At 44.0% G+C, this 576,716-nt stretch overlaps 1 pseudogene; it reads left to right on the top strand.

Moving 5' to 3' along the window:
- Positions 1–395,951: 395,951 nt before the first annotated feature.
- On the top strand, positions 395,952–396,212 carry LOC146817816 (non-histone chromosomal protein HMG-17 pseudogene; annotated as a pseudogene).
- Positions 396,213–576,716: the final 180,504 nt, after the last annotated feature.

Raw genomic sequence — 576,716 nt, 5'->3', positions numbered from 1 at the left:
GCGGCTCATAGAGACAAGCAACCAGAAAGCTCCACGTGTAAACCAGACCTCTCCAAAGCAGGAATCCAAATGATGCACCGTAACGAGGCGTCACAAACACCCTCAGAATCGGCACAAGTCCAATCAACAGACCAGACCACCTCCAAACTCGCCCAGGAAGAGCGGAACCACCGCCTCAGGAGAGAAACACGCCTGTGAGAAGCCCCGCCCATCGGAGCCGTGGGCGAGGCGAGGAGAAAAATGCAAACAGCCGCCGGACGGAGGCCGGGAAACAAACGCGGGAAGAAGTCCAGCCGCGTAGCCGAAAAACGCCAGGAGAGGACCCACAGCGCCGAGGACTGCACCCTCCCCGGACGGCAGAAGGTGAGCCGAACGCCAGCACCAAGGGGCCGGCCCGCGGAGACAGGAACATGGGGGCACTGCCGCGGAAAACGGGCCGCTGGCCGCCCAAGACAGAGCCGCCCCCCCCCCCCACACGGCCGCGACGGGGCTGGGGAACACAGGGAACCTGCACCAGTGAGGCCACACAGCATGTACCAGGGGAGACACAACACACCAAGGCACAGGACAGGCACCGGGTTGAAAGAAATACACCAAGGCACACCAACCGAACACAATCAAAGGGAACTGTAAGAGACACAGACAGTAACCATTAGGCCACAGCAACTCCTAACGCCCGGGTAAAACAGTAGGTAAAACCAACGCACCGGCGGGTGCGCGTACCAACGACCGTGTCAGTGCGAGGCGAGGGGCCAGAAGGGATCAGACACAGCAGAGCCCCAGACCACCCCGCCGCCCCCCTATTGACCCCTGGCTCGCTAAAGCAGAGCCTAACCGGCCCCAAAGAGACCGAGGGAAGGAAGGGGGGAGGTCCAAAAGCCCCCAGAGTCCGCTAGCGCAGGACCACCAACCAAGGACCCATGCTCCCGCTACAGCAGGAACCACTTACCTGAAGACGCATCTGGAGAGTAATCATGCACAGAACAAAAAAACACAGGCTGATGGGTTGGGCCGGCCCGCCTCTTATAGGGGTCATGGGTGTACTGGGTCGGCCATATTGGGAAGGGATGGGAGGCATGGGATGCTGACTTTTGGCTTTGGAGGGTTCTGGTGTGGAGCTGAAGCTCACTTTGTGAGTCATGTGGCGAGGAAGACTAACGAGGAGGTAATGGAAGTATAACTGTAATAATGCATGAGCAGACAAGTAAGAGTGAAAGGGCGGATAGACACATGATTATGGGTGGCTGAAAAAGCACATAGGTGTGGGTAGGACAATGCTAAGGCGTGGGTGAATAAACAACATATGTGATTGCTTTCTCCGTTGTGAATTTTCCAAGAATGGCTCTAGAACACTGTAGCGAGTAAAATGAGAAATTAAGTAGACAAAACAGTTTCGTGAAGTACTATTTACGTACTGCAACATTTAAATTAAGTTAATGTTACAATCAGAAAAAATAAAGCATTGATAATGTGGATATTGTGATAACAAGAGATGGTGTAAATTATATTTCTTTTTACAGTTATAAAGAATTTACAAGCAAACCAATAGGTACGAAAGACAAATATCAGTAGAATGAAGTATTGCCAATATAAAATAGAGTAACAACAGACTAGGTCAGTGGCATATTTTAAACATAAGAGTAATCGTTTTTATTATGAAACAAAATCGATAAAACATGCGTAAGAAGACATATAGAGAAATATGTAGAGTAGTCTATGATGCAAAATACAAGACAGTACAAAAGAGTGGGGTTTTTGAGAAGAATTAGGATGAGAGATAGGAGCAGAAGCATTTGTAGGAGAGTGAGAATCAGTTCATGTGGATGAGATGAAGGGATATCTGCGACCTACATTTTTTAGCATTTTCTCCTAGGAGTTTTTTTGTATTTGAATGGGAAGGAAAAATGGGATGTTCTTTAAAGATGGGTTTACTGTCGGTAGAATGTTTCGGTTATGAGAGTGTGAGGGCCAGATATTTTTTAATGCAAACAGGTATTTGGGGGTATTGAGAACAAGAGCTTTGTAAGTAAGGCACACTGGGGCATATTTATGAGAGCCTTGCATCTCGTTTACACCACTCAATGTGGTACATGCATGATGCAAACCTCTAAGTAAAATTTTTGAAGCCATGAAAGCCACTTAGCGTGGCTCTGAGTGGCTTAAAAAATCTAGAGTGACGCAACGCAGCGTAAATAGCTGTGTTGCATTACTCTGCCCTGGGAAGGTGTCCCATGGGCGTTGCGTGGCGTTTCCCACGCAATTCCCATGGTTTTTGATACATTCCCAGGTTTACCCCTACGGTAAACCTGGGAATGAGCCAAAAAGTTACGCTGTGCAATTCTCTATCTCTATTTTGCCTTGTTTCTTCCACTTTATATGTATGCTGCATTCTGTAGCGCACCTAGAAAGAGGAATATGCCTTTCAGGATTATTTTCAAACTGTAAGGTACCCCTTCTTGCATAAAAACAATCCTGCATGCAACACAGGCAACTGTGCACCATGGTGCAAGGGTGCCTGTGTCGGTGCTAGTCTGCCAAAAGGGCACCAGCACAGGGAAAGGAACTGGAATCCACTGTATTGTCTTAAATACAGAATGTTCCTGCCCTTTTCCTGTCACGCAGCGCAGAAGGTGACTTGCTGCACTGTGTCACTTTCTCATAAATGAGCCCGACTGTTCTTAGTGTGTATCGGGCGTCAATCAGTAGTCATTTGAGGGCTGAAATTAAGGCCGTTATGTGATCAGTTTTGATTTTGGTCAGAATTCTCACTGTTGCATAAAAAACAGTTCTTAAGGTGCCTGGATGTTATTTTAAGAAGAAAAGTCAGGATACCCACAGTCATGCTGGCATAAGATCTATTTTAATCACTTGCTTGAATACAATGTGTTTTATGTTTTTGATTGCCTGTATCTGAATTCTCCCTGAAATAGACATTGCTTGAAAGTCATCTCTGTATGTTCTCCCCAAAACGAAATCAAAGGATTTGTCTCAAAAATATTTGCTGGGGTTAAACCTGTTGCCTTTACGATTGTAAGAGCACTGGGCCTTATAACGTAATCTTATGTCGTTAAAGATTTCTCCCCATCGATTATATGGACCTTTGTTAACTGACATGAAGCATTGAAAGGGAAAAAACATCAACAATACATATCTAACTTGTGAAGCACATGTAGCTCCACAATAAGGACCAGTAATCGCTGAATATGATTAAAGGGTGTTATATGGTTTTCCAATCAATCCAGTATATATAAAACCAAGAATAAATCCAATAAGTACAGTAATACAATAGGTGGAGTGAAATATCTCATTTGATTGAGACACAACAGAATGAGATACCGAATTGTGATAGCCACAATTATACAGAATCAAATGAAAGTGAATAGGTGTTCCAGAAAGAATCTTTCCTTCTCTCTTTTAAACATAAGTACAATATAGGGTCATCCATTAAGGACTTCAGTAGAAGTCTTGGGAAAAGGAAATACGTGTTTATCATAAAGCTTCACACTTGCAAGAAAAAGGCAAGCAGAAAGGTCTGTACCTCTCTAAGTCTAAAAGGGATCTGTTGTGACTCTGACTGTGTGAACACCAATTTAAAAGTAAAAGGAGACTCAGAAAGTCCTTTTCTCCCTTCACACCACCAGGGACCGCCAGACCATTACTTGAGTGCATCTGCAACATAGCTTCACTTTCCGAAGGCATTAAGCTGAGACTGAGCTTCTCAACCTTCAACATATTGCCATACTGGTACAGGATGAACAGAAAGCTTCCTATGACCATTTTTTCTCCAGGTTCACTGCCAAGTTTCCCTCGAGGCCTCTCTATCAGCAGTCTAATACAGGCAATAAACCTTTCTCTAACTAACAAAATAATAAACCTGCAACAAAAGGAAAACATGCTAACAAATCAGATTACTTTTCAACTGAGGTCTGTAGTCAGGCTAACTTTAACAAAACATTCAGGGGCCGATTACGATGTCGGTTGGAAAGCCTCCGACTGCTGGTCGGAGAGTTTCCAACCGACACGGTTGGTTTGCGGTCCGACCACGAATTATGATGTCGGTGGTTGGAACGGAAAGCTGCCGGTCATTCCGATGAGGTTCTTAACGGATCTCTTAGTCTTCCGGCCGGTCGGAACTGCACCGTGATCCCCTATGGACGGCGTTTCTGCTGTCGGGATTACGATGTCAGTTTCCAACAGCCTTTCTGTGCCGGACTTGCCGACATGGAAAGGCTAGGAAAACGCCTTTGGGTGCCCTTAGCAGGGCCCTCTTGCCTCCGTGGCCTACGGTTAGTGGCCGTGGGAGTACCCAGGGTGCCCCCTGTAAATCCCTGCACTGTGTGGCAGGCACCATGGGGTGCTTGCAACAGGGTGCAGGGTTTTCCACCCCCACCCCATTTCTCTATGGGAGCTTGTATTACGGCCAGTGTATGGCCGTAACACAAGCTCCCATAGAGAAATGGGAGTATGAGACCGAACAGTTTTTGGTTGAATCGTAATCATGCGGTCGGAACGTGGTGGTACGCAACGGTGTCGGTCGGAGGCAACACCGACCATCATTGTGCCCCTAATGTGCACTTCAAATACATAATTGTACATGCACATGTGTAACTTGAAAAATAAATGTAAAATGAGCAAAAGAGTACATGTTCATATATGCAAATATAACTTAAAGTGTAAGTGTAAAACATGAATAAAGGATACATATTTACATGTTTAAACTGAACATTAGTGGACAAGTGCATATATCTTGAGCCTCTACAGTGAATACATTTCATTAATACATTTTTAATGCTTCACACACGTTAATGAAGTTAAGGCACACTATGAATGTCAAATGCACATATCTAATTTGATTTGATTTGATTTACATTTTATAAAGAGCTTGAATGCCCAGAGGCATCTCTGCGCTGCTTTCGGCACAGAAGGAGCTTACATGTACAATTTACTAGTTGTTAAAGAGCCAAGTTTTTAGTGACTTCCTGAAGGATAGAAGATTTGGACTGTCTCTGAGTTTAATGGGAAGGGGGTTCCAGAGTCTCATTGTTCCTGCAATGAAACTATATCCATCCCACGGAGCTCTTTGTATCCTGGGGAAAGTAAGAAATTTGGCACTGGATGACCTTAAGTGTCTTGATGGTAGGTACAAAATGAAATGCTTTTTCAGAAAATATGGGCCAATATTATGCAGTGCTTTGAAAGCTATGCATAAAGATTTGAACTGGATTCTTTTGTGAGTTGGGAGCCAGTGTAATTTAATCAGTTCTTGGGAGACCAATTTATATTTAGGAATGCCAAGGAGCATTTCTGTGATGTTTAAGTGTGGAGTCTAAATTGTGCTGCTCCACGATGTATGTCTAAGAGTGTTTCAAATCATTATTGTGTTTTGGAGTGATGAGAAGGATTGCATTTCAGTTGTATTGCTTCATCCATTTCTGTATGTGGCCTAGATAGAATGTTGACTTATTCACAAGAGTCAATCTTAAGGTACATTCATCTGTCATTGGTGAATTGAAATGACATACCTATTCCTGTGAGAGGTTCTCCAAGAGACACAGACCGACATTTATTAAGGATTTGTATTGTCCTTGTGTGATGCAGGTCATTGCTAGGCAAGGCAAGTCCATAAATGGTATTTACAAAGCCATGCAAGGGGCTATTTGTGCCACCTTGCATGACTTTGTAAAGAAATGTAACGCAACGGCCTGGACTGCATTACGTTACATTTCATAGTGGTTGGCATTTCATGGGTGGAGCATAGGCGCTCCCATGCATCCACCTATGGAATTCAACACAATCCCAGATTTACAGCAATCAGTAAACCTGGGATTGAGCCAAAATTGATTCACACAGTCAACAATGTCCTGTGGACTTGTTCCACCCTCATGGTCAATATGTTATAATGATGTATAAAATAGCCACTAGGTATAGATAGTTTGGTGTCTTCACTTGAAAAGAATCTCAGAACAGCTTGAAAATTATAGAATGTTTTACTCCTTTAAGGTGGCAAATTATGATTGTTCAACTCAGCACACAATAAAAGCATATTAACCAAAATGGTCACAGTCAGAAAATAATAATTTCAGAGGCATGTAAACAAGACACCATGATTTTTTTATTTAACATTTTTTAAATATTAGATATAAAAATACATATAAAACATAACAAATCACTGTAAAATGCCTTATTTTTATCATCATAGACACTTCAAACCACCCCAGATCCCAACACCCTTCCTCCCGCAACATCACCCATTGCATGGCCCAATGAAAATGCCTTAGACTACTGACCCCGCAATGTATTGTGGGCTGCGCCTTCACAGATGTTACCTCTGTATTCATTCCACTGGGCCCAAAATGTTGCCCATTTTTAGGGCAACCATAGCCTTTGTACACCACTTGCTCAGCTTTCATACACTTATCAATGTTGCGTTTCCAGTCTCCCAATTGGGGTACCTGATCCTCACCCCACACCACCAACTCAAAGGTGATCCATATCCGCTCCATGCAGAATAGTCTGTTTCCTCCCAGACATTCAAGAGACACCATTTTGCCGAGGCCATGAGACGGGCCCACATACCTCACATAAACAGGCAACCACTGCAAGTGAGGGACAATCCTGTATCATATGAAAAAATTTGCTGGTATGGCCACAGCCTTTTCGGCAATCAGCAGCCAAAGCCCTGTCCCTTTTAAGCAGTGTAGTCTGTGCCTAGTAGGATCAGTGGTGGATCTTCAATTGGACTAAACAAAAACCTGAATGCATGGTCACTTTCCTAGGGGATGCCAGTGCCTCCGCCTAGCCGTCATCCTCCAGGTCACCCAGGTCTACAACCCATCCCTCAGTGCATCCAGTGTGTTGGTAAGCAGCTTCAAGTACATCAGCGATATGGCTTTGCACAGCATGTGCTCATCAAGCAACCTGTCTTCTAGGGGTGAAGGCTCCAGAAGCTCCGCTCCCATTGGCATCGCCGCCCTCAGCGTGTTACGGACCTGTATGTGGCACCATGTTTCAGTGGGTGCTACTTGATAGTCACATTGTAGATCAGCAAGGGGGATAACATCTCACTGATTCCATAAGTGGCCCACCCGGGAAAGATCAATCAGGTCCCATTTATCAAAACCTGGGAAACTTTTCACTGTACCCCGTGCTGCTGTGTCCCACCCATGTGGCGGTATGCCAGAGTTTACCACTGTCGCAGTGGGGCCAAAAAGGTTAAGGTGTCCAGGAGTACCGTTAGAGAGCCCTAAAATGTCTCCCTGGTTTAATCACCAGTCTATCCATCCGGAAGTCTGGTTCGTCTGCGCAGTGAAAAGCCCATCAATATTATTTCTGGATGTCTGGTAGTGCCACTCCCCAGTCATACCATCCCCTCATCAATCTGTGTTACGCTGTCTGCAAGGGGCTTCTGTCCCAGAGTGATTCCGAACCCCGGTCTTGATTTTCTTAAAATACAAATTATGGACAGTGAGTATTGCAGGACATAAAGAAAATGGGATATGCACATCATTTTATATACTGCCAGTCTACCCATGAGTGACAGTGAGAGCGACCTCCAGTGTTGGACATTGTCTTCAGCCTCTCTAAGGGATGTGCCACGATGAGTCAGGGTCAGTGGTCACATAATGCCTGAAATAGGGACTCCCTCTGTAACTATTTCCGCTGCACAATCGCAGGGCAGTTTCGGCAATCAGTACTGCAGGCTATGTATTTGAGATTTACGTCAGTTTATAGTATATCCCGAATAGCAGCCACAGATAGTAAGGATCTGCATGATTCTGTCCAAGGTGTTCTTAGGATCCCTCACATAAAGTAGGACATCATTTGCTTATAGGGATATCTTACCTTCCTACTGGTCAGTCCATTGCATATCGTGGGCCAGTGGAGCCTGTCTGATCGAGGCAGCCAAGGGTTCCAGCGCTAGAGTGAAGATTAGGGGCAACAAGGAACAACCCCGTTGAGTGCCACATTGAAGCCCAAATGTTTGCGATATCGCCCCATTTAGCTACACCTGTGCTAGTGGGTCAGCAGATGAGATTTGCCCCCAGCAGATGAAGCATGGACCAACGCCCATTTTAGCCAGCACCTCAAACATATACACCCATTTCACTGAGTCAAAAGCCATTCTGTCATGCAATGAGAACACCAGCACATGCGCCTGCATGTTGAGAGCGTGACTAAGCACGCCATAAAGGCGCTTCAGGTTGAGGGTGGTATTACGATAAGGAGCTTCTGGAGCGCCACAAATACACCCAGAGGCGGAACCGGTCTCTACAGAAAACTAGTTCGGTACCGTGCCAAGGCGGGGGTCTGGGGCACCGGACCCGCCGCATGGATCCCCAGGTCTGCTCCAACCCACTGGTGCAGAATGCGCTCTTCAGCGGAAACTTGGAAAAGATGCAACACTTCTTTAGAGGGGATGCGCCCGTCGACCTCATCATCGAAGAGCGCGGGGACGAGCTCAGGTGGACCAGCGGCGAACTCGAGAATCCAGGGGTGCCGCTCGTAGGCTAAGACTCTGCTGCCTGACATTTGGGGCTCCTTACAAGATTTGCTGCCAAGCGGAGAAGGACACTGCCATTGCCCAGGCGAAAGCCCGCTGCTGGAAGCCGGATTGTGCCACTCGGGACTGCGAGGACCAGGGTGCTGTGCGCATCGTTCACCAGCTGCACCTGGTCCTCTTCCCGACTCCTCCCCCATTGACTTCATTGCGCCTCGCGGCCCCCGCTTCGCGGGAGCCGCTCGTAGTCTAAGACTCTGCTGCCTGACATTTGGGGCTCCTTACAAGATTTGCTGCCAAGCGGAGAAGGACACTGCCATTGCCCAGGCGAAAGCCCGCTGCTGGAAGCTGGATTGTGCCACTCGGGACTGCGAGGACCAGGGTGCTGTGCACATCGTTCACCAGCTGCACCTGGTCCTCTTCCCGACTCCTCCCCCATTGACTTCCTTGCGCCTCGCGGCCCCCGCTTCGCGGGAGCCGCTCGTAGGCTAAGACTCTGCTGCCTGACATTTGGGGCTCCTCACGAGATTTGCTGCCAAGCGGAGAAGGACGCTGCCCTTGTCCAGGCAAAAGCCCGCTGCTGGAAGCCGGATTGTGCCACTCGGGACTGCGAGGACCAGGGTGCTGTGCGCATCGTTCACCAGCTGCACCTGGTCCTCTTCCCGACTCCTCCCTTACTCTTGCCCTATTCCTCTTTAAAATCATAGCCCCGCCCACACGCGCTAGCGGGACGCGCGCGGGCCATAGCCCGGGGTGAAGACCGGGCAAAGAGCGGGCCGTTTGAGGCCGTTCGAGGACAGACGAGGAAGGAGGAGGACTATTATCCTGCGCTGAGGCTCACCGGCACCTCCCGTCCCATTATTCAGGCGAGGATGTCTCCAAGAACAACTAGGAGTAAAACATCGTCGGCCCTGGGGGCCCCAAAAGGTACATTGGACACATATTTTGTGAAAGCGGGGTCCCTTCTCATAGATGAAATCACCATATTAGAAAGGCGTATTTCCCAAGAGTTAGAATGGGCCAAAAGATCTTCCCTGGGCCACCTCCAACATGTTATATCCCCTGATCCCCTAGCTAGTCGCATATTAACAGAAGAAGGGGGGTCAAACGGAATTGTGTCTACTACATCCGAACACTTGGTACATGGTAATTCCAATTCCTTACCATCTGAATGTGATTTTTCTACTCACACTGATCTCAGTTTATTACCCCTCCCGCCACCTATTGCATTGATGCCAACAACCAATACCGAAACTAGTCTACCCAACAGAGAGTCAATTTCTACTCCTATTGCTCAGCATGACCCAACATCAGTACCTGTTGGGGATGGAGCAGCTCCAAAAACTAAAAGAGGGGCTCAATTTATAAGCAGGGGAAAAATTAAACCCACTAAACGCACCCCCATAAAGGCCAATAATGCATCTAGAATGACCAAACAAGGTATGACTAGAATACAAAATCAAGGGTTTATACCCTCTAATAACCCACCCAAGGAAACATCAAGCATAAATGTTGTATCAGGAGAGGAGGGCCTCACATTATCCAATATTGGCGCACTTCTGAGGGATTTACTTAACCCCATTTTAAGCTGTTTAAGAAAGATAGAAAAAGCATTAGCTACTCGACAGAAGGATTCCATACCAGTAGCTCAGGGTCCTAACTTACCCAACAAGATCCCAAGTAATAAATCTTTTGGTGCCGTTATTACTCCCACACCTGAGATTTCAGAGGAGGCTGGATGCTCGATTTCACAACCCATACAATCACAGCAGCCATTTACTACCTCTGCAGTGCCATTCAATCATAATCGCACAATGCAAGTAAAAGGCCAAAGCGACCAAGTAAAGACAGTGGCACCTCCTAGGGGCACTAACGGTAATGATCCAAATTATAGAACCATTGATCTGCCGCCCGAAGCAATACCATACACTGTAATCCTAGCTGGTATCCCAGAGCTAAACTCTTCCATCAGAGAATCACCGGGGGCCTTGAAGAATAAGGTGATTCACTGGCTCTCTATAAACAGGCCACTACCAGAAGGAATACATAGTGAGGTACTGATGGCGAGGCGAATCCCCTGGATAGGCAATACTAGGAAGTCAATCCAGGGTGATTGTGCCCTGATTATTTTTAGAGATCCCCTCACTGTCTCGCACATATGCAGCTGGCCATCTCAGACACAAGGGTCATCAATACACTCCCTTCCCCTGTCTTTTTTCTATCCAACTCCTAACTGCGAAATGCGGGAGGACCAATGGGAAACAGTGCTTAGAAGGGCAAGAAATCAGGCTTCCAGAGTACCAAGACTAATTCCCCATATCAAGCAATCTAGTCTTGACTATTTTTCCACATATAATAGATTTAGCAGTCTTGACATGGTGGATTGACCAACGGTGATAGAGGGGGAGGAAATCCCACAGTCTAATGGTTCTACTGATCCACAAGATAGGTTTGCTGTTCCCCGAGAAAATAATAAAACCAGCGGGGTATACCAGGTCATGGAGATAGATTCCGGAACTCCCCTCTCAACGCCCAGTTCCTCCGAGGAACCTCCACTGCAAGTGTTGTACGCACAGGGCGTTTTACCTTTGGGGCAGGTAATGAGGGAGGTTGTACCTATAGCCCCAGCAACAGAGAGACCCAATGGCCCCTGTCTTAAGATCCTATCCTGGAATGTGGCGGGTCTGGTTAACAAAGTAAATTGTCCGGAATGGTGTGCATATATCCAGGCCCAAGACATTTGTCTCTTCCAAGAAACCTGGGCGAGAGAACATCTTTATCACGCGGGTTTTGCCACATTCTCTAAGCAGGCAAAATGGGCTGGCACAGGACGCCCCTCGGGAGGTTTGGCCATCTGGGTATCTAGTGACTTGGGCTGCAGGGCTGATGTTTACTCACAAAACTCGGATGAAATTCTTGTGGTCCGGCTTGAATGGCCGAATGCAAACAGCCTTCTGTTGATCAATGTATACTCCAGACCAACTAAGAACTCGCAGGCATCCCATACGATAGAGGAGCTGGCTGCTGTCTTAGATGACATCTCCCATGGAATTCACTTTTTGATAGGAGGAGACCTTAATTCCCACTATGAGCCCCTTCCGGGCCTATTGATAGATTTAGCAGAGGAGGAAGACACGGAATGGTCCATACCCCCCCTGCAAGCATCGGCTCCTAGAGCTTGGACTGCTCTTGCCATACAAATTACCGCCTTAACCATGAACTATGGACTGCGGGCATGTAATGGTAGGGCATCCTCGGATAAACCGGCTAGCTACACTTTTAATAGCAGGGGAAGAGAGTCAAGATTGGACTATATACTTGTTCCTTTAGCTCTTTGGGTGGGCATTGCTGACTTCCGGGTGCTACCCAGGCAGGACAGCGATCATAATGCGCTTGAATTGGAATATGTCCATCCTGGTCTAGACTTAATGCCGAGTCAGAGGGTTCCTCCGGAGGATGGGCTCGGCCTTACAGGAAACAGACGCAGAATAAAGTGGGAGAAATTAATCTCTAACCCAGAGAAGATTCCCATGCTTTATGCGAGGGTAGTTCCCATACTTGAAAAGGTACAGGGACGTATGGCTCATGACACAACCCAGAGTGTCCGAGAACAACTAGGGCAATCCCACAGAGACCTCTCGGCCTCAGTATCCGCAATATTCACCTGCGAAGTAAAGAGGGACAATGGTCGCGTTGCTGGACCAATTTGGTATAATAAAACCTGTCGCAACGCTAAAACATGCTTATTGAACTCCATTAAGGCCGGTATGGGAAGTGAGGTAATCAGGGCTATGAGATCTGCCTATAAAATTCTAATCAGCAACGCAAAAAAAGAATGGGAACACCAAAAATGGGAAACCCTCTCTGCATCACTCGCCGTGGGTGACTCACGAAAATTCTGGCGAATAGTGAACACTGGTTCGATGGAACTGGCCACAGCACTGGAGCCGAATCTTTCAGCCAGTGTATGGTCAGACCATTTTCGATCGCTATACCAACTACCAGCTGGGGAATTGGACGCTACTCCCCTACCACTGGTTGAAGAACCCATAGAAATGCCTTTGTTTACAATTAAGGAGGTTAGAATGGTCATTGTTGGACTGGCATCAGGCAAGGCTCCTGGTTTGGACGGTCTTCCGGGTGACCTTTTCAAGCAGGAGCCGGATATTTGGACACCCTATCTTGCCCTATTATTTAATTGCATTTTGGGTGGCATGGAAGTCCCTTCTTCTTGGCTGGGCGCAGAGATCGTCCCCATATACAAAAAGGGCTCTCCTCTGCTCCCAGCCAACTACAGACCGATTAGTCTCATAGACGTCCCTCAAAAAAAATTTGGCAGACTGATTTTGAACAGACTTCAGGTCTGGATGGACGAACACAATATTCTGAATCCGTTCCAAGCAGGCTTTAGGAGGGGTGTTTCAACGGTGGATCAAATCTTCCGTTTGAACCTCCTCTATTGGAAGTCGGTAACAATCGAGGGGGGTAGTCTATACACAATATTTGTAGACTTGCGAGCGGCATTCGACTTAGACCCTAGGGAAAAACTCTGGGCTGTGTTGACAGCCCTGGGGGCCCCCGCTGATTTACTTATTATCTTGAAAAAATTACATCGGGGCAATTATGCAAGGGTAAGGTGTGGCAGAGGAGGAACCCTTTCGGAACCCTTTCCCGTTGACAGAGGGGTTAGACAGGGCTGCGTGCTGGCACCTACCCTTTTATGCCTCTTTGTCAACGGGGTTTTTAGCCATTTAAACGGGTTAACTAACATCGATGCCCCTAGGTTGGCGGGCACCAGGGTACCAGCAATTATGTTTGCGGATGATACCCTGCTGCTCTCCAAATCTCCTATGGGCATACAAAGGGTCCTCGATGGATTTGTTGACTTTTGTAAGTCTCATGGGCTGGAGATAAATACCACAAAAACTAAATATATGATCTTCAACCCGCCCGCTTCAACCCGATCGAACCCGCGGATAGGGACTTCCAGCCTAGAGAGGGTATACACTTTTGAATACTTGGGGGTCATCTTTAACCAATCTATGAAGTGGGACTCACATCAGACAAAAGTACATCTGAAGTTGTCACAGATGACAGGCGCCATCTCCAGGATGATGAGTGGGCTGAATTACAAACCAATAGGCCCACGTCTCCATATTTATAAAACTCAGGCTAGGGTGGCTGGGCTATATGGGGGCGAAATCTGGGGACATACATCAAATCAGAAACTGCAGATCACTGAAAACAATATCTTGAGGCAGTTGACAGCTCTTCCGACTAGCACTCCACTATTACCTCTAAGATTAGATATGGGTTTAAGACCCATTGCGGTCGAGCTTGGCCTTAAACCACTAATTTTTTGGCGCAAATGATGGTGTACCCCAGAGCTCGAGAACTACAGAACGGAGTTGCAAGAGATCTAGCGTCTTGTAAGATCTGACCGAGTACCATGGCTACTGTATGTCAAACAATCTTGCGAGTCAATAGGTAGACCCGATCTGTGGTCTGACCCAGCCAATGCATGCTGTAGGACCTCTCGTAAAACCATCTCATTGGCCTACTATGAGCACAACTTACGCATTCTATCTTTGAAGGCTAGGCCTGGGTCTTTAACGGTGCAATTCCTGGGATTCAAAGATATGTATAAGCGAGAAGTAGTCCTAGATGCTATTGAACCAATGCTAACCAGGAAACTCTATTTGCAATGGCGCTATGGCACTCTGCCTCTAGGAGCTTACACTGCTAGATGGTCACACTCTCAGTTAGTAACACATTGTCCAGCATGTGGCCATCCTTCTGAGTCTGACTTGCACATAATATTCTTTTGTCGAGCATACCATAGATCAAGAAAATATTGTCTCCTTCCACTTTTAAAAAATCTGGGTTTTAAGCACCATATTTCAGCTTACAGAATTATAAAAACTGACCTATCAGCACCCACAGTGTTTGCAGTTGCGAAATTCCTAACAGCTATTTGAATTAGTCGTAATCGCTGTATAAAATCAAACACTGAGCTTGAATAGGTTCCTTACTGTTAAATAGTAACTTCTAACTGCTGTATTTTAACATGCTATGAGTATTGTGTTTCTTACTGCATTTCTGTATTGCTTTATTCTTTTATGGCCCTAGTGGCCGAAATAAAGTTGATAATGAATGAATGGATGATAAGGCATAAAGCCCAACTTGTCTGGGTGTACCAAATCGACGATTACTTTGGTGAGTCTGGAGGTCGGAACCATGGCCAGGATCTTAGTCTCAGCATTAAGGAGGGAGGTCGACTTGTATGAGACACAGTCGTTGGGGGTCTTCCCCTCATTTGGGATGACCACTATCGTGGCGAATCTCTGATCTCTGGGCAATGAGCCCCTTTGGCTTCTCCCCTTGAACATGTGCAACAAATGATGGGGCAAATCTTGGCCCGACAGTTTATACATCTCAATAGGTATCCCGTTAGGGCCAACCTTTTTGCCTGAAGAAAAATCCCATATGGCTGTTGCAATTTCATCTTCTGTTATCTCTTCCTCAAAGAGAGCACATTTAGAAGTGCGGAGATTCAGCATTTGGATGTCAGTAGCTCTCGGGCTACCTCTGCTGTGGTAAACACTGCAGGGAAGTATACCCGGATTCAATCGGCAGCAGACACCTCTGCCAAAGGGCTAAGACTTACATATCTAATCAGATAAGTGGAAGTCTGTGTCCTGGAAGTCTGACGTTAGATGCCAATGCCAATGCTGATGCGAGGGTGAGTGAAGCTACCTCCGGTCCCTCTGCTCACTCACTGCCGTGCTGGTGACCACTTGTGCCCAGCTTGTGCACCCCCTCTTCCCAGAGGCAGCAGCTGGTAGTCTGGCGAGGAGAAAAGACCGGGAGCGGCCTGCAAGTCCCGCCTGGTTGCACCCCCTGTGGACCTGCAGCCCCACCCTGCCCCAAGATGCGTGGGAGTCGTCAGCCCTCTGGATTGTGGTTTTCCCCTGCAGAGGCAGCCCGGTATGTAGAGGACCCTGTGCTGCTTGCGGGTGCCCTGGGACTGCTAGGCTGGGCTAAGCTCTGCCTTCCCTTGCCACTGGGACGGTTAGCCAGCAGCAGCAGCAGCACCTCCAGTGAGGCAGATGAGCAGTTTGCGAGGAAAAAGCTGGCCCAGTCCCACCCCACTCTGCAGCTGTGATGGTCCAACAGTTGTAGTGCAGCATTTTATGGCTCCCTGCACATTCCATCGGAGAAAGCCCGGAAAGACAAGACTGTAAGGGCCCGAGGCCTGAGAACTGCAAGGGTCTTTAGGCTTTACCGGTGAGGAGAGGAGTGAGGGGGAGGGATCCACAAGCTGAAAGACCGTCTCACGGCCCCTGGTGAGAACCAGAGTCTGGAAGTCATTGCGCAAGTCTGAGGCCCCATCCCTCAATAGAGTTCTGAGCACCGCCTAAGTGCAGAGCAAGTCCTCGTAGGTAGGAGACTCACGCTGCAGTTTCTGCCAGTCAGCAATTTCAGTCACATTCAGCCCTCCCCCATAATAAGTGGAAAGCTTCCCAGAACCCAGACCCCTCAGGGAGTCACACAAAAAAAGAAATGCTCTGTGGAGGTCAGGATACCGTCCCCAACTCAGGATAACCAAATGAAGCTCCCCACGCTGTCAGGATCTGCTACGGCAGAGAAAACCCCCTTGATTTCAGAGACATTCTGATATCTTATAAGTGCACTGAACATAGCTCAGGCACCCTCCGCACTAAAGTCATCTCAAAAAGGTTCCAACAGCAGGAGTTATTACATACTTTGTACAAAAACCCAATCCTAACTGTGGGATATCTCCTGCACCAACTGCCACACCAGTGTGTGCTACTGACAGTATAGAGAAGGCTCCCCTCTCAGGCAGTTCCACCACCAGCAAAACACCTGTTGCACACAACCTATGAGAACAAACAGGGAGACACAGGCCTCAATCCTGCCCAAGGTTTGGCAGTCCCCCAGGACACGAACCAACAATCCCATGGGATTCACAAGCCATCATCAACTCCTCCGCCCAAGAAGGATGGGAGCAGGTAGTTGCAGCCAAAATACATCACCAACAACAACCTTCCCCACAGACGTCTACCCAGTATAGACCCTCTTAGCTACTAGCCGCCAGTTTGATCAAGATAGGTGCACCAGACTTCAAACAAGACTTGGGAAATCTCTCAACAACATTTCTACAAAATTTGGAGACAAAAATGGAAAGAACATTGGAGCTTACACCGAAGCTGTTTAGAACAGCTGAAGAAATCAGGCAATCCCCTCTTCTCTGTCAATGCACCCAAAATAGTGATACAACCAGTGATCTTCAACAAATTACAACTAGTGAAGCATATCACACAACGGAAAGAGCATTACTTTGGAAATCCACCAAAATGGAGTTACAAATGGACCTCCTACAGTCAATTGCTCAACGTCTAGTGGTCCTGAGCACTAAGGCGGATCTTATCGAGAACAAACTTTGCAGATACCTAGAAACCTGGTCTAGCCCTTGCTTGTGCGCAGCAATAATAGACAAATGGGCAACTCTCCCCGAAGTACAAACAGATGTGGTAGCTACAATCAAGGGGACAACTGGGAGCTCCGGGACCAGCAACTTGTCAACTTATTGCAACTTAAGCCCAACAACAAAGCCGGCCATCTCCCAATTTAACCCGAATACAAACATCACCGGTAGTCCCCCAATAAACCGCGGCACCCAAGATCTAACCTCGGGCACCAATTTCCCCTAGAGCTCACAGGGGCAAAGCCTCAGTACCAGACCTTCATCTACAGAAGAGGAAATCAAGGATATTTCACTCACTCAGAAACAGCAAGAAGTACCGCTCTCTAGGAGGACTAAGAAAAAACTAAGGAAACAGCATAAAAAGGCCAAAACTTCCAAAATAGCTGTATTCTTTCCAACAACTCAGAACCAAACAGCACAAGTTAAAGACAACAAAGCCCAGACCTATCCGATTTTCGCCACAAAGCCCGTTGCAAAACAATTAACAACAATTGAGGCAAAGGAACAAGCGAATACAATTCTTCCCAACTCAGAAATCATAACGGTCAAACTGAACAAGCCGATAAGCCCGGCTCTTGAAATTCAACTAGCTCCTCCAACAATAACATTAAAGACTGGCTCGACTACTCAATCTTGCTCGTCTGGGGAAACTAGCCTAAACACTGGTGCGTGTCTCATTTGGGGTTCAACACTCCTGGGTACCCTGACATCTTGCGAGTCAAACACCCCATCATCCTCAAGCTCCACCCCAAAAGCCAGACACTGAGAGGCAGGATCGGGCTCTAATTCAAGCAATTCTCAGACGGGACATAGTGCTCTACCCGTGGAGAATTATATCTCAAAAACAATACACAAGGTAGTACTAACCCCCAGATACCACATCAAGAGACACTAAGATATCTTAAATAGGGGTAATATAATTAATCTATTTAAGTACATCCCCACATTGGCCCCAATACAATTGGATGACCTTGTTTGGATCAAGTTTCTGAGCTTATCAGGGGACACCCATGGCGAGTCTACTTCGATAGGGTTGAGCCGCCACTCACGTCTGGCGATAATGACAAAGGAACAATCCCTTTTGGAGGAATGGGGATAGACATCACAGCCCCCTCCCCATAGAAATACCCACATGTGCTTGAAGCAACCTTGCTAAATAATGAAGTCTACTCTTTCCTGAGGGGTGCGGATGGCAACCAACAGGGGAATAATTTAACAATAACGCCCAAGCCCTATAAAGCATACCGAATAATCTGCACACACAAACAAAGGACAGTATTGCCCAGCGAGTCTGTGCCAAACATCAACCTGGAATCAGGGACCGACTGGACAGCCATCTCTCACATTGGCAACACTAACATCTTAAAGATCGATAGCCTAAGGAACCCTGCCAGGACATTTGCATCCTACACACAACTATCAATCACATCCTGGAACATGTCGGGCTTTAAAAAACTTCTGGGTACCACTTCTGCAACAGATTACCTTTATAAAAGTGACAATCTCTGCTTACAGGAGACCTGGGTCACTGAAACAGCAACCTAACCAGGTTTTTTCGAGGTCCACACCACTGTTAGAAAACGTTGCAGAATAAAGGCCACAGTAATCCCAACCAAAATATCAGATCTGCAAGCCCTATGCATTAGAGGGCTGAAAATCAACTGTTACTTTATACGACTATTGTTAATCAACTGCTACGTCACCCCCTTCTTCCACCTGAAAAAACAGGCATTAAAATCACTGGTAACAATAATCAAAGAACTTTTAAACAAATATGTCTCATATCTCCCAATAATCGCTGGGGATTTAAACACCCGGATGCAGGGGAAGCCTCACAAATTCCCCCAGCCCCAACAGTGGCAGCCCCACTGCAGAACCTTATTCATAGTCACAGCTTAGCCTCCGCACATGCCATCAAAGAGGCCCAGGACCCACAATGGACCCCCCTCCCTTCATTCAGGAATAAATCTACAATCAACTACATTTTCATCTCTGGTCAGCTGACCCCATATCTGAGTAACTTCGAAGTCGACAACAGGGAAGAGAGTGACCTTAGACCATTGAGTTACATAAAAACTCTGTGAGATTCCATGGAGTTCCATGAGTGGGTCAATTTGGCAAGTTGCCCTGCTCACGCTGGTTTTTAGTGCCAGGAGTTTGTTCTGTGCTATCAAATCAGCACAAATGGCACCACTCTGTGCACCAGAGGGAGCAGCTGCTTTCTGCCGCTCAAGTAGATTTTCTACTTGAGGGCAAGCTTTCTCAACACGAATGGTAGCGACCTGCCTTGATTGCCCGCATTGAGAAATTTTACCGCGAGGCTTTCTAGCACCCAGAAATCATGCTAGGGGGTGCATATTCTCGCTTGTGCTGGCCAATTTAAGGTTGATGAGCTGCTGAGTTTTGCCGGAACTTCGTGCTCCAAGAGGAACACAAAGTGGGGAAAACTCTGCAAACTCTGCCCGCAGAGCAACATTTTTCACCCACCCCTACAAATTACATCATAAGCTAACCAGACTCCAACTTTATATGATTGAAAAGGATGATTGTTGTGGATATATATTTCCTTCAGATGTCTTGGAACCCTTAGTAAAATAATGCTTACAAACAAGGCAGTCTGGAGTAAATGTGACCATTATTTAAAGAGGGTGGCGGACCCTCTTTGCTCCAGTCAGAACCCTAAGTTCAAGCAAATTTGCCCCAAACTCACAATAGAAGCTGGGTCAGCCACAACTTGGAGGCAGGACCGGCACTAGGGCGTTGCGATCAGTATCATTGCATCGGGTGCTGACCTTGGGTAGAGGGAGCCCTCTTTGAAATCATATCATAGTTTTAAAAGTGCCTGCTGCCTTGTTCCTGGCCTCCAGCAATTTTCAGGCACTAATAAAAATGTCAGGATAACTCCAGCGATGAATGTTCTTCCTGGAGAGAAATCAGAGTTTTGTATAGTGGAGGTTTTGACTCGTAGTAAGATAGTGCAGGGGTTAAGATGTCTGCTGCAAAGAACTTGTACCATGCATATCATAAAGTGCATACAATGTAAATAGGTCGGTGAGTCACTGCTTTTGTCAGAGAGATCCTGTTGTTACTTGCAGTTTATAAGTTAAAATCCTAATATAGAACAGTGAGCTGGTAACTGTCATTAAAAAGCTGCATGTAAACTTCAAGGTATGGATTAGAGCATTATAATGTTTCCCTAGTCTTTCATTATTCTAATGTTGCAAAAAGGGTTCATTTGGATAGAAGTCAATTGTTAATAGTAAAGAGAACTCCCAACCATGGTGTTACAATTTCAATTCTGAGTTTGTGCTTTTCCAGACAAAGCACTCTTATGCTACACTGTCTACCAGTAGGGATGACTTGTAACTCCTACACCTTTCAGTCCTCTGTCTGATGTAACATTTCCTATACGCTGATTTACACATAAGTGATTTATTGTCTCTGTCTAATGTGTGTGTGATGTAAAGTGCTCTGCAACCCTACACCAACACCCTACACTGGTATGAGTGCCACTATAAAACAAAAGAAATGCATGAGAGAGAGTAGTTTTGGATACTTGAGGGGCACTACAAAAAGGTGATAGTGAGGGAATCGGTTGAGAAGGAGGTAATTGGGGGCCGTCAACAAATATTGTTACACTAGGCGCCATCAGCGCTAAAGCCGGCCTTGCTTGGAGGATGAATTCAGAAACCCTATACATATCAATGATGGATGGAGATAGAATAAGAATTAAGAATTCAAACAAATAATCAAAGACCAAAAACTGAGCCAAAGGTTACTTGATTTTTGAAAAACCTTTAACCAAAAGCTGATTCCAGACAACCAGCTTTATATACATTAAAAAAAACTGAGCCCACTGATCAAAACAGAGCCAAAGTAACAGGTACTAGCAATACACATCATCGAAAGTGATTGCTACCAAATATTGCTGATGTTATGTACCCCAAGTAACAGCCAGTGGCCAGGTAACATTATGGACTTTAAAAGAATTTGCTCAGGTCACACATTTACAAAAAAGCTCACAATCATAAGAGGGCTTGATTTTAGAATAATTCTGTTGAATAGATGTTCCTTTAATCATATTCCACGTTCCAATTAAAAGAATTCTCTCCAATCCCATTCCACCACTTATACTTTGCCAACGTGTTTCACTCTCTTAACGTTTTTTGACTTCTTTATAAAATATACATAAGATCATATTTAGGCACAAATAATATATATACCCTTCTATAAAAAACTTCACACTCCATATCTGAAATTTAGCAAGTGTCCCATATCAACAATAATATATTAACGTTCTTCTTATCAATGGGGAAATTCACTATATGCAGAATGAATTCATCAGGCTTTTAATTTTAATCTGTTTCTTTTCATTTTAATCTGTTTCTGTTCACACTAAGGGCCTGATTTATAGATTGGTGGCCGGGTTACTTCATCACAAACGTGATGGATAACCCGTCCGTCATATTACAAGTACATTATATCCAATGGCACTAGTAACACAGGATAGCCTCACGTTTGGGACAGAGTAACCCATTCGCCGAACTCTAAATCAGGCCCTAAGTTATCATAGGAGAAACAGATATTACATTATGTCAACTCAGTTGACATTAATATAAACAAGGGGCAATTCATACGTATGTTTTTGCATGATATATAAACTTCACATCTATTACATTCAAATCCTGCACCACATCATAAAAAAACCATAGATAAAATATACCTTTTGGATTTTCTTAAACATTGTAATGTGCATTCCTTATGTCTAATCGCTTGGTTACTGTCTACCCAAAGTTTCTCATCTCATGTTTTTTCAGTTATTTCACTTGTTACCTGGCATAAATTAAACAGCCACAGTTAGAAATTAAGGGGCTGATTTACGAGCTGGTTTGTGTCACTCTTGCATCTTGCATCATGGTGCAAGAGCGACACAAACCTTAAGTCAGATTTATGAAGCCGTGCAAGACCATGTTGCATAGCCCTGAGTTGCTCCATAAATCTGCAGTAAGGCAACGCAGCGCAAATCACTGTGTTGCCCTGGGAAGGCGTTCCATGGGATTTGCGTGGGTGTTCTCACTCCACTCCCGTGGTTTTTGACCCATTCCCAGATTTACCAGAACTGGTAAACCTGGGAATGCACCAAAAAGATGTGCCTTCCCAGGAGAGGTGAAATGAGGAGACATATCTTTATTTCTCCTCATTACTTCCTCTTTCTCTGTGTGCTGCATTCTGCAGCACATATAGATAGAGAAAGATGCCTCTTAGGATTGTTTTTGTGCAGGAAGGTGTCCTTTCGTGTACAAAACCATCCTGCATGCAACACAGGCACCCGTGCACCATAGTGCGAAAGTGTCTGCATTGGCGCCAGGCTGCCAAAAGGGATCTAGCGCAGAGGAAAAGGCAGGAATGTGCATATTGCCTTAAATACAGTGCATTCTTGCCCTTTCCCAGTCATGCAGTGCAGGCCAACAAGGTGACTTGCTGCACTGCACTGCATAACCGTTTCATAAATAGGCCCTTCCACGAGCAAATTGTCACAAACCAAGAACAGGTTTAGGATATTTGTGAGAAATAACCCCGGATTTCACATATACATATCCATTAAGATGCCTCCTTGTAAAACACCTAAATGTCAAACAAAGACCATTCTTTTTGCCTGTAATTTGCTAAAATAATTTATTTGCATGTATGTGGTGCATGTAAAGTAACAATCTGGTCCTTAATCAAATGCCTATTACAAATTCACTTTTGATATAGCAGTTGCTGTTCTTTCGCAATGTGGCCATGAGAAGCCTAAATAAAATCTTTTAACTTATATATTGCTTTTTCATCTCCAAGACAGCAATTTAACGTATTTAGTTACTGCGGTGGAAGAATATGTGCAGGGCAGCAGACGTACATATGGAAATCGACAGCATGTATATATTTGTATGTGCGCTCCCGGGGTTTTTTGTGAAGCACTTAAAATTAAAAATAACACTATCAATTATCAAAGCTGGGAGGGTTGAGCAAAGGTGGTCCATGTGAAATAAAGTCTCCAAATTAAATGTAGGTGCTAAATGCAGTAAAGATCCACTTTCAAGGGATTCGCAAAACTCCCCACTTCAAGTACTCCCTAAGACCAGCTACCGTTCGTTCTCTGGTAAAAGAGCCCAAGGTCCCAGGAACCTTGGTCTACTCTTGTCCCACCCAACTCTTACTAATACTGAAAATTGAGGGAAGATGTCTGTGTGGAGTTCAAAACTAACCACACTGTAAGGGCAGCAGGACATTATCGAGCAAGGTGAGAGGGGTAATGGGAAGTGTTGCAGCATCATGCACCTGAATCAATGAGAAGAGTAAACCTTGTGTAAGGTAACATAATGGAAGCCTCTACAGAGACACCACCAAATAATTTACAGGCACAGGAGAACACCATACAAATGAGCAGATCCTACATACGTGATACAGAAAGATCCTGCACAATCACAGGGTCCATGAATGTAGCACCATATAAAACATATATTTGAAGATTGGTGTGGTTGAATGTGTCATTGACTGCGGACAGGAAAAATCTGCTCCAGAGAATGTTGTTGGGAAAAGCTGCGGTGCTGCCTCCTGGTTTCTGTTGTCTGTAAGTATGGCCAATCTTTTATCCTTGAAGTACAAGTAGTTCAATAAAACATTAGGAAAGTACAGTAAGGTAAGACTCTTGTACAGATCACAGTGAAAATGACATCACAGTTTTCAGGATGATGAGCATTGACTGACCCGGCATTTAGTAGTATGCAGATTAGATAAGAGTTGATGCCTGGATGAGAAAGTGCCTAGGTGTGAGTGAGTGTTATGCTGATGAATGTATGTCTTTTGCTGTCAGTGTAGTGAGAGCTTTGGTACAAAAGTAGAAGTGTAGGATGGTAGGAATAAGAAAGTGTGCTGAATTTAACCTCGTTGTTATATTGGTTGGGTGAGTTGAACAGTGAACAGTAGGTTGACTTCAGAGAAATGAAGACTTGATCAGCTATGGTGAGGACCACATAGTTAGGCGAGATTAACTGCAGTGATGAGAAAGTACAAGACAGATGACTACAGAAGGAAGGAGTCAGGTATAATTTTCCGGTAATTAGCAGCCCCTAATAGAAAAATGCTATTTTAAATGGCATCTTGTATTGCATTCAAGGCATCACAATTTGCGAATTCTGTTTCCAAAATACAGTGGTAAAAGGTGTTTAGAGCAATCACTGCTTTACCACATAAAACCTGATCCACTGTTCAGAAATGGGTCATGGCTGGGGAAGGATATGGCACCAGTATTATATGAAGCTGTTCCTACAGGAAATCAAACTATAACACAAAATCACATAGGAAAAAAGAAGAGGGCTTAGCCATCTTATTTAAAGAAACAACAAGTGTCATGAAAGCTTAGGATGTTTATTTAAAATGTTTTGAGACCCTCCTTGTCAGATCCAACCCTTGCCCAACTTTTTCATGTTACTTTCACCTTCCCTACAGACCCCTTCCTAGCAATGCAACATTCCCAGACACATTTCTAGATATGAACTCTAACCTATTTACACTATACTCAAACATATGCATCCTCGGTGACCTCAACATATGGTTTTATAAACCAAATATGCCACACTCCAGAACCATCCTCGCTGGCCGAGGCATATACAGGCTACAACAAATCATTCCTAATCCCACACACACCGCTGGACACTCATTAGATATCATCTTCACCAACCCTGACCTAGCCATGCTCCAAACAATTATTCCAGTCACTTGGTCAGAACACTACCTTGTTGCCTCCCAACACAAGACACCAAAACTCAGCCGAACTAAAATCATCTTGCCCTCAACTATATATCGACCTTGGAACAAGATAAATTAGGTGGAATTAGAAAACCCGCTATTCTCAAATGGAGATCTGGTCACAATTAATTATATTCAAACAATCTATGACCGGCTAAAGAAAGCTTTTGATCTGCTAATTCCACTGAAAACATCCACACATAACAAAAGACAATATCCCCCTTGGATATAACAGATAAAAAAAATAAATTGCTAATCTTCAGTGCTCAAAACAAACAACCCACTAGACAAGATCATGGCAAGATATGTTTACACAGACACAGCAGAATATACAAGTCTACAATCAAAAAGACAAAAAAAAACTATACTATTTGAACCAAATTCATAAATCAAAGTGAGCTAGTTCAGAATTCTACAAAATAATCACAGAATTACATAGGCCAAAATGCACAGAAGCAAGGGCCCAATTTCCCAAAATATTTGCAACAAACTGACAAATCATTACACAGCTAAAGCAAACCTGTTGGATTCTTATTAAAACAACAACAAAAACAAAAAAAACAACAACCACAAACCTTTTTTACAAAATCCACCAGGAAAAGACAAGCACAGCCTCTACACTCCTTCAAGGAACTATCACTAACTGAATTTCAGGATCTTATCAAAGCAAGCAAGCCTGCAGGCGGCCCCTCTGGCCCATGTTCACCTCAAATCTTCAAAAACATTCTACTATCAACTTATGCAGCCATCCCAGTCAAGCCAATTATCAACAACTCCTTAAAATCAGGGATTTTCCCAGAAGACTTAAAAAAGTCATACATATGCCCTTTATTATTATTAAAAAAAAAACTGCCCTGGGCTACCAAGACCCTGTCAACTGCTGACCAATAACAAACAGACCATTCCTGAGCAACTTTATAGAAAGAGCAGCTGTCACCCAGATGTCACTGTTCATTGTAAATAAATCCACACCTTCTGACTTCCAAACCAGATTCCACCCAGGAAGCGGCACTGAATCGGCCCTAGTCTCTATCTGGGAGGACCTTAAGAACATAGAGACCACAACAGAGTTGATGCTCTTCTTCTCTTGGACCTTTCACAGCCTTTGACACAGTGGATCATGACACACTAATCCAAAGACTTGAGGAAGTCTGAATAGAGGGCACTGCTCTAAACAGGATCACATCACACCTACACAATAGGAAAAATATTATACATACCCCTCCTTTCTTTTCTAACCCATACAGCAATAAAGCAGTAGTACCTCAAGGCTTAATCATCTCACCCATGCTTTTCAGCATCTAGATGAAACCATTACCAGATCTGATCAGTGTGTTTGACTTCACCTGCTCAAACTACACAGATGACACACAGATACTTCTGAAACTGGAAAACACAAAGGACATTGGAAATTCTAAAATCTTAAATTGCCACCGGTCCATTGACCAATGAATGACATGGAGCCACCTCAAATTGAATACCTCCTAAACCACAATACTCACCTGTGGTGACTGTAAAACCTATGGCCCTCTCTGCGCCTGGCCTAATGATCTGGGACCACCACCAAAAATAACCAGGGTGGTAAGAAATCTTGGAATCACCATGGATGCCAAGCTGCCAATAAATGCACAAGTGTACAGGGTAGCTAAATCAAGCTTTCTCACATTGAAAACACACATCTTCCAGCACCTAGGATTCTCTGACAAGGTTCAAGCTATCATCTTGCTTGTTTTATCTAAACTGGATTATGCTAATGGTCTGTGTCACTGACCACCTACATCAACTATGAGAAGATTACAGAGAATTCAGAATGCTGTCCTTATACCAATCCTTCATGTAAAGTCAAAAGCACACATCTCCCCTGCCTTGAGAGCCTTATACTACCTAACTGTTGCCAGAAGATCCACCTTCAAGCTGCTTTTTATAGCACACAAAGCTGCAAATGGTGAAGGGCCATTCTTCATCAGGAAGAAAAGCAACAAATATGTACAACAAAGGAACCTAAGCTCGAGAATGGCTCCCCGCCTCAACATTCCAATATACAAGAAAAGAACATTGAGAACATCGTTCTCTGCAGCAGCCAAACTATGCAATTCACTAGACACACACATAAAATCCACTGATAACCATCTTAGTTGCGGATTGCTCAAGATGTGGCTCTTCTCCACATGACAACCATGCTCACAAGATAACAGTGCACCAATACAGCATACACAGACATGACCAACAATGCCTATCATGGTATAGAGTTGTTGTTACACATGTGTCATTGCACATTGAACTATTCTTCTTGTTAAAAGCATTTACATTCAGATAAAGACAAAACAATAATATTATACCTCAAGAGACACATGCATATCAGACAATGTCATAATTGCTGTGTCTATGTACACATAGGTACATAAATAGAAGAGTTTATGCCTGATATTAAAACCCTAAAAAATGTCATGAAAAAAAATACATTCATATCTGTGAGAAGTTGGCCTGGTATATGCTGGTCACTAGTTAAGGTGGCCACCTTGCACTAGTACAATTCGACTCTTATGGTAGATAGGTTTAAGACAACCTTTTAAAGAATGCTATCCTAGTGGTAGCTGTGGAGAGCAGCTTAAGTCTTTAGAGGAATGTAAGGCAGATGGTTTTACCTTATAATCTCTTGAATCACTAAATGAAAGGACACCACACAGGTATATATATACAATATATATGTATTTATTTCTAACACACTCTACTAATCTCTTTATGAGATTAGAAGTCAAGGACATATGCACAAATCAACATTTCACAATAAATTAAGCACAAATATGGCTGGGGCCCTAGGGGCGTACCAGACCATATACTAAAAAAGAGGTTTAGGAATATTGACTTGAGAAGAGACAAGGCCTAGGGCCTTCAGAAGCGCTGGGGCCTCACTAATCCACCCAAGGCAGGTAAGTAAAGGACCCACGGGAGACGCATGCAGTGTGAGGACACAGCCGCGGATCCCAATAGACTTCAATGGAGTAAGTCGCGATTGGAATTTTAAAGTTTTAGGATACTTCGGGAGAGTCTACAAGCAAGTCACTTACAGGGTAAGTAGTTCTAGAGCCAACACCCGCAGGAGCACAGTAGTGCTGGAGTTACCTCACCCAGGGAAGCCGGGTGCATAGGTGTCTTTTGGTGTCGAGTCGCGTCGTCGTTTTCAATGGGAGCCAAAGAAGACTTGCTGCTTGTGAAGACAGGAGAAGTGTCCGGTGGAATCCAAGGCTGTATTCAGAAGAAAGAAGACCTGAAAGCAGAGGAGACAGTGTTCAAAATCACTTGCCAGTGACCCGGGGCCAGGAAGCTGGATGCCCACAGTAGTCGGGTGATTTCAGGTGATCACAGGTGTCTTGACTCTTCAGCCACGAGGTACAGGAGGTGTCAACAACAACCAGGAGCTGGATTCGGTGTGTCCCACAAAGCCTGCAGCTTACAGAGGTGTCAGCAACCGGATTGGAGCCAACACGCCTTGGCAACAGCAAGTCTCGTGGAAAGAGAAAAAAGTCAGCGGTGCAGATCAGCAAGGTCTCAGGGACTCACCCAGCAAGGATAAGTCAGGGAAGGCCTGGAGAAACCAGGGGAGCCCTTTGGTTCTGTAGAAAAGTCTTCTGGGGACCCACAAGCCAACCAGCAATGGATCGCAAAGACGCCTCAGGAGGATTCACTCACCAGGAGCCCACGGTCACTCGGGACAAGGTAGGCCTCTGATCTTTGGAGGAACTCCTGTTGGAGGCTTGGACCATACGTGGTCTAAAGCACAAGTTTGTAGAACGTTGTGAAGGGGTTGCACTCGACAATAGTGCACGGTACCCGGGTATTGCTGTTCCTCGTCACTCGTGGGGTCCACTTGCCTCAGCTTCGCTGGGGACTCACTTTCCTTTGTCCAGTTTCACACCAGAGCAGGGGCTGGTAGCCCCTGAACCGGTTTGAGCTGGTATATGCACAGAGGAGCCTACTGCTCCCCCAGTGCAGGACTTCAAAGCACTCTAGGAGTGCACCCACCCAGCCCCAATACACTAAATCCTGTCTGGAAGGTGGTTACACCTCCCTGTGACAGGATGCCTATTGTTGGGCCTCCTGCACTGCGAGTTTCAGTCAGCAGCAGGAGGGCAGCCCAGTGTCTGTGCTGGTGGCATCCATTTTGTGATGCCAGGGCTCTTCAGGATTCTACCATGTTTCCACAGGGGGTACATGTCTATCCCTCTAGAAGGGTCGGATCATACTCCCACACCAGTTACTGGTGTGGGGGTATGATTCCAAAGCATTTGACACCAGACACAACATGTTTTGATGCAGCCATCCCAAAGTTAGCATTTACCGCTAGGTTATAATGCACTTAAGAGTATATGGTTTAATCGCATCCACAAACAGCTACAGAGAATGGACTCTGAGAGCTGCAGAGGGGCCCTGCTCAGGCAGAGGCACCCCCTCACATAGAAACCCAGCACCCTGCCCTCAGGATTGATAGGGCCTGTCTTAGGGGTGACTGATAGGTTTATATGTGTGTGTAAGGTGAGATATAGGGAACCTATACCTCAGTGAGGAGTGCTAACACTACCTCACCCAGGCTGCAGTAGCAGGCCTGTGGTGTCAGATTTAGTCTGCTTCCCAGGGGTGGCATAATACATGCTTCAGCCCCTGGTAGGCCTGTGAAGTACCTATGCCCTTGGTACCTAAGGTACCATATACTAGGGGCTCATAAGGTACCACAGTATCCAATCATGAGTGCATCTAATATGCACTCCAAGTTGTTTAGAGAGAACAGAGAGGCTGGGGGCTGATTAGCAGGGACCCAGCCAGACTATAGCCAGAAACCAGTGTAAACATCAGAAAAAAGTGGGGGCAACATAAGTGCAGATCCTACTCTCCTATAATATCCACAGGATAACTGTGTACATCAGACCATAAATATTACTGCCTTTGGGCACATATAGGTATTTTAACAAAGAGAAGTTTTCTCCATCCAATAAACCTTACCAAAAGTCATGTACATACATGTATGTCTAAGTTAATTTAGTTTGTTGATAAAAACAAAATCCTCCTTTCAACCTTTGTCCCATCCCTCCTCTCTCTGACTCATCCCAAACAAACCTTTCAATCTACTATGAACCCCCAAGACATCCTTCTGACACTCCCATGTCACCCAACTAACAGGCACACACCACTTCTACTTACTAAAAAAACAACCTACTACCTCCCCTTTCAAATTCACTCCCATCATTTTATCCCCACTCTAAAGTCTACTAAACACACAAGAAATCAAGAGCACAAGCCTAACACAACTAATGCACACAGAAAAAAAATCAGTAACCTATTATCCTGGGCTCCAGAGTAGGGTGTTACTTGCCACAAAGCTTTTCAGTGCCTCCTCAGGGGTAGTAAAGGCTATATAAATACAATTTATAATTACAGTATGTTAGACCTGGTACCATTGGTATGAGTCTCCCTTCCATTTTTTCTGATTGCCTCCTCTGTTTTTGATATGTTTTGCTAGTTTAGATGCTTTGGGCACTGTGCCACTGCTATTCAGTGCCACAGTGCAAGTGCCCCCTATGTTAAATTGATGTATGATTTGTGACTCCATGATTGGGTTATTTGATTTACTTGTCAGACCCTTGTAGAGTGCACCATGTGTGCCCAGGGCTTGTAAATCAAATGCTGCTGGTGGGCTTGCAGCGCTGGTTGTGCCACCCACAGAAGCAGCTTGTAAAGTGTGTCTTAGACCTGCCATGGCAGAGCCTGTGTGCAGTCTGTGACTGCCATGTTGACTGGCCAAGTGCACCCACTTGCCAGTCCCTAAACCTTCCATTTTCTTCATATCAGACACCCCTATGGTAGGCCCAAGGGCAGGGTGCATTGTAAGTATAAAGTAGGACATGCCCTGGTGTGTGTGGCATGTCCTAATAGTGAATTACAGCCATTTTGGTTTTTCAATATTGCAAGGCTATCTGTTCCCCATAGGCCAGAATGGGCAGTTTGATTATTACATCTTATAATCCTAACTGACTCAGGGAACTAGGTAGAAATTCGAGTTTAGTATGCCTGAACTCAGAATGATAAAATACATATTTTAGTGAAGTTGGTTTTAACATTCTATGTTTGAAAATGCCGCTTTTGGAAAGTAGGTATTTTCTTGCTTAACCGTCCAAGCCTGCCTCTTCTAGGTTGTTTATTGTGTGTCTGGAGTTTGAGTGACAGGGGCTGGGGGATTCCAGGAGACAGGGTGAGTCAGCACAGGGCTGAATAGAGAGATCTGCATGTAGATGGGTGGGAAGAGCTGCACCTGGGACCTGAATAGGCCTGTGCCTTCCCTCCACAATGCTGGCTCCACCTCCTGTGATGCGTCTGATGTCCCTGGCGTGCACTGTGAAAGAAAAGAAGGAGTATTGTCAACAAAGTGCTCCAGGACTGACCAGAACTGGTTTGGACTAGGCAAAGGCCTCTCTGCCTTCAGAGAACAAAGAGAATAGTAGTATAAATATGGGGACCCAGACTCCAAGAACAACAAGACGGACCTTTGCCAAGGAGAAGAACCAAAGGAAGCTGTAGGAGTTGTACTGCCCCCCTGCCAGTTTGCTGTGTTGCTGGATTGGCCTACAGTGGTGTCTTCCGTGCCAAGGAGAGGAGAAGGAACTTTCAAAGGACTTTCATCATCTTGCAGAATATTACTCCAAGGGCTTGAACTTGTGCTTGACTCCTGCTGAAGTCTCAGGGACAAAAGACTTTACCACCAGCTCCCCTTTCCTTGCTGGGAATTCTATCTGTAGAAGCCTGTGTGTCGCTGGGAGCTGGAGGTGTGACGCAACAAGAAGAAGCGTGTCGCCGCCGCAGCTGTAGTCGTCGCATCGCTGGAGAAGCATGCCGCCGCCGCATCTCCCTAGAATCATGTCTTTGTCGCAGCTGTCTGCCGTCGCATCACCAGAGAAGCGTGTTGCCACCGTGAGGGTCGCATCACCGGAGAAGTGTGACGCAGGGCCTGTCGCGGCTCCAGAGTACAGAGTTCACCGCACGGTTGCCAGGGTGTGCACGCATCGTCTTCACATCGTCGTATCAAGGGCACCATCTTATCGCATCGCACCGGATTGTCGCATTGCATCGAAGCACCATCTTGCCACATCGCAACTGGGCTGCAGTACGAGAATCTACGCATCACCTCCTCTCTGGTAAGGATCAAGACGCATCCCCTACTCTGCGCAAGCATTGAGGCGCGACGTATCGTATCCCCCGAAGCAAGGAACCGACGCATCTCCAACGCTGCAAGCCTTTTGTTTATTTTACGTTACGCATCCAGGTACTTTTGTGAGAACTGTGTCGCATTTACCATCAACTTGAACTAAGTTAATTCTACCATCTTTAAGTCAATTTTGAGTATAGTATTGTGGATGTTTGTCGTTTGTGGTCTTGTGTTAAGTCTATATAAAGAATACTTATTTTTATAAAACCTGTGTGGTGTCCATCTGTAGTGTTTTCGCTGTATTACTGTATGTGTTCACAAATGCTTAACACACTGCCTCTGAGATAAGCCTGTCTGCTCGTGCCAAGCTACCAAGGGGGTGAGCAGGGGTTATCCAGTAGTGTAATCCCCTTTCCCTGACTTAGAAGCAAGGGTCCCTATTTGGTCAAAGGTACCTACCTCTGCCAACTAGAGACCCCCAGTTCTAACACAGTAGTATGCACCCATCGCCTAACTGTAGCAAAGTAATACATTGCATTATATTTTTTGCCAATTAAAAGAAATTGCATTTCCTGGAGAGCAGGGGGGAAGTTGCAAAGTTACTGAAAGAGAAGGACCTCTAGCAATAGCAGAATGTATTAGGTTTTATTATTTTACTGTGCTGCTCACTCTTCAGTACAAGGCAAAATCAAAATAACAAGCATATGGCCAGCTGCAAAGACTAAAAACATGTGCCAACATTATCCTCAGCTGTTTTAGAACTGCAATTACTACATTTGTATATATACACTAAGGAGCTTTTGCTGGTTGTTTGTATTTGAGAAGCATGCCCTCTATTAATTAAAAGGACAATGTTGTCCAACTTTCGTTTGCTTGGGCATAAAATAATTAACATGTAGAGGGATAGCATATCACGTTCTATAGGACAGACAGTTAGGGTCTTTCTGGTGCCAGGGCTAGGCTGAAAACCAAGCTTAGCTCTGAAAAGAAGAATTCATCTCATTGCCAGAAAGCATCAAGCAAGCCAGCATAGTGAAGGATGCTGACTAGCATGAGGGTGGTGTATCAAAAGAGTGAGTTTTTTTTATATCTTTCCATGTGTGCTGCATTCTTCAACACACATGGTAGAGAAATACATCTTTCAGGATTGTGTTTTGCAGGAAGGTGTCCCTTCCTGCACAAAAACAATCTTGCATGCAACATAGGCACACATGTAACACAGGCACACTTGTACCATGGTGCAAGGATGCCCGCATAGGTGTTAGGCAGCCAAAACAGTGCCAGTGCGGGGACAAAAGCAGGAATGCACCCTATTCTTTTAAATACAGCACATTCCTGCCCTTCCCCTGTCATGCAGCACAGCCAGGTGACTTGATGCACTGCGCTGTGTGACATCCTTTTATATATGCCCTTGGCTGTAAAACAAGCATACACTTGTGCCACAGCATAATCAATGGTTATCATATTTATTGGATGCCACTGTAAATATTCCTATTTAATCTTTTATGCTATGAGAAAAAACACATCAGTAATAACGTTTGTCCAGGACACAGTGCCACTAGCAGCAGCTATGCCTGGTTAACAGCCTAACTAAGTAAATACCATTATAAATTCCATATTTTTTCATTGTCACAAACTATTTTAAAAATTGGTTTGGGGGTATAGTGAGTTGTCCCAAAAAACAACAGGAGAGGATCAAGAATGAGGAGTTGAAAGTATGGAGAAGAAACAGGGAGGGGAAAAACAGTGGAAAGAGGGAAGAAGGGCTTGGAGGTAACCCCAGAAAAATAAAAACGTAAAACATGGCCCAGTGGCTGGACATGGAAGGGAAAAGGGGCAAAGGAAACAATGATTCAGAGGAACCCTTCAAAAAAGCCACAGTGAGAATCAATGCTGAATATTAATTGCATTTACATCTTTAAAAAAAGAAAATCCAAAGGCAAATGTTAAAATCAAAAACAATCTTTTCATTGGTGTCTATCAATTGGCAAATGTTCTTCATCTTGCCAATTTTCACTAAACTGTTCAAGTGAAATGGTTCCTCAGAACTGGTATTCTGTGAACTTGTTTATTTTTGCCCCCAATGATGGAATCTTCTGGTCATCCCAGACGGTGTAGAGACTAAGGGGCCCATTAGGATGTCGGGAGGTGGCACCACCGTGGTGCTGGCGGTGCGGAAAAATGCTTGTTTCCGCCCGTGAGCTGCGGTCCTCACGTCCGCCATATTAGTATGGCCAAACATAGCCCATTTTCCGACCGCCACGGTGCGACGCGAACCGCCATCAAAGAGCGCTCGTCACCGTGGCGGTGGGAGCCAATGGAGACTCTCCGCCATGCGGAATGGCGTCCGCCCCACTTCACAAATTAGGATGCCCCAAACAAGCAGACGCACTGCAGCGGAGATACCGCCTAACCAGAGAGGGCAGAAGCACGACAGCTGTGCGCGAAACCAGAGTCCTGGTCCACACCATCCGGTCATGGCCGCCATGGACCCAGCTCTACACGTCTTTCCGGTGCTGTACCTGCTTCATCACCTGGAACTCATGGACCGCCGCGGATGCCGCCGCAGGTACGCAATAACACAAACACAGCACACAACACATGGGCTGACACAAGGTCCAAATCCACATCAGACACCCTGGTGGGGACAGGGACACATCCACAAGGGCACCCACACATCACCCACCTGCCACCAAGTCACCCCTCTACATCCTGGACACACATCTTCCACGACTATGCAGCAATGTCCCGGTCACATCACCGCAGCAGTGAACACAAGGGAATACATGTGCACAATGCAGAAGGCAGGCATGGGAAGGGCACAAAGACCACAGGGCCACCCCCTCCCACCACACACCATCACACCCCATTAAGGCACATGCCATGTGCCCCTCTTGTGTACCCCATGCACAACAACAATCCAGGTCAATACACACCCTGCACCACACAACAAACAACCAGGGAGACAGAAACCGCAGGAGTGGCTGCACAGGAACACACATCACAGTAGCACAGAACCAGAAAACACACACACCACCACAACACAATGCTCAGGGAAACTAAAATGAGGACAAGCACCAAATGAACACATACAAGGAACTAACATCCAAATGGACACACAGCCTGCATAGACACATACACACCCCACATGCCAACAGCAATGGAGCACACCAAATAGGAAAACCAAAGTGGGATGCACACAAATAGAAGGCCATGGAGACACACAAAAGCATGTGTACATCACATGCAAGACAAGGAACAGAGAACAACACCCTCAGAAAATCAAAGCACACATGGATGATACAGTCAGTGAAGACAAACCACAGACATCACAGTGCAACAACACAGGGAGACAGCAAGGCAAACCATGTAGAGGCACAAGGATGAAAGGAAGTCCATGAAGTCAAATTGTGAACAGCCACAACTACTTCACAGGAGTACGCCAGCAGCACTACACACAGGGCCCATTGACACAACCCTTGACTGACAAACACCAGTAGGAATCTACACACATACCCCCCTCACACCAGCAGCACACAACACCAGTGTCAAATACACTGAAGGCTGGCAATACTTGCCAGACAACACACACACAAACAATCACACACTCTGGGGGTAGCCACAAACATCACACACACACAGGGATGCCACAACAAATGTCTGCACAAAAACAACACACAAACACATAACCCAACAGAAACAGACACAGAACCACAACAAGAACAGATATGCCCTGTGCAGCTAAACTTTGGAAAGGCAATGAGAGCACAGACACAACAGGAGGGCTCAACATTATCACTCAGGAACAATGCACAGACAACATACCACAACACACACAAGAAGTGCACCATCTCAGGATAACACAGCCACATCAAACAAACAACAGATGCAAAGGCAAAAAAATCACATAGCAAACACAGCAGGATATCAGGGGATGCACACCATGCAATGACAAGGCAACATACATACACAGCACTGCATGCACAACAAGCAGTGTGTGCACACCAAGCATACCAGTCACACACAGACATCAGTGACAGAACAGCAAACCGCGCAACACCATACAGCACAGCACAAAGACAACAGCACACCCAGGAAGTGAAGCAATAACACAGACAACAGACATACATCCAACACAACACCAACAGATGCACAAGTCCGGGACACAAAGGTGGAAACAACTTGACCAGAGGACTGGGCAGCATTCACAGTTGGGTTGCATAGGAGCAACCATGACTGCCAAACAGCACCAACACGTCACATACAACCCATTGGGGGAAATGCCCTGCGTCACACATTGACCCTGGACAAAGAACTGCACCACAAAGCACACTGTCACACATGAAGTGATAGGGAGGCATACACACATGGAAACCAAGGGGACAGCTGCCACCAAAGTGAAGTGTACTGCATGTCAGAGGGGACATGGCAGGAGTGTACCATACACAAAGAGAGGGAGTGCAGACCCACAATGGGTAGGCATCTGAAGCACATATAGGGGGTGGTATGACAACACACACAACATGCCACACTGGAGGCAAGAAGGCACCATGTGACAGCAATGCAAGACACAACCACAATGGCAGTGTGGAACAGCAGGTCTCCACAGTCCCCACAAACAGCCACAAGACACATGGATGTGCAACAAAACACAACACTGACTCGCCAGTCACACACTCTGCATACTCACAAGTGACAAAAACAGCAAGTAGGAGTCAGACAGAACTGCAAGGACACACCAACACACTGCACAGTGCACTACATACAACTCACACATGAGCATACAACCACATCCACAGGGCTGAACTATCAAAACAACAGGCATACAACTCCTGGGTGACATGTGTGTAGTTGACAATGCAGGGGCATGCACACATCAGCACTCCCGACAAACTCACCCCTTCACACTGCACACTACCTGACCATCCGAGAGCACACATGGAAAGTAAGCCATGGGACTAGGATGACTGGCCATCACAAGATGACCACACACATACACCACTGGGCACACATAAAGGAAGAACACACATGATGACCCTGGACCGCCTGCCTACCAAACTGTGTGCAAAAACACACTCTGTGCCGGCAGTGCCCCCCAACCTGACATGTGTACAACATAGCCAACATGAACTAATTAAGTAAATGGCAACTGCTGCACATAGTAGAATTACACCATTGCCACCACAAGTATCTGGGTCAGGAAGAACTGAAAACCCTGTCACCCCAGAAAACAGATTCGTAAGTGAGCCTAAACATTGACCATGTTGAAGTGGCACGCAGAGCATGTGGCACAGTAAACCATATACACACAGCAAAATAACTTTATTCAGTAAGGACACTGACAAAATAGACAACAGGAGCAACTGTCTTTATTCACATATTGCACGGATAGGCACCATGAGAAAAGAAGAGCAAGGCACAAAATGCAGAGCATGTCCATGAGAAGCTGCACAGGCAAGGCCAAAACAGCGGTGAACAACAAGGCCAGTGGCCAGGGCAGAGTGCAGAGTAGGTCCATGAGAAGCTGTACAGCCAAGTGCAAAACAGCAAGTCCAGTGGCCAGGGCAAAGTGCAGAGTAGTTCCATGAGAAGCTGCACAGGTAAGGGCAAAACAACAGTGAACGACAAGTCCAGTGGCCAGGGCAGAGTGCAGAGTCGGTGCATGAGAAGCTGCACAGGAAATGTGTGCAACTGTACCTTTCTATGGTCAGCAACACAGTCAGGGAGTAACAATGTGCAGTACAGGCCCACCTGTGTTAGAGACAGGTGTGTGAGGGCGACTAACACTCAGACTTGGCTGTCAGGCGGACTGGGAGCTGGCTGTGTCTTGGGGACTGTCGGGGACTGTAGGGGCACTTGAACGGGAGAGAGTGGAATAGCTGAGGTAGAGCTATCAGTGGTTTGACAAGCCAGAGGGCTCCTTGGACCAGGTGGTGTAGTGGCACGTGGAGGTGGAGTCATGCAGACAGGAGACACGGTGTGGCTGGGAGATTGTGGAGGGGTGCCCTTCCACTTCCTAGGGATCCTAAATGGCTTGCCTGACTTTGGATTAATGGGAAGTGGTGTGGGCACAACAGGAACACTCACCACCAAAGCTGCATCAGGTGCAGACGCTGGCACCCCCTCTGGTGATGTGCTGGATCCAGCGGTACGCTTTGCCTGGCTTTGCCTCTACCCCCTTCCCCTGTTTACTAGGGGTCACCCCTACAGTGCCATCCTTCCCTTGCTTCACTGGGCTTGGAATGGGATTTGAGGTGGTGGGTGAATCTGCCTTGGAGCCCTTCCTAGGTGAACCCTTGGCATGCACCACCTCCTTGGTGGGCACAGAAACTGTATGCTTCTCTTTGCGAGATGCTTTAGGGACAGGAGAGTCCTTGAATGGGGATGCCTCTGAGGCGTGTGTGCCTGAGGTCTGCTGCTTTGCTTTTTGGCCCCTGGTGTCGCCTGACGGGCTTTTCTCACTGTGCTCTGGGTGGCTTTGGTCTTCTGTGGGGATGGTGTCTGCGCCTGGGACCGCTTGGGTTGCTGCTGCTGTGTGTATCGTGAATTTGATGTATGTGGACCGTGGTCACTATCGTCAGATGTGGCCAGTGCCAGGGGGCTGGACAAAGGGACCGGAGCTGGTTTGTGAGTATGTGCCTGTTGAAGGGCAGACGTCACTGTGGAGGACAAAGTCTGGACAGTCTGGTGCAGTCCACCCACGTCTGAATGTATGCCCTCCATGAAAGCAACCACCTGGGCCAATTTTTTGTTGTGGTCAATGAAGGCATTGAGGAGAGTTGTCTGGTCTACACGCAGCTGGCACAAAAGGTCAACAGACTCAGCACTGATGGCAGCAGGGGGGACAGGGGCAGGGGCAGCGGTGCCAGGGGTGAAGGACACTCTTCCCCTCTTACTGAGGCAGACACGGGCAGCACCTGAGGAAGTGGCTGGGAGGGTGGGCACTGGCCGCTGTGTGGTGGAAGACAATGCAGAGTCCCCGTTTCCTGTGCCCACCAACATGGATGCATCACCGCTGTCATCAGATGATGTGGTGCTATGCGTCTCAGGCTGGGATTCCTCCAGCAGACTCCTGTCCCCCTCTGAGGCGCTGGTGACGTCTGTGTCAATGAGCTCCTGTGCAGCTGTTGTGCTAGTTTCACCCCCACTGGTGTCCGTCTCCTGTCCCTCCGTGACCACAGGAGATGCTGCATGAGAGAGAAAGAGATGTAGGGTCAGGTCAGTGGCAGCAACAAAACAAACATATGCAAGCAATGCATAACAAAAGATGACCAAATCTACATGTTGCACACCACCCTGTGCAATCACATCGTGCCAACTCACTATATAGACTCAAACAGTGTGTGGAAACTGGAAATTCAGGCATGAGTGAGCCATGTGATGACCACACAGCACAACACCCTGCTTGTGGCTCTGTTCAACCAGACACACAAGTAGCTCTGAGCACAACTAGGGACATGATGGAGGCACACTACTTGTTGCCACTGACAGATCGGGATGGAACAGGAGGAGACAACACAGACACAGATCACAACATGACAGTCCACATTGGCCATTAGCCCATGATACCCACCATGTCGCACTTCGGGGCCCAAAGACTGGTGCACATTGTTGTCAGATGTTTAGGCCTCCCCAATCTGGGTGCATGCAATGGACGCATTGAAGAAGGCACAGTCAGATCGGGCACACTGCTGTTCCCTCCCATGGGATTCCCCAGACTACCCCAATGCAGAAGAAACCTGAAGAGCAGAACTCAGAATGCAATGGGAATGCACAGCATTAAAATCACCTTTGTCAGTACAGGTATGGCGAATGCATGACACTGGCACCCAGCCCCGCAGCCACTTACATGCCAATGCATCACACTACCAACATCAGAAAGGCCAGTGCTGGCACAGGCTCTATACACATGCAGCCACTCCCAGCCAAAGTCACCCTCCCCAAATGATCACTCCTGGCTTGCTGCTGATGCTCAGGCTGTGTCACCACCAAGATACACCCCATTAGTGGTGTCATGCTGTGCTGTGCCAAATGCCCAGTGCGAGGAAGCAGCCCCAAGGTTATATCTCCGCCACGTTCTTTGCCAGCTGGCTGATGTCGTCCCACCTCTTGTGGCAGTGGGTGCGCCGTCGGTTTGATACCACCAGAGCTCGAACCTTCACTGCAATGGCCCTCCACACGACCTTACACTGGTGTACCTTGAGCTGCAGGCATGGGAGACAAGAGGGGGAAAAGATCAGTGACACAGTGCTATGTACCGACATCTATCAGTATAGCAGCAAGATACAGACTCATCACAAATCCAACGAAATGTCGATCAGAGACTGTAATACATCTCACATAGTACATCTGCATGGGAAAACCAGATGTGAATGCATGCAGGTGTGAGGGGGAACACAGTCCCTGCACATCTCACACACATGCAGGATGTCAGCACTGAAACCCCTAAGTAGCCTGCCCACATCTCCAGTCCATTGTTGCGTTGAGCAACACATACATCACATATCAACCTGTGTTTGGGGGGTGACCCACGGTGTCCAAGACTGCACAGCCCTCAATGTCCCTGCCCTGTGAATAGATAACTGTGTCATGGATGTCACATTGAGGGACATGATCTAACAAATACAAAATGCCCTTCACAAGGGAGGTTGTCTGCAATCTACAGTGCTGAGATGGCCCATAGCTGGAGTGCAATGTGAAAAGACTGATGTCATACTCTGCAAGTGAAGTGATGTGTCCTTGTCTCTGTAGGCAGGGACTGTGCTGCCCAGCTGGGTTCACACTGAGATGGACTACAGGGGCACACACAGCCATCCAGCCAAGCAATGACTGTCCTGACAACAGCATGAACAACCTTCTGTGTCACTGTATGGCTGACAACACAACACAGGTCACTCATACATACATGTGCAGGGAGGCAAACCTGTGGCATTGGGTACACACACCCTTCCCCTGGAGACAGCATGTCAGGCAGTGCATGACACTACCCCACACTCCCAGGCACATACTGCATCAGTCCAAATACATGTGTGGCCCCCCTGCCCTACCCCACCACTGTTGAAGACTTACCACGACATTTGGGGCAACATATAGCCTTGGGTACTGTGTGAGCACCTCGTCCACCAGGACCTCCAGCTCCTCACTCGTGAAGGGACTGGCACGGATCTTCTCTGTCTTTGCCATCACTGTGGACATGAGACAACAGCGGCGGAATTGGGTGGTGAGGGGTCTCAGGCAGCAGTCCCTGGAGGCAGCAGCAGGTGAGGGGTCTCTAGCAGCAGTCCCTTGAGGCAGCAGCAGGTGAGGGGTCTCTGGCAGCAGTCCCTGGAGACAGCAGCAGGTGAGGGGTCTCTGGCAACAGTCCCTGGAGGCAGCAGGAGGTGAGGGGCCTCAGGCAGCAGTCCCTGGAGGCAGCAGCAGGTGAGGGGTCTCTGGCAGCAGTCCCTGGAGGCAGCAGCAGGTGAGGGGTCTATGGCAGCAGGCTCTGGGAGTAATGGAAATGTGAGGCTCACTTCCACACATATATAGCCCCTGGGGTCATTTCAAAGGTGCCAAGCTGCAGCAATTGGTGGTCCAGGTCTGACTCTTTCAAATGCATCCAATGACTGCCTCTGCGGTGGCCGAGCACGCCTACCGTGATTTTCAAAATTGCATCATGCCACCGCTATCGAGCTTCCCATTGGCTCTAGGGCAAGCTTCATGGCGGTAACACACCACGGGAGCCCGGTGTGTGCTAGCGCGATGGTGCATCTTTCAAATGCATCCAATGACCGCCTCCGCAGTGGCGGAGCACGGCTACCGCAATCTTCAAAATTGCATCATGCCACCGCTATCGAGCTTCCCATTGGCTCTAGGGCAAGCTCCTTGGCAGTGACACACCGCAGGGGGCCGGTGTGAGCTACCATGATTGCGGCGGAGTATGCCAACCGCCAGCTCCCCATGTCTCCATGCCTATCACTACCGCACATGTGTGAATGGGGGTGCTGGTGACACACCGCCGGGGCCAGGCAGTAGCTACCGCGATATGGGTGCCATACATTGACACGAGGCACCACTATTCAGGCGGCGGAGCATGCCAACCGCCATTCCCACATGTCTCCATGCCTATCACTACCGCACATGTGTGAATGGGGTTGCTGGTGACACACCGCCGGGGCCAGGCGGTAGCTACCGCGATATGGGTACCATACATTGACACGAGGCACCGCCATTCAGGCGTCGGAGCATGCCAACCACTATTTCCACATGTCTCCATGCCTATCACTACCGCACTTGTTTAAAGGGGGGGGTGCTGGTGACACACCGCTGGGGCCAGGCAGTGGCTACCGCGATTTGGGTGCCATACATTCACATGAGGCACCGCGATTTGGGCGGCGGAGCATGCCAACCACTATTTGGACATGTCTCCATGTCTATCACTACCGCACTTGTGTTTATGGGGGGTGCTGGTGACACACTGCTAGGGCCAGGCGATAGCTACCGCGATTTGGGTGCCATATAATCGCAATGGCCATCTGGCAAACATCAACAGGTCAATGGCACATCATTGTGCACATGATGCTAATGTTCCATTTACTCCACTGATGGCTACACAGGTCATGTTTGTGTGTGTGATTTTGTAGATTGGCCTGTACTCACTCACATGTCACTTATGGATTTGATGGTCGTGTAGGCAGGATAGTGTTGCTCTGGACTCTACAATGTGGACACATGTCAATGTGTTGAGGTGCAGTGACAATCACAGTGATGCTTGTCTCAATGAATGATGATCTATTTTGCATTGCCTCTCATGTCTGCTCATGCACACATTCGTCATTCCTGCGCCGACTGTGGTCATTGTGTGGTGGATGTGTGCCAGGTTGTAATTACGCATTAAGGTATGACAGGTAAAGCAGCTGTGTATGAGACAATGGGTTTGATTTGTTACACATATGCTGGATGCTATACTCCCAGGCGTGCCCATGTGAAATGTGGCCATCTCCCTATGTGCATTCACATTGACCAAGGTGGTGTTTGAGGTACTTGTCTTGTGTAAGTTGACAGGTGTGCCCTTTGTGTAGCTGAAGGTGTCCCTACATATAAGCTGGTCTGTTAGTCAATATTGATGTCAGTCATTGTTGTCGTTGTGTCATACAGAACGAGATATGCTGTGCACATCTCATGATGTATTGCATTGACATGTGTCCACTATCATCTCAAATAGGAAGAGACCAAATTTGATTTGTCACTTGACGGTGCTGGAGGACATGGAGGATGTTGCGATCATATGGAAATGCCGTCTGGATAGAGCCACACTGAAAACCCTTTGTGATCTGTTGGAGCCCCACCTGCAGCCTTGCCGGACATATCCAACAGCTTTCACCCCTACTTATAAGGTGCTGGCGGCCCTGCATTTTTTTCCACTGGATCGTTCCAAGAGACAGTGGCCAGCGATGGTTGGATGACACAACCGATGTTCAGCATGGTGCTGCGTGATGTACTTTCCACCATGATGATATACAAGGACAGATACATCCATTTCCCCAGGGGTGCTGAATTGCCAGCTGTGAAGGGAGACTTCTATCCCCTTGGACACATCCCCAATGTTGTTGGTGCCATTGATTGCACCCATGACGGGCTTGTGCCACCACAGGCAATTGAGCACATTTACAGGAATCGCAAGCATTACCATGCCATAAATGTGCAGGTGGTGTGCCTGGCAGATTTGATCATCTGACACATGCGTGCCAAATTCCCAGGCTCGGCCCATGACTCCTACATCCTGCGGAACAGCATTGTGCCCCAGATGATGGCTAATCTGCTCCCCGAGCGTGCATGGATTGTGGGTGAGTATGCCTAGTCGTATGGTGTGCTGGGTGTGTGACCTGCTGCCCTCAGCCTCAGCGACATTGCAATGTCTATTTGTGTTTGTCAAACCTAGGTGACTCTGCATATCCCAACCATCCCTGGTTGCTGAGCCCACTGAGGAATCCCAGGACCCCAGCTGATGTCCACTGCAATGAGGAACATGGGAGGACACGTTGTGTGGTTGAGCGTACTTTTGGTCTGCTCAAGTCACCTTTCCGCTGCCTGGACAAGACCGGAGGTGCACTGGTATACTCGCCCTGGAATCTGTGTCAGATTGTAGTGGCATGCTGCATGCTCCACAACCTAGCCATTTGCAAGGAGATTCCCCTGCTCCTGGATTATGGTGAGGACCCAAGGCCCCAGCCTGCAAACCAACCCATGTCCAGTGATGAGGACAGTGGAGAGGAGGAAGGTGTTGGCCTGCCTGAACAGCTCATCACACGCTGCTTCACTTGAAGGTGGGTGACAATGTGCAACATACCCATTGTTTGCTGATATTGCTGTTGTCGTGAAGGGGCATATGAGAATTGTAACAGCAGCCAGTTGTAGACTCAGCGGTAGTTGGCAATGTTCTGGAACAGGTTACTTGGGAACATCTACAGGACGTGTATGTTGACACTTGTTGCCCATTGTGACGTGTGCATGTTGGGTTATCCTGATGGTAGGTGTTGTGTGATGTATGTGAGGCCACACCCAGACCAGTGAAAGTAGTTCTGTTGGGTTTCCCTAGGTGCCTTCAACTTCTCCTTCCCTACATACAGCTCATGCTCCTGGTACATTGTGATCATGTTGAAGACTGTACATCCTGCAATAAAGACAGAGCAGACACGACAACATGTGTGTAAGGATATTTTATTTGTAATGGTGAGATGCAAAGGGGGGGTGTACATTTCCATTGGGGGGTGGTGGAGCAGTGAGTTGACAGTTGTGGTAAATGAGATAATCGAGTAGTCACCACATTGATGTGGTTACCCAGTCCAACAGACAGATGGCATTCACAAGGCAGTGTGGGGAAGGACAGTCCAAAACGTCAATGCAGTGGCGGAGAGGGTTGCCATCATGGCTGGCTCCATGACTGGCGTCTGGCAGGTGCTTTGCCTCAAGATACTCCCAGGGTCTTCTTAGGATGGCCCCTTCGTCGTTTGGCTGGGGGTGCCTGCTACAGGGCCAGTGGGGTCTGACGACTCACCCCTCTCTGTGGTCGCAGGGGAGGATGGTGAACTTTCATCCTGCGGCCCACAAGAAGGAGGTGGAGGTGCTGTTTGTGGTGCAGGCCTGTCCCTCACTACCGCCACTTGCTGCCCCAAGAGGTCCACGATTTGTCCCATGGGGGTGTCGATGAACCTCATCAGCAGGATGAGCTCGTGCAACAGTTTGTTTGACCCGCCCGTTCGTCCCTGGGCCTGTTCGTATGCGCCAAGGACTCTGGTGATGTGTTCCAGGGATTGGGTCCCAGCCTCCTGGTGTCCGTGGGTGGCCCTGCCCCTCCCACCTACCCTGCTGCCACAGACCTGTTGCCTCACCACTGTGGGCTCCCGCATCCTCTCCCTGCCCTCCTCTGTCGGTGGTGTGTGCTGGTCATCCTCTGGGACAGGGAGGGTGTTGCAGACAGCACTGGTGGTGGGGTGGTGGTGCACCCGGCAAGCTTTGTGTTAGCTGTGTGTCATTCACCTTTAGTACACTACACAATTGACAGATCATCACATTGTTTACTATGTGCACTACTGTGCTTCCTGACATGATGCAGTGGTACATGCATTACTTGTCCATGGTGTGAGTTGTCAAGGCATACCATGTGGCCCGTGCACAATTAAGGATTATAGGGGCTTGTTGCCATCTAAGCCCTGGCACAACATGTTTTTAACCGAGGACTCATTGTTGATTTGTCTGACCTGGCAGGCGTCACATCTGGCCATGGACTGGCCATTGTCATCTCCTGCATACCTTTGGCCTGTCATGTGCATATCTTGATTTGTACCACCACACATGCTTTCGTATTTTTCGAATGGTCCTTGTTGCACTTGCCCAATGGCGATGCACATGTAAATAGGTGCTGTGCAGGATTGTTCCCTGACTTTCTTCTACATGTGCATTGGTGTGTCACACTTTGGTAGCTGTGACAGTTTCCTTAGCCTACATGTGTGCACACTGTGCTTGGCAATGGGTAGGCATGCCTCTTTGTGCAATGAGAGGGCTGGTGTTGTCATATGGCACCATTTAATTTGTGACGAATGGGTGGGTGCACGTAGTGGCTACATACCTGCAATGTGCCGCCATTTGGTTTTGTTATGTCACACATGTGTGTGTGCGTGGTGGCGGCTTACATCCTGCTCAGTGGGGTCACAGGACAGAATAATATGTCTACCTACCAGTAAGTTTTTTTGGTGTATTGCAATGGCTATCAACTGCTTCTGGGTGGGGTGGAGGGAGGGCTCCATCCTGATGAGGTGTGGGCCAGGGTGCATGGTGGGAGTGGTAGTGCAGGCCTCCCACCCCCAAACACCCTCACTGTGAAGATGGCTACCTACCTGTAAGTTTGTTTGGTGTACTGCAATGGCTTTAACTGCTTCTGGGTGGTGTGGAGTGCTACATCCTGCTGAGGTGTGGGCCAGGGGGCATGGCGGGAGTGGTAGTGCAGGCCTCCCACCTCCAAACACCCTCATTGTATAGATGGCTACCTACCTGTAAGTTTGTTTGTGTACTGCAATGGCTTCCAACTGCTTCTGGGTGGGGTGGGGGAGGGCTACATCCTGCTGAGGTGGGGGAAGGGAGCATGGTTAGAGTGGTAGTGCAGACCTCCCACCCCCAAACAGCGTCCATGGCAAGATGGCTACCTACCTGTTAGTTTGTTTGTAGTGGGACAATGGCTTTCAACTGCTTCTGGGTGGTGTGGAGTGCTACATCCTGCTGAGGTGTGGGCCAGGGGGCATGGTGGGAGTAGTGGTATAGACCTCTCACCCACACACACCCTCATTGTGAAGATGGCTACTTACCATTAGGTTTGTTTGGTGTACTGCAGTGGCTTCCAACTGCTTCAGGGTGGGGTGGGGGAGGGCTCCATCCTGCTGGGGTAGGGGGCAGGGGGCATGGTGGGAGTGGTAATGCAGGCCTCCCACCCCCAAACACCCTCATTGTGAAGATGGCTACCTACCTGTAAGTTTGTTTGGTGTACTGCAATGGCTTCCAACTGTTTCGGGTGGGGTGGGGGGAGGGCTACATCCTGCTGAGGAGGGGGCAGGGGGCATGGTTGGAGTGGTAGTGCAGGCCTCCAACCCCCAAACATCCTCCATGGCAAGAAGGCTACCTACCTGTTAGTTTGTTTGTAGTGAGACAATGACTTCCAACTGCCTCTGTGGGGTCGGGAGTGCTACATCCTGCTGAGGTGTGGGCCAGGGGGCAAGGTAGGAGTGGTAGTGCAGGCCTCCCACCCCCAAACAGCCTCCATGGCAAGATGGCTACCTACCTGTTAGTTTGTTTGTGGTGGGACAATGGCTTCCAACTGCTCCTGGGTGGTGTGGAGTGCTACATGGTGTGGGCCAGGGGGCATGGTGGGAGTAGTGGTACAGGCCTCCCACCCACACACACCCTCACTGTGAAGATGGCTACCTACCTGTAGGTGTGTTTGGTGTACTGCAATGGCTTCCAACTGCTTCGGGGTGGATTGGGGGAGGGCTCCATCCTGCTGAGGTGGGGGGCAGGGAGCATGGTGGGTGTGGTAGTGCAGGCCTCCCACCCCCAAACAGACTCCATGGCAAGATGGCTACCTACCTGTAAGTTTGTTTAGTGTACTGCAATGGCATCCAACTGCTTCTGGGTGAGGTGGGGAGAGGGCTCCATCTTGCAGATGCTGTAGGACAAGGATGCCTGGTGGGAGTTGTAGTGCTGTCTGCCTGAACACATGCCCCCATGGTAATGTTGGTAGCTACGTTTAGGGTGAATGGGATTGGGTGAATGTTGGATCTGTGAGACATGTTTTTATGAGTGTGTGGTGCAGATGGATGGAATTTGTCCTAGGTGGTGTAGCTTTGTAGTTGTGCGAGACTGTACATAGCAGGGTGGTGGTAGTCATTTGTTTGTACTTACCAGCCTCCACTCCCCCGGCTACTCCTGTGAGACTCTCTGGATGCAGTATGGCAAGCACCTTCTTATCTCATGGTGTGAATGGTTTTTGTGGAAAGGGAGGGCCACCGCCAGTCCTCTGAGCCAGCTCATGTTTCTTGCTTCTCCTCTCATTGACAACCCTCTTCAGATCATGCCACCGCTTCATGATCTCTTTTTTTGATCTTGAGGTGGTCCCTACTGCATTGACCCTTTGGACTATCCTTGCCCACATTTGTGTCCTTGTGGCTAATGGTGTCTGTTGCACCAGGCTACCAAAAAGCTGTGGTTCCACTCTGACTATCTCATCTATCATGACTGTCAAGTCACTCTCTGTGAATTCGGGCATTTTCTGTGTGGCCATGGTGTGTGGTGTGCAAAGTGGTTGTGGGTGCAGGAGTGTGAGTGGTGGATGTGATTGTGATGTGTTTGGTGTGTGATGTGCAGGGGGGTTAGTTGTGCAGGTGTGGAAGTGGTGGTGGTGCTCTGTGTGGTGTGGCTAGTGATGTTGTGTTCTTTGCCTCTCCTTTCAGGTGGGGTGTGCATCCCTTCTCTCATGGAGTATTGCAAAGGATTGTGGTCAGGGAAGGGGCTGGTTTTATACTCAGCTATGTGGGTGTGTCCAATTGGGGTATTGCTGTCAGGTGTGTTGTCCTGGGATTTGTATTTTTCTTTTTGCCATGTGTTTGTGTCAGTGGGGTGTGTTTTGTGTATTTGGGGGCCACGGATCGTTTTCTGTGTGTAGTTTTTGGCCTTATTGTGGATTTTTTGCTTCGTCCGCCATATTTTTCATGGTTCGTCCGCAGCGGTGGCTATGCTGCAGCTCTTCCATTCATCCCATTGTGCGACTGCGGCGGTCGGAGACAGCGGTACGTACCGCGGGACCGTCGGGGATATCTTAATTTCCTGTATGGGGTCTCCACTATACTTGCGGCGGGTTGGTGTATTTCCGATGCGTATCCTACAGGTGGTTTTTCTTGGCCCGGTTCCACCGCGGTCAGTGTTTTTTGGCGGTTGATCCTAATTTGGCCGCTGGTTTTTCCACGGTGGGCGGTTGTTTTCCGCTTCCATGGCGGTCGGGGTGCTTTTCCGACCACCATCCTAATGGGCCCCTAAATATCAAGCTATTTATATCAAAAGGACAAAGTATCGAACCCAAAATATCGAGAGGACAGAATATAGAAGAGACATAATATAGTTGAAAATAATATCGACTTATAGGTAAGTAATATTGAATGTCATTATATCGAAATTAATTATATCGATTTTTTAAAATTGTTTTATATGTTAGTATATGTGTTAAAAATATATAATATTTTTAAGTTAATTAATTTTATGTTAATTAAGTGTTGCGTATATTAGTTCCGTAGCAGGTTGTGGGTTTATAGGAGAATAGGGTGGGAAGTAATTTAATTTGAATTATAAAAATTAATAATTTATTGATTCATAATTTAGTGTTTAATAATTACTATTGTTAATTAAGTTAATACATTTTTTATTACATATTTAAAAAGTGAATAATACTTGTTTTAATTAATTGATAATTATATAAATTGTGTTTTTTATGAATTAGTAATTAATTACATATTCATTATTAATAAATAAGGTATTAATATGATAATGATGTACATTTTTTTAGGAGTGTGTTGAGTGTTGCTAGGGGAGTAGGGTGGGAATTAAGTTAATTTTAATTTTAATTTTATTAATTTTTATATAATATCTATTCAAAGTTATTTATAGTGTTAAATGTGTCAATTAATTTAGATATGATGGTTATTATTTTGATTGTTAATTGTTATTAGCTAATTAATTAAATGTTAATTAACTATGTTAATGTATTAATATTTTACACTATTGGAGGTGACGTTTATAGGGGAAAATGTTGGGAGGTAAATACATTTTTATTAATTAATTTTTTTAAAATTAATTTTAATTATATTGTAGGAGTGGGTCTACTAAATTATTCCCCTACGCTACCCAACACTTTCCCTACTGTTGCACTCACTGGAGCTGGAATATTAATTTTTACCCACCCGCTATCCAACATTTTCCCTACTGTTGCACTCAATGTAGTGGGAATAGTAATTTTTACCCTCCCGCTATCCAACATTTTCACTAGAATTCCACTCACTGGAGTGGGAATAGTAATTTTTACCCTCCCGCTATCCAACACTTTCCCTACTGTTCCACTCACTGGAGTGGGAATAGTAATTTTTACCCTCCCGCTATCCAACACTTTCCCTACTGTTCCACTCACTGGCGTGGGAATAGTTATTTTTACCCTCCCGCTATCCAAAACTTTACCTACTGTTCCACTCACTGGAGTGGGAATAGTATTTTTTACCCTCCCGCTATGCAACACTTTCCCTACTGTTCCACTCACTGGAGTGGGAATAGTCATTTTTACCCATTCGCTATCCAACACTTTCCCTACTGTTCCACTCACTGGCGTGGGAATAGTTATTTTTACCCTCCCGCTATCCAAAACTTTACCTACTGTTCCACTCACTGGAGTGGGAATAGTATTTTTTACCCACCCGCAATCTAACAAATCCCCTACTTTTGCACTTGTTGAAGTGTGAATACTAATTTTATTCGCTTAGCTATGCAACGTTTTTATTTTTGTTACATTTAATGTAGTGTAAAATATTAATTTACATAACAAAAATGACTTTAAATATTTAAATTATTGTATAATATTTATTGTTATATTTTTATAATAGGTTTATTTATAAATATGTAATTATATTTTTAATAATGTTTTAAATATTTTATAATTAGGAATAATAATTACTTTATAATCATATTATTTTAATATATATATGTAAGAAAAATAATGAAAATGTTTTTTTACATTACATTTATTAGTTTTACATTTTAAGCTTTTTTACATTATTTTAACTATGTTTTATTTAATTGTGTTTATTATTTAATTACTTTTATATTTTAAACATCGATATTTTGTATTTGCTATTGTAGTCCTTACCTGTTTGTAGATTAGGACTCGATATTCTGTCCCTCGATATTTTGGCGTCGATATTCTGGACAGTCGATATTCTGTCCCTCGATATTTAGTCTCTGATCCATCCCAGACTAAAGAGCGCACTGCTTCAGTTTGCCCTTTATTTCAAAATGGACAGTGCACCAATACTACAAATAATATTGCTGCTCCCAGGGCAGATTCAAACTCACAGCTGCCTTGGAGTAGCACATTAGTGAAAGGGAAAGCGGTTCTTTGAAGCAGCAGCTCCGTCATTCACTTTATTACTAGGTCTGCAATTCAAAAGAGGGGAGGCAGAGATGTCTCTGCAGGAAGGTGAAGTGATCCAGGATACCCATTCCCCAACCTTTTTAGGGCGCTCACTCGGGGGGGGGGCACAGTGACTGTGTACCACCTGTTTGTGGCACACAGGCAGTGCCCCACCTTAAATCCTCTTGACTTCCTCAATCACATCCAGAATATAGCACGGGTGTAGAGGCACCATATTTCCCTCATTTGCTTAGGGCCACACGCCCATGCAAATAAGGAAACACCCAACTTTTGTGCTATCTGAATTATAGAAGGTTGGTTATAATGTATTTTCAATGACACAGCTTTAGGGGAACTGTACCAATAGCAGAGTCTGGGGATTACTATTTGGAAGACTAAAGAGAAGACCGTTTGTACATTAAAACACTAAGGCGCCGATTCCGATGTCGGACGGACTCAGGTCTGTCCGACATTGGTCAGGAGCCGTAACTGACTGACCTGCTGTCGTCAGTTACGGCCCTGCTAGTACGATGCGACTGAACAGGGTTCAGTCGCACTCGTATACAACACAATGCAAGCATGCATTCCGAGCGGAATGCATGGTTGCATCATGGAAAGCAGGGGTGCAGTTCATCCCTGCACCCTGTGGGCGGCCCCCAAGGTGCCTGCCACTGGGTGCAGGGATCCACAGAAGGGCACCTTAGGTGCCCCCAGGCTGCCATAGAAAAGCCTTGCACCCATGGGGGCCCTACTGGGGCCCCCAAAGACAGTTTCCGACTGCCTTTTCGTGCCGGAGAAAACCGGCACGAAGAGGCAGTGAAAAACTGCCATCGTACTCCTTCGGTCGCAAAGAGGCGGCCGGGGGAGTACTGAGGGATTTCCAGACGGCGGACGGGGTCTCCGAGCCTGTCGTCCGAAATCCGGAAATCCGTGTCGGATTCCTTTCCGACCGAGCCCATCAGAATGGCTTGGTCGGAAAGGAATCCAGCCGACATGATCCGAATCGGTCGGAAGGGCTCCGACCGTCGGTCGGAGCCTTTCTGACCGAAATCGGAATCGGCCCCTTAGAAAGTGAATTATTAATTGAGGTGGATAGTAATTCAACACAAGAAATAAAGTCAATAACATGTTAAATCCAGTCAAAGGTTTCAGTAATTTAAACCTAAGCTCAACCTCTGGTAGCTACGGCACAGAGCAGACAAGTCTAGCTTAAAGAAAATGTGTAAAGCATTTAAAAGTATCAAAGCAGTTAAAAAGTGAAAGACCCAACACAATAAAAATCTCATGGGAATTTATAACTATTGAGACAAATGTAATAAGTAAAAAGACACCAAAAAATCAAAAATACAATCGAGGGAACCATAGAAATTAATTTTTGAAGATTTAGGGGCCGATTCCAATCCTGGAAAAAGGCTGTATGAATCGTTGTACGGAGCGTTTTCTCCGTACGACTCGTACCCGGTAAACTTTCCGTACAACCTAGGAAGTGTGGTAAATAATTTAATTACCGGGACTTAATTTGATACAGAAACATAATAAAATAGCTCAGTAAATAAGAGGCAGAATCCGTGGTATTAGAGGTTCGGAATGGGCTTTATTCCAATGGTCGATTATAATCGGTTGCTCCAAGTTCCATCACCTCGAAGGTTCAGGAAGTGAAGTACATACATTATTGATAATTATTCACTTTTATACAATAGGCATTACAGTGAGGCCAATGCAAGAGGCGTAACAATTGATATCAAAGATAACATTTCACATGCGTAGCTGAAGGAGGCGTAATTGGGTGTAAGAAGGAAAACGTCATTGGTTATGATGTCATAAGAGGGTGGTTACATGAAAGAATTTCGCAATGTCAGCAGAAATACTTGGCAGAGATGCGCGCGCAGCAGCATGACGTGTAATTGACGTGTAACTAGGGGGTGAAGGGGACTTGACATTTAGCTCTACATGTGGCGACAGAAGTCTGGAGGGTCAAGTCAACCTAATCCCAAATCATATCTAACATCCTATGTTTAAAGAACTAAGTTATCCAAAAGAGAGGTCTCTTCGAGTAGAATCTTATTCTATACTGACTATACTGACTGTTAGTGCGTGTACAAGCGTCTAAGTGTCTACACTAGATGCGAGGGCGGAAATCTTCCATAGTAATAGGGCTATGAATTACTTGCGTAAAGACAGAGAAGCCGGGCCTTTGCTCGGTAGCTGGAAGAATGTTTACTTAAACTGCTAGACAGGAATGCATCGGGCAGGGAACGGAGCAGATAACTTCGAAGGTGAAATACAGTTTTTGGCAGACAGCAGGCTGATGTCAGGTTTCGTGAGCCGCGCAGAGAATGAGACAAAGTTCATGGTCGCAGATGCAGGCTCAGACTGGAGCTTTCAGAGGCAGAAGGCAAGAAGAGTTTGATGACAGAATCAGGGCCTACTTGCCTGGACTGTAACATGGCATAAGTGAACCATATAAAGCCGGTGGCCTTTCATACTTAGGAATGGAATATCCGGCCTATTCATGGCGGATCTGACAGAGGACATGTTGACGGTGGACGCACATGTGTTTGCGTCTTTATAACTGGAACTGGAGGGAACATACATGTACTTGTAACATGCACATAGAACCGTTGGGGTCCAAGATAGGGGACATAACTGATCAGAAAAATCCATATTTCCACATTCCCTCCTTGTCCCCTACTTGCCCGTCAAGAGATATCAATCTTCATTAATCCATTGATCTGTTCATATAGCATCATTTGTTCTTCTTTCTTCTTCTGGGACGAACGAAATCTTGGTGATGGGACACACGATGTGGCACACAGACCACAAATTGCTGGTCCACATTGTAGGCATAGACAGCAACTGAATAGTATGAGAAGGCCAATACCTAGGAAAGATAGGACCTTCCATCCAAAGGTAGATAATACACTCCAAAACCAACCGGACCAAGTCCAGGTGCCTGGATTCTGGTGTATCTGGCTTACAATCTTATGAAGGCGAGTTATAGCTTTATATACAGATGGCGAATTTTCTGGTATGAAAATGCAACAGCTTGATCCGATGACCCTACAAGCTCCGCCCCTATCGGCCAGGATGACGTCAAGGACAAGACGATTTTGAAGCACAACAATCCGCATAGCAGACTGCTCTTCTGTTAAATTGCCTAAGGCGGAAATAGTTTCGTTCACTACTGCTTCAAGGGTTCTAGTTAATCTACGTATCAGCTTACTATTAGTAACGGTACCTATATAGGGAAAGAGACCTTTATTAAAATCTGTGTATTTTTCCCATGCTGTTTCAGTGTAATTGACTATTGGGAGATCTCTCCTTACTCTATTATATACTAAATGAGTGTTTCTGTGATAATCAGGAGGAGCTAGAAAAACAGGTGGCAAAAGAAATCCAATATAGCAAGTACCATCCCAATCTAGAGGCAAACGTACATATGACGTCTGACCACATATGAAATAGGAATGGCGAGAAGCTCTAAATGTAGACTTGCCTTGATCACTAAATTCTACTACAGTGGTGCATCTACTATGGCCCATATGTATGGAACCATTCTTTCTTACACATAATTCACCCTTTACTGGAAATATTGACATAGCGGGCAAAATTGGAGTAGCTTCTGATTCGACATTTAGGATCATAAGATTAAGCGTAAAATTACCTAATCCATACACTTCATTTTCTAGATCAGTTCCTGTTCTCTGGGGAAGTCCCTCCTTGTTAAGATAGCAGACCTTAAGTAAAACTAAATTCAAATTTCCCCATACCCAGTTATCTTGATAAACTGCAGAATTCGAATCTAGGGATTTGATTAAGCTAAACCATGCTCCACAGGAGCCGTTGTGTGTGAACGGGTATGGAAAGAGAGGTAGAATTCCTTTATAATTCTGATAGGGAGGGAGTCGGCCACATATCCAACAATTTGTAGCATTGCTAACCTGATGGGAATGATGTAACATATTAATAAACGTGTTATTGCGCAGCGCAAATCTATAAGACAACTCAAGCGGAGGTAATTCACTAAAAGAATGTTCAGCAGTAATATTGTAAACATGTCTAGAAATAGGATTATATATGTGCAACAATATACTTGCAGTAATTATTAAAAGACTTAAGAAAAACAAAATTAATAACGTCACTATGCAATGACTACGCAGTGATTTACAGTACGCCTGTCGTTTCAACATTTTTCGGGTGTTTTCTCTATTCAGGTCCAAGGGATACATGTCAGAGACAATTCAACCGCTTCACCTTGGAGAGGACTTAAACAATCAAATTGCTCGACTGATTGGACCTAAGCTTTAGTTTATAATGTTCGGAGTTACTCCTTTCAACAAAAGGAAGTTTTGAGTCAATGGGTGAAGACACACAAGGTGTGGTATTCACATCTGCTGGTAGTCCATGAAATTTCTTGATATGACTTGAATGAATCCAGCCTTTTCTGCCCTCGATCTTCACGGCTGTCCTTGTGGTGAGCAACACCAGCTGAGGTGACTTCCACCTAGGTTCCAGCTGAGTCTTTCGATCAAAGTTCCTCACGAGGACCAAGTCTCCCGGAACTACGTCATGGGGTTTCACCTCAGTGTTGTCAGGAAAGGCTGCAGCTACCTGTGAACGACAAGATTGTAGTGCAGACATCAAGGAAGCCAAATAATCTGTCAGCATATTACAGTCAATATCAGTTATTTTGCGTGGTATAGGCGTCCCCCACATATTTGGTGGTCTGCCGAAGATCACTTCATACGGGGATAGCCCTGTTCGAGAGTGTGCTACCATTCTTGTGTAAAAGAGTGCAACTGGTAATGCTACTACCCAGTCGACACCTTTCTCTCTGCATATTTTGGACAATCTAATTTTCAGAGTCTGATTATGTCTTTCTACGAGACCTGCTGCTTCGGGGTGTCGGACACAGTGGAATTTCCACTGATAGCCTAACAAAAGTGAAACGTGTTTCATTAATTCGGATGAGAACGGCTGGCCGTTATCTGAGTGAACAACACGTGGTAAACCGTATCGTGGGAAGAATTCTCGAACCAACTGTTTGGCAGTAGTCGGGGCCGTGTAATCTGAAACCGGGTATGCTTCTGTCCAACGGGAAAGAGCACAGACAACTACAAGAACATATTTGAATCCTCGACATCGTTCCATCTGGATATAATCCATCTGGAGGACTTCAAAAGGATGATCAGGAGGCTGAAATCCACCCTGTTCTACGGGAACGCTTTTTCCTGGGTTGAACTGACAACAGATCATACAGGTACGAACTTTTTGTTTGGCTGCAGCTCGTAAATGTTTATTGAACCAAATGTGTTGAATGCTGTCTAGCATAGCTTTTTCTCCTAGATGTGCTGGACTATGTACAGTGTTAATTATAACCTGGACCATTGAATCAGGAAGGAACCACACAGACTTTTCCTTCATCATCCATCCTTGATCCGTTTGGATCCCTCCTAATTCAGTCCATTTCTTTATTTCGTCTGGTGTAGCATGTGTCTGTATGTCAATTACGTCAAGAGTAGGATCTTTAACCGTCATACAATGTGTTGGCGTCGGGACTATTGTCTTTGTCATGTCGGATGTCTGAGTTTGAGCAGTCTGTTTAGCTGTTCTGTCGGCTAGATCATTACCTTGAGAAATGATATCAGTAACTTTCGTATGAGCTTTACATTTCATAATTGATATTGCAGTTGGTAGATGTATTGCATCTAATAAGGCATGAATGAGGGGTCCGTGCTGAATGTGGGCACCGTGAGAAGTTAAATAACCTCTCTCTCGCCACAGCACGCCGAAGTCATGTACGACTCCGAATGCATAACGTGAATCAGTGTATATGTTGACTTTTTTATTTGTGGCTTGAATACAGGCTTGTGTCAGAGCGATGAGCTCTGCGGCTTGAGCTGACAAGGTATTTATGCAATTTGTTTCAATGATTTCAGTATCTGTTGTGACTGCGTAAGCGGCCACTAATTCTCCTGTACCTGTTCTCATACATGAACCATCTACATACAATGTCAGGTCTGGGTCTGACAACGGGACATCGGTTAAGTCTTGTCTGGGTTTCGTTGTGATTGTAATAACATCAATACAGTCATGAGCTAGTGGGTCTGTTCCATTTACAGGTAAAAGTGTGGCAGGATTCAATGTATTACAACGTCTGATTTCTATGTGTGGCTGAAACAATGTTAGTTCGTACCCTGTAAGTCTTGCTATAGTCAAATGTTGTGTTTGCGTTCGATTCACAAGAACCTCCACTGCATGTGGTACTTGTACTGTCAATGGATGTCCTAACACTATGGCATCGCTTTGTCTGATTGCTAAAGCTGTCGCTGCCACTGATTTCAGACACGCAGGCAAAGCCTGAGCTACGGGATCTAATGTACTAGAAAAATAAGCACATGGTTTGTGTGCTCCTGCTTGTTCCTGTGTGAGTACTGACAAGGCAGTACCTTCTCGTTCTGTAACAAAGAGTGTAAAATGTTTTCTGTAACATGGTGTTGCTAAAACAGGTGCTTGGCATAGAGCTTTCTTTAAGCTTTCAAAAGCTTGTGTATGTTCCTGAGTCCAAGGGAGAACAGTCGATGTGGCTGCCTCCTGTGTTGTCAACTGAATGAGTGGTTTTGCTAGAAATGCATACTGAGGGATCCACTGCCTACAATATGAAGTGAGGCCTATAAAAGCCCGTACCTCCTTTTGTGTCTTGGGTATTGGCATGTTAGCTATTAACTGAATGCGGTCGGGTGTAAGCTGCCTTCCCTCCTTGGACAGCGAGTGTCCAAGATAAACAACTCGCTGGACACAGAATTGCAGCTTAGAAGGGGACACCTTGTGCCCCTTTTCGGCTAGAAATTGTAAAACTGTCAGTGATGCTTTCTCACATTCGGGTTCGCTTCTAGCGGTGATCAGCAGATCATCGACATATTGAAGCAGAGCAGTGTTAACTGGCATGTGGATACTGTCGAGTTCTCGTTTTAGTGCTTGGCTATAGATGCTGGGGCTTTCTGTAAATCCTTGAGGTGCGCGGGAGAATTTAAAGCTACGTCCATTTAAACTAAATCCGAACAAATATTGGCTTTCCGGATCTATTGGGACGCTGAAAAAGGCATTCTTGAGATCAATTACAGTAAAGAATGTTGCTTCGGAATCAATAGCTGTCAGTAATGATGAGATATCTGGGACCACAGGGAATTGCGGCACAATGCATTTGTTTAATTCGCGCAGATCAATAACTAATCGATATACTGGCGGGGCCTTCGGATCTGTTCGTTTAAGAATCGGAATTATCGGTGAATTACATACATTGGAGTCTGTTTCTACAACCACTCCTTGGGCAATGAGTTCGTCAATGATTTGCAGTAAAGCCACTACAGCATCTGGTGGTAACTTGTATTGTCGCATTCGTGGTAGTACCACTCCTGCCTTTAGTGTGACTCGATATGGTGTAATATTCATGCAACCAACATCAGTAGGGCCTTGTGCCCATAGATGTGTAGGTAAAGTCTGCAATCGGGGATCCATGTCTCTAGACACATAATGACCTTTAAAATCACGTAAGAACAATCTTACTCCTTCCGGAGAACAACATATTATAGCTCCTAGAGCCTTCAGTGTTTTTATTCCTAACAGGTTTTCTGGACATGATTTAGTAAGCAATAAATCTGTAGTTCGGGTCAAAGGTCCTATCGTAAGTGGGAGAGGTTGTGACACTTCATTAACAATAGGTTTTCCTGAAAAACCAAGGGAAATATTCTGTGAGCCTGAGAGGGGTGCCCCTGGAACTTCACTACGTTTTATAGTTGTTCGACTTGCCCCTGTATCGAGTAAACATTTTCTGTCTTGGCCTAATAATTCACTATGTACATAAGGTCCTTCTTGATCTACAGGGATCTCGATAAGGGGTAAGTCAACTTCCCTCTCTAGGCTTGTTCATGCGTATCGTTGGTAATCAGGATAGTCATACTGTGCGGTCTGGTACAGTTGTCTTGTCGTCGTTTGTGTGGCAGCAACAGGCAGCGCTGGTGCAGCAGGCACAAACTGTATAGACTGTTGTGGAGCTGGCATGGACTGTGCATGCTGCAAGGCTCCTTGTTCATTCTGATCCTGTCTAAGTGGCCGTGGTCTTTCTTTTGTATTACCTATGGCGATATTATGTTTCAAAACTGGACAATCGTGTACATAATGACCTGGTTGTTTACAATAGTTGCATGTCCCTTTTACAGGTCCTGTTGAATCACTGGAATGTGTCGTACCCTTTTTATGTCCTTCAGCTGGAACTGTCTGGGAGACTAGCATTTTCATTTTCGTGTCTTTCATGCGTCTTTGTTCATGATCTTGTTCCTCTCTAATTCTATTGTGATGGTACTGTAACATTTGTAACATTTGTGATGGGGTGTTACCTTGCCAGGTACTCTCGAATTTTAATACTCTATTCTTCACTTGGGGCAAGGAATTTTCAACTAATTTTGTCACAAACAGATGTGGGTAAGATTCGCTACTTGCTTTTATGCCACTATTTATACCAAAACATTTTTCAAATCGGGCATAGAAATCACTAGTGTCTTCATCTTGCTTCTGTTTACAGGCTGAAATTGCACCCCAATCTTCCTTTTTCGTAGTTAATAAACGTGGCAGTACCTGTACTAGTAAACCTGGTAGTGCTTTAGTTTTGTCCCCAAGCCCCGAACCTGGACCTCGGGCCTTTTCTTCATTTTCTAATGCTGTCCAGTCTATCTTTTGGTCTCCCACCTCCCACTCTTTTTCCTTGAGTTTTTCATAAATGCCAGCAGGCATCAATACCTTTAATATGGTCATAATGTCGGGATAGGTATACTCTCCCATGAGTAACATGTCTTTAATTTCTCGGTGGAAACCCGCCGGGTCTTTGTCATGACTGGGTACCACTTTCTTCATTTCTAACAATTCTATTTTCGATATGGGCGTATATACAAATACGCGTTTAAACTCATTGTCCTCGCCTTTTATTGGGTGCACTTCTCGTAAGGGATTCTGTCTGTCCATGTAATACGTGGTTCTTTCCTTGATGGGCAATGAGACATGTTCTGAGCATACAAAAAGAATGTACTGCTTTCTTAATTCTAGTATTTCTTTAATTAATTTAGTACCTGAACCTCTCCATCTATTCATGAGTAATTCAGTCAATATGTCAGGTAAGGGACCAGGATCCGAATGCTGACTCTGATATAGTATAAGGAGTTGTTGAATCATATAAATCCCAGCTAAACGCTGTTCATCTGGGGTGAGATTCAAAAATGTGCGTGCTACTGTATCATCACTATACTTCCCGGGACTGTCAACCCAATGGACAGCTGACCTGGCTAATTCTTGTTCATCCATAGAATCGAGAAAATGATAACCCCTTCGTTCTCGGAGTAATTTGTCAGCTGCTTGGAATGAATGCTCGTTAGACCTTATATTTATTATTGGTGTTTGGAAATTCCTGTTATTATCTGGACATATCGGACGTATCGGGTCAATAAGACATCTAGTACTATTACAAGATCTTCCTCTACCTACATAGGCTATAGTTTCTGACTGTCCTGTGGGCAGTCCTGATCCTTCTTCCTCGCTTTGTTCGAACTGGTCTACCGCTAATCTTTCTTCGTGTAGGCGTTCTATTTCTTTACGGATCTTTCGGCACATGGCTATTATACAGTTTTGCTTATCATGTCTCCCTTCTGATATATTCTGGCTCCATCTGGTAAGAATTTGCATTGCTTCCGGGTCTACCCCCGGTCGGTCTTGATTTCTGATCACACAATTTATAAGGAAACGTAACAGTTCCCCCTGTATTTCCACTTTCTGGTATTCCATAGCTCTGTTAATACATTCAGAATCTCGCCCTGTTTGGACAAAATGGTATATATTATCTAGATGCATAGTCATTCCTGGTAACTTCCCTAAATACACCGCGGCTCGTCTGATACGTAATGATGCCAGGGTCATTTCGTCCTCTTTTCCGGGCACAGGGTCATATCTACAATCTACAAGAAGTTCCTTAAGCGTACGGGCATTTATGAGTTTGGGGGTACGTGAATGTGCTGACTCTTGAAAGGTAAGTTTATTTATTCTGGGCGGCGTAGAAAAAATGTTGCTAGCACCTCCCGTAGCCCCGTCTGGGGTATCGGGTGTGAAAGGATTCGTTGAACGTGATACAGCAACTATAGGTGTGGATACAGCTATAGAAGTAGCTGTAGGAACAGATGTGGAAACAGATGTGCTTGCCGGAACTTGTGTCAGGATTTGGTGCTGTAGAGATACAGATACAGGATCTTGGCGTTGAACCTCCCCGGCCAACGGTCTATGTGGGGCGGGGTTAGCATACTCGGGAGCTGCGTCATCTAAATATGAGGAAAGAAAAACATCTTCTGCGGTTCTAGGATGCCCCTTAGGATGTACTTTTATTGGAAATAATGGGGGTGGCAAGTCTTTTGGTATCCCCGGAGTAGCCTTAGGTAATCCTTCGGCCAGAAGGGGATACATACCCTTCATAAGGGCTTGTCTTTGTCTGTCTACTTGTTCTGATTTCACTCGTGCACCTTCTTCAATTAATAGATTTTCTCGGACTTCATTTGAATTCTCTTTACTCTTCTCTTCCTGTCTACGTGCTTTTTCTGTACGTCTATACGATTCTTTACGCCGTAACTCAATGGCGTCCTTCTGTGACTGTCTGACTTTCCTTTTTTTATAACTCTTCTTCTACTTTCATGATGCACTCTGCATCCCAGGTCCCCGCTGCGGGCCACCTCTGACTTTCTGGTAATTCCTTAGTGTAGTCTACCCATAAATCAAGAAATAATATAGCTTCTAAGCCATGTTTATGATACATGAAGTACCCTGGAGTGTCCCTAGGAGGAATAGGAACGGCTTCTTCGAGTACCCCTTTTCTTGTTGTGATCTGTCTTAATTTCGAAAAGAGCGGCATATTGAGACCTGATCTGATACTTGATCTTGAACAAACTTAATACAGTAAACACAACAATGAACAGTCATTCATACCACAATATGCAGAACGTTATTAAAACATTTAACATTTAACATTTAACTGAGCAACGATGATGATGACGATCTAAGGAAAACTTAATCACTTAAACATAATACTCGACTTTAACTGAATTATTCTGAATTTATATACTTGATATACTAGATATACTGCTAAACAGTACAGATACACTGCTGAAACAGTGCAGACCGGATTTGTGTACCCAAACCCGTCTGGACCGGCACAACTTATGTGCACGCCAGAACGCCTCACCAGTAATGGTACTCACCGGGTAGCTCGGAAACGGAAGGCCTCGGAAACTGAACTGAACTTCAACCGGACTGGACTCGACTCGAACACTTCGGACACTGGACTCGACTTGGGACTTCGGAAACTGGACTCGACTTGGGACTTCGGAAACTGGTGGGCCTCTGTATACCTCGGATCTTGCTCTCTCAGCTAGGCTCTGGTCGGGATACTTCGCACTTCTCACCGCCTCGTCTGGGTGTTGATCGCAGCCTCAGTCGCCCCCGTTTGACCGGAGGGAGATACAGGAAATCCTGCTGGTACGCGTTATTGTCCGTCCAGCTGTGGCAGGAGACCGGGCCTGCAACGCACCACCGGCGCGTGAGATGAGAAAGTGTCCCTATTCGGGCGCCATTCATGTGGTAAATAATTTAATTACCGGGACTTAATTTGATACAGAAACATAATAAAATAGCTCAGTAAATAAGAGGCAGAATCCGTGGTATTAGAGGTTCGGAATGGGCTTTATTCCAATGGTCGATTATAATCGGTTGCTCCAAGTTCCATCACCTCGAAGGTTCAGGAAGTGAAGTACATACATTATTGATAATTATTCACTTTTATACAATAGGCATTACAGTGAGGCCAATGCAAGAGGCGTAACAATTGATATCAAAGATAACATTTCACATGCGTAGCTGAAGGAGGCGTAATTGGGTGTAACAAGGAAAACGTCATTGGTTATGATGTCATAAGAGGGTGGTTACATGAAAGAATTTCGCAATGTCAGCAGAAATACTTGGCAGAGATGCGCGCGCAGCAGCATGACGTGTAATTGACGTGTAACTAGGGGGTGAAGGGGACTTGACATTTAGCTCTACATGTGGCGACAGAAGTCTGGAGGGTCAAGTCAACCTAATCCCAAATCATATCTAACATCCTATGTTTAAAGAACTAAGTTATCCAAAAGAGAGGTCTCTTCGAGTAGAATCTTATTCTATACTGACTATACTGACTGTTAGTGCGTGTACAAGCGTCTAAGTGTCTACACTAGATGCGAGGGCGGAAATCTTCCATAGTAATAGGGCTATGAATTACTTGCGTAAAGACAGAGAAGCCGGGCCTTTGCTCGGTAGCTGGAAGAATGTTTACTTAAACTGCTAGACAGGAATGCATCGGGCAGGGAACGGAGCAGATAACTTCGAAGGTGAAATACAGTTTTTGGCAGACAGCAGGCTGATGTCAGGTTTCGTGAGCCGCGCAGAGAATGAGACAAAGTTCATGGTCGCAGATGCAGGCTCAGACTGGAGCTTTCAGAGGCAGAAGGCAAGAAGAGTTTGATGACAGAATCAGGGCCTACTTGCCTGGACTGTAACATGGCATAAGTGAACCATATAAAGCCGGTGGCCTTTCATACTTAGGAATGGAATATCCGGCCTATTCATGGCGGATCTGACAGAGGACATGTTGACGGTGGACGCACATGTGTTTGCGTCTTTATAACTGGAACTGGAGGGAACATACATGTACTTGTAACATGCACATAGAACCGTTGGGGTCCAAGATAGGGGACATAACTGATCAGAAAAATCCATATTTCCACAGAAGTACGATTCATACAGAAAGCCTATTTCCGTACGAATCGTACAAAAGACCGTACTGGTAAAAAAACCAACAAATCGGATCCGGAACAGCCTGTACGCGATGTCCGGACGTATTTAAGCAGCGGTTTCAGGTCCAGCAAGTACGATTCGTCCCTACGGCACTCCGTACGGCTCTTTTCTTACGGGAGCCAAAAACAGCCGTAAAAGCAGAGTCCTACAAACGGAGCCCCGATACGCGAAGTACACGCCATGAACCCCATCGTACGTGTCATCCCGGTCCTCTTAGCCTACTGGTGCACCGAAACCGACGCACACACCGCAGAAGGTGAGAACAACACCCAGGGGCCAGGGTGGGGGTGAGGGGCAGGAAACATACCCCATACCCAAAGCCATACCTATAATATGGAGCCCATACATTACCACCAGGGTCTGGTCACTTGGGGGGCGTGTCCAGCAACCCCTGCGTACCGCAACAACGGAAGTGGACGTGTACGGTGCGTTGCACACATACCCTCACGGCACCAGTACAATAGTGATACGGGCATACACAGGCAATGAATGCGGGGGTACGGTGCGTTTCAAACATATAGGTACGTCACCAGTACAATAGTGATACGGGGCGTACACACGCAATGAATGCGGGGGTACGGTGCATTTCACACGTACAGGTACGGCACCAGTACAATAGTGATATGGGGCGTACACACGCAATGAATTCGGGGGTACGGTGCGTTTCACATGTACAGGTACGGCACCAGTACAATAGTGATACGGGGCTACACACGCAATGATTGCGGGGGTAAGGTGCGCTTCACATGTACATACGTACGGCAGCAGTACAATAGTGATACGGGGCGTACACACGCAATGAATGCGGGGGTATGGTGCGTTTCACACGTACAGGTACGGCACCAGTATAATAGTGATATGGGGCGTACACATGCAATGAATGCAGGGGTACGGTGCGTTTCACACGTACAGGTACGGCACCAGTATAATAGTGATATGGGGCTACACACGCAATGAATGCGGGGGTACGGTGCGTTTCACACGTATAGGTACGGCACCAGTACAATAGTGATACGGGGCTACACACGCAATGAATGCGGGGGTACGGTGCGCTTCACACGTACAGGTACGGCAGCAGTACAATAGTGATACGGGGCGTACACACGCAATGAATGCGGGGGTACGGTGCGTTTAACACGTACAGGTACAGCACCAGTACAATAGTGATACAGGGTGTACACACGCAATGAATGCGGGGATACGGTGCGTTTCACATGTACAGGTACGGTATCAGTACAATAGTGATACGGGGCGTACACACGCAATGAATGCATGGGTACGGTGCGTTTCACACGTACAGGTACAGCACCAGTACAATAGTGATACGGGGCGTACACACGCAATGAATGCGGGGGTACGGTGCATTTCACACGTACCCCTACGGCACCTCTACAATAGTGATACGAGGCGTACACCGGCAATGAATGCAGGGGTACGGTGTGTTTCACACGTACCTGTACGGCACCAGTACATTTGGGATACGAGGCGTACACACACCACGAATGTGGGGTTACGGTGTGGCCCTGCATGTTACCTTCATATTGGTGTGTGTGTAGGTCCAGGCCAGCAGTGTACTGCTCAGAGGAGGTGGGTGGGTGCAGAAGATTCCCAGCAGTGGTCAGCCATATGGGGGTGGCTGCAGATCAATACCAGCAGTGTCCAGACATGTAGGGTTGGCTGTAGAGGACTCCCAGCAGTGGTCAGCCATATAGGGGTGGCTGTAGATGAATACCCACAGTGTCCAGCCATATGGGGGTGGCTGCAGATGAATACCAGCAGTGGACAAACATATAGGGGTACAGCACCAGTACAATAGTGATATGGGGCGTACACACGCAATGAATGCGGAGGTATGGTGCATTTCACACATACAGGTACGGCAGCAGTACAATAGTGATACGGGGCATACACATGCAATGAATGCAGGGGTACGGTGCGTTTCAAACATATAGGTACGTCACCAGTACAATAGTGATACGGGGCGTACACACGCAATGAATGCGGGGGTGCGGTGCATTTCACACGTACAGGTACGGCACCAGTACAATAGTGATATGGGGCGTACACACGCAATGAATGCGGGGGTACGGTGCGTTTCACATGTACAGGTACGGCACCAGTACAATAGTGATACGGGGCTACACACGCAATGATTGCGGGGGTAAGGTGCGCTTCACACGTACATACGTACGGCAGCAGTACAATAGTGATACGGGGCGTACACACGCAATGAATGCGGGGGTATGGTGCGTTTCACACGTACAGGTACGGCACCAGTACAATAGTGATATGGGGCGTACACATGCAATGAATGCAGGGGTACGGTGCGTTTCACACGTACAGGTACGGCACCAGTATAATAGTGATATGGGGCTACACACGCAATGAATGCGGGGGTACGGTGCGTTTCACACGTACAGGTACGGCACCAGTACAATAGTGATACGGGGCTACACACGCAATGAATGCGGGGGTACGGTGCGCTTCACACGTACAGGTACGGCAGCAGTACAATAGTGATACGGGGCGTACACACGCAATGAATGCGGGGGTACGGTGTGTTTCTTTTTTTTTTTTTTTTTTTTTTTTTTTTTATTTTTAAAAAACCTTTATTCGTGCATCTTAAAAGAACAAATACGGGCCTACAACCGTCAGGCCGGCCACGATACAATGAAGCACTGATACCCACATTAAATCCCCCGTGCGTCAACAGTCAGGATTAACAACAAGTTATGGATCACATGCTGGAGATATCTTTGACACCCGGGGAAGGAGAAGTGAAGGTTAATTTTAAGTTTTTTAGATAATTTTATCAAGAAAAAAAGTCAATGAAGGATAGGAACAAAGGAGACTCGAGTCCGCAAGATAGCCTCACCACACGGGAGAGCAGCAACAGCAGTAAGAACAACAATTGAAGTAAAAACTCAAACAGTGAGGCGGTGCAGAAATATAAAAGGATAGTCACATGAGCAAGTACGCACCCCTCCGGAGCCGCCCCCACTCGATCCACCCCACACCCGGACCCCGAATCGAAGAAAGTAGAACGCAGAGACATAAAGGAAAAAAGGCCCATAGAACTAATTAAGAACAGAGTATTACCCCCCCACCCTACACCAATGCGGAGGCTACGGCCTACCCCCCCCCCAGCATAGTGCCTGTCGCCCAATGAACCCGAAATATAGAGGAGAAAGAAAGTAGGAATAGAGGAAAGAAAGTAAGAAAACAGAAAAGAAGGCGGGGAGGAGCCCACGGGACACCAGAGCGCCCCAAACCATCAGCCAATCATGGCCCCCACACACTGAGAGCCCACTACGCCAAAAAACGGCATGCGAAGATACCATGGCACCACAGTGTAAGCGAAGGGATACAAGTCGCAACAGTGCGCGCATAACATACATACAGTTCCAGTCCCAGGCCAGCCCGTCCATAAACCATGACAATAGAAATCAGTCTAGCCCTGGCCCGATCGCGGGCTTGGGATTAAACCAGCCCCTGCATGAAGGCCCCGTGTCCCGAACAAACAAAAACAAGATGGTCGCTTGTGAAAGGATGGTGAAGTAGGATCACGAAATGGCCGCCGCCCATCGATTAAGGTCCCTCTTTGCACCACATAAAATCCAAACCTGGCAAGTAAGGTACAGGAGTTCCACAAAAAGTCAGCAGTGGGCCACCGCGAACGGTTCCTCGAAGCCGTTAGGCATCTCTCAGCAGGATAGTCCAGTGGACGCGGTGAGGCAGGCAACAATGAAGCAGGCAGCCATGACCAGGGGGACAAAGCATCCGCAGTTGAGGTGTAGAGCGGTGTACCCTGGGCGCCGGGAGCGCCAGGTGAAGGCACCAGTGTAACACAGTCACACACCGCCGTTGCGTCCCCGCAAGCGGACAAAAGCACCGGGAGACCCACGCCCTGTAGATGGCACACAGTGCGCTCACGACCCGCGGCCGACAGTATGGGGTCAAACCGCTCACTCAGCGCCTGCAGGCCAGCGCACATCTGTAGTTGGAAGTCCCGCAGGGCAGCCAGAACGGAGCCGCATGTAAGCGGAGGCTGGGCCCCCACAGCGGCAGCAATCCGGGACGGCACCGTGGAGCTGGTGTCCGGAAGAGGGGGGGCGAAGTGGGCAGCAGGCGAGACCGGAGTATCGCCCCCCAGCCGCAAGCAGGCACTAAACGCCATGTTTTGCCGCTATACGGTGCAATGGCCGGGGGGGGGGTCGTAGCAAGGAGTCAATTCCCCTCAGGTCTACGCCGCAACGGGAAAGGCCAACAGTCGCTTCTCTTCTCGCAGGTTCCCTCCGCCGCTGGCTAGGCAATAGGTGAAGGGGGCAGCTGCCTCCCACAGCGCGGTCCTCAGAGCGGGGCAGGGGACCCGCCGCACCGGGGCCCACCCCACAGCTCCAGCCCGTCCGGCACAGGGTGCAGAAGGTGTCCGGCCGTCCCTCTCCGGGCTCGTCCGGCAACGATCCGTGGTGCGAGGTGAAATCGGGACCGCGGGGCTCAGGTTAGCGCTAGCTGGTCCGGCAACTGCGGAGCCTCCAGGGGGCCAGCAAAGGCCGTAATGGCGCAGGGTTTCAGTGCAGAGGACAAAAGCACCCAGAACTCGGGCATCCGGGCGGGCTGAGACTCCGGGAAAGCGGCAGCGCGGTCAGCGCGTCTTCGCACACGTTGCACCTCGAAAATCGGCGAGGATGGGCATCAGGATAGTAGTCCGAGGCCACGGACCGACGGAGCCGGGCGCTCAAGCGTCTGCTCCGGTCGCCATCTTGGCTCCTCCTCCGGTACGGTGTGTTTCACACGTACAGGTACAGCACCAGTACAATAGTGATACAGGGTGTACACACGCAATGAATGCGGGGATACGGTGCGTTTCACATGTACAGGTACGGTATCAGTACAATAGTGATACGGGGCGTACACACACAATGAATGCGGGGGTACGGTGCGTTTCACACGTACAGGTACAGCACCAGTACAATAGTGATACAGGGCGTACACATGCAATGAATGCGGGGGTACGGTGCGTTTCACACGTACAGGTACGGCACCAGTACAATAGTGATACGGGGCGTACACACGCAATGAATGCGGGGGTACGGTGCATTTCACACGTACCCCTACGGCACCTCTACAATAGTGATACGAGGCGTACACCGGCAATGAATGCGGGGGTACGGTGTGTTTCACACGTACCCATACGGCACCAGTACATTTGGGATACGAGGCGTACACACACCACGAATGTGGGGTTACGGTGTGGCCCTGCATGTTACCTTCATATTGGTGTGTGTGTAGGTCCAGACCAGCAGTGTACTGCTCAGAGGAGGTGCGTGGGTGCAGAAGATTCCCAGCAGTGGTCAGCCATATGGGGGGTGGCTGCAGATCAATACCAGCAGTGTCCAGACATGTAGGGTTGGCTGTAGAGGACTCCCAGCAGTGGTCAGCCATATAGGGGTGGCTGTAGATGAATACCCGCAGTGTCCAGCCATATGGGGGTGGCTGCAGATGAATACCAGCAGTGGACAAACATATAGGGGTACAGCACCAGTACAATAGTGATACGGGGCGTACACGCGCAATGAATGCGGGGTATGGTGCATTTCACACATACAGGTATGGCAGCAGTACAATAGTGATACGGGGCATACACATGCAATGAATGCAGGGGTACGGTGCGTTTCACACGTACAGGTATGGCACCAGTACAATAGTGATATGGGGCGTACACACGCAATGAATGCGGGGGTACGGTGCGTTTCACACGTACAGGTACGGCACCAGTACAATAGTGATACGGGACTTACACACGCAATGAATGCGGGGGTACCGTGCATTTCACACGTACCCCTACGGCACCTCTACAATAGTGATACGAGGCGTACACCGGCAATGAATGCGGGGGTACGGTGTGTTTCACACGTACCCGTACGGCCCCAGTACATTTGGGATACGAGGCGTACACACACCACGAATGTGGGGTTACGGTGTGGCCCTGCATGTTACCTTCTTATTGGTGTGTGTGTAGGTCCAGGCCAGCAGTGTACTGCTCAGAGGAGGTGGGTGGGTGCAGAAGATTCCCAGCAGTGGTCAGCCATATGGGGGTGGCTGCAGATCAATACCAGCAGTGTCCAGACATGTAGGGTTGGCTGTAGAGGACTCCCAGCAGTGGTCAGCCATATAGGGGTGGCTGTAGATGAATACCCGCAGTGTCCAGCCATATGGGGGTGGCTGCAGATGAATACCAGCAGTGGACAAACATATAGGGGTACAGCACCAGTACAATAGTGATACGGGGCGTACACGCGCAATGAATGCGGGGGTATGGTGCATTTCACACATACAGGTACGGCAGCAGTACAATAGTGATACAGGGCATACACATGCAATGAATGCAGGGGTACGGTGCGTTTCACACGTACAGGTACGGCACCAGTACAATAGTGATATGGGGCTACACACGCAATGAATGCGGGGGTACGGTGCGTTTCACACGTACAGGTACGGCACCAGTACAATAGTGATACGGGGCGTACACACGCAATGAATGCGGGGGTACAGTGCGTTTTACATGTACAGGTACGGCACCAGTACAATAGTGATACGGGGCGTACAGACGCAATGAATGCGGGGGTACGATGCGTTTCACACGTACAGGTACGGCACCAGTACAATAGTGATACGGGGCTACACACGCAATGAATGCGGGGGTATGGTGCGCTTCACACGTACAGGTACGGCAGCAGTACAATAGTGATACGGGGCGTACACACGCAATGAATGCGGGGGTACGGTGCGTTTCACACGTACAGGTACGGCACCAGTACAATAGTGATACAGGGCGTACACATGCAATGAATGCAGGGGTACGGTGCGTTTCACACATACAGGTACGGCACCAGTACAATAGTGATATGGGGCTACACACGCAATGAATGCGGGGGTACGGTGCATTTCACACGTACAGGTACGGCACCAGTACAATAGTGATACGGGCGTACACACGCAATGAATGCGGGGGTACAGTGCGTTTCACATGTACAGGTATGGCACCAGTACAATAGTGATACGGGGCGTACAGACGCAATGAATGCGGGGGTACGATGCGTTTCACACGTACAGGTACGGCACCAGTACAATAGTGATACGGGGCTACACACGCAATGAATGCGGGGTACGGTGCGCTTCACACGTACAGGTACGGCAGCAGTACAATAGTGATATGGGGCGTACACACGCAATGAATGCGGGGGTACGGTGCGTTTCACACGTACAGGTACGGCACCAGTACAATAGTGATACAGGGCGTACACACGCAATGAATGCGGGGATACAGTGCATTTCACATGTACAGGTACGGCATCAGTACAATAGTGATACGGGCCGTAAACACGCAATGAATGCGAGGGTATGGTGCGTTTCATACGTACAGGTACGGCACCAGTACAATAGTGATACAGGGCTACACACGCAATGAATGCGGGGGTATGGTGCGCTTCACATGTACAGGCACGGCAGCAGTACAATAGTGATACGGGGCGTACACACGCAATGAATGCGGGGGTACGGTGCATTTCACACATACAGGTACGGCACCAGTACAATAGTGATTCGGGGTGTACACACGCAATGAATGCGGGGGTACGGTGCATTTCACAACGTACCCCTACGGCACCACTACAATAGTGATACGAGGCGTACACACGCAATGAATGCGGGGGTATGGTGTATTTCACACGTACCCGTACGGCACCAGTACATTTGGGATACGAGGCGTACACACACCACGAATGTGGGGTTACGGTCTGGCCCTGCATGTTACCTTCATATTGGTGTGTGTGTAGGTCAAGGCCAGCAGTGTACTGCTCCGAGGAGGTGGGTGGGTGCAGAAGATTCCCAGCAGTGGCCAGCCATATGGGGGTGGCTGCAGATCAATATACCAGCAGTGTCCAGACATGTAGGGGTGGCTGTAGAGGACTCCCAGCAGTGGTCAGCCATATAGGGGTGGCTGTAGATGAATACCCGCAGTGTCCAGCCATATGGGGGTGGCTGCAGATGAATACCAGCAGTGGACAAACATATAGGGGTACAGCACCAGTACAATAGTGATACGGGGCGTACACACGCAATGAATGCGGGGGTATGGTGCGTTTCACACATACAGGTACGGCAGCAGTACAATAGTGATACGGGGCATACACATGCAATGAATGCAGGGGTACGGTGCATTTCACACGTACAGGTACGGCACCAGTACAATAGTGATATGGGGCTACACACGCAATGAATGCGGGGGTACGGTGCGTTTCACACGTACAGGTACGGCACCAGTACAATAGTGATACGGGGCGTACGCACGCAATGAATGCGGGGGTACAGTGCGTTTTACATGTACAGGTACGGCACCAGTACAATAGTGATACGGGGCGTACAGACGCAATGAATGCGGGGGTACGATGCGTTTCACACGTACAGGTACGTCACCAGTACAATAGTGATACAGGGCTACACACGCAATGAATGCGGGGGTATGGTGCGCTTCACACGTACAGGTACGGCAGCAGTACAATAGTGATACGGGGCGTACACACGCAATGAATGCGGGGGTACGGTGCGTTTCACACTTACAGGTACGGCACCAGTACAATAGTGATATGGGGCTACACACGCAATGAATGCGGGGGTACGGTGCGTTTCACACGTACAGGTACGGCACCAGTACAATAGTGATACGGGGCGTACACACGCAATGAATGCGGGGGTACTGTGCGTTTTACATGTACAGGTACCTCACCAGTACAATAGTGATACGGGGCGTACAGACACAATGAATGCGGGGGTACGATGCGTTTCACACGTACAGGTACGGCACCAGTACAATAGTGATACAGGGCTACACACGCAATGAATGCGGGGGTATGGTGCGCTTCACACGTACAGGTACGGCAGCAGTACAATAGTGATACGGGGCGTACACACGCAATGAATGCGAGGGTACGGTGCATTTCACACGTACAGGTACGGCACCAGTACAATAGTGATACAGGGCGTACACACGCAATGAATGCGGGGATACGGTGCATTTCACATGTACAGGTACGGCACCAGTACAATAGTGATACGGGGCGTACACACGCAATGAATGCGGGGGTACGGTGCGTTTCACACGTACAGGTACGGCACCAGTACAATAGTGATACAGGGCGTACACACGCAATGAATGCGAAGTACGGTGCGTTTCACACGTACAGGTACGGCACCAGTACAATAGTGATACGGGGCGCACACACGCAATGAATGCGGGGGTACGGTGCGTTTCACACGTACAGGTACGGCACCAGTACAATAGTGATACGGGGCGTACACACGCAATGAATGCGGGGGTACGGTGCATTTCACACGTACCCCTACGGCACCACTACAATAGTGATACGAGGCGTACACACGCAATGAATGCGGGGGTACGGTGTGTTTCACATGTACCCGTACGGCACCAGTACATTTGGGATACGAGGCGTACACACACCACGAATGTGGGGTTACGGTCTGGCCCTGCATGTTACCTTCATATTGGTGTGTGTGTAGGTCCAGGCCAGCAGTGTACTGCTCCGAGGAGGTGGGTGGGTGCAGAAGATTCCCAGCAGTGGCCAGCCATATGGGGGTGGCTGCAGATCAATACCAGCATTGTCCAGACATGTAGGGGTGGCTGTAGAGGACTCCCAGCAGTGGTCAGCCATATAGGGGTGGCTGTAGATGAATACCTGCAGTGTCCAGCCATATGGGGGTGGCTGCAGATGAATACCAGCAGTGGACAAACATATAGGGGTGGGTGCAGATGAATACCAGCAGTGTCCAGACATATGGGGGTGGGTACAGAGGACTCCCAGCAGTGTCCAGACATATGGGGGTGGGTGCAGAGGACTCCCAGCAGTGGACAGAGACATGGGGGTGGGTGCATATGACTACCAGCAGTGGCCTGCAATATGAGGGATGGGTGCAGAGGACTCCCAGAAGTGGACAGAGACATGGGGGTGGGTGCAGATGACTCCCAGCAGTGGCCTGCAATATGAGTGGTGTGTGCAGAGGACTCCCAGCAGTGGACAGAGACATGGGGGTGGGTGCAGAGGTCTCCCAGCAGTGGCCTGCAATATGAGGGGTGGGTGCAGAGGACTCCCAGCAGTGGACAGACATGGGGTGGGTGCAGAGGACTCCCAGCAGTGGACAGAGACATGGGGGTGGGTGCAGAGGACTCCCAGCAGTAGACAGAGACATGGGGGTGGGTGCAGAGGACTCCCAGCAGTGGACAGAGATATGGGGGGGTGTACATCATTATCAGATGACTACACCTACATGGTGGTATGGACGCATCCGTAACTTTGGACTATGAAGATAGTGCTATAACAACACATCACTGACAGCAGTGTCCCACTCCCAGGAGGATGGATGTCTTTCACCTACTGCATGGCACACCACATGTGGGTGTGAGGACAAATAACACATGCATACCCACCTATGGTGGATGCAGCACAATACACACCCTGATATCATGCCACCAGACTGTATAGTCATGTAACTGCCTACAAAACTAAGATAGCCAAAGGGAACACACACTGTCACGCACAACCCAGGAGTGATAGGAATGTCCAGGTGCTGGTCCAGCCACCAAGATGTTGTCTCTCATGGAAGGAATAGGGTGGAATTCCCCTAGATACAATGCCCACAATTGTGAGTCAGGTGCCCAAATACCCTGCATAACAAGTACCATTTGTGAGGTATGCCGTGATTACACACATGCATAGTGCTGAAAAGGGTGAATTTGTCCCTGAAGGCATTTCTACATACTAGTAAAAACACAAGTACAGTGACTAGCAAGGATGGCACAGACGATTCAGCAGGAGACATCGGTGAGCAGGCATGGCCATTGTTGAAGGGATCCGTCACCAACAAAGGAAATGTTGACACAGGTCAGCACAACAATTGTGCAACTGTTTGCAGGGAAGATGTCAGGTGCCACAGAGGAAGGAACACTCCTTGGGACAATGTCTCAAAACAAAATGAACACACACTACCAATGATTCTTTGCAGAGACATTGTGATGGCACACAGATACCATGGTCCACCTCATGACCATCATACAAAAACATTTCTCAGAACCCTAACACATTACCAGAACACCACCTCCAGTAGCCTCATCACCAACATCAAGTACCTGAAATGCAATAGTGTTGAAAGTAAAACAAAAGGCTTTATTCGGCACAAAAAAAACAATTCAACAAATTGACTATTTACACAGGCCAATGGCCAGTCCATATGTAAAGTCCAAGGGGGGATGTGGGGGACCGCTTCTACCCCTAGCTTGCCTGCACAAATGAACCTCCAGGTCCGTCGAACGGGGGTGGGGCATCATCTGGGGCAGTACCAGGCACCGCAGGAACAGGAGGGGGAAGGGTAGGTGTGGTGGGTGCAGGGGTCGACGTCTCCACCACAGGGGGTGGGTCAGCGCCGAAGGTGGAGGTGAGCTCGGCGCTGCACACCGCTGCAAGTTCGTCCAGCACAACCCTTGCACCTGAGGATTCCCCAGGGTCAAGGGAGGGTGTGGTGGGCGAGGGATGGGGTGCATCGCTCTTGGGGGAGGGGGTCGACGTGATGGGGGACTCAACTCCCGTGCCCGGGGACTTCCTCTCCCACTTGTGGGGTGGTGGCTCAGCGGGGGTGAGGTCCAGCTCAGCCAGAAAGAGCTGTTTGGGTGAGCGTTTGGCAGGGGATCCAATGGGAGTGGTTTTGGACGGACAGGGTTGTGAGGACTGCGACTGTGGCTGCGTGTATGTTGTCTGTCCCCAGACCCTGTGGGTGTGCCTACATCCCCCTGAGTGTGCGTGCCAGGAGGTGTGCGCTTCGCCTTACTTGGGGGTGTGCTGCCTGTGTCTGGTGGGGTGCTTGCTCGTGACTGTCTGGGTGTGCATTGGACAGGTATGGGAGAGGGAAGTGTGGATGGGTCCAGGGTAGGGGGGGAACGGAGCACTGCAGGAGAGTAACTGCTGCCATCAGGGAAGAGTCCATGGACCGCAGAATCTTGCGTTGGTCACACATCGTTGCTGACATGCCCTCCATGAACGACACCATCTGTGTGAGCAGTTTAGTGTGGCCATGGAGGACAGTCAGCACTGATGCCTGCCCAACCTGCAACTGCCGCAGTATGTCCACAGACTCTTCACTGAGGGCAGCAGGGGTGACAGGGGCAGGGGGTGCGGTGCCTGGGCCGAAGGAGACATGGTGGGCCTCTGCACGGACAGAAGGGACGGGAGCAACTGGGAGGGCGGAGATGGAAGCCGAGGAGGCGGGGACAGATGTGGGGCTGCTGCCAGGTGGTGTAGCAGCCTCCGCCTCCTCGAGGAAGTCAGCGTCGGACCCGTCAGCGTCGTAGGTGGTATCGCCTCCAGACAGGTCCTCAGACTGACTCGACTCGCCCTCCGTGCCACTGGCTCCCTCGGACTCGACAGAAATGGTGGCACTGTCGCTGGGTCCCTCCTCCAGGCCCATGCAGGTGTCTCCATCTGTTTGGGATGATGATGCTGTGGGCAAGGAGAAGAAACCGAAATGCATCAGTCACCTGTATACATCTGACACGTGAGCACAAAAACAATAGGTCACAGTGCATATCAGGCAATGCATCATGAGTAACAGCTAGATTACGCCGCACATATGTAAGCCCTGTACTGCCCAGTTGGTAGACCCACTATGCCACTTGGACAAAAGGAAAAAAAGAACACACCAGGCCACAACTTGAATGAGAAATACACTGAGAAGCTAGTGTCTGTGAACAGGTGAGCACAGCAATACAATGAAGTCATGCCACCTCTTGTTTACCCTGAAAGATACAGGATGTGGTGCACCCAAGGTAAACTAACACACCTCAATACTCAAGGTGTCACCACACTCAGAGACCTGTAAGTACTTTAGAACACAAAACGAAAAAATTTTGGTACCTTGGGGCTCACAATACTTTACACAATCGACATGTATTGAATGTGGCAATTCGCCATTTCGTGAAAAGAACACTCATGTGCCTGCATGAAAGATGTCTCCCAAGGAAGTGCACACAAAACTACATTTACACTGTCATTGAAGAAGCTGGCACCTTTTTCAAAGAAGCCACTGTTAGAAATAAATGGTGTTGCAGAAAGTACATATACATAGGCCCACGGAGGTCTTGATGTCTTGACACTCGTTAGTTTGTATCACCAACAACAAAGGAGTTTCACAAAATCAAGACCACATGTGGGAACATGTATATGGAGAATCTGCAACACCATTTAATTCTAACAGTGGCTTCTTTGAAAAGGTGCCAGCGTGTTCCATGAAAGTGGAAATGTCGTTTGGTGTGCACTTCCTTGGGAGACATCTTTCATGCAGGCACATTAGTGTTCTTAACACAAATCATCAAATTTCCAGATTTAAAACATGAAGAACTGTTGTCAAGTGCTGTGAGTGCCAAGGTACAATTTATTTTGACTAGCAACTTGAATTATGTCAGTTGTCACATGGCCATCCGTTACCTGATGACACAGTTGGCTACACATATGACCTACTGCCTGTCATGTGGAGTGGCACACATGTCCAAACCCAGGACAATGCATAAGCTAATGGCCCTGCAATTGGGTTGTAAAAAAGCATAGCTGTACTGTGGAGACACCCTCATGGCAAGCCAGAATGTCCACATAGATGTCAGCACACAAAGACCAAACTGCGTTGCATCTGAACCACACACAGGTGCCAAAAATGTATGAGCAGGAATCATGTTTTAAAAAAAAAACACAGGCTGCAAAGCACGAACATTAAGCACTGGCCACCATCACAGGGGCACTGCACGGTGATTCTTTGTACAGCCAATTCTCACACACAGGTCAGACCTGGCAAGGAAAAATCAGGGGTGCCCATGTAGGCCTCTCCCGCACAACCCTCCATACCTGAGTCAATGTGATTGATACAGATCAAGAAGTGACACCTCTTAATCAGGGTCACAAAAACTGTGCAGCAACAATTGCTACATTGACACAACATCACCTTGTGGGGCTGGCAACACATATTTGTGACAAACAACCATCAACAGATTGTTGTGAATAGCCACACAGGCACTGCCCAGTGTGAGTATGCACAAGCCTAATGGTGTATCCGTGTCCAGTGGACACATGTAGCACACATTGGAAAAATACAAACTAGGCCAGGGAACAATGCCACAGAGGCAGACCTATGCTGAATCCACAGAGAATGTGCACAGTGTTGGATGACACACATGATTAGGAGGCCAGGGTGTCTCAGGGGACTGTAGTGGGCACACTGCTCCGTGTTCCTGGAATGAGCTTACTGTACCATGAGCAACCGTCATGGCACTATGCATATCTCCCACTCATGCACATCATGTCTGAGGCCACAACATTGGTCATGCATGGTGCAAGGGTGTTCAGTTGAAACCTCACACTCCTATGTTGAGACTTATCATCAGTGCCAACAAATATGGACCCCCAACATAGTGAACACGTCATGGCACAGGCAAGGTACCAACACAAGTCACAGACCACCCTCCCACATGATGCGGAAAGCAATGTGCACTTTGTTTCTCTGGCACCCTAGATGACCATGTGCAAATGTGATTACACACAGACCAGGGGACACATGTCAAGGAGGAGAAGGGATGAAAAAGAGCACCAGGTGACATTGGGGAACAGAAAATGCACTGCACATATAAACTCTGGGAGTGTATCCAGGATACAGAGCACTACCAAAAGCTGGTGACACATAACACAACAAACAGCCATGTACCTACCCCCTCCTTGCTGTAGTCTCTCCAGTAACTGCCTATCGAGGTCAGGGAAGACCACCGCCAGGACACGGGTCATGTGGGGGGTCAGGCGTCGGCACCCACCGTGGGGGCGAGGAGGGTCGATCCCCAGCTGGACCCGGGCGATCCTCCGGGTCCAGCACCGGATAACCTGCCACCTTTATCTGACCTGTGTTAGGCGCCGACTACGATCCCCCACCGATCTCAAGGCCCTGATGATGTCCCGCCAGATCAACATCTTCTCGTAGGCAATTACCTGTCAGGATGACAAAGTGAGACAGCATCACTACACCTGCTCCATGTCCCAGAGACACACATTTGAACATCTTTGATATGTTGAACAGGGCATAGGATGCTGACAGGAATTGCATCATTCTCAATGAGAAATTGGCCTGTGTGCAAGCCCCAATGCACTACATGGCATTGAAAGTCAACAGGTGGCATAAGGGGTGCGACACACTCACTGATCATGGCACACACTGTGCAGCACATGCAACAGCAGGCTGATGGACAGCACGTGCCAAGCAGTCACATGTCCCACTCCACTGACGCACCCTCAGCAGACTAGACAGACACACCCAGGCACAGATCACTCGCCTGTCAGTCACAACAGTGGATACAACCCTCACTCTGCACATGTGCCAAATGCCTGTGGGGCGTCACAGGTGTCGTGCTAGCTCTGCAAGTCAGACACACAGCACGGCTTACTTGTCACATCAGATGGGTAGAGCTGTTGCCTCCTCCATGCAGCTGTGGTGCAACACTTCACATAGACACTCACCCACATGACAAGGAACATTCACACACATCAATGTCCATGAGGTCGTACACATCATTTGGATACTCTCACCACAGGTCCACTCAACTCATACACATCTGTGGGTACAGTCCCCTGTCACACCGGGGGGACCACTGAATCACCTCAGGACAATAGGAAAAAAAGCCACCAAGGATTTGCCAGGCTGAATGTGTCATGCACTATGCAGTGAATGTCACAGTAAGCACAATGCAAGTGAGGAGCGCACACAGGAACTACATCATGCTCTTCATGAGAGACATAAGCATGTCCCCCCGGGACCCACTCTAGACAACATTGCATGTCTGTCATACCTGGACACAATGCCAGAAGTGACAGTCACACAACTGGTGCACGCAATGAATGCAGGTGTACACTTCGTTTCACATAGCATGTCGGTCCCACCTGGACACAATATTGACAGTCACACAACAGGTGCATAGGCAAAGGTAGTGGAGTCAGCACTCACCTGCTCCCCTGGTCTTCCATACAGCTTGGGGTACTGTGGGAGGAGGCAGTCCAGCAACGCCTCATTCTCCTCTAGGGTGAATGGCTGGGCCCTCTCCACAGTAGGCGACATGGTCCAGAGGAAGCAGAGACAGCAGCAGTGTGGTCGACTCGAAAGTTGTACAGGCAAGTGCCCTCTCATGGGTTCTGGCTAACTTATATCTGTCTTGCTGTGGGGAATTCATTTAGAGGAGTACATAGTGATTGGTCAGACTCATTCACATCGTATGTTTACTCCAATCCCTTTAAACATACACCAATGACACGCATTCGCATCGTTCAAATTTTGAGCATCATGTCAAGTCAACAACCACTTTGCAACATTTTATTTTTTTGCCAACTGACTGTTCCAGGACACCTGATGGGCACATTGCAACTGAAAAATCTGTATCCATGACAACCAGCATGCATTTTGGGCCTAATACTTGTCCCCTATGTAATTTTAAAATCCACACACATGTATGCTGCGTTTCACACGTACCCGTACGGCACCAGTACAATAGTGATACGGGGCGTACACACGCAATGAATGCGTGGGAACGGTGCGTTTCACACATACCCCTACGGCACCACTACAATAGTGATACGGGGTGTACACACGCAATGAATGCGGGGGTACGGTGCGTTTCACACATACCCCTACGGCACCAGTACAATAGTGATACGGGGCATACACACGCAATGAATGAGGGGTATGGTGCGTTTCACACGCTTACAATGGTGATACGAGGTGTACACACACCAGGAATGGAGGGCTTCGAGTCGCACAAGGATGTCCATCAAGTACTTGTCATTGCATACTTTCATGTGTAGGCCCTAGGTGTGCCAGCCAGTGATATTGCACAGGTCATCTCATCTAGTTGCACAATTGATGTGTGATAACCTGTGTACACATGTCATGTGTGATGGGGCACTATGTGGCACACATCACCTTGACACTTGCCACATGTGTGTCTGTAGTCCAACTGTGTCATGCACAGCAGCAGTGGGATGGCACAGTCATCACCACCCGCACCTGTCTCCTGATGCCAGGGACAGGGACACTCTATCAACTGACATGTCACGATCAGCGTGCCCCTATGTGACTATGTCAGGTGTGTGTCATGTGTTACCATGAGCTTGCTGTTAGTGTCCCGTCAACTGCATCTGCAGTTGGTGCATCCAACATGGGTCTGTGTGGAGATGGGCATGGCACACATCTACGCACACCATGCCACATGTGGATTCCCACCGCTGTAGGGTCTGTGTGCATCGGACATCATATTTTCCCAGGCATATATGTCTGTGTCATCTCAATGGCTGTGTTTTTGTTGTTGTCACATGTACCCTTTCATCCCAATGTGTTTGATATATACATTTGACATTCCATGTGACCTGTGCGTGTGCCTTGCAGTCAGCTGTCTGGATGAGATGACATCCTTCCCATGCATCTATGTGGATGTATGTCACTCCGGTGATATCTCTGGCTGTTCACTCAGACTGGCCCCCAGCTCATTTCAAGGCATGTCATGTAGACTTGACAATCAACAGGTGTATCTGGCTTTTCGTAGGAGTGCCAGCAAGCTGGCATATGTGTCCTGGATGTATTGCACACACCAGACTCCATAGTTACCTGATGTTTAGTAGCAGTTTAGCATGTGCTATGTTCATTGACATTGATGTTGGCAGACTCTCAATCTTCATTATTCCTAACAATGTCCTGCAGGGCACCGCCTGTCCCAAGACCAATGCCAGACTTGGGGGAACGTGCCAGCATCCGACGTTACAGATTCACTCGACAGTTGATTGAGGACTTGACTAACAAGCTGGCACCACACCTCCAACCGCGACACAGGTATCCTACTGCGCTGACCCCCCAAGATGAAGGTGATGGCAGCCCTACATTTTTTTGTCACAGGTACGTTTCAATTGACTATAGCTGATGTTGGTGGGATGTCACAGACAATGTTCAGCCGTGTCCTGTGTGATGTTTTGGGAGCCATGTTGGAGCACCTTGATGAATTCATCAAATCTCCTACTCCTGAGGAGTTGACAGATGTCAAGGGTGATTTCTATGCCCTGGGAGGGATGCCCCATGTTATTGGGTCCATTGATGGGACACATGTTTCTTTGGTACCACCACAGGCACAGGAGCAAGCCTATCGGAACCGAAAACATTACCACTCAATAAATGCCCTTGTGGTGTGTCTTGCTAACATGCTGATTTCCCATGTCTGTGCTTGTTTTCCAGGATCAGCACATGATGCCTACATCATGAGGCGTAGCAGGGTGCTACAAATGATGCTGCGGATGCACAACGAATGAGCATGTCTTGTTGGTGGGTATACTCTGTTTGTCCTGTGTGTTGCGGCATCTTTGGCTCTTAAGGCATCCCCTGACCCACTTATTTACATGATGTTTCCATGTAGGGGACTCTGGCTATCCCAACATGCCATGGCTACTGACACCTCTCCGCAACCCAAAAACAGCTGCAGATCACCGGTACAACAATGCACACGGGCAGACCAGGCGAGTGATTGAGAGGACGTTTGGCCTCCTGAAGAGCCGATTCCGGTGCCTTGACAAGACAGGCGGGTCCCTCCCATATGCACCGGAGAAGGTCTGCAAAATCTTCATTGTGTGCTGCATGCTGCACAACATGGCAGTTGAGAAGGCAGTGCCACTCATCCTGGATCCGGATGAGCAGGAACATCCACCCGTGGAGGATCAAGGGCTTGGTCACGAGGCAAGTGATGATGAGGAGGAGGAGGATGATATCCGGAGTCAGCTCATACGCAACTTTTTCTCATAATGGTGAGTCGCTGGGTATGAGTGTGCAAGCTTGTAGCATTGAGTGGCATTTGTTGCAATGTGTGTGTCCAGCTGACTGAATGCAAAGTGACTTTGATGTGTGTTCTGATGTGTCACTCGAGTGATGATGCCATGCCACACAGTTTTGCGGAGAGACTTTCTTTGCCAGTTTGCATGCGTCATCTATGGCATAATTGTCAAAGATTGAGCATATGAGTGTATGTGTACTTCGGCAACATGCATGCAGTTCTTCATGGCTAATAATCTCTATTGTGCATGAAGTACCTGGTTGTGTATGAATTTGTGCAGGTTGCTCCCCGCAACGGGACGTCAACGCCTGCTGATGGTGTGTCTCCTGTGCGCAGCTCGGCATTTTGTTGCCTGATCCTGTGGCCGTCATTTTTGGTGATTGTTCATCCATTTTCTCGGAGTGACCCATGAGTAACCTGACACTCCTTCCTTTACATACACCTGTTGCACTGTGCCTTTCTGACCTCCTTGTCTTTGTGTGCTACTTTTTGCCTAGTTTCTCACCCCTTCTGCCTGCTGCTGCCTCACCTGCAGCACCGCCCCACCGAGGGCCCTGATTCTGCAACCCACACACCTCCAAAATGCTCCTCCCTTCCCCCCTCCACCCATTCTTAATGCAGCCAGCAGCTTGTCTGTGCCACTGTTGCGCCAACACCGTGCCAAAGGCAGGACCGTCAGCGCCTGCAACATGCACAGTGCATGACCCTCTGGTCCTTGCATGACCCACGTCACACAACAGGCTCATGCTGCAGCCACCCTCCAAGCAATGTCCACCAGACAATCAACCGCCTGCTATCAGGCAACCCCTAAGCGCACACACGACACATTTGCATGCTGAGTGTGCAACTCCAACTGCCTACACAGCGCTGCCCCGCCTACCATGCCCTGTCAGAACAACCAGGTCATGTGCCTCCTACTCCACACCCGCTCCGTCCACCAGCACGCCATTGGACTCTGTTACCTTCTCAACACAACAGCCCCACACATCACCTTCATGACAGTAACCTGGATAAAAGCATCCTCAGCACACAACTTCTTCATTGCCATCTCAGATTGATACAAGATCACCCACAGGGACGGCACCAACAATCCCGGAGGATGAATTGCAATTTATTCACAAGTACACCCTCAGAGTCACAAATCCGGTTTCGCACCAACCCCCTGGCAACCCTCAGAGTAACACTCATCTACAGATCTCCAGGCCTACATCCATAATTCCGCTAAGCCATCAACACGTACATCTGCATGCACGCCCTCACCTCGACAGGCTACATGTGGCTGGGGGCCAGTAACTTCTTGCTGGAGGAGAACCACACCACCATCCATCATTGGTCCATCAACATTTGCATCCACCTCTCCGACAAGCAACACACTGCCCCACACCACACTACCGATCCCCCAAAGATGCTTGATGTAAGTCACCACAGACAAGCTGTGTGGGACACTCGAACCAACACCACTGCCACACCCTGCAACCTCACACACTGGATCAGCAACTGATCCAACAATCTTGCCACATTGACAGACTTTCCTGTGAAGCACAACAACAGTTAAGCCACCTGGGACAAGGCAGACCAACTGGACTCATACAGATCTAGCCGGACTCTTGTGCAAACCTTGCAACACAAAGAACCATCAGTTACCTTACAGCCCTGGAAAACGCCACACACAGCCATCACCATATCATCAGCAAGGACAAGTGGAGATCCTTCAAATAGGGCCGAGGCAACAAAACACACGACATCAAGGAGCTCATCAGCATTGTGAGTGAACTGACAGCAGCTCTCCACCCAAAAGACACCCCACCCTTGCAAGGCAGATAAAATCCCTTGCAACTTTCTACCACTGCAAGCTCATGGACATACACAACAGCCTTGGCACACAGAGGCAGACAGCACTATTATCCGCGGGACAAACCCCCCTCAGGTTCTGGACTCCCGTCAGCAGCAAATACACCACCTGGCTCATGTGCACCATCCACTCTGGCTCTCCATCAGGTCCCTTCCCACACAACATCTCAACCACATCATTCCCCATCCTTGAAGCCCATGTCCAGCATGTTGTGAATGTCTCCTTTGAGTTTGCCACATTCCATGGGAGCTGGAGGCATGCAGAGACCCAGGACCTTCTTAAACAACGGACGGCAGTACCGCAGGATCTCCTGGAACATCACCCTGCTTCCCTACCCAGCAAATGTCATCAAGAAGACACTCAACGAGCAACTGACAAACTTCCTCCACGCAAACAGCTCCAGGCAACCGGCACCAGACGATCTTCCACAGTAATCACACCACTGCAACCGTCATCATTGCCACCACCAACGACAACTTTGCCCTGCTCAACAATGGTGAGACCACTCCCCTTGACCTCTCAACGGCATTCCACACAATGTGCTACCACACTGTCAGCTCACACATCTCCAACACTGGTACCCAGAAGAGGGCCCAGGATTAAATCAACAAGTAGCTCACCAGCAAGGCCCAGGGAGTTGGCCTCCACCCTTCAGCATGTAGTACACTGGGGTTATCTGGCCCATGCCCCAGGGCTCATCTCTCAGCGTGACGATCTTCAATGTCTCCATGACCCCCCTCTCCACCATCACATGTGCACACGACCTCATCATCATCTCGTATGCCATTGACACCCAGCTGCTCCTCAGCCTCACCAAAGACCCAGCCATTGCCAGATCCAACCTTCAAGAAGGCATGAGATCCGTTGACGAATGGCTGAACATCAGCCACCTGAGGCTGGACTTGCACAGGACTGAGGTCATCATCTGAGGATTGTCCCCTTACGGCTGGGTCAACTCCTGGTGTCCCACCAGCCTGGGCACCGCACCAGCACCCAGTGGCCACGCACGCAAGCTGGTGTTCATCATGGACTCATCGCTCACAATTACCATGCAACTCAACACCATCTGTACCTCATGCTGCAACACCCTCCGCATGCTGCAAATGATCCACAGATAGATCCACTCCAAGGCAAGACAGACCGTCCCCCAGGTCCACGACAACAGCCGGGTCACCTACAGCACCGCCCTCTATGGAGGAACAACAGCAAAACTGCAGAAGAACTTGTCCACATCCAGGGTGCATCCGCACACCTCATCTTAAACATCCCCCGCCCCAGCCACATCACCGTCTACCTGAGATAGCTACAATGGCTCACTGTCTGCTGCAGGATCACCTTCAGACTCCTCAACCACACTCAGGAGGCAGTCCACAACCCCAGGCCCAAAAACGACCTTGGACGTCTGTCATCCAACACCCCATTGGCCCAACTCCGTTCAGCCAACCTTGCCCTGGCCACCATTCATCACATCCACAGAACAACTGCATGCAGGAGATAGTTCTCCCACCTCGCCAAACAGACCTGGGACTCCCTCCCCGGACACCTCCACATGACCCATGACCTCTAAGCCTTCATGATACTCTTCCAAATTGGTCTGTCCGAGCAGTATTGCAAGCCCCCCCTCAGCAGCTTGAGGCCATCACGGGTGAGTATTGGGCTCCATGTCTGTATTTGATAATACATTGTTACCCATGTGTGTCCTCGACCGGACTCAGATCCCACTGTATGGATGGCTGGAGTTAGTTCCACACTCAGGCATACTTTGACATATCCCCACACGTATGTTGTGGACTCATGCTAAATGACTGCAACATATAATTTCAATTATTCTTTTTTGTATTATAGGTCTGGGGCGTGATTTGTGCAAAGAAAAAGGTGCAATACAGGGAACACAGAATATAAAGTTCACAGGGGGAGATGGGATCCTTGGCATTTGAAGTCAGCAGAGTCCAGACCACAGTGTTTGGCATCATTAGTCAGACTGTGACCAGCAAGTCCATGTGGCAGATAATGTCAGTCAATGAGGTGATGCTGTCGCACATGAAGGCCAGGTGCCAGGCCAGGTGACCTGGGAGATGTGGATGGGCCGCTGCCTCTAACGTTCTTTTCGGTGGATGACCCACCTTCCTCGGGGGACTCTCAGATGCAGGCCTTGACGATGCTTGGGACGCTCCGTCGGACGAATCCTCCTCCTCCTCTCTCCCTGTGGCTAGTGGTGGTCTTCGCCTGGTGGCACCGGGAGGGTTGCCCATGTTGTCGGCGATCCGACGGAGTGAATGGCTTATGTCCCTTTGCACCGCCAGGAGCTCAACCAGTCTTGCCTTTATCCGTCCTTGGTGTTCTTGTTGACTGGCATGGTGCTCGGCCTGCTGGTTCTTCATCGCTGTGATGGTCCCCTTTATCTCTATGAGGGTCCCCACTACCTGGCTGAACTCCCTGGTGTCACGCTGGTATGCGTCCATGATGTTGTGTATGTGTGACATACCGGTCCCTTCAGCTGGCTGGTCAGGTTCTCGCCTCCGCCTGCCTACACTCCCACCACCCCTGCCAACACAAGCCTGGGCTGCCGTTGTGGGCACATCGGGTCTACGGGACCCCTGAGGGATGGCAGTGGTGGTGTTGTCTGCCTCCTCCTGGGTGCCCGGCGCACCTTGTCCCTCCTGGTCAGACTGGCTCAGTTGTTCACTGCGGGCACGGCTGCTCGGTGTCTCCTGGGATGTGACAGGAATGGGGGTGGTGGTTGGCACAGGTGTTCCTGAACCAGGTGCTGCAAGGGTGTTGGACTTGGCCCTTCTGGCAAGTTCACCCCTAAAACTTTTTGCATTTATCCTAGCCTTTTTCCTATGTTGTATTAGTGGTTTTAGGCCTCTAGGCGCTTTTACACTGTGTCCCAGTGGAAAGTGCGTGCGCTCTGTGTCTATTTTAGTGAGACTGACCTGCCCTCCCATAGGAATGCATGGGGGATATGAGTGACTGTGTTAAGTCCTGATGTGAGAGGAGCGCAGGGTCGAGTTTGGTATGTGCGAACTCGTGAGATTGAATGCTGCGCGATGATGTGTTCGGCGTTACTGTGTCTAGTGTAGAAGTGCCACTTCTAGGAGCTGGCATATCTGTGTAATAAATGTGAAGGGACTGTCTGGCTTGTGATTGGCTGGTGTGCCTGGCTCCAGGAGTCAGGATGGGTCTGCCCCGGTGGTGAATGGAGGGATCTGCATGTTGATGGCAGGGAGGAGTACACCTGGGACCTGAATAGAGCAGGGCTCTCCCTCCACAATGCTGGCTCCAGCCCCTGTGTGCGTCTGATGTCCCTGGCCTGTCCTGTGAATAGAGAGAGGGGCTGAGCAAAACAAAGTGCTCAGGAACCAGTTGCATCTGGTTCGCCCCTTCCCTGCACCTTTGGAGACAAAGGATTTTGTGTATAAAAGGGGGGCTTTGACCCCATGAAAATGTTCTTGTTCTTGTTCTGACTTGAATCTACCAGGGGCGTGCTGCTGCTGGGGCCCAGGGGAAGGCTTGCCTCCCTGCGCCCTGCCCAGCCCCTGGATGTCCTGGATGCTGGAGGTCTTCTTTTGGACCCTCCTGTCTGACCTGAGGATAGCTGGGAGACTGTCCATGCCCTGAAAGCCTTGCCCTGAATTGCCCCTTACTTCCTAAAGGACTTACTCTGTTTACTCCTGGACTTTTGCATTCTTCTAGCGCCTGGGAGCGCTTTTGCCTTGACTTGGCCCTTTATTTTAGGAAGGGCGCTGAGGCCTTGCAGCGCTGCGCTGCTTCCCGGGAGAGAGAGGGATTCCCCAGCTGAGGGATTCCCCAGTGATGCCGGCCTTGTGGGTGCCCACCCCGCTTATTTTTAGCTTTTGGTGCGCAGGTGCCCACCCTGCTTCTTCGTTTACTGGATGGATTGAAGCAGGTGCCCACCCCGCTGATGTGAGCCCTTGCGGGTGCCCACCCCGCTTGTTGACTTTGTTTCCCCACCGAGGGAGCCTACTCCTCATTTGCCGCTGTTGGAATCACCGCTGCAGCCCAATTCGCGGATCGGGTGGAAGTCAGGCAACGATATGCCTGATGGCCGGCGGGACTTCCGGTTTTGAGAAGGAAGTCCGCGCATGCCGCTGTCGCCCACGGAGAAGCCCCGGTCCCGAGAGAGCGGACCGGGCGACGCGAAGAGAAGTCCTGGGCCCTAGGAGAGGACCCAGGTGAAGAGCCATGCCGGGAGCGGCCTCGCGTCCCAGCGGGGCTCCCTTGAGTGGCTGGGAGCCTCAGGAGCCCCGTGAGAAGCGCGAGACGGGCGGCGTTAGCAGGAAGCCCCAGTCCCAGAAGAGGGACCGGGTGAAGAAGAGAGTTTAGACGGCTGGGGGGCTCCGTTGGTACTTGGGTTGTGCAGACCGTGGAGGTGTTGGACAAATAGTACTGAGTGGTCCCGCCAGGGAGCGGGCCACTCCAACGACGGGGCATGTTTATTCTAAGAGCCCCGTGTGGCTCCCCAGTGCTGGGGGACATAATTGTTTTCAGAGCCCACATGGCTCCAATGCTAGGGGTCCAGTTATTTTTAATGCGTGACTGCATCGGGGGCATATTTTATTGAAAATGACAGTGCGCTCCATAGTGCTTTGGTGCAAGTTCTTTTCTGTGTTGACATATATTGATTTCAGGAGCCTGTGCGCTCCATGGGGACATGTTTGTTTTCTGAGCCAGATGGCTCCAACGTGGGGCACATTGGTTTCCAGGGCCATTGCGAGCCCATGCCTCATATTTAACTTCCACAGCTGCGCAGCACTTAGTGCCAGCTGCAGCGTTTAGGCCCTGTTCTTGTCTCCAGCTGCCCAGCAAGTAGTGGGCAGCTGCTACGCTTAGGTTCTGGCGCAACCTGGACCCTAATGTGATTGAAGTACTATTGTGTTTTAATGCTTTGGGGTGTTAGGAAATATACCGTGTGTAGTATGTTTTGCGCACCCTGTGTTAATGCGTGGGGTGTTAGGAAATGTAGCATGTGTAGTATGTTTTGCGCACCCTGTGTTTTATACCTCTAGATATGATTTCTGCATAGGAGGTTGTTTTACCTGATTAGGTTTATGTTAGGGAGAGTATACTTCCCTGTGTGATGTACGCCCCTAGTGTAATTATACTTAGGAGGTAGGGTCTAATGCGTTAGACTTGTGAGAGATTGCGTAATGTGTTTATGCCCCTGTGATGTATACAGGATAGGTTTTATACCTGATTCCATTGTGATAATGCTGAGGTCATTATTGCGCCAGTAGTTACTGGTTGTGCTCTACCGTTATAATTTGTGTTACAGTTGGTATATGTTCCACATTTACCATTGGTGATTTGTGCTAATTCTGACAGTGGTCCAGGTGGCCCTGTCTTGTGTAAATAGTCCCCTGTAAAATTCTGCCCAGTGCCAGTTGGCACCGTGTAAATTATGTGATTATCAGCTAATGTGTTTATTATAATACAAAGGCTATTTTTTATATATAACCTTGTGTGGAGTTTCTTTTGTGGTGGGCCTAGGGCGTTGTTGCTGTGTGCGCACACAAACGCTTTACACATTGCCTCCGGGATAAGCCTCACTGCTCGTGCCAAGCTACCAAGGGGGTGAGCAGGGGTTATCTTTGGCGTGTAACTCCCCAACTCTGACTTAGAGTGGTGGTCTCTGCCTGGCTTTGGCGCAAGCCTTAGCCAACCAGAGATCCCATTTCTAACAAGGGGCTTGGACAACAGAGGGTCCAGGTCGGTCGGGATCATCCGCGGAGTGTTGAGAGGCATCGCTGCCGGTGGGATCAGGTTCCTCCCGAGCCTGGGACTGTGATTCTTCATCCCCATTGTTGGGGGGAGATTCATAACGTTGCCCTGTGTGTGAGAGACAGACAATGTTAATGCTGTTTCATGCAACATCCATGTTTCATACACATTCAAGTTGGCACTGTTCCTCCAGGTAGTTGTATGTGCCTAGCATTCTCCTCAATGTTCACTTGTGGATGGGTATGTTGCGGGGGACAGATTGATATGTTCTCCTGAGTCTTTGACATGCAGATTTTTGGCTTGGATGCTTCTTCGGCTATGTATTGGTCTTGTTGTGTTACATGTCCATTGTGACAGTGGGTAAATCCATTGCCTGTCCCGGGGGTGTCTGCTTGTGTAAGGGGTGTGTGGGACAGGGTCTGCTGATGGGTGTAGTGTGATTTAGCAGCGGGGCTCCCAGGTGATGTAGCTGTCCCCCTATGGAGCATGCTGCCTTGACAGTGAGTGTGAGTTCCTGTCCTAGATATCTGACCTTGTTGACTTGGTGTTTGTGTTTGCACTGGTCACAGGAGGGCCTTGTGCTGCCTACACCAGGGCCAAGTGTCAGCTATCTTGTCACTACTTTCCCAGTCCCTATGCATTGCGCATGGTGCATGGGTATGTACCTGGGCCATATGGCATGAGTGCAATTGTGTGAGATTTGGAGTTCAACAATGCGTTTTGTGACACCCACCCTCCCAGCATACCGGACATCCATTCTTGGGTTAGTGCTTCGTGTAGCATGGGGCATAGCATGGCCTTGCTTTGTCAATGGGGCATACACATGTTAGTGGCATTAGCGTTGTTTTTGACTGTGGTTCTGGCCGGTGAGGGCTTGGGGGTAGTTGCGTGCATTTTGTGTAGTTGGGGTGTGGATGCCATTACCCCCATGTTACATAAGTTGTTTGTGTACTCACCAGGCTCTGGAAGTCCTTGAAGTCCATGTACTCCCACCGGCGGAAGCAGGGCCATCACCTTCTCCTCCAAGGGATGGAAATGTACTGGTCTGCGGGGCCCACCACCTCCAGTGATGTTGCTCTGGGCATAGTCTTCATTCATTTTTCGCTTGACTGACCTCCGCAGATCGTACCACCTGGCTTGGCATTCAGTCCTGGTCCTTCTGATGGGTGCAACAGCATTCACCCTATCGACGATCCTCTGCCACAGGTGTGATTTTTCGCCTATGCTGGTCTGTCTGACCAATGTTCCAAACAGCTGTGGCTCGACTCTGATGACTTCATTGACAAGGATCTCCAGCTCCTCCCTTGTGAACTTTGGATTCTTGTCTGTGGGCATGGTGTGGGGTGAGGGTGTGGATGGTTGTGGGTGTGTGGGTCTGAATGTGAAGGTGTGGGTCGGAATGAGAAGAGGGGGTATGTGTGAAGGAGGTTGTGTGAAGGTGTATATGTTAAGGTGGATGGGTGCAGTTGTTGGTGTGTGCTCTCTAGCTGCAGTGAGTCTGTTGCAAAGGCTCTTGGTTTGTGTGTGTGGGCCCTTTTTATTGGTCCATTTGTGGGTGGGCCTCAGCTTGAATTTTTGGTGGGTGTGTTATAAGGGGTGGTTGTGAGTTTGGCCCGCTGTTTGCATGTTTGGATGTGACCAGGTCAGTCATTTCCATGTTTTGTGCACTGTAGACGTGTTTTGTGGTGTTGTGCGAGTCGAATAGACACTCCTTGTGCTGTTTTACAGTGCCCGTGGTTCAGTACGACTCGTTTAGTTGTGTTTGCTTCTGTTTTTTGTGTGTCCGACTCGGTCATATGCGACGTTCTCCGCGGTACGAGTCGTATTCCGACACATTCCCAGGGGTGCGAGTCGTACAGGGGTACGAGTCGTACAGGCATACACCCCCATGCGTTGTGTATGTACGGTGCGTACCCCAACATTGCGTATGTACGGTGCGTACATACGCGATGGCGTTGTAAGGTGCGTACATACGCGATGTTGGGGTACGCACCGTACATATGCGATGTTGTTATAAGGTGCGTACATACGCGATGTTGTTGTAAGGTGCGTACATATGCACGTGGGGGCCTGTACGACTCATACCCCTGTACGACTCGCATCCCGGGAACAACTTTTCCCGGGATACGAGTCGTACAAAGTTCGCTTTGTAGAGGGTAAAGTCATTCCCCGTGTACGGGCCGTTTTCCGTACGATTCGTAAATCGGAAATCCGGTCCGGATCGTACTTCTACGGTCGGACAGTATTTTTAGGATTCGTACGGAAAAGTGGCCGGGTCCGTCTCGTACAACTTTTCCTGATACGATTCGTACGGATCAGGCCGATCCGTATGTATTTTTCCCGTACAAATCGTACTTCATGGGTCGACGGGACTTGTACAATTCGTACGGAAAAAATTACGGATGCGAGTCGTACGGAAAAAAAAATACAGGATCGGAATCGACCCCTTAGTTGGAAAAAGTACCAAGAACAAGTAAAGCACTTATGAAACTCAATGGTCAAATTAGACTGAGATTAAAGTGTAGTTTCAAGCCAACCGTGATGGAACCCAGCTAGAAACCTCCACATCAAATGGTTTTGATAAAAGTCAAAAGGTTTGAAAAGGTTTCTAAGTCCCACTTCAGATAGAGAATTTTGAATAAAAACATTCAAATTTCTTCTTTGTCCTGGCGCAGAATGGGGCTTTTTCAGTTTTTGAGAAGAACATTCCTTAGAGTGTGGTTGCTGTTGAAACTGTAGCTGCCACAGTGGAACTGAAGACAGGATACCTGAACCAGATTGGTCACAGTGATGACTTTGAGCTTTGAAGATTTTTATAAATTCCAATGCAGTATGGGACTTTGTTGTTTTTTCGAAGGTGCAGATATTTTTGCAGAGGAGAAGATGAAATGCAATTTCCTAGATCTTCCCTGACCAATAGGGTAACAGTTACTAGGGGTAATCCTACTGACTTTTGCAGCAGTTCCTGTTTGCCTACTGTAAACAATGCCACAGTGCAACTTATTCTCAAAATCCAAGATGAGTTAACCCTTCTCACTTTGTGTAGAGCCTGTGTGCGCACCCATGAGCGTGGACAGGGTAATTAGCAGTCCCCTCCTCTTTGGTTACCGAAACCGGGTCTGGGGGTGGTCTTTCTCCCACTGAGGTTGATGCCAGTCTGATAGTGGGACAAAGGGTGTACCTTTCCAGGTGTCACATGGAATGTATGTTTGAAAGAACAGGCCTATTCGAAGTTAATGAAGTTCCTAGACCAACCTCAACTGGTCTTCCTGCCAGAGGAAGAAAACACCTCCCCATTCCCAGGTCATTGTCTTTGCTCCCTTAGGAGTTTTCGCACCTCAATAAAGTCAAGCATTTGATTGACAGCTGCTGGAGAGCTTCTGTAAATTTGCCTCCATGAACTTCAGGCAGGGAAAAGGTAACTTTCTATAAGTTACTCTTCAAAATGTTTATTTAAACCCCAATTTTACCAGTGAATTTGGCTTGTAATAGCTATTAAAAAAGAATGTTTGAGGTTTTTTTCTTGCTGGTGCCAAACCTGAGCTCTAGAATTATTATTTTAATCTGTACTCTAGTTTTCTCATAGGAAAGACAGGGCCTTCCACAGTGAAAATAGCTTTTGAGGGGTTTTTACTACAGGGATATTGTAATATTAAATATCTATAAATACCATTCACTTGGCTTTGTGGCTACAAGTCCTACAGAGAGGTGACTTATAAATATTTAAAAGGGACGTTTTTCTACAATCAAAAATATTATTTTGAAAGGTTGGGCTGCAGGTTTACACTGTAGCAGTCAGGCTCCACTGGTAGACCTAAGTTCATGTTTTCACTGTCACACTAGTGGATGGCACATTAAGTGCTGCATTTCACAGGTGATATTTAACTTTCATTGTCATGAGTTTATTTCTGCACCATATACTATGGCCTTATAGGAAAGTTAAATATGCCAAACAGGGACTATGAATTTTTACATGTTTTGGGGGTCAGAGCACATACGCTAGACACTGTACAGCAGTGCCGAGTCTAAAAACCAGCAATACAAGTTGGTAAAAAATCCGGGATGACAGCTCAAAAAGGTGCCTTTTCTCACAGACGTATATATTGTTTATTATTGAAATGCCACATTTATTAAAACATTAACTTCACCATGAAAATGAATGTGGAAGATGGGTAAATTTACATCCACGTTTGATAATGATGGTAGCTATAGCAAGAAGTCCCAGGGAAACTGACTTTTGGATAGTGTTAAATTTGAATGACAGACTGGCTTCCCCACCAAAAGATGGTACTAAAATATTGCTAAAATACATTAGTAAGGCTTGCAAATATAAACAATTTTTTTAATGCCATCTGGTTGTGCTTTTATGAGCAAGCAACTCTGCTGGGGTTTCCACTGATTTTATTCACTTTGAATTTTGAAATAGTTTTCTGTTGTACCCTCAATTCTGATTTGTTAACGATCGGCAATGACTGGAATCCTAGGTGCAAGAGCATCAGTTTGCAGATTTGAAATTGCTTTTTCAGACAATATTGCTGCCTTGTATATATTTTTAATTGCTATCGAAGTAACTCTCGATCTGCTACGGGGGGCACTGCATTAAATTGCTACATTGGCATTGCTTGTCTTTCATTTTAAAAAGTGCGCTTTCCAGTGTAGAGAACATTTTACTTCACAGAAAATAAACGGCTGTGTGTTCATTTTTCATGATTCAATGCATGGCAATATTGTGGGTATTGATAAATAAATGCGAACTCTTTGATTTGCAAATTGCATTCTGCTTCATTTCACACAGTAAATTGGCTTAAAGGATTTACGTTCATGATGTGATAACAAATCCCCCGATAGCACTTATTTGGAAAGCAAAACGCATTAAAATAACTGTTTGGTTTTGCTGTGGTTTGAGAGATGGTCATGAGTGGATGGTACCAATGGGGGGGGGGGGGAGCAGGGGGGATTAGACCTGCGGCTCTGGATCGATCCATTTTTGAGAATTGATGTTTCTGGGGCTAAAGAGTTTCCGGTTGCATTTGAGGGTACAGCAAGCATGTGGCTATTACCATACATCAACACGCGTGCACAGGTCATTTTGAAAAAAACGCGTAAATCCATCCCATAGGCCATGTTCCTTATTCTCACTGTTAACTATAATGATCACGATGAGGGCCTGGAGGTATTGCAGAGCATCTTTAACAGAGGGATTCCAAAGAGGAACATGATGCTCCTGTGATGGAAGCTCAGTAGTTGTCTCCTAATAGTCAATCCTTAAAAGTCAGTCCTTATTAAGGTGTGTATTTACTTGCTTACATTTCTTGACCACATTTTCTAGCCACCAATCACCAAGGAAAAGCAGACCAAGCTCTGCAGATCTCCTAGTTGCCTCACAGTTCCAAGCCTGGTGTTGCTCAGATAGAGTAATGACAAGTGTATGCAGTATGCATAAGTAATCAGTACAAAATCCAGTACGTAGCATTGAACATTTCGATATTTACTCTGCCCCTTGCTTTTGCCATTCATTAGGGTACACATTAAAAGTAAGGACTGTTTGAGCTGTGAATGACACTGAGCGGATCTAGTGTGAACACCAGACTAAAGTAATACGGCACAGAACCAGGCTAGCGGCAATGTATACATGCCTCTACACTATACATCTCATCATGAAAAGATATGTAATATTTCTAATGTGGAGCAGACTTCGTGTATAGCAATAATAGTAATGGTTTACATGGGTGAGCCATGGGAGACCCATGCAGCACAGTGTCAGGATTGACAGTGTCACACAGCAACATTGAGGTGGTTATCAGATACAAATAAACAAGCACGACAAGCATCACAGAGATGTAATCTTGCCCTCTTCTTTCCTCCCATTGCGTGTCTGTCATCTACAGGCGCAAGTCAATAGCATTACAAACCAAGGAATGATCCATGTATTTTTTTTTTACCAAAGTCTGACATATGTAGTGTACTTTGTGTTTGGTGAATACTGAGGCATATCAGTGAAATTGTAGTTGAGCTTTGCTAATTATTGGGGAGTCCCACCTGGGTACACTGATGTTAAAGTTCTTAGGAGCATTTCATTCACGAATGTAGTAAAGTAGGATCAACTTTTATGGTTACCCCCACTTTTTGCTTGATGTAATGCTGTTTCTGACTAGTCTGACTAGGATACTGCTAATCAGGACCCCAGTTTCTCTCCTTTCTCCCCTAAATTGTATAGTAAGTACTTAGGTACATCCCAGATTGAATACTGGGGTACCCTTATCAGTCCCTAGTATATGGTATTAAGGTACCCAGGGCATAGGTAGCCCAGGGGTCTCCCATAGGCCGAAGCATGTATTATGCCACCTATGGGAGACCATTCAAACTATCACTACAGGCCTGCCACTGCAGCCTGTGTAAGCTGGTGCTAGCACCACTTACAAAAGATATAGATTTCCGTATATCTAGGGTCACTGCACTTAACCCCTTCAGTGCCACGCCCTTTCCCCCTCCTGTGCCGGGAGTTGCACTAGTGGGTGGGGTTCATGACGAGATACTCTCGTCATGGGCACAGCGCAACCGTGCTCCATGACGAGATTATCTCGTCATGGGCACTGAAGAGGTTAAAACGTATAAGTCACCCCTACAGCAGGCTTTTTCAATCCTGAAGGCAGGGTGCTTGGTTCTAAGTGTGAGGGTGCCCCTGCATGAGCAGGACACCCCTACAGTCTTCAGAGTCCATTCTCCCAGATTTTAAATGAGACAGCCATATAATATATAGAGGGGCACTGCATCATTACGCGATGACCATCTCGAAATTGGCTGTAAGGAACCCTGTCATGTTTGGTATCAACCATGTGGGAATCATACCCCCACACTGTAAACGGTGTGGGAGGTATGATTTAAAGCACTTTAAAGGCCCTTCATTAGCAACACAGGTTGTGGTTCGCCACATCCCTCGAGGCCTGCCCAGTCCTCTCACCAAGTTTGAGGCTAATATCCCTCGTCGGAGTCGAAGGAACCGAACCCTTGTGCACCGCGTCGAGTTGCCGTTGCAAAGGATTTTTGGCTTCCTTCCATCAAGATCTTTCGGCTCCAACTAACCCCAGCCTCAAGTATCTTCAGTGACCAGAATCTTCGACCACACCGCATTGCTTGCACCGTGGGCCTGCGTCATTGGTAAGCTGCTCAAGATCCTTTTGTGACTACAGTGCCTCCAGCCTGTGGGTCCTGTCGAGGGTCACATTTGACTTCTTTGGGCTCCCCTGATTTCTCGGGCCTGCCCTGACTCCCCTGCTTGTGATGAGTCTCCTGGACCTTGCTGGTCCCGACAATGCACCTTCTTCAACTTCCTCGTTGGTTGCAGTTGCCAAGGCTTGTTGGTGCTCCTGCTGGACACCGACCCCTCAACTCTCGACATCCGACATGGGACAGCTCATGTATGGCTTCTGGTCTTCCACAGCATCGCCTGGTCCACACAGCTGCAGTTTCAAGGTCACTGTCAGCACTCCTGCAGCACCTGACATCGGTGGGCATCTGTCTTCCGTGCCTCCTGGAAACTCCTGAGTGGCATAGACTCTGTCCCCTCTGCTTGCAGGTTCTTCACATTTTGAATCCACCTTTGGGTTCCATCGGGCTCTTCCACCTTCCCCAGCAGCGGCATCTTCCTGAAGTCCTCCATTGGATTCAACAGCGGTTTCCGATGCCACGTCAAATCTATGCACCCAGCTTCCCAGGTGCAGGTAACCTGGTTCCTAGGGTATCCAAGGGTAGGGTGGCTCTACAACCTCTTCTCCACCAGAGGGTTTCTTTAGGGTCCACTGAGACGGGTTCTCTTTCTTTAAAATTGCAACCGCGACTTACACGTTGATTTGTACGGAAAACGCAGTAGTGTTCCTACACTGCACACAAGTTAGTGAGTGTCTTATAATAAATAGATAATTTTATGAATACACTGTGTGGTTCTTTTTCACTTAATCAATACCTCTAAGATTATGTTCTGGTAAAACAAGCTGCTTTATACTCCTTCTGGACTAAGCCTGAAGGCTGCTCTCTACAGCTACCATGTGTGTGTTTTACACACACACACACACACACACGCATGCACACACGCGCGCACACACACACCTATACATGCATGCATTCTCAAACACACATATGTATATATGATGCATGAAAACATGCTGCACTGGGATGGAGCACACTGTGAAATGAAAAAAGCGTTGTAGCATTAGGAACGTAAGTCTTATTCCCCCATGGTGTTAATATTCTCAATTTTAGGACTGAGAGAGGTGCGCCCTCAAAACTTTATAGGGTATTCTTGGCAGGAAAAATACAGCACAGTCAATGCATTTTAGTACATTCTACAACAACAGCCAATACGTCACAAGACTGTGCGTTGGAAGTTATTACGTCGCAAGGTAAGTAAACATCAACATAAAGAAATGGTTTCTGCTAATGATGGACAGCATCAGCATAAAATAAATTGCGCAATAACGTATGCACATATGCATATGTGCCTTGATACTCTCACGAGTGACAAGCAGCGCTTTACAAATCTTCCTTACATTACAGTTACAGTGCCCAAGTCTATTATTGTATACACATGTATGTGTCATTAAACATGCACGCATATATGGTATGATGCAGATGTCGTTTTGTATATTTTTTTATTTACTGTTCCAAGATGCCGAACACCAATCTTAGAGCACTAAATAAAAAAAATAGAAACATGCGCAAAAGTCCATTTTGTAAAAGGATCTGCCAAGAAGGAAATTGCAGCTGTCAGGCCCTCCAATACATTTTTTTATAAAAAAAAGATCATGATGGGAAGGTGCAGGGAAGTAAAATAGAAGAGGATGAGATTAGAAATCAATGCAGAGAGTGGGCAAAGCAATGGGGAGTGGGAACACTGGAGATCCATGTAGGTCTTAAAGGCTGAAGGAAATTAAAGTAAATTAAGTAAAATAACAAGAGCTGGGTATGCCGAGGGGGAAGCACTGGGGAAGCTGGGTGGGAGGGGAAGGGAAATACACAGAGCATTGGGAATGTTATGTTGCATTTAAATGGAACTGTCATAATGGTGTCTATTTCACCTAAGCGAACATTGATAAAGGCATTCTCCCGAAATGAGTTTACTAGCCACAAAAAAATAATATCTGAAAAATGGATCCTGTTGAGTGCCCACTTTTCCTTTTGGAGGTGTTTTGAATTTAGAAGCGAGTCCACCCTCACATGCAGGGCGCCTATCTATATATATATATTACCTACTGGCGGTAGGTAGTTTTAGTTAGGAGCTTGTTTCTATTCAAAAAGCGTTTTTTCTTTTGCCAATATCTTTTGCGCCGTTTGCCAAATCTTCACGAAAGTTTCCAAACTAATGGTTCAAACAAGTCAGCTCCTGTCTTGAAAGTTTCGGGATGATTCGTCAAGTGGGGACCAAGAAAAAAGGGGAGTCCCAACACGCGTTTTCTCCATGTTAATTTCCATAGGAAATTTGGAATAGGCTACAGCCCGATCTGCTGAACGGAATTACACTAAATTTGGCAAAAAGGTAGCTCTTGGTTCAGAAAGTGCCCTTTTGCACCTCTCCTACCTCTTTCTGCACCCCTCTTTCCTCTTTCTGCACCTTTGCTGGTTCTTTCTGCACTGTTCTTGCTTCTTTCTTCACCTCTTTTGCAAATTTCTGTATCCCTCTTCCCTCTTTCTGCACCCATGCTCCTTCTTTCTGCACCTTTTCTGCCTGTTTATGCACCTCTCTTGCCTCTTTCTGCACCTCTGTTGCTTTTTTCTGCACTTCTCTTGCCTCTTTCTGCACCCTTCTTGCCTCTTTCAGCACCTCAGTTGCTTCTTTCTGTACCCCTCTTGCTTCTTTTTGCACCTCTGTTGGTTCTTTCTGCACTGCTCATGCTTCTTTCTGCACCTCTTTTGCAAATTTCTGTATCCCTCTTGCCTCTTTCGGCACCCCTGTTCCCTCTTTCTGCACCTTTCCTGCCTGTTCTGCACCTCTCTTGGCTCGTTCTGCACTTCTGTTGCTTCTTTCTGCACTTCTCTTGCCTCTTTCTGCACCTCTCTTGCCTCTTTCAGCACCGCTGTAGCTTCTTTCTGCACTACTCTTCCTTCTTTCTGCACCCCTCTGCCTCTTTCTATACCCCACTGGCCTCTTTGTATACCTCTCCTGCCTCTTTCTGCAACCCTCTTGCCTCTTTCTGCACCTCTGTTGGTTTTTTTCTGCATTGCTCTTGCTTCCTTCTGCACCTCTTTTGCAAATTTAGGTATCCTTCTTGCCTCTTTCTGCATCCCTGTTCCGTCTTTCTGCAACTTTCCTGCCTGTTTCTGTACCTCTCCTGCCTCTTTCTGCACCTCAGTTGCTTCTTTCTGCACTTCTCTTGCCTTTTTTGCACCCCTATTGCCTCTTTCAGCACCTCTGTTGCTTCTTTCTGCTCTTCTCCTGCTTCCTTCTGCACCCCACTTGCCTCTTTCTGTACCCCTCTGGCCTCTTTGTGTACCTCTACTCCCTCTTTCTGCACCTCTCTTGCCTTTTTCTGCAGTTCTCTTGCCTCTTTCTGCACCTCTTTTGCTTCTTTCTGCACTTCTCTTGCCTCTTTCTGTACACCTCTTGCCTTTTTATGCACCACTGTTAGTTTTTTCTGCACTGCTCTTGCTTCATTTTGCACCTCTTCTGTAAATTCCTGTATCCCTCTTGCCACTTTCTGTATCCCTGGTCCTTCTTTCTGCACCTTTCCTGCCTGTTTCTGCACCGCTCTTGCCTCTTTATGTGCCTCTGTTGCTTCTTTCTGCACTTCTCTTGCTCCTTCTTCACCCTTCATGTCTCTTTCAGCACCTCTGTTGCTTCTTTCTGCACTTCTATTTCTTCTTTCTGCATCCCTCCTGCCTCTTTCTGTACCCCTCTTGCCTTTTTGTGGCACACCTTTTGCCTCTTTTTGCACCTCTGTTGGTTCTTTCTGCAATGTTCTTGCTTCTTTGTGCACCTCACGTGCCTCTTTCTGCACTTCTCTTGCTTCTTTCTACACCTCTGTTGCTTCTTTCAGCAATTCGCTTGCCTCTTTCTGCACTTCTCTTCCTCCTTTCTGCACCCCTCCTGCCTCTTTCTGTACCTCTCGTGCCTCTTTGTGCACCTATCCTACCTCTTTTTGCTCCCCTCTTGCCTCTTTTTTGCACCGCAGTTGGTTTTTTCTGCACTGCTCTTGCTTCTTTCTGCATCTCACTTACCTCTTTCTGCACTTCTCTTGCTTCTTTCTATAGCTCTGTTGCTTCTTTCAGCAATTCCATTGCCTCTTTCTGCTCTTCCCTTGTTTGTTTCTGCAACTCTCTTGCCTCTTTCTGCACCTCTCTTGCTACTTTCTGCACCCCACTTGCCTCTTTCTGTACCCCTCTCCCCTCTTTCTGCACATCTCTTGCCTCATTCTGCATCCCTGTTCCCTCTTTCTGCACATTTTCTTTCTGTTTTTTCACCTCTCTTGTCTCTCTCTGTTGCTTCTTTCTGCACTTCTCTTCCTTCTTTCTGCACCCCTCCTGTCTCTTTCTGTATCCTTTTTGACTCTTTGTGTACCTATCCTACCTGTTTCTGTACCCCTCTTGCCTCTTTTTGCACCTCTGTTGGTTCTTTATGCATTGCTCTTGCCCCTCTTCCCTATTTCCCCACCTCTCTTGCTTCTTTCTGCACTCCCTTTGCTTCTTTCTGCACCCCTCTTGCCGTTTTCTGCAGTTCTCTTGCCTCTTTCTGCACCTCTTTTGCTTCTTTCTGCACTTTCCTTGCCTTTTTATGTACCCCTCTTTCCTCTTTCTGCACCTCTGTTGGTTCTTTCTGCAATGCTCCTGCTTCTTTCTGCACCTCTGACTTAGAGGTAGTTTTAATCCTCCTGCCCTAGTATGTACTAGGGCCTTACAGAGGAGGTCATGCCAATCACAGGGATACCCCAACCCATAATGTACCCTAGTGTAGGTAGGTGTTTTCGCTGTACTCTAAGTGTCTTTCAGCATAGCACTGGCTCAGGGCCTGGTTAGTCAGAGTCAGTTACCACCAGTACCAGTCAGCAAAACGTAGGGTGCACAGGGTGACTTTGCAACAAGGCATCTTTTTGCACCTCTGTTGGTTCTTTCTGCATATCTCTTGCTTCTTTCTGCACTCTTATTTGTCTTTCTGGACTTCTTTTGCCTCTTTTGCATTTATCTTGCTTCTTTCTGCGCATTTCTTCCTCTTTCTGCACATGTCCTAACTGTGTAGGCATAGTTAGAAATTAGCATTTAAAAAATCTACATGAGTGTCTATATTGGTAATTGATTGGTTGTCTGAGTATCTGTATGGGTGCCTGAGTGTCTGTGTGGGTGGGTGGTTTTTTTGACTCTGTGCATAGATGTGTGAATGGGTGATTCACTGGGTGTATGGGTTCAAGAGTGCATCTGTGAAGGGCTGTATGGGTGGGTGAGTGTGTGTATGGGTGTGTTGGTGAGTGAATGGAATGTCTCACTTGTACATGTGTGAGTAACTAAATATGTGAAAGGCAGTATATCTGAGTGTTAGAGTATATAGATGACTATATGTGAGAGAGAGTGATGGTGAGAGTGGCTGTATGGATGAGTGGGTGCTTGTATCAGTGATTGTATAAAATAATAAGTATGTGTTAGTGTCTGTATGAATAAGTGAGGTGAGGGTGTGTATAACTGTATAGGTGAATAAATGGGTGTGTGATTGATTCTTTGCATGCCTGACTAGGTGTGTGAGTCACTCTATGGATGAGTGACTGCATGTTTGAGTGACTGTATGGGTGAATACGTGGATGTGTGTATAGACCTAGGAATCAGTGAGTGGGTATGTAGTAACTGGTATTGGTGTATCTATGGTTTAAAAAATGGTAGTTTTAGAGTGGGTGTATCAAAGGTTATATTAGGGTGTAGGGAGGTGCATCAGATTACCACTTGGATTGTGTCATCAGAAATGTCATTTGAGATGTCATCAGTGATATTATCAGTGATTTCACTGACCATGTCATGAATGATGTAATATGTGACGTCATCAGCAGTGCATTGCGGGGGCGCGAGTTATAATCAGCTCAACTAACTACAACAGCCGAATTTCTCTTTTGTATGGCATGTCCAACTAACTATAACGTCCCTGAAACTTGTGGTTTTTTCAGTTAATTTCTAAGGTTTTTTAAATGGTAATTTCTAACAATAATATCCCTGAATCCTGTGTTTTTTTCATTGAATATGTATATATAAAATAAATCCAACAAAAATCACTTCTTTTAAATGACCAGAGGACACAGCGGGGATTGCAGGGCAGCCATTTATTCACAGTGCTCGGCATGATGCATTTCGGCTTTGGCCTTCTTCTGATGCCACTTGCACTGGTTCACACTCGTTTCCTCCATTTGAATATTCCACAGCTCTCCCATTGGTGGGAGTATAGTAGGCTCCACCTCTGATTGTTATCAGCTGCAGTCTGTCATCGGAAGACTACAGATCCCAGCATACATTTCAACGGTGTGTGTTGATCGCGGAGTCAGTATGTGCTTCAGTGAGCACTGTTGTGCCTTGTGGAGAGAGGGAGGGGGCTTTGTAAAAGCTGAATGTGTCCCAAAATAACAGTGTCCATAGCTACCTTGGGTCCCCAACGCCTCAGCCCCAAATCCAGGTTCCAAACCGGGCCGTGACACGTAGATTGAGTAATCACGAGTCCCCGTGCAGTCACAGACTGCTGTTAGCAGCGGCTGTTTGCTTGGTCTGTTTCCAAGGCGGGCTCGCAGTATCCAATCCCTTGGAGAAAAAATGCCACGTTGCCAATATTGCCGCGAGCCACTCTTCAAGATGGGTCCTCTTACACGCGCTACTGGTTGGCGCATGAAAACATCCAACAAAAATCACTTCTTTTAAATGACCAGAGGACACAGCGGGGATTGCAGGGCAGCCATTCATTCACAGTGCTCGGCATGATGCATTTCGGCTTTGGCCTTCTTCTGATGCCACTTGCACTGGTTCACACTCGTTTCCTCCATTTGAATATTCCACAGCTCTCCCATTGGTGGGAGTATAGTAGGCTCCACCTCTGATTGTTATCAGCTGCAGTCTGTCATCGGAAGACTACAGATCCCAGCATACATTTCAACGGTGTGTGTTGATCGCGGAGTCAGTATGTGCTTCAGTGAGCACTGTTGTGCCTTGTGGAGAGAGGGAGGGGGCTTTGTAAAAGCTGAATCTGTCCCAAAATAACAGTGTCCATAGCTACCTTGGGTCCCCAACGCCTCAGCCCCAAATCCAGGTTCCAAACCGGGCCGTGACACGTAGATTGAGTAATCACGAGTCCCCGTGCAGTCACAGACTGCTGTTAGCAGCGGCTGTTTGCTTGGTCTGTTTCCGAGGCGGGCTCGCAGTATCCAATCCCTTGGAGAAAAAATGCCACGTTGCCAATATTGCCGCGAGCCACTCTTCAAGATGGGTCCTCTTACACGCGCTACTGGCTGGCGCATGAAAACATCCAACAAAAATCACTTCTTTTAAATGACCAGAGGACACAGCGGGGATTGCAGGGCAGCCATTTATTCACAGTGCTCGGCATGATGCATTTCGGCTTTGGCCTTCTTCTGATGCCACTTGCACTGGTTCACACTCGTTTCCTCCATTTGAATATTCCACAGCTCTCCCATTGGTGGGAGTATAGTAGGCTCCACCTCTGATTGTTATCAGCTGCAGTCTGTCATCGGAAGACTACAGATCCCAGCATACATTTCAACGGTGTGTGTTGATCGCGGAGTCAGTATGTGCTTCAGTGAGCACTGTTGTGCCTTGTGGAGAGAGGGAGGGGGCTTTGTAAAAGCTGAATGTGTCCCAAAATAACAGTGTCCATAGCTACCTTGGGTCCCCAACGCCTCAGCCCCAAATCCAGGTTCCAAACCGGGCCGTGACACGTAGATTGAGTAATCACGAGTCCCCGTGCAGTCACAGACTGCTGTTAGCAGCGGCTGTTTGCTTGGTCTGTTTCCGAGGCGGGCTCGCAGTATCCAATCCCTTGGAGAAAAAATGCCACGTTGCCAATACTGCCGCGAGCCACTCTTCAAGACGGGTCCTCTTACACGTGCTACTGGCTGGCGCATGAAAACATCCAACAAAAATCACTTCTTTTAAATGACCAGAGGACACAGCGGGGATTGCAGGGCAGCCATTTATTCACAGTGCTCGGCATGATGCATTTCGGCTTTGGCCTTCTTCTGATGCCACTTGCACTGGTTCACACTCGTTTCCTCCATTTGAATATTCCACAGCTCTCCCATTGGTGGGAGTATAGTAGGCTCCACCTCTGATTGTTATCAGCTGCAGTCTGTCATCGGAAGACTACAGATCCCAGCATACATTTCAACGGTGTGTGTTGATCGCGGAGTCAGTTTGTGCTTCAGTGAGCACTGTTGTGCCTTGTGGAGAGAGGGTGGGGGCTTTGTAAAAGCTGAATGTGTCCCAAAATAACAGTGTCCATAGCTACCTTGGGTCCCCAACGCCTCAGCCCCAAATCCAGGTTCCAAACCGGGCCGTGACACGTAGATTGAGTAATCACGAGTCCCCGTGCAGTCACAGACTGCTGTTAGCAGCGGCTGTTTGCTTGGTCTGTTTCCGAGGCGGGCTCGCAGTATCCAATCCCTTGGAGAAAAAATGCCACGTTGCCAATATTGCCGCGAGCCACTCTTCAAGACGGGTCCTCTTACACGCGCTACTGGCTGGCGCATGAAAACATCCAACAAAAATCACTTCTTTTAAATGACCAGAGGACACAGCGGGGATTGCAGGGCAGCCATTTATTCACAGTGCTCGGCATGATGCATTTCGGCTTTGGCCTTCTTCTGATGCCACTTGCACTGGTTCACACTCGTTTCCTCCATTTGAATATTCCACAGCTCTCCCATTGGTGGGAGTATAGTAGGCTCCACCTCTGATTGTTATCAGCTGCAGTCTGTCATCGGAAGACTACAGATCCCAGCATACATTTCAACGGTGTGTGTTGATCGCGGAGTCAGTTTGTGCTTCAGTGAGCACTGTTGTGCCTTGTGGAGAGAGGGTGGGGGCTTTGTAAAAGCTGAATGTGTCCCAAAATAACAGTGTCCATAGCTACCTTGGGTCCCCAACGCCTCAGCCCCAAATCCAGGTTCCAAACCGGGCCGTGACACGTAGATTGAGTAATCACGAGTCCCCGTGCAGTCACAGACTGCTGTTAGCAGCGGCTGTTTGCTTGGTCTGTTTCCGAGGCGGGCTCGCAGTATCCAATCCCTTGGAGAAAAAATGCCACGTTGCCAATATTGCCGCGAGCCACTCTTCAAGACGGGTCCTCTTACACGCGCTACTGGCTGGCGCATGAAAACATCCAACAAAAATCACTTCTTTTAAATGACCAGAGGACACAGCGGGGATTGCAGGGCAGCCATTTATTCACAGTGCTCGGCATGATGCATTTCGGCTTTGGCCTTCTTCTGATGCCACTTGCACTGGTTCACACTCGTTTCCTCCATTTGAATATTCCACAGCTCTCCCATTGGTGGGAGTATAGTAGGCTCCACCTCTGATTGTTATCAGCTGCAGTCTGTCATCGGAAGACTACAGATCCCAGCATACATTTCAACGGTGTGTGTTGATCGCGGAGTCAGTATGTGCTTCAGTGAGCACTGTTGTGCCTTGTGGAGAGAGGGAGGGGGCTTTGTAAAAGCTGAATGTGTCCCAAAATAACAGTGTCCATAGCTACCTTGGGTCCCCAACGCCTCAGCCCCAAATCCAGGTTCCAAACCGGGCCGTGACACGTAGATTGAGTAATCACGAGTCCCCGTGCAGTCACAGACTGCTGTTAGCAGCGGCTGTTTGCTTGGTCTGTTTCCGAGGTGGGCTCGCAGTATCCAATCCCTTGGAGAAAAAATGCCATGTTGCCAATATTGCCGCGAGCCACTCTTCAAGACGGGTCCTCTTACACGCGCTACTGGCTGGCGCATGAAAACATCCAACAAAAATCACTTCTTTTAAATGACCAGAGGACACAGCGGGGATTGCAGGGCAGCCATTTATTCACAGTGCTCGGCATGATGCATTTCGGCTTTGGCCTTCTTCTGAAGCCACTTGCACTGGTTCACACTCGTTTCCTCCATTTGAATATTCCACAGCTCTCCCATTGGTGGGAGTATAGTAGGCTCCACCTCTGATTGTTATCAGCTGCAGTCTGTCATCGGAAGACTACAGATCCCAGCATACATTTCAACGGTGTGTGTTGATCGCGGAGTCAATATGTGCTTCAGTGAGCACTGTTGTGCCTTGTGGAGAGAGGGAGGGGGCTTTGTAAAAGCTGAATGTGTCCCAAAATAACAGTGTCCATAGCTACCTTGGGTCCCCAACGCCTCAGCCCCAAATCCAGGTTCCAAACCGGGCCGTGACACGTAGATTGAGTAATCACGAGTCCCCGTGCAGTCACAGACTGCTGTTAGCAGCGGCTGTTTGCTTGGTCTGTTTCCGAGGCGGGCTCGCAGTATCCAATCCCTTGGAGAAAAAATGCCACGTTGCCAATATTGCCGCGAGCCACTCTTCAAGACGGGTCCTCTTACACGCGCTACTGGCTGGCGCATGAAAACATCCAACAAAAATCACTTCTTTTAAATGACCAGAGGACACAGCGGGGATTGCAGGGCAGCCATTTATTCACAGTGCTCGGCATGATGCATTTCGGCTTTGGCCTTCTTCTGATGCCACTTGCACTGGTTCACACTCGTTTCCTCCATTTGAATATTCCACAGCTCTCCCATTGGTGGGAGTATAGTAGGCTCCACCTCTGATTGTTATCAGCTGCAGTCTGTCATCGGAAGACTACAGATCCCAGCATACATTTCAACGGTGTGTGTTGATCGCGGAGTCAGTATGTGCTTCAGTGAGCACTGTTGTGCCTTGTGGAGAGAGGGAGGGGGCTTTGTAAAAGCTGAATGTGTCCCAAAATAACAGTGTCCATAGCTACCTTGGGTCCCCAACGCCTCAGCCCCAAATCCAGGTTCCAAACCGGGCCGTGACACGTAGATTGAGTAATCACGAGTCCCCGTGCAGTCACAGACTGCTGTTAGCAGCGGCTGTTTGCTTGGTCTGTTTCCGAGGCGGGCTCGCAGTATCCAATCCCTTGGAGAAAAAATGCCACATTGCCAATATTGCCGCGAGCCACTCTTCAAGACGGGTCCTCTTACACGCGCTACTGGCTGGCGCATGAAAACATCCAACAAAAATCACTTCTTTTAAATGACCAGAGGACACAGCGGGGATTGCAGGGCAGCCATTTATTCACAGTGCTCGGCATGATGCATTTCGGCTTTGGCCTTCTTCTGATGCCACTTGCACTGGTTCACACTCGTTTCCTCCATTTGAATATTCCACAGCTCTCCCATTGGTGGGAGTATAGTAGGCTCCACCTCTGATTGTTATCAGCTGCAGTCTGTCATCGGAAGACTACAGATCCCAGCATACATTTCAACGGTGTGTGTTGATCGCGGAGTCAGTATGTGCTTCAGTGAGCACTGTTGTGCCTTGTGGCGAGAGGGAGGGGGCTTTGTAAAAGCTGAATGTGTCCCAAAATAACAGCGTCCATAGCTACCTTGGGTCCCCAACGCCTCAGCCCCAAATCCAGGTTCCAAACCGGGCCGTGACACGTAGATTGAGTAATCACGAGTCCCCGTGCAGTCACAGACTGCTGTTAGCAGCGGCTGTTTGCTTGGTCTGTTTCCGAGGCGGGCTCGCAGTATCCAATCCCTTGGAGAAAAAATGCCACGTTGCCAATATTGCCGCGAGCCACTCTTCAAGACGGGTCCTCTTACACGCGCTACTGGCTGGCGCATGAAAACATCCAACAAAAATCACTTCTTTTAAATGACCAGAGGACACAGCGGGGATTGCAGGGCAGCCATTTATTCACAGTGCTCGGCATGATGCATTTCGGCTTTGGCCTTCTTCTGATGCCACTTGCACTGGTTCACACTCGTTTCCTCCATTTGAATATTCCACAGCTCTCCCATTGGTGGGAGTATAGTAGGCTCCACCTCTGATTGTTATCAGCTGCAGTCTGTCATCGGAAGACTACAGATCCCAGCATACATTTCAACGGTGTGTGTTGATCGCGGAGTCAGTATGTGCTTCAGTGAGCACTGTTGTACCTTGTGGAGAGAGGGAGGGGGCTTTGTAAAAGCTGACTGTGTCCCAAAATAACAGTGTCCATAGCTACCTTGGGTCCCCAACGCCTCAGCCCCAAATCCAGGTTCCAAACCGGGCCGTGACACGTAGATTGAGTAATCACGAGTCCCCGTACAGTCACAGACTGCTGTTAGCAGCGGCTGTTTGCTTGGTCTGTTTCCGAGGCGGGCTCGCAGTATCCAATCCCTTGGAGAAAAAATGCCACGTTGCCAATATTGCCGCGAGCCACTCTTCAAGACGGGTCCTCTTACACGCGCTACTGGCTGGCGCATGAAAACATCCAACAAAAATCACTTCTTTTAAATGACCAGAGGACACAGCGGGGATTGCAGGGCAGCCATTTATTCACAGTGCTCGGCATGATGCATTTCGGCTTTGGCCTTCTTCTGATGCCACTTGCACTGGTTCACACTCGTTTCCTCCATTTGAATATTCCACAGCTCTCCCATTGGTGGGAGTATAGTAGGCTCCACCTCTGATTGTTATCAGCTGCAGTCTGTCATCGGAAGACTACAGATCCCAGCATACATTTCAACGGTGTGTGTTGATCGCGGAGTCAGTATGTGCTTCAGTGAGCACTGTTGTGCCTTGTGGAGAGAGGGAGGGGGCTTTGTAAAAGCTGAATGTGTCCCAAAATAACAGTGTCCATAGCTACCTTGGGTCCCCAACGCCTCAGCCCCAAATCCAGGTTCCAAACCGGGCCGTGACACGTAGATTGAGTAATCACGAGTCCCCGTGCAGTCACAGACTGCTGTTAGCAGCGGCTGTTTGCTTGGTCTGTTTCCGAGGCGGGCTCGCAGTATCCAATCCCTTGGAGAAAAAATGCCACGTTGCCAATATTGCCGCGAGCCACTCTTCAAGACGGGTCCTCTTACACGCGCTACTGGCTGGCGCATGAAAACATCCAACAAAAATCACTTCTTTTAAATGACCAGAGGACACAGCGGGGATTGCAGGGCAGCCATTTATTCACAGTGCTCGGCATGATGCATTTCGGCTTTGGCCTTCTTCTGATGCCACTTGCACTGGTTCACACTCGTTTCCTCCATTTGAATATTCCACAGCTCTCCCATTGGTGGGAGTATAGTAGGCTCCACCTCTGATTGTTATCAGCTGCAGTCTGTCATCGGAAGACTACAGATCCCAGCATACATTTCAACGGTGTGTGTTGATCGCGGAGTCAGTATGTGCTTCAGTGAGCACTGTTGTGCCTTGTGGAGAGAGGGAGGGGGCTTTGTAAAAGCTGAATGTGTCCCAAAATAACAGTGTCCATAGCTACCTTGGGTCCCCAACGCCTCAGCCCCAAATCCAGGTTCCAAACCGGGCCGTGACACGTAGATTGAGTAATCACGAGTCCCCGTGCAGTCACAGACTGCTGTTAGCAGCGGCTGTTTGCTTGGTCTGTTTCCGAGGCGGGCTCGCAGTATCCAATCCCTTGGAGAAAAAATGCCACGTTGCCAATATTGCCGCGAGCCACTCTTCAAGACGGGACCTCTTACACGCGCTACTGGCTGGCGCATGAAAACATCCAACAAAAATCACTTCTTTTAAATGACCAGAGGACACAGCGGGGATTGCAGGGCAGCCATTTATTCACAGTGCTCGGCATGATGCATTTCGGCTTTGGCCTTCTTCTGAAGCCACTTGCACTGGTTCACACTCGTTTCCTCCATTTGAATATTCCACAGCTCTCCCATTGGTGGGAGTATAGTAGGCTCCACCTCTGATTGTTATCAGCTGCAGTCTGTCATCGGAAGACTACAGATCCCAGCATACATTTCAACGGTGTGTGTTGATCGCGGAGTCAATATGTGCTTCAGTGAGCACTGTTGTGCCTTGTGGAGAGAGGGAGGGGGCTTTGTAAAAGCTGAATGTGTCCCAAAATAACAGTGTCCATAGCTACCTTGGGTCCCCAACGCCTCAGCCCCAAATCCAGGTTCCAAACCGGGCCGTGACACGTAGATTGAGTAATCACGAGTCCCCGTGCAGTCACAGACTGCTGTTAGCAGCGGCTGTTTGCTTGGTCTGTTTCCGAGGCGGGCTCGCAGTATCCAATCCCTTGGAGAAAAAATGCCACGTTGCCAATATTGCCGCGAGCCACTCTTCAAGACGGGTCCTCTTACACGCGCTACTGGCTGGCGCATGAAAACATCCAACAAAAATCACTTCTTTTAAATGACCAGAGGACACAGCGGGGATTGCAGGGCAGCCATTTATTCACAGTGCTCGGCATGATGCATTTCGGCTTTGGCCTTCTTCTGATGCCACTTGCACTGGTTCACACTCGTTTCCTCCATTTGAATATTCCACAGCTCTCCCATTGGTGGGAGTATAGTAGGCTCCACCTCTGATTGTTATCAGCTGCAGTCTGTCATCGGAAGACTACAGATCCCAGCATACATTTCAACGGTGTGTGTTGATCGCGGAGTCAGTATGTGCTTCAGTGAGCACTGTTGTGCCTTGTGGAGAGAGGGAGGGGGCTTTGTAAAAGCTGAATGTGTCCCAAAATAACAGTGTCCATAGCTACCTTGGGTCCCCAACGCCTCAGCCCCAAATCCAGGTTCCAAACCGGGCCGTGACACGTAGATTGAGTAATCACGAGTCCCCGTGCAGTCACAGACTGCTGTTAGCAGCGGCTGTTTGCTTGGTCTGTTTCCGAGGCGGGCTCGCAGTATCCAATCCCTTGGAGAAAAAATGCCACGTTGCCAATATTGCCGCGAGCCACTCTTCAAGACGGGTCCTCTTACACGCGCTACTGGCTGGCGCATGAAAACATCCAACAAAAATCACTTCTTTTAAATGACCAGAGGACACAGCGGGGATTGCAGGGCAGCCATTTATTCACAGTGCTCGGCATGATGCATTTCGGCTTTGGCCTTCTTCTGATGCCACTTGCACTGGTTCACACTCGTTTCCTCCATTTGAATATTCCACAGCTCTCCCATTGGTGGGAGTATAGTAGGCTCCACCTCTGATTGTTATCAGCTGCAGTCTGTCATCGGAAGACTACAGATCCCAGCATACATTTCAACGGTGTGTGTTGATCGCGGAGTCAGTATGTGCTTCAGTGAGCACTGTTGTGCCTTGTGGAGAGAGGGAGGGGGCTTTGTAAAAGCTGAATGTGTCCCAAAATAACAGTGTCCATAGCTACCTTGGGTCCCCAACGCCTCAGCCCCAAATCCAGGTTCCAAACCGGGCCGTGACACGTAGATTGAGTAATCACGAGTCCCCGTGCAGTCACAGACTGCTGTTAGCAGCGGCTGTTTGCTTGGTCTGTTTCCGAGGCGGGCTCGCAGTATCCAATCCCTTGGAGAAAAAATGCCACGTTGCCAATATTGCCGCGAGCCACTCTTCAAGACGGGTCCTCTTACACGCGCTACTGGCTGGCGCATGAAAACATCCAACAAAAATCACTTCTTTTAAATGACCAGAGGACACAGCGGGGATTGCAGGGCAGCCATTTATTCACAGTGCTCGGCATGATGCATTTCGGCTTTGGCCTTCTTCTGATGCCACTTGCACTGGTTCACACTCGTTTCCTCCATTTGAATATTCCACAGCTCTCCCATTGGTGGGAGTATAGTAGGCTCCACCTCTGATTGTTATCAGCTGCAGTCTGTCATCGGAAGACTACAGATCCCAGCATACATTTCAACGGTGTGTGTTGATCGCGGAGTCAGTATGTGCTTCAGTGAGCACTGTTGTGCCTTGTGCAGTGAGGGAGGGGGCTTTGTAAAAGCTGAATGTGTCCCAAAATAACAGTGTCCATAGCTACCTTGGGTCCCCAACGCCTCAGCCCCAAATCCAGGTTCCAAACCGGGCCGTGACACGTAGATTGAGTAATCACGAGTCCCCGTGCAGTCACAGACTGCTGTTAGCAGCGGCTGTTTGCTTGGTCTGTTTCCGAGGCGGGCTCGCAGTATCCAATCCCTTGGAGAAAAAATGCCACGTTGCCAATATTGCCGCGAGCCACTCTTCAAGACGGGTCCTCTTACACGCGCTACTGGCTGGCGCATGAAAACATCCAACAAAAATCACTTCTTTTAAATGACCAGAGGACACAGCGGGGATTGCAGGGCAGCCATTTATTCACAGTGCTCGGCATGATGCATTTCGGCTTTGGCCTTCTTCTGATGCCACTTGCACTGGTTCACACTCGTTTCCTCCATTTGAATATTCCACAGCTCTCCCATTGGTGGGAGTATAGTAGGCTCCACCTCTGATTGTTATCAGCTGCAGTCTGTCATCGGAAGACTACAGATCCCAGCATACATTTCAACGGTGTGTGTTGATCGCGGAGTCAGTATGTGCTTCAGTGAGCACTGTTGTGCCTTGTGGAGAGAGGGAGGGGGCTTTGTAAAAGCTGAATGTGTCCCAAAATAACAGTGTCCATAGCTACCTTGGGTCCCCAACGCCTCAGCCCCAAATCCAGGTTCCAAACCGGGCCGTGACACGTAGATTGAGTAATCACGAGTCCCCGTGCAGTCACAGACTGCTGTTAGCAGCGGCTGTTTGCTTGGTCTGTTTCCGAGGCGGGCTCGCAGTATCCAATCCCTTGGAGAAAAAATGCCACGTTGCCAATATTGCCGCGAGCCACTCTTCAAGACGGGTCCTCTTACACGCGCTACTGGCTGGCGCATGAAAACATCCAACAAAAATCACTTCTTTTAAATGACCAGAGGACACAGCGGGGATTGCAGGGCAGCCATTTATTCACAGTGCTCGGCATGATGCATTTCGGCTTTGGCCTTCTTCTGATGCCACTTGCACTGGTTCACACTCGTTTCCTCCATTTGAATATTCCACAGCTCTCCCATTGGTGGGAGTATAGTAGGCTCCACCTCTGATTGTTATCAGCTGCAGTCTGTCATCGGAAGACTACAGATCCCAGCATACATTTCAACGGTGTGTGTTGATCGCGGAGTCAGTATGTGCTTCAGTGAGCACTGTTGTGCCTTGTGCAGTGAGGGAGGGGGCTTTGTAAAAGCTGAATGTGTCCCAAAATAACAGTGTCCATAGCTACCTTGGGTCCCCAACGCCTCAGCCCCAAATCCAGGTTCCAAACCGGGCCGTGACACGTAGATTGAGTAATCACGAGTCCCCGTGCAGTCACAGACTGCTGTTAGCAGCGGCTGTTTGCTTGGTCTGTTTCCGAGGCGGGCTCGCAGTATCCAATCCCTTGGAGAAAAAATGCCACGTTGCCAATATTGCCGCGAGCCACTCTTCAAGACGGGTCCTCTTACACGCGCTACTGGCTGGCGCATGAAAACATCCAACAAAAATCACTTCTTTTAAATGACCAGAGGACACAGCGGGGATTGCAGGGCAGCCATTTATTCACAGTGCTCGGCATGATGCATTTCGGCTTTGGCCTTCTTCTGATGCCACTTGCACTGGTTCACACTCGTTTCCTCCATTTGAATATTCCACAGCTCTCCCATTGGTGGGAGTATAGTAGGCTCCACCTCTGATTGTTATCAGCTGCAGTCTGTCATCGGAAGACTACAGATCCCAGCATACATTTCAACGGTGTGTGTTGATCGCGGAGTCAGTATGTGCTTCAGTGAGCACTGTTGTGCCTTGTGGAGAGAGGGAGGGGGCTTTGTAAAAGCTGAATGTGTCCCAAAATAACAGTGTCCATAGCTACCTTGGGTCCCCAACGCCTCAGCCCCAAATCCAGGTTCCAAACCGGGCCGTGACACGTAGATTGAGTAATCACGAGTCCCCGTACAGTCACAGACTGCTGTTAGCAGCGGCTGTTTGCTTGGTCTGTTTCCGAGGCGGGCTCGCAGTATCCAATCCCTTGGAGAAAAAATGCCACGTTGCCAATATTGCCGCGAGCCACTCTTCAAGACGGGTCCTCTTACACGCGCTACTGGCTGGCGCATGAAAACATCCAACAAAAATCACTTCTTTTAAATGACCAGAGGACACAGCGGGGATTGCAGGGCAGCCATTTATTCACAGTGCTCGGCATGATGCATTTCGGCTTTGGCCTTCTTCTGATGCCACTTGCACTGGTTCACACTCGTTTCCTCCATTTGAATATTCCACAGCTCTCCCATTGGTGGGAGTATAGTAGGCTCCACCTCTGATTGTTATCAGCTGCAGTCTGTCATCGGAAGACTACAGATCCCAGCATACATTTCAACGGTGTGTGTTGATCGCGGAGTCAGTATGTGCTTCAGTGAGCACTGTTGTGCCTTGTGGAGAGAGGGAGGGGGCTTTGTAAAAGCTGAATGTGTCCCAAAATAACAGCGTCCATAGCTACCTTGGGTCCCCAACGCCTCAGCCCCAAATCCAGGTTCCAAACCGGGCCGTGACACGTAGATTGAGTAATCACGAGTCCCCGTGCAGTCACAGACTGCTGTTAGCAGCGGCTGTTTGCTTGGTCTGTTTCCGAGGCGGGCTCGCAGTATCCAATCCCTTGGAGAAAAAATGCCACGTTGCCAATATTGCCGCGAGCCACTCTTCAAGACGGGTCCTCTTACACGCGCTACTGGCTGGCGCATGAAAACATCCAACAAAAATCACTTCTTTTAAATGACCAGAGGACACAGCGGGGATTGCAGGGCAGCCATTTATTCACAGTGCTCGGCATGATGCATTTCGGCTTTGGCCTTCTTCTGATGCCACTTGCACTGGTTCACACTCGTTTCCTCCATTTGAATATTCCACAGCTCTCCCATTGGTGGGAGTATAGTAGGCTCCACCTCTGATTGTTATCAGCTGCAGTCTGTCATCGGAAGACTACAGATCCCAGCATACATTTCAACGGTGTGTGTTGATCGCGGAGTCAGTATGTGCTTCAGTGAGCACTGTTGTGCCTTGTGGAGAGAGGGAGGGGGCTTTGTAAAAGCTGAATGTGTCCCAAAATAACAGTGTCCATAGCTACCTTGGGTCCCCAACGCCTCAGCCCCAAATCCAGGTTCCAAACCGGGCCGTGACACGTAGATTGAGTAATCACGAGTCCCCGTACAGTCACAGACTGCTGTTAGCAGCGGCTGTTTGCTTGGTCTGTTTCCGAGGCGGGCTCGCAGTATCCAATCCCTTGGAGAAAAAATGCCACGTTGCCAATATTGCCGCGAGCCACTCTTCAAGACGGGTCCTCTTACACGCGCTACTGGCTGGCGCATGAAAACATCCAACAAAAATCACTTCTTTTAAATGACCAGAGGACACAGCGGGGATTGCAGGGCAGCCATTTATTCACAGTGCTCGGCATGATGCATTTCGGCTTTGGCCTTCTTCTGATGCCACTTGCACTGGTTCACACTCGTTTCCTCCATTTGAATATTCCACAGCTCTCCCATTGGTGGGAGTATAGTAGGCTCCACCTCTGATTGTTATCAGCTGCAGTCTGTCATCGGAAGACTACAGATCCCAGCATACATTTCAACGGTGTGTGTTGATCGCGGAGTCAGTATGTGCTTCAGTGAGCACTGTTGTGCCTTGTGGAGAGAGGGAGGGGGCTTTGTAAAAGCTGAATGTGTCCCAAAATAACAGTGTCCATAGCTACCTTGGGTCCCCAACGCCTCAGCCCCAAATCCAGGTTCCAAACCGGGCCGTGACACGTAGATTGAGTAATCACGAGTCCCCGTGCAGTCACAGACTGCTGTTAGCAGCGGCTGTTTGCTTGGTCTGTTTCCGAGGCGGGCTCGCAGTATCCAATCCCTTGGAGAAAAAATGCCACGTTGCCAATATTGCCGCGAGCCACTCTTCAAGACGGGTCCTCTTACACGCGCTACTGGCTGGCGCATGAAAACATCCAACAAAAATCACTTCTTTTAAATGACCAGAGGACACAGCGGGGATTGCAGGGCAGCCATTTATTCACAGTGCTCGGCATGATGCATTTCGGCTTTGGCCTTCTTCTGATGCCACTTGCACTGGTTCACACTCGTTTCCTCCATTTGAATATTCCACAGCTCTCCCATTGGTGGGAGTATAGTAGGCTCCACCTCTGATTGTTATCAGCTGCAGTCTGTCATCGGAAGACTACAGATCCCAGCATACATTTCAACGGTGTGTGTTGATCGCGGAGTCAATATGTGCTTCAGTGAGCACTGTTGTGCCTTGTGGAGAGAGGGAGGGGGCTTTGTAAAAGCTGAATGTGTCCCAAAATAACAGTGTCCATAGCTACCTTGGGTCCCCAACGCCTCAGCCCCAAATCCAGGTTCCAAACCGGGCCGTGACACGTAGATTGAGTAATCACGAGTCCCCGTGCAGTCACAGACTGCTGTTAGCAGCGGCTGTTTGCTTGGTCTGTTTCCGAGGCGGGCTCGCAGTATCCAATCCCTTGGAGAAAAAATGCCACGTTGCCAATATTGCCGCGAGCCACTCTTCAAGACGGGTCCTCTTACACGCGCTACTGGCTGGCGCATGAAAACATCCAACAAAAATCACTTCTTTTAAATGACCAGAGGACACAGCGGGAATTGCAGGGCAGCCATTTATTCACAGTGCTCGGCATGATGCATTTCGGCTTTGGCCTTCTTCTGATGCCACTTGCACTGGTTCACACTCGTTTCCTCCATTTGAATATTCCACAGCTCTCCCATTGGTGGGAGTATAGTAGGCTCCACCTCTGATTGTTATCAGCTGCAGTCTGTCATCGGAAGACTACAGATCCCAGCATACATTTCAACGGTGTGTGTTGATCGCGGAGTCAGTATGTGCTTCAGTGAGCACTGTTGTGCCTTGTGGAGAGAGGGAGGGGGCTTTGTAAAAGCTGAATGTGTCCCAAAAATAAATATATATATTGTAACTCCAGTTCCACTATATATATATATATATATATATTCACTGAAAAAACCATAGGTTTCACACATGTTATAGTTAGCGGAAATTTTACTGATAAAAAACCAATGAAATTCCCCCGTTATAGTTAGTGCAGGCAACTATAACTCACGCGACCGCAATCCTCTGCTGATGCTAATACTGTATTTAGACACTTATTTGCCCATGTCTTCTTCCATACATTTTTAGCTATACATATATTACAAATATTTTTTTTTCATAAAGACACATATGTCATCAGCAGAAGATTGCGGTCGCGTGAGTTATAGTTGCCTGCACTAACTATAACGGGGGAATTTCATTGGTTTTTTATCAGTAAAATTTCCGCTAACTATAACATGTGTGAAACCTATGGTTTTTTCAGTGAATTTGCAAGGTTTTTTAAATGCTAATTCCTAACTATAACGTGTGTGAAACCTATGGTTTTTTCAGTGAATTTGTACGGTTTTTTAAATGCTAAGTTACTTTACGCCATTCGTGGCGTGCGCGCCCACTTAACGCAGTTCGTTCCGTGCGCGCACGGTGCGCTTCGCTTACCGTGCGCGCACAGTGAGCACGCGGTGCGCTTTGCGCACCGCGCGCCCACTTTACGCAGTTAGTGCCGTGCACGCTCCGTGACTATGGTATGGGTGCCATTTACCACAACAACTTGCGTTATGACATGCAAGACATTTATAGAGGAGATGGTGTGCACTTCAATGTTGAAGGGAACAGAGTCTTCCTCTTGAACCTTAGACTCTGCATCGGTACTTACTTGTAGGTACCACTAAAAAATCATTTCATAAACACAACGGCTCTTTTTAGAGCCCCCTAATATCTAAACACTTAAATCTGATTTTCTTTTTTTTTTTTTTTTTTTTTCTACCGTACGCTTACCGTAAGCTTACCGTACGCGTACCCCGTGATTTTTTTTAAAATCAATAAATGTTTTCTTTGTACTTTACAGTCCTTCTTTGACCCCCTCACAAATGTAAGGGGGTCTGTAACTCTCCTCATTGCCCCCTTTCCTTGTTTTCACTCTTTTTTTTCAGAGTGAAATACACAAAATGGCGGCCGCCGCTTCCTGGTTTCGGCCGATTCGAATGTTTACTAAGATCTAAGAGCCAATCAGAATCGCGCTCGCGCACGCCACCGTACGCTTACCGTAAGCGTACGGTAAGCGTACGGTAAGCGTACCGTAAGCGGGCTCAGATATATATATTGATTTAAAGGCTATTTTCTCAGAATCTACTGAACAGATTTACACCAAACCTACAAAAGGCACTTCCTTGACCTAGGGACTACCTCTCTGCCAAATTTTGAGTAATTCTGTTCAGCCGTTCGGGCTGTAGCTCGTTCTAAAGGTCCTATGGAAAAATGCATGGGAAAAACGCGTTTTGGGACCCCCCTTTTATCTCAGCCCCTGCTTGACGGATCCCCCCGAGACTTTCAGGGTAGGAGCGGAGCGTAGCGCCCCACCTATTTTGAGAAATTCGCGAGGATTCGTCGACCGGCGCCAAAGTTATTCAAAATAGAATGTTGAGGTTTTCCTATGGAAACGTGGTCCTAACTATAACTACCTACTGGCGACCGCCAGTAGGTAATATATATATATATATATATATATATATATATATATATATTATCTACTGGCGGTCGCCAGTAGATAGTTATAGTTAGGACCGAGTTCCCATAGGAAATCTGAAAATTCTATTTTGAATAACTTTGGCGCCGGTTGACTTATCTTCGTGAAATTTTCAAAACTAATGGGGGCTCCGCTCAGCTCCTACCCTGAAAGTCTCGGGGTGATTCGTCAAGCGGGGGCTGAGAAAAAAGGGGGGTCCCAAAACACGTTTTCCCCATGCATTTTCCCATAGGACCTTTATTCGAAGGTACAGCCCGAACGGCTGAACAGAATTACATGAAATTTGGCAAAGAGGTAGTCCTCAGGTCAGGCATGTGCCTTTTGCATATATGGTGTCAATCTGTTCAGTAGTTCCTGAGAAAATCAAAATCAAAATCACATATATATCTGGGCGGAGCCTAACCTCACATCTCATCGTAAGATCTGATTGGCTGTCAGCACTTCATCCAAGAAGTGTTGGCAGCCATCTTGGGATCAATATACATGATAACACCTCATTAAAAAGCATTGCAGTTAATAGAAGGTTTTAAGACTTTAGTTACATTATAAATCATTTGTTGATGGTACCATACTCATTTTAGCAATTGTGGTGTGTTCTAAGGTGATTTTACCATGTGAAAAAAGCCTTTTTCTGTGATATCATGAATCATGTTTGAGAGAAAACCATTTTCTCATGCTTTTCCCACAGAGGTTTGGAAAGTGATCTATAAGCTAAACTGAGAGCATATTTTCTGTAAATTCACATTATCTTTCTCAGTCATGTGAGAATGAAGTCTGACATTCTCAGTAAAACATGTACATCCAACAAGGGCAGAGACTGTCAGTTGATTCCTTTGTGTTCTACTGCAGCTTCCCAGAGTGTTCTAAAGAACAACTAGAGCGCTAACAGTCCTACTTATGACAAACGTATTGCACACCTGAAGCCATCTTGAATGGAATAAAGTGGTAACTCTTAAAATATTTAATTTAAAAAGGAACTCAATGAGGGGGTTCATTTTGCCATAGAAAGTATGATTAGTGCTGCAGAAAGAAGAATTAGGGCACATTTTGAGTGACTTCTCAAATCCTCTTCGATTTCATAAAAAAATTCTGACATGCAGACTGAAACATGCACTTTCAATACCAGCAGCAGACTTTCCTGGTGAGCAGTAGCTTTACTATAGTGATCTAATAAGCAACTAGAGTGCTAACATTCTGAATTTATGGCAAATGTGCGACACATCTGAATGCCTTCTTGATGTAATCAAAGTAAAAAACGGAAAGTTTTTCCTACTGAGGAGACTGTAGTAAACGAGGAAATTAGGAAACTTCATAACAAATAAGTCTCCCAAAATGGCCACCAGAGACAAAAGAGCCCAAATGTAGCCCAAATATCACCCAGATGTAGCCCAAGTATAGCCCAATGACAGAATGTCCCAGAGTGTTCTAACGAACAACTAGAGCGCTAACAGTCTTACTTATGACAAAAGTCTGGCACATCTGAAGCCATCTTGATTGGAATAAACTGGTAACACTTAAATCATTTAATTTAAAAAGGAACACAATGAGGGGGTTCATTTTGCCATAGAAAGTATGATTAGTGCTATAGAAAGAAAAATTAGGGCACATTTTGAGTGACTTCTCAAATCCTCTTCTATTTCATAAAAAAAATCTGATATGCAGACTGAAACATGCACTTTTAATACCAGCAGCAGACTTCCGTGGTGAGCAGTAGCTTTACTACAGTGATCTGATGAGCAACTAGAGTGCTAACATTTAGAATTTATGGCAAATGTGTGACATATCTGAATACCTTCTTGATGTAATCAAAGTAAAAAACTGAAAGCATTTCCTACTGAGGAGACTGCAGTAAATGAGGAAATTAGGAAACTTCATAACAGATAAATCTCCCAAGATGGCCACCAGAGACAAAAGAGCCCAAATGCAGCACAAATATCACCCAGATGTAGCCCACATGTAGCCCAATGACAGAAGTGGGCAAAACACATTTTTTGTGTATTTGCAGTTTTATATAGTGCAGACTTGTCAGGTATTGGAGTGCTTTACATGAGCATTGGTTACATCACACAAGATCAAATTCATTTTGGTTGTAGACATGGGGAGATTAAGTGATTTGACCAGAATCACAGAATGTTGAGCTGAAGCAGAAACTCCAACCTGGTTCCCCAGTTGCAAAGTCTGCAACTCTGGAAGTAACACCACATCCTCTCCCCTAGGTGCAACATTTAATCAAGTGGTCAACTGGATAAAAAAAATAAAGATTACAAATAATTTAAAAGTTCTTTGTCGCTATTTGAAAACTCAGAAAATATGTCCTCATTTTAGTTTTTTAGAGCACTAACCATAATTTTGATGCAAATAAGACCCTCTCATATATGTAATTTCTAAAGGAAATGCTCTAGGTATTACAGTTTTGATTACATCAAGATGACGTCAGGCGTTCCACACTTTTGTAATAATTATAGAATGTTAGCAATCTAGTTGTTCATTGGGATACTGTTGAGAGGCCGAGGGCAAGGGCACGGACTCTGAAAATTGAAGGCAGGTAGGAGAGTACAGAGGCAACAATTTGACCACACTGGGCAGGCAGGAAGGGCAGTGGCAGCACAACAGACTATGGAGGGCAGTGGAAAGGGGGGCAGGGGCAACAAACCAACAATACAGGACTGGCAAGAGAGGCTGTGGCAATCTAATAGACCATTGTGGGCAGAAGGAAGAGGCAGTGGTAGTAGAACCATACATGCCAACAGACCCGTTTCAGCCAGGAAACATCCAATGTTTTTAAGCTCAAATGGGCTATATTTGATCTGTCTCCTGTCTACAATCTCCTCTTCTTCAATGTAACTCAAAGGGGAAAATCAATACCCCAGTTTTTTTTCAAAATCTCCCTCTTACCAAGTTCAAAATGTTCGCAAGTATGGTACATTGGATCATGGTAGGCAGGAGGAATTGGGGTAGGGACATGGACTCGGATAACCGAGGGCAGGAGGGACATGGAGAGGTGCACCAAACTGACCCTACAGGGCAGGCATCAGGGTTTGCAGCAGCACAATACACCACACAGGGCATGCGGGACGGGAGTGCAGCACAACAATCCATAGAAAGCAATAGGGAGGGGACAGGACCATGCACATGGACAACAGAGAACAGAGGGGAAAGAGGCAATGGTAGCTAGCTGACCATGATGGACAGACAGGAGTGAAAGCTGCAGCATAACAGACCATAAAGGGCAGGAGGGACAGATCAGGGGCATTACAATGGAACAGAAAAGTCAGGAGGGAGGGAATAGGGGTCTGCACATGGAGACAGAGGGCTGGGGGCAAGGGGGCAGGGCAGGAGCAGCAAGATGACCATGGGGGTCAGGCAGGATGGGCACTAGAAACAAGACACACCATGGAGAGCAACAATGAGACTATGATGGCATACACACAGACCATGGAGGGAAGGTGGGAGGGGGTCAGGGGGAGCTAGCTGACCACACAGGGAAGGTGGGAGGGGCCATGGCAGCACAGAAGGCCATGCATGGCAAGCGGGAGGGTTAGTGGCAGCACAATGGCTATGATGAGCAAGAAGGAGGGTGCAGGGGCATGCACAAAGGACCATAGAGGATAGAAGGGAGGGTCAGGACCTGGGCACAGACAAGAGAGTTCAGGGGAAGGGGCCTCACAACAGACAGCGTGGGGCAGGCAGGAGGAGCAGTTGCAGCACAACAGACCAGGGAGGGCAGAAGGGTGTGGCAGTAAAATGGACCATGGAGGACAGGAGGAAGGGGATAGGGGCATGGCATGTGGACAGGCAGGGTGGAGGTGGCAGGGACAGGTTGCAGTCATCTGACAATGCTAGGCAGGTGGGAGGGGAGTGGCAGCTCAACATAACACTCAGAGTATATAGGAGTGGCAGGTCCATGGAACATGGTGGGCAAAAAGGATGGAGCAGGGGCATGCACAAAGACATCGGAGGGCAGGGGGGAGGAGAATAGGGGCAGCAAGCTAAGCAAAGAGGCTAAGCAGGAGGTCAATGATGGGCCATAGAATTGGGCAGTGGAGGGCAGGAGGAGTGGACTGGTACATCATGCTAAATGGAGGGCAGTGGCAGCACATCAGACCATGCATGGCATGAGGGAGGAGGCTAGTCCATGGATTCAGACAACAGAGGATAGGGAGGAGGTGGATGGGGCAGCAAGCTAACTGTTCAGAGAAGGTGGGTATTAGGAACTTTATTGTTTTGAAAATGTGTGTCTGTGCGAACTTCTTAAAATATGAACAAGTATGCAGCATAATCTCCCTTTTATTCAGGAACAAGAGGACGTTTGTGACTGTGACTCTGGGCTCCCTTGGGAGAAACACCCCCTGACCCTCCACCCCCCATCGCAAAATGTAATGCCCGTGAAAAGGGTAGGTAGACGCAGTGTAATATAGAACATAGTCCTGAGAGCACGATTGAAAATGAAAACAAGATATAGTGTATGGTATAAACTATGCACCAAAAAGTGTGATATAAGATGAACCGGGGCGTGAAATATAATATGCAATACATTGTGCGCAATGACAGATTAATTGGAGAGCGCGAGATAGCACAGGTACAAGCGCGTGCTATGCGTTATGCGCCTTGGAGTGTAATATGCACAGGGCAGTGTTGTGTAACCTAACTAGTCTCTAAAGTTGTAATATAAAATATGTGCTGGGGAGTGTAACATTGCATATGCACAGTGACAAAGATATGGATCCCAGATTGTAATATGTATGGCATAGCGCTGTCTGTTATAACATAGGCATCGAGGAAGGCACGTTAGATGGGGCAATATAACCCGTGCGAAGGCAAGTGTGGCATGACATATTCACGGGGTGGTGTTACAGTGCACATGGGCTAGAGAGTGTCATAGCATACGCACTAGCTGGTGGAATACAACACAGAGGTGTGTGGCACTCGGTGGGCACTGGTGGGTGTAACACGGCATTGGGCTCAGCCAGGAGCATGCTGTGACTCTCAAGTGAGGTTCGTCTCCTTTTCAGAGAGTAAAATAAAAAGTATTACACATCGGCGGTGGATGTGTGTTTTATTAACCGTGAGGGGGGTTTCTTGCATAGTTTGGTCGAATTTTTGTCGAATCCCCTTTGAATGGCTTGGTGTGCGTGTGTATTAAATGTGCCCGTCAATAGCTACCCATCTTTGTATAAATAAACAACAAGGGTGTCTACTTGGAGAGTGCCCACCGGCGGGGGCGCCAGGATTAGGCAGGGTAGGGCGTCAGACACGTCAGAGCTTCACTAGCGGTGTAAATGCATTCCACGTGGATTTATTGTATGCATAGTCGCCTTTTAATGAATATCACGCAAATCGACATGGTGATAGGTACATACGGTTTGTCCAGCATGTCCTAGGTGTTTCTATAAATATATATTTTTTTTAAATAATAAAAAACAAAGGCCGGCCCCGGGGAATGGGGTCCCCGGGGCCATAAGTGGCCTGAGGAGGGGGTCAACGCATCCCCCCTCCTAAAGAATTAAAAAAAAAAAAGGCCATGACCCGGGGGTTGGGGTCCCCGGGGCCGATTAAGGCCTTGGGAGGGCCAACTTTATTTTTTTCAACAAACAAATTAGGGTGCAGGCCCTGGGGGATGGGGTCTCCAGGGCCAATAAATTAGAAAAAGAAGGGGGGCCACACAGCCCTCCTTCTTAAAAGAATAAAATAAATAAAAGACCGGCATCGCGCCGGAGGCCATGCCCCCTCCTTGCTGCACTCTGCAAACGCGCCCCCTGGCCAGTTGTAAGTTGGGCAATTAATTCCCCTTCAATACTGAGGGTCCCTGAGGGCCAACTAGCCCAATAGGTATCTCCAGTATGTGCCAGGGAGCTGCGTTGGAGACAGGTGTTCTGAGGCCACGCCCCTTTTTACACCTCTATGCAACGCAGCTCTGTGGCGCTTACTGGAGGTATCTAGTGGGCTAGTTTGACCCTAGGGACCCTTAGGATTCAAGGGGACTTAATCTCTCAACTTAGAACGGCCACAGGGCGCGTTTACACAGTGGTGAAGGGAGGGGACGGGGCCTGAGGTGACATGTGCAAACACACCCTGTGGCGCGTTTTAAGTTGGGGAAATAATTCCCTTCAATCCTGAGGGACCCTTGGGGCCAACTAGCCCACCAGGTGCTTCCAGTAAGCGCCACTGCTCTGTGTTGCAGAGAGGTAGTGCAGGCCGTGCCCCTTTTTACACCTCTCTGCAATGGCGCTTACTGGACGTACCTAGTGGGCGATTTTGCCCCTAGGGACCCTCAGGATTCAAGGGGACTTAATCTCCCAACTTAAAAAATGGCCACAGGGCGTATTTACACAGTGGGGAAGGGAGGGGAGGGGGCCTGAGGTGACGTGTGCAAACACGCCCTACGGCGCGTTTTAAGTTGGGGAAATAATTCCCCTTCAATCCTGAGGGCCCCTGGGGGCTAACTAGTCCACCAGGTGCTTCCAGTAAGCGCCACTAAGCTGCGTTGCAGAGAGGTGGTCCAGGCCGTGCCACTTTTTACACCTCTCTGCAACGCAGCTCTGTGGCGCTTACTGGAGGTACCTAGTGGGCTAGTTGGACCCTAGGGACCCTCAGGATTCAAATGAACCTAATCTCCCAACTAAAAACGGCCACAGGGCGTGTTTACACAGTGGTGAAGGGAGCGAACGGGGCCTGAGTTAACATGTGCAAACAAGCCCTGTGGTGCGTTTTAAGTTGGGGAAATAATTCCCCTTCAATCCTGAGGGACTCTGGGGGCCAACCAGCCCACCAGGTGCTTCCAGTAAGCGCCACTGCGCTGCGTTGCAGAGAGGTGGTCTAGGCCGTGCCCCTTTTTACATCTCTCTGCAATGCAGCTCTGTGGCGCTTACTGGAGGTACCTAGTGGTCTAGTTAGACCCTAGGGACCCTCAGGATTCAAGGGGACTTAATCTCCCAACTTCAAACGGCCACAGGGCGTGTTTACACAGTGGGGAAGGGAGGGGACGGGGCCTGAGGTGACATGTGCAAACACGCCCTGTGGTACGTTTTAAGAGGTAGTTTTAATCCCCCGCCCTATTATATACTAGGGGCTTACAGAGGAGGTCATGCTAATCACAGGGGGATCCCAACGCATAGTGTTCCCTAGTGTATGTAGATGTTTTCAATGTATTCTGAGTGTCTTTTAACAGAGCACTGGCTCTAGGACTGGTTAGTCAGACTTAGTTACCACCAGTATCCGTCTGAAAAAGTTGAGGGTACAGGATGATTTTGCAACAAGGCTTCTTTCTGCTCTTCTGTTTGTTCTTTCAGCATGTTATCCTTCTTCCTGCACTTTTCTTCGTCTTTGAGGACTTCTGTTGCTTCTTTCTGCATTTCTTTTTTTTCTTTCTGTGCGTTTTTTCTTCTTTCTTCACATGTCCTATCTCTGTAGGCATAGTTAGAAATTAGCATTTAAAAAACCTTTGAAATTCACTGAAAAAACCATAGGTTTCAGGGGCGTTATAGTTAGCTGGACTTTTCACTCGTACAAAACCATTGAAATTCCCCCGTTATAATTAGTTCAGCTAACTATAACTTGCGCGCCCGCAATGCACTGCTGATGACATCACATATTACATCACTCATGACATGGTCAGTGACATCACTCATGACATCACTGATGACATCTCAAATGACATCACTGATGACATCATCCTTGTGATAGAGTGGCAGACCTCCTCTCCCCCTAATATAACCTTTGATACACACATTCAAAAATAGAAACTAAAATTTTCAAAACAATGGACATACCAATACCAGTTACAACAACCTATTCAGTAATTCTAAGATCCACATACACATCCACTCATTCGCCAACCGTCCTATACAGTCACTCATACATGTATTCACTCATCATATGTACTCATACACCTATACATCCTGTTACACAACGCCACTCATCCATAGAGTTACTCACACACATAGTCGTTCATGCTAATAAAGAATCAAACATCCATTTACTTGCATATACAGTTATACACACACCACCACACTTACTTCTACAGAAACTTACACATACTTAGTCTTTTAAACAATCACTTATAGAAACACATACTTATTCATACAGGAACTCTTTCAATCTCTCACTCTCACATATACTCACTTATGTACACCAATTGTCACATATACTAGTTTAAAACATATGTAGTTACTCATAAAGACACTATTGAGATAGTCATTCACTCACTAACACACCCATGCACACACTCATCCACCCATACAGTCCTGCACACATGCTGTCTTCAACAGATACAAACAGTGAGTCACTCATTCATGCACCTATGCACTACATAATACCCCCCACCGAACCATACAGACACTCAGACACTCATATTGATACTCAAAAAACCAACTAATAACCTATATAGACACTCATGTAGCTACTCACCAACCCATGCAACCACTTATACACAAAGTGAGAGACTGATACAGATATTTACATATTTAAACATTACTCACTAAGCCATGTATTCACTAAGATACACTTAATCAGTCAGTTACACAATCAATTTTTCAAAAACAAATCATCCATTTAGACACTTATATACCCATTTATTCTTCCATCGACCTTGAGATATACCTATATAAAACATATGTAATTTTCAGAAAAACACACATTCACTGGATGATATCATCAGCGATGTCATCAGTGATGTCATCAGTGATGTCATCAGTGATGTCACTGACCATGTCATGAGTGATGTAATATGTGACGTCATCAGCAGTGCATTGCGGGCGCGCGAGTTATAGTTAGCTGAACTAACTATAACGGGGGAATTTCAATAGTTTTGTACGAGTGAAAAGTCCAGCTAACTATAACGCCCCTGAAACCTATGGTTTTTACATATATATATATATATCCAAAGAACGCCCACTCGTGAAGAACAGGTAGAGGCCACTCGGGGGAGAACGTTAGAAGATCTTTAATTGATAACAGCGAGTGCATAATGCATTTCAGCCCTTCGGCCTTCTTCAGATGCTGCTGTTTGCAAGGGGTGACTCCACCCCCACCTTTGAATGTCCAGAAGCACTACCATTGGCGGATGTCCGCTGAAACAAGGTCACATGTTGGCAACTCCACTGCAGTTGTGCCACAACTACAGCTCCCAGAATGCTGTAGAACCGGGTGAGTGTTGCTGGGTAGTGACTAAATATAACAACCCCTATAAGTATAGGGAATAGTACTGGAACGGTGCGAAGTGTGAAAATTATGAGTCCTTGCTTAAAATAACACCGATCTTCCTCCGGTCCCCTTCAACGATCCAGCCTCGTTGCGCGTTTGCCGGCTGGTCCGTGAGACAGAGTTAAAGTGAACCTGTCTCCTCGTCAATGACAAGCTGTGTCACACAGCGGTCCAGGGTACAGGCGTGCACAACAGGGCGGGCCGGAGTTATTCAATCCCTTGAAACAAAAAGAAGCTGCACGCAGCGATGCCAGTGAAGCTCCGGCCTCTTTTCGGATCGGGGCCCCTCACGCACCTCTGGCTGGCGCGAACAAATCCAAAGAACGCCCACTCGTGAAGAACAGGTAGAGGCCACTCGGGGGAGAACGTTAGAAGATCTTTAATTGATAACAGCGAGTGCATAATGCATTTCAGCCCTTCGGCCTTCTTCAGATGCTGCTGTTTGCAAGGGGTGACTCCACCCCCACCTTTGAATGTCCAGAAGCACTACCATTGGCGGATGTCCGCTGAAACAAGGTCACATGTTGGCAACTCCACTGCAGTTGTGCCACAACTACAGCTCCCAGAATGCTGTAGAACCGGGTGAGTGTTGCTGGGTAGTGACTAAATATAACAACCCCTATAAGTATAGGGAATAGTACTGGAACGGTGCGAAGTGTGAAAATTATGAGTCCTTGCTTAAAATAACACCGATCTTCCTCCGGTCCCCTTCAACGATCCAGCCTCGTTGCGCGTTTGCCGGCTGGTCCGTGAGACAGAGTTACAGTGAACCTGTCTCCTCGTCAATGACAAGCTGTGTCACACAGCGGTCCAGGGTACAGGCGTGCACAACAGGGCGGGCCGGAGTTATTCAATCCCTTGAAACAAAAAGAAGCTGCACGCAGCGATGCCAGTGAAGCTCCGGCCTCTTTTCGGATCGGGGCCCCTCACGCACCTCTGGCTGGCGCGAACAAATCCAAAGAACGCCCACTCGTGAAGAACAGGTAGAGGCCACTCGGGGGAGAACGTTAGAAGATCTTTAATTGATAACAGCGAGTGCATAATGCATTTCAGCCCTTCGGCCTTCTTCAGATGCTGCTGTTTGCAAGGGGTGACTCCACCCCCACCTTTGAATGTCCAGAAGCACTACCATTGGCGGATGTCCGCTGAAACAAGGTCACATGTTGGCAACTCCACTGCAGTTGTGCCACAACTACAGCTCCCAGAATGCTGTAGAACCGGGTGAGTGTTGCTGGGTAGTGACTAAATATAACAACCCCTATAAGTATAGGGAATAGTACTGGAACGGTGCGAAGTGTGAAAATTATGAGTCCTTGCTTAAAATAACACCGATCTTCCTCCGCTCCCCTTCAACGATCCTGCCTCGTTGCGCGTTTGCCGGCTGGTCCGTGAGACAGAGTTACAGTGAACCTGTCTCCTCGTCAATGACAAGCTGTGTCACACAGCGGTCCAGGGTACAGGCGTGCACAACAGGGCGGGCCGGAGTTATTCAATCCCTTGAAACAAAAAGAAGCTGCACGCAGCGATGCCAGTGAAGCTCCGGCCTCTTTTCGGATCGGGGCCCCTCACGCACCTCTGGCTGGCGCGAACAAATCCAAAGAACGCCCACTCGTGAAGAACAGGTAGAGGCCACTCGGGGGAGAACGTTAGAAGATCTTTAATTGATAACAGCGAGTGCATAATGCATTTCAGCCCTTCGGCCTTCTTCAGATGCTGCTGTTTGCAAGGGGTGACTCCACCCCCACCTTTGAATGTCCAGAAGCACTACCATTGGCGGATGTCCGCTGAAACAAGGTCACATGTTGGCAACTCCACTGCAGTTGTGCCACAACTACAGCTCCCAGAATGCTGTAGAACCGGGTGAGTGTTGCTGGGTAGTGACTAAATATAACAACCCCTATAAGTATAGGGAATAGTACTGGAACGGTGCGAAGTGTGAAAATTATGAGTCCTTGCTTAAAATAACACCGATCTTCCTCCGGTCCCCTTCAACGATCCAGCCTCGTTGCGCGTTTGCCGGCTGGTCCGTGAGACAGAGTTACAGTGAACCTGTCTCCTCGTCAATGACAAGCTGTGTCACACAGCGGTCCAGGGTACAGGCGTGCACAACAGGGCGGGCCGGAGTTATTCAATCCCTTGAAACAAAAAGAAGCTGCACGCAGCGATGCCAGTGAAGCTCCGGCCTCTTTTCGGATCGGGGCCCCTCACGCACCTCTGGCTGGCGCGAACAAATCCAAAGAACGCCCACTCGTGAAGAACAGGTAGAGGCCACTCGGGGGAGAACGTTAGAAGATCTTTAATTGATAACAGCGAGTGCATAATGCATTTCAGCCCTTCGGCCTTCTTCAGATGCTGCTGTTTGCAAGGGGTGACTCCACCCCCACCTTTGAATGTCCAGAAGCACTACCATTGGCGGATGTCCGCTGAAACAAGGTCACATGTTGGCAACTCCACTGCAGTTGTGCCACAACTACAGCTCCCAGAATGCTGTAGAACCGGGTGAGTGTTGCTGGGTAGTGACTAAATATAACAACCCCTATAAGTATAGGGAATAGTACTGGAACGGTGCGAAGTGTGAAAATTATGAGTCCTTGCTTAAAATAACACCGATCTTCCTCCGCTCCCCTTCAACGATCCTGCCTCGTTGCGCGTTTGCCGGCTGGTCCGTGAGACAGAGTTACAGTGAACCTGTCTCCTCGTCAATGACAAGCTGTGTCACACAGCGGTCCAGGGTACAGGCGTGCACAACAGGGCGGGCCGGAGTTATTCAATCCCTTGAAACAAAAAGAAGCTGCACGCAGCGATGCCAGTGAAGCTCCGGCCTCTTTTCGGATCGGGGCCCCTCACGCACCTCTGGCTGGCGCGAACAAATCCAAAGAACGCCCACTCGTGAAGAACAGGTAGAGGCCAATCGGGGGAGAACGTTAGAAGATCTTTAATTGATAACAGCGAGTGCATAATGCATTTCAGCCCTTCGGCCTTCTTCAGATGCTGCTGTTTGCAAGGGGTGACTCCACCCCCACCTTTGAATGTCCAGAAGCACTACCATTGGCGGATGTCCGCTGAAACAAGGTCACATGTTGGCAACTCCACTGCAGTTGTGCCACAACTACAGCTCCCAGAATGCTGTAGAACCGGGTGAGTGTTGCTGGGTAGTGACTAAATATAACAACCCCTATAAGTATAGGGAATAGTACTGGAACGGTGCGAAGTGTGAAAATTATGAGTCCTTGCTTAAAATAACACCGATCTTCCTCCGGTCCCCTTCAACGATCCAGCCTCGTTGCGCGTTTGCCGGCTGGTCCGTGAGACAGAGTTACAGTGAACCTGTCTCCTCGTCAATGACAAGCTGTGTCACACAGCGGTCCAGGGTACAGGCGTGCACAACAGGGCGGGCCGGAGTTATTCAATCCCTTGAAACAAAAAGAAGCTGCACGCAGCGATGCCAGTGAAGCTCCGGCCTCTTTTCGGATCGGGGCCCCTCACGCACCTCTGGCTGGCGCGAACAAATCCAAAGAACGCCCACTCGTGAAGAACAGCTAGAGGCCACTCGGGGGAGAACGTTAGAAGATCTTTAATTGATAACAGCGAGTGCATAATGCATTTCAGCCCTTCGGCCTTCTTCAGATGCTGCTGTTTGCAAGGGGTGACTCCACCCCCACCTTTGAATGTCCAGAAGCACTACCATTGGCGGATGTCCGCTGAAACAAGGTCACATGTTAGCAACTCCACTGCAGTTGTGCCACAACTACAGCTCCCAGAATGCTGTAGAACCGGGTGAGTGTTGCTGGGTAGTGACTAAATATAACAACCCCTATAAGTATAGGGAATAGTACTGGAACGGTGCGAAGTGTGAAAATTATGAGTCCTTGCTTAAAATAACACCGATCTTCCTCCGGTCCCCTTCAACGATCCAGCCTCGTTGCGCGTTTGCCGGCTGGTCCGTGAGACAGAGTTACAGTGAACCTGTCTCCTCTTCAATGACAAGCTGTGTCACACAGCGGTCCAGGGTACAGGCGTGCACAACAGGGCGGGCCGGAGTTATTCAATCCCTTGAAACAAAAAGAAGCTGCACGCAGCGATGCCAGTGAAGCTCCGGCCTCTTTTCGGATCGGGGCCCCTCACGCACCTCTGGCTGGCGCGAACAAATCCAAAGAACACCCACTCGTGAAGAACAGGTAGAGGCCACTCGGGGGAGAACGTTAGAAGATCTTTAATTGATAACAGCGAGTGCATAATGCATTTCAGCCCTTCGGCCTTCTTCAGATGCTGCTGTTTGCAAGGGGTGACTCCACCCCCACCTTTGAATGTCCAGAAGCACTACCATTGGCGGATGTCCGCTGAAACAAGGTCACATGTTGGCAACTCCACTGCAGTTGAGCCACAACTACAGCTCCCAGAATGCTGTAGAACCGGGTGTGTGTTGCTGGGTAGTGACTAAATATAACAACCCCTATAAGTATAGGGAATAGTACTGGAACGGTGCGAAGTGTGAAAATTATGAGTCCTTGCTTAAAATAACACCGATCTTCCTCCGGTCCCCTTCAACGATCCAGCCTCGTTGCGCGTTTGCCGGCTGGTCCGTGAGACAGAGTTACAGTGAACCTGTCTCCTCGTCAATGACAAGCTGTGTCACACAGCGGTCCAGGGTACAGGCGTGCACAACAGGGCGGGCCGGAGTTATTCAATCCCTTGAAACAAAAAGAAGCTGCACGCAGCGATGCCAGTGAAGCTCCGGCCTCTTTTCGGATCGGGGCCCCTCACACACCTCTGGCTGGCGCGAACAAATCCAAAGAACGCCCACTCGTGAAGAACAGGTAGAGGCCACTCGGGGGAGAACGTTAGAAGATCTTTAATTGATAACAGCGAGTGCATAATGCATTTCAGCCCTTCGGCCTTCTTCAGATGCTGCTGTTTGCAAGGGGTGACTCCACCCCCACCTTTGAATGTCCACATTTTTCAGCCATCAATCACCCATGGTGGAACTGGTGTTGTAGATATATGATGCTCCTGTAATGGAAGCTCAACAGTTGTCTCTTAATAGCCAATCCTTGAAAGGCAGTCCTTATTAAGGTGTGTATTTACTTGCTTACATTTCTTGACCACATTTTTCAGCCATCAATCACCCAAAAAAGCGGACAAGGAGGAATATCAAGCTCTACAGATATGCATATATATACATATAGATATGTATATATATATGTATATATTTATATATATACACACACACTCACACATATATTTATATATATATGGTGGAACTGGTGTTCAAATCATACATTCCTGCCCTAGACACGTAGGTTTGGCTTACCATCGTAGGGGTACGCTCGATTGCTCTCTGTTGTTATATCTTTTATATGTATGCTTATGTAACCTGTCTCAACAAGATGGTGGAGCTCTTTGTTTTATTCTCTGCATTGACACTCAGTATAACATTTATCTGTCTATTAATCATCGCAGTCCATATACTGTATGCAAGAATCTTTCTGGTTCAATAAATATTGAAAACGCTCCTCTGTGTATTCTTCATATATTTCTTAGTGCACAAGAAAGCACAAGTGACTAAACGAAATTTTTTAGTCTGTCACCACCTTTCTTGAGGGAGCAGAGTTGTCATGTTCAGTGGTTACCAGAACTGTTAGCTCCCTGTTTAGGTTTAGGGAGGCTAAGGGTGGCAATGTGAACTAGCTGGTCCGAGGGACAACATATTCTATGTGGGTGCATGGAATCCATCTGGCACCATCTTGAGTTTATTTCATCCGCAAACGTGCAGTTCCTACTAATTGTTGGAAACTACACGACACTATAACTCATGCCCCCACCTTGCACAGTGACATTATCAATGTTGTCAAAGAAGATGCGATGAGTGATGTAATTTGTAGGGTAATTAGCAGCGCATGGTGCGGGCATGAGATATAGTTACCTTAGGGCATGAGTTATAGTTACTCGAGATAACTGTAACCATAACTGGTGAATTTCAGTGGTTTTTAGAGTTAAAAACATTATGTTTTTACTGAACATTTCACCTCACTATAACATTACTTTAGTCTTTGTTATTGTCAGTGAATTGCTTTTTTTTTAACGTTAATTAATATTTAATTACCATATGTGATCCAACCCTTGCCTGTGGCCCAAACCCCATGTGACGCAGGACATGTGGTCGTGCATTGCGGAGAGTTAGCCATAGGACCCGCGTCCAATGTCCTGCATGCTGCCAATACCACGATGCTCATGTACTTTGGATGTGCACAGTGGCCAAACCCCTCAAAGGCTGCCAACCCCACACATCACACGGTGGGGTTGGCCACAGGGCTTATTTTTTCGAGAGGAAAGGGGCCACGTGGCCTTCCTCCCTATACCCTTTATGGCCTTGGGCTCCCTATACCCCAGGACCAAATATATTTTAAAAGCCCTCCCTGAGCCTCCTTATACCCTTGGGACTACAGCACGTTATTTTTTTTAAAGGGGTGCGGGACCACGTGCCCCCCCTCTAAGCCTTATTAGGCCCTGGGGACCCATCCCCAGGGCCACTATTAAAATTGAATGGGAGGGGGTCCACGTGACCCAGTTCACCAAATCTTGTAAGGCCCTGGAAACCCCATCCCTAATTGACTTCACACCCTATTTCTTTTTTTTTTATTTTTTATTTTATTGTGCAGAGAAAAAAGGTACAAGCACGGGCCTACAACCTCCTGGGCCAGCCGCTAGTATTCAGAAATGATCAAGCAGTTCAAAAAACAATGACTGGCCCACAGGGGCTCCGCTAAATTACAGGAGATCAGACTGCACATAATGGACGTCAGGATACACCCTTTTTACACAAATATCAACAAAAGTAAAGAAAAACAAAAAGCAAGGCGAAAAACATTGAAAGGGCGTCTAACCACAGCAGAGGAACTCCACACCCAACCACCCTAGGGTGGTCAATTAAAAAGGGGGTCTGAGAGGGAGGGGGGGCCACGGGAAAACCAAATCTATACTCAGATGAACAAATTAAGCAAGGAACCCTCAAGGATCAGGGGGACAAGGCAACCTCAGACGTATCCACCAGGGGGGGAGAACAGATAGTCCCTCGATACTCATTCCACTGACCCCAGATTCTACCCCACGCCCCCGGTTTACCACGAGCCACATACACCGTCTTCTCCCTGAACATGCACCAGTCCATGTTCTCCTTCCATACGGACACGGTGGGAGGCCGTTGGGAACCCCAAAGCTGCGCAATATCTCTCTTTGCGATCATGTTCCCAAGGGCCGCCCACCGAGCCTGAGCCGCATTATAGTCATTGGGCTCCCACACATTCAGAACACATCGGCGCACCTCCGGCAGCAGAGCGACCCCAGTGACTCGTTTCATAACATCATGCACCTGGCGCCAATATTCCGCCACCTCGCGGCACTCCCAGAGGATGTGGAGAAAGGTGGCACTGAGCCCGCAGCCACGCTTACAGAGCCCGTTGTCAGAAAACCCCATCGAGACCAAACGGGGACCCGTCACATAGACACGATGGAGAATCTTAAGCTGGACCAGACGGAGACGGGCCGGGACGGCAACCTCCTTAGGGGATGACAGCGCAGACTGCCAGTCCTCGTCGTCCAACTCAACCCCATCTCCCGTCCATGCCTCCCGAAGACGCACCAAGAGATCAGCCCGATTATTTATTAGTTTTTTATAAATCAGGGAGATAGTACTGTCGGGGACGTGTCCGTCGAGTATACGGTCCTCGAGAGGCGAAGAAACAGGGACCGTGGTCCCCTCCCCAAAGACCGAGAGTAGGGCGTGCCGAACCTGCGCATAGCGGAAGAACTCCCTTTCACTAAGCTCGTACTCGCTCTGAAGCGCCGCGAAGGATTTAACCGCGCCTTTAACCCATAGGTCCCCCACTCTGCTAATGCCGATCGTATCACAGTGCTCAAAGCCTTTCGTTGTCCAGAGGCTTCCCAGGCGCTCTGAGGCGAATAAAGGAGTAGCACACGTTAAACGCTCACTCCAGCCCACAGCTACATTCGCCGCCTTCCACACACGTACCGCAATCCTAGTAGGGCCCGTGAGGGTCCTTCCGGCAGATCGAGAGTAAAGCGCTCTGTTATAGTTACCGCCGGGAAGCAGGAATTTATCCATCTCATATGCCGGGTTCGAACCAGGAGCGTACGTAGCATGGTTAATGGCAGACAGCTGGGAGGCCCAATAGTACCTTCTAATGTCAGGAAGCGCGATGCCCCCGTCATACCAGGGAAGAGTCAGCTTTGCCAAAGCGATACGCGCATGACCGTCCCAAACCAGTCTCCTCTGCAAACTCTCCACCTCCCTAAAGTAGGCCGCCGGAATAATATCGAAGGAGTTCTGGAGTGCGTAAAGAAATCTGGGAAGGGACATCATTTTAAACAGTGCTGCGCGACCAAGTGGAGACAAGGGCAACTTACACCCCCGAGCCGTATCCACCCTCAAACGCCGAAGGGGAGACAGGAGATTCTGCTCGTAACGGACCGCCGGATCCAATGAAACGTACACTCCCAAGTATTTAAAGCCGGATTGAGATGTTTGGATCGGAAGCCGAGGCGGCAAGAGAGGAAGGCCACCGGAGATAGGATACACGCAAGATTTGGACCAGTTAATTATCAAACCCGAATTTCTCCCGAAGGAAGTAAGGACATCAAAAAGCACATTGAGCGACTTCCGCGGCGAGGTGAGGTACAAAAGAATATCATCCGCGTACAACGAGACCCGATCCTCGAAGCCCGGGGCCCACCGGATCCCTCTGATCGAGGGCTCCCAGCGGAGCCAGGCAGCGAGCGGTTCCAAGGCGAGAGCAAAGAGCAGAGGGGACAACGGGCACCCCTGCCTAGTACCCCTCCCGAGAGCGAAGGGCCGAGAAACCCGCCCAAGGACAACAACCTGAGCCATTGGTCCAGCATAGAGGAGCTTCACCCAACTAATAAATCCCTCCCCAAAACCAAACTTCGCCAGGACGGCCCAAAGGAATGGCCACTCGATGGTATCAAAGGCCATCGTGGCGTCTAAGGAAACCAATATGGCCGGTTCAGAGAAGTACTCCGCCCTAGCGAGGACGCCATGTAGACGCCGCAAGTTGAAAGCGGTATTACGATGAGGGATAAAGCCGCATTGATCCGGATGTATCAAATCACATATAACTCTCAGCAAGCGATTAGCGAGGACCTTGGCAAGGATTTTCGGTTTGGCATTTAGTAGGGAAATAGGCCTATACGAGGCACAGCGGTCTCGTGGCTTACCGTCCTTGGGAATCACAACTATAGTAGCCAGACGCTGGTCTTCACACCCTATTTCGCTACAAATCCAACAACCCACTTCAACAGTATAAATTCCTATTAACATTTAATAAAATATTCTAAGTAACTGAAAATTCCAAGTTATATTTTAAAAACAATAACATTTATATAAACTATCGTAACACATAAACTTAATTTATCAACTAAAATACAATAAAATATTTATAAAATGATATTTTCAACCACTGTTTTGGTGAAAGCAATATTACTCCTTGTTGATACATAAGTAGCTTCATTCAGGTTTTCAATATTTTTCTTTGGTTATGAAATATTTTTCTGAGGTCGCCTTGGTTGTATTTATTTAGTTCTGTACTTTTTCTTACATTTCTTACTGTTATTCACCTTATCACGTTGATATTGTTTAGTGTGTTTTCATGATTTGAAGGGAATTATCTAGAATTTAAAAAAAAGTTATTAAATATATTTTATTTGGTTTCCTGAAGTAAAAGAAACATTTTGTTATGGTACTAATGCTAATGGTCTATTAACAGTGTCCCTTGCTTTTTATGTATAAAATGCTTCGGGACTAAAATTATGATTTCACATTTAATTATTCAACCTCTTTAATTTAATTTTAATCCAACTGTTTTGTTGGTGTTGTCACTAGCTGTGTTTTTGTTCTGTTTCTTTACAGTTGCTTTACTTGATCGAACAATTTGAAGGAAAGTGCACTTCTGTCCTATGTTTTTCAAATATTTTGCCATTCATCCTATTTATTTGTTCTTGTTTCAATTTTTAAAAATAATTTTCAATATTATGTTTTGAAATATGTACCACAATGAATGATGATTTCTCCTGTAAAATTATTTAGCAACCTCACAATCCTATCACCCAAATTGTCAGTGTTTATGTGTTTATCTCATTTGTCTTCTTCATTGTAAGGTACATAAAATTGTTGTTAGGTAGGTAAAATTAAAATAAACAAAAAATATATCACCTTGTTTATAATATGAATATTCTTTCATAATTACACTTTTTCTCATAATATTATTCCACAACCACTTCTTACCAGTAGGATAGTGATAGTTGGCAGTTATCTTGTGACCCCTGTGTCGATGGGCAACATTCTCTTTCCTGCACTGCCTCTAAGGGAGCGATCTCTGACCTGAGCTGTTTATTTTTTTTCCATAAGTTTGATATGCTACCTATTAATGGATGTATTACAAATTATAGATGTCTTTTCATAAGACTATTACAAACTGAAATAAATACACCATTTCACTTTTTTAAGCCATGGATTCTACCATTTAAAAACAAATGATACATCACTGGTTTCAATTTTATTTTTAGAGTATTGACTGATAAATACGATGTAGTGACTTTGGATGTGCATCCCTGGAAGAATGATGTATGTGTGCAGCAGGAAAGAAAAACTTAACATATGTAAATACATTTCACAGGACGGAAAGAATAATTCCTCATTTGTCATGTTCATGCAAATTCATGTTTAGGTCACAAACACTGTTCTCAATGCAAAATGTATTTCAGGAAGTTTAAAATTATGCCAAAAAACCTGATCCTCTCCTTAAGGTTTGATGTCTTCATTATTAAAGTGTTGCCTAGTGAGATGCATAAATATTAAAAATGTGTACTATTCAAAACTTTTCTGCAGAGTTGTTTCTTGATGAAGAGAAGTGCTTACCGAGACCCTATAGTGGGAACACAAATTATATCAGAAAGTGAAGACAAGTTAAAAAAAAGAACTGTGATGTAAAGTATAAAATAGGTACAATATATACAGTGTTTACTAATAGAAGTGTGCACATAGCTCTGATTTCTGCTGAATGTTAAATTGTATATATCAGTATAGAAGATGGAAAGGTAGAAAGGCTGGGTTAAAAAAGTTCTTCCTGGGCTTCGAGAAAGAAAAAAACATTTTTGTTGGAGTGTAATACAATAGGATCTGCTGAATATGTGAAGTTTTCTAAAAAATCTATCTTGTTAGTAGTAAACAAGAAGTTTATTTAGACTGTTGTCTATAAAAACTGGATGAATACAACAATATATACAATATTAACATCATATAGACACTGAAATTTCAATTGCTTGTGCAAGGATAATCTTTAATAATCTTTGCACAGCACAAGTTACATTTAAAAGTTCCATATTTAAGAGTAGGGTGATTGCCTCACTACAATGTTCAATATTATATTTTGAAGGCAGTCTAGTCAAGTGAACGTTAAATTTTCTGAGCCATAAACCACATGTACAATTATCATCCCAATCAAGGAAAGTATCAAATTTTTCATAATCTAAAAACAGAAACTTCAAAGCCACTCAAAATGTCAGCAACAACAAACGCAGATGAGGATTTGGTAGCGGAGATACATATAGGCTCATCTGATGTTCCTGCCAAGATTCCAACACATAACCTGCTGCTGGTTTCATTGATAAATATTGTAAATCAGCAAACTTCTTACAGGTTTATCAAAAGATATGAGAGGCAACACAAAAAACAAGGCTGTATAAGAGTAATACAACAGATGCACAAATTTTCAGTTCACACAAAACATTCGCAGTATCCAGATGTTTCTTTTATTCCAAGACGTGGTGCAACAATGTTCACAGCCAACGCGTTTCGCCCGAACATGGGCTTTTTCAAGGCTGTTTGGGAATCATACAAGAATATGGAATGTATCCTTACTCGGTACACATAGAGAATTCATTTACAAACCATAGTGAAAGAGAAAAGAAGTAAGAATAAGAGACGTTTGAGAGAAAATGCAAAAGAAAGAAAAGGAAAAGAGGCATGCTGATGACAGATAGGGAAAAACAGCAACAGGTTGTTTAGAAAAAGTATATAAGTGCGGAATAGATCAAGTTGGTGAACTGCCGAAAGTTGACTTAGTCACCCATGTGACCCGAGTGGGGCGTGCAAGAAACTAGCACAACAGCAACAAAAACGGCTAGATCATGTGACCAGACAAGGTTGCCAAAGAGGAATGCGAGAGCACAAGGTCTTATGCCCTGTGGGTGACACCTTATTGCTATTCCCAATTGAACAGGTGTCTAAAACAGACCCGGACCCAATAAAAGATAAAATTTAAGGTGAACTATTTGGGAAGAGGGAAGCGAGATGTAGAACGCTTACCACGCAACATTAGACGTCGATGCACAAAGTGTATTCCACAGGTATCGTTGCATACAATGTTTACTTAAAATCCCTCTTCGATAATTGCAGTGTCTCCATAACCTTAAGAGTTGCAATTTTCAGTTTCATTAGTCTGTTTACTAATCTGTTTCTATCCCCTCCCACCCATTTTAAATCACTAAATGCTTCTTCTTTGGCACAAAAGGATGGGATTTTTGGTTCCTTCGCACCCCAAAGTTAATCCCAGAAGTGCAAAGTAGACTTACAAGCTAAAAAAAAAATCCAAGACTGCAGATTTAAGTCAAGCCTTACATTTATATTCACCCTTATCCCACTTTGGTTCTGAGCCAAGGCATAGTTCTTCTGCCCCATATAAACAATGTGTAGGGAACATTGCTTTATATGCTGTCAGTACTGGTGTTACGGAGGGCACTCCAAAATATTTTTTTATTTAGCTAGTCCTCCAATTGTAGACAATAAATGAGCAAACCCAATGTTTCAGTCAAGAGACCAATTAAATGTATCCTTAAATGACATGCCCAGATACTTCTATGAGGTTACCACCTCCACAGAGTTGTCTCACAGTAACCACCTATATGGTTTTGATTTCTTGCCAAATGTTATTATTTTTTGTCTTATCCATATTGTCATTCACTACACAATACGTGCTACAACATTTAAGTTTACTTTTAAGATCCACCTGAGAAAGCCAATAATTGCCAAGTCGTCGTATGTAAGAGCACAGGATATGTCTTCCCCCTATTTTCAGTGAATAGGATTTGGTTTCTAACAGAATTTTTTGCAAGTCTGCGAGGTTCAAATAAAACAATGTGGGCGCCAATACACATCCCTCACTCAACCCGTTTGCAAGCTGGATTCTCTTTGAAAATGCACCTCGTAAATCTAGCTCCACTTGAGTCCAATTATCTTGGTGTAATTTTTAAAGGCAACTTGGAAAACCCATCTTCCTCAGCTTAAACCACATCATTTTATGATTGAAAAGGTCGAAGGCATAACGGAAATCCACAAAACAACAAAATGAATTCTCAGAAGATTTCTATTGCATTCTGTCCAAAGGCCCACAAGCTAAAGCAATGATCTATTGTCGAAGGACCCTGCTTGAAGGCTCCTTGTCCAATGGCCAACAGCTTGTTGGACTCTATCCACTCCTTCATGGACAATAAGATGGCTTTAGAATGTAATTTTACCCATACATCAATCAAGCTTTTTAATTGAAAACTACTGGGATCAGCTTTGTCCATTCTCCCAATGATAGTTTTAATTATCACTCCCTTCCAGCTAGCTGCAAAAGTACCTGAAATAAAAAGCTTTGAGAGAAAAAACCAGCCCACCATTTGGAAATGGATTTTAAGATAATTGCTGGTAAGTTATCTGATCTGGCCACGTATGTCAACTTAAGAGAAGTTATTATTTTACTTAGAGACTGCTCAGTAAAGGACTTCAAGAACTCCTCCCCTGGAGATATCCACATCCCTCTATCCATCACCTCCTCAGTCATATAGATGTTTCTTAAGTAGGATCCCCACACATCTTCCAGGACTGTGTTCCATATTGGTTCTCTTTCCATTTTTCACCCTTCCTGAACTAACTTCCAAAATGTGTTTACGTCTTTAGCAAGGAGGACACTAACCATTGTTTCCCAGTTTACTTTATAAAAATCTTGTTTCATAGCTTTAATCAATGCCTCATATTCCTTTTTTAAATTAATGTACCATTCTCTCTCCCTTGTAGCCACAGGAAACTGCTTTTTAGTTCTTACTTTCATCAGCCTCATTTTTAGTCCTAGACATTGGTTATCAAACCAGGGCAGCTTTATGTGCCTTGCAGGTCTTTGCTCTTTTGTCAGCAATATTACATTTTATAATTAATGGGTCAGGCGATTCACCACCTCTAAGATAGTCTGAGTATACCTGTTTAACACTTCAACATCTGCTACCCCCTTCAACAATGAAGACTCTGATAGCTGATATTGCACTAGCCAGATGATACACCTGTCGTCTATGTTAGTTCTCAAGAATTAAAAAAATGTTACCTCCATAGGAATCACTGTTTTCCTTAGGTGGGGGTTGAATCAAAGGACATTTTTAAACCCCGCTGACTACTACCCATGATTCTTACAATTTTTTACTTCTTATGAAGCTCTAAGCACCACGCTTTTTAAAAGCATGTAATCTGTAGGGCAGCACACATGTGAACAAATAAACCCTAACTCAGCTATTTGCTTACTTATCTGCTGGTCTCTCTTAAATTAGGAGAATTTAGGGAATATAGCTTGTGAAATTCCATAGCTCTGAAGCATTTCACTATTCATAATATCTGCCTGATCCCACCATCTGAATTGAGGGGAACCCTGGTTGTTCCAGCAGGGTTACCAAATCGCTTACAAACAGTTGCTATTGACGAACCTCCTTTCGTGCCTCCCCCTGATTCACATATACATTCACAATTAATAAACTATTTATTGGGAGATATCCATCATACCGATGTAAAAGAATTGCCAGTATCCAATCGCAATTAGTCTGTATTAAACTTTCCCCTTTTATACATTTCATAGAAATCCTTGTCAGCAGTCCCTCCTTTAGTGCCCTTCCCCTACTTTAGTGGCATGTTTTGCACATTGCTTAAAAACCACCTTGGTTCAACATTTTATCCACTAACCTAGCCTCCTGGAAGCAGAAAATCATATTTTCCTCCCAAGCCTTTGCATGATCAGCTGTTCTTTGCAGACGCTCAAACCCAAGTAGTTGCTGTTGTTTTCAGAATTCCCTGTGTGCCAATGTTTTCAAAATATCCAAACAGCTAGATAATAATGCAATAGAAAGTGCCACATAATTTAGATTTCGCCACGTCTTACATAGTTGCTGCATAAATTACCTTTACTTTGCTACATAATTTAGTCAACTCTCCAGCATAATTTTGGCCTTTACTGCTGCATAAATCCAAGGACCATAATGATACTGCATGCCCAGAGGCCATAATATGCAATGTAAACTCATTCAGTACTATGAAAAGGAATAATGCTCAACGTCTTTTCAAAGTACTAATCTTAAATTTTACATTTATAAATACAAAATATTGTCCAAGTCATCCATAATAATATCAATTTCAAGGAAACTGAAAATTTCAGAATACAAATAATTCAGATACTGACACTACATTTATGCACCCGGAGCAGTTCCCATCACCATTCTACACAGTCGACAAGTCTATTCTTCTTTCTGCAGAAAGAATTCTATGCAATGTAAAATGTAATGTACATCTCATGGAAAGTCTGCTAGATAAACACAGCAGTAAGTGTCTCTTTTTCAAACAATAGTGACAGTGATTCCTCGTGGCCCACTATAAACACTGTTCTTTACCAGTACTTCAATGTAAATAATGATAGATTTTCTCTTTGTGAGAGGAATATAATTTTTTCGGAACTGCAATAGATATGGAACCAAAATGAAGGGGATATTGTACAGCCACTCAATATGAAAGAATCCCATGGGATAAAAGATGGCAAACTTTTAGTTAAGCCCCGATGGAGGGTGTATATCTATCTATCTATCTATCTATCTATCTATCTATCTATCTATCTATCTATCTATCTATCTATCTATCTATCTATCTATCTATCTATCTATCTATCTATCTATCTATCTATCTATCTATCTATCTATCTATCTATCTATCTATCTATCTATCTATCTATCTATCTATCTATCTATCTATATATATATATATATATATAGATGTGATCACGACCGGGGAAACCCGGTAGAAACGAGTCATGCTGCCGAAATTCACAATAAAGCACTGGAGAAATGAAGAACTTGGTGGTCCGTACCTGATTTTCTGCTAAAAGAGGAAGATTCGTCAGGATTGTGGTTACGCTATATATATATATATATATATATATATATATATATATATATATATATCTATATATATATACATTACCTACTGGTACAGTAGGTAGTTATAGTTACAACCTAGTTTCCATAAGAAAAGCATTTTTTGATTTGCTAATAACTTTGATGTCGTTTGATGAATCTTTGCGAGATTCTCCAAAAACAAAGTCTATCCAGGTCAGCTCCTATCCTGAAAGTGTGGGGGTGATTCATGAAGCGGGGGCTGAGAAAAAAGAGGGGTCCCAAAACACGTTTTCCCCATTTTCATTTCCATAGGAAATTTTGCGACGAGCTACAGCCCGAACTGCTGAACGGAATTACCCCAAATTTGGCAGAAAGGTAGAGCTTGGTTCAGAAAGCGACCTTTTCTTTAATGGTGTAAATCCGTTCAGTAGTTTTTGAGAAATTCAAAAAATAAGAGTAAAAAAATCAATTTCCCATAGGAAACTTTGTGCAAGGCTAGAGCCGAAACTACTGAACCGAATTACCCCAAATTTGGCAAAAAGGTAGTGCTTGGATCAGAAAGCGACCTTTTTTAAAATGGTGTAAATCCGTTCAGTAGTTGCTGTGAGACTAGAAAAATAAAATGTTTCTATATGTGGGCAGAGCCTAAATCCCGAGCACGAGCTTCACTGTGATTGGCTGCCAACACTCCAAACCAGGAAGTGTTGGCAGCCATCTTGTGACACGATAGAAACAAGTCACTAGAAAACAGAGAAACAAAGGTATAAAACAAGAGAAGGGGGCAGGGTAGAAACACCCTGACCCCCTAGGCCTGCTCAGGGGGTCCCAGAAGGACCCTCAGGACCAAATAAAGCATTTTTTTAAAAATATATATACGCGCAATTCGCGCTGGGGTTGTGGGTTCCCGCGTTTTATTTTAATGAGACCCCGGGGTGGGCTAGGTCCCGGGGGCATTTCTGAAAAAATAATAGCGGGGGCTCGCTGGGGTTGCGGGGGCCCACTGGGGTCCCTGCAGACCCGGGGCTTCACTCATGTTGGGAGGGGGGTTGCACGGCCCCTCTGCTGGAGCCCTCCATAAGCTTATACTTTTGGCGTCGTTTAAAGAATCTTTAATAAATTTTCCAAAAAGTTTCTCTTTTTTGATCAGCTCGTATCTTGAAAGTTTAGGGGTGTATTGAGGACATACAAGGTTGGTTGTTGAGTGAAAGAAAGTTTATTGCGAGATATTGGCACCCATGACCGGAGCCATCTAGCTGCAAAGACATATTACAGGGCGATTGGTCAAGGGGGGGCTGAGAAAAAAGGGGGGTCTGAAAAAGTGTTTTCTCAATACATTTTCCATAGGAAACTTTAGACAAGGCTACAGGTCAAACTGCTGAATGGAATTACGCCAAATTTGGCAGGGAGAAAGTTCTTGGTCCAGAAAGCGCGCTTTTGTTGAAATGGTGCAAATCTGGTCAGTCGTTTTTGAGATATTAAAGGAAAAAAGATATATATATCTGGACGGTGCCTAACTCCCGAGCATGAGCTTGACTCTGATTGGCTGCTACCACTTCAAACCAGGAAGTGTTAGCAGCCAACTTGTACCCTGCATCGAGTGAAAATATAAAAGAAAGGTCCCGGGGGCAATTTAATATACCGGAGCTCTGTCTGTGCGAGATACCCCTTTCACGCTGCATCTCCCCACATCAGCAGGTAACACACCCTTTTCCCCCATCAACAGCATACCTCCAACAACATTCTTGGGCCCGCACGTCTCCCTCTGCGAATCACTTGTCGGCTCACAGCTCTTCGAGTGCGAGTTCTCGGGCCCGCAGTTGTATCTGTGAAGCCAAGACTGGAAATATACCGCAGGTCTCTCTCTGCAAGATACACTCTTCACGCTCCCTCTCCCCACATCACTGATCCGCAGCTATCCCTTAGGAAGCCGATGGCCCGCACCTTTCCCTATACTAGTCGGCCCACAGGTGTTCCTCTGCGAGCTGGCTCGCAGCTCTCCCTCTGTGAACTGACGGGCCGCAGTCAGGCTAGTGTACCCCATCCACTTCCACTGCCCAGATGTGTCTACCCGCTGCTGTACACCTAGGCTGCTGCACCCCATCCACTCCCACTGCCTAGCGGTGACTGCCCGCCGCTGCGCAAACAAGCCTCTCTGCTCACCTTCCGCCACCGGCGTGTGTCAAAGAGGGTCCACCACATGCCGAAGCAACCTCCTCACCCATTGTGTACACGCGGCGAAGCTGAGCTCACAATTCAGGTTGAGTGATGATTGCAGGATGGCCACGCACAATCGCAGGCCTGCTAGACAAAAAGCAAGATAAGATTGTGCGTCATGCGTCCATCAAAGGAGAGAGAAAGAGAGATAGAGAGAGAAAGAAAGAGTGAGAGGAAGATAGAGAGAAAAAGAAAGAAAGAGTGAGAGGAATACAGAGATAAAGAGAGAAACAGTGAGAGTGAGAGGAAGAGAGAGAGAAAAAGAAAAAAAAAGAGTGAGAGGAAGACTGAGAGAAAGAGTGAGAGAGAGAAGCAGTGAGAGAGAGAGAGTGTGAGAAAGAGGAAGAGAGAGAGAAAGAGAGAAACAGTGTGAGAGGAAGAGAGAGAGAAAGAGTGTGAAGGAGGTAAAGAAAGAGATGAAAAGGGAGAGTGAGTGCCCATACTGTGGACAAGAGCCTCACAGCTCACCTTTACGCCACCGCTATGTCTCCAACCACGTGCCGGGACCCAGTGGAGCCCTCAAGCTCCCACATCTGAAACATAGTACAGAATTAGTAATGGCAGAGTATATACGACTGCGTACACCTAAATCGCTGTGCTGCCTTTGTGCATCCAGGCTGCTGCACCCCATCCACTCCCGCTGCCCAGACGTATTTGCCCACTGCGGTGCACCCAGGCCTCACTGCTCACCTTTTTGTGGACAAGGCACCCTCCACATCATGCAGCCGCGCTCCGCAAGCCTACAAGTCTTACATTTGGAGCTGCGTCTTGCTATTTCCATGGCAGAGGACATACTAGTGTATCATCGCAGGTCGCACACCCGCTCAGTGCTTGCGGTGCCACTAACTCAGTGACCAGTGAGGCCACGCAGGTGGCGGTCGGCCCCCCAGTTCGATGGCTCAGGCATACATGAGGTGTCCGGACCACCGGGACGGACCATCGCAGTGCATGCAGTGGGAGCAACTCTAAAATGGCATAGAACACATGCACCCGGTCTTTTCTATTGGTAGGATCACGTGTCCTGTGATGCCTGTGCTGGATGGGTGTGGTGTGGGTGTATACCAGCTGTGAGGGAGTGGCTGTGGCATACTGACAACTAGACCTGTGACCAGCAGCTCACTACAATGAAAATCTGGGCCATGTAGCGTTGTTGTCCTTCCCTGGAAGCGTAAACAGAGTGGGCTGGGCTGGCCTGGCATATGCCAGTCCTGCGTGAGGCTGTGAAGAATGACTCCGGAGCTATGGGCTTGGCTCCATCGTGAGCTGTATGAGGAATCAACTGATGCGGCACTGTTGCCAGATTGGGCTAGATCATGCACAATTTGGCTATATTTCCCAGTTGTGCGGTAAAATTTTGGTTTGTGCTAGTTGCCAGATTATAAATATATATACAGCGCTCCAGCAAACTAATATGTTAAAGCGCTTTATTAGACAAAACATTTACTTGGCAGCCTGCTGCAACATCAATTCCAATGCATTCACCACCTGCTTGACGATGTCCCTGCCCCTCCTCCCATAAAGTAGCAATATTGGGCTACTTTGGGCTACTTTTTGTTTGGCTTTGGGCTAGAGAATGCTTACAAAATCTGGCAACACTGGCATGCGGGTGTTCTTGTTGTAGTGCTGCCATCACCCGGGTCGCAAGCGCCAGTGTGTCACTCTGTGAGCCAAGTCCACAACATGGCCAACATGGAAGGTACGGGGAATCACTGACCCTACATTGATCCATAGTTCCACACAAGAAAGATGGTGGACATGACACATCTGTGTGGATGTGAATGTTTATTGCACATTCAGTTGAGTATTGCAGCTGTAGCAATACAGGGCCATGCAAAGTTCAAATTTCAGTTTTTGGGACACGGAGGGCAGCCAATTAGAGGCAACCTTGTTGTCGGAGTTAGGTTGCGCCAACATATGTACTTATACATTCACTCCCCACACACTTATAAATTCACTATACACTCTCCATGCAGTACTCTAATCATCGGGTCTCTACGTACGTACTTGTACAATGACTAAGACAAAGTTACATAACCAAAGTTTACTCCCACTGTCAAAGGTAAGTTGGTTGCATACGCTGTCCAGAGCACAATGTAATGTGGTAGGGCCCAGGAGCAGCATGTTGCATACATAATGAACACACGGACACAGATTGATAGTGGAACTGGGTACGGGCACGTGGGCTCGACTCTTTTTTATTACCAGGGTCACATGTCCAGTGATGTCTGTGATGGATGTGTGTGGGGTGAGTGTAAGCCAGCCCTCCGGGAATGGTTGGTGCTGGAACAAGTACAGCAGTAATCATTGGATCAGAAACAGAGATTCAATCATAAAGGGCAAATGATTTGTGCTGCACAAATGTAGTGGAACCAGATGTGAAATAATACACAAAAGATTCTATCGTAAAGGGTCCATGACTTGTGGTACACTAAGGTAGGGGCACCAGATGTGAAATTATACACAAAATATTGTATCATAAAGGGTCCATGAGTTGTGCTGCACTGAGATAGGGGCATTAGAAGCATTCAGCGTGTGCGCAGCCAGCGATGATGCGTGGTCCAGGCGGGCCGCACTGGGAGCAATGTCTCTTGCCTACTCTACTGTGTCATCTGCAATTGCAACTCGATGTGAATTGTGAGCCCTGCTATCCGCAGTGTAGATCGAAGGCAGTAGTCAGCATAGACATCGAGGAATGCTTTTTGTGACTTCCTCTTGAGAAAATCCAACAACATAGAGTACAGTTCACTCTGCAATAAATAAATCAAAACTGAATTCAAATTGTGAGCTCTGCTGTCCGCAGAGTAAACTGCCATTCAGTGTTCATTTGGACTTGCAAGATGAATTTGGTCATTGTAGTAAAGCTATAACTGATATAAAAGAAGTTTCTTGAAGCAAGGATACTAAAAGGAGGATCAGCTGTCTTGAAATCAATGTGGACTACTCCAGAGGAAAAAGTCAGTAGTTACATTGTGGTCACAAAAAGTGAAATGAGTGGGGACCAGGGAAAGAGGGAAGAGGTATCAAATGAAAAAAAAAAAACAATGCATGTGAGAAGTTGGCTTGGTATATGCTGTCCACTAATTAAAGTGGGCACCTTGCACCAGTCCAAACAACCCTTATGGTGATTTAAGAGGTCAAAGATAACCTTAGAAAGCTAACCGAGTGGAGCTGTGGAGAGCAGCCTTCAGGCTTAATCTTGAAGGAATGTTAAGCAGCTTGTTTTACCAGAATGGAACCTTAATGCATGATAATGATAGGAGAACCACACAGTGGTTATGAAAATATGTATTTATTATTATAACACACCTTAAATACCTCACAGTATCTGCTACACACCGATAAACACAAAGCGCAAAATACTATAGCACAGAAACACACGTAAATAGCACTAATACACAGTAGGCTCCAGGGGGAGATCAAACCATATACTAATAGTGCTATAAGAACCACGACTAGAGTTTGTAGAATTGCCGGGACCCCAAGGAACCACCCAAGGTGAGCAAGTAGGGCCCCTCTCGGAGGACGGGTGCAGTGTGAGAACACGACGGCCTGCTACGCACAATTCAATGGGAGAGTAACGGTTGCAGTTTTTGTGTTTAAGGATCCTTCCCAGTGGATTACGAAGAAAACCTTAGGAACATAGAAGGTTGAAGAGCCACCCCACCCGTGGATAATGAAGTAGCAAAGTTACCTATCCCAGGGAAGCCGGGTAATAGGGTCCAAGTGGCGTCAGAAACTGCCGTCGTTCTCACTGGGAGTCATCAAAGAAATGCCACTTCTGTAAAGAAAGAAAAGTGTCCGGTGGAACCCACTGGTGGAATCTTGAAGAGAGGAACCTGAAAGCAGAGGGGACAGAGTCTGGGTCACTCAGGAGTGACCAGGGGCTCGGTAGACGCATGCCCACCGATGTGGGGTGCTTCAGGTGCGAAGATAGAGACCTTGATTCTACAGCTACAGGGACCAGGAGACATCGAAGACAACCATGAGCTGGATACGAGCTGTCGCACAAAGGATGTCGAGTGCTGTGGGGGTGGTGTTCGGTGGAAACATCAACAAGCCTTGGCAGCTCCAACCCACGAAGAAGATCAAGGAAGGTCACTGTCTGGCCCAGCAAGAACCAGGAGACTCACCAAGGCAAGGGATATAAGGGCAGGCCTGGAGCAACCAGGGAAGCCCAAGGAAATCAGTGTTGTCCCTCAAATGGACCCACAGGCCGAAGGCACAGGAGTCATGAGGGGACCTCTAGCAGTTTCCAGCTTGCAGGGCACAGAGCACGAAGAGGCCAAAGTTCTTTGTATGAAATGTGCGCAAAGGTAGGGGCTATCAACAGCCCAAAGCACTTAGTTGGAGAATGCAAACAAACATATGCAATTGCAAAAGTATGTAGTGCACAGGGGTTTGGGTTATGCGGTCCCCACGTGGGATACTGGCCTCAAACTTGGTGAGAGGGCAGCTCAACCTCAAGGAACATAGGAACCCACCTCCTGTGTTCCTGGAGCCTTCAGAGTTTGCAGGAGCTCAGGATCAGCAGACTAGTCAGTTGTGTTACGGTGTCTGCCAATGCAGGGGAGTGACTCCTTCACCCCAAAGGAGATACTTTGGGTGTCCTTGATGCTCCACAGGACCTGCACGGTGCCAGTATGGTGCACAGGCACAGAAAATGCTTTGGATGGAGAGGGAGACGAAGTCGGGCCCAGTCGAAGTCCAGCGAGGTCCAGAGTTTAGGCGGTTGAAGTTCAGTGGTTTCTTGCTCAGAATCTTCTCCACTTCGAATCTATGGTCCTACAGCCAGGTAAGCCCTTTTGTACCCACCGGAGAGAGTTGGACAAATTCAGGGGACCCTCACAGGGGAGGGTCAAGTCAGTGGGGAGGAGACAACGGCTCCCAGGACTGGTTTGAACCAGACTAGTGTGCCCCAGATGCAGACTTTCAGGCACTTTGGAAGTGCACCCACCCAGCCCCAACACACTAAATCCTGTCTGGGAGGTGGTCACACCTCCCTGTGATAGGATGCCTATTGTCTTGCCTTCCCCTGCTCGAGCTTGGCTCAGCAGCAGGAGGGCAGAAATGTGTCTCTGATCGTCAGCAACCATCTTGTGCTGCCTGGGTCAAGAAGGCGGGTACCGGAAAGACCAGTGACCCCACGAAGCTTGGTTCAGAAGGGTGGAATCATACCTCCCACATCGGTTACCGGTGTGGAGGTATGATTCCAAGGTGTTTGATACCTAACACAACATGTTTTGTTGCAGCTGTTTTCGAGATAGCATGTTATGCGAGTATATAATGCACCTCTACCTCTATGTCTGGCTGCGTCACCGACAACCCGGGAGAATGGTCTCCGAAGGCTGCAGAGGGGCTCTGCTCATGCAGGGGCACCCTCTCATGTAAAACTCAGCACCCTGCCTTCAGGATTGTCATGGCCAGCTATAGGGGTGACTTATAAGTTTTAAGGGTAGTGACCTATAGATATAATAAACCTATTTCTTAAGTAAGTGGTGCATGCACCATCTTACACAGGCTGCAATGGCAGGCCTGTAGTTTCATTTTGCATGGCTTCTCATGGGTGGCATAATACTTGCTTCAGTCCAGCGGAGGCATCTGGGGTACCTATGCGCTGGGTACATGTGTACCATATACTAGGGACTGACAAGGGTACCCCAGTATCCTATATGGAGTGCACCTAATTGTTGGACTTGGCCCTTTTTGCAGGGTCATCCCTGAACTTTTTGCCTTCCTCCTATATTTTTTCTGACCTGGTGTTGGCTGTTTTATGACTCTGGGCACTTTACCACTGCTGATCAGTGCTAAAGTGCATATGCTCTCCCTATTGTAAATTGATGTATGGATTAGTGATTCCATGATTGGCTGGTTTGGTTTACTTGTCAGACCCTAGCACAGTGCAGTGAGTGTGCCCAGGGCTTGTAAACCAAATGCTGCTAGTGGGCTTGTAGCACTGGTTCTGCCACCCACAGAAGCAGCCTGTTAAAGTGTGTCTAAGGCTTGCCATTGCAGAGCCTGTGTGAAGTCTGGTACTACCATGCTGACTGGGCAAGTGCACCCACTTGCCAGTCCCTAAACCTTCCCTTTTCTTCATATTATTCACCCCTATGGTAGGCCCAAGGGCAGGGTGCATTGTAAGTATAAGGTAGGACATGCCCGAGTGTGTGTGGCATGTCCTAATAGTGAATTACAGCCATTTTTGTTTTTCACTATTGAAAGGCTAACTGTTCCCCATAGGCCAGAATGGGCAGTTTGATTATTACATCTAATAATCTTAACTGACTCAGGGAACATGGTATAAATTCAAGTTTAGTATGCCTGAACTCAGAATGATAAAATACATCTTTTAGTGAAGTTGGTTTTAACATTATGTGTTTGAAAATACTACTTTTCTAACCATCCAAACCTGCCTCTGGTAGGTTGTGTATTCCTTGTCTGGAGTTTGAGTGACAGGGGCTGGGTAATTCCACGGGGCTGGGGAATTCCCGGAGACAGGGTGAGTCAGCACAGGGTTGAATAGAGAGATCACCATGTAGATGGGTGGGAGGAGTTGCACCTGGGACCTGAATAGGGCTGTGCTTTACCTCCACAATGCTGGCTCCACCTCCTGTGGTGCGGCTGATGTCTCTGCCCTGCACTGTGAAAGGAGTCATGTAAACAAAGTGCTCCAGGACTGACCAGTACTGGTTTGGACTAGGCAAAGGCCCCTCTGCCCTCAGAGGACAAAGGATTTGGGGGTATACGTAGTGGGACCCTGATCCCAAGAATTTAGATCACTTTTGGAACAAGAAGAAACCTTTACTGAGGAGCGGAACCTGAAGAAACTGAGGAGAGGCTATCCCTAAGCTGAAGTGCTGCTTGGGGGATTGGCCTGCAGTGGTTTGCGTGACTGCCAAAGGAAGGAGAAGAGACTTTGTGTGCTTATTTCAACTTGTAAGGATCTCCAAGGGCTTGAGAGAAGAGCTGGCCTCCTGCTGAAGTCTCAGGGAAAACAGACTTCAACCACCAGCTCCCCAAGAGTTCTTTGGAAGTGCCTGCTGCAGTTTTGGGCCTTCTGAGGGACTGCGTATCGCAAGGAGCTGGAAGCGTGACTAAAGAGGAAGAAGCGTGTCGCCGTCGCTGCTGCTGCTGTTGCATCTTGGATGTCGCCACTTTAGCTGTCGTATTGCACCGCATCGAGGAAGCGTCTCACAATGCCGAAGAAGCGTGTCACCTTCGCAGCCGCTGGGGCTGTCGTATTGCACCGCATCGAGAGAAGCGTCTCACAACGCCGAATAAGCGTATCGCCTTCGCAGCCGCTGGGGCTGTCGCATCGCACCACATCACGAGAAGTGTCTCACATCGAGGAAGAAGAGTGTCACCGTCACTGTTGCTGCCGTTGCATCTTCGATTTCGCCACTGTAGCTGTCGTATTGCACCGCATCAAGAAAAGTGCCTCGCAACAACGGAGAAGCGTGCCGCCGTCGGAGCTGCTGTTGTCGCATCACGGAACAAGGGTGTCACCGCTGCAGTTGTCGCATCGAGCGGAAGCGTCTCGTAACGTCAGAGAAGAGTGTTGCAGCCAAAGCTGCTGTCGTCGCATCACTGGACAAGGGTGTTGCCGCTGCAGCTGACGCATCGAGCCGAGATCTCTCGCACCATCGGAGAAGCGTGCCACATCAGGAAGATCTTCACGTCTTTATTTCTCTGCACCAAACTTTCAGCGCATCAACATCGTTACAACACTTTTGTTGCCCTGCATATCGCATCTAAAGGTATATTGACTTAAAGTGTTGCATTTAAGAACTAAAGAGACTTAAGCTAAATACTACCATTTTAAAGCAACAGTATTGTGGATTTTTGTCGCTTATGGTCTTGTGGTAAATCTATATAAAGAATACTTATTTTTGATGTAAAACTTGTGTGGTGTCCATCTGTAGTGTTGTCACTTGATTACTGTATGTGTTCACAAATGCTTTTAACACTTCCTTCTTTGATAAGCCTGTCTGCTCGTGCCAAGCTATCAAGGAGGTGAGCAGGGGTTATTTTAAGGAGTGTACCCCCTTACCCTGACTAGAGGCAAGGGTCCCTATTTGTCACAAGTGCATACCTGTGCCAACTAGAGACCTCCAATTCTAACATTGGAGGTCAGCGGTGAGGATTCTGGACTTGCATTTGTGACTCATGTACAGTGATTAGTGAACACTACTAGTGAGTGCAGACCAAAATGCGACCACATACTGTTTTTCTGTTTTATGGTGTCCTTCTGGAGGTATTTTTAATACTATGACTCTGGTTAGTTGTTGCAAAATGGAACTCGACTTCTGGCACATGTTTGTCCACACAATGAAGGAGTGACGTGTGTTTTGCAAGGAAAGGGGGCTGACTGTGAAGAGAAGGTCCAGGAAGGATCTAGAGGCATCCCTATTTCAGTATGAGTTACCCAGCTGGAAGGTAACACTACCAGTTGAGTCTGAGAAGGAGGAATTCCCTGAAAGTGAGGGAGAGACAGAAAAAGATAGCTGGATTCTGGCTCATGAGCAGATGCTGAGTGAAATTGACGAAGAGCTGAGAGAGATTGAGGAGGCTCAGAGGGCCTTAGCCCAAGAAGAAGAAATTTGGGCAGCTCAGAAAGTGAGCTTTGCTGAGTTGGAGGTGGAGTCCAGCTCAGATGGTGGCAGCAAAATTGAGGTATCCAGTGCTGAGGGAGTAGTACACACACCCAGGGATGTGGCGCCTGACTTGAAGGAGGGGGTTAACATACACCAGGAGGTTCAAGGACATGAGGTAGCTCCAGTAGTGCGCAGTGTCCCTGAGGAGAATGGGGAAACTGACGCAGGGTTTCATGGTCCTAGTGGTGGGAGGGACACTCTACTGACTCTAGATGAGAGGTGCAGGGAGAGGGGTTCCCCCATGGTGAAGTCCTGGTGTGTGAGTGTGAAGACCGCCCAGAAAAGTATGGGTTGAGTGACAGAGACAGTCAGATACTGTCTTGCCAATTTCAAGAGAGTGGTGTGGGGTACGTGTGCGAGGCACTGGATGGTGAGGTGAAGGATAGTTTGATTAACCCTTGTAGGGGGCTGTGTGATCCAATTGTGGGAGATCATATTGCAAGTCCCTGTTTTCCAGAGCTATGCCAACACCTGTTGGAGAGTGAGTTCTCTGACCTCAGAGAGCTCCCATTGGAGGCAGACCTTTTGGTGGATTCCAGAGGGTCTGGAGAGGCATTGGGGAGTGATCCCAAGAAGAGTGGGTCAGGTACCTTTCAACCCAGAGTGGGGGAAGAGGTTCAGTGTAGCCCAGCTAGGTCCCAGTATAGTGGGAGGGGTGTAGAGACTCACGTCCTGTCTCAGTGGAGGAGTGAGTGTGGGGCTGCGTGTCCCAAGGTGCCCGAAACCCAGTCTCAGAGCCTGGATGGTTCTTTAAGGGAACACCAGGTGGGGAGCCTAGTCTGTCGTGAGGGGATGCCTGTTTTGCGAAATCCCCTAGTGTCTGGTGAACTGGGAGTGTCTGTAAGCAGGCCTCCATCCATTCTGGTGTCTGTCAGCGCCACTCCTAAGAGGAGGGTACAGAAGTCCAGACTGAGGGGTGAGAGGGGGAAAGAGTCCCCTGTGGAGGAACCAGTGGGTCAGGGGCCAGCCAGAAGGGCTGCGTCACCAGTGAATGACCATGGTGACAACACTTCTGTCCTGGGAGATATTTGCGCACTGTCAGAAGGACAGGGGTCGGGAGATCTGCGCCAGGCAGACTATCACATAACACATGAGTTATATGTTACCCTTAGGGGGCATGCGTGCTCCCCAGGAAGTCCTGGTGCACCGGACGAGTGTTCAACCTCATGGATTGGTCCCTGGGTTGGAGAGCCAGGTTCAGGTGATATCTGACCTGGCGGGAGGGACCCCTGTAATCAGTGTCCTGACCGATGTAGCTTCTAAGGGTACCACTCCAGGTGGGAGGGTACAGCACTCTGGAAGGGGGTGCAGAGGGAGGGAGTCCTCGCCTCTGACCCCGGTGCAGCCTGAGGGTTTAGACCCTAGGTTGGAGAGCCAGGTTCAGGTGTTGTCTGACCTGGAGAGTGGGACAACTGTAAACAGCGTCCTGACCGGTTTGTCTTCTGGGGTACCACTGCTGATAGGAGTGGGCAGTACTCTGGAATGGGGTACAGAGGGAGGGAGTCCTCGCCTCTGACCCTGGTTCAACTGGAGGGTTTAGACCCTAGATTGGAGGACCAGGTTCAGGGTGTCCCCCCTAACCTGGACACCCAGTTGCAGGCTAGAACCCCTGAACTGGTGGGCGAATTGTGCAGGACACCTGCTACAGGCACCCTGACAATTTTGGAAGGGGGTACCGCTCCAGGTGGGGGGTACAGAGCCCCAAGGAGAAAGTCTGGGTGTGGGAGAACCCACCCCCGTCTCTTGTCCAGCTGCCAGATACAGGCCCAGGGCTGGTGGGTCAGTGCCAGGATGTCATACCTGACCTGACAGGAGGGAGAGTGGAAAAAGGGTGCCAAGCACCTGGGGCTACTGCCCCTCACTCCCTGACACCACAGAGGTTTGCGAGCCCTGAGAGACATAAGGCCTGGGTCTCATCACTGAACACTCTCATTGGCCACTGTGGCATTCTGCTGTCAGTCTGTTGGGACACACCAGTGAGCAAGTTAAGGTTAGGTGCTGCACAGGTGGTGTCCACAGGTGAGGAGAAGGGTTCCCCATGGATTAGCTTGGTGGGCCCTGAGAGTATTGACAGAGAGATTCCAATAGGTTCAGATTGGCGTAGAACTGGAGTCTGCCCCTGCAGTTGCGGGCCGGGTCCAGGTTCTATCGCCCAGAGCTGGGAAGCCCATCAAGGTAGTGATTGGTCTACCCTGCGTTTTGGCTGGACGGGGGTTGTGTTGGACTTGGCCCTTTTTGCAGGGTCATCCCTGAACTTTTTGCCTTCCTCCTATATTTTTTCTGACCTGGTGTTGGCTGTTTTATGACTCTGGGCACTTTACCTCTACTGATCAGTGCTAAAGTGCATATGCTCTCCCTATTGTAAATTGATGTATGGATTGGTGATTTCATGATTGGCTGGTTTGGTTTACTTGTCAGACCCTAGTACAGTGCACTGAGTGTGCCCAGGGCTTGTAAACCAAATGCTGCTAGTGGGCTTGTAGAACTGATTGTGCCACCCACAGAAGCAGCCTGTTAAAGTGTGTCTAAGGCTTGCCATTGCAGAGCCTGTGTGCAGTCTGGTACTGCCATGCTGACTGGGCAAGTGCACCCACTTGCCAGTCCCTAAACCTTCCCTTTTATGCATATTAGTCACCCCTATGGTAGGTCCAAGGGCAGGGTGCATTGTAAGTATAAGGTAGAACATGCCCTGGTGTGTGTGGCATGTCCTAATAGTGAATTACAGCCATTTTCATTTTTCACTATTGCAAGGATACCTGTTCCCCATAGGCAAGAATGGGCAGTTTGATTCTTACATCTTATAATCCTAACTGACTCAGGGAACATGGAAGAAATTTGAGTTTAGTATGCCTGAACTCAGAATGATAAAATACATCTTTTAGTGAAGTTGGTTTTAACATCTTTCTTCATATTAGTTACCCCTATGGTAGGCCCATGGGCAGGGTGCATTGTAAGTATAAGGTAGGACATGCCCTGGTGTGTGTGGCATGTCCTAATAGTGAATTACAGCCATTTTCGTTTTTCACTATTGCAAGGCTACCTGTTCCCCATAGGCCATAATGGGCAGTTTGATTATTACATCTTATAATCCTAACTGACTCAGGGAACATGGTAGAAATTCGAGTTTAGTATGCTTGAACTGAGAATGATAAAATACATCTTTTAGTGAAGTTGGTTTTAACATTCTGTGTTTGAAAATACCACTTTTAGAAAGTAGGTATTTTCTCATCTAACCATCCAAACCTGCCTCTCGTAGGTTGTGTATTCCTTGTCTGGAGTTTGAGTGACAGGGGCTGGGGAATTCCACGGGGCTGGGGAATTCCCGGAGTCAGGGTGAGTCAGCACAGGGCTGAATAGAGAGATCTCCATGTAGATGGGTGGGAGGAGTTGCACCTGGGACCTGAAAAGGGCTGTGCTTTCCCTCCACAATGCTGGCTCCACCTCCTGTGGTGTGTCTGATGCCTCTGCCCTGCACTGTGAAAGGAAAGAAGGAGTCATGTAAACAAAGTGCTCCAGGACTGACGAGAACTGGTTTGGACTAGGCAAAGGCCCCTTTTCCCTCAGAGGACAAAGGATTTTGGGGTATAAGTAGTGGGACCCAGATCCCAAGAATTTAGATCACTTTTGGAACAAGAAGAAACCTTCACTGAGGAGCGGAACCTGAAGAAACTGAGGAGAGACTATCCCTAAACTGAAGTGCTGCTTTGGGGATTGGCCTGCAGTGGTTTGCCTGACTGCCAAAGGAAGGAGAAGAGACTTTGTGTGCTTATTTCAACTTGTAAGGATCTCCAAGGGCTTAAGAGTAGCGCTTGCCTCCTGCTGCAATCTCAGGGACAACAGACTTCAACCACCAGCTCCCCAAGAGTTCTTTGAAAGTGCCTGCTGCTGTTTTGGGCCTTCTGAGGGACTGCGTGTCGCAAGGAGCTGGAAGCGCGACTCAAGAGGAAGAAGTGTGTCGCCGTCGCTGCTGCTGCCGTCGCATCTTGGATGTTGCCGCTGTAGCTGTCGTATTGCAATGCATCGAGAGAAGCGTCACGCAACGCCGAAGAAGCGCGTCGCCTTCGCAGCCACTGGGGCTGTCGTATTGCACCGCATCGAGAGAAGCGTCTCGCAGCGCCAAAAAAGCGTGTCGCCTTCGCAGCCGCTGGGGCTGTCACATCGCACCGCATCACGAGAAGTGTCTCGCATCGAGGAAGAAGCATTTCGCCGTCGCTGCTGCTGCCGTCGTATCTTGGATGTCGCTGCTGTAGCTGTCGTATTGCACCGCATCAAGAAAAGCACCTCGCATCCACGGAGAAGCGCGCCGCCGTCGGAGCTGCTGTTGTCGCATCGTGGAACAAGGGTGTCGCCGATGGAGTTGTCGCATTGAGCGGAAGCGTCTCGCAATGTCGGAGAAGAGTGTCGCCGCCAAAGCCGCTATCGTCGCATCACTGGACAAGGGTGTCGCCGCTGTAGCTGACGCATCGAGCCGAGATCTCTCGCAACATCGGAGAAGCGTGCCGCATCAGGAAGATGTTCCCGTCTTTATTTCTTTTCACCAAACTTTCAGCGCATCAACATTGTTGCAACACTTTCGGAGCCCTGCGTATCGCATCTAAAGGTACATTGACTTAAAGTGTTGCATTTCAGAACTAAAGAGACTTAAGCTAAATACTACCGTTTTAAAGTAACAGTATTGTGGATTTTTATCGTTTATGGTCTTGTGGTAAATCTATATAAAGAATACTTATTTTTGATATACAACTTGTGTGGTGTCCATCTGTAGTGTTGTCACTTGATTACTGTATGTGTTCACAAATGCTTTACACACTGCCTCTGAGATAAGCCTGTCTGCTCGTGTCAAGCTACCTTGGGGGTGAGCAGGGGTTATTTTAGGAGTGTACCCCCTTACCCTGACTAGAGGCTAGGGTCCCTATTTGTCACAAGTTCATACCTGTGCCAACTAGAGAACCCCAATTCTAACACTAAGTACATGACATAACATTTTAGGGAGAAAGCAGATAGACTGGGGTCCTGATTAGCAGGATCCCAGTCAGACTAGTCAAAACAGTGTAACATCAAGCAAAAAGTGGGGGTAACCATAAGAAGCAGATCCTACTTTTCTAAACAACCCCCCAAACGTAAGGAGATGAGACTAACCTTGCCCAGTTGAGTCTTCATGTTCTAAGTGGAAATAACTGGAGAGTCCATCTACATTGGCATGGTTACTCCAAGGTCTATGTTCCACTGTATAGTTCATCCCCTGTAGGGAAATGGACCACCTCAAACGTTTGGGGTTTTCACCCTTCATCTGTTTTAGCCATAAGAGGGGCTTATGGTCTGTGTGAACAATGAAGTGAGTGTCAAACAAGTACGGCCTCAGGTTCTACAGAGCCCAAACCACAGCAAAGGCTTCCCTCTCAATGGCTGACCAACGTTTCTCTCTGGGGGTCAAACTTCTGCTTATGAAAGCTACTGGTTGAGCCTGACCCTCTGCATTAAGTTATGACAAAACAGCCCCTACCCCTAACTCAGATGCATCTGTTTGGGCAGTGAATTGTTTGGAATAGTGAGGACTTTGCAGAATGGGAGCAGTGCACATGGCCTGTTTCAGGTCATCAAATGCCTTCTGACTGCTAACTGTCCTCTGAAATTTCTTGGACATTCTTTTTGATATAAGATTATTCAAGGGAGTCACTAAAGACCCATATCCTTTTACAAATCTTTTGTAGTACCCAGTAAGGCCCAAGAAAGCTCTGACCTGAGTCTGGGTAGTAGGAGCAACCCACTGCATGATGGTCTGGATTTTGTTCTGCAATGGTTGAACCTGGCCTCCACCCACAAGGTGGCCCAGGTACACAACCTTACTCTGCCCTATCTGTCACTTAGTGGCCTTGATAGTGAGACCTAATTTCTGCAGAGCCTCCAAAATATTCTTCAGGTGGACCATGTGATCCTCCCAGGTGGAGCTAAAAGCAGCCAAATCATCAACATATGCTGCACTATAGGCTTCCAGGCCTGTAAGTACTTTATTCACCAGCCTTTGGAAGGTGGCAAGTGATTTTTCAAACCAAAGGGCATCACAATAAATTGATAAGGCCCACTAGGGGTTGAAAATGCTGTTTGGGTTTGGCATCCTCAGCTAGTCTGATTTGCCAATATCCAGCAGTGAGGTCAAAAGTGCTCAAGAACTTGACTGAGGCCAAAGTGTCAATGAGTTCATCTGCCCTAGAAATAGGGTGAGCATCAGTCCTAGTGACTGCATTGAGCCCCCTGTAGTCCACACAAAACCTCATTTCTATCTCACCACCCTGGGTATGAGGTTTGGGTATCAGGACCACTGGACTAGACCAAGGGCTATTTGAGGGTTACATTACTCCCAATTCCAGAATCTTTTGGACCTCAGTCCTGATGCAATCTCGGACATGGTCAGGCTGCCTGTAAATCTTATTTTTAACACGTAGGCTCTCACCTGTGTCCACTTCATGGGTACACCATGTGGTCTGACTAGGAGTCAGGGAAAACATATGCCTATATTGATTGAGGACCTTCCAGGAATCAATCTGCTGTTGCTCAGTGAGGCTGCCTGCCAAAGCCACACCATCAACTGAGCCATCATCAGGGTTCTGTGAAAGGAGGTCAGGAAGTGGGTCACTCTCTTCCTCCTGTCCCTCATCAGTAGCCATGAGCAAGCCCATGTCTGCCCTGTCCTCATGGGGTTTGAGCATGTTTACATGGAGCACTCTATGGGGGTTCCTGGGAGTTCCAAGGTCCACTAAGAAGGTTAATTTCCCTTTTGCTCAAGTATAGTATAGGGTCAACCCCGCTTGTCTTGGAGGGCTGCTGGGGCCACAGGCTCCAACACCCATACTTTCTGTCCTGGCTGATAAACAGTCAGTACAGCCTTTTGGTCATGCAAAGCTTTCTGTAATTCTTGACTTGCCTCAAGGTTTTTGTTGGCCTTCTTCATATATTCAACCATCCTGGAGTGGAGTCTTGTGTGGTTTGAGAGGTAACTCCCATTCCCTCCTTCACTAAACACAGGGGACCCCTAACTGGATGCCTAAACAGAAGTTCAAAAGGGCTGTAGCCAAACCCTTCTGTGGGACCTCTCTGTAGGTAAAGAGAGGGCAGGGCAACAGGACATCCCATTTTCGCCTAAGCTTTTCTGGGAGGGCCATGATAATGTGCTTGAGGGTTTTGTTGAATCTCTCTACTGATCCGATGTATTGTGGGTGGTAGGATGTGGGAGCTTGTAGTTCACTCCACACTCCTTCCCCATAGCAATGACATAACTTGACATGAAGTTGGTACCTCTGTTAGTTAAGACCTCCTTAGGGAAACCCAATCTGGAAAGAACTCTCAGGAGAGCCCTGGCCACCACAGTATTGTCTCTGGATACCTATTGGCATGGTCCACCACCACTAGAATATAATTGTGCCCAGATGCAGTTGGAGAGTTCATGGGACCAATTATGTCAATCCCAACCCTTTCAAAGGGAACCCCCACCACAGGTAGTGGTATGAGGGGGCTGTTACGGTTACCACCTGACTTACCACTGGCTTGACAGGTGGCACAGGAGCGACAAAACTCCTTGGTGTCCTCTGATATGTCAGGCCAGTGAAAGTGAGGGACACGCTTGTCCCAGGTCCTACTATGGCCTAGGTATCCTGCTAAGGGAATGTCATGTGCCAAGGTGAGTAGGAAGCCCTCAAACTTCAGAGGTATGACCAACCTCCTGGTGGCACCAGGCTTGGGGTCTCTACCCTCTTAGTGAAGGAGTCCCTCATCTAAATGGATCATGTGGGATCCACTGACACTCCCAGCAGCCTCAGTAGCAGCTTGCTGTCTGAAGGGTTCAAGAGAAGGGCAGGTTTGCTGTTCCTGGCTCAGATCTGCCCCGGAAAGGCCCCCTATCCCCAAGAACTCAACTTTATCAGGTTCCAGTTCATCTGGGACAGTTCTTTCACAGGGACTGAGATCATCTACCTCAAGAGATTGATCCTCACTCTGAACCCGGGGGAAGACACGGACTTACCACTCCTGCTCCTTCTCTTGAAAAGGACCGGGTCAATTTTTTCAGAATCCAGGGCCTATTCAGTAGACATCAGTTTGCCCTGTGACCTGGTCACAGCAAACACATCTGCAGAGATGCCCAGCATTGCTGCATGAGTCCTTAGTTCCACTTCAGCCCAGGCTGAAGTTTCCAAATCATTGCCCAACAAGCATTCTACTGGAAGGTCTGAACTAACCACAACTTTCTTTGGGCCAGTTACCCCTCCCCAGCTGAAATTAACAACTGCCAAGGAATGATCAATCCTGACATTGTTACCATTGATCACTTGGTACATCTCACCATGTATGATCTGGTCAGGGTCCACAAGAGCTTTGGTCACCATAGTGACACTTGCACCTGTGTCCCTGTATGCCATGGCCTCCTTACCATGAATAAAAGGCTGTTGCCTGTATTTGCCCAGGTTACTGGGACTGACAAATAAGGTGGCAATATCCATGCCACCATCACAGACAAGTACAGACTGAGCTGGAGCTCTGGCTAGGCCAGAACCCAGCTCAGAGCCCAAGGTTAATCCTACTATTTCCTTGTTCCCTATACCACCACTTGAACTAACTGTACTAGGGGGAGCAGTTGCCTATGGGGCAGTGGTGGTTGTCAAAAGGACACCCTGTTGCACCCCTGAAATTGTCTGTGCACACATGTTGCACACAGAAATGCCCCAAGGGCATGTGTGTGTGTAACCTACAACTTTGCAAAATGCACTTTAGTGCATTTTTCAAAGTTTTTGCAAATTACCATTAAGTACAAATTGATGGCCATTTGCAGCCCCCATTAGCAAAATCGCAATTTGCGATTCCATCATGCATTGCATTTAAGGAATCACAATTTGCAAATCCTTTAATGCAATCGCAATTTAAGAAATCTAAATAATTTGCGATTTCTTAAATTGCGAGAGGCTGACAGGTTGATGCATCGCAGAAGCCCTTTTTACGGGTGCAAACGGACAATTTTTTCGAATCGCACCATTTGCGCTCGCAAAAATGGTTGCCGCATGTACCTGTTGATCTTTACCCATGTCCCCACCATTATCTGAGGTTTTAGCATCTTGCTTCTTTTGTTCACCACCAATGTTCCGCTTTTTTCTGCTTCACCCTAGGTCCGACCTACTTATCTGCCTTCTTTCCCAATTTTTGGGGAGAAGTGAGATCAGAGTCAACCAGCTATTGATGCAACAACTGATTTTGGCAATTATTAAGGATCTGTTCCCTCATAATCCAACTGTACAATCCTGTAAATTCATTCACTTTGCTGCCAAGCAAACAGCCTTCCAGAGCCTTAATGGCACTGGCCACAAAGTCTACCCAGTTCTTATTCTGTGCCTTCTGGGTATCTCTGAACTTAATCTTGTACTGTTCAGTGGTTAAGCCAAACCCATCAATGAGAGCACTCTTCAGGACTGAATATTTGTCAGCATCCTGTTCTCTAACAGTGAGGAGCTTATCTCAACCTTTGTCAGCAAAGGAGCGACACAAAATAGCTGCCCACTGCTCCAGAGGGACCCTTTGTACTTTACAGGCCCTCTCTAAAGCAGTCATCTATTTATGGATGTCATCCCTAACATGGTAGGGAGGGACAATCTTGCTCAGGTTCCTATTATCAAAGGAATGTTCCTTAAATCAAGGTACACTGCTGCTGCCACCATGGGACTCTAGTACCAACTTTTTTCTAGCTCTCTGGACTCCTCAGGACTCTTTATCAAGGGCCATTTGTTCTTGCCTGAGCCTAAGCTTAGCTTTCCCAAGCTCAAGAAATTGGTACTCTCTGTCATAAGAGTGGTCCTTCTTGCTAGATACAGAGGTCCCTACACACTGTCCTGAGTGATGTGATTCTTCAGAGGGAGGTCTAGATCTCTTTGGTAAACTCTGAACACTTCCAGGAAGGGTGAATAGGGGGCTATTATGGCCTTGTTCAACATCTCCCTGAAGATCTGAGTTGTCCAGGTGGGGACTATCATGTTCCTCCTGGCCAGGGTTTGAGTCTAGGTCATAAAAGGTATCACCTCCTGACCTGTCTTCATTCTCTGTACCACCCACTCTGTCCTGTTCTTCTGACGTTGAGTGTTGGCACTTCTCCCTGTCTTCAGCTTTCTAGAGGCACACAGGCAATTCAATTCTTGGAATGAATGCTCATTGTATCTAGAAGGCAGAGAGCCACTTGTGGCTTCTCCTTTAGTAGACATACTAAGTGTGGTGGGGTGTGTGCACCTACCTAACCTAGTGGGAAACTAAACCATCTTAGGTTGGAGAAAGGGTGTGCTAGACCCTTAACTTGGGGAACCCCAAGTTCATTAGAACTTACTTATCCAAGCTAGTATGATATGTACCTAGTACTTAGTGGTTTTCAGTTAATCAATACAAAGATTTATCTGGCAAAACAATGCAGGCTTGAATCCCACTGCTGCCACCAATGTGAGAAGTTGGCCTGGTATATGATGTCCAGTAATTAAAGTGGGCACCTTGCACCAGTCCAAACAACCCTTATGGAGATTTAAGAGGTCAAAGATAGCCTTAGAAAGCTATCCAAGTGGCAGTGGTGGAGAGCAGCCTTCAGGCTTAGTCTTGAAGGAATGTTAAGCAGCTTGTTTTACCAGAATGCAACCCTAATGTATTGGTTAAATGAAAGGAGAACCACACATTAGTTATAAAAATATGTATTTATTATTATAACACACCTTAAATACCTCATAGTATCTGCTACATGCAGATAAACACAAAGCACAAATTACTATAGTACAGAAACACATGTAAGTAGCACTAATACACAGTGGGCTCCTGGGGAACACCAAACCATATACTAAAATAGTGGTATAAGAACCACGACTTGAGTCAAGACAGTGTCTAGGGGTTGCAGAATTGCTGTGACTCCAAGGAACCACCCAAGGTGAGTAAGTAGGGATCCCACAGAGGACAGGTGCAGTGTGAGAACATGACTGCGTGCTAAGGACAATTCAATGGGAGAGTTGAGGTTTCAGTTTTAGTGTATAAGAACACTTCCCAGTGGATTACAACGAAACGCTTTGGAACATAGAAGGTTGGAGAGCCACCCCACCCGTGGATACAGAAGTACCAGAGTTACCTATCCCAGGGAAGCCGGGTGCATAGAGTCGAATTGGTTCCGGAAACCACTGTCGTTCTTACTGGGAGTCGTCAAAGAAATGTCACTGCTGGAAAGAAGAAAAGTGTCCGGTGGAACCCACAGGTGGATTCTTGAAGAAAGGAACCTGAAAGCAGATGGGACAGAGTTTGGGTCACTCAGGAGTGACCAGGGGCTCGGTAGACGAATGGCCACCGATGTCGGGTGCTTCAGGTGCAAAGATGGAGACCTTGACTCTGCAGCCATGGGGACCAGGAGATGTTGAAGACAACCAGGAGCCAGATACAAGCTGTCCTAAAAAGGATGTCAAGTGCTGAGGAGTCGTGTCTGGCAGGAGCACTAACAAGCCTTGGCAGCGGCAACCCATGAAGAAGGTCAAGGAAGGTCATGGTCTTGCTCAGCAAGAACTAGGACACTCACCACAGCAATGGGAGTCAGGGCAGGCCTGGAGCAACTAGGGAAGCCCAAGAAAATCAGTGTTGTCCCTCAAATGGACACACAGGTGGATGGCACAGGAGTCATGAGGGGACCTCTAGCAGTTTCACAGAGTACCAGCTTGCTGGGCACGGAGTGTGAGGAGGTCAAAGTCCTTTGTACGAAATGTGCGTAGAGGATGTGGCTATCAACAGTATAATGCACTTAGTTGGGAAATGCCAGCAAACATATGCAATTGCAAAAGTATGCGGTGCACAGGGGTTCAGGTTATGGGGTCCCCACGAGGGAGGGATACTGGCCTCAATCCTGGGGAGAGGGCAGCTCAGCCTCAAAGAACATAGGAACCCACCTCCTGTGTTGATGGTGCCTTTGGAGTCTGTAGAAGCTCAGGATCAGCAGACTGGTCAGTTGGATAACGGTGCCTGCAAATGCAGGGGAGTGACTCCTTCACTCCAAGGGAGATACTTCGGATGTCCTTGATGCTCCACAGGTCTTGCACAGAGCCTGTATGGTGCAGGGGCTTAGATGATGATTTGGACGGAGAGGGAGACAAAGTCGGGCCCAGTCGAAGTCTAGCGAGGTCCAGAGTGTCTAGATGGTTGAAGTTCAGTGGTTTCTTGTTCAGAATCTTGTCCACGTCGAATCTAGGGTCCTACAGCCAGGTAAGCCCTTTTGTACACACGGGAGAGGGATGGACAGATTCAGGGGACCCACACAGGGGAGGGTCAGGACAGTGGAGAGGATACTCCCCTGTCCTTTGTCCAGTTTCGCACCAAAGCAGGAGCCAACGGCTCCCAGGACTGGTTTGAACTGGACTATGCACAGGGACACCAAGTGTAAGTGTGTCCCAGATGCAGACTTTCAGGCAATTTGGAAGCTCACCCACCCACCCAACCCCAATACACTAAATCCTGTCTGAAGGTGGTCACACCTCCCTGTGACAGGATGCCTATTGTCTTGCCTTCCCCTGCTCGAGCTTGGTTCAGTAGCAGGAGGGCAGAAATGTGTCTCTGGTTGGTAGCAACCATCTTGTGCTGCCCGGTCAAGAAGGCTGGTACCGGAAAGACCAGTGACCCCATGAAGGGTGGAATCATACCTCCTGTACCAGTTACCGGTGTGGAGGTATGATTCCAAGGTGTTTGATACCAAACACAACATGTTTTGTTGCAGCCGTTTGCAAGTTAGCATTTTACGCGAGCATATAGTGCACCTCTACCTATATTTCTGGCTGCATCACCAGAACCCGGGAGAATGGTCTCCGAAGGCTGCAGAGGGGCTCTGCTCATGCAGGGCCACCTTCTCACGTAAAACTCAGCACCCTGCCTTCAGGATTTTCAAAGCCTGCTATAGGGGTGTCATACGTTTTCATTGCAAGTGACCTATAGATATGATAAACCTATATCTACAGTAAGTGGTGTATGCACCATCTTGCACAGGCTGCAATGGCAGGCCTGTAGTTCCATTGTGCATGGCCTCGCGTGGGTGGCATTATACATGCTTCAGCCCATTGGAGGCCACTGGGGTACCTATGCCCTGGGTACATGTACCCAGTCTCCAATCTGGAGCGTACCTAAGTACATGATATAACATTTTAGGTGGAAAGCAGATAGACTGGGGTCCTGATTAGCAGGATCACACTCAGACTAGTCAAAACAGTGTAACATCAAGCAAAAAGTGGGGGTAACCATAATAAGCAGATCCTACTTTCCTACAATGCATGACAGCAGAAAAAGGACAAAAAGGGGAATCTGAAAACAATAAAGGTTCATAGCAGCAGGGGTGGATGAGTAAGCCATCGTGCTGAAGAGCACACAAAAGCAAACAGAAAAGGGAATTCAGTCGGAGGAGCTCACTAGTGCTGATCTTAAAATACAGAACTTTTTGTGCCGACTTCACCTACAAATGAAAACATATTGAATCTATATTTCCCGAATTTTAAAAGTGTGAGTAGAAAATGGCAAAATGTTTGAAATTGACAAAGGGGGAATTTGTTTTTTTCATAGGGAAGCATCCTTTTTTTTTTTTTTTTTTTTTTGTTTTTTAATTTTATTTTATTTGGGAATCACAGTTGCAGAAACATAATACAGTAACCAAAAAAGAAAACAAATTCAGTACATACAATATACAATATAATGTTGTTATTTAAAGAAAGCACATAAAGACTTAACTACGTCCAATTTAGACTTATTTATATACAATTTGTATTATCGATTTTTCCAATCCTCAATAGGTTTCCAAATTTCAGTACCACGTATTTTTGCTTTAAAACCTTTACAGGCAAAAATCGCCATTTCCTGGTTACATATCCCTAAAAGCCTAGAGAGCCAGATCTGAAAATTAGGAGGGTCGATGTCTTTCCAGCGGGTAGTGATTATTAATCTATACACTGATGTACCGAGGAAGAGAGAGATTTCTTCTGCTTTAGTATGGTTTAGTGTGTTATCTTTACCCAATATATATAATGTAGGTGATTCCGCTACAGGGTGCCCAAACACTTCCTTCCAAAAATCAGCAATCATTGCACGCAACGTCGTTAATTTATCACATTCATATAACATGTGTATTAAATTAGCTGCTGTTCTGCCACACCTTGGACAATCTGATGTAGGCCTTTTCCCCCAGGAGTGAAGTTTGGCCGGAGTAAAATATAAGTCAAAGAGACTGGAAACGAGCTTTGGTCAGACCCATTAGGAAAAACACTTCTATTCCATGGACTGACCTAACCAACCTTAGGCCTATATCCCTATTACCATTCTTAGGGAAACTGGCTGAGAAACATGTCAATCACCACTTGTCCAATTACATCGAACTTGTGGGGGCCTTGGACTATTCTCAGTCAGGGTTTAGGCCCAAACACAGTACGGAGTCTACTCTTCTGCCTGTCACAGATGACCTACAGATGTATCAGGACAGGGGCTTTTCAGTAATCCTTGTGCTCTTAGATCTTTCAGCAGCGTTCGATACCGTTTCACATACCATTCTTATTGAACGGTTATCGAACGCTGGCATTAAGGATAGGGCCATCGAATGGCTGGAAAGCTTTCTCCTTAATCGTTCCCAGAGGGTTATTATGGACTCCTACCGCTCAGCGGAGATTGAGATTTCTAAGGGGGTGCCCCAGGGCTCCTGTTTGAGCCCAACCCTTTTTAATATATATGTAGCACCATTGGCTAGATTGATGAGAAGATATGGTTTCATTCCAGTGTCGTACGCTGATGACACCCAGCTTCTCTTTCCTTTCAAAACCCTCTCCGCTGAGATGAAGAATTCCTTTTCTGCTGGCATGAAGGCAGTGGCTCGCTGGATGTCTTCCAACTTTCTCCAGTGTAATGTCAGTAAAACGGAAGTAATGTTGTTTGGTGAGGCAAAAATGTTGTGGACCCCTGACTGGTGGCCGCCTGATCTGGGAATTGTTCCTGAACCTAAACAGGTTGTGAAGAACCTTGGGATTCGTCTGGATCAGGACTTGCTTTGCAAACAACATGTCAACCACACTTCAGGAATCTGCTTTCACACTATTAGTTTGTTACGGAAAATCTTTCCCCTCTTGCCAGATTCCTGTAAGAGAACCTTGGTCCAGACCTTGGTTTTAAGTAGGATTGACTACTGTAATGGCCTGCTTCTTTCTGCCAACGAAAGTGTTTTGAATAAACTGCAGGTCATTCAGAACACGGCAGCTCGCCTTGTCCTTAATGTCCCCCCCAGAACTGCTTCCAAACCCCTCCTGGATCAGCTACACTGGCTGTCGATCCGTCAGAGGATAAAATTTAAGATATGTTGCCTTATCCACAAATGCATAAATGGTCAAGGGCCCGTCTATTTACAAAATAAATTTGTTCCCTACATTCCGCTCCGATCACTAAGATCTAGTAATAACCTCCTCTTGGTGATCCCTCGTGCAAAAAAAGCCCGACATGGGAATAAAGCTTTATCTATTACTGGCCCCACATTGTGGAATAAACTTCCTTTATCATTAAGACAATGTAAGGAACATCTTACCTACAGGAAACTCCTTAAAACTGTGCTGTTTAAGAATGAGATCTAGCCTCCCCATCATCTTGTCCTTGGTTTACCGATTACCGAAAAGCGCAGAGATACTCCATTGGAGTCGATTCTAGCGCTATATAAACCAATAAATAAATAAATAAATAAAAGATGGTTTTATAAAGTTGAGCCTTCAAATTAGATGCCATAAACACCTGGGTCGATAAGGACAGAGATGAATCAATATCAACATTAGGATTATTTAATTTCCGAGACCAACCAACTTCGATGGATTCCAGATCATCTTGTCTGTTTTCTATTAAAATATCATACAAGTTGCCAATCTTTGACTTAGATCTCAACATGCAGTCAATTAAAGCGATAGTATCCAAAGATATATCAGCGGTTTTCAAATTTAATATTGAGTTAATTTGTATGAATTTAAATATACTATTCATTGGGATCGAAAATTTAGATTGTAGTTGTTGAAATCTAGGCCCATGTGGGGTGAGTAAAAAATCTCCTATCGTTAATATTCCTAAATTTTCCCAGAGTCTAGAGATAGTATCATACATATGAGGTGGTAATATTGATGAGTGCCATAAGGAAATGTACCTATTATATTTTGGTATTTTCATGTATCTCATAATTTTTCTCCATAGAAACCAGGCATTTTTTATAACCTTAAATTTCACTTTCTTAAAGTAGGAGGGTTCAATCTGTTTCACTAACAAGCCATTGGCCCTTTCTCCAATAGATAATTCAAATATTGAAGGTATATAATTTGTCACTCCTTCATTTTCAGTTGGTCTTATCTCAAATAGTGGCTTCATCTGTTGGAGAAGTGCAGCCCATAGGTATAAGCTCAAATCCGGAATTGCTAACCCTCCTCTGATGACAGGTAGGGAAAGTTTCCTAGTAGATCTCCTGATCTTCCCGTAGCCCCACATGAATTTACCCAGATGGGATTCGAAGCCCCTTAAGATTATGTCATCAACTAAAAGAGGGACCGCACGAAAAAGAAAGAGGATCCGTGGCAAAATATTAATTTTAAGGTAATTACCCCTTCCTATAATCGATAAATGTAGTACATCAATCCTTTTCAAATCTATCTTTATTTTCTGTAACAAGGGTTCGTAATTAATCTTAATTATCTCCTCTATTTTGGCGGTTATTCGAACTCCTAAATAAACAACCGAGTCGACCCTTCTATAATCAGAAAAATTAACATTATTGGTACATATAACCATCGTTTTATCCCTGTTTAAGGAGTAACCAGATATCTTACCGAATATTTGAGTGATATGTTCTATTGCAAGTATAGCCTCAGCTGGTTGTGGTGTCAATACTGCAACATCATCAGCATAGGCTAGTATTTTTGTATGATGTTGGCCCAATATTACCGGTTTGATAGCTTCTGATTTTAGCAATTTCAAGATAAGAGGGTTTATATAGAGGGCAGAGAGGATAGGTGAGCATGGGCACCCCTGCCTAGTCCCGCGAGATATTGCAAAGAGTCTTGATTCTTGCCCCATTGCCATTATCCTTGCTCTAGGTAAAACATACATTGCCTTAATAGCTTTCATAAAGCATGGTCCAATATTTGTTTGTTCTAATATGGCCCACAAGAAAGCCCATGATACCCTATCGAAGGCTTTTTCGGCATCTAGGAGGATCATCGATACCTGATCTCCCATAGCATTTGCGGCATCGAATATCGTAATAGCACGTCGGGTGTGATCTGTAGTACCTTTGTCCGGAATAAAGCCATGTTGCCACGGGGAGACCAAGCGTTCGACGACCCCCCTAAGCCGATTAGCCAAAATCTTAGAATAGAGTTTCGAATCTGAATTTATAAGGGAGATAGGTCGATACGACGAGGGAAGATGGGCCGGTTTGTCTTTCTTTGGGAAGACTACTATATTCGTTTCTTGCCAGGATCTAGGTGGAGTTCCGCTTACCTGAGTCCCAATAAATAAATCGAGTAATAGAGGCATTATACTATTGCCCATAATTTTATAGAACTCAAGGGGTATTTTGTCCGGGCCGGCTGCCTTTCCCGTTGCAAGTTCTGCTAGGGCAATTTCCAATTCAGTTTGCGTTATATCTTGGTCTAATTCAAGCCTCGTGATATGATCTATAGCTGGTCCGATTTCTTGCTCAATTGCCCATCTAGATAAGGTTTCTTTAAATGTGTGAGAATTCAAAGAATCCTCATTTTTATATAGTTTATCATAATAATTTTGGAAAACTTCTAGAATCGATTCTGGCGTAGTGTATTTTTGGCCTTCTTGTTCGATACATGCAATAAAATTAATAGATTGAGTCTGACGAGTTCGAAGTGCCAACTGCTTTCCGACCCTCTCCCCTGTTTCATAGATCTTATTTCGGTTTGAGTGGTATAGCTCAGCCTGCCTTTGGGTAAGTTTGGTATTAATCTCAGCTTTAAGTATCGCCATTTCCCTTATAGTTGGACCACCATCGATACCTTGAGCAATAGTCTTAATATGTTTCTCTTCTATTTCTGCTAATTTTCGTAGTTGTAAATCATTATAACTGACCTCCTCTTTTTTCTGTCTGGCTACATAACTAATTGTCTCTCCCCGTATTGCAGCCTTGAAACAATCCCACACCATACCTCTAGATGTGCTATACCGATTATCTTCAATAAATCTCTGCGCCCAGTTTTTCATATAAGCTACATAATCGTTGTTTACCAGTAGCTTCCTGTCAAAAGACCAATTTGAGCGGGGTCTATAGATGTTATTTATATAAACAGTAAGTATCAGAGGGTTATGATCCGAAATAGTTTTTGGTAATTTACTAATTTGTGCAGTGTTCGAATGAGTTTTTGATATCCAGATATAATCAATGCGAACATATTTCTGGTGAGGATGAGAAAAATATGTATATCCAGGGTCTAACCCCTGCTTCAAATCCCATAGATCTACAAGGCCTAGGCTCTCTTTTAGTTGGACGACGGCATTAAATACCCTTGGCTTGTAGCCAGCATATGTTAATTGATTTTGTGTCAATAATGTATTTTTTCCAGGGAAAGAAATGTTGAAGTCTCCACAGAAAATCAGCTCCTTGGGCCAGCTTGAGAGTTCAATCTCAAGGTCATTAAACATTGTGGGATCGTCGTAGTTAGAAGCATAAATAGAGCATATTGTCATTCCACTTTTGAGTTCGACGATTGCCCATCTACCTAGAGGGTCTGCCAATTTGCGTGTATACTCTCCCAAATAGGTTCTTGCTAAAATGGCGACCCCCCTTGTCCTTGTAGTTTGGCTAGTACAGACTAATAGGTTATACCCCGGAGCCTTTAATACTTCTCGCTCTGCCCAAGGTATATGGGTCTCCTGGAGACAGATTATGTCTAATGAGTTGGATCTTATTAACCCCCACATTTCATCCCTTTTTTTTCTGTTATTTAACCCCGCCACGTTCCATGAACATAGTTTTATTTTCGCCATAATACATTGTAGTTGAGTTTTGAGCCAAGTCTACTTATCACAAAAATAAGAAAAATCCTAACATCTTTCATTTTAATAGCCCTCTTTCTATTTTTATTATCATATTTGCAACTGTGTCCACCAAAATTTTTTTTACATTTTTTTAGCTCCCTCCCCTCCCCCCCCCAACTCAGAGTCCCACCCACGAACCCCCCACCCCTTCCCCACCTATGAGGCAGCCTGGGTTTTGACTCACCCAGTGGTGGATGGCCGTGTGGTCCGTGCACCTGAGCTTGCCCCCTGCCTGATTCTGTATCAATAACTAGGTTGTCGTCGCTATCTTAACTAATAATAGATACTTTAATATTTCAAAATTCATTCTCCAATATTTAAATCGTATTGTGTCATTTTTATGTTCATGTCATTTATATAAAGAGTTTATAGGTATCAACAGATATTTGTATCTTATCTATTGCATGATGCTCTTCCTTGTCACTTCAGTTATGGTTGCTTTGTTTCAGTCTCTCTCCGAGATCCTTGAGGTATGCCTCCGCCTCGATTTCACTTAAAAAAGTTCTCGTGGAACCTTTGTAGATTACTTTTAGACGTGCCGGATTCTGTAGGAAAACGGTAGCTCCCAGTTTTTCAAAGGGAGTGAAAAGTTGGCGCATACGCCATCGTCTTTCCACAGTCGAATGTGCGAAATCCGGCCTTGCAAAAAATTTAAAGCCCATGTGTTCTCTTGTCGCCGTGGGTCTCGCCAGATCAAATAGCGTATCACGCAATAGATAGTTTCCGAAATTGACCAAGAGCGCCCTGGGTTATTGCGATGGTTTATCTGAGCGTTTAGGTAGAAACAGAGGGAAGCGGTGTGCTCTACAAACTTCTCTGTCTATATCCCAAGAGCTAAGTTCCGGGAATGCTGATTTTAGCAAATTGCACATAAAGCCTCTTGGGTCGTATCCCTCTGAGCCCTCTGGTATCCCAAGAAATCGGAGATTATTCCTTCTAGCTCGATTTTCTTGATCTTCTGATTTTATCATTAGGTCCTTAATTAATCCTTCATGTTCTTTAATCTGTTTTTGTAGTTTACACACGTCTGTTTCCAGATTTTGTGCCCGGGTTTCAACAGAGCACATTCTGTCAGAGATCTCCAGACATGTGCTGCCCACTTTATTGATAGCACCTTCCAGCTTTTTGATGGCAATATGGTTCCTTTGAATATCTTTTTTAACATCGTGATGAAAAGTTTTTATTGAATTAAGAACTTTGCTAAGTAAGGGCTCTCTTTGTTTCGTCTTCTCCGAATTTTCCCGTATAGCTAAAGAGTTGTCGAGTCTTTTGGATTCAGGATTTCCTTTCCCGTGTAGGCTTTTTCGTGTTGATTTAGTTTTACCTGTGTTTTGTTCGGTAGTACTACCAGGGTCTGTAGTTTCATCATACTTTAATTTTGGATTTCTTTTATGTCTATTCCTTTTTTTTCCTAGTTTTTTTATTGTTGAAATGTCATGTATAGTGATATCTCTTTTCTCAAGATCTGTAGTAGAGGATCTTTTTCCGACTAGTTCATCTAAACTCAGCTCATCACTCATATCGCTCTCTTCGCTTGATTCACTTGTGGTGGATACTCCTGTTTCATATATCTCAGATTCAGATCCATCGGAGATTTCTCTTGTGACAGGTCCTTCCTTCATTAGTTTTTTTGTTGAATATGCATCTATGTGAGGACCTGGGCTTGATTCTTTTCTCAGAGCGACCCTCTCAGGATGGTCTTGAGCCTGTATTACATGATTTGCACCTTGCTGATCCATTAGCGTTGGTACTGTATCATTGAGAGAGCAAGTCTGAGATTTAGCTTTGATCGCTGGGCTAAATATGTTTGTAATTCTTGGTTGAGAGTCTGGTATACACCCGGAAGTTTTGGCAGCAAGTTTTAGATTCTTAATCGTTTCTAGTCTTTTTTTTTTCTTTGCCAAGAGATCAAGATTCTCATTACCCGTTTGTTCTGTTTCCGTATTTACTTCCTTTTCCGTCTCTTTTGCTTTTTCTCTTTCCAGAGGTTTTCTTTTTGACTTTTCTTTTTCTTTATGAAGTTTTTGTTCATACTCGAGGGCTTTATCTTTTCCTTCTTTTCCTTCTTTATTACTGACTCTTGAGTTGATTTCTTTCCTTTCATCGTTGCTTTCTAATGGCTTATAGCCCCTGGTTTCGGGGCGTCTTAGTGATTCTTTTATTTTCAGAGGTCCTTGTATATTGATTATTTCTTTAGTATTTCCAGCGCCGCCATCTGAGCTCTCTGCTCTCTCTTGATTATTTTGTTTCCGGTGTTTCTCTTGGTCTACCAAGACCTGAATTTTAGTTTGAGCCTTTGTATGAATTAGGGTTTGATTATGGATTTGGTTTTGAGTAGCATCTTCCAGACCGAGGATCTCAGGAGTTAGCGAAATATCTTTTCCACTGTTAATATCTGCCTCTCCTTGTCCATCAGATCCTCCATGAGTGTCGTTTTCTGTATTTAATAAATCATTCCGACTTGCCATTGCTGTTTTCAATTTCAATTTATTCCCCGCCATCCTTGCTACTGATGAGCGATACAAGATCTGTGCTACCTCTTCAATCCTTTTATTTGTTTTTTTTGTTTTACTCACTTTCCTTCTGGCTCGTAGTAGATACAAAGCAGTATTAATTTTGCTTCTCCCAGATGGATTAGTTATTACCGCTTTGCTTTCGAGTACAGATTCACTCGCGGTACCACTCACAGTTTTAGGAGAGTCTCGGAGAAGTTGTAGAAATATTTCTTCGTTAAGTTTTTTCCCTTCTCTGCCTCTCCCCACCTTTATTTTGGTTATTTTGATTGTTTTGGTTTCAACAACCGTAAAGAGATACATGGAGCTTAACAAAGCTTGACAAAACCGATTATTGCAGATTATTGCTCAGCAATGCTCAACAATGCTCAACACTGCTGTTGATACCGTCAGTGTCAGTGTGTATTTTAAACGCGTCTAGAGAGTTCGCAGATGACGTATGACGCAGAAACGGGCCGTCCCGGGCCGCGAAGAGACCAGTAGAGACCAGGCTAAGGAACGGGAGCGGGAGTGCACAAACCGAGAGGCGAACCGGGAGAGCCGCAAGTCGATGCCGACCTAAACAACAGACAGACAACGTAACACACATAAGTAAATAGCTTACGGTCTTGTAGTCTTGTAGTCTTGTAGTCTTTCGTTTCGTTTGTTGTCGATTGTTGTCGAGTTTTCTCTCCCCTCTCCCCTCGCTGAATTCACGCTAAGGCGCCGAGTCCAACAGAGCTCCTGCGAGTTCCTGCGTGTTCTGGAGGTAGAGCGGAGCTATATGTTGAGTTGCTGACTTGCTCGCTTTAGTGATGTCTTAGTGATAGATAGAGTTGAGTTGAGCTGAGTTAACACTTTCAGCGGACTGTAGGCTTCTCGGATAGTAACAAGCTACAGCAAGTTACAGCAAGGTAGTGTTAGTGTAGGTGCTCTTCTGTTCTATTCCTCTACTCCCATTAGCGCCTGTCAGCACGGAGAGCGCTGGTCCTTTCCTCTCCGTTCCATCTCCGTACAGCCTGATTATTCAGCAAACGCCAGAAATCCATATTCCTCTCACTTTTGAGAGATTAGACACATCAAGTCATCTAAAGCCATTTAGCTTCCGGGTACTTTCCGGGTACTTTCGGAGGTATTTTCCCTAAGTTAATCAAGCCGTAGACGACAGCATACAACAGAAGAAATCGAAATCGACATCAGGCAGGAGCAGCAGTGGCGACCTCTCACAGCGACGCCATCTTGCCTCTCTTCTCTGTCAATCAATAGGCTTAACCTGTCTGCTGGCTGGGTCCCGCGTTTTCTCGGCGCCTCCATAGGGAAGCATCCTTAACTAAATAATACAAAGCCTCATTAGAGAAGCTACACCTGGCAGTAGTGGCCTAAGTAACAGAAGAGGAACATCAGGCCGAGTGCTGACAGAGGAGTGCTTGAACCATCGATTAATCCATGCTGGTAAGAGCTCCCACCCGCAATCACTGGCAGCCAGATGGGCAAGCAGGCATGGATGCCAAGGAAATGCACATATGGACAAAAGGACAGCTTGCTCACATTGCCAGCTGCTTATACCGAATTCATATTTCTGAGCTGGCATTATGGCTTCATAGACAACTCGTATCTAGGCCAACTTTCTGGGACTCTTCATGTGAGTGACCCACTGGAGGGCAGATATGGACCTATCCATTATTTGGACCCTTCCCGTGGGCAGCAACTGCACAAGCATGCTGTACTGGGGTGGCATAGTCACATCTGGCACTGCAAAGGGCAGAATGGATAGGTAGTTTGGAATAAGGCACACATGGACCTTTGTTCTTCCAATAAAGATGGAGAGCCATTACCTTTTTTTAATATCTCACTTCCAGGAATCAAATTTCCACTCATGAAGTCCTGCTGTAATTTTTCTGTAAAGAGTGACGAGATAGGTAGATATATATCTGTTGGAGAAATAAACATGCTCTGTTCCTACATGGTTCGTGTATATAATAACCATATGAGAAAATGCACGCTGGTAAGATAGTTTTGAGTGGCCTTTGCATTCTATTTCCATTGGATTATCTTTATAATGTTTGAATGTGGAACTCTGCATTTTAAAAGGATAAAATTACGATCCTTGAGAAATGAAAATGTATTCAGACAGCTATACGTGTGTAACTGTATGTGGCCTAAGTATGTGCACTTATTCTCACATTTGCCCCTCAAAAATTAATAGCCTTTCTGGATGAGAGAGACTTCAGACTTTTCGACCACATTAAGAAAGATTTTTGCATCTGATCTGTGGAAAAGAATTCCCTGATCTTAATTAATAAAATCTGAATCTGTGAAGCAAAAAGCTAAAACTTTGGTGTACAACCCCTAGTTATTGGATTGTTATTAGAAACACGTCTACGGCAAAGGGAAGGAAGAATACATTCCTGGTTACTTCCACAGTGAATGTAGTAACAGCAACAAACCTGTGAGTTTCTGGTCTTTCACAAATGTTTGTGGTTTCTTTCCCAAACTGGAAACCTACGAAGAGAAGGAACACGTTACTTTCAGTAGTGTGAAAGAAATGTAGTTAATGGGAGTGCCATTGAAGGAGGTGGTCCTCATGGGAAAATTGTTTTCCACATTGAGATATTAGTAAGGATTGCCTACACGGCTAAGCTTCCTGTGGGATTTAATGAGTGAACCATGAGCATGCCAGGAAATTTGTGGTTTGCATACATTTGAGAGGCTGCGTTGATTATGATTCTGTCAATAGATGAAAAGGCGTACAAATATTCAATTTATAGTAACAATTTCTTGAAGCATAGATGTATATGTTTTCTTTGGATTGAGTCTTTTAAGTTTTCCTTGAAATGTGCTCTTATTCAGTGAAGTATGGTTAAATGAAATATCAATATAGTCTTAAAGAAAGGTCCTACACAACATATATTTTTACTGTTAATAAAGCATTCCATCTTGTAGATTACTTCATATGCTGACAGCTAGGCTGGTCTCTTTCATAGCACGTGAGTATGTTTCATGAGGCAAGAGAAACATTAATTTGGCACAACAATAATTACAGTGCAATATGAAAATTACCATTTCCTGGATCGGACCAACTTACTCTGCACAAGGGGTCAGACCCCTAACGTTCTGCTGGTTTCACATTCTCCTTGAGACTTCCTGATCTGCCACCGCACAGGAGGGCTTCTTATCATTATGAAGGGGCTGCTAGGTGCAATACTGGTGCTACACACAGATAACACTATTTGGAATATGCGCAAATGCACTGCTCACAAAATACCTTAATCTTATTAGATTTTAACAAACAGCTTGCTAAAAGCATCATGTCACTGTGCATAAGTGTCCTCTCTTTCACATATATGTAACCGTCCAACAGATTTATAGGTGCAGAAAGAGCAGATGATGGACGAAACAAATCAAACATTCATCCCCCCTCACAGATCTGGGTTTAAGACATCGTTTTTTTTGCTCATCACGCCACCCCAGTTTGGATCCAGCCATGTGGAGATCAGTCTTGGTCTCACTCCCCATGGGAACAGTCCAGTCCGAACTGCCAGGCCAGGTCCTTTCTTGACCGGGAACAAGTATCCTGGGACCGGTTTCGGACCGGTTTCAGACCAGGCTAGCTTGAATGGCACGGTGAGCACAGGACCCACTTCTGGGAATACCTTCCCACTTAGGGCGACAAAAGCAAAAAGAACAGATGATGGACGGAATGCTGAACAAATAAAAAATTCACCCGCAGACACAGATCTGGGTTTAATCCATTGCTTTTTTGCCCAAACTGGAATGGCATGGTGAGCAAAAATACGATGGATTTAGGCCCAGATGTCAGTACTGGGGGTGAATGTTTGAAATTGTTCAGCGTTTTGTCCATCAATTGGTCGTTTTTTCAATGGTTCACAATTTAGTAGTTGCGTTTCAGACTTATGAAAGCCTTGATAAAAAACTTTCAGTCTAAGTGTGTGTTAGGTGTGGCTTATGGCAGTGATATTTGGGAGATAGGGACCTTCATTCTCTTCAAGTGGTGGAAAACCTTTTTATCTGTCACTTGTTGTGCCTTCTGAATACTATTACTGCATATATCACACACCAGGAGTAGGGCTTAACATATCTTTCCAATGTGTTGGCTTTGGGGCCATTGATTAAATGGATTTCAACCTGAGTTAATCCCAAACCTAAGCTTAATAGGCAATATTTGAGGATTATTTAAATTTTAACAATGCTATAAATATTCCCGGGTTTAAATATGTACAGACTGCCTTTAATTATTCAGGGTTTGATTACCAGTCTGGCGGCCCAAGGTCCGCCATACTTGAGGGGGTGTGGCGGTGGTGGTCTCCCAACCGCCCTATACAATTAGAGCAGTCAGACCACCATTGCCCTGCCACATTCTCCAGGGAATCACTGTTTCCTGGCAGTGGTGTGGCAGTGTAGAGGCAGTAATATGCTTGGCAGGGTTGCCGTGGTCCCGTTTAGCATATTAGAAGCTTCCTTTCCTCCACAGTTTTCTTGACGGATCCTCTTCTATGAAAACCATGGTGTTTAGGATGCACAGGGGTCCCTACACTCCATGTGGATGCACACAGGAGGTCTGTGTATGCACCCCACTTCCTGCCCGGCATGGACTTAACAGCCCATGCCATGCTCGAACTATTTTTGGCGTTCCCATTTGAGTGCCCATTTTTAAAGGCACTGCCAAGGGAATGCCCAAAAAATGCCAGACAGTAGGAAACTCCTAATCTGGCGGTGACCGGACCACAGCTCTGGCGGAACGGCGGCAGAGCGGACGAGTAATCAAGCCCTTGGTGTGCCTAGAGATGTTCAGTAGTACTGCTTCTTTAATCACAAAAGTTATAGAGTTTACAAGAAAGGCTTTCTTGCCTTTAGAGAAATGGAAAGGGAATAATCTACTTGTCTAAACTTTTGTTAAAGACCGTACTGTCATCTGAACTCCAGCTTATATTTGTAACAATTAGCAATCATCGTTATTTGCTAATTAGGTTCATGCTGAGCCTGTCACATTGGCTTTTGGCAGCAACTAAAAGATATAACTCTTTTAAGAATCTTGGCGCCTGTCACCTTGTGTCTTCTCAGGATAACCTTCATTTTAAAAGTTTTGTGGGTCTTATAAGAAACCCCAACTCCATTTTATGAAACCCCTCATGAAAAACGTAGGTTTTAGGCAAGCCTGCTCTGCTCTGTTATTTTTGCAAATGTGAATTTTTGAATTTATTTGTTATTCTATTGTACATTTCCTTAGCAGTTAAGGCAGATGATGGAGGTTTTAAAAAATATTTTTAACTTGTGCAGAATCCTGCTAAATGTGATGTGATTTTAATCCAATCCAATTTCAAACTCTTTATTTCGGTAAAATACCATAAAAGAGACAAACATTCAGAGTAAACAACGTTCTTTCCCATTTAGAAGGGAACAAACCTGTAAGTGTTTAAAGAAAATACAATTAAAAGATAACACTGATTGTCAAGACTGTGACTGCAGGCAAGAGAATGCCCAAGGACAGCAATAATCATGTAATTCATAGCTTTCAAGCCGCAGACAGGCCCAAAGATTACTGTGCAAAATGGCATTGTCCCTTGTCTAAAGTGCAAATACATTTGTTAAAATGTGTGTGGTCAACGGACCATAATATTACATTCATAGGCATTACACAGCAAGATTAAGATAGTTGTTTAAATTCATCAATATTCACAATAAAAACAGACATTTGGGAATGTTGTTCTTCGAAGATAAAAGAAGACTATTTACATTCTAAAATTAGTGACCAATATGACAGTTAATCGTGATAAGGCAGGACATCACGACTGTAACTCTCAGGGATGGGTCTAGAGGGTTGCCAGTACCCTCCTTCTAATCGCCCACGAGTGGCCCAAATGTTTCACAGTTGTACACACAAATAAGGGTCTTGCGTCTGATTTCAGTAAGGGCAGGGCCACTCTAGAGTCTCAAGTTCTAAGTTCTCTGCAAACAAGCGTTTACCATTTGCTTCTAGGTTTTCCATATGCTGTGCAAGCAAAACAAACAGGGCCTATTGATTTGTGTGGGCTAGGGCAGTAGGGGCAGCCCTTGGGCTGGGCTCTGTTGGTCAACCAAGAGTTTGTAAATGCATTGATTGGCAGGCTGCCATGCCTGAATTGAATATAGAGCTTCCTGTCAGCCGGCACCTTGATTATATCATGGTAGCTTTCTAGGTAGCAGCTGATTTTGAAATCTCTAAATTCTTCAGTTAGTCTGCCCTGATTGCTATTTGAGTATGCATTTTGCTCAGCCCATTCCCAGTATAGTAGTTTAATCTGTCTTCTGGTATGAGTTGGTGGACAAACAATTTTATGTCCTGGCAGCCCAATGCTGGACATAAGGCTTTTAACATATTTGATCCAGCCTATTTTGTTTGTGGTATCTAAGGCACAGACCTCATTAAAAGCTGCGGTATAGAGTATCAGTTCAGGGGTGGTAGCCATCCTCTGCCAAAATAGCAGGGGACGAAGCTACGCTAGGTCACTAATAGGCTTGATGCCCATGTCGAGCTTTAATGGGCAGAGAGAAGTGCTTTGCGGGAGGGAGACCAGATTTTTAAGAAACTTGTTCCCCAAAATTGTGAGGTCACTTACTCTTGCCATGCTCCACAGTGATTTCAATCAGTATGGGCCACATGCAAGAAACAATTTTGCATTCGCAAATCGTGCGAATCGCAAAATTCGGCTGATTGCGAATGCAAAATAGCCTTTAATGATGTATGAAAAGCTTTGCAGTTGCAAATTAGGTAATCACATTTTTTGCGACCTAAAATTGTGAATCCAAATAGGCAATCCCAATTTGTGATTCTGTAAGTACATTTAGGAAGCATTATCCAAATGCAAACTGTGCATTTACGAAAATGCAATTACCATTGCCTTCAAGTCGATGGTAACCATGTGTGTAAACTTTGAAAAATGTGCATAAACTGCCTTTTTCAAAGTGCCATGTAACGCATACTTGCCCCTAGGGCTTGTGTGTGCTTTACATGAGCACATATATTTCTTTAGGGTGCTTCAGAGGGGCTTAGGCTCCCGCGTCCCCTTGGCTTTGAATTTGCTAATTTGCGATTACCATTTAAGTAATCACATATTGGCCTAATGCAAAACCATTCGCACCAATCGGTCTTTCAGCTGATAGGAACTAATTGAGTAATATTAAATAATAGCGACTCGGTATTTACCAAATCGACTTTAGGTAATATAAAGGAATCACAAAATCTTTGGCGATTCCTTATATACGTAGCATTTTGCGATTACCAAATAGCGATTCAGTAAAAATCGATATCTGGTAATTGCAAAATGCTATTTTGATATGTGTGGCCCTATGTGTTAGTAGTTCAGTTATTGTGTGATGAGAATGAACTTGCTTTAGGCTTTTTATTTTCTTGTATGAAAGTTTTATTTCCTGTTTGTATTGTGAATATGTTGTTATTGTCATTATGTGTTGCTTTTATGGATTATTTTAACCTGAAATAAAGGTGATTATGATGATGCTAGCTGAATTATATTTTATAATACACTATTTGTCCATACACATACTACTAACCTTAAAGAATAATTTTGTTGCATTTATAGATTTCAAAATATCTCCCTGACTTTCATAGCTTTAATCTTGCATAAGTCTGTGAGGAAGTTTTCAGAAAATCAGCATTCGGTTGTTCAAGGAGATGTACCTCTTTTGTCTCTTTGTGCAATCGTACAAACTATGGGCCCAATTTACAAACTGCATTTTATAAGTAAGGAACTCTTTATTGTTTGTTTAATTAAAATCATTACATTTGACTAATTAAAACAGTATAATTTAAAACATTGCTTAAGATACAATGTCCATAAGGTACTTAAGATACTAGTATAATCATATGTGCAACAATACTATAAACATCTTTGGTGTGGAAAATATATATGTTTTCAATGTTCCAACCCGGCAGGTAGGTAGAACAATTGTAAATCAAGAAAGTGCAAAATACATATCAACGGACATGTAAACTAGACATTACTTAGCAGCAGGGAGAAAACCAGTGCCTAATTGTACAAGTTTGCTGCAGTTCATGTAGTCAAATGATTTCATAAGTCTGAAGCTTTAAGTCCACTAAACTGTAACCAGATGTTGCTAAGCCACAAAACATACAGAAACGATCAACATAATTTACACATATACTAAAATGCAAACAATGAATTGATAAATACCAGTCAAGACCTACTGAGCGCGTCAACAGGCAGGTGGGACAGACCTTACTTAACAGAAGAGAAGTGAGACAGTTGATAAAGGATTCCAGAGCCAATTGATTTTGTCAGTCCAAATCTTTAAAGCCCATAGTTAAAAAGGTTGTGCAAATGTGCTGAAGTACATACTGTTAAAATTGGGTCTGAATTAAAATGCAGTGACTTAAAGGACATGGAAGTTAATCAATTCAGCTAATCAGCTATTGACAAGTAGACAACTAAGGGGCATATTAGCAAGGGCAGTATCGCCGCTTTAGTGGCACTTTTTGCCACTATCAGCAAGCTGTCGCTAACAGCTGTTAGCAACAGCTTTATGGCGAAAGCGACCATTTTGGGTGCTGCTTTGCCTGTCAGCGATATTTATCGCTAATGACATGCAAAGGAGGCGTTCCCAACTTGAAAGCGACTGAAAGCAGACGCAAACACACCTTCCGCCTATTACCAAGGCCCACAAAGCGATAAAAAAATGCACGCTAACCGCATTTATCGCTGGATTTTAACACCTGCTACAATCCTGACTTACCCATTGTTTTCTATGGGAGGTGGATTCTACGGCTGAATCCTCACCTGCCTATTAGCGACCTTTTCCTTAGCGATGGGAATTCTTCGCTGGAATTCCCGCATTATTGCTGGAGAATTGCTGCTATCGCTGGTTTATTATCGCCTTGGAGATAAACGTTGATAATAACGCGTTATCTCCGCGATGTAAACCAGCGATAGCCAGCGATAAAAAATACAGTGCTAAGCGCGCTTTGCGATAATTATCGCAAGTCCTAGCTAATATGGCCCTAAGTCCTCAGTTAGGAAGTGGGTTGAATTGTAAGGCGAAGCACTTAATGCTGTGACTCTGAGACAGACAGTTTTTTCTTGGCATCATCCTAAAACACGACAACCTGGCAAATGAGTTGGGATTGAGTTGCCAGATAGAGATAAAATTAGAGCTTGATGTCATATTCTTGCCACTGCTCTTAAGAAAAAGAGTCTCAGCAAGTTTCAAAGGGAATTTAGTAAATATGGACAAATGCACAATATATGCAATGGTTTTTCCTCCAAGTAGCCACAATCTCTGCATTTGCTGTCTGGCCAATAATGTATAAACATCAAAACAGTGGCCTGACCAAAAACACACCCTACTCTTCACTATTGACACTGGAGGGGTTTCCCATATTTTTAACCCTCTCACATGTATACTCCTCATTGATAGTCAACAAGTGTCATGGTGCGTCAATTTCTCAACCAAAAAATGTCAACATACCATCAGTCTCACCACCAATACTGAAGAAGTGAAAAAAAGTGATACAGGGAAGAAAGCACCTCACGGTCGTAACACCAGGGGGGTTGCTGGCTGGTACTCGCCCGCACACCCACTTATCATCATGAGTTACTTTCTCCCCTACTAGAAAAATGTGTGTGTCCTATCGTGGAAGTCTCCAAACCAATAAAGTAAAGAGAAGGAAAACAGTCAAAATAAAAAAGCTGTTAGAGCATAGTGTCAATATTAATGCCCAAAGGACCCCATGTGAGAATCAAACCAACAATTCTCACAATTAAAAAACGGGTAGGACTTACTAGCTTGGCGTAACTTTATTTTGTGCTGTAAGCCGCCCCAACTAAAAATGGTTTCAATCAAACCATAATCAATTTCAAAGCCAACAGGGAGTTATTGAAACACCGGTGGAATGCGGTAGCGGGGACAGGACCAGTGGCAGTCACCCGTTGGGCATACGACCAGTTGACGCGTTGGCCATCCTGAGATGGTTGCCGGTATGAGGGATCTATGCAACCATTTGGTTTGATGTGATATTACACAAGAAGTCTGTATTGGAATCCCAAGAGCCCTGAAGAAGCTGCGTGACTTGATTGCAACGAAACATGTTGGCTTTGAAATTGATTATGGTTTGATTGAAACCATTTTTAGTTGGGGCGGCTTACAGCACAAAATAAAGTTACGCCAAGCGTAAATATGTAGTGCCCCGGGGAGGTGGCGGTCCCTGGGGCATGTGGGGGGCTACAGCCTCCCCACACATGGTTTAAAAAAAAAAAAAACAAGCCCCGGGGGTGGCGGTCCCCGGGGCCGCGGGGGGCCATGAGCCCCCCGCATACATTAACTTTAAGCCCCGGGGGTGGTGGTCCCCGGGGCTGGGGGGCTCCTCTGGGCCCCCATGACTATGAAAAATTGCCCCCGGGACTTGGCCCCCCGGGGGCTAATTGTAAACAAAGCGCGGGGGTCCGCGCTTCGTTTTTTTTTTTCGTTAGCATGATGCGCGGACCCTACACACATCCCGTGATTTGTTTTTTGAAAAATAATTTTTTTTGGGCCTTGGGGGTCCTTGTGGGACTCCCTGAGCAGGCCTAGGGAGTCAGGATGTTTCTACCCTGCCCCCTTGTAGCGTTTTGGGCCTTTTTTCGGTTTTCTTGTGCCTCGGTTCTACCGAGGCACAAAATGGCTGCCAACACTTCCTGATTCAGAGTGTTGGCAGCCAATTAGCATTCAGCTCGTGCTCGGGAGGGTTCGGGGAGGGTGCGCGGATCCTCCCCGGCCATAGATATCACTAACTTTTAACTCTAATTTTCTCGGGAACTACTGAACAGATTTACACCATTTAAGCAAAAGGCACGAGTCTGAACTTAGGACTACCTCTTTGCCAAATTTGGTGTAATTCCGTTCAGCAGTTCGGGCTGTAGCTGCGACAACAGGTCCTATGGGAAATTGCATGGGGAAAATGTGTTTTGGGACCCCCCTTTTTTCTCGGCCCCCGCTTCACGAATCACCGCGAAACTTTCAGGGTAGGAGCGGAGCGGAGCTGGCCAAAAGTTTGGACAATTTCGCAAAGATTCATCAACCGGCGCCAGACTTATTGGGAATAGAATGTTGCGGATTTCCTATGGAAAATAGGTCGACCCCCTTGGGTAGTAATTGAACAACTCGATGCAAACACAAGAAACATACAAGACCAACTGTTCGAAAAGGAACAACGTTGGGTGTATAGACTATCTACTCAAACACATGGTTTAAATGACAGCGTGCCATGGAACAGTATACGGCGTAAATAAATACACCTTCCTTAGGAGTCCCAACCATAGTGGTACATAGACAAACCCTTCTCCCAGGGATGCTAACCATAGTATAAACACACAAGTACCAAAGCATCCAATTAGAACAGAATATTCTCAAGATCCTACAATCTGTGAGGATCGATATAGCATCCAAATCCACCCCGGGTGCACTAGATGACCGTTAAGCGCTAGCTAACCAGACATACCCCGGTTCTCAAGTAGGTTGTAACATCGATGCACATTGTCTCAAGGAACTTAGTCAAAACCTATCCTCCACATAGCCAGGGATCTACACGATACCAACACGTATAGCCCACATATCTATTTGCAGCATTACTATGCTTACATATGCATGCCACTATGCGTAAGGAGAATCAATTATCATGAACAAACAGAGCGAGTGTTTTTTTTACATACATCTCTTTTCTTTTTTCTTTTTTCAGCTATCCCTGAAAACGTTAATATTATCTGTATCACACGAACATACGCTCGCAATGCGCATGCCTATTTTAGCCAGCGTTAGCGCACACACCTGCTTACACGCATGCGCTTTCCCTTTTAGGGTTAGCGCTCTAGACGGTATTGCAAGCGTCCTGCTCGGTCACACCCACATGACCACACGAGCACTTCCGCCCACATCCTATTAGAGACAGCACAGTCAACCGCTCTCGGCACATCAGCGGGACCCGATCATTTGCGTAGGTCAAACCACCTTTATTCCCCTGACAAATGTGAGTACCGGTATCCGTGAATTTTTTGCGGGAGCCGCCCAACTTAGCAAAACCTTTGATCTTTCTTGTTAACTGCAAACTGTGCCCATGGCTGTCTCTACACCTTCGACAGGGTCAACATGGGGTACAGCAGAGACTGATCGGATCCATGATGCATAACACTATCAGAGTTTAAGTGAAGCCATTGTCAGTCCTTTATGTTGTTAGCCACAAGTTTGTGTCACTCTATGTTAAATGTGGTTCATCTAGTAAAAGCCTATCACTAGATACTTAATTTGAACCTTTCACGCAATGTGCCAGAAAGAGATACTAACTAAGAGGATATCTAGCCCACTGGTTATTATGTTACAATCAATAGCATCCATTTACCCTTGGACCCTTTACATACTTAGAAAAACTGGGGCACATTGTAGCCACGCATGGTTATTTTGTAGATAGCCATCATGCATGCCCCCACCCAGTCACATGCATGTTGCCATCATCTATATATACAGGAGCGCACATGAATTATAAAGATGCATATCAAACAATTAAACGCTGTGTACCTGCATTCACTAACTTTTTCATTTACAGGTACTCCGAACAGAGGATTTGTAAGTAACTACAATCCACTACACTCACAGCACACTTTAGGGTGTGTGCTGATTAGGGGTGGGCGGAATTTGCGGAATTAACCTTCGCAAATTATCGCGAGAATGTTTAAAATTATCGCAAACAAGCAGAAATATCGCGAAGATGCGGAAGTTTTTTTCCGGCATGTTCGCGAGATTTTCTGCATGGTTGCGGGTCGCCAACTTACCCATGTGGTTGCTTGCGGGCGCGGCCATCTTGTTTTGAGTTGTTCTCGCGGTGCATGATCGCGAGAAGAAAGACGTGATCGCGCGACGCATGACGTCACTGCGGGCGCGAACTGTCGCGAGACAGCGCAAATGGCTAAAAACAATACAACATCTCATGGAGAACGCGACCGGATCAAGAAAACTTGTCGGCGAACGCAGGGATTCAGGTAAGGCGATCGCGCGCGCGTGAGAATGTATCATTTTACAGCGCGAGCAAGAAACAAATTATCGCCAAGCTGCGGAAACCGGAATTTTTGACATTTTCGCGCTCTCCGCGGAACGCAAAAATGTCAAATTATCGCAATTTCCGCGAACGGAACGAAATTTTTGCCCAGGCCTAGTGCTGATATCTACACCCACGTGACCACTTTTCTCCTTTTTGGTCACTCACTTTAATTTGGTCCTGACGAAAGCCTTATGATCAAACCTAAAGGCTGAAACTAGTAGACTAATATCTTAAAGGGATACCGAGGTACATACAATACCTCATACAGATCCCGATGATGTTTTTACTTATGTCCTAGGACATTTCATTAAAACTTTTACAAGGGTTATCCCTAGAGACATTTTTAACTCATAACTGCACTTCACATATCACTTCACTTTCCTACACGAACAACCTGATCCGCTGTAACTCAGGCATCGAAGCACAGCTAGATTGCATTAGGTGATCCAGCTGGCCCTGATGATGAAGCATGCCACCTACCAGGTAGGTGGGTGAGGGGTTTCCTAAAAACTACCTACAGTTGTTTGCACTCCTTTCTTTTGAAGGTTGTGGCCAAGACCTTTTGACCACAAACAACCTCATAAAAGGACTTGTCCACTTTGTTTATTCACACAACCTCTAATCAGCTACATAGCTTTGATACAGTCTTTTAAATACTCAGTTAGTACCTATGCAGTCTAGGAATCCTTCTGTCTGTCCCATGCACTTCTCCATTCAACCATCCAGCACTATCTACGTATCCTATCACTCTGCCAATACCTAAGCACTAATAAATTTAGCATGCACTGTCTTTGCAGCACTGAAATTACTCCAGTTATTAGTCATATACTTAAGGAATGGCCTAGCCACTAACACAAGTGCAGGTACAATATTTTGTACACTATGGATGCAGACCTCTAACCAGCTACATACTATTGATACGCTCTTCTAAATACCCAGTTAGTACCTATGCAGTCTAGGAATCCATCTGTCTGTCCCAGACACTTCTCCATTCACCCATCCAGCACTATCTATGTATCCTATCACTCCACCAATACCTAAGCACTTATAAATTCAGCACTCACTTTCTTTGCAACACTGAAATGACTCCAGTTATTAGTCGTATACTTAAGGAATGGCGTAGTCAAAAACACAAGTGCAGGTACAATATTTTGTACACTATGCATGCACACCTCTAACCAGCTACAAACTATTGATACGCTCTTCTGAATACCCAGTTAGTACCTATGCAGTGTAGGAATCCTCCTGTCTGTCCCATGCCTTTCTCCAATCACCCATCCAGAACTATCTACTTATCCTATTACTCCACCAATACCTAAGCACTTATACATTTACTATACACTCTGTTTGTAATACTGTAATTATTCTAGTTACTAGTCATGAACTTATGGAATGGCCTAGCTACTAACACAAGTACATCTATAATATTTTGTGCACTATCCAAGCAGACCTCTAACTAGCTACATACTATTGATACACTCTTCTAAATACCCAGTTAGTACTCATGCAGTGTAGGAATCGTCCAGTCTGTCCCATGCACTTCTTTAACCACTTATCTACCACTATCTACTTATCCTATCACTCCACCAATTTGTAAGCACTTATACATTAAGTGTTCACTCTGTTTGCAGCACTGTCATCATTCCAGTTACTAGTGGTATTCTTATAAAATGACCTAGGCACCAACACAAGTACACATAAAATATTCTGTGCATAATCCCTATAAATCTCTAAGCAGATACATACTATTGGTCCACTCCATTAAATACTGAAGTAGTACCCATGCAGCGTAGGATACCTCCTGTCAGTCTCATGCAGTTCTTCAATCACCCATCCAGCACTATGTTCTTATTGTATCAGTCTGCCAATACCTAAGCACTTATGGGGCAGATTTACAAGCATCCTGCGCCACCAGTACGTCACTTTTTGTAACGTAGTGATGGCACCAGGCACGCCTTCATATTTACAAGGAGAGGAAAAGCCACCCTGCGTGGTTTTTCCTCTCCTTGTAAATACGACCCTTTCATACACAGAACTTTGCGTTGAAGGGCGTCCCATAGGTGTTGCTGTGGGTGTTCCCACGCAACACCCATAGAACAAGACACATCTGCAGATTTATGAGAAATCGTAAATCTGGAGATGTGTGTGAATGCTGCGCCATCCTAGAGTTGGTGTAGCAAGGCGCAACGAGGAGAATTGTTTTCATTTCTCCTCATTTTTTCCTCTTTCAATGCATACTGCATTCCACAGCATACATTGAAAGAGGAAAATGCCTTTACTGATTGTTTTTGTGCAGAAAGGTGTCCCTTCCTGCACAAAAACAATCACCACATGACACAGACATCCTTGCACCATGGTGCAAGGGTTCCTGTGTCACCGCATGGCTGCAGTTTATGCAGCAGTGCAGAGGGAAGCACAGAGTTGCCACATATTCATGTACATATGTCTCATCCCTGTGATTCGGAAATGCCACAGTGCAGTGCAGCTAAAGAGCTAGCAGTGTCACGCGGCAGTACTTCCTCATAAATCTTCATCTATAAATTCACCATACACTACTGATGCATTCTTTCAGTCAATCATGCTGTATACATATATTCAACCAAACTTTCACACATTACCTTGTAACTATAGTTCTTTCTTTAACCAGATAAGGTCGTTCTGATAAGAACTTTTTTTTTTCTTCTTTTTTCTTTTGTATTTTTTTTTTTTTTAAATTGTATTTTTTTGGGTGTTTTTTCAAAAAATTAACAAAAAAAAGAACGAATAAAGCAGGAAACATTTGGAATTACTTATCATTCCAAAAACAAAAAAATTAACAACGATGGTTGCGTTGCGCAGCACAAACTGCATCCACCGACTGCTCACCGAAGCATATACGTTTTTTACACTTCACGCAGTGTTGTTCGAGAAAGGCGAATTCTGGCCTAATGTCCATTGCAGGTGTTCCTGAGGACACTCCAGATGTACTTGCCACAGCAGGTGAGGGGTTCAAAGCAGCTCGCCTCATTGCTTCCCGAGCAAGATTGAGAGGATGTGTGGTCCGGAGATGCTTGTACATAGAAGCAGTGCCACAACAGTATTTGTTTTCACTGCCTCTTGACAGGACTCGGTCACAAAATTTGCACGTCACCTTTCTCGCATTTACTTTCTTCTCAACAGGTTGAAAAGTGAAGAATTTCCACACAACAGATTCCGGCCTCTGTGGACGTGGTGCCTCCTGTAAGAATTCTTCTTCAAAAGTACTTTCTCCTGCTGCTGTCCAGATAACATTTTGTTTGATATTTTTTGAAAAACACCCAAATAAACAAGCAAAAAGGGTTCTTGTAGGAAAAGAGATGTCTCTCTAAAGATGCTCTAACAAGAATGGTTAAAATGGGTGGGGTCCTTCAATAGTTACAGTGGGAAATGTTATGAACCAATGAAATCTTTTTTTTTGAGGTCACAGGGGATCCGCGCACTCTGCGTTCACAAAGCACGCACCCGACGCGAATTTGCAAAAATATATTTAAAAATAATATAAGTTTATTATAAGTACAAATATATTATTTTCATGAATATCTTAGATAGTCTCTTGCCCTAATATGTATATTAAACACACATACATATCATTTTAGAACATAAATTTTTTTTGCGGGAGTCGCGCACCCAGCGCTCCCCAGCACGTATATGATGTCACGCGGGACCAGCCACCGCTCAAGCGTCGCGTACCGTAATGTGCATGTGTCATGAATGCGCAGGAGCAGGATTCGCGGACTGGTCGCATGCCAATCGTGCACATCACGTAATACTAAATGTATATGATGTAACTGAAAAACACGCAGCCGTTGCATACCATACACGGATCCTTCATGACGTTTCTAAAATGGCAGCTAGAATCCGCGACCCACCGTGATGTGTACGTTTGGGTGAGCGACTCCGAAATAATTTTGAAAAAAAAAAATTACAAAAGAAAATAATATAAATATATTAAAATAAAAAAATAAAACAAAAAAAGTAACAATATTTCAGTTTTCATTTTTGTAACTTTTTTTAGCAATTTTCAGAAAAATATATAATGGTATTTAATGAATAAAATATTTATAATTAAACAGTTAAAAAACTGTAGAAAATCAGTACAAAAAAATAGGTATAACTACTATTACACTTAAAAATTAGCATGTAAAAAACCTTTGAAATTCACTGAAAAAACCATAGGTTTCAGAGACGTTCTAGTTAGAAATTAGCATTTAAAAAAGCTTTGAAATTCACTGAAAAAAATCATAGGTTTCAGAGACGTTATAGTTAGAAATTAGCATTTAAAAAAGCTTTGAAATTCACTGAAAAAAACCATAGGTTTCAGAGACGTTATAGTTAGAAATTAGCATTTAAAAAACCTTAGAAATTCACAGAAAAAAACAAAGGTTTCAGGGGTGTTATCGTTAGCTGAACATTTCACTCGTACAAAACCATAGAAATTCCTCCGTTATAGTTAGTTCAACTAACTAAAACTCGCGCGCCTGCAATGCACTGCTGATGATGTCACATATTACATCATTCATGACATGGTCAGTGACATCACTGATGACATCTCAAATGACATCACTGATGACATCACTGATGACATCATCCACATGGCAATCTGATACACCTCATCATACAGAGTACCATGTTTGAAACCATTGACACACCAATACCAGTTACTACGCACCCACTCACTGATTCCTAAGTCTACACATACAACTACCCATTCAACAACAGAATCACTTATACATGCAGTCACTAATTAATAGAACACTATCAAATGCACTTATACACATATATAGACATTGACACATCAGCAGTCATCTTAGTCGGTTATGCAGTCATCCTTCTCACTCATGAAAAAATGTATCACACTTACAATTACTCACTTACACAATTATACACACAACACCTCATTTATTCAAACACATGGTAACTCATATTTAATATGTTAAAAAATCACCATTATAATTATACACTCATTCATATAGTTACTCTCACAATCACTGACTCTTATATATACTTATTTATGTACACCAACTCTCACATACAATGCATTTTGTTTTTTTACTTTGTTGAAGATGTACAACTAAAACATATATTCGCTCACCAACACACAAATAAATACACTCGGTCACCCAAACAACTGTTTCCACATGCACTCTTAAACGTATACACCTAGTCAATCAAACCATTCACACATCTATGCATAGAGTTACACACACCCCATCCAACCACATACAATCTCAGTGTCCCATACAAATACTCACCCAACTAATCAATAACTAATATACACACTCATGTAGTTAGTGACCAACTGATGCAGCATGTAATACAACAACAGAGACAGTGATGCACACATTCACATAGTTTATTTACTAATCCATGTATTAAGTGAGACTATTTGAATTACTCTCTTAAACAGTCTGTTAGACAGCTACTAAATCCTCCATCCAGACAGTTATACCTCCATTCAATCTTCAATACAGATTGCTATATATATAATACATATTTAAATTTCAAACTAAACCACATTCACTGGATGATGTCATCAGTGATGTCATCAGTGATGTTATTTGAGATGTCATTAGTGATGTCATCAGTGATGTCACTGACCATGTCATGAAGGATGTAATATGTGACATCATCAGCAGTGCGTTGCGGGCGCGCGAGTTATAGTTAGCAGAACTAACTATAACGGAGGAATTTCTATGGTTTTGTACGAGTGAAATGTTCAGCTAACTATAACACCCCTGAAACCTATGTTTTTTCTGTGAATTTCTAAGGTTTTTTAAATGCTAACTTCTAACTATAATGTCTCTGAAACCTATGTTTTTTTCAGTGAATATATATATTTTATCTACTGGCGGTCGCCAGTAGATAGTTATAGTTAGGACCGTGTTTCCATAGGAAATCTGAAAATACTATTTTGAATAACTTTGGCGCAGGTTGACGAATCTTCGTGAAATTTTCAAAACTAATGGGGTGCTCCGCTCAGCTCCTACCCTGAAAGTCTTGGGGGATTCAGCAATCGGGGGCCGAGAAAAAAGGGGGGTCCCAAAACACGTTTTCCCCATGCATTTTCCCATAGGACCTTTAGTCAAAAGTACAGCCCGAACGGCTGAACAGAATTACTTGAAATTTGGCAAAGAGGTAGCCCTCAGGTCAGGGAAGTGCGTTTTGCATATATGGAGTCAGTCTGTTCAGTAGTTCCTGAGAAAATTGCAGTTAAAAGCACATAAATATCTATAGCCGCGCACCTTGCGTGCACCGTGCGCGCACCCTAACGTGCGCGAGCGTAATTCTGATTGGTGGTTACATGTCAGTCAACGTTCGAATCGGTCGAAATCAGGAAGTGTCGGCCGCCATTTTGTTTGTTTTGAGTGCGAGAGTGAAAAAGGAAGGTGGCGAACGTGAAAAGGGGGCAGGGTGGAAAGTTCTTGACCCCCTAGCCTTTGTCAGGGGGTCCCTGAAGGACCCCGAAGGCAGAAATATTAAAAAAAAAAAAAATGTTTAAATCGCGGGGTGCGCGCATGGTGTGCGCACCGTGTGCGCATGGTGAAAAACCATTAAAAAAAAAAAATTAAAATGTAGTTTATTGTAAAATAAATAAAAAATAAAATAATAAATACATAACTTAACATTTAACCCCTTCAGCGCGGCGCGGATTTCCGCGCCACGCTGAAGATTCCGTGCGCGGGCGGGGCCATGACGGAACGGTTCCGTCATAAGCACAGCCCAACTGACGTGCATGACGGAACCGTTCCGTCAAGCGCGTCGAAGGGGTTAAAAAACCGTACAAATTCACAGAAAAAACCATAGGTTTCACACACGTTATAGTTAGGAATTAGCATTTAAAAAACCTTGCAAATTCACTTAAAAAACCATAGGTTTCACACATGTTATAGTTAGGTGGACATTTCACTCATAAAAAAACAATGAAATTCCCCCGTTATAGTTAGTTGAGATAAATATAACTCGCGCGACCGCCATTCTATCACAAGGATGATGTCATCAGTGATGTCATGAGTGATGCCACTGATCATGTCATGAGTGATGTAATATGTGACGTCATGAGCAGAGGATTGCGGGCGCGCGAGTTATAGTTATCTTTTGTTGTTGAGTGGTTCTAAAAAGAGCCCTTGTGTTCATTGTGAGTTTTTAGTACTTATAAGTAAGTACCTATACAGAGTCTAAAGTTGTTGAGGAAGACTCTGTTTCCTTCATCAGTAAAGTGTACTCCATCTCTCCTATACAGCTCTTGTACATGAAAGCGCAGATTGTTATTGTAAATGGACCTCATTCTATAGTCTCGGAGAAAAGCAGAAACAGATTTATTCACATGTTTCCTAGCTTTCTCAATTTGTGGACAAAAATGATTGGACCAGTTCCATTTCTGCCTTTGGCATATGTTAGAATACACAAAGGCAGTTTTGGGAAAAAGTGAAATCAATTCTGCAAAGGTGTCCTTCATAAGCATTTCCAGACCTACCCCAGTCAAAGTGCCTAGGTCATTGCCACCACAGTGCACTATTATGAGGTCAGGGGGTTGGATATGCATAAAGGATTTTACCAATGGCATCAATTGGTGCCACTTTAACCCTCTCTGTCCAATCCGTTTAATGTCTACATTTGGCAAACCTAGGTCTTTGTGAATGCCTTTGTTTTCTACATACCTTTGGCTCCAGAAAATATAGCTGTGTCCCACGATCCACACTCTAAGCATCTTGAAGGGAGGTCTGGATGCACTCAGATGGTCTCTGTAAATGAAATGGCAGTTTGAAAAGTAAGATTTTTCTAAAATGGTGGCTAGGATGCAGTTTAGAAAAAAGACAAGAAATCATTGGTTGTTTGACAACCTTCTACACTGAAAGGTAGGGTGCATGTTTCTGTTTTTTAAACGCATGATTCTTATTGGTTAACAAAAAGTGATTGAAAGGAATATTATATATGATAAGCTGATATGTTGAAAAGTCAAGCACACTTGCTGTTTTGATTAGCAACATTGTGTGCTGAACTTGTGACCTGTGTGCTCAGTTCAGTGTTCCATGACCTGTTGCTATGGTAACAGGCAGAAGGCAGATTGGGGGTAGGGTTCAAATTTATGTCATTTGGAAAGGGTTGAAATGTTTAACCAATAGAAATGTGTGTTTGCTTTTGAATTTATGTGGGAAGGAATGTCATTTGATGTTTACATGTATATGTGTGGAAAATGACAGGTTTGCAAGCACAAATTATGCAGAATCGGGAAAAAAGATTTTGTTCTCTGTTGCATTCTGTTTATGAAAAACTGACAACAGATAGTTTCAGATGTTCGTAATCTTTTGGATGTGTCTTCTGGTTCTACACAATTTACACAAAATATCCAACAAGATGATCAGGAATTTTTAATGTATATGCTAACAATTTTTGAAAATGAAGGTGTAGAAATAGAAAATATTTTTGTCCTTTCTTACAAATGGGAACATTATTGTGAAAATTGCATGTATACATGTAGCACCACCACACTGAGAGATTTCTGTATTTAACATTACCAGACTGTAAATCAGTGTCTTTCAATAAATTAGTGACAGGTGCAATTCAAAACATGGAGTGTAGCCAATGTAAATCAGAAATGTTATCCACATTATTCTTAACAAAATATGGAAAATACATAATTTTAATGATGCAACATTGTACAGCTGACGGAAGAAAATTGGATACTTTAATAAAACAATTTGAAGCAGCTCAACTATCAATATCAGGAAGGACTTTTGTAGCAATTGCAATAATTTTCCATGATGGTCCTTCCACCACATCTAGACATTACACTGCCTATCTAAAATGTGACAAAGGCTGGACACTTTGTAATGATTCCCAGTTGGTTTTCAAACAACGTTTGCCTAGGGAATTACCAAATTCCTACCTAATATTCTTAAAGTCAAAGTTTTAGGAAGATAATTCATTCTCTGAGGAATTTATTATTATAATTTAATAGGACTATCATTGGACAATTTACATAAAAAGGAGTGCAAAAATACCATTTGGCCTCAAGGAAAGGTATATGTTTGAATTATGGACTTTTTTGTGCTCATTGACTCAGTGAATATTTTTAAGTGACAACATTTACAGTTTTTATAAGTTAAAGTTATAACATTTTGTTAGCCATAAGCATTTCATATATGTGTGATATGTATCTTGTGGTATTTTACTGAAAATAGCATGGTGGGTTTTTTTTAAACAATTTTTTTGAATTTTTATTTTGCCCGGTGTTAAGTGATGAGTACGATTGAAATCACTATTTCTAGTGAAATTCAATATATTCTGAGAATAGCAAAAAAAGGCAAAAAAATTACTATGTTGAAATTATTCTGTGTTGTAAACAATTTATTATTACATGTTATAACTATTTTTTCTTTTATTTACAGATCCTAATTCTAAAATAGGAAGTTTACATCAATTTACGTTGCAAACAAAATCTGAAAAAAATGTATAGCATTTTTAATTTCAATTACTGTGAAGGTAAGTTTAACTAAGTATTAATATGCAGAATGGGCAGATCTGCAAGAACCTACAAAGATTGAACAAGTTTTAAAAAACACTCTGTTTATACCTATGTAGTTTTGAAATCTCTCTGTTATCGGATATTGTGTGACCTCCAAAAAAACAGATTTGAGTGGTTCATAATATTTCCCATTGTACCTATTGAAGGACCGCAATCATTTCAATCATTCTTGTTTGAGCATCTTTGCAGACAAAACTCTGTGCTTAACTTCTATCATTCGGAAGCAATTTTACTTTTTGTAACATAGTTTTTGCACAAGACACTCTTTCATATTTACAAAGAGAGGAAAAGGCGCTCTGTGTACTTTTTCTACTCCATGTAAATACAACCTCATCATACACACCACTTTGCGTTGAAAGGTTGTTCTATAAGTGTTGTTGTGCATGATTGCACTGAATACTCATAGAACAAGACACGTCTTCAGATTCATCAGAAATCATAAATCTCGATAAGTGTGTGAATGCTGCACCATTCTCTAATTGGTGTACGAAAGTACAACAAGGAGAATTGTTTTCTTTTCTCCTCATTTTTAAATCTTCAATAAATGCTAAAATGTTCAGCATACATTGAAGGAGAAAAATGCGTTTACTGATTGTTTTTGTGCAGGAAGGTGTGTCTTTCTGCACAAAAACAAACAGCACATGACACAGATATCCTTCCACTATGGTTGCAAGGGTGCCTGTGTCACCACATGGCTGCAATTTAAGCAGCCGTGCAGAGAGAAACATAGATGCGCAACATATTTATTTACATATGTTGAATCCCTGTGCTTCGGAAGTACTACAGCACACTGCAGTTAAAGAGGTTACTGTGTGATGCTGCAGCACTTCCTCATATTTCTGCACTTATACATCCACCATATGCTATTAATGCATTTATTCAATCAATTGCATTCTACACATACATTCATCTAAACTTTCACACACCAACAAACAAATATAGCTCTTTTTTTAAACCAGGAAAGTTAGTTCTTAGAAGAACTTTTTTTTTCTTCTTTTTTCTTTTATATATATTTTTTGTTTTTCTGAACAATTTTTTATTTTTTTTAGATTTTCTTGAAAAAAAAAGGAAAAAACAGAACTGGAGGAACAAAACTATGAACTTCAGGGGATAAAAAACTAGCAATGGTGACTATCTTGCTTGCGGCAGATTAGATCAATAGACTGCTCCCCGTAGCATAAAATAGCATTGCATTTTATGCAGAGCACTTTCAAGTATTGGAACTGTGGACGGATGTCCAAATTTTGTGCAGAAGGATCCACCCTTGAAGTGCTTGGCTCCGATGAATCCGAAGGAGCAGGAATGACTCTCATTCTGCGGCATTCCTCCCGAGCAAGGTTTACCGGATGAAGGGTCCTCAGATGCTTCATCATGCTCGCAGTAACGCAGGAATATTTTTTGTTTGGATCCCCACATGACAGCACTCTCTGGCAGATCTTGCAGGTCATCAAGGTAGCATTGGTCTTTGTTTGCCCCTCAGAATACGTGAAAAATGTCCACACCATAGATGAAAAACGTGGTGTGCGTGCTGGCTCTTCCAAAAAATCACCCTCAGATGAATGAGGAGATCCAGGAGATGCCTGCTGCCCTGAAGCAATTGTTTCTTAAGAAAAATTTTGAGCTAAGTGAAAACTTAGCCAAAAAAGCTTCTTCTCTGCAAAGAGATGCTCCTCCAAAGAAGGTCAAAGAAGAATGATTGAAATCGGTGGGGTCTTTCAATAGTTAGAACAGGAAGTGTAATGAACCAATCAAATCTCTTTTTTTCAGGTCACATGGGATCCGCGCACCGTGCGCTTGCGCAGCATGCACCCAGCTCGCATCCGTGAAATTGAATTTAAAAAGAATATAGGAGTAGATGTAAAAATATATTACTTTTATGAGTAGTTTAGAGTTTGTCTTCAATTAACATTCACATGAAATCCATATATATATGTTTTCTTAAATGTTAAATATTTCGCGGGATTCGCGCACCCACCGCGTCTTGCATGCACATGACGCAACGCGGAAGCGTGCAAGCGTCGCGTAACGTACATGGTACGTGTCGCTTGGAGTCGCATACCGGTCGCATTGCAATCGCACACCAAACAGGTACCCAATGCTTACCGTACACGGATGCTTTCGTGTAGGGATCGAGAACAGTGCGCATAGGGTGCGCGGATCCCAAAAAAATGGGAAAAAAACTAAAAAAAAAGTTTTGAAAATATAGTTTAAAAATTATTTAAAAAAATATACAAATATATTTTAAAACATTAACAATTTTTTTTTTAAAACCCCGATAAAAACAAATATTTTTTATTTTTTAAAAGAATTAATTGAAAAAATAAGAAGATGTGATAAAAAAGTATTTTAAAAAAACATAGTTAAAGGAATTGACACACTGAAATTGAAAAATTGAGAAATTCAATGAGAATCATTAAACATCATAGCTTTAGAGATAAATTATAGATAGGAATTAGCATTTAAAAAACCTTTGAAATTCACTGAAAAAAACATAGGTTTCATGCACGTTATAGTTAGGAATTGGCATTTAAAAAACCTTAGAAATTCACTGAAAAAACCATAGGTTTCAGGGGTGTTATAGTTAGCTGGACTTTTCCCTCATACAAAACCCTAGAAATTCCCCTGTTATAGTTAGTTCAGCTAACTATAACGCGCGCATCCCCGCAATACACTGCTGATGACGTCATATATTACATCCCTCATGACATGGTCAGTGACATCACTGATGACATCACTGATGACATCTCAAATGACATCACTGATTACATCACTGATGACGTCATCCACGTAATAAATTAGTGCATCTTCTCACACCCTAATATAATCTTTGATACACCGACTCAAAATTTCAGACGGCCATTCTCAAAACCATAGATACTACAATACCAATAACTACATACCCACTCATTGACTCTTAGGTCTACACACACCTCCACTCACTCACCTGTAGAGTCACTCATACTTACAGTCACTCAGTACAGGACTATCATATGCATTTATACACCTATATAGACACTCAGACACCGCCAATCATCCATAGACATACTCACACACCTAGTCAATCATGCAAATATTTAAGCACACTCCAATTTACTCACCTATACACTTATACACACACAAGTTCATTTACTCAAAAAAATACTACCACATTCTTACGCTCTTATACAATTACTGATACAAGCACACACTCATCCATACAGCCACTCTCACAATCACACACTCTCACGTATACCCAGTTATATACTCTTACACACATATACCCTGCCTTTCACATATGTAGTTACTCACACATGTACCACTGAGATATACATTCAATCACTAACACACCCATACATACACTCACCCAACCATACAGTCCATCACAGATGCACTCTTAAAACCATGCACCCATAGAATCAACCACTCACACATCTATGCACAGAGTCACACACACCCTACCCACACAAACACTCAGGCACCCATACAGATACTCAGACAACCAATCAATAACTCATATAGACACTCATATAGCTATTCACAAAACTTTGTAGCCACTTATACACCAACAGACAGACAGATACAGACATTCACACAGTTTAGTCACTAGTCTACAGTAAGATACATTTAATGACTCACTTATAGAGTCAGTCATACACCTAGAAAATTATCCATTCACACACTTATACACCCACTCATTATTCGATAGGTCTTTCCCTATATATATTAAACATATTAAAACTCTACAGAAACACAGACTCACTGGATGACGAGATCAGTGATGTCATCAGTGATGTCATTTGAGATGTCATCAGTGATGTCATCAGTGATGTCACTGACCATGTCATGAGTGATGTAATATGTAACGTCATCAGCTGTGCATTGCGGGGGCGCACGAGTTATAGTTAGCTGAACTAACTATAACGGGGGAATTTCTAGGGTTTTGTACGAGGGAAATGTCCAGCTAACTATAACACCCCTGAAACCTATGGTTTTTTCAGGGAATTTCTAAGGTTTTTTAAATGCCAATTCCTAACTATAACGTGCATCAAACCTATGGTTTTTTCAGTGATATATATATATATATATATATAAGTATCTGCTCCGTGGTCTTTGCCTGCTGCTGCACTCGTGAGCGGGTGCCCGGTCCAGCGGTGGCAAACCGCTAAATATAAGGCTCCTTACTATCAAGTAAATTCAGACCAGCACTCGCGTTGGGTATAAACTTGTTACGGTTTATTTACGAGACAACTAATAACAAACGCGTTTCGGCGTCAGCCTTCGTCAGTGTCGACGATCGCCGTTGCCGTGACAGCTTAAATACAAATCAATTTCATGTAATGGACGAAGGACTGCTGCTCAACTTTGAGCGCCATCTTGTAATATGTTAATATTCACATAAATTACATCCAACTCATAATGCAGCCAATAGTAATCGTCTGGTACAACTCAATCAAGTGCGAATCTACCACTAATACATTTACAGGTGGCGAATTCGCCACCTGTAAATGTATTAGTGGTAGATTCGCACTTGATTGAGTTGTACCAGACGATTACTATTGGCTGCATTATGAGTTGGATGTAATTTATGTGAATATTAACATATTACAAGATGGCGCTCAAAGTTGAGCAGCAGTCCTTCGTCCATTACATGAAATTGATTTGTATTTAAGCTGTCACGGCAACGGCGATCGTCGACACTGACGAAGGCTGACGCCGAAACGCGTTTGTTATTAGTTGTCTCGTAAATAAACCATAACAAGTTTATACCCAACGCGAGTGCTGGTCTGAATTTACTTGATAGTAAGGAGCCTTATATATATATGTATGTATATATATATATATATATATATATATATATATATATATATATATATATATATATATATATATATATATATATATATATATATATATATATATATATATATATATATATATATATATATATATTACCTACTACGGTTACCAGTAGGTAGTTATAGTTAGGACCTACTATCCATAGGAAAGTCGTAAAATTCTTTTCCCAATAACTTTGGGCTCGGTTGACGAATCTTCACAAAATTTTCAAAACTCATGGGGCGCTCCGGTCAGCTCCTATCCTAAAAGGTTCGGGGTGATTCAGCAAGCAGGGGCTGAGAAAAAAGTGGGGTCCTAAAACGTGTTTTCTCCATGTTAATTCCCATAGGAAATTTTAGACACGGCTACAGCCTGAACTGCTGAACGGAATTACACCAAATTTGGCGAAAAGGTAGCCCTTGGTTCAGAAAGATCCCTTTTTGTTAAATGGTGTAAATCCGTTCAGTAGTTCATGAGAAATTAGAAAAAGAAAAAGTTTCAATATCTGGGCAGAGCCTAACGACACATCTCCTCGGAGATCTGATTGGCTGTCAGCACTTCATCCTGGAATTGCTGGCAGCCATCTTGGGACCAATATACATGATAGTACCCCATTGAAATGCATTGTAGTGAATCGAAGGGTTACCAAAAGGAGAACTATAAAGGGTGATAACAGACTTTAGTTACATTAGAATTCATTTGTTGACTGTACCATACTAATTTCAAGAATTGTGGTGTGTTCTAAGGTGATTTTACTTTGTGAAAAACCTTCTGCTGGGATATCATGAATCATGTTTGAGAGTAAACTGAAGCTAGAATGAGAGCATATTTTCTGTAAATTCACATTATCTTTCTCAGTCACGTGATAATGAAGTCTGTCATTCTCAGTAAATCATCTACATCCAACAAGGGCAGAGACTGTCAGTTGATTCCTTTGTGTTCTACTGCAGCTTCCCAGAGTGTTCTAAAGAACAACTAGAGAGCTAGAGTCTTACTTATGACAAAATTATGGTACACCTGAAGCCATCTTGATTGGAATAGACTGGTAACACTTAAAACATTTAATTTAAAAAGGAACATAGAAATTATGGTTAGTGCCGTAGAAAGAAAAATTTGGACATTTTTTAAGTGAGATCTCAAATATATTCCTGTTATATTTCAACAGGTGCAGCCTGTCAGTTGATGCCTTTGTGTTCTACTGCAGCTTACCAGAGTGTTCTAAAGAACAACTAGAGAACTAACAGTCTTACTTATGACAACATTATGGCACACCTGAAGCCATCTTGATTGGAATAGACTGGTAACACTTAAAACATTTAATTTAAAAAGGGACAAAATGAGGGGGTTCATTTTGCCATCGAAATTATGGTTAGTGCTGCAGAAAGAAAATGTAGGGCATGTTTTAAGTGAGATCTCATATCCTCTTCTATTTCATTAGAAAATTCTGACATGCAGACGGAAACAATCACTTTCAATACCAGCAGTAAAATTCCAGTTAACTCCCTGGTGAGCAGTATTCTTGATGGAATCAAAGTAAAAAACTGAAAGCATTCCCTACTGAGGAGACTGCAGTAAATGAGGAAACTTCATAACAAATAAGTCTCCCAAGATGGCCACCGGAGAAGAAAGAGCCCAAATGTAGCACAAATATCACCAAGATGTAGCCCACATATAGCCCAATGACAGAAGTGTGCAAAACACTTTTTATTTTTAGTTTTTCTGCAGTTTTATATGGTGCAGACTGGTCAGGTATTGGAGCATTACATCTTACTTGGACCCCTTATTGCGTATTTTGCACGAAGTACATGATATTGATCATGCGAAACATTGAACTTTACGATTCTGTTAACCTGGCTTTGTAACACACGTTTTTACCTACTGGTTTTAAATAATTCTCACTGTATTGTATTAGGAAAGAATATTTACTGTTTTTATGTACACTTTTATGATCTATGTTTCTAAATCAGATTGAATAAAGTTTAATTCTAGTGCAGGACGGAGGCGAGGATTATGCATATCTTTCCTCACTTTATTTGCATAGCAGTTCAAAGAAAACGTAACACAACAATCATTAAACAAAAGACTACACAACCCATGAACCATTGGGGGGGTAGTCTCCAAGGCAACTATAGTCCAATCATATCACAGTCCATCGTATATAATATCGTGACGTCCCTTCCGCTTCCTCTTTCTTCACTGCTCGTCAGTTAAGTGCATTCCTTACATTCTAGGCTTAATGGGACGTTGTTGCTGTTTGTATAGCTGTTTCTTGTGCACGCTATTAGCATTATTGCCTTGGTATTGTTTCATATTCCCTGCGCAGCAGGCTCTTGCCCAAGAGCGTTCTCCCCCTCGCAATTTCTTCCGCTGTGCGCTCTGCACGCAGTGAGATCCTGTCAGGCGCGTCTGGTCTGAGCGAGGCAGCTCCGTCGAGCGCTCCCGCTGGTCTTTATGCGCGTTTGGGAATCCGGTCACTCCTTTAGTGTTCGCTTGATTCCCGACCAACCCTTGCCTAATTTTGACACCGCTACGCGGTGATTTCCCCACACAGCCCTTGGCCAGATCTAGCTAATGGCACAATCGGGCCATTGTTGGGTGAAGTGAATTCACCATATATAGTGGTTTTTGTAGACTTGTATTCCAGATGGCCTGCGATAAAAATAGTCTCTGATATCAGCTCCAAGAGTATAATTGATTTTCAGAAGAGATATTCAGGAGAGAAGCTTTGCCAACCGCCATTCTCTATGATAATGGTGTGTAATTTTGTTCAAGAGACATGGGTAAAGTATCACCTTTGTGCTCTATATCACCCAGAGGCCAATGGAATCATAGAAAGATTTATTAAGATTATAAAGTAATGGATACACTTAGCCAAAACCAATGGCATAAGCTGGAAAGAAGAAGTGTTCATAATGTTAGTAGTTTTCCGATTAACTCCACATTAATCTACAGACAGAGAGAACTCCCTTTAAGTTGCTGAAAGGAAGGAAACCAAATTCAAAATTAGTTCCAGGTTGGATCAAATTGCACAAGGTTTGGGTATATGTGGACACTAGGCAATCTTGCAGGCAGAGAGAGAAAGAGTTGAAACTATAATTGGAAAGGAAAAGGAAATATGATGATGAACACCACACTATTCAAACTGAGTTCGGAGTAGGGGATTGGGTAAAAGTTAAAGCACCCACTAGGACCATTAAGTGGCCAAATTTCCCGAAACTTATGAAAGTACTTTATTTTTTTTCACAATGCTGTAAAGACCCAGGATGAAAGTATATGAAATTTAGGACGAGTGGTTAAGTATTATAAACCATTAACATTGTCAGGATTCTCTGGGTAACAGAAAAAAATAAGTTTAATGATCATGATTCCAAGAATGAAAGTACTATCTGGAGAATGAAGGATGACAAGGACAAGGAATTCTCAGTAAATTTTACACAGAATGAGGACTCACCCTAATCATCCTCTGAGATTCCTAAAGAATTGTATCACCAAATAGCTGTTTCAGTTTTGTTTTATTATTCATGTACATAGCCAAGGCAATTGTTTTTCTTTTCTCTAAGGCTTTTATTTTACTACTGATGTTACATTGTTATTGTTACATGTATCAACTCTCATTTCTGTTTTTCGTTATAAAAGTGGAAGCTGTGTGGCACCTTCCTGTGATCCCCCTTATATTGGCATGATATAGAATCATCCTGAGATTATGATTCTAGAATGTGAAGCCTAGAAAGCTGAGGTAATTCAAACAGAGACTGTTGCTGAAGCTGTGGCTGGGGTGTCTTGAATAAATTCTCTACTCAACATGCACTGGTGTCATTTTATTGATACCATTTCACAGATATCTTTCCTCAGACAAGCACTCAATGCTCTGACAAACTTACTACCCCTAACCCTTCTGCCATCCCTCAATTGTCCAACGTTTTCTATCCTGGTAAAGATCTAGATAGTAGTCTGTCTTTGAGTTGATGTTTCTGTTTTGACTTTAGGGTTTGAGCTGTGACTGTAAGAAGATAGCTTCAGTTCCCTGGTTAGTCTATTGCCCAATGTAGAGCACTTTGAAATAGATTCTTCATTGCTACTAGCAATCAGTGTAGTACTTGTCTAGCTGCCATATTCTAGAATTGTTGTAGCTTGCCTATTGATGAAGGGGACAATTGCTCAATTAAACAACTAAGAACCTAGGCCTATTTATGCCTGAAACCGGTGTGATGGGACTAGTTGTAGGAATATAAGTCTTACATCTCTCATTGAAAGAAAAACATGTATGGCCATTTTGATGACTTGGTTTAGAGTGCTAGGTTGGGGTCTACCGTCACACCATGATTATTCAGTGTCTTCATTGTGGTTCTTGCTCGTGTTTCCAGGCAGATATGGAATGATTTGCAAAAGGTGAGTGTTTCTGTTTTTGATAAGTTCATTTTATTGTCTTTACCATGCAATGTTCAATTTGCAACAATTGGCTGCCAAAGACAAAGGTGTTGAGTCCCACAGGTTGTAAAATAATCTGGTTTGATTAGCATAGTACTAGGTAAGATTGAATTAGCAAACTATTTTAGGAAGTGGGGTGTAGTATGGCTTAAAGAGGATAGGAGAGATTGATTGCCTATGTGGACCACCTATCAGAGAGATGAATGGCAAAGAAAAGAAAAGTGTAAATGTGAAAATGTAACCTTTTGGTAAGGAAGGATTTTTTCTATTTAAAAACCGTGCAAATAATTCCTGTGTTTTCCATTTTAGAACTAGCAGTTGGTGCTGTTTATAAATCAAGAGGCCATAACTCAGAGTTTCTACTCAAAACAACGGTGCATTCAAATTTGTTCCAACCTAAGATAAAAGCTGATTGAATACTCTTTACTGGCCTGAATGTTGTCTATCTGTTTGCCAGAAAAGAGTTTGTTTTATTTAGTGATGCCAGAGGAAATGCTGCCTTTTCAGTGAGTTTGCCTAAGAATAGTCCATTGGATATGGGTTCAACAAATCAAGTCCCTGCTTTTTTGGTATTGATATAATGTAGAATGTTTTCACATCTCTTATAAACTTCCCAAAGGGTAGGTATGAGTTGGTGATTGTTGTGGCTGGTATGGAAGCAGAGTTTACATGCAGAATGCTTTTGTATGTGCCAGGAGGACTTAGGTCTGTGGCAGGGTTTACTATGTCTAGCTTTGATTAGACAATTGATGTCATTCATCATTAGCAGGCTGAATGGGTACATTGCAGGGTTTGTCGTGGTGATATAGGGCCCGTTGTATGAAGCCTTTTTCCCATTCGCAAACAGGCCATTTCTCAGAATTGGCCCATTTGTGAACTGGAGAAAGCCTTTTGGGATGTATCATCCCAAATGGCCCTCGCAAAATAGGGAATCGCAAAATTTACGATTCCCTATTTTGGGATGCATTCAAGGAATCGCAAATTGCGATTCCTTAAATGCAATTATGGAAGCACCCAAATTGTGCGATTTTGCCTTAAGAAATCGCAAATTACCACCAACTTCAAGTTGGTGGTAATTTGCGATTTCCTTGTAAAATGCATTTTTTTGCATTTTTCAAAGTGCCACATGTATGTGAGCCACATGTGCACACATGCATATTTAGGGGTGAAACAGGGTGTCCTTCTGGGACCCTGCTCTCTTGAAATTGCATTCACGATTTGCCAGCACCTATTGGGTACTCGCAAATTGTGAATGTCTTCCCATTCATTCCTATGGGCTTATCCCATAGGAATGAATGGGAAGGTATTCCTTAATTGCGAATCGCAATTTGCGATTCACAATTAAGGAATACATAGGAATTGCAATTAATATTGCGAAACCCACATACATTTCATTTTGCGAGTCCTTAATAGCGATTCGCTAAAAATCACTATTAAAGACTCTCAAAACTGATTTTTCTTACATATGCCCCCTGATGATTTATCAAGGAATGCAGCTGAGGTCATTTACATTCTGCTCTTGAGAAAAAGTGCATTTTGAGATTAGTCACCTTTTTTATTAAGTTCTCCGACAAAGAGCTGCAACCTCATGATTATGTTCTATACTATTTGAGGAACAGGTTGTGTTACAAAATTGAGTTTGTATTTTGAAGAGCTCTTGGAGTAGGTATGAAGCCTCTGAAATGTGATGAGAGTAGTTCAAACACTTAGCTTTCTTGATGGATATTCTGCATATGCTGTGCTTTTTTAAAAATTTGTGTTCATTGCTTTTTATGGCTATTAGTTTCTGTTCTAAATAGTTTACATCTGTGTTGAGTCATTCTGCCTTCAAGTGATGATGTCAAAGGCATGTTGTTTCAATGCGAAGGACTGCATTAAGAACCATTTTTCAGCCTCAGGAGGAATTGTTCTTTGAATATTATTTGTGTACAGAGATTGGGTACTATTATGTTTTGCATAACGGGTATTTAGGCCAAGTGTAGTTCTAGCACAGGGATTTGTATTGGTCTGTTTTTCAAGTGATTCCAATGCTGATCTCAAAACACCCCCTTAAACTGGGTTTCCCACCCTTTTCCACCCAAAGCTTCAGAGACATACACTTCTATAGAAGCAGCTTGGAAGTTAAAAAAATTCTATAAGCTTAAACATGGCAGAAACTATGAAGCTAGTAATACAGGAATATATATTTCTCTCTTGAAATAGTCTTTTTCTCAGTTAAAAGACATAACACAATAATGTTAGAGACTAGATTCTGACAACTGTATTATTGGTGGACATCGTCATGATAGCCACCTGGTAAGATGTTTGGCTGAAGGGTGGAAAGTTTGGAAAGAAAGCATGATGAAGTTGGGAATGGCCATACTTTAAATAAGACATGATCATCTGTGCATACTAAGTAACCTGCACAATGAACATGTCAGATTTTGCAGTGCAGGTTGAAATAATTTCTAGGCATGCTCGTGCTCTGTATATTTCACAGGACATTTTTGTGTTTATTGTAGAAGGTATTGTGCGTGCTAAGGATAGTGTGTGTATGCCTTCATTGGATTATCTGGAATCCAGCATTCTACATTTCGTACAATGTTGCCATAAGACTTGACTGCGATTTAGGGTAATTAGATCTTTTGCGAGAAGAGAGACAATGAGGACTGAGGCACTGTTATTTTCAACTGAATTAAGCCCTATCACTCCTAACTGAATTATCAGAATTCTTTTGATGATTGATGATTTTTAAAGCTGGAATAACCACCACAGCACTGGACCAATTCCAATACCTCTGGGCCAGACACGCTTGGCACAAATTGCTAGGGGATGATCTACAGGACCCGGATGAGATTCTTACACTTACTTATGTCAATAAGGCTAGAGACACTGTTACCCACCCAAACTATGGCACGTGCCTAGCATATAATACCATAATCAGGCTAAGGAACACCTCACCTACCCCCACCCTGTTCAGGACTCCTTTCAGGGAACCCCACTCTACCGAGTCGAATGCCTTCTCGTCATCGAGAAAAACCACTATGGCCTTCACTGCTGGGTCTAGTCTTTGAATTGTCCCAAATATAGTGCACAGGTTATATGTAATGTTGTGACCCGGGACAAATCCCACCTGCTTTGGTTTAACTAAGAACGGGATCAGAGGACCCGACCGGTTCGCCAATATTTTAGCAAAAAACTTTGCGTCAACATTTAAAAGTGACAATGGCCTGTATGAGGAGCAGACATCAGGGGACTTAACAGGTTTCAGCAATGTAACAATAAGGGCCTCCATCATAGAAGGGGGCATCTCGCCACTTTCGGCTATTTCAACGTACAGGGTTGTCAGGTGCGGGATGAGCTCCTTCTGGAAGGCTTTATAACATGTCACAGTGAGGCCGTCAGAGCCTGGGGCGCTACCTGAACGCATCTCGTATTTCCCGAAAGAGGGGCCATAAGATGTTCCCTATGAGTGTTAGAGAGCTATGTCATTTGAATGTATTACAGGTAGTGTCTGATCGACTCTTCGTCTGCTGAGGCTTTGGTAGTGTATACATCTGTATAATATCTGGAAAACCTGTTAGCTAATTCCCCAAGAGACGTAAGTATATGCCCTTCCTCATCTATAATTTCAGAGATCATTGCAACCTTTCTTCTGGTTCATGTAAGCCTCGCAAGTGGGCCCCCGGATGGTCCCCCTCACCATATAATCTGACTGATGCGTATTTACCTAGATGCTCATCCTCTAAGGCCTTTTCAATCTTGTCCAACAGTGGAGTGTCACCCATTAGTTGATAGCTTCAAGACAAGCTATTTCTTTCTCCAGTCCTGCCAACCTGTGTCATAAGGCACGGAGCACCCTACATGCTTAGCTATTGTCATAACCCTAATGTACACCTTGAACGTTTCCCACACTGTAGTGAAGCTGTCTACTGAGCCTACATTTATTTTAAAAAAACGTTTCAATGAGCTGCGCCAATTCTGACTTAAATACAGGGTCCAACAACGAGAATGGGGGAAATCTCCAAAGAAAGGACCCTGGTGCACCCGCGCCAACGTCCAACTCTAATATGACCAGAGCATCCTCAGAGTATGTTCCGGGGAGTACATCGCAAGTACTAACTTGCTGTAATATGGATCTAGAAACCAACCAAAAATCAATGCGTGTGTGTGTGTGCCATAGCTCTCTGAGTAATGGGTATATCCAGCAATATCTGGGAATCTCTGCCTCCAGACATCCACCAGTCCTAATTGGTCAATTATCTCTATGATGGCACCAGCATCTGCCGATTGGACATGAGGAGGGCCCTTAGATCTATCTTTACTTGGGTTTAATATGCAATTAAAATCACCACCCCAAACTATTGGCACCTCATCCATTCACAGCAGCAGTGAGGCTAGCGTCTGATAAAAGAGGGGATCGTCATAATTGGGGCCGTATACATTAAACACTAGGACTTGTTGCCCTGCTTTATGGTATTTTGCAACAATGAACCTACCGTTAGCATCCTTATGCAAGCACTGCAATGTCACTCCGACTTTGGGTTGAGTCATACCAGCACTCCCCTGGCATGAGAGGTGAAACCTGCATCCGTTACCGTGTCTTTAAGAATTCTACGTGAGAGCATTTTACTATCGGGGGCGAGGTGCATCTCCAGCAGCAGCCCAAAGCTTAAGATATGCCACTACCTTCCGGGTTCTTCTGTACTCATTAAAACCTCTAACATTCTATGTAATGAAACGTATACTATTTGTCTGCTTATTTTTTACCTCCATTCCCACCAACTTTCAATAGATTATTGCCATGTGACCTCATGTGACCCAGGAGGGGCAGCTCAGTGACTGAGTGTTGTACTTTAACATTAACCCCCTTGCAACCCAGCCTCCCCTATCCTCCTCCCACGCTATGCAGTCCCAAACTTTGCATAATCGAGTGACCCCCCCACCCAAAACTGCACTTGCTGGGTAAACAGCCTTTGAAATTGGCTACAATTTTTCCACATTTGTGAAATTCTGATGTGAGAACACTGGACCACATATCACTTAGCAGAGCATTATCCTTCCTTGGGATACTGCTCCATCCAATGTGTACTTGACCCCCAAGTGGTCTAAACTAGGAAATGGATAAATGATCTACAAATATCCTGAACACTTGAGTCAGATCATAATTGTGTGCTGCAGTTATGAGCATGAGAAAGGACAATATATCTAAATACATTTGGTGGCAATGCGCAGATCTTGGACACAAACCGTGAAAGACGAAAGGTGCACAGATGCTACTGCGTAGGGTAATTTATGAAATGTGATGAATGATGGTTGACTTCTTTTTGATTGTTTGATTCTGGAAAATATACCCAATAAAGCATACAGTAAATAGGTCAAAGAAGCATGTTTACTCCTGACAACAAGGATTAGGGGTTTGTCCAAGCCTGATGCATCCAGATGAGAGTGTTGCATAAAGCCTAAAATGGCTCCCCTAACTTTAGGTATGGATTGCAATATCAATGCCCTTTGTGAAATGGGGGTCTAGTATTGAAATTTTTCATCAAATACGTCAGAAGGTGAGGGTAGTAAATGGACGAATCTTGAAGTAGTTGCCCCCCACAATGAAGACAGACTAGGGAAACTGTGACTTTCTTGAATCAGAAGGGGCAAGGAATATATGTCCGAATGCCGACTAGAAAAATATTGTGCTCCCAAAAAACATAGGCAGAATATGGAATTCCAAAATATTGTGAAGGTCATATATATATATATATATATATTATCTACTGGCGGTCGCCAGTAGATAGTTATAGTTAGGACCGTGTTTCCATAGGAAATCCGCAACATTCTATTTGGAATAACTTTGGCGCCGGTTGACGAATCCTCGCGAAATTTTCAAAATAGGTGGGGCGCTCCGCTCCGCTCCTACCCTAAAAGTCTCGGGGGGATTCGTCAAGCAGGGGCTGAGAAAAAAGGGGGGTCCCAAAACACGTTTTCCCCATGCAATTTTCCATAGGGACCTTTGAAATTTGGCAGAGAGGTAGTCCTCAGCTCAGGGAAGTGCCTTTTGCAGGTCTGGTGTCAATCTGTTCAGTAGTTCCTGAGAAAATCAAAAGTAAAATCATATATATATGTGGGCGGAGCCTAACCACACATCTCATCCTGAGATCTGATTGGCTGTCAGCACTTCATCCAAGAAGTGTTGGCAGCCATCTTGGGACCAATATACATGATAGCACCTCATTAAAAAGCATTGCAGTTAATAGAAGGTTTTAAGACTTTAGTTACATTATAAATCATTTGTTGATGGCACCATACTCATTTTAGGAATTGTGGTATGTTCTAAGGTGATTTCACCATGTGAAAAAGCCTTCTGCTGGGATATCATGATTGAGAGAAAACTATTTTCTCATGCTTTTCCCACAGAGGTTTGGAAGGTGATCTATAAGCTAAACTGAGAGCTTATTTTCTATAAATTCACATTATCTTTCTCAGTCATGTGAGAATGAAGTCTGACATTCTCAGTAAAACATGTACATCCAACAAGGGCAGAGACTGTCAGTTGATTCCTTTGTGTTCTACTGCAGCTTCCCAGAGTGTTCCAAAGAACAACTAGAGCGCTAACAGTCCTACTTATGATAAACGTATGGCACACCTGAAGCCATCTTGCTTGGATTAAAGTGGTAACTCTTAAAACATTTAATTTAAAAAGGAACAAAATGAGGGGGTTCATTTTTCCATAACAAGTATGATTAGTGCTGCAGAAAGAAAAACTAGGCACATTTTGACTTCTGAAATCCTCTTTTATTTCATTAAAAAATTCTGACATGCAGACTGAAACATGCACTTTCAATACCAGCAGCAGTTTTCCCTGGTGAGCACTAGCTTTACTACAGTGATCTAATGAGCAAAAAGAGTGCTAACATTCTGAATTTATGGCAAATGTGTGACACATCTGAATGCCTTCTTGATGGAATCAAAGTAAAAAACTGAAAGTATTTCCTACTGAGGAGACTGCAGTAAATGAGGAAATTAGGAAACTTCATAACAAATAAGTCTGCCAAGATGGCCACCAGAGACAAAAGAGCCCAAATGTAGCCCAAATATCACCCAGATGTAGCCCAAGTATAGCCCAATGACAGAATGTCCCACAGTGTTCTTAAAAACAACTAGAGCGCTTACTGTCTTCATTATGACAAAAGTATGGCCCACCTGAAGCCATCTTGATTGGAATAAACTGGTAACAATTAAAACATTTAATTTAAAAAGGAACACAATGAGGGGGTTCATTTTGCCATAGAAATTATGATTAATGCTGAAGAAAGAAAATGAGGGCACATTTTGAGTGACTTCTCAAATCCTCTTCTATTTCATTAAAAAATTCTGACATGCAGACTGAAACATGCACTTTTAATACCAGGAGCAGACTTCCATGGTGAACAGTAGTTTTACTACAGTGATCTAATGAGCAACTAGAGTGCTAACTTTCAGAATTTATGGCAAATGTGTGACATATCTGAATACCTTCATGATGGAATCAAAGTAAAAAACTGAAAGCATTTCCTACTGAGGAGACTGCAGTACATGAGGAAATTAGGAAACTTCATAACAAATAAATCCCCCAAGATGGCCACCGGAGACAAAAGAGCCCAAATGTAGCCCAAAATCACCCAGATGTAGCCCAAATATAGCCCAATGACAGAAGTGTGCAAAACACTTATTATTTTGTGTTTTTGCAGTGTTATATAGTGCAGACTTGTCAGGTATTGGAGTGCTTTACATGAGCATTGGTTACATCACACAAGAACAAATTAATTTTGGTTTTAGACATGGGGAGACTAAGTGATTTGACCAGAATCACTGAATGTCGAGCTGAAGCAGAAACTCGAACCTGGTTCCCCAGTTGCAAAGTCTGCAGTTCTGACAGTAACACCACATCCTCTCCTCTAAGTGCAACATTTAATCAAGTGGTCAACTGGATAAACAAACATAAAGATAACAAATAATTTAAAAGTGCTTTGTCGCTATTTGAAAACTCAGAAAATATGTCCTTATTTTAGTCTTTTAGAGCACTAACCATAATTTTGATGCCAATAAGACCCTCTCATATATGTAATTTCTAAAGGAAATGCTCTAGATATTACAGTTTTGATTACATCAAGATGACGTCAGGCGTTCCACACTTTTGTAATAAATATAGAATGTTAGCAATCTAGTTGTTCATTAGGATACTGTTGAGAGGCAGAGGCCAGGGGCACGGACTCTGAAAATTGAAGGCAGGTAGGAGGGTGCAAAGGCAACAATTTAACCACACTGAGCAGGCAGGAAGGGCCGTGGCAGCACAACAGACTATGGAGGGCAGTGGAAAGGGGGGCAGGGGCAACAAACCAACAATGCAGGATTTGCAAGAGAGGCTGTGGCAATGTAATAGACCATTGTGGGCAGAAGGAAGAGGCAATGGTAGTACAACCATACATGCCAACAGACCCGATTCAGCCAGGAAACGTCCAATGTTTTTAAGCTCAAATGGGCTTTATTTGATCTGTCTCCTGTCTACAATCTCCTCTTTTTCAATGTAACTCAAAGGAGAAAATCAATACCCCAGTTGTTTTTTAAAAATCTCCCTCTTACCAAGTTCAAAATGTTCGCAAGTATGGTACATTGGATCATGGAAGGAAATGGGGTAGGGACATGGACTTGGATAACAGAGGACAGGAGGGACATGGAGAGGTGCACCAAACTGACCCTGCAGGGCAGGCATCAGGGTTTGCAGCAGCACAATACACCACACAGGGCATGCGAGACGGGAGTGCAGCACAACAATCCATAGAAAGCAAGAGGGAGGGGACAGGACCATGCACATGGACAACAGAGAACAGAGGGGCAAGAGGCAATGGTAGCTAGCTGACCATAATGGACAGACAGGAGAGAAAGCTGCAGCATAACAGACCATAAAGGGCAGGAGGGACGGATCAGGGGCATTACAATGGAACAGACAAGCCAGGAGGGAGGGAGTAGGGGTCTGCACATGTAAACAGAGGGCTGGGGCAAGGGGGCAGGGCAACAGCAGCAAGATAGCCATGGAGGTCAGGCAGGATGGGCACTAGAAGCAAGACACACCATGAAGAGAAACAGTGAGACTGTGATGGCATACACACAGACCATGGAGGGAAGGTGGGAGGGGGTCAGGGGCAGCTAACTGACCACACAGGGAAGGTGGGAGGGGCCATGGCAGCACAGAAGACCATGCATGGCAAGTGGGAGGGTTAGTGGCAGCACAATGGCTATGATGGGCAAGAAGGAGGGTGCAGGGGCATGCACAAAGGACGATGGAGGATAGAAGGGAGGGTCAGGACCTGTGCACAGACAAGAAAGTTCAGGGGAAGGGGCCTCACAACAGACCGCACGGGGCAGGCAGGAGTAGCAGTTGCAGCACAACAGACCAGGGAGGGCAGAAGGGTGTGGCAGTACAATGGACCATGTAGGACAGGAGGAAGAGGATAGGGGCATGGCATGTGGACAGGCAGGGTGGAGGTGGCAGGGACAGGTTACAGTCATCTGACAATGCTAGGCAGGTGGGAGGGGAGTGGCAGCTCAACAGAACACTCAGAGTAGATAGGAGTGGCAGGTCCATGGACCATGGTGGGCAAAAAGGATGGAGCAGGGGCATGCACAAAGACATCGGAGGGCAGGGGTAAGGAGAATAGGGGCAGCAAGCTAAGCACAGAGTTTAAGCAGGAGGTCAATGATGGGGCATAGAATTGGGCAATGGAGGGCAGGAGGGGGGGACTGGTACATCATACTAAATTGAGGGCAGTGGCAGCACATCAGACCATGCATGGCAGGAGGGAGGAGGATAGTCCATGGATTCACACAACAGAGGATAGGGAGGAGGGGGATGGGGCAGCAAGCTAACTGTTCAGAGAAGGTGGGTATTAGGAACTTTATTGTTTTTAAAACGTGTGTTTGTGCGAACTACTTAAAATATGAACAAGTATGCAGCATAATCTCACTTTTATTCAGGAAGAAGAGGACGTTTGTGACTGTGACTCCGGGCTCACTTGGCAGAAACACCCCCTGACCCTCCACCCCCTATCGCAAAATGTAATGCCCGTGAAAAGTGTAGGTGAACACAGTGTTATATAGAACATAGTCCTGAGAGCACGATTGAAAATGAAAACTAGATATAGTGTATGGTATAAACTATGCACCAAAAAGTGTGATATAAGATGAACCGGGCGTGAAATATAATATGCAATACATTGTGCGCAATGACAGATTCATTGGAGAGCGCGAGATAGCACAGGCACTAGCGCGTGCTATGCGATATGCGCCTTGGAGTGTAATATGCACAGGGCAGTGTTGTGTAACCTAACTAGTCTCTAAAGTTGTAATATAAAATATGTGCTGGGGAGTGTAACGTTGCATATGCACAGTGACAAAGATATGGATCCCAGATTGTAATATGTATGGCATAGCACTGTGCGTTATAATATAGGCATCGAGGAATGCACGTTAGATGGGGCAATATAACCCGTGCGAAGACAAGTGTGGCATGACATATTCACGGGGTGGTGTTACAGTGCACATGGGCTAGAGAGTGTCATAGCATATGCACTAGCTGGTGGAATACAACACAGAGGTGTTTGGCACTCGGCAGGCAATGGTGGGTGTAACACAGCATTGGGCTTTGCCAGGAGCGCGCTGTGACTCTCAAGTGATGTTCGTCCCCTTTCCAGAGAGTAAAATAAAAATGATTACACATCCGGCAGTGGATGTGTGTTTTATTAACCGTGAGGGGGGTTTCTTACATAGTTTTGGTCGAATTTTTGTCAAATCCCCTTTGAATGGCTTGGTGTGCATGTGTATTAAATGTGCCCGTCAATAGCTACCCATGTTTGTAAAAATAAACGACAAGGGTGTCTACCAGGGTTAGGCATGGTAGGGCATCAGACATGTCAGAGCTTCACTAGTGGTGTAAATACATTCCACGTGGATTCTTTGTATGCATAGTCGCCTTTTAATGAATATCACTCAAATCGTCATGGTGATAGGTACGTACGGTTTGTCCAGCATGTCCTAGGTGTGTCTATAAATATATATTTTTTAAAAATAATAAAAAACAGTGGCCGGCCCTGGGGATTGGGGTCAAAAAAATATAATTAGGAGACAGGCCCTGGGGGATGGGGTCATCAGGGCCAATAAATTAGAATAAGAAGGGGAACCACACAGCCCCCCTTCTTAAAAAATTAAAATAAATAAAAGACTGGCATCTTGCCGGAGACCACGCCCCCTCCTTGCAGCACTCTGCAAACGCGCCCCCTGGCGAGTTGTAAGTTGGGGAATTAATTCCTCTTCAATACTGAGGGTCCCTGAGGGCCAACTAGCCCAACAGGCACCTCCAGTATGCGCCAGGGAGCTGCGCTGTAGACAGGTGTTCTGAGGCCAAGCCCTTTTTTACACCTCTCTGCAACTCAGCTCTGTGGTGCTTACTGGAGGTACCTAGTGGTCTAGTTTGACCCTAGGGACCCTTAGGATTCAAGGGGACTTAATCTCTCAACTTAGAACAGCCACAGGGCACGTTTACACAGTGGTGAAGGGAGGGGACGGGGCCTGAGGTGACGTGTGCAAACACGCACTATGGCACGTTTTAAATTGGGGATATAATTTCCCTTCAATACTGAGGGCCCCTGGGGGCTAACTAGCCCACCAAGTGCTTCCAGTAAGCGCCACTGAGCTGCATTGCAGAGAGGTGGTCCAGGCTGTGCCACTTTTTACACCTCTCTGCAACGCAGCTCTGTGGCACTTACTGGAGGTACCTAGTGGCCTATTTGGACCCTAGGGCCCCTCAGGATTCAAATGAACTTAATTTCCCAACTAAAAATGGACACAGGGCGTGTGTACACAGTGGTGAAGGGAGGGGACGGGGCCTGAGTTAACGTGTGCAAAAATGCCCTCTGGCCTGTTTTAAGAGGTAGTTTTAATCCCCCCTGCCCTATTATATACTAGGGGCTTACAGAGGAGGTCTTGCTAATCACAGGGGGACCCCAACGCATAATGTTTCCTAGTGTATGTAGGTGTTTTCACTATATTCTAAGTGTCTTTTAACATAGCACTGGCTCTAGGACTGGTTAGTCAGACTCAGTTACCACCAGTATCCGTCTGAAAAAGTTGAGGGTACAGGATGATCTTGCAACAAGGATTCTTTCTGCTCTTCTTTTTGTTCTTTCTGCACGTTATCCTTCTTCCTGCACTTTTCTTCGTGTTTGAGGACTTCTGTTGCTTCTTTCTGAACTTCTTTTTTTCTTTCTGTGCATTTTTTCTTCTTTCTTCACATGTCCTATCTCTGTAGGCATAGTTAGAAATTAGCATTTAAAAAAACCTTTGAAATGCACAGAAAAAACCATAGGTTTCAGGCACGTTATAGTTAGGAATTAGCATTTAAAAAACCTCAGAAATTCACTGAAAAAAACATAGGTTTCAGGGGTGTTATAGTTAGCTGGACTTTTCACTTGTACAAAACCATTGAAATTCCCCCGTTATAGTTAGTTCAGCTAACTATAACTCGTGTGCCCGCAATGCACTGCTGATGACGTCACATATTACATCTCTCATGACATGGTCAGTGACATCACTCATGACATCACTGATGACATCTCAAATGACATCACTGATGACATCACTCATGACATTATCCTTGTGATAGAGTGGCAGACCTCCTCTCACCCTAATGTAACCTTTGATACACACATTCAAAAATAGAGACTCAAATTTTGAAAACAATGGACATACCAATACCAGTTACAACAACCTCTTCAGTAATTCTAAGATCCACATACACATCCACTCATTCACCAACAGTCCTATACAGTCACTCATACATGTACTCACTCATCATATGTACTCATACACCTATACATCCTGTTACACAATGCCACTCATCCATGAGTTACTCACACACATAGTCACTCATGCTAATAAAGAATCAAACATACATTTACTTGCATATACAGTTATACACACACCACCACACTTACTTCTACGGAACTTACACATACTTAGTCTTTTAAACAATCACTTATAGAAACACATACTTATTCATACAGGAACTCTTTCAATCTCTCACTCTCACATATACTCACTTATATACACCAATAGTCACATATACTAGTTTAAAACATATGTAGTTACTCATAAAGACACTATTGAGACAGTCATTCACTCACTAACACACCCATACACACACTCATCCACCCATACAGTCCTGCACACATGCTGTCTTCAAAACACACAAACAGTGAGTCACTCATTCATGCACCTATGCACTACGTAATACCCCCCACCAAACCATGCAGACACTCAGACTGATACTCAAAAAACCAGCTAATAACCTATATAGACACCCATGTAGCTACTCACCAACCCATGCAGCCACTTATACACAAAGTGAGAGACTGATACAGATATTTACATATTTAAACATTACTCACTAAGCCATGTATTCACACTTAATCAGTCAGTTACACAATCAATTTTTCAAAAACAAATCATCCATTTAGACACTTATATACCCATTTATTCTTCCATCGACCTTGAGATATACATATATAAAACATATTTAATTTTCAGAAAAACAGACATTCACTGGATGATGTCATCAGTGATGTCATCAGTGATGACATTTGAGATGTCATCAGTGATGTCATGAGTGATGTCACTGACCATGTCATGAGTGATGTAATATGTGACGTCATCAGCAGTGCATTGCGGGCGCGCGAGTTATAGTTAGCTGAACTAACTATAACGGGGGAATTTCAATGGTTCTGTACAAGTGAAAAGTCCAGCTAACTATAACACCCCTGAAACCTATGGTTTTTTCAGTGAATATATATATATATATATATATATATATATATATATATCTTACCTACTGGCGGTCGCCAGTAGGTAGTTTTAGTTAGGACCTATTTTCCATAGGAAATCTGCAACATTCTATTCCCAATAAGTCTGGCGCCGGTTGACGAATCATCGCAAAATTTTCCAAACTTTTGGCCAGCTCCGGTCCGCTCCTATCCTGAAAGTTTTGTGGTAATTTGTCAAGCGGGGGCAGAGAAAAAAGGGGGTCCCAAAACGCGTTTTCCCCATGCATTTTCCCATAGGACCTGTTGACGCAGCTACAGCCCGAACTGCTGAACGGAATTACACCAAATTTGGCAAAGAGGTAGTCCTCAGTTCAGACTCGTGCCTTTTGCTTAAATGGTGTAAATCCGTTCAGTAGTTCCTGAGAAAATTAGAGTTAAAAGTACATATATATCTATGGCCTCGGAGGATCCGCACACCCTACCCGCACCGTAAGCGCACCCTCCCCGAACCAAGCGCGAACCCTCTCGATCACGCGCTGAATGCTAATTGGCTGTCGAGTTCAAAATCCAAACGATATTGCTTTTACACACGGGGAGCTGCATGTCAGCAGATCCCCATGTGGAAAAGCAATGCCGGCTCCCGAAGGACGCGGGGAACCGGCAGGGACCGTGGGGGCATTGGGGCTCCCCCCATGGTCTCCAACATTTTTTTATAAGCCCCGGGGGATGGGGTCCCCGGGGATAATAAAAATTAGTGATAGGGGCTATTTTTTTTTTACGGTAAAATTTGGAGTCGCGCATCCTAATGCGTTGGGTGCACGGTTCCTCTCGCGTTGGGTGCGCGGTTCCTAGCGCGTTGGGTGCGCGGATCCGAGGAACAAAACAAGAAATTTTTGGGAGATAAACCTCTAGCTTAAGTGTTTTGTTCTTGAGTGGCTCTAAAAAGAGCTGTTGTGTTCATTGAGAGTTTTTGGTACTTATAAGTAAGTACCTATACAGAGTCTAAAGTTGTTGAGGAAGACTCTGTTTCCTTCATCACTAAAGTGTACTCCATCTCTCCTATACATCTCTTGCATATGAAAGCACAGATTGTTATTGTAAATGGACCCCATTCTATAGTCTCGGAGAAAAGCAGAAACAGATTTATTCACATGTTTCCTAGCTTTCTCAATCTGTGGACAAAAATGATTGGACCAGTTCCACTTCTGTCTTTGGCATATGTTAGAATACACAAAGGCAGTTTTGGGAAAAAGTGAAAACAATTCTGCAAAGGTGTCCTTCATAAGCATTTCCAGACCTACCGCAGTCAAAGTGCCTAGGTCATTGCCACCACAGTGCACTATTATGAGGTCAGGGTGTTGGATATGCATAAAGGTTTATACCAATGGCATCAATTGGTGCCACTTTAACCCTCTCTGTCCAATCCATTTAATGTCTACATTTGGCAAACCTAGGTTTTTGTGAATGCCTTTGTTTTCTGCATACCTTTGGCTCCAGAAAATATAGCTGTGTCCCACAATCCACACTCTAAGCATCTTGAAGGGAGGTCTGGATGCACTCAGATGGTCTCTGTAAATGAAATGGCAGTTTGAAAAGTAAGATTTTTCTAGAATGGTGGCTAGGATGCAGTTTTGAAAAAAGACAATAAATCATTGGTTGTTTGACAACCTTCTACACTGAAAGGTAGGGTGCATGTTTCTGTTTTTTAAACGCATGATTCTTATTGGTTAACAAAAAGTGATTGAAAGGAACATTATATATGATAAGCTGATATGTTGAAAAGTCAAGCACACTTGCTGTTTTGATTAGCAACATTGTGTGCTGAACTTGTGACCTGTGTGCTCAGTTCAGTGTTCCATGACCTGTTGCTATGGTAACAGGCAGAAGGCAGATTGGGGGTAGGGTTCAAATGTATGTAATTTGGAAAGGGTTGAAATGTTTAACCAATAGAAATGTGTGTTTGCTTTTGAATTTATGTGGGAAGGAATGTCATTTGATGTTTACATGTATATGTGTGGAAAATGACAGGGAAACTTTGCCATTCTTTGGTTTTGCTGACAGGTGCACAGTGCAGAGATTCTGTATAAGAAAATCTGGTGTGTGACTGATATCTGGTGTGTGACTGATGATATACTTCTTAATCTAAAAAACAACTTGAAAGGTGAGTTATTTAATTGTGAGGGGATGTATGTAGACTATTTTAATTTTAATCAGACTAATGTATTTCTCCTGCTAAAGTGTAGGGAGTACTTTTTTTGTCTACAATCTTATTGACAATGTGTGTGCATGTAGAAACCATTCTGTGATAAACATTTGTGTTTTTCATGTGTTTGCAGACAGATAACTGTGCTGTTTTTATATGTTGGTACAATTAGAAATCAGTCATTGTTTATAAATTTGCAAAATGAGTCATGTTTGAACACTAAACTGTAGTACTCGTAGATTAAGAAATGTGTTTTGGTAAACTCCTAGGGATAGTGTTGTTTGTCTAGAATCACACTGTGAGTCTGTGTGCATTTGGGAACCACTGTGAGAGAAGCATTTGGTAACATCATGTATTTGCTGAAAGATAACTGTTTTAAAACCTGTCAAGTTGTTAAGTTTTAGTAGCATTAGAAGCTAGTCTTTGCTTATGCTTTGATTAAATGAGTCAGGCATTGACACTAAAGTGGAGTCCTGAAATATGTAGATTGTAAGGCAGTCCCCTTACCCTTTCCATGGTAGTGAATGAGTTTTGGTAAACTCCTAGGGATAGTGTTGCTTGTATAGAATCACACTGTGAGTCTGTGTGCATTTGGAAACCGCTGTGAGAGAAGCATTTGGGAACATCATGTATTTGCGAACAGATAACTGTTTTAAAACCTGCCATGTTGTCAAGTTTTAGTAGCATTAGAAGCTAGTCTTTGCTTTTGCTTTGATAAAATGAGTTAGGCTTTGACACTAAAGTGCAGTACTTAAATATGTAGATTGTGTGTAGTCCCCTTACCCCTTGCACAGTAGTGAATGTGTTTTGGTAAACTCCTAGGAATAGTGTTGCTTGTCTAGAATCACACTGTGAGTCTGTGTGCATTTGGGAACCACCGTGAGAGAAGCATTTGGTAACATCATGTATTTGCTGACAGATAACTGTTTTAAAACCTGTCATGTTGTCAAGTTTTAGTAGCATTAGAATCCACTGTTTGCTAATGGATTGCATATGGCCATGTCTGAACTGGGGTGGCAGAGTGGGCCAAAGAACGGTGATGGATTAAACCCAGATCAGTTGACTGGGGGTGAGTGCTTGCAATGATCAACACTCCTTCCATCATTTCCTTTGGTTTTGCTTTGTTCGCCATAAGTTGGCAGGGTATGCTCAGACGTGAGTCCCTTGCTCACTTTGCCACTGGATTCAAGCAAGCCTGGCTGAAGACGGCTGAAATGCCAGAAACCGGTCCTAGGAAGCTTGTTTCCGGTCCAGGGAAGACATGGCTTGGCAGTTCGGGCTGGACTGTTCCCATGAGGCACAGGGTCAGACTGATTTGCATATGGCCATGTCTGAACTGGGGTGGCAAGTAATTCTGTTTAGCCGTTCGGGCTGTAGCTGTGTCTAAAGGTCCTATGGAAAAATGCATGGGGAAAACGCGTTTTGGGACCCCCCTTTTTTCTCGTCCCCCACTTGACGAATCACCTCGAGACTTTCAGGGTAGGAGCTGAGCAGAGCGCCCCATTAGTTTTGAAAATTTCGCGAAGATTCGTCAACCGGCGCCAGAGTTATTCAAAATAGAATGTTGAGATTTCCTATGGAAACTAGGTTGTAACTATAACTATCTACCGGCGACCGTATATATATATATTTATATATATATAAATATATAACAAGGATACTTTGTTATCCGAAACGCGTCGTAAGCTGCAACTTGAATAAAGACCTGATTTTGCCACAAAGAAACGGGTGTCCGTGACTCTCTCTTCGCTGTCTTGCCGGATGGGAAGCGGGAAGAGCTGGGAAAAGTGTATATAAATATATAAATATATATATATATATATATATATATATATATATATATATATATATATATATATATATATATATATATATATATATTACCTACTGGCGGTCGCCAGTAGGTAGTTATTGTTAGGACCCTGTTTCCATAGGAAATCCGCAACATTCTATTTTGAATAACTTTGACGCCGGTTGACGAATCCTCGCGAATTTCTCAAAATAGGTGGGGCGCTACGCTCCGCTCCTACCCTGAAAGTCTCGGGGGGATTCGTCAAGCGGGGGCTGAGATAAAAGGGGGGTCCCAAAACGCGTTTTTCCCATGCATTTTTCCATAGGACCTTTAGACAGGGCTACAGCCCGAACGGCTGAACAGAATTACTAGAAATTTGGCAGAGAGGTAGTCCTCAGGTCAAGGAAGTGCCTTTTGTAGGTTTGGTGTAAATCTGTTCAGTAGATTCTGAGAAAATAGCCTTTAAATCAATATATATATCTGAGCCAGCTTACGGTACGCTTACCGTAAGCTTACCGTACGCGTACGGTGGCGTGCGCGAGCGCGATTCTGATTGGCTGTTACATCTAAGTAAACATTCGAATCGGTCGAAACCAGGAAGCGGCGGCCGCCATTTTCTCTCTCGCACTCTGAGGGGGGGGCTGTAAACAAAGGAAAAAAACATATAAAGGGGCTGTTTAGACAGCGCCCATGCACATAGCCATGTTAGTTGAGTCCTCAAAGATCCCCCAAGGCCAAAAACGGTAAATTTGTATTTTTTGAAAATTTCGCCGATTACGCTTACCGTACGCGTACGGTGCGCTTAGGCTAAAAATGTTAATAAAAAAAAAAAAACACTCTCTGTGCATGGCATATTATTGTCATCACTTACAAATTAAATTTAACAGATTACCTATCACAAGGAAGCGCATAATATGTCCTCCATGTGCGCACGGTGCGTAACGTGGGCACGCGGTGCGCGTAGCGCACTGCGTGCCCACCTTGCGTGTACGGCACTAACTGCGTAAAGTGGGCGTGCACGCCACGAATGGTGTAAAGTAACTTAGCATTTAAAAAACCGTACAAATTCACTGAAAAAAACATAGGTTTCACACACGTTATAGTTAGGAATTAGCATTTAAAAAACCTTGCAAATTCACTGAAAAAACCATAGGTTTCAGACATGTTATAGTTAGCGGAAATTTTACTGATAAAAAACCAATGAAATTCCCCCGTTATAGTTAGTGCAGGCAACTATAACTCACGCGACCGCAATCTTCTGCTGATGACATATGTGTCTTTATGAAAAAAAAATATTTGTAATATATGTATAGCTAAAAATTTATGGAAGAAGACATGGGCAAATAAGTGTCTAAATACAGTATTAGCATCAGCAGAGGATTGCGGTCGCGTGAGTTATAGTTGCCTGCACTAACTATAACGGGGGAATTTCATTGGTTTTTTATCAGTAAAATTTCCGCTAACTATAACATGTCTGAAACCTATGGTTTTTTCAGTGAATATATATATGTATATATATATATATATATATTTATATATATATAAATATACACATACATAGGACAGTGCAGATTTAATATTCTTAACTCCACATCTCTGCATTGCATAGATCTTCAAGTTACAGAGATTTGGAGTTAATACTGCGTTATGAAACAGTGCTAAATGCAGGAGAAACCGAACAGTGAGGGCTTGCTAAATGTGCTCTTGCGGTGGGATTTTCCCTCGAAATTATTGTGAGCAGAAAAAATCGCGTAATTCTCAATAATTCTGTGTCCGAGAATAACGCAGAATTACAGAAATTACTCAGATTACTCTGGCATAATCAAAATTCTACCTAGACCTAATAAATATGCTCAGATTAATACACGTACTACATGCCACAAACTGAATCAAAAAGGAATAGGTCTTTGTTGTGTTAGGCATGGAAAGAGCGCTTGATGTGCTTACGTGGGACCAGATGTTGGCTGTTCTTGGGGTCATGGGGTTTTGTCCTGGTTATTTTGGATAGGTTTATTTACTTTACACTGAACCAGCAGCAATAGTGATGATGAGGGGATTTTATCTGAAAGCTGGGGAGTAGATTGAGGCACATCTCTGATCATTGCATTAGAAATGGAGGCTTTGGAAATAAAGCTTAGAAAGACTTTGCAGGACTGGGGGAGGTATGAATGAACACATTGAGTGAATGTGCACAGATGACACTTTGGTATGTGCCATGTGAGGAGGCTCACTTGCTTTTTCAGGCACTACATTCAGAGAGGTATCAGGTTTACAAACTAATTGGAATAAGATAATCATATTTCCATTGGCAGCCTGATGGGATGAACCATATATTAACACAAGAGGCAATGTGTACAGTATTTGTGCAACACTTCGAACAGTAAAACAGTTAAAGCACCACATAAAAAGATACCATTTAATTTAATGAAGAAAACAAGACCAAAATGACACAAATCCAACAAGTATACCCAGAGTTATGATTTTTTTAATGAATCAACTGAAACATAGTGCTTAAAAGCATAAAGTGCCAACCAGGGCTATCTGGCAGTGTTAGACTGGGTCAAATCCAAAAGTTCAGGGCGACCATGATGGAGCTGGTCATATACAGACACCAGCCTTGGCCCGCGGCAAAGTAACTTGATTGTGTTGACGTCGAAGATGGGATGTGAGGAGTAAAGAGGCAATGTGTCATTGACGATCCAAGGATGAAGACGATACATCGTCGTCGAGAAGCGCAGAGTCGAAGATGCATCGGAAATCGAGATGATGAGCCACGCAGTCGGTGATGAGAGGCCCTCGATCCTCGCCTCAGTGGTGATGCATCATCGTCAATGGAGATGTGCTGGTTCTGAGCAGCGCAACGGCGTTGATGCATGGATTTCCGCTGGAGCAGCACTTCATACCCACTTCCAAGGACACAGGACAGGGTTGGGCCTATCTGGCAAGACAAGACTCACAGATGGCAGAGTCCAGGTGCTGTGGCAGGTGAGTTGTAAATCTTTCATGTCTCTGAGACTTCAATCAGGACGCAAGGCAGCAAGCGATTGGAGTTACTTTGGTTTTGGGTTGGAGAGATGCTGGTCCAGTCTTTCTCACTTCCAGGCAAGAAGGCAGCAGATCAGCACAGCAAAGCAGGAGGACAGCAGAGTAGCAGTCCAGCAGAGTGGCAGTTCTTATACCAGCACAATAGTCTTTCTTCCTGGCAGAGTATCCACAGGTTCAGAAGCATTCTGAAGTGGTGGTGTCAGAGGTCCAGTACTAATACCCAGTTGTGGCGTTCAAATGGAGAAGACTTTAAAGAGATGCCTTTGAAGTGCACTGAGTCCCTGTCCTTCCTGCCCTGGCTCCAGATTCACTAAGGGAATGGGGGTGTATGCAGTCCTTTGTGTGTGGACAGGACAAAGCCTTTTCAGGCATAAATTTCAACTCCTTTCTCCCATCCTGCCCAGGATAGCCCATCAGTCACACCTAAGCTCCCATTATGTGTGGCTGTTTAGAGGGAATGTACACAGCCCAGCTGTCATCCACCCCGGAAGTGTTTTCAGAGCCTGGTAGAAGGTACCAAATGCCTGAAAAAAGAATATGTCAACTTTCTAAAAGGGGCATTTTTAGGATTACAATTTTAAATTTGACTTCACTATAAGTTGTGATTTTAAATTGTGATTCCAGAGACACCAAATTTGGAGGTCTCATCTCTTCCTAATTGGAAATTACACTTATAAAGTATAATAAGGTAATCTCAATGTTATCCTATAGTAGAGATATGTTTTTTACTACCAGGACATGTTAAACTTAAAAATACATGTCCCACCTTTTAAGTACACTGCATCCTGCCCTTGGGCTGAAAAGGACCAACCTTAGGGGTGACTTATATGTATTAAAATGAAATGGATTATTTGGGCCTAGCAAGAGGCTTAATCTTGCCCGCTCAACATGGCAGTTTAAAACTACACACACAGCCTCTGCAATGGCAGACCTGAGACAAGTCTAAAAGGGCTATATAAGTGGGTGTTCCAATCAGTGCTGCAGGCCCACTAGTAGCATTCAATTTTCAGGGCACATGTAGTGCACTTTACTAGGGACTTATAAGTAAATTAAATATGCCAATTGTGGATAAGGCAATGCTACCATGTTTTAAGTTGAGGGCATATGCACGTTAGCACTGGTTATTAGCAGTAGTAAAGTGCCCACAGTTCTAAAGCCAGCAAAAACCAAGTCAGTAAAACCAGGAGGTGTGAAGGCAAAAAGTCAGGGGAAAACATGCCAAGGATGCCAGGTCTAACAGGGAGTCAGCTGACAATGTGTTTAATTTAGAAACCGAGGGATATAGGTAGCACACACAGCCTGAAGATTATTTGTGCATAACATGGGCAGGGTTAAACAAAGTCTGGTTTCATCAATGCAGTTTTGAAACATGCTCATTTTGCCAATTATGTGATGCATTACCCTAAGTAAGATGTTGTTCTTGCCTAGATATTTATACATTGTACAAAATACCATATGCCCTATACCAAAGGAGACATTCAGACAGCATGATAGATTACTAATATGTTTAGTATGGGCATGGATATTAAGCAGAGTCAAATTGTTACTCTGAAATTAGACTGGAAAGATAAGCGTTGCTTTATCTGATTTGGTGCTGTATCACTTGGCCAGTCAACATCAGCATGCAACCAAATGATGAGTGTCTAAAGCCATTTGGGAAAAAGGTTGTTAAGCAAATTTGTTGAGGGCAAACCTTTTCCAGTATTCCCTAAGAGAGAGGACATATAATTCCTTATTTACCCATACATAATCTGATACACATCTGTTGCTTAGGAAACAGCAGTCAGGAGAATACGCCGATTGCCCCTTTTTCAAGACACTTGGAGACCTGGCACCTAACATCCTTTAGATGTATAAGCCAAAACATGTTTCTAGTCCAATGGAGGGTGGGAAGCTACAACACATCAGATACCATCACCCTAGACCGGGGCATAAATAGTCCTCCCTAATCCACAAAGCACTAAAATTGGATAGGATAAGGATACCCTTCAGGGCCAAAAGGCATTAGGAAAATCACATACAAAACCCATTACATATTCAGAATGTACGATGGTATGCTCACAAGTGAAGAAGGAGATATCAATCAATGCTAGATGCAAATGAAATTGTTTCAATTTCCTACACTGCACACATTTAAAGCCTTCACAAATTGACAACATTTACTTCCCAAAATGTTTTCTTCCTGCCCCAGATGTGGTGAATCAGAAATGGTGTTCATACATATGACACAGGAATGATAAACAATAACTTCCTACTGGGATAAATAGTGTTGAGACTGTTCAGCGATGACATGTAAGAATTCAGGGTGGGAAGGGCAGGTGCAAGGAGGATGGGGAAGCTGGTGAATGGTCAAATGGAAGTTACCAAGTGCAAGAACACTAAACTGCTAACTTCAGAATAGCAGTAGTTACTCACTTCCTAGTTCCCTTCCGGGTGATGAGAGGTACAGCACTACTTAGACACACATAGACTTTAAGGTTTCACCTGGATGCATGGTATGTAGCTGTCTGTGTGAAATCACAAACCTCAATACTAATAGCACTCCAAAATGTAAATAATATCACAATTTTCCTCTGGAGGTTCCACTTCTAAACTGATTTAGCGTAAGAGAACACCCCACCAATATCAGTTTAGCAGAATAACATAATAAGTCATAAAGTCCACTCAATAACTGTGTTCTAGATCATGGGAAAAGTTAAAGAGTTTTATTCCAAAAATCTCAAAATCAGGTGGTACAGAAAAATTGGCCATGAAGTCTAAAACTTGCAGAGTTAGTGTAGAATAGTTAAATGTCAATAAATCAAGTGAGCAGCAAATTCAATAAAGCTGGACAGCATCTCTGGTGTAAAGTGTAAAGTCTCACAAAAAAAACATATAACTGTCAGATTCACAAGGAAAACAGAAAGCATGCCTACTAGAAAAGGAACCTGCAACAGAAAAGGGTTCTTATACATATTTCTTGAATAGAAAATAAGCTAATGACTAAGCCTGGGCAGACCAAACAAACACTACCATGCTACTCGATGTTCTGCATGCAGCAGAGAGTGCTTGGTAATGACTGTTCACATTGATTTTCAGTGCTGGGTGTTTGTCATGCGCTGGAAAACCAACACAAACAGCATCATGCACATCAAGAGAGTGCTGCTTCTTTTCTGCCTCTCAAGTCGATTTTCTACCAAAAGTGGCAACTTTCTCAACACAAACAGCATGTTTCTCAACGCGAGCGGTCACGACCACCTGCGACCGCCCGCATTGAGAAATACGACTGCCCTTGTTGAGAAATCTCGCCGGGAGGGGGATTTTTCTCTCGCGCGCTCGCCACCAACTTGATGTTGGGGCGTGCGAACGAGGAACTCCACGTTCTCCGCGGAGTGCAGAAAACTCTGCAAACTCCATGAGCAGAGCGGAGTTCACCGCCTGGGCTTACTAAAGACACAGATTTACCATGGCATGACTAATATTGAACAAATGAGAGGTTTCAATGTCACACAAATAATGCTAACACTAATCCATTTCTAAGTAAGCATCCTCAGAAATATGTCATAGAAAATTCAGTTAAAATGCAACATTTCTTAAACAATGGGCTATGCACCGCTACAAGAGTTCTAACTCAACAGGGGAAGTACAGCACAAGAGTCCTTGGGTAATTGAAACATTTAATAACAACTGAAAGTTCATTCATGTTACATGCATATTTTGGAAAAACACTAAATTAAATAATTCTGTTTCCTGTTCTGTGATTCCTGCCAGGAGAGATGAGACACAGAAAGTCCTGCTGGGAGGGGTGAATGCAGGAGCAAAGACAGAGAGGTAGAAACAGTATCCATTTAACCAATATGGCATTTTTCACTAATAATTTAATTATAGTAAATGTCTATTTCAGGAAAGCATTCCATAAAAAATACTTACAATAAAACATTTCCTTCTATAAAATAATCCAACACTAAATACAGCATTAATATCAAATTCCATCAACAAAATGTGGTGTGCATGTAAAAATAGCGCATTTGCTATCCATCCCCCTGTATCAAGTACTGGTGGGAATTTAATTTGATCTACGTATTTTATACAAACAATTAGTGATGAGTGGTGCAGGTAAGAGTGACGAACAAGGGGAGGGGGGAGTCTACAGATGACAACAAAGGAAAATACAATTTTAAAAAAGGAAAGCACTGTGCTCGATGTAATGCGAGTCGTTGATGCGGCGAGCGCAGAGTAAGTGATTTTCTTTTTTTAAATTGTATTTTCCCTCGTCATCATCTGTCAACTTCCCCTCTCTCCCCGCCCCACTCTTACCTGCAACGGTCAACAGTGCAAACAAACATACAAAATTCATGCCTAAAATAACAATTGCAACCTTTACAACTTTGTTACATCGATAAAGCCTACTATATGTTGACACATACCTGCAGGCTAGTTAAAGGTACATAAAAGAATTAAAAATAAAATGTAATTCCATTTAAAAATATGTGGGCGATAATAACCTAAGGTGAACTAGATGACTAGCTAAATCAATATTTCAATACTAGTTATGGTAGAGGAGATAAGTGTACTAGCAAAACCCAGCCTTCTTTTCAACCATGCTCCTCTACCACCTCTAGAATTTCTGGTCGATACCTCTCCTTATCCACCCCACTGAAAATAATTATTTGCTTACAGTGGCCACAATATATACAGAGGTATTCCCTTTCAGTGTCTTTAGAGCCTCTCCATTCCTCCTAATGCCTAGTTAGTTACATAATGGATGAATCCAGGGTTTTTTAAATGAGGGCAAAAAAACAGAACATGGCTTACATTTTCCTTAGCAGGGCAGAGAGCACATTTTGCAGAGATCAGTGTGATTGTCTCTTCTGTCAGGATTCCACGTTAATGTGAAGGTTCCTCTATCAAGTGTATCATAGCGAAACTTCAAATACCAGGTTTTTGTCAGTTGCTGCAAGGGGATGTCTAAATAACCTTCGTATGAAGGGGATGTTTATAAAGGAGGAATTGGTTTGTCAATTTACCATAACTAGAGGTATACAGGAAATTAGCCTGAATATACTCCCATTAGCAGGTTTTTAGCGGCTTCTTTGAGACAAGAGTCAGCTATAATAGGTCCTTCCAAAAAGAGCTAAGTTCCAATTTTACCAACCACGATTGGACATGCCTGAACCATGGGAAGGTCAAGGATTTCTCAATAGACAGCAGTTCCTTTACCGCATTTCAATATGGCTTAAGTTCCTCCGTGGTCTAAATCCTCATCAAATATGCAAGTGGGCTTAAGCATGGAATTTCTCCTATCCCTCTGAGTGCCTCCTCTAAAAACATGGGAATAAGGGGAGTGCTTTTGGGAAAATGGAGACGTAGACTGACAAATTTGTTTTCACTTAGGGTAAGTGGGTCTGCGCTTACATTTCCTCATATTTAAGCGCTGTATAGGTCAACTGATTGGACCTTTAATTTGTAAAGCTCTATAGCTGGGAGAAGGGCCTTCGAAGTTGACCTCTGGAATTTATTATACATAGTTGAGGCCTGGAATTGAATCACTACCCTCTTTTCAGAATGTGGGAGGGCCCTAGAGGCCTTGCTATCAAGCATCATGCCTAGGTATTCAAATCTGAAGACTTGCCCAAGTATCTAATTAGCCAGGACTAGGAAATTTCTAAGTTATCTTTGAGGTCTAACAGCCATAAATTTCGTTTTTGAGACGCTAACCTCCAGGCCCCTATCCCCACAAAAAGTATTGACATTTTTCAGCAATTTCTGCAGGACCATTGGAGTCTGGGATATTAGGAGTGTGCCATCTGCAAATATAGAGGCAGGCACACTATCTCCATCTAGTTGAGGGGCATCTATATTTCCTTGGCAGAAAGCCTTGATTAAGTCATTGACAAATAAAGAAAAAAGTGTGGGGGCCAACACACACCCTTGTCTCACCTCTCAGTGAATTGGAATCTGATCAGCTAATTGCCCCTGGGGTTCCCACCACACTTGTGAAAAGTTATCTTGATGAAGCCTTATTATTTGGCCAAGGAGAGCGTTTGGTACCCTCAAGGATTTTAGTGATTCTTATAAAAATCTCCTAGAGACCAGGTCGAAGGCTGCTTTTAGGTCAACAAAGGCTGTATTTAGGTGACCTTCTTGAAGCAGTGTATACTTCCAGATTATAAGGAGCAGTCGCAAGACTTGATCTATGCTGCTAACTTTAGGTTTAAATCTGGCTTGGTACGGGGTTATAATCTCTGCGCTCTCGATCCAGTTGTGTAGTTTATTTAGCAACTGCGTCACATACACCTTTTGTAGAATATCCAAGAGGAATTTTGGCCTATAATTACCTGGGATTCTGCAATCTTCCTTTTTATAGATGGGGATAATTACTGTCCCTTTCCATGTCTCGGGTATCGTAGCTCCTGCTGCTATGGTGTTGCTCACGCAGTTACCATATGGGGCCCAAACTGCCATATCATGTTGGTATTTCAATTGCAACAATAGCTACTCTAGTCTCTTCTAACATAAAGGAGAGGTTTGAGGGTATAAGATATAAAGGTGAGCAGGAAGATGCAATACGCTCAATTGAAGTGTGGTCATATTACTTGGTAAGTGATCTACCCAAGCCCCAGGGTTCAAATAGCAGTTGATCTGAAAGCTGGAGTACCTGCTCCCATGGATAATTATTTTCTAATTGGTTCTAGTGATGCTACCAATTTTGGGTTGATATCAGAGATAGGGACCTCTGGGTTTGTAGGATGGATTAAGCCACGCCCTATTTACAACACTAAGTTAGCATAACCGAGATAATTGTTAGCAAGCCAGCTTGTCGTTTCTGCTGCGCTGCACACGACACTGTTGTTATGTGTTATTCATTTTAGAAATGCTGACTCGACTTTGCCTTACAGGATACCAAACTGTTGTTTCACATTCTTAACAGTGAAATGTGCCCTTGGTCTGTACATCATGTAAAGAACGAGTCTGGGTCACTAGAAGGTACAGAGTGTTGTGATTAGATTGATCGTACCACTTTTTAGACATATCATACATACAGCTGCCAATATCTGAAGGACAAGCGTCTTTAATATTGCAGAACAGTTTGGTTTTACATTCATTCGAACAGAAGAGCTGATGCATGAGAGAACTAGCTGATCCTTTGATGTGATTCTACTAAGCTGATATATACGGTATGGAGTCCCCCCTGTTAACCTAAGAGACCTTCTAATAGTCTAATAATAATGTATTAGATTCTAGAGAAAGGAGTGTGGCTGTATACCACTGTCATTATTAGTATGATTGCTCCTTTCATTTTGTATGGTATTGTAACAATGCTTATGGTTCTGATCTGTACCGTTAGTCTGTTAGTGTTAGCCAAAGTACTGCATCTTAGGACGCGAGGTTTATAAAATAAACTCTTTAAACTTTACCGTGTCTGTATTATTCTGTTGTGGACTAACAAATAGATACGAACAGGTATTTCGGATTCCCACCACTCCTGAGAAATATCTAAGTCGCTTGTTCTTGTTTGTCTATACATTGCGACCGCCTAGCTAGATCTAGGCTAACGAATGGGATACTAAGCTAGTCGGATAAGGGGTTCTTGGTTCTGAGGGGAGTTTCTGGTACACCACAATTCTCTGAGGTCCTGGTCTCCTGCGCATAGTTCTGTGCATAAGCAGAATCCCTGCAACATGGCACACCTAACATTCGGTCTTATGATCTGAGACGCTTTAGTAGTACTTGTGTTAGCCCACAACTACCCTCACTCTTGTTTCCGGATAACAGGAGTGACGGTTTAACCTGCCTAGGTTTTGACTAAAGGTTCATTCAAGCTTGATAATTAAAAAGGTTACAACTTTTGAGCCCAAGTGCTACTGTAGATATCGTTGTTGCTCTTTAGTGTGTCCTTATGGCGGTTAATATTCCCGCTCATAGTAGGGTTCCTCTGCGCACTCATTTGAGGGCTTATGGGGGCCCTGATGACGGGATGGCCGTGGTCTTTGTGGTCAGTGCTGATGCCACCTACCCTTGTGAGTTGTTTTACTCTTGGGTGACCTTTGAGGAGGTGGATACGGACGATAATTTGTTCCACGAATATACAGCCACGTCTGTGCCTGCGGTTTATGCCCCATATAGGACGCTAGAAATACCTTGACAGCATACAATTTGGTTTAATGGCGCCCTCCCCCATGAGGTCGTACCGGCGAGAATGGGCCCGTTGTCCATTGCAGGGGCCACTTGGCCGATACTGGCCGGATACACCACACCCACGCTACCTGACGGTGGGAGTGGGTGATTTACGAATGCTGCACACAGCCCTGATTACGGTCCATAGGGCTTTAGTGCAGTATGTGTCACGCACAGTACAGGTGGGAGCACCTGCACTTGCTGGACACGGGGCTGATCACCATCACGCGGTGGTGATAAGCCCTGTTATGGTTAATGCGGTTGTCGGCAAGCGCCCCCTCAGTAAGGATGAATTTCCTTACTGGCTTACAGAAAAATTTGATCAATTGGAAGCCGTGTTTCCAAACACAACACCTGTGGATAAACACAGGATACTCACCATTACTTTGCCGAAGGACCTAGTCCCTGATATTGTTGATTGTGACAATTGGGGTAAAGTCTTTGCTGCGACCTATTCGAAGTGCTACGTCACTCCGTCTATGTCTGTACTACCCTCCATCATCAAGAAGGTCCAAGACAATCATGGTGCGGAGGCAGCTATTGAGTTAGGGTTGAGGTTTGTCGACAGTATCGATGTGGTTTGTTCCATGGTAATGGGCAACCTCAAAGGAGATGCCATGCAGTTCCAAGTTGGTAATATGCTGGAACTTGTGGATGTAGCCGATAGGCCCAAGGAGTTTGCAAAAATTATTGCAAAAGCCTACAGGATGGTTGGGCGTAGTGCTTTAGGCGTGAAACCCACCATCAAAATTCCTGATGTAGTACAGCAGACTAAGGTGAGTTCGTCTACAAAGGACGAAAAGTCCAGCTTTCCTAAACAAAGTTGGCGTGCCAAATAACAAGAAAAACAGCAACAGAAACAGGTTTCTCGTTCTGCCTCACCCGTACAGTCGTATAGTGACCGCACTTATGATTTGCGCTATCGTACTCGTATTAAGTCTCCTGATAGGTTTCAGGTTTCTGAACAACGCTCTCCTCGTTCTTCACAGGAAACATCGACTTCTCATACTGGTGGTGGAAGGCGTGGGAGAGGACGGGGAACTCAAGGTCGAGACCAGCCCCGCCAGACTGATGGTAAAGGCAAGCAGGAAGACACTGCCAGACAACGTCCACCGTTTCAGAAAAAGAAAGTTGCTGCAATCTCAGAGAGATATGCCTCAGATGGTACGGACACAGCTTCGGAACCTGACATGGGCACTAACGCTGCTAGACAGCGCGGCGGAAGTTACAATAGTGCGGCAAGCATTGCGTCCATTTCTGGAGGCGACAGCAACTGACATTTATGTGACAGTTGAAACTGCTGATACTCACGTAGTTCCCCCAGAAAGATTATTTGAAATAGTCCTTAATATTGAGGGTGACATACAACGCAAAATTAAAGTGGTTTTTTGGGACAATCTTACGACCACCTATGATATTCTTTTGGCGGAGAAAGATTGGCCTCCGGCTTTCATTTTGGACGCTCCAAGGGGTGAGGAAGTCATTCTTCCTTCCTTTGGGCACGCAGTGCCCACGGATGAGTCTAATAGGTTGGCCGGGGAGTGGGCACAGGTGCTTGTACCTGCGTTATATCGTAATCAGATTGGCTGGGATAAATGTTCTCCCAATCATGAGATTCCATTGCGGTCCGATCCCCAGCCTCAACCCCAATACCCCATGCGTCGCGAGGCAAGATCTCACGTCGCGTCCATCCTTGAACAATTGGAATATCAAGGAGTGTTTGAGACATGTGTGTCACCCATGAATAATCCTTTATTCACTGTGACAAAGCCTGACGGGTCGTATCGCCTAGTTTTGGATTACCGGCATTTAAACTCGCATTGCCGGACGTGTGCGGTACAAAATACTCATAGTTCGGCTCTCGTCGCTAGTCTTGTGAGAAAACGTTTTAAAACCACGCTCGACTTGTCCAATGGTTTTTATTGCCATAACCTGGCCCCCCCATAGTTATGAGTGGACGGCATTTACATCGGGTGGAAAACAAAAATTGTTCAAGAGGCTCCCGATGGGCTATAAAAACAGCCCTGGAGTTTTTTCCGCTCGCGTGGTCTCTCTCTTGGTGATGGTAGACCCGGAGGCATGCTCGTATGTTGATGACATCTATCTGACAGATGACGAGTTGCTTCCTCACCTTGCTTGTGTGGATAACATAGTGACTATGTTTGCAGACTTCGGTTACAAGTTTAACTTTAAGAAGTCCCACATTGCTGAGTTCACAGTGTTATTCTTGGGGTACGAACTCAAAAATGAGGGTCGAGGCTTGGCACAGCACTTCCTTGAGAAATGCGCACGCCTTCGTATCCCTACGACACTGAAAAAACTACAATCGTTGCTGGGCTTTTTGAATTTCGGTCGTTCCTACATTCCTGATTATGTCCAGCGTATCAAGACGCTTTACGCCTTGGTACAACCAACTTTTACTAAATCTTGCTGGCTGCCTGAGCATTCATCTGCATTGTATTCTTTGCAGACTGATCTTCTTACTGCAAAATATTTAAAAACTCGTGATAACCGCACCAACCTGGTCCTTAGAATTGTACCAGGCGCGGAGGGTTTCACGTACTTAACGTTCAATAAGGGCGACACAGTCCCCATTGCTTACAAGTCTCATCTGTACACTTCGGCTGAGCTGCGATTTTCCACTGTTGAAAAAGTTTTGACAGCGGTTCAGATGGCGATCCTGAAAGAACGAGCGCTATCACAAGGAAAGCGCATGCTAGTGGTAACACCGTTTCCTGCTCTCGAAGCAGTCACTAAAGCTAGTGTACCGAATTCAAAGGCTTTGCATCCAAGGTGGATACAATGGGCAACCTCCTTAGCTTCGCCAGACGTTGAATACATCTTTGACGCGGCGTTGCAGACTCAGGAGAGTTTAGAGTATGAATTCGTTCACCCTGCTCCTCTGTCATTGCGCCCTATCGAGGAATACCATTGTGTCATATACACTGACGGGTCGGCGCAACCCGCAACTGGATCAAGGCACGCTTATTCAGCAGCTTGCGCAATTGTAGTCGGTACTTTCGTAAATGAAGAGTTCCAATCTGATGCAGTGCATACACAGTCATTGGGTGATTGTACCGCGCAGTTGGCGGAGCTCCATGCTCTGGTGCTTGCACTTGAGTTTGCTGATCACAGGGTCACTACTCTTATAGTGAGTGATTCTTAATATTGTGTACAATCTTACAACGACAATTTGCTTTTTTGGATTATGAATGGTTTTCGTGATTCCAAAGGTGGCACAGTGAAGCATAAAACGCTTTGGGCTCGAGTGGCAGAACTTAAAGGGAGTCTGCCACTTGTGAATGTAATTCACACTCTTGGTCACCAACGAGTTGGTGTCCATGCTGTCGGTAACAGTCTGGCTGACGAGGCAGCAAAAACCGCGGTGGCAACATATTTAGTAGCAGCAGTTACAAGATCAAAATCTAAGGTTGATGCTGACATATTGGCAGCTATTGCTGCTTCTGAGACTGGGACAAACTTCCCTAGAGGTTTCCCTTCTCGATACCATTATCACTTAAGTCCTGATAACGTCCCGTTAGTGAGGACTAACGACGTTGGTGATAGATTGATTCCCAACGCGGACTGCAGATCAACTTTGATAACGGCTGCCCACGAAGGTGTTGCGTCTGCGCATGCTGGAGTGTCAGCAACTGTGTCTCTTTTGCAGCAACGTTACTGGTGGTACGGTTTGTATAAACAAGCGCGGGCTTATGTACTTCTTTGTGACATTTGCCAACAGATTAAACCTTCTTCTGTTGCGCGTCCACCTCCAACGCAGCTGCATATATCTAATCAACCACTTGCGTGTGTTTATTTAGATCACTGCGGTCCTTTTACCTCTGATACTGCGTACAAGTACATCTTGGTTGAAGTGGATTCGTGCACACGTTTTCTGTGGGTGTGGCCACAAAGGAGTGCTGATGCCAGGACTGTCATCAAAGTATTGCGTGTCTTTATAGGGAGTTTTGCATGTGGTACCCTTCACTCTGATCAGGGCCCGGCGTTCGCCTCTAAGGCGTACAAAGAAGCAATGAGAAGTTTGGGGGTCCAAGTCAAATTTTCGTCTCCATACCGGCCTGAGGGCAATAGTGTTGTGGAACGAATGAACCGTGACCTAAAGCAATCGTTGACAGCCAAGGTATTAGGTACAGGCCGGAACTGGCTTGCCCACTTGTATGACGTCCAACTTGCACTTAATACCCTCCCTAGAAGGTCTCTGGGTGGGAGGACCCCTTACATGATGCTCTTTGGAGTGAGAATGTTTGTTCCGGACCTTGACGGTCTAGACATGGCGGCGGCTGCCGCGCCTTTTGACCTAGATGACCACAGTGTTGTAATGCAGAATCTACAAGAAGCAAGAGATACTCTAGCAAAGGAACACGTGCCCTCTACATCCGAAGAAGCGCTTCAGATTCCGGTAGTCGGCTGGCTACCTCGAGTTGGTGACCTGGTCCGTGAGAAGGTGGAGAACAAGAAGGAGTTTGGCCCCTCTTATCGTGCACCAGTCCCGGTGCTTGGAGTACTGGGTACACGTACAGTTGTTTTGCCTCCACTTCCTGGTCGCAAGGGTAACAGGTACATTTCAATTGAGAATGTCAAGCTACACAGGGTGGCCGATTCTCCATAGTATGACACCTTCGGTTTCCTGCCCTTCGATGCTGAGAAACTCTGTTGTGGTGCCACCCTCTATCATCGTGCCTGAGGTTTCCATTGAGATGCTCACAGTTACTGATCCGCCTGTGCCACCTGCTGCTGGTGGTTTGCCTGATGATCCTGAGTATGCTTATCCTGCAGAAGTCCCTTTGCCCCTATTACATACAACAACACTTACCCAGTCACATTCTTCCTTTGAAACTGAATCATTGACTTCCACTGCCCCTTCCAAAATTTCTATATTTTTTGCCTGGTTCAAGAGACATTTTTTGGTTGCACCTTGGACTTACATCTGGCTGGTGCTGATTTGTATTTTTTTATTCATGACAATTGGCTTTGTGGTAGTGTTTTTTAGACATATCAATGGACACTACCTGAATAAACATTCTACAATTCAATTAATTGATGGAACTTTGGCCCCCCATTCCTCATCACACATCATGAAAAGAGACCAGACTTTTGTGAACATCACCGCCTGGCCTGTACGTGATGGGATTGCTTGGGATGCAGTGAACTTTCAAATTCATGGTCCCACCAAAGTTATTAATGTGCCAACTGTTTTTCGTGTTTCTATGGGTGATGTAGTTAAACAAAACATCCGATCAGATGATTGGGATGTACAAGCAGTGGAAGTACTGTTTTCTGATTTAAAATATTATGCTGCATTTGATGCTGAAGATCTGTATTTAAATACTGCGAACTACGAAGAACAATTTTGTTTTCAACATTATGGCACACATTTCCTACACAGAGCAAATACTTTTCGAAATTTTGGTAATTTCACTCAGTGGGAACATTGTCCTGTCCCTATGCCTGGCAGTTCTGCCACTTTATTGAAAAAATTCACATACATTTTGGATTTTAGTGTGTCAGACCCTGCTTCTTTTTATTTTAAGGTGGCGGTAGAACCCACTTCTAAGGTTAGATTGACACACACAAAATTATTATATTCCAAATCCTTTATGGATGAATTGGCTATTGGAGGTTATGACGTATGGAAAGCTACTATCGATCTTAAATCGGTTTGGGGAACTAAACCGTGGCAGGTACAAGGAACAGAAGCTTTGCATTGTGCCTGTCTTATCCCAAACCATATATTATTTTTGAATTCGTCTATTTTTCAGACCACCTGTTTTGGATTGGCTATATCTAAAAAATTTATTTCCCCCTCGATCCCGGATCTGGGTGCTTATCCTGGTTGGGAGAATCACTCAGATCTGTCCCTTACTATGTTGCAATCCCTTGTTTCCAATGGCACCTTCAATATTTCCACATTAAATCCTGAGGGTTGGTTGGTTTGGCAAACAAGCTCAGATTCCTGTCAACGTCGGTTTCTGGATTTGGCTCCAGGGTATACACAATTTAGGGTTGACCCTCGTTTTACATCTTCACACACAGTGACTACCTACTCTGTAGGTAAGTTATGTCAGTCGTGGCTGCAACATTCCACGTTAACTTCAGTTAAGCTTCATTTATTTATTTATTTATGGCATTTGTAAAGCGCTCTGCAACCCTACGGGCATCCTGGCGCTGTGTACATATAGCTGAAAAGAAACGCTGTGCATCAGGGGCAAAGGGATATCTTATGAAAGTAAATGGTTAGATTTTAGGGAAAAGCCATGTTTTCACCTTTTTCCGGAAAGCCATCAGTTCATCTGTTTTCCTGATGTCAATAGGAAGTCTATTCCACAGATGAGCTGCCGCAATGCTAAAGGCTCTGCCCCCACAGGTGGCTTTCCTGATCCTTGGTATGCCAATAAGATTAGAAGAAGAGGATCGAAGGGAGCGAGTGGGTTCATACCACTTAAATTTGTTTTGAAGTGGTCGGGGGCCCATCCCATGCACTGCCTTAAAGACCGTGCATAAGGATTTAAAAAGGATCCTCTGGTGTATAGGTAGCCAGTGTAAATCGGCCAAAGCGACGGTAGTAGAGGATCTTCGCCCTCGGGATAGTGCCAATTTTGCTGCAGCCGCCTGGATGCTCTGAAGTCTGGAAATCAGATAGGCAGGGGATTCCAGTAGCAGAGCATTACAGTAGTCCAGGCGGCTGAGAATGGTACTCCTGACTATAGTGGCTCTAACCTGTGTTGGTAAAAGGGGCAGCAGCTTTCGAAGTCCTCGCATTAAGGCAAAGCAGCTACTAACCTGCTTATTGACATTGGTCTCTAGACTCAGACTGTCATTGAAACTAACTCCGAGGTTCCTCACTGTTTTCACTGGAGTTAATGACTCGCCTGGCTCCAAAGGCCAGAAGTCCGTGGGAAGACTTCTAGTGATTCTACCTACTTTGCAATGCATTATTTCGGTTTTGTCCCTGTTGAATTGTAATGAGTTCTGATTTAACCAGCATGTCATCTCCAACAAACAGGTGTGAAAAGTCTCAAGTGAGTCTGCGTGGGCACCGTCAAGAGAAATCATCAGCTGCGTGTCATCCGCATAGTTGATCACGCTTATGCCGTGAGCCTTGATGATGCCCATCAGGGGTTGCATATAAACATTGAAAAGTATCGGACTAATTGCAGACCCCTGTGGGACCCCATGTGGAACTGTAACAAATTCTGACTGGTACGGCGGAATTGCTACTGCCTGCCATCTATCCGTCAGATAGGAGTGAAACCAGTCGAGCGCAGCTCCTCCAACTCCAATGCTCTTCAATCTTGTCAGCAGGATGTCATGACTCACCGTATCGAATGCGGCGGACAGGTCCAGCAAAATTAAGATTGCTGACTCTCCCCTGTCCGCCCTCATTCGTAGATCGTCCAGAACCGTCAGTAGAGCTGACTCGGTTCCATGAGCTGGTCTGAAACCGAATTGCTCCTCTTCAAGGATGTTGTTAGTTTCCAGGAAGAGGGCTAGTGCCCTGCTGACCAGCCGCTCCATGATCTTGATTGGATAAGGCAGGAGCGATATAGGTCGGTAGTTTTTATAGCAATTCGGGTCTAGATTTGATTTTTTCAGCAGGGGGGTAACAACCGCCAATTTCCAGTCCTTTGGTACAGTGCCTGTGTCAAGGGATTGAGTACACAGCTGTCGAAGTGCTAGAAAGAGTTCGTCCCCGAAATCCTTTACTAATTTGTGAGGTAAAGGGTCCAAAGGGGATCCTGATGTTATATTAAGGGCTGTTCTAATAAATTCTTGATCTGTCGGAGTCTCAAAATTCTCCAAGATGGCCTTTGGGGTGGGGCATCTTACATTTCCTTCGCTCTTCTCCCTATTCTCGATGTTATTGTTATACTGCGCTAAAGGAAAGGATACATCCTTCATACCCAGATAATTTTGGTGATTTTTTCCTGAAAGAAGGATGCTAGACCATCACATAATTCTTGTGAGGGCTTGATTTGGCTGTTGGTACATTAAGGATGGGACAGCTCTTTGACTATCCTAAAAGTGTCACGAGATTTGTTGGAACTGCTTAATATTAGGTCTGTGAAGTAGTTTACTTTGGCTATGGTGATCTCTGTCTTATACTGCACAATTATCTGCCTCCAGATCAGTTTCTCCTGCTCTAGATAGTTTTTTCTCCAAAGCCTCTACGCCTTTTTACAGGCATTTTTCAGTTCTTTTAATTTGTCCGTATACCAGGGCGCGGAGGGCTTTCCTCTTTTTCTAATAGCTTTCAGTGGTGCTATATCGTCAAGTTTCCTAGTTACCTCTTTACATAGTAGATGATAGTTAGTGGTAATATCGTTCTCTAGATCAAACGAGTTCCCAACTTGACTGAAGTCGAGCCTCCCTTCCTCTTTCCTTTTTTGCAGACCCTTCAAGTCATGGCTAATAAAGGTCCTGGTCTGCGTGTTTGTTGGTCCTATATTAATCAAGGTGTGGATGTTAAAAAGTAGGAGATGGTGGTCTGACCAGTCTACTGGCAGTGTTATTCCCATAGTAATGAGGTCCTCTGCAGCAAATATTAAGTCCAGTATATTTCCTTGCCTATGTGTGGGAGTGGTTATCCATTGTTTCAGACCTAGATTGTTACAGGATTGTATAATATTGTAAAAGGCCATATGTAGTTGGTCGCTGTCCCACAGGTTAAAATCTCCCAGTACCAGCAGTCTGCTATGTGAGATTGCCATGTTACTGATAACAGAGATCAGTTCCTGCTGTTGCGTTGCATTAATATGCCCCGGTGTCCTATAGCAAATTAGGCCCGTGAGGCAATGGCCTGAATCATGTCTGATCGATATCCCAAGAACCTCGGCACATGAGACCATATCGATACACAATGTTACAATATTAAGCTCTTCCCTGAAGATAATTCCTATTCCTCCACCTCGTCCCGTAGTCCTGGGTTTATGAACGATCTTATATCCCACCGGACATGCCGGCCCCAGCTCTGATTCCATTCCCGCTGTCGTCCATGTCTCGGTTAAGAACAGAACATCCAAGTTGTTAGATTCGATCAGTAGCTGTATTTCGGTGGCATGTTTTTATCACGATTAAATGACAAAATAGATTTGAATGATTTTATTAATGGTCCTGCAAATGGCAGGTCCAAACGATGGGCTTATGCTATTTACAATGAAATTTGGAAATTGTCACAAATTGAAGCTGCTTCTAGACTACGTGCTATTGACCAGGCCAATATGGAAAAAGTATTGGCTGAGATAGATAATAGTATTAATACTTTGTCTTCTAGAATTTATACATTAGATAATATTGTTTCTTCTGTCGTAGACATTGTGCAAGATGATGTATCTGTGTTGTATCATGGTCAAAATCAGTTGCGTTCAATTATGCAGTTTGCATGGACATTACAAACGTTAAAGGCAGGGAAAGTCCCTTGGGACTACATGAATATTTCATCGTTGTTCCTTCCTTTTAATTTGACAACAAAACAGCAGTTCATGTCCATGAAAGACGCAACTTACGCATTGCTGCACATTGAAAAATTAGAACCTTTAGCTTTTTCTGTTGCTGAGTTGAATTCAGCCGTGTGGCTTATACACGGATTGGTCACTTTACCTTTTAGTCTGTTTAAATTTAGTTTGTGCATGAAGCATTATGCCATTGGCAGATATGAACAACTTGGTGATGCGTTCCTGCACGAAGTTTGGTCACTTCCATTCACTTACAGATGCATAAGGGATGGCAAGGAGGTTTATTTAAAAGGTGAAGAATGCACTTCCTCTCCTGATCATTCTGTGGTTTGTAGACATATACAATTACATGGTGCTTGCAATATACATGCTCCTAATTTGGCTTGTGTCCTAAAGGGGATTCCAATGCCAGTTATACTGTCTTCTTTTAACCCCTTCAGTGCCCATGACGAGCTGGACTCGTCATGGGCTGCGGTGGCGCTGTGCCCATGACGAGTCCAGCTCGTCATGAACTCCGCCCGCTAATGTTAAGCGCGGCACTGGGCGGGGAAAGGGGCGGGCATGCAAGGGGTTAAGCTGCTTGCCAACGGTAGTTATTTGCTTTTAAATAGTGAAGCTTGCTGTGGGATGCTAGTGGGTATTCCTTACATAGTCACTGTTTCGCAAAAAGTGGTGTGCTGTAATAACGTCCTTTTCCCACCCCCGCAAGGCCGACTCGATATATCTATCTGGCCGGCGATTCCAACCTTGAACACAGAGTTCAATAGGATGAGCAGAATAAGGGCTCTTTTGTCTAAGAAGGAAGTTGCATTGACTTCGTCCCGTGAAACATTTCTTCTTAATGTGGCGAACACACGCACTGAGGTACAAGCTCTTTTGAATACTGACCTCCCCCTCCATTTTGGAACTTTGAATCAGACTATCTTTAATGCTTCGTCTACGACTGGCCTTGTTAATTTTTTTTAAATTGTGGGCTCGGGCCTCGTGACATCTTTCCATCTTGTTTTTGGTGCGATCCCCGCATTTTTACATTCTATTTTTTCAAGTGTCTTCGGAGGGTTCCCCTTGCTCCTCGCTTTGGTGGCTGGGATCCTCTTGTTGATTTGCGCACTTCGATATGGCTGCACACCAGGAGTTGCAAGACAGCATGCTCCGCCTGCTCCATCTTCGTAGCCGGATGCTTGATTACTACGGCACTTTACCTCTGGCGGTCTTAAGCGTCAAGTATGGATTGTCTTTCCGGTTTCCCTTTTTTACTTGTGTGCAGCCTGTCTTTCATTGCCTAGATTGTCCCTTCCAGTGGGCTCTGGACTTGTGCCTGTCAAACTTGGTGTCACCTGACCCGGATTTTGATGAACTAATGTGTCCCTTAGTGGCTCATGATTTTGATTGTTCTGGTGTTGGGTTTATGGCTTTGGGTGCTGCACAAGGAGTCCTTGGTATCTGGGATATCGGAGAGGCGGCTATTGAATTCCTTGAAAGGAGTTATATCGAGGATGCTGACAGTTGTCCTATTGTGGTGCTGGATGCTCCGATAATTGATGAACACGTGTGTTCCTTTCCCTTGCTAAATTGGATGGCAGATATTTTTGCGGAACGCTCCAATGATTTCCTCTTGGAAGCTGTTGCCACTTACGGTGCATATACCTTTATGGATTGACTGATTGACATTGTCAAGCCAGGGTGCATCCAGGGCTGTTAATTTTTCGTCGACATTTTTTTGCTGATTTTTTTAAAGACATCGTTTTTTTTTTCTCCTCTTTTTAACGATTTTTTTTCATTCTCGGACTTTACACTTACCTTATATGGACTTATAGTTCATGCCCTTGGTTCCGTTCTATATTACTTGAACTCTGCGTTCTTGATAAATGTATCCCTATTGGTTAGTGCTCCGATCATGGGGGGGTGTAGGATGGATTAAGCCACGCCCTATTTACAAAACTAAGTTAGCATAACCGAGATAATTGTTAGCAAGCCAGCGTCGTTTCTGCTGCGCTGCACACAACACTGTTGTTATGTGTTATTCATTTTAGAAATGCTGACTCGACTTTGCCTTACAGGATAACAAACTGTTGTTTCACATTCTTAACAGTGAAATGTGCCCTTGGTCTGTACATCATGTAAAGAACGAGTCTGGGTCACTAGAAGGTACAGAGTGTTGTGATTAGATTGATCGTACCACTTTTTAGACATATCATACATACAGCTGCCAATATCTGAAGGACAAGCGTCTTTAATATTGCAGAACAGTTTGAATTTACATTCATTCGAACAGAAGAGCTGATGCATGAGAGAGCTAGCTGATCCTTTGATGTGATTCTACTAAGCTGATGTATACGGTATGGGGTCCCCCCTGTTAACCTAAGAGACCTGCTAATAGTCTAATAATAATGTATTAGATTCTAGAGAAAGGAGTGTGGCTGTATACCACTGTCATTATTAGTATGATTGCTCCTTTCATTTTGTATGGTATTGTAACAATGCTTATGGTTCTGATCTGTACCGTTAGTCTGTTAGTGTTAGCCAAAGTACTGCATCTTAGGACGCAAGGTTTATAAAATAAACTCTTTAAACTTTACCGTGTCTGTATTATTCTGTTGTGGACTAACAAATAGATACGAACAGGTATTTCGGATTCCCACCACTCCTGAGAAATATCTAAGTCGCTTGTTCTGGTTTGTCTATACATTGGGACCGCCTAGCTAGATCTAGGCTAACAAATGGGATACTAAGCTAGTCGGATAAGGGGTTCTTGGTTCTGAGGGGAGTTTCTGGTACACCACAATTCTCTGAGGTCCTGGTCTCCTGCGCATAGTTCTGTGCATAAGCAGAATCCCTGCAACAGGTTTTGCTACTCATTTACCGGCGGACAAGACCTTCATGAATAGATCGTACATTTCAGTCATGGTCTCCACGTTTTTTCACTATTGAAGGCCACTTAATGGACCTACGATCATTCCCTTTTATTAGCATGATCTGGGATGCAATAATGATGGAAAGGGTATTAGTATAGCAACCCACTAAGTTGAGACATAAAGGGTAATGGTCACTCTCCTCTCTTTTATCCACTTTGAAAGTTTTCATTTTGTCCCACATGGCAACCTTGATCAATATGTAATCAATTTGATATTTTATGTAGCTATTCCTAAATGTTGGTGCTTCCTGCTTGTCAGAAGTGAACTTGCCATTACAAGCCCTCAGCCCGTTTACTGTTGTAAAATGGAAAACTTTAATTGCGGCCACTGAGCTCAGGACATCTGTCCCAGGGCTATGGGAAGGTATATCCCAGCTTTCACCCTCATCCTCCACCATCAAATCATAACGGAATATAGGTTCATAATCAATATTTAAATCACTGCCTATTATGACTAAATTCTTTGCATTAATTAAACTGACAAAATGTTGTAAGATGGCCAGAGTAGATGATTCCATATTCCTGCTTCGGGGTCTACAATAAATGTTGAAGAAATTCATGCAATGCCCTCCTGCAGTTTGGATTTTTAATCCCAAAATATCCTGGGAGTCAGTGTTCAATTTCCAGGTTTAGGTCTATTTTTACCCAGATTATAAGACCCCCCTCCGATGCCCTGCCAAGAACAGATGATATAGCTTTAACAAAATAGGTAGTATAGCCAGGTTTATGCAGAGAATCAATTGCCCAGGTCTCTTGAAATAGGTATATATCATATTGTGATATATATTCCCTCCAATCAGGTGCCGATTCTTTGGACTTAATACCCCCAATGTTCCACGAGAGGATTTTAATTGCATCACTAGTTGTGTGGGTATGGCCAGTGGGAAATCGTTCCACAACTAGCTCTACCTGGGTTTGAAGTACATTGGTTGGAGGCAACGAAGCTGGGGGATCTCTATTTAGGTTCCAAATTAGAGGTAGTTCTGGTACCAAGCTTACTCTCTTGACATCTCTTTTTTTTAATTAAACCTTGTGCACAAGTAAACTGATCCGTTATGAAACCATGGTCCACTGGAGGAAAATGGGTACCCTTTGCTCCAGCTAGATTTAAAATAGTAGCTCTTCCAAGATCATCCTGTTGATGAGTTCCACCACTTAGTGAAATTTCAGTGCCCCCAATTGCCTGATTTGTATGCAATCAATCCTGAGCACCCAAGAATGGGAGGGGTTCAGAAGAATTTTTAATAGCTATATTAAATTGCCCAGGTCTCTTGAAATAGGCATATATCATATTGTGATATATATTCCCTCCAATCAGGTGCCGATTCTTTGGACTTAATACCCCCAAAGTTCCACGAGAGGATTTTAATTGCATCACTAGTTGTGTGGGTATGGCCAGTGGGAAATCGTTCCACAACTAGTTCTGCCTGGGTTTGAAGTACATTGGTTGGAGGCAACTTAACTGGGGGATCTCTATTTAGGTTCCAAATTAGAGGTAGTTCTGGTACCAAGCTTACTCTCTTGACATCTCTGTTTTTTTATTAAACCTTGTGCACAAGTAAACTGATCCGTTGGGAAACCATGGTCCACTGGAGGATAATGCGTACCCTTTGCTCCAGCTAGATTTAAAATAGTAGCTCTTCCAAGATCATTCTGTTGATGAGTTCCACCACTTAGTGAAATTTCAGTGCCTCCAATTGCCTGATTTGTATGCAACCAATCCTGAGCATCCAAGAATGAGAGGGGTTCAGAAGAAGTTTTAATAGCTGTATTAAATAGAGTTTGGCCATGGGTCTTAAAGTCTACTAATGCGCAATCTCTAGGGCAGTCTTTAGGGTGTATTCCTAGCCAAGGAACTCTTCTTATAGATATAACTTCCTGGGAGAGAGCCTATGACCAACTCCCATTTATTTTTAACAAGTGGGCAGTCTTGTTTTTTAGTGCCTGGTAATCCTCATTTGCACTGGGTACCATTTCTGGAACATCACTGAGAACAATCAGGTAGGGCATGCATTCTGGTGGCAGTTGTGGGAACTTTAGCGTAGTTCTACTAAAGTAAGTAGGTGTAATAAGTCTTTCCCCACCATCATGCAGTTCTGCCCTGGGGGGCACCTTGGGATTGCCCCCTGATTTATCATCAACACCCCGGTAAGTTTTGGCTTTGGTTATACTAGGCACTTTTGGAGATATAACAGACATATCTTCTGACTGCAATACAGTTTGATGCATTGGCTCAGTGATGGACGAACATCTATTGCCGACGGCTGTGGGGGGAAGGGCTCCTAAGGCCTCTATTTTGGTGTTCATCACATCGAGGTGAGCTACTAGAGGGGTTAGTTCTGCCCTTATTATATCCCTAAATCTGTCTTAACAACTTTCCAGTAGTTTAGAGATAGAGGGAATTCTCATTTACCGCTTAGTGCTGGGGCTGTGAAAGCAGGACACTACACTCAGAGGATTTATCTAATTGTAGGGTTGAATGTCTAGGAGAATCAGAGACCTGAGCTTTCCCTTTCCTAATGGACTGTTAAGGGTGAATTACCAATTTAGATTTCGTACCAGGGATTTTTGGTGAAGTATGTCCCAATGAGTTATTGTCAGTCTCTGAGCATGGAGCTATTAGCTGTGCTTGAAGTAATGTTTCTGGGGTTGAGCTGTGGCCCATTCCTTAAGAGGTTAAGGCTTCTGAATCGTGGTCCAGGTTGAGTTCTAGGATGGAATGTGAATCCAAAGAAGGGGATCCTGAACTTAAAGGCAGCCTCCTTTCTGAGACTGCTATCTCGGTCCTGACTAACCCTATTGCTGTCTCAAGCATGCGATCTATGGAGGTAAATTTCAAGTTTGGGGTATTGGACCCCTGCTACTGGTTTTTTATTCTCCATCCTAGACAAGTGTATATCCTAAGATGTGAAGAGTTTTTACTTAATAAAAGGATAGCCTGGTTTGAATAAAAATGGACTTAAATACATCTTTGGTGGTGGAGCCAAGTGGGGTGGCCCAGCCCCGCCTCTTCTGGGGTATGACGGGCTAAAACGGGCCCATCTTGGCCCGAGCGCATCCGACAGCTGGCCTATCCTTGGCTCCGCCTCCTCCTCATGGCAGACTGGGAGACATACTCCCACCCTGTGCTGTTGCTGGCAAGTTCGCCTGCTGGCAGAGAAGATCGGTTGGCAAACTGCGCTGCGGGACAGCTCTAGACCTTAAAAGCGTGTCTGACACCTAGCCTGTCATTATCCCTGCCTCCTCCTTGTGTCGGTGTGTGGGATGTAGTCCCACCCCAGGTTGGCATGTTCGTCTGCAGGCAGGGAAGACTGGTAACCTGGGCTGCGGACAGCTCTAGTGCTTAAAAGTGCATCCGACCCTTGGCCTCGCCTCCACCTCATAGCAGTCTGGGGTACATTGTCCCACCCCAGGCTGTTTCTGGCAAGTTCGTCTGTGGGCAGGGAACAGCGTTTGGCAACTAAAATACGGCCTAACTAAAACATGTTCATGGCAAAAATGTGTTTCAACTGCATACATATTAATTCATTGTTTACCATTAGAACCCAACATAAAAACCACTAACATTGTCTGTCTTACCCCGTTTTTCTGCAGAGTCCTACCGGTGGTTGATGCAGCTTTCTCACTTTCTGTACTGTAACTCTGTGTAGGGGAATCCCAGTACCTATACTGCTCCTGCCATTCCACCATTTTATTCTCTTCTTTCTCTGTTGCTATTCACACACGCAGCATGATGTCATTTGTGCTCTCACTCTATCCTATCTCTTCCCATCTCCAAAGGTACTTTTGTCTGAAAAGCTCCACTATACAACATCAGAAGAATCCAATAATGTATTTAAACTTCATTCTGCTGGGACCTTAACTTTTACTATGGCATTCGCCTGACTCCTATTTGTCTAGGCCCTCTTGCTTATTCATTTGGACCACTGAAATGTGTCTTTAGCTTTACTCTAGCTTATTTTTTCACTTCTTCTTTCTTACCTCTCTCTTCGTTTGCTGCTTTCACAGTTTATTGTATTGAAGTAGATATCTGTTCTCCCGTCAATTCTTACACCTCTTCACAATTTGAATGGGTTAACGTCTTTTTTCCTTTTTCAGTTTCAATTCAGGCTCTTTGCATTCATTTGGGACAACTGCAGAATCTTTCACCCTTTGTAAATTCCTCATTTCTTATCCCTTTGCTCTTCAGCACTGCTCTGCTTAGTTATAACATACACATGCCCCTGAGTTTAACTATTCTGGACTAAAGTTTTCAAAACAGCATATTTAATATGCTATGCATGTATGACTGATTTTATTTTAATTATAAGTCATCGTTATGTAAGTTGTGAATATTCACAATCATTTGTACTTTTGCATTGAAATTAATTAGACATGCATATTAATTGTCTCCTCTCACTCCCGAAAATCCTATTGACATTCCATATATTTTCATAAAATCAATTATGTATAATACAATAGCATTTCAAAACAAGCTAGAAATGCTTGATTGAGAATCACCAAACATTACAAAAATAATATATATTTGAATAGTAGAATTTAATTATTTGTTAAAATATTGTTCAAAAGGGGACATGAACAATGGACAATAAACTTCAATATCCCCTAAAGTGCTTGTGACTTCCATATTGATATTATTATTGCTCCCTTCACTTTGGGTTCCATTGAACATTCTGACCATATAAGGGTTTTGAAAGGCCCATTTTCAGCTTTAATTTTGTGGTTTGAGAATTCCGTTAGATGCAACTCCACAATCGCAAATATCCATCGACAAATAGTCTGAAGGTAGAAACCTGGTTAAAGTGCCCCTCGCCCTCAAATGCCTTTGATAAACAGTTTTCGGAATGTTGTTAAAAATGTGCTGTGGAACTACTACAACAATCCTGGACTCAGCTCAGCATGTGAAGTCCAGGTAAGTGTTGGCTTGAAATGCAGTGATCTTGAAAACAGGATAAATTATTTATTTGCAGAAGCATTAGCACGAACACTGCGCAGTTCTCTCATTATTGTGTCAGTATGGGTGGTTGAAGGGATACTTGAGATTCTCTCTAAACAAACTCTAAACAAAAGAATCATCAAAACTCGCATACTGAGCAGCAATCCTTTTTTTAAGGCTGATGGCAGTTAGAGCACAATTAGCAATATTATAAGCAGCTGTGAAGAGGTAAACGCCATACAACTGTGCGCCAGAAATACACTCACAGTTCCATATGCTGTTGTTTAAACTAAAGAGACTATTTTGTTTATTTTTATTTTCATTTTTTCATGCAGCCTTTTGAATATTAATAATTGTATTTGTTTTACCTAGAATCTAGGTTTTGTTTTGGAAAGTATTTTAAGTTTTTTAGTAAATTTGTGTATAGGCTCATGAAAAGGAAATGATAATGGTCAAAACTAGAAACAGAGACTTAATAAAAAATATATAAATACCATCAAAAATCTCTACTTTTTAGAATGGTAACTATTCCAAATATTTGGTGAAATGACGGCAGATTTTCAAAAATAACAAATCTATCGATTGATGAGCGCATAGCCCTTGTATAAGGCCACAGGCGAACAGTAACTCACTGCAAGCCTTATGTCAATGAACCTTTGAACCTTTCTAAGAAGGAAAAGTTTATAAGAAGAGCCACAGTAAAAGAAGCATCGCTGAAGGGTGTCATGAAAGATATGATTTTCTGTGGCTGCAGAAAAGACATTCTGAAAAAAAGAAAACAAATTTCAACAAAAATGTCACAACTGAGTAGAGTCGGAGCTATTACTTATCTTTTCAAAACATCATGAGTATTCGAGAAGGAAATAGCACATTACCTTTTAAAATTCCAGAGAAATGCTTGATGGATGTGCGCTGTCCCAGTAAAAGCCTTTTTATTGATTTGCCTGACAATCACAAAGAAAATCTGTTTAATGCTTGTAAGGTCTGAGCGCATTCATGTATATGACAGTGATACACATTTTATTTTTGGTTTATTTGTGGATGTTTTTACCTACATAATATTACTAATGAAGGCCTCCATGGGGTAGGAGTCTGTGCATATAGGTAAAGTGATATTTTGTGCTTTCCTTGTGCAAATGCAGGTGAAGCATCATGACTATTAAAAGGCCATAAGGTTTTAAGTTTTTCCTTTTTTTACCCTTTGGCATGTAAATATCCAAATTTATTTTTCTCTTCTTATAGGTTATTGTAAAAAACTGATCTAGCGCTAGTATAATTGCATATTCATTTAATTGATCAATGCACACTCGGATTTGATGTCTGTTGGGTTCTGGTGCACTAAGAAGCAATACACAGTAAAACAATACACTAAACCAGAAATATTAGCCTTGTAGATATTGCAAGTGTACATATATGTAGCAATTTAAGCTTTATTTGAAAATCGTACTTCTTTCTTTATTCCCTCCACGCTGTCTCTTTTCACTTCTATTCATTCATTATTGCATGAAGGGCAACTCAAAGGAAGATAACATTTCTGTAATTTTTCAATTTTTAAAATTCAATGCAAGCAGGGAAGATTTTTTCCATGTCTTCATAGGTGTAAAAATCAGCAAGAAACTAAGGGCCTTATTTATGAGGAATTGGCATAGGGCAGCTCTGCAAGTCTTCTTGCTGAGCTGCCCTGTGCCAATGTGAAAGGACAGGAATGCACTGTATTTATAAAATACTGTGCATTCCTGTCCTTTCTCCCTGTGCTGGTCGACAATGTTGCTGCCTAGCGCCAATGCAGGCATGCTTGCACCATGGTGCAGGGGTACCTCAGTTGCAGGCAAGATTGCTTTTGTGAAGAAAGGGGCACTTTCTGGCATAAAAACAATCCTAAGAGACATTTTCCTCTTCCTTTGGGTGCTGCAGACTATTTCTCTTCATTACGCCTGTTCTTGGGAGGTGTAAGGTGATGGCGCTTACCCAAGTTTATATGATTAAGTAAATATAGGGTAGACTCAAAATCCATAGGTGTTGGGTGGGGAAACCCACTGCAACGCCCAAGGAACACCTCCTTGATGCAGAGTAAGGCAAGGCAGCAACTTGCGCTGCTTTGTCTTACTCCATATCTATGCAAAGCCATGCTGAGTGGCTTTGCATCGCCTCATAGATATGATCGAGAGGCTTCCACCACTGGAGCGTCAAAAAAGGTGATGCTCCGACAGCGCATGCCTCTCATAAATAAGCGCTTCCAGGGTAGTACATGCATGACGCAGGACTCTCCTAAAGTTTATGAAGCCACGCAAAGCCACCCAGTGTGGCCTTGAGTGCGCTCATTAATCATGAGTAAGGCGACACAGTGCAAATCGCTGCATCACCTTACTCTGCTCCCGGGAGGCGTTTCATGGGCATTGTGGTGGGTTTCCCCATGCAACATCCATGGAATTGACACTGCTCCAGACTTACAAAGCAATGTAAACCTGGAGAAGCACCAAATCTGTATGTCTTCAGCAGTGAGGCATAACAAGAAGAAATATGTTTATTTCTCCTTGCTTTTTGCTCTTTCCATGTGTACTGCATTCTACAGCAGACAGAGAAAGAGGAAAACGCCTTAGGATTATTTTTATACAGGAAGGTGCCCCTAAATGCACCAGGCTGATGGGCCTTCCTGAGGTGGATTGGAAAGAAGGAGCTGACAATTGCACCTGAATAAGGCTGTGCCTGTCCGCACATAAAGAGCTGCATAACCCCGCCACCTTTAGGTTCTGTATCTGACTTACCCTGACTAATATTATGGCTCCTTCTTGGACAGGGAGTATACTCTGCCAATCTGAAGTGCTGCACTGGCCTTCCTGCGGTGAGAGCGCGGGTCCGCCATCTTGGGCAGTCTCTGGGTTGGTGGGCTAGTCTTTTTGCATACAGAGCATACTTAAACACTGACTGGCGCAAGTACGCTCAGTGTGATTTTCTCCTGAGGCTCAGCCGGGAGTGTCTCTCTTTCTATTTGCTGCTATTATTGCGATGTTTGCACCTGATGTATGATTCTTAAAAAAACGTCTTTAACAGTATTTTAACCAGTTTTTTGCCCTACCTGTGCTTTGTTGTTTGTTCCCCGTAATCTCGAGTGGTGGCACTGGCCTTCCTGCGGTGAGAGCGTGGGTCCGCCATCTTGGGCGGTCTCGAGGTTGGCGGGCTAGTCTTTTTGCACACAGAGCATACTTAAACACTGAATGGCGTGAGCGCGCAGTGGACGCGCGCAGCAGGCGCACCAAAGGCAAGCCCGTCTGCGCCCGTCCGCGATCGTTCCGCGATCAGCGCCAGCCCCCCTGTTCAGTGAAGTTCAGGTAACTCTTTTAAACTGCAGTATGAAAGCACGCTTTTAAAAAATATTAATTCTAAAACCAACTCTAATAATAGGTCCCGACGGTCAGCTCATGGAGCATTTTGAGGGATGCCCAGGGTGCGGGATCGAAATTCCAGAGCTTTTATTTCAAATTATAGATTCTTCCAGAACTTATGCAACGTTAGATAGGGAGATGAGTACCTCCATTTGGAAATGTGTCCTCATGAATGTAAGATAAAGATAAAGCTTCAGGTCCTGACTTAGTTAAGGACACGCCTCCTAACTATGTATGTTATATGTTGAATAGGCCCACTGGAAGAGGAGGCGGATTAGCAGTCATCTACCATTCCTCGCTGGTCGCTACATTTAATCCGGAGGGGTGGAAGGTTGTGAGGTTTTGGACTTCTCCTTTCGCCTATCTCCTCAGTACACCTTTCAAGGCTCACTGATCTATAGACCACCTGGCCCTAGAGGTTGTTTTTGCGATCAAAAGTTAAACAAACAGGGGTAACCCTATAACCCAAGGAACCTGGGCTTTATCAACAAAATATGAACAATGGTTCCAACAGGGAAGCAATTATTTACATTTGAAAAAAAATCAAACTTCACAAAACACAGCATTAGTAGATCAAAAAGATTAGTCAATATTAAACAATGAATAGTATTTGCAAAAAAACACAATAGTTTATTTTTTGAGATTCATTTGAATATCAACTCATTTATCAATTCATTGGAATATGCACGAAAAATGAAGAAGGCTGTATATACAATAATATTTACAAAAAAGCGACGCAGTGACAAAGTGAATAAGGTGACTAAGTGTAGTGGTGAAAATGCAAATATTTACAATATATATACGTAATTATCAATAAAACACAAAAAAAATTTTTGCAGAGAATCACAAAAAACGTCCTCAGTTTAATTATGATTAAAGAATAAACCTTGTAGGGCACATGTCCTAATTATTTTATAGTATGTACAAGGAATTCCAATTGATACGGGACTGTAGAACCGTCAACGTTTCGACCCTATAGCAACCAGTCGTTGTACATAGTCATATCGGGTCTTCTTCAGGACACAGAAAGTGTATAACAGCCAAAAGTTCAGGTGACGAGACAGATGTTTCCCAAATTGCAGTTATTGCCACTCGATTTCAATCTGAAGGGACTACCAGAGTCGTAGAGATTCTTGATTCGTCTTGGTCTAATTTGTAAGTTTTTTCGGTCTCTTTATAATCTGATTATCAAAACCTGACTTCAAGGTAAAGATTTGGCTTATAGTGCTGTAGACATCAGGACACAAGTTCAACTGATGTCTTACGAATTCATCTTTCAGTCAAAGGGAGTCCGTCTGTTGCATGCGATCAGGCGGGAAGACTTGTGGAAAGTGGTATTACCGCTAGGTCCTATACCGTTTTAGGCAATTTTAATTTCCATTTGGAAGCCTCTTCAGATACGGACACAGCCAAATTGTTAGATTTGATGAAGGGCAATAACCTAGAGCAACTTGTGACTGGTGTGACCCATCAGGCAGGATATACACTTTATGGTATTTTTTCTAACAATCCACAATTGCAAGTTACAACTATCCTTCCGTAACTCTGGTCTGACCACAAGGCGGTTCTATTTAACCTTACTATCCCTGAGCGCCATTCTCAGAAGCCAATGAATAAAAAACTGGTGAAAAGAGCGTGGAACAAAGTAACGGCTGAAGATCTCTCTGAGGTCCTCAATAAGACCATAATCATGCCTCCTAGTAACCTTGAAGAGGCTATACAATTTTATTCCAGCTGGTTAGAAGAAGCAGGTAAAAAATTAGCTCCTAGAAAAATGTGCCATTTTACAAAACAGGTACCCTCCGCCCCTTGGTATTCGCAGGATCTAAGGGATCAAAAATTGACTTGTAAACATTTGGAGAGAAAATGGAGAAAGAAATATATGGATTGTGATAAGGAAGAATATGAACGTGGACTTGCTAAGTATAAACAGTTGATTCATAATGCAAAGGCAACATTCTTTTCCATTAAGATCAATAACGCAAAAAACTCAGCAAGGGAATTATTTAACACAGTCACCAGTCTGGCTAACCCTGTGGCTATTACTACCATACCAAGTCAGGAACTTTGTAACAAATTGGCTAATTTCTTCAATGAGAAAGTGAATGCCATCTTTTCCACTTTCTCTCATGCTAAATCTAAGAGGACGCTGGGCAATACGGATGATCTAATTTCAGAATAGAAAGCTCATCTGGATAAATTCGCCCAGCTCACAGTTACTGACACTTTTAATCTTCTTATGTGGGTTAAATCTGGCTCCCCTTCTATCCCTTGACCGACACCTATAATAAAGTTAGAGCAGACCGATCTACAGAGTTTTGACCCCCATTTTTAATACTATGTATTCAGAAGGATACTTCCCATTAGAATGGAAAAAAACCTCTAGCTTGCCTCTTTTAAAAAAAACGAATCTAGATGAAAAAGACCCCAACAGTTTCAGGCCTATATCCAGACTCCTGTTAACTGCAAAAATTGTTGAGAGGAATTTAAACATGCAACTTAGTTACTTTCTGGAGTCGACGCAAGCATTGGACCCAACCCAGCATGGATTCAGAGGGGGCCATAGCACTGAATCGGCTCTTTTGAAATCTACTGAAGAAATCCGAACCATTTTAGATAAAGGGGACAAGGCTGCTCTGATCATGCTAGATCTCTCGGCAGCATTTGCTACGGTCCATCACGATTTGTTGATGGACCGGCTGCGGGAGATCGGAGTTCAGGGCTCTGCATGGAGACTTCTGAAATCCTTCCTCACAAATTGGAGTCAGTCAGTGTTTTTGGGGGAATTTTCATCCGAGTCCTTTTCATTACCTTGTGGGGTCCCGCAAGGGTCCTCTCTAAGCCCGACACTATTTAATGTATATGTGTCCTCTTTAGCGCCCCTCATTCAGTCATTCGGGTTTAGTTTGACCTCCTACGCGGACGACACACAAATCGTGGTCTCATTACATACAGAGGCGTGACGGAGCACGGCAAATCGATTTAAGGACTGTATGAATGCCGTAGGGATTTGGATGGCACAAAACTGCCTTAAATTGAACTCCAGTAAGACGGAGGTGGTATGCTTTGGCAACGATCCTAATTTTTGGACCCCTGAATGGTGGCCAGACACCTTGGGTCCTCTCCCCGCACACTACAAGAAGGTAAAAAACTTAGGAGTGTGGGTGGACCATAAGCTCAGTTTTAGAGACCAAGTGAATTCAGTGTCTTCCGCTACGTCCTTTGCTCTTAGGTCCTGTAAAAAAATGATGCCGCTCTTACCTGTAGAGTGTCACCAAACAGTCATCACAGCACTTACTATGTCTAGGCTGGATTATTGTAATAGCCTGTATCTCAATATCCAGGAAGGAATAATGAATAGGTTGAAACTCCTGCAGAATGCTGCCGCTAGGTTGGTGTCAGGAATCCCTAAATATGCTTCAATCTCTAAGGAGATACGGAGGCTTCATTGGCTGCCAGTTAGGAAGCGTACCCAGTTTAAAGCTTTGTGTCTGGTTCACAAGGAGATTCATGGAACAGGGTCAGCTTACTTAAAAGAGCGTCTATTTTGGTATACTCCTACTAGATCACTGCGCTCATCTGCAGCTAAGCAGGTCTATGTCCCTTTGTTAAAAAGGCCTCCTGGGGTGGAAGAAGCTTTGTAGTGAATGCAGCCAAAGCCTTGAATAATCTTCCATTACACCTCAGAGGGTTGACCAGCCTGTTGGCTTTTCACAAAGCTTTAAAAACCTGGCTGTTTACAGAATATTTTTTACTTCGGCTTTGAGCCTTGGGTAGATCTCACACAGTGCCAGTACACCCACGGGTAACAGTAGCGCTTAATAAATGTTATAAATAAATAAATAAATAAATTCTAACAATGAACTTTAAGTTCCCTCAATGAGTCACTAAGGCGCTTGCACTTGTCTGCCAGATTGTGTAGTATGAAGTAGCTGAGATACACCTTGATTAGGCACCAATGACAAAGGCTCAGATGTTCGATTGAGACATTCAGGCGGGACTGCCCTCCCTCTTTATCTCAGGAGCTGATGAACATTGAGGTAGATGTTTAAAATGTGACTAGTCCCTTCCGGGATGATGAGCTGTGACCATATGTCCTCTGCACGTGACAACCCTCAAAGGGTCAACAGCAAACGGAGTGTCCGTTTTCCTTTCCCATTTTTTTTGGGCCAGTACCCAGTCACCATTATTGAAGACTGTTTTGTGGGTGCGTCAGCACTGATCAGCATATGTTTTCATTTTGCACTGTTGAGAAGTGTCTGTGACCCAAACCTTATTGCCATTTATTGATTGGACCGATGTCCATTGTGGTAGTTTGGTTCCAATGGCTTTCCCAAATAGCAAGGTGGCAGGACTCTCACCAGTTGTGGAGTGAGGAGTTGATCAATATGCATGAAGAGCTTGACACATGACGTGGTTTAGATCGACGATTGCCTAATTACCCTCTTGAGTGTGCCCATATATCATTCAACAACACCATTTCCCTGGTGCCAGAGAAATGTACTCTTTTGGTGCAGGAAAGTCAGACAATGTTAGTGGATGCTGCATCACTTTGGGGGATAAACAGTTACACAGGTGTCATGCTTTCAGCTCTTTTTCAACTCATTTATCTAGGTAAGGGAACCACACTCTGTTTCTTACAGCTCTTTTGTTGGGTACAGTACCATGATGTCCTTAATGGCCTAGCTCAATGACTTGCTATCTCAGGCTATCGGTATGACGATTTTGGAGCGTCTCAATATGATACCCTCTCGGGAGACAGATAGCTCATCCATGAACATTTTGGAATTTCTTAAATTCATCATCATCAGCAAAGGGGGGAAAACTTTTCTTCTAAGATGTTGTTGCAATGAGGTCTTTGGGGATGAGCATGTTTTTATCTGCATTGGTAGCAGCAAGAATCTGTTCAATGGATAGAGCTGCTGGCGTGCTGCACTTTACAATGAAGTTGAGATACTCTTCAGCCGCTTTGAAGGTCAAACTGTGGCGTGTTAGTGCCACTCACGATAAGTAATCTTCGAGGTTTTGGGTTTCCCTGGCTTGTGTACAATTGCATAGTCAAACTCTTGCAGTCACAACCCCCACCTCTTGATGCGAGGGGGCATCTTAGCTTTTGTGTTTCCAAAGATAGTGAGCAACACCTAGTGGTCTGTGATGATAGTGAAATGCTTTCCATATAAAAACACATGAAAATGATGCAGGCCCACACAGCAGCCAGACTCGGCTTATCTGGTTATTTGAGGACATGGCTGACTAAAAATGTTGACTCAAAGGGCCACTTGTATCAAGAGTTTTTGCCTTCACAAACGGGCCGATTCTCAGAATCAGCCCGTTTGCGAACCTAAAAAATCATTCGCAACCCAATCGCAAATGGACCACTGTCTGCTCTTAAAAAAGGAAAAGAAAACTTTTCTTTTTTTTTTAAAATGCAACCTGTTTTCCCTTAAGGAAATGGGCTGCATATAAAATAAAAATGTTTGCTCTACTTAAAAGCAATCACGGACATGGTGGTCTGCTGACCGCAGTAGGCCACCATTCCCGTGATTTTAGTGATTCCTATGGGGTCACAAATTGCGACCTACCTCATTAATATTAATGAGGTAGGTCATTTGTAACCCCCTAGGAATTGCAGAAAGTGTTCAACACACTTCATGCATGCCATTTTGCAATTTCCTAATTGCAAATCGCAAGAATTCGCAATTAGGGAATCATAAACCAGTTACTTAATACATCTGGCCCACAGCTTCTTTTATGGATGATTTAACACCATTGCAAACCTATCTTTGATCCAAAATTCGCTTTCAAATATTTTCCTATATTGTGCAAGCCAATCCGCCTTTATGAAGTTTGCACTAAATTACCTATCTGAAAAAAAAAGTATGATTTGATCCATTTGATGCTCTGATGTGTTGTAAACAAATTAAATTACAATGTGAAAGGATTGCATAGCTCTCAGACGGCATGGTATGAAAAATACAAACCTGATATCTAAAAACCATTAAAACAAAAACACTCGAATGGCATAAAAGGTTTTTTCTTTTGAATATTCTAGAAATAAAAAAAAGCAGGAGTTCTTGTCTCCGATGGTTCTACAGGGATACAAATGTTTCATACAGTTAATATAGCACTGACTTTTATATTACTATAATACAAATCACTTGGCAAGTACAGTCAAAAACATCTTCTCCCTCGTTGAGCTAACGACTGACTCGATGCACTCATAATCCAGGCGTGATAAAAAATAATTGGATGATTAGACCTATGCATGTATTATTAATATCATACGCCAAAATTCGTAGGAAATACATACTTTTTGTATCATACCTACGATATATTCGGAGTAGACTGCCCACCATAACAATTTAATATTTTCAGGCCTTCTAAAGTTAAGGAAAGGAATCATGACGTCCGTTCAGTGATACTGGGTGTGAAAAATACAGTTATAACTTTGTGCAATCACCAGTTTCATAACTTTGGCCTACAGCAACGGTCACGTACAGAAAGCGTATTTTTTTTTAGTATAGTTCACTTTGTATTCGAGACCGCCTCATGCCCATCAGATCCACAAATTCTTGGTTAAAATTTCAGGAAATATATTTTCGCATATCTTTAATGTCAAATCAATTTATATAGTTAGATTTCGGCGAAATATCTTTTCGCATAGCTTCAATGTCAAATCAATTTTTAAAGTTCAATTTCGGCGAAATATTGTTTTATTACAATCAACACTTGGCAAATGTATAGGATGTTTAGAATGGCACAGGCAATCGGTGCACACCTAGGTCAAAGTGGTACCAGCTGAAAATTTTCAAGGAATTACGCGCCAGGAAAAAACAGTCACTCACGACAAAACATGTCACAATGCAGACGAAATAAAGGTGGTGGTTAAAAGGAGGTACGAAAGAAGTGGGAAAACACCTACCGTATATGAAGGGAGTATGAAAATAATTGTTTAAATCATCAGCGTCTCAGGTATGCTTTATCGTCATTCTCAGTTAAAAGAGGATAAAAGCAGGTGAGAGAGCTTTTCAAAGTGCCATCTCATGACATTAGACTTCGTCCATATATTTAGTTTTTAAAATACAGGTGGCCTTATTCAGAAATTATTGTTAGGGTATGTTCCGATAAAATACTTTAATAAATAGCCATAATCTAAATAATAGATGGAATAAGTTGAGCAAAGCTATGTTTTTGGACGTAAAGCGCTGCTGTCAAAGAGACCTATTGCATAGAATATCATAGTGTGGGAGTGTCGTTCTCCCATGTCAACCACTGGCTTTCTTCAGCCAACCTCTTTCAGCCACTAGAATGAGACTTTATCAAAGACATGGCCCAGCTGCTAATCCTATTGGCTGTTGAGTTGTATTTTTCTGCTTCCAATCAGAGCTTGCATTGAACCTCATGAGTAGCTACTTTACAACTTTAGCCTTCTCTGTTCACCTCTACTGTCTCCCTCCTGTGTATCTTGCTCTGTTCCTCTTCTGTTCTTCTGCCCATCTGTTCTTCCCATGTGCTCTCTTTGATCCCCACATGCCACCAACCGATGTCTTTCACCTGCTCCTCCCTCCTTCTCCTGCAGGCTCTGTTCCCCCTGGATGCACCACTACCAACTCTCCCTGCTGCCCCTCCTTCCTTCTTCTCATGTGCACTCATTGTTGCCCCACTTCCTCTGTCTTTGCAGAGGCTTCTCATAAGTGCTGCGGGACTGAGAGCTTTTTTTTCTTTTCATGTCAGTAAAAATGAAAGGCAATATGTACAGAAGGCTTCGTTGGATTCAATGCTTTCCTCTATATGTCAAACGAGTGTTGTTTGCCAAGGCAGCCTTCATTCTAGTCTTTCCAAACTTTATTTTTAAGTTTTAAAAGTAACGTTTATTAAGTAGGAAAAAGGGAAATAACTGATAGCAGGTTTACAAAATAATATTGAATAACAATGTACTTAAAACATTATAATAATAATAAGATAGAACAGGAAAATATTTGCAATTACATGTACAAAACAGGATAAGGGGGAAGGGATGAAGAAAATAGAAAGGGCAAAAATAAAAGCATGTCTCATGTAATGAAACGAGCATAATTTTAAACAGTAATGGAATTACAAAACTCATATATTACATATTATCAGGGAAACAAAAAAGCAGCCTTTCTATGTCAGATAACCTAAATAAGGATCATGGCGATGGTACATCACCTCACAGAATTTGAGGCAGGTCTTTTCAGTATTCGTTAAAACCATTTAATTTTATGATAGTAATATAGACAAACCCAATAACTGTGCCTTTATGTAATGTAAAGTAGTTTCTAAGTATACACAGAAGAGCGTGAGCACACACTCATTAAATGAAGAGACGGTGTATGACTGGCGAGGGCACACAGAGGGCCTGTGTAACGTTTTCACAAGTAATACGTGGACACCACATAGATTTTTGTTGGCCCTGGCCCTCAGGCAAACAGGTATCAGCAGAAGGAATGACCAGTTATGAACCCATGCATCTCTCTCAACTTACCTGGAATTAATGTGCATTAGACACATAACAACATGCTAGAGCTTGTCAGCCATTTTGATTTGTTGTGAGTTCAGGCAGGTTTTCATCACAAAGAACATGAAAGCGCATAATTGCAGAAACCAATATATTTGCAGTAAATACAAAAGCAAAGCATGTAAATATCATCAGTGGAGACAATATATTACGGTTTGCCATAATAAGGCTTCTGTATTTAATTATCAACACAAATGCAAACCTCATCTGTTTTTCTAGTGCAAGGACTATCTTTAGGACAAGATTTAATTATGTCTTTAAGAATTTATGATATGATGGCCTTGGTGTGGCTTATGAAGAGTGCTGCTCTAGTCTCTGGACATGTTGACATATGTCAAGACTGAACCAAAATAATTCAGAGAGAGAGATATGACAACATGATAAAGACAGCGTCACCAACAGTGAAGCACGCACCAGGAAATAGCCTACATTTTATTAATTCGGGTACAAGCCTTTCAAAACCCAATTGCCATAGGGGGGTGACCATAGATAAAGAAATTGACATAACAAAATATTTACACAGATGCCAGTTGCACTATATACAGAACAAAATCAGGTACTATGTGACATAGACAATAGTCTTTACCTTTAGTTTACCTCTTTAACTTCTTAAAATATTTTAAAGTTTTATATCAAAACAGCTGACGCGTGTTTCGTCCAAACCCCAACTCTTTGAAGACGCCGAAACAAGGAGCATCAGTCGTCCGTGTTCAGGAGCTAAGGTCCAGATCATTCACTATATTATCATAGGCACAGGTATAGGACTGATAGTTGGATTGTAGACAGAAAAGGATCTTCAGCCAGAACCAGGCCTACATTTTGCTAGGTCTGTGAATATTTCCAAAGTGTTGAGCTCATCCTTTTCAGCATACTTAAATCACAGAAGAAATTTTTCGATAAACAGCAATCTAAACCGCTCAGAATATAACACACTAGTGCACGAACAAGCCCAACATAAATTTGCTAAAGTAAAAAAACGTGACACTCTTCCTGACTTCCCTCTTGGCTCTGCAAGTAGTAACGTGAGCAAGTATTCATGTCACCAATCACTCGACAGGGATGTGACTGATTCAAATAGCATTGACATTTATATTGCAATTTTACAGATCTCTAGGCAACTACACACAGAAATAGTTTCTAGCTGATTGAACTAATAAATTATTGGCAAGGTACACTTACAAACCTGGGGAAATGTAAATAATTCCAGGTTTAGACTTGTGGTGCATACTAGGATTTCTTATTTGACGCTTATACTGATAAATGCATTTTCGACTCCAAGGAATTGCTATAGTTTAAAATTAACATCACCATCAAAATAGATTGCGGCAAGAAAAATCAAGTATTCTCTCTATTAACGAGGCTGATCAAAAAATAAATGACTTCTGCAAAGTTCCCTAACATAGTCTCTCAAATCCATTGTTTTGAGAAGCTAAAATAATCTCACTTTACTCTAAAAAGAATATTTTTCCTAAACTTCAAATAGAATACTGAAAATGTTTGTACAATAGTTTACTTCCTAAACAAAATCACTTCACGTCTACTAGACTGCCACTCTCCAGGTAACAATTTACCTATGATTATGTGTGCACTATGCTGTCCAAAATGATCATAGAATAATTCCTATTGCATTAGATGCATACTAGCGAGATGAGAGGGATTTTCTTCCGTCAGATTCTTGAATTGGGTCAGAAGGGATAGTAATTTTTTGGAGTGGAATTATGAAACATTGACTATAAAGTATGAAGGAGCTGGATGCACATCCTACCATTGATTTGACAAAGGGGTGCTTCCATTGCAGTGCACGCATCACAGAATGTTTATTGGCATGTTCATCTCTTGATGCAAATGGATGCTCCACTATTTTGAATCCGCAGCCAGTCCATGGCTTAACACAATTGCGGTCATTTTTGTATTTCAAGAACTGTATGCAGTGTGAGGCTGCAAGTGATGCAGTGAGCAGCACAAAGCAGGAAGACTGAGACTCACTGGTAGCAGGCATGCTGATGCTCTGCTGCCTTGTCCTCCTGCAGCCTGTGTTAACCCCAATGAGATTGCTGGAGGCGGAGCACTCTGTGCAGGGGCTTCGCGGATTGGAGAGTGGATGTGCCCATCATTTTTTGCAGGGGCTCTGCTGCACAGTCTTCTGTGTTTCCATTGAGCAGTTGCCCTAGTCATGCACAGGGATCTTCACAAGAGGCTCCTGTAGTGCCCTGGTCCTGCATCTCCATCATCTGCTAAACTGTATCCATTGCACACCACAGTAAACCATACAGAAAGTCCTCTATGCAGAAATAAATGTACAAGCCAAGAAACAATAAGGTACCATATACATCTTCTCTTTGCTTGAAGCACATGCCTGATCTGTTTTTCAGGTTTGAGAACTCTGGGGCATATCAGCAAGGCGAGGCGATAAAATTATCGCCGCATTTGCGGCTGTTTTAGGTCGAAAAGCGGTGATAATTTTATCGTTAGCGTAGGAATTCCTAACGCCCAGCTTTGCATCTCTAATGAGATGCAAGGTGGGCGTTCCTGACCTGACATGACAGGAGAAATGTCGCTAAGCGACATTTCTCCTATCATCAAGCCCCACGCTATAAAGCATAGCGGCAAGAAAAGTAGCAATAACCCCTGTTATCGCTAGTTTCCTTACGCCTGCTTCAGGACTGACTTAGCCAAGATATCCTATGGAAGGTGGATATCATGGCTAAGTTTGCGAGTCCCTATCATCAAGCTAATGCCACATTGCGTGAGATTATCGCTGGGTTTCCAGCGATAATCTCACGTTAGGCAGTTAGCGTGAGGATTTTTATCGCTTTTCAGATAAGCGTTGCTGATTGCACGCTATCTCAGCGATAAAAATCCATGCTAGCTGGCGATAATTATCCTAGCGCTAAGTGCGCTTAGCGATAATTGTCGCCGGTTGTTGCTGATATGCCCCTCTTTACTGTAGCCTAGCTCTGAAGCAAAGGGGATAATCAATACATTTTAGCAGAAGCCAATGATCTTGCTTCGTCTAAAAATGTAGAAGGACAAAAAGCAAAATGGCCAGTATCAAGGACAGTTTAATAGAGGGCACACAGAGGCAGACTGTCTTACAGGGAAATTCCCACAGAGGAAATTGCATCTGTAAGGCAGGTAGAGTTGGGGACAGGCTGATCTTTGACTTTGTCACTGAAATGTGATAGACTTTACCTCAGCCTTACCAGTATTTAAGATGCCACCACCTCTTGGTGGATCTCCCTGTAACCAAGTGTGTCTCTGCTGCCCTCCTGCCACCCTTGACACATGGTTGAGTTCATGCCCATTCCTGTGTCGGAATGATTGTTTTATCACCGACACAGGTGGATGGTGAGACAATGTAAGTATCAGGAGGTGAATGAAGGTGGAAGAAATATGGATTGGAAATTAATAATTCTGCGGAGTTAGTGAGCCTTTTTTACCTTTCTGGGGCACACAAGACTAACTATTTCTGCTAATTAATGAAAAGCTGTAAGTTCTTTAGGCCTCACTTCTTTGTATATCATGATCCAGTAGGGCATGACATCAGATTATCGTGGAGAAATATTGTCTGGCAAAATATAGTGTCCTGAACAGCGTTGAAAAGCTATGCCTCTTTACAGGTAACAAAAGTAAATCTACACTCATTAGAGTGATCATCTCACAAAGAATATTTAGGTCACAATATTTCTATCAGAGGCTGATTTTGTTATCAATATTCTGACACACACCGACTTGTAGAATATGGGAAAGGGGGTGAATTTAATGTAGAATTCCATGCAGACGTGATGTATGGTAGCTCTAGCCGTCACGTTGCTCTACCCTGAGGCTGAAACATCTCCTTACTGATAAGTGCACATGAAAAGATCAACTTCAAGCAAATTCCTGCAAAGAACTGAAGATCAGCTTATTTTATTATCTTGGTGAGTGTTCTGCTATGTTTTACTCATTTCAAATAATCCTCATAAAATATCTTTTGTAACTAGTTCTTTGCCTGACAAACTTCCTATATCTTCTCTCTGCTCCAATTTGAAAAGGGATCAGCTAATCCTTTCCCCACATGACACGTGCTGCACAAAGTTCCTTCAGTCTACCACTGCTCCCAGGGGCACAGCTTCTGGAATCAACTCTCTGACTAAGAGCAGGAGACTTGGCAATCTGGCGTGACCTCTGGCATTAGTTCTGGCATGAAGGTGTATCTTAATCAATGGTCAAATCCTGGGGTGTTATACAATTTGACCACAGCGTTTATCTTATATTTACAGAAAAACAGTTTTTGAAAATACTAAGCCTGCTGTCATACTAAACTAAGATGGTGTAAGATGCATCAACTTGATCCACATGTTGACAGTAGGCATCCATCTTTGTAAACAATAAGCTTACACTGCAAAAGGCCATATTATAATGGCTCGGATAACTAACATACACTAAAATGTCAGCCTGCAGACTGATTAGTCATGATGCGACCTCCCTTTCTTTTGTGCCCTCTATGAACTTCACACTTGTCCTAGACCTGAAGTACTGGGTTGTTAGAACCCAGCGGTGCAGGGGAACACACCCGAAGACTTCGAGTTCTTCCTGTTTCAGACCCACAGAAACACAGAGTCATCTAGGTGAAGTCAAAGATCGTATTTATTGGCTGCAGACCAATTACAGGTATCCGAGAAGTACAACACAATGTATGTTCTCAGGAGACTGCTCCCGAACCAAAAACCAGTCTTTACTTATATTCAAAATATTACGCTTCTGGGCAACACCGCCTCTATTTTACAAGTGGTCATTCACATATTTTCGTTTCAAAGGAACAGCAGAGCCATTATGACAATCCCACATTTCAATTTGTTAAGCACACAATCGTTTCACCCCGCAAGGCTCAGAAACCTTATCAGATAACAGCGGACCCCAATAAAACGGGCACCTCCTGCTCGTAAAACAAGCCACAAAGTAGGAACAGAAACAGGTGTGAAAATAGCTAAGTCAGAGATCGTGTGTGAACAAGGATTTTATGATGGGTCGAGCCCTGATGCTAATCACATTAGGCTGCGAGGAGAGGAACTGGCCGGACAGGATTGACCTCGGGCAGCAGAGTCGGTTTGCACAGGTCACGGAGAAGTCACAGAAGGTGTACGTGTCCTTTAGGCCTAAGCATGATCTTAGAGCGTAGCCTATGTGAGGGCAATCACAAAATGGCTACTGTTCTAAAATGGAACCCAAGCATACAATATGTAGTATCATATACACGGTGAATTCATCGTAGAAAGATGACGAAAACACTTGTACATACCGCTTTAGTCATTTGCGGTTTGCTGATACCAAAATCGGCACGGTGAGGCCATGCCTCCAATGTGGTTCCGAATTTTACAGTACCACAGACCCTCCTTTTGCCCTTACATAGGCAAGAACTATACTAATCTGAATCCAGATCTATATTCATGAAGTCATGGAGATGTTGCTGTACCATCATCCTGTTGCTTAGCTCGTCCCTTGATACAGGCCTCCTTACGCATGATGTAACACAGAGGCTACACATTACAGGAGCGCACTGTATACATAGACAAAACGTGAAAAGAATGGCCAAGATCATCCCAACGACTATCAGAATCTTCCATCCCCAGGCTGATATCAGTCCCCAGAACCACCCCATCATTGACCAATCTCCTTTATCCACGTGAATGGATTCGGAAATCTTATGTAGTTTGGAAATGGCCTGGTAGACTGTCGGAGCGTTATCTGGTATGAAAATACAACAGCTCGATTGGATGACCTTGCATACCCCACCACGGTCTGCAAGTATAACATCTAGAACCATGCGGTTCTGCAACGTCATGAGGCGATCCGCTTGGAGCTCAGCTGTCAAGTTACTAAGGGCACCAGCCGTTACATTAACAGTGGTTTCCACTACCCGGGTCAGTTGTCTCACGTTCCTACTATTGACCATTGGTCCCCAAAACGGCAGGAAAACCAAGAAAAAGTCTCCTGCTTCCTGACCGGCAGTATCCTCCTCACTAACAACGCCTCTCACAACGCTGGTCTTGTGATAATCAGAGGCGGCAGTAAATGTCGGCGGTAGCAAATTTGCAATATAACACGTGCCCGAGAAATCGGGGGGCAACCATGTATATGCTCGATCACTACAAACAAAGTATGTACCCTTGGCAGCCAAAAACGCAGGGGAAAACTGTGATGGAAAAGTGTATGTTTCCGTACAGTCACTCTTCCCTAGTTGAGCTCTTGGATTCTGACCATTGCCTTGTAGACAGAACCGACCTATGTGGGGTACGACCCAAATCGGGGATGAACTTTTATGCTGTTTCTCACCCAAACTAATGCTATACCCCGTCGCGTTCCATCCTACATAAGCTCGCAACTCATCCTTGGGAATAGATGTATATGCATCGATATCTCTACTCATATCTGCAACTCCTCTCATCAAGGCTTTATTGTTCGAGTTAGGTCTAGTGGAACGCGGGGGTCGCGGGGTGTAGGTTTCAAGCGCAAAAAGAAACATAGTCTGGAATGCCCATGATGACCCATTATAACTAAACGGCAGTACCACATATGGGATACCCTTATTAATGGTATGCGGCATCAAACCACACACCCAGCAATTTGTTGTATTCATAACTAGTTGGTGCTGGTGCAGGAGTTGGATGAACGAATTGTTCACGAACTCAGAACGTCTAGCTTGTTCGTGTTCCGGCAGAGGGTGAAAAGAGTGTGGGAAAACAGTAGGAGGAGGTGTGGGCTGTACAGTGGGTGCAAATGACACTTGGAAAGATAATAGTACACAACCTACAGAAAACATCATTATGCTAAATAGTACAAACAGACACAATATTACAAAACGTTTTCTATTCATTATTTCACATATTCTGCCTTTGAGATTTATTTCCTTGGTGGGCCTCTCCATCTTGAAAAACTCCATCCTCTAATCGTGCTGCTCGCGGCGGATGAGTATCTTCTGCTAAGGAGTACACCTGTCAGTTCAGGGAACGCCCTAGACCAACCAGAACCGTTGACCTAACGTCTTCGGCTTGTACCCCAAAGTCTTGGCACCGCGACCCTGCAGCTGAACCCGGATGGTGGTTCGAAAAACAAAAATCAAAAAGTCCTTCAGATGGGAGAGCTGTAATATCAAAAAGAAAATAGCAAGGGAAGGGAATTTTTATTTGTCCATAGGCCTTGGTCTCAAGTTATAGCGGTTTCTGCCAGGTACTGTCTGGTCTTGAAACAAGAGTTCAGGCTCTGTGGTGTCCAATCGAATTGACGGTGGCACAGCTTCCTGCAAAATATCGTCGTTTTCTCGTTCTGAAGTTGTGCCTTTTACGTGTGCATCACTAAATAGCACAAAACGAGGGACAGTGTCAGTTTCAGAATCAGCGATACCCTCCTGGACCCACCGGTCATATGGTAGAGGCAAAGGGATCCGTTTGCAGTGGGCGCCGTGTATCCAATTATTTTTCCCTTTCACTCGAACCGCTGATCTTGTCGATAGAAGTACAAGGTGAGGGCCGATCCAACGGGGCTCATCGTTGTTTTTCCGTTGAAATTTTTTTATAAGCACCCACGAGCCAGGGTCGATAGGGTGTCCTGGAGCTTCAGAGGCCTGGGGCAGAGTATCGTGCACCTGTTGGTGTAAAACACGCAATTTAGCCGTCAATTCATACAGATAGTCAAGCAGTACTGGATGTTCGATTTCACTGAATTTTGTCGGTCTTGGCACACCCCATACATTGGCCGGGCGGCCAAATATGATCTCATATGGGCTAAGTCCCACTCGTGAATGCACAGTCATTCTTGTTGATAAGAGTGCTAAGGGCAGAGCGTCAGGCCATTTAAGACCAGAACTCGCCTGAATCTTGGCCAACTTAAGTTTCAGAGTGCCATTGTAGCACTCTACTAATCCAGCTGATTGGGGGTGATTTGCAGCGTGGAACTTCTGCTTAATGCCTAGTCCCTCACACACATTCTTCATCACTCGACCTACAAATTCACTCCCATTATCACTCCACACCATTCTTGGCATTCCAAACCTAGGGAAAAATTCTTTCACAAGGGCTTTGGCTGTTGATAAAGCAGTGTTGTCTTTTAGGGGATATGCTTCTATCCATCTTGAAAAAGCGCAAACAACAACGAGTACATATTTCAAATTGTTGCACCTTTCCATGTGGATAAAATCTAGCTGCAAAACCTCAAATGGATATGATGGAGGCGCAAAATGACCAGCTGGAGTCGGGGTTCCCCTACCAGGATTGTATTTCAAACATACCATACAATTCTTGACGACATTCTCTGCACACTTGGGAATTCCAGCATTCTGCCATACTGGAGCCAACAACTTACAAATTCCTTTCACACTGATATGCGCCATTCCATGTGCCATCGTAACCACTGGAAGCACATATGCATCAGGTAACAACCATCGCCGATGTTCTGACAAATCAACCCAACAACCATTCTCATCCAATTTACCCTTACTTTCTCTCCACATACGCAATTCTTTCTCTGTGGCTTCAGCTTGAAGGGACTTCACACTCTCTATCGTGTCTTCACACATTCCAACATCACCAACCCACCTTGCAGGGCCTGCAACATACATTCGAGTCTTCACATCTTTTGCTGTCTCTTTCGCGATTTCGTCAGCAAATGCATTACCACGACCAACATCATCGGTGACCTTCTTGTGCGCACTGCATTTCATAATTGCAACTTGTAACGGTAAGGTCAGTGATTCAAGGAGATCATTCACCAACTGACCATTCTGAATATTAGCTCCATGCGAAGTCAGGAATCCACGTTCTTTCCACAAGCGCCCAAAACTATGGGCCATGCCAAAGGCATACTGACTGTCAGTATATATGGGATGTATGACGTTACAACGCACACTTTTACAACGCATGCACTTACAACGCATTTTTTACAACGCATAATCCATTACAACGCATGACATTACAACGCATGACACTACAACGCATTTTTAAAAAATACCTTTACAACGCATTACCATTACAACGTATACTACCTTTACAACGCATACCATTACAACGCATAATATTAAATTACATTTAAGGTAACTATTAGATAGTATAGGGGTAAAAATTATTATTCTAACTCCAGGGGGTGCAACAGTAGGGTAAGTGTTGGATAGTGTAGGGGTAAAAATTACTATTCTAACTCCAGGGGGTGCAACAGTAGGGTAAGTGTTGGATAGTGTAGGGGTAAAAATTACTATTCTAACTCCAGGGGGTGCAACAGTAGGGTAAGTGTTGGATAGTGTAGGGGTAAAAATTACTATTCTAACTCCAGGGGGTGCAACAGTAGGGTAAGTGTTGGATAGTATAGGGGTAAAAATTACTATTCTAACTCCAGGGGGTGCAACAGTAGGGTAAGTGTTGGATAGTATAGGGGTAAAAATTACTATTCTAACTCCAGGGGGTGCAACAGTAGGGTAAGTGTTGGATAGTATAGGGGTAAAAATTACTATTCTAACTCCAGGGGGTGCATCAGTAGGGTAAGTGTTGGATAGTATAGGGGTAAAAATTACTATTCTAACTCCAGGGGGTGCAACAGTAGGGTAAGTGTTGGATAGTATAGGGGTAAAAATTACTATTCTAACTCCAGGGGGTGCATCAGTAGGGTAAGTATTGGATAGTATAGGGGTAAAAATTACTATTCTAACTCCAGGGGGTGCATCAGTAGGGTAAGTGTTGGATAGTATAGGGGTAAAAATTACTATTCTAACTCCAGGGGGTGCATCAGTAGGGTAAGTGTTGGATAGTATAGGGGTAAAAATTACTATTCTAACTCCAGGGGGTGCAACAGTAGGGTAAGTGTTGGATAGTATAGGGGTAAAAATTACTATTCTAACTCCAGGGGGTGCATCAGTAGGGTAAGTGTTGGATAGTATAGGGGTAAAAATTACTATTCTAACTCCAGGGGGTGCATCAGTAGGGTAAGTGTTGGATAGTATAGTGTAATATTATGCGTTGTAATGGTATGCGTTGTAATGGTAGTATGCGTTGTAATGGAATGCGTTGTAAAGGTAGTTTTTAAAAATGTGTTGTAGTGTCATGCGTTGTAATGTCATGCGTTGTAATGGATTATGCGTTGTAAAAAATGCGTTGTAATGGTAGTGCGTTGTAAAAGTTGCGTTGTAAAGGTTGTTCCCCGTATATATGTTCACTTTCATTCCTTCAGACAACACGCATGCTCTTGTAAGGGCAATTCATTCTGCTGCTTGAGCCGAATTATGTGGTATGCGTGCAGTCTCAACAATCGTGTGCAAAGTCGTGATAGCATATGCAGCAGTCGTATCACCATTCGGAAGCTTGAAGCACGAACCATCCACCCATAAGGTACCATCACACTCAGTTAAGGGAGTATCTTTAAGATCCACTCTCCCTTTCGTCTCTTCATCTGTTCTGAACAGACAATCATGCTGCTCAATCTCATCTATGTCTGCTGGAATTGGCAATAATGTAGCTGGATTCAACGTGTTGCATCTCTTTATGTGTATATGGTTTGCCAACAGTGTCAATTCATACCCTGACAATCGAGCACTAGTTAAGTGCTGTGTCTTGGTCCGGTTTAACAATATGTCCACAGCATGTGGAACCATTATAATCAATGTGTTATTCATCACTAGTCCGGCAGACTGTCGAATAGACACAGCTGCTGCGGCTGTAGCTCTCAAACAACTTGGCAATGCCCTCGCTACCGGGTCCAAAGTTGACGAAAAATATACGCATGGACGCGGTCTGTCGCCAAAAGGCTGTGTTAACACTGATAATGCGCAACCTTCCTTTTCATGAACATACAATGTAAAAGGCTTGCTGTAGTCAGGGGTACCCAACACAGGAGCTGAACATAATGCATTACGCAATTCCCAAAAACTTTTCTGACACTCTTCAGACCATGGTACAGGGTTCGGTGTATTTTTACAGGTTAATGCTAACAAAGGTTTTGCCAGCAAAGAAAAACTCGGGATCCAGTGCCTACAGTATGAAGTAATGCCCAAGAAAGCACGCACTTCTCTCTGTGTTCTTGGCACGCTCAATTGTGCAATGGCTTGAATTCTTTCTGGGGTCAGTTTCCTTCCTTCCTTTGATAAGAGATGACCTAAGTAGGTCAATTCTTGTCGACAATATTGCAGTTTTGAGAGAGACACTTTGTGATGAAAGGCAGACAAATGACGCAACAATGACAATGAAGCTTCTTTACAAATCTTTTCGGTATCCGCGGCGATTAGCAAACCGTTAACGTACTGAATAAGGGTAGCACCACTAGGTAAAACAAGTGCATCAAGCTGCGCCTTTAAAGCCTGACTGTATATTGATGGACTTTCACAGTAGCCCTGTGGAGCGCGTTTAAAGCGGAAGCTTCGACCTCCTAAACTGAAGCCAAAAATGTCCCTGCTCTCCTCTGCAATTGGGATGCTAAAGAAAGCATTCTTTAAATCGATCACTGAGAACCATGCAGCGGAGGCTGGAATCATAGTTAACAAGGCAGTTATATCAGGGACAACTGGAAACTGTGGCACAACTATTTTATTGACCTCTCTAAGATCAATCACAAACCTGTAAACAGGTGGCTGAGAAGGGTCCGTACGTTTTAAAACAGGTAAAACAGGACTATTGCAAACGTTGCCTCTTGTCTCTTCAATTACACCCTTTTTAATCAAATCACTGATAATTGCTAACAACGCTTTCTGACCTTCATTGGAGATCTTGTACTGGGGAATGCATGGCAATCTGACATTGGCTTTTAAAGTGACCACATATGGCGGTATTTCCAAGAGACCCACATCATTGGGACTAGTAGCCCAAAGGACATCCGGAAGGGATGACAATTCAGCCGGCAATTTATTCTTCGACAAATACATTGGGGAAATCACTCCCTTACCCAATGTAAGTTGTACTCCTGAGGGAGAACAATATAGTGTTGCATGCAATCTTTTTAACAAATCCAACCCTAACAGATTTTCACCACAACCTGTCGTTAGGATGAGGGGTGCTTTTAGCTCACAAGGTCCAACAGAAAGGGGCATAGGACTAGAAATCAGGTTCCTAACCGGGGTGCCAGAAAAACCTACTGAAACATTCATTTCGCCAGACAAAGGCGCGCCAGGGAGTTTTGAATGCATAATTGAACTCTTTGCAGCACCAGTATCCAGCAGAAAGGGCTCTGACACACCCGCTGTAGTCACCTTAACATACGGTCCACTCTGATCCACTGGCACTGAAACAACTCCCTCTCTCTGTCTATGGCTGTCCTAGTAATCATTACCTTCCACATTGTCGTCTTCTGCATAATAGTCATTATTATAGTACTCAGCTGTATTACCAATTGCATTGGCTTGCTGATCAAAGCTATTTATCGTATTTTGAGGCGGAAGAGGACGCGTGTTCTGGGGAACATTTCCACGCCCTCTACCTCTAGGAGCTTGCTAACCACCTCTACCTCTTGCGCCATACGCATTATTAGTACGCTGCAACAATTTAGGACAACTATATTTAAAATGACCTTCCTCTTTACAATACGAACATTGACCTACAGGAACACGCGGTTGGGAATACTCGAACCTTTGCATGTTTCTCTGAAACTGTTGAGGTTGCTGATAGTTACTCTGACTACCACGCGGTGGGTAGGCCTGCTGTAACAGAACCTTCGTCTTTAATTCCTTCGTTTTCTTGTCTGCTCTATCCTTCTCATCTTTATCCCTATTTTCGTAATACTGTGCAGTGGCCAGTATTTGCGCTGAAGAGGAAACAGCCCAAGAACTCTCTGAATCTTTTAATTTCTTACACAACTCGGGAAGCAAATTATGCACAAATTTATCAACAAATAACCGTTGGCCACCTTCAGTACTCATGTCCTGACCACTGTGGTCGATAAATGTTTCTTCAAACCTGATGAAGAAATCAGACACCGTTTCATCTTTCTTCTGTTTGCATGCCGATAGTTTATCCCAATTCACACGCATCGCGGGCATTAAAGTTTTCATGTAGGTAATAATTCTACCAGGGAGTTCTGCTACTTGGGGCTCAGGTTTTGCACCACCAACTTGTCTAGTGTCTGCGGCAATGATATTAGCTCATGTGTTACCCAATTCTGCAACGTGATCTACATTACGAATGGATCCCCATAAAGGCTGTGGAACAACATTCCCGAACAACATATCTATGTCAGCTAGATTCATGACACACGATTCTGCAGTCTGTGATAACTCCTTATAATATCCTGCAGGGTTTTTACGGGGGTCAGGCAATGTCTGCTTAGGCGCTAAAACCTCAGAATGCTTCCATGGGACATGTACCCAAACACGCTGAAAATGTGGCAGAACAGGTTGAACAGCAGTAGCATCACCAGGCCTCCAAACTGGAGGAACCTCACGCATCAGATATTGGCGCGCTTTTACCTTTTTCCCCACAGGGAATTCCTGTTCGAACAATGATTGTTGACAATCATCTTTCCTGAAGGACAGTAAAGTCGCAACTGTTTATCTACATCGGGACCCACAATTGTACCTTTTCCAAAATCAAATCGCACTCGACACAACTCCTGCGGGCTTGAGTTTGAACCATGATCTTCCAATTCCTCACAGAGGAATTCACACATTTTCTCAAACACATACCTCTGTTTTGGGGCTTCCCATTGGTGAAAAACATTAACAACTGACTCCACATCATAGAGTGAAGAAAAAACAATCCACCTACGTGCCATATGGTCCAATACCTCTTTCTCTCCAGAATCAGGCAGTTGACTACGCAACTGCTTACGTTGTGAACCAGGGGTCATACTAGATGATTTCAACACAAAAAGTCCTGGCACACTGTAGCATAACTTTATTATTATTCTGGACTAGGTAGAGGAAGTGTGCTTTATCACAAACCTCCCTTATATTATATTATATGGAGATAACCCATCCAGAATGCTACAAAATTAAAAGTTGAGTGGGTAAGAAAAGTCAGAATGAAAGAGAATGTGAAGTCAGTCCACAAAAAGATACACTCTACAGAAACCCTCGATGCTAAAGAGGTGAAAAAATGTGTAGAGAGAGAGAGAGTACCTCACGTGCGCACCACCAGAGGAGCTACTGGTTGATTCTCACCAGCTTGCCCACGTTTATTTCATCATCGGCAACTCTCTCTCAAGAAAAAAGTGTGCAGTGTCCAGTGAAAAACACATAACACAAGACGGTGTAGTGTAGAAACAGAAAAACACATAAACTGTGCAGACAAAGACAGTAAAAAATGGTTAGGGCATATAGACTCTCAAATACTTGTTTTATTCTGGTTAGGAGTCTATCCCACTATTTAAAAACACAGCATGTTGCATACCTTAGTAATGACGGCCAACATGTTTCATTGCCAATAAAATTTGTGGCAAATTCATCAGGGCAAGAAGGGGTCAAGGATCACCTTCTCTGGACACACACCTTTAAAAAGGACTGACAAACACAAATAGACAAACATACAGCTTAATCAGTTCGGCGAGGGGTGTATTCACTGTCCATCCAAAAAATGGTTATGGTAATGAGCTTAAATCCATTACCTAGTTGGGGCTATGGGCCCACATACCAGCCACCAACCAGTCGCAGGGGCGTTCTAACCTCTTTACTATCGCCTTCCTGCTCTGCAAAGCACGACCGTAGTTGGTGCCTGCACCTGTAGAAAAAGTATATAGACCATATATACCTAGTCTAATACGGCACAGTCTCTGTATATTTACTGTTCCTTGATCTCTCATAGATCATTCACCTAACAGGTTGATAGTTCTACTCAACCATGTGCCCTTTCAGCGATTCACCCGTTCATTTCTGATGCCTCACGTCAGCACACCTCGTTAACAAATATTTTTACACAGCTGAGCTGGCTTCAAAGATGACACCCCTCCTATGCGTGCCACGCTTAAAAATAACCTTAGTTTTTACATACCGCAACATCCACGCAACATCCGAGGGTGCAGACAGCTGTTTCATATACCCCCAGCTTACCCTGTAACTGTACACCCAGGCGGTACCTCAACACTGGAACAACTACCAGCGCGACTGTGTCTGTTTTTCAAAAGACGGCTATTGCGCTATCTCGCGAGACTACGCGGTAACCCGGATTGTCTCGATATGCTAAGGGGAATGCAGCGGCCATCTTAAAGTGGTCTAAGGTCCCGGTTTTAAGTAATTCAGAACTCACTGAAACAATCATTCCCAATCAAAGAGCGGTTATAAAGTGTGCCATATGATTTAAACCATAAGCCCGAATCCAGCGGGCTAGCACCCCATATGTAGAGGACATGTTCCTGCTCACAACCATGTCTCGATTTGCTGAGGGGAATACAGCGGCCATTTTGAAGTGGTCTAGGGTCCCGGTTTCAAGTAATGCAGAACTCGCTGGAACAATCATTACCAATCACAGAGCGGTTATACAGTCTGCCATATGATTTAAACCATAAGCCCGAATCCAGCGGGCTAGCACCCCATATGTAGAGGACATGTTCCTGCTCACAACCAGCAACCATCAGGTGGGAAAACGGATCTCTACTAAAAGAGGAACAACGCGGCAGCCATTTTCCAAAGATGGATATAAAGGAGGAAACCAGTTCGAGATTAATGAAATTAGGAAACCTCCAGACTGTAAAGTAGAGCACACATGCGTGAATGTGTGCACCATAAACATATTACACACGGCGCCCTCAATAATAAAGAAGAGAGAGACAGGGACACGACCCGTAAACCACCAAATGCCCACCTTGGAGAGCAGATATACCCCAAGTAGATCGTTTCGGATCATGCAGCTTGACCTTTCATGGGTAGGACTACACTTATTGTGCCAAAAATAGAACATCAAGGATTAGTGCGGGTAGTGAGGTCAAAATTCCATGGTGTTGTACTCAGCTTGTTAATGACCACCTATCTGCTCACTTTGTTCCACTCAATTTGGTCATTAAGACCAATGGTATCCCCCTTCTCTGTGTAGATCCAGCGGGCCTCCTTCACAGCTAATCTCTTGTCTATTTCGCCTATGTCGCCACAAACTTTCTCCAGAATGACCCACTTTAAAGATCTAAAGTGATGTTGCTGGTCTTTATAGTGTTGTACCAATCGTGTAGTGAGCTTGCCGGCCCTGATCGTACTGAGATGTTCCTGTATGCGTACCTTGACCTTTCTAGATGTAAGACCAATGTAGTGTAGTCCACATGGACATGTCAGTCTGTAAATTACATGGCATGTATTGCAATTGGTAAACTGACGGAGAAACCAGGTTCTCCCACTACCTCTCCAAGGTGGGCATTTGGTGGTTTACGGGTCGTGTCCCTGTCTCTCTCTTCTTTATTATTGAGGGCGCCGTGTGTAATATGTTTATGGTGCACACATTCACGCATGTGTGCTCTACTTTGCAGTCTGGAGGTTTCCTAATTTCATTAATCTCGAACTGGTTTCCTCCTTCTATATCCATCTTTGGTAAAATGGCTGCCGCGTTGTTCCTCTTTTAGTAGAGATCCATTTTCCCACCTGATGGTTGCTGGTTGTGAGCAGGAACATGTCCTCTACATATGGGGTGCTAGCCCGCTGGATTCGGGCTTATGGTTTAAATCATATGGCAGACTGTATAACCGCTCTGTGATTGGTAATGATTGTTCCAGCGAGTTCTGCATTACTTGAAACCGGGACCCTAGACCACTTCAAAATGGCCGCTGTATTCCCCTCAGCAAATCGAGACATGGTTGTGAGCAGGAACATGTCCTCTACATATGGGGTGCTAGCCCGCTGGATTCGGGCTTATGGTTTAAATTATATGGCACACTTTATAACCGCTCTTTGATTGGGAATGATTGTTCCAGTGAGTTCTGAATTACTTAAAACCGGGACCTTAGACCACTTTAAGATGGCCGCTGCATTCCCCTTAGCATATCGAGACAATCCGGGTTACCGCGTAGTCTCGCGAGATAGCGCAATAGCCGTCTTTTGAAAAACAGACACAGTCGCGCTGGTAGTTGTTCCAGTGTTGAGGTACCGCCTGGGTGTACAGTTACAGGGTAAGCTGGGGGTATATGAAACAGCTGTCTGCACCCTCGGATGTTGCGTGGATGTTGCGGTATGTAAAAACTAAGGTTATTTTTAAGCGTGGCACGCATAGGAGGGGTGTCATCTTTGAAGCCAGCTCAGCTGTGTAAAAATATTTGTTAACGAGTTGTGCTGACGTGAGGCATCAGAAATGAACGGGTGAATCGCTGAAAGGGCACATGGTTGAGTAGAACTATCAACCTGTTAGGTGAATGATCTATGAGAGATCGAGGAACAGTAAATATACAGAGACTGTGCCGTATTAGACTAGGTATATATGGTCTATATACTTTTTCTACAGGTGCAGGCACCAACTACGGTCGTGCTTTGCAGAGCAGGAAGGCGATAGTAAAGAGGTTAGAACGCCCCTGCGACTGGTTGGTGGCTGGTATGTGGGCCCGTAGCCCCAACTAGGTAATGGATTTAAGCTCATTACCATAACCATTTTTTGGATGGACAGTGAATACACCCCTCGCCGAACTGATTAAGCTGTATGTTTGTCTATTCAGTCCTTTTTAAAGGTGTGTGTCCAGAGAAGGTGATCCTTGACCCCTTCTTGCCCTGATGAATTTGCCACAAATTTTATTGGCAATGAAACATGTTGGCCGTCATTACTAAGGTATGCAACATGCTGTGTTTTTAAATAGTGGGATAGACTCCTAACCAGAATAAAACAAGTATTTGAGAGTCTATATACCCTCACCATTTTTTACTGTCTTTGTCTGCACGGTTTATGTGTTTGTCTGTTTCTACACTACACCGTCTTGTGTTATGTGTTTTTCACTGGACACTGCACACTTTTTTCTTGAGAGAGAGTTGCCGATGATGAAATAAACGTGGGCAAGCTGGTGAGAACCAACCAGTAGCTCCTCTGGTGGTGCGCACGTGAGGTACTCTCTCTCTCTCTACACATTTTTTCACCTCTTTAGCATCGAGGGTTTCTGTAGAGTGTATCTTTTTGTGGACTGACTTCACATTCTCTTTCATTCTGACTTTTCTTACCCACTCAACTTTTAATTTTGTAGCATTCTGGATGGGTTATCTCCATATAATATAATATAAGGGAGGTTTGTGATAAAGCACACTTCCTCTACCTAGTCCAGAATAATAATAAAGTTATGCTACAGTGTGCCAGGACTTTTTGTGTTGAAACTATTGTTGATTGGAGGGCGTTCTGGCACGTTTTCCCTCTCTAGCTCCTTTGTGATTGAGTACGTTGAACGGCGGATCAGCCGTGAGAGCTTACACTACATGTGTTTTTAAAAAAAAAATTCTGTCAACATCAGCTGATTTGTTCTTGGCTTGGGATTGTGTTCACTCCCTGTAGACCGCAGTATACGTCCACTGTTGGTCTTTGTTGGTGCTTACAACTGTGAAAATTTCCCTTACCCACTTCCAGGTTGACCTCTGTTGGCGTTTGCAACTGGGACGATCTCTTACCCTTTTTCCTTTCCCTTCTCTTCTTTTTTCGGACTTCTTGATTGAGGGGAGTTGATTGTGTGAAGTATGGATCGTAATTGTCTTGCATTCACGGATGACCAGATTGCGGCCATTTTGTCTGGCCCTTCACTTTTTCCTGATTCATCCCTATCGAGTACACTTTCTGCTAGAGAAGAATGGGAGAAGTTAAGTGGCTTAAAGAAAAGGCAGGTGAGGGTGGCATTGCATGGGGCCCTAATGACCGAATACTATCGGGCAGGGGCTGCTCCTGCTAGCTTATTGGTCAGGATCGAACCAAGGATTTTTCTAGAAGATAAGCAATTCCGGGTCGATTGGAGTTACATCGCAAATAAATGTACCCGGGATTGGCTTATCTTAATTATTCAGACGGCAAAGAGGCTGAGCGACGCCCTGTTGAAGGAGATCCTTGATCTAGAGGAGGTAATAAAAAATGACACAACCCTCACTGATACAAAGGATCATCTACAGAGAATACAAGAGGATTAGACCGAATATAAAAATTACATGGTCAATCAAAAGATTAAGGGACTCAAAAGAAATTTGGAGAGGTACACACATGAGTGGGCTTTCCCTTACGTGGATGATAAACATTATCAGGCAAGCAGTGAGAGTATTCCTCCATCTAGATATCAGAGAGGGGGGCGTCAACAGCCTAGGAGAACACCTGGTAATTGGACCTTCGATAATACCTCCAGCGAGGATGATGAGGCAGCTCCACCCATAGCCCAGGGGAAGGTCAGATTCAATTTGGAGCCACAGGCCAATCAAGAACTTGGCTCCCTGATCCGTTCCTTTTTGGGCCAGGCTCAACAAGGCAACAGAGGGGGAGGTCACAGGGGACGGGGCAGAGCCAGACAGAACCAGTCTCAGAACTGGCAGATGTTCTCCCCGCGCCAAACTCGCAGTCGAGGTCGAGCCCCGATGTAGATGTGAACAACATCGTTGTGAACCTTTCAGGACATGAACTAACAGCAGGTCAATTAAAAGTACTGAACCGTGGTCTTGGGTATGTTCCAACTCCTAAACATGACTCTTTTAAATGCCGGACCGAACTCCACGAAGTGGTGAGAAAAATCAAGATCAAAAAATTCTTTGCAAACAAAGAACAGACTCCTGCCTCAGTTTTCTCCACGGATTTACACCGTCCCTCCCAGTTTTGTCCACCACTATCTTCAGTTGGTCCTGAGGTGGCAGTTTTTGAGAATAAGGTCTTGAACGAGATCAGACTACTGGAGGAATCACAACAGGCCAACACCTTCAACAACATGAGCAGATTAGATTGGGCTGCAGTAAAATCCTTGCAAGATAATGCTGCACTTACCATCAAATCTGCTGATAAAGGGGGCGCTGTGGTTCTTATGAATACCAGCGACTATGAGGCGGAAGTACTGAGGTTGTTGAGCGACAGGAGGAACTACTGTCCTCTTCCACGTGATCCCATGGCTGAACTGCTACAACAGATTACCATCATTGTGGCACAGGCGCGGGAGAAGAAGTGGATCACTGCTAAAGAGGCAGAGTTCCTCGTCAACGTCAACCCCAGGACACCGGCATTCTATATCCTGCCGAAGATTCATAAGGCCCAGCGTCCACCCCCAGGCCGCCCCATTGTATCGGGCATTTCCTCGGTACTTGAGCCCCTTTCCCAGTTTTCTGATTTTTTCCTCAGGGAATCTGTAATCACCCAACGGTCATATGTTCAGGATACGACCGATATCCTTAACATCATTAATGAAATGGACTTTGATTCTTCTCAGCAGTTACTTGTGACCATCGAGTCCTTGTACACTAGCATCCCCCAGGACGCAACGCTGGTGGCAGCAGCTCGCGCCCTGGGGGCTCAGGAGTGGTTTTACGACACTCCCCAGTCCTTTGTCATGCAATGTGTGGAGTTGGCCCTCACCCGAAACTATTTCTGTCACAAAGATGCCCTGTATTTACAGATCTCGGGGACATCGATGGGCGCTACATTCGCGCCGAGCCTGGCTTGTATTTATGTCGGCCAATTCGAGGAACACTACTTGGACCACCCCTCCAATCCCTTCCAGGGGCACATCTGCCTCTGGAAGAGATATATAGACGATGTTCTATGTATTTGGACGGGCACTCAACAACATCTTTGTGAATTTCTGGAATGGCTGAACTCGCTTGACATCTGTTTAAAATTTACCTGGCAGTTCAGCAGAGAGACGGCCACGTACCTCGACCTTGACATCACTGTGGTGAATGAGAAACTTAGCACCAGCGTTCATCACAAGCCCACTGACAAAAACTCCTTATTACACTACCAGTCTTACCACCCTAGAGCTCTAAGGGACAACCTCCCGGTTGGTCAGTTTCTGAGATATCGTAGAAACTGCTCCTCCACATCTGACTATTTACATCAATCAGAGGTTTTGAGCATGAAATTGGAACAACGTGCTTACCCTAAGAGAATCATCACTAGAGCCCGTAAAAGGGCTCACAATACACCTAGGGAGGCATTGCTTGAGAGGAATAAGAAGGAAGCAAGGGAGAGCTTGCCAGTAGTTCTGACATTTGACCCGTTGTCTAATAAGATCAGACAAATAATCAAGCGACACTGGTCATTGTTATCCACTAGTGACTTTCAGATGCCCCAGCCCAGATTCGCGTTTAAAAGGACTCAAAACCTTAAGGACAGACTGGTGCATACAAGACCTGCCCATGGTCAGAAGAATGTAAGCCTACCCCCAGGACATCATCCCTGTGGTAGCTGCTCAGTGTGCGAACTGACGGAGAAAACAACTGAAATCACACTAGGTAGTGGGAGAACCTGGTTTCTCCGTCAGTTTACCAATTGCAATACATGCCATGTAATTTACAGACTGACATGTCCATGTGGACTACACTACATTGGTCTTACATCTAGAAAGGTCAAGGTACGCATACAGGAACATCTCAGTACGATCAGGGCCGGCAAGCTCACTACACGATTGGTACAACACTATAAAGACCAGCAACATCACTTTAGATCTTTAAAGTGGGTCATTCTGGAGAAAGTTTGTGGCGACATAGGCGAAATAGACAAGAGATTAGCTGTGAAGGAGGCCCGCTGGATCTACACAGAGAAGGGGGATACCATTGGTCTTAATGACCAAATTGAGTGGAACAAAGTGAGCAGATAGGTGGTCATTAACAAGCTGAGTACAACACCATGGAATTTTGACCTCACTACCCGCACTAATCCTTGATGTTCCATTTTTGGCACAATAAGTGTAGTCCTACCCATGAAAGGTCAAGCTGCATGATCCGAAACGATCTACTTGGGGTATATCTGCTCTCCAAGGTGGGCATTTGGTGGTTTACGGGTCGTGTCCCTGTCTCTCTCTTCTTTATTATTGAGGGCGCCGTGTGTAATATGTTTATGGTGCACACATTCACGCATGTGTGCTCTACTTTGCAGTCTGGAGGTTTCCTAATTTCATTAATCTCGAACTGGTTTCCTCCTTCTATATCCATCTTTGGTAATATGGCTGCCGCGTTGTTCCTCTTTTAGTAGAGATCCGTTTTCCCACCTGATGGTTGCTGGTTGTGAGCAGGAACATGTCCTCTACATATGGGGTGCTAGCCCGCTGGATTCGGGCTTATGGTTTAAATCATATGGCAGACTGTATAACCGCTCTGTGATTGGTAATGATTGTTCCAGCGAGTTCTGCATTACTTGAAACCGGGACCCTAGACCACTTCAAAATGGCCGCTGTATTCCCCTCAGCAAATCGAGACATGGTTGTGAGCAGGAACATGTCCTCTACATATGGGGTGCTAGCCCGCTGGATTCGGGCTTATGGTTTAAATCATATGGCACACTTTATAACCGCTCTTTGATTGGGAATGATTGTTCCAGTGAGTTCTGAATTACTTAAAACCGGGACCTTAGACCACTTTAAGATGGCCGCTGCATTCCCCTTAGCATATCGAGACAATCCGGGTTACCGCGTAGTCTCGCGAGATAGCGCAATAGCCGTCTTTTGAAAAACAGACACAGTCGCGCTGGTAGTTGTTCCAGTGTTGAGGTACCGCCTGGGTGTACAGTTACAGGGTAAGCTGGGGGTATATGAAACAGCTGTCTGCACCCTCGGATGTTGCGTGGATGTTGCGGTATGTAAAAACTAAGGTTATTTTTAAGCGTGGCACGCATAGGAGGGGTGTCATCTTTGAAGCCAGCTCAGCTGTGTAAAAATATTTGTTAACGAGTTGTGCTGACGTGAGGCATCAGAAATGAACGCGTGAATCGCTGAAAGGGCACATGGTTGAGTAGAACTATCAACCTGTTAGGTGAATGATCTATGAGAGATCGAGGAACAGTAAATATACAGAGACTGTGCCGTATTAGACTAGGTATATATGGTCTATATACTTCTTCTACAGGTGCAGGCACCAACTACGGTCGTGCTTTGCAGAGCAGGAAGGCGATAGTAAAGAGGTTAGAACGCCCCTGCGACTGGTTGGTGGCTGGTATGTGGGCCCATAGCCCCAACTAGGTAATGGATTTAAGCTCATTACCATAACCATTTTTTGGATGGACAGTGAATACACCCCTCGCCGAACTGATTAAGCTGTATGTTTGTCTATTTGTGTTTGTCAGTCCTTTTTAAAGGTGTGTGTCCAGAGAAGGTGATCCTTGACCCCTTCTTGCCCTGATGAATTTGCCACAAATTTTATTGGCAATGAAACATGTTGGCCGTCATTACTAAGGTATGCAACATGCTGTGTTTTTAAATAGTGGGATAGACTCCTAACCAGAATAAAACAAGTATTTGAGAGTCTATATACCCTCACCATTTTTTACTGTCTTTGTCTGCACAGTTTATGTGTTTTTCTGTTTCTACACTACACCGTCTTGTGTTATGTGTTTTTCACTGGACACTGCACACTTTTTTCTTGAGAGAGAGTTGCCGATGATGAAATAAACGTGGGCAAGCTGGTGAGAACCAACCAGTAGCTCCTCTGGTGGTGCGCACGTGAGGTACTCTCTCTCTCTCTACACATTTTTTCACCTCTTTAGCATCGAGGGTTTCTGTAGAGTGTATCTTTTTGTGGACTGACTTCACATTCTCTTTCATTCTGACTTTTCTTACCCACTCAACTTTTAATTTTGTAGCATTCTGGATGGGTTATCTCCATATAATATAATATAAGGGAGGTTTGTGATAAAGCACACTTCCTCTACCTAGTCCAGAATAATAATAAAGTTATGCTACAGTGTGCCAGGACTTTTTGTGTTGAAACTATTGTTGATTGGAGGGCGTTCTGGCACGTTTTCCCTCTCTAGCTCCTTTGTGATTGAGTACGTTGAACGGCGGATCAGCCGTGAGAGCTTACACTACATGTGTTTTTAAAAAAAAAATTCTGTCAACATCAGCTGATTTGTTCTTGGCTTGGGATTGTGTTCACTCCCTGTAGACCGCAGTATACGTCCACTGTTGGTCTTTGTTGGTGCTTACAACTGTGAAAATTTCCCTTACCCACTTCCAGGTTGACCTCTGTTGGCGTTTGCAACTGGGACGATCTCTTACCCTTTTTCCTTTCCCTTCTCTTCTTTTTTCGGACTTCTTGATTGAGGGGAGTTGATTGTGTGAAGTATGGATCGTAATTGTCTTGCATTCACGGATGACCAGATTGCGGCCATTTTGTCTGGCCCTTCACATTTTCCTGATTCATCCCTATCGAGTACACTTTCTGCTAGAGAAGAATGGGAGAAGTTAAGTGGCTTAAAGAAAAGGCAGGTGAGGGTGGCATTGCATGGGGCCCTAATGACCGAATACTATCGGGCAGGGGCTGCTCCTGCTAGCTTATTGGTCAGGATCGAACCAAGGATTTTTCTAGAAGATAAGCAATTCCGGGTCGATTGGAGTTACATCGCAAATAAATGTACCCGGGATTGGCTTATCTTAATTATTCAGACGGCAAAGAGGCTGAGCGACGCCCTGTTGAAGGAGATCCTTGATCTAGAGGAGGTAATAAAAAATGACACAACCCTCACTGATACAAAGGATCATCTACAGAGAATACAAGAGGATTAGACCGAATATAAAAATTACATGGTCAATCAAAAGATTAAGGGACTCAAAAGAAATTTGGAGAGGTACACACATGAGTGGGCTTTCCCTTACGTGGATGATAAACATTATCAGGCAAGCAGTGAGAGTATTCCTCCATCTAGATATCAGAGAGGGGGGCGTCAACAGCCTAGGAGAACACCTGGTAATTGGACCTTCGATAATACCTCCAGCGAGGATGATGAGGCAGCTCCACCCATAGCCCAGGGGAAGGTCAGATTCAATTTGGAGCCACAGGCCAATCAAGAACTTGGCTCCCTGATCCGTTCCTTTTTGGGCCAGGCTCAACAAGGCAACAGAGGGGGAGGTCACAGGGGACGGGGCAGAGCCAGACAGAACCAGTCTCAGAACTGGCAGATGTTCTCCCCGCGCCAAACTCGCAGTCGAGGTCGAGCCCCGATGTAGATGTGAACAACATCGTTGTGAACCTTTCAGGACATGAACTAACAGCAGGTCAATTAAAAGTACTGAACCGTGGTCTTGGGTATGTTCCAACTCCTAAACATGACTCTTTTAAATGCCGGACCGAACTCCACGAAGTGGTGAGAAAAATCAAGATCAAAAAATTCTTTGCAAACAAAGAACAGACTCCTGCCTCAGTTTTCTCCACGGATTTACACCGTCCCTCCCAGTTTTGTCCACCACTATCTTCAGTTGGTCCTGAGGTGGCAGTTTTTGAGAATAAGGTCTTGAACGAGATCAGACTACTGGAGGAATCACAACAGGCCAACACCTTCAACAACATGAGCAGATTAGATTGGGCTGCAGTAAAATCCTTGCAAGATAATGCTGCACTTACCATCAAATCTGCTGATAAAGGGGGCGCTGTGGTTCTTATGAATACCAGCGACTATGAGGCGGAAGTACTGAGGTTGTTGAGCGACAGGAGGAACTACTGTCCTCTTCCACGTGATCCCATGGCTGAACTGCTACAACAGATTACCATCATTGTGGCACAGGCGCGGGAGAAGAAGTGGATCACTGCTAAAGAGGCAGAGTTCCTCGTCAACGTCAACCCCAGGACACCGGCATTCTATATCCTGCCGAAGATTCATAAGGCCCAGCGTCCACCCCCAGGCCGCCCCATTGTATCGGGCATTTCCTCGGTACTTGAGCCCCTTTCCCAGTTTTCTGATTTTTTCCTCAGGGAATCTGTAATCACCCAACGGTCATATGTTCAGGATACGACCGATATCCTTAACATCATTAATGAAATGGACTTTGATTCTTCTCAGCAGTTACTTGTGACCATCGAGTCCTTGTACACTAGCATCCCCCAGGACGCAACGCTGGTGGCAGCAGCTCGCGCCCTGGGGGCTCAGGAGTGGTTTTACGACACTCCCCAGTCCTTTGTCATGCAATGTGTGGAGTTGGCCCTCACCCGAAACTATTTCTGTCACAAAGATGCCCTGTATTTACAGATCTCGGGGACATCGATGGGCGCTACATTCGCGCCGAGCCTGGCTTGTATTTATGTCGGCCAATTCGAGGAACACTACTTGGACCACCCCTCCAATCCCTTCCAGGGGCACATCTGCCTCTGGAAGAGATATATAGACGATGTTCTATGTATTTGGACGGGCACTCAACAACATCTTTGTGAATTTCTGGAATGGCTGAACTCGCTTGACATCTGTTTAAAATTTACCTGGCAGTTCAGCAGAGAGACGGCCACGTACCTCGACCTTGACATCACTGTGGTGAATGAGAAACTTAGCACCAGCGTTCATCACAAGCCCACTGACAAAAACTCCTTATTACACTACCAGTCTTACCACCCTAGAGCTCTAAGGGACAACCTCCCGGTTGGTCAGTTTCTGAGATATCGTAGAAACTGCTCCTCCACATCTGACTATTTACATCAATCAGAGGTTTTGAGCATGAAATTGGAACAACGTGCTTACCCTAAGAGAATCATCACTAGAGCCCGTAAAAGGGCTCACAATACACCTAGGGAGGCATTGCTTGAGAGGAATAAGAAGGAAGCAAGGGAGAGCTTGCCAGTAGTTCTGACATTTGACCCGTTGTCTAATAAGATCAGACAAATAATCAAGCGACACTGGTCATTGTTATCCACTAGTGACTTTCAGATGCCCCAGCCCAGATTCGCGTTTAAAAGGACTCAAAACCTTAAGGACAGACTGGTGCATACAAGACCTGCCCATGGTCAGAAGAATGTAAGCCTACCCCCAGGACATCATCCCTGTGGTAGCTGCTCAGTGTGCGAACTGACGGAGAAAACAACTGAAATCACACTAGGTAGTGGGAGAACCTGGTTTCTCCGTCAGTTTACCAATTGCAATACATGCCATGTAATTTACAGACTGACATGTCCATGTGGACTACACTACATTGGTCTTACATCTAGAAAGGTCAAGGTACGCATACAGGAACATCTCAGTACGATCAGGGCCGGCAAGCTCACTACACGATTGGTACAACACTATAAAGACCAGCAACATCACTTTAGATCTTTAAAGTGGGTCATTCTGGAGAAAGTTTGTGGCGACATAGGCGAAATAGACAAGAGATTAGCTGTGAAGGAGGCCCGCTGGATCTACACAGAGAAGGGGGATACCATTGGTCTTAATGACCAAATTGAGTGGAACAAAGTGAGCAGATAGGTGGTCATTAACAAGCTGAGTACAACACCATGGAATTTTGACCTCACTACCCGCACTAATCCTTGATGTTCCATTTTTGGCACAATAAGTGTAGTCCTACCCATGAAAGGTCAAGCTGCATGATCCGAAACGATCTACTTGGGGTATATCTGCTCTCCAAGGTGGGCATTTGGTGGTTTACGGGTCGTGTCCCTGTCTCTCTCTTCTTTATTATTGAGGGCGCCGTGTGTAATATGTTTATGGTGCACACATTCACGCATGTGTGCTCTACTTTGCAGTCTGGAGGTTTCCTAATTTCATTAATCTCGAACTGGTTTCCTCCTTCTATATCCATCTTTGGTAATATGGCTGCCGCGTTGTTCCTCTTTTAGTAGAGATCCGTTTTCCCACCTGATGGTTGCTGGTTGTGAGCAGGAACATGTCCTCTACATATGGGGTGCTAGCCCGCTGGATTCGGGCTTATGGTTTAAATCATATGGCAGACTGTATAACCGCTCTGTGATTGGTAATGATTGTTCCAGCGAGTTCTGCATTACTTGAAACCGGGACCCTAGACCACTTCAAAATGGCCGCTGTATTCCCCTCAGCAAATCGAGACATGGTTGTGAGCAGGAACATGTCCTCTACATATGGGGTGCTAGCCCGCTGGATTCGGGCTTATGGTTTAAATCATATGGCACACTTTATAACCGCTCTTTGATTGGGAATGATTGTTCCAGTGAGTTCTGAATTACTTAAAACCGGGACCTTAGACCACTTTAAGATGGCCGCTGCATTCCCCTTAGCATATCGAGACAATCCGGGTTACCGCGTAGTCTCGCGAGATAGCGCAATAGCCGTCTTTTGAAAAACAGACACAGTCGCGCTGGTAGTTGTTCCAGTGTTGAGGTACCGCCTGGGTGTACAGTTACAGGGTAAGCTGGGGGTATATGAAACAGCTGTCTGCACCCTCGGATGTTGCGTGGATGTTGCGGTATGTAAAAACTAAGGTTATTTTTAAGCGTGGCACGCATAGGAGGGGTGTCATCTTTGAAGCCAGCTCAGCTGTGTAAAAATATTTGTTAACGAGTTGTGCTGACGTGAGGCATCAGAAATGAACGCGTGAATCGCTGAAAGGGCACATGGTTGAGTAGAACTATCAACCTGTTAGGTGAATGATCTATGAGAGATCGAGGAACAGTAAATATACAGAGACTGTGCCGTATTAGACTAGGTATATATGGTCTATATACTTCTTCTACAGGTGCAGGCACCAACTACGGTCGTGCTTTGCAGAGCAGGAAGGCGATAGTAAAGAGGTTAGAACGCCCCTGCGACTGGTTGGTGGCTGGTATGTGGGCCCATAGCCCCAACTAGGTAATGGATTTAAGCTCATTACCATAACCATTTTTTGGATGGACAGTGAATACACCCCTCGCCGAACTGATTAAGCTGTATGTTTGTCTATTTGTGTTTGTCAGTCCTTTTTAAAGGTGTGTGTCCAGAGAAGGTGATCCTTGACCCCTTCTTGCCCTGATGAATTTGCCACAAATTTTATTGGCAATGAAACATGTTGGCCGTCATTACTAAGGTATGCAACATGCTGTGTTTTTAAATAGTGGGATAGACTCCTAACCAGAATAAAACAAGTATTTGAGAGTCTATATACCCTCACCATTTTTTACTGTCTTTGTCTGCACAGTTTATGTGTTTTTCTGTTTCTACACTACACCGTCTTGTGTTATGTGTTTTTCACTGGACACTGCACACTTTTTTCTTGAGAGAGAGTTGCCGATGATGAAATAAACGTGGGCAAGCTGGTGAGAACCAACCAGTAGCTCCTCTGGTGGTGCGCACGTGAGGTACTCTCTCTCTCTCTACACATTTTTTCACCTCTTTAGCATCGAGGGTTTCTGTAGAGTGTATCTTTTTGTGGACTGACTTCACATTCTCTTTCATTCTGACTTTTCTTACCCACTCAACTTTTAATTTTGTAGCATTCTGGATGGGTTATCTCCATATAATATAATATAAGGGAGGTTTGTGATAAAGCACACTTCCTCTACCTAGTCCAGAATAATAATAAAGTTATGCTACAGTGTGCCAGGACTTTTTGTGTTGAAACTATTGTTGATTGGAGGGCGTTCTGGCACGTTTTCCCTCTCTAGCTCCTTTGTGATTGAGTCATACTAGATGACCCAAAGAGAGGCGACATTAAACTTGTAACTACACTAGCTATTCGTTGTCGTGCAGAAGGAGAAGTTGAGGCAAAAACGGGGGGAAAGACAGAGGGAAGAAAAACGGGTGCAGATACAGGTACAGGGGCAGTGTCAGGAAGTGCGCCAAGGGAGGCAGCTGATGTACTAGGCAAAGTCGCTGGAAGCGCAGAGGAGACAGGTAGCGAAATTGGCGGCCCTTGAGAGGGCTGCGCTGTAGGGATAGGAGCCAGCTGAGGGGGAGCTGGCGGCTGTGGGAAAGCTTGCAGCAAATTAACTGCAGGCTGTGCATTTAGAGGTTGTGGAGGTGCTGTAGCATTTTGCGCATACGGGGGTGGCGAACTTAACAAACGTGCCATCAGGGGATCTTTCTCCTTTTCTTTTGATGCGCCTTGCTGAAGGGGCGGCAAAACTGGGTAACATTTATCAATAACTAGTTTGCATTGCCTGAGCAACTGCTCATTCATTTGGTCCTCTTCATTATCTTTAAACTGCACAGCTGCTTGCATTATCGACATACCTCTCTCTCTTTTATTTTTCTTTGCCAATTTAATTTCTTTCTGTTTGGCTTCCTTTCGTCATAGGCGAAAAGAATCAAACATCGCCGGCCGGGCTTTCTTCTTAAATAATTTAACTTCCAAGTTATCAAGGATTTCTGTGTCGAAACTACCATTTTGGGGCCATTTTAAAACACCATCCTTCCTGGTGTACCGGACCCATACTTCATTATACGTAATGGGGCCCACGCCATGCTTCACATAAAGTTCATAAGTTGGAGTTCCAATTGGAGGAACCGGACACGAATCCTCCAATCGGGAGTCCTTTCTACAACCCAAACAAAACAAATTTCCAAATATACTAGAACCAGGCATCTTCGCTCACTAGTCTAGTTTCAAACTTCAAAGGATTATCGAATACGATAGTCTCGTGAATACACGAGTCCTCTGGCTTTGGCACTTGCAAGTTCCAAATCAAAGCGATCCCGAAGGATACCAAATTCCCGAAGGATACCAAACAAACTGGGAGATGCTCCACTTATACTTAAGTGAGGTATCGATGATCGATGGCGTCACCAGAAGACTCTCTCAATTGTTTCGCTCTACCAAATCGTCAAGGGTCCAAAACAGGGCGATTAATCAGGGCAGCAGTCCTTCGTAGCCGTCGGTACGCGGAGAACCTCGCAGAAAAGACTTTCGGACCACGTCGACATGCAGGGGTCGATGAAGTGGCGGCCTTCCTCCGGAATTTCCACATGAAGCTCCCCACGAACCTCTGGCTTGGACCGGTACCGCTGAAATCGCCCCGAGTTGGGCGCCAACTGAAGTACTGGGTTTTTAGAACCCAGCGGTGCAGGGGAACACACCCGAAGACTTCGAGTTCTTCCTGTTTCAGACCCACAGAAACACAGAGTCTTCTAGGTGAAGTCAAAGATCGTATTTATTGGCTGCAGACCAATTACAGGTATCCGAGAAGTACAACACAATGTATGTTCTCAGGAGACTGCTCCCGAACCAAAAACCAGTCTTTACTTATATACAAAATATTACGCTTCTGGGCAACACCGCCCCTATTTTACAAGTAGTCATTCACATATTTTCGTTTCAAAGGAACAGCAGAGCCATAATGACAATCCCACATTTCAATTCGTTAAGCACACAATCATTGCACCCCGCAAGGCTCAGAAACCTTATCAGATAACAGGGGACCCCAATAAAACGGGCACCTCCTGCTCGTAAAACAAGCCACAAAGTAGGAACAGAAACAGGTGTGAAAATAGCTAAGTCAGAGATCGTGTGTGAACAAGGATTTTATGATGGGTCGAGCCCTGATGCTAATCACATTAGGCTGCGAGGAGAGGAACTGGCCGGACAGGATTGACCTCGGGCAGCGGAGTCGGTTTGCACAGGTCACGGAGAAGTCACAGAAGGTGTACGTGTCCTTTAGGCCTAAGCATGATCTTAGAGCGTAGCCTATGTGAGGGCAATCACAAAATGGCTACTGTTCTAAAATGGAACCCAAGCATACAATATGTAGTATCATATACACGGTGAATTCATCGTAGAAACATAACGAAAACACTTGTACATACCGCTTTAGTCATTTGCGGTTTGCTGATACCAAAATCGGCATGGTGGGGCCATGCCTCCAATGTGGTTCCGAAATTTACAGTACCACAGACCTAGAAGACATATCCTGCTTCTGCAGCAGGGATCTAATAAGGGAGAGCAGTAGCCAGCTATTTAAAAGTATGATATGCTATCTATCGTAAGAAACTTGCAAGGCAGGTTTTGCTATTTGTCGCTTTAGTTAAGATTTAGCATAGCGTTAGGGATTTAGGAATTCAGAAACTCACTAACAGTGTTCAGAATATTTATCTTGTTTTTGCTGACCATAACATGCGTAACTGATTTTATTTTTGCATTCTGTGTGGTTACTGTACATATTTTATTCACAGAGCTGAGGATTTTAAAATAAATATTTTAAACTACATGTGCCGGTTTCTTAGGGCTATCTTTGAGTGTGTTATTCATAAACTAAAGATTGTTTGGATTGGCGCTGTGTCTTTGAACTCATCTGGAAGGACTGATAGTAGCGTGAAAACACTGTCTGTCCAGGATTGCTCAGCAGTCACTAGTCAGTTCTGTGGTGCAACTCACTTTCTCATTCATTGTTGATGCATTGAACTATGTCCTTGAATAAAGGGTTGGAAATCTGACTACTGCAGCTCTAGAGACAGACAGATTTTGTATCGCTCCAATTCCATGTTCTCACACTGCTTGCTATTTAAGCTCCTCATCTTGTCCACGTGTGCATCAGAACTTCGAGGAGGGTGGCAAGAAGTTCAAACACCCAAACTATACAATCCAAGGCCTCTCTACTAAGGTGGAAGTTCTTAGTTCTGTTGTGAGTGAGAAAACAAAAAGTTAGTGTTTTCATTGTGATTTTCTATTGAAGCGAAAGCTAACATATGTTCTTGTTTACTCTTTTGAAGGTAATTCTGCTACATTACTTTGCACAGACTGTAAAGTAAAGCATTGATAGGAGAACACCTACAATATTTCATTTCAAAAGACACAACTAGGTCTGTAAAACAGCGCACGCCGTGAGGGCAACGGCAGCACTTCCTTACTCCTTGCACCATCCAGAGCGCCGTGAGGGGAACGGCAGGAACCGGCAGGACTACACTGCCCAGCAGTCCCGGGGGCGGCGCACACCACTCACGCTCCTAACGCGCCCGGAGGCGCTTAAAGAACTCGGAACGCCTCCTGCATCGCGGGACGCGCGCGGGCAGCGCCGGGCTGAGCCCGGGCAGAGGGCGGGACGTCTGGGGACATCCGGGGCAGGAGGAGGCAGGGCTGGGCCCGGACTGTAACAACTAACCATGGGTAAGCGCAAAAATGCTTCAAATCCGGTGGGTGGTAAAAAGGCTAAATTACCGAGACAGTCAGACACGATCATTTCTTATCTCTCATCAGCTGTGGGGGCCCTCTCTAAGGAAATTGCAAATGCTGAACAGGAGCTTGGCATAGCACTTCCCACTCCATCAGCACTCTTGGCCAATGGCGACATTACCCATGCACAACACGTCCCCTTTGAACCGGTGGTGATGGTTTTGAATCATAACCCCAGCGAGGCTGGGGCCATTGGTCCCCTTACTGATAATACCTCTGTACCAATCCTGCTACAACAGGCTCAGGTGTCCATCCCTGAGACCAGGTCGACTATAAAAAGGAGGAAGAAGGCAGCCGGGGCCCAAAAAATTGTTCCTCTGCCAACGGATGACCTTGGTGATCACCTAGAGAGACTGTTCACTGACCGCATTGAACCCTTGTTGGTGGGCATTGCAAAAGACATTGTGGAGACACTGAACACTTGTTTAGCGAGCTTATTAAAGAAATGTGCTCTCATAGAAATGTTGGCCAATAAACATGTCCTGACTCGGGAACCTCATAGTGTGCCTGGGGATCTCTTAGGTAATAGTGCTAATGTCGCAGTAAGCCAGGGTAGTCTGATGTTGACCAATAGTGGTGCGGTCTCAAATAACCCTGGGACTCGGGACTCTTGTTTAGCGTCCAGCAGTTTAGATCCTGCCTACTCTACCCCAGGCTCTCTAGACAGTCATATGCTGCCACAATGTCCCCCTATTAGCTTACGGGCAAAAGGCTGCCATATGAACATAAACCTGCCCCCGGAGGCTGCTCCTCTAGTTGCTACATTCATAGGAGTTGCCCCTCTTAAGTTGGGTGAATCAGAACACGTCACTGACCTAATATATAAGGCCAAACAATGGTGTGCAGAATTCTCCAGTGGAGGGTTGAACATCGCAGATAGGATAATTATGGTTAGAAGGGTGGGCTGGATCGGAAACTCCACTAAGCACATATATGGGGACTGTGTCATAGTCAATTGTGACAGCCCTGATTTGGCTGATAGATTGTTTTCGGATGGTTCGGTGATTTCAGACTCTGGCCTTATGAGACCAGTCCCTTTGGGCTTCTTCTACCCACCTCCTGATACACACCATCTAGTACCCTCAACACACCACATCTCATATAGGCTAGAAAATGAAGGATGGGTCCGGAGTACAGTGCCAGGTGATACATGCCTAGGGAGGAATCGTCGCCCAAATCATGTAAAGGGGGACCCCATCTGCGGCCTGTGCTTATAGATGGAGTGGGGCCTGGGCCGGTTCTGAGTAATCGCTTCTCTCCCCTTTCAGACATAGAGGAACTGGACTGACGGTCAACCATAACACTGTCAGCTTCTCATGGGGCCTCTAAAACCAATGCATTAGCAGTCTGTAAACTTATCAGCTGGAACGTAGCTGGTATTAGAGCAAAAAGGACAGACACAGCCTGGTTAGATTTTGTCGTCAACTACGACATCATCGCCATACAGGAGTCTTGGGATCCATCCCCTAGTTTTTGGTTGGATGGCTATACTAGTTTTGTTATTCCAGCAACCCCCAGTAGCGCGGGTAGAGCTAAAGGTGGCCTCATTTTTCTTTTTACATTAAAATTACGTGGGTTATTAAAAATGATCGAGTCGGGCTCGCCCAACCTTTTAATTGTGGAATGGGTAGTTTCTACCTCCCACAAATTAATATTAATCAATTTTTATAATTCTTGGGAAAGGGAAGATGGGAACAAACATATTGTCTCATAGGAAAAATTCTTGTTAAACTTCAGTCTAATCAATCACACTAATTTCGATTTTATATTAATGGGTGATTTTAATATTCATCCCTGTAGCAATTTATGCCACTTTGGTGAGCATGAGGGTCCGCCAGGCTCATTGGCCCCCCATTTTCAGCATACCAAAACAGGGGAGGCCCTTGAAGAGTTGTTGGCCAATTTTAATATGCTGGAATTGATTAATACTGAGGGGGGGCTACGCACAAATACCTATAAAGGGTCTGACCATGGCTCAGTCATTGATTATATCTTCTTGACTCCTGACATTTTACATAGGGCGGTGACCTATAAAGTGATTGTCTCTACTTATAGTGATCATAATCCGTTGTTGCTTGAGTTTTCTTGGGGGGAACTTATGGCCATTAGGTCTCGCTCCCTCCGAGGTACCAATGGACCAAGGGAGAAGGGTCAAGTCGGCAAAGGTGGTCCCGGAAATTTTTATCGAAATTCTAATTCCCAAAATTGAGGACAACATAGTTATCTGTCAGGATATAAAAGCCACAAAGCCAGAAATGATGGGGGCTTTCGAGCGAATATGCGCCCAAATATCAAATGATCTGATGATAACTTCTAGTCAGCAAGGTGACAAACCACACAAATGGTTTGACTCAAACTGCTCGAAAGCTCATAGGGTTTTAAAAAAAGCACTGCTATCTATCCCGAGAGATGAGGCCCTTATTGCTAAACTGAGGAAGGAATATAAGTTAACCATTAGCAGCAGGAAAAACGCTATTAAAAATGATGCATGGGAAAAATTACTCGAAACAGATGCATTGCGCGACAGTAGCCAGTTTTGGGCTATTATTAACCAGCCCTTTTTCTCAGAATCAGACAATACGGTAATGGACTGTGTAAGTAGTGATGATAAATGGCTGCTCCATTTCCAAGAAGTCTATGGTAACACAGATACTGACACACAATATAACCCACCATTGGCCCTTGCGTGTGCTCCCCTTGTTTTTAACTGTGAGGAAGTGGAGAAAGCAATTTTGGAGACCTCTAGAAACAAAGCACCCAGGCCTGACGGTGTGCCAGCAGATCTCTACACCTATTTACCAAAATTCTGGGCAAAGGTGCTAACTAATGTTTTCTGTGCCGCAAATGGCAATATTCTCCCCTCCACATGGGCTACCTCAATTATTGTGCCGATTTTTAAAAAGGGGCAGCGCGATGACCCGGGGTGCTATAGACCCATTTCCCTGTTAGACTCTGCAATTAAGATACTGGGCAGAGTCTTATTGCATAGGTTAAGGGATAATATAGAGAGCAATGGGGGTCTCTCTAACATTCAGTATGGTTTTAGAGAGAAAAGAGGCACATTGGACCAATGTTCGAACCTCCACCTCCTGATTTCCAAGTATACGGTGGCCAAGGAGGGGTCTTTATTTTTGGCATTAATGGACCTCTCCTCGGCGTTCGATTTGGTAAACAGGTCTAAGCTGTGGCTAATCCTATTAGAGTTTGGGGTTGACCAAAAACTCGTCCATTTTATGGCATCTCTTCATCAGGAGCTGTTCGCTGCGGTTAGGGTCACCAGGGAGGGCAGGTGTATGAGACGATTTAGGTCAGAGAAGGGGGTGCGCCAGGGTTGCATCCTGGCCCCCCTCCTCTTTATTATTTACATCAACGGCTTGGGAAAACATCTGGTGGAAGTGGGGGTTGACGTTCCGCGTGTAGGAGAGAGCTTAATTCCAGCTCTCCTATACGCGGATGACGCAGTATTACTAGCTCGTACTGGCGTGGGCCTTCAAAGATTGTTGGACCAATTTGTTTTTTTTTTTGTACCAGTTAGACTTGAAGATAAATGCCAAAAAGTCACACACGATGGTGGTTGGCCAGCATAGACGTAGGTTAAAAGTAAAAACCTTTTTCTGTAAAGGGGAGGTGGTATCCAGGGTGGCTGTCTTTCCCTATTTAAGTGTCCTTTTAGACGAAAAGAGGTCATGGGCCCCTCAAATTAAGGCCAAGAGTATATCCATGGCCCGTTCGTCGTCAGCCCTTATGGGATTCTCAAAGAGGCTTGGGACCAGGCCTATGGAGTCTCTTCTAAAAGTTTACAACACCAAATGTATCCCGATTGCCTCCTATGGATCACCACTGTGGGGTTATGTACCCATGGAGAAAATACAAAGAGTGGAGAACAGATTTATTAGATACATTTTGTCTGTCCCTAAATCCTCCCCGACCTTTTCTATTCATTCGGAGGTGGGTCTGGACTATGTCACAGACAGGTTGAAACTGGCCCCATTGATTTTTTGGGTAAAAACATGGCTTAATCCAGAGTTAACCTTGAATCATGCCATTATGACTGACATTATGGCAATGGATCTGGTTAATAAAATACCCTGGCTGGTTTATTTGAATAAAACTTTTCAACAGTTGGGCCGTATAGAACTTTTTCAGTCGCCATCTTGTATCAGGAGGGAGGATGTCAACTGGATCAAGACACAATTCTTAGACAGGGCCAGATTGGCTCGTGAGGAGCAGGAACTTGCGAAACCAGCTGCTAGATCGCATTTTATGTTAATTACTTCTCCCTCACTAGAGCCTTATCTCATAATTATTACTAAACCCTTTCATAGGCTCCTGTTGACTAAATTTAGGTTTAACTTGATCCATTTTACTTTGGGTAGTTATCCATCATGGGCGAAACCAGAAGCGGGAACCCCCTGTAACTGTGATACATTTTCTCAGCAAGACACTATGGGGCAGATTTATGAGCCCCTTGCGCCACTTTTGCGTCACTTTTACCATGTTAAAAGTGGCGCAAGGGGCTCATAAATCTGCCCCTATGCATTTCATTATGTTTTGCGAGACATACAGGGACATAAGGAAAAAATACCTGTTACCAATCCTGAGAGAGGCTGGCTTTACTCAAGTTAGGTCTGCATTAATTTATCTCCAGCTCTTGGGCTCCACCCTCATCATCTTTTGTGTGGCCAGCTTTTTAGTGGCGGCAATTAGGATTAAGAAAATGAAAGCCCCACCTAATGCATTATTTTAACCAATTACGTTTTTTAAGTAGCTTTTAACATGATCAACTGCCCTGCACTAACTAAAAAATGCTTTTTACTGTATTTATTTTTAGATACATGATAGTTCGTTTTTATGTTGTATGTATGTAAATTTTATGTCTTTTATGATTTTAACAAATCAAATAAAGTGTATTTGACTGACTGACACAACTGTTGGCTTTTCCAATGCTTGTTTGTTTATTAATTAAGAACAGGCTGTAATTTTTCCAATTGTAAGGGGGCGCAAAATTCATGTTATTACAGATGCCAAGTTTACATGGTTGCAATTGCATCATTTGCTGTTCACCCTATGTGGGAAGGGTATGCCCAGACGTGGGTCCCTAGCTCACTATGCCACTGGAATTAAGCTATCCTGGCTGATGACGGCTGATAGCCAGAAACCGGTCCTAGGATGCTTGATTCCGGTCCAAGGAAGGCATGGCTTGGCAGTTCGGGCTGGACTGTTCCCATGAGGCTCAGGGTCAAGACTGATTTGCATATGGCCATGTCTGAACTGGGGTGGTGTGGTGAGCAAAATAACGATGGATTAAACCCAGATCTGTGACTGGGGGTGAATGTTTTGCCATTGTGCAATATTCCGTCCATCATCTTGTGTGTTTTGCTGTTCACCCTATGTGGGAAGGGTATGCCCAGACGTGGGTCCCTTGCTCACTACGCCACTGGAATTAAGCTATCCTGGCTGATGACGGCTGATAGCCAGAAACCGGTCCTAGGATGCTTGATTCCGGTCCAAGGAAGGCATGGCTTGGCAGTTCGGGCTGGACTGTTCCCATGAGGCTCAGGGTCAAGACTGATTTGCATATGGCCATGTCTGAACTGGGGTGGTGTGGTGAGCAAAATAACGATGGATTAAACCCAGATCTGTGACTGGGGGTGAATGTTTTGCCATTGTGCAACATTCCGTCCATCATCTTGTGTGTTTTGCTGTTCACCCTATGTGGGAAGGGTATGCCCAGACGTGGGTCCCTTGCTCACTACGCCACTGGAATTAAGCTATCCTGGCTGATGACGGCTGATAGCCAGAAACCGGTCCTAGGATGCTTGATTCCGGTCCAAGGAAGGCATGGCTTGGCAGTTCGGGCTGGACTGTTCCCATGAGGCTCAGGGTCAAGACTGATTTGCATATGGCCATGTCTGAACTGGGGTGGTGTGGTGAGCAAAATAACGATGGATTAAACCCAGATCTGTGACTGGGGGTGAATGTTTTGCCATTGTGCAACATTCCGTCCATCATCTTGTGTGTTTTGCTGTTCACCCTATGTGGGAAGGGTATGCCCAGACGTGGGTCCCTTGCTCACTACGCCACTGGAATTAAGCTATCCTGGCTGATGACGGCTGATAGCCAGAAACCGGTCCTAGGATGCTTGATTCCGGTCCAAGGAAGGCATGGCTTGGCAGTTCGGGCTGGACTGTTCCCATGAGGCTCAGGGTCAAGACTGATTTGCATATGGCCATGTCTGAACTGGGGTGGTGTGGTGAGCAAAATAACGATGGATTAAACCCAGATCTGTGACTGGGGGTGAATGTTTTGCCATTGTGCAACATTCCGTCCATCATCTTGTGTGTTTTGCTGTTCACCCTATGTGGGAAGGGTATGCCCAGACGTGGGTCCCTTGCTCACTACGCCACTGGAATTAAGCTATCCTGGCTGATGACGGCTGATAGCCAGAAACCGGTCCTAGGATGCTTGATTCCGGTCCAAGGAAGGCATGGCTTGGCAGTTCGGGCTGGACTGTTCCCATGAGGCTCAGGGTCAAGACTGATTTGCATATGGCCATGTCTGAACTGGGGTGGTGTGGTGAGCAAAATAACGATGGATTAAACCCAGATCTGTGACTGGGGGTGAATGTTTTGCCATTGTGCAACATTCCGTCCATCATCTTGTGTGTTTTGCTGTTCACCCTATGTGGGAAGGGTATGCCCAGACGTGGGTCCCTTGCTCACTACGCCACTGGAATTAAGCTATCCTGGCTGATGACGGCTGATAGCCAGAAACCGGTCCTAGGATGCTTGATTCCGGTCCAAGGAAGGCATGGCTTGGCAGTTCGGGCTGGACTGTTCCCATGAGGCTCAGGGTCAAGACTGATTTGCATATGGCCATGTCTGAACTGGGGTGATGTGGTGAGCAAAATAACGATGGATTAAACCCAGATCTGTGACTGGGGGTGAATGTTTTGTCATTGTGCAACATTCCGTCCATCATCTTGTGTGTTTTGCAATTGCATCATAACAGGTTTCATTGCTTACCTCTGCCACAGGATTGGAAGCAATAAAGAGCCAATAAAATCTTCAACAGAAATGGAAACGGTTTCAGGAACTAGAGCAATCTTCCAGTGGTGCCACTAATAGCCTTTGCGGCATTCTTCAACCCCTAATCAGGTCACAAACAGACCTCGCTGTCTTTCAGAAACAGTTGAAAACTCATCATTCCCGACTTCAACACATCTAAATATGCATTTGTTGACTCACGTTGATCCTACACCAGCATTCATTTTGTTAATCTGTTATTGTGACCCTTGCATCTTAACCCTTTCGATGTGCATGACGGAGCGGTTCCGTCATGCGCATCGGTCGCGCTGTGCGGATGACGGAACCGCTCCGTCACCGCCCCGCCCGCGCAACGAACCTTCAGCACGGCGCGGTAATCCGCGCCGCGCTGAAGGGGTTAAATGCATCCAACAGGTTTCTGACTATTGTAAGCTTGTATTCTTATATGTAAATCTCACTAATGTCCACTGACTGCCCTCGAAGGGCACCAACAGTAGCATATGATGCAATTGTTTAAGACAGGGTGCATCACAGTGGTGTTATTATTATTATTATTATTATTCTTATTGCAACTTGTAGAGCGCACAGCTACCTCCAACGGAGGTGTCCCGGCGCTAACAGCGGGTGCAGAGTGGTATCAGCTGGTAGGGATAGATCTAAGGTAGGCCAAAAATACAGGTCTTCAGAGTATTCCTGAATAAAGGTTCTGATTTGGCCTTTCGTAGGTGCTCCGGCATGGAGCTCCAAAGAGAGGCAGTTTTAAGGGCGAACGATCAGCCACCAAGCCTGGCTTTTATGAAGCAGGGGATGACTAAGAGTTCCTAGTGATTCGACCTCAGAGCCCTAGTCTGATGGTATTTAGGAAGTCTGTGCTTCAAATATTGAGGACCAGTATCTCTATTAGCCCTGTAGACAAGGGTCAGAGCCTTAAACTCTATCCTCCTTTTAACAGGCAGCCAATGTAGGCTACACAGATGGGGGAAATGTGGTGGCAGAGTGGCACATTCCTGATGAGCCTAGCGGCCTCATTCTGAATGACACGCAATTTCCTGATAAGATAGGCTGGGAGACTCAAATACAGACTGTTGGCATAATCTAGCTGTGAGGTGATCAATGCGTGGACCACCGTTTTCCTAAAGTCCATTGGTAGGAGATGGAGGAATCTCTGCAGGGTTATCAGTTTCCAGAAACATGACGATCAAACTTGGCATATCTGGGCCTTGCCTGAGAGGGTAGAATCAAATTTGAACCCCAGATTTCTAGCAGATGGGTCTGGAAGAGGTTGCAGGTGCTGCAACCATTTGGTCCCTTGCAGTACCCAAAGGAGAAGATTAATGGGCCACCAGAAGATGAGACAGCTTCTTATTGGTCATGCTAAGTATAGATTCTGCCTCAAACACCAGCTGCGTGAGTGCAACAGCCTGCCCCGCCTCCAGTGCCATAAAAACCTATGTGTGCCAAGGCTGTGCATTCAAGCAAGATGTGGAATACAGGAGGTAAAACAAAAGCTACCCTTAAAGTATGCTCTTTAGTCCTAACCCACCAAAAATACACCGGTTAATGTGCTTTTAAACATTAGCTAGGAGGGGTGGGGAGTAACACGAACCATAACACTGAGAGCATGGGGAGTATCTGGGGAGAAACAGCTCATAACGGAGAAAGACAGAAAACACATGCACTCTCTTGGAGCCCTGATTGAAAAAGAAGAACTTATTTCCATGGATGTGAGTAGTGGAAGGATACAAGTCAACTAACCAAAAGGATGGTAAAGACGCTGTGCTACAGGGGAGGGATATACACATGAAGAGAAGGAAAGCCACTGAATAAGAAGTAAACAAATAAGAGTGACAAGATATTACTGGCAATGTGAATCGTTTTGTATTTTGTGTGTGGGAATATTTCATACCAAGCTTCACAAAGCAACAAAGGTACAACATGGACAGCAGAAGCATAGTCTTCCGGACCATAAAGAATATGTAAAAGACAGGTGCCAGTAGCAGGAGTAATGTCACATGACTCACCAATACATACATGACTGGTACAGTCTAGGTAGCTAACACACTGAAGTGGGACAGGGAAAAGTGAATGGACTTTTGTAATCATAAACAAAAAGAAACAGCCATACCTCTTTTGGAATTGCCATTTATTAATGTACTCAAAGAGGCTGGTGAACCCTCACCTACCTAGTGTGGTGTGCTTTAAGAGTGAATTCCACATTTAGAACCCAGAAGCATTCAAAAGAACTACTGTTCACTCATTGTACATTATGATATTTGCAGGATACCTAGTTTGGATGAGGTTATATCTCTTATGTCAAAATTTATATTGTTATTTAAGTGCCAGACCTACACTAAATTGATTAAATGAGTTAAAGATGGTTTTTACTCCGTCTCCCTATCCCGAAATTTAAAACCGGAGGTTCAAGCAATGGAACCCTACTCATCATTTCCATCAACATGTTCTGCAGTTGAATATTGCCCCTACAAGGCCTGCCACCTTTCTCCAGACCATAGGTCTCAGTATCTTACATCAAATATTGTGAAACAGGTACTGGTTCACAGAGCATGGTATGCAAGTGTGTTGAGGTGGGAAAGTCCTCTGCATGATAAAGACATGTACCCCTACTTTGAATGCCCAACTGTACTGTTGTCTGGATCCCTAATCATTTTTTTTTTGTCAAAGACGAACACGGATAACGCCTGCGTGCCATGATATAGGCCTGTCTCAGGGACTACAGTCTTGTTGGTCTGGGAGGGGTGCCCAAAGGGCTGCCCTCATAGTGGTGGTAGACTATCTTCTTCACCGGGAGTTAAGCAGCATGAGCACTGTGATGGTAGCATACCATGTAGTGATCAGTAATAGTAAAAACAGCAACTTTTTAACCTGTGTCAATTGAGTGAGGCCTACAGGCTCACTCCCCTTGTAGAAGTTCCACTGGTGTGTGCTTAACTTGCCTTCGGCCTACACCAGGTAAGATGTGGAGTACTGTGCAGGGCAGGAGTAGTGACTCTGTGTTGGTTGTATGAGTACCTGGGAAGGGTACTGTACAAGGATGGAGCCCTACTGTGCAGTGCATGTGTGGATAATACATGTACTCGGTGTGTCTCTCAGAGGAATACATTGCATGAGAGATGTAATGCTGTGCAGTGCGAGCGCTGGGAAAGCATGTGCTGGGTGTTTGTGTGCTTGCGTGACGTACAATACATGAAGAGTGTAGTGTTGTACAGTGCAAATAGTCAGTATGTGTGCTGGCAGTGTGTGTTTGTAAATACCACACCCTGGTTAAAGTTAGAAAAGCTTCAGTGCTGAACAGTGCATGCAGATTGAGTTTGTGTTCTCAATGCATGTGTAACAATGCATAGAAGTAACACTGGTGACCCAAAAATGAGCTGTGAATGTACACTGAGTGAATGTGCCTGCAATGGAGGACCATGGGTTCCATTTTGGAAAGCCCAGGCCAGCCTGGTAAAGACATGAGGAGGAGAGTAATCCCCCCATTGTTGCACTCCTGTGAGCTGGATAGGGACACAGTGGAGGGAAAAGGAAGAGACACCCTTTACACTTCAAAAGACTGCTCTTTGATTCAGTGGTAGATCACAAGAAAAGGGCCCAGACACACCTCAGGAAGGGAGATAGAGCTGATAAGGTAATAATAAAGAGTGGGCTAGGTGTCTGGAAATAACCTTTTGATGCACCTGACATCCAGGTGAAAAGCATGCAGCTGTCTAACCATGTACTTCAGCAAACCTGTATGTCAGGAGGGTCTGCCGGTACCTAAGCTGCCAAAGGATTCAGGGTGCTATCTAAAGAAGAAACTGAGGCTATGATCCGTGGGTTGGTTGGACCCACACTGCATGGGAACTGTCCCTGACTCACCACGAAGCACTGACAGATATGCAATAGATGACATTGCATCCTCGTTTGCTCCTGTTGGGAGCTGAAGTAAGAACCCCCATTGAGCAAAGTCAACTTACAGCGTCTTTGTGAGCAGGGAGCTGCTCCAACATCTAAGAGACCTCTGGCAGCACAGCAGCCTAACTTCTCCAGACCGAGCAGCCGCTGCATCGCTGAACTCTTCTGTGCTGCAAGAGTGGGTAAGACGTGAAGTGGGCCAGTTGGGCTTTGGGAGACTCACTGCTAATTATGCTGTGGCACCATAGAAATGTTTTACTAAATTCCGAAGGGGTCAAAGGGAGGACTCTTGGGTACAGCCTAATAGTTTGCAGTCCCTGATGAGGCCACGTGTGAATGGTGAATAACCCTGAACATGTTACAAGAAGGAGGATGGGACAGGGATTCACCTGACAACTACTAAAGCCCCTACCTAAAGGGGATTGTGTTGTTGCTTCTGAATCTCATACTTCATTGCATGAGTAGAGTTACAAATAAAATGCCACTTTTCTTATAAAATCAATTGATCAATTGTTCGCACTGTTTCCACTTTGAGTTATGAGACTTGTTCACTGATCTGTATTTACATTTTCTCCAAGGAAGCCTTGACTGATGAACCACAACTATCACTGAGAGTGAGTGCAGAAAGGGTACTTGGCCCAGTTCAGCAGAATCCATGGAAGAGCGGGCCCGGGACATCAGGAGTAAAAGGCTGTTAGACCCCTTTTATCGTTACATTGGGACAAGCAACAGCTAGTGGTTCTAACATTGGTGGTTGTGATCATTTTCCTCTAATATTCAGGTGTTCCTTAATGCAAGTACTAATGCAGTTCATAACACAGGAATAATGCAGTTCGTAATGCAAGAATAATGCAGTTCGTTATGCAAGAATAATGCCGTTCTTAATGCAAGAATAAGGCAGTTCGTAATGCAAGGAATAATGCTATAAGCCAATCTGCGCGGTCAGCTTAGGCACTACTAGGCCCCAACAACAGAGACAACGGTGGTAAACTTAAAGGGGCGGCCCTGGTACTGCTGGGCAGGTACGGGCCGCTCGGGGACTCAGCGCGTTTAACGTGGTGCAGCGGGAGAGAGATTGGAGCACTCCTTTACTCATCCTGCACGCCTCCCCAGGCCACACATGCTTGCGTGGGGCAATGCGGTCACGGTGCACCTCGTAAACAGCACCACAGACCACACAGCAGTCTCAGGCGTACAAAATCACACGCACCAAGCATCACTGAGGCACGCTTAGAAACTTTGAGGTTTCTGAGTTTCCACAACAGGGGACCAGCTCTCCTCGGGCCCTTGGAGACAAGTTTCTTCAGGACACAACAAGCAGAGGGACACAGCACACAGCGAAGTCCCTTGTCCTCTCCTTTGTCAAATTAGCAAACTGCAGGCCAGCCCCAGAACACACAGCAAGGGCAGTGCTTCTCTTCAGTCTCTTCAGCTGTTCTTCTTTGGCAGAGGTTCCTCTTGATCACAAAGTAGTTTCAATCCTTTTTCAGTCTTGAGTTCAGTCTTGAGTTCAGGGGTTTCAGCTCTCACATTTATACCCCTAAATGCCTTTGAACTCTTTGTGTTCAGGGGGCTCTGAGCCCGGTCCAAACCAGTTCTGGGTGTCTTCCTGCCAGTGTACACCTTCTTCCTTTGATAGTGAGGGTCTGGGCCTCAGACACTCCGCAGGAGGTGGAGCAGTCCTTTTGCGGCAGCAGCACAGTCCTCTTCACATCCAGAGGCTACTCCTCCCACCACACCAAATGCAGGCCAGCCTGTTGCTGTCTCACCTACTCCTCCCTGGTGTCAGGACACCTCCCCAGACCCTGTCACATCCAAACCTAGACAGTCAATACACAACCAGGCAGAGGCACACAGGATGGTTAGGACAAGAAACCAGACACTTCTAAAAGAGTGGTTTGTAAACGCACAATTTAAAAACCATCTTCACAAAAAGATGTGTTATTGAATTCTGAGTTCAGGCACACTAAACTCCATCTCTCTATCTTATGTTGATGGGAAGATATGCTGGAAACATGTTACACAGCAGTATTTCACTATCAGGACATGGTACACACCTCAGTACATGTCCTACCTTTCACATACACTGCACCCTGCCAAGGGGGGTACCTCGGGGCTACTATTGAGGTGTCTGATGTGAATAAAAAGGGAAGGGTAAGGCTTGGCAAGTGGGTGCACTTGTCAGGACAACAAGGCAATTAACAAACTGTGTGCAGACACTGCAGTGGCAGGCTTGAGATCTCTTTTTAGGGCTACTTATCGGGGTGGCACAATTAGTGCTGCAGGCCCACTAGTAGCATTTGCATTACCAGCCCTGGCACACATAGTGCACTTTCCTAGGGTCTATACTAGAAAGACAAACATAACAATTATGGACAACCAATTACCATAACACTTTATAGAGGGAGCACTTGCACTTTGAAACTGATCAGCAGTGGCACAGTGCCCAAAGCATCTAAGTCGGCAACACCATGTCAGTCAAGCATTTGCAATGCAATGGGGCTTGCCCTATTAAAGTTTGAGCTATTGGCATTGCTAAATAATGCAACACCAATAGCTCAAACTTTAATAATGTGACGGTTCCGTCGGAACTATCAATGCAGGGCAATAGAAAGAAATAGCGAGATTTAGAACAAACTATGCCATACTCTCACTAACACAGAAGTGAAAGATGCAAAACTCTAGGAATACGTATCCACAACAATTCCTAGTGCTTATACATTTTTGTGCTTGTCAGTCCAGACGTGGAAGTCATTTAGGATGAAAATGTACTTTAAAGTGGACTTTAAAGCAAGTCCAAGAGATAAGCAGGAAAGGATTCAGTTGCTTTTATTATCGAGTCACGTACAATTTCACAAATATCACCCACAAATATTTGAAGGATGGGTATTTCCGTTCTTTTCAAGTGGTGCTCCATTAGTGGCTCACCAACCGTTCAAACATGCCATGACGGAGGTCCAAGTTAAGAGGGACTTTTCACCTCAACACTACATGTATGAACAACTATGGACTTTTACGTTTCCACAAGGACAATCAATAGGCTTGACTTTCAAAAATATTTCATTGTGTGAGGGGAAGGTATGGAAGGATCTGTAGATTTTTCTGTGCGGAATATCACATACAACTGCAAAGTGGTGCGTGCATGCCACAGCGAGAAATGTTCTTTCAATTATCGCGCCCGTGTCTGGGCACGATAATTGAAACCACATGACGACCGGTGCGGGTAACAGACACTAATAGGCCATGGGCGGAGCAATGCGCCCGCCTTTGGCCTATTGCGTGCCTTGTTTGTGAAATGCACGCACGTACAAGCCAATCCCCTAACACAAAAGAAAAAGCACACGCATGAGCGGGTGCCATTTCAAGATACATTTTGAAACCCCCTACAAAAGGGCTCACACTGCAACGCAGGCACGAGCCCTAAAAAAAGGTCTAAGAGGAAGGCAAAAAGTTTAAGGAACTTTAGCCAAAAAGGGCCAAGTCCAACATACACACATAGGCAAAGGACGATATTGTGTTACAAGTGCTGTTTGGAAGGGCTATAACTTTATCCACTATAGCTCCCTGGTTCCCCTCCTCGTGCCCTAGGCGGTTCCACCCTGGAAATTGGACACGAGCATGATTGCAGCTCAGGTGCAGATTTCTCCTCTTGGAGTATTGTGCTCAGTCTTTCATGGTTCCAGCAGTTTTAGTTCCCATGCAGTTCAATTGCTCAGTTCATACTACCCACAGTGGAACAGTTTTTTGAAGCAGCTGCCTAGCTGCATCTCAGTACACCCACTCACTTCTCTGTCTGGGAAGAGGCTCACTCACAATCAGCATTGTCTGGAGTAACTCCTCGCTGACAGTACTAGCCCACCTGTCATAAGCAGCTTCACCCAGCCTGCTCATGCATATCTTCGTTGGATACAGGCAGCAGTTGAACTTGCAAGGACAGCAATCTCCACAGAAGGCTCAATCTCAGGGGAAGTCGTTAAGGTTCCACACCCAGTAATTTCTTCCAGACAGACTGTAGGCCTTCAGGCTTGAGGCATAAAAGTAGCTCCCTGATGTCCTTCTCTTTTGGATGGCCCACCAGCAATGTGGACCCACTGCACCGCAGTTCTCCTTGACAGTCACTCTTTCTGCAGGGTTGGCAGGGTACACCACCACCTCAGCAAACAAGATGGCTTCTAGGCATTTCAGAACAGGTATACAGCTTTTCCAGAAAGGTGCCATAAGCAGGTAATGCTCCTTTAACTGTGGGAATCTGAATGTCAGGCAAATACTACCCCTGTTTGCACAGCAGCCCCCCGGAGAGCAACCCCTTCCTTGGCCAGAGAGGACTTGGAGATAGAACAAGTTGGAAAATGGAAGACCACTTTTATACAGAAAATCAGGCAGGAGGTGTGTATTTACTGTTTTCATAGTCAGAACTGGTTTGGGGTGTTTCTCCTATCAAGTGTCCATTCCAGGCTGCTCTCTAGACACAGTCTTTATGTAGAGTGATCCTTCTCATGACATGGTAGTCTCTATCCTAGAGCACCCACAACAGAGGCACAAAGAGGTGTGAGGCTTTTCCAATTGGCCATCATGAGCCAACTGAAATTGTAATCAAGGATATGCAAAAGACTGGGCCTCACCTATAGGGTCCTTTTCACCTTAAACAATAGAGTCCTATTCTTCGCCCCTATCATCCACCACATAGCAGTTCAGGAAGACAAATCAGGTGCTCCTTGCTCATCAAAAGGCCTAATTGAATTTTAAAGGATCCTTGTCTTCTCTTCCCTCACTTCAGTGTCCAGGTCTCCTTCCTTCCTCCAGCTACTGGAATGTACCAAACACGCTTCCACTCTCTGGTAAAACAACCTTACCTTCATCTTGTGGAACAGGCCATGCCAGAGGCATTCAAAGTGGATCTCACAGGTCTACATTACTCTGGTTCACACACACACACATCATGCAGGCACCACTCAGGCTATGTCAGCAAACATGTACGACATATACCTGGGATGTTAGCGGACGAATTTGGGTAGTGGCAGAACTTTACATAAGTCAGCCAGTAGGCCTCCACTTTAGTGACTCAGATAAAAAGGTCTCTATGTGCTAAACACACAACAGGGAGGATAGGTCACTATCTGCCAATGAAGGCATGCTTGGTACACCCATTTGTGACAGTCCAGGACCTTACTGATGTAAAGCAACTGGCCTGGGCCTCTGCCCACATGCTGGATGAGCATGACACCAAGGCCAAAATAAAAGAACAGGATACCTGTAACATGCAGTCGGGCACTGAGGGCACCAGAACAAAATTATACAACATACAGGAGACATCCCCGTCCTAACACCCTACCCAGGGGATCGAAATGACTTCTTCTCCTCCCAGCTGGGACTTGATTTTTATTAATTACAGCATATACAGCACAATTACATTATAAAAAGGATTCTGAGAAGCTGCTGAGGCCATTCCACTCCTGCACACGAGAAGTAATTGTAGAGAAATTAGTACTTGGGGACTACTCAAAATAGGGTTCTGCCCATTTAGTCCCCCAGGATTTTTCATAATTGACTACCTAGTTGTTTTAGTTTACTGTTGGAGAGTCTCACTATACCTGAGTCTCACTCACTGTAAATTCACAGTAATTGCACTGAGAGTGCTAACCGCTAGCATCCACCTTTTAAGATAAGGGCACTACTTGCAGCTAGGGTAAGAAGCACTGAGCTGGTTACATGTAAACAGTTGAGCACACGTGTGTGCACGTGTGTGAGCTGCACATGTGAGACTACCGTCATGCACAGCTTGGTATTTGCACACAGGTTTCCTGTCACAGAAGGGACTCTACAGGGATTGGTCCTGCCTGAGAGTAGGCCTTATAATGTGAGTGGGCACTCATAATATAGGTTTGTAGTATCACTTATAGGCGGAATCTCCCTTAAAGTACAGTTTTGCTCCACTTAGAACTACAGAGACCAGCGAGGTATCAATCTGGGGATAAACATGCACCAGAGTTTGAATTTACAGTCTGTAACAGCCCACATACACACCTTATGGCACTTTACGATTTATCATATTTCCCTGTTTCAGCTACGAAGCAGACGCTGGGCCTTTGTCCTCACTACTAGGCCAAGTTAATTGGATAAAATAAAAAACACACAATAGAGGACTTAACAGTGCTTGAACCAGCTCCTGGGAAAAGAAGAGTTACAGAGGGATTTTGAATCGGTTAATTTGTTTGCCACACTGCACCTAGGCTGGGACAGTCCAGGTTCACTAGATCAAAGGAGCAGGGCCGAACTCTGGAGACAACACCGGAGGGTCTCACTTTTGATATTTTGGTGGGAAGGGATCAGGCATTTGTGTCATCTAGGGGTGGAGCTGAGGCTCTCATAGGAGCTCTTTCCAAAGGCAATATCAGTTTGTCCTGAATGCTATGCAGGAGGTTTGGAACAGGGCTGAAGTGATGGTGTGGCACCCAAGGATTGGCAATTGGCTGCCTGGCTTCTGGAGCTTTCCACCACCAGTTAAAAGCCCCTGCACCAGGGAGAGACAGATAAAAAGACACTGGAGCTGTAAGTAATGACATCAAAAGAATACTCAGCTAGAGGAATAAGCTGTATGATGCACTGATAACCTGAGCACCAAGAGCTAGACAGAGGACAAGTCAGGGAGCACTTAAAAACCTAGATCCCCACAATAAGTGCATTTAGAGGCTAGGAGGCCGAAAGAAATTGCTCCTAGTAGCTAGGGCTGGCCACCAATGCAAAATGAGCCACAGATTATAAAAATTGGCCCTACGGGACAAGTGAAATGGGCCTTAGCAGTCTGGCCCCCTGGAAGGAAAAACAGAAGGGAAAATGAAGCTCATAGTGCTCAGCAGCATTTCCTCAATATAATCTTGGGGTAGGCCATGGCCCAGGGGTCGATGCATCGATGTTTATCGATCATCCCAGGTAGGGAGAGTGTGTGGGACCCCCTTTCTGGATTCTATATAGCCCAGGGCCTCCACCTCCCTGGGGTCTGCCAAAAGAGATTGAGGCCTAAGGACTCCATTCAATGGGACCAAATTACACAAATTCGGGAGCATTACCTACCCCCTCATGCCTGTGTCTCGAGGGGGGACACTGATCTTGGGCACCAGGGGAAACTGCTGCTCCCGTCGCAGGTGAGAGCAAAGTGGAAAGGAGCCTCCTGCCCAGCTGGAGCACAGATAATTGCAGTTGGCACCCACACGGCATCAGAGTAAGTGTGCTTCACTAGTGAGCTTGCAGGGCTGCAGGTGCTCCCCCCCGCAGCCTCCATTGTCCCTTGCTACTTGTAAGTAACCCAGGTGGGACCTGGAAACCCAGGGAAAACAAAAGGCAAAAAGAAAAAGGTATGTAGCGAGAGTCATCAGGCCTGGAACACCCTATAATGCCCTAAAATGGGGGTAGAATTTCAATATTATTGCTTCTGGTGCCCAAACGGTATTAGGGGAACCACCAACATTTCACCAATGTATTATGAGGGCTGTGGAAGGTGTAGCAGCCTCCTTGAATACTTTAAAATATCAACCCTACATCTCCCAGGGCATTGAATCCCTGACCCCGAGAGAGGTTTGTCAACATTTGCAACACTTCTAGAGCTTCCGGTCTTGGGATCTGGAGTGCAGGTATGGATTCCTTGTGTTGATCCTGTGCCTACAACAGCGGTCTAATTAATGTAAAAGACAAACTTAGAGGCTCTTTTTGTGAACTGAAAAACTTTATAAAAAATGTTGATCATACCAATGCAAAATCTACCATTATAAGGAATGTTTGTGTGTATTGATATTGTTCCCAGTGACAGTTAATCATAATTTAGGGCCAAATGTATCATGCATTTTAGCAGTCGCAAGCGTCCCGATTTGCTGAATCAGGCTGTTTGGGACTGCTAAAATGCATTTTGATATATAGGAATTCCAATATGTGATTCAGTAACATGCTACTTAATCGCAATTTGCAATTGAGAATACATGCCGATTCGGTATTAGGAAAAGGCATGTTTAGGTCATTCCTTCCTAATACTGAATCGCAGCGGTATGTAAGAATGTTTTACAACCGAAATCCAGTCGCAAAGCATTCACATTTTGCCACCTACTTCAAGGAGGTGGTTACCCATTCGCAAATGGGAAGGGGTCCACAAGGGACCCCTTTCCCTTTGGGAATGGTAGCGAAAAAGTTTTTTCAGAGCAGTCAGCGGCTCCATGAACCACTGCCTGCTCTTAAAAAATTAAAAGAAACTTTTAATTTTACTTTTTCAAACGCAACCCGTTTTCCTTTAAGGAAAACGGACTGCACTAAAAAAAATGCTTTATTATATGCACGGACTTGGAGGTCTGCTGACTCCAGCAGGCCACCATTCCCTGTGATTTTAGCGATTCCTATAGGGTAGCAAATTGCGACCTACCTCATTAATATTCATGAGGTACATCAATTCATGACCCACTAGGAACCGCTAAACGATTCTCCTGGAGTTTCATACATTAGGAAGAGCGATTACATAATTGTAGTTCGCAGGGAATTGCAATTAACTAATCGCTATTTCCAATAATGATACATATGGGCCTTAATACACAGTATTCAGTAGTGTGTGTGTAATAAAGGTACCTTTGCTTTTGAAAGAAAAAACACTGGCTGGACAATAATTTATTGTGTGTTGATGCTGTGTACCAGTTGACTGGGGTTACCAATCAATATGGAAAAATGACCATGTCCACCTTAGAGCATTCCCTTATATCCATTCCCGTTCTTGGAGCCTGTTCAGTAAAACCTGTATAAGTTACAGTTAGTTCTCCTGTTTTAAATATCAAAACAGGGCCCGTTCTTTGCAGTTATAAAAAAAATAAGTAAACATTTTGCACACACTGTAGAAATTAGCAAAAATGGCACCATTATGTTGGAGAAGCACATAAATGTGCTACTGCCAGTGCGTCTTTATATACAAAGTGAGGCTACAGAATAAATTAGTTATTTTGGCTTCTTCGATAGGTCAGCGTTTATCTTTGAGTGGCAGGTGCGCACTCACCCTTCACATGAGTGTAATTATTTTCATGTTCTCTGACATTTCATTTACTTTTTGACAGTTTAGGCTGTTTCTTCTGTCAGATTTACTATCGCCTTTGTGTTTCAAATTGCGACCTTTGTCCATTAATCCTCCAGCATTCCACGGCCCATTTCTAAAACATGTAAAAATGCAATACATTGCTTGCGAAACTCAAGAAGGTAAAAAGATAATGACAAATTACTGCTGAAACTGTTGAGGGCTTTCTGAGAAGAAAATCTTTTCCTATATGTAAAGCGACCCCGTCCTTCAAGTTTGATGGTCTTCAACTAGAAATGGTGTGATATCCTTTCTTTCCTTGCATGTTACTGGTTCCCAAAACCAGAAAGCATTATATAAAGCAGCCTTTGCATACAGGTTCCTCTTTGGCCGATGCCATGGACTGACTGCTGTTACACATTTATTTAATATTTGTATGTATTTATTGAAAACATTTAATATAGCCTAGTAGCCCACCATAGTGAGCTATACCGGATATTAAAGACCCGAGCCGAAGGCGAGGGACTTTAACAAGGGAATGGGACTTTATGAGCCGGTATATCCTGCTACGAAGGGCTGTGAGGCTATTAGAAGCTTCTGCTACTAGAGGGCAGAATGTTCTAACAAATAACACAAAGGGCTCTCGAAGATTGAGGGGATTTAAATCCCCTCACGCTCCGAGAGGCATGTGTGAAACATTGGAATGTTGCTCTGCGGGCCTTTACCGATCTGAAAAAGCAGGGATCACTCCATTGTCTTCAATGGAGCTCCCAACATTCCAATGTTCTAATAGAATACATTGTCTTAACTCCAAAAATAACGACATTCCGTGTATTGTTATGCAAAGAACACACAAAAAATACACATTCATACAAAATAAGCATTAAAGCACTAAGCACCACAGATCTGAAAAAATAGAACTTTGCAAAATCAGAAATGAAGACCACAAGGGGGCTAACACCTTCCAACCAGATAATGATTAGACACGCTTTAAGAATTAAAGTCTTCAGAAAATTGATCAAGGTGAGCAATGGCAGATATGTAAATGGGTAAGGTGCTGCTATACTGAAGTGTGATACAGCTGATCAACTTCCGCATCTCCCAGCTGCAACCTACCATGGAATCTCCTTTCCTACCCTCCCTCTGAAATTAGCAACTTTTTAGCTGATCACAGTGGCTGCTAGAGGACATGTGGCTTGTAGATAATTCAGCAAACCTTAAAATATAGTGCAATAGTGTAAAGGCATCCAGTGAAGATGAACCAAGCCAGTGGTCAGAGATGACCTGCAACAGTTATGTGAATATCCAAAAAACATACAAGTTTGTGGATGTCCACCTTCTTTTGCAGGCATGCCCACTCTGAAACACTCGCTAAACCATGCATAATCATAACTTTGTGAATGTAGAATTCACCCATACTGGTAAAATTTCAGGATTTGCAAACATTTTCCAAACCAGAATTTGGAACTTATTGTCATTGTGTGCATGAACTGAGCATATTGTGCAACTAGGTATACCTTAGGTGCAAAACTCCTCTGTGCATCACGCCCAAAGATTGTAGATTAGCAGGGAAGCCAAATGAGTGATGTCAGAAAATGGGTTATAAATGGGGTAGCCGTACCAACTTAATAACACACTCTGGTTAGATACCAACACAGTTCTCAATGAAACTCTGGTGAACCCGATAGTGGTGGCACAACCAGCAGGCAATAATCCAGAGAAATGTGTGTTAAATTCAAGTGAAAAGAAACAACATAATAATATACACAAACCAACTAGGGAAAATAGAGACACATTTGATAAGCAAACACACCCCACTTTGGGAAGATAGAGAGGGATTCAAGAATCAAAATGATAAAACAAGATTAAATTCAGTACAGGGGGAACCAGAGCTAACTATTTCTAAAGGTTTAGGTCTAATAGAACGTAGGAGGATGGTGGCAATACCCTGAGCTCTGTAGTATTGCGGAGCTTGTCTCATAATATTAGCCTCCGCATAGCGGCACAATCCACAGGAAAACATGCCTCCGCTGCACTGCTGATGTTCCTGAGCATAAAGGTCCTTTGGCTTCCTCTTAATTAGGTGGCCTTTGTGTTCTTGAGCCACGGTGGTGATTCACGGTAACAGCGCGTGTGGCTGCCATTTTGTGCAGCGCGCCGCTCGCTTATTCTTTTCCTCTCAGCCACGCAATGATATAACCCTTGTGCAAACCTACTTTGGTACATACCTGCCAGTCCTTCTCTATTTATTTACTTCTAGTCTTGAGTTCACGATTTTATACACCTTTTCTCTCCTGGAGAGCGTCTGTGATGATCTATGCAATTAATGCACATAACAGCTTTTTCAGTCAACGTGTTTCCAGCATTTTATTTTACGCTTTCCTTGACACCGTTACTTTCTTCACAGCTACATATTTTTCTTTTTTGGCACTTACCATTATACTTACTTGTAGGAATGTCATGTACTTTCAAGTGTGGCATATGAAACCGTTTTTTCTATGCTGGCTCCAGTTTTTTTTTAACCAATCTTTATTGAAGAATTTTTTGCCCATTACAACACACAATCCCACCAAACAAAAGACCCACCACCCCCAGCTCAGATTCTGTTACATTGAAAATTAGTCCAAAATAACACAATGAAATGACTAAAAAAAGAGAGAAGAAAAGAAAAAAAAACGTAGAGAACAACAGTTATGATCAGTAAACAGCGTAACATAATGTGAGACTGACAATGGTCTATAGACAGGTATGACTTACGTATTACCCCGTTGTCTCTGTGACCATTGCAAAACAGGATCCCATATTGCAAGCCCTATCTTGCACGTGCGATAGCCCTTTCTTCTGTAGATAGCTACTTCTAAACTACAGGTGGCCAACAAACGTGATCTCCATTGTTGAAAACTTGGCGCATTTGTATCAAGCCATGCTGACGCAATGCATAATCTGAAGACAGCCATGGCCACATATACCAGCCCTTGCATATATTTCGGTCTTGAAGTATTGGCAACACCTAACATAATCTCTTCAACATAAATTTCTATTCTTGTATTAAAAACTTCCGAGAGAAATGCTGAGATATCAATCACTACTGATGTTAATGCAGTACAGGTAGCAAAAATATGAACGCTATCGGCTTCAGCTAGGTCACATCTAGGGCATGTGGTTCCCTTCCCAGTCCCCCATTTAGCAATCTTATAGGGAGTGTAATATAGAAAGAAAAAAGTTTTGTAGAACTGGGCCTGCAACTTAGTAGACATTAAAATAGGCTGATATAGTAAGAGAGATTGATGGACAATTTCCCCAGACACACCAAGTTTAACCTGCCATTTAATTATGTATTTATCAAGATCATCGGATTGCCGAAGAAGCAGTTGTTCATATATCTCTCCTATTTTGAGATTATTCCTCGAAGCCATGTTCTCCATTAACTGAACCTTTTGGAATGACACGTCCCCCCCCCCCTCTTTTTAATAGAAAATCCCGAATTTGCAAAAATTTAAAAAAATCCCGTTGATCTAAATCATATTCCAGCTGTAGTTCACCAAAAGATTTAATTCCTAATGTAGTATAAAAACATCCAAGTTGCGTAATCCCATTCAGAAACCATCTTTCCATGCATAAATCATTGAAAATCCCAGGGAGAAGACTATTTTTATAGATTAAGGTGTAATGAGATAGTTGTCCAATACTGGTAAGTTTTCTAACGGAATTCCAGATCTTATAAATACCAAATATGGACTTAAATTTTACTTTTTTAAAGTAACTATCGTTGAGATGACGCCACAAGCAACTTCTGGATTCATTTCCTAATAGCAGCTCTTGTGGTGTTGGAATATCCCCTTCGCTGCTAGGTGCTAACGTAAATAGTAGCTTGTTGCAGTATTTTAAGATAGTAGCCCAATAATATAATTTAAAATTGGGCAAGTTCATGCCCCCTCTATCTTTAGGGAGGGTAATGGTTCGTAAGGCTCTACGCGATTTCTTGTAGCCCCAAATGAATCTAGAAAACATACTATCCATATCTTTAAATACTTGTGATGGAAATTCTAGACAGATTGATCTAAAAAAATAAAGAAATCTTGGCAGGAAAAGCATTTTAATCAAGTTACACCGACCCACAATAGATAGATGAAGATTGTTACTCCTAATCAAATCCTTTTTTGTACATTGTATTAATGGATCAATATTATCGGTAACTATTCTCTATTTTGGCCCTAATACTCACGCCAAGATATATGGCTTTCTTGGTAACCCGTGTATCAATCATCTCAATTTTACTGTTAAGGATGATCTGAGTTTTGGTTTGATTAAGTTTATAGCCCGATATTTGGCCAAAAATATTAGCTTCCTCTTCAATCACCACGACCGAAATCGCCGGGTCACTGGTAACCAACGCGATATCATCCTCGTATGCTAACGTTTTTGTGGCCTGATCTCTTATCCAGATGGATGGTATCAATGCATTGTTATCCAATCTTCGGATAAATGGGTCAATATATATAGCAAATAAGAGGGGTGAACACGGACACCCCTGTCTTGTACCTCTAGTAATAGACAATGGTGCTGATACTGACCCATTCACCATAACACCGGCAGACGGATTCCTGTACAACATCTTTACCGCTGTAATAAAGGGATCCCCGATACCACATCTAGCCCTCGCTATCCAGATATATTTCCAGGAGACCCTATCGAAAGCTTTTTCGGCATCTAAAAGTATAAGTGCCATAGGGTCTCCTGAAACTTCACACCAATCAAACAATGAGATTACTCTCTGGATATGATCGGTGGTGTCTCTACCCGGGATGAACCCGTGTTGTCGAGCCGATACGATTTTATGTATATTCAGAGCAAATCGTGCGGCAAGTAACTTAGCATAGATTTTGGAGTCACTAGTTATTAAAGTAATTGGGCGATACGACCCAAGTTCTGTAGGATCTTTATGCTTTTTTCGAAATACTATAATTTTGGCCATTGACCATGACCCTGGGGGTCGCCCCCCTAGGAATATATGTGCGATCAATGCTGTTAATATATTCTTAACTTGGGGAAAGAATTTGATATAAAATTCAGTGGGAATCCCATCCATACCCGCCGCTTTACCCAAAGTAAGACTATTTAATGCAAGAAGAATTTCCTCCCCTTGCGGGATGGCATCCATACTTTCTGAATCATTACTTTCTAGACTCGTTGGGCTATCTTGATTGATATATTCGTTAATTGCGTCCAACTGTATATTAGTATCATTACCCCTATATAGAGCCTGGTAGAATTTATGGAAGGCAGTTCTAATTGCATCAGAATCAGCTATTAGCCCTACTTCTGGATCTCGAATCATCTTAATAGAGTTAACGGAATTAAGTTCTCGGGCGCGTACAGCTAGCTGATGTCCAACTTGTTCTCTCAGTTCGTAAATCGTTTCCTTATATACAGTTGCTTTATTGATAGCTTTTGCCGTTAGTATATCTATAACACAGTTTTTAGCAATTGAAATCTGTCTTAGCTCATTTTCAGTGTCGCTTCCCTCCTGAATGGCTTTAATTAGCCCTCCTTCAGCAATTGCGATGTTACTCTGAAGTATTTTCATTTCTTGTTTGGCTTTTTTATTAGCATTCAATGAAAATCGAAGTGTTTCCCCTCTGATTCCAGCTTTAAGAGTGTCCCAAACGATCTCAATTGGTGCACTACTTATATTTTCTTCTAGGAATCTAGGGATCCACTGTCGCATGCACTGACAGTACGCCTTGTTTATTAATAATGCTCTTTCAAACGTCCATGTTCTATTGTTATGTCTTTGTGTACCAATTTCAATGGTTAAGAGAAGGGGATTATGGTCAGAAAGTACCCTTGGTAATTTTTCAATGAAACAACTAGTGGATAGAATGCTAGAGACCAAGAAATAATCCAACCTTGCATTATGTGCATGTGGATGGGAATAATGCGCAAAACCCTGATCGTTTGGGTATTGCGTCTGCCAACTGTCTATGAGACCATGAGTTAGGCATACATTTTTAAGAGCTTGAAAAACTTATGGCTTTCTGCCTTTGTATTGGAAACCAGACTCCTCTGACCAATTGCTAGGTAAATTTATATTAAAACCCCCACAGATTACTACAGGAAGTGACCAATGGACGAGTTCATTAGATATGTGATCCAAAACTACGGGGTCATCACTAATATTACTACAAATTGTACAAATTGTCATTTTACCTCCATTAAACATCTGACACTCTGTGATAGCCCAACGACCATATTTATCGGACATCAAACGAGTAAATTGTACCATACCTGCTTTCCCCAAAATAGCGACACCCTTTGTCCTAGTCCCTTGTGTATTGGCTGTAATAAGTTTAAAACCCAATTGGTTAAGCAAATAAATTTGTGACCCCTCAATATGTGTTTCTTGAACACAGAGAATATTTGCTCCAGATAATTGTAGCCCAATGGCCACTCTTTGTCTCTTTTTCTCATCATTGAGGCCACAAATGTTGATTGTCAATATTTTTAATTTATCCATACTGCTATTTTCCTTGCTCTAAGAAAAAAAGAAAAAGTTTACTTAACTTCTCAGCATTGATCTTTTTTCTACATTTTCTCCTGTTAGTACCGTTTTCTACGTTAGACATAAGATTTTGCAAGAATAATAAGGACCCAGAACTGAGCTTCAACCCCCCTTCCCCATGCTCCCCCATCCACCCCCATCACTATGTAGGCAATCAGGCTCAAACCTGAGCCTGTTATGATGGCGCCTGGTTACATCCTCACCCCACCCCCACGGCTCTCTCTGTTTTTTTTTTATTTAAAGAGATTTGGCTATAATCATTTTTTTCCCCTCCCCCCGCCGCGACTTTCTCCCTCCGCATCCAAGAAGATGAGATTTATTTATTTATTTATTTTTTGTTTTGTTTTGAGTATCTACGATGAAAGGATTACCCTTATCCCGTAAGGACAACTGTAGAGCGGGTCACCAGAAATAAATGTTACACATCTTAATCTCTACAGCTTATTCTCATTACCCCCTTTTTTTTCTCCTGTAGTAATTTCCTCTAGCAATTTCTGCGCTTGAATTTCTGAGGTAAAGTACCGGTACTGTCCTTGAACGTTAACTTTTAATTTAGCAGGGTTTTGTAAGAAGACGGTGGCACCTGCTTTCTGAAAAGGCGCAATCAACTGTCTAAGTCGCCATCTCCTCTCAACTGTAGCGTGGGCAAACAAAATATGAAAAGCTCTCCCAGTTCCTTTTCTTGTCAGGTCTTGCGAGTTCAAAGACGGATTGACGCAGAAGAAAATTCCCAAAGAAAATCAAGATTGCTCTTGGGTACTGTTGGTCATTTGGGCGCCGTCTTGAAATGTTAAGGGGAAATCTATGCACTCGCTGGATTTCTCTATCCCACTCCCAATGATTCAGTTCAGGTAGAGCGTTCTTTAACAAATTGATAGTGAACCCTCTGATGTCCTCTCCTTCGCTATTCTCCGGAATTCCGAGAAGTCGCAGGTTATTGCGACGCTGACGATTTTCAGCCTCTTCTAGCTTCCACATAACGTCGTTCAAAGTACTTTCCTGAAGAGTAGTGTTTTTTTTTATAGTTTCCACCGTGGTTTCCAACAGCTCAGTGCGATTCTCCAAAAGACTTAGCCTGTCCACAATCTCTGTGCAGGTCTTCCCCACTTTCCGGATCAAAGCTTGTATTTTTTTTGAGGCTACGCGGGTTTGTGCGGCTCTCCTGCTTAGATTCGTCTTGAAATAATTTAAGGGACTGCAGGATTGTGGATAGGGATGGTTCTAAGGGTAGATCAGAGTCCTTCTGAGCGGACAATCTCGCTGATTGCTTTCTGAGTGCTTTTCCGCTCCCATTCCCAGATACACCACTATCGGGCAGTACCTGTGTATCAGAATAATCCCATCTTAGCTCTTCTGCTCTCTCTTCTTCTTCTTCTGTAACTTCCGTCTCTGTGGGCCTCTCTTCCCGTCTGAGGGCCTCTTACTTTTCCTGGGTATTTTCCTTTCCGTCTCATGTTGGCTACAATAGCTTGTAGATGTATCCTTGTCTCACTCCCCATTGCTGTTAGAGCTTAAGGACACACTTTCTGACTCTCCAGACTCCTCGTTAACAGAATAAAATTTTTCCTGAGGATCAGGGGAGAGGTATCCTGCTTCCTGGTTGTTTTCCCCTAGTATCTTATTCCCTTCTTTAACGGAAGGAAGGGAGGGAGCAGAGATAGGAGCCTCTAGATCTATGCCTGTGGTCTTCTCATCAATGACCACGTCAAGGATGTTAGTTCTGGTGGAGGCCACCATCTCCTCTAGTTGCTTGCCCAGCCCCGGTATATCTAGTACAGTTGTATCACCGGTGGACCTCCATGAAACCCGCGTATCGTTAGTCTCAGGTAGTTTGACTACAGAGATACTGGAGCCTAAAACATCCGTACCGGGTACCTCAGGATTGAAGGGGGTGGGATTTTCAAATAATTTATCGGATAATTCATTTAAATCCCTTGAATAGACTTGTCTTTTTACAGGGTCTATTATGTTTTTAGCTGGAAACAAGCTCGTTATAGCTAACTGTTTTTTACTCTGATCCCCTGGGCAGCAGGTTTTTGGCCAGGAGTTCTTATTCACTTCTTGTTTTCCGCCCTTACCAGTTAGGCAATCTTGTTTAGCCTTGTCACCTTCAGTTTTCTTCTTTGCTTCAGGTTGTGCCGCGGTGGGGATTACAGGTACCGTTGAGCGGGTCTTGTTTCGAGCTCCGCGAGTCGCCATCACACCAACTACCTGCTCTCCAAGTGCACTGGGCGTCCTGGCGTCTGCGTTGCCTAGCAGCGCCGCTCCCACGTCAGAGATCCCGCAGCTGGCAGCCGCCGTCAGGAGGAGCCGCGCGCGAGACTCCCAGCGCTTCCACCGGTCCGCGCCCTGCGGGTTCCCCGTCAGCGATCGTCGGGTCGATCGAAGGCAGCCTCTGCACCATCCGCCCAGCGAGGGCCAGTCAGAACCTCCTCTGCGCATTCCAGGTAAGGGAACCTTATTGCCACGCTCCTTTGGGGGGATCACCGATAGAGAGCTGCAGGGGTGAGCTAGCGGAGGACCTCACTCAGCCGCCATCTTGCCTAAAATAGTTTTCCTAAGAACTTATGAGCAAGGTATACTTCTTCTACTTGTTTCTTACGTTTTTTCTTTTTCTCAAGTCCTAACTTATTGGATATAAATGATATGGTGGCCCTTCCTTGAACATTTAATTGTGCTTTTTCAATATGTGATGCTATAATATCATCTCATCATACATTTTATCTAGCTGAGCTTCACAGTTGCAGCTCTTCTAGACTGGTTTTAAGGATCAATAATACCCACTTTCTCCTTCAAACTATGCTTAATTCTTTCTGATATATGGGCAGAACAAAACTCGGTAGGCCTACTTCTAGTCGTACTGTAAACTACGTCAAGATGGCCAGTGACCTCCTTGCATCTGTGAAGACTATGCATTCTTGCACAAAACCAAAGATGGTGAAAAATAATCCTTCATCACCTCCATCATCCTCTCATAATCTAGTTCTAGACGTCATCCTTGATGAAGTAAGAGGCCAAAACCTTTTATGTATGCTACAAATGAAAAGCTTCAACAAATTGAAGATTGCTAGATCATTATGGATGCTAAAATGGTCAAAATGAAGCAACGTGTTAGCTCTCTTCAGTATGTGGCCACTAAGATTCTTTTTCTCAAACAGGAAATCCAAAAACTTAAACTGCACACAGATGATTTTAAGAATAGGAACCATCGCAACAACCTTCACCTAGATGGTTTGCCAGAAGCTCTTGAAGGTCCTTACCAACCTTGATTCCTCCCAGTTCTTCGTGGACTTCCCACTGCTCCTCCTCTTAATATTCAACAAGCACTATGTCTGGGTTGTCCTCATCCTCATTCTTATAAACCTAGAGGAATATTATCCTAGTTCTTGAAGTCACAGACCATCTACATGTCTTGAAAGCTGCTAAGGAAAAACGGCCACAATATATTAATTTCTCATGCTCTCTCTACTGCAACTAATGCCAGACGTAAGGAGTCCCTTGCCCTACAACCTTAACTGAGACAGCTCAAAGTCCACTACAACATCCTTTATCCTTGCCTATGCAAAATCACTTAAGAAGGACCATCAAGATCTTTTGATGATCCTGTGAAATTAAAAATGTTTCTTCAAACTATTACATCTCATGCTATGGACACTAATAATCAGAAATGTTATGAATTTTGTATTGCGCTTGTTTTCTTTAATTTCCACAATTTCTTAATACATGTCTTTTCCTACATAATTTTTCTTTTCTTTATTTCAGCTGTTGTTCTTTTTATGGTGTTGATTCATCTCACATTATTTTTCAATACTCTTCTAAGATCTGGATTTCTATCCTTGATCTGCCTCTTCATTCTTCTTTCCTACATTCCCTTTCTTCTTGTTGTTATTTTCTTCTTTTTCTTCTTTTTCTCTTTATTATCTAAGTGCTCATCTGTCATATAATGCTATTATGTCACTTCAGTCATGCTCTATATTGTTTTTACTACATCGTGTTATTTTGTGTCTGTTTTTGCACCTTGTCACTCATGTTCCTGTTCCCTCTTACCTGTGTCTTCATCATGTTTAACGTTTTCTTTTACGGCAGACTCACTGTAATGATGTTGAATCACTTCAATTGAAATGCCAATGGGTTGGTCAAGTTGTTTTCCTCTGGTTATTGATCTCAAGGTTGGTGTTGCTATTCTATGTCATAAAGCATTGAATGTACAATTTGTATCAACTGAATGTGATACGAGTGGGGACTCACCTTTTGATCTTGAACCAACGCGGAACTGCACCAGGACTCTCCTTGCCCCACCGACGCGAGCACCTCGCCGGACCCGCTGCGCGGGTCCCGCAGCGTCCATCAGGATTTGCGGAAACGGTTTGGAGCAGGACTGAATAGAGCCGGGTGTGCGTCAGCTGACAGGGCTGCGAGCAGCAGGGGACTCCATTGCCCAGGAGCCCCTGCGCGCCCAATTGCTTACACCTGGGCAGCTCTCCCTGGAAGACACGCCCCCAGCTGATCTGCAAGCTAAATCTGCCCTTCCACTTGGAGCCTTTGGGACTCACCTTTTGATCTTGAACCAACGCGGAACTGCACCAGGACTCTCCTTGCCCCACCGACGCGAGCACCTCGCCGGACCCGCTGCGCGGTTCCCGCAGCATCAATCAGGATTTGCGGAAACGGTTTGGAGCGGGACTGAATAGAGCCGGGTGTGCGTCAGCTGACAGGGCTGCGAGCAGCAGGGGACTCCATTGCCCAGGAGCCCCTGCGCGCCCAATTGCTTACACCTGGGCAGCTCTCCCTGGAAGACACGCCCCCCACGCATCCTATTTTAGTTCTCGTTATCCCGCAGCGCGGGAGCGCGCGGGAGTGCCCGGGGCTAAGCCCGGGCAAAGGGCGGGCCGTCTGAGGCCGTCAGAGGCAGGAGGAGGCTGGGCTGGGCCCACTCTCTAAGATCTGTTTGCCATTACGCCATTCCCTGAGGTACTACCTGTTTACAAGCGCATGTTAAAGGGGCACACACATATCATCTAACGTAGTTGTTGTCTGCATGCCACCTGATATAAAAGTCACGTATGTCATTTATATTGGTGGTATAATTTTGCCGTGTGTAATCACTGGTTTGGGCCATTTGTGCGTCTCCCACTATGGCTACCTGTACCCCATCACGTAAATTATCCATGTTGGGAGGCTCAGTCAGAGGCACGCTAGACAATTTTATTACAAGAGCTACCTCTGTCCTGGAAAAGGAGATAGCTATGGCAGAGCGACGTCTATCGGCCGAAATCTTACAATCTAAAAGATCTTCTCTTGGCCCTATCCAGCTGGTTGTTTCACCGTCGCCGGCCCCACCGATCTCTTGTTTACCGGTCAGCCCCCTTGCTTCTACATCTTCTCTGACCATTCATGTTGACATTCCAACGTCACCTTCCCACTCACACCCAACTTTGTCTGATCCTACCCTCCCTACTAGTCATCCTAGGGGCTTTACACCTCCGACCACATCTGTTCCTGGAGCCATATCCAATTCTAATGCTGTCAGCCCGCAAAAGTTGAGAGGGAGAAGCAACATCATAGCCCCCCCCCTTCCAAAAAAAGAAAAAAAGGAGGGAAAAATCTTAACAAAACGAACCATTTGGGTATTGCTAAACACACTGCGTTGGGAAACATCGCAAAAACTTCTATCCCAGTAGCTAAGCAGCCAGCAGTGCAAGCTACGGAGTCAGATCACTGTAAATTTGATCTTCTATCAAACAATATGATGTCCCAAATCGAGAAAGTTCTCAAATCACTCCTTCTTCCACTAACAGAAAGGATTAAGAACCTGTCCAACCAACTAGGGCTATTAGAGCAAATGATTCAGAAAAACACTGACAAATTAAATGAGCAATTCCCAAAGGCCTTGGTACCATCAAATAACACTCCTGCTGTTAACCTATCTCCAACGCCAGATGATAGGCTAAGCAGATCAGAAATAACTAATATCAAAATCGTCCCACCCCCACCAAATGTACTTAACCTATCATCCTCTCGTAAGACAACTGTTATTTCCCCTTCCTTTAGAGGCATCCTCCCTTCCACAATCAATGCCCTTCCCTCCACTGTTTCAAATAAAAAACACGACGGTAGTCCTGACCATATAGACCTCCCACCAGAGGCAACCCCCTACGTTGTACTTATGACAGGAGTTCCTGCACTAGAGGCAGGCAAGAAGGAAGGTTATTATGACCTTAAAAACAAAGTTTTACACTGGTTGGGAAAGAACAGGCCGTTACCTCTTAATATAAATGGCGAACTTTTGAATGTCCGTAGGCTTGGTTGGGTGGGCCCACGGCCCAAGGACATTGAGGGCGACGTAATCGTTGTCAACTTTAGAGATGTTAGAGCTACTAGACACATTGTGAACTGGTCCCAAGCTCCATACCAGAGCCCCATTAGAACCCTCGATCTAACCTATTTTTATCCGCAGTCACTAATTAGGAATCCTACTTACCCATCATCCCAATTCGGCCAAAGGCAGGACCATCTCTTTTTAATGTACCTACTTTTAATCGTTTCTCCCCACTTAGAGGATTAGAGGATATCGATTGACGCCCCCTAGTACATTATACCCAGCATCCCCCATATGGCTCAACGAAGGGACACTTACCTAAAAATTATTCCCCCGTACCCCTGACTAATGCTATACCAGATAGTGGGAAGGCCAATTCGGGAACAATCCAAATACTTTCGTGGAATATTGCAGGCCTTAAGAAACACCTGGCCAACCCGGATTGGCTTGACTTTGTCAACCAATACGATATTTGCATGTTCCAGGAGACCTGGAGTTTAGACCCTCTTTATAAGCCTGGTTATTCTACCTTTCATATCCCGGCAGTCCACCAGGGTGTGGGCCGACCTTCGGGAGGCCTACATATTTGGATTAAGGTCGCTCTGAATTTGGACATTAAAATCCATAATGCCAAGTCAGTAGATCTTCTTCATATATCTTTCAAACGGCCCCGAAATGGCTCTAGAGTTGACCTCCTCAATGTATACGCTAGAGGAGGCCCTCCCACTCAAAACTCTGCCACCATCTCCACTCTGGAAAACGTTTTGTCAGGTATCCCACCACTCTCTAATTTCATTATAGGTGGTGATCTGAATTGTACGTACGAACCACTAAGAGATGCTGACCTTTTAGGGCTCACTGAGGAAGACAGTAAAACTTGTATCCCCCCTTTAAATTTGAGTTCTACTATGAGATGGTCAGCAAGGGCACTTCAGATGACCGGTCTCACTCTGGAATTTAACCTCCGTGCCCTAAATGGAAGAACTCTCTCTGATCCACATGGGGCTATGACCTTTAATAGATTACATGGGCCATCGCGTATCGATTACATTATCATAGATGCAAATTCTTGGGACCAGGTGGTTGATATGAAGGTAGAACAGATGCCAGATAGTGACCATAATCCCCTCTGTGCAGTTTTTAAATGGAATTCAAGGCCAAGCTCCTTAAATTTGAATTTGGCCTCCAAAGCAGTAACTCCTACAAACTGCAATAGAAGGTTGAAATGGCACAAAGTATCAGGTCACGAGGACACCCTAACCTCCATAAACCTCCTAGTGGCCTCTAAGGCTGCTGAATTTGCTCACCTCAATGCAGGGTCGCTTGTGACAAACCATGCTAACTTTATTAACACTTATAAAACCCTCATTGAGGACATAGGCTCTCATTTTATAATAAAAGGTCCAAAAGCTGGCATAAATCATCAACCCAAGAGAGGCAACCCATGGTTTACCAACGAATGTAGAACCCTGAGACAGGAGATCATTCTTGCACTTCGGAATAAAGATCCGATAGCTGTCAGGTTGGCTAGGCAAGCTTATAAAAAATCCATAGCAGCTGCTAAACGGGCTTGGGAGGAGGAACATTGGCAAGCACTTAAGTATGCAGCCTTTTCAAAAGACTCCAAAATCTTCTGGACCTTAATAACTCAATTATCCAGAAGAGACTCTGAACCAATCCCCAACAATATAACCAAACAGCAGTGGTCTGTGCATTTTTCAAAATTATATTGTAACGAGGTAGAGCCCGACCACCTCACGTCTGATAGTACAGACCTTAACCCAACCTTTTTACAGCCTGATCCAATGGACCTTTTTACCTCTGGGGAGGTCCAGATCGCCATCAAAAGCATAGCTTCCGGGAAGGCGGCAGGCCCTGATGGCCTTCCAGGCGATTTGATTCTCCATGACCCCCTAATATGGGCAGAACTTATCACTAATGTGATGAACTTACTGCTAAGAGGCCATGCTATCCCTGATTCATGGAAGGGTGCCGAGGTAGTCACAATCTATAAGAAGGGGGCGAGAGAGGACCCTGCCAACTACAGGCCAATAAGTTTAATCGATGTCATCCAAAAGGTGGTTGGCAGGGTTTTCAACTCGCGAATGTGGACCTGGCTTGAAGAGGGAAACCTCTTATCACACTTACAAGCAGGGTTTAGGAAGAAAGTGGGCACTATGGACCAGGTGTTCAGATTCCTCGCCACATATTGGAAGACTGTCCTGATTGGCGGGGGTTCTTTATACCTGGCCTTTATTGATCTTAAAACTGCATTTGATCTCGTTCCCCGGGCCAAACTCTGGCAGGTTCTACATGGAATGGGGTTGCCACGATACCTTTTGGAGTTTATCAAAAGACTGCACGAGGACACATATGCAAGAATTAGATGGGGGAGTGAAGGCCAACTGACTGACCGTATCCCTGTTCAGAGGGGGGTTCGCCAGGGATGTGTGATGGCTCCGACACTGTTCTCCCTCTTTATCAATGGGGTGGTAGACCATTTGAGGGAGGACCCAGCGGACGCCCCCGCCCTGGTGGGGGAAAAAACACCAACCCTCCTCTTTGCAGACGATACACTCCTCATGTCTAAGACCCCTATGGGTCTTCAGAAACTGCTTGACAAGTTCTGCATCTTTTGCGACAATCGTGGACTTACCATCAATACTACTAAGACCAAATTGATGGTATTATCTAGAAACAAAAAACTTTAAAAAACCACCGTCGCATTAAATGGCACCCCCTTAGAAGAAGTGGATGCCTTTGATTATTTGGGGGTCAGGATAAACTCTAGAATGAAATGGGATTCGCACATTGCCAAAATGACTTTAAATCTAAAGAGAGTGACAGGAGCAATCCTTAGAGACCACCGTTTATCATCAACTAAGCCTATTAGCCCTGCCTTATTAGTATACGAGGGCAAGGCATTGTCTGCTGCTACTTACGGATCTGAACTGTGGGGATTCGAAAGAGTTGCTGATTTAGTCTCTGCAGAACATAAATTTATGAGAGAATTAGTGGGTCTCCCAGTTTCCACTCCTATTAAGCCGTTACTTTATGATTTGGGACGCCGTTCCATTAAAGACATTGTTGGCCTTCGGCCCGTTTTATTTTGGGCCGGCTCAGGAGAACCCCGGAACTGAGCAATTATGCAGCCGCCCTTGACGAACTTATTGCTTTAAATGGTTTCAGATTAATCCCATGGTTGAAAAATCTGAGGGACATGGTAATTAAGCTAGGGCTAAAAGAAGAATGGCTCTTGCAGCAGCCCCCGCAAAAAGATATTATTAAGAAACTATATTGGTCAAGCGTCGAGGGAATGGCTTTGACAGATGCAAAGTTGGGTGCTCTAACTGATGCATTCATGACCTGCAAGCCAGCTCCGAAGCTGGAAGCTTTTTTAGATTTCATCTCCTCACCAAGGGACAGAGCTTTGTTCCTCAAAATGAGGTTTGGCACACTACCTCTTAATGATTTTACAAATAATTGGAAAAATTCTAAATCCAATCACACAGCTTGCCCGGGATGTTCTAATCCTACTGAGTCACTGGGGCACTTCCTGTTTGCCTGCAAGGCGTACAGGGCACCTAGAAAGCGCTGGTTAACTCCAGTTTGTAGTAATCTGGGTACTAGGCAGTCATCAGTGGCCCTCCGTATTTTAACGACGGACACAACATCCTTGCTGGTAGTTTGTGGGGTAGCCAAATACCTTGGAAAAGCTTGGATATTACGATCTAAGCTGGTTGAAGCAAGCTCTGCTTAGATTGCCATCTTGTCTCTCTTTACCATCTACATCAAACAATTTTTATAACTGGATATGTATCTCTTGCCTTCATTCTCTTACTCCTCTGTTTTACTTAATCTCCCTTTCTTCTTTTTTTGTTTTTCTGGATGAAATTTTTAAATGTATATTTTTATATGTTATCATTCCTGTGGTCGTACCTATGTTGATTTGAAATGTAATTACTTTTATGATACCTTGTTATCGAATAAAGTATATAAACACAGATACGAGTGGTCGATGGGTATTGGTTAATGCCATTCTTCATAATAAGCATATTTCCTTGTTTAATATCTATGGCCCAGTAAACTTGAGCCTGATGATTTTTGGCATATTATTACAGTAAAACGTGCTAATATTGGTAACCCCAACATCATTATAGCATGTGACTTAAACCAATGTTTGGACCCCTTTTCAGATAGGAAGTCTAAATGCAAAAATCCCCCTGACAAATATCATAAGGCACTTCAATCAGCCATTGCATCTCAACCATTATGTGATGAAAACTTGCAATCCCGATAAATGTGAATTAACTTTTTTCCCCAATGTACATCAAACAATGTACAGAATGTATTATGATTTAGTTACAAAAGCTCTAATACCCGCTATACTATTGTCAGAAACAGGTTCTATTTATATTTCAGATCATGCACCAGTCATATCCTCCTTCTATTTATTTTTTACTAACTCTAAAACTGGCCGATGGAGATTTAATAATTCCTTATTATTTGATGAAAAATGTATAAATGAAGCTACTGCTTTTATTCAAGGCTTTTTCAAATTAACCAGTCTATTGATACATCCATTTCCATCAATTGGGATGCTTTCAAAGCCTCATTTTGAGCTTTCACTATAGCTTATTCTGCCAGAAGAAGGAAAAGGTTACATTCTTGATACCTCACTTTACTTCAACAAACTAAAACACTTGCGCATACTTACGTGACCTCTAAATCTTCCTTGATTTTACATGAATTAATCGCAGCAAATTCAAACCACAACAAACTTGCCTCCATTGATGCATGCAATTTCTTGCTTAAAGTCAAATCTAAACTCCATGGAAGTCAAAATAATTGTGGCATAATCCTAGCTAACTACTAAAACTAAAAACAGTAAATAAAAATATAAGCCCCATACAAAATGAATCTAATACCACTGTCAGCTCCAATTCTGAGAACTTCAGCGTCTTCCAAGCCCATTGCCATTCACTCCATACAGAAGATACGCTCCAAGAAGTTATAATCGCTATCAAATCCTTTAAAACTTCTACGGCACCTGGGCTTGATGGATTTTCTACTAAATTAATTTCTTCCCTTTCAGCATTTTTGGCCCCTAAATGATTAGAACTTTTTAATTTCTTCCTTTTGATGTTGAATGGCTACTGGCTCCTTTATGGAAGCCTTGATTTTTATCATCCACAAGCCAGATAAAGATATTGTCCTGTGCAAAAACTATCGACCCATTTTCTGATTGCAAAATATTTGCCAAAATGTTAGCATTTCGCCTAGAAACTGTTGTACACTTGCTTGTTAAAACTGATAAATCTGGCTTCATTAAGGGCAGACTTGCTGCAGACAATGCCAGTAATGCATTTATCTCTGTATCTAAACAAAATTCCCTAGAGATTAAGCTATCTGCCTATGCAGATGACATCCTCAACTACATGTCCAACACCTCGACCTCCCTGGACCCTTTCTTAGAAGAGATCACTTTTTATTCTAGTATTTCTGGATATAAACTTAAATGTTCGAAAACTGAAATTTTACCATTGAACTCCTTTTTCTTATCAACATATGTTTGTCAACACTGATATTACATGGTGTTCCTCTAAAATCACAGACCTTAGTGTTTGGTCTTCTCCTACTATTTCCAATGCACTCATGAAAACAAAGTTAGAAACATTACTTTCATCTTGGTCTCCTGTGCATTTATCATGGTCGGGCAGTCTAGATACCATTAAAATTAAAATGCTGATTGTACCACAGTTTCTTTTTATAATCTCTATGTTTCCCTTCAAAATTCCTAACTATTTCTTCTTACAAATTACCTCTATTTATATTCAATTCCTATGGAACAATAAACATCCATATATTGCCTCTCTAAGCTCAAATGCCCAAAAACTGAAAGGGGAGTTTGATTATCAGATTTAAGCTTTATCACTCAGCTTTTTTGATTCAACAATGTCATGCCTTAATTAATGATTTTAAGGCATGACTCACCCATCCCACGATGGATTACATTCGAACGATCCTTACTAAATGATTTCTCATTTAAGGTTATTATACACGTCTAATTGTACTTTTACATCCAAAAATCCTATTTTAAAATACTCTCATCATTTGTTACATACACTATATTCGGCTACTCTTGATTTTCACCAATGTTTTCTATCCTCCTCAATTTGGTTTAATAAATGTCTTATATTTCACCCCAACTCTTTTTACTTTAAACACTGGAAGGAGAAGTGTATTGTGTTTGTTCACCAGTTGGTGAAGGGTAATTCTGTTACACATTTTCCCCAATTGCAAACACAATATCACTTACCTAATTCTTGTTTAAAGGAATGTAAATCAATATCCTCTGCGCTCACTTTCTTTTTTCTTACTCACAAATTGTAAAGTGCACTAACCTTGCATTCTAGATAAATGGAAGCGATGTGAGCTTCTACATTTCACCACACACACATCATCCTTAAAATCATAACATGTAAGCTAGAAGTACACCCAGGGAAAAGGGAATGAAGAAGGGAGAGAAACAGAGACACTAGCTATAGTCACACTTTTGGTTGCTCAGCTGGGCTTCATCTGCACTACAGGATCATTGATATCGATTAAAAGAGGAGTTTTTTTATTATGACTAGGAAATTGGCTTTTACGAATACAAAAAGTGATGGATGGAATACTTGAATGAATCTCAGCCATTGGTAATTACCTCATCCCAGTACACCATTTGTTTCCCCACCATGCCACCTCAGAAGAGACCCAACTATATACAAGTCAGCCTTGGTCCAGCTCCAATAGCAACAGTCCAGCCCAAATTGCCAAGCCATCTTTGAGCTGGAACAGAAACCACTCAAGATCGGTGTTGGCCTAGTTGGGCCTCTTCAGTCGGGTGCAGCTTGGCTCCAGTGTCACAGTGAGCACAACATCCACATCAGGGCACAACCTTGGCCACTACAGCGTTGCAATGAGGAATACTAAAAAGTTATGGAAACCTCTGCTTGTGCAGTGTTTAGAATTCCAAGTTGTGTGCTGTTTATCTCACACATTAATAATGCGGTCCAAGAAAGATCTCACATTTCATCAAGATTCTGCAGCTTAAATCTGCCAGAATATAAAATCAGTAAGTGTATGGTATGTACTGTAGAATGTGGATTTTGGTGCATTAAGCACCATAATCCACTTGTTATTCCTCAAAAACTCAGAATATGCCTTTATTATTGTAGCTAATAAATTCCAAAGAACTCAGTGTTACATTTTTGTCTGATGTGATAATTATTCTATCTGACTTGGCCCACTCATAATCAGGCCCAAAGGCACAGAAAACAAGGTGATGAATACGACAGCCTAATGAACCCATTAGCAAAAATGTTAATCAAAACAAATTCTAATCAATTGGAGAAAACAGGTGCTCCAGGTTTTAGATCATGGGTGTAAGGCGTCCATCTGAGTGAGATGCAAAGCAGCACCTACACTCTGCACAACTTGCCATCCTCTTCTGAAGACGTGTGTATACCCGAAATCTTAATTTGCGCATCTCCATGCAGAATTTGCACACAGAAGTAAATGTGTCTTATGCATTCTGACAGAGAAGAAGGCAGGATATCTCCACTCTTCATGCTCAACAATACTCAATGCATACCAGCACTTCTGCAGCTAAAGACATCTGAGGGGTATTCCATGGCTCACACTGAGCATTGATCTGGCAAGGCAGCAGTCAAATTATCGAGCCTTGAATAATGTCAAGCATGAAGGTATTATTCTTGTACCTCAAATATGTCCAAATATATTTTAGGAGATTTTTTGTTGAGATGGATTCCTTTGAACAAATGTGTTGCCTTATTTTTCATTGTGTTTTTTCCCACTTATCAGCCCGACACTATATTTACTGCAGCAGGATTTCTTCTGTATTTCCTTGTTTCTGGGCTACTGTCTACACTGATTCAGGGTGGTTTTGCGATCTTTATTATCAGTCCCTGTATTGTCTGACATCTTCTGTCATACTGGTGCATTTTGCCCATTGTAGTTTTTGCTCCCTAATTGGTACTCTCTTCAGAAGACACTTATCAAATGTACTTTAATGTGCAGGGTGGTACAAAGGCTTCTGGGAAGAGCCACCCTTTCTTCAGTAAATCAAGAAGGAAACTAGGAAGACCTTCACTGCAATCAGTATATACGGTTGTATATGTTGCCATCAAGGTTCAGCTGAAGTACTTGGTTTTCATACCCTAACCCCTTTGGTGCATGTGTTGACCAATGGCCGACACATATACACCTCCTCAGACCAATTGCCGACACCGTAGAGGGCTGAAAAGGATCCTCCAGTACAAGCACAAGAAGGATTCCTTTTTTTTTAAAAAAGGCTGGGGGAGATGTGGTATCATTTCTACACCTCTCCCTGAGCCCCACCCACCAATCTCTGACATCACTGCTTCCTACCATCGTCTAGTGGGAATTTGGGGGGCCGCAATGCCCCCCTGATGTCAGTGAGGCATTATTGGAAAGAAGAGAGTCTCCCCTTTTCAATGATACCTTCCTTACACAGTTTCATAGCTGTGGATTGCAGTACAGTCTCAATGAACAGACAGGAAAAATCACTAGGTCACCAGGGATGTTGAAAGGGGGTTTGCCCTTGAGGTACTGGGCCAGCACCCCGCCCCTCAGAATAATATTAAAAATAAAAAAAAGGTGTTTTTCCCTGAGGGGTGGAGGGGCAATCGCTCCCCCGGGGGAATATATATCATTTTTTCCCCCAAAAGTGATTACATTGTCAGGTGATCGGCCATCTTGATCATTGGCCAACCCCCTGTGAACTCCAATTTCAGGGAAACCACACATAAAAAATAGATATATATGCAAATAGACTCAGAAACCTGTTAGGATTGATTATGGATTACTCCTGTGAATAAAAAAAAATAGCGAACATCTTGAGCTTGAGAAAAAACTGGATAATACTACAACTTGACCGCACAGTAGAAAAAACAATGGGGACTCACCCAAACATAACTTTCTGTCGGGCTCAGAACCTAAAGGATACATTGATTCACAGAGACCATCACTGGAGTGAAAAATCAAAATCAAAAGGAACACAGTGGTTGAAGACCAAGGGGTTCATCAAATGCCACAACTGTAAAGTCTGTCAGATAGTGAGGAACATGACAGAGGTAAAGTTGCCAAACAAAAAAAAGTGGCAAATAAAAGAGCTGATAACCTGCAAAAGCCAATACATTGTCTATGTGATTGAATGCCCATGCTCCCTAAAATATATAGGGAGCACAATATGCGAACTGAAAAAGAGGATATTGGAGCATGTACAAGCGGCAGCTCATAAAGATCGGAGTAATGCCATAGCCAAACACATGGAGAAAGAACATGATTGCAATTTTGGAAGTTACTAAGCTTCTACGCAATTGAAACTGTATCTTGTAATGAAAGAGGTGGTAACCGTGAAAAGAAACTGCGGCAGAGAAAATCAAGGCAAATACTGAATTTCAGAACTTTTACTCCGTTTGGGCTGGATCAAAGCGAGGAACTGTATGTCCATTTATAAACTGCATGGGATATATAAAAGAATGTTGTATATTGACTTTGTTTGTATTATATCAATTTTAGAACACAATCACAATCACACACAATGCACAATTTATATATATAATAATAAAAAAAATTGCAACTCAGCTCTAATGTACAATTCGTACATATGCAATGTAGGAAGGACACCCTAAGAGAGTTAGAGGTAGATATATAATGCATTTAATCATCATAATCCAATTAATAACAAGACCCACCAGAGGGCGTCATTGTATTTCTCGGCGGACTAACTGGCCAGAGGAAGGAAAAAAGATATACAAAAATTAACTAAAAAATCATGTGCTTTCTCATAAATTATGAGCATTGATGAAATAACAAAGATCAGAGACAGCATAGTAAAGTGAGCATGTCTGTCTTGGCATATAACCTCAGTTTGCTCTTAAAATATTCCAATGTCGATACAGAGAAGTGGGACATTAGAAAGAAACCAATAGGAGCCCATTGATTAAATAAACAGTACACAATGAGTGGTGAGTTTGATTGGTAAAGGATAAAAATGATAACATTGTGTAGGTTCATACCTAATTACACACAAACACCTCACAACGAAAAAACACTACACCGTTAACACTAATAATTTAAAGTAAATACGATTCCCAGAATACCTTGTATTGGTCATGGTTAAAAAAATGTGAGTCACATGCAAGTGGAAAAGTTATTTAATTGGTTGAATTGAATACTGTCATTCTAACCGTGAACAAGTTATCGGTGATAACGAAACGCGTCAGTTGTTTTTTCAATCTGGAGACCTGTTGTGAAAAATAAAAAGGAAATTTGGGGAAATCAGTCTTTCTGTCAGTGCGATTTCAATCATCCGAAAGGAGTTTGTGGGAAACAATTCGTCATTGGCTCTGTCTGGAAATTTGCACCGAATTGACACGCCGTGGGTCTGAGCGATGTAGGAGCCAAGGGATGTGAAATATATATATATATATATATATATATATATTCATTGAAAAAACCATAGGTTTCACACATGTTATAGTTAGCTGGACATTTCACTCGTAAAAAACCAATGAAATTTTCCCGTTATAGTTAGTTAAGCTAACTATAACTCGCGCGCCCGCAATGCACTGCTGATGATGTCACATATTACATCACTCATGACATGGTCAGTGACATCACTCATGACATCACTGATGACATCTCAAATGACATCACTGATGACATCACTGATGACATCATCCAGTGAATGTGTGTTTTTCTGAAAATTACATATGTTTTATATATGTATATCTCAAGGTCGATGGAAGAATAAATGGGTATATAAGTGTCTAAATGGATGATTTGTTTTTGAAAAATTGATTGTGTAACTGACTGATTAAGTGTATCATAGTGAATACATGGCTTAGTGAGTAATGTTTAAATATGTAAATATCTGTATCAGTCTCTCACTTTGTGTATAAGTGTCTGCATGGGTTGGTGAGTAGCTACATGGGTGTTTATATTGGATTTTAGGTTGTTTTTTGAGTATCAGTCTGAGTGACTGCATGGTTCGGTGGGGGGTATTATGTAGTGCATAGGTGCATGAATGAGTGACTCACTGTTTTTATGTGTTGAAGACAGCATGTGTGCAGAACTGTATGGGTGGATGAGTGTGTGCATGGGTGTGTTAGTGAGTGAATGACTGTCTCAATAGTGTCTTTATGAGTAACTACATATGTTTTAAACTAGTATATGTGACTATTGGTGTATATAAGTGAGTATATGTGAGAGTGAGAGATTGGAAGAGTTCCTGTATGAATAAGTATGTGTTTCTATAAGTGATTGTTTAAAAGACTAAGTATGTGTAAGTTTCCGTAGAAGTAAGTGTGGTGGTGTGTGTATTACTGTATATGCAAGTAAATGGATGTGTGAATCTTTATTAGCATGAGTGACTATGTGTGTGAGTAACTCTATGGATGAGTGGTGTTATGTAACAGGATGTATAGGTGTATGAGTACATATGATGTGTGAGTACACGAATGAGTGACTGTACAGGACTGTTGGTGAATGAGTGGATGTGTATGTGGTTCTTAGAATTATTGAAGAGGTTGTTGTAATTGGTATTGGTATGTCCATTTTTTTGAAAATTTCAGTCTCCATTTTTGAATGTGTGTATCAAAGGTTATATTAGGGTGAGAGGAGGTCTGCCACTCTATCACAAGGATGATGTCATCAGTGATGTCATCAGTGATGTCATTTGAGATGTCATCAGTGATGTCATGTGTGATGTCACTGACCATTTCATGAGTGATGTAATATGTGACGTCATCAGCAGTGCATTGCGGGCGCGCGAGTTATAGTTAGCTTAACTAACTATAACGGGAAAATTTCATTGGTTTTTTACGAGTGAAATGTCCAGCTAACTATAACATGTGTGAAACCTATGGTTTTTTCACTGAATTTGCAAGTTTTTTTAAAAGCTATTTCCTAACTATAACGTGTGTGAAACCTATGTTTTTTTCTGTGAATTTGCAAGGTTTTTTTAATGCTAATTCCTAACTATAACATGTGTGAAACCTATGGTTTTTTCAGTGAATTTGCAAGGTTTTTTAAATGCTAATTTCTGACTATAACATATGTGATTCCCATGGTTTTTTCAGTGAATTTGTATAGTTTTTTAAATGCTAATTCTTACCTATAACATATGTGATTTCCATATTTTTCTTTATTGATTTTGTATGATTTTTTTATTATAAATTCTTATCTTAAATGTGTTTTTTTTTTAAAAAAACAAGTTTTTTTTAACTTTTTATTCTCTTAAAACACTGTTTTTTAAAAAAAAAATATGCAATACGTCAAGTTTTTTCTTTTTTTTTTTTACCAAACAGGTAAGATATATTAGTATAACATAGAAAATATTTTTTTTATTTTTTTTTATTACGCGTACGGTAAGCGTACGGTAAGCGTACGGTTTACGCAATGTTTGTAATTTATCTACTCTGTTTGCGTATAGTTACGCAATTTGCGTAGCCGCGCGTACTGTGCGTAGGCGTGTACGCTACACGCGCACGTTACGCGGAAGTGTTGTAGAGTGACTGTTTTGCGCATGCGCGCGAGCGCTTGTCTTTTTTACGCGAATGCGCACTTTTGCCGTAAGCGCACCGTAAGTGTAACGTAAGCGTAACGTACTCGCACGGTGGGTCATGTGATCATGAAACACAACTTTTGATTGGTTGAAACTACTTTCAGTTCTAGAACTCTCCTACACCACACCCATTCCCCTCATTTCTGCTTGTGATCCCTTAGGAGAAGGAGCTGACTTGTCTTTGTGATACGATGGCAGAACAGCACTCTTCTGCTGAGAGTGAGGCTAGCAGCACCACCATCAGGCAGAGAAGGAGGAAACAGAAGGGCTCTTTCATATGGGAGTATTTTACTTTTCCTGAGGGTGAGAAAAAAGTCAATGCTGCCTTGGTGACTTGCAAGCTGTGCAAGCGTGTATTTTCGCGAGGTAATCCCAACAAGAAGTATTCCTTCGGGAATCACACTATGTTGAGACACCTTGAGGATGTGCATCCTAGGACACATGCTAGACATACTAGGGGCAACCCTTCAGTAAGTCAACCAAGCACATCCACAGCAGCTCAGCCGAGTCCTTCTTCGGAAGCTCTGCAGAGCCCTTCATCTGTGGGGGCACATTCACCTTTTTCTGAACCTCTGGAAATGAACCCTCGGTTTGGTAGGGTTACTATGCGGTGTTCATTTTGCCATGGTCTAATTGTTCATAGGGAGACCAGTGTTTCCCTCATTAACAACAGAATAGATCAGCACAAATGTCCAACCAGGTAATGTTCCCATACTTCCTTTCCTCTGTCCCTGCATGAACACAACGGCTCTTTTAAGAGCCAACCTTACCTCTCAACTTATTTTTATTTTTTCTTTAAAACTTTTTTTTTTTACCGTACGCGTACGGTAAGCGTATTTTTTTTTTTTTTTTAAAAAAACACTAAAAATCAATTACCACATCTCAAGATCCTTGAGGAATTAATAACTAAATACTAAAAATCTTTTTGAGATAAACAGGAAGAAAAGGACCATCTAATTTCTCACTTACCTGACCCACCCAACAATTTAATTTTTAATTAAAATGTAATTGAAATTACTTGAAAAATTGGTTGGTTTTTTTTTTAAATTTTCTTTCACAATCTGAAAAAAAGAAAAAAGTATTAATATTTAATAAATCAATATATTACACAGTACACGTATTTACATGTTTTTACCCAAAAAATTTTTGCCTTTTTTTTGCTGTTTTCAGAATATATTGCATTTCACTATATATTGTGAAAGCAATTGCATTCATCATTTAACAGCGGGCAAAAAAAAAAATAACAATCTCAAAGATTGTATAAAAAAAGCCCAGAATCTCTTTTAACTTAAACATAACATTATAGAAATGCATAATATTCTAAAAAAAATATCAACTAATATCAAAACTTATTTCTTTAAAATACCGTCTGACATTTTTGTTTCAGAAGTATAATCACAAAAATATATCTCAAATAACTCCACAATACATCTGGTTCCATTTCCTTTAGGCCAAATAGTAATTTTAAAATTCTTTTTTGATTAAATTTCCAATGGTAATCCAATAAAATTCTAAAGTTTAAATTGTACAGATCTCACCGATTCTCTGTAACATTTTGGTTTCCGAAAGATTAATTAATAATTAAATAAGTCCACAATACAATTGGTTACCTTTCCTCATGGCCAAATAGTAATTTTAAAAATCTTTTTTGAATAAATTTCCAATGGCAATCCAATAACATTCCAAAATTTAAATTGTGCAGATGTTACCGATTTTGTCTAAATTTTTGGTTTTCCAAAGTTTCATTAAAAATTTAAAAAGTCCACATTACAATTGGTTATCTTTCCATTAGGCCAAATGATAATTTGAAAAATCATTTTTTTTGAAAATTCCAATGGTAATCCAATAAAATGGTAAAATTGTTTTGTACACATCTTGCCAAGTCTCTCTAAAATTTAGGTTTCAGGAAGATTAGATAGGAATTTGCTAAATCAAAAGGCAAACGTTGCTTGAAAATCAATTGGGAATCATTACACAGTGTCCAACCTTTTTCACATTTCAGATAAACTGTGTAATGTCCAGAAGTAACAGTAGGTCCTTCATGGAATATTATTGCAACTGTTACAAAAGTTTTTCCTGAAATTGATAATTGCTGTCCTGTAAACTTCTTTATTAAAGTATCTAATTTTGAACCATCAGCTTTACATCGTTGCATCATTAAAATTACATATTGTCCGTATTCCTTTAAAAGTAATGTTGAAAACATTTCAGATTGACACTCACTGCATTCCATGTTATGATTAGCATCTTTAACTAATTTAGCAAAAGTGACTGTTTTACTTTCTGGCAATGTTAAATAAATAAACCTTTCAGAATCAACATAAGAGCCACATGTATTATAACAGTTTTCACAACTATGTTCCCATTTATAAGAGAGACCAAATACATTTTCAATGGGAACCCCTTCTTCTTCCAGTACCTGAAGAAAAAACATCAAGAATTCCTGTGCATCTTGCTGTACATTTTGAGAAAACTGTGTTCGTCCTGAACATACATCTAAAAGTTTTCTAATTTCAGTAGCACTTTCTATTTGAGTCTTATCATTACTCAGCTTTTCAAAAAGGAGACTCAACTCAGAAAATAATCTTTTTCTCTGATTTACTATTATCTGCTCTTGCACACTTTCCAGATAAAATGCAACATTCAGCACTACATTAGCGTAGCAGTTGACACCAGAGCTATTTTCAAAATGACATCCTACAACCTCTTCTTCATTTTCCTTTTTCTTTTTGCTTGCAATTACATCACTCCTCTTTTTTTTCCTCCTCCCTACATCTTCATTACAGATATTCTCATTTCTCCTTTTACGAGAAACTACACGTTTCTCCAACACAGGATACTGACCTAAATGAGGAGCATAGGTTCTTTTTAATCTATTATACTCCTTTACACAATTTGTATCAGCACTAACTTTTGAGTCATCAAAGTCTATCATGAATAAACCTGATAATGTTTTCACTCGTGACAAAGCTACATAAGCCATACCTTCTTTGAACACAGTTGAACCAATGTTCACAAAAGCACAATCTACAGTCAATCCTTGAGACTTGTGAATAGTTACAGCATATGCTAGCGAAAAAGAAAACTGCTTCCTACGTACATATAAGTCTTTCACAAGCATGAAACGAACTGAACAACGACAAATGTCTTTAACTTCTTCTATCTGATCAAATTTTATTTTTAAACATTCAATTCCATCTTTTTTCTGATAATTAATAAAACCCACAACTCTTCCCATAGCTCCATTAACTAAACCTTTTTCAACATCCAAATTTCTCCTTAAAAATACTCTACAGTTCATGCAAACATATAGATTTTTTTCTAATCCAGCTGTTTTGGAAATGTTCTTCTCTAGTGAATCCAATTTATTTTTCAGTGTGCCTGTTAATGTGATAGTAATTCTTCCATCCTCAATTTTGTCCACTGCTTCCAATTTCCTGATATCTTCCTTTTCCAATTTTAAAAGCTCCTCATTGAATATTGAGCATTCACGTAGAGTTGGCATTAAGCAAATGACACTTTTCTTTTCTGCAATGTTCTTGTATATCTTCTCTGCAACTATTTCTTCCTTTGGAAATAAATTATGTAGCAGCCGACTCTGTAATGCTTTTTTGCCAACTTCTGTGAGTAGTCCAATCCTGATATCTTTCAGAATACTTCCATATTCTTCATCGTTTGCTTGCCTCATATTAGTAGTAAGTTCCTTGTACTCAAAGAAGGACCAAATATTTGCATTACCGATGCTTCCCAATGACTTCTTCGTGTCTTCATGTGTCACAGTATTAAACACTGGTTGTCCTTTAACTGGAGTAAGTTGCAAAAGATCTCCAAAAACTATGACGTGTTTTCCTCCAAATAACACGTCATAGTCTGTCTTCAGAATTTGCTGCATTCTTAAATGCACAAAGGCAAGCATTAAGTTTGATACCATGCTCACCTCATCAATAATGAGAACTTGCATCTTCTTCAATACTCTTGAAACTTCCAAGCATGCTTCTCCAGTTAGCTTGTTGTATTGTATTTTGTTCTCATGCTCCACTGGTAACATTAGCAAACGATGTAAAGTGATTCCTTTTATGTTATATGCTGCTAACCCAGTTGGAGCAGTAACCACACAAGACAAAGTTGAATCCGTTTTTTGCTGTAGGTAGCTTCTGATGACTTTTATTAAGAAACTTTTTCCAGTTCCAGCTTGTCCGCTTACATACATCCTGATTGGTTGAAATGATGTGCATGAACACTCATTTTTTTCATGTAGAAATCCGTGATCAATTTTGTTTCTGATCTCTTCATAAATTCGTTGCTGCTCTTCGTTCAGTTGTCTTTCCAAATTTTGTAAGTCTATAAATTCTTCTTGAGCTTGATTCATAGCGTTTCCACTTCATTCATGGCTATTGATGCTTCATTTTCAACGATTGGTTGTCCTAGGGGATCTTGACTGAGTGTTCCTGAACTTTGGCTGTCCTGAGAACTGTCTCTAGCTACTTCTGCTGCAATTGTAGTTTCCTGTTCAATTTCTTCATTTAACATTTGCAGATATGTTGTGAATGTATTGCATTGTATGCTGTCTTTGCAAGCACTAAATGAATCTTCATAGCTTTGAAATTCTCCCAGTAGTTCATCCTCTGTACGCCAGGGTTTAAATAGCTGTAAAAGAGCCAAGTAGTAAAATTCCTTTTTGTCAGTAGTGTCGCAACTCAGCTTCCTGTGATTTATCAAACTTCCTTTTGTTTACTTCACCAAACATCCTTCCTCACCAATGACTTTATATTTTCCATTGTTGATGTCTTCTGCGGCTTTCCGTGAATAAATGTAGTTCTGCAGCACTTCATAGAGACACATGTTCTCCAGATGTTGACTTCTCTTGGGATAATATGTGTCCAACATGTTTGATTTCAAAATATCTGTACTTTCTGGGTCATTCTCGGCCAAATATTCAATTTCTCCAACAGATTTCAGTACCAGATTTCTCATTGCGGCAAGGCCTAAACTTGCCCAAATTATTCTTCTTGATTTCGAGTAGAGACTTGCAGAAGATAACCTATCTGAACATTCGTAGGATCCAATTTCTCGATGCGATAACATCTTTAAACTGAAACTGTACAGCTTCTTACTGACAGTCTTCTCATAAGAAATCTCTTCCCACATTTCCTTCAATTCAGTTTTTTCAGATTTAGTAATGTAAGACGTTACATATCGAGCAACAGCAATGGAATTGTCAGCTACATACTGTATATCCATGTTAGCATTCCACATGGATAAAATGACTGGGTTGTAGTCATTTATATTTTTTGATTCTTCTTTTCTTTTTAGGTTGTAGGTATTCTTAGGTGATTTTCTTGTGATAGTATGTCTCACAGCTGACATAAAACTGTTTACTCTTCCTTTTGAAAGAACAGGTCTAGGAAATCCAAATCGACATTTAGTGTAGTATTTTTCTTTGCTCTTGTATTTCTGTCGACAGTATTTTCCACACCGATGACTTTGGAAACGTAAATCTTTCTCCTTTAAGTTTTTCTCTTCTGTGCTTTTGGTATAGCACATGTTGCATATTCTTCAATGTAAGATAACACTGCTTCATCAGCATCTGTTCCAAACTTTGGGGCATCCTTGATCCACAACAGTATATGAATATGAGGAGCACCTCTTGCCTGGTACTCTTTTCTCCAAAAGAAATCCACTACTTCTCCTAGAGGTGGATTTTTTTTATTGCAGATGAAGGACATCATAGCCTCAAATCTATGATTGAAATATCTGCAAACATTAACCGGATCCAATGAGCACAGTTCTCCTGGTGTCTTGTATTCGATGTTTTTAATGTTTGAATTTGCCTCTCGTAGAAAATCCAGTAAATCATCCCAAGCGTACTCAGCACAGCTTAGGGTAAGGAACCATGTTGGTGTTCCTAAATTCCGTAACATGCATTTTAATTCACCATGGCGTCGGTACCAATATTCATTTGTCCCACGCTGACAAGCCATCAGATTGATCAGTTGTGTTTCCAAATGATCATCTCTCTGCTGCACTTTCTCCATAAAATCCTTAGCAGACACATTTTGTAAATGTACTCCACTTTTTAAAATGTGATTTACTGCATATGATAATGCAGACAAGTCGCTTTCAAATAAAAGATGGAACAAATAAGGAATACTTTGTCGAAATCTGGGATCTTCAGCATATAGTCTTGTAGTCCGATACTCAGAAGCTGGAATTTGTTCTGGACGTTCATCGTATCGTCCTCCTTTTCCTTTAGGAAACAGCTGGGGAAAACATCGAGCTTCTAAGCTCTCCTCCCATACACTCACGGGAGTTCCTTTTGCTTTCTTCATCTGAAACAGATCAATATTGTCTCCCATAACTTCTTTTGAATGAAGAGGATGTATGCTAAAATGTTCATAAATTTCTTCTTCCTTTGACTTGTCCACTTTTTCAATTTGTCCAGTTGGTGTTTCTGTGTCTTCTTGTAAATCTTCTTCTTCTTCTTCTATATAAATTGATTCATACCATTTGTTATTCCTTTTCAAATACAAATTTGCTCTTTGTACTTTCCATACATCTACCAGCTCCTGCCAAATCTTCTTATTCTTTGTAGGTACACCATTAACCAGAATAATTAATGGTTCAGTTTCCAAAGTATCCGCATCAATAGTTTCCATATTTTTTTTCAAATCCAAGGGCAAATACACCACTCTACCTTTTAAACCTCTCAGTAAATCTGAAGGAGGTAATTTACCAGTTTTGGGCTCCATACGTACTATGGTCTGGAACGGATGAACACATTGAATAAGTATAGACTCATATGTATTTAACTCAGAAAGTTCAGCAGGAATAGCATCCAATTCTAAATTATTATGTACAGCTCTGATCGGCATTCTATTTTCCTCTAACTTGTTTTAACAGTATTTACAAATACGCTGATCTTCACCCAATTCAAAACAATTTTCTAGAAATATATATGTGGCAAAATCCTTCCACTTATAATTATCTTCATTTTCACTCTTTCTGTAGAGATCAACATTCCTAGTTTGTTTTCTATAATGAGTTCTGCGGCAACAAATACAAGTAATATTTGGTCTTTCATTAGAGATTATTGCAAATTTTGTTATGTGATCATTAAATGTCTTACTTACAGAGGGTTCTACATTCTCTTCCACTTCTTCCTCATTTACTGTGTCCTTTTCTGCACTGTTTTGTTCAGGACCAAAGTAACAAAACTGAATTTCATCAAAAACCTTCTCTACATCTGATACCGATCCACGGAACACAGCCCTATTCAATTCATCTAACTTTATTGCTGGACTTTTAGCAAAATACAACCGTCTCACAAACTTTCTCATTTCAGTATGATGAACAGCCAGCATCCTAAAATGATGGAAAACACTATTACACACTTTTCTAGATAGACAAGCCAGAGAATTACCCTGCAAACCAGTATTCTCTCTCACTCTGCATGGATCTAGACTTTGAAGCACCTTAATCTTCTGTTTTACACTTTTTTTTACTATATTCTCTTAGAAACTCACGAAATTTATCGATAGATTCCTGACGCACAGTGCAAATACTACTACAATTCCAAGTGTACACTGGGGCTTTAGGACGTCTCCCCATAGCCTCATCCGCCATCACTTGTACCTCATCTCTTGGAACCATTACCTCCTTCTCCATTATGCAACCATTTTTCACTTCATAAGCACGACCTCTGGTGTCAACTGCATGCAGCAAACTATTACTTTGAAAATAGCTCTCTTCATTAAAAAAAGGTTCACTACTTGAACTATGCATCCATTTTCCTAAAAACACTTTACAAAAGTTTGTTCTGTTCACTACTCTTTTCCTTTTGCTTTGTGATTTCAGTACATTAACCATTTTATCTAATGTACGCATCCTATTCAAAATTAAAATGAATAGTTTCCTTTTTAATTCTAATGCCTTTGCTGCAATGGCTTCAATTTCTTTTTTTCTCTTGAAAAATTTTGCCTTTTGCTTATATTTCTTCACATCCTTTATCAAATTGGACATAACTCTTCTCTGAAACATTTTTCTACGTATCTCTTTAAACGCTGTTTTTCTGTTTAAGTCAATCTTTATAGTTGCAGAAGGTATATTTGCATTAACTAAATTCTCAATTTTTTCCTGTCCTTTTCTATTGAAAACATTCTTTCCAGTACAGACATTTTGTACATTTTTCCTTTTTTTGAATATGTTCTTTAAAAAATCTTTTGTCTGCTTACCAGAAGATTTTTTCTTTTTCCCAACATGAGCATCTCCAACTAACTTAGGTCCTCCAGTTGTCTTCAAATATAGGTTTTTTTTTTGGTCTTTCTTTAGTCTGGATTTTGTAGGCATCTTAAATTTTGTTCACTGCTCTTCAGCAATACCTGAAAAAAACTAAAAAAAAATTCCTTCATTTTATTTAAATATATTACTACATTTTTTATGATCTTTTGAAATCTTAAAATACTAAGTACCCCTTTCCTAGAAGTGAAAATCACAATAACACCTTCACAAATTAAATATCTAAAAATAATTCCTGTGTGCACACAAAGTCATGCTTTGAAATTAGGCAGAAAACAAAATTTCTTTACCAATTGCAAAGCATACTTTCTACTACTTTTTAGGCAAGTGATAAGTACTTTTACAGACTGACACATTTTGAATCCACTTTTCAGCTTCTTAATAAAGCACATGTCCAAACTGCTTTTTCAGACCAGCACCATGTGTAACCTGGGTGACTGACTACACTCCAGCAAGGGCAACCAGCCTTAGTGATGCTGAATGTATTTGCATTACTGACTGAAACCTCAAACCCCACTCGGTTGTGAATACTGTGCATGATTCCACAGGATAAGCAGCTGCGTGTGTGCTAAGAGTCTGCTTCTGCACAAAAAAATGGCTCCCCCTTCCCATCTAATGCAAATGTGAAATCACCAGAACAATACGCAATAAATCTCTGCCTGTAATTCCTATTTGCACACAGAGTCATGTTTTCACATTAGTCACATAACGAAATTTCTTTGCCAATTTGAAAGCACACTTACTACTCTTTTTTTTGGCAAGTGATAAGTACTTTTACAGACTGACACATTTTGAATCCACTTTTCAGATTCTTAAAAAAGCACATGTGCAAACTGCTTTTTCAGACCAGCACCATATGTAACCTGGGTGACTGACTACACTCCACCAAGGGCAACCAGCCTTAGTGATGCTGAATGTATTTCCATTACTGACTGAAACCTCAAACCCCACTCGGTTGTGAATACTGTGCATGATTCCACAGGATAAGCAGCTGCGTGTGTGCTAAGAGTCTGCTTCTGCACAAAAAAATGGCTCCCCCTTTCCATCTAATGCAAATGTGAAATCTCCAGAGCAATACGCAATAAATCTCTGCCTGTAATTCCTATTTGCACACAGAGTCATGTTTTCACATTAGTCACATAACGAATTTCTTTGCCAATTTGAAAGCACACTTACTACTCTTTTTTTTGGCAAGTGATAAGTACTTTTACAGACTGACACATTTTGAATTCACTTTTCAGATTCTGATAAAAGCACATGTCCAAACTGCTTTTTCAGACCAGCACCATGTGTAACCTGGGTGACTGACTACACTCCACCAAGGGCAACCAGCCTTAGTAATGCTGAATGTATTTGCATTACTGACTGAAACCTCAAACCCCACTCGGTTGTGAATACTGTGCATGATTCCACAGGATAACCAGCTGGCTGTGTGCTAAGAGTCTGCTACTGCATACAAAAAAATACCTCCCCCTTTCCATCCAATGGAAATGTAAAATCACCAGAGCAATACGCAATAAATCTCTGCCTGTAATTCCTATTTACACACAGAGTCATGTTTCCACATTAGTCACAAAACGAATTTTTTTTGCCAATTTGAAAGCACACTTACTACTCTTTTTTTTGGCAAGTGATAAACACTTTTACAGACTGACACATTATGAATCCACTTTTCAGATTCTGATAAAAACACATGTCCAAACTGCTTTTTCAGACCAGCACCATGTGTAACCTGGGTGACTGACTACACTCCACCAAGGGCAACCAGCCTCAGTAATGCTGAATGTATTTGCATTACTGACTGAAACCTCAAACCCCACTCGGTTGTGAATACTGTGCATGATTCCACAGGATAACCAGCTGGCTTTGTGCTAAGAATCTGCTTCTGCATACAAAAAAATAGCTCCCCCTTTCCATCCAATGCAAATGTAAAATCACCAGAGCAATACGCAATAAATCTCTGCCTGTATTTCCTATTTACACACAGAGTCATGTTTCCACATTAGTCACAAAACGAAATTTCTTTGCCAATTTGAAAGCACACTTACTACTCTTTTTTTTGGCAAGTGATAAACACTTTTACAGACTGACACATTATGAATCCACTTTTCAGATTCTGATAAAAGCACATGTCCAAACTGCTTTTTCAGACCAGCACCATGTGTAACCTGGGTGACTGACTACACTCCAACAAGGGCAACCAGCCTTAGTGATGCTGAATGTATTTGCATTACTGACTGAAACCTCAAACCCCACTCGGTTATAAATACTATGCATGATTCCACAGGATAAGCAGCTGGCTGTGTGCTAAGAGTCTGCTACTGCATACAAAAAAATGGCTCCCCCTTTCCATCCAATGCAAATGTAAAATCACCAGAGCAATACGCAATAAATCTCTGCCTGTAATTCCTATTTACACACAGAGTCATGTTTCCACATTAGTCACAAAACGAATTTTTTTTGCCAATTTGAAAGCACACTTACTACTCTTTTTTTTGGCAAGTGATAAACACTTTTACAGACTGACACATTATGAATCTACTTTTCAGATTCTGATAAAAGCACATGTCCAAACTGCTTTTTCAGACCAGCACCATGTGTAACCTGGGTGACTGACTACACTCCACCAAGGGCAACCAGCCTTAGTGATGCTGAATGTATTTCCATTACTGACTGAAACCTCAAACCCCACTCGGTTGTGAATACTGTGCATGATTCCACAGGATAACCAGCTGGCTGTGTGCTAAGAGTCTGCTTCTGCATACAAAAAAATGGCTCCCCCTTTCCATCTAATGCAACAGTGAAATCACCAGAGCAATACGCAATAAATCTCTGCCTGTAATTCCTATTTGCACACAGAGTCATGTTTTCATATTAGTCACAAAACGAAATTTCTTTGCCAATTTGAAAGCACACTTACTACTCTTTTTTTTGGCAAGTGATAAACACTTTTACAGACTGACACATTATGAATCCACTTTTCAGATTCTGATAAAAGCACATGTCCAAACTGCTTTTTCAGACCAGCACCATGTGTAACCTGGGTGACTGACTACACTCCAACAAGGGCAACCAGCCTTAGTGATGCTGAATGTATTTGCATTACTGACTGAAACCTCAAACCCCACTCGGTTATAAATACTATGCATGATTCCACAGGATAAGCAGCTGGCTGTGTGCTAAGAGTCTGCTACTGCATACAAAAAAATACCTCCCCCTTTCCATCCAATGGAAATGTAAAATCACCAGAGCAATACGCAATAAATCTCTGCCTGTAATTCCTATTTACACACAGAGTCATGTTTCCACATTAGTCACAAAACGAATTTTTTTTGCCAATTTGAAAGCACACTTACTACTCTTTTTTTTGGCAAGTGATAAACACTTTTACAGACTGACACATTATGAATCCACTTTTCAGATTCTGATAAAAACACATGTCCAAACTGCTTTTTCAGACCAGCACCATGTGTAACCTGGGTGACTGACTACACTCCACCAAGGGCAACCAGCCTTAGTAATGCTGAATGTATTTGCATTACTGACTGAAACCTCAAACCCCACTCGGTTGTGAATACTGTGCATGATTCCACAGGATAACCAGCTGGCTGTGTGCTAAGAATCTGCTTCTGCATACAAAAAAATAGCTCCCCCTTTCCATCCAATGCAAATGTAAAATCACCAGAGCAATACCAAACAGCTTTCTTAGACCAGCAACATGTGTAACCTGGGTGACTCACTACACTCCAGCAAGGGCAACCAGCCTCACTGATGCTGAATGTATTTGCATTACTGAGTGCAACCTCAAACCCTTAAAGTATTCCTTATTTTTACCAGTACACCATAAATTTTCGTGAAAACATAGTCCATATTATTTTACATGTTCCTCACATTTAAATTTCTCCCAAAACAGAAAATAATAAACACAACTTCAACAAAAGGAATTCCAATTCTATTATTCATTTCTTAATTTACCATATACATCCCCTCTCAAACTCTAAACTCACCTTTAAAATTAGTTAGTTGTGAAAGAAATGTGGCACTCAAACAACAGATTATCAGAGCCAGGATCTCTGTTCTCTACACCTCTCTCCTCTCAGCAGAACCAGCTAATGGCAAAGTTTCCCTCTATTTTTCCACACATATACATGTAAGTTTCAAATCTCAGTGCTTCCCCCTTTTTTTCAAATGTAATCACACATTTCTATTGGTTGAAAACCAACCCTTTTCCAAAAGTACCCTTCCCCCAACTTGACTTCTGCCTAGTACCCTTCCCCCAACTTGACTTCTGCCTGCTACCATAGCAACAGCTCATGGAACACTGCTGTGTAGAGTCAGGTCAGAAGTTCACCAACCAATGTTTCATTTCCAAAGAGCAGGAGTGCTTGACTTTTCAAACCTAACAGCAAATCCTAGCAGCCTAGTTTTTATTCTAGAATGGTATGAAACAGCCAATCAGATTTTTTTTAAAAAAAAATATATGTTTGCCTCCATTTCCAAACTGTCTTTCATTTCTTGTTACCATTCTACTGAATTACACCTCCGGAGTGCATCCAGATCTCCTTTGAAGATGTTCACAGTGTGGATTGTAGGGCACAGCTATGTCTTCTGGAGTGAAAAGTATGCAGAGAAAACAGATATGGTGAGAGGCCTTGCTTTGCCAAATGTAGACATTAAATGGATTGGTCAGAGAGGGTTAAAGTGGCACCAATTGATGCCATTGGTGAAATCCTTCATGCAAAACCAACACCCTGACCTCATAATAGTGCACTGTGGTGGCAATGACCTAGGCACTTTGACTGGGGTAGGTCTTGAAATGCTTATGAAGGACACCTTTGCACAACTGTTTTCACTTTTCCCTAAAACTGCCTTTGTGTTTTCTAACATATGCCAAAGGCAAAAATGGAACTGGTCCAATCATTTCTGTCCACAGATTGACAAAGCAAGAAAACACGTCAACAAATCTGTTTCTGCTTTCCTCCGAGACTATGGTATGGGATCCATTTACCACAACAACTTGCGTTACGACATGCAAGACATTTATAGAGGAGATGGTGTGCACTTCAATGATGAAGGGAACAGAGTCTTCCTCTTGAACCTTAGACTCTGCATCGGTACTTACTTGTAGGTACCACTAAAAAATCACTTCATAAACACAACGGCTCTTTTTAGAGCCCCTAATATCTAAACACTTAAATCTGCATTTCATTTCTTTTTTTTCTTTTTTTTTACCGTACGCGTACGGTGAGCTTACCGTACGCGTACCCCGCGATTTTTTTTTAAAATCAATAAATGTTTTCTTTGTACTTTTCTGTCCTTCTTTGACCCCCTTTCAAATGTTAGGGGGTCTGTAACTCTCCTCCTTGCCCCCTTTTCAAATTATCACCCTTTTTTTTCTGTGTGAAACACACAAAATGGCGGCCGCCGCTTCCTGGTTTCGACCGATTCGAATGTTTACTAAGATCTAACAGCCAATCAGAATCGCGCTCGCGCATGCCGCCAATTTAAAGGCTATTTTCTCAGAATCTACTGAACAGATTTACACCAAACCTACAAAAGGCACTTCCTTGACCTGAGGACTACCTCTCTGCCAAATTTCTAGTAATTCTGTTCAGCCGTTCGGGCTGTAGCTGTGTCTAAAGGTCCTATGGAAAAATGCATGGGAAAAACGCATTTTGGGACCCCCCTTTTATCTCAGCCCCCGCTTGACGAATCCCCCCGAGACTTTCAGGGTAGGAGCGTAGCGTAGCGCCCCACCTATTTTGAAAACTTCGCGAGGATTCGTCGACCGGCGCCAAAGTTATTCAAAATAGAATGTTGCGGATATCCTATGGAAACGTGGTCCTAACTATAACTACCTACTGGCGACCGCCAGTAGGTAATATATATATATATATATATATATATATATATATATATATATATATATATATATATGTATATATATGTATATATATAGGGATTATAGCTCGCTCTTTCTCTCTCTCTCCTTTTCCTGTGAAGGAATCGAGCGTCTGACCCCCCACAGCCAAACGATCACCGTAAAGCCTGAGGAATCTACGAAATAACCCGAGTTGGAGGACCTGCGTTGCTGAGCAGCTAATCTGGTAGGATTGAGTCGGCATTTGCTGGGGTAGAGAGGAGTGCCTAAATAGGGAAAATATAAAATAATATCGACAAACAGAAGTCAAGCTTTTCCCCGACTATAATATACTCGACAATCATATAAACTGCCATGTCGGATGACACGGTACGGAATAGAGAAGCGGCGGCAGTAGATATATTTAACGACTGCACACCCGCCGATAATCATGAGAACACGGTCATACCAAAGACTAGTCCTATGAACACTTTAAAGGAAAAATTTAGAATTCTGGAAAAAAAGTGTAAAGCAGAACAAAGTAAATGGTGGGCGTCCCGTTGACTTCAACGGTATATTGATGTGGGGAGGCTTTCCCGAGGCTTAAGAATATTTCTTGCACCAAGCTTTGAAAATTCCAATATCGAAATGATGCGCGAATGGGCAGAATGTAATTTGGACTCTTCCAAATGCTTGATATTGATTTTAATCAAATATGCTGAGATTGACAGGGCTACATTATTGGAGGAAATTAACAAACTAAATGAGGAAATAGAGGAAATGGGTACAATGGAGGAACGAACCAAACACTGTAAAGAAATGACAACACGACTTCTAAAAGAGGAAGATTTGATAAAAGAACGCAAGAAATTTAAATTTAATCGCGACAAACTAGATTATGAACGCGGGCAGATTTTTGCTTTTGCCCAAAAATATGAAGCGATGCGCTCATCAAAAGACAAATCAGTAATACCACCAAAAATAGGAACAACACAAGGAGGCACCGCTGGTTCAAATTCAACGTTATCCGACCTCAGTTCCCCAGCTGAAAGTAGCTCTGATAATGAAATCTATGAAGGGACAGGAAAAATACAAGCCAAACCCAACACCTTGGTCCAAGAGTTATCTTTGTTATATCACGACCGGAGACAGACACTACGCCCCAGAAAACCGAGGAACAACGAAGGAAATACAAAAATTATAGGAGGCGACAAAGAAGACAAGCAAACAGGAAACGGACCAAAAACCAGGAAACAAAGAGGGAGACGATGGCAGATACCATCACAGACAAAGAAGATAAAACTATAATGAACTTGGCCAATGTCAAACTCAGTGATGAAGAAAAACGTATTTTGGGTCAAGGATTATCATTCTGTCCCAGAATTAATTTCAACTATGCAAAAACACGCATGGACATTTACAAAACTGTGAGGAAGCTTAAATTACAAAAATTTCATAAACTTGCCATTGAATACAACAAGGAGGCATATGTACAACTGAATGACAGGGACTGTTATGCAAGAATAAGTAGCACAAATCTAAAAACTATTTATGCACAGTACCAACATATGCTACATGCATGGCAAAAGCAGGACCTTATCACGACTCAGGAATATACATTTTTGAAAAATGAATATCAAGTCATACCAACTATCTATTTCAATCCTAAAACGCACAAGGATCCACTTAAGCCCCCAGGACGACCGATTATATCGGCCCGAAACAGCCTCCTTGAATATATCTCACAATACGTGGATCATTTTCTCCAGCCTCATGTAAAATCACTACCATTGTATGTACGTGACACCAGTGACTTTCTTAATAAGTTACAAGAAATCAAATGGGAACAATCATACATCATGATGGCTTTAGATGTGTCATCGCTTTATACTAGTATAAGACATGAAGACGGTATTGTAGCGATTGAACACTATTTGAACAAAGAACAGGATCATTGTGAAAAGCATAAGAGAATGCTACTCGATATGATATTATTTTGTCTCACTAATAACATCTTTATGTTCAATAATGTTCTGTATCAGCAAGTTGGAGGAGTGGCTATTGGGGCTTCTCTCCAAGCTATGCCTGCCTACATATGGGCAGATGGGAGGAGCTGGTCCTCAAGGCGCTCCTGCAAAATGAAAATAGGGTGATATTGTGGTTACGATATATAGATGATTTGTTCGTCATATGGAATGGCACAAAAGATTCGGCCTTACAATTTGAAACAGACATCAATATTAATGAACTTAACTTACATTTCACTGCTACCATTAATGAAAAAGCTGTTACTTTCCTTGACACTCAGATATATATTGATAATGACCAAATAGAGACCAAACTCTTTAGGAAACCGACATCAGGCAACTCAACCCTCCACGCAGGTAGTGCACATCCGCAGCACCTCATCAACAGTATTCCCTATGGTGAGATGCTGCGGATGAGACGACTCCACAGCAATGATACCGATCTCAAATATGCCCAAAATGAATGTAAATTACGATTCTTGGCAAGAGGATACTCCCATAAGACTATTGAAGCTGCCATAAGTTAATCTATGATTAAAACAAGAGCTGAGTTATTAAAAGACAAGAAGGGGAACATATTGGCGATTGATACTGTACTAGATGCCGATGATGTAGTAATCAAACAGAATAATTTGAGGCTCATTCTACAGTACAGCAGTCAACATAATCAAATCAAATCAATTTTACAGAAAAATTGGCCATTGGTTTTAAGTGATCCCACCATTGGGTCTGATCTACCAACCAGGGTGTCGGTGACATATAGTAGCGGTCCATCTATGAGAGACCAATTAGTAACAACACACCCAGAAACAATTGAGTCTACCAATTGTCTTTCTAAACGCAAAGGTTTCTTCCGTTGCAAAACATGCAAGGCATGTCAACACAGAATTAACATGATAGAATACAAAACCCCCTTCAGTGACAGAAAACATGTTATCAACAAATTACTCACATGCAAAACTGATCATGTAATACATGTACTCACATGTCCCTGTAATTTGTCATATGTGGGCAGTACAAAACTCCCAGCCCACAAACGTAGTCTGCAACATCTCAGGGCAATTAACAACCAGGATAATACATATCCAGTTGCACGCCATTTTAAAGACCGCCATTTGTCTAACAATAAAGAGCTTAAATATTTTATTATTGATACCATTCCACCGAGTAGACGAGGCGGTAATAGGGAAAGTGTCCTGAGACGTTTGGAAACTAAATACATTCTTGAACTTGATACCAAACAGCCGAATGGATTGAACATTACGGAGGATTTATATACCTGCCTCTAGAAATTAAGTTCAAGCATGTTCCCCCTGTTATGTCCAATGTATAACTGTCTTTTAGTCAGAATTTTTTCCACTTATAATATTACGTCGTTCAGGAATTATCGACACAATGAACTCAAGTAGGAAACACAGAATAAAGCGTTAACATCCTTTCTCTAATTCCTCTAGGGGAATTTCCAGAATCAATACATTTTAATCAATTTCTCCATGACAGAAAAAATGAGTTGCACATATATTTTTTTTAATTGATTGGTTCTAACATATTATCATAATTTGGTAAGAGAATTTCAGCATTTTTTACAATCATTGGCCTATGTATAGAAATCTTCAATAGGTATGGATTTGATAGAATTTTATAAGATTGGAATTTTAGATATCTAAAGGGTTAATTTATTGTATTTTAATTCATTATTTATTTAACTTTTGTGCATAATGAGTATGTGTAAAAATTGTTTTTCTATAATATCAAAAAAGATTGCGACTTTGCACACTAAACATATATAATTAGGTGGCATATATCAATATCAATGATACCTGAAGAGATATACTAATATTAGATATATCTACAGGTGATACGTATGGGAATATGATGAACCAGTCTGACCTTGCACTACATAAAACTTGCACTTTAATTTTTACATATGCACTATACTATAAATGTATAATTTTCACTTTATTGTATGCGCAATTGGACGTCAGGCTTTGAGAACTATAAACAATGCAGTCAGCAATTATATGACAGGCTAAGTTGACGGAATTACCATTGTTCATCTGCCACTATTCTGCCATTAGGGATAGCGTTTATGGTCAATTGGAATGGTATTACACCATCCATTGGATAAATATGGACATAAACTTGTACCGCCTTTTTGAAAATAAAAAGTTGACGAATTGAATGAGGCTATATTAAGTGATAAAAATGTGTTTATACATGTACACTCATTTTCATATTTCTATGCTTTTATAGCCTTCTTTATATGCTTTTATGTTTGATTTTTCAATATCGTAAACGTTATTTAGCTGCCATGTCATTTGCTGAAGTCTATCTTCTATGTTTTACCTTTGGGTAGTCACATGAGCGCATACATTTGTTGCACTGTCACTTTAAAAATGAAAGGAAGTTTCATACCTGTGTCATGTGATCAAGGTTATTTCGAACCGAAATGCGTCAGGACCGAGCAGGCAAATAAATTACACGTTATGGCACGAAATTGTAGTCCGTCTCCGTCCATGGTATAAGCCGAGGAGCAACGGTGTGCTGCAATATATATATATATATATATATATATATATATATATATATATATAGATATATTCACTTAAAAAACCATAGGTTTCACACATGTTATAGTTAGGTGGATATTTCACTCGTAAAAAAATAATGAAATTCCCCCGTTATAGTTAGTTCAGATAACTATAACTCGCGCGCCTGCAATCCACTGCTCATGACGTCACATATTACATCACTCATGACATGGTCAGTGGCATCACTCATGACATCACTGATGACATCATCCTTGTGATAGAGTGGCGGTCGCGCGAGTTATAGTTATTTGAACTAACTATAACGGGGGAATTTCATTGTTTTTTTACGAGTGAAATATCCACCTAACTATAACATGTGTGAAACCTATGGTTCTTTAAGTGAATTTGCAAGGTTTTTTAAATGCTAATTCCTAACTATAACATGTGTGAAACCTATGGTTTTTTCAGTGAATTTGTACGTTTTTTTAAATGCTAATTTATTTATGTACTATTATTTTATTTATATATTTATTTTACAATAAACGACGTATTAAATATTTTTTTTTTCACCGTGCGCGCACCCCCGCGATTTGAAAAAAAAAAAAACAATTTTCTGCCTTCAGGGTCCTTCAGGGACCCCCTGACAAAGGCTAGGGGTCAGGAACTCTCTACCCTGCCCCCTTTTCACGTTCGCCACCTTCCTTTTTCACTCTCGCACTGAAAACAAACAAAATGGCGGCCGACACTTCCTGATTTCGACCGATTCGAACGTTGACTAACATGTAACCACCAATCAGAATTATGCTCGCGCACGTTAGGGTGCTCGCACGGTGCTCGCACGGTGCGCGCAAGGTGCGCGCACCCTGCGCGCGTATAGATATTGATATGCTTTTAAATGCTATTTTCTCAGGAAATACTGAACAGATTTACACCAGACCTGCAAAAGGCACTTCCTTGACCTTATGGCTACCTCTCTGCCAAATTTCAAGTAATTCTGTTCAGCCGTTCGGGCTGTAGCTGTGTCTAAAGGTCCTATGGAAAAATGCATGGGGAAAACGCGTTTTGGGACCCCCCTTTTTTCTCGGCCCCCGCTTGACGAATCACCCCGAGACTTTCAGGGTAGGAGCTGAACGGAGCGCCCCATTAGTTTTGAAAATTTTGCGAGGATTCGTCAACCGGCGCCAAAGTTATTCAAAATAGAATTTTGAGATTTCCTATGGAAACACGGTCCTAACTATAACTATCTACTGGCGACCGCCAGTAGATAATATATATATATATATATATATATATATTCACAGAAAAAAACAAAGGTTGCAGAGACGTTATAGTTAGGCTCATGTTTCACTCATACAAAACCAGAGAAATGTATCAGTTATAGTCAGCTGAGCTAACTATAACTCGTGTCCCCACAATGCACTGCTTATGACCTCACATATTACATCCCTCATGACGTGGTCAGTGACATCACTGATGACATCGTTGATGACATCTCAAATGACATCACTGATGACATCATCCAGTGACTCTAAGTGTTTTTAAAACGTTTATGAGTGTTAAACATATATTACCAAGATGTACTGGTAAATCAGTGCCTGTATGGATGATTCAGTGGATGTATGATTGACTGTATAAGTGAGTGATAAGGTGCCTCAGTGAATGTACGGGTGAGTGATTAGGTTTTTGCAATTAGTTTTTTAGAGTTTTATATAGTGCAAACTAGACCCGAGACATCGGGTATCACAGTGCTTTACATGTGTTACAGATGGACACATTAACTTTTGTTACGCACGGGGAGATTAATTGATTTGCCCAGAATCACAGGATGTCGAGCGACGAGACTCAAACCATGTACCCCAGCTTCGAGGTCGACTGCTCTAGCCATAAGGCTACATACTCTCCCCAGGTTGTGCGAATTTCTGTATCAGTCTGTCAGTTGGTATCTAAGTGGCTGTATGGGTTGGTGAGCGGGTATGTGAGTGACTGTATGGGTGATTGATTGTCTGAGTATCTGTATGAGTGTCTGGTTGAGTGAGAGGGTGTGTGACTGCCTGCATGGATGAGTGCTTGAGTCCATGGATGTATGGGTTAGTGAATGTGTAAGTGAAGGGCTGTATAGGTGGCTTAGTGTGTGTATGGGTGTGTCGTTGAGTAAATTGATGTGTCAGTGGTATATGGGTGAGTAACTGTATATGTGAAAGGCAGTTTAGGTGAGTGTTGGAGTGTATGAATTACTGTATGTGTGAGTGAGGGATTGTGATAGTAGCTGTATGGGTGAGTTTGTATTTGTGTGAATGACTGTATGGGTGAGTAATTATGTGTTAGAAAGTGTATGAATAAGTGAGTGGGTGTTTGTATAACTGTATAGGTGAGTAAGTGACTGAGTAGGTGTGAGTATCTCTATGGGTGACTGACAGTGTGTGAGTGGCTCATGGGTATATGAGTCGATATATCAGTAGCTGTATTAGTGAGTGAGTTGGTGTACAAGTGGCTATATGGGTGACTGAATGGATGTGTGTGTAGACCTATGAATCAGTGATTGGGTATGTAAGTACTCATATGGGTGTGTCAATAGTCTTGAGAATGGTAGTGTGGAAGTTGGAGTGGCTGTATGAAAGGTTAAATTGGGGTGTGTGTGAGTGCATCAGAGATTCTGTGGATGATGATATCAGTGATGTCATTTGAGATGTCATGAGTGATGTCATGAGTGATGTCTCTGACCATGTCATGAGTGATGTAATATGTGAGGTCATAAGCAGTGCATTGCTGGGGCGCGAGTTATAACTAACCATAAATGCTTAATTTCTCTGGTTTTGGATGAGTGAAACATGAGCCTAACTATAATATCTCTGTAACCTTTGGTTTTTCAGTGAATTTCTAAGGTTTTCAAATGCTAATTCCAAACTATAACGTCCTTATAACCTTTGTTTTTTTCAGTGAATCTCTAAGGGTTTTTAAATGCTAATTACTAACTATAACATCCCTGTAACCTTTGTTTCTTTAACCCCTTCCATGCGGGGCGGATTCCCCCGCTGTGCTGACCGTTACCTGCGCGGGCGTGGTCATGACGGAACGGTTCCGTCATGAGCACAGCTCAACCGACGCTCATGACGGAACCGTTCCGTCATGAGCGTCGAAGGGGTTAAGGAATTTCTAAGGTTTTTTAACAAGCAGTCATGTTTGCAGAGTGGTGGAGAAAGGGGGTTGAGCCACTGGCCAGTTCACAGGAATTCTGCTGTGTAGGACTTACAAGAGGTACCAGGAGGGCTTCTTGAACCAGAAAGTCCCTCAGGAGTAAAGTGGACTTCATCTCCCAACAAGTATGCACCACAAGTCCGTTTGCAGAGTGGTGGAGAAAGGGGGCGTGGCTTCTGAAGACCTCTTAGCAATCCCGTGGTGTGGGACTCACTGGAGATAACAGGAGGGATAGTTGGACCCGAGGATATCCTTGGGGGCCAACTACCCCTCCTGTTAGCTCCAGTAAGTCTCACACAGCCCAATTGCTGAGACCTGGTAGGAGGCCTCCCCCTTGTCTCCACCACTCTACAGACGCACCCCCTGGCACACTACTAGTAGGAAGATGAAGTCCCCTTGGCTATTGAGGGTCCTTGGGTGCCAACTACCCCTCCTGTTAAGTCCAGTAAGTCCCACATAGTGGGTTTACTGAGAGGTGTTTGGCAAACACACACCCTTTTCCTACCACTCTGCAAACTTGCCCCCTGGTGGACTACTAGTTGGGGTATGATGTCCCCTTGGCTCTTGAGGGACCTTGGGGGCCAACTACCCCTCATGCCACCTCCAGTAAGACCCACACAGCTGGATTATTGAGAGGTTGGCAGAGGCCACACACCCTTTCTCCAGCACTCTGCAAACGTGCCTCCTAATGCACTACTGGTGGAGAGAAATAGTCCACTTTAGTCCTCAGGCCCTCAGGAGTAAAGTGGAATTCATTCCCCAACCAGAAGTGCACCAGGTTGAGTGTTTGCAGAGTTGTGGAGAAAGGGGGGGTGACCTTGAAGTCCTCTCAGCAATCCTGCTGTCTCGGACTTACTGGAGGTAACAAGAGGGCTAGTTGGCCCCCAAAGACCCTCAGCATTCAAAGGGATTTAATTCCCCAACCACCACTGCACTAGGAGGTGCGTTTGCAGAGTGGTGGTGAAGGGGGCGTGGCCTCCAGCGACTTGCCAGAGGTTTTAAAAAAAAAAATTTTGGCCCCAGGGACCAATCTCCTGGGGCCAGGCCATCATCTTTTTTTAAATGGCCACCCTCCCCAGGCAGATTTTGCTCTCCGCATTTCAGTGAATTTGCCCAAGGAAGGTGGTAGTCCCCAGGGCTGCATGGACGGTCTAGTGCCCCCATACAGGGATGTATGTCGTTACAACGCACACTTTTACAACGCATGCACTTACAACGCATTTTTTACAACGCACAATCCATTACAACGCATGACTTTACAACGCATGACATTACAACGCATTTTTAAAAACTACCTTTACAACGCATTTCTTTACAACGCATACTACCATTACAACGCATACCATTACAACGCATAATATTAAATTGCATTTAAGGTAAGTATTAGATAGTATAGGGGTAAAAATTACTATTCTAACTCCAGGGGGTGCAACAGTAGGGAAAGTGTTGGATAGTATAGGGGTAAAAATTACTATTCTAACTCCAGGGGGTGCAACAGTAGGGAAAGTGTTGGATAGTATAGGGGTAAAAATTACTATTCTAACTCCAGGGGGTGCAACAGTAGGGAAAGTGTTGGATAGTATAGGGGTAAAAATTACTATTCTAACTCCAGGGGGTGCAACAGTAGGGAAAGTGTTGGATAGTATAGGGGTAAAAATTACTATTCTAACTCCAGGGAGTGCAACAGTAGGGAAAGTGTTGGATAGTATAGGGGTAAAAATTACTATTCTAACTCCAGGGGGTGCAACAGTAGGGAAAGTGTTGGATAGTATAGGGGTTAAAATTACTATTCTAACTCCAGGGGGTGCAACAGTAGGGTAAGTGTTGGATAGTATAGGGGTAAAAATTACTATTCTAACTCCAGGGGGTGTAACAGTAGGGTAAGTGTTGGATAGTGTAGTGTAATATTATGCGTTGTAATGGTATGCGTTGTAATGGTAGTATGCGTTGCAATGGAATGCGTTGTAAAGGTAGTTTTTAAAAATGCGTTGTAGTGTCATGCGTTGTAATGTCATGCGTTGTAATGAATTGTGCGTTGTAAAAAAGGCGTTGTAAGTGTAGTGCGTTGTAAAAGTTGCGTTGTAAAGGTTGTTCCCCCCCATACAGTTATATTTAACATAGCCCCGGGGAGGTGACGGTTACCGGGGCTGCGGGGGCCACGTGCACCCCAGACATTTATGTGAATTAGCACCGGGGAGGAGGCAATTCCCCCGGGGCTGCAGGGGGGCCCTCTTATGCCTTTATTATTATTTGCCATTGCACCCGTGATATCTCCTACCCGGGGTCCAATTAATTGAAGTGAGTCAACCTGAGGCAGGATTCAAGAATCTAACACGACTCCCACCATTTCTTTTTTTTAATAAATGCTTTTTGGACCCTGGAGGATGCTTCTGGGATCCACCCAAGAGGCCCAGGGGGGCAGGGTGTTTCTACCCTACTCCCTTATCTTTTCTTTTACATTTTTGCTTATGACTCAAAAGATGGCTGCCGACACTTCCTGGTTTGAAGTGTAGGCAGCCAATCAGATCTCAGGAATGAGATCGTGAGGGGTCACGGAGCCACCAAAGCCACAGTTGTATATCTGATAAATGAATACATTTCTCAGAAACTACTGAATGTATTTACACCATTTCACAAAAAGGTTGCTTTGTGGACCAAGCGCTACCGTGTTGCCAAATTTGGAATAATTCCATTCAGACGTTCGGGCTGTAGCTGTGTCTAAAGTTTCCGATGGAATTTAACATGGAGAAAAAGCATTTTGGGACTCCCTTTTTTCTCAGCCCCCGCTTGACGAATCATCCTGAAATTCTCAAGACAGCAGCTGAAGTGACTGCCCCGATAGTTTTTAAGATTTTGGGAAGATTCATCAAATGACACCAAAGTTATTGCCAAATCAAAAAACGTTGAACAGAATTACACCAAATTTGGCAGACAGTTAGATCTTGGTCCAGAGTAGTGCCTTTTGGTAGTTTGGTGTAAATTTGTTTAGTAGTTTTAAAGATATTAACCAAAATCCAAATTTGCATATCTAGGGACACGGATCCGACAGTACCCATGCTGTAATCTGATTAGTTGCCAACACTTCAACCAGGAAGTGTTGGCAGCCATCTTGGGACTCAGCTTCAGCCAAGCAACGTAAATAAACCTAAAAAATATAGAAAAGGGGGCAGGGTAAGAATATCTGCCCCCTAGATTTGGTGGCGTCTCAGAGGGACCCCGCTGAAGTTTTAAAATATTTGTGGCAAAATATAAAAAGAAAAAAAAAGCACAGCCTCCTGTGCTTGTTTTGAAATGAGCCCCCAGGTGGGACAGGACCAGGGGCCATTTAAAAAAAAAAAGGAGAGGGTGCACGAGGCACCCTCCTAAAGCCTAGAGACCACCACCTCCCTACATAATGGAGGTGGGCCACGAGGATCCCCCTCCTGGGCTGCCTCATGACACTGGATACCACCACCTCCTTGGGCTTTTATTTTAATTATGAAGGGAGGATGTGTGGACCCCCCCAGGGACCACCACCTCCCCAGGACTAAATATAAATGGAATGGGGGGCCCATGGACCCCAGGGCCTCGGGGACCACCACCTACCTATTTATTTATTTATTTATTTATTTATTAAGCTTGTATAGCGCACAGATACCCCAACGGGGTGTCCCGGCGCTTGTGTGTGAACGTGTGTACTGCTCGCTGTAAAGTGAAAATTTAGCAGAATAGATAAGTTTTCAGGGCTCTCCGAAAGGGAGGTTCGTCTTGAACGCTCCTAATGTACAAGGGAAGGTTGTTCCAGTGGGAAGCAGTGCAAACTTGGAACGTTTTCCCCCCAGATCGAGCCTTTTTAGCCCTTGGGGTAAAAAGAAGATGTTGAGAGCTCGATCGGAGTGAGCGGGCGTTACTGTAAGGGCGGAGACATGAGGACAGATGAGCAGAACCCTTCCCGTTGATAGCACGGTGGGCAAGGGTGAGGGCCTTAAATTCCGACCTTTTATGTACTGGGAGCCAATGCAGCCTGAGGCGGTGGGGGGTGATGTGTTCTCTAAGGGGGAGACCACAAACGAGGCGGACTGCGGCATTTTGAACTGTTTGCAAGCGCCTCTGGAGACCTTTAGATAGTCCCAGATAGAGGCCATTGGCGTAGTCAAGATGGGAGGTGATTAGCGCCTGCACAATTGTTTTCCTAGTTTGATTAGGGATGAAGTTGATGAATTTTTTCATCATCCTTATTTTAGAAAAGCAGGCCACAGATACAGATTGAATCTGCTTCTTGAAGGAGAGATCACAATCCCAAATGACTCCCAGGTTTTTGACGGAGTCCTTGGGCAGAGGAGGGGCGCTCAAGTCTAGAGGCCACCACAGAGTAGAATCCAGTGGAGAGGGCTGGTGAAAAAATATTACTTCGGTTTTGCCAGCATTAAGCCGGAGGCAGTTGTTATCCATCCAGTTGGCAATGCTCCGAAGACAATTTTTTAGTGGGTCGAAGGTAGACTCAGAAGGGGAATCATATGAGAAAAGAAGCTGTATATCATCCGCATAAGATGTGGCCTGTATTCCAGATTGGGAGATGATCTCGGCCAGCGGGGAAAAATATATGTTAAACAAAAGAGGGCTTAGTGAAGAGCCCTGAGGGACGCCCCACTTAAGGGGTCGACTGCATGAAGTGAAGGGGGGAGTGAATACAGCCTGAGTCCGATTGGACAAAAAGGAGGCAAGCCATTCCAAGGCCTTGCCCTGGACACCTTTTGCCTGTAGTCGGTCGAGGAGGATAGGGTGAGATACGGTGTCGAATGCTGCTGACAGGTCCAGCAGCACCAACACCGCTCTAGAACCCTCGTCAACTTTCCACCTGATAGCGTCCGCCATCTCCAGGAGGGCAGATTCGGTACTATGACCCGGCCTGAAACCATGCTGGGAGGTGTGGAAGGCGCCGCTCCTCTCAAAGAAACCAGCCAATTGGCCATATACAAGTTTCTCCAGCACTTTGGCTGGGGCAGGGAGCAAGGAAATGGGGCGATAGTTTGCTGGTTCAGAGGGGTCTGCGGTAGCCTTTTTGATGATTGGAACCAGTCGAGCATGTTTCCAAGAATCTGGAAAGATCCCTGACAGGAGAGAGTTATTCCATATTTCGTTCAATACTGGGTTGAGCAAAGGAGTAAGGGATTTGTACTGCTTCGCTGGCCACGGGTCAAGGGGGGAGCCAGATTTGCACTTGAGTAGTTCCGCCAGAGACTGTTCTAAGGAGATCGGCTCAAATTTGGAAAAGACCTTATCCGGATTAGAGCTAGTTAAATCTGCTATCAGTTGAGGTGGAGTGATGTTGCTGGGAAAGGAGTTCTGAATGAGAGCGATCTTATCTTCAAAATAGCTCGAAAGATTGTCGCAGAGAGCCTGGGAGACCAGAGGTTGGCGCTTAAGGGCCATGGGGTCGGTAAAGGCTCTGACCGCGTCAAAAATGACTCTAGATGAACCCTTAGCCCTGGTGATTTTCTCCTCAAGGTGTGATCTTTTATGATCGATGATTTTTCTTCTATACTCCTTGAGGGAGGTTTTGTATTTGGATCTACTGTCAGGAGAATAAGATCGCCTCCAATTTCTCTCCAGCCTCTTGCAGGTAGATTTGTGTAGCCGCAATTCCTCAGAATACCAGGGTGCCGAGGGAGAGGTACGAAGGGATTTAATAGGTCTCATAGGTGCTAAAAGATCCAGAGCCGAAGTGACCCAGTGGTTGAAACTGGCCACGCGAGAGTCCAGATCGTGGGCCTCCCCTGGGGAGGTCGTGGAGAGATGAGGGCCTAGACTCTCAAGAGAGATTCTCCCCCAATTCCGCCCCATGGTGTTGGACTGAGGTCTGGAGCGATCCGCCAAGCGGGAGGAAATGGAGAAAGGGATTAAAAAATGGTCCGACCAAACAACGGGGGTGGGCTTACCTAAAATAGTGTCAGTAAGGTTGGTACATATCAGGTCCAGAGTGTGCCCGCCCTTGTGTGTAGGGCCAAGGACGAGTTGCTTTAAGCCACCATCAGATAAGGCTGACAAAAAGTTGGAGGCATTAGGTTCATTAATATTGTCAGCATGCAGATTAAAATCACCCAAGAGGGTGAAATTGGCATAGCGGAAAGATGCCTGTAAAGCAAGATCAATGAGGGCCGGAAGATAGGAGATTTTAGATTTGGGGGGACGGTATACCAATAAGCCTGAATAGGTAAAGTTAGCGGCCAGTTTAATGCAGAAAGGTAATGCCTCAATGCACTCTATTTGAGGGTGTGGGAAGGAGGAGATCGACCAAATAGATCTGTATATAATGGCCAATCCTCCACCAGGGTGTGAATTCTGCCTATTAGCACACAGAATTTTGTAGTCGGGAGGAATAGCGAGACAGAGGGCAGGATTGGTGTCATCTCCCAACCAAGTTTCCGTAAGGAAAAGGATGTCCCACTTGTTATCCTCGAGTGATTGGGCTATGTCTAATGAGTGTTTAACTAACGAGCGACAGTTGATGAGTCCAGCTTTGATAGAAGTGTTCCTGCCGCTCACAGGTTGACGGTGTACGGGCTGACGTGAGTGGCAAGCGGGGTGAGAAGTATCATCAGTATGTCGTACGCAGCAGGGTTTGAAAACACGGGATGTCGGGTCGTCCGACAGTGCTTGGAGTGCCTGTGACCAAGAGCATGAATTTGAACTAAGGCCTAAAAGGGTTTCCCTGTTGTAGATGATGGGATTGAGGGACTCCGGCGGCAAGGGGATAGAACATGGCGTGGCCGCGTCCGAGACGCGGACGGGCGCAGACGGGCAGGACTCTGGCACGACTCCGGCGCGAGTCAGGCGCGCCCGCTGAGCGCGTTCGCTGCGCGAAGTCATGCCCTTCCCCTTTTATGCGCGACTAGAGCGCTCCGGGTCTGATCCACCCCCAAGATGGCCGCCATGCTTCAGAGCCCCGGGACCAACTCCACAGCGTCACTAGTTAGCTGCAAGTGAGAGGACGCCAGGCAGCGGGAAGCGGGAAGACACCAAGGTGAGGAGGTCTGCCTAGTGCAAAGATGCTATCAAAAGTTAAAAATCCAGAAGTTAAAAGCAAGTCGACTAAATGTGCAAATATTCGCAATAGCAGCGTAAAAACACAATGTAACAACAGCAGAGCACACAGCCTCCCGGCTTCCGCCTCAGGAGGGGTACACGCAATCACACACAGACTGGCGCGTGAGATCTAGGCCCCTTTTATGCGCGACTAGAGCGCTCCGGGTCTGATCCACCCCCAAGATGGCCGCCACGCTTCAGAGCCCCGGGACCAACTCCACAGCGTCACTAGTTAGCTGCAAGTGAGAGGACGCCAGGCAGCGGGAAGCGGGAAGACACCAAGGTGAGGAGGTCTGCCTAGTGCAAAGATGCTATCAAAAGTTAAAAATCCAGAAGTTAAAAGCAAGTCGACTAAATGTGCAAATATTCGCAATAGCAGCGTAAAAACACAATGTAACAACAGCAGAGCACACAGCCTCCCGGCTTCCGCCTCAGGAGGGGTACACGCAATCACACACAGACTGGCGCGTGAGATCTAGGCCCCTTTTATGCGCGACTAGAGCGCTCCGGGTCTGATCCACCCCCAAGATGGCCGCCACGCTTCAGAGCCCCGGGACCAACTCCACAGCGTCACTAGTTAGCTGCAAGTGAGAGGACGCCAGGCAGCGGGAAGCGGGAAGACACCAAGGTGAGGAGGTCTGCCTAGTGCAAAGATGCTATCAAAAGTTAAAAATCCAGAAGTTAAAAGCAAGTCGACTAAATGTGCAAATATTCGCGATAGCAGCGTAAAAACACAATGTAACAACAGCAGAGCACACAGCCTCCCGGCTTCCGCCTCAGGAGGGGTACACGCAATCACACACAGACTGGCGCGTGAGATCTAGGCCCCTTTTATGCGCGACTAGAGCGCTCCGGGTCTGATCCACCCCCAAGATGGCCGCCACGCTTCAGAGCCCCGGGACCAACTCCACAGCGTCACTAGTTAGCTGCAAGTGAGAGGACGCCAGGCAGCGGGAAGCGGGAAGACACCAAGGTGAGGAGGTCTGCCTAGTGCAAAGATGCTATCAAAAGTTTAAAATCCAGAAGTTAAAAGCAAGTCGACTAAATGTGCAAATATTCGCAATAGCAGCGTAAAAACACAATGTAACAACAGCAGAGCACACAGCCTCCCGGCTTCCGCCTCAGGAGGGGTACACGCAATCACACACAGACCCTAGGGCGAAATCACTGAAAAATCTGGGAGGGGGGCCATGTACGAGTGAAATCTGTACTTTAACGTCCCTATACCCTTTGCTTTTTTAGTGAATATATAGATAGAAAGATAGTTATAGAGAGAGTGAGAGGATTATGTATATTTTCAAAGGTGTTTTTGATAGACAGCTCTGTCATGTTGATGGCATTGACAGGAACTGTTGTTTCAATGTTTTTGAATCGATCGCCAACTTGTAGGTCATTTCTAAATTTGGCAGGTGGAGTTGTCTCAGCATGGCAGACATTAAGCCCTCCAGGGTGACGGCGTCTTCTTTATCAACCAAAATGTAAAGATGGCCTTTACTAAGAACTCCTTTCTTTTCATTTTTTTCTTATATGGGTAGCTGGGAACTTTGGGGCCTAGCTGAGCCAACACCTACGTAAACCTGCACATTTTTTAAAATGAGACAAGCAGGGGAGTCCAGGGGTGAATGACTTGTATGGATCTCACCAGATAATATTACACAGAAGTCCTTACAAACGTCAAACTTTGGGTAAGAAACACACATTTTCATCACATTTCTGTGTTGGAAAAACATGGAATTTGTGGGAAGCCATGTCTGGCTCCTAAAAAGAACAGTACCCTACTTGTGTGGTTGACCAAAGAGAAAATGGCACAAAAGGACTAAATCGCTATCTTGCAACATAAGCAAAAGGGGTAGGTGCAGTATTTGGGGACGTGCTGTGTAGCAATCCATGCAAACAAACAAACCAAAGATATTTAACAAAACACTAGGCAACAAAGGGAGTCTGGGGTGATGTGGTTGTCTCAAGGTTTTCTTACCAACAATGCTTTACAAACCTCACAACGTGGGGGTCATTATGATAGTGGACGGATCGCGGGCGGTCCTGTATGGTGGTGGTGATCCACCCGCCAAAATCTACCACCCGCATGACTTTTCCCTCCTGCCACATTATGATGGCGGGGGGGGGGACCCTGGCGGATGAAAAGACCGTCCGCCGGTTTTCCGCCGGTAGGCAATCCGCCCGAATGCCTGCCGGGTAGAAAAGCCCAGGAATATGGTGGCGGTGCCTGCAATTCATATTATCATCAATGCGGTGAACTGCCTTTCCATGGCGGAGACTCCGCCATGGAAAGGCAGGCGGTTTTGTCTTTGGGGGCCCGTTGCGGGCCCCCAGGTTGTTCTGGGGTGGGGGGTGCATAGGTACCCCCCTGCATTTGCATGCACAAGGTGACAGGCACAACATGCATTTTACACATTGCGGCGGGTGCTGCTTGCAGCACCGCCTGCCACAATGTTTCAAATGCGGGATGCGCCCGCCAGTCTGGCGGGTGCAGCCATATGCCACTTGCGGGACCGCCGTGACAATGGCAGGCGGTCCCTTTTCCCGATGCAGTGGCGAGCGGACAAAGTCCGCCCGCCATCGTAATAGGCCCCTCTGACTGAAATTGCACATTTTCCTTCCATTTCCTTCCATTTGATGGAAACTTCCGGAATACGCAGGAATACACAAAACTCCCACCACTCTGCATTATTCCACTTGGGACACCCATTGATCTTGGTTTAGGCTGTTTCTGTTATGGTATAGTCGTAGCCACACAAATGAGGTACTATTTTTATCAGGATACTTGGGGGAAAGCCAAGTGGAAGGAAGTTTGTGACTCCCCGCAGATTCCAGAACTCTCATTCACAGAAATGAAAGGAAAATGTGGTCTCTTTATTCAATATTTGAGGTGTGCAAGGGATTCTGGGTCAAAAAACCTGGGGGCTTTTTTACAAGAGGCATGAGCTGTTGGAGCATCACTTTTTTTGATGCTCCGGGGGTGTAGACCTCTCAATTATATCTATGAGGTGACGCAAAGCCACCATGCATGGCTTTGCATGGCCTCATAGATATCGAGTAAGGCAAGGCAGGGCAAATTACTGAGTTGCCTTACTCTGTGTCAAGGAGGTGTTCCATGGGCGTTGTGGTGGGTGTCATCAAAATCACGTAAACCTGGGGCAGTACCAAAACCTCACGCCTCCCCAGAGCTGGCATAACGAGGAGAAATGTTTTCATTTCTCCTCATTTTTTTGTCTTTCCATGTGTGCTGCATTTTGTAGCTTACATAGACTGAGGAAAAGTCCTCTTGGGATTATTTTAGTGCAGGAAGGTGCCCCTTCCTGCACAAAAACAATCCTGCCAACAACTCAGACACCCTTGCACCGTGGTGCAAGGGTGCCTGCATTGGTGCTAGGCACCAAACTTTGTGCCAGCGCTGGCTGAAAGGGCAGAAATGCATAGTTTCTCTTAAATATGAAGCATTCCTGCCCCTTCAAATTGGTGTAGGGCAGTGCAGCAAAAAGACTTGCGGCGCAGGCCTACACCACTTTATTGTATTCGAGACCCCTGGTGAGAGCCATGCAAGTCAGCCCAGCCTTAGGTGTCTAGTTTTCATAAATGTACAGGTTGGCTAGGTTTCCCTAGGTGCCAGGTGAGCTAGTGTCCAAAATCTACAGCTACCCACATTTGAAAAAAGGGTCAGCTTTCATTGGCAAAATGTAATGCACCCATGTTGCATTTTGGGCCATTTCCTGTTGCGGGCACTAAGCCTAGCCACACAAGTGAGTTATCATTTTTATTGGGAAACTGAGGGGAATGCCAGGTAGACATGTTTGGCTCCCCTCAGAATACAGAAGTTTTCATTACAGAAATGTGTTTTTTTAGTCAAAGTACAAGGGTTGCAAGGGATTCTGGACCAAAAAACCCTTATGAGAGCCATGCAAGTCAGCTCTCCCTGGATACCCCTAGGTGTCTATTTAAAAAATGTACAGGCTGGCTATGGTTTCCCTAGGTGCCGTCTGAACTAGGGTCCAAAATTGACAGCTGCCCACATTGGAAAACAAGGTTCAGTTTTCATTAGGAAAATCCGATGCGTCCATGTTGGGTTTTGGGCCATTTCCTGTTGCGGGCACTAAGCTTAGCCACACAAGTGAGCTACCATTTTTATTAGGGGGGGATGCCGGGTAGCCAGAGGTTTGTGGCTCCATGCAGATTCCAGAACTTTCCATCATAGAAAGGTGAGGAAAGGTGTTTTTTTTGTCACAGTTTGAGGTTTGCAAGGGAGTCTTGGTCAATAAACCCGGTGAGAGCCATGCAAGTCAGCCCACCCTCGATACCCCTAGGTGTCTAGTTTAAAATATTTTACAGGCTGGCTAGATTTCAGTATGAGCCTGCTGATCTATGGTCCAAAATCTACAGCTTCCTACATTGATAAAAAAAGGTCCAGTTTTCAGTGGAAAAATGTGATGCGTCCATGTTGCATTTTGGGCTGTTTCCTGTTGCGGACACTAGGCCTAGCTACACAAGTGAGATACCATTTATTTTGGGAGACTTGGGGAAATGCCGGGTGGAAATATGTTTGTGGCTCCCGCATATTCCAGAACTTTCCATCACAGAAATGTGAAGTAAACAAATTCTTTAAACATCTCTTTTAGCCAAAGTTTGAGGTCTGCAAGGAATTCTGGGTAAAAGAACCTGGTGAGTGTCACGGCAGTCAGCCCACATTGGATACCCTTATGTGTCTAGTTTTCAAAAATGTACAGTTTTGCTAGTTTTCCCTAGGTACTAGCTGAGTTAGGGTCCAAAATCTGCAGCTATCCTCTCTGCAAAAAAGGGGCCATTTTCAGTGTAAAATTGTGTTGCATCCATGTTTCCTATCACGGGCACTAGGTCTACCCACACAAGTGAGGTACCATTTTTATCGGGAGACTTGGGGGAATGCTGTGTAGAAGTAAGTTTGTGGCTGCCTAGATTCCAGAACTTTCAATTACAGAAATGTGAGGAAAATGTGTTTCTCTAGTCAAAGTTTGAGGTTTGCAAGAGATTCTGGATAAAAAATCCTGGTGAGAGCCACATAAGTTATTACACCCTGGATGCCACTAAGTGTTTAGTTTTCAAAAATGCACATGTTTGCTAGGTTTCCATAGGTGCTGGCTGAGCTAGGGTCCAAAATCTAATGCTACCCAAATTTGAAAAAAGGGTCAGTTTTCAGTGGAAAAAAGTGATTTGTTTATGTTGTGTTTTGGCCCATTTCCTGCACAGGTACCTAGTCTAACCACACAAGTTAGGTACCATTTCTGTTGGAAGACTTGTGGAAGCATAGAATACTAGAATATTTGTTATTACTAATTGAATGTCACTGCATTTGTGGCCTTCAAATTTAAGCCAGTGGATAAGAAAGAAAGAAGACATTTTGAAAAAAAAACTCTGAATCATACGCTAGTACGGGTACACATAAATTCAGAGATGTACAAACAACCACTGCTCCCAAACTCCATATCTTGTGCCCATTTCAGAATGCATAGGTTTCCTTGATACCCATTTTTCACTCTACCTATTTTACTATATGAATTTGTCTGAACTCTGTACCATTGTATGGTGCAGCCCAGTTGTTTGCACTAGGTACTTTGGGTTCTACAAACCCCATGTATCCATCCAAACAGAATGGTCTAACAAATGTAATCGTATACTGCTTTTGTAAATTGATCATTGTGACAAAAAGCTACACATTAAAATGTAGTCACAAATGGCAGTTTTACCATATCATTTTCAATATTTCTTTATTTTAACCATTATTTTCCATGGGAATACCTTAAGGGGCCTAAACACCTTACTCCTTGCTGAATTTGGATTTGTGTCTACTATTCAGAAATCTATAGCTTTCCTGGAACACTCATAGGTTTAAGACTAGTTTGCACCACAAACTGGAAGTAGGTTGAGAACACAAAAAATATGGAAAATGGGATACCTCTTTGAAAAATGACAAAAACTGTGGTACAAAATTTGCTTCAGCTCTGCATGTTCCTGAAAGTTGAGAAGATGGTGACTTTAGTACAGAAAAACATTAATGGACGCCATTTTTAGGAAAAACGCCGTTACTTTTATCTGGAGCACCCTATTTTTCTCAGAAAACGTAGGGCCCCATGCATCAAACTAAAAACCGGTCGCAAATGGGCAGATTCTCAGAATCTGCCCCTTTGCGAACGGTATTTTTGCATTTGGGATGCATCATCCTAAGTGCAAAACTCGCAAATTGCGATTGCATTTAAGGAATCTCAAATTGCGATTTCTTAAATGCAATGCTAGAAGCAATTTAAAATAGCGATTTTGCTATTAAGGGTCGCAAATTAACAGAAAAAAAACTGTTCGGTAATTTGCAAAAACTTTGCAAAAAGCACTAAAGTGCATCTTTCAAAGTTACATGTTAAACACACATGCTCTTAGGGCATGTGTGTGCGCAGCATGGGTGCACATTACAATTTCAGGGGTGCAACAGGGTGTCCTTTTGGCAACCTTACACCCTTGAAATTGCATGCACAATTTGCGAGTACCTATTTGGCACTCGCAAATTGTGCATGCAATTCCTATTCATTCCTATGGGCCTGTAGGCCCATAGGAATGAATGGGAAGCCATTCCTTTATTGCGATTAAGGAATGTTTAGCAATCGCTATTTTTTTAGCGATTCCTACATGCATAGACTTTTGCGATTCCTTAATTGCGATTCCTTAATAATCACAATTAAGGAATCACAAAAGCCATCCTTGATGCATATGCCAGTTAAAGTTGTTTATATTTGTCCTATTTTCTTGGTCCCCTCCTGTGGAATCTACATGACCTGGGTACTTTTAGAATCCCCAGGATGTTGGGAAAAAAGACGCAAATTTGGCATGGACACCTTATCTGGGAAAAACCTTATAGAAATCTCAGTACTGGAGATGGTGGTGGGGGGAGGCCCAGCAGATAGGAGGACAGCCTTCACATGGGAAAAAGATTTCCTAGCTGCAGAGGTAGCTTTGCTACTGGGATAGATTTGCCACACATACAGAGGGACAAGGCAGTAAGCCAATATTGGGTAGGGCACCACAAGGCCAGCTAAATTTACCATTAGGTCCAGCTTGACCGGATTTCAACACGAAAAAAGCAAACAATGGGTGGAAAAAACCTGGTTTGCTTGCCCACATATTGAATACAATCCTTAAGGAAGCCTCAGCACCTTGTCCTAGTCCTCAAGAGGTGACAAAAATCCCATCCTTCTCTACTGGCTGGGGAAGTTCCTCCTGGCCTCTCTGGCAGGGAAGGCTTCTTGGCAGCAAGTCTCTCTCCAGCTAGGGCTTCTGAAGGGTCCACTCCACCATGGTCTTCTGAGTCTTATTAGAATCAGGAGTCCTTCCACTTTTTGTATCCTTGGAACAAGCAAACAGGAGGCCATTACTTGCCCCCTCAAATGCAGTAAATGCCTGAGTACCAGCAGGGGTCAGAGTTCTTGACTCCTTTTCTTCCAGCAGGATCTTCTTTCTTATGATGTTGTCTTTCCAGGTCCAGAAGTGTTCTGAGGAGGTGGTGATTAGGTGTTAGCATTATCTTTTCCATTAGCCAGAGAATGAAAAATTCCTTCCAAATTCTCCACCGCCTTTTTCATTACTTGAATGGAAATCCGAGATAGCTCACCTCTTCTTCCATCTAAGGTGGGGAGTGCTTGCTCTCCTATAGTCACTATCCTATTTATATGCTACCACCCCCACCCTGTCAGCGTCAAAATCTGTTTTTCCTCCTACTGGGGTTTAAGCCAGAAAGTCTAAGGAATGTTAACAGATTCTGCCAACTCAATTGGGCACTGTCAAGTTAAAAGAAGAAGAAGTGTGAAGGACCTCTGTTGACAACACATTCCCTTTCTAGGCCCAGAGGTTAAGCCATTGTCCTCTGCGAGCAGGGCTGTTAAACGCCAGACAGGAATATTGCAGGCTGAGAGGCAAACTGGTTTTGAAACACAATTGTCTCAGGTAGCACAAACTACACTTTATAAAATTTGCTTTTCTTATAAAGTTATCAAACATCTGCTTTTACAAGTGAATTATCTACTGTGATGGGTAGAATTAATTATATAGTTATTATGTTTGAATGTTGTGGTGGCCATTGAAATCCTGCTTTTGCTTTCATCTTTCGCAACGTAACCACGGGTTTCACAATGAGTGACGTCATTGCGATCACCGGAGTCACCGCGAAAACAGATAATAGGTATTAGTGAAGGTTGTTTTAGAAATACACCATAAAAATATGAGTTTGAAGTGTGCAGTAATAAACATTTAGTGGGTAAAATATTGTAATGTGTTTGTATATATATGTTTTCACTTTATGAGAAAGGCGCGATCGTCATGGTTAATGACGTCATCATGACATCCTGAATAACCGCGAAAATGGAAAATAGGTCTGAAAGGTGAATTTTAAAGAAACATGTCAGAATCATGTTGTTAGCATTTCCAAAACTAAGAAATAAAATAAGGATTTTATTTATACCTGGAATGGTGCAAGGAAAAGTATGCTTTATCTACATGTTATGTTATGTTATTAATTTTTATAGAGCGTGACTAATACCTGAAGGTGCCCTGGCGCTGTTGAAAAGGAGTCCATCCTTGGTCCGAGACTGGGAGGGTGAAAGACTTAAAGTGTGAAAAGTCTAGTCTTGAGTGCCTTCCTAAATTCCAGATGGTTAGTAATATGTCTAAGGTATGGTGGCAGTAAGTTCCATGCCTTGGTTGCTTTTACTAAGAAGCTTTGTCCGCCCCAATTCGCTTTTTTACCCTTGGGACTGAAACTAGCCTTCTTCCGGGTGTGTACCATTGAATGTGCTTTATCAGATGGAGGGGTCCATTGCTGTATAAGGCCCTGTGCGTAATGCACATGGCCTTAAACAGCACCCGTTTATTTACTGGTAGCCAGTGAAGCTTTTTAATCTCAGCCGAGATTGAAGCATATTTAGGAATCCCAGAGCTCAATCTGGCCGCTGCATTTTGCAGTAGCTGTAGTTTTCTCTGTAATCCCTCCTGAGTATTTAACCCCTTGCATGCCCTTGACGGAACCACTCCGTCATGAGCCACGGGCGCCGTGTGCTCATGATGGAGTGGTTCCGTCATGCTGCGGCCGTTGGCGGCTGCTCCGCCCACGCGGCGCTAATTCCCCGCCTGTGCGGGCGATTAGCGCAAGTGGGTGGAGTCATGATGGAACCACGCCGTCATGAGCACAGCTCGCAAGTGACTCATGACGGCGTGGTTCCGTCATGAGCATAGCGGTGCCGCAAACCCCCCAAACACCCCCAGCGCTGCGGCGGAATTCGCGCCGCAGCGAAGGGGTTAAGTAAAGACTATTACAATAGTCCAGTTTTGATAACGCCAGGGCAGAGATGACTATCCTTTGAGACTCCTTGGGTAGTAGAGGCAAGACCTTTTTACAGGACCGCAAAGTGTGCGAAGTGGCAGAGACTACTGCATTGACTTGGTCTTTAAAAGAAAGTTTATTGTCGATGATGATTCCTAAGTTTTTTACTTTTCTGCAAGGTGTTGGCAGGGGGCCCAGTGATTCTGGTCACCATATTGGTGTCCAGAAACTTGGATCATTTCCAAAGAGCACCACCTCGGTTTTGTTGGTGATTAGCTTGAGGCAGTTCTGGGCCATCCAGCTGCCTATTGCCATCATACAATCCTTAAATTCTGATGCTATGTTCGGATGACCTCCGGGGAGTATAGAAACCACATCTGAGTGTCATCCGCGTAAGAAGTAAGGTAGAACCCGAAGGATTCTACCAGAGGGGCCAGGTGTTTTACATAAATATTAAAAAGAGTGGGACTAATGGATGATCCCTGTGGAACCCCATAGGGAAGGGAAAAAGACTTGGCAGTGAAGTCCCCCAGCGTGACTGCTTGTATTCTATCAGCTAGGAAGGACTTAATCAAATTCCATGCTTTCCCTTTAACTCCAATCTCATGTAGCCGGTCCATCAATAATCCATGATGGACCGTATCAAAGGCCGCAGAAAGGTCTAACATGATCATTGCTGCCTTTCCTCCTTGATCTAGTATAACTCTGATTTCCTCGGTTGACTTAAGAAGCGCTGATTCAGTGCTATGTCCCCCTGTGTGGGATCTAATACCTGGCCTAATTCCAGGAATCTACTGAGCTGTGTATTCATAATTTTTTCAGCTTTTTTGGCAGGTAGAGGAAGCCTGGATATAGGTCTAAAATTATTTGGTTCGTTGGGATCCAGGTGTGTTTTTTTCAGGAGAGGAAGGATAGATGCTGATTTCCATGTCTTGGGGAAATAGCCATTTGCAAACATTATGTTAATAATGGTAGTTAGGACTGCAGATACAAGTTCAGGAGCCAGCTTCAGTACTGATAAGGGGCAGGGATCCATAGGAGAACCTGATCTGGTTTCCTCCAAGAGTTTTTGAACCTCGAGAACTGAAACAGGTGCAAAATTGTGGAGCTGAGCCTCATAGCTATTTAAACTATTTATTTCTGCCAACCCTGATGAGGATGTGACATTTGGGGAGTGTGAGAAAGTAGAAAAGATGGCTTCAACCTTCTCAAAGAAAAAATTGGCTATTTTGTCACAGAGTTCTTGGCTTGCTTCTATGGGGGGAGAAACGGGGTGTGCTAGAACTCTGACCGTTTTAAAGAGTTCTTTAATCGAGTTTCTTGCCTCATTAATTTTAGTGGCAGAATACTCTTGTTTGGTTTTATGAAGCAGTTGTTTATATTGGTTCAGACTGATTTTGTATAGTTTTTTGTCATGTACGTCATATTTTCTTCGCCATGTTCTTTCTAGGTATTTGCAACAGAGTTTTTTCTCTCTTAGCTCTTGTGAGTACCAGGGAGAAGACGGTCGAATTCTAAAATTATGACGGATTTTCTTAGGAGCCAATTCGTTACATGCTGAGTCTAACCAACTGGAGTAATTCAGAGCTGCTTCGTCCAAGTCTAAGGGAATAGGGGGGAAGGCGTTTACTAAATGGTTGTTTAAATCGTCAGCCTTCACTTTTTTCCATGATCGATACACCGTGTGTTTAGCCGTAGTATTATTGGTCCCTTGCGTTGGGGGTGATACTATGAATTTCACTGCCTTGTTGTCCGACCAGGTCACAGGAAGTAGGTCAGTGAAAGTGACATGTGCATTATTGGAAAATATGCCATCTAGGGTATGGCCTGCCATGTGAGTGGCTGCAAGGACTATTTGTTTTAGGTCAATCGTATTCATGAGGTCAATGAGGTTATTCGTATCAGGATCGTCCTCGGCTTCTAGGCGGAAATTGAAGTCCCCTAGTATCGAATAGGAGCTTGTACCTAGTTCATTTTCCACCCAGCTGCTGGCCTGTGTTATAAACCGGGATAGGGCCAGGAGGCCAGTACACCAGGCTACCTTTGAACGTGTATTGGTGCGAAAGATAGAAACAAAAATCTAAAGCTTCGCACTCTGAGTTAGTTGAACTATAAAAGGTCGCGTTTATGGAATCTTGATAGATTATTGCTAGTCCACCACCCTTCTTGTTTTGTCTATTAAGCGTGTGGCAAATGTAACCTGGGGGTGTGGCTTTCACAATATCTGGACCAGAGGCCTCATCTGAACATGACTCCGTTATGAAAGCAAACTTAATCTCTTCATTTTCAATTAGGTGGGCGCATTCCGTGCTGTGTTTAACAAGAGATCTAGCATTTAATAGAAGACATTTAAAAAGATTCATTCCTCCTGCTTTGCTTTAATCCGGGTCTGCGTAGTATTAGTCGGCTTAGGGCAATACAGTGGGGGGCTTTTCCAGCATCTGAGTGGGGCTTTTCCAGCATCTGAAAGCAGTGGACGGTAGTCCATACACCTACCTGGCCTGGTTCACTTCTCCTGGGACGACGACGCTGTGGGTCTCCCCCGCCGCCATTGTCATCGTTGGCCGCTGTGGGGGGAGACTACAGCTCCCAGAGTTCTCGGCGACACTTCCTGTTTCCGCCCACCAGCGCGCCCGGAGGCGCTTAAAGCGGAGAGGCTCCCTCGGTGGAGCGGGGGCTTTTCCAGCATCTGAAAGCAGCGGACGGTAGTCCATACACCTACCTGGCCTGGTCCACTTCTCCTGGGACGGCGACGCTGTGGGTCTCCCCCGCCGCCATTGTCATCGTTGGCCGCTGTGGGGGGAGACTACAGCTACCAGAGTTCTCGGCAACACTTCCTGTTTCCGCCCACCAGCGCGCCCGGAGGCGCTTAAAGCGGAGAGGCTCCCTCGGTGGAGCGGGGGCTTTTCCAGCATCTGAAAGCAGCGGACGGTAGTCCATACACCTACCTGGCCTGGTTCACTTCTCCTGGGACGGCGACGCTGTGGGTCTCCCCTGCCGCCATTGTCATCGTTGGCCGCTGTGGGGGGAGACTAGAGCTCCCAGAGTTCTCGGCGACACTTCCTGTTTCCGCCCACCAGCGCGCCCGGAGGCGCTTAAAGCAGAGAGGCTCCCTCGGTGGAGCGGGGGCTTTTCCAGCATCTGAAAGCAGCGGACGGTAGTCCATACACCCACCTGGCCTGGTTCACTTCTCCTGGGACGGCGACGCTGTGGGTCTCCCCCGCCGCCATTGTCATCATTGGCCGCTGTGGGGGGAGACTACAGCTCCCAGAGTTCTCAGCGACACTTCCTGTTTCCGCCCACCAGCGCGCCCGGAGGCGCTTAAAGTGGAGAGGCTCTCTCCGCGTCGCGGGACGCACGCGGGCGACGCCGGGCTAAGCCCGGGCAAAGGGCGGGCCGTTGTGTGGCCGTTAGGGGGCCGGTGGAGGCCGGGTCGGGCCTCCCCCCTAAGTTGTGAGGAGTCTTCCATAGCTGCAAGTACTCTTAACGGATACTGATAGTTAAGCTTCGGTGTATAACTCTGTTGTGACATTGTTTATATCTAGCCCGCAGCTTCTTGTGCATCCAGAGATTTGTGTCCTATTATGGCCAAAAATAAAATTACCATGGACAATTACCTGGTTAAAAGGGTTAGCAAAATCAATAGTGAAAGAAGGAAATCATTGTGGAAGGAGTCCTTGCCAGAAACTGTGCTGCTACCCTTAAATGTCAGTAATAGTACTACTATAATGGACTCTCCTACTGAAGCCCCCTTCATGGAGAACCCAGCAATTTTACTTCTAGATTGTGATGAACAAAGCCAAGTTCTATTGGAGTCTCCTAATGACCCTGTACTACCTCATTCTCCTCCTCCTAAAAGAGCCGTTAGGAAATGTAGGAAAACTCAAACCAAGCGGGGGAGTGTACACCACAAGGCATTGTTGGAACAATGCCAGAGAAGTACTGTGGTTCATAACAAGACCTCGATTATCAATGAGGACATGAACTCTGCTCTTCTGGGGCACATCGCTAAGATATTTGAGGCAAAATTAGAGCTTATAACCAAACCACTTGTGGAGAAAATTGATTTGTGATCTATTGAAGTACTAAGATTGGGTGGTCTTCTAGAGAGGATTAATAAGGAACAGTCTATAAAATTGCCTGAGATATTGGTACAACCTGACCACTCTGTACAGCCGACTGTAATTGAGGGAGTAAGTTCCCCTAGTTCTATGAAATTATTGCGAGCAGCTGGTAATAATATTAAAACCAAAGCAGCTCCACTTAGTAGTGAGAGGTTTATGGCCCCCGAGCGAAAACCCCATTATGCTAATGTTCCACCAGACTGTGAACCTTATGTCATTGTTCTTACAAATGTTCCTCCCCTAGACCTAGCAGCACCTAGTTTTCGAGAGGAACCACATGATTCACTTAAACGGAAATCCGTCGCTTGGCTAAATAAAAACTGTGGATTTCCTACTAACTTTTCTGATCAAATACTGTCCACTAGACGAGTCTTTTGGATAGGCAATACAAGGAAAACATGTAAGGGGGATTGTGTAATCATACATTTCAGATACCCTCAACATGTTGCAACTGTCCTATTAAGAGCAGCATCACTGGTTTTGGGGGAGAATGATGTGGGTGTACACCCTTTGGGTTATTTTTATAGCCACTTAGATAGGTCAGTTCAAACTATGAATAGAAAAAGGCCTATGTGTACCAATAGACTCCCAATCTTTGACATTCCAACTGAAAATAGATTCACAGTATTGAGTTCACTTGACCAAAACGACTGACTTCCAAAGGCCGGGAAAAAAATTCCAGAAACTGCAATAGACACCCTGGTGTGGGGGTCTAACTCGAGTAGTGAAGACCTCGACTCTAAAACCTTAGTAGCACCTAGTCCTATAGATGTGCCATTAGACGAGCTGTCAAATAGCGACGGAATTACTTATGCCCGGTTGGGTGAGGTAGTTGAATCGGGCATGGCCGATAAGCCTCTTTTAGTACGGTTGGAGGCAAAAGGAAATAATAAAGATGATAACTTAGTGGAAGAGGTAAATTCCCTAGTCACATTTGAGGATGATATTGACAGAGATGACATACTAACAGGAACATCCTTATCATATGTAGAAGAAAACCCTAACACCAGACTGATATCTTGGAATATAGCTGGTTTATCCAGAAATTTAAAGGATGTAGTATGGTGCTCATATATTGAGAACTATGACATTATACTTTTACAAGAAACCTGGATGGTAGAAACCCCCCATAGATTAGGATATAAAACATTTAGCTCTAATGCAATACCATCAAATAGAGGAAGGGCATCTGGGGGGCCGGTCATCTGGGTTAAAGTTACTTTGGAAATAGATGTCACTCAGTTATTCATTCCCTCTCCTGATTTGTTAGGACTTAAAATTGTGACAAGAGGGAAAGAAGTTATATATCTAATAAACATTTACAATAGACCGTATCCATCTAATAAGGAATCAAAGGTGGTAGTAATTCTGGACTCCATTTTAGAAGATTTAGGACAAAACGTACAGGTACTAGTCTGTGGGGATTTCAATTGTAAATATGAACCTATGCTGGGCCTGGAAACATTGTTTGACGAACAAGATGCTGCTAATGATATCATGTCTTTGGATCCCTTAAGACCAGTTAAAAGTACAATAGCTGCCACACAGATTTTACAGTTGACTGTGTCGCATGACTTAAGAGCATGTAATGGACGTTTTCGATCCGATAGACCAACAGCTCCAACATATTTAAAGGGAATTCTTAGGTCACATAGATTTTGTAATGGCTTCCCGGAACCTATGGGGTCTAATATCTGATTTCAAGATAGATCCCAGGACGGAGAGTGACCATTTTCCTCTCCAACTATGGCTAGATTCTTTACCTTTTATTAATAGACCATATGGAGAGGCCCTATTAAATTCTCCGGTTGGGGAATTGCAGATAACTAACAACAGGCGTGCTCTAAGATGGTCTTATATCTTGGGTAAAGAAAAAGCGCTGACCAACATTTATAACACATTTACTGAAACCATCGGAGCATCCCAGTTGCCTTTACTAGGCACACAGGGTGTTCTTGAATTACACTATAAGCTGGTCGACCCATTAACCCCCCTCTTGAGCAAAATATATAAAAAAGATGGAAATAGGAAAGGGAACTATCCTGAGCCAGCAAACCCATGGTACAACAAAGACTGTAGAACAGCAAAGTCAAGGTTGATTCAGGCAGTAAAATCCAGGAATCAACTTGATAAGAAAAACGGTAGACAGGCCTACAACAATATTATGGCCCAAACAAAAAAAGCTTGGGATGAAAGCTTATGGGAGGACCTCCTGAATGCAGCCAAGCTACGTGATCAGAGTAAGTTTTGGAACTTAATCGCCAAGGGAAACAAAAAGGGTAGGTCACCAAAGGACATTTTCCTGGATGAAAATACTTGGTGTGATCACTTTTCGGAGCTTTACTCTAATAGCAAGGATGGGTTGTCCCATGGCGATAAAGAAATTAATGAAGAAATTAATATAGAAAAGAGTACTGTTCCTCTATATTTTAGCCTAGAAGAAACTAACCAGGCATTACAAGCTGTTAAAACAGGTAAAGCCCCAGGCCCAGACAAAATCCCCGGTGATCTATTAAAACATGACGTGGAAGTGTGGGGGCCATATATAAACTTTTTGAGTAATTCAATTGTGGCTGGAACACCGATCCCAGAGTCATGGAAAGGGGCAGAAATTATAACAATTTTCAAAAAAGGTGATCGCTATGACCCAAGTAATTACCGCCCAATTAGTTTAATAGATATTTTACAAAAAACTTTCGCCAGACATATTTTAAATAGGCTTTTAGATTGGATTGAGGAGACAAAGATATTAACCAAATACCAAGCAGGATTTAGATCCAAAATCAGTACAGTCGACCAGGTGTTTAGGTTTATGTGTATCTGTTGGAAATATATAAATATTAGGAAGGGTAGCCTTTATGTGGCATTTATGGACTTAAGGGCCGCCTTCGACCTTGCTGTGGACCACATTAAGGAACATGGCGGTCCCAGGTGAGTTACTTAATGAACTAATTAAGCTACATACAGGGAACTACGCCAAAATTAGATGGGGGAAGGGTGGCGAAATTTCAAGGGCCATACCCGTAGATCGTGGTGTGCGCCAAGGCTGCGTGTTAGCTCCTACACTCTTCTCACTGTATGTTAACGATATCCCAAGTTACCTAAGGAATTGTGTTCATGACTCCCCGAAATTAGGTGGTGAAACAATCACATCTTTATTATTTGCTGACGATACCATTCTTATTTCTCAGACTCCGAGGGGTTTACAAAATTTGGTTAACTCCTTCCAAAAGTATTGTATGGAGAAGGGGTTAGAAATAAATCCAACTAAAACCAAATATATGTCCATAATCCCCAACAAAACTCCTAGGAAAAATCTGTTTTTAGAGAACCAAAAACTGGAACAGGTAGGGAGTTTCAATTATTTGGGACTAATGTTGGATAACAATTTGTCTTGGAAAGGGCAGCTGGACAAAAGTACAATATCCCTCAAACAAAATTCAATGCCTATCCTAAAAGTGCATGGTGCTAGCTATTCCAAAGCTATTTCACCAGCACTTGAGGTATTTAAAGCGAAGGCTCAATCGGCTGCTCTTTATGGTGCCGAGGTTTGGGGTTATTGTTGTAATAACAAATTTGGGAAGGTAGAAAACTATTTTGTACGTAGGCTGTTCAAAATACCGACTAGAACCCCCCTTGTCCCCGTATTTCTTGATATTAATCTCAAAAGAACAGATTATCTAGCCTCATTGAGACCATTGTTGTATTGGGTTAGGTTATGGTCAACCCCGGAGTTGAGCGATTATAGGTGTAGATTGACTGAAATAATCCAGATTGATGGGCACTTGAAAACCCCATGGCTAAAGTATATATGTAAGTGGTATGAGAGACTAGGGCTTTCCCATTTATGGGAGGCTCCCCAGAACATGTCTTTGACTTTCAAAACAATTGTAAAGGATACTTTCTGGTCCTATGTTAACGGCGAGTTTATGCATAGATCTATGATTGGCACATTGACCCAGAAATTCCTAAATATAAAAGACATACCCAATTTTGAAGAATTCATGGACGAGATTGGCCCACCACTAGCTAAAACACTATATTTGCAATTTAGGTATGGGGTTTTACAGATCAGTGCATACACGTGTAGGTGGGGTGGGGAAAAAGGTTCAGATGTGTGCACTCTCTGTTCCCTAGGGGCAAGGGAGGATGATGCCCATCTACTCTTCTTCTGCCCGGCATACAAGAAACCGAGGCTTTGTTGGATCAAACCCCTATGTAAATACGTGGGGGTTAGATCCTACAAAGAAGCAGAGCGTATAATCAGGTCCAATACCTCACAATTAGTGGTGTTTGGTATAAGTAGATTCTTATTTAATGTGTTTCTCATCAGGAAACGGTCTGGTTATAAACTGTAATGTAAGGAGGGGAGCCTATCCATTTCCTCTTCCTTATAAAAACATGATGCACTGTCTCCCCTAGTTTTATTTAGTTTTATTTATTTTTAAATTCTGGCTTTTAACTAATTTAAAACTGCTATTTACATTTTTAATAAGCGGTATTGCTCAAATCATGGAGATATAACCTTTTTATCAATTGTATGTAAAAAATCTTTATTGCTAGTCTCGGTCATGGATGTAAAATGTGTTATTTATTCTGTATTTGGCTTTTATGGCTATTTTGCCGAAATAAAGTTTAAACTGAACTGAACTGAACAGTGGTATGATGGTTCCACAATTAGAGCAGGTTATAGTATCACAAGTAGGTTTAGACTCCGGAGAAATGCATCTACACCGGGGGTTATCCTCCAGGATATTAAAACTATGCAGCATCGCGCTAGAGTAAATCTGGCGTCTGATTACTCTCGAAGTAAAACGAGCAGGGGGACTGGCGTGGTGCGCGGGCCATGTGTGGACGGGCGCAGACGGGCTTGCCTTAGGAGCACCAGCGGTGCGCCAGCGGCGCGCCTGCTGAACGCGTCCGTTACGCGCTCGCGTTGGCATCGGTTTAAGTAGACAGGAAAAGAACGCCTAGAGCGCCAACCTGCCTTCCCCCAAAATGGCGGCCTAGCCCTGGAGCGACCAAGTCCCAGATGAGGGTAAGTGCACTTGTGCAATGTGCATGAGCAGCAGTAAGATCAGGATAAAATCGTCACAGCGCTGTCTTTAATTAAAATATTCAAACGTTAAAAATTACCAGATACCTCACACTCGCGTTACAAGTCTCCGTCCACCCGGCTCAAGCCTCAGGGGACCTCCTTGCGCGTTCGCGCTGGCATCGGTTTAAGTAGAGAGGAAAAGAGCGCCTAGAGCACCAACCTGCCTTCCCCCAAAATGGCGGCCTAGCCCTGAAACGACCAAGTCCCAGATGAGGGTAAGTGCACTTGTGCAATGTGCATGAGCAGCAGTAAGATCAGGATAAAATCGTCACAGCGCTGTCTTTAATTAAAATATTAAAACGTTAAAAATTACCAGATACCTCACACTCGCGTTACAAGTCTCCGTCCACCCGGCTCAAGCCTCAGGGGACCTCCTTGCGCGCTTGCGCTGGCATCGGTTTAAGTAGACAGGAAAAGAACGCCTAGAGCGCCAACCTGCCTTCCCCCAAAATGGCGGCCTAGCCCTGGAGCGACCAATTCCCAGATGAGGGTAAGTGCACTTGTGCAATGTGCATGAGCAGCAGTAAGATCAGGATAAAATCGTCACAGCGCTGTCTTTAATTAAAATATTAAGTGAAAACAACTTTTGGGGTGATATCACTATGAAGGTATACTATTCTCAATATGGAGTAACCTACATTGTTGTATATTACGTACCCAAGTCTTTGCTCTAAAAAGTCAAACTTTTGTGGCATTTCTAGGATTGTTTATGTGCAGGAAGGGACAACTTCCTACACATAAACAATCCTCCCCTGAACGCAGACACCCTTGCACGTGCCTGCGTTGGCGCTAAGTTGCTAAACTTAGCGCCATCGCAGGGGGAAATGCAAGGCTGAACCACATACTTGTAAATATGGTGCAGCCTTGCATTTCAGAAGTGAAGGAGAGAGGCGTTAAGCCAGGAAGGCTAACGCATCTCTCCTCCACTTCCTTGTACATATCCCCCCTAGTTTCTACCAAAGTGATTCATTGACCCACAAAACATTTCAAATTTCAAAACAATGATAGTTGTAGTAGACATTTTACACATGCAAATCACAGATTCAAGATATTTGCAAACTCATGATAAGGTCGGTGGAATGACTGCCTGTAAATCACATGTTGCTGTTTTTCGATCAAAATTTACATATATATGACTACCCTGGCTGACATACTTCTCTGACGGCTGACAGAGTACAGGCTGTCAGAGCTTTGGCCATTTGACCTCCCAATAATTTAGAGTGGGTAGTTTAATGCCTAGTTTTCACTCTCCCTCACTGCTGTGAAAAACGTGGTGATAATGGACAGTGAAAACATTTAAATGAACCCAACACCATAGGAGAAGTCTACCATGGTGTGGGGGTCAGGTTATAAGTTCCAACATATTGACAGGAACTGCCATGACCGTGATTCCTGCCAATGTTAAGAGATGAACACAGGGCCAGAACGAAGTAAAGTCCGTCCTCCACACTCTAAATTAGGCTCTAAGCCTAAAGTTTGTCACCTCATGCAATCCAAGCAATACTTGCAACTAAAGGTTTATCATAGTCTGGGAGATTGGGTCGTGTGAATCTTAGATGTCCTAACAATTACCAGGGTGTATCTGACTCCTCTCACCAGCCCTCATCAGCTCAGGTGTTTCTTCTGTCCCTGGTGAACGTTCGCTATATGCAACCATGCACAAGAGAAAGGCTGACAGAGATGGGAAGGTGTCCAAAGTGAAAGACGAGCCCCAGATAAAATTAGCACGGTTATCAGCCAAACCTCCCACGGAAAAGCTGAGCCAAAACCTTAAAAAGCACAATCAAAGAAAACTGAAAAACAGCCAAAAGGCAAGAAGGGGAAGGACAGCAAAGAAACAAAACAACCCTGCAGAAAACGGTGATGCTCAATCTGATCAGGCACAGAAAGCCGAATGAGTTGGAGATGCAAAGTGAAATGAGTGACTTTTTGATAATTGTGTACTTCTGGGGACTATACAGTTCGAACCTCTATTTTTTTATCAGGTTATATAAAATGGAGATTTGTATTTTACTTTTTTTAAGCTATGTTAGCACAAACCGCTTTGTTTGGGGGAGCGACTAAATGTTCTGTCATCAACTGTTAAAACAAAACCTAAAGTTCAAAGGGGCTTTTTTTCCAGACAAGCAAAAATGGATCTAAGAGTAAATATCTGGATGGTATATGAATGCATTTTTACATTGTTGCTACAAGTGAATGGTCTGTGGCCTTCAGTACCACACTAGATTTAAACTGCAGTTCTGTTCCATTTGCAATTTCCTCTCCGTCTATCCATAGACTTAATCCTGTATAACTTTGGCAGCAATTTACTACTTGGCATTGATTGTGGTTTCTCGTTAGTGGCGGGTACGACTGCACCAAAGCTCAAACGTGGGACCCCACTTATCCAAAGGAACAGGACACCACTGTAGACTATTAGTCAAATTAAAACTCCTTTTGGGCTTCTATATCAAAACTAAATCAAACCCCACACATAGGTTTCAGTCTCATTCAATATTTCATACTCAACCCCAATAACATTAAGGTTCAATACCACACTATATGTTATTATTATATCAAAAATAAATATTTCTTTATTCATATATCCAATATCATTTAAAAAGATTTTTTTTAACTCCTACTGATATAATATCAAAGGTCACAATAATTAGGATACATGAAACACAAACATTTAAAAATTCATCATTATGAATACCTTTCTAGTGAAGAGGAGGGGCTCTCTTCCACAATACAATACAACTTGTTATACAAACATATAAACACAGACAGAAAGAGAACAGTAGACCATTACATGTGTCTTTTCAGTCACCAATCTTTAGAGATAATTGGTTATATCACAGAGCATCATTAAATCGTTAATATCTACTGTGCTCTTCAATGTCTTCCAGATTTGATGTTAATTATGCATCAACGCGTTTCGGTGGGTACCCTGTGTTCAAGGTCACCTTCTTCAGGATATATACATTTCTTCCATAGTCTAATTATAAACAGATTTACCTATATAAAACATAACAACAAGTAAGCCTAATATTCCTACTTCCAAAATTATATTGTTATTATATATTACTATTTAAAAAAAAAACACAGTTGTTTCCTACACATTCAATCTAAGCACCAATGGCTCAAAAATCTCATTCTATTGATGAGTTCATACGTTTTTACTACATCTTCATATCCCTCTATATTATTAATAAGTATTCCCACCTTTTGTAGGTTTAACATCTACAACCACAATCAAGCACTCCCAACTTAATGTGTATAATCTCTTTGCAAATCACACATTCTTTCAATCAGAAAACAAAGATAAAAACAAATATATTGATAGTCAGAGAGCTATCAGAGGCATACTGAGGCTAATAAAGTCTCCCAGTGGGTGTTAGACTTCATGTTTCGATGAAGGTTCTAAACCCAACTGAAGAATAAAAAGCACTCACTGATTAATTGTTATGCTACACTTGCAATCTTGTCACGTTTTCATATACTCGCAAGAGGTCTCAGTCAGAAACAAACCCAAAGGGTATCTGGAAATGAAGGGAGATACACAATAATAGCATTTTATATTATTTCACTGTTTTTCATGTATCCCCCTTCATTCATTTTCATACCTTTTTTTATCCGTAAATACGGAAGAGTAGGTTTTTATCTGCGATGTGAATCAGAGAGTGTAGATTTGTGTTTGATTTATGGTTAGAGAAAATCAAAAAATCAAAATAACAGCGTGTTCCATAAAGGAATTAGTCCCTATTCTATCTAACAGGAACCTAACCTATAAGAACCCATAAAGAGTTCCTGGAAAAGAGCAAGATCAAAGGAGCATCAAAACTTGAAGTCTAAAGTAAGTCGAACTCCCCATAAAAAGTAGTTGTTGAAATTTAGCCAGAGTCTCATCTCTCCATAAACATGAAGTAGCAACTGCACAAAAGTAAGTCTCAATCAGGAAAGTAGTAAAACAGATACAGCTGTAGCTGCACCCATCAGGACAAAAGGGTAAAGAAATTGTCACCTACAAACTATCAGGCAACAGCAATCTGCGTCAGCAGTAGCTCAAGGCAATTGGGCAAGTAAAAATGGAGAATAGCACAAATGGGAGCTCAGGGAAAATGGCTGCTAACTAACTAGAGACACGCACTATTATAACAGACATAAAAACACATTATTACAATGTTGCATCTCCAGATGGTCTCATAAGTTTATTGTTAAAACACACTCTGTATTCAATATTGCACGAACATATGACGATGAAGAAAGCTCAGTTCCAGTTTATCAAGAATATGTGGCTGAAGAAAATAGTACATTATATAAACTCAGCACATTCAACAGTAATGACAGTAGCTAAGCAAGTCACTTGAGGGTCAATCTATTGAATACACTAGTGCGGAGTTCAGCATTTTCATAAAAGCATCTATTTTATAGAAAGGAAAGGCCTAGATGTAGCCTGGCAATAGGAATGCCAGCTCAGTGGATTGTGCACCTTTTTCTACGTGACATTTTTAAATGCATTTTCATGTTGAAACCTAAGGCAAATTAACATTAGTATTGATTAATTTTATAGGCAATATTTGGCGTTTTCAGACGTGTCTCCAACAACCTGATTAGCTCAAAAGAAACATCAGCCGAATATGCTCACTCTTGTCATGGAATGCATCACATCCCATATAAAACTCCCATTAAACAAATGGAGTTGCATGAACACAACTAGGCTTCCATTAATCCATAGGAGTAGTTCGATAACAATGCTCCTATTAGCAGCATAGGGAACATTAAATCAGGATGTCAAGCCACAGCCATGGGAAACAACAAGGACAATGAGAAATGAGATAAAAACAGTCTTGTATCCATAGGAGCAGGAAAGGAATACCTGGGAGGGGCTGCGATCAGGGCTTATCTGAGAGGGTTAACTCTCTCCAGGAAGTCCAAGAAAGCGAGCAACTACCCCAGACAAAGTCGACTAAGAAACAGTGCACTTACTTAGAGGGGATAGGGATAAACAAGGGAAAAAGGATGCTTTTCAGCCTTACATCTCCTTGCATATTGTTGAGGAGCTGTGGTGGTCCATGCAGCAGGGAACAAAACTCAGTTGGGCCGCCTGGAATAACAGAACCCAGCGGAGAAGGCAGGAACCCAGGAAAAAAATGTGCCTTCACAATGCAGGAAAAGGGAAAAAAGAAGTCAAGCGTTTGGTTGAAGGAGGCGAGCTAGAAATAGACCACACCTCCGTCACCAGAATGACGTGTCCCCAGTCATGTGATGGATGCTGCGCTAATCACTGCAGTGAGTCTTCCTTGAGCAGCCGCACAGAAAGCAAGGAGGCCACAATGCCACCTAAGGCGCAACTAAATGAAACACAAGGTGAGGCCAAAACAGACCTGCATGAACCCGGAGGGAACCCCTCCAAACCTCGCTTATCACTACACCAAAAAAACTCGCCACTCACAGGCACACAGCCGAGCAAGCAAGGAAGAGCAGAACCAGTGGGTTAAACAGCAGCAAATGGGGGCACCAGGGAGGAACATATTATGCAACTTTCTACAGGATGTGACATTATGGAGTGATCACAAGCACTTTATCACTGGTAAAGTACACAGACTCCTAAGGCCAACAAAAACAAATTCAGCAAAATAGGAAGGTGAAGGCAAAGGTTTTGGGGGAAGACAACCCTAAGGCTGACAGGTCTAACTGTACTTTTGTCCTACTCTCCCAGACCAGTGGGTTGTACACTTGTGTTCTTAATTCTGCCCATACCAGGGGAAACCAGAACAGTATATAATGTGTAAAAAAGTACAAGGGGTAGGTAATGATAATGCTGGCATTTACACAATACCAAGATGGCCTAGTTTCAATTCCATCTCTTGCCTTTTCCTTCCACCACCATTGACTTCCTTTGACTTTATCTCATTCTTGCAGGTTATTTTTCATCTTTGCTTTCTCCCTTTGTCTCTGTATTACTTTCATTCTCTTCCTGCTTTCTTCCTTTTCTGACTTTCTTTTTCCTGCTTTGGGTCACATATAGTAATAAAAAAAAGCAAGAATAACTATATTATTAATAATGAGTGCTGGTGCCCACTGCTTACTTCCACCAGCACAGAATAATCATTGCAATCAACAGACAAAGCGATAGGAGATTTTGGGCACCCCTACCTGACTACGAAGTAGAAGTATATTGATTAATGGCATCTGATTCCTTTCTAATTTCTTTGAGATATGCACGTACATTTGGCAGAGGAAATAAGTCTAGTAATCCTTTGCACAACTTGAGGTTGTAAAAAGATGTGCACATTTTGTATGAGAAAGGTGCTAACAATAAAAAAAACAATAAAAAATTTGCACTGCACAGAGACAGTGGCAAGAGCAAGGGTATTTATTAAGCTCAACATTCACTTCGGAGGTTTCTTGGAGCTAACTGGAAATTTGTGTCATGTCCGTATTATTGGTGAAAATGAAATTTTCTTAACGCCTTTGTAAATATTCTACAGTAATATTGAAAGCGAATGACTAGTGACATTATGTTGCAGGTTTTGGATGCTGCGATTGAAAAGGCTTTATCCCATATCTGGAGGTACGTAATTTGGGGACTTGAAGCAGAAATAGAGGATTAGATCTTGAATACCTCCACGAGAATTGCCAATGATGTGTTTTTTCCACCGAGAGTACCGGTTGTTGAAAGTAGACTGCATTATGATCATTATTCATGGCTTTAAACAGCATTCGTGAATGGATATGCAGCCAATAAAGACGTTTCGTTGCCTCTTTTATGGAATTTGCGTTCCTCAATCCACATAGGAGGCGAATTGCTTTATTTTGGACTAGTTGGAGCTGTGCTACACGTTTCTTAGGTGTGTCATAAAACAGAGTTTCCATAGTCGATCTACCAGTGCTCTCGTCATATCCTCAGGAAAAGGGAGGATTAGGCACATTGGGCCAGATGTACGACGAGATTTAGCATGCGCAAACGGGTTTGCGACCTGTTTGCGCATGCTAAATCTGATAGGGCCATGTACAAACACTATTTTGCGAGTCGGAAATAATTTGCGACTCACAAAATAGTGTTTTGCGACTCACTATTAGGAAGGAGTGTTCCCTTCCTAATTCCGACTCACAAGCCATGTACGAATGTTTTGCGACTGCAATTGTGGTCGCAAAACACACGCAATATACCACCCTCTTCAAGAGGGTGGTAATGCAGTCACAAATGGGAAGGGGTCCCCAGTTGCAAAATGCAGGGGAAAAGATTTTTTAGGGGCAGGCAGTGGTCCGAGGGACCGCTACCTGCCCTTAAAAAAGGAAACTAAAACGATTCTTTTTTTTTTTTAAATGCATCCCGTTTTCCATTAAGGAAAATGGACAGTATTTTTTAAAAAAATGCTTTATTTAAAAGCAGTCCCAGACATGGAGGTCTGCTGAGCCCAGCAGGCCACCATCCCTGGGAGTGCCAGCCATTCCCATTGGGGTCACAATTGCGAGTGCCTCATGAATATTGATGAGGTTCGCATTTTGCGACCCCATTTGGAATCGGAATTAGTTTCTTAGACACTGTTGTACATTTGAAATGCGAGTCGCAATCGAGCGCAATTTGCAACTCGCAATTTCAAATGGTCATACATCTTGCCCAATGTTTTTAAAATCGATGTGGATGCACTAAATTGCGGATGGATTTTCCTAGAGATGGTAATTACCCATATAGGTTCGCCAATTTAAATCTGTAACACTGATGTCTAACATGTGGTCAGAAGCACTTTGTTGCCAGGAGTAAGTTTAGAAAAAAATTCTGAACATCCACCAATAGACCATTGACATTCTATCAGAAATGCGGCTGAAAGAACTAACATTCGGGTTTTGATTGGGAGACATTCCAAATATATTTTAAGGCTCAGGGAGGTAAGGCCACATGCCCTCCTCCCCTATAATTAAAATATGACCCTGGGAGCTCTAGCCCATTTCCATAGTACTGAGGCCTGTGGAAGAAGTTTTGTCCTTCAGTTATGTGTGATTTATGTTAGATATGTATGTCCTTTTTCTCTGCACATCTCGCCCATCTGCACATCTTCAACCACCCTAATGTTAATGTATATGACCCTACGGGTGGTTTCCCAGGGCGTCTGAAGACTTGGATATGGGGACCATGTGCCCCTCTCCCCTAATATATTATTTGCAGTGGCAGCAGGTGGCATTTGGGAGCGGGGAGGCGTAAAAGTTTGATATGACTTTTATGTAGTGAGGGACGCAACCAAGCTTATTGGACACATCTGGTGTCCAAGCTGGGTCCACCTCCAGAGAAAGAATTGAAAAAAGAGTGACAAATGGTGCATTTTAAAGCAAATTAATGTAGCGATAAAGCAAGGCTTATAAAGCATTGGGAACGTATAGTCTTGAAATATTAAACACATTAAAAACTGCCCTATGTAACTTACTTAATTAATATGTTCAACAGTTGTGGTAATGTGCAAATTCTACAACACGACAACTTCAGGCTGCACAGTGTCTTGTACTTCATGCAGCATAAACTTTGAAAGAAAATGCTTTAACTAGGCTTTGGGAAGTACCCACAGCTGCTGATTGTAATCAGTCATATAGAAATATGTGAAGACAGGTCTTTAAGTGGGATGACAAATGTGGGGGCTCTCTAAAAGGGAACATGTAAAATACATTTCTGGGATTCCATAGTGTGCTACCCAACCAGTATTTTGGTCTCTCTCTGAAATGTAATTGCACACAGATATATAACACAACAACAGACCTACACCGAAAACCTGTCAGTACGATTAACTTTGTCAATGGTTGTTAGCTGTTTAAGATAAATGAGTCACAGCAAGGATTTGTTATAAATAATTAACCTTCAAAACGTTTCAGTTCTGAAATTTCAATAGTATTAAGGCCTGTAGAAGGAGTTTTGGCATTTAGTTATGTGCGATTAATATTAGATATGTTTGTACCTTTCTCTGCACATCTCGTCTATCTGCACATCTTTAATCACCTCTCTTTCCTCTTCAACCCCTTCTATTCACTATGCCCCAAATGTACTTCCTCGCATCTCCCTCACTACACCACTTCCAAACATAGACTGCACTCACTCACATTTAAGCAATATATTTCCTTTTGCTTTTGCCCTGCAAATATTTTGCCATCTGTGGAAATATGAATTTTTATGGTCAATTGTGTCCCCTATCTTAGACCCCAACGGCTCCATGTACATGCTATAAGTACATGTATGTTCCCTCCAGTTCCAGCTATGAAGACGCAAATACATGTGCGTCCAACGTCAACATGCCCTCTTTCAGATCCGCCATGAATGGGTCGAATATTCCATTCCTAAGTATGAAAGGCCACCGACTTTATGTGGTTCACTTTTCTAGTTTTGCAGTTAAGGCGAGTAGGCCCTGAATTCTGCCATCAAGCCTTTTTCTGTTTCTGCCTCTGAAATGCTCCAGCTTGGACCTGCATCCGTGTCCATGAACTTTGTCTTACTCCCTGCGCGGCTAACGGTGCCTGACGCGGCCTGTTGCCTGCCAAAAACTGTATTCAGCCTTCAAGTTGTCTGCTCCGCTCCTCATCCAATGCATTCCTGTCTAGTAGTTTAGGTAAACATCCCTCCAGCTACCGAGCAAAAGGCTCGGCCTCGCTGTCTTTTTTGTAAGTAATTCATAGCCCCTGTTACTATGGAAGATTCCTGCCCCCTCGCATCGCATGTAGACACATAGACGCTTGTACACGCACTAACAGTCAGTATAGAATAGGATCTGTCCGAGAAGACCCTTCCTTCCAGATAATATAGTTCCTTAAACACAAGATATCAGATATGATTCAGGACTAGGTTGTCCTGACACCCCAGACTTCTGTCTCCACATGTAGAGCCAAATGTCAATTCCCCTTCGCCCTCTAGTTGCACGTCAATCACACGTCATGCGGCTGCGCGCGCATCTCTGTCAAATATTTCTGCTGACACTGCAGGATTCTCTTATGGATCCACCCACTTGTGACATCATTTTTAATGACGTTTCTAGTATACGCCTGTATTTACGCCTATTTTCATTACGTATGTGTATTCTTATCTGTATTATCAGCTGTTACGCCTCCTGCATCTGTCCTAATGCAATGCTTTCCATATAAATATTGTTACTTGTCAATAATATATTGCTGATCCCTTCCTGAACCTTCGTGGTGATGGAATATGGTTGCCTAGTTCGAACTATAATTCCTTTGTAAGGAATAAAGCCCTTTTCAGAACCTCTAATACCACGGATTCTGCCTCTTATTTTGACTGAGTTATACTTACTAGACTTTACCGCATAAAAAATAGTACAGGTAATTTAAATATTTACCACATAATTGGCGCCCGAACAGGGACACTTTCTCATCTCACGCGCCGGAGGTGCGTTGCAGGCCCGGTCTCCTGCCACAGCCGGACGGACAACAACGCGTACCCGCAGGATTTCCTGTATCTCCCTCCGACCAAGCGGGGGTGACTGAGGCTGCGATCAACACCCAGACGAGGCGGTGAGAAGTGCGAAGTATCCCGACCAGAGCCTAGCTGAGAGAGCAAGATCCGAGGTATACAGAGGCCCACCAGGTTCCGAAGTTCCGAGTCGAGTCGAGTCCAGTCCGGTCCAGTTCAGTTCAGTTCCGAGGCCTTCCGTTCCGTGCTACCCGGTGAGTACCGTTGCTGGGGAGGCAGTTAGGCGTGCACATTAATTTGTGCCGGTCCTGACGGGTTTGGGTACACAGATCCGGTCTGCACTGTTTTAGCAGTGTATCTGTACTGTTTAGCAGTATATCCAGTATGTTCATGTATATAAATCAGTATTATCTAGTATTAGTATTATGTCAGTAACTAGTTTTCTTCTAATTATCATTGTTCGTGAAAAGTTAAATGTTAAATGTTAAATGTTTTACTGTGTCCAAAAATTGTGGTATGAATGAGTGTTCTATATTGTGTTTATCGTATTAATTGTGTTCAAGTCCAGTTCAAGTAAGAACCAAGTAACAAAGTTTAAAGATGCCGTTCTTTTCAAAATTAAGACAGATCAAAACTAGAAAAGGAGTACTCGAAGAAGCTGTTCCCATTCCACCTAGGGACACTCCAGGGTATTTTATGTATCATAAACATGGCCTAGATGCCGTATTATATCTTGACTTATGGGTGGACTACACCAAGGATCTAGCAGAAAGTCAGAGGTGGCCCGCAGCTGGGACATGGGATGCAGATTGCATCATGAGAGTAGAAGAAGAATTATGGAAAAAGAAAGCCAGACAGTCACAGAAAGATGCTATTGAGTTATGGCGTAAAGAATCGCATAGGCGCACAGAGAAAGCGCTCAGACTGGAAGAGAAAAGTAGGGAGAACTCAAATAGAGCCCGAGAAAACGTATTAGTTGAGGAAGGTATCCGAGTAAAAACAGAACAAGTAGACAGACAACGAAACACTCTTATGAATGGTATGTATCCTCTTTTGGCCGAAGGTTTACCTAAGGCCACCCCGGAAATACCGAAAGATTTGCCACCCCCATTACTCCCGATTAAAGCACATCCCAAGACCGCAAAAGATATTTTCCTTTCCTCCTATTTAGACGACGTAGCTCCCGAATATGTTAATGATCCACCACACACGCCACCCGTCGTTGGAGCTCAACACCGAGATCATCTGCCCCCACCTCCGCAACAACAAACTCCTCCGCACAATCCAACAGGTCCATCTGTTTCCACCGATTTTCCTGCATCCACAGTCTCTACCTTACACCCCACAAATCCTTTCATGCCTAGCACCTCAGAAGGTGCGACAGCAATTTTTGCCACACCACCATCAAGAAGCAAATCGTCTCTTAGAGATTTAGCAAACCAACGTACACCCCAAATAGCAACATCCAACATGTTTAAGGAATATCTTGTAGATTGTAGATATGATCCAGTGCCCGGTAAAAATGACAGAATGGTGCTATCATCACTACGTATACGACGAGCCTCAATATATTTAACGACGCTACCAGGAATGATTAAACATTTAGACAATATATATCGCTTTGTCCAAACAGGGCAAGGCCCTGAAAGTATTGACGAAGCCATGGAATACCAGAAAGCGGATATACAGAGACAACTGTTACGTTTCTTCATAAACTGCTTGATCAGAGACAGAGATAGGTCCGAGGTAGACCAGGATGAAATGCAAGTACTTACCCGATGGGGTCAGAATATATCCGAGGGAAAGCATGATAAACAGACATGCATAGTAGTTATGTGCCGAAAGATCCGCAAAGAAGTAGAACGAATACATAAAGCCAGATTAGAGGCAGACAAAACTGAATCAGAGGGAGAGGAGGAGGAAGAATCAGAAATGCCCACAGGACAATTAGAAACGATAGCTTATGTAGGTAGGGGAAGACCTTGTAACAATACCAGATACTTTAATGACCCGATACGCCCGATACGTCCAGAATGTAACAGACATTTTCAAGCCCCTATGTTAAATATGAAGTCCCCTGAACACTTATTCCAGGCTGCTGATAAATTACTCCGAGACCGAAGGGGGTATCATATGCTCGATTCTATGGATGAACAAGAATTAGCCAGGTCAGCAGTACAATGGGCTGACAGTTCTGAAAAATACAGTGATGATGCGTTGGCACACACATTTTTGAATCTTACCCCAGACGAACAGCGTTTAGCTGGTATATACATGATACAACATCTCGTTATATTATATAGAAGCCAACACTCCGATCCCGGTCCCCTGCCTGATATACTGATAGAATTACTCACGAATAAATGGAGAGGTTCAGGTATTGACTTAATTAAGGAAATTCTAGAATATCGACACCAGTACATTGTCTTAGTATGCCCAGAGCATGTTTCAGTTCCCCCCAAGTTGGAAAGAAAAACGTATCACATAGACAGACAGAATCCCTTACGCGAAGTGCACCCAGTCAGAGGTGAGTACAATATTTTTAAACGCGTGTTTGTGTACGCGCCCATAACTAAAATTGAATTATTAGAGATGAAGAAAGTAGTACCTAGCCATGACAAAGACCCAGCAGGTTTCCACCGGGAGATAAAAGACATGTTACTCTTGGGAGAGTATACTTACCCGGACCTTATGAAAATATTAAAAGTCCTATTACCCGCCGGTATTTACGAGAAACTCAAAGAAAAGGAATGGGAGGTGGGAGACCAAAAAATAGATTGGACAGTATTAGAAAACGAAGAAAAGGCCCGAGCTGCAGGTTCAGGGCTTGGGGAAAGGACTACAGCATTACCAGGATTATTAGTGCAGGTACTACCACGTTTATTAACTACGAAAAAGGAAGATTGGGGTGCAATCTCAGCCTGTAAACAAAAACAAGATGAAGACACTAGTGATTTCTATTCCCGATTTGAAAAATGTTTTGGTATTAATAGTGGCATAAAAGCAAGTAGTGAATCGTATCCACATCTGTTTGTGACAAAATTAGTTGAGAATTCCCTGCCCCAAGTCAAGAGTAGAGTACTGAAATTCGAGAGTACCTGGCAAGGAAACACACCGTCACAGATGTTACAAATGTTACAATATCATCACAATAGAATTAGGGAAGAACAAGAACATGAACAAAGACGTATGAAAGACACAAAAATGAAAATGCTTGTTGCTCAGTCAGTTCCAGTTGACGGTCATAAAAAGGGTATGACACAGTCCAATGATTCAGTAGGTCCTGTTAGAGGGACATGCAACTATTGTAAACAGCCAGGTCATTATATACACGATTGCGCAGTTCTGAAACATAATATCTCTACGGGTATAACGAAAGAGAGACCACGTCCGCCTAGACAGGATCAGATCCAACAACAAGTACCTCAGAATATACAGCCTATGCCAGCTGTACAACAGACCGTACCACAACCACAACAACAACTACAACAACAGCCACAGCCTATTGCTGCAACACAAAACACGACACAACAGATGTACCAGTATGCACAAAATGACTACCCAGAGTATCAGCGCTACACATGAAATAGCCTAGAGAGGGAAGTTGGCTTACCCCTTATTGAGGTTCCAGTAGATCAAGAAGGTCCTTATGTACAAAGTCAGTTATTAGGGAAAGATAGAAAGTTTCTACTCGATACAGGGGCAAGCAGAACTACTATCCGTCACAGCGAAGTTCCAGGGGTACCCCTCTCAGGCTCACAAAATATTTCCCTTGGTTTTTCAGGAAAGCCTACTGTTAACGAAGTATCGCAACCACTTGCATTTACAGTCGGTCCATTAACACGGACTACAGATCTATTACTTACGAAATCATGTCCAGAAAACTTGTTAGGTATAAAAACATTGAAGGCTCTAGGAGCTGTAATATGTTGTTCTCCGGAAGGAGTACGACTATTTTTGCGTGACTTTAAAGGTCACTACGTGTCTAGAGACATGGATCACCGGTTACAGAATCTACCTGCACATTTATGGGCACAAGGCCCCACTGATGTAGGTTGTATGCACATTACACCATATCGAGTCACACTCAAAACAGGAGTGGTACTACCACGAATGCGACAATACAAATTACCACCAGATGCTGTTGTGGCTTTACTGCAAATCATTGACGAGCTCATCGCACAAGGAGTGGTTGTAGAAACCGACTCCAATATATGTAATTCCCCGATAATTCCGATTCTTAAACGAACCGATCCAAAAGCACCACCAGTATATCGATTAGTTATTGATCTGCGAGAATTAAATAAATGCATTGTACCACAATACCCCGTGGTCCCAGATATCTCTTCATTATTAACGGCCATAGATTCAGAAGCAACGTTCTTTACTGTAATTGATCTCAAGAACGCTTTCTTTAGCGTCCCAATCGATCCGGAAAGCCAATATTTGTTCGGATTCAGTTTAAATGGACGAAGTTTTAAATTCACACGCGCACCTCAAGGATTCACAGAAAGCCCCAGCATCTATAGCCAAGCACTGAAAAGAGAACTTGACAGTATTCACATGCCAGCTAACACTGCCCTGCTTCAATACGTCGATGATCTGCTGATCACTGCACGAAGCGAACCTGAATGTGAAAAAGCATCACTGACGGTTTTACATTTCTTAGCCGACAAGGGGCACAAAGTGTCCCCTTCGAAACTACAATTCTGTGTACAGCAAGTTGTGTACCTAGGGCACTTGCTGTCCAAATGGGGGAGACAGCTCACACCTGATCGCATCCAGTTAATTGTAAACATGCCACCACCCAAGACACAAAAGGAGGTACGGGCCTTCATAGGCCTCACTTCGTACTGTAGGCAGTGGATCCCCCAATATGCATTTTTAGCTAAACCACTCATTCAGTTAACAACACAGGAGGCAGCGACACCGACTGTCCTCCCTTGGACTCAGGAACATACACAAGCTTTTGAAAGCTTAAAGAAAGCTTTATGCCAAGCACCTGTTTTAGCAACGCCATGTTACAGCAAACATTTTACACTTTTTGTTACAGAACGTGAAGGTACTGCTTTGTCAGTACTCACGCAGGAACAAGCAGGATCACATAAGCCATGTGCTTATTTTTCTAGTACATTAGATCCCGTAGCTCAGGCTCTTCCTGCGTGCCTGAAATCAGTCGCAGCAACAGCTTTAGCAATCAGACAAAGCGACGCCATAGTGTTAGGACATCAATTGACAGTACAAGTACCACACGCAGTAGAGGTTCTCCTGAACCGGACCCAAACACAACACTTGACTATAGCAAGACTGACGGGTTACGAATTAACATTGTTCCAGCCACACATAGAAATCAGACGCTGTAGTACATTAAATCCTGCCACACTTTTGCCATTAAATGGAACAGACCCATTGGCACATGATTGTATTGAAGTCATTACTATTACAACGAAACCCAGACAAGACTTGACAGATATTCCATTATCAGATCCAGACCTGACATTGTATGTAGATGGTTCATGCATGAGAACAAATACAGGAGAATTAGTGGCCGCTTATGCAGTCACAACAGACACTGAAATTATTGAAACAAATTGTATCGATACCTTGTCAGCTCAAGCAGCAGAGCTCATCGCTCTGACACAAGCCTGTATTCAAGCCAAAAATAAGAAAGTCAACATATACACCGATTCACGTTATGCATTCGGAGTCGTCCATGACTTCGGCGTGCTGTGGCGAGAGAGAGGTTATTTAACTTCTCACGGTGCCCATATCCAGCACGGTCCCCTTATTCAAGCTCTGTTAGATGCAATACATCTGCCTACTGCAATATCGATTATGAAGTGTAAAGCCCATACAAAAGTGACTGACATTATTTCTCAGGGTAATGACCTAGCTGACAGAACAGCTAAACAGACTGCTCAGAATCAGACTCGTCCAATTGACACGACAAAGACAATAGTCCCGACACCAACACACTGCATGACAGTTAAGGATCCCGCCCTCGATGTAATTGACATACAGACACATGCTACACCAGAAGAAATAAAGAGATGGACTGAATTAGGAGGGATCCAAACGGATCAAGGATGGATGACGAAGGGAAAATCTATATGGTTTCTCCCCGACTCAATGGTTCAGGTCATCATTAACACAATACATAGTCCAGCGCACCTAGGAGAGAAAGCTATGCTAGACAGTATTCAACACATTTGGTTTAATAAACACTTACGAGCAGCGGCTAAACAGAAAGTACGTACCTGTATGATTTGTTGTCAGTTCAATCCAGGAAAAGGCGTACCTGTAGACCAGGGTGGATTTCAACCCCCCGATCACCCTTTTGAAGTCATCCAGATGGAACGTTGTCGAGGATTCAAATATGTCCTCGTAGTTGTATGCGCTCTTTCCCGGTGGACAGAGGCGTATCCCGTCTCAGATTACACTGCCCCGACCACTGCCAAGCAGTTAGTTCGAGAATTCTTCCCACGGTATGGTTTGCCCCGTATCGTGTACTCAGATAATGGCCAACCGTTCTCATCCGAGCTCATGAAACATGTTTCACTTCTGTTAGGCTACCAATGGAAATTCCACTGTGTCCGACATCCCGAGGCAGCAGGTCTCGTGGAACGACATAATCAAACTCTGAAAATTAGACTGTCAAAAATATGTAGAGAAAAAGGTGTCGACTGGATAGTAGCTTTACCAGTTGCGCTCTTTTACATGAGAATGGTAGCACACTCTCGAACAGGGCTATCCCCGTATGAGGTGATCTTCGGTAGACCACCAAATATGTGGGGGACGCCTATACCTCGTAAAATAACTGATGTTGATTGTAATATGCTGACAGATTACCTGGCTTCCTTGATGTCTGCACTACAATCTTGTCGTTCACAGGTAGCTGCAGCTTTTCCCGACAACACTGAGGTGAAGCCCCACGACGTGGTTCCGGGGGACCTCGTGTTTGTGAGGAATTTTGACAGGAGGAGCCAGCTGGAGCCTCGGTGGCAGTCGCCGAAGCTCGTCTTGTTGGCCACAAGGACAGCCGTGAAGATTGAGGGACGTAAAGGGTGGTTGCACTCGAGCCACATCAAAAAATGTTATGGACTACCGTCCGACGTGAACCCTCAGCCCTGCATTCCCTCACAGACTGATTCAAAACTGCCCCTGGTTGAACAAACCAAGAGTGAAAACTATAAACTAAAACTAAGGTCTAGCACGTCAGACAATTTGATTGTTTAAGTCCTCTCCAAGGTGAATCGGTTGAATTTGTCTCTGACATGTATCCTCTAGACCGAAATAGAGAGAAAAATGGACAGAAACAGCTCAGGACACATGCGTACTGTAAATCACTTCGTAGTCACTGCATAGTGACATTGTTAATTATGTTTTTTCTAAGTCTTCTGATTATTATCTCCGGTATATTATTACACATGTATTACCCTATCTCCAAGCGTGCTTTCAATGCTACTGCCGAACATTCTTTTAGTGAATTACCCCCACATGAGTTGTCCTATAGATTTGCGCTGCGCAACAACACATTCATTAGTATGTTACATCATTCTCATCAGACCAGCAATGCTACAAATTGTTGGATATGTGGCCGACTCCCTCCCTATCAGAAATACAAAGGAGTTCTGCCCCTCTTTCCGTATCCATTCACACACAATGGCTCCTGTGGAGCATGGTTTAGTTTGATTAATTCCCTAGATTCAAATACAGTAGTTTACCAAGACAATTGGGTATGGGGAAACCTGAACCTAGTTTTACTTAAAGTCTGCTACCCTAACAAGGAGGGACTTCCCAAAAGAACAGGAACTGATCTAGAAAATGAAGTATATGGATTAGGTAACTTTACACTTAATCTTATGATCCTGAATATTGAATCCGAAGCTACACCAATCTTGCCCGCTATGTCAGTATTTCCAGTTAGAGGCGAATTATGTGTAAGAAAGAATGGTTCAAAACACATGGGCCATAGTAAATGTACCACTGTAATAGAATTCAGTGATAAAGGCAAATCTACATTTAGAGCTTCCCGTCACTCCTATTTCATCTGTGGTCACACCGCATACATACGCCTGCCCCTAGATTGGGATGGTACCTGTTACATTGCATTCCTTCTGCCACCTGTTTTCCTAGCCCCGCCTGATTATCATAGGAACACCCATTTAGTACACAATAAACAGCAGAGAGACCTCCCGATTGTCGACTACACTGAAACAGCATGGGAGAAATACACAGATTTCATTAAAGGTTTCTTTCCCTACATAGGTACAGTCACCAATAGTAAGCTGATACGTAGATTAACTAGAACACTTGAAGCAGTAGTGAATGAAACTACTTCCGCTTTGGGCAACTTAACGGAGGAGCAGTCTGCGATGCGGATTGTTGTTCTCCAAAATCGTCTTGTCCTTGACGTCATTCTGGCCGATAGGGGCGGAGCTTGTAGGGTCATCGGATCAAGTTGCTGTGTTTTCATACCAGAAAACGCGCCGTCAGTATATAAAGCCATAACTCGACTTCATAAGATCGTAAGCCAGATACACCAGAATCCAGGCACCTGGACTTGGTCCGGTTGGTTCTGGAGCATGTTGTCAGCCTGGGGATGGAGGATCCTATCCTTCCTAGGTATTGGCTTTCTCATACTATTCAGTTGCTGCTTGTGTCTACAATGTGGACCAGCGATTTGTGGTCTGTGTGCCACATCGTGTATCCCGCCTTCAAATTTTCATTCAAGATCCCGGAAGAAGAAAGAAGAACAAATGATGCTATATGAACAGATTGATGGATTGATGAAGATGGATATTTCATGAGGGTCCGTAGGGGACAAGGAGGGAATGTGGAAATATGAATTTTTATGGTCAATTGTGTCCCCTATCTTAGACCCCAACGGCTCCATGTACATGCTATAAGTACATGTATGTTCCCTCCAGTTCCAGCTATGAAGACGCAAATACATGTGTGTCCAACGTCAACATGCCCTCTTTCAGATCCGCCATGAATGGGTCGAATATTCCATTCCTAAGTATGAAAGGCCACCGACTTTATGTGGTTCACTTTTCTAGTTTTGCAGTTAAGGCGAGTAGGCCCTGAATTCTGCCATCAAGCCTTTTTCTGTTTCTGCCTCTGAAATGCTCCAGCTTGGACCTGCATCCGTGTCCATGAACTTTGTCTTACTCCCTGCGCGGCTAACGGTGCCTGACGCGGCCTGTTGCCTGCCAAAAACTGTATTCAGCCTTCAAGTTATCTGCTCCGCTCCTCATCCAATGCATTCCTGTCTAGTAGTTTAGGTAAACATCCCTCCAGCTACCGAGCAAAAGGCTCGGCCTCGCTGTCTTTTTTGTAAGTAATTCATAGCCCCTGTTACTATGGAAGATTCCTGCCCCCTCGCATCGCATGTAGACACATAGACGCTTGTACACGCACTAACAGTCAGTATAGAATAGGATCTGTCCGAGAAGACCCTTCCTTCCAGATAATATAGTTCCTTAAACACAAGATATCAGATATGATTCAGGACTAGGTTGTCCTGACACCCCAGACTTCTGTCTCCACATGTAGAGCCAAATGTCAATTCCCCTTCGCCTTCTAGTTGCACGTCAATCACACGTCATGCGGCTGCGCGCGCATCTCTGTCAAATATTTCTGCTGACACTGCAGGATTCTCTTATGGATCCACCCACTTGTGACATCATTTTTAATGACGTTTCTAGTATACGCCTGTATTTACGCCTATTTTCATTACGTATGTGTATTCTTATCTGTATTATCAGCTGTTACGCCTCCTGCATCTGTTCTAATGCAATGCTTTCCATATAAATATTGTTACTTGTCAATAATATATTGCTGATCCCTTCCTGAACCTTCGTGGTGATGGAATATGGTTGCCTAGTTCGAACTATAATTCCTTTGTAAGGAATAAAGCCCTTTTCAGAACCTCTAATACCACGGATTCTGCCTCTTATTTTGACTGAGTTATACTTACTAGACTTTACCGCATAAAAAATAGTACAGGTAATTTAAATATTTACCACACATCTGTGCACTCTCTTCACACAAATTTTCACAGAATTGCAGTTACAACTAGGATACGTGACCATTGTTCTGTGTGCTCTGCAGAGCAGCCAACCCATTGACAGGCACTTTGCTTTGGCTTCAGTGTCAGCTTCAGAGCTCTCAGTCAAAGCCCCTCATAAACACCTGGCACAGCTCAAAGTATAGAGGGAAAAAAATACAGAAACACAACATGATTATATAGCTAACTCTTGAGGAAGGCAAGAGTAAGTAAAACTTGAAATAAGAGAGGAGCTAAATAGCCGACATGCATTGGCTTAAATTTTTTAACACTCATGGTTCATAAATCAAGTCATGTTTTTTGGCATTAATGTTGTTAAGGACATGAAGATAAGGCCAGTTGTAATGTCATACACCAGATAACTGTCTGCTGCAAGCCATATCTCTCCCTTTGCTCTTAACTCGGATATTTGGATCAACTTCACAAGGGAACCAAAACGCTGGCCTGCTCGACTTTGGATCAATTTTGCGGGGAAACAGATGCAGCAGCTCCACTTCTAAGAAGGCCAGCAACATGCAGCCAGGGCCTGGAGTGTCACAGTAGGGGAGGTTAGCGTGGCGAGGGGTCTCAGCACAATATACATAACAGAAGATTAGCATTCTAACAATTAACATTACAGAGAACAAGGCATCAAAACACATGTGCTTGCATTCACTCCTACGCGTGACGAATGGGAAAGGGTGGGATCTATGTGTATGAATGACAGACGGCTGCACTCACTGAGGGACGGAGACTCCAGCACCTGAAACCATCACACTGAAAGCATCACCGGCCTATAGTGGATACGTCCAAAGACTGTAATTGCAATGAAAAGCTTTAGAATAGTAAGCCCTGCGTCATGCGTCACAGTTCAGAAAGTTGATTTCCAGCCTGGCTTCCGTCTCCTGCTTCTGAGTGAGGTGGGGCAGGCAGCCTGGGACAGACAGCCAAGACTTAAATATATCAATTTGTTGAGAGATACGATCACATCTCTAAATAAATCTATTTATATAATATTTGTACTGGAATGTGAAGGAATTTCAGGGTGCGCAGCCCCAGAGCCCTAACAGGGAATCTGCTCCGGTTTTCTTATCCTGGGGATGGGGTCCCTTGGGGCCAATAGCAGCTTGGGAAGAGAGGCTGTGCACACTCCCTCCCCTTTAAAAAAAAAAGGGCCCAGGAGCCTCAGGGTCCCTGACAGCAGACCATAACCTGCAACGGACTCACTGCTGGGCAGCGCCAAAGGTCATGTGAGGCAGAGTTTGGCTTTATGTATGGTAATAAAACATTATTTTGTGTCTAAAAAAACACTAGAAGTTCACACAAAAAAGAGGTTAAAGTGACATTATAGTTAGGTGTAATAAAAAGATATGAAAGCTTACAAATTTACTGAAGAAACCAAAGGTTAAAGTGACATTATATTTAGGTGAGTATGTCAGTGCCAACATAATGCTTTGAACTAAAAAAAAACACATACATTTACCAGTTATAGTAACAGACCTAACAATAACTTGCACCCCTGCAATGTACTGCTTATTTCCTCACATATTACATTACTCATGACATGTTCTATTACATCATTGATGACATCACTGAGGACATCATTGATGATATCATTATGACATCACTGATAACATCATCCAAGCTACTTTTGTACACATTACTCTATTAAGGAATATGACTTTAGACCCATGCACCAAATTGCACTTTGGCAGTAGCTCCTGTGAATGCAGAGATCACAGCCACACTGGCAGCGATTTCTAAATATGGCAGTCCTCTGTCTGTTAAGTTAACAGATATAAAGATCATCCACCACCCTTATGGACAGAGGTAAAATCGCCATATAATTAATCAGACTTTACTTTTTTGTAGGTGTGGTTTGTATTTGCTCTTCCTTAGTTATTTCTTTCGCCCTCCTCATTTTCAGCCACTCCTCTTTTCTACTCCCACCTTTGCACATAAAGGGGCCGAATATGATGTCGGTTGGAAAGCCTCAGACCACTAGTTGGAAGCATTCCAACCGCGGTCAGAGGCTTTCTGACCAACATGGTCAGTTTGCGGTCCGACCGCCTGATTACAATGTCGGCGGCCAGACCGGATCTCAAAGTCTTCCTGCCAGTAAGAACCGCACCGTAATCTCCTATGGACGGCGTTTCCGCCGTCAGGATTATAATGTTGGTTTCCCACAGCCTTTCTGTGCCAGCCTTTCCGTCATGGAAAGGCTGTCGTAGAGTGACTTTGGGGGCCCTAGCAGGTCCCCCTTGCCTCCGCAGCCTATCGTTTGTGTCCGAGGGGGTACCTAGGGGGCTCCCCTGTAAATCCCTGCACTGTGTGGTAGGCACCATGAGGTGCCTACCGCAGGCTGCAGGGTTTTACACCACCCCCTTTTCTCCATATGAGCCTGTATTGCAGCCGGTTTGCGGCCGTGAAATAAGCTCTCATGGAGAACAGTGGAAATCCTACCGAACAGTGGAATTCCGACCGAACAGTGTCCAGTCGCATCGTAATAAGGCGGTCGGAACTGCTGACTGGAGGTCAGTCGGAAGCAACTACGACCGACATCGTAATCGGCTCCAAAATGTATGACTATGTGCTTGGAGAGCTACTCTCTAGTGGGGGAGAACTTTGTACATCAAGCTTGAATGCCTTTCTTCAAATCAAATATTTCCAGAAACCGCAACTTATGATGAAAATCTCTATGCCGTTGACACAAAACCAAATATTACTGTATAACACTATGGACAGAAAAATGCAAGCATATATAAAAACCATGTACAAAAATAACAGTTATAAATATTATCCAGTGCACAAACTAACAGAAACATTGTCTGTGCAAAAATATTTATATGAATGTAAGATATAACTTGAAAACCCTTCATTTCTATGAGTAGACATGATAGCACAAGCTTCTTTGCCTTTAATGTAATCAAACTTGGAAACTGTCTATTGTATGATAAGACAGAAAACATATATATAATACAATGTAAAAGCCTATTTATCACATAAATTGATTTATGTTTAATAATGTTTAACTGCTGTTGTGTTCTCACTTGTACTCTGAAGGCCCCATGAAAAATGGGGAATACACATCAAAATCAATGTTACTGCATCCGAATCCTCCTGTAATTTCCCACTTTTGATTGATGTTCCACTCAGAGATTTCCCAGCATTGAGCAAGTGGAATTTCTGAGAGGGGAACACCAGGAGTGCAAATTTCATCCAAAAGTTGCAGTCCCAATTTGGGTGGTAACTCCCATTACCAGTTAAATCAAGATTTCATTCCATTTGACTGTGTGAGCTTTGATATGGCCTATTGGGGCAGAAAGGAAAGGAAGCACCTAAAGAGAGAGATATATTTCATGAATGATGAGTCGGACACCACTATCAGAATTTTCATGGATTACTGTCGCCAACAACAACATTTTTGAACCCCACAATCTGAGCGCAGCAGCCAATCAGGTTTTGTGGGAAGGAGTAACCAACATTGTTATTTTGTCGGACGTTCGAAATGCATACTCAGAATGAAGTTAAGAAGAGGTGGCAATAATAAGTTGTGGGTGAAAAAAAAGATCACAAGATACAAGTGTTACATGAAGGACGTAGAAAATGCCTTGTTTACCCTCCCTAGTGCCTATACTATTTCCATCTTCCTCCCTTGATACTGCATGGACTGGACATCCACAGGTCTACAGCAAAACTGCAAGGTGTGTTGAACAACATAGGCAAACATGTATATGCAACTCCTTTCCCAATGTCAACATGTAGCCATGTCTCTACACATTTCAACTTTTAGCTCTGTCCCTCGACTCCCATACACTCCTGCCTCCAAGCCCCTGTTGTTTAAAACCATTGTGTATTTACATGTTTCCTCTTGCCTTCATTGTACCACTGTCTACATGTACCCTATTAACTCTATCTTGTGCACTTTTCCTCATGCCACATGCATTCCTTTCTCTATATACACCTGCCCATGCCATTCTATCTCTAGGTACTCCTGTATCTAGGTACCTTTGTACTCTTATCCCTTTTATATTGTGTCCACAGGTACCAGTCTCCCCATGTACACTGAATGTAGGGCCCTTGCCCACTGTTCTCTTGAATCCCTGTCTCCATGTACAACAATTCACATGTTCTATTGCCTTCTATAACCCTGTCAAGGTCATGGTACCTTTTGAGTTCTAACCTTGGGGAAGAATAGTAAGGGCACTTAATCAGTCTGACTCAATCGTTAAACCAATAATAAATTCACTTTGAGCGTCTTTGAACCACATTTGCTTTAGGATCTTCAAACAAAGTGCACCTGTCATCTCTCATGCTGTTATAAAATACTCAGAATGTCACAGTTTTCTCTACCATTATTGTGTCACTAACATTTAACAGTCCTGAAATCCATTTCCGTATAACAGTAGTTTGTTGCTTGTCACTTCTCTGAATCCGTTTAATCCTTTGACGTGTATCACGTACATTTTTTATTGTTCCCACTGAAGTGCACCTTTAATCTCTTTAAATCCGACTTTCTCTTCAGAGAAGTATGGGTCTCTTAGAGGGATAATAGACTAACTTTTGAGTGATGGCTCAACCATGTCTGTCTTATATCAAACAGTATACTTCATATCTTCAAGGGTCCAAACATTTACTTTTTCACGAAACCAAATCAGACAAGTGTATTACTTGAGACTGGCAAGAGTGACTGACGAGTCCAGAAACAAGACCAGTGCTGTAAAATTCCTCCCTAAAAATATACGTTGCAGAGACTCAAGACAGGGATTCTGAGTAGGCATAACTCATTAGCAGATTTTACGGCTGTTAACACAAATAAAATTTAATTCAATTCAAATGTTTCCAGAAACCGTAACTTATGATGAAAATCCCTTTGCCTTTGACACAAAACCAATGACTATTGTATAACACTCTGGTTAGAAAAATGCAAGCATATATCAAAACTGTGTACAAAAATATCAGTTACTACAAATATTATCCAGTGCACAAACTAACAGAAACATTATCTATGCAAAAATATTTATATATATGTAAGATATCACTTGAAAACCCTTTATTTGTATGGGTAGATATGATAGCACAAGGTTCTTTGTCTTTAATGTAATCAAACTTGGAAAATTTCTATTGTATGATAAGAGAGAAAACATCATACAATGTAAAAGCCTATTTATCACATAAATTGATATATGTTTAATAGTGTTTAACTGCTGTTGTATCCTGACTTTCACCCTGAAGGCCCAATGAAAAATGGGGAATTCATGTCAGAGCCAATGTTACTGCATCTGATTCCTGCCATAATTCCCCATTTTTGGTTGATGTTCCTCTCAGAGATATCCCAGCATTGAGCAAGTGAAATTTCTGAGAGGGAAACACCAGGAGTGCAATTTTCATCCAGAAGTTGCTGTCACAATTTGGGTGTTAACTCCCATTACCAGTCATATCAAGATTACCTTCCGTTGACTGTGTGAGCTGTGATATGGCCTATTGGGGCAGAAAGGAAAGGAAGCACCTAAAGAGATAGATACATTTCATGAATGATGAGGTGGACACCACTATCAGAATTATCATGGATTAATGTGTCCAACAACACAATTTTGAGCCCCACAATCTGAGCGCAGTAGCCAATCAGGTTTTGTGGGAAGGAGTAACCAACATTGTTAATTTATTGGGCATTTGAGATGCACACTCAGGATGAAGTTAAGAAGAGGTGGTGATAATAGGTTTTGGGTGAAAGAAAAGATCACATGATACAATTGTTACCTGCAGGACCATCCTCGATATTGCATGGACTGGACATCCACAGGTCTACAGCAAAACTGCAAGGTTTGTTGAACAACATAAACAAACATGTATATGCATCTCCTTTCCCAATGTCAACATGTAGCCATGGCTCCAGGCACACTATTAGGGGAGTATGCAGCTCTTTGTGTGGGAACATACACAGCCATATTGAGGTGCAAGTGTCAGCTCCTCCCTCTCACTCTAGCTCAGGAAGACTCTTCAGCCTGTTAATGGGAAGACCCTTCAGCCTGGTAATGGGCCATCAGGATATGGAGCGCACACCTCAGCTTCCTTTGTGTGTGACTGTCTAGAGGGAATTGACAAAGCCCAGTTGTCATCCAACCCAGACGTGTATTCTAGAGACAAGCAGAGGTACAGAATGGTTACAGTAAGAAAATTTCCAGAACCAACTTCACTAAAAGTGTAACAATACTGTCAGAAGACGGGTACTCCTCAGGATTCGTGCGATGCATTATGGGGTCCACCCCTTGATCTCCCCAACTACTACAGTGACTGCACAGAGTGTTAGGACGATCAAGTGAGGGAAAGATAGGAAGGGAACAGCAGGGAGAAGAACTTGAAAGACAAACACAACACCATGAAATGCAAGGGCATGCAACACTACTCTCATTTAATTTAATTCTCGCTAGGAATTCCTATTACTTTGGACGGTGTATGACACAAGCAGACTTTGTCTTTCGTCAGACAAAACGGTGTTTCACCATACCGGACACTATGAAAGACAAACAGTCATATCAATAACCATCAACCAATCACACCTCCTGACAACTGTTTATTCTCTATCCTGATACCCCTACACACCTGTTCAGAATTGTACCAATTAATAGGGTTTTCTGCTGAATAGCGATACAACACTTATGTTTGCGGATAGAAGCAATACGTCCTTAATTCCCAATGTTCATGAGGAGCTCTGCTCTATCCTTGATTCACAACCTTTCTAAAACTAAAAGTTAATGTCAACTGAAACCAATAATTAATCCAGACTCCCTGCTAAGAGAGGTATACCAGGCTGAATGAAGAAGTTAGCTCCTTATAATTCAAGAGCACTTCCCGCTCCTTCCTTGGAACAGAATCCGAATGGGGTTTCAAAGGTCACTCCCTCTTTTGAGTGCAGAAAAACAAAGGCGGGCGGTATTAACGGCTCCTTGTCCAAGCACGTTAAACCCCCGGGGGAAAATGAACAAAGTACCGCTCCTCCCTTGGAGCGCGTTGCGAGAAGAATAGTTCGGGTAGGTCTCCGCTTACCGACTGAAGCCTCAGTGTAGAACGCCCGATCTTTTATCACGGCGAGGGCGGGTGGACAAAGCCGAGACACTTAAACGGCTTTTCTCCGCTGCGTATCTCAGGAGGGATGCACCCCTTGGACAGGACACAATCCCGTGCACACCACTTGGAGCCTGTTTATTTCCAGGAAATAGACGCCTCAGTGCGTCGTAAACTGTCCTCAAGTTAAACCAGGTTGTAATGATTCGACAGGTTCGAATCCAAAATTACGCATGTCACACCGTGCCTGTCGCGTCTATTTATGGACGCTGCTCCGCCTTCACTCAGGGGGCATTCTGAGAGTTGTAGGCTATGCAGGCTCAACGTCTGCCATTCCTCACAAAAGTATGTGTTTTTGAATTGTGAGTCCAGAGAAACTCCAATTTTCTATCTCTTGCCAATTGGAAGTTACAATTGTAAAATGTTACAAGGCAGCTCCATTGCTAATCCATGGGAGAGATAAACCTTGCTGTAGTGAAAAATTAATTTAGCAGTTTTTCACTGCCAGGACATGTAAAACTTAAAAGCACATGCCCTACCTTTTCATGATGCTGCTCCATACACATGGGGCTACCTAGGGCCTACCTTAGGAGTACCTTACATGTAACAAAATAGAAGGATTGGCCCTGGCAAATAGGTGAACTTGCCAATTCGACATGGCAGTTTAAAACTGCACACACACGCTCTGCAGTGGCAGGCCTGAGACAGATTTAAAGTGCAACTCATGTGCTTCAGGCCCACTAGTATCATTAGATTTACAAGCCCTGGGCACATGTAGTGCAATGTACTAGGGACTAATTAGTACATCAAATATTAAAATCATGGAGAAAGCAAATGTCATTACATTTTAGACACAGAGCACATGCACTTTAGCACTGGTCAGCAGTGGTAAAGTGCCCAGAGTCCTAAAACGATCAAAAACTAAGTTCAGCACACAGTCAAAACAGGAGGTTAGAAGGCAAAAAGACTGGGGAAACCATGCCAAAAGATTCCAGCTCTAACATTGGTCCTTGATTGAAACACACATCATACACCCTCACCTCACTTCCACAAGGTTCATAGACAAACTAAGCAATAATTCCGATTTGTTTTCCCGCTGCACCCCAGTGTGTTCGTACGTTCTTGCTCTGAAGAGGAGCCCAGAAACCTCTACTATTTATGCCTGACAAGAACATGACAGTAGGTCCTTTGTATCTCACTGCGCCAATAAATCTAATTTTGTGTCCACCTGATGCTCTATTCCCATAAATATTTAAAGTGATAGCGTTTTGCTTTAGCGATGTCTACCACTAGTTTATTCGTCATTTGCCGATTTCCTTTGAATTATTTCTCTTTATGTATTGCCATCTCTCACACACACACCCACACACACATGCATGCACAGACACACACACACACCCACACTACCCATACACACCCACACTCACCCACATACACACAACTCACATACATACCCACACCCACACACACACAGACACACACACACTCTTCGCCCCTAAACTTCCTGCTTCCCCTTTCACAAGGTTTTAAAAATAAACCTGCATGTAGGAAACAGATATTAATTTGCCCCTTTACAAATCACATCTGCATATCAGCAGAGAGCGAGACAGCTGTAGAGGGAACATGGAAATATCTGTATTTTGTTCTTTCTTGGGGAACAAAGATTCAGGTAGTTGTGTTGAACACTAATGGAAAGCAAACTGTGACATGTGAGGAGGAATTAAGCACATGCATATACGCAAATACACATGAACATTACAAGTGTTTGCATTTGCTTTAGCACTTTATAGAGTTATTGGCTTCTGTGTTGTAGAACTATTGTGGTCTTCTGGCTGTGGCTACTACTTTTTACTTCACAGGCTTCGATATTGTGCATTGACTTTCTTTACCGAGCTGCCTTTTGAATAAACCATTCAAGTCAAAAGGAAAAAACAAAATTGTGCATGAACATAAACAGGTTACAGAGCTGGGTATATTATTTGAAGCCGTGTCATATTGACTGCGGCGGCTGCAGCTTGACGCTTTGAATTGTGTTAGTGCCAGTCAGGCGTAAGAGGACAAGTTACCGCAATTTACTGGAGCTGACAGTCGTGATGTGTTCAGAATCATCCTCGCTGCCAGATGTAATGTCTGCTTAAAGTGGATGTCATGAGATGATGATCACAGAGTTCAGTGCCTTGTAACTATCATACAATTATGTAAAAAGAGATTCGAAGCCTTTTCACGTGGGTGAGTTCAGAAGAAACCTCAAATGGCCAGGATTAGAAAAATTCATAACGCCGTGCTTGTACTGAAAATAAAGTAGCAGAAGGGTACAGTGGCACACAATTATATACGAAAATCTGCTTGTTCCGCAAATGGAAAAAGTACATTTTCTAATTTCAGATTTGTGTTTTGTGCTAAGTTTGCAAACAAATCTTGCCCCTGTCACAGTATTGTTCATGGGGCATTTACTTTGACTGGAAACGTAATAAAAACCCATGACCCCGATTTAGGGCAGTAATGGAAAATCTGTGGGATTCTAAAGGAAGTGTTAAAACTTTCCAGCTGAGTTCTGTATGCTCCATATAATGGAGGAGATACATCTGGTGGATGTAGCACTTCCGCCGGAAATCAGAGGAATTTCTGTCACTAGCCAGAAGAAATCAAGCCAATCATATTTCTAGCTGGGGCAGAAAAACAAGACTGAAGGTCATATTGTTTCATCAGCTTTACTAATAGTGTGTGGACAGTAGAGTAACATCCTGATTGTAAAGTCTGGCCCAGACAATAATGATACCGGAAATAATGATGCAGCGCAGAGTGCAAAATCCCTCCCTACTGCCATGGACTAAAGATCTCACACACACATACACTATCTATACATTCGCTGGTGGGGCCCATAACACCAACGCACACTTACCATTAGTCCGTGCGAGAGGCGATTTATCCTTCCAAACGCTGAATAATGAGGGAGGAAGATACCACTTTACCCTAATGAGCAACACGCCTACAAACCCTTCTTATACTCATCAGGCCCTAGACTCCACATTTGGTATTATCCTCCCAAGAACGGGATGGATCTGTTAGTTGAAGTTTTAGTGAAACACTAATTTTCTAATTAACCTTTTACATTAACACATTTCAATGAATAAACAACCCGACTCATTTCTGTAGTTGTTCACATCCAAATTAATATTAATATTGCCTCCCTCGTGCGCTGCCTGATGATTTCTGGCCACCTTCTATTCCTGGCTCTGTGGCAGGAGCTAAATCGGCTCGTAATTTAGGAGTGGTATTCGAACCGGATCTACAGCTGGATGGTTCAGTAAATAAGACCGCAGCGACTTGCATGGGCCTGCTTCGTACCTTACGCAAAATCCTGCCAATACTCCCCCAAGGTTTTAGAGCAGAGGTGGTGCGTAGTATTATACTCAGTAGATTAGACTACTGCAACGCACTGCTCCTAGGAGCTCCTAAAAAACTGACCCTTAAGTTGCAGAGGATCCAGAACATGGCGGCGAAACTGGCTTTATCACGTCCACGCTCTGCTTCCTCCTCCGCAGCCCTAGCTGATCTCCACTGGTTGCCGATACAACAGAGGATCGTGTTCAAGGCAGCATGTCTTGTATTTAAGGCGCTGCATGGACTTGGACCAATTCCACTCCAGGGCCTGTTTTCATGGTACCAAGCTGCCCGGCCTCTGAGATCCTCATCGGCATTTCTGGTGCGGATTCCAAGGATCACTAGAGTAAGGATAGGTGGCCGCGCTTTTAGCTATGCGGCCGCCTCACTATGGAACTCCCTCCCTCTAGCGCTGAGGGGTCATCAAGATCTGCTCCCCTTTAAAAGGGACCTTAAGACCTATCTGTTCCCAAGGGCAATGTAAACATTCTTCCGATGGTTTAATGAGGTCTCAGCGCCAGGATACCCTTGGGGTGACAGATGCGCTTTACAAGAAATAAATACATACATACATACATTGCAGATTAAATCATTCATTTGATCAAGTTGCCATTCATATTTACCTATTCTGGCTAAAATCGTCCTCTATGTCAAATCTGGTAGTCTCGCAATTCTATGCCCATCAATTTAGCAGGTTAAGTACATCAGGAATTTGGGCATTAATTCAGTCCGTCAGAGATTTAGGCTAACAGCTGTCCTGCAGTGTCACCGTCCTCTCCGTCAGCATATCATCAGGAAATCGAAAAGCGCGATCCGACGACTCTAATCACCTCTCTACTCTACCATAATTTATAGTAAAAATCACATTCCAAAAGTATCGAATATTATTTTAGAATGTCTCTGATTGGTCATTTAAATTTGTTCAACAGGGTTCCCATGCACAAAATGTCTTTTTAGATGTAGTTCATAATTTTCCCGGTCCAATGTATCTTTTTATTGTTTCTTTCAGGGCATCTGGCTGGCAGCCCAGAGCGTCCTTGAGGGGCACAGTCGAGTTAGAGTCACAGAAAGGCCACTGTACATCTTGTCAGCGCAGGCGCACTTCACCCAAGCCTTGTTCAGCGTTGGCAGTCGGGTTAGGCACCAAAGTCAGCCATCTTTAGGCAGGCCAAAATGGACAACTTAAGCAAAGAGACACAAAAACGTATTTAATATATAGAAATGTATTTATTTATTTATTTTTGAGATTTATACAGCGCGTACAATTGCCCGTAGGCGACTCGGTGCTAGAAACTTTGAAGGTATTCCCGAGGTTAAGCCAGTAACTATTCTTGATCAAACAGCCAGGTCTTTATCTTTCTACGGAAATGCATCAGGGATGGGCTGTCTTTGATGGATGCTGGCAGGGAGTTCCATAACCTGGGAGCTGCCACAAGGAAGCGTCTATCGCCCCAGTTAACTGTTTTTGTTCGTGGTATTTGAAGGATTTTAAGGTTGTTAGATCGGAGCGATCTCATGGAGGACTGGTATCTGAGATGGGATTTCAGGAAATGTGTACCACAGTTGTGCAATGCTTTATAGAGTATGCACAGCGCTTTAAACTTGATCCTGTTTCGAATCTTGAGCCAATGCAAGTCCCTTATAGTGTCAGAGATTGGTGAGAACTTAGGGATTCCAGACAGGAGGCGGGCTGCAGCATTCTGGATGGTCTGCATTTTGTTGGTCACTCTTGCTTGGGCGTTGATGAATAAGCCGTTACAATAGTCAAGAGATGACAGCACGAGGGCGCTTACCAGCGTCTTACCTGCTGAGGTTGGTAAAAACGGCATAATTTTCTTGATCAACCTAAGTTTGTGATGGGCTGTTGCTGCTATTTTATTTGAGTGGGCCATAAAATTTAATTTATCGTCAAAAATCACCCCCAGATTTCTGACGGTGATGGCTGGTGTAGGTGGTGTTCCATGCGTGGGGGGCCACCAGGTGTTTGACCATCCTGGGGAGAGATGTCCAAATATGACGACCTCCGTTTTTTCGGCATTTAACTTTAGACAGTTAGAGGCCATCCACTCACCGATCGCCCACATGCCCTCTTGAAAGTTTTCAGCTACCTTGTCTCCATTCCCGTTAATGGCCAACACAAGCTGGGTGTCATCCGCGTACGAAGTAAGGCTCATCCCATAGGCCTTGATGACAGAGGCCAGGTCCGACACGTAGATATTGAGTAGTGTCGGACTAAGGGATGAGCCTTGGGGAACCCTACACGGTAGTGACAGCTTGTGCGATTGGAAGGGCCCCAGTGTGACCACCTGTGATCTACCGGCCAAGAAGGAGGAGAGCAGATTTCTAGCCATGTGGCGGATGCCCAGGTTTTCGGCACGGTCGACCAGGATCTTGTGGTTGACCGTGTCGAAGGCTGCCTACAGATCGAGCAGTACGAGTATTGCTGTACCTCCCTGGTCCCGGATCACTCTTATGTCCTCTGTAGCTTTTATTAAGGCAGTTTCGGTTCCGTCGAACTTGCGGAAACCAAATTGGGTGTTGTACAGTAGTTGATGTTTTTCTATGAACTCTGAGAGTTGTGAGTTCATAGCCTTTTCCACTACCTTTGCTAAAAAGGGGAGACTGGCTATGGGGCGGTAGTTTTTTGGTTGGTCCTTGTCCAAATTAACTTTCTTAAGTAGGGGTTTGACCAAGGTATTTTTAAGGGAGTGTGGGTATATCCCAGTTCTGAACATTGTGTTGCAGATTGATACAATGTCAGGGGAGAGATAGTCCATGATTGGACGAATGACTTTTAGAGGACAAGGATCTAATGCTGAGCCTGATTTGATTGTGGCCGTTGTTTCCTTGATTTGTGTTTCTCCAAGGTCTAAGAACTGAGAAAGTTCGATATTGTTGGTCCCGTTGTTAGATATGGGGGGGCTGATTACTGTTTTTGTGGAGAATGCTTGATATATATCATTTACCTTTGTGAAAAAGAAATCAGCCAGAGAATCACAAAAGACTTGGGATTGTGGAGGATTCAGGTCCGGTGCGTTTCCCGCTAAGACCTTAGTTATCTCAAAAAGTTTTTTACTTGAGTTTTTAGCAGAATTGATTTGTTCAGTGAAATAGGATTTTTTTGTCTCGACAATAAGAGCTTTGTATTGTACGAGTGCTTCCTTATAGCTGGTCTTGCTTTCAGCGCTGTAGGATCTGCGCCAATGTCTCTCCCTGTTTCTACAGAATTGCCTCTTAATACGGAGCTCCTCTGTAAACCATGGGGCTGATGGCGTTGCTCTGTTTCTAGAGAGTTTCTTAGTTGGGGCTAAGGAGTGGGTGGCGGTAGCTATCCACTCCTGAAATTGTCGTGTGGCCAAGTTTGGATCAAATGTTGAGTCAGGACGAGTTTTTTCAAGTAGGTTCGTTAGCTCAGCGTGATCGATGTCCTTCCAAACTTTGATGGTTTGTGGTTTCGGTACAGAGTGGGGTCTGAGTCTATTTAATGTGACTGATATTTTTATAAAAATGGCGAAGTGGTCGGTCCATGGCATTGGTAAGGTATCTATTATATTAACGCCTTGCATATTAGTAAAAATGCCGTCTAACGTGTGACCGGCTATATGGGTGGGGGTGGTTACCAGTTGCCGAAGACTCATGGTGTGCATGTCTGATATCAAGGACTGGGTATCTTTGTCAGATGCATTCTCAAGATGGAAGTTCAAGTCACCCATAATGTAAATGAGTCTTCCAGCGCTGGAGCTTCTAGTATTGCACCCAGATTTGCTAGAAAGTTGGTGCGAGAGCCTGGTGGTCGATATAGTAGGATGCCTTTAAAATGAAACGATGGGGTGAGTTTAAGATCGAAAAGAAGGGCTTCGCAGGAGGTGGAGTGAATGTGAGATATTCTGACCGTTATGTGGTCGCGGGCGATGATGGCTAGTCCTCCTCCGCGCTGCCCCACTCTATCTAGGCGATAGGCGTTATAGGCTGGGGGGGTCGCAACTGCTATGTCAGGATCGGATGCTCCATCCGTCCATGTCTCCGTGAGAAAGAGACAATCAAGGTTGTTGTTGATAATAAGATCGTGTATTTCTTGCCGGTGCTTGACAAGAGATCGTGCATTGATTAGTGCAGCGGTGATGTCGGAAGACATAGATGCAGTGACAGCATGCGTTTAGATTTTTTCATTCATTATCTGTAGCTTCACGTTACAGTGGGGACATGTAAATTTTGTGGTATCTGACCATAGGTGTGGATTATATTGAGCGCAGTCGGTGTTAGGCGTGCACAGTGCCATCAATGTAGATTTGGGGTAGATGTGGGGAGCCTGTCGCGGGGATTGATCAGAGGTTCTGGTCCCTGGCCCGGTCTCGGCACGGACGAGCACAGACGAGCTTGCCTTATGCGCGCATCGCTAATACCCAAATGTGTGTATATTTATCTAGCCAAAAGCAACACTCATTGCGGGTTATACTTACAAAATAAAGCACGAATCACAATTACATCACCAAAGCGACATATATCATGCAATGTTCTATTTATCTATCATTAGTATGCGTACGAAATTTAGTTCACGTAATTAATTATGCCAAGCAGATGCAAATCCCACGTGTATTTCGGTCATTAATAAGGTTGGTTAGTTATTTCCACATCACTCCAAACCATTAGTACGATTATAATTAATTAATTAATCTAATTAATAAAATGACATGCAAAATGGGGTGGGTATACAAAATTTTTCATAACCCGCTCCAATAAAACACCATTAAATTATCAGCAAACTCTGAACCACCAATGGTGCAACAAAGCATAACAAAATCAGTGAAATGATTATGACTTAAAACTGTTTCTAATAAAGAGAAACATAGGGCCTCATGTATGGCATTTTGGCCTAGGGCAGCGTAGCAAGGCACCTTGCTGTGCTGCCCTATGCCAAAGTCAAAGGGCAGGAATGCACCATATTTAGGCAATGTGGGGTATTCCTGTCCTTCCTGCCTGCGCTTGCGCCGTTTTTGCAGCCTGGCGTCAATGTAGGCACCCTTGCACTATGGTGTAAGGGTGCCGCTGTTACAGGTACAATTGTTTTTGTGCAAAAACAATCCTACGAGGCATTTTCCTCTTTCTATGTGTGCTGCAGAATGAAACACATATGGAAAGAGGAAAAAACGAGGAGAAATTATCATATTTCTCCTCGTTCCATCTCACCTCAGGAGGCGTATGGACTTGACGCTTTTCCAGGTTTACATGACTTTGTAAATCTGGGGCAGCATCACATTTCATGGGTGTTCCATGTGAAAACCCACCAAAATGCCCATGGAACTCCTCCTGGGCACTCAAAGCCAAGCAGGGTGGATTTGCGTGGCTTCTTAAACCTTATTAAGAGCCCTACGTCATGCATGTACCACTTTACGTGGTGCAAAAGTGAAGCAGGGCTCTAATACATAAGCCCCATCATTTGCTGCAAACGCAAGTGCAAAGATAGAGCTAACTCAGCAGAATGACCTACTAATATTTAAATATACATAGGTGTTGAAAAGATATGTACATAGAGGACGCACTAGGATATATCATGACAAAATACAACACTTGCCTCATCATCATCACACTTTGCAGAGATAGGAAGAAATAAGTACACTAGTGGAGAACAAAGGAAACAAGGTCTTGTGCAAAAATTATCTCGAGGGGCGTGATGCAGTCCAGGCACTCAATTCTGCCTCACACTTGTGTTGACACCATGCCTAATACACCCTTCTTGAAAGTGGTACACATTTATGTGAGGCAAACATGCATGGTCATACTGTGAATAGCACAGTGTTATCCAGCAAATAATATCATTGTTCCATATCCACAAGCTTTGAGCAAGCACGCTGTAAGAACACACTCTATTTTAACTATGCATCAACAATTCCTAATAAAAAGCAGAACCCTGTTTGGCGTGCCTCTACCCTTCATCATCCTTATTAAATGGTCTTTGATAAACTTCTCAGCAGTACACTTTAGGGGCACTAGGACATCTTACAATCGAATTCGAATTTGACAAGTTTCTCTTTGAAAAACACACTTTAACTCACTACACCATAACTACAGCCCACATTCTTCTGGAAGTATTACTTTTGCTCACTTTCTCTCTTGTGGTACTAAGCAACCATGTTATCTCTTCACTCTCTACTAGTTCATTTTATCGCCATTTTATTCAGCACTGTCTACACTCCACTTGTCAGTATCAAGATATGTCAAGGGCGTAGCACAGGCCCCCACAGCCCCCACGGTACAGGGCCCCCCCGAGCTGCAGGTGGCCCCCTCAGCACAGTACTTTTGCCCGAGAGTTCCTGATAAAATTCAGAGCGGGAGCCTCTCCATGCATCTTGCAGGGGGGGCCCCCTCAAATTTCATTACGCCACTGAGAGATGTCATGCATTAATTGCTGCCAAAGTGGGATCCGGATGTTTTACCTGTGTCCTATGAAGCAAAGGGTCTACCACTCAACTCAAAACTGGAGAACAATGGTTCTGGCCTCTCACTCTTTGTGGTTGCTGAACATCACATCTAGCTGCCTTTCTATGATGACGTCATAGTGTGCCTCTACTCTATCTGGAGCTATAATGCTCACAATATAAAACACACAGACACACAGACTATACAGGTAACCCTAGTTAAATGCACTCCCAAAGAGAATACAATGCAAGCAACACTGGGGCAGATTTACAAGAAACCGATACACCAGTTTCCCTGCGCCAGCCTGCGATACCCTTGCGCCACCATGGATGCGCCGTATTTACAAAATGGCACCATGGTGCAAGGATGGACGTTGCCTCAGAAATTCTGATGAATCTGTTGGCCAAAAAGTCACGCATTGCTGAAGTCGTGTCGCTAGGCCTTATTTTATTGTACTGCATCACTCCTTACGCCTGCTTGAAGCAGGCGTAAGGTTTTGACGCAGTGGCGTCCTAGAAGTGGCGCAGTGAAATCTTGTAGATTTCACTGCATCACTTTTACAAGGCTTTCCTGTGTGGGAATGCCCACCCCACATACATTATACCTGATGCAGGTATAATGTGACGCAGGGCTTCACAACGTAACGCATCCTCACAAAATCCCTTCATGTCCTTCCCCACCTCCTGAATTCCTTCCTCCTCTGTTTTAGAAATTGGGGTCTAACTAAACTGGAGTCTGAGCCACTGTAAGCTTCTGCTAAAATGGATTTCAGTGATAAGCACTAGTACCTGCCTTTTAAATTAAGGCGAGCCACTGTGCGGCTGGAGTAAGAGGCATCCAAGTAGATTTCTTTAGCCCCAAGGGTGTTTGCTTATCACCCCCTACGTTTGAAGAAAAGCTACACAGAAGGCTACCTATCACTCGTCTCTGTGACAAGTTTGGCTCAACTAGCATTAGAGCGTTAAGAGCCCGACAACCCTGTCATGGGTACTCTTATCTACAGGGGTTAATTGTAGTTCCACAGACCCATAACCTAATCCCTGAAAAGCAGGACACACACACAGTATTTACTGTTTATAATAATTAGTTAATTACTATGTTAAATCAGCACATAAACTGCATAAAAATGATGAGATCTATTAGTATTTCATAAGTCTCATTTTAAAATAAAGTGAATATTTAAGAAAACAAAGCATCTTGCACATCCTTAATATCAATAGCAATTACTCTGACCCCCACCTAACTTTATATCTACATTATTGTCAGCCTTCCACTTGTGAATCAATTGAATAATTGTACCACTGACATAATATCGATGCATACAATTTAAAAACACAAAGATATCTGAAATGAAATATTGATCACAAAGATATTGATTCCTATACTTAACTAGTAAAACCACAAATATCGAGAACAAATATATCATTGTTAAAAATATTGATTTTTGAATATATATCGAAAACAAAAATATCAGACACAAAAATATCATCGCATTTAAATAAAAATGTAGTATGTCAAAAATATTGATACATGCAATACTGATAACAACAACATTTGCCAATATAATTAATTATTCACCAATAAATGCTTAAAAAAACACTTTTACCATAAAACAATTACTTGAAATAAAACTAAAATGCTTTATACATATACTTAAGTTAAACAAAAACATATTACAGTTATTTTTACCCCCCAAAAATATACAACAAAAATTATAACTATACAATAAAAGTTGTCTGGGCCCTCCTTGTGTGTGCACCGTCAATGTACAACACCCAATAGTAAGTAAATATAATTTACATGTTGTTTAGTAAAAACGAAATAAAAATACATTTTTATTTACTTACCTTTATAAAAGAATGTGGGCCTGAATACAATGGTAGTGGGTCTGCCACAATCAGGTCCCACCACTGTCTGCCCCTGCAGGTCTGACTGTGGGCAGATAGTGGCCAGACGGAGAGACCGTCCGCCACGCATCTGACGGTCTCAAGGAGCCCATCAGACCGTCGGAGGGACTGCAATCCCTACAACAGTGGTGGTGCCTGCTCAGGCACCGCTGTATGGTTTACAATGTCCCGCCATGAAAAGGCTGGCAGAAAGTGGCTTCTAGGGTCCCTAGCGGGCCCCCATTCTCCCTGGCCCTCCGCTATTGGCCCAGTAGTGCCCGGTGCCTCCCACATAGTGCAGGGATGTTTATAAACATGCCTCGTAGCATTAAGGCTTGTGCTGCAGCCCTTTTTCGGGCCGCAGCACAAGCCTCAATGCTACGAGGCATGTTTCCGACTGCTGTGGATCTCGCGCGTGCATGACATACAATGTAGGGGTTTCTGTGAATGAGGACGGTGAGGACGAGGAGGAGAAAGAGGCCATGGCGAGGAGGATGCAGCCCGGAGATGCCACTGCAGGTAAGTGCCTTTTTTAATAATTAAATTAGGGAGGGTGGAGGGGAGCGGAGTGAAGTTCCACTGAGTTTTTTTCCAACTCAGTGGAACACCGCATAGTGGCACTACGCCAGCTCTGCCCGGGCTTAATATAAACTATGGTTTCAAAATTAACAATCATAAATGTATTTTAATAAAGTTATATTTTTATAATTTTAATATGTATTTTTAAAATAAAATTACAATTTCAAAAAAATATAAGCAGACTTTTACAATTTTGCAAATAAGTTAGAACATATTCTAAGTATAATTTTTATGAAACATTTTGTAACATTTTTTTCATTTGTAAAAACAATTGTTATACCATTAGTATATATCTAAATAGAACAAAATAATTGCTAAATATTAATTTTAAAAAATTAAAATCGAATTTCTAAATTTGCGTATTTACATTATTAACAATATTTATATTTTAAATATAAATATTTTAAAAATCTCCCCATACTGATCACCTAAAAACCCAATATCCTGCTGCTAAAAAACATATTTTGCAATTATTTATATTTATGAATAGAACTACATCTACAGATTTGAAAAATGTCATAACTAAAAATGGAGCTTACTAAAACACTGATCTAACACAACACAATGAATTCCATCCTAATTAATACTTACAAACGATGTTACATACACAATATATTCTACAACTATATTTTTTACAACAATATTAAAAATGACACCAAAAATGATATTTTTTACTTGGATATTCCTGTCCACGATATTTTTGATGTCCCAATATTATTAACACGATATTTTTGTATCACAATTTCTTTTCAATATTCTATCCGAACATCGAATATTTAGCACCACCTCTCACGCTGCAATGCAAAGCCACGTATTATACCTGTATATCTTCAAGATGCTCTCAGATTTGGAGTCAGATCTCAGCTTTCTGGCATTCTCCCCAAACAACCAGTCTTCGAGTCTGCCCCTCCCTAATTCTCAGATTTCTTTCACACCAATAATTCTCAATGGACAGTGGAGGGGCAGTTATGAGTGCAGCTCCTCACTTCTACATTATTGCTTGAACATTGCCTCAGGTGGAGACATACCTGAAAGGCAGGCATTTGTAACAGGTTTTCTTCCACATCAGGTCCATACACAGACACCCTTGTAATGTTGTTTACTGCACATAGCTTCCTAAACTGTGGAATTGAATTTTATCTTTGCTGCCTTTCTGTTATATTTGCTTGCACGACTAATGCCAACCCGTTTTCAAAATAATATGCAATCTTGCGCACTCCGATAGCTATAATCACAATTTCAAACATTAGTCTCCTAGGTCTTAAGCCTTTCACCAACCCACTCTAAAGGATAAGTGCAGTTATGTTTATCATACAATTGGGCCTCATGTATATGCAACATGCACATGTCACCAGAAAAAGGCATTCTACGTACGTCACCCCTGTCCTATGTGATGATCGACAGATAACCCCATCTTGAATGCTTTATTTGTACTTAATAATGACAAGCATTTTGTTATTAAGACCATCTAAGCCACTTAACATCTAATGTAAAGCATGCTGCATGTATTAATATTCAGTGCTTCACATCAGTGTGCTTCAGGGTGCTATTCTTCAGTGAGTATAGATAGCACTGAGTTTCAATCTCAGCTCTCGAGAGGTAAGTGTATTCTGGCTAAAAGTGATAGGCAAACTCCTTTTTTCCAATTTGAGATCACCCACACTTTGTACATCTCCTTCGGTCTACTACCTTCATTCATTTCTTCATCACTGAGGTCACAAATAATGCATATACATGCACTACTATGGTTATAGCCAATCCAGAGCAACATTTCTGAAAATATATATATACGCTAGGTTGTGCAGAGCTGATCCTAATGTTCTTTTAAATAATTCTAACTTATTTGTTCCTGCTGTCTTTATGTGTGGTATTATTCTTGACATGTTGAACACATGAAATATGCTTTACAACCTTTCAATAAATGAAGTTGGATGCATTGTCTATGATAACTGTGTTACCATGTTTGCACTATCTGAATTTCAGCTTTGTAATTCTCACTTATTGATTGTAAGACTAAGGGACTGATTCGAGCCTGTGGTGGCGGTCCACCCGCTGTATTACGATTACGGCGTGGGACCGACACAGGCCTGCTGCGACCGCCAGGGATCATGAATCCTGTGGCAGTGGTGCGGCGGTGAGAGGCCCTAATACGCCGGCAATGTACCTGGAGCACCACCGAGCATATTAGGAGTTTCCTCAACATCACGGTTTTCATGGTGGTTCTGCTGGGATTCAAACTGTAACAAAGAGGGCCCTACAGGGCCCCCTGTTTCCTCAGGGCTATGGGGTGCCGGCAGGGGGCACATGTTGTACACCCCTGCAGACAGTCACCCCTTTCCTGCAAAGCCGTGCAGGAACAGCCTTTGGCGCTCCCATTGTGGTGCCTTTTTATTGGGCACCACCGTGGGACCACAAAAGCACTGCCTACTAGACATGAGGAAACTTGTATTCTGGTGGGCGGTGTCAATACAGCTATGGCGGTGTGGGTGTGGGGTGCTGGCATGGCGTACCGCTCCCACACCGCCAAAATTGTAATTAGGCCCTAAATCTTCTTTTGATAACATTACATTTATGCTCGTCAATTTATTAAAATTGTGCACACAAGAGTATATTAATAATTGACCAATGGCGTGCAGTTATCACGTCTTTTGCTAATGAGAATAACATATAACTCTAACATTCAATCAACTCATTCACAGCCACTAAATACATTATTCTTTTTGAAGTGATCAAAAATTACCTTTATAATCTCACAATAAAAGAATAATTTTTCATTATTGCTAGATTTTCTGAAATGGCTTTTTCACTAATACTTCCAACTAGCAAATATTTTCAGTCATAATTGTGTTGTCTGCACTCCCAAAAATATTTTATTTTATATTTGTGAAGTTTCTAATGGATTTGAGCAGTCTCTTGCATCATAAACACAGGCTATTCTTCAAATAAACAATGCACCAAATATGGAATTTCCCATGAATACTTTTAAAATTGAGTTTCCCAATTGTGTGTACCAGCCACCTTCTTTCCTAATAAAACATTATTCTAATTGCAATATATTAAAATGTATTGTACTATATCCATGTATTAATCATGTAATACTAGATTTTTCTGAAAGAGTATACAGTAATAATTGAAACGCTTTTAATGAAATTAAATCATACAGTGACTCCGGCTTGCTCAGCATGTTCTGATGATCACTTAAATTATACACATAAAATATCTCAACTTCTTTTATGAGATTACCTGGAACTCTTCACAATCTTAAAGACATGTGTGAAGTAAATGTAGCTTCCTGTTGTTCTTGTTCATGTCTATAATGTACTAATACATTCTTTCCAGTAGGTCAGGGCCAGCATTTTGTCATGGCTACCTTTCTCCTGCACTCCATGGTTAGTCTCCCATAGGCCTGGAACTGCCTTTATTGTGCCCGCACCAGCATTTTGCCACAGGTGCCCCATATGACAAAATTGTCCTCCAGTATGCCAGCAACAGCATTATTCTAGGGTTTCCCTTTACAGCAGGTATTACCTCTAGCAAGTCAGTGCCTGTATTTTGGCAATGGTGCCCTTTATGCTACATATTATCTACAGTAACCCAGTATTTTCCCATGGGTGACACTACAAGCTAATAATAACATTCAAAATGCCAGGGCAACAGCTGCCATGAAAGTTTAACACCAGAATCTCATTCACTCGTACTCATGTATTGGCTCACCAGACTCATGCTCACACTCACTCTTGCTCTCACTCAGCCTCACTTATTATTACTCATTCCTGCATGTATTGTCACACACCACATAGACTTATTTGTGTTCTTTCACACTCTCATTCACTCATTATCACTCACTCTCACTTATACTCACTCACTCTAATTTACTCATTCTGACTCACAATTAAATTAATTCACTGCCACTCACTTTCACTTAATCTCTCTCACAGTTTCGCTCCCTCACTGTCTCTGACTTCCTTTCTTTCTCATTCACAATCATTCTCCCACTCCCTCATTCTCGCCTCTACACACTCATTCTTACTCATTCACGTTCCCTAACTCTCACTCACTTGCACCTTGCACTCAAACTTACTCTTGCTCAATCATTTTCACACACTCTCTATCACTCACTTGCCTTGACTCCTACTTTCAATCCTTTTCTCTCACTCTGACTCATTGATATTCACTCACTGTTTTTGAAAGAACACCTCTGTCAATGACTCTCCCTCACTTTCACTCATACACACATGCTCACACTTACACACAGAGACACACTCATAAATCCATGAGCTTTCTATCTCACAAGCATATACCTGCACACCTCATTTTAACGCACATTGTTTTAGCTGATCTCACTGCAGGCGCAGGATCCATTTCAGCTCTTGGTGATCCATTGACCCAAAGGGCACTCACACAGCTCCCTCCCATCTCAAGCACCAGTGAAGCATGAAATTGAAAGCAGAAGCTTGCAAAGTCACAGGTTCCATCTTTCAGCCTCTTGGGAGCAGATCTACAAGAAAGTGCCGCAGCGTGGCATCGCAAGTCTTTTGGCTGCGCCACACTGCGGCACTTTCAGAGCACAGGAATGCGACATATTTACAAGAATATGTTGCATTCCTTTGCTCTCCACTGCGCTGGCGCACAAACAGCTGCCAAGCGCCGGCGCAGGCACCCTTGCACCATGGTGCAAGGATGCCTGCACCATGGGGAGATTGTTTTTGTGCAGGAAGGGGCACCTTCCTGCACAAAAACAATCACTAAAGTGTTTTCCCCTTTCAATGTGTGCTGTAGAATGCAGCACGCATTGAAAGAGGAAAAAACTATGAGAAATGAAAACATTTCTCCTCGTTGCGCCTCGCTACGCCACCTCTAGGGTGGCGTAGCATTCAGACGCATCTCGTATCTTGTTCCATGGGTGTTGCGTGGGAACACACAGCAACACCCATGGAATGGCCCTTCAATGCAAAGTGCTGCGTGTGAAGGGGCCTTATTTATAAGGAGAGGAAAAGTCACGCAGGGTGGCTTTTCCTGTCCTTGTAAATATGGAGGAGCCCCCTGCGCCACCAGTACATCACGGAAAGTGACGAACTGGTGGCGCAGGGGGCTTGTAAATCTGCCCCTTGGTTTTTTTACCGCACCCTTTCCCAACTATGTAACAATGTCACTGCCTTAGGCTGCTACTTAAAATGAGGATTGGCTTATTTTTATACCTATAATGAACGATACACTATTAACCATTATTGGTATGATAAAAAAAATAACAGGTGTAAGCAAGGATGGTCGAGCTTAAATGACCACAAGGTGAGCCACAGTTGAATTGAACAGGTGTTGGCATTTTTACAACGCCAAACAACATCACATAAAAAGATAGGGCATGGCTGTGAATGTAGCAAACATGCCTTTGCTCATAGTTCTCATGACTCACACCCCAGTAAAGGCATCACTTACATCACCGTGAAACATATGACTTTGAAGCAAAAGCCGGATGCTGCTATCAATAATGTTAAAATATCTCCAAAAAGAGAGAGAGAGCGAGAGAGGCACACACACACCACACACAGACACAGAGACAGTGACAGCAATAAAGCAAGAGACCGATGCAGTATCTATAAAGCTTGCAGGATTTCCTCACCTTCTTGGAAGAAACAGAAACTTTGCATGTGAGCCAGCAAAATAAAGGTAACTATGTTGCCAACGAAACTGGGGCATGAGCATCTATCATTAGCACATGTTGGGTAGTAATGCTGCTGAACATTAGCATCACTTTAACTGACCAATTTGCAAACTATGAAGGAATTGTGAAGTATCTGTAGTTTTAGTAGCACTTTGGTATAAACCCTTTCACTGCTAGGCCTTCACCCCCTACAGTGCTAAGCCTTTTTTTTGGCAATTTGGGATAAGTTGCTCTCAGGACCGAGACATTTGCAAATATACAGGTTTTTGGAAAAAATTGGGAAAAGTGCTGCAGAAGAAAGCACCAGTTTATTTTCCTGCAAATGGCACCAAGAAGGGGTTTGTGGTGCTAAAATCACCATATTTCTAGCTTTCAAGAACAGGCAGACTTGAATCAGAAAACCACATTTTCAAAGCAGTTTTGGCATTTTACTGGGAGATAGCCCATTTTTGCTATTTTTTGTGCTTTCAACCTTCTTTAAGTTAGTTGTGGAAATGGGTGTGAAAGCCATGGTGGATCGCAGAAAGCTATAGATTTCTGAAAATTAGGTGCAAATCTAAATTAAAAAAGGGATCATTTATGTAGATCCGTTAAGGTTTTCCTATAAAAAGAAAAATATGTAAACTGAGTTAAAAAAACAGCAATTTTGTCTACGTTTTCATCTGTAGCTTCTTCTTACTATGGCAGATTCCCAAAAGCAATATATCTTTATGTCCACTGGATGCTTCTGGTTGTGGGGATATATAGGGCTTGTAGGTTCCCCAAGAACCGTAGGTACCCAGAGCCAACAACCGAGTTGCATCTCATAATGATTTCTCATTTTGTATCGACTATACAGCAATTCATAAGGTAAATTATGACGATTGGCAAAAGGGCATGAAGGAAACATCTGTATTTCTGAAATGTACGCCAGATACTGAGTTTAAAATTAAGTGCAGTGGTTATTTCAACAGCTCTGAATTCATGGGTACCCTTACGGGCATATGTTTTTCCGAGGGCATTTTGTAAAATGTCTTCTGTGTAACACGCTTGCTTACATTTGAAAAGCATAAACGTAGATATATTCAATCAGTAATAACAAAGTTCTATTAATCTGAATTCCCACATGTCTCCCAATAAAAATGGTACCCCACTTGTGTGGCTAGGCCTTGTGCCTGTGACAAAAAACACCCAAACGTGACCTAGGAGAAATCTTATTTCACCCAGGAGAATACATGTTTTTTTACAAGGTGGCTAGCTGTGGATTTTGGGCCCCAGCTGAGCTGGCACCTAGGAAAATCTACTAAATTAGCCCATTTTTGAAAACTAGACACCGGGGAAGTACAGGTTGGGGTGACTTGTGAGGCTCTCACCAGGTTTTTCACCCCGAGTCACCTGCAAAGCTCATAATTTGCCCCCAAAAAACATATTTCCCTTGCATTGCTGTGAGGAAAAGTCCTGGAATATGCAGGCAGCCACAAATTTCCTACCACCCTGCATTCCCTCAAGTCGCCTGAAAAGCATGGTGTCTCACTCGTTTGGGTAGGGCAAGTACCCACGACACGAACTGGCACCAAACGCAGCTTAGACACATCGCATTTTCCACTGAAAAACAATGGAGGATATTCTCAAGAACGTGTGAGAACTAGCGCAAAATTTGCTTAACCCAACTTTGCACATCGCAGTCTATTGAGGGAAAATAACGCGGTGTTAACATTGTATTCTCAACCCAGCAGTACCATGCGATAGTCTCACGATAACGCGCCAAATGACCACGTTAACACAAACGTGACGCTGAAAAAACGTTAAACACGAACGTGAAAAAAGTTGTAATGTGGCCAATTGTGTTACAAAACTCAGCGATAACAGTGACATGCTTGCAATTCCAATGCTTCATGCAGGAAAATGCACTATAAAAACACCGAAAAACACAAACAAAATAATTCAAACTGCGTAGCACCATGGAGGAAGTCATAGCAAGTACAGAGCACGACCAGAACTCCACAAGCCCCCAGGAGGACCTGCCTGGGACCTCGGGATCATGGAAGGGCAAGGAGAAGAAGACAAGGAAGACGAGGTTCAGTCCGCAGGAAAACAGGATCATCATCACGGAGGTGATAGAACACCACCAACAACTGTTCGTCACCTCCAACGTGCCATTGGCAAATAAAAATGCAATATTGCAGGCCATCCTGGGCAAGGTGAATGCAGTCGGAGTGAGGAAGTGGACAATTGGAGAGGTCAAGAGGCGCCGGAATGATGCGAAGCGCAAAACCAAGAAGAAACTCGCTGACAACCATCAGGCGGCAATGCAGACTGGAGGTGGCAGTCCAGCGGAACACCAGGAGCTGGATGAGATGGAGGAAATGGTGTCCACAGTCATCAGTGGGGAGACGGTGGCAGAACTTAGGGGTCCGGACACTGCCTGACATGACCTGACACAACAGCACCAGGGTGAGTACTGAACAGAGACTGGGGGACGGGGGGAGATGGGCACAATGGTACACATGCACAATTAAGTAGAGCACACTGCACACTCACAATGACTTTTGAGCATGTCCCTGATCCCCTTGGCACACTGCAGCACACATACAAACAGCAAGTAGGTCCACGTTCACTATGGGCATAAAGGTGTCCCCCCCACACAGCACCAATCCCACAACCAAACCATGCACACGTGTGAAAACCAGGAAATCTCCGTGTCCGTGAGTCACACTGACATTGCAAGTGACACTGCATGACGAATAGCATGGCTGCAGTCCAATAATCATGACATGCTGCACGCCACAACACTGAGGTGGCTGACTGTGGAACACATCCTGAAAGGAGCAGGTCAAACCCTGACACATTCACGTGCACACACAACCCCTGACGGCAACAACCCATCTGCGGATAGACCATGCCCAAGAGTCCAAATCAGCCAAGTCTGCAACATCTCATAACTGTAAAAGCACAGAAGTCAAAGGCACACCACCTCAAAGGGATAAGGGGCAGCAGAATCACAGCTGCAGGGGTGACTCACCCACAATGCAGCACACACACATAGCAACAACAGCACATCAACTTTGACGACAATGTGGTATGAAGTGCAACACTTTCCCTGCAGAACAGAGGACACAACTGATTCCGCTTGAGCGTAGAAACTAATCAATCACAACTGGCATAGCAGGAAACTCTGAGATGAGAGTGTACGCATTCAACCTCACATCCCCGATGTAGTTCAAATGTCCACTGTCCAGCATGAAATAGTCAGCTCCTCCCAAACAGTCACAATTTACATTGTCATGCAGTCTGTATGTAAACATGTACAATGCGTCAACATACATGGAACACACTGTCAACCAGCATCTCCTCTTTACATTGAAGAGGGACAATCAACACCTCCTGCAGAGCAGACCAGACATCTCTTCAGTGATGATTAGGAGGACCCCCTGGACATTTGCCCTGACACCCTCCAATGGCCCAATGGCTTGTGGACAGCCACCACACCCTACCCCCAGGAGCAGTGCAGGCCAGCTGCATCAAGGTGACCCCACCCCCTGCACAGACCACACAGCAGGAAGCACCCACTGACACGGCTGGCTCCCAGCACCTCATCCAAGAACACATGGCATTCCAAGGTCAGGTGTTAGACTGCCAGAAGGAGGTGGCTGAACATGTGCAGGTGGGTTTCGACAACATGGCAGCCAAACTGGATGACATACGTGGGTGTCTGAGTCACATCAGGGACCACTTACACTCACTAACAGACATCCACAGTTCGCACCATGATGTTCAACAATCCATGCCGGACACCGCTGGAGACATGCCTCTGAGAGGAGAACAACTGCCTACTCAGAGTGGCCTCAGTGATGTCAGCCGAGAGTTGGCACAGATGATGAGGATAATGGAGAAAATGGAGCATATTCATGCGGAAAGAATGGCTGCCACGGATGCACAACAGCGAAAAGTTGTTGGTATCTTCCATGGCCTGCAGATCCTCATCATTTCATTGCTGTCACTAAGGCAGTCACAGATGAATGCTGCTGTTAATTCCACACACACATCTCCGGCCCCTGATGTGTCAGTGGCACACAGTGCTGCAGACCAAACATCAGCACCAACATGTCAGACAGATGACATAGAGGACAAAGATGCGGGTGATTACACCTGTGTAGTAAGAAGGAGACAGTAGCAATCCTCTCCGCCATATGCCCTGTTTCATCTTGGTGCTGCCCTCTGCATCATGCCCTGTGACAACACCTCCCACTGTCCCCCGGAACACTCAGTGACACTCACCTTAGACCTCAACATGGACTGCCATGTTCTGTTTGCTCTACAATGACACAGCAATCACACTGCGGACTGTCCTCTACCTCTTCCTATGTACTTGTCAATCCCTAAATGACTCTGGCTGGCCCTACCCTGGTCTACAATGTCATGTGGTGTTTGCATGGCCATGTACTGCTCCAGCTCTGACAACCCCAACGAATGTGAATAAAACATTCAAATTGACACAAATGTGTCATGTCCATAATCGATCAAGTTTGAAAGTATGAATGATTGTAAGGTCATTGATTAAACAAAAAGGTACACTCTGGGAACTGAGAGCAATGCGCATGTGTGACCGTGACACACATAGGCAGTGAGATGACTGGAAATGTGTAAACTAGCTGTGGCCTCAATGCACAGAAACAACACTCACGCACTTTCACGACTTTGCCCCAGGCAATGTTAGGAATAGGGCTGTGTGTGTAATGTCTAAGTCGTTGGCAGGCCTAAAGTAGTGTCCCCCATCACATTTGACAATAGAACATCTCTTCCCATACCTACTCACACTCAACTGGGAGGACACAGCCTGTAGTGATGGATCACATTGATACACATGGCAAGAAGTTGGACACCATACTCACATTGCTGAAGACACATAGGAGCACAGGTCTCTCAGCAACTATACCAACCACAATGTCTGGCTCACAGAGGTGGAGTTGGCAATAGGTGAAATGCATCAGTCGGTCCCTCATTGTGTACGGACGATGCTCCTTGGGGCACACGATTTGTCATTCCAATCAACACTCATCACAATTGAACACTAGTGAAGTTGCGTAGACTTAATTTGCATGTGCGTGTCAGTACGGGCAAGACATGGGCCACAACATACAAACCAATGCATCAGGCAGCATTCGGTCATAGTACAGTTCCACGTGACAGCCGTTGTGCATGTGCCTGGGATGTTCCAACAGTGTGTTGGGGGCTCTCGTATCACCTCACTCCTAAGGCCTGCGGCAGTTATGTGGATGATATGCCACAGCTCAGAGCAATGAGTCGAATGTGTGTGCAATGTTTGGATGTATGGGTAGTTGTGTACGTAAGGGTCAAGAGCATTCCATGCAAGAGTACCTCTAGCCAGGACTTCTGTGTGTGTGGCGTGGATACGTTGCTCTTTCCTTTGCGATGTGCGTAGTGTGTGAGTCGTCATCATCTGCTATGGTATCTCTCTCAGGGGGTGCCGGCAGCATGCAAGACCAAGGTCGGAGGTGCAGATGTCCTCCCGCTTTATGTATTGGAACAAAGGTGCTTTCATCCTTGATGTTAGTCTGACACATTGCTTGCATTCTGGAAATGTGATGTGGTTTTCGCGCTGCAAATGAGGCTAGGCCTTAGGCTTATTGTGCACCAATGGCAAAACACACACAACAGTTGGCATGTATGATCCAAGTGCCCGAGCGGTCTTGTGTTCCTTGAACAATCCCTTCCTACGTGGCCGCCCTCTGGGTGCATGCAAAATTGCAACATTGTCAATTGCGGGCCGTGTGGTGCCAACACTGCGACAGAGACACACGCATCAATTGGTTTCCTGTCCATCCCAGAAATGAACCATGCCCAGAGCCCAGGGATAATTATTCACACCCCTATGCTGACCTGTGGTACGCCGACCCAGCCCACTCCGCTTACATATAAAGGGGGGGACAACGTCGCTACGAGTCCCACTTCTTCCCCACTGCCGGAGGTGACTGAAGCCGGCACAGGCCTACCACCATGGGATGGTGACTTTTGGTGCACTGAGTTAGGGGCACCGTAAGTGCTGAGCGGGTATGCAGCCTGCGATGATGCACCATCCTGGTGGTCCAGACTGGTAAGGATTTGTGTGAGCCCTGCTGGACCACAGTGTAGGCCTGAGCCAGAGGCAGCACGGGCCTACTGCCACGTGGCGTTGCCTCGCAGTTCACAAAATTAGTGGCACCTAAAGAGCTAGGCAGGTGTGCAGCCTGCGATGATGCCCTGTGCACTGATATGATCTCTGCAATTGTGTAATCAAGACCCAGAATCAGGTGTGTGACCTTGTGGCCCGTTGTGCGGAGCTGCATGATGTGGAGGCTGCCAAGGTTGCGGGACCCGGGCTTGGAGCTTGCACCAGCATGGGGTGGGCCCTCTTAGAGACACGCCGGTGGCGGAAGGTGAGCAATGAGGCCTGTTTTTGCAGGGGCGGCCAATCACCGCTGGGCGGCAGAAGGGGCTGGTGTGTAGCAGACTGTGTGCTCAGGTACGGGCAAGCGCCAATGGCGTGTGCAATGCTGTAGACTACAGATAAGGGACCTGGTGGACTGCAGTGTGTACCGGCACGTGGTTGGAGACACATTGGTGGCAGCAGGTGAGCAGTGAGGCCTGGGGCTCAGCTGGCACCTAGGAAAACCTACAAAATCAGCATATTTTCAAAACCTAGACACCCGGGGAGTCCAGGGAGGGGTGATTTTGCATGGCTCTCAACATGTTTTTTAACCAGAATCCTCTGCAAACTCAAAAATTACCTAAAAACACATTTTCCCTTGCATTTCTGTGAGGAAAAGCCCTGGAATTTGCAGGCAGCCACACATTTCCTACCTCCCAGCATTCCCCCAGGTCTCCTGATACAAATGTGACCTTACTTGTGTGTGTGGGCCAAGTGACCGTGACACGAATGGGCACCAAATGCAAAGCGGGCATATCGCATTTTTCCACCGAAAACAATGTGTTTTTTGCAATGTGACTTGGTGTGGACTCTGGGTGCCAGTTCAGCCGGCACCTGGAGAAACTTAACAAACCAGCACATTTTTTGAAAACGAGACCCCCTGGGGAGTCCAGGTTGAGGTGAGTTGCATCGCTCGCACCAGTTTTTGTTTACCCTTTCAATTATGTGAGGAAAATTCCTGGAATCTGCAGGCAGCCACCAGTTTCCTACCACCCACCATTTTCCCAGATCTCCAGATAAAAATGCTACCTCACTTCTGTGGGTGGGACAAGAGACCATGACAGGGAAGGGCCAGAAAACATATTGTGGAGGCATCAAAATTACCTATCATAAAACGACCCTCTTTTGCAAGGGGGTCGCATGCGTTTTTCTAGGTAAAACTACCAAACCTAAACATTTGTAAAAGCTAGACACTGGGGAAGTTCAATGAGGTGTGGCTTGTGTGTATCACCCAGTGTTGTATTACACAGAATTCCCTGTAAACCTCGAATATTGCTAAAAAGTCAAATTTTCCTCAAATTTTTGTAAATACACTATGAATAACAAAAAGTTTAAAGAATTCATGTAAAGTCACGACAAGCCGCCATCCACTTTACAGGCCATTCACAAGACTTTCATGCATAACATACACAAAACCATTTACACCACTAGCCGCTGGCCCAGCACATTACAACAGAAAGCAGCATTCACAGGCCCATCACTTTCATTCTCCCACATAACTGACACAGCAATCACACTGGCTGATGGAGTGTGTAAAGTGGCATTTGGCTGGCAATGTGTGTATAGTGACCAGCAGCAAATCACTACACACAAATAGCGAGCCAAATGCCAGCTCACGCTCACCACCAGCCAAGCGCCAATCCAGGCACAATGCCAGCCAAGTGCTAGTCCACCCACACATCAGTCAAGCACCAGTCCACGCACACACCAGCCAAACGCCATCCATGCACACCACCAGCCAAGCACCAGTCCACACACGCCGCCGGCCAAGCACCAGTCCCCACACACTGCCACACAAAAAAAACCACAAAGAAATCTGAAGGAGATGAAAAACAACTAGAACCTCAAACACAACAAGTCTAACTAAATACATCAAACTACTGCCAACGTTGAAACTGCACAAAAAATATAAAGGATACAGACCATTCAGTTCCCTTTTACGCTCACTGTTTTACTCTCACTGTTGCTCCCGAAAATTCAGTGGCGAGAGGTACAATTTAACACATGCGGGTACATATAGCCCAGGCTTAGAAGAACACTTAGGGCAGTAAATACAACTCTCTGTCTACATGCCTGTTCAGACACAGACTCTACATCTCCTACAGGGAAAGTATTTTTTGGACATGGGAGGAAAGTAATCAGGAATGTGGTAATTTTTCAATCTAGCCACGTCCTCCCCCTCTCCAACTCTAGGAACACTTTCCTGTCAAAGTAATCTTTGAATCTGGAGAACAAGCCTTCAATACAACAAAAACAGTGAAGTTTGCAAAATGAAACAGATGGACAGCTAACTTCTTTTACTAAATGTATGACTTACAAACAGCACTGTAAGGCTCTAACCTCTGATCTACTCTATCTACACCACCCATGTGCCTATTGTAGTCTAAAATACACACAGGTTTGCGCAATTCATCAACCTGACACCAAACATTCACAGGTGAGGTACTTTCATCATGAGTGGTAGTCAGCATGTAGACATCTCTCCTGTCTGAAAATGTCACTGCTAGAGGTTCAGCACTATGCACGGCACTGCACTGTCCCCTCTGAAGGTATTTACAAACAAGCTCTTTGGGCTAACCTTTATGGTTAGAGTGGCTTGTGCCACATGCAACAGTGTCTACTTTGAGCAATTTCTTGAACAATTGCACACCAGTGTAGAGGTTATCTTTGTATAAATGGTGCCATTTGTTAAAAATTCCTCTATCATGTTCCCACACAATTTTCTCACTGACTCCAAAAGTGGACGGACAACCAGGGTGGTCAATATTGAAATCTCTACCAGGGTACACCCTGAAATGATAGACATATCCAGTACTACTCTCAGACAGCATATACATCTTAATTTCATAATGTACCATCTTGCTAAGAATCTACTGCCTAAAAATCAAACTGTCTTTAAACAGGACCAAAGACTCATCCACAGCTATTTCTATCCCTAGAACATAGATCTCTGAAAAGTGATCTACAAAATGATTGAGGACAGATCTCCTATTTAGAAAAGGCTGCTTTTAACCGACATGAAGCTAATCGTCTAAAGAAAGTTGTTACCTTGTACCTACAAACACCCCCAATCCCAGCAGGAGAGTATTCTTATTTAGGAATCACCAATATTACCCAGCAAAGATATATTTTAACCAGATTCCGAATGAACCTAATTCCCTTGATGTTGGGTTTCCCAGCAAACAACCATTCTGACTTGCTAGCTTATCCTTGTGATAAGGTATCAAAGCAGTCTGATCTCCATATAGTCTTATTCAGTGGTTTTTATAAAACAGAACGTGCAAGATATATTCTTCCCATCCTAAAATATTGAAATATTAAACAATGCTGTGTAGCACTTTATTTTCTAAAGAGACTCCGAGAGCCTTTTATAAGCTGTTCAGTAGGCTCGTTTTATGGGCTTTTATCAGAACTAGGAAAGCCTTGCACTTTAGCACCTTTTACAAAGGTATGGATAATAACAAATAGAGCAACCAAATGAAATGAAAACCTGGTACAATATGGACTGCCTTAGACACATAGGACTTGCACTGTCATATTTTATACATTTATATACAAGTTTGATTGCTTTTATTGTTATATTAATTGTGTTTTTAAGAGGAAGACAGCCGTAAAATTGGCATAAGAGGATATTTTGACTTGATCGCAATACCCACTTTGTTCCTCTGTATTACGAATATTCGTACTTAATAGGTTGTTGCCCCTATCATTTATTTAATTGTCTTTTATAAGATTGTGTGTTTTTAGAATTTCATGTATTGTCAAATGGTCTTATTCAAAGCAATGTATGTGGATATGTTACGTAATTTGTGGTTGTACTTGCTCTGATTTTATGGATTTATATATAAATCCGAATACAGATCTATGATTGATTTATTGATTGAAGACAGGCCGAATGAATCTTGAATCAGTGTGATCCTATGGCATTGTTGCATGAAACATAGCAGTTGCCATTCAGGGACTAGTAGACCTATATGAAGGAAGCAACGGCTTCCTTATCTAGCCCATCAAAAAAGTTAAACCACAGAACTTCTTTAGATCACCAGATTTGTGGGAGTCCACTGGGTTGCTCTAGAGCAAGGATTAAGTCTGGCACTGTTGTCCCTCAAATACTGTTTAGCATACACATTAGTCTGTTCAACAATCTCATCCAAAAAGACATCGTCCATAAACAACTGAAAGAAATGTATGGGCAAAACATTTTCAGTACTGACTCTACACCCTCCTCCCCACCAAAGGCAGCGGGTGCACTATGTTTGCGGCAACCCAGAGTTCAGCAATGGGAAGCCTTTCAAGCCCAGGCTGCAATCCAGATGCCTCTTGTTGCACTATTGATATATCATGACAGATGTGAGGCAACTAAAAGCTTCCTAAAACATATGCTAAAAATATAGATTGAACATCAAACCTAAAGTAATGCAACTTTCAACATCACAGCCTATCGTGGGGAAATAACCCCGTGACAACGTGGAATTCCCAACAAAGCGGTAGCAAACGATAGTCTGCCGAAACCGCAGACAATGTCCGCGATACAACCACCACGACGGAGATAAAACCACAAACCACAACACCTAAAAACTTGCGATGGGCCAAAGCGCGATGAGGAAATCAGAGATAAGCAGCGCCAGGCCTGCAACACACACCTGGCAGGCTGAAAAAAATTACCATAAATGTAGAAGAAACAACCATACACAAACTGACCTACACCCAAGCACCATGGAGGCAGACGGAGCAGGCGCAGAGGACAAGCGCAACTCCACAAGCACCCCGGACGACCAGCCTGGGACATCGGGGACAGGGAAGGGCAAGGACCTGAAGATGAGGAAGACGAAGTTCAGTCCACAGGCAAACAGGATCATAGTCACGGAGGTGATGGAACACCATCAACAACTCTTCATCACCTCCAACGTGTCATTGGGCACCAAAACTGGAATATGGCGGGACATCGTCGACAAGGTGAATGCCATAGGAGAGCACAAGCGGACATTGGATGAGGTCAAGAGGCGATGGAATGACATCAAGCGGAAGAACAAGGAGAAACTCTCCGTCAACCAGAAGGCAGCAATGCAGACCAGAGGTGGGGGCCCAGCGCCACAGCTCGTGCTGGATGACATGGAGGATCTGGTGTCGACAGTCGTCAGTGTGGATACTGTGGCCGGAGTCGGGGGACCGGACACTGCTCGACAGGTCATAACACAACCGCAACAGGGTGAATGACCACCAGGTACTGGGGGGATGGGTAGAGATGGGCACGATGGCACACATGCACAATCAAGCAGGGCACAGTACACACCCACAATGACCCTGGCTCCTCACCCAGACCCACAGACTGTCACAATGTACAATGCCATGCTGTCTGAATGTCAACCTGTACCATGCTACTACATACAAGTGGACACATTGTAATACACCGTCTCGTCTTCACATCGCAGGGGCATCGTCAACACCTCCTGCAGAGCAGTCCCAGTCACTCTTCACTGATGATGTGGATGACAATACCAGCATCGACACCCAAACCACCCAAGACATCATTGACCTCATCCGCCACTCACCTCCAGGATCAGGGCAGCCCAGCTACATCGATGAGACCCCGCCCACCACCCAAATCACCCAGCAGGAGGCACCCACAGTCTCAGCACCCTCCCAAGTCCCCATGGAACAACAAATGGCCTTTCAACGCCATGTGCTGGAGGACCAGATGGAGACGGCTGAGCAGGTGCGGGTGGGGTTTGAACTCATGGCTGCCAAACTGGATGCCATCCTTGGGTGTCTATGTCCGCCCCATGGTCTCCAATGAACCCTGACTGACATCGCTGGAGTCATGACGTGGAGAGAAGAACAGCTGTCCGCTCAGAGTGGCTCCAGCGATACCAGCCATGAGCTGGCATGCAAAAGCTCATGGAGTACATGGTGCGGATTGAGGTGGAAAGGATGGCATCCACCGCTGCACATCATCTAAATGTAGCTGGGATCTATCATGCCCTGCAGACCTCCATCATGGCATTGCCACCGCAAGGCGTGGCGCTGATGAATGCTGCTGCCCCACACCATCCACATCCCCGCCCTCTGGTGTGTCAGTGCCTCCCAGTGCGGCAGGCGTTTCCACTCAGGCACCTGATGTGTCAGTGGCACACAGTGCTGCTGACAATCCCCCTCCGGCCCCTGATGTGTCAGTGGCACACAGTGCCGCAGCCGGTACTGCAACACCCACAGGTGGGGCAGAGCACACATTCGGGGATGAGGACGTGGATGGGTTTGTGATCAGGAGACACTAGCATTCATTTCCGCCCCTGGCCTGTTTCTGCTTGGTGTCACACATGGCCTCATGAACTTCCACTGACCACTGATACACTCCGATGCACTCACCTTGGACAGCGACATGAACTGCCACATCCTGTTCGATGACTAATGACACGGCAGACAGACTGCGGACTGTACCCTTCCTCTTCCGCAGTACATGTCATCCCCGGATGGACTCTGGCTTGCCTTCTACGGGCCCATATTGTGTAGTGTGCTTGGCATTGCCTTGTACTGCTCCAGCTACATAACTGCACTGGATGTGCAAATAAACATCCATTGACGCACTGCTGTGTCATGTCCATCATCAGTCATGTATGCATGAGTGGATGAATGTAGGGACAGTGATTTCCCTTGCGTCAATGATGGTCATCCTGTGGGATGCAAGTCAGAGGGTGCAACATTGCATTTTGTGTACCTGGTCTCGTGAACACTACAACAGGGACACACGCATCAGTCACTTTCTTGTCCGGACATGGACTGGACCACGCCCCAAGCCCAGGAGTCATTGTGACAAGCCCTGCGCTGGTCTGGCATATGGCAGGCCAGACCACTCCGATGACGCACCGAGGTGGTCCATCATTGCTACCCGTCGCAGGCGTACTCGCTGGTGGTGTGCAGGTCACTGGTCTAGTCGTCAGCATGTTACAGCCACTCCCTTGGGGCAGGTTTGCACACACACCACACCCATCCGGCACAGGTGTCACTGGCCATGTGACTCCGCCAACATAAGGGGCCGACGATGTCACATTCCCCTCTTCCGGTGGTGACTGGATGACGGCCGCTCCACGCTTCTCATTCATAACGGGCCCATGAGTTGTTGCGCACAGGGTTGGTGGCATCCAAGGTCTGGTGGATGGCATGGCCTACCGCCACGTGGCGCAGACTGGGGTTGCACAGGGTTAGTGGAATCCGAGGCCTTGCGGACAGCACAGGCACCCCGCCACGGGACGGTGACTTTGGGTGCACTGAGTCAGTGGCCCCTTAAGCTGCTGAGCGGGTGTGCAGCCTGCGATGATGTCCTGTCCCGGCAGTCCGGACAGCTCAGGTTTAGTGTGCCCTGCTGGACGGTAGTGTAGGCGAGAGCCAGCAGGCAGCGCGGGCCTACCACCATGTGGTGTCGCTGCCGGGATCCCAGAGTTAGTGGCACCCATTGGACTTAGCGGGTGTGCAGCCTGCGATGGTGCCAGGTGCACTGGTATGTCCTCTGGCATGGAGTAATCAAGACCCAGTACCAAACGTGAGACCTGTTGGCCTGTGGAGCATGGCTGCATGCTGTGGAGGGTGCCATGTCTGCGGGCCCTGGGCTTCTGGCTTGCAGCGGCACATGGTGGGACCTCCTGTCTACGCGCCGGTGGCGGAAGGTGAGCAGTGAGGCCTGGGTGTGCATGGGTGGGCATGCTCTGATGGGCAGCGGGAGGGGTTGGGGTGCCTCTGCTGGGTGTGCATGGGCGAGCAGGCGATGTTGTCTTGTGCAGGTGTATGTCCTGTGCCAGTCATGTATCTGGACTCTGTTTCAGCAGACGGTTCTGACTCATATGTGTGACCTGGTGAACTGCAATACATACCGGCACGTGGTTGGAGAAACACCGGTGGTGCAGGTGAGCAGTGTGACCTGGGTGCGCAGGGCGGCACTCTCTCTCTCTCTCCCTCTCTTCTTCTCTCTCTCTCTCTCTCCCTCTCTTCTTCTCTCTCTCCTTCGCTCTCTCTGTCCTTTGATGTGCGCAGGACACACCTTCTCATCATGTTTTTTGTCTTGCAGGCTGGGACCTATGAATTGTCCTGAGGGGAGCGGCCATGTGTCTTCATTTCATTTTAGTGTTAATTTTAATAAAGTTTCATTTGTTGCTTTGAAAGTGAATGTGTGCTGCTCATTTCTGTGTTGACACATGCATGTCACCAGTTGTGATTGTGTGACGCCAGGTGGATTATTTTGTACATGTTTAGGTGTAGCTGATGTGGCATGTCTTTGGTCGGGGGTGCCAAGGAGGGGTGGTCTTGGGGGTGGTGGCGGTGGGTGTTGTGGCCCTCTTGGGTGTCCGGGCCGCATGATGGGTGGCTCCACGGCATCTGTTGCCCTTCCGATGTGGCCCTGGGCTGTGCTCCCTTTTGTGGTGCAGGCTCCCATCCGACTTTACACCAGGTTAGAGCAGGTGTAGATTTCCTGGTGCTAATGCACCTTATTGCCTGTTTTGTGTTTTTATCGCAGGTCTGGCTGGTCATTGAGAATGTTGAGGTGTGATGTTGGCACAGCTTTTGGCACGGGAACGCCCTCTCTGCATCTCATTAGCGATAGTTGCGGGGGGCCTCTGTGGCGATGTTTTTTGCGGCTGGTATCGCTGGTAAACTGGTGCTGTGGGCTGTTAGCACCAGCTTGTGAATGGGGAGGTAAATTTATCACAACTTTGGCTGCAATAAAATGCTGTTAATTCGGCAATAGCTCCTTGTGAATATGCCCCTTTGCTGTTCCCAGTATTCTCTGATGACTGTCCAGTGGTAACCCTCTCACCTGCTCCAGGGAACAAACATGCTTACATCCAATCCCATCAGTAGCCTCAGAAGCAGTGACAGCCAGTAGTGCATCTGCAGAGAATAAGCCAGGATCCAAGTCACCAGGAGTTGAAGCATTCCAGGAAGACTCATAATCTGTGTTTGGAAGCAACACCAAACGCGCAGTGCATCTATACAAGTGAGTCTTTAGGGGATGCACCAGCAGTACAATGTCTGTAGATCGGACCGGTTGCATCCCCAAGTATATATGTAGAGCACACTCGAAAGTGCACAGCTGACAATGGAATACGGGCTGCATGCAGTGTAGCCAGACAGGCTAAAAAGGCAAGAACCAGTTGTCATTCAGTTCTGGAAGCAAGGGTGCACCAAAGGACTGCATCATTCTCCCACGACACAGTAGCAGATGTGGTAGTGCCAACCTGATTTCGCCACGAGGTGGAAAATCCATTACATAGCAAAATGAATAAAATCAGTGTCAAAAATTAGGAATAAGACAAGAGGTAAGCCTTCAAAAATACTTCCCAGCACAGAGTGTATAAAAGATGGAATAACTCCAAATACATTCTGGAAGGTACTAACTAACCCAGAGCCAATTGCTTTAAAAAGTGCACTATCCCCACAGTATTGGAAATATAAAACATGTGGTGCACTAACTCCCCTAAATGGTGTGGGAGATCGGTGCAAAGTAGCAACTGAATCTTATAGGAAGACCTTGCAACTTGAAATCAAAAATCTCCCTTGCAGACGTTAAGGCCACATCCTTCTGAAACAATAAGGCTTTCAGTCTGCCTAAAGCATCACAGTTCCTATTTAAATGTTTTTGCGAAGGCCAAATTGTCGCATCTCTAACTGTATGGGCAAGTGGAAATAGCACTTGTGTGCAACAAGTTCACGACCCCATAAACAATCTCCAGATACAATATTCCCTGTTTCTTCCCAAAGCAACCATGACTATTCAATATCAAATAACTCCCATTAGAGAGCAATCTGAACACCGAATGAATCACAGCAACCAGGGAACCTTTCAGATAACATGATAAGTTTGCCTTGGATGCATTACATGCACCTTAAAGCGTAACCTCCCTGCAAACTAGAGAATGGCCTAAAGTATTCTCGCAGTCGGTACCGCTAACAAAAACCTCAGTTACACCATGCCAACAAAGATAAGTGAAAGGTAGGACCCATGCCTCATGTACAAACTCTTCTCCTAGCTCTTTATATCTGCCTACCTGATGGTGTTGCAGCAGTATTTGAAGTGAAAAGTTAAAATTGGCAGAGAAATAAATCCATGTATTATCCAATCTGCAGATGGTAACTCTGCAACAGTAAATTGTAATTTCTCTAACTTTTCTATGTGTAACATAGTGTATGTTGCAACTTTTTAAGCCATAATGGTCTGTCAATTTGTTAAGTTCCATGGTAAAAACAAACTAGTGGCATTCAGGTGTTTCCATGGAACGCAACCAGTGCATAGCGTCTGTAGAGTCCAATTTAGTAGCATAATAGACCTAAGCTGTGATTGCCCTTGTTGCAAAGGCGACATGTCACTCTGCATGATGTCAATAGTTGACATCACAAAGTTACCCAGAGAATATATCCTAGTGGATAATGTATTTGTACTGTTGTCAATTACTGTTAGAGCCTTTTCTAAATTTGCTCTGTCAATTTCAGGAAGTCTATCAGCAGCTCCCTGCTGTGAAAGTTTCCACACTTCTCTGTATATTGCATGCAGAAAGCGCTTTTGACGTGGCTTTCGAGGACCTAACAAAAAATCCTGTAGGGCCATGTCATCAGAAAGAAGAGACAAGTATTGTTTCCCGTGAGACAACAAGAAACTGTTAGCCAGGCCACAGGTCAGAGCGGTCTTTAATGCATGAAGGGAAAAAAGGGTAGAAACCTATGTCATAGATTGCTGGTGCTCTAGAAGTAAGGGCAGCTACCAATGCAACCACATATATAACCCTCCAAATCAGTCAGCCACTGTAAATAGAAAGCTCTGAGTACTCAAAGTACCAAACAGAATCAGACGTCCAATCTCATGATTGATATTCTTTAGTCCACTTTAATCTAATTAATCAAATCAAGCCAAAGGGAAACTTCCTGTACATCCAATTGAAACAGCAGTGATACAACTTAGACTGGCAGCCAACACATGTTTCATTGAATAGCAAGTTAAGCCTCAACTTCGTCAGGGTTGATATAATTTAGTAGCAGTATGTATCTTAATATGGGGTATTCACGTTTTTATAAACCATATCTTCAACTGTTACATCAGTAATCTTTCAAGCATATCAGTTTAGGAGAGTACTTCTCTTCAGTTACCAGCGTGGACCATGTAACAGTTGCAGATACATTTTAATTGCATGTGGAGTACTTGCTTTATGTAAATAATGGTGACCAAAATGCTGAAAACAGAACATTTCAACATAATTAGATGTACCATCATATAGTTCTTCACTATTAAAACCATGCAATACTCTAAATCAGCAAGCATTTCCTGCACTTATTTGATGTCCCAATCATCGGAGATAGCACCAGGAGTGATCACATAATTTAGGAATATATGAAATACCAATGGGACTTGTAAACTTTCTGTTGGTCTAAATATTTCATAGGATACCTTATCCCAAATTATTCCATCTGAAGCTGGACCAGCTGAAATGTTCACAAGTCAAAGGTCTCTTCACACTTTGTGTGATGAAGAATGGGGTTTCAAAATCTCAGTCACTAGTTCAACAGCAGAGCATTCTGGCAGATAGTGTCCATTCAGAAGAAAGAAAAAGACAGTCACAAAACCCATCCAAATGAAAATGAAAAGTAACTGTAATCCAAATGTATATCCATGCAGGGATAAGGTATGTCTTTTTGATCCAAATAAAATGTTCATGCAGTCCTCTTTGTGAAGGTGGGTCTGATGAATCTGAAGAGAAGTCATAAAAGTTGACAAAATAGCCAGCGTGTGTTTGTACAAATGTGGGAGGCTCATGAAGCTGTGTAGAACTGGTAGCTGACTCCAAGGGGGGTAACTTTGTAGATGCCATCATTGTCTGCTTGCAGAGTTGAAATCTGTGCAGTCGTATTTAACGATGTAGCTGGAAGTAGTGATACTTCAGTGTTAGCTGTCCCCAGCTGCGGAGAAGAAGATTCATAGTTGGTCAAAGTTTGTAACAGGACTTCCTGTAGGGTAGTGAGAGGAGGCAGGTATGTACACAGGAGCCCTCAAGGCCAACTATATAGAATCAGCCAGATGTTGTGGTTTGATGAGATCCATAGACACAAATCACTTGTGTTTTCTACTGGTACCTTCAACAGTCAGGACTGGCACAGGTGCTCTGTAAAATAGCTTTGCTTCCTTCACTTCACCAGTGGCGGATCCTTTCTGTTGGACGTTGCTCTGAGCGTCTTTAAAGTTGTGAGGTCCTGTAAAACATCCAAACCTTCACTGATATCAGAAAGCGTTTTTGCCTCCAATGTACTGGGACTGTTAAGGTCTGGAACCCAGATTTTAACCCCAAACAGGGCACCCACCACCCAAGGATCATTAAGGAAGATTACTAAAAGTTCTCTGGATCCCATAAAGGTGGGTAACCCAACATCGACATGAACCTAAGAGTTAAAGCTTTTAAAGACTGCTTTAATTCATGGTTTTTCCTCTCCACTACCACATTTCTCTCGGGATGATAAGATGAGGAGTACTGCACAGTCACACCCAATTTCCCCATGGTGTCTCCGCAAGCCCTACCCTGGTCCGAATGCAATGTGGCATATGTGCAGATAAAGACTTGCAAGTTCTTTATGACAGTTTGAGCATCAGCTGATCGCTGTGGCCATGCCCATAGGAATTGAGAGTGGGAATCTACTGCTAACATGATGAATTTGTAAGATCCATCTGAGTGTAACAGTCCGCAATTGTCCCGATAAATACAAGACAGAGGCTTGTCTGAGATTAAAAGAGGTGTCTGTGGTGGATGCCCTGTGATGCACACTTTAATTTGTTGGCAAATGTCACGCTTAAGGGCATAATCTTTGGTCTGCTTGTAATGACCTGGCCACCAGTAGCGTTGCTGCAATAGTGACATTGTTGCACCCCTGCAACAGCAGAAGATAGACCCTCAAGTGCTGCTGGGATCAGTCCTAACCTGGGATCTGAACTAGGTGTTACTTTATCCTCCACTCCGGGTATATAAGCAAATGGAATTTTTTGCCCGCTTAACTGGTGGGAGTATTTAGTGGAAAACCTTACGGCAAATGGGTGCCATTGCACTCAGTACTGACAGCCGTCATGATGTATCCATCTATTCTCGTACTGCAACCAGTAATTGCAGTGACTGCAGGTTTTTTTGCAGCTTCATCAGCCATTAAATTCCCTTCAATGTGTACCTCTACACGTTGAAGGCTCAGTGTGTGAATGACAGGAGCCCGTGGCAAACTTGCTTTAAGTTTAGCCACCTGTCCCTAAAGCATCCCATGCTTGACAGAGTACTCTTTGGAATCTCTCAATCCATTCTGGCTGCAGTAGTGTAAATACTCATTGTAAGACTGGACACAACAAATATGAATCACACACTATCAGGAACTCATGATCTGTAGTCTCAAGTGCCAGAATTAGAGCTTTCAGTTAAGCCAGCTGTGTAGTGCACAAGTGACTGCCTGAGTGTTTTATGAGGTTGGAAATCTCCATCCTTCAGTTTAGCCTTCATCGCTGGGCAAGCGGAAGAGTACTGGTGTTTTGTCCCTGCTGCAGGTTGGGCAGAACCATCAGTATAGATTATAAAATCATACTGATTTAGGGTCATTATTTCATTGGGCAGAAGATGTTCATATTGAACATAAAATCCATGTTCAGATGTTCAATGAGTGCTTGAAAAGTCTGGAAGAATCAAATCGTAAAACAGTTTTACCCATTGTGCATAATCTGGTATGTAGGTTCTACCAAATTTAATAAATCCCAATATTGGTTGGAGTTTTTTCAATTTGTTTGGAGGTTGTAGAAGCGCACACTTCTCTAAGAAATGTGTCGCCAGGCTTCAGGCATTTGCCTTGACTTGATAGCTAGCATCTCAAGAACAAGACACTGAGGGGCATATTTACAAGGAAATGGCAGAGAGTGGCGCTGTGGCATATTTCGCAGTGCCATGCTCCACCACTACCAAAATGCAGGGATGCGCCGTATTTGGTGCACTCCTATGTTTTTCCTAGCGCTGATGCCAACATTAGCTACCTAGCACCAACACAGACATCCTTGTGCCATATTGCAAAGGTGCTTGCATTGCAAGGAATGATTGTTTATATGCAGGAAGGGACAACTTCCTGCACATAAACAATCATCAATGGCATTTTGCTCTTTCTATATGTGCTGAAGAATGCACATGTCTTCTTTTTTGGCGCTGCCTCAGTTTTAAAGATTCTTTCCAAATCTGTAAATGATGGGCTATGTAAACAACGGTAAAGCACATCCGTGCAGCTTTTCAACATGGAGGTGGTGAGCACCACCCTTTTATTCCATTGTACTAGCACGTTGTGCTGCTTTTAAAGAGGGGCCTGGCTCCTCGGGGCGGCAATATTGTAACAAGCTTGTCCCACTTTTAACTTGTTTATGATTTACCTTCCTCCTGATTTGATTCAGTTTGTTTTCCTTTATCAGTATCTCTTGGTCACAGGGGAGCCTGTGTCTAAGAGAAGGGGTTGCTGGAGGGTAGTTTGATTTTGTTTCTCCCACCTGTTATTGATTGCACTGCAATACATCGCTCCAGTGCCACACCCCTGGATACGCCCATCTTCATGACGGGCTACTTAAACAACAGTAATGCGCATCCATACAGCAGCCGTGCCCAGCGGGCATGCCGCTGGTGCGCCAACGGCGTGTCAATGGCAAGCCCATCCATGTCTGGTGGTGCCTGGAGCCCATCCCCCTGCTTGTTTTCACTCCTAGCGACCGCAACTGGTAGTCTACACTAGAGACTAATTACGTGCACTTCAAGTTGGTAAGAAACTTGATTGTGGGACTTTTACCACTGAATTAGAGTCAAATGGGAATACCAGTATATGTATGTAATGCTGCCTTACATGCTTAAACACTTGTGGTCCACCGAGTCAACTTAGCCCACATGGCTTGATTAAAACCACGTGTACATGTCTTGATATACGGTGTGTTTTAATAAATGCCAGATTCCTGGTTAAACATGCTTTTGAATTTACTGATTTCTTAGATAGCCATCATATTGATGTAGCGTTTGTCACTGAAACCTGGGCTGACTCTACAACTGGCCCTGATATGATTACAACCACTCCCTCAGGCTATGTGATTAATTACTAGATAGATTGCACAGGAGAGTTGGCGGACTTGCTATCATTTTTTTTTATGAGTTTACCGCCTCATGCTCTCCAATAACCTTACAAGGATGTGAAGCATTTCTTTTTAACATCAGACTCTCAGAAAATCAATCCTTTAATGGGTTCCTGGTATATCACCCACTGGGAAGTAGATCTACATTCTCCTGAGATATCAGCTTTATTATTGAATCATGTGCCTTAAAAATTATTTCACTATTCCAGGCATTTTTAATTATCTTCTAGATAATCGTACTGACAAGGATACTGAGGAATTACTAGATATTATGTTCAGTTTTGGCTTACTAATGAGTGCGGAACGACCAACTCATTCAGCAGGTCATACTCTTGATTATGTCTTTACCAATAATCCAAACTTAAAATTCATAGAGACTATTAATCTGACCTGGTCTGATCATAAAGCTGTAATTTTTACAGTCTCAATTTTGTTCATAAGCATTTGTAACTATGTCACTGGTAATACAAAAATCATCCATCCATGGCATATATTACAAGAACCTGACCTAAGATCTTCTTTATTAGAATCAAGACTGAGTTTAGCTTTAGAGCCTGTAAGCAAATCTGCCGAAGCCAAGAAAGGGTGTAGAGGAAAGAATACAGCGTAATTGAAAAAGAAAAATACAAACAATGCTTAGCAAGATATGAACTACTTATTATTGAGGCTAAATCAGACTATCTGGCACAAAAAATTGAGCTAGCGAAAAACTCATCTAAGGAGCTTTTTCGCACAGTTATACATCTTACCTCTGCACCAGTTGTCAAGTCAGTTGAACACAAGCAGGCCTTTTGTAATTTATTAGCTATCTTTTTTCAAAAGAAGATTCAGGACCTCGACGATGGATTTGTTGCTTTAGGCCAAAATAGCAGTCAGGAGGAGTCAACTAACAAGACTTCTACTCTTCTTAAAGCATTTGATTGTCCCACAGTGTAACAAGTAAAGTCAGGTTCTCCAGTAGACACATGTCCACCATCTATCATTCAGCATGTTCCAGATATCATTGCAGAACAGCTAACGAACATTTTAAATAGTACGTTTTCTGCAGGTGTATTTCCGATGCTTTGGAAAAAGGTCTCAGTTTTACCACTCATAAAAAATCTAACCTTGATCCCCAAGATGGTTATTATCTATTGCCCCATATCCATACTTCCCTTTCCAGCCAAATTGACCACAAAGGCTATGAATATATAGCTGACAGCATTTATTGAGTCAAATAATATTCTGGACGTGACTCAGTTTGGGTTTGCAGTTCTCATGGTACAGAAACAGCTCTCATCGTGGCAAGTGAGTAAACCAGGCCCATACTTGATGGGGGTGGCAGAGCAGCCCCCATCCTGTTGGCCTTCGACATGGTCGATCATTCTCATCTGATCAACCCATTGATGAAACTGGGGAATGGAGACACAGCCTTGGCCTTGCTCCACTCCTTTTTGGACACAATTAGTGACTCTTGGCAATTTTACATCTGAACCATACACTTTGCCCATGGGTGGTCCACATTGCTCACCGCTGAGTCCTACATTATTTAATTTACATGATACCCCCTTGGCTGCCTTAATCAAATCTTTTGGGTTTTTGTTGGTGTACTAAGCTTACCATTCCCAAATAGTGGTGTCATTTTCTAAATCTGATCACAGCTCAGATGAGTCTTTTCAAAACTGCATGTCTGCAGTTAGTGATTGGATGAGCAGTAATTTCTTCAAGTTAAACTCATCCAAAATAGAAATGATATTGTTCGGGCAAGACACTTCCTCCTGGCCCTTGTTTTGGTGGCCACAGAAATTAGGGACTCTGCCAGTCCCCCCCAAAAGAAGTTAAAAACTTGGGTGACGCTGTTGATGATAGATTCACGTATAACAATCAGGTGAATGCAGATATCTCATCATCCTTCTTTGTGTTACAAACCATGATAAAGATCTTCCATGTGATTCCATTTGAGCTACTAAAGATAGATTGCAACTGTCCTTTCTTGTATCAACTATTGCAATAGACTGCAAGTAAATCTACAAAAGGGAAAGTAAACTAAACTACAAACTCTGCAAAACTCAGCAGCGAAAATGCTGTTAAATCTTCCTAAATTAATTTGGCTACTCAGGCTCTTAATGAACTCCACTGGCTCCCTGTGGAAAAATGTACTATTTTTAAAGCGTTATGCATAGCATTCAAATCCTTGAATGGTATAGGTCCTGATTACCTAAAGAAGAACTTTAGGTGGTATATTCCAGGCAGAGTACTTTGTTCTAGTACTACCAAGGGTCCCCTCTTGCAAATTTGTTTCTGGGGAGGCGGTAATTTCATCAGAGGTACAGCCTTACACTGGAACAGCCTGCATCACAAAATAAAATTTGCTTCAACTCTTTTGACTTTTAGGAAAATCTTAAAGAAATGGCTATTAAGGACCTAAAGTGGGCTTCACTTTGTTGATATAGGCTACCGCTAAGATGCTTTGGGCATAAAAGTGCTTTACAAAACTCTAAATCAAATCAAGTGGTGTTAAGCCACAAAAAGTGGTTTAACGCCTCTTTGTACATATGGTGCAGGGCATTGCGCCACCGGAACGAAAAAAAGCGACGTTCCAGTGACACTATCCACTTGTAAATATATCCCTGAGATGGACGAACTTTGATTTTTTTTAAATTAAATTTGTAACCCAAATTCCAGATTTATATGATCTAATATGGTCAAGTGTTTTATTAAGTCATCATCTGTTAGGTAAATGTCATCGACATAGGATAATGCTTGGTAATCAAAATCTTGTAAAAGTTTTTCTACCCAGGCTGAAAAAAAAGCCTAGGGTTATTCCTATACCCTTGGGGCAATCAACAGAACTGTTTATGAAAACCTCTAGTGCTAAATGCAGTCAAGTACCTGCTTTTGAAATGTCTAATGTGGTTTTGTGTTTTTTGTGCACTATATTATTAATTAGTGCAGCGCTATGCGCATTTTTTACAGCAAAAGTGTGTGTAGCAGTGTTCAATTGTCTATAATCTAACAATAAACGATATGAATGGTCTGGTTCATTACTGGAAACAAGGGAGTATTCATTAGTGAGGTGCAACTTTCTATTACAATGTGGTATTCAAGTTGTGGGAGTATCTCTCTAACTTGTTTTTTCCACCTTTTGTTTAATGGGGTACTGTGTTTGTGGTTGTGGGGTAGACCATACGGGTATGATGTGGTAAGGAGATCCATCATCCCAACCAACGTAGTTGCAGTATAACGCTGGAGAATGTACTAAGGCTAAGCACTTCTTGGTTATGTGTGTTAAACGAGGTTTATCACGACAGGTATTGTTACTGTTTCTGCTTGTGGGCAGTGCCTAACAAACTCTGGCGGGCAATCTTTTTCAGGCAAGAGAATGTTGCACTTCTCCCAAAATTAATATTAATAGTAAATTGTATATCCCCCTCCACATGGAGTTGCAATTCATGTAATTGACTAGGTTCACTTAGTCTCTGGTCTGGTGTTTCCACCTGGATGTAGTCACTCGTTGCGACTGCCTCCAGACACTCCATAAGAATCTGGCAAACAATCATGACTTCTGCCGCGCAGTCCAGCATGGTTCAGCCCCATTCAGAAGTCGAGTCCTCAATATCTTAGGCAATACCTGTGGAATGCTTGGCTTTAATCCCAGCTACTTTCTTCTTTTTAAATTGAGGTTTAGACTGTGTAGGTTTGTCTTCCTTTTTCATTATGTAGTCAGAATTGCGTTGTGAGCCCTTCATCGGTTTTACATACTCTTCTGATCTGCACTCTGATCGTCCTCCTCTCTCCGAAAGGAACGCTAAATATTTTTATCACTATCCTGAATCACAGTTACGCAGATTATAGTGCTTTTCAGTGGACTGTTGAGGAGATCCACCCGTGTTTTAGTCTTTTCTTTATCCCACTTATTTTTTGAAGACTCAGATGCCTGCTTTAAGTTATCCTTTTTAGAATTACCCTTGAACTGTGATTTATTAGGTCTGGCTCCCAAATTATCTCTACTGATGGATGCATAGGTTTCTTCAATAATCTTAGGTAAGCCGTGTTCCTGCTCTACTGGAGCAAACTGTGTGATCCGCTGGCATATCACCAACGCTACTGCTTTACATTTTATATTACTTGGTATCATTAAGGATACTGCAGCAAAACTGCCCATTAGTTTCATCCCCAAATCAAGGCCAGGGGTTGCCACATACTCATTTTTGATGTTTAGGCACTTCAGGCAAAACAGATTATGATGGTGTGATAAACGTTCTGGTATATACAGCAGCAAAGACTGTGCCCCAAGTGGCACAGACTTCCACCAGGGAGCAAATCCTATTGGCAGGCATAATGTGAGAATTCTATGGGTATTTTGGGGTCCTGTATGGGGAAACACTGCTACAAGCTGACTTGCTTTTGTGCAATCCAAAATGGATTCTCATCCTGTCTGATGGGAACCTTATCCAGTATTACAACAATGGTTACAGGACTAATCCAAGATGTAGGCAATTGTGGTTGTGCAGCTTGAGCAGCCCTTTGTGGGCTAGCCATTATGCTTCACATAACAAATTGTACTAGACAGCAATAGAGTGTAACTAATTCTCTGTTTAGTTCTCCAAGCTCTATATCGGTAATGTTTACTATATCTAGATATGGTGTGTAACAAGCTAAGACTGGCCATGTTGCTCCCTCATTGCTGAGAGAACCTAGTCTAACATTTTCCAATGTATGTGGTAGGGCACCTAGAAATTAATTCATGTGTTCCTGATGAGTGCGCAGGATTTCTAATTCCTCATATGCTCTGTATTAGTTTGGTCCTGCTACTTCAGTGTTTGTGTAAAAATTCTCTGAGTTGGCATTTACTGCCTGGAATGCAGCCCATGAATAGAATATTTCTGTTTTGGACGCATGAAGTTAACATCCCCTCCTGTTTGCATGAGTATGTGTTGTAAAAATATTTGTGTTAATGCATGTCTGCAATTAATTGGTAGAATCACCTATGCTGGATTAGCCATGGAAGTGTTTAGAATATGGGGAATTCATAGAGGGTGCCTCTGTGGAGTGATCCTTTTTAAAGGTTCAAGATTGAACAATATACTGCCATAAAATAGGGGTCCCCTACTTAACTGAGGAGGACTTTTCCCTACCACCACGTATGTCTCTGGTTAGTATGTGAGTGGGACATTAGGCACACAAAAGAAAAACAGCTTAGGAGACCCATTAAATAAGTACCCAAGCTAGAAAATTGGTGGCGCCATTTCATACGGTTCATACTTTATCGGTAAAACTGTGCGTTTGTTGGACAACATAAACATCAAAATTGTGCAAGACTGATTCTATGCACACCATTAGGATATGTTGGCCGGAGTCCTGCCTAGCTCACAGTGCACCATTTGTACTCCTGACCTAACAAGGTAACAAGTGGTATGTGCAACCTCAGAACATGTCAACCCTGACTCCCCAAGAAAAGTGTGGAAACCGTTTCCAAACTCATGCATGCCTAAAGATATACAAAAATAATACTCAAATTGGCATTTCAATATTTATTGAAGAAATACAAATCTAGTGTAAAATACCTGTGCTGCAATAATCAATAGAAGGAAACAAAACAGAGTAATCTTCATCATGAGAATGGTAAAGAAGATGAACAATTCCGCCATTGTGATGTTACATAGAATGTTTATTTGCATATAAGTACAATTCTGTATGTGCTCCTACCTAGCGCTCCATTTCCTAGTGTGCCAGGGTGGGTGAATCTGCCAGAATCCCTGTATGGTGATCTAACTCCCCAGTTACCTGTGGATATGTTTCTTATGGGAGCCGGTCTTGGTGTATAGCTAGGCACCATTCTTCACAGGAGGTAAAGAGGATTCCGCTGGGCTGGAATTCCAGCTTGGGGCAACCTTGACGGTGTCAGCAAAATGCTCCTTTAACTCAACAAAGGAGTGATGTTGTTTATATAATAAACTTCACCCATGTTGCCAGGCCGATGTCCCAGTCAGGCTGTTATTATTGATTTTATCTTGACATAGCTGTAGCTGAGCGAACAATAACAAACAACAACATTTTGTGCAGTGAACTTAAGCTGTCGTACAGAATGTTCAAGGCTCTGATAATATGCCTACGAACATGTCTAAATGTAAGCAAAGTTATTTCATGGAATATTATCCATACAAGCCTGCAAGCAAATGTGTGTCAAATGTCAAAGTTCAAGAAAAGATGTCAGCTTTAAATTTGTGCATGTAAAATGGCTGTATTCCTGCCTGGGCCTAATGTGACCACATGACACAACAAATAAGTCAACAACAGTCAACACTATGTAAAACAAGTAATATAAAAACTGTGACTTTATCAAACAGAAAGTAAAACTACTGACATACAGTAATATGGAAGGAAAAGTCAATCAATACAAAGCACACAAACGCCAATATACTCTAAAACCATACCACTCACTTGCCAGAGGCAGCTAGACTGAGGATCACCTGCACCTACTCTGTACAGACACAGCAAGCACCTATAATATCTTACTAGAAAGGAAAAACGAATGAAAATTACACACAAGACAACACAACACACATCTTGCACAAATTCAAGGAGAATTTGACACACAATAAAACACAGCCTGAGTATGATGCTACTATTACACAGACAAAAAACGCATTCATGGAGGGCAATGATAATCATTTGGAGTAAACAATACTGAAATGTTTTTCTTACTAATCACTTGCACCTACACAAACTGCAGATCTTCCAGTGCCGAAACCACATGCAGGAATTTCAGCAAAGGAAATCAAATCTTTTCACTAGAATGAAAAGGAGAAATGAAACAATACGATCACACATGCAAACAAAGACAAGAAATAAAACAGTTAACATTATAAAACACTATGAAGCCTGCCCATCACCATCCAAATTCCAGCCACACACATTGCCAGCCAGAAGCCAGTAAACACACACCGTCAGCCAGAAGCCAGTCAAAACATACTGCAGAAAAATCCCCAGTACAAACACACTATCAGCCAAACGCCAGTCCATACACACCACCAGCCATGTGCCAGTCCACACCCCTGCAGGCAATGTCAGTCTACACACACCACCAGCCAAGCACTGTCCACACACAACCCCAGCCAAATGCCAGTACAAACACAGGCAGCCAAATGCTAGTACACGCAGACCGTCAGCCGAACTCCAGTTCACACCCACAGAAACTTTCCCTGGTGTCTAGTGGTTTTCTACCCCCCTTGGGGGTATATGGGCCTAAATATATGGCCAATCCGTGTCCCAAGGAGGCAGAAATGACCAAAACATATTCTTCAATTAAGGGACCGCTCCCCGACATGCCCATAAACATATCGCTGGTGACTAGAGGTTTTCTAGCCCACTTGAGGGCAGATTGGCCTAAACATATGGCCGATTTGTCCCCAAGGGGGCAGAAACAGCCAAAACATGTTCGCCAATTAAGGAGAGCCCCCATGCTCAAGTGGGCACTCCTGTTATAATAAAAGAATATGCTTTCGCATTGTTTTATGTAAAGTTATCATTCGCTGCACCATTTTGTATCTGGGCGCCATTTTAAATCGTAATCAAAACTAACACCTTGCTATTCCGAGAAAAGGCCTTTCTTAGGTTTCACTTCTTCAAGGCTAAGTTCTGCTTTGCTAATGAATACAGTGTTCTTATTAATGTATACCTTTCCTTTTAGATATAGGCCCTCTCCCACTTGTCTAGTGGTGGGCACAGGCAGAGTGACCTTGGCTAGTAGATAATGTGTGCCCGGCTCCAGAATCGAAACTTACTCCTTTGCAATTTACTGTCCAGCTGCATCTGCTTGGAAAATTCCATAGTGGGCATGCCTTTATTGGTTTCGAAGTGTACATAATGTATCATTATGCTTTCAGATGTCAGTCCCTCTGCAGCACTCTTAAGCGACTGGCAGACTGGGCTCCACTCTGAGTGTAACTGAATAAATAGATATTGGTTTGTATTCTCTACTGTCTGACCGACTCTTCATTTGGTATGGAAGACTGAGAGGTGGTCATGAGTGACCCGAGAGACCTTATTTTGGCCATTTCTTCAGTTGACACTTGAACAGGGGCTCCTTCAGGTGAGTGACCCATCCCTGGATGGGGGGAGGTCGAGGCCATCGTCGCGCCGGACGGTCGAATCAGGGATCTCTACACGAAGAGTTCCTGGTACTCACAGCTGCCCCTTCTGTCCTGCCGGACGGTGCCTCGCCCAATGGTCATCCCAACTGAAGTCCTGAATGGCGAAACCCTTGGATCTGACCATTTGGTCTGAAGAGTTGGCAGTAGAGTATTAATTAGTTTGACCTGCATATATCAGGTGAGTTTGTTTTGGTTCTCTGTGGATATAGTACCATTTTGGTTTGAATTTGGTACGGTCTGAGGACCGTTTTTGGGATAAAAGCATTTGCAATTGCTTTGCCAGGCATAACTAGTGTACTTTCTTTTGAGAATGCCTGGTATCAGTAAGCTGTTTTCTTTGTGCTGTTGCTGTTGTTCTGAAGATGCTCAATTGGAAGAAGCTCAGCCAGCACCTCCAGCAGGCACTCCGAATTTTGATATGTGTGTGAAACATGGTCTTGGCCCTATTATGTTTAGTACATTATGGCACAAATATACGAGGGACAATGCCGAGTTGCAGTGGCCATTGACGGGCACTTTTGATGAACAAAAGATTGAGTATTTACAAGAACAGTTGTTTAAGAGACGAAGTAGGCAGTCTATGTTTGATTCCCTCAGAACACGGCAGAAAGCAGCTAGACAGAGGCGACTGAAGGCAGAGAAAGAGGCCCAGAAAGAGAAAATGCAGACAATGACTCAGAAAGCTGGCGCATATGACCCAAAAAACAGGAGAAGGGAGTTGAATGTGAAAATAGGACGATTCGATTGCATGTTGATTAATCTAATGTGGTTCAGGAAGAAGATAATACTTTTGTGGAAGAATTGTTAGACACCTGACCCCAGCCTCCATATGCCACGCAAAGGATATTTCCTTCTGTCCCGGTGTCCTCGTAGCAGCCCGTTACCCTTGCTTCTACTGTCTCTGTACCTGTATCTACTGCTGTCATATCAATGGCTGTGGCTTCGGCTCCTCCTCCTCCTTCTGTGTCTTCGCTGTCGGTGGCAATGGTGCCTCTTAGTACTCCTACCACACCTATTGTCTCAGCGTCCCTCTCACCAGAACTTTCTCCTGCGACACAACTATCAGCGACGGTATGGAAGACTGAGAGGTGTTCTTGAGTGACCCGATTTACCCTATTTGGGCCATTTCCTTCACTCCTCACCATACCCATAAAAATCTCCCTGGTGGCTTGTGGCTTTCTGCCCCCCTTGGGGACATTTGAGCCTAATTATATGGCCAATCTTCTCCTAAGGGGGCAGAAATGAGCAAACTACATTCCCCAATAAAGGGAAGCAACCCATGGGGTTGCTCCCAGACACTTCCATAAACATTTCCCTGGTGGCTAGTGGTTGTCTGCCCCCCTTGGGGGCAGATCGGCCTAACAATCTGGCCAATCTACCTGCAAGGGGGGCAGGAATAGCCAAAATTACTGCTCAAATAAAGAGGAGTTAACCTTGCTCAATGGTCTCTCCCCAACATGCCCATATCCATATCCCTGGTATTTAGTGGATTTTAGATAAGCCTATAAATATGGCCACTCTGTCCATAAGGGGGGCAGAAACTGCCAAAATATATGCCTCATAAAGGGGAACGACTCTTACACAAGGGGCCACTCCCCGAAACAAAAAAACAATTCTAGAAAATCCCTGGTGATCTAGTGGTTGCATTCCTGGTACGTGATGGCAGCCACACCCCCAAACGTGCAGCAGGAATGCACTGCAAAGACACATTGCAGGGAGAGGAAAAACTCCCCAAACCCTATCCAAAGGAGAGGCTCACATGTCTCTGGCCTGTTTTGATGAAGTCGGAACTCGACGTGCACACTGACGTCATCAGATCACCAAGGGAGGGGGCAGGTGTAGCAGCGGAAGTGATTCCACAGCCAACTCTGGTGGGGGCCTTTAAAGGGGTGGTCCACAGGGGGAACGCCAATGCTTATCCCATGGGTGGGTGAGAGTATGACTTGAAGCCGTCCTCAGCAAATGCCCACCGTTTGAGAGGATGGCTTCAAGCCGTCCTACGCATACAAGGGTTTAAGAGATTGTGATCCGGTATTGTCTGAGTCATAAATTCTGTATTGTAATCATTTTAGGCTGACCATAAATCACAAATATTTACAGCTGAAATAGCCAACTCTACAGATTTGATCTCTGTATGTTAAAGAATAGCGATAATTAAAACGTTTATTAATCTTGCAAAAAGTTATTAAAAATATGTTTATGTTAAATATTAATGTACATTAATTTTAAATATGTATTTAAATGTAGAAGAACATTTTAAAAATCCTACAGCACTATTAACTTAATTTTGAACTACATCTTTAATTAGTTTATAAATATTAAATTAAATTCAAATTATTTTTCTGAAGTATAAATTACAAAAACTAAATTCCCACCTAAAGCAAAACAATTTTTGCATTATGTAGTAATATTGATTGAAACTAATGTATGAATTAACTAAAAGTAATTAAATCATAATAAAATATAATATTCCATTAATTATTAATTTCATTAAACTATTTTATAATTAAATAATAAATATGAACTCTTTTTAGATATTGTTGTTAACAACAAATTGCATTTATTTATATTTTGAACTATTTTATATAATACAATTTAATTTAACATTATTACAATGGGGTATTATTTTAAGTGAATGCCTCTATTATTTTCAATGGGATGGTGTTGCAGTACCAGTGATTGGCAATGTGTAGCGCTGTACTTACTATGTTTTTTTGGGCAGTAGTAACCTTCACTCATACATTTGGCTCCATCCCTGTTCCCAAATAACTAACACAAACACCCAAACACCAGACACAACAAGCCAAAACATACAACAGTGACAACTCCACCCTGTAGTAAATGAAAGAACTGGAACACCTCTTAAGGGTCAGCACTGAAACGCAACTAGAAAACTTACCCCCAGAAAAAATCACCCAACTATTCCAGTGGTCTGCGAGACCTCACCGCTCGTTCAATTGAAGGAGCAAACCCTTGAATATGCGTGTCCCTTGCATCATCTCTATCATGTAACTTTCCCCCTACTTCTCCTATTTTACCTTGAAAATTCTCATCCTCCATCAACAGCCACCCTGAACAGCTCTCTATTCCCCTTTCCGTCTTCCCAATGCTTTTTCTGCCCTTCTGAAACAGAGCGACCCTCCTCAAATTCCAAGTCTGCCCATTTTCCAACCTCATCCAATTGTCAACCACCATTTTCACACGGTATAGACCCTGAGACTTTGACAAGCCCCGGACTCCTAATACTATTCTTAACCTTAACCCAATAACCTTCACTGACAATGCACCCACTGTAACCCTCCTGTGCAGTGTATTCCAATGTTTTTTATCTATGTTCCCACATCCACAAAGGAACCAACTTTGTCCCCACCTGTTGACCTTGCATCATCTCATAGGGTGTTTTACCCGTGTTGGTGTGCGTTGTGGTGCAATGCCCCCACAACATTTTCTTTACTGCACACTGAACACTCAAGCCTGCACAACTGGCCTTCTCCATGATCCCCTTAATCAAGTGGTTAATCCTCTCCACCTGTCCATTACCTTGTGGGTTGTGCAAAAACGTACAATATGCTTCATGCCTATGTTGTTCAGGAACTCCTTCATTTCACTTGAAGTATACTGTGTGCCATTATCAGTTACCAGCACAGAGGGAATTCCTTCTCTACTGAAAATGTCTCCCAACACTGCAATGGTGGACTTCCTACTCACACACCTCTTGAAAGCCAATACACCTTGATTTTGCATCCACCAAAACTGCTACATACCTTTCATGTTCAGGCAAGAAAACAAATGGCCCTATAAAATCCAAGCATACCCTCTCTCACACAAAGTTTGACTCAGACACATAGTGTTTGTTTCCCAACACAAAGAGGTACAGTGAGGCAGGGAAGCGGGCTGCACTGAATGATCCTACTGTAACTAAAGTTGGGGAGCATAGCCATCAGGATTTTCTGCTTGTATGGGAGATAGGCAATCCCTGGCCATCCCTCTCACTAAATTATGTTGCTGCACACACACAAGGACAAGAAACTGTTGTTGAATCCTTATGTTTATTAGCAGGCAGAAATCCTGTGACCATCTCACCAGGCATCAACCGTTTCTCTTAGTCCAGCTGTGCCAGTCCAAAACCTGATTAAGTCACACAGGCATTACATGCACAACATTCTATGAGAGCATCATAACGCTGTGCATAAAAACCTTATAGAAATACAATGTTTAATGCACTACATTTAATAACAGGGTGATCATATGTCTTCTCTTTCAGTCAAATAAGAACAGCAAATTTTCACACTGGGCTATGTTGAGTGAATCCTTAATATATCTGGTGCATCGGCATCCCAAATATGCTTTCTGTATCTCCTTATCAATATTGTAACACACTGTATTAGGCCAATTAACCATAACTGGTGTCCTCTCCATACACTTCTTGTACCCTCACATATTACATCACTCATGACATGTTCAATAACTGCATTGATAACATCTCTAATGACATCTGAAATCACATTATTGATAAAAACACTGTGCATGGTGAGGGGGCAAATTATATTTACTTTGGGGCACAAGTTATAGTTACCTGATATAACTATAACTGGTGAATTTTAGTGGTTTGTTAGTTTAAAGCACTGAGTTTTGCAGGCATTTGTGGGCCCTGATGGCGCCTGTCTTGAGTACTACACTAACCCCCATGACATTCTAACCCCCCACCTTCTAAAGCTTTACTCAGAGGCTGCACAACAGCGGGGTTCTTCCCTCTGGGGTTCGACCTTACGACCATTGTCGTCATTCCCAAAACCGACCAGCTGTCGAGGAATTGTGGGTCTTATGGACTGATCTTATTTAATCAATATGTTGAGTGACTGGCAGCCAGGAATTCATGTTCGCCGCCTCAGCTTTAAATACCTGAGCGTATACATTTCAACTCTGCCAGACCTCAGCAGTGCCCTCAACCTTACACCACTCTTAAAGGGAACAAGAAACAGTCTGGCGGTCTGGCAGCATGGCAACATCTCCCCCTCAACATCTTGGGTAGGTTCACATTGATTAAGTTGCCGATATTACTCAGTTTTCTTTAAATACTGCAAAAACGTCTAGATCCACATTCCTAATATGTGGTATAATGAGGTAGCGACGTTGCTTCGGCCCTTTCTATAGAGTCCCCCCCACATCGCCCCGGATTTATGTCACCAGTCGGTTTGCAACTGAGGCATTGGGGCGGTGGATATCTGTCTGTACTACTGGGCATCCCACCACTATTTTTATAAACAATTTGCTGATGGGGTTGGGATTATACGGAGTATCAACTAGAATGTGTGGCAGGGGTCTACCATGTATTCCTTCACCAACCTCCAAGCTCATTTTTCTCTCCCCCACTCTCAGTTCCACAAGTATCTACAGTTTCAACACCCTGTGTCACTACAGTGCCTGCTTACAGAAATTACCAGACTTTAGCCCCTTAGAGGTTCGGCTGTTGATGGGGGTGTTGAGTCGCGGGGTATCTCCCAGCTACACCAAGCCCTTGTATGTAATTCACCGGAGACACTGGATCCACTTTGACAGAAATGGGAGGGATGGGTTGGGAAGATGGAGGAGGTTGAATGGCGACACACCTGTATGGCTCCCAGGGAATTAGCAATACCTGCACAACTCCGCCTGACCCAGGTACATTCCTTCCACCAAACCTTCATGACTCCCATGTGACTGGGAAATGCAGGAATCCTTTTGGATCCCAGATGTGCCCGCTGCAAGTCTCCGATAGTAGACTTTTTCCACATGATCTGGCAATGTCTGAAGACTGCTCAATACTGGACCCGAATAAGTACCGCCCTCTCTGCTATTCTAGATAAACCAATCATACTGACTCTGAAAGTGGCCCTGCTGGGGATAATGGATAATTTTGAGGGGGGCCTGGAGGACAGGGCTCTGGTGGGCTTTGCGGTCCTAGTGACCAAAGGAGACTAACAACACTACAAAGACTTAGCACAATCCTGGAAATGGCCATGCCCGCCGTAGTTGAAGTTGTGGCGAGCTGGCATGGACTGGTTATGCCAACCAGGAGGAACCAATATATATTGCCATGGGGTGTCCACAGAAATTCTCTAAAATTTGAGGTAAATGGTGGGACTGCTACAGACAGTGGGAACAATGCCTTGAACCGTGGCCCTCAAAACTTGATCGGAGACAGGTTTTTCTGATACATTGTCATTAAACCCAATGCGTGGTAAAAGCATTTGTTGTAATGTCTGGCATTCACATAATAAAGATTATGGAGCAGCTCACTGTAAAGAATTCACCGGTACAAGCATTCAATATACATTTATGTACTTCACACACCGCATCATTAGGCCTTCAGAAGGGATTTTCAGACATGAAAAAGTGTTCCACAAAGGATACAGATGAGAAAGGTATCCAATATTTTCCTCAGGTTTCCGCCATCACTAATCAAGCCCCAAAACAAGAGATAAATTAAAGGAAGCTTTGTCCCCATACGAGCATCCATGCTCCCAAAAACTAAATTAAATCTGACCTAGAACTGTCTCCTATAAAGTAATGACTTTGTGTCCAATATCGTTATCTTTTTTTCTGAAAATGATTGCTAAGATCTATCTTAACACCAATAAAGAAAGACACTCTGAAATAGCTCTACTTGTGTTTCCTTTATATTTATACCCGAATGGTCTTCATTCAAAACACTAGAACTCAAAGACCGGCAAACATTTCAGCAAGAAATAATAAGGTCAATGCAGAATTGCATTGCTCTACGGTTATGTTGTCAAAATGTTCTTATTTCCCTTCTATCAGAAGTCATACTGTACCTTAATTGCTGTTGGCTCCTGAACATCCGGTCTGGTATTTTGATTTGACCACACACTTCATTGTGACGTCTGTTACTCCAATGGTGAGTGTAATTCAGTGGCGTCGTCACCCCACTGCTTTTTTTGCTGTGAAAAACAGAGAAAATAAAAGCATGATAACTTGTGTTATTATCAATTTCTTTTCTCCTACTTCTGCCTACAGCTTTGCGTGAGGTTGCAGGGGAGGAGTGGTAGCACCCTAAAGTGCACAATGACTGCTTGAACGGCCCTCTAGGGTCGCCCAAAACAGTCTTGCGCATTGCGCACTTCGCATCTTCTCCATGCAGGCTGCATTACAGCCTACATGGAGAACATTCCCAGGCCTCCATTCAGCATCTGAGTGCCGAAACATTGCACTTAGACCAACCACAACGCTGCTAAGGCAGCGTTGTGATTGGCTGACTGTGGCCGTGCAAGGGAGGACTGCAGAAGAGAGATGCAGTGAGAAGGTATTTTTTTAGGTCTCGCGAGCCAAAGGCTCGAAGAGACATTTTGTATGTGGGATTTTCAAAGTGCTACTTACAGTTTTGGCTGGCCTAAACCTTGAGTGCACGATCACATGCACGTGCACAGCTGCTTCCACTCCCCCCTCCCTTCTCTATAGCTTTCTTTCCCTTTAGCCGCTTTGACCCTTGCATTCCCCCTCCCTTCTCACCCAGCCCTTTGATGTTCTGCTCGATTACTTTCACTTTCGCCGCTACAAACTTTTCAAGCCTTTTACCGCCTTTGATTTTCTTTTATTTTGCTGAGCTTTGATTCATACGCGCTTGTTCCGATTTCAAGGGAAGTCTTACCCATCTTCAACTAACAGCATGCAGCCAAGCGTGAAGGATTATCGCTTGTACTTTCATTTCATATCATCTACAGCGCGTGTCCTCTAACGCATATAAATAAATGTAAAGGCACGATCAGACAAACGGTAAGGATAATCGCTTGTGCTTCCATTCAACTTTGTCTTCAGCACGTGTGTTTGTCAGCGCGCAGCAGATTTTCATGTTTCCTTGCTCATGACTATACATCGACGCTTGCATCATATTTCTCCATCTCTCCCTTCCTCCTATGTTGGCCTTAGTTAACTTTACATCACTCTCTTTTCCTTTGCCACACACTCATTTGTCCTCAGTGTATCGCCTTCACGCTTTGCTTCCACTGATAGCATAACGTAACATAGTATAGCATAACAAAACAAAGCATAGCATAACAAAACATAACAAAACATAGCATAGCATCACAAAACATAGCATAGCATAACAAAACAAAGCCTAGCATAGCAAAACACAACAAAACATAGCATAGCATAACAACAAATAGTATAGCATAAAAAACACAACAAAAAATAGCATAGCATAACAAAAAATATCAAAACAAAACATAGCATAGCATAACAAAGCATAGCATAACAAAACAAAGCATAGCATAGCATAACAAAACATAGCATAGCATAACAAAACATAGCATAGCATAAGAAAAAATAGCACAGCATTACAAAACTCAACAACACATAGCATAACAAAACATAGCAAAACAAAACAAAGCATTGCATACCAAAACACAACAAAACATAGCATAGCATAACAAAACATAGCATAGCATAACAAAACATAGCATAGCATAGCAAAACAAAACATAGCATAACAAAAAACAAAACATAGCATAGCATCACAAAACATAGCATAACAAAACATAGCATAAAAAAACAAAGCATAGCATAACAAAACACAACAAAACAGCATAGCATAAAACATAGCATAGCATAACACAACATAGCATAGCATAACAAAATATAGCATAACAAAACATAGCATAACATAACAAAACACAACAAAACGTAGCATAACTAAACATAGCACAGGGCAAAATGCAAAGTACTGTGGTGGGGGAGGGAGGGTAGCGCGCACAAGCCCAAAGACGTGCAAGCCCGCTCCATTCATCAGCTTTTGGATGTTATAAAATCCACAGTAGTTTAATACACCATAACATAGCATAACATAACAAAACATAGCCTAGCCTAACATAAAATAACAGCATAACAGAACATAGCCTAACATAACAAAACATACCATTACATAACATAATAAAACATAGCCTAGCGTTACATACCATTGCATAGCATACCATAACTTAACAAAACATAACATAACATAACAAAACATAGCCTCGCCTAACATAACATAACATAACAAATCATAACATAGCATAACAAAACATAACATAGTATAGCATAACATAACATGGTATAGCATAACAAAACAAAGCATAGCATAACAAAACATAACAAAACATAGCATAGCATCACAAAACATAGCATAGCATAACAAAACAAAGCCTAGCATAGCAAAATACAACCATTGCATAGCATACCATAACTTAACAAAACATAACATAACATAAAAAAACATAGCCTCGCCTAACATAACATAACATAACAAATCATAACATAGCATAACAAAACATAACATAGTATAGCATAACATAACATAGTATAGCATACCATAACATAGTATAGCATAACAAAACATAACAAAACATAGCATAGCATCACAAAACTTAGCATAGCATAACAAAACAAAGCCTAGCATAGCAAAACACAACCATTGCATAGCATACCATAACTTAACAAAACATAACATAACATAAAAAACATAGCCTCGCCTAACATAACATAACATAACAAATCATAACATAGCATAACAAAACATAACATAGTATAGCATAACATAACATAGTATAGCATAACAAAACATAACAAAACATAGCATAGCATCACAAAACATAGCATAGCATAACAAAACAAAGCATAGCATAGCAAAACACAACAAAACATAGCATAGCATAACAAAACAGTATAGCATAAAAAAACACAACAAAAAATAGCATAACATAACAAAAGTATCAAAACAAAACATAGCATAGCATAACAAAGCATAGCATAACAAAGCATAGCATAGCATAACAAAACATAGCATAGCATAAGAAAAAATAGTATAGCATAACAAAACTCATCAACACATAGCATAACAAAACATAGCAAAACAAAGCAAAGCATTGCATAACAAAACACAACAAAACGTAGCGTAGCATAACAAAACATAGCATAGCATAACAAAACATAGCATAGCATAGCAAAACAAAACATAGCATAACAAAACACAACAAAACATAGCATAGCATCACAAAACATAGCATAACAAAACATAGCATAACAAAACAAAGCATAGCATAACAAAACACAACAAAACAGCATAGCATAAAACACAGCATAGCATAACAAAACACAACATAGCATAGCATAAGAAAAAATAGCATAGCATAACAAAACTCAACAACACATAGCATAACAAAACATAGCAAAACAAAGCAAAACATTGCATAACAAAACACAACAAAACGTAGCGTAGCATAACAAAACATAGCATAGCATAACAAAACATAGCATAGCATAGCAAAACAAAACATAGCATAACAAAACACAACAAAACATAGCATAGCATCACAAAACATAGCATAACAAAACAAAGCATAGCATAACAAAACACAACAAAACAGCATAGCATAAAACATAGCATAGCATACCAAAACACAACATAGCATAGCATTACAAAATATAGCATAACAAAACATAGCATAACATAACAAAACACAACAAAACGTAGCATAAATAAACACAAAATAGCATAGCATAACAAAACAGAACAAAACAGCATTGCATAACAAAAAATGGCATAACAAAACAAAACATAGCATAGCATAACAAAGCATAGCATAGCATAACAAAACAAAACATAACATAGCATAACAAAATACAACAAAACATAGCATAGCATAACTAAACAAAACATAGCATAGCATAAAACATAGCATAACAAAACAAAACATAGCATAACAACGCATAGCATAACAAAACATAGCATAGCATAGCAAAACAAAACATAGCATAACAAAACACAACAAAACATAGCATAGCATCACAAAACATAGCATAGCATACCAAAACATAGCATAACAAAACAAAGCATAGCATAACAAAACACAACAAAACAGCATAGCATAACAAAACATAGCATAGCATAACAAAACACTACATAGCATAGCATAACAAAATATAGCATAGCATAACAAAAAACAACAAAAAATAGCATAGCATAACTAAACAAAACAATACATAGCATAACATAACAAAACAAAACGTAGCATAACTAAACACAAAATAGCATAGCATAACAAAACACAACAAAACAGCAGAGCATAACAAAAAATGGCATAACAAAACAATACATAGCATAGCATAACAAAGCATAGCATAACAAAACATACCATAGCATAACAAAACATAGCATAGCATAACAAAAAACAACAAAAAATAGCATAGCATAACTAAACAAAACACAGCATAGCATAAAAAAACATAGAATAGCATAGCATATCAAAACAAAACATAGCATAACAAAGCATAGCATAGCACAACAAAACATAGCATAGCATAACAAAGCATAGCATAGCAAAACACAACAAAGCATAGCATAACACAACACAACAAATCACAGCATAGCATAACAAAACATAGCATAGCAAAACAAAACATAGCATAACAAAACAAAGCATAGTATAACAAAACACAACAAAACATAGCATAGCATCGCAAAACATAGCATAGCATAACAAAACAAAGCATAGCATAGCAAAACACAACAAAACATAGCATAGCATAACAAAACATAGCATAACAAAACATAGCATAGCAAAACATAGCATAGCATAACAAAACACAACAAAACATAGCATAGCATAACAAAACACAACAAAACATAGCATAGCATAGCTGAACAAAACATAGCTTAGCATAAAAAACATAGAATAGCATAGCATATCAAAACAAAACATAGCATAAAAAAGCATAGCATAGCATAACAAAACATAGCATAGCATAGCAAAACACAACAAAACATAGCATAGCATAAGACAACACAACAAATCACAGCATAGCATAACAAAGCATAGCATAACAAAACATAGCATATCAAAACAAAACATAGCATAACAAAACAAAGCATAGCATAACAAAAAACAACAAAACATAGCATAGCATCGCAAAACTTAGCACAGCATAACAAAACATAGCATAGCATAGCAAAACATAGCATAGCATAACAAAACACAACAAAACATAGCATAGCATAGCATGACAAAACACAACAAAACATAGCATAACTAAACAAAACATAGCATAGCATACAAAACATGGAATAGCATAGCATATCAAAACAAAACATAGCATAAAAAAGCACAGCATAGCATAACAAAACATAGCATAGCATAACAAAACATAGCATAGCATAGCAAAACACAACACAACATAGCATAGCTTAACACAACACAACAAATCACAGCATAGCATAACAAAGCATAGCATAACAAAACACAACAAAACATAGCATAGCAAAACAAAACATAGTATAACAAAACAAAGCATAGCATAACAAGACACAACAAAACATAGCATAGCATCACAAAACATAGCATAGCATAACAAAACACAACATAGCATAGCATAACAAAAAATAACATAACAAAACAAAACATAGCTTAACAAAGCATAGCATAACAAAACACAACAAAACATAGCATAGCATCACAAAACATAGCATAACAAAACAAAGCATAGCATAACAAAACACAACAAAACAGCATAGCATAAAACATATCATAGCATACCAAAACACAACATAGCATAGCATTACAAAATATAGCATAACAAAACATAGCATAACATAACAAAACACAACAAAACGTAGCATAAATAAACACAAAATAGCATAGCATAACAAAACAGAACAAAACAGCATTGCATAACAAAAAATGGCATAACAAAACAAAACATAGCATAGCATAACAAAGCATAGCATAGCATAAAAAAACAAAACATAACATAGCATAACAAAATACAACAAAACATAGCATAGCATAACTAAACAAAACATAGCATAGCATAAAACATAGCATAACAAAACAAAACATAGCATAACAACGCACAGCATAACAAAACATAGCATAGCAAAACAAAACATAGCATAACAAAACACAACAAAACATAGCATAGCATCACAAAACATAGCATAGCATACCAAAACATAGCATAACAAAACAAAGCATAGTATAACCAAACACAACAAAACAGCATAGCATAACAGAACATAGCATAGCATAACAAAACACTACATAGCATAGCATAACAAAATATAGCATAGCGTAACTAAAAACAACAAAAAATAGCATAGCATAACTAAACAAAACAGTACATAGCATAACATAACAAAACAAAACGTAGCATAACTAAACACAAAATAGCATAGCATAACAAAACACAACAAAACAGCATAGCATAACAAAAAATGGCATAACAAAACAATACATAGCATAGCATAACAAAGCATAGCATAACAAAACATCCCATAGCATAACAAAACATAGCATAGCATAACAAAAAACAACAAAAAATAGCATAGCATAACTAAACAAAACACAGCATAGCATAAAAAAACATAGAATAGCATAGCATATCAAAACAAAACATAGCATAACAAAGCATAGCATAGCACAACAAAACATAGCATAGCATAACAAAGCATAGCATAGCAAAACACAACAAAGCATAGCATAACACAACACAACAAATCACAGCATAGCATAACAAAACATAGCATAGCAAAACAAAACATAGCATAACAAAACAAAGCATAGTATAACAAAACACAACAAAACATAGCATAGCATCACAAAACATAGCATAGCATAACAAAACAAAGCATAGCATAGCAAAACACAACAAAACATAGCATAGCATAACAAAACAGTATAGCATAAAAAAACACAACAAAAAATAGCATAACATAACAAAAGTATCAAAACAAAACATAGCATAGCATAACAAAGCATAGCATAACAAAGCATAGCATAGCATAACAAAACATAGCATAGCATAAGAAAAAATAGTATAGCATAACAAAACTCATCAACACATAGCATAACAAAACATAGCAAAACAAAGCAAAGCATTGCATAACAAAACACAACAAAACGTAGCGTAGCATAACAAAACATAGCATAGCATAACAAAACATAGCATAGCATAGCAAAACAAAACATAGCATAACAAAACACAACAAAACATAGCATAGCATCACAAAACATAGCATAACAAAACATAGCATAACAAAACAAAGCATAGCATAACAAAACACAACAAAACAGCATAGCATAAAACACAGCATAGCATAACAAAACACAACATAGCATAGCATAAGAAAAAATAGCATAGCATAACAAAACTCAACAACACATAGCATAACAAAACATAGCAAAACAAAGCAAAACATTGCATAACAAAACACAACAAAACGTAGCGTAGCATAACAAAACATAGCATAGCATAACAAAACATAGCATAGCATAGCAAAACAAAACATAGCATAACAAAACACAACAAAACATAGCATAGCATCACAAAACATAGCATAACAAAACAAAGCATAGCATAACAAAACACAACAAAACAGCATAGCATAAAACATAGCATAGCATACCAAAACACAACATAGCATAGCATTACAAAATATAGCATAACAAAACATAGCATAACATAACAAAACACAACAAAACGTAGCATAAATAAACACAAAATAGCATAGCATAACAAAACAGAACAAAACAGCATTGCATAACAAAAAATGGCATAACAAAACAAAACATAGCATAGCATAACAAAGCATAGCATAGCATAACAAAACAAAACATAACATAGCATAACAAAATACAACAAAACATAGCATAGCATAACTAAACAAAACATAGCATAGCATAAAACATAGCATAACAAAACAAAACATAGCATAACAACGCATAGCATAACAAAACATAGCATAGCATAGCAAAACAAAACATAGCATAACAAAACACAACAAAACATAGCATAGCATCACAAAACATAGCATAGCATACCAAAACATAGCATAACAAAACAAAGCATAGCATAACAAAACACAACAAAACAGCATAGCATAACAAAACATAGCATAGCATAACAAAACACTACATAGCATAGCATAACAAAATATAGCATAGCATAACAAAAAACAACAAAAAATAGCATAGCATAACTAAACAAAACAATACATAGCATAACATAACAAAACAAAACGTAGCATAACTAAACACAAAATAGCATAGCATAACAAAACACAACAAAACAGCAGAGCATAACAAAAAATGGCATAACAAAACAATACATAGCATAGCATAACAAAGCATAGCATAACAAAACATACCATAGCATAACAAAACATAGCATAGCATAACAAAAAACAACAAAAAATAGCATAGCATAACTAAACAAAACACAGCATAGCATAAAAAAACATAGAATAGCATAGCATATCAAAACAAAACATAGCATAACAAAGCATAGCATAGCACAACAAAACATAGCATAGCATAACAAAGCATAGCATAGCAAAACACAACAAAGCATAGCATAACACAACACAACAAATCACAGCATAGCATAACAAAACATAGCATAGCAAAACAAAACATAGCATAACAAAACAAAGCATAGTATAACAAAACACAACAAAACATAGCATAGCATCGCAAAACATAGCATAGCATAACAAAACAAAGCATAGCATAGCAAAACACAACAAAACATAGCATAGCATAACAAAACATAGCATAACAAAACATAGCATAGCAAAACATAGCATAGCATAACAAAACACAACAAAACATAGCATAGCATAACAAAACACAACAAAACATAGCATAGCATAGCTGAACAAAACATAGCTTAGCATAAAAAACATAGAATAGCATAGCATATCAAAACAAAACATAGCATAAAAAAGCATAGCATAGCATAACAAAACATAGCATAGCATAGCAAAACACAACAAAACATAGCATAGCATAAGACAACACAACAAATCACAGCATAGCATAACAAAGCATAGCATAACAAAACATAGCATATCAAAACAAAACATAGCATAACAAAACAAAGCATAGCATAACAAAAAACAACAAAACATAGCATAGCATCGCAAAACTTAGCACAGCATAACAAAACATAGCATAGCATAGCAAAACATAGCATAGCATAACAAAACACAACAAAACATAGCATAGCATAGCATGACAAAACACAACAAAACATAGCATAACTAAACAAAACATAGCATAGCATACAAAACATGGAATAGCATAGCATATCAAAACAAAACATAGCATAAAAAAGCACAGCATAGCATAACAAAACATAGCATAGCATAACAAAACATAGCATAGCATAGCAAAACACAACACAACATAGCATAGCTTAACACAACACAACAAATCACAGCATAGCATAACAAAGCATAGCATAACAAAACACAACAAAACATAGCATAGCAAAACAAAACATAGTATAACAAAACAAAGCATAGCATAACAAGACACAACAAAACATAGCATAGCATCACAAAACATAGCATAGCATAACAAAACACAACATAGCATAGCATAACAAAAAATAACATAACAAAACAAAACATAGCTTAACAAAGCATAGCATAACAAAACACAACAAAACATAGCATAGCATCACAAAACATAGCATAACAAAACAAAGCATAGCATAACAAAACACAACAAAACAGCATAGCATAAAACATATCATAGCATACCAAAACACAACATAGCATAGCATTACAAAATATAGCATAACAAAACATAGCATAACATAACAAAACACAACAAAACGTAGCATAAATAAACACAAAATAGCATAGCATAACAAAACAGAACAAAACAGCATTGCATAACAAAAAATGGCATAACAAAACAAAACATAGCATAGCATAACAAAGCATAGCATAGCATAAAAAAACAAAACATAACATAGCATAACAAAATACAACAAAACATAGCATAGCATAACTAAACAAAACATAGCATAGCATAAAACATAGCATAACAAAACAAAACATAGCATAACAACGCACAGCATAACAAAACATAGCATAGCAAAACAAAACATAGCATAACAAAACACAACAAAACATAGCATAGCATCACAAAACATAGCATAGCATACCAAAACATAGCATAACAAAACAAAGCATAGTATAACCAAACACAACAAAACAGCATAGCATAACAGAACATAGCATAGCATAACAAAACACTACATAGCATAGCATAACAAAATATAGCATAGCGTAACTAAAAACAACAAAAAATAGCATAGCATAACTAAACAAAACAGTACATAGCATAACATAACAAAACAAAACGTAGCATAACTAAACACAAAATAGCATAGCATAACAAAACACAACAAAACAGCATAGCATAACAAAAAATGGCATAACAAAACAATACATAGCATAGCATAACAAAGCATAGCATAACAAAACATCCCATAGCATAACAAAACATAGCATAGCATAACAAAAAACAACAAAAAATAGCATAGCATAACTAAACAAAACACAGCATAGCATAAAAAAACATAGAATAGCATAGCATATCAAAACAAAACATAGCATAACAAAGCATAGCATAGCACAACAAAACATAGCATAGCATAACAAAGCATAGCATAGCAAAACACAACAAAGCATAGCATAACACAACACAACAAATCACAGCATAGCATAACAAAACATAGCATAGCAAAACAAAACATAGCATAACAAAACAAAGCATAGTATAACAAAACACAACAAAACATAGCATAGCATCGCAAAACATAGCATAGCATAACAAAACAAAGCATAGCATAGCAAAACACAACAAAACATAGCATAGCATAACAAAACATAGCATAACAAAACATAGCATAGCAAAACATAGCATAGCATAACAAAACACAACAAAACATAGCATAGCATAACAAAACACAACAAAACATAGCATAGCATAAGACAACACAACAAATCACAGCATAGCATAACAAAGCATAGCATAACAAAACATAGCATATCAAAACAAAACATAGCATAACAAAACAAAGCATAGCATAACAAAAAACAACAAAACATAGCATAGCATCGCAAAACTTAGCACAGCATAACAAAACATAGCATAGCATAGCAAAACATAGCATAGCATAACAAAACACAACAAAACATAGCATAGCATAGCATAACAAAACACAACAAAACATAGCATAACTAAACAAAACATAGCATAGCATACAAAACATGGAATAGCATAGCATATCAAAACAAAACATAGCATACAAAAGCACAGCATAGCATAACAAAACATAGCATAGCATAACAAAACATAGCATAGCATAGCAAAACACAACACAACATAGCATAAATTAACACAACACAACAAATCACAGCATAGCATAACAAAGCATAGCATAACAAAACACAACAAAACATAGCATAGCAAAACAAAACATAGTATAACAAAACAAAGCATAGCATAAGACACAACAAAACATAGCATAGCATCACAAAACATAGCATAGCATAACAAAACACAACATAGCATAGCATAACAAAAAATAACATAACAAAACAAAACATAGCTTAACAAAGCATAGCATAACAAAACACAACAACACGTAGCATAGCATAACAAAACATAGCATAGCATAGCAAAACAAAACATAGCATAACAAAACACAACAAAACATAGCATAGCATCACAAAACATAGCATAACAAAACAAAGCATAGCATAACAAAACACAACAAAACAGCATAGCATAAAACATATCATAGCATACCAAAACACAACATAGCATAGCATTACAAAATATACCATAACAAAACATAGCATAACATAACAAAACACAACAAAACGTAGCATAAATAAACACAAAATAGCATAGCATAACAAAACAGAACAAAACACCATTGCATAACAAAAAATGGCATAACAAAACAAAACATAGCATAGCATAACAAAGCATAGCATAGCATAAAAAAACAAAACATAACATAGCATAACAAAATACAACAAAACATAGCATAGCATAACTAAACAAAACATAGCATAGCATAAAACATAGCATAACAAAACAAAACATAGCATAACAACGCATAGCATAACAAAACATAGCATAGCAAAACAAAACATAGCATAACAAAACACAACAAAACATAGCATAGCATCACAAAACATAGCATAGCATACCAAAACATAGCGTAACAAAACAAAGCATAGCATAACAAAACACAACAAAACAGCATAGCATAACAAAACATAGCATAGCATAACAAAACACTACATAGCATAGCATAACAAAATATAGCATAGCATAACAAAAAACAACAAAAAATAGCATAGCATAACTAAACAAAACAGTACATAGCATAACATAACAAAACAAAACGTAGCATAACTAAACACAAAATAGCATAGCATAACAAAACACAACAAAACAGCATAGCATAACAAAAAATGGCATAACAAAACAATACATAGCATAGCATAACAAAGCATAGCATAACAAAACATACCATAGCATAACAAAACATAGCATAGCATAACAAAAAACAACAAAAAATAGCATAGCATAACTAAACAAAACAAAGCATAGCATAAAAAAACATAGAATAGCATAGCATATCAAAACAAAACATAGCATAACAAAGCATAGCATAGCACAACAAAACATAGCATAGCATAACAAAGCATAGCATAGCAAAACACAACAAAGCATAGCATAACACAACACAACAAATCACAGCATAGCATAACAAAACATAGCATAGCAAAACAAAACATAGCATAACAAAACAAAGCATAGTATAACAAAACACAACAAAACATAGCATAGCATCGCAAAACATAGCATAGCATAACAAAACAAATCATAGCATAGCAAAACACAACAAAACATAGCATAGCATAACAAAGCATAGCATAGCAAAACACAAAAAGCATAGCATAACACATCACAACAAAGCATAGCATAGCATAACAAAACATAGCATAGCATAGCAAAACACAACAAAACATAGCATAGCATAAGACAACACAACAAATCACAGCATAGCATAACAAAGCATAGCATAACAAAACATAGCATATCAAAACAAAACACAGCATAACAAAACAAAGCATAGCATAACAAAAAACAACAAAACATAGCATAGCATCGCAAAACTTAGCACAGCATAACAAAACATAGCATAGCATAGCAAAACATAGCATAGCATAACAAAACACAACAAAACATACCATAGCATAGCATGACAAAACACAACAAAACATAGCATACCTAAACAAAACATAGCATAGCATACAAAACATGGAATAGCATAGCATATCAAAACAAAACATAGCATAAAAAAGCACAGCATAGCATAACAAAACATAGCATAGCATAACAAAACATAGCATAGCATAGCAAAACACAACACAACATAGCATAGCTTAACACAACACAACAAATCACAGCATAGCATAACAAAGCATAGCATAACAAAACACAACAAAACATAGCATAGCAAAACAAAACATAGTATAACAAAACAAAGCATTGCATACCAAAACACAACAAAACATAGCATAGCATAACAAAACATAGCATAGCATAACAAAACATAGCATAGCATAGCAAAACAAAACATAGCATAACAAAAAACAAAACATAGCATAGCATCACAAAACATAGCATAACAAAACATAGCATAACAAAACAAAGCATAGCATAACAAAACACAACAAAACAGCATAGCATAAAACATAGCATAGCATAACACAACATAGCATAGCATAACAAAATATAGCATAACAAAACATAGCATAACATAACAAAACACAACAAAACGTAGCATAACTAAACATAGCACAGGGCAAAATGCAAAGTACTGTGGTGGGGGAGGGAGGGTAGCACGCACAAGCCCAAAGACGTGCAAGCCCGCTCCATTCATCAGCTTTTGGATGTTATAAAATCCACAGTAGTTTAATACACCATAACATAGCATAACATAACAAAACATAGCCTAGCCTAACATAAAATAACAGCATAACAGAACATAGCCTAACATAACAAAACATACCATTACATAACATAATAAAACATAGCCTAGCGTTACATACCATTGCATAGCATACCATAACTTAACAAAACATAACATAACATAACAAAACATAGCCTCGCCTAACATAACATAACATAACAAATCATAACATAGCATAACAAAACATAACATATTATAGCATAACATAACATGGTATAGCATAACAAAACAAAGCATAGCATAACAAAACATAACAAAACATAGCATAGCATCACAAAACATAGCATAGCATAACAAAACAAAGCCTAGCATAGCAAAATACAACCATTGCATAGCATACCATAACTTAACAAAACATAACATAACATAAAAAAACATAGCCTCGCCTAACATAACATAACATAACAAATCATAACATAGCATAACAAAACATAACATAGTATAGCATAACATAACATAGTATAGCATACCATAACATAGTATAGCATAACAAAACATAGCATAGCATCACAAAACTTAGCATAGCATAACAAAACAAAGCCTAGCATAGCAAAACACAACCATTGCATAGCATACCATAACTTAACAAAACATAACATAACATAAAAAACATAGCCTCGCCTAACATAACATAACATAACAAATCATAACATAGCATAACAAAACATAACATAGTATAGCATAACATAACATAGTATAGCATAACAAAACATAACAAAACATAGCATAGCATCACAAAACATAGCATAGCATAACAAAACAAAGCATAGCATAGCAAAACACAACAAAACATAGCATAGCATAACAAAACAGTATAGCATAAAAAAACACAACAAAAAATAGCATAACATAACAAAAGTATCAAAACAAAACATAGCATAGCATAACAAAGCATAGCATAACAAAACAAAGCATAGCATAGCATAACAAAACATAGCATAGCATAAGAAAAAATAGTATAGCATAACAAAACTCATCAACACATAGCATAACAAAACATAGCAAAACAAAGCAAAGCATTGCATAACAAAACACAACAAAACGTAGCGTAGCATAACAAAACATAGCATAGCATAACAAAACATAGCATAGCATAGCAAAACAAAACATAGCATAACAAAACACAACAAAACATAGCATAGCATCACAAAACATATCATAACAAAACATAGCATAACAAAACAAAGCATAGCATAACAAAACACAACAAAACAGCATAGCATAAAACACAGCATAGCATAACAAAACACAACATAGCATAGCATAAGAAAAAATAGCATAGCATAACAAAACTCAACAACACATAGCATAACAAAACATAGCAAAACAAAGCAAAGCATTGCATAACAAAACACAACAAAACGTAGCGTAGCATAACAAAACATAGCATAGCATAACAAAACATAGCATAGCATAGCAAAACAAAACATAGCATAACAAAACATAGCATAACAAAACAAAGCATAGCATAACAAAACACAACAAAACAGCATAGCATAAAACATAGCATAGCATACCAAAACACAACATAGCATAGCATTACAAAATATAGCATAACAAAACATAGCATAACATAACAAAACACAACAAAACGTAGCATAAATAAACACAAAATAGCATAGCATAACAAAACAGAACAAAACAGCATTGCATAACAAAAAATGGCATAACAAAACAAAACATAGCATAGCATAACAAAGCATAGCATAGCATAACAAAACAAAACATAACATAGCATAACAAAATACAACAAAACATAGCATAGCATACCTAAACAAAACATAGCATAGCATAAAACATAGCATAACAAAACAAAACATAGCATAATAACGCATAGCATAACAAAACATAGCATAGCATAGCAAAACAAAACATAGCATAACAAAACACAACAAAACATAGCATAGCATCACAAAACATAGCATAGCATACCAAAACATAGCATAACAAAACAAAGCATAGCATAACAAAACACAACAAAACAGCATAGCATAACAAAACATAGCATAGCATAACAAAACACTACATAGCATAGCATAACAAAAGATAGCATAGCATAACAAAAAACAACAAAAAATAGCATAGCATAACTAAACAAAACAATACATAGCATAACATAACAAAACAAAACGTAGCATAACTAAACACAAAATAGCATAGCATAACAAAACACAACAAAACAGCAGAGCATAACAAAAAATGGCATAACAAAACAATACATAGCATAGCATAACAAAGCATAGCATAACAAAACATACCATAGCATAACAAAACATAGCATAGCATAACAAAAAACAACAAAAAATAGCATAGCATAACTAAACAAAACACAGCATAGCATAAAAAAACATAGAATAGCATAGCATATCAAAACAAAACATAGCATAACAAAACATAGCATAGCACAACAAAACATAGCATAGCATAACAAAGCATAGCATAGCAAAACACAACAAAGCATAGCATAACACAACACAACAAATCACAGCATAGCATAACAAAACATAGCATAGCAAAACAAAACATAGCATAACAAAACAAAGCATAGTATAACAAAACACAACAAAACATAGCATAGCATCGCAAAACATAGCATAGCATAACAAAACAAAGCATAGCATAGCAAAACACAACAAAACATAGCATAGCATAACAAAACATAGCATAACAAAACATAGCATAGCAAAACATAGCATAGCATAACAAAACACAACAAAACATAGCATAGCATAACAAAACACAACAAAACATAGCATAGCATAGCTGAACAAAACATAGCTTAGCATAAAAAACATAGAATAGCATAGCATATCAAAACAAAACATAGCATAAAAAAGCATAGCATAGCATAACAAAACATAGCATAGCATAGCAAAACACAACAAAACATAGCATAGCATAAGACAACACAACAAATCACAGCATAGCATAACAAAGCATAGCATAACAAAACATAGCATATCAAAACAAAACATAGCATAACAAAACAAAGCATAGCATAACAAAAAACAACAAAACATAGCATAGCATCGCAAAACTTAGCACAGCATAACAAAACATAGCATAGCATAGCAAAACATAGCATAGCATAACAAAACACAACAAAACATAGCATAGCATAGCATGACAAAACACAACAAAACATAGCATAACTAAACAAAACATAGCATAGCATACAAAACATGGAATAGCATAGCATATCAAAACAAAACATAGCATAAAAAAGCACAGCATAGCATAACAAAACATAGCATAGCATAACAAAACATAGCATAGCATAGCAAAACACAACACAACATAGCATAGCTTAACACAACACAACAAATCACAGCATAGCATAACAAAGCATAGCATAACAAAACACAACAAAACATAGCATAGCAAAACAAAACATAGTATAACAAAACAAAGCATAGCATAACAAGACACAACAAAACATAGCATAGCATCACAAAACATAGCATAGCATAACAAAACACAACATAGCATAGCATAACAAAAAATAACATAACAAAACAAAACATAGCTTAACAAAGCATAGCATAACAAAACACAACAACACGTAGCATAGCATAACAAAACATAGCATAGCATAGCAAAACAAAACATAGCATAACAAAACACAACAAAACATAGCATAGCATCACAAAACATAGCATAACAAAACAAAGCATAGCATAACAAAACACAACAAAACAGCATAGCATAAAACATATCATAGCATACCAAAACACAACATAGCATAGCATTACAAAATATAGCATAACAAAACATAGCATAACATAACAAAACACAACAAAACGTAGCATAAATAAACACAAAATAGCATAGCATAACAAAACAGAACAAAACAGCATTGCATAACAAAAAATGGCATAACAAAACAAAACATAGCATAGCATAACAAAGCATAGCATAGCATAAAAAAACAAAACATAACATAGCATAACAAAATACAACAAAACATAGCATAGCATAACTAAACAAAACATAGCATAGCATAAAACATAGCATAACAAAACAAAACATAGCATAACAACGCACAGCATAACAAAACATAGCATAGCAAAACAAAACATAGCATAACAAAACACAACAAAACATAGCATAGCATCACAAAACATAGCATAGCATACCAAAACATAGCATAACAAAACAAAGCATAGTATAACCAAACACAACAAAACAGCATAGCATAATAAAACATAGCATAGCATAACAAAACACTACATAGCATAGCATAACAAAATATAGCATAGCGTAACTAAAAACAACAAAAAATAGCATAGCATAACTAAACAAAACAGTACATAGCATAACATAACAAAACAAAACGTAGCATAACTAAACACAAAATAGCATAGCATAACAAAACACAACAAAACAGCATAGCATAACAAAAAATGGCATAACAAAACAATACATAGCATAGCATAACAAAGCATAGCATAACAAAACATACCATAGCATAACAAAACATAGCATAGCATAACAAAAAACAACAAAAAATAGCATAGCATAACTAAACAAAACACAGCATAGCATAAAAAAACATAGAATAGCATAGCATATCAAAACAAAACATAGCATAACAAAGCACAGCATAGCACAACAAAACATAGCATAGCATAACAAAGCATAGCATAGCAAAACACAACAAAGCATAGCATAACACAACACAACAAATCACAGCATAGCATAACAAAACATAGCATAGCAAAACAAAACATAGCATAACAAAACAAAGCATAGTATAACAAAACACAACAAAACATAGCATAGCATCGCAAAACATAGCATAGCATAACAAAACAAATCATAGCATAGCAAAACACAACAAAACATAGCATAGCATAACAAAACATAGCATAACAAAACATAGCATAGCAAAACATAGCATAGCATAACAAAACACAACAAAACATAGCATAGCATAACAAAACACAACAAAACATAGCATAGCATAAGACAACACAACAAATCACAGCATAGCATAACAAAGCATAGCATAACAAAACATAGCATATCAAAACAAAACATAGCATAACAAAACAAAGCATAGCATAACAAAAAACAACAAAACATAGCATAGCATCGCAAAACTTAGCACAGCATAACAAAACACAGCATAGCATAGCAAAACATAGCATAGCATAACAAAACACACCAAAACATACCATAGCATAGCATAACAAAACACAACAAAACATAGCATAACTAAACAAAACATAGCATAGCATACAAAACATGGAATAGCATAGCATATCAAAACAAAACATAGCATAAAAAAGCACAGCATAGCATAACAAAACATAGCATAGCATAACAAAACATAGCATAGCATAGCAAAACACAACACAACATAGCATAAATTAACACAACACAACAAATCACAGCATAGCATAACAAAGCATAGCATAACAAAACACAACAAAACATAGCATAGCAAAACAAAACATAGTATAACAAAACAAAGCATAGCATAACAAGACACAACAAAACATAGCATAGCATCACAAAACATAGCATAGCATAACAAAACACAACATAGCATAGCATAACAAAAAATAACATAACAAAACAAAACATAGCTTAACAAAGCATAGCATAACAAAACACAACAACACGTAGCATAGCATAACAAAACATAGCATAGCATAGCAAAACAAAACATAGCATAACAAAACACAACAAAACATAGCATAGCATCACAAAACATAGCATAACAAAACAAAGCATAGCATAACAAAACACAACAAAACAGCATAGCATAAAACATATCATAGCATACCAAAACACAACATAGCATAGCATTACAAAATATAGCATAACAAAACATAGCATAACATAACAAAACACAACAAAACGTAGCATAAATAAACACAAAATAGCATAGCATAACAAAACAGAACAAAACAGCATTGCATAACAAAAAATGGCATAACAAAACAAAACATAGCATAGCATAACAAAGCATAGCATAGCATAAAAAAACAAAACATAACATAGCATAACAAAATACAACAAAACATAGCATAGCATAACTAAACAAAACATAGCATAGCATAAAACATAGCATAACAAAACAAAACATAGCATAACAACGCATAGCATAACAAAACATAGCATAGCAAAACAAAACATAGCATAACAAAACACAACAAAACATAGCATAGCATCACAAAACATAGCATAGCATACCAAAACATAGCATAACAAAACAAAGCATAGCATAACAAAACACAACAAAACAGCATAGCATAACAAAACATAGCATAGCATAACAAAACACTACATAGCATAGCATAACAAAATATAGCATAGCATAACAAAAAACAACAAAAAATAGCATAGCATAACTAAACTAAACAGTACATAGCATAACATAACAAAACAAAACGTAGCATAACTAAACACAAAATAGCATAGCATAACAAAACACAACAAAACAGCATAGCATAACAAAAAATGGCATAACAAAACAATACATAGCATAGCATAACAAAGCATAGCATAACAAAACATACCATAGCATAACAAAACATAGCATAGCATAACAAAAAACAACAAAAAATAGCATAGCATAACTAAACAAAACACAGCATAGCATAAAAAAACATAGAATAGCATAGCATATCAAAACAAAACATAGCATAACAAAGCACAGCATAGCACAACAAAACATAGCATAGCATAACAAAGCATAGCATAGCAAAACACAACAAAGCATAGCATAACACAACACAACAAATCACAGCATAGCATAACAAAACATAGCATAGCAAAACAAAACATAGCATAACAAAACAAAGCATAGTATAACAAAACACAACAAAACATAGCATAGCATCGCAAAACATAGCATAGCATAACAAAACAAAGCATAGCATAGCAAAACACAACAAAACATAGCATAGCATAACAAAACATAGCATAACAAAACATAGCATAGCAAAACATAGCATAGCATAACAAAACACAACAAAACATAGCATAGCATAACAAAACACAACAAAACATAGCATAGCATAGCTGAACAAAACATAGCTTAGCATAAAAAACATAGAATAGCATAGCATATCAAAACAAAACATAGCATAAAAAAGCATAGCATAGCATAACAAAACATAGCATAGCATAGCAAAACACAACAAAACATAGCATAGCATAAGACAACACAACAAATCACAGCATAGCATAACAAAGCATAGCATAACAAAACATAGCATATCAAAACAAAACATAGCATAACAAAACAAAGCATAGCATAACAAAAAACAACAAAACATAGCATAGCATAGCATCGCAAAACTTAGCACAGCATAACAAAACATAGCATAGCATAGCAAAACATAGCATAGCATAACAAAACACAACAAAACATAGCATAGCATAGCATAACAAAACACAACAAAACATAGCATAACTAAACAAAACATAGCATAGCATACAAAACATGGAATAGCATAGCATATCAAAACAAAACATAGCATAGCATAAAAAAGCACAGCATAGCATAACAAAACATAGCATAGCATAACAAAACATAGCATAGCATAGCAAAACACAACACAACATAGCATAGCTTAACACAACACAACAAATCACAGCATAGCATAACAAAGCATAGCATAACAAAACACAACAAAACATAGCATAGCAAAACAAAACATAGTATAACAAAACAAAGCATAGCATAACAAGACACAACAAAACATAGCATAGCATCACAAAACATAGCATAGCATAACAAAACACAACATAGCATAGCATAACAAAAAATAACATAACAAAACAAAATATAGCTTAACAAAGCATAGCATAACAAAACACAACAAAACGTAGCATAGCATAACAAAACATAGCATAGCATAGCAAAACAAAACATAGCATAACAAAACACAAAAAAACCTAGCATAGGATCACAAAACATAGCATAACAAAACAAAGCATAGCATAACAAAACACAACAAAACAGCATAGCATAAAACATAGCATAGCATACCAAAACACAACATAGCATAGCATTACAAAATATAGCATAACAAAACATAGCATAACATAACAAAACACAACAAAACGTAGCATAAATAAGCACAAAATAGCATAGCATAACAAAACAGAACAAAACAGCATTGCATAACAAAAAATGGCATAACAAAACAAAACATAGCATAGCATAGCATAACAAAACAAAACATAACATAGCATAACAAAATACAACAAAACAGCATAGCATAACTAAACAAAACATAGCATAGCATAAAACATAGCATAACAAAACAAAACATAGCATAACAACGCATAGCATAACAAAACATAGCATAGCATAGCAAAACAAAACATAGCATAACAAAACACAACAAAACATAGCATAGCATCACAAAACATAGCATAGCATACCAAAACATAGCATAACAAAGCATAGCATAACAAAACACAACAAAACAGCATAGCATAACAAAACATAGCATAGCATAACAAAACACTACATAGCATAGCATCACAAAATATAGCATAGCATAACAAAAAACAACAAAAAATAGCATAGCATAACTAAACAAAACAATACATAGCATAACATAACAAAACAAAACGTAGCATAACTAAACACAAAATAGCATAGCATAACAAAACACAACAAAACAGCATAGCATAACAAAAAATGGCATAACAAAACAATACATAGCATAGCATAACAAAGCATAGCATAACAAAACATACCATAGCATAACAAAACATAGCATAGCATAACAAAAAACAACAAAAAATAGCATAGCATAACTAAACAAAACACAGCATAGCATAAAAAAACATAGAATAGCATAGCATATCAAAACAAAACATAGCATAACAAAGCATAGCATAGCACAACAAAACATAGCATAGCATAACAAAGCATAGCATAGCAAAACACAACAAAGCATAGCATAACACAACACAACAAATCACAGCATAGCATAACAAAACATAGCATAGCAAAACAAAACATAGCATAACAAAACAAAGCATAGTATAACAAACCACAACAAAACATAGCATAGCATCGCAAAACATAGCATAGCATAACAAAACAAAGCATAGCATAGCAAAACACAACAAAACATAGCATAGCATAACAAAACATAGCATAACAAAACATAGCATAGCAAAACATAGCATAGCATAACAAAACACAACAAAACATAGCATAGCATAACAAAACACAACAAAACATAGCATAGCATAGCATAACAAAACATAGCATAGCATAGCAAAACACAACAAAACATAGCATAGCATAAGACAACACAACAAATCACAGCATAGCATAACAAAGCATAGCATAACAAAACATAGCATATCAAAACAAATCATAGCATAACAAAACAAAGCATAGCATAACAAAAAACAACAAAACATAGCATAGCATCGCAAAACTTAGCACAGCATAACAAAACATAGCATAGCATAGCAAAACATAGCATAGCATAACAAAACACAACAAAACATAGCATAGCATAGCATAACAAAACACAACAAAACATAGCATAACTAAACAAAACATAGCATAGCATACAAAACATGGAATAGCATAGCATATCAAAACAAAACATAGCATAAAAAAGCACAGCATAGCATAACAAAACATAGCATAGCATAACAAAACATAGCATAGCATAGCAAAACACAACACAACATAGCATAGCTTAACACAACACAACAAATCACAGCATAGCATAACAAAGCATAGCATAACAAAACACAACAAAACATAGCATAGCAAAACAAAACATAGTATAACAAAACAAAGCATAGCATAACAAGACACAACAAAACATAGCATATCATCACAAAACATAGCATAGCATAACAAAACACAACATAGCATAGCATAACAAAAAATAACATAACAAAACAAAACATAGCTTAACAAAGCATAGCATAACAAAACACAACAAAACGTAGCATAGCATAACTAAACAAAACATAGCATAGCATAACAAAACAAAACATAGCATAGCATAACAAAACATAGCATAACGACGCATAGCATAACAAAACATAGCATAACAAAACATAGCATAACAAAGCATAGCATAACAAAACACAACAAAACATAGCATAGCATAACAAAACATAGCATAGCCTAACAAAACATAGCATAGCCTAACAAAACAACACATAGCATAGCAAAATACAACAAAACATAGCATAACAAAACAAAACATAGCATATCAAAACATAGCATAGCATAACAAAACAAAGCATAGCATAACAAAACATAGCATAGCATACACAAAACATAGCATAGCATAACAAAACATAGCATAGCATAGCATAACATAACATAAGAAAACATAGCATTAAGTTTGATAAACTCATAGTAGCGGGCTAGCTAGCTTTAACGGCAGTGAGTGTAAGCAACTCCGTAAACCCAGAAGCAGTCACTCGGCCACCTTTGCTCTTGTATTGCAGTGGGTTCGTTTATTAAACAGTGCCCATATTTATACTGTTAGCACTTTACTTGTGCAAATTTCAGGGCTCACAAAACTTTGATGAATCGAAATTCACAATAGAGGCTGTTAAGTTCGTGCTATATAGAACCCTAAGGATAAATAAAAAACATTGCCATTTACAATGTGAATAGCTCCAACAAACACAAGACCTTTTTCAAAGTACAAAACATTGCCATTTACAATACCAATAGCTCCAGCTCCAACAAATGCGAGACCTATTGCATTTCCAATGCTTGTTATTAAATGTTTTATAGCTGCTTCCCCCGCATGCTCCCCCTCTCGCGTCTTCCCCCCACCTCCCACATCCTCTAACCCCTCCGGGCCGCCCCCAACCTCTGATCCATGCCGGCTACTGATGGGGTAATTACGTAAATAAATAATTAGATGGATACATACATTATTGAGGAGCAGCCCGTGCAGGTAAGAGCGGTGGGGTGGGGTGGCTCGACAGGCGAGGATGATTCCCCCCATCCCACCGCTCTTAACTGTACGGTCCGCTCCTGACATTATTTGATGTGAATAGATCTTTTAATACTTTTTAGATGAACTAAACTAAACACCAATGTTTTTGCACTAACTTTTCATTGAGAAATGCACAGGGAGTACGTATATTCACGGTAGATGGAGCATTATTTAAAAAAAACAAAAAAAACACAAAGTCGCAAAATAGCACTGGAAATAGCAATACAGCTATCAGTGTGATATTCAAGTGATAGAGATAAAGTGCATGCAAACTACATCACAACCCTTCCCCAAATTCAACATTACCTGGCCAGACCATTAACAAATGAGGAATGCCAAATCATTAGTTGAAAACAATAGCGCGGGCCACAAGACCAGGCGGGAACCCTAGCTCCCAAAGGAATCAAGACCAGTAACGGGAGACCACCCTATGACAGAGGCCTACAGCTACACCAAGAAGGTGGGTTTAATACAAGGATAACACGCCACAGTAAAGCGGGCTCCAAAAGCACTTCCCAATGGTAGGAGATATCTATACCAGCTCCAGTGATCTCAAACACTCCATTGTAACATAATGCTAGACCACAGGATCCGGGCTACTCTCAGCAGTCAGGATAGAGACAGCAACAAAGCAATTCTAATAACACACAGTAGAAGAACCTACTGATTTTTAACAGAATGTGAGAGATCCTAATAGTATCTCCACAAGAGTGTCAACCCATCCAATGCGTCCATGAGTCTAGTGCAATGGTACATGTCGATGTAAACAGTGGTGTGGCATCAGTGTGAGTCTTCATGGGGGTGGGTCAGAGGCAACAGGTTCGTCCTGCTGGTGCAGGTAATGCAGCGAGATGCTGTATCATGCATCAGTCAGTCAGTAACTCACCTAATATGTGGTCAAAGACCTACAAACGATTATTGATCCTATAGATGATGAATTCATAGTATGTGATCTGTGCGAGTTCGGTCAGCCAATTAAAAAATAATTACATGATTTTCCTAAAATTGTGCAAAATTCCTAATGTGGACTACGTGCAGCATTGGCCACTCTGTCAATGCCCGAAACGTCGTGCCGCAATGGTAGATGCTTAGCTGGGGCAATAAAAAACCTGCTGATACCGGATAGCCTAGCTCATATTTAGGGCTCCCGGTTTTATGGTACTTATTTCTTTGACCTTTCCGTCTGTATTTATCCATATTTATTTTTTGTCATCTTTATGTGTATTTATCCATATTTATTATGGGTTTGTGTAAAAAATAAAACTGAAGCTGGTATATTTCCCCATTTATTTTACTAATATATATGCAGTTGTGCTTAAATGCCTGCCAGGTTTCAGTGATATGAACACCCGCAGAAGATAAATACATGCCCTTATCTGAAAATATGCACATTTCAGTATCAACATTGTGCATATCTACTGCTGTTTAAGCCTCTTTACTAAAATTCATTTCTTTTTTAACCCCCTTACCTATTAATCCACACAGTTATTGCAGTGGCGGCTGGTGACATTTGAAAGTGGTGAGGCGGAAAAATATCGTGGTACTGCACTGAGGCGAGCGAGCGTAGCGAGCGAGCCCGAAAAACCTACCGGGGTTGGCTGCAATAGATCAGCTATTTTCTTCATAACAAGCGAAATGAGAAAATGAAAGGCTGTTAAGTACTTTCCCGTTGTGTTTCGACTGCTGAGCTTCAAGCGTGATTTGGTGAATGGCTTTGAAATATTCTGCTACAGGTTATGGCAAACTGCAGTTTCTTGTTTTAATGACAGATAAGCAGCCCACTTCACATACACGCACACCATTAGTGCATGCACACACACTCCATCACACTTCCAACACACCTGTGCTCTTGTCACTGGAGAATTGTGCAGCTGCAAAATACGTGCATGCATGCGTACCATAGAGTAGAAAGGTTGCTTGGTGACAACCCTGCCATTTGACCTGCGCAACTTCCACGCCATTTCCTGCTTTGGAAGTTTGTTATAAAAAATGCGCGATTCGGACAAATCACTACATATCACTGTCTCAGAACTAAAATGACTGCATTGGCATAGCTTTTCAATGAGACAGCAGGAGCATTGGCGCTGGGGCACGTAGGTCTGGGGAACGGCGGCAGCCTGATTATTGGTGCATTTTACTGCGCAGCCAGCGGGAGTAGAGGGTGTGGGCACGCTCTTCTCTTCCGGGACATGAGGGCCTGTGGCACGCGCTACACCACTGAAATATGCCTAATGTTATATAACAGTGATTGTGTGATGTAATTTAATGTAGTAGTGCAAAACCAATTTCCTCAGTGCGCCATTCAGTAAAGTAATACTTATATGATCCCTCCCCCACCCCCAGTCAAATCAAGGTTTCTAAAATCATGTATCAGTAAGATATCACAACAATCTTAAAGTGTACTGTGTAAACCCTTCATGTTCAATATATAAAACTCTCCATGTTCTTTGGAAACAGCCCATCTAAACCGGCCATTTTAAATAAAGTAAAAAAATAGATCACATAAAAACAACCATTAATTGCAGTCCAAACACAAACGATTGGAAAAAATACATGCACATTGAATGGTACAGAAATAAAAACACAGACTGAAACCCAGTTCCCTCACAGATACACATACAATTACAGACAAGCTGAAAAAGTTCTAAGCTTCGAGAGGCCTGCATTCACACACTCGCCACAGACGCGCACACCGAGCATATAACCGAACGCACTCATACACACGCATCACACACAACCCTAAAAGCAGAGTGTTTACATTGTGCCCTATGCGGCTGACACGTTCCTTTTTACAGAAGAGATAATACTGCAGACGATTTACAGGCACCTCGTCCAGACCTTGGTGTATTCTAAACAGAAAGAGATTTAAGGGAAGGAAATTCCGTACAGTAGTACAAATGGCAATGTAAACACAGTCAGCTTGACAATACAACTCATACATGTAAAGATAGACATGCACACTTTTTAAAAACTGTATTCCCATGTGAGGACTGGTGCTTTACCAATTTTGGCATGCACAGAAATAAAAAATGGCCTTGGCGATTGGCGAGCACAATCATTCTTGCCGTGGTTTGTTTTACTTGTGTGTACTGGTCAGACAACCACTTGTTCTTGTCCTTGCATGATACATGCAACACTTGAGTTAGCCAAGCACCCACCAATCTCTGTACAACTACTACAGATGCCCAAGGAAACTACAGAGCTGTCCCTTCTGTCTAATATTTTAATTTATTTTCATTTTTTATGTAGTTAGCGCTTTTCTAGCACTTCCCAGTTCTTCGCCCTCAAGTCTGCGTAGGTTTTCACGTTTCGCCACAGCGCGGAGATCCCGCTCGGTGGCCACAATCCAGCTTAAATCATGTTGGTGTGCACAACTCTGAGGAGACTGGCACCTCTTCCAATAATAAGCTGCACACACAGCAGCTGCCAGGCCAGGGATCGATCCTCTGGCAGCCGTGTTTACTCGTTGCCTCCAAAATGCAACACTTTTGTGACAAATTGATCAAGTACATCTCAAAAAGAGTTGGCTAATCGAGGAGGCTGCAAGTTTAATTAAGCAAAATATTGAACTATACAACTTCACTAATAAAACTCGCAATACTAGCGGGAGAGGGGAGGAGGTCGCCGGGGGTGGGGGGATTACAATTTAAAATAGAAAGCTAAACTTTAGCTTACCAGACCAGGTCCGGACCGCGCGCGCCTCTCTGCTTCAAGTTCTTGGCCGGGTCCCGTTGGCGCCTCTTCTAACTTAGGAACAGGCAACACTACATCACTGGTTGGCAGCTCTAAGCCAATACTGACGCAGTGACGCTACTCCAGCAGCGCCAGCATTGGCTTACAGCAGGGTGACTCACCGCCCGTCTGCCCATTAGGAGACCGAGGTTTGAGCCTTTGCTCAACCCTCGCTCTCCTAATGGGCATGCGCCAGCCACAGTAGACAGTAGTGCGCATGACTGGGCACGGAGCGAAAATTCGCCTCCTTCACCCAGCATGCGCACTGCTGCCTGCTTTGCGCTCTGCGCCACCCCTGGTCTGCTGCATGTATTGTCAGACAGTCACTCAGCACCATGACGTCGGACCGCCCTCCCCCTTCAGAATCTGAAGGGGGTGGGCACTGCAGTCCGAGTTCATGCTGTCTGCTGAGACTGTGACTGACATGATTGACGCAGAGGGAGCTGCCGGTGCGGGCGGCTTGTGGGGCAACGCCCCAGCGCCCTTAATGGACGCACCGCCACTGAGTTATTGGCCTGGCAGTCAAGTCAAAGTGTGTTTAGAATCACTCAAAAAGCACCCAATTCCGTTTTTATCCACATTTAAAAATAAATACAGACCAGAAAATAAATGTTTTTCTGTCTGTATTTATCTGTATAAATCAGTAAAAACGGAAAACAGGGAGCCTTACTCATATTCCATATTGCAAACCAGTATGGTTGTATGTAGGACTGTCAAATAAAATAGGGAGTAGATCACACTGCACCGAGGAACACTGCCAGCATTTGGAGTGGTTGAGGAGGCCCGCTCCATGCAGGTGATGGCACAACCAGTACCAGTTTATCACAATCTTAATGTAGGGGAATTTTAGTTTAGCTTCCCTGACCCATTTAGATCACTCTTCTAGGACTTCGGCCTTATGAAGGTTGAGCTGCCATAACAGTCTCAACACATTTGCAGTTATGAGGACATTGCACAACCAGACAACCTGCCTCGAAGCAGACCCTACATTATTGTATACGGGAAATTGACAATTGCTGGGTGATGGGGAAATCCCCATACAATGTTAGACGTGGCTCGTCTCGGCTCCCGGTCCGCACTGCTGTCCCGATCCTTTACCTACTGCTGTGCGCCACTACAGAGGTCGCTGACACCACCACTGAAGAGCCCCAGCCTTGTGACGTGCAGGGACCTCACCCAACCTGCGACCAACTACGGAGCCCTGCTGAGCTACCGGTGACACCACCCAAGATGACGACGGCCGCTCTCTGAGGACTGCGGGCGCGTGATCGCTCAAGAGGTACCTGCTGAACTGACCCTGTCGTAAGACGACGCTCTTCTGAAACATCTGGCGTCCCCGAGGATCTCCGGTGAGGCACCTCCCACATAACGGTGCACCAGCGCGACTGGAGAATCCATTGCGACCGGCCCGGCTGCTCCACGCACCACCGGCGGATCTTGCGGAGCTGCCGACGGAAAGGGGGTGAGTCCACTCTTCGGGATGATACACGAGAGTTACACCACAGATATATGGGACTGTGATCCGTTGCGGGGGCCTTCGCGGCGCTCGCTCACTGGGAGACTGGATTGTGCGCCATGCCTGGCCCTAAGATGGCGGCGATGTCAGGGCTGACCCTCGGCGAGAGAGACCTTATTTGCTGCATGTAATGCCAGGCTGTGATTTTCACTAAGGAGGTGCATTGCTGTGCAGCGCGCCACCCAGGACACTATAAGCTACACCACCACAGGACACTGCCGCCCCCAAAGACGTACCGACCGCTCACAGACATGGGGCACTGTCGAGTACTGAAAGGCATATAGCTGCTCCCGCGCTAGTGAATATGAAGATGGAACATCCTTTGTGCTAATCCCAGAAGTTGGTTAGTTTGCTCCCCGGGTGAGACGTGACCTGCTCTGGTGACAAGGAGCCCCCCCACATCGGAGTGAACCACGCGACCTACTGCACGCAACTCCTGCCAATATCTCTACATAGTGAAAGTGGAGGTTCCAGGGTCTGCGGTCACTACGCGATAACCTACAGAGTGGCTGGGGAGCCTGCCGCGATACTCTCGCAGCGGGTGGAGAGTGTGATTGCTGTTGCTATCTTCCCACACAGTTGCATACCACAAGGGCTGCACCGACATCCACTACAGCGAAAGGCTCCCCTTGCCTTCCTAACGGAGGCCTTGCTGGGTCCACCTCTATGCCACCGAAGAAAACGCTCACTAAGACAGCGACCAGGGAGCACTAGGTGGCGCTAACCAAGATGGCCACACCGATGTGAGGCTCCTGATGCTTGACCCCTTGCATCCGGCCTAACTCCATATTCCGCCATCCTAGAAGCGATCCAGAGGTCGCCATCTGCAGCGGGGCTGCTGCACCACATTCGGTGCTGTTTCCGGGCGATTTCCTGCAACCGGGGCCGAGATCGACGTGGCGATGACCGCGAGTGTGGGCCGCGGCGCGGCGGCCGCTGCGAGGTGAGAGAGGCCCGGCACGGATCATAGCGGGAAAGTGGCGTACCCGACGGACTCCTGGCCTGCCCTAACTGGGGGACTACGTTTCTCCACCCTTCCTCTCCCCCCAACTCTTCGGTCCTTGGCCCTGCACCGGAAGGCTAATTGACTGGCGGGCGTGGGCTGACTGGCGGTCCGCCGTACCAGGCCTAGGGTCCGGCATACCCACCCCAGACGCCATCCTGGGCAAAGACAGGGGCCCCAAGCAGGCGCCAACGTCCCACCAAACAAAAATCGGCCAATTTGCAAGCTCGGACCCGCCGGGAGCGGGCGGGGAGGTGGCGAAGGCCCCAAACAAAGACCTAGCCATCATCCTGCAGGCCATCAACGCCTCCCGCACATCCTTGGAGGGGATGGTCGGGGAAGTGAAGATGGATGTTACCCTCCTGCGGCAGGACATCCGCAACGCCACGGCCCGCATCACAGAGACGGAATCACGGGTCTTGACGGCGGAGGATGACATCCGCCAGCTGCAGGACCAAGTCTGGGAGCTTGCGACCCACTCCAAAGAGCTGCATCGGCGGGCAGAGGACGCCGAAAACCGAGCCCGCCGCAACAACCTTCGCCTGGTGGGCTTTCCGGAGGGGGTCGAGTCTGGCCGAGCCGACGACTTCCTAGACGCTTGGTTTAAATCTTGGATGCCGGCGGCCAGCTTGTCAACCTGGTTCGTGGTGGAGTGAGCGCACCGGTCATTGGCAGCCAAGCCTCCGGTCGGGGCCCCCCCGCGCCCCTTCATTCTGAGGATTCTCAACTTCAGAGACAGAGACGCTATTCTGCGGGAGGCGCGGGTGAAAGGCCCCTTGTCCTTTAACAATCATACCATCATGATCTTCCCGGATTACACCCGGGAGGTCCAAGAACAACGCCGATCCTACACGGAGGTGAAGCAAAAGATGCGCTCCATGGGCCTCTAATACCAACTTCAATTCCCAGCCCGCCTCCGCGTTGTTTTCCAGGGCAAGATTCTCTTTTTTGACACTCCCAGGGCAGCATGGACTTGGCTCACCGAAGAAAGACCTTGCGCCAGCCCGGACGGGGGTCGCCTGTCAATATGCCTCAGGACCAGGATGCCACCAGGCCTCCGCGACCACGACGCAGGAGGCGCACGCAATCCCGGCGACGCCGAGGCGCGACGGCAGCTGGGGCACGATCCATGAGCATGACAGGGAGGGGAACGAGAGACTCCTCCGCCTCATCCGGGACATCCCTTCATGCAGCTGGGGGATCTCGGCGCCGCCCATCGCCCCTGCCGGATGGGTCTCCGATCCCCCCAACACGCATATAGACCTTTCCGACCTCTCCCGCAGCCCTGCCTTGTGACTTTTCTTCACGCTCAGCATTGACAAGAGGGGGTGGCGGCCTTGTCCCGCTGAGGGGGCAACGAACTCTGCGGTCTCCCGCTCTTACGTAGCCACCTAGGACAGGATACTTAAATCCGTACTTCAGGAGGGGTCCACCACGCTCTTTACACCCGAGCGCTCATGCTTGGGGCCTTGTAGTTGTCAGTTTAAGTTAGGGTGACAGATGCTTCCTTTCTCGAAGTGTAGGGTGGGGGGTGGGGGGTTGGGGTGGGTGTTAGTTGGTTGTTCCTCTTTGGGAGGGTGGGGTTTTTAGTTTGGGTTTGTTTCTTACTGGGCCTATCACGCAGCAACACACTGCGATTGCCACTATGTGGCTCCACGCAGACAATGACATGCGCTCCGCTGTCGCTTGTTCTCCGCCATCGTTCACCGACTTCCCCCAGCATGGGATTCGTCGTCCCTCTGGGGATCACATGCTCCCCGTCCCCTCCCCGCGCGCCCACGTCGTTCGATATTTTCCCGGCGCCCCCCTGGTCGTTCCTCCCCCAGCGCAACCCGCTCCCACCGATACCATGGCTGACTTAGCCCCCAAGGCCCAGCTGCGCATCCTGTCCTGGAACGTGAATGGCCTGTTGGATAGGCTTAAGCGCACTGCAGTCCTTAAATATGCCCAGCGCGCAGGGGTTGACGTGCTCATGCTTCAAGAAACCCACCTCCTCGGTGAGAGATGTTCCTTTCTGGCGCGCTATGGGTATGATCGGGTGTGGCATTCTGGGTTCTCACACGGCTCCCGTGGGGTCGCCATCCTGCTGCGCCGCTCCGTCCCCTTTGTCCTTACACGGGCGACCCACGACCCTCATGGTATGGGGATTGCCGTCTGCGGCACGCTCGAGGGTAGACCGATCAGCTTCCTGTCGCTCTATGCGCCACCCTCTGGGCTGTCGCAGGCCTTATCTCACGCTGCATCTCTGCTGGCAACATTCCCTCTGGGTACTGTTGTTCTTGGAGGAGATTTCAATGGGGGGATACCTGTACTCACACCAGCATCGGACTCTACCCAGGCCAAGCACCTACCGGAGGCTTTGAGAGGCGGACCTCTTGCGGGGCACCCACGCTGTTTGTCTCCCCCGCTGCCCTGACGACATCGAGGGCCGCGGTGGGGGGAGACTACAGCTCCCGTCATCCTTCACTGATACGCCCCCTTCCTGCAGATTGCGCGCCCGGAGGCGCTTCAAAATCGGCGGCTCCCTCGGTGGAGCGGGGGATACCTGTACTCACACCAGCATCGGACTCTACCCAGGCCAAGCACCTACCGGAGGCTTTGAGAGGCGGACCTCTTGCGGGGCACCCACGCTGTTTGTCTCCCCCGCTGCCCTGACGACATCGAGGGCCGCGGTGGGGGGAGACTACAGCTCCCGTCATCCTTCACTGATACGCCCCCTTCCTGCAGATTGCGCGCCCGGAGGCGCTTCAAAATCGGCGGCTCCCTCGGTGGAGCGGGGGATACCTGTACTCACACCAGCATCGGACTCTACCCAGGCCAAGCACCTACCGGAGGCTTTGAGAGGCGGACCTCTTGCGGGGCACCCACGCTGTTTGTCTCCCCCGCTGCCCTGACGACATCGAGGGCCGCGGTGGGGGGAGACTACAGCTCCCGTCATCCTTCACTGATACGCCCCCTTCCTGCAGATTGCGCGCCCGGATGCGCTTCAAAATCGGCGGCTCCCTCGGTGGAGCGGGGGATACCTGTACTCACACCAGCATCGGACTCTACCCAGGCCAAGCACCTACCGGAGGCTTTGAGAGGCGGACCTCTTGCGGGGCACCCACGCTGTTTGTCTCCCCCGCTGCCCTGACGACATCGAGGGCCGCGGTGGGGGGAGACTACAGCTCCCGTCATCCTTCACTGATACGCCCCCTTCCTGCAGATTGCGCGCCCGGAGGCGCTTCAAAATCGGCGGCTCCCTCGGTGGAGCGGGGGATACCGGTACTCACACCAGCATCGGACTCTACCCAGGCCAAGCACCTACCGGAGGCTTTGAGAGGCGGACCTCTTGCGGGGCACCCACGCTGTTTGTCTCCCCCGCTGCCCTGACGACATCGAGGGCCGCGGTGGGGGGAGACTACAGCTCCCGTCATCCTTCACTGATACGCCCCCTTCCTGCAGATTGCGCGCCCGGAGGCGCTTCAAAATCGGCGGCTCCCCCCGCGTCGCGGGACGCGCGCGGGCGGCGCCGGGCTGAGCCCGGGCAGAGGGCGGGCCGTCTGTGGCCGTCAGAGGCCAAAGGAGGCCGGGCCGGGCCACCTTCCTAACATTTTTCTTTCACTCATAGACACTCTTTGAGGAATTAATTTGGTTACTTGTCTATTCGAAGATGACCCTAAGATCTGGAAAAAAGAGGCAAGTCCAGGTCTCTACTTCTAATGGCACTTTTACGGGTACAATTGACCAGTTTTTTAAACGCTCTACTGCAATACTGGAGAAAGAAATTGCTATAGTAGAAAAACGCTTATCATTAGATATAATCACAGGTAAACGATCTTCTCTTGGGAAAATTAATGAGGCAGTTTCCCCTATTTCGCTTTCCTTTGTAGATACTGTTAGCAATGCTGATAATACTGATCTAGTGCTTGTAACTGTCCCCGAGACCCAAACAGTGGAGTTGTTGGGGGCGGGTCAAGATAGCTCATTCATTACTGCTCATGATAACATGCTAAACAGCGGGACTACCATCTTGTTAGACCAGTCTAGAGAGAAATCAGGTCTCTCGGACTCACCTAATTTAAATCTCAGTAAAGAGCAAGTGATCTCCCCCCCCATTTTACATCTTTCACCTTCACAGAACCCTGGGAAACGTAAAAGGCTAGATTTTCCCGACCTAGATGAATACAACGAGGGGGTGGGAAGCACTATTGACCCTTCTATTCGGTTGCCTAATACTGACACGGCGGGCCAATTTGAAGATCATAATACCACCGTTAGTATTGTAGAAGGCATATTCCTGGCCAAGATAGAGTTATTAATGAAATCCTTGCTCTTACCACTATTAGAAAGGACAAGACTATTGAATGTAAAAATGGATTCCTTGGAAAGGTTGCTTAAAGAGAATATAGCATCTATAAATAGAACGCTAGCTAGTTTAACCCCCAAAGGCGTGCCCCCCACTGCCCTACCACCATTGAAATCCATTCTGGTGAATAAAAAAGTAGGGGTGTCAAGTTTAAAAGCGGGACCCATTATGTCAAAAGCCCCGCAGCCAACATCTGTATCGGCCCCCAAGAAAACAGTTAGCTCTGGGGTCACACCTAGACAGAAGGCCGAAAAACAACTCCAGGCCAAGAAAACACCTAGCAGGCATGAACAAAACCTCCGACCATACTTCAAACCAATCCCGAGGAAACACTGTGTTAATCTTCCCCCGGAGTCACAGCCCTATACCATCATCTTAACTGGCGTGGCCCCTTTAGTTGAAGGTAAAAGAGAAACACATAAGGACCTCCATAATAAGGTAACATTCTGGCTTAACAAAAATCGCCCGCTCCCACCCAATACGTACTCTGAAATTCTTAATGTAAGAAGGGTGGACTGGATAGGTTATGGTAAAAAAGATCTTGAGGGAGACTGTGTGGTGATAAATTTTAGAGAATCATGGGTGGCCAATTTTATCAGTAGGGAACCTAGATTTGGAAGAGTTGGGGATGTGCAAACTTTATTGTTGAATTACTTCTATCCTGCTTTATGTACAAGCGGTCCTCACACGCCATCCCTACACTCTAGAAGTGACAGGCCAAGAGGGAGATTCCACATTGATACTCCAGCCTATCCTTTGTTTTATCCGCAACTCACAAACCGGTTTGCTCCGCTATCCGGCTTGGAAGGTGTGGATTGACTTGATAATTCAATGTCGACTCCAGGGCTGAGTGAAGTCGTACTGAGTTCTCCTAACCGTACTCCACCTCCCAGGGCTGAGATTGTAACAAGGGTGAGTGATAATTTACAAGGGGAGGTAGATGGGGTAACACTTCCTAATCCCATATATAGTCCTCTGGTTCCAGTGGAGACTACGAACCCATCTAACAACTTGCAGAAAGATGCAAGTAATATTCTCACAGTCCTGTCATGGAATATAGCGGGATTAACAGGGAAAATGTCTGAAGATGACTGGGGCTCTTATGTGGATTCTTTTGATGTTATTATGTTTCAGGAAAGCTGGTCAACTGCTGCCACCTTTCGGGTTGGCTATCTTAACTATTACAAACCAGCCTGTAAAGGACCAAAAGGCCGTCCTTCAGGTGGTCTGGTTATTTGGATCAGGCAATCTCTAGCTTTTACAATTAAAGATATTCCTACCTTAAGTAGTGATATTCTTGCTTTGAAACTGTCTGGTAAAAATAAAGAGGTTTTCTCTCTGATTAATATATATGCAAGAGGGCAACCTGGTGGGAAGCCCATGAGAGCAGTCAGTGATTTAGACTGCTTATTAAACAATATTTCCAGCGATATTTGTACAATGGTGGCAGGTGATTTTAACTGTTCTTTTGAACCCTTTCCCAATCTTGACAACGAAGGATATGGGGAAACTGACCAAATCTGGAATATTCCACCATTATCCATCCCTCCTATTAAAAAGGTTACCGAGGCCGCAATGCAGTGGTTAGGCCTCTGTCTTGAATGGGATCTGCGTGCAGCTAACGGTAGAACCAAATCAGATTCGATGGGAAAGGTCACTTTTGACAATTCCAAGTACTCGAGTCGTATTGACTACTTCCTAATAAAGATAGAGTTTTGGAAACTCCTAAAGGATATGGAAGTAGTCCAAAGATCTGAAAGCGACCATAACCCTCTGGCAATTAAATTATTACTGAATGAGGGTTACAGAATGGATTTTGCATCCACCACCGTTACAGCCGAGGCTGTTCTATCGAATGATTGCAGAAGGGTACGCTGGACTAGGCTTATAGACAACCCTACCGTGTTAGAAAGGATTGCGGTGGAGGTCTCAGTAGCCACCAATTTGATGGTAACGATACTCAATGAAGACACCTCCCCGGAAGAAATAGGGTTGATCCACGAGTCCTTGTTCAACAAGATAAAAACTTTTTTTAATGAACCCACAAAAGGTAGGAATAATGGCCTAGAACCCACCAGGACTAAACGGTACGATAAATCTTGTCGTTTTGCCCATAGCACCTTAATAGCTGCTATTAAATCTAAGTCGGCCAATGATATTAGGTTAGCTAGGGTTAACTACAAGAAAGTACTTAAAAAGGCAAAAACCAACTGGGATGAACAGCGCTGGTTAGATTTATATCAAGCAAGCATTTCATCTAACCAACAAAAATTCTGGGAGGCTGTGAGATGGGGCGGGACTGGGGACTCGAAAGTACCTGTAAACCACGTGTCTGCAGAACAATGGGTCAAACATTACGCTACGCAGTTTAGCAACACGGTACGGATCTCCCACTTTTGGGAAGATGCCAGTGTTCAGACTGCGGTGCCTTTACTTGACCATATTGTTTTTACAGAATTAGAAACCGTAGCTGCTCTTAAACAAGTCCAGAACGGTAAGGCCCCCGGCATGGACTGTGTCCCTGCGGACCTTTTTAAGTATGATCAGGTGCATTGGGTCCCGTATATAACCACCCTAGCAAATGCGATAGCTAGAGGGATGCGGATCCCATATTCATGGAAAGGGGCAGAGATCCTGCCCGTGTTTAAAAAAGGGGACAAAACTAATGCAGGAAACTACCGTCCAATTAGTCTTATCGATGCCCTTCAAAAGGTAGTGGCTAGAATGCTCTTAGGTAAAATCGACACCTGGATGACCGATGTTGACATTATCTCCCCATTACAAGCTGGTTTTAGGGCTTACATTAGCACTGTAGACCAGATCCTAAGATTTGTTATGATCTATTGGAAAACTGTGTTCCTGAGAGGTGGCATGATATACGCTGCATTTGTGGACCTCAAATCAGCGTTTGATTTGGTCCCCAGAGGAAAGATGTGGGCTGCATTGAGAAAGATGGGTGTTCCTTCTGCGCTCCTAGAACTTACCATCAGGATGCATGAGGGAAACTTTGCTAGAGTTAGGTGGGGCCGCCAGGGCCAGGTCACAGAAACCTTCCCTGTGACTCGTGGGGTGAGACAGGGCTGCGTCCTGGCCCCTACCCTTTTTATACTTTTTATTAATCAAGTGGTTAAGTTTCTCTCAGAAATACCTACTGATGCCCCATCACTGGGTGGGAGTAAATTCCCCCTTTTAATATTTGCGGATGATACGCTCATATTGGCCAAAACTCAGAAGGGTTTGCAGGTAGCTATGGATAAATCTGTGGATTTCTGCAAAGAGAACGATCTAGAAATTAACATTACCAAAACCAAGTTTATGGTCTTTACGAAGAAAAAGCCACAGAGGGGCAATGTCACGATGAATGGGTCACGCGTGGAACAGGTTGAAGTTATGACCTACCTTGGTGTTACAATGGACTATAGATTACGCTGGAAAGAGCAAATAGCAGCGCTTAGCTTGAAACTAATGCGCCTGTCCGGCTGTCTGGTGAAGGAGCAGCGGAGCTCTTTGACCAAAAGGGTTTTGCCCGCCCTTAAAATATACAGCGCAAAAATTAGTTCTGCTATATTATATGGGGCGGATATATGGGGTTGTGTGGACCTGGCTGTCCTTGATAGGATACAAAACAAATTCCTCCGAAATTTAGTTAGTCTTCCGCCATCAACACCAGCTCTACCGCTTTTGATGGACATGGGGCTTCACTCATTTAAACACCAAGCCCAGTATAGGTTGGTGGCGTTATGGCGACGAATATGGTCTACTCCGGAACTTGCCATGTTCGCCCAAGAGCTTCAGGATGTTAGATCACAACAGGGGGCAGGCGAAATCCCTTGGTTTAAGTCAATTAGAAACACTCTTTTTGGAATGGGCCTCCCCCAGTTGTGGTCTGAGCCGGGCTCTCATATTTTTCCTTCTAAGAAAGATTTTAAATCTCTCTTTTGGTCTATGGTCAAGGATGAACACGTTGCTCTCTCGGAGAAATCGAACCTGACTGGTTTGTTTCTGCAACATAAAATAGTCCCCCATACCGAGTGCTTTTGGGATATAATTGTCAAAACCATAGATAGGAAACTCTACTTTCAGTTCCGTCTAGGTACATTGCCATTACGGGCCTTTACCAGTGGCTGGCAGAAGCCGGTGACCCCATTTTGTCCATGTTGCATTAACCATAAAGAAACAGTAGGTAATTTCTTGTTTGTTTGCAATGCTTATCATGAACCTCGACATAAGTGGCTAAAACCCATATGCCATAGATTAAAGACCCGGTCAAGCAGGGAAGCCCTACTCATCTTAAGAACTAATACCTCTGAATGTCTTTCAATCGGAATGGCCAAATTCCTAGGATGGGCTTGGTTGTTAAGGTCTAAGATAGTTTATAACACACCGTCATGAACAACCTATTTAGTATGTTATCTTTCTAGATTGTGTCTTTGACCAGTATCGATGCCGTATCTTTTTAACTGAATTTGTATAATAATAATCTTCCTTCATCGTCTTTATGAATACACTGAATTTAATTGAGGTTTTAATTAGGTTTTTTAATAATTAATTTTTTTAAATTGTATATAATGTTATTGACTATGTAATACTGCTATTAATTGTATGTTTGTAAATACTCTGTCTTTTATGAAGAATATTCGAAATAAAGACGTTAAAAAACTGAAACTGATTTCAATGCAGTCTCGGCCCCTCAGCTGGACTCGTCAGGACCGGTCTCAGATTCCCGTGCCGCGCGGGCAAGGCAGCTGGCGGGTTGGGCAGAGGCTCAGGGCTTATGCGACGCATGGAGGACCTGGCATCCACACACACGTCAATATACTCACACTTCGGCCGCCCATCACTCCCAGGCACGTATTGACGCGATCTTCGTCCCCCCCCGCCGATTGTATGGGCATCCAAGATGTCTGCATCCTCCCCAGAGTAATCTCGGATCACTCTCCGGTCCTCATGAGTCTGGGCCCTCCACCCCGTACGGCCCGTCAGATGTGGCGCTTTAATGCTTGGTTCCTCCAGGATGAGACACTTCGTAAGGCGGTGGGATCCGAGCTGACCCACTACTACTGCACTAACGAGGGTTCGGTCTCCTCGGCGGGCACCCTTTGGGAGGCCTGCAAGGCAACCATTAGAGGTGCTGCTATGGCGCACGTGGTTCGGCAACGCCGGACGCAACTGCAACAGCTCACCACCTGTGAGGCCCGGGCGCTGCGACTGGAGCAATCTCTCTCTGCGCTTGGGGACCCCGCCGGGACTCGGCAACTGCGGCTCCTTCGTGATGAGATTCGCCAACGCTCACTTGACGCAGCCAAGCTTCTTTGGCAGTCTTCGTTAGCGAGAGTGTACGGATGGGGAGATAAGAACGGCGCATTGCTGCATCGCCTGGCCACCTATCCCAGGACATCGCGCATCATTCCTGTGATTGCCGACTCCGACGGCGTGCTCCAGTCCTCCTCCGTGGCGATGGCGGAAGCATTCGCCCAGTTTTACTCTCAGCTTTACCGGGCCCGAGCGCCGGACCTTTCCCTGGCCAATCTGCGCGCGGCCAGTAACGTACGACTCAACCGGCTCGGGCCGGGAGACTGGGAGAGCCTGGAGGCACCCATTTCCCTTGACGAAATTGGGGAGGCGGTGGGGCGGACGTCCGCTGGGAAGACACCGGGTCCAGGCGGCTTTCCTCAAGAATTCTATGCCGCCTATAAAGATAGCCTGGTCCCGCAGTTGCAAGATCTTTTTGTAGAGGCGATTAAGGACGGCTCATTCCCTCCGGAAGCCGACATAGCCACAATTGTGGTTCTGCCCAAGTCTACGCTGCCGCCCACTGACAGAGCAGCCTACCAGCCGATCTCCCTTATTAACACCGACATCAAGCTTTTTGCGGCTGTCCTGGCCCAACGGCTCCGGCCCCTTTTATCAAGCCTGGTCCACCCGGACCAATGTGGTTTTATGCCTGACCGGGGCACTCGCCACTGCCTACGCCGCCTCCACGTGGCTCTGGCTCACCGCCACCGCTTAACCCCATATCTCGCCCTCCTGCTCGCCGATTTCGAGAAAACTTTCGACTCGGTTGGGTGGGCCTACTTGTTTGACGTCCTGTCCCACATGGGTTTCGGCCCTAAGTTCTTGGGAATGGTACGGGTCCTCTACGCACGTCCCCGCGCCAGGGTGTTGGTCAACGGGGCGCTGTCGGGCCATTTTGGATCGGCCGGGGGACGCGGCAGGGATGCCCGCTGTCGCCCCTTCTCTTCGCGCTCGCGATGGAACCCCTTGCTGCCCTGATCAGATCTGACCCTTTCCTTCAGGGATGGGAGTGGCCGGGCCTGGAGGCTGACAAAATCGCCCTTTATGCGGACGACGTCCTGCTGTACCTTGGAAATCCGGTGCACTCCGGACCCCGCGCAATGTACATCTTGGGCCGCTTTGGCCGAGCCTCTGGCTTGTATTTAAACTCACGGAAATCGGTCCTGGTGCCTTTGCACCCCTCCCGGGAATGTTTCGAATGGCAGGATACTGTTCCCCTCCGCCGGTTGTCCTTTAAGTATCTGGGCATTTGGGTCTCCCTTCTCCCGGAGCTGAGCTGGGCTCTCAACGTGACTCCCCTGGTTAAGGAGGCCAAGGCAGACCTGGCGAGATGGCAATCGCTCCCCCTCAATCCGTTGGGGAGGGTGGCCCTCTATAAAATGATGATTCTTCCCCGGTTCCTGTATGTGTTGCAAAACACTCCCCTATCCTTTCCAAGACCTTGGTTTCGCGAGCTTGATGGGATGGCGACAAGGTTTCTTTGGGGGGGGGGTGGGAGGCCGCGGTTGGCTCTATCGTTATGCCGCCTGCCCACCTTTGATGGGGGTTTGGGCATGTCTAATCTCTACCTCTACTACCTGGCCACCCACCTCCTGGTCATCCACGACTGGTTTGGGGGGGGATGGTCCGACCCGGCCTACAGGGTGGAATTAGGGGACCTGGGTTTCTCATGTATTCAAGACTGCATGTACGGCACCCCTATCTCCGCCTCCTGCCCAGACATCACTAGAGCAATATTCCTGGCCTGGTGAGCGGCGCTCCGACACACCCGATGGACCGGGAAGCTGACCCTCGCCACCCCCCTATGGCATGGAACATGGTTGAGGGAGGTTGCGGACCTAGAGGGCTTTAAATCGTTGGATCTACTCGGCATTTCCCAGCTGGGAGATGTCTGGCGGGGGGGACGTATGTGCTCATATCCAGAGCTGCAGGCGCGCTTCTCCCTCCACTCATCCCAATTTTATAAATACCTTCAAGTACGCCATGCCATTCGCACCTACACCCCACTAGACATTAGGCTGCCGGATCATAGCCCCCCGGAGGCTCACGTCATGATGGGTAACCTGGGGAGGGGAGGCATTTCCAGGATCTACCGTTCCCTCATCAATAGCACCCCCACATCCCTGGAGGGCCTTAAGGAACGTTGGGAGGGGTGGGTGGGTCCCCTGGATGAGGTCGACTGGCGGGATGCCCTTATGGCCCCCAGACTGGTGACGGCTTCCACCAAACTGCGGCTTATCCAAATTTACTACCTGCACAACGCCTATCTCACACCGGCTCGACTACACCATGCGGGCCTCTCATCTGACGCAGCTTGTCCCCGTTGTGGCTTTGAGCCGGCCGACTTCATCCACATGGTGTGGTCTTGCCCGGAACTGGGGGGGTACTGGAGAGGCATAGAAACCGAACTCACGGAGGTCCTAGGGTGGGAGGTGCCACATGACTCCAGACACAGCCTACTAGGCATCACTGACGGCCTGGATGGCACGCGCTCAGAGAAGTTATTCCTCATGACAGCCTTAATGGTAGCGAAGCGTGACATTGCAGAGGCATGGAAGCAGCCACAACCACCTAGCTTGGCCAAGTGGAGCACCGGGGTGGACTGGTGTGCGACACAGGAACGGACTCTTTACCAAGCAAGGGGCTGCCCCAAGAAGTACCGAAGGGTCTGGGGGAAAAGGCTGGGCAACATACCATAAAAGTGCTGTTCAGAAGAGGGGGGGGTTTCGGGGGGGCGGGGCTGCGAGGCGTTTTCATGCTGTGTTGCTGTATGGTGGTGCTCAAAAGTTTTTCATGTTGTGCAAACCAAAAACAATAAAAACTTGTTTATCAAAAAAGAGTGCAAAAAACAGTGCATCTGAAAAGCCTGGTAGTCAGATCACCAAACCAGCAGCCTACATTTTAAAAATAGGATTACTGAGCAAGACTGGGATGGTTTTGTGAACAGGTCACTGTGGTTTCAGGAGGGCAGTATAATATTGGTGTATCCAAACTTGGCATTTTTAATTTACTCATATGGCTCTAGTAAAAAGCACTATATGTACCCAGGGCCTGTAAATTAAATGCTCCTAGTGGACCAGCAGTACTGATTGTGCCACCCACTTAAGTAGTCATTAAAACATGTCGTAGGCCTGCCACTGCAGGGCCTGTATGTGCAGTATCACTGACGTGTTGAATTGGCATTTAAAACCCCTTGCCAAGCCTTAAACTCGCCTAAGGCAGGCCCTAGGTAGAACATACGGCAGGGTGCTGTGCAAGTAAAGGGGAGGGCATATACTTTTTAGTTTTACATGTCCTGGTAGTGAAAAACATCCAGGGGCTACCCCTCTCATCTATTAAGTATAATTCCTGACTGAGAAGTAGTAAAATAGTAGTGTTAGGTACCTATGGACTTGTATTGATAAATCATCTTTAATGGTAAAGTTGGATTTATGGTTACAATTTTAAAATGCTGCTTTTAGAAAGTTGGCATTGTTCTGCTCTTAAGCCCTGTGCCACTACCTGCCTCCAATATACGTCTGGGTTGGGTTACAGCTGGGCTTTGTCAATTCCCTCTAGTCAGTCACACACAAAGGGAGCTGAGGTGTGTCATTCACATCCTGATGGTCCATCGCCAGGCTGATAGACCTTCCTGAGCTAGATGGGTGTCAGGAGCTGACACTTGCACTTGAATTGGGTTGTGCCTGTTCCCACACAAAGAGCTGCATATCCCCGTGTATAATGTGTCTGGAGCCTGGGCAGGAAACGGAGGACCTGTGTGCACTTTAAAGGACCCTTCCAGAAGCTTTTCCTATTGTCCAGAACAAGGGCACTAAAGTACAAATACTTGACCTCTGACCCCATCATTTTAGTACACTGCTGGACCTGTGGATACTCTTCCAGGAAGAAGGACTGTTGTGCTGCTGACGGACTGCTACTCTGTGGGACTGCTGCTCTGAGACAACTGCTGTTCTGCTGTGATGGGCTGGGCTGTCCTGCCTGCTGCCCTGCTGGCCAGCTGCTTTCTGCTTGGGTGAGAAGGACTGGACTTTCCCCCACTTGAACCCAGAGTGACTGCTTGCCTCCTGTTTTGTAGTCAAAGGAACATCAAAGACTTCTTGCAATCCAGCACCTGGATTCTGCCAGCTCTGAGTCCTACCCTTGCCTGATGTGCCTCTACCAGTCCAGGGCATCAGAGGTGCATTTCTGTGCTGTTCTGCTGAAAAACGTATGCAGTCCCGACTTTGCGTAGGTCAGAACCAATGTATTTGCCATTGATACCAACGCAGAGCTGATTCGATGACGACGTGGTCCTGACAACAAGGTTTTGTCAACGACGCTGTACCAATCCGAAAATGCTGCTGCAAGGCGTGGCTTCGACGCAGCACTGACAACTCAACACAGACTGCGAGGCTTGACTCCGACTCATCGACCCAACTGGATGAATTGGAACTGATGCAGGGAGTCAATGACTCCAAGTCTTGCTCCATAGAAGGTACTTTTGCATCAAGGCTTGTGTGGGTTTTGTGTCTGACCCACTGTCCATCGCGGTCGGCTTGACTTTTCAGATTTGCTCCTGTCCATCGCAACCTCAAGTAACCTTTTAACACTATAAACTTCTAAACACTGGTTTTGGAATAACTCTCCCAAATCTCCGATTCTATTTATTGGATTTTGTTCATTTTGGTCTTCTTTTTTTCAATAAATGAAGCTCTATGTTTCTACACAGGTGTGGATTCTTTTTGGGTAGTGTTTTCACTGTTTTACTTTAATAAGTGTTGCACAAATAATGTACACTTTGCCTCTTAAATTAGGCTTGCCTGCTCTGTGCCGAGCTACCAGATGATGAGCACAGGTTTATTTAGGGAGAGCATCTGACTTACCCTGACAAATGTGGTGGTCCCTACTTGGACAGGGTGCACACCTCTGCCACCAGGAGACCCAATTTCTAACAGGAGGCCTGTGGGCAATGGCAGCTGGTGGAATTTGAAAGTGGTGCGTAAGACCAAATAATTTATGAGTGGAAGAGACCAATGTTTCTCATGGGTGTAAGGGGGAGATCTACCCCCAAGAAGATGTGCAAAAATTGCCTTAATTGTCAGCAATGTTTCTGGAAAACTGTGGATTTTTTACTTGTTGTTTGTGAAGCTTATAACTCTTGTATATTGCACGATTTGAACTGAGTCACTAGCAGGTCACAGTTAAGAGCTCTGGAGCTGAAGCTGAGGGCAGTGCCAGTTGCTCAGAGTGCCAGCCACAGAGTCTAAAAGGTGTTCAGAATACATTGTCATTCAATCTTTGCCTTCTCTGCAGAGCGCACTGAGCTATGGTTACACATTCCAAATGCAACTATGTGTCTGTGAAAAAGTGCATGATGGAAGTATACAGTTGCCAAAATAATAAGGCAAAAGTAAAAGAATGTTGTGTTTACAGGTGTGTGCATGTGTTCTGTGTTTTGGGGGTGGTTAGGTAAAAGAGATTTGAGGAAGTGCATTCAGGAGAGAGTGAAAAGAAGCTGCTAAAAAGGAAAGAGATGAGGTGTAAGTCATGGTGGACGAGAATCGGAGCGAAAAGGGGAGTTATACAGAGTTAACATAACAGGTGTGATGGAGACACTCTGAAGACCACTAACAGTTCCAAGGGCTCAGTAACATTTAATTCACAGTTTGACAACCTGAAAATTTGAGAAAAAATATTTCTGGATGCAAAAATACAAAGCTCAGAGACACACCAACATACCAGTTGGTTGGCACACAATGGAAATCACAGAAATGTAATTTAAGTGTTTTATGCCCTGAAAATCTTTCTGACCCAGCGTTTTCTCTCCATCCTATCCAAAGCTACCCACTTGCAACCTTTCTATTTTGAGACAATATGTATCCAGCCAAACGTTTCGAAACAATAACATACAATTGCACTCCACTTCCCAACAAATTCACGTTATTGGCCGCATTGCCTTTATGTCATAGAGAGCCCCCAAAGCTTTATGGACCCTGAGCAGTTAATTTATTATCCAGTTTGTGTCGCTCTGGCACCACTTAACGCGATCAAACCTTGAGTCAGATTTTATAAGCCACACAAGCCACTTTGTGTCATTATGATTGGCCTAAAAAATCTGAAGCAATAGAGCAAATCACTTCCTTATGGCATTATGCCCTGGGAAGGCATTCCATGGCTGCAGCATGGGTGTTCCCACGAAACTCCCTTGGATCTTGTCACATCTCCAGATTTACAAGCACTTGTAAACATGGGGTGCATACAAATCTTACACCTTCCCAGGGGAGGCAAACGAGGAGTAATATCTCTTTTTCTCCTTGTTTCATCCTCTTTCTATGTGTGCTGCATTGGACAGCTCACATAGAAAGGAATATGCTTCCTAGGATTGTTTTTGTGCAGGAAAGTGTCCCTTCCTGCACAAAAACAATGCTGCATGCAATGCAGGCACCCTTCCACTATAGTGCAAGGGTGCCTGCATTGGTGCTAGGCAGCCCATTGTACGCCAGCACATGGGAAAGGACAGGAGTGCGCCCTATTCCATTAAATGCGGAGCATTCCTGCCCTTTCCGTGTGACACGCAGCACAGTGCAGCAAGGTGACTTGCAACACTGCACCGCACCACAAAGCTCGACAATGAGCCCCAAAGTATGTTCTAAGTGGGATGAAGGAACCTTGCTAAGCAATTAGCAAGACAAGGACTTTCCCTGCAACAAAAAAAAAAACATGAACGTACAAGGAAGCACTGAGTGAGAAATGCGCCAACCAACCGGACCCCGAAATTAGAAATCCATTCTTTAAAAAAAAGATGTCAAACGAATGTTCATGCTTTGGGCTGTAAGCAAACCATTATACATGACAATGGCCACTTCTGCACACCTCCACTTGACCTATGTGTCATTACTACGAGGCCTCACCTGCAAGTTATCCTAGACATAGCACTAAATTGCTAACTATTTGTCAAAGAATAGCTAGCCATACCAGTGTCTGGTTAGTATCGTACGTGTGTTTGCTGCTCTTTCAATTTTTTGCAAGCGGTTAAATCTCATTCTCCTACATTCAAAAGAATTAACCTGCACTCACTCAAAATGCAACTCTCACCAGTTGAATCAAAAATGAACTCTCTTCACCTGTGCCTCCTTTGGCACAGTAACTCGGTAGCATTAACTAAATTACCAATCGGCACACCCATTCATTTGAGCTGGACTGTGCCCTGTGCATGTAAAACAATTATTTCAGTGGTGTCTTCTCTAATAAGGTGGAGGAGCGTTGCCGCACTGCCTTGAAGCAGTGAAAAAAGGAAAATATAAAATGATAATAACGTAATGTTAGGAGGGGGTAGGGTGGGGCTGAAGAGCTGGGGAGGAGTGGTAGAACACCTCCTAGGTGCGCAATGAGTGGTAGGTTGGCCCTCTTGGGCAACCCAAACCAGTCACATGCACTTTCCCAGTTCTCCATGCAAGCTGCATTACAGCCTCCATGGAGAAGATGTACAGGCCCCCAGTCCTGGGCTGAGGGCCGAACTACGGCACTCAGACCAATCACAACACTACATTTCAGTGTTGTGATTGGTTAGGGGAGTCTGGGTGCTTTAACATTGTGCCACACGCCCCCAACCACTACCACCCGTCCATCTCCCCTCACCCGCCTCTCTACCCACAAGCCGTTATGGCTCCCACTTAATTGTTTTACAAACTCCCTCTGCTTTTATTTTTACAGGGCTTCTGCCAAACTAATATTTTATATTGTGCTCCATAAAGGGCAGCAACAAGGCCACAAGATCACTCACAGGGAGCATGATGTAACGTCACCTTTTTCCAACTCATTGAATGAGTGTTGCTGCCCTGTGTAGTGATCACAAGCAGCCCTGTAAAATCTGAAGCTACTTATGTCATAAGAGGAAGGTCTCTTGAAACTCCAAAGTACTACATGCCAGGGCTGGTGCTAGGTATGCCCTGGCCTTCAATGCTTATGTTAAAAAAAGTAAATGTAATTTGGCACATGTTCACCGGTGCTCATGCCTATCTGGAATGTGCATCATAAGCACTGTTGCACACCAGAAAAAAGTCACTATCACAGTACTCTAAGTATGTTAATTCTAATCAATATATCAGCATTTGATGTAATAGAGTTAAATCCATTCCACTGTCCCAAATATCACAGAAAGCTTGAAATATTGGTCCAATTCCACGTTGAGTTGTCAAAAATTAAACTTTATTCCAAATTCACATAGCAGCCGGCGCGCGTTTCGCCCATCAGGGCTTCCTCAAGGCTCAAAAATGAGTTGCTCTTTCATGTGATCAATAAATCTCTTGTACAGATGGTCAATTTCCATTGGAGTGTTATCTCAAGGATTCAAATCCACCTTGATGTCCTGATGATATCACAGCCTTGTTAGATGTTAGCCCTATGAAAACTAGGGATTAAGCCTCTATAAATACATTATAAAGGAAGGGTATAAGGTGGAGCTTGTGGGTCTTACACAATTTCCAAGCAAAACCATCCTTATTAGGGGACCTTCAGCATTTTTCATCAATGTTTCACATTTATCCTACAGTCGGATATACAGTTACTGGGCTCTGATATGTACAGCTCCATAGTGCAACAACATAAAGAATACTCAGATCTTTGCTGTGCTCACGAGACCTTCATCCTCCCGCAGTTATACTATAGTGATGGTCCCTTGTGGTCAGTCCGTAGGTCATTCTCTGTATGTTATGTTATGTTATGTTAAACTAGATTTGTAGAGCTCGCAGCTACTCAGCAGAGTGTCCCGGCACTGAGACAGAAAGATACAGAGGCCAGAAGGGGAACAAAGGTCCTGGGGTGGACGGCCATTATACTACTTGTAGGAACAGCCAGGTTTTCAGTTGTTTCCTAAAATCCAGTATATTTGTGGCCTGCCTGAGTGGAAGAGGCAACTTATTCCAGAATCTAGCCACTTGCACTTGGAATGAACGCTCGCCAAGGCGGGCTCTGAGACACTTTGGAATGACAATTAGGTGCTGGTGTGCTGACCTAAGGGATCTGCCAGGTACGTAATATGAAACTCTTCTGCAGATGTAATGCACCCCCATGCCATGCAGAGCTTTGAAAGCCAGGACCAGTGCTTTGAAGAGTATTCTGCATCAGACAGGCAGCCAATGCAGATTATTCAGGAGGTGAGAGATCCAGTCTCTAGGTCCGAGTCTCAAGACTGCCCTGGCTGCCGGGTTCTGCACGACTTGCAGTCTATTCAGTATGAACTCTGGAAGGCCCTGATAGAGGACGTTGGCATAGTCCAATCTGGAGGTAATAAGGGCCTGAACGACAGTCTTTCTGTGAAAGGTCGGTAATAGGAAGAGAAACCTATGGAGCATTTTCAGAAGACCGAAACATGTACCTGCTACCGACTGTACTTGAGGTATCATAGATAAGGCATAGTCTACTTTCCATCCCAGGTTTTTTACAATCTTAACTGCTGACTGGGGGGGAGACAGATCAGTAGGCCACCATTGTTTCCAGGCATCCAGAGGCAGTGTGCAAAAAAAGATAATTTCATAATTTTCTGGGTTACATTTAGGATGGTTGTGTCTGAACCAGGCAAAGATTTATTTCAGACATTTATTAATCTTCTCCCCGTTAAACTCCTCCCCCTTCTTACAAGTGAACAGCAGTTGAGTGTCGTCGGCGTAGGATATAATCCTAGCCTCACCTGCTTCTGCCAAAGTAGCCAGAAGAGCCATGTACAGATTAAAAAGTACTGGGCTCAAGATAGATCCCTGTGGCACGCCAACGTTCAAGGGTGGAATATTGGCTGCAAACGGGGGCAACCAGACCTCTTGGTTTCTATCCTCCAAAAGGGAGGAGAACCCCTTCAACACTGTGCCTCCAAGTCCACACTTCCGTAACCTCTGCAGGAGGTGACCTTTGGGCACGGTGTCAAAAGCCGCAGAGAGGTCTAGAAGGACAAGAACAGCGTTGCCTCCTTTATCCAGGGTCTCTTTAACGGAATCAGAGACCTCCAGCAGCGCCATCTCTGTGCTAAGGGTTCGGCCTCAAACCAGACTGATTAGGATGTAGAAGGTTATTGGCTTCAGCAAAGTTGCTGATCACCGAGTGAACGTATTTCTCTATTGTCTTTGCAAAGAAAGACAGCAAATAGATGGGTCTGTAATTAGTTAGTTCCATGGGATCAGTCGTAGGTTTTTTCAATAAGGGAATTATTTTCGCATTCTTCCAGCTTACCGAAATCTGACTGCTATGAAGAGACACGTTCAAAACACTATTCACTGTGGGATTCAGAATCTCCGCCATTGAAGCCAGAAATTTGGCAGGGCAAGGGTCCACAGGTGAGCCAGACTTGAGGCCCTTCATTATTGACAAGGACATCTCTAGGGACAAAGGAAGAAAGAGGGAAAGGGAGGCACTGCCCTCCTGATTCTGGGGGGCAGTCGATGGAGAGGCCATCACATCTTTCGCACCCAAGCCATCGAAAGAAGATTGAATTGTTATGATCTTCATATGGAAGAAATTAGCTAACTTTCCAATCCAGTCAGCTGAGGGAGGGAAGTGTCTTATCCCTTCACTGGGTGAAGAGAAGCTTTTAACAATACTAAAAACTTCTCTGCTTTTATTTCCTGCGGACTCAATTTTAGATGCAAATAAGTTCTTTTTAGCTTTGTATCCCTTTGTGATAGTCTCTTCAGGCCCCTTTGTAATTCCTTTTATTTTCCACGTTAAAATCTTTCCTCCATACTCTTTCCTGACGTTTACAGTCCTTCCTACACTGCCGCAGGGTATCGTTGAACCAGGGGCCTGAACATCTTGCAATTTTAACAAAGCACAAGATTAAAGGGGTGAGGGACAGGGTCCCTTGTGAGATCCACTTTACTAGTGCCTCAGCATCTTGCTCGATATTGCCACGCGGCACAAAAGGGTGTTGGTCGAGTTCATATTTAAGGGCAGCCGGGGTAGTTCTGTGAAAAGGCCTAGATGTGAAAGACGGCCGCTTGACCTGGGTCAGTAAAAGCTTTGTTAGTTTCGGTAACTTAAAACCCACCAAGTAGTGGTCTGACCATAATAAAGGTAAGGGAACCTCTGTCTGGATTTTGCAGTTGACAAATACTTGGTCAAGGGTGTGGCCTTTAACATGCGTGGGGGCAATGACATATGGAGCAAGATTAAGCGCGTCCAAGGATTCCAACAGAGAGACGGTCTCAGGGATATCCTGTTTGTCCAAATGTACATTAAAATCACCCAAGACAAGAAAGTGTTTAAATCTGGAGGCCACTGGCACGATGGCATATAGACTCCCGCTAAGCACTGATGGGGGGAGAGGGTAGCTTGAAAGTTCAATTTCTTCCATGGGAATGCAAGTAATGGATATGTCCAATTTGCTAATAATTGCAACTCCACCTCCCTTGCTTCCAATACGATCCTTCCTCAAAATGGAGTAACCAGGGGGAATGGCTGTAGCGATAGTCGGATTCGATGTAGCCATGTTTCGGTCAAAAACAGGAAATCCGGTTTGTTCTCACATATCATGTCATATATGTGTAAATCATGTTTGTTAAGTGAGCGGCAATTAAGCAGCAGAGCATTAATGTGCTCTTGTTTCGTTAATACTGAAACCTGATTGGGCGTGTACTTTATCTGCGTATTGGGCGCTAATGTGCTGTTCAGAATGTGCTTTGTGGCTCCCCAGCTACAATACTGACAGCGCGGTAGTTTTTTTTTTTTCTGAGTTTTATATAGCGCCTGGTTACCAAATAGGCATCCCAGCGCTTGCCAGCACACACCACTACTGCAAGAATGCCGGGACTACACGGGAAACAAAAAAGTTTTTAAAAGTTTACGGAACCGAAGAAGACTGGCTTCCGCGCGCAGTTGTAGGGGCAATGAATTCCACAAAGAGGCCACATTTATAGAAAACCTTCTGCCACCGGTTCTTGCCTTTTTCACCCTGCCAACCTGAAGGAGATGTTGATGGTCAGAGCGGAGAGAACGAGAGGCCTTGTAAGGCTGGACCATTTCCTCCAAAATAGGTGGACCTACCCCATGCAGAACTTTGTGGGCGATGCAAAGTGACTTGAATTTCACCCTGTCCCTCACCGGGAGCCAGTGTAATGCCCTCAACGCCGGGCGGGCAGATTGACACCTAGGGAGACCCGTCAGAAGCCTAGCAGCCGCGTTCTGCACTTGCTGTAGTTTATTCAAGGTAGCTTCGGGAGCACCCAGGAAAAGCGCATTGCTGAAATCCAGCCGCGAGATGATAAGTCCCTGGATGAGAAGCCTACGAGTGGCTACTGGGAGTAGAGGCAGAATCTTCTGGGCTGAGCGGAGCAGGCCAAAGCACACGCCAGCAGTCTTTTTGGCATGGGTTTTAAAAGATAGGTCCTGCTCCAGCCATACCCCCAGGCTCTTGATCTCCCGCTTGGGGGAGGGTACCGGTCCCAGGCAGTCTGGCCAGCTGCTGGGGGACAGAGATGGAGAAGAGTTCCCCAGCAGCATCAATTCCGTCTTGGAGCCATTTAACTTTAGGGCTGAGCTGCACATCCACGTGTAGATCTTTTCAAGACACGTGTGCAGCCGGTCGGGATGGTGCGCCGACTGGGAAAGGCCAACCACCAGCTGAGTATCATCAGCATAACTGATGATTTTAATACCCAGCGGCAGTACCACACTCTCCAGGGGGGCCATGTAAACGTTAAATAAGGTAGGGCTCAATGAAGAGCCCTGTGGCACACCACACTGGAGAGGGGATGAAGATGATTTTACCTGGCCTTCCCATACCTCAAATGAGCGACCTTCCAGGAAGGAGGCGAACCATTTGAGGGCCAGACCCGTGATCCCCACCCCCGAGAGCCGTTGGAGAAGCACCTGATGGTCCACGGTGTCAAAAGCAGCGCTGAGATCCAGGAGGATCACTGCCACTGAACCTCCCAAATCCAGCATGCTCCTCGCATTCTCCACGACCGCCAGCAGGGCGGTGTCAGTCCCCTGACCAGGGCGAAAACCCGTTTGGGAGTCGCCCAGAAGGGAATTGGTTTCCAGAAAGTCCGAGAGGCGGCTGTTCACCAGCTTCTCAGCCACCTTACTGATACCCGGCAGCAAGGAAATAGGCCGAAAATTAGCGAGGTCGGCGGGATCAAGGTTAGGTTTTTTCAAAAGGGCCTTGACCACCGCCCCTTTCCAACTAGGGGGAACTACCCCCTGGACGAGAGACAGGTTTATCAGGTCCGTCACAGGGCCACCAATTGTAGATGACACCTGTTTGAGATATTTAATCGGGACTGGGTCTTTCGGGGAGCCACTCTTCATCGACCCCAGAACCGCCAAAACTTCCTCCTTAGTGACCGGACCAAGGGAGGCCAGCTCCACCGATTGCAACTTACGTTGGGAGGTGGAATTATCCTCCAAGGACGAGACCTCACCTGGCCGAGGAAGGGAGGCCAATATATTATCAATTTTGCTTTTAAAAAACGAGGCCAATTCTATACATTTTTTGCGAGGGTCCTCGTGGAGGACCTGAGGATCGGGGGCATTCAGTAGCTCCTTAATAACTCTGAATGACTCTTTAGAAGAGTTGGCCGCCGAGCCTATACGCTCTTCAAAGAATCCTGATTTTGCCACCCGGATAGCGGATTTATACCTGCTCAGGGCCGCACGATATTCTTTACGGCTCGCCTCACTCCAGTCTCTCCTCCAGGACCGCTCTAGCCTCTTGCATCCCTTCCTCAGGGTTCTCAGTTCTGGCGAATACCAAGGTGCAGAGCCCGTTCTTTTCCCCCTCGTAAGTTGTTTCTTTTTAGGTAGGAGAGTATCCAGAGAATCCACGAGCCAGGTATGAAGATTCGCATCAGCAACTATTGGATTAGCTCCCAGAGGGGGCTGCGTGGCCTCCAGGTGTGCCACCCAGGTGTCAACTGGGAGCCTCGACCAGGCTCTCTCTAGGGTGTGTACCCGTGAGACCACTGCAGTTGGGCTATCGAATTGCCATGTAGCGGACACCAAAAAATGGTCTGTCCAAGGCAGGGCAAGAGCCGAAGATGAAGTAAGGTGGTCCAAGTTGGAAAGTATAGGATCAAGCAAGTGGCCCTTCACATGGGTCATGCCCGAGTTGGCCAGATTAATTCCGAAAGATTTAAGGTCATCCAGCAAATCGACTCCCGCGGCATTGGTGGGGTCCTCGAGATGGATATTGAAATCCCCGAGGACAACAAAGTTGGCAGTTGAAGAGGCAAGGAGTGCAGTAGTTTCAAGAAGGGAATTCGGGAAGCTACCCAAGGGTCCAGGAGGGCGGTAAACCAACAAACCAACCAAAGACACAGTAGGTGACAACCGGAGGGAGAACTGTAAGCTCTCACAATCAGTCACCCCTCCATTCTGAATCTTACAAGCAAGCGTGTCTCTATAGAGGACTGCAATTCCTCCTCCCCTCCCTTTAGGTCTATCAAGATGGGCTATGTGAAAGCCCGGGGGGAGTGCTCTGACCATATCAGGACCAGAGCTGGGGGCGAGCCACGTCTCAGTAAGATACAACACATCCAACTCGTGGTCTAAGATAAGAGAGTTAATTTCAATAGCATGGCTTGGCAAGGACCGGCAATTTAGTAAAGCCATGGAGAGAACAGATTTCACAGCCACTGAATTGTGGCCGGAGGGGCAGGCTCTACACGGTAAAAACGGAAAAGTTCCCATCTGTGCAAAACTACAACTAATGGGATGGGGCGGCCGCAAAGTCAATAAGGCATCCCTCCCATATCGCAGCCTAGTAATAAATGGCGCCACAGAGTCGGGCATGATGGCAGGCCCTGGGCCCGTCTGGGCCCGGACGGGCACAGACGGGCTTGACTCTGGCGAAACTCCGGCGATATTCCGGCGATGACGCTGCGTGATGACGCTGCGCGTCAGCATGGCTGGCTTTATGCTTGCCGAGCGCGGGCCACAAGGAACACTAGAGCGCTACCTGCGCCTCATGCAATGTCCCCCCTCCCAAGATGGCCACCAACACGAGACAGTGGGCAGGGACCCGCTAAAACGCCGTGAATGACCAAGTTAAGGTGAGAGTGAGGTGGCAGCAATGCGGGTATGTGGGTGGCACGAATTTAAAAACGGGAAAACCCAGAAACTAAATTAAAAATAAATGACAAAAACGGGACGATTTTAAAAGTAAATTACAGAAGCAGCCAGCAGCGGAGTAGCGGTAAGTGCGAGGCTATCCCAACGCAAGTGGTCACGATGTTAAGGGTGCTCACCTGCGATTTACCTGGCTTTATGCTCGCCGAGCGCGGGCCACAAGGAACACTAGAGCGCTACCTGCGCCTCATGCAATGTCCCCCCTCCCAAGATGGCCACCAACACGAGACAGTGGGCAGGGACCCGCTAAAACACGGTGAATGACCAAGTTAAGGTGAGAGTGAGGTGGCAGCAATGCGGGTATGTGGGTGGCACGAATTTAAAAACAGGGGAAAACCCAGAAACTAAATTAAAAATAAATGACAAAAACGGGACGATTTTAAAAGTAAATTACAGAAGCAGCCAGCAGCGGAGTAGCGGTAAGTGCGAGGCTATCCCAACGCAAGTGGTCACGATGTTAAGGGTGCTCACCTGCGATTTACCTGGCTTTATGCTCGCCGAGCGCGGGCCACAAGGAACACTAGAGCGCTACCTGCGCCTCATGCAATGTCCCCCCTCCCAAGATGGCCACCAACACGAGACAGTGGGCAGGGACCCGCTAAAACGCGGTGAATGACCAAGTTAAGGTGAGAGTGAGGTGGCAGCAATGCGGGTATGTGGGTGGCACGAATTTAAAAACAGGGGAAAACCCAGAAACTAAATTAAAAATAAATGACAAAAACGGGACGATTTTAAAAGTAAATTACAGAAGCAGCCAGCAGTGAGTAGTAGTGAGTCACCTATCCACATGTCGATAACATTCTTACACTTGTGAGAGGAGCCCAGCTACATAAGAGTCTCTCTGCCGTAGGTTAATACCTTATCCGGTTGTAGTGCGAAACCGGCAGAGTTCCCAGCCCCAGCCGCCTACGGGACGCTGACGGGCCAGACGGGCTTGCCTTTGGCTCGCCTTTGGCGCGCCCACTGCGTGCGTCCGCTGTGCAGCCGGGCCCCCGTCTGGTTTAAATGCTGTGCCCTGTCTGGAAATGATGGGGACAGGGGGAGGAGCCACGTCCCTCCACAACAATCAGCCACTAAAAGACTGTGGTGGACCGGGGACTGGCTCGGAAGTAAAGTGCAGCGTGCAAAGCAATGCTGTGTGCAATCAGACAGGTAACAGATTTCTGATATAAAAACAATTCACAAAGTAAAAACTGTTTTTTTTTTTAAAAGGATGCCCAGGCACAGTCGGAAAAACAATTCTAAGTGCGTGAGTTCCTCCTAGCGTGCGGCTATCAGTCTCTGCGCATCTGGGCCCCCATCTGGTTTAAATGCCGCGCCCTGTCTGGAAATGACGGGGCAGGGGGAGGAGCCACGTTCCTCCACAACAATCGGCCACTAAAAGACCGTGGTGGACCGGGGACTGGCTCGAAAGTAAAGTGCAACGTGCAAAGCAATGCTGTGTGCAATCAGACAGGTAACAGATTTTTGACATCAACATTCTCATCTTCTACTTCCCCCCGCCAACTCCCCCCCTCCCTTCCCTCCCCCAGGCATGTCCCTTTTATACATATTCCTCATTTGTGATTAGCGTCTGGTACAGGTTGTGCTTTGCGAATATCAGAGGGACCACTTTAGGAACTCTTATTCTATAGGGACGGCGGTATACTATGGCTTCTCTCCAAGTCTCCGGGGCTATTTGAAGGTCATGGGCATAAATAGCTTAATTTGCTCCTACGGGGGCTCCTCAAATGATTGAGTCTGTGTCGTTAGCATCATCTGGGGCTCGCAGTAAAGCCACCAAGGATTCCCATGCTCTAGCTGCCTCCAGCACCTTCTCACTTTTCGTTCATTGTGCAATCTGCATCCTGACTATCCCTTCAAACTTTGCCCACTTAATGAGTTCTTTCTTCCATCTGGTTGTATTTGGCCCTTGTTTTGCTTTCCAGTGCATGGTTATATCCCTTTTGTTTAGTACTAATCCCATATCTATGAATTTACTCGTGATTTTGTTTTTCGTTGTGTGTGGGAACCATTGTAACAGGCATAATCCCTGCGATGTCTCTACATCCCTATCACTGATATCTGCCAGCAGCATAGTTACCTCCTCCCAGAAGTTACCTAACTGTGGGCAATCCCAGAGCATATGTCTAAACCCAGCTCCCTCTCTTTTACATCACGGGCAAGCTGCCTCTTGAGAATTAAAATACTGATTATTCTTCTCCGAGGGTAAGGTATGCCCTGTGTAGTATGTAAAAATGCGTTAATTGGAATCTGGCATTTCTGGTGCTCTTCCAAGCCCTCTCTACTATCTCACCCCACGACTTTTCCGGGATATCCTACCCGATGTCCGCTTCCCATTTTAAGCGCAGCTCCGTTAAGGGTAGTAGCGTTTCCCACGTCATTTGCCTGTAGATGCACGTGACCAATTTAACCTTCCCTGCCGCCATGACCAGATATTGACACCCTAATGACATCGGTGGCTCTGTGAGTCCCTCCTCCCAATGTTTTTGAATGGCCGCGGTGAGGACAGAATGCAATAGGAAATCCCCTTTGCATAAGTCAAACCAATCTTGCAGCTCATTGAACGGGATCATGGCGCCCTCTTCATACAAATCACCTAAAGTATCCAGTCCCTGCCAACTACCTCCATGTGGCAGGCCTCACACATAAGGAGCGGAATTTCTGAAGCATAGGGGCATCTTATTTTGACACGTCTCAGATACCTATGCCAACATTGGTGGGCCGTGCGTAATTCCAGGGGGAGGATTAAAGGGCGAGCAGGCAGCCTTAGTGCGATCCGGGCTATCACTCTCAGGGTCACGGTGTCCTCCCTCCGTTCCTCTAGCCCCCGAATGTGGGTTGTCGCTCATTTTGTGACCCACTGTAGTTGTGCTGAGAGGTAATAGGCTTCGAAGTCGGGTACTGCCAGTCCTCCCTCTGCTCTCGGTCACATGAGAATGCTGAGTGCCACTCTTCACCTACCATTCCCCCACAGGAACCCCAAAATCATCTACTTGAGTTGGGTGAAGTACTTCGTTGGTATCCATACCGGCAGTGTTCCGAAGTAACATAGTAATCTCAGCAGGTTCACCATCTTAAGCATTGCCACCCGGCCAGGCACCTACAATGGTAGAGATCCCCAGAACTCAAAGTTACTTTTTGTATCCCTTATTTCTCTCACTATATTACCCTCCAAGATGTCTCCCTGGGTGTGGTAGATTTGAGTGCCAAGGTACGTCAGGCTCCTAGTCTCCCATCTCACTCCCTCAGTTTCTTGTTGACCTATCCTACCCTCCATCGCTGGGAACAGACAGGACTTTGATGAATTTACCTTCAGCCCCGCTGCGTCACCTAGGGCTTGCAGCAAGGCTTTTGCACACCTAAGCGCCTCTCTCAAATCTGCCAGAAACTGTAACAGGTCATCTGCGTAAAGTGCAATGTGGTGGATCTGGCCAAGAACATTTAGTCCCTGATAGTGCTGTCCTGTTCTAGCCCGGGCTGCAAACGGTTCCATCGCAAGGGCGAAGAGTAGGGGGGAAAGCGGGCACCCCTGACGTGTCCCCCATCATGCATTACAGATGTCCGATATTAGGCCCCCGTCTTAACCCTAACAGTAGAGTTGGCATATAAGAGAGCCGTCCAGTCCACAAACCTCTCACCTAGCCCGACCCTCTTCATCACATGAAATAAATACGGCCATTTTAAGTGGTCAAATGCCTTTTCTATGTTCACTGAGAAGACCACCGCTTCCTCTTTCTTATAGGTATCTGCCTCTAATACCTGTATTAGGCGACGAACATTAAGGGCTGAATTTCTGGTGGGTATAAACCCGGATTGATCTCTATGTATGAGGTTTGTCATATGAGGGAGCAATCGAGTGGCCAGTATAGGACTCAGGATTTTGTAATCCAGGTTAAGCATGGAGAGTGGGCGATATGCCGCTCTGTCCCGAGATGGCTTCCCTGGTTTGAGCAGGGGTATAATAATCGCTTCCCTGGTCGAGGCGGGCAGGTATCCCTCTTGCCTCACGTCATTATACAGCTGTACCAGTCTAGGGGCTAGCAAGTCAATATATGCTAAGTAGAAGTTAATGGGTAAGCCATCTGTTCCCGGTGTTTTGTTATGTGCCATATGATTAATAGCCCCCAGTACCTCTCTTATTTCCACATCCCGACTCAGGGTATCCACAACTTCTTCGTCCAAGACAGGTAGTTCCACGTCTCCTATGAACGCTTCAATGCCCTCTTCTGCTGGCATCAGCCTAATTTTGTATAAGTTGGTATAGTATTCTAGGAACAAGTCATTGATACCTTACTGGTCATATCTCACTACTCCATTCTGTTCTCTGATCTCCAATATGACTGACCCCCTCCTGGCTGGGTTGGCCAACCAAGCCAACAGAGCTCCTGACTTGTCACTCTCCATGTGTGCTCGGGTTATATATATTTTTATAATCGAAGCAACAGAGTCGCACCACTTCCACCGCTACGGCTTCTCTAGCTTCCAGGCGTCCCCCTATTTATTCGAATTCTCTGGTCTTTCCTGCTCTAGTTCTCTTAGGTGCTGGTCTGCCCTCTGTATGTCCTGCAGGAGGGTCTTCCGCGATCCCACCATCCCCGAAATACAGCACCCCCGATGACCGACTTGAACCCGTCCCACTCCACCAGTGAGCTCGAAGCTGAATTAGCATTGACTTGGAAATATTGGTCAATGGCGATTCCTTTCTCTGAGTGAAATACTTGGTCCTCCAGGGCCTCGGGTCTCAGGCACCAAGTGGGTATTTTGGGGCCTTGGTCGAGACCACTGCAAACTTAACAACTCTGGGTTGTGGTCGGATATTGTTCGTGTGAGGTATTCGCTACTGCGCACCCCCTTGTACATGTCAGAGGACCACTCCATGGCATCTAACCGAACATGGAGTTCGTGTAATGCTGCAAAGAAGAAATAATCCCAGGTGTCCGGGTGCTGGACTCTCCAGGAGCCCACCAATCCCCACCTTTGCTGCCAGTTCCATTGTGACTCCGCTATTTTATGAGTGGGGGCATCAGGGAGTGGTGGATGGGAGCGGTCTAGTGCTACATCAGTAATGGAGTTGAAGTCCCCTCCCAACAGCACTGAGCCTGTAAGAACAGAGGCCAGTTTCCCAGAGAGATGTCAAAAGAAGAGAGGCAGGTCTGAGTTAGGAGCATAAATAATCCCCAGGCTTATGTCTCTGCCATCTAGTTTCCTGGAAACCACCATATATCTACTCTCCGGGTCTATGAATTGTTTGTTGCATTGAAAGGGTACTCCCGCCCTGATCCAGACCAGAACCCCACGTGTAATTGCTGAGTAGTTCATATAGAATACATGGCCCCTCCATCTATGCCGCAGTGCTGCCCCTTCAGCTGCCATAATGTGGGTCTCCTGGAACAGCGCAATCTGAACCCCCCTACGGATTAAGTAAGCGTGAATTTTGTGACGCTGCACCATCGAGTGCATCCCCCTTACATTCCATGTAATACATTTAAGTTCCAGTGAGGGACCCATTGCATGTGGTATACCTTTCCTCTGCCATAGTCTATCATTGTGACATGCCTGTTCTCAACTAACATCCCAGAAACCAAATAAGACCCTCAACTCCCCATCCCCAGGACAGTCACTGGTGAACTGGTTCCCATCCGAAATGTACGTAACCGCTTGAAGTTCACTAGTGGTTGCAAGGGTTATCAGCCGACGGTCCTGGGTTCAGATCCCCGCCCGCCGCCCCCCCGGTACCTGTCACAGTTACAACGCACAGGACCAGGCATCTGAGGACCCTTGTCAGTTCGAGATCAGCAACAGGATCCTGTGTTCGCCTTCTCAGTTCGAGTCCGGCGCATCTCTCCAATGACTACAGTGCAGGGGGATCCGTTCTGCATCATCAGACAATGTTGTCCACCGTCTGGGGTGTGACATGTGGCAACTCAGTTTCTGAGAAATCATTTTCACTGGGAGCTGGTGAACTCGTCGACCGCTCCGTTCCCGCACCGTTTTTACTTGAAGTGGGACTGGAGCCTTAATGGCTTCGCTACTTCCTGCAGCACTCTGCGACGTTCCAAGCTGAGTTCCCTATGAGAAGGAGCTCTGGATCCCGTTTGCTACTACCAGGGCTCCGTTGCAAGGAGTTCGATGGGGATTCATGGCTCGTTGGTGGCCTCCATGTGTCCAGCCATTCCCAGGCCTCTTGAGGAGTGGAGAATAATAGGGGGCCCGCAGCATCCGCCACTCGGAGCCGGGCAGGAAAGAGCATGGCGTACGGCAACTGCAGCTGGCGTAACTTCTTCTTGATGGGACTTACAGAATTTATTGCTTTTGTTTCATAAAGAGTTCTTTCACTTCTGCTATATCATGGCAATCAGAGTGGGATATGTATTTGTAAAATTACATAAACGCTTTATAAGAAATCGGGTTATTAGTTGAGTGGGGTGAGAGCTCCACAATCCTTGTAAGGGTAAACCACAACAGTCACTAAAAAAGCCTGTTCTTAAACATCTGGAAGCTTGGCACAAAAGTAGTAAAGATTAACTTATAAGCAGTGTGTAAAGTATTTATGCAGCACTCAAAAAGGAAAAACGTGAAAAGATTACACAACAGAATTCTTAAACCAATTTTTTAAAAATAGAGTAAATTGTAATAAATAAAATGATAACACAAACTTTAGTTATGAAATTTTAAGGTTTTAAGTGAAAATTGCGCCAAAAAGCACAAAGTGCCACTCAGGAGTATGGTCTCCCTGGACCAGGTCAAAGTCATAACTTCAGGCCCATCGCGATAGAGGGGCCAAGTTCATCCCATTGGAGACCTTACCTTCTCAAAGTCCAAGTCCATACGCAAGTCCATATGAAGAGCAACAGCTGAGGCTTTGTGTTGGCAGGGGCCACAAGAAGGTAATTGTCTGCAGGAGGAGCAGTTGTCTTGGAAGTTTGTGTTGGTGGAAGACAAGGGCGATCACTGTTTGGCGCAAGAGCAGGTCACCGTCAGAACTTTGTCATGGCAGGAGACAAAGTGACTGTTGCTGATGCAGGGAGCCCGCTTGAGGTTTCAAAGAGCCTCAAACTTCTGGATTTCCACCTGTAGCATGGTTTTGAGGAAGGAGGAGTACACTCTGATGCCATCCAAGGGGCTTGGACCTGGGGTCACCTCTTGGGGATCACACTTACTTCAGCAGAGGCCAACAGCAGGGCTCAGGTTTGTGCATGTGCTGCTCATCAGCGCGAAAATTGCAGGGAGGCCCCTGGTAGCTTGTTGAGTTTCTGTAGCTGAAATAGGAGGTCAGCCAACTGAACCTTGAAGTCACGTCTGGGGATTCTGGTTTCAAGAGAAGCAAGTTCAGTCTTTCTTTTTCAGACAACAGGACTGTCCTTCTTCTGAATATTACATAGGTTCAGATGTGTTCTGATGAGAGGTTCTGAAGGTGCCACATTAATACTTAGTGCCAGCTTTAGGTGTGGGGTGGCAATCCCTGGCCTACTCCCAAAATGTTTATGGTCAGTTCTTTCTCTTCCTCTGGGTTTGACTACAAACTGTATCTGAAGACAAAGGCAAGGGCAGGACTGGTGTCAGTTTCCTTTTTGTGTGTGCCAGGCAGGGTCCTATGAAGTGTAATCAGAGCATACACAACTTCTCCCTAACCATCCTGTTAGGAAGACCCAATTCCTCCTCACCCAGGACCCTTTTTCCCTTGTCTGGAAGGAATAAACAACACACCACACAAGAGTCATTTACAGTCATGTGACACTAGACACTAGAAGAAAGAAACATTTGATTTAGGTAGGAAAATGCTAACTTTCTCAAAGTGGCTTTTTCTGAATACTAACTTAAAATCTAACTTTACCATTAAAAAGGATTTTAGATTACAATTGAACTGAGTGGAAGAGGTATTTCTCGATCTGTTTCCAAACTGAAGTGAACACTTATTAAGTATAATAAGATAAACCAGTGTTGGTCTATGGGAGAGACAGTTTTGATGCAGTGAAAAATGACATTAGGAGTTTTTTGCTGTCAGGAAATGTGAAACTTAGACTCATATGTCCTACTTCTTAAATACCCGGCACTCTGTTGTATGAGACTTTAGGGCCTACCTTTGAGGTGACTTATAAGTATTAAAAAGAAAGGTTGAGGCCAGGCAAAATGTTTTTTTACCAGGTCGGAATGTCAGTTAAAATCTGCACTACTGGCTACAGTGGCAGGCCTGAAATTTGTAGAACAGTGCTATTTTAGGGGGTAGCACAATGTGTGCTGCAACCCACTTGTAGCATTTTACAGACCCCAGGTAAATGTATTATTATATACTAGGGGTTTCAATGTAAATTAAAGGTGCAATTTGGGTGTATTCCAATTTTACCATGTCTAAGGGAGAGAGCACACGCCCATTGGATTCAGCCAGGTTTCAATACCTTATATATAATGAAGGGTTTTGTTAATCATTATGGCTTGTGGGCTGACCTTCAGTAATTCAGCTGCTAATAAGGGCTGTGCATCACCCAATCTCATGTATGCTTTGCCAATTGTCACTCTGCCGGATGGATTTCTTGAAGGAGTGATATATCAGTCCTTTTGGTGTGGGGTTATTGCAAGACATTCTGCCTTTTAACATAATACATTAGGCCATTAATATACAGGGAGAGGATTTGCAGCTGTGCGCACATATACATAGGTGGTGTCGTTACACAAAGCAAATATGTCTTCAAGAGACAAAAAGGTCAAGGAGTGTAGAGAGTTACTAGAATTAGCGACCAATTATACCCTAGAAGATAGGGGCAGTTTGTAGGGTCAAAAGCACATACAGCCAAGTCTTCCACCCAAGAGCATCACGGCAGGAAACTTTCAGACGTATACACAGAGATAATGGAATTCTGGTATTGAGATGCAAGGGCAATCTGTGGAGGCAGATAGTTGTGCAACTGATGCCACAGGAAGAAGGATACAAAACAAGGTGATGGATGGAATGTTTGAATGAGTCGGTTTGGATCCAGCCTTATGCAAATCAGTTGACCTTGCTCCTCGTGTGAACAATCCAGCCAGAACTGCCAGGCTAGGTTCTCCCGGAACCAAAACAAGAGCAACCTAAGAACAGTTTCCCCCTAGTTAGGGCTCTTCAGCAAGGTATTACATGGCTCCAGTGGCACGGTGAGCCCGGGACCAATGTCTGGGCATACCAGCGCACTTAGGTCATCACATACAGTGGCTTAACAAAACTTGAGGGGCCCCCTTCAAAGTACATGGAAGGGGCGCCCCACGATCTGGACCCTGTCAGGAGCTCTCAGGCCAGGAGTCCACCACCTGTGCAAAGTGTGGGGAGTGTTGCCCTGGAGCTCAGGGCCCTCATGCTCCACAGGGGCTGTGGGGGCTAATATTATGCCATTTGTCAAATACAAACACAACAAGGTGATGGACGGAAAGCTTGAATTAATCTCAGCTACTGGCAATTGCTCGGCCGCATCCAAATCCATAATTTTTCACCCACCATGCCACCTCAGTTTTGACCCAGCCATGTGCAAATCAGTCTTGACCCTGCTCCTCATTGGAACAGTCCAGCCTGAACTGTCTGGCCAGGTTCTCCCTGAGATGGAAAACAAGCAACCTAGGATCGGTTTTGCCATCGTTAGGGCTCTTCAGCCAGGGATAACTTGGCTCCAGTGGCACAGTGAGCCCAAGACCCATTTCTGGGCATACCTTGTGCACTTAGGGCGTCAAATACAAATACAACAAGGTGATGGATGGATTGCTTGAATTAATCTCAACCACTGGCAATCACTTGGGTCGCATCCCAATGAATCAGTTTTTGACCAACATGTCACCTCGGTTTGGTTCCAGCCATATGCATATCAGTCAGTTTCTTTTAGCTTTTAATGGTCTATATTAAACAAGTTTCCAGTATATTCTTTGCCTCATAACGTCTTCAAAGACTTAGACACCATGGGGCAGATTTATATTTCATGGCGCATCCCTGCAAATCAGCATGGATGCACCACGAAAGATGCATGACGCATGTTTACCCTTGCGTGCCGCATCTGCCGGCGTAAGGTTGGCGCACTGCTGGATTCGTATCGCGGGCGCGACGCAACTCCAGCACTGTTCCAACCATGCCTATGTCCAACATGGTGCATCACGCCTTACGCCTGCTTCAAGCAGGCGCAAGGTTTTGACGCAGCAGGGTCGGAAAAGTGACTGAGTGAAATCTTGTAGATTTCACTCAGGCACTTTTGCGAGGCGTTCCTGTGCCGGAACGCCCCCCTTCGCCGGAAAGCCCACATGACACCTGACGCAGGTATCATGTGGCGCAGGGCTTTACAACGTGACGCATCTCCCTAGATGCGTTACGTTGTAAATACCCTGCAGCATGGCGCTGGCTTTACGCCACCGTTGCGTCACAGAAGTGACACAACGGCTGCGCAAAAGTGGCGTACGGGGCTTGTAAATCTGCCCCCATGTTTTTGTAAGTAATTACTTCCTGACGTTAACTGTTCAAAGGTTCAAGATCCTCAGGAGCAGGACCCCCTCAGCTTTCAGCAGCTCCGGCTCTGCATTGTTATCACCAGAGTAACAGAGAGACCAAATGGGGGAAAGGGTTTTTGGGATGGTGCGGCTAGTAGGGAGACCTGTGAAAACAAATATAGCTTCAAAGAGAAAATCCCAAAGAATGAGCAGGAATCATATGGCATGCCATATCAAAATTCGGATCAATAGATTATACAACTCAACCAATGACATGTCAACTAGGCATTTGTACAATGAAAATATAATATGGCAAAATGTAGACAATGTCAAATCCACAAACACAAGTACCTACACCCAAATTGATGTCTGTGTAACTGGTGTGTAAATAAACATAAAGGCTACCCCAAAACTCACATGCCAATGTATACAGATATAAAATACATTTGAGCACAGTATGCTCTATAAAATATCTACATAGAGCAAAATCACATAAGAAACTTCTCGAAAAATTTATTAATATATGGTCTCAAAGAAAACAATACACACTTTCCTTTTATTAAAACATACGGGAACAAACAATATATAAACAGTCAAAAGGCATTAGCTGAGCAACAATGACCAGTATGTGTTGAAGATCAAGAAAGTATAGCTTGAACATAACACACAACAATATCCAAAATACTGGTATGGGAAAGAGAAGATGTGTAATTGTTCCAAGTTCGGTGATGGTATAATTTACCTCTGCTGGGCTGAATTTCTCAGATCGATATGCTACTGGATGCATCTTACCTGTGGGGATATCAAGTTGGGAAAGGTTGGCTCCCACTATGAACGGTTTTCTCACATCAGGATGAGCTAAGCTAGGAGCAGTTGTGAAAGCTGTTTTCAACTGTAGAAAAGCTTCATGGCATTCTTAGGACAATAGAAAAGGAGTGTTTTTGCGCAATAACTTAGAAACTGGAGCAATCAAACCCAAAAATTGTGGGATAAAGCGCCTATAAAAATTGTCAAATACCAAGAACCTCTGGATGTCCTTGAAATTTTGGGAAGCAGATTATTCTTTGACAGCTGGCACCTTTCAGTCAGACATGTGCAGCCCTTGTGGTATTAGAATGAACCCCAAAAACTCTACTTCGGAAACATGAACCTCACACTTCACAATTTACAAAAGAGACCGTGTTCTCTCAAGGCTGTCAAGATTGTTTTGACATGCAAAACATGTTTTGTTTCAGATTGTGAGCAAATCAACATATTGTAGACAATGACAAATTGATCCCAATAAGGGAGCAACAGTTAATTCAGAAAGAATTGGAAAACCGCAAGGGCGTTACATAGGCCAAATGGCATCACACAATATTCATACAAACCCAAATCTAGTACAGAATGCCATTTTTCACTCATCTCCTTCCCAAATGCATACAAAGTGATATGGCCCTCTTAGATCCAAGTGGGTGTCGATGGTAGCAGACCTCAAATGATCCAAAAGGACCGAGATGAGCAGAAGCGAGTATTGAATCTTTATAGTGATAGCCTTCAAGGCTCAGTAATCAATACAAACGTGCAGTTAACCATTTACCTTGGCTATGAAAAAGAGAGGTGATGCTGCCGGAGATTTGGAAAGCAGAATAAACCTATTCAACAGATATTGATAAAAATACTCCTTAAGATGTTCATTTTCTTAGTCGGTTAAAGCATATATCTGAATGCAAGATATCTTAGCTCCTGGAATCAAGTTGATTTGACAGTTGTAAGACCAATGAGAGGGGAGAGTCTCTGCATGTGCTTGACTGAACACATCTTGGAATTCTTCATATTGGCTAGGAAGGACGATGTTCTTTTTCGGCAACAGTGGCAACTGCATGGTGAAGGTGAGTTTGAACTGGGATGTCCTCACTGTGCTGAGTGCACACCTCCATACAAAATGTGGATTTAAAAGCAACATTTCTACGATTCCCAATCTGTGGTGGGATTATGAGGTAAGACATAGCATTCTCAATATGAGCCGAAATTGAGGGGCATCAATAAAAAAATTTCCTAATACTTCTGATGTTAATCCCAGCAGCGTAGTGTAATCAGTGCAGTGTGTTTCCTGATGGGACCGGATGATAACATGGTACCATCCACTGCAGGAATCATCTTTGGTTATATTCTATCATAGGTGCCAAGTCCTAACTCGAAGATATATTTGGCATCAATTAGGTTACCTGTGGCATCTAAATCTAGCATCGCTTCCACTGTATGCTGCTTATGGTTTTGTGTTTCTATGACAGAATTCAAAATGAGGTGGGAAACTGCCCATTGTAGCGTATTAGCTGAACTTTTCTCAGGAGCTTCATGCATTACTCCTGCTAAACAATCTTGTGTCTTTGTAACAGGAGAACTTGTTTTCTGCCCCATGTAGTTTGCTGAATTGGGGACAGGTAGGCCTCTCCTTAATAAGATGGTGCTGTTTCTATCCTATCAATTAAAAACCCACTTACAACTCTCACTCATTATATCTGGTCACTGCTTAACCACACTACACTTGTGGAATCTCATTTAGCGACACATTATCAAAAATCACATGTATTTGAGTGTTTGATAATACAACACAAAGGTGCCCACATGGTGTCCTCGAGAATTTTTCATGTATGTTCTTGTAATATTGATATTTTTGTTCACAGGTTTCCCCTGACGAAGGGACGTGCCAGTCCCGAAATGCATTGGGCGTGTTTTTAAAACCTTTGTATATGATTTCAAGTGTTGATCATGATGTAATGACCACTTGTTATGTTTTGTGAAGCCACATGATCGATATCTGTGATATCTATATGTTCATAAAAAATTGATTATTGCATATTTCCATTCATGTCTATGTAACTAAATACATGTTTGAATTACAGCTTCAGTTTTGAGTTTTGTTCAAGAGTTTCTTAATGTATATGCAAATCATAAAGGGTGTTGTAAACCCATTGAACAGTGTACATAACCACGTCGGTTTGTGATCTCTCTGCTGTTTCTCGTAAGACACAACCCGTTCTTTGTGCGGACATCTCTCTGTTCTCTAGTCAGAGGGCCCCTCACCCCACCTATACCCATAGGTTCAGGTGTGTCTGTGGAAAGACTAGGACGAGTCCAATAAAAAGTCTTTGCTTCCACCCTTTTTCCTTCGCTCTTCATTGCTGATAGCCTGTGACCTCACCAGAAAGAAAGACTAATAAATTCAGAACAAGTAACTGGTTGCAGTTCTACTTGTGTTATATTATCATTTAACTCTTCTTTGAGACGTCTATGAAAGAAGGCTGCTCTTTTCTCTTCGGGCCATCCTCTTTCTGCCACAAGTCTATTGAACTATGTTAAATAAGAGACCAAATCTTAGTTGTCTTGACGCAACTCTAGTAACTCATGATCTGCACACCTGGTAATATTCCTTCAATCAAAGACCTGCTCAAACTCCGTTTTAAACCTTGCCCAATTATACAACAGAGTATTGTCCACATTCACTAATAGTGTGGCCCAAACTGCAGCTTCACCCCCTGGGTAGGAGATTAAGAAAGCCAACCATGATTGTGCATCTGGAAATGACTGTGGACGCACCATAAAGTGCAGATGTACCTGGGTTAAAAGAGTTTGCGCTTTCTCAGGGTCCTCAATAAAAAGCTCCAGCAGAGCCAAAGGTACTGGTGATGGAATAGTAACCGCTACCACAGGAGGAGGAGTGCTACCTGACTCCCTTAGTCTTTCAGATGAAGTAGGTACACTGGTGTAGCTTCTAATCTCGTCTCATTCAATTGATTCACTTTTGTGGACAGAGCAGGAGTTTCAGCCCTAAAGGCTAACAGCTCTCCTTTTAATTCTATTAACAGAGCTCACAAATCCTCTATTGAGACCATTCTGATGATACTGTTCAGGAGGATCTATATTTCTTGGGTTTGCTTTTCTGTCAGGTTCAAGATCCTCAGGAACAGTACCCCCTCAGAGGTACACCTTTCGGCAGCTCAGGCCCTGTGTTGTAATCACTAGAGTAACAACGAGGCCAAATGCGGGAAGGTATTTAGTGAAGGTACGCCTAGGAGGGAGACCTATGAAAACAAATATAACTTCAAAGAGAAAAGTCTTGTATATCCACACTAGGCGTGGTATGGGCACTAGTACTGCTGACCATTACATTAACTGAAACTTATCCCTGTGACTGCAATGACTTTCTCAGCAAATGTGCATACCGGGTAGAATCTGCTTTGGGTCATTGCTCTCCGTTTCTTCAATTTAATGGAGATACCTGGCGTAAAATGGACATAGTGTATCTTATGTCAATAATACACACCCTAATACACACTTTTTGTGAATCCTACCTGATACTCCTTTGCATTTCCTCAGGTACACACGTCAAAAAAACTCAACTAACTCAATGCTGCCAACACAGTGGAATCATTCCATGTGACATGAACACAATATCTTCTCAGGGTCCACCTCTTACCAAGCATCTGTCCTACTGAGAATGAAAGTTTGGTTCACTGAATCCATCTGCGTATACAGCAATCTTGGACCTCTCTCTGTATATGCTCCAGATGACTCAACTATTAATCAATCCCAGAGCTATTTTGCAATAGCTCTTAGCTGGCTTACCTTCATCTAACTGCAGCTCTTCCCCCCCCCCCACATGGTCAACTCATGACTTCCCTCAAGCTGCTCAGTCCCATCTATCCCACACTCTCTTTTTTCTTCGGCAGCACCTCCAACTTTCCAAAGATGAATATCAATGATGCTTCAGCAGCCTATCAGTAGAACATACAGAACAGTACACATGCACGCTTGTCCCAGAGAGAGCACTGAACAGTAAAAATAACCTGAGATATTGAACTACTAATCAGTGAAAAATCTGATCCGTTGGTGAATGCTGCCTAAACTGAATAAATCCAGCACACTAAATTCCTGATTTAGACTTTGGCGGACAGTTCTCCACCACACTGGACATTAACTCCTTTACCCTGATGGACTACCGCCCCTCAAATTGAGACATGACGGCCGTCGGAGAGGTCATCTCTATTGTTGAAAGGAACCACTGTCACAGTGGTTCTCTTCAAGGTATAAAAAGTTTGGTGAATGGCTGCCATCGCTTTTGAAGGCTGTCCTCCAAATGTTTCAACTTTTTTTTTCAGAAGCAAACTCCCAAAGAGGGAGTTTGTCTCAGAGAAATGAAAAACTAATGACCGCCATACTCTGAGAATTTTCTCCATGGGTTTGGAGATCATTATTTGCTTTTTGTATCCCTCACTGCCAGGTTTTACCTGGCGATGATGGACGGAAAAAAAGGATATGAAATCGTCCACCATAAATAGGTTGGGCACTGTAATTCCCTTTTTTCCCATGGCCCGTACTCCATTGGAGGAAGATTTCAGTTGATGGAGCCTACGGGGGCTCTGTCAAATGAAACCTTAGCATTAGCCCGTTTGTAAGTATGGGGAGTGAGCCGAGAGTTTAGCAGAATGAATGAATGAATGAAAAAGATTTGTAAAGCGCAACAAATGCCAAAAGACGCCAAGGCGCTAATAGCAAGATAGTCTCCAGAAGAAGAGAATTAGGAGAAGCTAACTAGTGGCTGTTAACGAGTGAACAACCAGGTCCTCATAACCTTACGGAATAAGGTGTGAGATTGAATGCTAGAAATCGATAGGGGAAGAGAGTTCCACAACGTGGATACCGCCACCAAGAAACCTCTGCCTCCCCAGCTTGATCTCTTGTACCTAGGTGTCTTTAGAAGATATTTGCCTGAAGATCGAAGCTATCTGGGGGTAAAGCAGTTAAATAGATCCCAGAGTTCTTGAGGGCCTCTGTTGTTGAGGGCATAGTGACCCAAGCAAAGAGCCTCAAAGGTGATTTGCTTGGTAACAGGAAGCCAATAGAGTTTATGAATCCCCACAGAGACAGACTGAGATTTAGGAACATCAAGAATAAGTTTGGCAGCTGCATTCTGGACTAGCTGCAGTTTCACAAAGACTGTCTTGTTAATGTCCCGATAAAGAGTGTTACAATAGTCCAATCTGGACATAACAAGTGTCAAAGTCACCTGTTTTCGTGCCCGAATAGGAAAAGAGGGAAATACTTTTCTCAGGGAATTAGTTATCCAAGAACAGGTACTGTTTACCTGTAAGTTAAAGACAAATTTGGAGTCAATCAGTACTCCAAGGTTTTTTGCCAAGTCCGTTGGGGCTGGGTAAGGTCCCTAACCTGTCTGGCCATCGCAGATTGGACCATACAGAGGGTTGCCCGCCAAAAATCAGGACCTCAGACTTGTCCCTATTCAAGCATAGGTAATTCTTTCCAAAAAGTGGCAACTGCCTGCATGCAAATTTTAGAATTAGAGGCAGTTGCATTGAGATCCTTTGTGATAGACACCATGATTTGGGTGTCATCAGCATAGGACAATGCTTGGAGCCCAAAAGATCTAATGAGTTGTGTCAGTGGTGAGACATGCAAATTGAAAAGGGCAGGGCTAAGGGAAGAGCCCTGTGGCACCCCATAATGCAGCATTTTGGAGTCCGAGCAGTACTGTTTCACCATTATCATCTGAGATCTATCTTTGAGAAAAGAGGCCAGAAGTTTGAGTGCAGAATCGGTAACTTCAGACAGAGTACTATGTGACATTTGCAATGGAGTACCCTATTCGCCACATTTAAAATCAGGTCCTTAGTTGTGTTTCAACTCTTCTTCTGTTTAAACAGTTATTCCTACTCTGGCACAACAATTGGTGTCTTGGATGCTCATAAAAGCATCAGACACCTGACAGGAATCATGGGTAATGTTAGCAAAAATGTTGGGATAGTTAGTATCTCCACACTGACACCTGAAACTCTAATCTGGAGTTTATGCAAATCTCTATTGCAAGCATTCTCTTATTTTGGCAAATTTGTGGGACATTGTTCCTCTGTTTTAGAAGGAGTGTATAGTAGTTCTCGTACACCTTACCTGCGAACCCCTAAAGAGCTAGAGGAGACTATAACTTTGCAAAGTTGATGTTTAAGCCCAGATATAACATTGTACTAGGAAATGTACCATTGTAGTGTTGTAGAGAAAGGTTTGCAATGAGCATTAATAACCAGTCAATAGAATTTTGAAACAAGCCTTACCTAGTAAATCCTGGAAAGCAATATGCCATTATCTTCCTTTGTGGTTTCTTTAACCCAAGCACATGATGTTGGTTGGGACTCAGACCTCTTATTACTCCATTGTCATTATAACCTGTTTTTCCAGGGGACATTAAAACTGCTTTGAATAGCAATTTCTTTTTAAGATTTTATTTTCACCTTTCAGATGTGCTTTATATTTCTCTAGCATTCATTGCTTAGGACAGTGGTATGACCGAAGGCTGCTAAATAGTTGAACAGGTCAAGTGTCTGCAGTCTGTAAGTTGTTTAATAAATCAGTACCATTAGTGGCATGGTATGGTCCTTGCACTACAAGCATGACTCTGCTCCTGCAATCACTTCACTCACTAGCAGTGGCCGGAAAATCAATGTTCAAGACACTGCAATGTCTACTGAGCCTCCAAATGTAAAGGACTACTATATTCACAAGTTAAATACAAGAAATACAAATAAAATAGGACAATGCGCTGCAGGCCTGCATCATGGATCGTCATTCCACCTTTCTATAAGGAAGCACCAATTTCCCGGTGCAAGCCACCAACCACTGAAACTTGATGCATTGAGGACACACACACTTTAGAAGAGAGGTGAAAACCTGGCTATTTACAAGATAATTATATTATCTCACAACATTAAGAGAGAACCAAGAATAATAATTGCTCCTTCAAGTACAATCCACACACAACTTTCTGTGCCCAGGTAAGTAATAAATGGCTGACCTATGCCTGGGTATTGTATAGTAATATCAATTCATATGTAACCCTCCGGGCTAATACTAATACTAATACCATAACACTCCCCAGTCGGGCAGCCAATTTTAGCTCAAACATGCTGCATTAGAGTTACCTCATACTGCTTGACCCTCATACACTCAAATAAGGCAGAACCCATATGTATCATGTTCATCACCCAGCACAGTACCAGAACACAGCAGTAAATCATCGATTACACCAACTGAAAATGCATTGAGTAACTGAAGAGATCTGACATATACAGCTGGTAAAAGAGGACTCTACTTTAGACTCCACTTCAATTCCCAACCAGCTACATACTGTGACCACTTCTTGGTGTCTCATAATGGAAAGCCCATATGGGATGACGGTAGCAAAGTTTATGCCAGCAGATCGTCTCAACTCCACTCTCTCCAACCTATGCCTGCTCAGGACAATAAACTTTCATTATGCTCTGCTTAGCATCAAAAACTCTGGTACAGTACCCAGCAAAGAATACTATGATCAGGATAGATACTGTAAGTTTAAAGTTTCTAGCACATTGAAAACCATTCCTATCCCTCACTCTCATCACATTGATTATCGCTGCCTCCATTAACCCCTTCCACGTGGGGGTAATTCCCCTGCGGCACTTGGGGGGGGCTGCGGCAGTGGCACTGTGCTCGTGACGAGCCTAGCTCGTCATGAGGCACAGTGCAGCTGTGCTCATGATGAGCTGAGCTCGTCACGACCACGCTCACTGATTGATTCTCCGGCACAGGCGGGGAATCAATCGCGCGTGGGCGGGCCGCAACGGTTATGACGAGCCCAGCTCATCATGTGCACAGCTCCACTGTGCCTCATGACGAGCTGGGCACGTCATGAGCACCGAAGCGGTTAATACAGAAAGCGCATCTCATTCATAATCACACATGACATGGAAACACTTACCACATAGGATCAATACAAAGATGCCCTTCCAACTTCACATCCTACATACTTTGGTAACCATGTAGGCACACACTTCAGCGCCCCATATAGGAGTAGTATGTGCTAAATAAAAGTTAAAATACAATCAATACTTCAATAGATGACAGAGGATATACATTAATCTCTTGATTACGCCGATCTGCCATATTGCGAACACTACCTTCCAACTAAGTGTATACGACAGAAGTACTCAATGAACTCACACCAACCACTTCAACAGGTCATATCTCCACCCTTTTTTTCTGACCAGTAATCCCACAACATGAACCAACTTCTAATCATTTCACAAACATCTACTAAAATCTCCCACTACCTGTTCATTAACTGTATACCTCAATAACACCCTGGGACTGCCTCTCACCTTAATTTCCCATCCCTTTTAGACCATGACATTCACTTCGAGAAACTTATTTCAACTCTGATAGTCTTGCTAAATTACACCTTTGCCACTTCTTCCATCTGTGTGCCTGTCCCAGACATGCATTAAGGCTCTATAATGTCTGAGCACAACCAGTTCAGTATCTGGCATTGTAATCTTGCAGGAGCGAGATGTGAATAAAATAAGCTGATTCCCTACACCACCTGGAGGCCTGCAACCACTGAAGAATTGGATAGAGCTCCAGGTGATAACACCACCCAGTGGGAAGTGGAAGCGGAGGAAACACAAAATATGTTACCCTTCAAGGTAACTGCATCAATCCACGGCACTAGAGGTACATTGAGCATCCTGGGGCCGTTATGCGTCTAAAACAAAACATAATGAACTTTCAGAACTATCACTCTAAAGCATGAACAACTGGGAAATCACTTAACATCTGGTAAGTGTGTGAATCAGAATCAGAAATAGCTTTATTCGATTTAAATGTAAATCATAAAAGCACAGAAGTAAAATACAAATTTACATTAAAAAGCAATTTTAACATATACTGCTGATCTAAAATACATCAGTTCTGCATAGTACTACCTCGAAATTTTCAATTACACATAGATTTCCTATACTGAATGACATTTTTTTTAAAAAGGGCTACATATATTGCAATCAGTTCATTTTCCAATTTTTGTAGCATTAAAAATGCTGCACGACATTGTCTTGAACCTGAAATTTTTTAAATAGGCAAAATAAACCTTTTTCTAGGGTTGGAGTAAAACTTGCAGAATAAAAGAATATGGAGCGTTGATTGTCTTGACACATCATCGCAGGGATCCAAATTTCTAGACCAGTCATTTATGGTAGGAAAGCTAATGAGCCTATGGATAATCCCCAATCGAAACCGTGTCAATAACATACGATCAAAACTTCCTAACACTTGGACCAAATATGGTTAAATGTCCAAACATGATAGCATCAACTGATTTTCCATAACAGTGGGCTTCGCACTCTCACTAAACCATCCTTTTGATTGAAGAAATGCAAGACATTCGGCTTTCAATACCTTTCTAGAAATGTATCCCATGGTGTCAGGCCTATCAAAATATTCAGAATGGCCTATTTCACTCGTTGTTTGCTTAATATACCTAAACCAGGTGATAAAAGAAGCTTTGTACAGTCTTAGGCAATCTTTAATAATGTCACAATTAAAACTGGTCTCATCTGTCACCCAGACCTTAGGCTCAACTTCAACCAGATCTGTTACAAATGGTAGGCCAAGCTCCGAGTGGCAAATGTAGTTAGCAGTAGAACCTGGAACCGCTAGCAAATATCGTAAGAAAGCATTTTCAGTCACTTGTAATTGCTGCACATCAGTAAAGCCCCATATTCCTGCACCATACAAGGCTGTCGTGAGACACTTTGATTTATAAATAAGTAATAATTTGGGCCCTGGTCTATGACCTAATTTTCTGGAGAAATTTATCACAGCACCCGCAGCTCTAGAGAACGACACGTTCCTAGCAAGAACTGCAGGGGACCAGGACCCCTTGTTATCAAAGTTAATCCCTAAATATGAGAACCTTTTAGTGCTCTCAATTTTAATATTATCAATAAAAATGTTGCAGCCCTTAACATTCTTCTTCCCATACTGATAAGAGTTTGTTAACTAACATCTCCCTCTTTCCTGCTTGTATCTTTTAGCAGGAACCCAATAAACGCACTTTAATTCTAAGGGAAGAAAAATGATACAGGATGCTGAATTAATCCTAAACCACATTTTTTACGCCTACACACTCATCCATATTGCTGAGCAGTACTTACGCCCTTAAGTGACTGGGAATTTTAAGGGAGTAACATGAGAAAATAAATTACATCATTCTATCAAACTCTCTCAAACAAAATCCATAGAAATTCAATGATTAAGTGTGTCCCCAGGAGCGCCTCAAAATGTCTTTGAAAAATAAACAATTAACTTGCGATGTTCAGCAGAATAAACATCCATTATAAGTTTTTTCTTTTTTACAGAATGAACATGACAATATCTATTAAGTTTGTGGGATCCCAAAAACAGGATGGTGAGTAAATATCCAAAATTACTTGCATGCATGCACCTTACAAAATCAGAAGATCAGTCAGGTGTTTGTAAATGCTTTTCCTACCCATTTGTCTCCACAGGGCATGGAAGATGGGACACTTCCTAAAACTACTAGCATACCAAGTAGATTACCACAGTGCAGCCATCAGAAAAATGAGGGAATCTCTCCAGAGGTCGCAGAAATTGGGAGGAATTATAGCCACAACCGGGTTCGAGAGTGCAGCTTTTATGCTGCCACACTTGAGGAACCCAACCATTGCTAGTGAGGCTTTTGGGAGGAAGACCATCGCAGGGGAGCACCTAAAGACTAGACTGCGTCCCCTGCCTCGGCCTCTCTTCTTATTTCCAGGTTATCATCTGCGCCGTGTGCCTTGAACAGGGGTACGTGGCTGCAATCATGAGAAGCTTAGGATCAATTATATTGATTATCACTTTTCAGCTTAAATGTTATGTTTTCACATGCTCAGATATCACACTCTTCACTTTAAAGTAGTGACATACTTTTATATGGCCATTAGGGTCATTCTCGACATTGATAAGTTAGCATGAGCTTTGCTGCCATGATGCTGCTTTTGCGCACGTCACTACATAACTTTATTTTGCAAGACTCTGTTCGTGCCTTTCACATGAAAACTGTCTGCTTTTCGAGTTCTGCTAGTTCCTGGAGTTTAGTCTGAATACGATGTGCAAGGTCGATAAACAATGCCCCTTGTTATTCTGTTCTGGTCAGTCCCTAGCACCTAGACAAAACATGCTAAACACAGCTGCACTGCTGGAAACTCGTACTTTGATATTACGGGGATGCATGTTGTTCAAAGACACACTTGGAGAGAGCCATTTTCATGGAGAAGAGATATGCTGTTCCTATGATGTAAACCTTACATCTAGGCTTTAAGGTATGGGGTCTGCTGACAAAGCCCAGAGATCTTGTTTTATATAATAAAACTTCCTGCCAAGGGGAGGGTGGTTAGGCCTTATAGTACTTTTCCCACTGCCTGCATATGAAGACACCTCCCTTTATATTCTATGGAATTGTAACAATACTAATTATTCTGAATTTTCTGCATTTCGCTGCTGGTAGTGGCTCGTATACTGCATTATAGAGCACGATAGTTAAAATAAACATTTTAAACTATTACAGTGACTCTGCCAATCCTTATTGTGGACAAGTACGAGTGAGTGAGCCAAAGGGTATGTCTTGCTACCGCGATTCCTGAGAGAGTCGGGAGTGTTGTGTTCTGTGGTGTCTAATCATTTGTAGCTTTGTGATTATGTAGGAGAATGAATGAGACACTGTAGCTAGTCGGTTTTGGGATTTTGGGTACTAAGGTGGTAGGAAGGTACAACCCCTATTCACCGAGGTCCTGTTTTCCTGTGCATAGTTCTGTGTATGTGCAGAATCCCCGCAACAATACTTCATTGTTTCAGATATTTATTACAACTTTTCTTATTGCATCTGTTGCATGACAGTAAATTCACTGTTGCTATTTGATCACTAAAACTTACACAAAAGAGAACCCCCCCCCCCACCTATGATCCTCTTTGTGTGGCCCTCTCCCAGTTGGTCTAATTTTGACGGTATCTATTTGTTTGCACTTCAACTACTCCCCATTAGATGTCACTTAGGGCCTGATAACGAGTTTGGTTGTGCGGGAGTGGACCGCCATGCCAGCAGCCTGTTCCCATACCTCCGAAACCCGTGGTAGGACCACCTACCAGAATTTGAGTTTACTCATGTCTGGCTGGCTGTTTTGGTAGTCCCATAGCGGTGCCTTTGAAAATGGGTACAGCAATGGGAACACAAAAAACTGTTCCTGCATTGCATGAACTGTAAAGTCAATGCCTTGCAGGAACTGGGGTTCATGCATACAGGGGGGCACATGTTGTGCCCCCCTGCATACATCCCCATGCATATGGGCAACAGCGAAACCTATATGGCCCCCTTTGTTTCAGGACTGCCAGCATTTTCATGGAGGAAAGACCTCCATGACACCTCTGGTGGTCCTGAAACTCATAATATGCATGTCAATGCCGCAGCAGCACCACCAGCATATTGCTTAGTCCCTAACTGCCATGCCATTGGCAGGGAATGGCGCATCCCTGGTGGCTCCAGTACTGCATTGGCAGTCCAACCACCAAAGTTGTAATTGGGCGGTCGGACCGGTGTCCAGCCTCAAACGTGCCCCCATGAGTCTGGTGGTCCTCGGATTGCCAGATTTGTAATTTGGCCCTAAGTATATTATGGACACTTTGCAAGCTTCCAACCTCATTGAATGTGCCATTGTCAGCCACAACCTTAAACTGCAAGTCTACAAATATAGCTAGATGTTGGATAGATTAGCAGGAATGGCTAACGCTGTCACTTGGTGCTACTTGTGGAATCTTTCACTCTGGGATGAAGACCATAGTTGCCAAGTGATCATAGGTGACACTCCTACCTGAAAGAGCATTCATTTGTATTATGGGATTGATAGTTTTATTTTTGCATTTATCTAGCTGCTATCCATGCACTCATATAACCATTCAACTACCAATCCATGCCCTCACTCTTCTATCATGCACTCAATATACCCACACATGCGCTGGCCGTATCCTGCCCCTTTTTCCACACTGCTCCTCTTTCTCTCCCAGCCTCATCACACTGCCCTTGACCCCAAACACAGGTCTTACACACTTATACACACACACACCCCAAAACCCACACAGATAGTTATTGATCCAGCTTTCCATCCATACATATATTTTTTCTTAGAATTTACCACAAGACAAAGCAGGAACAATTCAGAAAGCATACAACATGAATTTTGCAAGTGAACTCTGGATAAACCCACTTTTTCTTGGCAAACCAAGTTTCACATGTGATGGATAACAACGAAAGAAGAACATCACATGTTATGTAAGAGATGATGAACTTGTAACATTAAAAATGTTTCAGAGGCCAATGTGGCATACATGTTTTGTACTTATACAAGGTTAAGGGTCCTAAAGGAATGAATTAACATTTTTTTAAGGACTGTCCTCAAGATACAGGTTGTGATTACGCCTCAACCGATGCTGTTTGGAATTGATGAGGGTTTTGTGAGCAATAAAGGGAACATTTATTTTATTTTTGTAGCTATGGCAATGGCTCATATTTGTGTGAGCCTGAACTTCCAACATTCCACCAATGGTTATCTAGAATGCTATATATGTATCATCTAGAGAACAATTTGTATCACTGTAAGAGTAGTAAAGCAAGGAAGTGTGGAACCTTGATCTGGACATCGGTAGCTGACTGGATCGACATAATTTATTCTGGGCAGTAGATGGATGGTGGATGGCTGTTGTAATAGTTATATAAATTAATTTTGGTAATGTAAAGGGTAGCACCCATCAAATGTCAAATTATGTTCAGCACTATCTGATTCATGGATCTGTTTGTTGTGCATCAAATATGTAATATATACATTATTACTGTATATGTATTCCCTATGCATATTTGAATACTTGGCTCGAAGCTCCTTAATTGAAAAGAATCATTCAGAGCACAGATTTACTTTACAATTCACTGAAGATAACTATTGACATAGAAAGAAGTATTGCAGTTCAAGTATTATTTTGCATCTATAATATAGATTCCATTTACGTTTCGACTTTAAGAAGTCTCGTGGTTTCAGCCTTCTACAGAGAGTCAGAAACACAGACATTTTCACAAGGTATTTAATATGGGGTTAGTAAACCGAAATTTGAACAATTCAATCCTTAAATAGTTATTTCTTGTTTTAGAAGTCTTTGCTTTTGCAGAGCAAAGTTGTAAGAAGAAGCAGAGTAAAAATATTCGATGTGTCTGTTTTTTATCTTCTTATCCTTCTCTTCTATCCCCCGCAGGGGGGTAGATATGAATCATGCAGCAGGTGAAGTGGCACCATGGGAAAGTTTTTAAACGGTGCCTTCTTTCCTTGGTGTACAGTGACATGTAATGCAGCCCATAAATCCTTTCCTATATAATCAATATGTGAGTGGCCCGGTAGAGGTACACTATGTGCACCAAAGCCCTGCCACCATAAATAGATGATTTACGACATTAAGGGCCATATGTAGGTAGCCCAATACCGGTCGGTAACGACCGATTTTCGGTAAATATACCGTTACCGACCGGTATTTAGGCTTTTGCTATGTAGGGGGATCATTTCTGTATTCGGTAATTTACCGAATCGGTAAAATTACCGAATCGGTAATTTTACCGATTCGGTAAATACCGAATACAGAAATGAGATGTAGGGGGAGTGTGTGGTGGGTGTGGGGATTCGTTATTTACCACCAACTAAAAGTTGGTGGTAAATGACGAATAGGTGTAAAAATGCATTTTTGTGCACTGTGAAGTGTGCAATGTGGCAGACATACATGCCCCTAGGGCATGTATGTGCGCCACATGTGCACACATGGACGAATCAGGGGTGCAACAGGGTGTCAATGTGACACCCTGCCACCCATGATGATGCCTCCCCCCATTACCTAATCGGTATTTACCGATTCGGTAATAGTAACTGGCTTCCCATTGATTCCTATGGGCCTCCTGGCCCATAGGAATCAATGGGAAACAAGTTACCATTACCGAATCGGTAAATACCGATTCTAAAATACTGACACTTACCGAATCTGTATTTTTTTACCTACATTACATTTACCGATTCATAAATACCGAATCGGTAAAATTCGGTATTTAAGAATCGGTAAATGTAATTTACCTACATAAGGCCCTTAGTCATAGAAATGCAGATTGTCTTCCTCTCAAAGTGGAAGCTCATGAGAATCGTATTTACCTTTCTGAAAAAGGAGAGAGGGATGGTGAAGGGGCAGTTTTGTACAGTATACATTCATCTTTGTTGAGGAGACCATTTTCATGATAATGACCAATCATAAAAAGGACAACCAAAGTAGGAGTCCAAAGCCCCTCTGTAGAGAGTCATGAAGTGGAGAGATATTATTAAGCCAGCATTGCTCAAAAGAAACAGAGGCATATATGTCCAAGTATTTAAATCCAGTCAGTTCCACCATGCCACCAGGGTCGGTTGCATGATGTTACAATGCATGCTTTTACCCCGTTGCCGTGCGCTGGAGTTTGGAATAGTATAATTTACTATTCCAACTCCAGTCTGTGCAACAGTAGGGAAGTTGGTGGAGTTAAATCCAACACCTTCTACCCCCTACAGCAAGCCATTTCATTGTAATGGCATGCGGGGTAAAAACATGTGTTGTAAAGCATGCACTGTAATGGTTGTTTCCCACCAGGTCCCTATGTTGGCTCAGCATTGGTTACCTAAACTGGATGAATAATGGATTTGTACCAGTTTCTAGTGAAGCTACTGTGTCCATTAACTGCCATTCGTCCATGCACGTATTTACTCATTCCACCTTTCATCCATACACTGCCCCCTCAATTTCTCCCGTACTGCCATGTATGTGTTCACTCTCTTATTCCAAGATCCAATCACTTTCACACTCATCCGGTCATCCAGGCAAACAACCACATATGCAAAGAATCAATGGAGAAGTACTGATTTCGCTCCTGGCTTCTGTCGGAAGCCATGCAAAGACCACACCCAACACCAGGGATCCTAATGTAACTTAACCGAACGCATACCAGATTAGCGGCCTGATTTAGAGTTTGGCGGATCGGTTACCCTGATGTATATCCAGTCCGCCATATTACAAGTGCCATAGGATATTATAGGCTTTTAAATACGGCAGACGGTATGTCCATCACGTTTATGATTTAGTAACCCGTTCAGGTGCTGCCCATGCAGGTAAGAGTAGTGAGTGAGGCAGTGCGGCGGGGGGGGGGGGGGGGGTGGGAGTTGAACGACGACGAGGATGAGGGAAAGTAAAATTAAAAAAAGAAAACCATCTTGCTGCATTGCCAAGCCGTCGTCTGTCGGCTCCTGCTCAACCCTGCCCCACCGCTCTTACCTGGGCAGGCCGCTCCTGAACCCATCCCCCAAACTCTAAATCAGGCCCTAGCTGCTCCAAATGTTATTACGATTTCCAACACAATACATTTAAAATCAGTTTGTATGTAATCCCTGTTTATCTGGGAAGAAGCAACTGAGTCATCACGTGTAAGTTTCAAGGAGAAAAGCTTTTTATAAACTCCAGCAACACAGAAGGGATTTGTCTCGCACTGGTGATTCATACACAAACAGTAAACTCGTCAGGAAAAGAAAATCCATTACAAGAAAGAGAAAAAAGCAAATAGCAGCTTTGCAAAAGAATGCACACGTCTGTTCTCATCTTGTGCAAATGCTTTTATGTAGAATGCAAAAAACCCAGTAGCTTCAAAGGCCGCTTCTGAGAATTTCTCCTTGCCCCACTGCTACAATCACAGCAGTTGTTGTGGAAAGGCAGAAATCCCAGCGTGCAGTATATTTTTCCATTGTGAATTATTACATACTTAATATGTGTTTTAGCCCAAATGAAGTAAACCCCCTTGAGACCTTCATAGCCTGAAGTCATTTCATTCTGGGCAGACGCTACAGAATAGAGGATTAAAGCACCACTCTTTTTAGGCTGGCATAAATAATTTACATTCCTTGCTTCAAAACAAACACAATACTTATCATTTTGAAGTGACTGCAGAGGGTGAAAAATAAATAAAAGCTTCTACCGAGATTAAAATCTACAGATTCTAAAGAATACTCAAAGCTTCTGTGTGTTATCATACAAAAGCTGTGCACTTCGTGTCCTTGCCTAGGCAGATTATCAATACACAATAAATACAAAAATGCAAAAAGACAAAAAAAAAAACCCTAGCAAAAATTCACCTGCTACTTCTCAGAGATTACTCAGGAATTCTGTGGCGCTCTGTAACTATTAAACAGTTCAGTGGTGGCAAATCATGAATAATCAGCCCAACTGCACTAAACTACGGGATCAGATTTATCAGGTTTCGCGTCACCTTTACGCCACGCAAGGGGGCTCAAGGGCAACACAAAACCTCAGTGAGATTTACCTTGCACGGCCCTGCATGGCTTGATAAATCTAGACTAATCGAGGCAGTGCAAATCATTTCCTTGCATTACTCTGTGGCAGGGAGGCATTCCAGGTGTGGATGTTTCACACACCCACCCATGGATTTGGGCGCATTCCTAGTTTTACCATTAGTGGTGGACCTGGGAATGCCTCAAAATGGTATGCCTCCCCAGGTGAGGTATAATGAGGAGAAATAGCTTTATTTCTCCTTGTTTTTTTCCTCTTACTACAAGTGCTGCATTCTGCAGCACACATAGAAAGGAAAAAATGCCTCTCAGGATTGTTTTTGTGCAGGAATGTGCCGCTTCCTGCACAACAACAATCCTACTTACAATGCAGGCCCCCTTGCACTATGACGCCTGCATTGTTGCTAGTCAGCCAAAAGTGCACCAGCGCTAGGAAAGGACAGGAATGCACCATATAATGGTAAGTATTGTGCATTCCTGACCTTTCATGCAGGGCAGCAAGGTGGCTTACTGCATTCCGTTGCGCTGCATGAAAGAACTCTAAATCTGGCCCTTGGTGTACTAATGATGTCACTGTTTCCTCTTGCTCCGTTCATAATTAAAATTAGTCTTTCAAAGAAAATAGATGGGTTTCATGACCTTTCATTAACCAAATTAAGACAATCTGAAAAAAAGGAAAGCCACAAATGTACCCGGGATTTCGGACTAGGTTATAGGTATGAGATTGGGTATGTTGATAGGTGTCAGTAATTTACTATAACACTAACCAGATAAATAGATGTGAAAAATATTAGAGGACCTGCATACTGCCACATATTAAAGGACAGATTGAGGCTGTTTCATAAAAGCTTTTATGAATACAGGAAGTAGTACTGCAGGAGTACCCTTTTATTTACTCTTACATGCCTTTGTGAAAGGGCTCTGAAAACATTCAGCTCCCTATTAGTTTTAAACATTGGTGATGCCAATAGATTTGGCTTCAAAGGAATGTTGATTGGTGAAGTAAGGCACTACAAGTAAATAGCATGGGAAAAGATATATATTTGTGCCGAAAGAAAAATAATTGTAGAATAATGTTGGTGTAGGTTAAAAGGTCAGGCGATAGTTGTACTATCAACCCAAACCTACAAATCCAAGTGAGCTCACGAATGCCCTCCTCCCATCTCTGCTGCTGCCAGAGAAAAACAACATAAATTATCTAGTTATCTAAGACACTTTAGTAGCATGTCAATATCATGTGTGTGACCCTTAAGTTCACTTTTAGGTATCTGGTTGCTGCTGCCTCAAAGGCATACAGATTTTGTGGAAGAACACAACTTCTGCCCAATCAAAATATGTACTCCTGGCTCCCAACATATGGACGGAGCCAATCCCCTCTCTAGTGATGTTATGAATTTTATGTTAAAGCTACTTTAAAAGCGCATAAATACCCGGAGGTGCTTTGGCACCGGCTCTGCAAAATACGATCCGAAAATTATTCCTAACAGAAAAGCCAAGCTTTAATGCTTTCCTGAAAGATAACTGTCTGGGCATGTATATAATGTGGGTGGTTAGAAGGTTCCATGCTTTGGCTGTACATATCACAAAGCTTCATCTGTCCCAGTTGGCACGTTTGAACCTAAGGGCTATGGGTTTCTTAGCCCCGGAGTGTCCTGTAGTTCCTACCAATCCGTAGGACCTGCGCATTGTTTGGACAACATAAACTAAGGGCCTGTTGTCAAGACTGATTCTGGATACTCCTGCAGGATATGTTGGCCTATAGATCAGCTATCTCACAGTGCCATCGTAAGCCCCCCAAACCTTCCAGGCAGCAAATGGTTTCCGGCAACCACTGAAGATGACAACCCTGAGCCATCAGGAATTGTGGAAACAGTATAGAACCTTTGGCTCAGTCACTAGTGCTCACTTAGGGCCTCATGTAGGTAAATAAATTTTACAGTTTCTTAAATACCGAGCCGTACCGAATCGGTAAATTAGAGTCGGAAAGTTATATGTAGGTAAAAATTCGGTAACAGTTACCGATTCGGTAACATTCGGTAATCACGAATCGGAATTCACCGAATCGGTAAATACCGAGGTGGTATTTACCGAATCGGAAAATACCGAGGTGGTATTTACCGAATCGGAAAATACCGAGGTGGTATTTACCGAATCGGAAAATACCGAATCGGTATGTACGGATTCGGTAAATAAAATCACATGACTCGACGAAACAGCTAATCCTGTGCAACGACAGCCCACCCAACCAGGAAGTGCCCACACCCAGGCAGGTGTACATAATTAGCCGAAGTGGCCACACCCAGGCAGGTGTACATAATTAGCCGACCCTGGAGAGGCTTGGAGTGCAGAGGAGAGGCAGGGAGCCGTTGCATGTGCGAGCGGGTAAACGAACAGCATGTCCAGCCAGAGAACACAGAGAGACGGAGGGGAAAGGAGGAGGAAGCTGAAATTTAGCCCCAAGGAACTCCAGGTGCTGGTGGAGGAGGTGGTGAAGCAGCACCAGAAGCTGTTTGGAAGGCAATCCCTGCAAGTGCCTGAGGCTGAAAAGCGCAACATATGGCTGGCCATCCAGGCGCAGGTCAATGCTGTGGGAGTGACCCACAGGGACATTGAGGTCCTCAAAAAGCGCTGGTATGACCTGAGGATTGTAACCAAGAGGAAGATGGGCGACATCCAGAAGGAGGCCAGCCAGACCGGAGGTGGAACCAACAGGGCACCTGCCCTCACCGAACTGGAGGAGCTGGTGGCGGCCACAATCGAGCAGGAGAGCGTCGTGGGTCTTGGGGACGCCGACAGCTCTGCCAGAGCCGCAACACACCAAGGTAAGACGAAAGCACAGCAATGTAGCCCCCCCTACCCCTATCCCACATCCCCCATTGTGAAACGAGAATCACACTGCAGTCCACACGTGTCAGTGCAGACAGGCAATGCATTCCGGGAGATGTAGTCAGGGCAACACTAACCATGACGTAAATGTCACAGGGCAACAAGGCATGTCACGCACTCGAGGCACAAGGAGACAGAGGACATATTGGAATGTGAAATGATTTATTGTGACGCTTGCAATGCAGCCCTTCGGGGACACTGAGCCAATGTTGTATTTCTGTCCACAGATGTGACATCATGCATGACAGGGCATGCTGCAGGAGAGACGGCACACCGGCCACAAATATCACCTCTAGCCAGCACAAGTTCAGACCAGGGAGCAGGCCCACTGGCAGCCGCACCACCAACACAGCCAGCCTCGCCGCACCCAGAGCCAGCATCACCTCACCGAGAGCCAGCATCACCACAACCAGAGCCAGCATCGCCACTCATGTTCGAATCACCGGCCACATCTCCGCTTGCAGGTGTGAGAATGAGGAGGCGTCCAGCAGCCAGGCTACGAGCCTTAGACACCTCGTCAGACGACAGCATGGGCCCAGAAGACCGCACCGGGCCCCAGGAAGGGAGCCATGCCACTGTGCCCCACACCTCACAGGCAGCACAGACGGGAGCAAGAGGGCGCCGCAGGTCGCGTGTCCAGAGTCCACCAGCACCCACTGACGGCCATGGTGTCTTCTTGGGGCTCGAGGGCCAAATGTTGAAGCAACAGCGCCTGCAATCAAAGGCAGTTATGTCAGTCCAGAGGCACATGCGGGTGATGAAGACAACATTAGTCAACATGGACAATAACATTAGCGGCATGGCTGCGGGCATTCGGGACATGTCCCAGTCAATCCAGCAGTTGTGCAGCAAATTAGATGCTGACATCGAAGCACGGCGCCGGGAACGCCAGAGAAGGGACACTACCAGCAGGGCACTCAACCGTCTGGCAACTGCGACTTCTCTACTGTGCCGGCGCTCTGTGACGATGCAGGAGGGCCTAACACAGTGCTGCAGCGACCTGTCTCGGGGGATGGTGCAGGTGACAAGTGCACTAGGGGTGCTATTGACTAGTCAGGCGTCGACAACTGCTGCAGGGGATGCTGCGGAGAGCATCGACACCAGCAGCAGCATCACACCCCCCGTCCCAGAAGCACGCAGGAGCAGCAGGCGGCTTGGGGTTGGCTCTAGTGAGGATGCACAGGCCGTGCAATCCACCACTGCAGCGCGTATGCGCAAACATTGATGTAGCCCTGCTTAGCCACTTCCCATTGGGTGACGTAACCCTGGACATACTCCTTGTATAGATGGTATATTGCCAGATTGGCCTGTTCATGTGTTCATGGCGTGGTGCCACATTAAAACTACGTCATGACTTCTCACAACTCGCTGTGTCCCCTCACTTACTCAGAAATAGTTGCATGTGATCTCTGCCCGTCTCTCTCTCCCATCGATTGCAGTTGGCACTCTAGCTGCGTTGCCCTCTGGCTGGCCTGACTCATCCTCGTTGTCCTCAAAATATGTCAGTTCCACATCTGTCCCTTTTTTCGTGGCAAGGTTGTGCAGCATTGCACAAGTGGCAATAATCTTGCAGCAGGTGATGGGTTTGTACTGGCGTGCGCCTCCGCTCTTGTGCAGGCAGCGGAACCTGCTCTTCAGTAGTCCAAACGTGCGCTCCACCACATTGCGTGTTGTTTTGTGTGCCACGTTGTATCGTCTCTCACTCTGGGTTGCTGGGTGTAGGTAGGGAGTGAGGATGAATGAACGGCATGCATATGCACTGTCGCCTGGATGAGTAAAAGGGAACCATCAGTAACATGCCTCTATACACTATGATTTGCAGCTTTCAAGGGGCGTCACTGTTACTTACCTAGCAGGTATCCCTCTCCGAATTCTCCGGCACTCAGTCGTGTGTAGATCCCACTATTCTGGAAGATGTAAGAGTCGTGGGTGCTCCCAGGAAACTTTGCAACAATATCTGTGATGATGTTCCCTGCATCACAGATCACCTGCACATTGATGGAGTGGGTGGACTTCCTGTTCCTGTAGATGTGCTCTGTGTCAGCTGATGGACAGATTGGGATGTGTGTACCATCAATACAGCCGATGACATGGGGGAACTGTGCCATGTGATAAAAGTCTGTTTTTGTTTTCTGCAGTGCAGCCTGTGTGTTTGGGAAGCTTATGTAGTGGTGCATTCTCTGCATCATGGCATCCAGGAACTTCCTGAAGAAACGTGACAGGCAACTCTGGGATACCCCACCCACCGCAGCTATCACCACCTGATAACTGCCGGATGCCAACAGATGTAGGCTGCAGAGCACCTGCACATGTGGGGGTATGGCGTGCGCCCTTCTTATTGGATGGTCCAGGAGTGGGTGTAGGTCCCTGATTAAGTCCATGATGGTTTCGGGGTGTAGCCTGTACCTCTCATGTATCTCTGCATCAGTCAGCTGGAATAGTGTGATGCGCTGTCTGTGGATTTGTTCCTCCCGTCGCCACACCCTCAGTCCTGCTGCCTGTAGACGTAGGCGCCTTGCAATGACGTACATAGCGGCCATGTTGTCCACGCTGTTGCATTTTGGGATTGCTTATGTGCACTGTTGATGGTTACCACCTGCTTTCAATCCGTGTTAATTACCGACTCTTATTTACCGATTTTCCTGGATTTCTTAATTACCGAGTGCTCCTACATGTCATTTTAATTTTTACCACTTCATATTTACCACTTCATATTTACCGATTCGTTAAGTATGTATTCGGTAAATCTGATTCGGTATTTTAGAATTCGGTAAATATGAATCGGTATTTACCGCCTCATATTTACCGAAAAGTGGTTTTTGGACTCCTACATCTCACTTGTCTGAATACCGGTCGGTAACGGCATATTTACCGAAAATCGGCCGTTACCGACCGGTATTTGGCTACCTACATGAGGCCCTTATTGTCATAGAAATATACAGAGGACACGCACTTGGACATTTTCAATAATATTTATTGAACCAATGTTATTCTTGCATAAAATCCGTGTGCTGCAATAATTAGTAGACAGAAGCAGAAAAACGTGATTACAAGCACCAAAAGTGTAAATGATAGATATAGGTCTACCTTGATGCTAAACACATAAACAAGACAGGCATATAGACAAGACAGTAATGAGTCCTCAGCATGTATGGACCCTCGGTGTGAGCGGAAGTACCTCCTATACTAATCTATCGGGACGTTCATCTTTTATAATAGAAATCAGCCTTGCGATGAACGCATAGATTAGTGATGTCATGGATTTGCAGATAGCACAGTTGCCCTGTGGATGAAGATAGTGATGACATTTGTACGTAGTACGAAACAAGACCTTGTACATGATGTTCAAAGTGTTGTGATAATGTTGTGTGGAGCTAGATGTAAAAACACATTTAGTTTCAGAGAAACTAATACAACATTGTTGTGGGTGTGATTGTGTGCAAAAGGGCACCACTGGAGATGATATTTGTGAGGACAATGTAAGAAATAAGCTGCTTCGCTACATGGGTCTGTCTCGGAAATTTAACAGGAGGAGCACAGATTCCTGTTAGGCTCATACCATTTGAAGTTCTTTCTCAAATAGCCAGGGCCAGCAGTACACAAGAGCTTAAACCTGATTTGTTGTCTGATTAGAAGCCAGTATAATGTATGTATAGCTCGAGAAGTAGATTGAAATTTGAGGGTCCCTGACAACAGACGTGCAGCAGCATTAAGTAAGGTTTGAAGTTAATTCAAATATTTTTTCTGCAAGTTTAAATAAAGGCTATTGCCACAATCTATTTTTGAGAGCACCAGGGCTTTTATAATAGTTTGCTGTGCATCTGGGGGAATAAAATGGAGGATTTTTTAAAAACAAGTTTCCTCTACTGAAGGAGGATGAGATAGCTGTGTTTACCTAATCTTTAAAAGTGAGTTTGTTGTCCATTAGAACTCCAATGTGTTTTGCCTTCCTAACTGGAGTGGGACGGGCTCTCAATTCTGTTGCCCACCAGATGGTAACCAAAAAGAAGTCCGATTGCCAAAAAGGATGACCTCTGTCTTCGCAGAATTTAATTTCAGACAGTTATTATTCATCCAGTGCTCACATAATTGTCTGGCAACAGCTGTGTCAAGCCAGACTATAAAACTGCAAAGAGGACACAGTTCTTTCTATTTGTACTGATTGTACACAAATAGTCCCTGAATATTCACATTGAACATGACAACCCTGATTCCCTAGGAATCGTGGTAGCAGATCTAGAACCCTTTTGCCCAGTTACTCATGCTCTCTCAGAGAAATATACAAGGAATACTGAGGGACGTTTTCAATGTTTATTGTACCAATGTAATTCTTATATAAGTTATATGTGCTGCAATGATCAATAGATAGAAGCAGATGAAAGTTATTAGAAGTCCCAAGACAGTGAACAGAATAAAAAGTTCCACCCTCGTGCTAATACAGTATATATATGCAGGCATATAAAACAATCTAGAAATCGGGTGCTGTCCCAGTCCCTGCGATGCCTTATATCCCTGCTGACCACTGTCCCTGTGCCACCTGCTGTCCCTGTCCCTACACTGCCTGCCGTTCCTACATGACCTGCTGTCCATGGCTACCTGTTGCTGCACTGCCTGCTGTCCCTGCACTGCTTGCTGTTCCTGCATCGCCTGCTGTCCCTGCGCTGCCTGCACTAGGACCACCTCCAGGACCGCTAATGAAGGCTGCAGCATGATCCGCAGCAGACGTGTGCAGTGGGCATGCTGCCAATGCACCACCTGTTGTACCAGCGCCAGGACCCCGGGTCCTCCCACCACCCGACGCTACACCACCAAGGAACTCCTCAACCTGGACCCCGGGTGCCGAAAAAGCTGTGTCTCCTCTTCCCCACAATCCACCAAAAGACCTTTTTAACCTGCCACACTGCCACTTCTCCTGCGATACAACCTATGAAAGATCCCACACCACTCCTGCCCACAAGACCAAGAACACACTGCAACCGCTCCGCTGTATCTTTCTCAACGCCCACTTATTCTGCATATATGCCATGGAAATCTGGGACACCATCACTTCCCTCTCCATGGACATTGCCTTAATCAGCAAAATGTAGCTCAACCTCTCCTCAAACCCCAACATCAGAGCTGCCTTCTCTAAAAGCTACAAGATGATACACCGCAACCTCACCAAGAAACAAGGCGGATACATTGCCATCATTGGCAAGGAAACTATCAGATGCACTATCACCAATGATGACCCCACCCCTCTCATGGAACACCTCAACTTCCTACAACAAACTGATGCAAAGACCACAATAAGAGGAACCCTTGCTTACAGACCCCTGGGACCACAAGCAAAATTCTGCGACACCATCCCCAACCTCACCACCCCTTAGAAAATGACTCCCACCACTACGTCCTGCTCGGCGACTTCAACTGCACATCGATGACACCAATGACGCCAACTCCATCGCCATCCTGGAGAACCTGAACACATAGGTCTCACCCAACTGGTCACTGAAACCACGCACAAAGCCGGACACACACTCAACCCCATCTTTACCCCCAGTGACAGAATCCAGATCAGCTACACCACAGAACTCACCTGGGCTGACCACACCATTGTACATATCACCATCACCGATGCCCAGCACACCACCACCAGGCAGCAGATCTCCTCCCACTGCAGCTAAAGCAAGGTCCTCAAAACTCCGTGCTCGCAGACCCACACCACCTCCTAACCCAAGCCCTCAACAGAACTTCACTGCTTGGATCTCCAACTGTGCTGACAGAATTGCCCCGCTAGAACCCTAAAAAACCAACCCCAAACATGCCAGCTGGTACACCCCAGAACTCAGAACCACCAAGCCCAACGTCTATCAACTGGAGAAAAGATGGCGTGCCACCAAGAATCCTCCCACAGAGCAGCTCACAAAACACCCCTCAGCAATTACCACCGGCACATCAAAGAAGCCAAGAAAGCAGCCATCTCCACCTGCCTCAACTCCGCTGACAACCACACAAAGGAATTCTTCAAAATTGTCAAAAAGTCTCCTACCCGACAGCCATAGAGAACACCATCCACCTCTCCCAAGAACTCTGCGGCACCCTCTCAGAATACTTCCCCAGCAAGATCATCAACATCCACAATAATTTCAACATCCAACCCTCCACCATCAACCCCGACAACCTCAACCAACCAGCAAACATCAGACAAACCATCACCACCTGGTCACTGCTCACCGCCCTGACCACCTCAGCCATCATGTCTTCCATCCATTCCGGTGCACCCACCGACCCCTGCCCCTACCACCTATAATGCCTCGCAGTGAATCCAATCAGCACGCAACTCTTCAGCATTCTCAACACCTCCATCTCCCCAGCAACCTTACTGGATAGATGGAACCAGGCAGACATGGGACCCCTCTTAAAAAAAGCCTCCGCTGACCCCCAATGATCTCAATCGTGTGCTCTCCCTGCTCCCCTACCTGGCCAAAGTTCCTGAGAAAGCCATCAACCAGCAGCACACTGAATTCCTGGAACAAAACCACCTACTGGACAACTCTCAATCAGGATTCTGTGCTATCCTCAGCACGGAGACTGTGCTGATTGCCACCACAGACCGTGGAGAAATGCTGGCCGTGTTGACCTTGGTGTGGCATTCAACACAGTCCCCCACAACACCCTCATCAAAAGACTCTACAACATAGACATACAGCAAGACACCCTCAAATGGATCACCTCTTTCCTTACAGGGAGCACACAGAGCATCCGACTGCCTCCTTTCACAAAGACGTAACTGCAACAAATGATGGACGGAATGCTGAATTATTCAAACTTATTCCCCAGTCAAGAGATCTGGGTTAAATCCATTGTTCTTTTGTCCGCTACACCACCCCAGTTTGGACCCAGCCATATGCAAATCAGTCTTGACCCTGTGCCTCATGGGAACAGTCCAGACCGAACTGCCAAGCCAGGTCCTCCCTAAACAGGAAACAAGCATCCTGGCCACGGTTTCGGGGTATGTCACATTCAACAGCCAGGCTAGCTTGATTCCAGTGGCACAGTGAGCAAGGGACCCACGTCTGGGCATACCCATCCCACTTAGGGCAAAAGGTGTAATTGCAACAAATGATGGACGAAATGCTGAATGGTTCAAACATTCTCCCCCAGTGAGGAGATCTGGGTTAAATCAATCATTCTTTTACCCACTATGCCACCCCAGTTTGGACCCAGCCATATGCAAATCAGTCTTGACCCTGTGCCTCATGGGAACAGTCCAGACCGAACTGCCAAGACAGGGCCTCCCTGGACCGGAAGCCAGCATCCTGGGACCGGTTTCGGGGTATGTCACCCTTCATCAGCCAGGCTAGCTTGATTCCAGTGACACAGTGAGCAAGGGACCCACGTCTGGGCATACCCATCCCACTTAGGGCGAAAGGTGTAACTGCAACAAATGATGGACGGAATGCTGAATGATTCAAACATTCTCCCCCAGTCAAGAGACCTGGGTTAAATCCATCGTTCTTTTGCCATCCCAGTTTGGACCCAGCCATATGCAAATCAGTCATGACCCTGTGCCTCATGGGAACAGTCCAGACCGAAGTGCCAAGCCATGTCCTCCCTGGACCCTGCCAATGCCAAAACCAACATCTGCAATGCCATGAACAACGTAGCCAAATGGATAAAAGACAACTGCCTCCAACTCAACTCCATCAAAACTGAAGTATTGATCTTCGGGAAGAACACCTCTGCATGGGACCACAGCTGGTGGCCTGGAGAACTTGGACCCACACCCACACCAACCGACCACGCATGCAACCTCAGCATTATCCTCTGCAGCCAACTGACCAGGAAATTACACGTTAATGCAGTTGCCTCCTCCTGCTTCCAAACACTTTGCATTCTCAGGAGAATCTTTAGATGAATCCCAACCCACACCATAAAGAACATCACTCAGGCCCTCGTCACCAGCCCTCTCAACCACAGCAGCTCCCTCTATGGCAGCATTCCCATCCGGCTCCTCAGAAGACTAAAGACCATACAGCACAATGCTGCCATAATAATCCTGCACCACCCCAAATGAACCTGCATTGCCCCCACCTCAGAGACCTCTACTTACTCCCCATTCAGGAAAGATGCCAGTTTAAGATCCTCACACATGCCTTCAAAGCCCTCCATGACTTAGGACCTGCCTACCTCAACAATCAACTGAACTTCAACCAACCTAATAGACACCTACAATCCTCTTCACTCCCCCTCGCATATACCCCCCACATCGGCCGCACCCACAGTGGCGGTCACTCGTTCTCCTTCTCCTATATCACAGCCAAGACCTGGAATGACCTTCCTCCTCCTACTCCATACGGCTCTCTTGCTGGCAGACTTCAGAAACAGGCTTAAGAACTGGCTCTTCGACAGAGACACAGTGCCCAGATACCCCAAGAGATGACAGAGTGCGCTTTACAAATGCTCATTGTTTGATTTGCGTACTACTACTTTGTAGTCCCTAACCTAAGTGTCTAGAACATTTGTGTATGTGTTCTGCCAAGAATTCCTGCACTGGATGATCCCACCCTAGTTACCTGAAGGGAAAGAATGTAAGACCCCATCTTGGCCACAAGCTGGACACCCTTGCGGAGATATCAACAAACTTTAGCATGTAGAGACCTGCTCCTCTAACTAAATTAGGAAAGGCTTGTTTATTAATGATGTAAAGCATCTTTGCAAGACCTGTGCAAGCCAGTATTGTTATGGTCTATAGATAGCAGTGTCGCCTTGTGGATGAAAAATATAACAAGGTTTTCACAATGTGTTAAGGCCTTGTACGTGGTGGTCAAGGAGTCATAATAATGTTATGCGAAGTGGTATCCGTAAGTGAAGCAGTTTCAGAGAAACTAATCCAACATAGTCACACATGCAAATGTGTGTAAAAGGTTATTGTGCAAAAGGGAAGTCAATGCAAAGGAACGTGTTCACAGTAAAAGATAGAAGCGTTTTTACATGAGCCTCACTAAGGTTCCAAAATTTATTTGTGAATAGGTCTCATTGTATCAGATGTGTGGGACCAATTCTGCCCTTAGGAGGAGTGTGGCTCATTTTTATATGAACTACTTTGTCCAGAGAATGTCAAGAGCTCTGGTGTGGTACAGTATTTTTAGGAGATTCTCTAAGTAGATGAGGAGCATGTGTTACTAGATCCAAGATGTGAGCTGTATGGATTGGCTACTTTGCCCCAGTGTTCAGAGGCCCTGTGCTAGGAGTCTGACCACAATAAACACTGGACTGATTCCTGAATCCACCAATTGAGGACTTGAGGCATTTGAGATTTGTAGTAGCATTAGGCATATTGTGGAACTTGACTGACCCTGTCATATCTGAAGATGCATCTCACCCAATCAAGTTGCTTTCAACACCATTTGCTAGTGCTGTAGGCCAGAGAGAAAAAACAATCAAAGAGCAAAACCACATTATAAAAATACATGAAATAATGAATACGTTCCTGCATATAAGAATCCTAAATAGAAATCTAACAAGTTAAGTGGAAACATGCCACGATGCAGGTACTTTACAAGCAGGGCCCAGTGAGAGTACTTATAGTTACAGAAACTACAGCAAGTATGGAGCAAAGTTGCGATGCATATGTATCTCTAGCATATTTATTGACACGATCCGTTTGCTTCAGAAATTAAGGGTCCGATTTAGAGTTGTGTGTTAGTGAAAAATCTTCATTTTGCAGAGGAAGCTCTAAATTCTGTGAAAAATCCAAAGCTACAATTTTCTCCACCGCACAATCTTAACAGCTAGAGAAGTCTGACAGTTATCATCCAATGAATTTAGAATTTCCTCCAAAAGGAAAATCCAATTAGATTTCTACCTATTGCCAAAGTATAAATCAGGTGTCCAGGTCCTGTAGAACCAGTACAGGTGAGAGCGATCACTGGCAATGTATGTGGTCAGTGCATGTCAATATGCATTGTAAGTGGACCTCAATGAACAGATATTATCATTGGTTACAGTTGAAATCACTTAAGAGGCAAAATTCCTATGGAGCAAGTTAAATGGTGTTGGGAATTAAAGTGTTAGGTTTTTGGGGAGAGAGGCCACAGCCAGATGTAGATAGTTACAGAGCTCCAGCAAGGCTGAATCCGTATGATCCACACTAGTAAATGGTTTATTGCTGTACAAAATCTATGGCTTTTATTTGGTAGCTTCTCTTATGGATGGTTTCCTGAGTTGTTTAATAAAAAGACCTTTAACAAGAATTTGTTTACAGAATTTAAGAATTATGGCTCTATGCATTAACAGTTATAGGGAATAAAAAATCATTAAACATGAGAGAGCATGGGAAAAGACGTTATCTCATTGAAACCTATAAATTAAAGTTTTTGCTTTTGCTCTAAGAAAATTTTCTAGAAAAGGAGTACTTGAATTAAGTTGCACCAGAAAGTTATACGCAGCAATACCCAAAAAAGGGTTGATATGATGAATAGGTAGTTCTGCTGAAGCTTCGAAGATCCTGCAAAAAAAAGCGAAAGTGGAAAAAGCATCCACGTTGAACCTCCCAATGACCCCAAAGTTGAATCTTTGTTGGGACATGGACTGGTATCCAACTTTCAGTCCTCCAGGTGATGGTGTTTCCAGGTCCAAAGTTATTTCCTCAAGTTAGGGTTCTTTAGCTCATGGCAACACACTGAGATAATGTATGCGTGTACCTTTTGCAACCTGAAGGCCATTTTGAAAAGTGGGAGAAGATTGCTTCTCATGTAGGATTAACAATGCTTTGTTTCTAAAGTGGCTAGAAGCCAGTTTGTAGGAGCTGCAACTTGATCTATCTTACTCTTCTTTCTGAATGTGTATTGTTTTCCCTTCTCTGCTGCTGGTTCCTTCACCACCATTTGCTCTCCCCAGGCTCCATTGTTGCTCCTTCCCCAGCTGCTCCTCCCATGCCAGTTCGAAAAGACAGTGATCTGGTGAGGTCAAGGATCCTCAAGTAGCCAGGCTACAGTTATTAATTATAGAGAAATTCAATTACATTCATTGATATATTGAACCCAGCCGGATCCAATTCAGAAACGTATGCAAGGACACAGAAGAGTAGAGGAAGGCATCACATTTTATTAAACATCATAAAATGGAGTAGCTTCCGTTTCTGTCATTTTTGCATTTCAAGAATAAACATTATATACAGTGCTCACACATACATAAGTGAGAGTGCGTGAAGTGAAGTGTTTAGTGACAATAAAAACTTTGCATCGCAATGAAAAAAGGTCAAAGGAGCCCAAAATGATTTAAACAATATTAGGGAACTTTGAAATTGTAGTCGACGGCGTTTCGATCTTAGTAATTCAAGATCATCATCAGGACAGTGTAAGTGCGAGCACGTAAGATTACGTGAATTAGTAGCAATTGTAAGGTCCAAGGAAACCGGGCTGAGTTGGCGGAGGGATCCAAAACGGGGAGAAGAATGCCCGTGTTGCCAGAGAGACATGTTGCGCTACGGACTGCTGCCAGCGCGTTTCCTGCCGTGATTTGCTCACTCCTGAATTATTCTCCTTGCAACAATCCCGGGACGCTTGATTCCTCCAATGTGTCCCTCTGGCAACACGGGCATTCAAGATCGAAACGCCGTCGACTACAATTTCAAAGTTCCCTAATATTGTTTAAATCATTTTGGACTCCTTTGACCTTTTTTCTATGCGATGCAAAGTTTTTATTGTCACTAAACACTTAGTGACAATAAGCTTATGCACAGAACTATGCACAGGAAACCAGGACCTCAGTGAATTGTGGTGTACCAAAAACTCACCTCAGAACCCAGAACCCCTTATCCGACCAGCATCAGTGTCCCATTCGTTATCCGAGTTTTATCTCGGCGGTCCCAATGTATAGATAACCCAGAACAAGCGGCTTAGTGTATTCTCAGGAATGGTGGGAATCAGAAATATCTGTTCGTAATTTTCTCATATAAGTCCACAACAGAATAAACAGAGACACGGTAAAGTTTAAAGAGTTTATTTTATAAACCTCGTGTCCTAAGATGCAGTACTTTGGCTAACATAAGCAGACAAATGATTAAGATCAAAACCATCAGCATAGTTACAATACCATAGAAAATGAAAGGAGTAATCATAATAAAATGACAGTGGCTGACAGCCACCTTCCTTTCGCTAGTAAACTAATATTATTATTATTACTAATAAAGGTCTCTAGACTTGAATGGGGAACCCCATACCGTAAAGATCAGCTTAGTGGAATCACATCACAGGATCAGCTAGACTCTGCCCCTGGGAAAGCTCTTCTTCCGAATGTGTCTAAAGCATGCAGCCTGCAATATTAAAAGCACTCGACTTTCAGGTATTTGCAGCTGCATGCGTGTTATGGCTAAATAGTGGGCCAATCAACCTGAACCCAACAATATGCACCGTCTAGCAACCCAGACTGTTTCTTTACACAATGTTCAGACCAAGGTCGCTGCTCACTGTTAGGGATGTGAACAACAGACAGTTCTCATGTGAAGCAAAGGCGAGCAAGCATTTCTCAATTAATAACATGTAACTACAGTGTCGTGTGCAAAAGCAGCAAAAGCGGCAAGATGGCTTTCTAACATCTAACGCGGTTGTGCTAACTTAGCATTGTACGTATATAGATAGCAGTCTTCACTACAGTGCCAGGCATTCTAGGGCCTGAGACATAACCAGAACAGAGCTTACAAACTGGTGTTTGTCCACCTTTGAGAGTCTTAGCACCCTGAGTTTCTTCAGCGTCCTTTGGGTGTTGAAGCAGGACAAGTCAACTGTGTTGACTTGGGCAGTCATATGCATTTTGTTGTCTATGATTAGTCTGGGATTTCTTGCTTGTAAGCAGGGCATGGTGGTGGGTCTAAGGTCTGTGGACCACCAGAAGGTGGAGTCACATGGCAAGGCGTTGTTCCTGAAGACTACCACTTCCGTCTTATCTGAGTTCATTATGAGTCAATTGGATTTCATCCAGATGACCACTTCAGTCACGCATGTGGTGAACTTATTCCTGGTGTTGGGTGTTTTGTCCAAGAGGGACAGTAACAGTATCAGTTGTGTGTCTTTGGACTAAGTGTCGATGTTTATGTTGTGGGCTC

The sequence above is a fragment of the Triturus cristatus genome, chromosome 6, assembly GCF_964204655.1.
Source record: "Triturus cristatus chromosome 6, aTriCri1.1, whole genome shotgun sequence".
In the NCBI taxonomy this organism is placed as follows: domain Eukaryota; kingdom Metazoa; phylum Chordata; class Amphibia; order Caudata; family Salamandridae; genus Triturus; species Triturus cristatus.
Note: the sequence above shows the minus strand (reverse complement) of the source record. Positions and strands in the feature narration are given on the sequence as shown.